The 576,716-nt window shown below is 39.8% G+C and overlaps 5 protein-coding genes, 1 long non-coding RNA gene and 3 pseudogenes across 8 annotated transcripts in view; 5 read left to right on the forward strand and 4 right to left on the reverse strand.

The window, feature by feature from the left end:
* Positions 1–37,101: 37,101 nt before the first annotated feature.
* Positions 37,102–56,499, reverse strand: RBM45 (RNA binding motif protein 45). 2 transcript variants are annotated; one of them, XM_055308167.1, is made up of 11 exons: positions 56,123–56,499; positions 51,713–51,835; positions 49,099–49,225; positions 46,690–46,812; positions 45,644–45,829; positions 42,773–42,902; positions 42,515–42,599; positions 42,149–42,312; positions 40,484–40,684; positions 37,531–37,562; positions 37,102–37,354 (listed from the first exon to the last, which is right to left on the reverse strand). In XM_055308167.1, the coding sequence occupies exons 1-9, from the start codon at positions 56,420–56,422 to the stop codon at positions 40,492–40,494; spliced, it is 1,431 nt and encodes a 476-aa protein (XP_055164142.1). In that variant the 5' UTR covers positions 56,423–56,499; the 3' UTR covers positions 37,102–37,354; positions 37,531–37,562; positions 40,484–40,491. The 2 variants fall into 2 exon arrangements, with proteins under 2 accessions (XP_055164142.1, XP_055164143.1); XM_055308168.1 differs by lacking the exon at positions 37,531–37,562 and having other exon boundaries at positions 45,644–45,823; positions 56,123–56,497.
* Positions 56,500–70,419: 13,920 nt separating this feature from the next.
* Positions 70,420–77,821, forward strand: LOC129498804 (cytochrome c, testis-specific-like; annotated as a pseudogene).
* On the forward strand, positions 71,844–71,994 carry LOC129498982 (U2 spliceosomal RNA; annotated as a pseudogene).
* A 17,249-nt stretch (positions 77,822–95,070) lies between the features above and the next one.
* PDE11A (phosphodiesterase 11A) lies at positions 95,071–471,520 on the forward strand. Its single transcript, XM_055308352.1, has 21 exons — positions 95,071–95,967; positions 150,586–150,744; positions 232,256–232,345; positions 236,095–236,235; positions 253,070–253,134; positions 275,885–276,017; positions 294,601–294,676; positions 297,531–297,598; positions 298,338–298,430; positions 330,067–330,117; positions 379,720–379,866; positions 380,114–380,221; positions 395,481–395,590; positions 404,797–404,887; positions 408,307–408,407; positions 422,915–422,992; positions 428,301–428,364; positions 435,111–435,185; positions 440,261–440,344; positions 470,925–471,038; positions 471,362–471,520. Exons 1-21 carry the CDS (start codon positions 95,071–95,073, stop codon positions 471,518–471,520), a joined length of 2,904 nt encoding a protein of 967 aa, XP_055164327.1.
* LOC129498526 (cytosolic 5'-nucleotidase 3A-like) lies at positions 124,545–125,277 on the reverse strand (annotated as a pseudogene).
* Positions 471,521–474,207: 2,687 nt separating the features above from the next.
* LOC129498731 (uncharacterized) lies at positions 474,208–480,016 on the reverse strand. The gene is made up of 3 exons (XR_008662189.1): positions 479,925–480,016; positions 479,497–479,594; positions 474,208–478,728 (listed from the first exon to the last, which is right to left on the reverse strand). It is a non-coding gene; the product is annotated as an uncharacterized LOC129498731 (long non-coding RNA).
* A 301-nt stretch (positions 480,017–480,317) lies between these two features.
* On the forward strand, positions 480,318–483,118 carry LOC129498728 (tetratricopeptide repeat protein 30A). The gene has a single exon (XM_055308283.1). The coding sequence runs from the start codon at positions 480,393–480,395 to the stop codon at positions 482,388–482,390; it is 1,998 nt and encodes a 665-aa protein (XP_055164258.1). The 5' UTR covers positions 480,318–480,392; the 3' UTR covers positions 482,391–483,118.
* A 53,969-nt stretch (positions 483,119–537,087) lies between these two features.
* Positions 537,088–539,785, forward strand: LOC129498730 (tetratricopeptide repeat protein 30B). The gene has a single exon (XM_055308284.1). The coding sequence runs from the start codon at positions 537,169–537,171 to the stop codon at positions 539,161–539,163; it is 1,995 nt and encodes a 664-aa protein (XP_055164259.1). The 5' UTR covers positions 537,088–537,168; the 3' UTR covers positions 539,164–539,785.
* A 6,396-nt stretch (positions 539,786–546,181) lies between these two features.
* Positions 546,182–576,716, reverse strand: part of AGPS (alkylglycerone phosphate synthase) — a 189,268-nt gene continuing 158,733 nt past the window's right edge. For both annotated transcript variants that reach the window (XM_055308082.1, XM_055308081.1), the window contains exons 17-20: positions 576,057–576,146; positions 571,175–571,274; positions 568,636–568,693; positions 546,182–551,818 (exon numbers count right to left, since the gene is read on the reverse strand). In XM_055308082.1, the coding sequence (XP_055164057.1) occupies positions 551,697–551,818; positions 568,636–568,693; positions 571,175–571,274; positions 576,057–576,146 (370 nt within the window). In that variant the 3' untranslated portion in view covers positions 546,182–551,696. The remainder of the gene's footprint in view (positions 551,819–568,635; positions 568,694–571,174; positions 571,275–576,056; positions 576,147–576,716) is intronic.

The following is a 576,716-nucleotide window of genomic DNA, read 5'->3' on the forward strand; positions in this document are numbered from 1 at the left end:
AGTCCTGTTGTTTTTCCCATCAAAATATGTCTAAAATGTCAGTATGAAGTTGTCCTTTCTTTCTTCTCTCACCTCACTGGAAATCATACTAAAGCAACAAGAAAGAAAGAAAGGAAGGAGGGAAGGAAAAAAGAAAGGAAAGAAAGAAGGAAGTAAGGAAATAAGAAACTCACAAGCTGTATTTCCCATTATATTAAGAAAATAGCTAAAATCTCAAACCATGAAACAAGTAGAATGGTTCTTCCACAGCAAGGAAGATCATGCAGGGCGCACACTTAGTAATAGTGGTAAGAGGGTCTATGGAAGTAAATCTTAGAGACAGCAAAGAATGTTTCTTAAAGGTGACAGGTAGACCTTTATTTCCAAAATTGAAATCCCCTGTTTATAACACTAGGGACAAGGCCCAGATGCTGTGTATGAGAGTACCCTGGACCTAGGTTGGTTCTGAGAAGTAGGGGAAGAGGATCTAAATAAGGAAGTTTAGAGACAAGCTATATTTACAGGAAGCAGTCTGTCTCTTTGGCAGAGCAGAATAAAAAAATGCATTGTGAAAATTCACTGCCTGTCACTATTGACTGAGGAGAAGTAAAGGCTAAATAAAATTACACAAAATCGAGGTTATAAAAAACATTTCAATGGGGCACTTGGGTGGCTCAGTGGTTAAGCATCTGCCTTTGGCTTGGGCCGTGATCCCAGGGTCCTGGGATCAAGTCCCACATCAGACTCCTCACAGGGAGCCTGCTTTTCCCTCTACCTATGTCTCTGCCTCTTTCTGTGTGACTCTCATGAATGAATGAATGAATGAATGAATGAATAAATAAATAAATAAATAAATAAATAAATAAATAAATAAAATCTTTAAAAAAATTCAGCTGGCCTGTGACTGGTCCTGATCCTTCTTGCAAGTAGAGTAGTAGCATTAAAAAACTCAGCTGCTTCAGAGATAAGTCATCAAAATGGAATATCTATATTCCACTATCTATAAGACAGTATCTAGGGACACCTGGCTAGCTCAGCAGTTGAGCGTCTGCCTTTGGCTCAGGGCATGGTCCCAGAGTCCTGTGATCGAGTCTCACATTGGGGTCCTTGTTTGGAGCCTGCTTCTCCCTCTGTCTATGTCTCTGCTTCTCTCTGTCTCTCATGAATAAATAAATAAAATCTTTAAAAAATTAAATAAAATAGTATCTATACAAAGTTGCTACACAACAAAAAGAAGAAACAAAGGGTTGATTAAGCATACTTACTAGAAAAATGTTTCCATAGAGTAGATGAAAATTATGATCACACATTTTACTATGAATCTTAAGAATGGAATGAATGAATCTCTTCTAGGAGGAAATGCCATAAAGCAGAGATACAAGAGCTCATGGAGCAGATGTTAACATAAGAGGAAGAAATGAGATGATAGACGATATGGAAGAGTAGAAGAGAAAAATGTAACCATCAGGAAAATGGGAGCAAAATGGAAATGAATACATGGGCAAATAAGTCCTGCTGAAAATACAGGAAAGGACATAATTGTATGGAAATGAGAAAGTTAAGCAAAATGAAATGGAAACTCAAAAAAAATTTTAAGGGATTAGAAAGAAATGATAGATATATAGGCAAGCAAAGGAGAGCCAAATGCATAATTGAAGTGTGAGGAAAACAAAGATAAAGAAATAATACTCATAGATACAACTATAGAAAGGTTTCCTAAAAGAATACTTGAACCTACATTTCGAAAGGACTCAATATATCCAAGAAGAAACTCCCTCAGAACAGACCTAGTTTATTAAAGTTGCTAAATTTAAAAAAAAAAAGGAAAATATAAAGCTTCTACATAGCAATATTCAATGCTAAAGGATCTTCAAAGGAAATCAGCATCCAAAGATGCTATCTACTTGCTGCTTCAGTGTAAAAGCACAAAACAACATTTTAAGCATGCATATTATTCCTTTGAGTACTACCTAATGATCCTATCAGATTACAAGCATTGTTAAAACAAAACATGGCCTAAGAAACTACTACAGAGGACTGTCAGGGAGCAATGAATATATTTATCTAGGAGTAGAACAGTATAAGGATGAGGGTAATAGAATGAATTATGAATTTCATATGCCTGACAATGCAAAAATGAAAAACTAACAAGAGTCACAAGGGGGAAAGAAAAAGTAAATTGCATATAAATATGCTGATTTCCTTATCTTTAATAGCTCAAAGTCAATGGATAAATACAATATAAAATTATGTAGTAGAGAATAAGTAGTAAGTGGAGAAAATATTCACAGAATCAGTGTTTATGGTAGGAAAACCATTTAGCTATCTAAAACAAAGTAATTTAGTAAGGGTAAAAATAAAAAGATGGGGCAAAGTAAATTAGTCAAATGCAAACAAAAAGAAACAGAGATGGTTATCTTATACCAGAAAAGGTTGGATTCAGGCCAAAAACTAACAAATGAAAAAAGTACAGCCCTTTATAACAATCCAGGTACAGTTCATAGGAAAAAATAAATATATCTATTATCAAATAAAATAGCATTGGAATTTTTAAAGCAAAAATAGAAGGTGATGCAATAAGAAACAGAAACACATTAGTGGTGGGAAATTAATCACTTCAGTCAACAGCAGATCAAGAAGACAAAAAACCAGTAAAATTATAGTATACTTATAGCATGAGATAGTCCTTATTGTGAAAACAGAAAATATATCCTCAAGTGTCCATAGGAAACTTATAAAAATTGATTGTATTAATTCATAAAGAAAAGCTCAGTAAATTGCAGAAAGGAAGAAGTTGGACAACGTTGACTGATCACAAGGAAGGAAGAATAAAAATTAAGAGCAAAACCAGAATACACAAGCTTCTACCACTACTATTACCTAGAAATTTGAAAAGAGGGAGCTCTCTTAATACTTGAGTGCTAATAAAATCAAACTAAATTTGCATGCTATATAGGAAATAACAACAATGAAAAGCTAAGTCAGAACCAATGAGATTCAGGTAAGGCAGTACACAAAGGTAACTTTATACTTGCAAGATGCTTCCATTAACAAAGATGAAAGAATATAAATATACCAATTAATAAGTTAGAAAATTAACCACAAATTAATCCTAAATCTTAAAGAAAAAGAAGGGTAGACAGAGATCAATCAAAAATCCATAATTTTAAGAATGTAAAAATAGTAAAACTAATATATATGTAAAAACTGTTTTCAAGAAACACATAATAACAATATAACTGTTAATGTTAATAACAAATAGAGAAAGCATAAAAACAAAGAATAAGACACGAAAAGAAAGAATTAACTTCTGTAGAAGAAATCAAGAGAATCATGAGTCTGCTTAACCCTCCCAGAGATGACTTTATAATCTATGAAAAGAAAGCTGACAACAGGGATGCCGAGATGAATGGACATTTGCAAATAAGTTATAATCCTTGTTTTAGCAACAAGGACTATCTTATTCATGATATTATTTAGGTATACTATAGCCAGGTAAATATAATTTGCCAAAATTAATTACAGAAGATACAGGAAATTCAAATAGATCAATTCCCAAAGAAGAAATAATGCAGTGAAAAACCTAATCCTCTTTTCCCTTCTTTTGATAAAAACAAACAAACCAAAAAAAAAAAAAAAATATGAAGCCCATAGGCTTCAGAGAGAATTCATAGGAAAACAGAAAACTCTTATGCTCTCTAAGATGTTTTAGAGCATTAAAGCAAGGAAGCCCCTCAAATAAATTTAATGAAATGCAATGACTACATTAAAAAAAACCCCACAAATCAATCTCACTTACGACTATGGGTGCAAAATTCCTTTTAAAAAGTTGCAAGTAAAATTCAGTAGTGCAGTAAGATTATAATCTACCAGACCAATTAAGGGTTATTAAAAAAAATGAAAGAATAATTTAACATTAGGAAATCTAAGATACAGTAATTCATTATATTAATAAGTGTAATGATAAAAATCATAAAATATCTTTTATAAATGCCATTAAGGTATTACTGGTTTAAGGAAATAAACTTCCTAAAAAAATAGGAATAGAAGAAAACTTCTTTAACATGATAAGATATGGTAAAGGTAGCATTTTACTGAATAAATAAATACTAGAAACATCCTCACTAAAGTCAGGTTAGGGATGGCTTAAAGGTTTATATTGATCATTATTTAGGATTCAGTTAGAGGTACTAGCTAATGCAATTAGAACAAACGAGATAAAATTGCTACAATTATCATAATTTATAGATGATATGATTGTCTACTTAGAAAACCTGAGAAAAAAATTTTATAAACAGTAAAAGAATATAATAAAGTAAGTTCTTAGCTACAAAATTAGTATCCAGCAATAAACATATCTATCACTCCCCCTAATCTGGTCCGAATACCAAAGGGGTGGAGTTACAATTATTATCATGACAGTAGGGCTACCCCTGCAGTCACAAATAAAGTAAATCCCACTCAAACACCATGGAACATTTTCCCCCCAAGAAAATCTAAGCACTGTTTGAAGGGAGAGGGTGGAATGGATGCCTGGTAGGCAATAAACAGATGTCCACTCAGCCAGAGAAAGAGAAGATATTTTCGCTCTTGACTTTAGTAACTGCTACTAATCTCCTGTCATAAGATGGAACAATAACCAATAGTATAGTGTATACTAAACAGATATGTTTAAAGAGAAGTTAGCGAGGACAGTAACAGTGCTGGGATGTGTTTCCTTCTTCCTCCAGCAATATTTAAAATGAAATAATGACTCTCAAACCCTGATAAATCATAAAATGCTATCATTCCTTTCATCTCCTTCCTCCTCTTTCCTGTTCTTTATTTTCTCTTTTTGGCACCTAAAATTATCCAGATGAGTTATCTAAGAAGGGGACATTAATTCATATGGGCATATGTGTATTAAGGGCTTCTGCTACACAGTCATATAAAGAATGCTGAATATATGCTGGACTCTATGAGTTCAGGAACTTTTTATATACATCATTTGGTTTATTGCAGATTATGGGATCCCAAATGCCTTACTCATTAACAGAATGCTCATATATTTCAATTACTCTCATTCTCCTTGGATGGTTTAAAATAACATTTTTTATTAAAAAAGCCTAACACCTAACTCGTATACTTTTATCCCAAATAGCTTTTACAAAGGCAGTACTTCTGTTGTATTGATTATGTATTCATGACTTTCACATACACAAATTATTACAATTGTACAAAGGTATACTTTGGAGGATTTTTTAAAAAATAAGTAACTTTGGTATTGAGAGATGACTGAGAATTTCTTCAAAATGGATTATTCTTCACTAGATTAAACTTCAATGACTATTGAAGATGGATTTTTTTTAAAGATTTTATTTATTCCTGAGACACACAGAGAGAGAAGCAGAGACACACGCAGAGAAAGAAGCAGGCTCCACGCAGGGAGCCCGATGCAGGACTTGACCCTGGACCCCAGGATCACCCCCTGGGCCGAAGGTAGGCAACAAACCACTGAGCCACCCAGGGATCCCCTGAAGATGGATTGAAAATAGAACCTTTATGATCCACAACTGACTTGACAGTCGTACAGCAGTGGAGAGATGACAGGTATCATTTGTGTGTGGGAATGGCACAGTAGCATGTTTTGATGGATTTCACTGTGACATGTATTTCTAGCAAGTATTATTGGAGTTGGAATGAGAAACTTAAGAGTTCTCCCCCACCCAGCTTTACTGAGATATAATTGACATAGAACATTGTGCAAGTTTAAGGTGTACAATATGATATCTGATACATGTACATATTGTGAAATGATCGCCACAATAAGGTTAGTTAACAAATCCATCACCTCACATGGTTAGAATTTGTGTGTGTGAGGATCTATACTCTCAGCAGCTTTCAAATATATGATATAGCATTGTTAACTACAGTTACCACTTTAGAGGTTCTATTAAGCATTGATATAATTATTAAGGTAAAACGATTAAAAGAAATCTTGCATTTATAGTAATGATGAAGGAAAATGAAATAAATACACTGAGTTTGTGGAAGCATATAATTTAACTGTTGCTTACATTTTAATGGCTCAAACTTTAAACTACAAATATGAAAGTTTCACAGAAAAACATGCATTTGTACTTTATAACGCAGAGAATGCAAATACCAATTTAATAAATTAAAATGACTATACTACTGTTTCAAATGCAGAATATAAAAATTACTGCATGCCACAACACATACTGATATTCAGACTCAAATAAAAGCTTTTATTTTTAAAATGATGTAGAACACTATTTTCTGTCCCTTGTCCCTTTTATTTTTTTATTTTTAAGATTTTATTTATTTATTCATGATAGATATATATAGAGAGAGGCAGAGACACAGGCAGAGGGAGAAGCAGGCTCCATGCCAGGAGCCTGACGCGGAACTTGATCCCGGGACTCCAGGCTCGCGCCCTGGGCCAAAGGCAGGTGCCAAACCGCTGAGCCACCCAGGGATCCCCTCCCTTGTCCCTTTTAAAGTCAACATAAGAACTAATCATGAAAAATACTTTGGCTTAAGCTAAAATAAGAATATGTTAAAACAATAAATTATTTCTTGAATAGTTGATGCAAACACTTTATTAATATCCAAAAGCTAAGAAAGAATATCAAGTAAAAATAAATCGTACTCTTTCCTACTGCCAGTGCAATTCCCCTCCCTGGCACAACTGTTGGTATCAGTTTCTTGAGTCTCTCCAAAGCTGTTCGATATGCAAAGAAGCTAATATAATAATAGAAATTATATAACAGTATCATTATCCTGAAGTTCAATACTGAAGTTTTTGTGTTTTTTTAAAAAAAGATTTTATTTATTTATTCATGAGAGACACAGACAGAGAGAGGCAGAGATGTAGGCAGAGGGAGAAGCAGGCTCCCTGCAGGGAGCCCGATGTGGGACTTGATCCAGGACCCTGAGTTCACGCCCTCGGCTGAAGGCAGACGCTCAACTGCTGAGCCACCCAGGCATCCCAATACTGAAGTTTTATTTTTTTAATTTTTATTTATTTATTTATTTATTTTTTTACGATAGTCATACAGAGAGAGAGAGAGAGAGAGAGAGAGAGGCAGAGACACAGGCAGAGGGAGAAGCAGGCTCCATGCACCGGGAGCTTGACATGGGATTCGATCCTGGGTCTCCAGGATCGCGCCCTGGGCCAAGGCAGGCGCCAAACCGCTGCACCACCCAGGGATCCCAAGACTGAAGTTTTAAATTGAAGAACACCTCCAGGAGTATTATTAATATTCTATGTTAATACCATAGAAATGCTGTATTCTGCACCACAATTTAATTAATTCTCATGAGTCAGCGTCCTCCAGAGAAACAGAACCAATAGTGTGGATATGTAAACAGAAAGAAATTTATTTTAAGGAATTGGCTCATGCAATTATGCAGGCTAACAAGTCCAAAATCTGTGTGGTGGGTTGAAAGGGCTGGAGATCAGGGAAGAGGCAATGTTGCAGTTCAAGTCCAAAAGCCGTTCTTGTTCAAGGGAGGTCAGTCTTTGTTCTAGTCCAATTTCAGTGATTGGATGAGAGGCCCACCCACTTTATGGAGGACAATATGCTTTAAGTCAAATCACTTAAAGTCCAGTGATTTAATGAAAATCTCATCCCAAAACATCCTCACACAACATCCAGAATAACATATGACCAAATATCTGAGCACCGTGGCCAGCCAAGTTGACATATAAAATTAACTGTCACAGGTGGTTATTTAACTTGTTTACAGTTTTTAGCTAATATAACATGTATCCTAATATATGAATTAATTCACAGACATGCATGTAAATCTATAAAATAAATTCCCAGAAGTGGAATTGCTAGCCTATGGGTGTATGCTTTTAAAATTTTGATAAATACTGCCAAATTATCTTCCAGGTGCTTGCACCAGTTTATACCTACAAAGGATGAGAGAATCGTTTTCCCAACCCTTTCCAACATATGTGTGTTAGGAAACTATTTGTTCTTGGGTATTTTAATAGGTGTGCTGTGAGTTAGGTAACTAATGAGAAGCCATTGTATGTGTCTTAGCCGGGATGGTATTCCTCATCACATGCACAGATGCAGGATGCACATGCTAGTGTTATCACTATAATGATAGAATGCAATTTATTTTAGTATTAGCATAATTAACCTAGGATAAGAAACAATCAGTACAGTAATCAATATTATTTATTTAATTATAAATGGTCATTGAAATCATAAATTTCATAATTGTCATATGGTAAGATACCATGTTAACCACAGAACTCTGGTGACACCGGTTTAAAATGTCTAAAATAATATGCAATAAAATAGTTGATTAGTGACAGGTTCAGTTTTGAGCATTTGTTTTTGTTGAAAATATGTTCTGTTTCATTTAAAAATAAATCATATGATTTGGTCTCCTATCATGGGGGTTTTAAGTCATGATACATAAAAATCATATTCTTATTTTTCTTAGTTACAAAAAGCCCTATTCATAAGAAAATGCACTTTCTGTTCACAGAAACAGATGGTATGTAGTATTTGACCTTCTCAGAGAAGATAGAATTGAAAAGTACATGAATAAGAGTATAAACACATGCATTTTGAAATGCTACAGGTGAATACTCAATTTCTAGTTAAAATTTTTTTTTAAGATTTTATTTATTTATTCATGAGAGACACAGAGAGAGAAGCAGAGACGCAGGCAGAGGGAGAAGCAGGCTCCATGCAGGGAGCCCAATGTGGGACTCGATCCTGGGTCTCCAGGATTACGCCCTGGGCCGAAGGCGGCACCAAACCTCTGAGCCAACTGGGCTTCCCTAAAAATTTTTTCTTTCTTTCTTTTCTTTCCTTCTTAAGATTTTATTTATTTATTTATTCATGAGAGACACAGAGAGAGAGATTGAGAGAGAGAGACAGAGAGAGAGAAGCAGGCTCCACGCAAGGAGCCTGACGTGGGACTCGATCCCGGGACTCCAGGACCAACCCCTGGGCCAAAGGCAGGCACTAAACCGCTGAGCCAACCCAGGGATTCCCCCTAAAAATTTTCTTAAATAGAGTACACCTCTCATCAAATGTTGGCCTTGTCTTTAGACAATGGGTCTAAAAGAAGATAGGCAGCTTAGAACCAAGGAAATCATTCATCAAAGTATCTGCTTTTCATACAGATCTCTTGTGGAAAAGAGGAGAAAAATAAGACAGCAGGGAATAAAGAACTCAAACTCTAGCTATCAAGGTTTCAAACATGTAGCAGACATAATTATCAAGGCTACTTTGTAATTAGTGGGCACACATTGGTTGGCTACCCAGCTCAGAATGATTCTCCAAGTGGCCATATTTGTCCTACTCATCTCTTCCTTCATTTGCAGTAATTGTTCACCCTTTTTATGCTTCAAAGGAGTTTTTTAACCCATCACAGAGTAACCTCCCACCTCCCCAAAAGATATGCATATAGCTAAAAAAGAGTTAATCACAGTAACCCCTTTGACCGTTGTGATTGGCCCAAGGCATGAGTGTATGATTTAGTTTATGCCAATAAGTGTCCTTCCCTGATATTTTCCAGGTTGGAGCTAAAAGGAAGCACCTCTATTTCTGTTTGGTTGCTAAGCTATGGGGATGATGAGTGTGGTTTCACTGGAGGCCCTGTTTCTAGTTTTATGTGGATGTCAGGTCCCAAGTCATAAAGCTAACAATCAGAAAGAAGCAGATTCAAGATATGGAGAGAGGGAGAGAGAGAGAAAAGAAATTTAAATCGTCACTTCACATCCATCAGGAGGACTGCTAAAAAACAAACAAACAAACAAACAACAACAACAAAAAACACATGCTGGGGAGAATGTGGAGAAACTGGAACTCTTATGCACTGTTGGTGGGAACATGAAATGTGCAGCCACTACAGAAAATAGTATGGCAGTGCCTCACAAAAACTTAAACATAGAAATACTGTATGATTCAGCAGCCCCACTTCTGGGTATATACCCAAAGGAAGTGAAAACAGGGATGTGTACGGATATTTACATAGCAGCATCATACAAAATAGCTAAAAGGTGGAAGTAACCCAAGTGTCCACAGACGATGAATAGATAAACAAAATGTGGTCTATACATACAATGGAGTATCATTCAGTCTTAAAATGGATGGAAGTCCTGACATGTAGTACAGCATGGATGAACTTGAAGATAATATGTGAAGTGAAATGAGCCAGTCTCAAAAGGACAAATGCTATATGGTGCTACTTATATAAGGTACTTAGTGTAGTCAGATTCATAGAAACACAAAGTAGAATGGTGGTTGCAAGGGGCTCGGGGAAGAGGAAAATGGGGAATTGTTTAATGACAATAGTTGTAGTTTCACAAGATGAAAAAGTTCTGGAGATTGACTGCACCACGATGTGAATGTACTTAACGATACTAAACTGCACACTTAAAAATGATTAAGGTGTGAACTTTATGTTACTGTTTTTTACCACAAGTAGAAGTTTTAAAATTTAGCAAACTCTTAAAATCATTAGAAGAAAACATAGGCAAAAATCTAATGGAAGTATGATGCCAAAAAAAGGTAAAAACCATAACAGAAAATGTCTATTCAAAGAATGTGTTAAAAAAAATGTGTTAATGCTGCTTATCTGTTGCTCTTGGCATAATGACTACTTTTTTTTCATCTTTAACAAACGATTTTTTCTGTAATGAGCATCACTGATTAGCGTAATTAGGAAATCTGATAATTAGGAAAATGAGATACTAGTTTTTTCCCTTCGTTCTGTCATTCACCAAAGATTGTAAAAAGTTATGAAATTCAATGTTGGTGAAGATACAGAAATGGGTACTCTTGTACAATGCTCATGGGAGTATCATTTGGTATAAGCTTTCTGAAAGGCAATTTGGTCATATATATCAAAAGCCTGAAAAATGTGTGTGTTCTTTCATCTATTAATTTTGCATGTGAGAATTTATCTTAAAAAAAAAAAAAAAAGACCTGTAGCTACAAGCTTTCTCATTGTCAATCTCAGTGCGGTTCATAACACTAAGAAATTGAAAACAAACTAAAAGTCCAACAACAGGACAGTCATTTTAAACAAATTGCAGTCATATTGATAGTAATATACTTTAGAGTCACTTAAAATTGTGCTGTAGAATAATAATAAGCAACATGGAATAATGTTCATTATACAGTGAAATTTAAAAGTAGATTTTAAAATTGTATGAGTGGTATGATATCACTTGTATAAAAAATATCTACATATTACAAATAATATGTAAAACTAGAAAAGACTAAAAAGGCATATGTTAAAACATTAACTGTTTTTTTGTTAATGAGTTATAGATGCTTTCTGGCATAGTGTAGTAAGTGAAATGCTTATGAATCCTCTAAAGTCAGCTAGGTCCAGAAGAATGGTGTAGAATTAAAGAAGAAAATCTTAAATCATAAAATTTGCTAATTTTTACAACATATCCAAAACTTAAAACACCCCAACGTTCTTTTTCTCCAGTGTTCTCATAAGATAAATAACACATATGAAAGAAAGAAAAGAAAATGAAGTCATCTTATTACCTGGCAAAACAAAGTGACTTTACTGACATTTCTGCTAATGGAGGTTAAGGTTTATTTTTTTTTTTTAAGATTGTATTTATTTATTCATGAGAGACACACAGAGGGGCAGAGACACAGGCAGAGACACACAGCTCCCTGTGGGGAGCCTGATGTGGGACTCGATCCTGGGACCCTGGGATCACAACCTGAGCTGAAGGCAGACGCTCATCCACTGAGCCACCTAGGCATCCAGGAAGTTAAGATTTAAACCTGGGGGAGGGGCAAGATGGCGGAAGAGCAGGGTCCCCAAATCGCCTGTCCCCACCAAATTACCTAGATAATCTTCAAACCATCCTGGAAATTTACGAATTCGGCCTGAGATGTAAAGAGAGACCAGCTGGAACGCTACAGTGAGAAGAGTCCGCGCTTCTATCAAGGTAGGAAGACGGGGAAAAAGAAATAAAGGAACAAAAGGCCTCCGAGGGGGAGGGGCCCCGCGAGGAGCCGGGCTGAGGCCGGGGCGAGTGTCCCCAGGACAGGAGAGCCCCGTCCCGGAGGAGCAGGAGCTGCACCAACCTTCCCGGGCGGGCGGAAAGGGGCTCGCAGGGAGTTGGAGCAGGACCCAGGAGGGCGGGGATGCCCTCGGGCTCCCGGGGACACTAACAGACACCTGCGCCCCGGGAGAGTGCGCCGAGCTCCCTAAGGGCTGCAGCGCGCACGGCGGGACCGACCGGAGCAGCTCGGAGGGGCTCGGGCGGCGGCTCCGCGGAGGGGGCTGCGGGGCGGGAGCGCGAATCCACCAGCGCAGGCCCCGGAGCACAGGGCGCCGGGACACAGCCCAGGATCCCGCCTCCCCCGGGACAGGCAGAGGCCGGGAGGGCCCAGGACAGCGAGGACGCTCCTGCCCCGAGCTGAGATCAGCGGCCTCGCCCCGGAGCCTCCAGGCCCTGCGGACGGAGAGCCGAGAGCCCCGAGCCCGTAGTTCCTGCGGAGGCTGAATCCAGGCTTCCAGAGCTGCCATAGCAACTGCGGCTGATCCTCCTGGGGCCCCACGGGGTAAACAACCCCCGCTGAGCCCTGCAGCAGGCAGGGGCAGAGCAGCTCCCCCAAGTGCTAACACCTGAAAATCAGCACAGCAGGCCCCTCCCCCAGAAGACCAGCTGGACGGACCAGTGATACTCCCCCGTGTTCCAATACAACTTGTTTTTGGCCACTCTGCACTGAGCAAAATGACTAGAAGGAAAACCGCACCTCAAAAGAAAGAATCAGAAACAGCCCTCTCTCCCACAGAGTTACAAAATCTGGATTACACTTCAATGTCAGAAAGCCAATTCAGAAGCACTATTCTACAGCTACTGGTGGCTCTAGAAAAAAGCATTAAGGCCTCACGAGACTTCATGACTGCAGAATTTAGATCCAATCAGGCAGAAATTAAAAATCAATTGAATGAGATGCAATCCAAACTAGAAGTCCTAAGGACGAGGGTTAACGAGGTGGAAGAACGAGTGAGTGACATAGAAGACAAGTTAATGGCAAAGAGGGAAACTGAGGAAAAAAGAGACAATCAATTAAGGGACCATGAAGACAGATTAAGGCAAATAAATGACAGTCTAAGGAAGAAAAACCTACGTTTAATTGGGGTTCCCGAGGGCGCCGAAAGGGCCAGAGGGCCAGAATATGTATTTGAACAAATCCTAGCTGAAAACTTTCCCAATCTGGGAAGGGAAACAGGCATTCAGATCCAGGAAATAGAGAGATCCCCCCCTAAAATCAATAAAAACCGTTCAACACCTCGACATTTAATAGTGAAGCTTGCAAATTCCAAAGATAAAGAGAAGATCCTTAAAGCAGCAAGAGACAAGAAGTCCCTGACTTTCATGGGGAGGAATATTAGGGTAACAGCAGACCTCTCCACAGAGACCTGGCAGGCCAGAAAGGGCTGGCAGGATATATTCAGGGTCCTAAATGAGAAGAACATGCAACCAAGAATACTTTATCCAGCAAGGCTCTCATTCAAAATGCAAGGAGAGATAAAGAGCTTCCAAGACAGGCAGGAACTGAAAGAATATGTGACCTCCAAACCAGCTCTGCAAGAAATTTTAAGGGGGACTCTTAAAACTCCCCTTTAAGAAGAAGTTCAGTGGAACAATCCACAAAAACAAGGACTAAATAGATATCATGATGACACTAAACTCGTATCTGTCAATAGTAACTCTGAACGTGAATGGGCTTAATGACCCCATCAAAAGGCGCAGGGTTTCAGACTGGATAAAAAAGCAGGACCCATCTATTTGCTGTCTACAAGAGACTCATTTTAGACAGAAGGACACCTACAACCTGAAAATAAAAGGTTGGAGAACCATTTACCATTCAAATAGAGACTTAGAACAAATTATTTTAAGATTTGTGTGGAATCAGAAAAGACCCCAAACAGCCAGGGGAATTTTAAAAAAGAAAACCATATCTGGGGGCATCACAATGCCAGATTTCAGGTTGTACTACAAAGCTGTGGTCATCAAGACAGTGTGGTACTGGCACAAAAACAGACATATAGATCAATGGAACAGAATAGAGAACCCAGAAGTGGACCCTGAACTTTATGCTCAACTAATATACAATAAAGGAGGAAAGACGATCCACTGGAAGAAAGACAGTCTCTTCAATAAATGGTGCTGGGAAAATTGGACATCCACATGCAGAAGAATGAAACTGGACCACTCTCTTGCACCATACACAAAGAGAAACTCAAAATAGATGAAAGATCTAAATGTGAGACAAGATTCCATCAAAATCCCAGAGGAGAACTCAGGCAACACCCTTTTTGAACTTGGCCACAGTAACCGGAGAAGGACAAACAGTGTATGTTCTCATTCATTTGGGGAATATGAATAATAGTGAAAGGGAATATAAGGGAAGGGAGAAGAAATGTGTGAGAAATATCAGAAAGGGACACAGAACATAAAGACTTCTAACTCTGGGAAATGAACTAGGGGTGGTGGAGGGGGAGGAGGGCGGGGGGTGGGGGTGAATGGGTGATGGGCACTGAGGGGTACACTTGACGGGATGAGCACTGGGTGTTATTCTGTATGTTGGTAAATTGAACACCAATAAAAATTAATTTATAAAAAATAAAAAAAAATAAAAAAAAAAAAGATTTAAACCTGAGTTTTGTGTTACTAGTAAATAGAAACATGAAAAGATTATAAAGTTATCTGAAAGTAAATTATTTTATTTTCCACTCCATCTCAATAATTGCCCTGTTTCCATAATTTCGAACCCTATTTCCATAATCATCACTTTTTGTTCTAACCCCCTTCTTAATCCTCATTTTAATTCCAATTCTTTTTCTATGAATGCTTTCTCTATAAATGTATATATTATGTGCCCAGTGACACACATTTTTCTGCCCTATAACTATCTAAAACCCATTTTAAAAGTGACTCATTTGGACAATGAGAATTAGACCCTACAGATTAATTTTGTGCTATACATGTGATTCTACTTACACAAGTAAGTAGAAACTCTTTGGGGAAAGGTCTTCGACACTTTTCTTTAATGGGAACACTACATGCATAGATTGTTAACAGAGGAGAAAAAAAATTGTCAATCTTTAGTTGGCTCCTTTGGAACTGTCCTAGAATATAAATATCAATGTGATACTAGATATTACATGAATAGATCTAAACTCTCGTGGAATGAGAAAGAATCAAATAACCCCAACTTTTAAATAGAGCTAGGGATATAACCTTTAAAATGAAAGAGCTGAGGCTAATTCATATTTCAAACTATAACAAAGTTTTACATCATGGATTTCTGAGGTCTATGATTTGATAAAACTCATGTCCTGATTATCAAAAACACAGAGGACACCAGTTATCATAGTGGACACATTAGCTACCACTTGTCTCAATCTTGCCTTCCCAAGACAGAATCTGGCTCCCACTTACGCTCTTTCTGTTCTCACCCTCTTAGTCTGTGTACCTCCCCGTTTCATGCTAGCTGATCAAGAAACAAAGTGGAGCAGGCAAGAGGGAAGGTCAGGATCTTTTCCATGTGGGGAAAAGAAAAAGAGGGGAAGTCACAAAATCTTAATCTTATAAATTATGGCCTTTTTAATAGTAAAAAATTGAGAAGTAACGATCCTTTTTTGGCTCCAGAGAAAAATTGTTGAGAGATTGATGGTGCAGGTTGACTTCCCTGAGGAAGCTAATCTCTGAGTCAGAGATTAGCAAGCAGGAGGCTCATGAAGAAGGTTTTAGGGACCATCACCTAGGTAAGGGTCAGGAGAGGTAAAGGGAAGTGAAAAGAACTGGCAAAGGGAGAAACTGAGATGTGATTCTCAATGGCCTTTGTCTTCTGGGATGTTCTTTAGATGGTTCAGCTCTTCTAAGGTATCTTGAATTGAGTGGGGCTAGAGGGCCAGGCGTTTATACCTTCACACTGACCAGTGATTAGATGCAGAACACCTTGGAAAGGGAGTGTACCCTTAGGCAAGGGCACTCTCAGAGCTGAAGCAATCCCTAAAGGGGGCAGAGTTGAGGGCTGATTGGTCTGCAGCATTCCTAAAAGTGAGGGGAATAAGCCCTTCAGTTCTGAAAGGGGATTTGGGTAGTGTATCACAGTGTCCACCGCAGAGAGAAAATCAGTACCTACCCCAGAGTTAGATATATTATCCAACAAATATTTGCTGAAGAGATGAATTTTGTTTTGTCTTTCAAATTGCTTGCCTCTTCCCAACAGAAAAACAAATGTGGTATTATTAAAGCTTTTACAGACAAACAATTGTCTTTGATATAAGTTTTTGTCAAGTACAAAGACTGGCAAGAAATCTTTATAATGAAACTATACCTGTGGCCAAGGAAAATAACATTATGTAACACACATCTGTGAGAGTCTGCTGTAACTCTATGTGCATCTAGTTTTGCATTTTTGTAAGAAATATTTCCATTTTGAAGCAATGTCAAACATACAGAAAACTTACAAAAAGAGTACAAAGAACTTCTGTTATTGAACAATTTGAGAATAAGTTTCTGACCAGATGCTCCATTACACCTTTTAATACCTTAGTGTGCATCTAACATACAAGTACATTCTCCTATCTAACCATGATACAACCAACGAAAATCAGGAAACTTAACATTGGCACATTATTACCATTGAATCCATAGACTCTGTTCAAGTTTTGCAAATGTTCCATTGTCATTTACAGCAAGAGGGGTCTAGTCCAGACTTCATGTCTCCTTAGAAGTCTTTATTCAGTCTCAAATGGTCCCTCAATCTTTCCTTGACTTTCAGGACCTTATCACTTTTGAAGATTATGGTCAGTAATTTTTAGAATGTTCCTCAGTCTAGTTCTGTCTAATGTTACCTTATGGTCAGGTTTTGCTCCTTTGGCAGACATCTCACAGAAGTGATGAAGTGTTCTTATTTCATACTATCAGGTGGGGGTAGGCTCCACATCCTCAATTTGTCCTACTGGGCATTTGCTTTGATCACTTGATTAAAAGGATGTCCTGGGTAGCCCTGGTGGCCCAGTGGTTTAGCGCCGCCTTCGGCCCAGGGTGTGATCTTGGAGAACTGGGATCCAGTCCCATGTCAGGCTCTCTGCATTGGAGCCTGCTTCTCCCTCTGCCTGTGTCTGCCATTCTCTCTCTGTGTGTCTGTCATGAATAAATAAATTATTTTTTTTTTTAAAAAAAAGGATGTCTTCTGGGCCCCAGTATTATTAAGTAGCCTCATTTCCCTTTTGAATCCATATTTTATAGGGAGATACTTTGAGATAATGTAAATATCTCATTCTCATCAAGCTTATAACGTATCAGTATGGACTCATGAATTCATATTTTATTCAATGGGCTATAATTTATTACTATTATTTATTTTAATGCTCAAATCATCCCAGATTTATCTAGTGGTATTCACTTCAAGCTGACATCTGTGTCCCTTTGACATGTTCCCTTCCATCATTTTGGGAAGCATTTCTTTAGTTTCTAACACAAGATGTTCTAGGCTTAGTTTGGACTTTCTCTGCCCAAATCCTAGAATGAGCCATTTCTCCAAGCCTCTAGGAACAGCTCTCCACTAATGTTCTGGACCCATCATGAGAATGTAAAAGAAATGCTCAAAGGAGTTTATGAAAGCTGTATAATGGATTATTTCTTGGTCTTTGATTTTAAAAGATACAATACTCTGGGTTTGAAATCCTAAGCTCCAAAGGTACAGATTTCCTAAGAGTTTATTGCAATATCTTCACTGTATAGATATACCTTTAACATATCTAGGAGATAATACAGTTAAAATATTTATATAACCAAGGCCTATAAAGGGTGATAAAATCTGTTTTAAAATGCTTTGTGGTAAGATTTGTGACTGCCAGTTCAGCAGCATGGTTGGTGGACTTTAAGCAGATGACATGGATTTGTGTCTCAGTGGAACCATTTAATATGAAAATAAGCTCTCCCTCACTAGGATGCTGTAAACATTAAATGAGATAGTTCCTGTAAAACTGCCATGTAAACTGAAAAAAAAATCTCTTTTAATATAAAATTTTATTTAGAAATGATAACAATCACTTCACTGTTAAAACTTCTGAAAGTGAACTCCTTGGTTTTTTCAAGAACAGAAAAACTACTGTGCTAGAAATCTCTAATACCATTAGACTTTCATAATGTGAGACTGTCTTTATACATCATATTTTTTCATAGGATCTTTAACATACCTCACTCAATTTGCAGTTTTGCTGAAATCTCTCTAATGACTACTATATTGTTGCTTATTAACTTTTTCACATGCTTTGTTAAATTCAGAATATTTTCTTCTTTGAGGTCATCTACAGATAAAGTATTAAGCTGTTAAAATTATTGAGAATGGACTACTAACAAAAATAAAAAGTCTGCAGCTTTTTCAAAGGCAAGAGAATGGTTTGTTAGACTATGGGTCGTCTATGGTGGACCTAAGTAATGTCTTACAAAGAAAAAAAAAATTAAACAATTCTCACTTGTTATTCAGTGGGAGACTTGTAGAAGAAACAAAACTATGAATTACTGCCGATTTTTCAGTATAAGAATGGCATTGTTTTTTAGAGTCCTCGTGTTTTAGAATACATACTGAAATATTTTTAAATGAAATATCAAAGATATTTTTGCTGATGGGAGTGGGTGAAGATATACTTCAGGGGACAGCAAACTTTTTTCTTTGGTAAATCCTAGGAAATAAATATTTAAGGCTTTGCAGGCCACACAATCTCTGTTGTAACTACCAAACTCTGCTATTACAGCATGAAAACAGGCAGACTACATGTAAACAAAGAGCATGGCTGTATTCCAATAAATTTTATTTACAGAAACAGGTGGTAGGCTGGATTTGCCCTGCAGGTCATAGTTTCTCAAGCCCTGGTATAAATGAAAGAAGATTTATCATGATTAATAATTATGAAGCTGAGTCATGGGTACATAGGTAGGGGTCATTAAACTATTCTATGTATGTTATATATTTGAAATTTTCTGCAATAAATTATATACAGTAAAAAGTAAAAAAAAAACTAAAGAAGGGATAAAAATTTGTAGGGGCAGCCCCAGTGGCTCAGTAGTTTAGCGCTGCCTTTGGCCCAGAGCCTGATCCTGGAGACCCAGTATCAAGTTCCATGTTGGGCTCCCTGCAGGGATCCTGCTTCTCCCTCTGCCTGTGTCTCTCTCTCTGTGTGTCTCTCATGAATAAATAAATAAAAATCTTAAAAAAAATTTGTATAAGGCACAGAGAATGGGATAACCAGGCTGTGATAAATATTTATATAATATTTAATATACACACGTGTAAGTAGTTTATCTTAATGATCAGATTTACTGGTAAGAATAGAGGGCTATTTCCTATTTTCCTTTTACATAATTAGTCTGATCATTTTTCTAAATGTACTGAATTTGAATATTTATGTCTGTCCTTTAAGAAACTGGTTATTTTTTATAATGGTCTAAATTTGGGCATACTAAGTACATCAAAAGACATTAAAACAGACTTTATATTTAAAAACCATCACAGAAATAAAAGAGAGCCTTCATATCGTATTCTACATCTCTAGGCGGCAATGCTGTTAATAGTTCAAGGTTCAAGCCTCCCCCTGCTTCAAGTCCATGGCAGTGATACATATGAAAGAAAAAAATACACAGCTTAAAAAAGCAAAAGACACAACTTTGTTCAGTAAGATACAGTATTTCTATGAGGTGGGAACAGAAAAGAAATGCAATGAAGAAATGCGGCTGGAGCCATGGGCCTGCTGGAAGATGTCATGAAGTAGGCAGAAGCAATTGAGAATCTGCATTCTCTCTTGGGGAGTAGAGAATAAAAGTGCCCTAGATGAGATGGAGATGAGGGACAGGTCTGCTGCCTAAAACGAGGTGCTGGGCTGGGTGATTCTAGCTTACTTCTGCTCCCTTATAAGGAAACTTTAAAAAGCTGCTGTTGGCTACTTCTTGGTGCTGTGGCTTGATTTCTTGGCATATGTTCAAAGTATGAGCCAGTTACTTTTAGTTCTATTTTATAAAGTGGTATAAGAAAAAAGTAAGTTCGGGGGGAAGAAACGCTTGCCAACCTGCAAGAATTTAGAGAAATTTAGAGTCCAGAACTTGGCAAATATGATTCCTTATCTCCAGCCAGTAAGGGAGTCTCAGGTTCAGCCTGAGGGGGAAACATTAAACTAAGGACACTGCTGTAACATCCTGCATTAAGACATCTGAAAGACAAACATTATATGTTCTCATTCATTTGGGGAATATAAATAATAGTGAAAGGGAATTAAGGGAAGGGAGAAGAAATGTGTAGGAAATGTCAGAAAGGGAGACAGAACATAAAGACTCCTAACTATGGGAAATGAACTAGGGGTGGTGGAAGGGGAGGAGGGCGGGGGGTAGGGGTGAATGGGTGATGGGCACTGTGGGGGGGGCACTTGACAGGATGAGCACTGGGTGTTATTCTGTATGTTGGTAAATTGAACACCAATAAAAAATAAATTTATTAAAAAAAAGACATCTGAAAGAATTAACGTGATGCTTGGTAGAGCCTCTCAATTGGACAGATAGGTTTCTAGAGAGCTTGAGGGCAGGGTCCCTCAGAAGCCTACTGGGTGAAAGTTCCTCATAATGAACTCTAGACTAAGAAGCATGTTCCAAAAAGAATCATAGGGTGGCTCTGTCAAAGAGAACTTACTGAAAACAAACACATAGAAAGTCTATGTTTTTGAGAGAGCTGTATTGATAAACCACCAGCTAAGACTAAAAGAGAATGAGACTGAGATATAAAAAGACCTTTGGGCCAAAAACTTTCTAGAGGAAGGAAGTAGCTGAGAAAGCTTCTTAGCATCAGAAGGGGCATATTGTCTAACTTCAGAAGTGACCAAGGAGGATGACAGAAAACTAAAGAATTCAACCTTTTGGGAAGGTGAAACCAAGAGCAGTAGAAAACAATGGATTGGAGATACTATTAGGGAGCAGAATTAGAGTCTTAATCAAGGAAAATTCTTTCTTCTCAGAATAGGGGTACCTTGCAACATTTTCCCTATGGTATTTTAGAAGGAGTGAATGCTAATGCCTTTTCATCTCTCCCTTTTGACTAGGAGTTAACTGTAGTTATCTTACTATAGGTTCTTTTTTTTTTTTAAATTTTTATTTATTTATGATAGTTACACCACACACACCACAGAGAGAGAGAGAGAGAGAGAGAGAGAGAGGCAGAGACACAGGCAGAGGGAGAAGCAGGCTCCATGCACCGGGAGCCCGACATGGGATTCGATCCCGGGTCTCCAGGATCGCGCCCTGGGCCAAAGGCAGGCGCCAAACCGCTGCGCCACCCAGGGATCCCTTACTATAGGTTCTAAGCAAAAAATATAGAGAAAAATATTAAAAGTTACTACCAAAGAGGAAAAAAATAATTAAATATAAAGGAATGATAAAGAATTAAACCAGTATCAGATTTCTAATTTGGAAATAAAAATGACAGAACACAATGGTTGGGTGTCTGCCTTCAGCTCAGGGCCTGATCCTGGAAACCCGGGATTGAGTCCCACATCGGGCTCCCTGCATGAAGCTTGCTTCTCCCCCAGCCTGGGTCTCTGCCTCTCTGTGTCTCTCATGAATAAATAAATAAAATCTTTAAAAAAAAAAAAAAGAGAGAGAGAGACTAAAAAAATAATAGATCAATGAAGCCACAAGTTTGTCCTCTGAAAAGATAAACACAGTTGATAAACCTTTACCCAGACTCAAGAAGGAAAAAAAGAGAGGACTCAATTAAACAAAATCAGAAATGAAGGAGAAATTATAGTTGATACCTTGGAAATGCAAAGGATTATAAGAGAATATTATGAAAAATTATTTGCCAACAAATTGGACAACCTAAAAGACATTGATAAATTGCTAGAAACATGTAACCTTCCAAAACTGAATAGGGAAGAAATAAAAATTTTGAACAGACTGATTATTAGTAATGAAACAGAATCAGTAATCAAAAAACTTCCAACAAACAGTAGTTCAGGACCAGACGGCTTCACAGGCAAATTCTCCCATTTAACCATCATCCTTACACTGGGACCATGTTAAACTTCTCTAGGTCATTCCACTTTTAGTGTATTAAACCATGCTTGCATCCCTGGAATAAATCCTACTTAATCATGGTAAATGATTTTTTAAAATGTATTGTTGGATTCAGTTCACTTAATATTTTGTTGGGGATTTTGTGTCTATTCATAAGAGATACTGGCCTGTTGGGGTTGTTTTGTTTTGTTTTGTTTTGTTTTGTAGTGTCTTTATCTGGTGTTGCTATCAGGATAATGCAGGCTTCATAGAATGAATTTGCAAGTTTTCCTTCATCTTTTTTTTTTTTTTTTGAAATAGTTTGAGAATGTTTAGTAGGTGCTCGTTTTGGTAGCACCTAAAATAAACATAAGGTGTGATCCTGGAGACCCAGGATGGAGTCCCACATCGGGCTCCCTGCATGGATCCTGCTTCTCCCTCTGCCTGTGTCTCTGCCTCTCTCTCTCTCTCTCTCATGAATAAATAAATATTTTTTAAAAAAGGAAAGAGTCACAACATAGAGAGTCCCAAATCTATAATAAACCTCACCCCAATTTTTAGCTGACTCCTTTGGCTGTACTTGTGCAAGACAGATTCCAAGGGATCACAGTGAAAAACAACAGGTGGAAGGCTGAAAACTATGATAGAAATTTCAGCTATAGCCCACTGCAGAAGAGATGGAGCTGGAAATTTGGATTCAGATAGCTTATGTACCTTCTAAGACAAATATGAACAATCCTGGGGCGCCTGGGTGGCTCAGGTGGTTAAGCATCTGCCTTTGGCTCAGGTCACGATCTCTGGGTCCTATGATCAGCCCCACATCAGGCTTCTTGCTCAGCAAGGGGTCTGCTTCTTTCTCTCAACCTTTCTCCCTCCTACTCCCACTTGTTCTCTCTCAAATAAATAAAATCTTTAAAAAAATGAAGTCTTCAAAAGCAGATATAAAAATCTGGAGCCTCTACAATGATTTGTTCCCAATATCCTGTATACAATAGAACATTACTGGGATGCCTGAGTGGCTCAAAGGTTGAGTGTCTGCCTTCAGCTCAAGGTGTGATCCTGGTGTCCTGAGATCGAGTTTCACGTAGGGCTCCCAGAGGGAGCCTGCTTCTCCCTCTGCCTGTGTTTCTGTGTCTCTTATGAATAAATAAAAAATCTTTAAAAAAATTACTAAACACGTGGATGTTTATGGCAGCTTTATTCTGCAAGCTGAAAACAACCAAATGTCCATAAACAGGGGAATGGATAAATTCTAACAATGGACTACTGCTCAGACATGAAAAGGAATGAACCACTGATACACACAACAGCATGGATGTATCTTACAGACATGCTGAGGCTGGGAAACACAAGAGTATCTGTTTGTACGATTCCACATATGTGATGTTCTAGAAAAGGCAGAGCTACTTTTATGAAAACAATCAGAAATAGGATCATCTCTTGTGAGACTGATGGGAGAGGGGTGTGAGGGAACTCGCTGCTCCATTGGATGGGTCCAGATCTTGAAGGAGGGTGGCTGAGGGTGGCTGTCAAGAACCGTGAAGGGTCTGAAGCTTTATCCTACTCGCAGGACAGCATGTTGGCATGCCAGTCTTGTGGATGCTGGCAGAAGACGCTTCAGAAATGAAGAACTTTATTATCCACAGCACAATAAGCAGTTTGAGCATCATGTGTGCATTGGTTCCTCTAGTCCCCTAAGCCTTAAATCGGTAACAAAGGGGGTCCCAAATTGATGCTGTGTGTGTAGTAAGCTTCTATCAGAACTGAAGATCCTCAAGCTTTGGGAATCTAAATCTTTTATAAAGGGCAGTAAGTGTGCCTGCCCTTTGCTCTGGAAAAAGACATTATCCTTATTATGCTGGAGGGTACAACAAATCTGCCTTTTGCTTTAGAGGGGACACTATCTTCCAAGACGGTTCACTATAAAAACATTCCTGAAAAAAGAGTGCCTCTGCTTGCAAGAGATACAGAAACAGTCTCCAACAGTGAATTACAAGAGTACGTGCATTTGTCAAAACTTACTGAATCTTATACTCATTGCTTACACACTGTACTATAATTTTTCCCTACAAAAAGACCTGTAAAACAAACAAAAAGAATTAGGTGTGCACAAATTAAGGGGGACAGTAAAAGGGGAATTCCTTTATTTTGGTGAATCCTTTGGAAGAGGGAGGTTTGGGAGGAGTCAGTGTGGTGGACCTAGGTGGCAGCTGAACCCACAGTACACCATTTCTTCAAACTACATAAGAATTAGGCTAATCTATGTAAGGGCAGGGAAGCTATTTTTTTCTTCTTCTTACCATCGTGTCCCCTGGCACACCATATACAGGTGCTCAATACAGTTGTCAAGCTTGTATAACCAAGGTCAAAAGGGAACCAATGCTTTTTCTGCCACCTGTATTCCTTGTCTCTTCTGCTCATCACTTCCTCTCATCTCAAGTATACTTTTCTCTCCACTCCACTCTCTCGAGGGGCCACACAATGGAATAAAATTCTCTCTCCATGACATGCTCCATTTTTATGACAAAGATTTTCTAGTTCATTCTTAAAGAACTGTGCTTAAATTTTTTTATTTTTATTTTATTTTTTTGTGCTTATAGTGTGTGAACTTAAGCAAAGGCATGGAGTATCCTGAGTGTATCAGCAACATTTCTTACTTGCTGTGTGTCATGGTGAAGTCATTTAACATCTTTGTGTCTCTTAGTATTAATTCCCCAGAACTGTTAGAACTGCTAAATGGGACAATATCTTAAAGTGCCTAGGACAAAAAACAAAAAAAACAAACAAACAAACAAAAAAAGTGCCTAGGACAGTACTGACTTGGTAAGAGTTCATTAGATGTTACCTGTTACTTTAAAATATCACTAAGATTTGTATGTGGACTATGATTTAGCTACTAATACATATATAAAAGACAACAGACATAAAACAGAAGTTAACATTAGAATCTTTAAAAATCAGCCTAGTCAGCAGGGCCTCAATTTGAAGAGATGGCATCTGAACAATTACTAGGGTATTTATAGAAAATACAGATTTGTTTATGGCATCTCTGTAGTAAGAAGGACCTTACTACACAGGACCCTTTATGTTGTAATCCAAATAAATAAAACATTTTGTGCCTATGTGTAAAGTGCACAGCTGGGTTTGAGGTTGCAAAAATAAATAGGATTTGATCACAAATAGCTTTCAATCTCGTAGGGGATACAGTATCCTTTTAAGATTTAAAAAAACTTCACACATTCGCCAAGGAAAAATGGCAATAGTGAAAAGCAAACACACACATACATTGGCTTCTTTTCAAACTCACTCTAGCTTAAAAACTTATAAACCATACTATATGCAGTTTTGTAATACTGCTTGCCTTCACTAAATAGTAAGCATTATTCCGATGCTATCCCACAGTTTTGGAAGGATTTGTTGTTGCATGATATTCAATTGGTGTGTATGAGTTTCTGAATTGTTACAGCTGTTGATATTTAGTGTACTGGTTAAGAATATGGTTTTCCGTGAAGACTGTGCCCAAAGTGCAGCTTCCTCCTTCACTGGTTTGTGTGATCTTGGGCAAGTTACTTCATTTCTCAAAGCACCTTACCTTTCTTCTTCTTTTTTTAAAAAAAGATTCTATTTATTTGACAGAGAGAGCGAGAGCGTGCGTGAGCGAGCACAAATGGGGGTTGGGGGGGGTTGGGGGAGAAGCACACTCCTCACTGAGCAGAGAGCCCAATGTGGGACTCGATCGCAGGATCCTGGCATCATGACACCGGCTAAAGGGAGATGCTTAACTGACTGACCCACCTGCCCTCCCTTTTGTTAAAACAAGAACAACAGTACTTCATAGGTTTTGAGATATATGTAGAACAATTAGCTTGATACCCGACAAATAGTAAGGGCTCAATAAATCGAGATTTTTTTTTTTTAAAGAAGCAGTTTTAGATATTTTGGATCCCTCACCGATATCCATCCATACTTTTTCTCCATTTTATAGCAATCATGTAATTAGAGGGGAGGGTTGGACACTGATTCACTTACACACATCAGCCTAATCCCATTTCTCCAGCTAGTGATTGTATCAAGTAAACCAAATATGATCTGAAGTGTCCACGACATTTGCGCAATCATACGAATGGATAAGTTATCAACTTGCAGGTCTCATTATAGTCCTATGAAGATCAGTATTATAGCAATAATTTTTCTTCATGGGAACTCCTCTTTCATCAAAGGATAAACCCTATTAGGCATGGTAAATCGTTCTTTGAACATATTATTTACGCTAATATCTTTAGATTTGTTTACATCCATATTCATGGATAAACTAAGGATATATAAGTTTTCATTTTAATTGCTTTTAAAATTTTGGTATCAGGGTAATATTATTTATGCAAAATGGACGTGTGTACTCACCTTTTTCTTGCTGCATGGAAAAACTTAAAAACCACAGGAATAATGTGTTTCTCAAGTCTGGAAGAATGGATAAAGTGAACAGGGCTTAAGAATCCACAATTCACTGATAACTGCTTCAATTTTTTCTTTGGTTATTGACCTGATTAGGTTTTCTTAATTATTATTGATTGGCTATTCTAAACTGCTGTACTTGACATTTTATAACAAATGTTTAAATAAAATATATAGTTGAGGATGGCGCTTAAGTCTCTTTCCATTACTTGTTCTGATTTTCATTTTTTTTTAAAAAATGCATGTTAGGTTGCCTTATTTTCTCATTTACTTCTAATTAGTCTGTTTATTGTTAACTTTTGTTTCTAGTGTTACATGTTTAATTCATCCATTTCCCCTTTTTATGCAACAATGGCTACCAATTTGTCCTTTAGCATAGCTTTAAATATATCACCCACTAGCTTTCTGCCATTTTGTTTTCAATTCTATTGCATCTTTTGACAAAATAATTTAGAAGAGGGCTTTAAAATTATTTTCCAGATGACTGTGCTTTTATTTTCTGGTTTTGTTACCTTGTGATCAAAGAACACAGCCTCTACAATTTCTGCCCTACAAAATGAACTTCAGGGGAATTATCAAGCTGTAGTGGTTGTTTTCAGCTTTTACAGTCCGCTCAGATGCTGATGCAACGCCCAGCAGATGGGCATCGAATGCTGAGCCATTTCATTCTTCTAAGATCGCTGAGGAGGCAGAGGGTGTCTAGGTTTGGAATAGAAGGTGGTAAGTGATTTCCTTGCAATTTGTCTTCAGGACAGAGGCTAAACAAACTTTAGGACAAGTTTGAGGGATTGTTTTGTTTTTGAATCTTGCCGTAAATATTCTAAATCAGCTGATATGCTTAAGTCAAGAGATGTTTCTGGGTCCCCCACGCTGCCTGTTACTCAATATTGCTATCGATTTGTAAACTATTGCATTTGAGAAAAAAAATTGTATCTTTTTTTTAAATTGTATCTTTTTAAAATAAACGGTATTTTTTTCATTTTTATCTCCCTTTTACTTGGTTATGATAGTTCACAGAACACCTGTTAAAGGTCTCCACCATAATCCACATTATTTATTAAAAAGATTTTAGTTATTTGAGAGAGAGTGAGCATATACAGAGGGGAGGGGCAGAGGGAGAGTGAAAAGCAGGCTTCTCACGGAGCAGGGAGCCCTATATGGGGCTCAGTCCCAGGGTCCCAGAATCATGACCTGAGCCGAAGGTACAGGCCCGACTGACTGAGTCAAGCAGGTGCCTCTCTACACTTTTTAAAGGCCTTAGTATTTCTCCATTAAAAAAAAAAAAAAGATTTTATTTATTTATTCATGAGAGACACAGAGAAAGGCAGAGACATAGGCAGAGGGAGAAGCAGGACCCTGGGATCAAGCCCTGAGCCCAGGGCAGATGCTCAACCACTGAGTCACCCAGGCATCCCTGTATTTCTCCATCTTAACACTATATTATTCTGCATATAAACTGTAGAGTTTGTTGTCTTCACTACTAATTGTAATTTTAGTAGTGAATATGCTATTTATACTTTAATTGTACTGAAATACTTTAATATTAGCTGTTATGTGACAGACTTTGATTAAAGGTAAGTCTCTGGAAGAAGCAATCATTTCATTCTGTTTTTAAAATTTGAATAGTTTAAACGGTTTTGATCTTTTTTTTTAAAGATATTATTTATTCATGAGAGACACAGGGAGAGAGAGAGAGAGACACAGGCAGAGGGAGAAGCAGGCTCCATGCAGGGAGCCCGGTGTGGGACTCAATCCCAGGACTCCAGGATCACGCCCTGGGCTGAAGGCAGGCGCTAAATCGCTGAGCCAGCCAGGCATCCCAGTTTGGATTCTAAGTGCTATTCTTATTTCTTTCAACTTTTTAAAAAATTATTTATTTATTTATTTATGATAGTCCCACACAGAGAGAGAGAGAGGCAGAGACACAGGCAGAGGGAGAAGCAGGCTCCATGCACCGGGAGCCTGACGTGGGACTCGATCCTGGGTCTCCAGGATCGCGCCCTGGGCCAAAGGCAGGCACCAAACCGCTGCGCCACCCAGGGATCCCTCTTTCAACTTTTGTCAAATAGGATTCCATTTTTGTCTTTTTCAAGCTCTGGACAGGAGGAATGCCTGCACGGCTCAATGGTCGAGTACCTGCCTTTGGCTCAGCACATGATCTCGGGGTCCTGGGATCGAGTCTTGCATCTGGCTCTGTGTGGAGAGCCTGCTTATCCCTCTGCCTATAACTCTGCCTCTCTGTGTCTCTCGCGAATAGATAAAATCTTTTTTTTAAAGATTTTATTTACTTAGAGAGAGAGACAGAGAGTACAAGCAGGGGAACAGAGGGAAAGGGAACAGCAAGCAGATTCCCCACTGGGCAGGGAGCTGGATGCGGGGCTCAAAACCAAGACCTGGGATCATGACCCGAGTTGAAGGCAAATGACGCTTAACCAAATGAGCCACCCAGGCACTCCATAAATAAAATCTTAAAAAGAAGTATTTGGACAGGAGACATTGTTATTTATTTTATTAATCACCTTAACAGATTTTGAAAGATGCTTTTTTTTTTTTTTAAATAAGTAGGCTCCATGCCCAGCATGAAGCCCAATATCAGGCTCAAACTCACAACCCTGAGATCAAGACCTGAGTTGAGATCAAGTTGGACCCTAAACTGACCAAGACACCCAGGCGCCCTTTAAAAGATTCTTAAATTTACATTTAAATTCCAAAGTAAAAAAGTTAAGCTTTAATTTTTTTTTTAAAACAGAAGCTAGAATTTTGCCCATTTTACCGCCTAAAAAAAGACACTGTGATCCCTTCCTGGCCTTCATTAATTTAATCTGGGGTTAATAAATCCCATTTAAATTTTTTGAGATAAATCATTTAATAAATCTGTTTTAAATATAGTTTACCTGCATTATCATAATAGTTTTACTGATTTCAATACTTACCAACTTTCTTTCTTTTCTTCTTTATTTTGGTTCATTTTGGTAATGCAGTGATTATTTTCAGGCATTTCTTTCTATAAAGGGCAAATAAGTAGTGTGGTGCAGATCACAGAAAGTTTTTGTTACCTTCACATGTGGATGACTGGAGACATTCTGAACTAGAAAACTGCTCTATTCCAGCTGGCATTAATGTGTAAAAGAGGATCTTCATGTAGACTACAGCTTTTTCCTTAGATCAAGATTTCTCCTATTAAAACTATATATTGTTTAATTTGTTTTCTTTGGGATCACCTATTATTCAAAGGATAAATCTTTGTAACCAGCCTTTTAAATCTGTACCTTTTCTCACTAAATTCATCTCAAGGTGCTTTTTAAAGTTTATCTTCCACTCTGGTGCTTTGGTTTATTGTAACATCTTTAAGTTGCAGAATCCTTTAAAGGAAAGCTTATTATGCACAATATAGCACACTGAGGAAGGCAGCTCTGATCTCTGTTGGCTCAGGAGAACCTGCAGATTTCTGAAAACCAGTTTGATATTCACCTTTCTTTATTTGGGGTTCGATTCTCCTTAGCACTATGACTATTTACTGTTTCTGACACAAATCTTAATTTGGCCTCTCCCTTTCTTGTCCCACTCTTACTCTTCTGCCCTCATTATCATAATGTTCTGTTGCACCAGGGTGGGAGCTGAAGCAGCTATTTTCTAATATTTCTTGCCATGCATGTGCTGGAAAAATAAAGCCCTTCATTCTAAATGCCTCAGGATATTTATTGTTCTTTTCTCATGCTGCAGAAGTGTCTGTCCCATTAGCCTCATGCTGATTTTGCTTAATTCACTAACAAAAACTTTAATTCAAGTGTAAGATAAATTTTTAAAAATGTGTAAACCATTTAGAGTACAACTCAAAAAGTTATCGCCACACTAGTGAAGAAAGGCAGGATTACCAGCACAACATCAGGCCCATTTCTGACTTCTCCTCACTCCATTCTGCCTACAGGTATATTTTGCTTGTTTTTGAACAATTTTATAGCGGGAATCATACAGCACATTTTTTGTTGGCTTATCAACATGTTTATAAGATTCATCCAAATTGTTACATGTAGCAAGTTAGCTCACGTCCTTGTCCTTGTTTGAGCAGTAGCTCACTCTGTGTTCTGTTGACACTGGAATTGTTTCCATTTTGAGGTTATTATGAATAGTGCTAAGAATATTCTTCTATATATGTTTGTGTACCCATATGTTACCTTGGTTGGATACATGCTTAGATGTGGAATTACTGAGTTGAGGGTGAATGTATGTTTTAATGTTAGTAGGTTTCTGTCAAACATTTCCAAAATGGTTGGGCCAACTTACACTACCACCAGCACAGTTCATGAAGAGTTCTTGTCTGCTCCACATTCTCATAAACACTTGGTATTGTCGATATTTTAATTTTTGCTGCTTATAACAGTGTAAGGGTATCTGACTATAGTTTTAATGTGCATTTCCTTAATGACTGTGATTAAACATTTAACAGATTTAAAAATTACTCTTAAACATAAGTAAACTTATGTTACTTATTAAAGTAAAAAAGAATGTTTTAGTGTTTCTTTAAAAAAGATAAGGAATTTACCCAATTCTCCCTTCTTTTGCTCCAAAATCAATACACAAACACACACACAAAAAACTGTGATCCCTTCTCGGCCTTCTGTGTGAAATGCTGGTTCAAATCTCTTGTCCATTTAGTTTCTCATTTCTCAGTGAGGACAGGTTTAGCTAGACCAACTGGAGAATTGGCAGACTGTGAGGATTGCTTTCAGCTCTTTTTCAATCCACTCAAGTGCGGATGCTTATCCAGCAGGTAGCCGGAAATCTTAAACCCATTTCATTCCTCCAAGGAAACCCAAGGAAGTCCATCAGATGTAGGCTTAGTGTAGATGAGGATAATAAATTTCCTTGCAGTAAGACCAAAGTTCTTAGTTTTGAAAAACAGCTAGAAAGAATACCTTTTCAAAAAGAATCTTGCTCTAAGTACTCCACATCTGCTAATAGGTAGAAGCTAAGAGATCTTTTTGGGTTGCTTTGCTGCTCTTGTCATTATTCTTCCCTTTTATGACTACCACTCCCTACCCCTGGGTGAATGCCAACGGTGGTTCTCTGAGTTAAGGAAAAGCTCCAGGACAGTTACACCTTCAGTGCCACTAGTTAAGAATCCAGAAAGCCTCTTCTGATGGGACTCTTTAACAGCTGCCTCAAGTGTAAGTACAGCCTTCTTATACATAAGGTAATAAGCAATGTTAGATGATGGGAGCACTAAGGTGTCATCTTACCTTACTTAACAAAGTTACTTATGCAGAATTTGAATTCGTCATTAAAAAAAAATTATCCTTATGGCTTTACCTAGTAAGAATTCCTTCTAGTTTCCACTATTTTTACCTAAGTCTCTATGAATAACATTAATTTTTTTTATTTGAATGTTTCATGGGTATTTTTGTAGAAAACTGGCATAGGAGTATTGCAGGTGTTTGTTACTCATACTGCCTTTATCTTTTTTGTTTCCTAGATGAAAAAACAGATCCAAAAGGGCAATGCTGCTATCATGTATGAAACTTTGGGGGGAACTGAAGGTTAGCAGTATCAGTATGATCTAGAAGACATGACACATTCCTATAAGTAACTGAAAGCTATTAAGTAGAAGTACATTGCTAATCTTTCAGGATGACATAAAGGAAATCTACTTTCATTCTTTCTTCCTCCCACACTTTGAGTTACAGCAGTGAAGTAAGACTGGGCTGGGTAAAAAATGAGCCTGTATCACAGTGCTTAGGATCCCCAAATTCAGGGTAAAAGTGAAAGGAAATAAGCCCTGCTAGGAGTATCTGGTGTAAAGATTAAGCCAAGATAGTATCTAAATGGTAGATGCGCCCAGGCAGGAGTTTGTGATAGTAAAACAAAGATGTGTGCTACCTCCCCAAGTATGTTCTTTTTTTGCCACTGTTGGTCCAATTTTGGCATTGCCAATGCAGGTCAGCCAGTTCCAGTTTTCAGCAATCACTGCAGATTCTTCCTAAAGTCAGTCCTATAAGTAACAAATCATGATCTCCTTCTACACTGTCCCCCAAGTGTCACATTCTTAAGTTATTAATGTACTAATGTGAAAGAGGAAAGAAGTCTCTTGTGCCAAAGGATCAACGATATAAGAATGTAAAAACTATTTTCTAGTGCCAAAACACAATATAACAGACTTTGTCAAGGATGAAAGGAAAAAAAATTAAATGATGTATTTTTGTATACCAGATCTTCCAGTAAATGAAGATGACTTTAATTAGATGACTTTAAAGTAGATGACTTTAATTCTTCTTTTAGCATTAAACGAAACAGAACAAGCCCCAAACCCTCTAAGAACTCTGTGCTAATGAACGCTGTGACCTGTGTTTTACTAATGCTGAAAAATGCTGATAATATATGAGCAAGAAAATCAGTTAGCAGCAACAGCATTCACCTACAAAATCAGGCAGGGAAATGAAAAGAGCATAGATTCATAGGAGTTTCTGTGAGTACGCACTTTGGTTATCTGATTGTGCTCAACAATTTTCCCAATTTCTATAGGAAACAGTACTTGTTTTTTGATATGGGTCCTGAGTTTTGCATTTCAAATACAAATGATTTTCCTAAAACAGTCTCCTGATACCCTCCCTTCACCACTTCTGTAGCAATATTGTCAGAAAGGCGGTCTCCAGGGTTCTGCAATGGTTGCAGCCTTAGTTAGCTTGAAGGTTAGCTAGCTTACATGGACCTTGACATCTGGATGTTGACTGCAATTCATCTAAGACAGTCATAGGACTCCCTTTCCTGTGTTAGATAACCAGGCTAATGGATTTTCACAGGGCCTGGCAACTTTGTCAAAGTTTAGTATTAGGGACCTCCATATTCTACTGAGGACAAGTCTTTTCTACCTCAAATAAAGTCAAAACATGGTCATTATAATGAACGAACTGCAACTCCATATGTTACTAAATGTTTCTATCTGATCCCCTAGTAATACCATACCTTCAGTTCCCAGGATCCATGTGTCCTTGAGTTACTGTTTCTAGAAAAGGAAATAATGCAATCCATTTATTAGAATTCAGATATTAAAATGAAACTTATCTAATAAGGATGACCTTTATGTTTTATCTCTTTACTGAAATCTTATATTTCAGTAAAGAGTTCAGTTTCATAGTTGCTATGATTTTAATAGAGCTTACCATCCATATATGGAAATAAATAAAATTTGCATGTGGCTATAACCCAGGATGAGAAGGCCATATATATATTTCATTTGTTCTTGACTTTACTGAGTTTTAGTTTTATGCAAATAATAAGTTACTGAAAATTAAACTGTACCTATAAATGAAGAGATTTGCGGATGTACCAAAAAAGCATTCATTTTGTAAGAATATTCACTTTAGGATTGTAAAAATACTCAGATACATAGACATGTATTTCTATACTCTTGTGATTATTTTATTTCAGCTTTTTAAACACTGATGATAACTACATCACTTTTATGCTCCTTTGTCATTTAAAAAGAATGACACATATCTACATACTTTAGAGCCAAAAGCTGATGAAAACTCATTATAACTCATTTCAAGATAAATGTGAATAAAAAATAAAATTAGGTAGACAGTGAGTGGCAAAAAGCAAATTACCATTCTATACAAACATCAAAGAATATTTGCTAACATGAAAAAGGTGGCCTGTCATCTTGCTATTTCTAAGACTGCTTGTGTTTCGGTTTCTTACTATAATTCCTATTTACTGATACTAAAAGCAGATGCTTAATCGTAAAACGTGCTTAAGGCAAAAAGACTTAGGAACTTCTCAATGTCTTACTTCTACAATAGTTCAATTTAAGGCCCAACATATGGACTCTCTTAAGGCCAGCATACTGCAAAGTCAATGCATTGACAACCCTATCAAAATCACTTAGGGAGAAGGGAGAAACTCAGCCCCAAATCTGCAGACTCAGTGTATCTATATTTTAAACAAATACCTGAGGTGATTTTTGTGAACACTAAAGTTTAGAACCACTGCTTTAGACAATACAAATCCTATCATTTCATGCTCAATGCCTTAAGTCATATTGGAATGCTACTGTTCATTGAGTGGCGGTGTTTATCACCACCTAGTGGTAATATCTTTTATTTCTATTTTCTGTCTGTTCATTGATCTCACGTAGGTTCCAATTAAGAGAACAACATTCAGAGAATGTGAAAATTTTACAGTAATTTCCTTAGTATTTTGCATTAGCTTTTTATCTATGGTGGGATTAGAAAAAGGATAGAAAACCACACCACTACCATTGAATAGAAACAGTATATACTGTAGAAGAATCTCTCCTAAAATATATTTGTTGTAGTATCAGTGCCCTGTTAGTAGTGTAGCTCTAAAAACACATTTCACAGTGCAAACTATGGTATTCTTTTGTAGATACAGGGGTGATGTATATTAGCATATCAAAGGTTCTAAGAAGTTTCATGACCAAAAAAAATCTGCAATAATAACCAAACATTTTCTAAATATATTTGACCATGAAAACTCCTTCCCTAAAGAACACTTACTGACTCCTCTCGAGACATTAGTATTTCAAGGAACAGAGCTTAGGACATAAAGCTCTAGAAACAGCAAATCTGGTAACTGCTTTCAGCATCTGTAATCTACCATAAAAGACCTGACAATGGTTTCACATGAAAGTTTTGATCAGGATTTTTTTTTTTTGATGCTATTTATATTGGAACCACATATTTGAGAAATAAGTTTATTGATCTGAATTGTTTAACTTTTTCTTTTTTTCAAATTAAAGAAATACACACCTAATAAAAACCCCTCTATGCCGGCCATTTTAGTAAATGACATATGCAGAGCATCTAGGTGTCTATATGTTATGTTCTTATATCCAGAATGCATTTGAGAAGTAAACATTTAAGTGAAAAGATAAGCACTAGATTATTAGATGCCATTTTCTTAGGTTCTAAACCTCTTCATTTTAAGAAAAATGTGCCATTTTAGTTTTTAAAAATAAACTTTTAAGGTTCAACTACAAGCGACAACTGGGACACGCTGCTGGAAAACACAATAGAATGGTGCATGATAAAAGCAGTGTTTTGTAGGCAGAGAATACAAATCACTGTAGAATTTACTATGAAGGAATCAAGGAGATAAATCTACATGACACCTTACTGAAACCACAACTGTTTGCTGAAACTGGCTCTGACATTAAATGCAGAAAGGAGAAATTGGGAATATTTCATCCAAATAGAAAATTTGGAGGGCAGGAGGGCATATGGTAGCTATCACCTGAAAGATTTAACTTCTTCTATATGGCACAGTGAAAAACTTAAAGACTAATAGGTAAAAAGTGTGGGGAAATCAGATTTTGTCAATTAGGAGGATAATCAAAGATGTAATGGCCTCAGCTATGCGTTAAGAGAGCTCCCTATTTTTACAACATTTAGATTAACCAGCTGCTAGATATGTTTCTGGGGGGAATTCAAGCATTTCTTAAGTGGTACAGCCTGATAAACTGTAGGGCACAATTTGGTTCCAATCCGTGAAAATGGAACTATGTACGCAATAAATGAGTGTAGGACGAATAAATCTACCTGTTCGTAATTAATCCTCAACTCTGCTCACTTAGGTTTTTCATTTTGAATGAGTACATTTACTTTCTTTTCAAAATATGCCCTTTGGTTCACAAAGATTCCATTCTCATTCACTAAGTCCTGCCTGGGAAGATGAGATTAGAAATTTTCTCATCTAAATTTACTAAAAATTTTGATTCAAAAAAAGGATTTCAATTTTTCAATGGAGAGATGTCAAGCTGCAATACTCTATTATGCTCAGTGAATTTAATCTTTCATTATTTTTAGTTTAACTCAGGATGTGAGAGGCATAATGAGGAGGTAATTCAGTGGTTTTCATAATTACATACCATTTATAATATCCTTAAGATGCTGAGTTTCTGATTTAGATATACCTTTTCTGATCCATATTATTTACCTTAAGAGCGGCTAAAAATTTTTTCTTGGATTTTCAAAATACAAGCAGAGTAGGATCCCCAATTTTTAATATTTTTTTGAAATGACTATTCTATCATAATCTGTTCTGAAATTACTTGCATGTCACATTTTGCAGTGACCATTATATCCTGTATTTATAAGGGAAAATGTTCACCCTCCCGCCAAGCCACTGACATTTATTTAAACTTATTATCAACAACAACCTAAAACTTTTTTTTATTACCTTTGCCCTATAATCTTCAAAGAACTTTGTAATCACCAACAAATTTTGGTAGAACTATAAAAATATAGTATAAAATATTTCTACTGATGTCTTTTGGCTCTTGCCTCAGATTAAGTGTAAGTATGTAGCCAATCTGCATGTGTAGGTTTAGCAGCAATTTACCATATTTTATTGAATCTAAGATGCAACTGATTGAAGGGAGTACTTTTATTTTACATTCCATTAAGAAATGAAAATAGATTGTCAATTACATTATGGCACACCATCGATACCAAGATGTTTCCAATTTCAGAAGTATAAAAATATGCATCTCAAAATCAATGAAATATGTCATTTAGTCAAATTCTTAACACTGTCGATTATGTTTTATTCTCTTCTTTCACATAAATAAGGCATGATTTAGTCAAGCAAAGAAAACTTTATTTCTGCTACATATAACAACATATTGCTCTAAGAAACAACTATTAGTTTTAGCACTGACGTATGAATTCAAAAATACATGTCAACAATCCGTGCTCCCCAGACAAAACAATGTTGTGCACAGACTATCAGGTATATGAAAAAAAAAAGCTGTCAACTGTCCACAGGGAGTGCGTCCAGTCACATTTTCAGTCAGTCAGCTGAGGATTATGTCAGTATTTAGTCTTTGTTCTGTAGAAAGAACACAACAGAAGTATGAAAATCATCACCTGAAAGGAAACAGCTGTTGTATATATAGTATTCCTAAAATGTTAGGAATTTCCTTTATTTCAAAAATAAAGGAAAAATAAGCAAGGTTATCTGCTTACTAAATCATAGATGCCCCAAATAAACAAAACCAAACTTACTCAGAAGTATGATGCAAGCAGGTACTGAATTTCTGGAGGGAAAATGCTGTGAATTAATACAAAATCAGGATACTCTGAAATACTAAAATTTTTAATCTCTTCAAATAGAAAGAGAAACCTATTTTGTACAATAAACCCAGTTCAAAATAGAACTCAATTACTTTCAAAGTTATATTCTTAGACCAGTTTCTTTTCCTATTTCATCAACGTAGCTCACTTAACCCTTAGGCCTGTTTTTCCAGAGACAAAAGAAACCAGCCTTTACGAATGGTGCTGATGTTCCTTGAAATCAAGGGAACAAGTAAAAAAATACTGCCCTTCTCAAAGAACTTCAATGGCCATAATCATGTAAAATTTGGGAAACTTTCATACTATTTTATTGAACTTTAAGACAACACATTTATTTAATATACCAGCAAAGGAGGAGAATCTCATGGAGTCCACAGTAAATAGAAAATCTACAGCAAAAATAAATCTAAAAACCATGCTGTAATTTAGTGGAAGACTTTCAAAACCAATACAGCTGGTTATGACTTACCATTTTCAGCTAACCTAAACCTCTTTGCTCTGAATAGGTACAACGATTCAATAAAGGGAAAAAGGATAGATTTTGTGAATAGTCATTCTGAAGAATATGCACTTCCTCTAATGTAGGGAACAGGGATTAATGTACATCACTTTTCTAGGAGAAAACGTGGTATTATAAAGCTTCATTCTCACAGCACCAGCTGGCCACATTTTGTATCATTAAACTTTTAGTTTCTGACCATTTTGATAAGGTGACAACTCAAAGATTTCACTGAAATCACCAATGCAAGTTTCAGCTCACAGTTGCAAAACTAACTTACTTTCTTTTTCTTTCTTTCTTTCTTTCTTTCTTTCTTTCTTTCTTTCTTTCTTTCTTTCTTTAATTTATATATTTATTTAGATTTTATTTATTTATTCATGAGAGAGGCAGAGGCACAGGCAGAGGGAGAAGCAGGCTCCATGCAGGAACCCGATGTGGGACTCGATCCCAGGACTCCAGGATCACGCCCTGGGCCAAAGGCAGACGCTCAACCGCTGAGCCACCCAGGCGTCCCCATTATTTTATTTTATAAGGAATTCTGCTGATTCATTTTTTCTTACTAATACTATTAAAAAAAAAAATCAGCCTCAGAAAGGTGAAGAGATCTGCCCAATCATCCAAGCATCAGAACTAAAATTCCAAGCCAGATCTTTTGATTTTGAAGTTGAATATTTTTATACTGTATAACCATTAGGAAAGGCTCAATCACAGGGGTAATTCATATATTTTCCCCATAAGAACTTAGCATTACTGTCCTTTCTTAAGGACAAAGGTTTTTTGAATAAAAGAATTGTTAGGTATATATCAAAATATTCATAGATACCAACACACACATTTTTGTGTGCTATTTTAGAAGATAGCTTGTCTAACCAGAATTCAAGTCTTAACATTCTATTTGTAAAAATGAAAAGACAGCTTTGTTTTAAGAAGGACTTGATAATTCTTTTTCACTGGCATTTTAATAATTCTACATTGTATGGGGTAATGAGAATGAATTTTGTAATTAAAGAAAACATCAAGACATTTCTAAATTAGGATTATTCATAATGGCCCAATGGACCTTTCCTATCGCCAATTGCCTTCTAGAAGGAGGAACTAGTTACCTGACTTACTCTATTAGAAAAACGGTCATCAGCAGTAAGGGTTATGACAATTCACTCTGGTACTTGCTAGTCACCATAAGTGGTCAGAAAGAAAACTAAGGTAAAAGAAATTTGCTTTCAAGTCAGTAACTTTAAGGTCAATCTAAAGTGCTTGCCAACCGCTATCATTTGGCCAACAGTGAGTGGACTTGGGAAGCTGGTGTATGTGGGAACAGGGAAACTGAAATTCAGTCCCTGAAACTCAGAATACATTTCCAGAATAAGAAAAGCAAAAGAGTTGAATACTTCTACTTTAAAGAATGTTTCCCTAAGGCATGGAGATGAGTCGGCTATCACAGAAAAAGAAATATAAGTATCATTTCTGGAAACGAAAAAAAAATGGAATTCATATTGCGTATGTACCATTATAACAGACAAGAGTTTTTAGTAAACTGTCAGGGTTCCTTTTTTAATACATATACGCACAAGAAAATACTTTCTTTTTTTTTTTCAAATATTTTTATTTATTTATTTATTCATGAGAGAGAGAGAGAGAGAGAGAGAGAGGCAGAGACAGGCAGAGGGAGAAGCAGGATCCATGCAAGGAGCCTGATGTGGGACTCGATCCCAGGTCTCGAGGATCAGGCCCTGGGCTGAAGGCGGCACTAAACTGCTGAGCCACCTGGGCTGCCCAAGAGAATACTTTCTGAATGTGTGGTTTTAATGTACAAACTCACAAATACAAGTCCAGATGAACACTAACGTTTAGGTTCAAAAGGTCCATCGAGACATATTATTTGATATTGCTTTTTAAGCATTTCACTAGTGAGATGTCAAACACTCTTTATAGAGATTATTACAAATTACCTTAATTTATAACTCAAGATGTTAATCCTTCAAGTTAAAAATCTTTAGAACTATTTCAATTTTAAAGTTATGTACGCAAAAAAATAAATAAAGTTATGTAAGCATATGGTAAAAAGTCCAATTCTTAACATTTAAGACATTCATAAACAAGAAAACCCATTGTTTAATTTTCTACATTAAAATTTGATTTTACTTTGTAGAAGGGCAAAAACACTTTCCTGGTAAACATGGAAAACATTCATTTTAAGTGTAAAAAGTTCAAGTTTAAAAAATATACTGTGAAATTAACCAAACCTATGGTTTTATTAGCTAAGCTTTAAGTCATAATGCTTTTAACTGACAACTTCCAAATCCCTAAAAAGAAACTTGATACATATTCCTCTTGCTATAGTATTTAGCCAGTGTGTTTTTAAAATTTAGACTAAAAAGGGCTTACCTCAAGAATCAGTAAGTTCTCTGTCGTTTGTTAGATTCTTCTCTTGGGGAATCCGCCAGCATAACTTTAAGTCTGACTCCATTTAGGATCTTCCCATGTAAAGTAGTAATGGCATCATTGGCGCTTATTCTATCTGCATACTTGGCATACCCCACATTTTTTCCTGACACAAGGTAAACTTCAATCAGGTTACCAAAACGACTGAAACAAAGTAAAAAAAAAAAAAAAAAAATCAAATGAAATGGATAAAAATACAACTGCTTAGGTCCAAAAACTGGGGTCCATTCTGGACTCCTTTTCCATTCCTCTTCCCACATTCAATCTTCAAGTCAATTTTCCTTCTCAAACACGTCCTCTATTAGTAAAATTCTCTTCATTCTCAGGTCCCTTTCCTCATTCAGCCAGTCATTATCTTTTCCTCGGAATGCTCTACTATCCTCCTTGCTTGTTTCCTTGCTCTCTGGGCTTGTCCCTCTGTAATCTATTCTCTACCCTGTCTTTGTAGTGACCTTTCTAAAACAGATATGATCATTTCCTCCCTGAAAATCCCTTCCAGGGTAAGGACAAACTCCCTAACATAGCTTGTGGGCCTTTCCTGACATGAGCCTTTTCCTCTCCTGCCTCACCCTCCCTCTCCCAGTCTCTCAAATTCCATATTCTAACCGTTTCCTTTCACATTCTTTCTTGTAGGAATAACCACCCACATGCCCTCCTTTCTACTCTTAAGTTATTTTCATCTGTCAGGTCTCTCCATTATATATTGCTTCTTAGGTATTTCATAGCCTGAACATTCTTTTTCATGACACCAACCTCTAGTGATGTTTTCCTATTCACTTGTTTGTCTCCTACATGAGACTAACCATCAGAGGACAAGGACTCTTGTTTTATATACATATTACAATGTCCCTTGCACTTAGCATGGTGACTGCCTGGCACAAAGGAAATGTTAAAGAAACAAACTACACAAATCAGTTAAATAAAAGTCAAAATATCTGAACTACTGATGTTTTGTGTAGCTCTTCAATGAGCTTCCTATAATTTTTAATTCACGAACATTGTTATGAGGCAAATAGGAAAAAGACTGAAAAGTTAAGATTAAAGGAGTTCTATTAAAAACACAAAAATAAAAAAATAAAAAAAAATAAAAAAATAAAAACACAAAAATAAGCAAGAGCTTTCCTTTTTCTAGATTTATTGTGTACTCTTCCTTACAATCAAGTAATTGTTTATTCTATATACTCCTTGAGGATCCAGCAGAGAGCTGACAAAATAGAAGATGTTTAATAAACTGTTCAGCTGAATTAAAACCACAAAGGAAAAGATATGTAAAAAGAATTCTAGAGGACAGGTCTACACAGATGCATTTTCATCAAGAAACAAATGATTTGTCCACTTTATGCATGCAACTTTTCAAAACAATACTTTACGTTTTATGTCTTCAAACAAAATAACAGGAAATTCTGTGTGGAGACTTAGAATACATAAATAATAAAGAAGAGAAGGAAATGATCATGTATTTTAAAAGGTGATATAAATAAGGAATTTTTAAACTACAGAACAAATCATTCCTATCTGATAAGTACTGGATATAGGAAGTTTCAAGATTGTAAGAGGGCTTAAATAAACTATATTATAAAACAGAATTTTGTGGAATTGAAATCTTACCAGAATATATCCTCTAATACATCTAAAGGTAAAGGATGAGGATTAAACACGATAAAAAGTCTTTCTTTCACAGGAGTTTCAGGAGGGGCTTTTTTTTTGCATGATGGAAGTACAACATCTGTCTGGATTTGAGGCAACTGTGATCCAGAATTTCCTCCAAATTGCTGTTGAAGAGTTAGGTACAAAATAAGAAAAAGAAAAACTGCACTTTAAGGATTTTAAGCCAAGAGGTAAAGAGATCTATATCATGGCTTCTATGTGATCTTGTACTGTAGCTCTGAAAATTTTCTTATAGGCTAATAAACAAAGGCCACATTTATTTTAACCTACTGATGTCTTACAGAGGTTAAATTCTTGCCTACTTACCAGAAATTGCTGCTGACTTGGGTTATTCCACACCATTGATGCAAGCTGTGCTGCTACCATCTGCGTTGCCATTTTTCTAAGGAGACTAAAGATAAAAACTGGTAATTGACAGAAAACTTGAAATGTTCAGTCTCTTACCCACAACTTGTTTTATGTGACTTCCTCAACTAAGAGGTCGACTGCTTTCTATTCTTATTCTTCAAGTTATATCACATACACTCAAAGCCCTGCTTTACACCCTCTGGAGGTGGTACTTACTCTGTTGCGTTATTTCCATCATCAATGAAGGAAACACCTATCCGATTCCCAGGAGGGTACTGAAACCCATGTAACTTGTATTTTGCATAAATAGCTGATGCTACATTAAAATACTGAACCACTCCATGACCTAAAACAAAGTAAAGAATATCAGGAATTAAAAAGAAAACAGAGAGATACCTAAAGCCTAGAAAGTGAAACAACATAGAAATAGTCTGGTATCACACAATTAGTAAATACAGTCAAATGGGTCAGAAAACAAAGTTTACTATACATATGTGCAACAGCTGTGTTCCTACAGAGTCTAAAAGATAACATATTTTAAGGAAAATGTAATTATTAAAGTAAGAGCTAATGTATTTAATTTTAGGATACTGGTATTTCTTATATGATAGATATAACTAAAACCAAACAGTGTTTCTTAAATTTTTGTTCTTTCGAATCTGCTTTGAAGTGCTAAAATTTTCCATATCATACAGAGCAGGAAATGATATGAGAATATATAGTCTGATAAGAACATAGAGTCATCTGGTTTGTTGCGGTGCAAGATAAAGGAAAAGTGGCACGTATTAAAAACAAAAGGTAGGGAACAGAGGCTCTCGGATTGGAAATCATGAATTTCACATTCCTTTGGAGAGCTTTCAGTTAAGGAAACAGATTTCAATTTAGGAGGGTGATGCTGAAGCAGGGGGGTAATTTTACACTAGAGTCCATATATGGATAGCCCATGAGCTAAAAAACTAAAAAGTTCATAATATGTAACCAATTTGGGGTTTTACATGTATTTATAAACATATACATATACACACAATATAATACTATATAAAATATATAACCCATATATATAATATAACCCACTAAGGGAAAAACACTGCTAAAATTTCATGTTATTCTCCAAACCCAAGCACTCCAACATCTTAATGAAATTAAAACTCTGAAAACAAATGAACATATAAAACTAATTCAGTTAGAACTCTATGATGATAACTCTATTAATAAAAGGTGTCCCAATAACACATATATTTATTTATTAGATGCAACAAACAGAGAAACAATATAGAAGATAAAGGAACAAATACATTTCAACATACCAGGTAAAAAGAGAAAGAAATACAAAACAAATAGAATTAAACGGAACAATGAATGCGCCCCAAAATACAAAATGTGTGCCTTAAAGTCAGCATAAAGAATGATAGTCTAAGGTTGGATTGGGGTTGGAGATGGTCCAAAGTAGGCTCAGATGGGCAGCCTTGCTAAAAGACCAGTGCTGGGTAGAATAATAGTAGGTGAGTGTATGTGTCTGTGGGAAGAGTGGCACCTCTCTAGGCCTATCAGCCCATATGACCTGACTCACTTTCCTACTTCTCCTTATAGCCATGACACCCTAAAAGGACTAAATCAAGTGTATCAATAGTACTAGAACAGATGCCAAGTATGACTCTTCTAGAACACTCCTCACCTCCAGTTCTTTAAACCAATAAGCTCCCCAGATTTACTGAGTGCCTATTATGTGCCAGGACTTGCAGTAGGTATTCCACATATAGTATTTCTAGTTCTTATCTAACCCTGGCATAGAAGGTATTAATAATGCCCTTTTACAGATACAGAGAGACTCAGGATAAGCAAGATCTCAGAGCTACGTGCCAGTGCTGGGATTTGTACCTGAGACTATTGCAAAATGGAATGCCAAACATTTTCCATTATGCCACAATAACTCCATTTTTAAAAAGCCTTAAAAAAAAAAAAACCTTAAAAAATTACAAAGATGGCTAAGCCAACACTAGATACTAGGTTTAACCAATTAACCAGTTAATAAGTTTAAATAGCTGATATTAGAGCCTTGCTTCAATGTTTTAAGATTTTTTGTTTGTTTGAGAGAGAACACAAGTGGAGGGGGGGTTTGCAGAGGGAGGGCTTGATCCCAGGACTCTGAGATCATGATCTGAGCCAAAGATAGACACTTAATCACCTGAGCCACACAGCTACCCCAGCTTAGCATCAATTAAGACTGGAAAGAAGTAGAGAGAGGGGAAGAACAATCAAATGCTTGAAATGAAGGGAAGAAATTTAATTTTGAGGCATAACATTTAAAAAAAAAAAGAGACAGGGCAGCCCTGGTGGCGCAGCGGTTTAGCGCCACCTGCAGCCCGGGGTGTGATCCTGGAGACCGGGGATTGAGTCCCACTTCCGGCTCCCTGCATGGAAGACTGCTTCTTCCTCTGCCTGTGTCTCTGCCTCTCCCTCTCTCTGTGTGTTTCTCTATGAATAAACAAAATCTTTTTTTTTTTAATTTTTATTTATTTATGATAGGCACACAGTGAGAGAGAGAGGCAGAGACATAGGCAGAGGGTGAAACAGGTTCCATGCACCGGGAGCCCGACGTGGGATTCGATACCGGGTCCCCAGGATCGCGCCTTGGGTCAAAGGGAGGCGCTAAACCACTGCGCCACCCAGGGATCCCAACAAAATCTTTAAAAAAATAAAAATAAAAAATAAAAATAAATAAAAAATAAAGAGACAGACTATAGGATGAGGAGGAAACTTTATGGGTTTTAGAACTTTGCCTAGTATTAATCATGATACTCCAATCCAAAATACTCCAACCTGGGGTATTTTGGTTGTAGAACTAGAAACATAAAATGCTCTATTCTATGGGAGTTAATAAAATTTTTTAAAATAAATGACTTTGTAAAAAGGAGATATATCCTCAAGGGTTTATTTCTTAAGGTATCACTGTAATTTGAAAGCTTAAGTGGGAGAAAAGAAAACATAAAATTGTCAAAGAAATAGTATCTGACATAAAAAGTGCCACTGGAGAAAAGACATTTTAATCAAACACAATATATTAAAAAATAATAGACATTACTGTACCATAATTAGAATAAGGATCTCGTTGAACTTCACAGTATTCCAATCCTGGTACTATATCAAAAATACTGAAAAGCTGCTCTTCAGTGAAAGGAACTCTTGATACAACTGACAGACGTTTGGAGATGGCTTCTTGGCCTCTGTTGTCATTCTTGTCAAAACTTGAAAAGTCAGATTGTTGTTCTCCAACAATGTAGGAAAAAAGTGCATCTGTTAATTTCTATACATTCAAGAATTCATTTAACATTTCAGGTATGAGTACGTAAGTTGAGCTGTCATTAAGTCCACAGCATTGGACCAAGGCACTGTATTTTGTAGTATCCTCTTGGACATTAGTACTATCAAAAGGGACCAATAGATAAGAGAAAACAGATAACTTTTCCCGCTCTCCTGCCTTCAACACAGAAATACAAGCAGAAATGTGTATTCTAACTTCAGAGGAATATGTTTAGTATGCAAAACTGCAAAATATGGCAGTGTTCACCTATAAGAAAGTTTGTGCCAAATAACACAGCCCTTACTTTCATCACTCATTTCTCCCTTTGGCTAACTTCTACTTTTGTCATTCCTCTCTTTTCTAGCCCTAATTTTAAAGCAGCAGTACTTTAGGTATAAAATCTTAAGACTCATACTGAGGGGATATCAGCATATGTTTTTCATACTGTTTGGTCAGCTACAGAGGCAGAAGCTCACTCAAAAAAGGTGGCAGTGATGTGGTTTAATATTTAGATAATACATAACTAACCATAAAAGACAGTAATTGGAAACTATTTCCAATTATAGTTATAATTGTGATAGTTACAATTATAATACAACTTTAATTACAACTCTAATACAGTTGTAACACTATGTTACACGGTGTTAAATACTAGGTACACAAGTGTTAAATATTAAGACCATGAGGAGTCATGACAAATTTCTCAAGAAACCCCACATTAACTTTTTCTTCACTGAGATTTTACAGACTACTGATAAAAGAATATTTTACAAAATCCCAATCAGATTGTATATACTACTTATACTATTAAAATAAAGGACAGCTTACTCACCAAATGGAAACATATTTACTCTAGGTTCATGTCCCAGTGTCTCCTGCCTCATGTTACTGTAATAGTCTTGTTCCGAGGATTCAGAGGCTTTATTTTTAGGTTCAGCCAAGATTGCCCTAAAACCTGAAAAAGAGAATCCATGACTTTCAAACTTCATAGCAAATTTATCATACCTGCCGATATACTTTATTGATAGTGCCTGACTTAGCTTTATTGTATAAAATAAAACGTACACAAGAGCCATCTGCACCAGACCTACTTCTTCGCTTTTTGGAAAATAGCAAAGAATAAATAAAAAGAGCAAGAATCTCAAATTATGGGTCAATGTAGACATGAAAGATCAGCAATTCTATCTTATCCTGTCCAAACTCCCCCTTTTACAAATAACATCATGTTTCCTTCTCTCCGGCTCAACATCAAAATCCTACAGGGCTTTTCATATTCAACTTGTGAGCAAGAGTCTTCCTTTGAAACACACTTACAAGATGTTATTTTTTATTCTAGTTTCTCTGCCTTTGTTTCTAAGTCAGATTCTCTTCAATTAATTACAGTTCTTTAACTGGTCTCTTTGCCTCTGGATCAAAGGTGTTAAGTGGGGTTTCAAGGATAAGCTTCAAAAGGTGGGAAAGTTCCATGAACTCTCTGAAACTTTAAACAAAAATGCTTATGTCTATGTGTACATGGGCATATTTCAAAGAAGGTTCATAGCTTTCATCATATTATTCAGTGGCTCCCAAAAGGATAAAGCCAGTCACTTTGAATTCTTTCTCTGGAAATCCATCCCTGATACTATTTTTCTTCTTTCAAACAATCTACAGGGGAATCTTAACTAAGTTTGAACTCTTCATAACCTCCCATTCATGGTGCCAATGTACTTGGTTAACTTTGCCTCCTAATTTCTCAACAGGATTATTATGCTTTATTCAGACTGCTGCCTTCACAATATTAAGCAAAGACGTGTTTATTCCTAGCTCTGTGCCTTTGCTTACACTGCTTTCAGGTTTTGTCTGGCCTACTCTTTATCAGATGTAAATCTTACCTCTAGAGGTATTCTCATGCTCTCAGAGCACTTGTTTCTCACCACTATTGGACCATACCAAATATTTTTTAATATTTTCTCATTTGGCAAATTTTTATGGAGTCTATTATAGATGGCAATATCTTTGATAAAGATCTCAACATATCTTTACAGAGGGCCTATAACTACTAGGTACTAGGAATGACAGAAACAGATAAATAAAACATACTCTCTGCTTTCAAAGAACCTTTTATTTTTTTTTTTAATTTTTATTTATTTATGATAGTCACACAAACAGAGAGAGAGAGAGAGGCAGAGACACAGGCAGAGGGAGAAGCAGGCTCCACGCACCGAGAGCCTGACGTGGGATTCGATCCGGGGTCTCCAGGATCGTGCCCTGGGCCAAAGGCAGGCGCCAAACTGCTGCGCCACCCAGGGATCCCTCAAAGAACCTTTTAAAAAAGTCTTCTATTATCCCTAACGATTTTTTTGCCTATTAGATCTTGGCTACCCAATATAATTAAATTCCTTGAAAGCTATATATTTATTCCCTTTGTATCCTTTTACTTAACATATTGCTGAGTATACCATAGGTACTCAATTAATGCTGGATGAGTGAGAAATATAGAAGGATCTGAAAGGAAATTTTGGTATGTACCTTAAGGTTATTTAAGAATTCCACTGAGTAGTAGTAATTCTTTCCAGTATGTATAGATCTTTATAATATCCTAAAATCTACTAATTTAATTATTTCTTATTTGATCTTTAGGTCAATGTAACCAGGAGTATGACAACAAAGGATATTTTCCTTAGCTTCTTTAAAATTCTTATTCTTCACTATGTATACCAGCAACAGCAAAAGATCCAATTAATGTCATTCTAGGTAAAAACTAACCCAATAAATATTTCATTACCTATGTGGGCAAATATTACATGAAGTCCCATCCTTAACCTTTATGTTTATTAGTATATACTTAATTTTGTTTAAGGTTTAGGTTATATATAAACACACATAACAGAAAATGAGTTTTTTTAGTATAAAAATTTTTTTTTAAAAAGGCCTAAAAAGGTCAGTTTTTTTAATACTTAAAAATTTTGAATTACTATAGAAATAATAACCGAAATGTGGCAATAGTATTTTCACTTACTAAATTAATACAGTTGCTCATATTTCTCTTCAAGACAGTGCCTCAATAAAAGCTTAACCACAGCCCCAAAACTAATTATCCTAGATATATACATATGTGTATATATATATATATTAAAACTCCCATTGCCAGGATTAAATTAGCAGGTACGGTTATTAGCAAAAACCAGCATTAGCTTCAGTTATTTAGAATAATTAAAAGTTTTCAAAAAGTCTTTAACATGTTAAATGAACACATCCTTACTTCGGTCACAGTTTTCTATTGCTTGGGCAGCTTGTGATGGTTTTAAGTATCGAACATAGCCCAAACCTTTACTTTCTCCAGTTACTTTGTTCTTAATAATGCTGCAATACTCGATATCTCCATACACCTATGAGAGTTAAAAGAAATGATCTTAGAGGAGTCAAAAATCAGTAACTGAATAGATTATTTCAGAACTTCAAGTTTATTTGTGCCCCTTATTTGCAAAACTAGAAATTGGAATTAGAATTTATAGCCATTTTTAATGCTAGAATCAAAATGTCACAAACTAATGAGAAAAAGAACCATAATAATGATATAAGCAAATAATAACCACCAAAATAATGATTTCCATCTTTACTTTCTGAGCATCTGCTTTACATATATTACCTTACTGCTACAACCATCCTTCAAAGATATACATGTGTCTATATATATATATATATATATATATATATACCACATACCCCAATATCCATATTATATATATGTGTATATATATATTTTATTATTTACTTCACAGACAAGGAAAATGAGTCTTAGAGAAATCAGTAATTTGCCTGTCATGGAGGAAGAGGAAGAGTGTGTACATGGTTTGGAAAGATCCAAAGTCTTGCTCAGTGGTGATCACAAGCTGGAACTGAACCTTCTATATTCAAATCTTAGCTCAGTCCCTTATTCACTGGACAGTTTAGTTATCCTCTCTGTGGCTATCTCTTTACCACTTAAATGGGGCTAAAAGCTGTACCTTCTTCAAAAGGTTATTGTTAAGAGTTAAATGAACTAAGAAACCTAAAGGGTCTGGAACACATTAAACATTAGCTACAGCTCCCTGCCTTCTAACAGGGCATAACTGATTATGTATTCTTCCAAAGAGGAGCCTCTCAAAGTATATCACTAAAACACATCAGTTTTCTCAGAAAGTCAATTCTATGTAAAAAATAAGGGTAAAAGTTTACTTTTTTTAAAAAAAGATTTTATTTATGTATTTGACAGAGCACATAAGCAGGCAGAGCAGCAGGCAGAGGGAGAAGGAAAAAGGCTCCCCACCGAGAGAGAGCCGAATGTGGGGCTCCATCCTAGGACCCTGGGATCATGACCTGAGCTGTAGGCAGGTGCTTAATTAAACGACTGCGCCACCCAGGCAACCCTAAAAGTTTATTTTTAATGTTGGTACAAATATAGCATATAAATTCTTAGCATTTTTTTTTTAAGACTTATAAAGTATTTAGAGAGGGACAGTGTGTGTGGGGGCAGGCAGTGAGAGAGGAAGATATAATCTTAAGCAGGCTTCCCACTGAGTGCAGGGCAGCATCTCACAATCCTGAGACCACAACCTGAGCCAAAATCAAGTCAGGCACCTAACTGACTGAGCCACCCAGGTGCCACCTTAGTGTTTATTATTTATTTTATAAAATTCTCATGTAACCAATTAGCAACTTAATTATTATACATTTGGATAAAAATGTCATACTTCTTCAAGCAGAAAAAGATAAAGATTTATAAGATAAAAACTTTCTTACTATTGGAGGAAGTATGGAATATATATTTTTGGTAGCTGTTACTTTTGAGATATTTTGTATTTTATATTTTACTCAACTCTTACTTCGGGTAGGACAGAGAAATTTTGAAAATTACTTTTTACTATATGTTTCTTTTCTTTCTTGCATGTTGCCCACTTGATTCCTAGTATTGGGAAACATTGAAAAAGTAGAAAATTTCCAACTCATATTTAAGAACTGCTTTTTAATAATTTTTGTGAAAGTATATCACTGCATATACAAGTGAATGGCTAAAAGGATTTAAAGTTATCTTCAGGGATCCCTGGGTGGCGCAGCGGTTTGGCGCCTGCCTTTGGCCCAGGGCACGATCCTGGAGACCCGGGATCGAGTCCCACATCGGGCTCCCGGTGCATGGAGCCTGCTTCTCCCTCTGACTGTGTCTCTGCCTCTCTCTCTCTCTGTAACTATCATAAATAATAATAATAAAAAAAAATTAAAGTTATCTTCAAATTTCATGGACTACACATATATATTCTTGCTACTTGCTTCAGTGCTGTAGTTTATTTCTTTAGAGAACTCTTTCAAAGGCTTATTTTTAGGACAAAAATTCTATAAAGGATGAACCTTTCTGCGAATAAGTGCATCAATATGCTACAGTTTTATAATAAATATTAGGGAATACAGTTCACATACTCAGGCTTCCTTGACTCACCTCAACATGAGAGCAACAGAGTGGTAAGAGGGTACTTTGAAATTGTAAAGACCAAGAGCAGGTTCTGGATTCAGACAGCCTAGATTTAAATCTTGGTCCACCATCTATCAGGTATGTGACGTAATTTAAAACTCTGGGTTTTATACTTTATTTCCCTGAATCTGTGTTTTCATTATATGGAGGAAAATGCCATCACTGATATTTTCCAGTTTCTGGTTTCTAAAAAGTTAGTTTATTCTAGGTTTAATATTTTAGAACTGGAAGGAAGTAGATAACTTAAAAACAGTTATTTAATTCTCTACCACCAATATAACTTAAACAACACTTAAGATTTAGTAACTTATACAACCAATTTAGGATTAGAAGTTATCACAGATGCTAGCTGATGAGTACACCTAAGTACCTTAAATTTTTCCCGCAGATCTTCTTCTGTGTAGGACTTTGGTATCATTACAAATATTCTCGTGAGTTCTTCATCTTCAACATCGCGGTGACTTCCAGATGATCTAGACTGAGCAATGAAAACCTAAGAAACAAACAAAATCCAAAAAAATAAAAGAATCAGTTAACTGTTTTCCTATTCCTTAAGTATACTTACTTCATTATTAGTATGAGATTCATGTTAGGTTAAATGCAGTGTAATAGGGTTTTGTCAAAAGTTTTTTTAAAGCAATCTTTACTGCAATGACTTTTTATATGCGATGATACCAATGTCTGCATTGGTTTTTCCAAATGTCTTTTTACATTTGCCTTTTTGTTTACCAAGAGGCAAGTCAGTGCACTGATAAAGAATGTACAGTTGAGTACAGTGTCCAATAAATGCCAATTACAGTTGATTAATAGTGTTATTTAAATATCACATATTTTAAAGATGTTTGTTTATTTGAGACAGAGCGAGAGAGCGCAAAAGTAGGGAGGAGGAGCAGAGGGAGAGAGAGAAGCAGACTCCCCACAGAGCAGGGGGCCAGACTGAGGAGCTAGATCCTAGGACCTGAGATCCTGACCTGAACTGAAGGCAGACGCTTAACCCCATGAACCACCCAAACACCCTAAATATCACATTTTTACTGATTTTGTCTAGCTGTTCCATCAGATACTAAGAGAGGAGTATAAAAACCTGCCTGCAAATTTGTCTTTCTCCTTTCAGTTCCATCAATAATGCTTCATGTATTTTGAAGCTATATTATTGGCTGCATAAACATTTGGGAGTTATGCACTTTTGACTGATATTTTTATTACTGTGAAATTACCCCATCTCTGTCAATACTCCTTGTGTTGAAGACCATTTCATATGATATCACACCAACTTTTTCTATCCTTTAACTTTCAATCACTTTGTATCTTTATACTTCACATGTCTCTTTTATATAGTATTTAGCTTGGTCTTTCTTTTTTTATAAAGCTTGATAATCTCTGCTTTTAACTGGCACGTTTAGTCTACTTATGTTTAAACATAATTATTTATATAGTTAAGTCTAGAATGTTGTATTTTTAATTGTTTTCTTTCTAATATTAACTCTTAAAAAAAGGTAACATAACAATATTCTGGACCATCTCAGTGACCATCCAAATGATCTACGTAAGCACATACTCATATGTGCTACCTGAGGCTCCATTTTCTATTACTAATTGAAATACCATTTTCTATTACTAATTGCTAATAATTACTATTAGCAATTCAGTTTTACTGAAACATCATCTGTGACATTAGATTACTTACATTATTATTATTACTTGGATTATGATATTGGGTTATTAGTTATTACTTTATAATTTTTTTCTGAAGATTTTTATTTATTTACTCATGAGAGACAGAGAGAAAGAGGCAGAGACACAGGCAGAGGGAGAAGCAGGCTCCATGCAGGGAGCCCAATGTGGGACTTGATCCTGGGTCTGCGGGATCATGCCCTGAGCCAAAGGCAGATAGATGCTCAACTGCTGAGCCGCCCAGGCATCTCATTTTGGTTTTATATTATCCTAGAAGAATGTTAAAATCTCTAACTAGGATTATAGATTTGTTCATAGAGCTCTAAGGATAAGAATTTTAATGGCTAGTTTTTTTTTTTTTAACTTGAAGACCTGTAATAAAATTAATCCACATGAAGCCCTTAAGGTTGCTTTTTTGCATCTTCTACTTTAAAGGGGGGAAGGCCTGTATACTATTCCACTATGAGAAAATCTGAACTTACGGAATTTCAGAGTAGCAACTCAAAGGACAAATAACGGTTATTCCTTCAATAAACTTACATTATATGCCAAGTAATGTATAAAGTATGAGTACTGAGAAATACAGAAATGACCCACTAGAAAGTCAGTCTAGTGGACATATCAGTAATGAATGATCAATGGAAAAATAAAACAGGAAACCTTTAAGAATATAGGAAGACGCTAGGTGGAAAAAGTTCAAGTAAGATTTGAGACTGGAGGGGTCATAATATCACAAATTTCTAAATTTTAGAAGACTAGAATATTTCAAATTTCCAATAAGGCAAGCAGTGTCTGAGCAGAACACATATATAATAATTAACCACTTAATGGACAGTTTTTCCTAAGACTTTTGTTTAGACTATAAACTCTAAATAAGAGTCATTCTTGCAAAGCTAAAAACCAAGACTTTACCCCCTTCCTCAAGATAATGTAGTTAGTCACAGAATAACTCTTACTTAGCCAATCTTTTTTCGCTGTAAGCCTAGGGCTATAATTTTCTTTTTTGTCTTATAAATCCTTTGGAACTTTGCAAAAGCAAACTACATGAAAAAAGTTGAAGCTGAATTAATTTAACTAGAAATACAGAAAAGACAAAAACAGAAAGAAACAAAACTATATTCCAGTGGAAGACAGACCAAGCTGAACTTGCTAAAGAATAAATTTATAATGTTTTTCTAGGACCTGTAATGTAACAAACCTCTGGCTGAGAGGAGTGGACCAAGATGTGAAAAACAACTTAAAGTTCTGTTTTGGGTAATAACTTCTCTGCAGCTACAAGGGAGGGTACATTTCGGCGTTGGCACTTTTACTTCTCTCGTAAGAATTTAATCAAGGAAAGCGGATTATATAGGTTTGAGATTTGGGGCGTCTTGGGGGTTGTCCACAGATCTCTGTGGTTCTACTCAAAGCATAAAAAACCCTCTCCCCTAATTCAACTGGAAGGATTACAAATTATCTATCTAGGGTAGGAGTCAGCAAACTACAGCTTCCTGTTTTTCTACAGCCCAGGATCTGAGACTTACTTTATATTTTTAAAGGGCTGTTAAAAACAAAGAATATGTGGCTCACTATGCCTAAAATTTACTATTTGGACTTTAAGAGAAAAAGTTTGTCGGGACGCCTGGGTGGCTCAGCAGTTGAGCATCTATCTGCCTTTGACTCAGGGCAGGATCTGACTCCCAGGATGGAGTCCCCCATTGGGCTCCCTGCATGGACCCTGCTTCTCCCTCTGCCTGTGTCTCTTATGAACAAATAAATTAAAAATCTTAAAAAAAAAAAAAAAGTTTGACAGCCCCTGATGGAGCATACACTGTGGCCTATTTTGCTGGTGATCAGTTCTGCTGCATTTCAGAGTGCTGGGGAGGTGGCAGTAAAGGGAATGTCTATGGCCTACTGCATTTTTGGCACACCCCTCTGCTCCTTCTCTTTTGTGGATGGAGATACAGAGAAGACCTCCAGAGACAGAAATATCTTTCAGTCTTTCATTTATGTAAGTCAGCATAAATATTACCAGTTTTCTATAAGTCAATGGGAGAGAAAAAAAAAGAGGGGGGAGGGAAAAGAGAATTTTGTGGAAATCTCCAACAGAATTACAAACACGGCAACTATCTCTACAGGACAGGTGACAGTAGGTGCTCGAGGAACTGAGTTCACAGCCAGTTAAGGGATGACCTTTCGGCTACGGCTGACTGTAAGGTATGTCCAGGGCCTGCCTACCTTCGGCCAACCACTGTGCTAGAACACAGATGGACCCAAACAACCCTCCAAATCACCCCTTCCTGCCACGCATGGGGTATCTTAATTTTACACAAGTGCAGAAACAACATAAGTAGCTTCAGGGGGAATGAACTAAGAGGATACGCGGGGGCGCTTAGTAATAGCACAACTAACACTACCATCACAGTGATTTGGCTCTTCTTCTTTATTTTTAATATTTTATTTATTTATTCATGAGAGACACAGAGAGAGACAGAGAGAGAGAGAGAGAAAAGAAGACACAGGCATTGGGAGAAGCAGGCTCCATGCAGGGAGCCCGACATGGGACTACTCGATTCCGGGTCTCCAGGGTCACGCCCTGGGTCGAAGGCGGCGCTAACCGCTGAGCCACCCAGGCTGCCCCCCCCCCTTTTTTTAAATTTTATTTGTTTATGTATTTGAGAGAGAGAGAGGGAGGGAGAGGGAGGGAACATGCAGGGGGAGCGGCGGCAGCAGCTGCCTGTGCCTTGAGAGCAAAGCCGCGGAGTGACAAGCCGCAACGCGGGGGGAGTTCGGGGGTACAAAGGCCGCAGTTTCAGGCACCGTCGCCCCCGCCCTCCGTGCACGGGCGCCCAACACCAGAGAGGCCACAGTTTCGTGCACTTTGAGCACGTTATGAAGCTTCGTAGCAACGTGGAAAAAAAAAAAAAGCAGAGTAACCTTTTTTTTTTTTTTTCTTCCCCTCCCCTAACACGGTGGACGGGGTTCCGAGAGCGCAGGGTCGGCGGCGGGCCCCGGAGGCCGCGGCTCCCCGGGCGGCGTCGCGGGCGGCCGTGCTGCCCCCTCCCCCACCCCCACCCCCCCAGGGCCGCGCAGCCCACGGCAGGCCCCTCCCCCCGGGCACCTGCACCTTGATGGGCTTGGTGTCGTTGGGGCTGAGGCACTGGCCGTGCATCTCCTCCATGGCCCTGCAGGCCTGCGAGCTGCGGGCAAACTTGACGAAGGCGATGCCCTTGGACTCCTTGGTGTGCTTGTCCCGCACCACCCAGATGTCCTGGATCTCGCCGAAGGGCGAGAAGCGCTCCCGCAGCACCGACTCGGGCGTGTACTTGCTGATGACCAGGAAGATGCGGCTGTTGGGCGGCTCGTCCAGGCTGTCCACGCCCGGCCGGAAGCCTCCGCCGCTCGCACAGCTGCCTGCTTCGTCCATGGCGCTCCACGCGGCGCGGGAGCCCGCCCCGGGCCCCCCGCAGGTCCCCCGGCCGCCGCCGCCGCCGCCGCCGCCGCCGCCCACCGGCCGTTGCCGGGCCGCCGCTCGGCTTCCGGAGGACGGGAGACGCGGGCGCCTCGCCTCTCCCGCCGCCCCGCCCACCCGCTTCCGGAGAGGCCCTGCAGCGCCCCCTAGCGGCCCGGGGCGGGGAGGCCGGCCCCACCCGGGGGGCGGGGGGCGGGGGGACAGGGGGTGGGGGGAGGGCATCCCGCGGCCGCTAGGCTCAAACGTCAGGTGTGCCGTCCTCCTTCCCGGGGGCCACGAACAGCCCCATGTGGCGCACAGGCTTCCCAAGGCTGGCTTCACCCCCACGCCTCGGGCCAAGCATGCCTCCCCTAAGACCTGCCATCTTGGCCAGAAGCTCAATAGAAGACCACTATAGGATAAAGTTAAAAGCCCCAGAGTCTTAGAGTGAAAAAGAACTTCTGAGGTCATCCAATTTCAGCCTCATTGGCTGAGATTGACCTGAGGAAATCGAGGTCCTTGGGATAGCCAAAGGCAGTAGTAGACGTACAAACAGAGCCCAAACCAGAACCAACTCCATCCCCTGATGGGCTCCACGCCCACAAGCACCCGCACCCTTGGGGGTGTTGAGGGCTGGAAGGGTGGACTGCTCAGCTACAGGACTAGGAGAAATCTTAACGGCAGGCAAAGTGCGAATGTGTGCTGACCTCTAAGGGTTCTTGCTGAAGGGACATGAAGAGAGGTCAGTGGGAAACTAGCAGAAGTCCAGAAACAAGATCTGGAATTTTTTTAATTTAAATATTTTATTTATTTATTCATGAGAAACACAGAGAGAGGCAGAGGCACAGGCAGAGGGAGAAGCAGGCTCCCTGCAAGGAGCCAGATGTGGGACTTGATCCCAAGGACACCCCACTCCCCACCCCCGCCGCCCCAAGCTGAAAGCAGACACTCAATCGCTGAGTCCCCCAGGAGTCCCAAGATCTGGATTTTTGTAGTGGAGTTGTAATGAATTGAAAATAATGAAATAGAAGGTGGTGTAGGAGTAGAGCAATTTGAATGTTCAAGTCCAGGCTGTTGAGATCTGGGCTGCTTTGAACTCAAACAGATAAATACTATTTATTGGGAGCCAACTGCATGCTACCCTCTGTGCAAGGGGCTAGACACACAATGAAGAAAAGGAAAAAACATGATCCCTGTTCTCAGAGAGCTTTCTTTCTATTGTGGAAAACTTACACGTAAATATATAAGGCAAGATAATGTCGGATTGTGTTAAATTTTTTTTGTCACTGAATTGTGTGAGTTTGGACAAGTCACTTCATATTTCCAACTTTAGTTTCCTCAGTTACAAGTAGAAATAATATTACTCACTAAATGTGGTAGTTGGTAAGCTTAATTAATTCATTTATTTAAGCACCAAATGTTTTTGACTGTCTACTATGTGTTGGACACCGTGCTGTACTCAATGATAGAGTATTAAACAAAATGGTCACTTTCTTTTATGAAGTTAATGGATTGGGCTTGTGTAGGTAGGATTTTATGAGATAATATATAGAGAGAGCTCATAGCTTAGGGATCAAATGAGTAATATGTGTGCGATTGCACAAAGGAGATGAATTTTCTTGTTCCCTTTGACTAGAGAATCTACTCCCTCACTTTTTGATATTGTATACTTATATGATAGCAACTAAAAGTCAGGGATTGTGGGTTCTCACTCTGGCTTTTGCACTAGATTGTTAAAATTTCTCTTTGCATTACATTCTGTATCTGTAAAATAAGGACTCTGTTTACCCTGGAGCTTAGCAAGTCAGGAAGTATCTTGTTTTAACTTTCCATTTCTCTTTATCTTAATCAGACCAATCAAAGTGAATGAAAACAATGTGGCAATGTTAATAATTTTATTGATGTGAGAATCTGCAGATTCTAGCAACACTATTTGCACACCAGTGCCATCTGGTGGAAAAATGTATATTTTTCTTGAAACGTACTGACTGAGCAATTTCTATTTTGTAAAACAAAATTACTGATAGGTATCCTGAAAATTTGAGGCTGATATTTAGAGCAATTAATTTTTTTCTTAAGGAAAAGATAGAAGATTGCATAAAACAAAACCAGGAACAGAAATATTGGGAAATGCTAGGAAAGTAATATTTCTTTAGCACTCCATCATGTGAAATACCACATATGCAAGGAAAATAAGAAATTTACCTTCCTTATGACTTATCTATTTATTTTAAACAGATTCCTTGAGATATGATTCATATATCATACAATTCACCCATTTAAAATGTTCAATTAAATGGTTTTTAGTACCTTCACAGCATTGTGCAACCATCACCACAATTTTTTATCATTCAATAATGACAGTTTTGCCATGTTTCAAATCATATAAAATCACATTTGAACATGAATCACATGTAGCCAAGACAGGTGAAAATTCTGATATCTGAAACAATGATTATTAATTGGTGTTATATTAGAGAAAAGATGTGCTGTGCATTGCAAATTAAATTTTTTCTAGGCTTTACAACATGTAGTGTATAAAGCACAATTATTAGAATGACAAACACTTATTTCACACGAAATCCAGTTTTCCCTTGACGTTTTTCTTCCAAAATTCTTATGAATTTCTTTAAAAAAAGACAAGATGATATTGTAACTTATCTTTGAAATGCAAGGAGAAAATAGTAAATTCTTGTCATTGTCTTCCAAAATTTCTCAAACTATGATATAATTACAATGATATTTACTGGTTATCAATATTAATACATTATATTTAAGAAAAATGTTTGCATTAAGTAAAAATGTTATTTTAACTTAAAAATTTTTTTAAAAGATTTTATTTATTTATTTGACAGAGAGAGAGGGAGTACAAGCAAGGGGAGGGGCAAAGGGAGAGGGAAAAGCAGGCTCCCTGTAAAGCAGGGAGCCTGATCCGGGGTTGGAGCCCAATTGGGGGCTCTATTCTGAGCTCCATCCCAGGACCCTGAGAATATGACCTGAGCCAAAGGCAGACATTTAACCAACCGAGCCACCCCGGCACCTCTTGCCTTATTTGAAAAAAAAATGTTTTAAAGAATGGTTTTTTTAAATTAATTAAGATTTTATTTATTTATTCATGACAGAGAGAGAGAGAGAGAGAGAGGCAGAGACACAGGAGGAGGGGGAAGCAGGCTCCATGCTGGGAGCCTGACGTGGGACTCGACCCGGGTCTCCAGGGTCATGCCCTGGGCTGAAGGTAGGTGCTAAATCGCTGAGCCACCCAGAGATCCCCCATTTGAAATTTTTAAATAGGTTTTACTACTGATATTTATTAGTGACCATTTAGTAATTTTCAGATTGTTCTGTATGAATGAGGTCCAGCATCTCCATTTTTCCCAGTTGTAAGGCTACTAGTTAGTGATTACGTATTCATGCACCTACGCTGGACGAGTAATGGTATAATGGTAGTTTCCTTCTTGTTCTTCTTGAGTTTTGCACATCTTTGAGTTTGAGAATACTATTTAACACCTAGCCCCCAACCCCCTCTAGAACTGGTCCTTTTCATTCAACTTTTAAAAAAATTATTTATTTATTGGAGAGAGAGACACAGACACACACACACACACACACACACACACACACACACACACACAGAGAACAAGCAGGGGGAGCAGTAGAGGGAGACAGAGAAGCTGACTCCCCACTGGGCAGGAAGCTGGATTTGGGGCTGAGTCCCAAGACTCTGGGATCATGACCTGAGCTGACTCTTAACCCACTGAGCCACCCAGGGACCTCCCTTTTCCTTCAAGTTGATGACATATATACTTTAAATACCTTGATTGAAGAACAGATTCATAGGGGCCGCACAGAATAGTTTCATTCAACCATCTGGTACTTTTGGCTGTTTAAATTAAAATGAAATTTAATTTAATTAAAATGAACTATAATTAAAATAATAAAAAAATTCCGTCGCTCAGTTGCATTGGCCGCACTTTTAGAACTCAAAGCCACGTGTGGCTAGTAGACTGTGCCAGTGCAGAACATGTCAATCACGGCAGAAAAGTCTACTGGACAGAGCTCTGGAGAACAAGAATATGGTAAACCTCCCACTGACCTAAAACACAAAATTTTCCCTATTTTAAGTTATTTGTTGAACTATTTAAAAATTATTTTAATATTCTTATTTCTGTCTCCTTTACCACTCACACCTCACTGAAGTCGGCATGTAACCACGGGTAAGCTACTTTTCCCTTCTCACGTTTTCCTAAATACAATTTTAACTTTGACCTTGTCTTAGTTAATTTTAACGTAGACCTTTGTCTACCTTCAATACGCTCTCATCTTCTTGTAGCCTTTTCAGTCTTTCTCTCCATAATTCCCTTCCTTTCTCCTTCAGTTCTAATTCTCTTTGTTTTTGTCAGACTTCATGCGGCCTTTTTTTTTCTTTCTTTTTTCTTTTTTTTTGGCAATAAGCAAGCAGCTTGCAACCTTGCTATGTTTCTGCTATTGTATTCCTTAAAAATGTAGCTCATTTTAATGCTTTAACGTATTTAAATCTCGTCCCAGCTGGATTGTAACTCGGAAAATTGGAGATCCGGTTCGGTTTTCGTCCCAGTTTCTTGGCACAGCGCCTTGCTCATCTTAAGTATTTGTTTTATTCTTTTGTTGACACGAAATGATTGCGATTGCCGCAATCAAATGCTAATGGCCCATTCATAAAACGCTGAGTTGCTGCCTCAAGCAAGAACTGGGACAGGCCGTCAATATACAGAGATTAACTCAGCTCTTCGGTTGCGCACAAGTTAAACAAAAGATGCGCGGGCGCCCTCCGCGTTCGAAGGACGCTCACGTTGTCAGCGTCGGCCCGCGACTGCGCAGTAAGTACCAGTCTGTAAGCTCCTGCGAGAGTTGCGGCCTCGCGGGATCTGGGAGCCAATCAGCGGTGTGGATGGAACCTGGCTGGCCATTGGCCGGCGTCCACCGGAAGCATGTGCCTTGCTGGGCCTGGAGTACAGGTGTTTGAGGCGCAGGTGTGAGGCAGCCCACCTCAGGCTTGCAGCCCGGGTTCTGGCCCCGCAGAGGGTCGGGTGGCTGCTAAAGGTTCTCCCGGGAGGCGGTGGGAGGAGCTGCTGACCTGCCGGTAGGTGTGGGACTGGCTGGGAAGGAGTGGGCCCTGCAGCCACGTGATCTAAGCCTTGGTTATGTGCCTGCGCAGTTTGGGCTAAGGAGGATGCACCTGTCCTGAACCTCAGTAAGAGGTTCCCCTTAGCCCCAGCCTGGTGGCGGGCATCAGTGGTCCCTAAGTGCTGTGTAAGACTGTTTCTAGTGAGGGAGCCTGTCTGCCGCGCTTACGAGGATTCAGGGGAGAGCCTCGCACTCACGACCGGCAGAAGTCGGCCTCCACGTCGGAGTGGCGGCATGGAGGACTCCAAGACTGGCAGTTTGGAAAGCTGGATTCTTACCCCAGTTTGGGAATGGGTTGCAGCCGATTGGAACAGGGAAAGGCCGTGGACATTTGTGGGGATGCGTAGACATTTACCCAGTGTCACGTCGTTCTAATGCATTCCACTTCCGTACTTTTTGTGCTACAACAGCAGAACCACACCTTATCGTTTAGCCTGTGCAGTATTCATCCTCAAATTATTCTAATGAGTTCCTCTTCCCACTTTTATTATTGACGTGGGCTTTGTAAATGTTGAATGTTTTATTGGTGCCTTGATTGTTCTTACCACATCCCTCTTTTCATGGCGAAAATTGGAAACCACAGTGGTGGGTACTAATATTTAGAAGTATTATGCTTACTCCCCTTTAAGCATCTGCAGTGTGTCATACATTCTGTTCAACCCAGGGCTACTTAGATCATAGTTAAAAGGGAATAGTTAAAAATAAAGGAGGTTTAAAATTGCTCTTCCTCTTATCTTTCACCATTTCTCTCCACTTCTCACCAATTTGTGACTTTAAGCTACTTCTGTGTGCCTCATTTTCCTCATCTGTAAAAATAGTTATTAACAGTATCTGTCTCATATGGCTGCTGTGAGGAATAAGTACATTAATGATATATAAAGCATTTAGCTATGCCTGGTCCACTTATCCTATTTATCGTTCTTGGAAGAGTGATCATTCTCATACCAGGTGTCTTGTCTTTGCCTATTTCAGGAAGATACATTCTTTTTTTAAAATAAAATTTTTAGGGATCCCTGGGTGGCGCAGCGGTTTAGCGCCTGCCTTTGGCCCAGGGCGCGATCCTGGAGACCCAGGATCGAATCCCACGTCGGGCTCCCGGTGCATGGAGCCTGCTTCTCCCTCTGCCTGTGTCTCTGCCTCACTCTCTCTCTCTGTGTGACTATCATAAATAAATAAAAATTTAAAAAAAAAAATAAAATAAAATTTTTATTTATTGAGATAAAACTAGCATGTAACATTATATAGATTTTAGGTGTACAAAATTATATTTCTCCTTAATAAGCAAATATTACTAGAGTGCCAAATTATTACAGGACAAAATAGATTTCCAGATTTCCTTAATATCTTTCCTAGTCTTCCTGCCCCCCTCCCTTGCTACCATTGCTGAATCTATTGCTTTTTTTAAAGATTTTATTTATTTATTTATGAGAAATGTATTTATTTATGAGATCTCAGAGAGAGAGAGAGAGGGAGAGAGGCAGAGACACAGGCAGAGGGAGAAGCAGGCTCCATGCATGGAGCCTGATGCGGGACTCAATCCTGGGACCCCGGGATCATTCCCTGGGCCGAAGGCAGGTACTAAACTGCTGAGCCACCCAGGGATCCCCAATTACTGCTTTTTTTAAAAAAATATTTTATTTATTTATTAGAGACAGTGAGAGAGAGAGAGAGAGAGAGAGAGAGAGGCAGAGACACAGGCAGAGGGAGAAGCAGGCTCCATGCAGGGAGCCTGATGTGGGACTCAATCCCGGGACTTCAAGATCATGCCCTGGGCCGAAGGCAGGTACTAAACTGCTGAGCCACCCAGGGATCCCCAATCTACTGCTTTTAATGCACTTTAAAGAGGGTCATAGGTACTTGCACAGCAGTGATTAAAGATGGCAACAGTGAATGTCTTCACATGGCAAAAATATTGGTAGTTTTTTGTTTTTGTTTTTGTTTTAGATTTTATTTATTTATGAGAGACACACACACACACACAGAGGCAGAGACACAGGCAGAGGGAGAAGCAGGCTCCATGCAGAGAGCCTGATGTGGGACTCGATCCCGGGACTCCCAAGATTACGCCCTGGGCCGAAGGCAGGTGCCAAACCTCTGAGCCACCCAGGGATTCCCAATATTGGTAGTTTGAACAGTGACAATGGACACTTCCTTACAAGTAACTTGCATGTGAAATCTATATGATGGAAGGGTTTTTTTTTCTTTTCTTTAAAAAGAAAAAAGGTCTAGTTTCCTGAATTATCAGCAACATTCAATAGGTAAAGGAATCAATCTTATTTTTTTTGCTTTGTATAAAAATTGGAAATGATTATTTAGCTAGTACTCAGATGACTTTTTGTATTTATATGATAAGACTTTATGATTATTGTGAATGTGTTTTGCTAAAAGGCCATAAATTTGTATCAGTGACTTAAGTTTCCTTTATGGCTTCTGTTCAAAGATTCAGTGACTTCTCTACCTATACAGAGAATTGATAGAACTTGTATAACTAGAAATTTAATGCAGTGTTTGAAGTTTGCAATTTAAAAGTAAGCTTCTCCAGGATAAAGTGAGTTTTCTTATTCTGCTTTTTACCAGACTTAAAACATTGATTAATAGCTTAGTTGTTAGTCTGCCCAAAGAAAATTTATGCCTTCCCTTTAGTAAATTACTGACACTCTTTCGGGTTTCCACATAGATTTATAGAAACTGGGGGATACCAATCTTGCAGGTTAGTGTATAGGAAGTACTAGCCTCTTTCCAATTAATAGCTGGCTTTAGTTATACCATACTGTGTTTTTTAGTATTGTCAGAATAACACAAACAGGCAAGATGGCAGAGAAGTAGGGGTCCTCAACTCACCTGGCCCCACAAACTTACCTAGATAGCTTTCAAACCATCCTGAACACCAATGAATTCGACCTGAGACTTAAAGAGAGAACAGCTGGATTGCTATAGAGAGAAGGGTTTTCACTTCTAACAAGCCCACTCATACAGCCACTCTGCACTGAGCAAAATGACTAGAAAGAAGAACTCACCACAGAAGAAAGAATGAGAAACAGTACTCTCTGCCACAGAGTTACAGAATTTGGATTACAATTCGATGTCAGAAAGCCAATTCAGAAGCACAACTATAAAGCTACTGGTGGCTCTGGAAAAAAGCATAAAGGAATCAAGAGACTTCATGACTCTAGAATTTAAATCTAATCAGGCTGAAATAAAAAATCAATTAAGTGAGATGCAATCCAAACTGGAGGTCCTAATGACAAGGGTTAGTGAGGTAGAAGAAAGAGTGAGTGACATAGAAGACAAGTTGATGGCAAGGAAGGAAGCTGAGGAAAAAAGAGAAAAACAATTAAAAGACCATGAGGAAAGGTTAAGGGAAATGATAGGCTCAGAAAGAAAAATCTACATATAATTGGGGTTCCAGAGAGTGCTGAGAGGGACAGAGGGCCAGAAAGCATATTTGAACAAATCATAGCTGAGAACTTCCCTATTTGGGGGAGGGAAACAGGCATTCAGATCCAGGTGGAAAGGGGTTCCCCCCACCCAAAAAAATCAATAAAAACCATTCAACACCTCAGCATTTAATAATGAAACTTGCAAATTCCAAATATAAAAAGAAAATCCTTAAAGGAGCAAGAGACAAGAGATCCCTAACTTACATGGGGAGAAAGATTAAGAGCAAACCTCTCCACAGAGACCTGGCAGGCCAAAAAGAGCTGGCAGGATATATTCAGGGTACTAAATGAGAAGAAAATGCAGCCAACAATACTTTATCCAGCAAGGCTCTCATTCAGAATGAAAGAAGGAGAGAAAAAGAGCTTCCAAGATAGGCAGAAACTGAAAGGATATGTGACCAGCAAACCAGCTCTGCGAGAAATATTAAGGGAAACCCTGTAAAAGAAAGAGGAAGCCCAAAGAAATAATCCACAAACACAGGGACTGAATAGATACTACAAGGACACTAAATTCATATTTTTAATAATAACTCTGAACGTGAATGGGCTAAGTTATCCCATCAAAAGATGCAGGGTTTCAGACTGGATAAAAAAGCAAGACCTATCTTTTTGCTGTCCACAAGAGACTCATTTTAGACCTAAGGACACCTACAGCCTGAAAATGAAAAGTTGGAGAACCATTTACCATTCAAATGGTCCTCAAAAGAAAACTGTTGTAACAATCATCATATCAGATAAATTAAATTTTATCCCCAAGACTATAGTAAGAGATGAAGAGGGACACTATATCATATTTAGAGGATCTATCCAACAAGAGGACCTAACAATCATGAATATTTATGCCCCTAATGTGGGAGTTGCCAAGTATATCAATTAATTAATAACCAAAGTAAAGACATACTTAGATAATAATACACGAATACTGGGAGACTTCAACACAGCACTTTCTGCAAATGACAGATTTTCTAAGCACAACATCTCCAAAGAAACAAGAGCTTTAAATGATACACTGGACCAGATGGATTTCACAGATATACACAGAACTTTGCATCCAAACACAACTGAATACACATTCTTCTCAAGTGCCCATGGAACTTTCTCCAGAGTAGACCACATACTGGGTCACAAATCAGGTCTCAACTGATACCAAAAGATTGGGATTGTCCCCTGCATATTTTCAGACCATAATGCTTTGAAACTAGAACTCAGTTACGAGAAGAAATTTGGAAGAGACTCAAACACGTGGAGGTTAAAGAGCATCCTGCTAAAAGATGAACGGATCAACCAGGAAATTAGAGAAGAATTAAAAAGATTAATGGAAACTAATGAAAATGAAGATACAAGTATTCAAAATCTTTGCAATACAGCAAAAACAGTCCTAAGAGGGAAATACATCGCAATACAATTTTAAAAAAATTGGAAAAAACTCAGATACACAAGCTAACCTCACACTCAAAGGAACTGGAGAAAGAACAGCAAATAAAACCTACACCAAGCAGAAGAAGTGAGTTAATAAAGATTCGAGCAGAACTCAATGAAATAGAGACCAGAAGAACTGTAGAGCAGATCAACAAAACTAGAAGTTGGTTCTTCTTCTTCTTCTTCTTCTTTTTTTAACAAAACCAGGAGTTGGTTCTTTGAAAGAATTAATATGATAGATAATCCATTAACCAGCCTTATTAAAAAGAAAAAAAAACTCAAATTGATAAAAATCACGAATGAAAAAGGAGAGATTGGGCAGCCCGGGTGGCTCAGCGGTTTAGCACCACCTTTGGCCCAGGGCCTGATCCTGGAGACCCAGAATCGAGTCCCATGTCAGGCTCCCTGCATGGAGCCTGCTTCTCCTTCTCCCTGTGTCTCTGCTTCTCTCTCTTGCTCTCTCTCTGTCTCTCATGAATAAATAAAATCTTAAAAAAAAGAAAAAAAAAGAAAAAGGAGAGATCACAACCAATACCAAGGAAATACAAGTGATTTTAAAAACATATTATGAGGGATCCCTGGGTGGCGCAGCGGTTTAGCGCCCGCCTTTGGCCCAGGGCACGATCCTGGAGACCCGGGATCGAGTCCCACATCAGGCTCCCGGTGCATGGAGCCTGCTTCTCCCTCTGCCTATGTCTCTGCCTCTCTCTCTCTCTTTGTGACTATCATAAATAAATAAAAATTAAAAAAATAAAAACATATGAGCAGCTATATGCCAATAAATTTGGCAATCTGGAAGAGATGGACACATTTCTGGAAAACCACAAACTACCAAAACTGGAACAGGAAGAAATAGAGAGCCTGAACAGGCCAATAACCAGAGAGGAAACTGAAGCAGTCATCAAAAACCTCCCAAGCAAACAAAACAAAAAAAACCTCCTAAGACACAAAAGTCAAGGGCCAGATGGCTTCCCAGGGGAAGTCTATCAAATGTTTAAAGAAGAAACAATACCTATTCTACTAAAGCTGTTCCGAAAGAAAGAAAGGGATGGAATACTTCCAAACTCGTTTTATGAGGCCAGCATCACCTTAATTCCAAAACCCGACAAAGACCCCACCAAAAAGGAGAATTATAGACAAATATCCCTGATGAACACAGATGCAAAAATTCTCAACAAGATACTTGCCAGTAGGATCCAACAATACCTTAAGAAGATTATTCACCATGACCAAGTGGGATTTATCCCCAGGATGCAAGGCTGGTTCAACACTCGTAAAGCAACCAACGTGATAGGTCACATCAACGAGAGAAAAAAACCTACAGAATGGGAGGAGATATTTACAAATGACATATCAGATAAAGGGCTAGTATCCAAGATCTATAAAGAGCTTATTATACTCAACAGCAAAGAAACAAACAATCCAATCATAAAATGAGCAAAAGACATGAACAGCAATTTCACAGAGGAAGACAGACATGGCCAACAAGCACCTGAGAAAATGCTCCGCATCACTTGCCATCAGGGAAATATAATTAAAACCACAATGAAATACACCTTACACCAGTGAGAATGGGGAAAATTAACAAGACAGGAAACAATAAATGTTGGAGAGGATGTGGAGAAAGAGGAACCCTCTTGCACTGTTGGTGGGAATGTGAACTGGTGCAGCCACTCCGGAAAACTGTGTGGAGGTTCCTCAAAGAGTTAAAAATAGAGCTACCCTATGACCCAGTAATTGCATTACAGGGTATTTACCCCAAAGATACAGATGCAGTGAAAAACCGAGACACCTGTACCCCAATGTTTATAGCAGCAATGTTCACAATAGCCAAACTGTGGAAGGAGCCTCCATTCATTGAAAGATAAATGGATAAATATGTGGTCTATGTATACAATGGAATATTACTCAGCCATTAGAAACGACGAATACCCACTATTTGCTTCAACGTGGCTGGAACTGGAGGGTATTATGCTGAGTGAAGTAAGTCAATTGGAGAAGGACAAACATTATATGGTTTCATTCATTCAGGGAATATAATAAATAGTGAAAGGGATTAAAGGGGAAAGGAGAGAAAATGAGTGGGAAATATCAGTGAGGGAGACAGAACATGCGAGATACCTAACTCTGGGAAAAGAACAAGGGGTGGTGGAATAAGGGGCAGGGGGATGGGGTGACTGGGTGATGGGCACTGAGGAGGGCACTTGATGGGATGAGCACTGGGTGTTATATGTTGGCAAATCGAACTCCAATAAAACACACACACACACACACCAACCCAGAATCTTCACCATTAGGAGAAGTGGAAAAAAAAAAGAATAACACAAATATTTTCTACTTCTCAGTAGAGTTATAGAGGTAAAACTATGCTTCCAACTGTACTGTCAGAGATTGAGGTATTTTCATGATTTCTATAATTATAATACGATCTCATATTGAAATCCATCCCCACACCCACCTCCCCTGCTCCAGTTTTTCAAATGAAAAGAGCAGGTAAACAAAACCCAGGCACTACATTCATTAACACTTTGAACTACATTTTTTTTTCAATAAGTTGAAATTATTTTAATGTTTATATAATTTTAGATGGAGGAGGCATTTATTTAGTTACGCAACAAAATTTTTGGTAGTTTTAACCAAAATATCTTTGTACAAATTTTATTGTGTATATCTATCACCATAGAATAAAATATTCCCTACTTAGAACAGTATTTTCCACTACATTAGTGTTAAACACACACACTAGCTGACTGAACTTAATAATGTTATTTGATTGTTTTGAGATAATGCTTAATCTAATCTGGTAGATGTGTTTATAGCTGAGAATATAAAATAAATGAGAAATTATGTGTTACATATAGCCTGCTGTGGCCTCATTCTTTTGCTTGATATTTAATTTTAAAGTTCTATTATTGTAGGCCTATGAGTACTTATAAAAATAGCACATTTAAGTGCCTTTCCATTTTGTTCTATCCTTATTTTTAAACCAAGGGATGCCAAATTAGACTTATAGTTTTGTATCATTTTTTGCACATGCACTTTTTGGAAGTGGAAAGAAAAAAATGGAATATAATTGACCTAGATAAATTACTATAGTTGTTTGCAGGCTGAAGCAAAACCAGGTTTATACCATAATATAAGTTTCTGAAGTAGCTATAGCTCAAAATTTAAAATAAAATTGATAGGGATGCCTGGGTGGCTCAGTGGTTGAACATCTGCCTTTGGCTCAGGGTGTGATCTGGGTCCAGGGATCAAGTCCTGCTTCAGGCTCCCTGTGAGGAGCCTGCTTCTTCCTCTGCCTGTGTCTCTGCCTCTCTTTATGTGTGTCATGAATAAATAAATAAAATCTTAAAAAATAAACTTGATAGATGAGATGATTAAGTCTTTATAAAGTTGGATGCTATAATATTTTTGTGTTTTTGAGCACTCAGACTTTATTTTTTTTTAATTTTTTTTATTTATTTATGATAGTCACAGAGAGAGAGAGAGAGAGAGGCAGAGACATAGGCAGAGGGAGAAGCAGGCTCCATGCACCGAGAGCCCGACGTGGGATTCGATCCTGGGTCTCCAGGATCGCGCCCTGGGCCAAAGGCAGGCGCTAAACCGCTGCGCCACCCAGGGATCCCAGAGCACTCAGACTTTAAAGGATGCATCCTTTAAATTACCTTTTTGTTTAATATCAAAGTTAGTATTGGAGCATCTGGGTGGCTTAGTCAGTTAAGCATCTGCCTTCGGCTCAGGTCATGATGTTAGAGTCCTGGGATTGAGCCCCTGCTCAGGAGGGAGTCTGCTTCACTTTCTCCCTCTGTGTGCTCTCTATCTCTCAAATAAATAAAATACTTTAAAAACATATCATTAGTAGTCATTTCAAAGTGATGGACTTTTTTTCCAGCTTTGCAAATCTGATTTTTTTTTTTTTGGTTTTGGTTTAATGTTTTGTTGCAGAACAAAATGGGAGATGCTGAAGCAGTCAAGAAGATATTTATTGAAAACTGTGCTCAGAGCCACAGAGTAGAAAAAGGTGGAAAACATAAGACAGGTCCAAATCTCTGGGACCTTTTTGGAAGAAAACAGGACAAGCACCAGGATATTCTTTTTCTGATGCTAACAAAAACAAAGGTAAAACCTAGGCAGTTGTGGGAAAGAACTGGAAACTTTGTAGCAAAGAGCAAAAGCACATGATTTGATATTTTAATAACTTTCTAGTTTACATTAAAAATGAAATTCTCATGTTTGTATACTGAGATATTGATTTATATAATAAAATCTATGTTTAAATAACTAGTCTCTTTTTGATCAGAGGAATTAGCAATTCTCTGTGGCATAGGTTTTTATATAAGGTATGTCATTTTGTGCAATACACTTATGTTGAAAAAGTATGAGCTAAATTAAAAAGTTCAAATCATATTTTAATGGCATAATGGTAGTTTTCTATTTGTAGTAGTGATTCTTAGCAGAGTAGGGGGATTCTTTTTAAGATTTTATATATTCATTAGAGACACAAAGAGAGAGAGGCAGAGAGACATAGGCAGAGAGAGAAGCAGACTCCTTGCAGGGAACCCAATGGGGACTCGATCGCAGGTCCCCGGGATCACACCCTGAGCTGAAGGCAGATGCCTGAGCCACCCAGGCATCCCAGAGTAGGGGAATGCTATGTAAATAGTTTGAAAACATATATTCAATGATTTCTTTGTTTGTGGAAGGTAGATAGATGGCAGTTAAAATGAGAAAGCATTTTAGGGTTGAAAATAAAAATGGTTTGAAAAAACTATAATATCTTTGCAAAGAAATTTTTTTAAGACTTTATTTATTTATTCATGAGAGAGACAGAGAGAGAGAGGCAGAGACAGAAACAGGCTCCATACAGGGAGCCTGATGTGGGACTTGATCTGGGACTCCAGGATCACGCTCTGAGCCAAAGGCAGATGCTTAACCACTGAGCCACCCAGGCATCCCTTTGCAAAGAAATTACTCCTGGGCATACATATATATACATACATACATATCATTAGCACTCACCTCAAAAATAGGTTACAACTCTAAATAGATTGCAATTCTATTTTGAACGGTTTTTTGGAGGCCCAGCATTTCCTACTGTTCTGAATTTCAGATCACTACAATATTACTATTTGGAAAGGTTTTTGTTTTGTTTTTGTTTCTTTTTATTCTTTTTATTGAGGTGAAGTTCACACATTAGCCATTTTACAGTGTCTGAGTCAGTAACATTTAATGTGTTCACAGTATTGTATAATCAACACCTTTCTGTAGTTTCAAAACTTTTTCATTACTCCAGAATTTAGGTTTTTGACCCATTTTCACTTAATTTTTTATAGAGAGGGAATAGTCCTACTTCATTCTTTTGCATATGGTTATCCATCACTTCTTGGCCTTTTGGCTAAGATCAAGTGCATGTGGTTATCCAGTTATCTCAGGCCCATTTCTTGAAAAGACCATTCTTTCCCAGTTGAATGGTCCTGATACCCTTCTTGAAATTCACTTGGCCATATATGTTAGGGTTTACTTCTGGATATTCAGTTCTATTCTATTGGTCTGTATATCTATCCTTATAACAGTACCCACTATTATTATTAATAATATTAACAGTAATAATAATAATTATTATAACAGTACAGTATTATTACTGTAGTTTTGTAATAAGTTTTGAAATTAGGAGGTATGAGCCCTCCACCTGTTTTTTTATTAGATTGGGAGCCCATCCTACTACAGTGAGACCTCATTTCAACTTAACTAATCACATCTGCAATGGCCCTATTTCCACACAAAGACACATTCTGAGGTACTAGGAGTTAGGAATTTAATGTATCTTTATTGAGAGAACATCCCTAATAAAGAACCATATATATATTATAAAATAAATACATAGATAATTGATAAAATGCTTATATTAAAATAAAATAGAATAAAATTTAATCCTTGGTAAAGCATGCTTTAGAATCTTTTTAAACATCAGTGTCATTGTTATGCACAAAATATCATTCTGTTTAGTATGTGAAAAAATCATGTTAATAAATATTCTATAATAAAGAATTTGTCTGGTCTTTGTCCTAGGTTTCTAGGAGGGAATCTCTAAAACCTTAGAATTTCCCAAGTGATAAGAATGTTTCTTTTAAGTTTGGGCCCTGGGACCACCACCTGAGTTTATGCTAGTGAGATGACTTATGGTAGGCTCCCAGATAGTTTCAGGATGGAGGTGGCCAAGGTTGAAAGGCCAACTATGTGATTAGAGAGTTGGAGCTTTGGGCTCTGTGACATATCAGTCCAACCTTAGGGTTAGGGGATAGGAGCTGGAGAATGAGTTCCACCACATGGCTCATGATTCAGTAGGCAGTCTTATGTAATAAAACACCAATAAAAACTCTAGCCATGTTAATTGGAAACTCTGGTTAAGCTTCCTGGTTGGTGAGCACAAGGTGTACTAGAAGATTCTCTAGGGACAGGACCCAGAAGCTCTGTGTTTGGGACTTTCCCAGACTTTATCATATGGATCTCTTTATCTTGCTGGTCCTGATTTGTATCCTTCATATTAAAACTGTAAGGATAGTGCTTTCCTGAGTTCTTTAAATTGTTTTAGCAAATTATCAGACTTGAGGGGGTCCTGGTAACCCTCAAATTTATAGCCAGTTGGTTAGAATTTGAGGTGGTCTAGGACCCCAAACTTGTAGCTGGTGTCTGAAATGAGGCAGAATTACTGGGGTCTATGGAGTCTGTTCAAATTCAGGAAGTTAGTGTCAAATTCTAATTGCATGTATTGCAATAGGATTTCTAGTTGATAGACTATTGAATAAATCAACCTGAAACTTGGATTTATTATTTGAATTTATATGGTTCTTTAGTTTTTAAAGTAATATTTTTCTATAGTGTCATTTTATTATTTATTGACACATTACAAGAGCTGTTAGCTTTTGAGTTCTAAGTTGTAGACTATTTATAACCTGATATTTATTTCTCTAACTGATAATATTTAGAGGATTTTATCGTTAGCATCATTGGAAATAATATTAAAACTAATTACAAATCTTTTATTGTAGGTTGTTGTCAAATATTAAAAGCTGTATAGAAGGCTTGGTTTTAACATTATTCAAGAATTAGTAATAAAATTTCCTTAAGTCAGATAATTTAAGTAATCTTTGTGACTGGTGTGGGGATATAATATTACTATTTGTTTTACTGATTGCATAATAATAAGTAGCAGAATGAAATTGAATCCCTATATACATCACTCATAAAAATTAACTTGAAATGAATTAGAGAACTAATTAAATTAAATCTAAGACTTGAAACTCTAAGACTTCTAGAAGAAAACATAGGGAAAAATTTCCTTGACGTTGGTCTTTGTAATAATCTGGACATTGACACCAAAAGCACAAGCAACAAGAACAACAGGCATTAAGTGGGATTACATCAAACTAAAAAGCTTCTGCACAGCAAAATAAATAGTCAACAAAATGAAAAAGCAGCCTATGGAATGGGAGAAAATATTTGCAAATTTTGTATCTGGTAAAGGGTTGATATTCAAAATATATAAAGAATGGATGTAACACAATAGCAAAATAAAACAAAACAACAAAACAATTAAAAAATAGGCAGAAGAACTGAATACTTTCCCACAGAAGACATATAATTGAACAACAGGTACATAAAAAAGTGTTCAACATCACTAATTGTCAGGGAAATGCAAATGAAACCACAGTGAGATATCACCTGATGCCTATTAGATCGCTATCAACAGAAAGACAAGAAATTGTCTTGTGTATTGTGTCAAGTGTTGGCAGAGATGCAGAGAAAAAGAAACACTTATGAACTGGTGGTAGAAATGCAAATTGGTGCAGCTACCATGGAGAACAGTGTGGAGATTCATTAAAAATTAAAAGTAACTGTCATACAGCCTAGTAATCTCATCCCTGGGTATGTATCCAAAAGAAATGAAAACAGGATCTGGGAGAGATATCTACATCCTATGTTCATTACAGCATTATTTACAATAGCCAAGCTATGGAAACAACCTATGTGTTTGTCAACAGATGAGTGGAGAAAGATGTGGTAAATGTATATATGATAGAATGTTCAACTCTGAGAAAGAAGGAAGTTTAGCCATTTGCAAAAATTTGGATGAACCTTGAATGCATTTATGCTGAGTGAAGTAAGTTGGAGAAAAAAATATAATGTCACTTACATGTAGAATCTTAAAAAGTCAAATTCAGGAAGTTTTAGGAAGCTGGCAGAGTGGGAGGATCCTGAGGGACACACTGAGATAATATAGTGAGATCTCTGCAACTAACTCTGAAAACTGGCAGAAGAGACCTTCCACAGCCAATCACAAAAAGAAGTTCACATCAAAAAGAGTAGAAGGGGTGGGAACACAATTTGGAATCAAACCCCCAAAACACAATAGGAGGGACATCATAAGCACAGAGAACCAAGAGAATCAGACTCCACACCAGGCACAGGGGGTTGGAACTGGAAGAGAAATCCCCATATGTTAATATGGCTTGAAAATCAATGGGGCTTAACATCAGGAACTTCAACTTCAACAAAAAGATATAGAATATAAAAGAACCAGTCAGAGGTGAAGAATTCAATAATTGAAATAAAAAATATGCTAGAGGAAATCAAGATTAGAGGAGGAAGAGGAACTACCAGTGATATGGAAGACAAGGTAATGGAAAGCCATCAAGCTGAACAAAAAATAAATAAATAAATAAATAAATAAATAAATAAATAAATAAATAAAAAATAAAAGATGAGAACAGGGTAAGGGACCTCTTCAATACCACCAAGCATTTTTTATTATAGGGATCCCAGAAGGAGGAGAAAGAAAGGGTGCAGGAAACTTATTTGAAGAGATAATAGCTGAAAATTTCCCTAATTTGGGGAAGGAAACAGACATCCAGATCCAGGAAGCACAGAGACCCCCCCCTAACAAGATGAACCCAAGGAGTCTACACCAAAACACATAATAATTAAAATGGCAAAAAGTACTGATAAAGAGAATTTTAAAACAGAAAAAAAGAAATGAAAACAGTTACATATAAGGGAAACCCAATAAGACTATCAGCTGATTTTTCAGCAGAAACTGCAGGCCAGAAGGGAGTGAAATGTATTCAAAGAGTTGAGGGAAAAACTTTCTAACCAGAAATATTCTGCCCAGAAAGGTTATCATTCAGAACAGAAGGAGAGATAGAATTTCCCAAGCAAAACTTAAAGCAGTTCATCATCACTAAACAGGTCTTATAAGAAATATTAAAGGAAATTCTTTAACTGAGAAGGGAAGGCCATAATTCAAAGTAAGAAAATTATGAAAGGAAAAAATTTCACAGGTAAAAGGAAATATAGTTTATGTAGTAGATTAATCACTTTTAAAGCCAATATGGCTTGGGACACCTGGGTGGCTCAGCGGTTGAGCATCTGCCTTCAGCTCAGGATGTGATTCCAGGATCCGGGATAGAGTTCCACATTGGGCTCCCTATGAGGAGCCTGCTTCTCCCTCTACCTTTGTCTCTGCCTTTCTTTCTCTGTGTTTCTCATGAATAAATACATCTTAAAAAAATAAAGCCAGTATAACAGTTAAAACTCAAAAGTAATAAACTCAGTTAAATCTACAAAAACTAGTGAAGGGATACACAAAATAGATAAAATATGGTATTTATATAAAACATGGAGGGGGGAGTAAAAATTTACTGTTTTTAGAATGTGTTTAGGACCATCAACTCAATATAGATTGCTATACATATAAGCTGTGATGAATGACTCTAATGGTAACCACAAATTGAAAACTTGTAATAATAAATAATAATAAATAATTTAAAAATAATAAAGAGAAAGGAATCTAAATATAAAAATAATAAATAATAAATAATAATAATACATAATAAAGAGAAAGGAATCTAAGTGTAACACCAAAGAAAGCCATCAAACTATAAGGGAAGAGAGCAAGAGAAGGAAAGAATAGAGAAGACTTATAAAAACACCCCAGAAAACAATTAACAAAATGGTAATAAGTATATATAACTTATCCTTAATTACTTTAAATATAAATGGACTAAATGTTCCAATCAAAAGGATAGGGTGACTGAATGATTAAAAAGAATAAAGACCCATTTATATGTTGCCTACAAGAGATTCACTTCAGATGTAAGGACACACATAGACTGAAAGTGGAGGGATGGAAAAAGATATTCTGTGCAGATGGAAATCAAAAGGTAGAAGCCTTCTTTTAAAAATGGAATGTCTAAAAAAAAAATGGAATGTCTGTGTTTTCTTCTTCAATCATGGCTCCCTTGACCCTCCGGAGTGTCAATTTGAACTTAGGGAGACTTTCACAGCCAGCTTATATACACTCTCCTCTTTTTGGGCCAGAGGACTATGACTTGCTACTTAGGATATGTCACCTACTTTGGAGAACTTGTCTTCTTTTGAGATAATTAGTGATAGGTGTTCTCTTACTCTGGTCCAGGCTTTATGATTTTGGCAGTGTTCTCATTATATCAAGTTTGGAGTATAGGTGCTCCCTGAATATTTTATCAAAAATGGAGTTAGCATTTCTGTTTCTCTGTGTCTGTATTCTTTTTGACTGGTTTTAGAAAGGAAAAAAAGAAAGAGACAACCGTTCTCTCATTGTAAAACTGGATTCCTGAAATCATAGACTTTTGACAGAAATTTGGACAGAGGCAACATCCTATGATTGGAAGAAAAAATAAGAAATTCTTGACTTTAAGTCATCTTGTCTCCTAGGACAAATTCTCTGTTTGGATCATTTACTCATCTGCAATGTGAGGGGTTAGATTAATTTCTAAGATCTCTTCTAGAAGGAACTCTGTGATTCTAGGAGGGTGGGGGTACTGCTTTGGTTGGCAGTTTATTGGTGTACCTTGGATTATGCTGAACAGCATGTGAGTATTAGATTTCTATAGGGAACCTGGAGAGTAGAGCACCAAAGACTAATTTTAGAATTTTCTTGTAGGTCAGAAACTGTAAGTATTCCCAGTTATGGTGGCCTTCCTATTGAATCTAAGAGTAATCTTTTGTTCACATATGTGGGTCACATCAGAAAGTAAGCCTTACAAATATAACTACACAAACTTAAAACTTACTTTCACCTTTATAGGTATTATCTGGGGAGAGGAAACTGACGGAATATTTGGAGAACCCAAAGAAATATATCCCTGGAACTAAAATGGTCTTTGCTGGTCTTAGAAAGAAGAGTGGGAGAAAAAAGCTTATTCGATATTTGAAACAGGCAACATCTTGCAACTTAGAAAATATTAGTTATAAGCCAAAATTTTCCAATATCAAATATTGCATGTTTAAGCAAGTGATATTTGATCTTTTCTGATCAGCCTGTAATAAGTTTAACATTTTAAAAAAAGGTTTAAATTTTTGATTGTGTGTAATCTACTAATCAGATGCCTTTCTGAGTTTGGACTGACTTTTGTCTGCTCAATAAGGTCAGCATGGAGGAGGAGAGGGAAGAAAACTAAAATCGATTGTGCTTCAGTAGTCCCTACAGGCACAAAATATTTTATAAGCCTAGAAGCTGCTATTGACGATGAAAATAATTTTCACATACTTATTTCTCTGTAACTGAAATGTAAATATGGCAGACCTTAGCTTTAGTTTTCAGTAAGCTATGTTTGGTTATACATTTGCCTTTATTATAACTTTATTGTATTTATTGTTATAGCTTTATTATAAGTAACTTTAAGAAAAAAATAAAGTCAATAATTGATCTTATCTTAGGAATATTATTGGAACAAAAGGCAAATTTTTGACCATGAGGGATATAAAATAAAACCTAGAGAGAAGGAGAAAAGTATGTTCTACATTAATAAGCATTTATGTGACATAACATATAGCATTTTTACATTAATCTTTTTATGGTACCTTTCTAATCCAGAGTAATGGAAGGCTGGACTGCACGGAGAGATGCCACGTACCCTGAGAAAGAGGAAGAAAAAAAATAACCCTTACCATTAATTGTAAAGACCTCCTACCTCACAGTAAGTAGCTATGAGGCATGGCAAAGCAAGTCCACCACAGGGCCTGTGTGGAAGAGAATAGTGGTTCTGTGTGGTGTGAGGTGGCCCTGAAATAGCTATGCAGTCCTACAAGCTCTCTATTACCCAAGTGTATGGCCTAGTGCAAGAAAGAGAAGGTATTTCCTTACCAAAGACTTGGGTAATGGACTGGTCAGGAGTCATTATGGGTGAGAATAGGATATCCATTATCTAATTTCCACTTCACAACAACACCCCATAAGGTACATTTTTACCTTCTCATTGAGACTTGTGCCAGAACCAGCATTTGGATCTTCTGCCTCAATTCCTGGTGACTTTTTACCATATCCTAGGGAAAATATGTTAGTTAACTTATGCTACTACTTAGAAGTCACCCTAACCCCAAATTTTCAAAGTGAAGGGAATATTGAAAAAGCTGTGATTTTCAGAAGGTTTTATTAAGTCAGCTCAGGGCTTAGACTCAATTTTAATGCTTCTGGCAAGTGGGAGCTCAGTGCCACTACTGAATAGAAGAGTGTGTCCCTGGGGACCAAGGTACACTTGACCAAGTTGAGCTTATTATTCTCTCCTTGGAGAAATTCTTTGATGAGGACAGAGACATCTGTAGGGACTCCAAGAGTATGTTAAGGATGTTACCAGTCTCAGAGCTGAGTTGGGTTTGCAAGGATATAGAATTTGGTGACATACCTCATATTTTAATTTACATGGGACAGAGAACTCTGTAAGAAAGAACTTGAACTTAATTCATATTTGTAATTATAGGTCAGTTTTATACAACTCTGACAGGTTTGGTGGCTTTGACAAAAAGCCACATTGCAGGGAAGAGCAAGAAGGAAGCCCTTGTGTTTGGAGTTTAAATACTTTTTGCCCTAAGAGAAGCAGGAAGAAGATAATGTGAGGAGAACTGAGATGGTAAAGGTCAGTTGGATGGAAATAAAGAAGTATTAAGTAGATTTTTTGCATTTAAAAAATCAAACAGTGATAAGATGTTGAGAGTTGCTTTACATTTGTGTTTATCTTTGTAAGAGCAAAATAAATACCTCTTTGCTTGTAGTGATGTTTCTGGTATTAGAAAAAAGTTTGGGGACGCCTGGGTGGCTCAGTGGTTGAGTGTCTGCCTTTGGCCTAGGACGTGATCCTGGAGTCCTGGGATCGAGTCCTGTGTGGAGCCTGGTTCTCCCTCTGCCTGTGTCTCTGCCTCTCTCTCTGTGTCTCTCATGAGTAAATAAATTTTAAAATCTTTAAAAAAAGTAAGAAAGAAAAAAGTTTTGGGGAAAATTTGCAAATAAATACAGTAATTAAGATTCTGTAGTATGATAGGCTTTATTATTGAATTAATGTATGTGGTCTCTGAGAGGCTTAAATCCATTTTGGGTCAATTTATATGAAGGGATTCTGGGCACTCTGTAATTTTATCTTGTGTCATCAACTGTGTTTGCCATAGTTCTGTATGGTTCTTGGTTAGGACTAGTCACGTGAGACATCTGCCTGATTTTAGAAAGCAGCAGAGTTAGGGAAAAGCCTTCACATTTGTACGGTCAGTGCAGGGCGCCAGGTGCAACCCACACCTGTTGCTCATCTGTTGACAGTAGCCTTCATGTTGTGGGGCAGCAGCTGGGCCCTCAGTTTCTCTAATGCCTACCAGATCTCTTTTAGTTTGAGTCTTGGGCCATCCATGTAATAAAGGTCTGGAATGATGAGAAACAGACAAAACGATACCAATTTGTCCTCACAGGTTTGTCCTTCCTGTGTCTACTTTGCTTCTCCTCCTTCCTATCTGCCCTACTGACCTATAGTAACTTTAGGCCCATCACCAAATGCAGAGTCAAACTTCCACAGCCTTCCCCAGTTCTCCTTTGTGCACTTAGCAACTTTGCTCTGATCCCCGAGGTGCTCCCTTCTGGACCTGTGTTCCTCTTCTCAAATTGCGTAAGGTCTCCTTTAGTAATCCCCTCATTCCCATCGCTCACAGTGGTCCAGCATTCCTGGTCAAACCCTAACCGATACGGGTAGTGTGTCTGTGTAGCATACCTCCTTATGATAACAAGAACTTCAAAGGGGATTACTCTCTAGGTACTCTCCAACCTAAATTTGAGGTACTTTGATGAGCAAAAGAAAATATAACGAACTTGACAACCTGTAAGGTGGTCAAGTTACTGGAGTTTGCCATTGTCTCCTAAACTTGAATTAAAGATTAAATAGAAAAAAGATTCACATTAATCAGAGAACAGATTGCTATGAAATCTTTAAGAAGTATCCTTGTTTTATTTTTTTTAAGATTTTTATTTATTTATTCATGAGACAGAGAGAGAGAAGGAGAGAGAGAGAGAGAGAGAAGCAGAGACACAGGCAGAGGGAGAAGCAGGTTCCACGCAGGGAGCCTGACGTGGGACTCGATCTCCAGGATCAGGCCCTGGGCTGAAGGCAGCGCTAAACCGCTGAGCCACCTGGGCTACCCAGTATCCTTGTTTTATAGGACCATTATCAGGAACTGAGAAACTTCAGTAGAAAGGAAATGTTAATGCTGATTGCATATCAACAAAAATATATTTGGAAAGTATTACAGTTGGATGATTATATATGATTTATCGCTTTTAGCATAGGCAATTCTAAAATATGTCTTGGTAAGGATCTGAAAGAATGAAGTGTCGTTTCATTTCATTAAGAATGTTTCAGTAAGAATGTGAGATCAGTTATCTTGGCAATTATTTGTGTGTTTCAGAAGGAACAGGGAACTCTTCAGAAAGCAGGGAACATTGTTACTTGCTGTGTTCTTAAAATTCTTTATACTAGCAAGTGAAGTACTTTCCAGATGAAAACCTCTAGTCATTGGTTCTTGTGGAAAACAACATGTTATTTAGTTCAAGAAGAATAATTTTTAATTGAACCCTCGTGTCCCACAAGATGTTGTATATAATATAGCATGATTTTTAAGAGTATTTGCTTATTCTCCCTCAACATCACATTTTTCTAAAATATTAACATAGGGAAGAATTAAGAATTAAATTTTCTTCTCTAGATTTTTCACTCAGTGATCATTATCATCAACTCGTGAGTTCAAAATCACATTTTCTTCAGTCTGAATTCCTTGTTCTCCACAAAGCAGGGACTCATTTAAGCACAGAATATTATGGTTGTAGAGGCAGGTAGGACTGGGGCACCACCATAGGGGTGGGGTGTTGCATGAGGGCATAAGGGCTGATGACAGGCACTAAGAAAGCAGAGGAAAGGCTGCAGAAAGGGGCACTATTTATTACATTTGGAGGATTGGGCCAGATCTCTCATTTTCAAATATACTTCATGTACAGAACCATTTGTTTCTCTTCACCTAAGCCATAAATTCATTAGGTTTATCGCCTGTTGTTCAAGCCATTGTAGGTGACGATTTCACTCACCAAATATTTGATCCCTACGTAATATGGATCACCTTTTTCTAGCTCCAAATAAGCAGTTTCCATGTTACACACTATCTGGTGCTAAGGACAGGGTTACAGAGCAGCATCCTACTTCTAGGTAGCAGTTTCTGTATTAGTCAACTCTGCTATAGTAAGAAAATCTCATGGACTTGGGACAACAAAAACATTTATTGCTCATTCACAGAGCATGTAGCCTGTGGTCAGCTATGGCTCTGTTCTAAGTATCTTCTCATTCTGGGACCCAGGTTAAAGAGGAAGCACCTATATGGGACATTCCCATTCTCGTGGCAGAGGGAGAGATCAAAAGCCCTAGAAGAAGCTCCTGATGATTCTTCATAAAACTTCTGCTCAGGGATCCCTGGGTGGCGCAGCGGTTTGGCGCCTGCCTTTGGCCCAGGGCGCGATCCTGGAGACCCGGGATCGAATCCCACGTCGGGCTCCCGGTGCATGGAGCCTGCTTCTCCCTCTGCCTGTGTCTCTGCCTCTCTCTCTCTCTCTCTCTCTCTGTGTGACTATCATAAATAAATAAAAAAAATATTAAAAAAAAAACTTCTGCTCAGCTATGGCATATGTTATGTGTGCTCACATTCCAGTGACCAAAACATAAGTGGCCAAGCCCAATGCCAATGAGGTGGGGAGGTATGCTCTCCCTGCAGGAGGAATGTCTAGTCAAATAACAGTAATATGTCATCCTGTTAGAAGGAAGAAGGTAGTGAATAATGGCAATGAAGATACCATCTACCATAAACATGTGTAAGCATTTCCTTTGCTCATATTTTCATTCAGACCGTCGCTCTGTTGGACCCAGCCTCTTTGCTCTTTAATTTACTTATTGCCTGGGCCAATCACACCCTAGGTGCTAGCTTTGCTCTATTTTTTAAATTTATTTTTTATTGCGGTATAATTGACACCTATCAGTTTCAGGAGTAAAACACAATGATTCAATATATGTTGCAAAATGAACACTATTAGTGAGACTAGTTAGCATCCATCACCATGTGTAGTTACAAAAACTTTTTTCTTATGATGAGAATATTTGTTTATTCTCTCAACATCTTTCAAACATTCAATGCAGCATTATTAAACTATAGTCATCATGGTATACATTTCATCCCCATGACTTATTTTAAAACTGGAAGTTTGTGCCTTTTGACCCTGTTCACCCATTCCCCCATCTCTGGCAACCACCAACCTCTTTGCTATGAGTTTTTGTTTGTTGTTTGTTTGTTTTTTTTTTAAACTATGAATTTATTTTTTAAAATATTTATTTATTTACTTATGATAGACATAGAGAGAGAGAGAGAGAGAGAGAGAGAGGCAGAGACACAGGCAGAGGGAGAAGCAGGCTCCATGCCAGGAGCCCGACGTGGGACTCGATCCCGGGACCCCAGGATCGCGCCCTGGGCCAAAGGCAGGCGCCAAACCGCTGAGCCACCCAGGGATCCCCTGTTGTTTGTTTTTTAAAATTCCACATTATAAATGAGATCATAACGGTATTTGTCTGACTTATTTCACTTAGCATAATGCCATCCAGGTCTATCCATGTTGTTGTAAATGGCAAGATTTCATTTTTTTTCGGGCAGCCCAGGTGGCGCAGCGGTTTAGCACTGCCTGCAGCCCGGGTGTGATCCTGGGGACACTGGATGGGTCCCGCATCAGGCTCCCTGCATGGGGGCCGCTTCTCCCTCTGCCCGTGTCTCTGCCTCTCTCTCTCTCTGTGTCTCTGTAATAAATAAATAAATAAAATCTTTAAAAAAAATTTTCATTTTTTTCTATGGCTGGATGATACTCCATTGTATGTATATACCACAATTTTTTATCCATTCATTCATCAATGGGCCCTTTGGTTCTGCTGTATCTTGGCTATTGTGACTAGTTCTGCAATGAAGAAGGGGATGCATCTTTTCAAGTTTGTGTTTTTACCTTCTTTGAGTAAATACCAGAATTGGAGTTGCTAGGTCATATAGTAGTACTTTTTTTTTTTTTTTTAAGATTTTGTTTATTTGGGAGAGAGAGAGAGCGCGCAAAAGCCATGGGTGGGGGGCAATGGGAGAGGGTGAGAAGATGACTCTCCACTGAACTTGGAGCCCGATGATGGGGCTTGATCCTAGGATCCTGAGATCACAACCTGAGCTAAACTCAGACACTTAAGTGACTGAGCCACCCAGGTGCCTCTTGGTAGTTCTATTTTTAATTTTTTAAGGTACCTCCATACTGTTTTCCATAGTGACTGCACTAATTTACATCCCATCAACAGTGCAGAAGAGTTCCTTTTCCTTCACATCCTTGCCGTTTGTTATTTCTTGTCGTTAATAGCCATCCTAGTAAGTGTGAGGTGATATCTAATTATAGATTTGATTTGCATTTACCTGATAATTAATGATGTTGAGCACCTTCTCATATGCCTGTTGACCATTTATGTGTCTTTGGGAAAATATCTTCTGCCCATTTTTAAAAACTGGATTGTTTGTGGGGTTTTATGTTTTTTTTTTTTGCTGTTAAATTATATGAATTCTTTATAAATTTTGATGGTTAGCCCCTTCTTAGTTATATGATTTGCAAATACTGTCTTCCACTCAGTAAGTTGCTGTTTCATTTTTTTTTATCGTTTCCTTTGCTGTACAGAAGATCTTTAATTTGATATAGTCGCACTTGTTTATTTTTGCTTTTCTTGCTTTTGCTTTTCGTGTTAGGATAAAAGAATCATCGTGAAGACCTATGTCAAGGAGCTTTCCATCTATGTTTTCTTCTAGGAGTTTCATGGTTTCAGGTTTTGCATTCAAGTCTTTAATGCATTTTTTAGTTAATTTTTGTGTTTGGTATAAGATAGTTGTCAAGTTTCATTCTTTTACATGTGGCTGTCCACTTTTCCCAACACCATTTATCAAAGAAACTGTCCTTCCCTACAGGTATTCTTGGCTCATTTGTCACAAATTAATTGACCATATATGCATGGGTTCATTTCTCAGCTCTCTGTTTTGTTCTGTTGATCTATACTTCTGTTTTTATGCCAATATCATACTTTTAAAATTATGGTAGCTTTGCAATATAGTTTGAAATCAGGGAACATGATGCCTCCAGCTTTGTTTTTCTTTTTCAAGATTGCTTTGGCCATTCAGGGTCTTTTGTAATTCTGTACAAATTTTAGGATTATTTATTTGTCCTATTTCTGTGAAAATGCCATTGGAATTTTGATAGGGTTTTGCATTGGATTTGTAGATACTTTGGGTAGTGTGGATATTTTAACAATACTGATTCTTTCAGTCCTTGAGCGTGGAATGTTCTTCCACTTATTTGTATTTTCTTTAATTTTTTTCATTAATGTCTTGTAGTTTTCAATATATAGGTCTTTTACTTTCTTGGTTAAATTTATTCCTAGGTATTTTCTTCTTTTTGATGCTATTGTAAATTTAGTCGTTTTCTTAATTTTTCTTTCTAATAATTCATTATTAGTGTATATAAGTACAGCAGATTTTTGTGTACTGATTTTATATCCTGCAACTATATTAAATTTATTAGTTCTAATAGTTTTTTGATGGAGTATTTACGGTTTTATGTATAATATTATTGTATCTGCAATTAGTGACAGTTTTATTTCTTCCTTTCCAATTTTGGTGCATTTTATTCCTTTTTCTTGCCTATTTGCTCTGGTTATGAATTTGAAAATACTGTGTTAAATAGAAGTGGCAAGAGTGGGCATCCTTGTCTTATTCAAATCTTAGAGATAAAACTTTCAGCTTTTCACCTTTGAGTATGATGTTAGCTGTGTAATTGTCATATATGGCCTTTGTTATGTTGAGGTACATTTCCTCTATCCCCACTTTGTTGAGAGTTTTTGTCATAAATGGGTGTTGATTTTTGTTAAATGCTTTTTCTGCATCTATTGAGATGATTGTGTGGTTTTTATCCTTCATTTTGTTAATGTGGTGTATCACATTGACTAGTTTATGGATATTGAACCATTCTTCCATCCTGGGTATAAATCCACTTGATTATGGTATATGATCCTTTTAACGTATTGCTGAATTTAGTTTGCACCCTTCTTTTATATTAGTTCTTTAAGTAAAAACCAAATCATTCACTGTGAAATTTCCCCCATTTTTTCCTCTTTTTGTTCTGATATTAGTAGTTCTACACTTTGAATATTAATATTAATTGTGGGTTATTATTGAATACAAATAGTATCATATGGCATTTAAGAATATTTGTGATTTCTTATATAGATTTCATTGGTTGTTATACTCAATCAATGGTATCTTATGTTATCACTTGTACTTTAATGTAAATATTTTATCTCCCTAGCTAGACTGTAAATGTTCTTTGAAGAAAGGGATATCCTTACATTATATCTTCAATGTCTGACTCAGCCACTGATAATTTAAGAAAATTTAGCAAATTACCTTATAAAAGATCAGGGTATTTTTAAAATAATTGAATCTGCCCATATTCTACTAAGTTTGAGTTTCTAAATGTAGAGAAAATAGTTTGAAATAGTTAAAAGTCAATAATTTATTTTATCAGCAAATCATTCTTCAACAAGATACTTTGATTATTGCTAATTTTTCTTCTGAGATAAAATATGTATTGATTTTAAGAAGAAAACAATATCTAAGGCATTTATGGCATGATATTGTAGTGTATTTTCCTCTCTCTTTTTAGAACTTTTTATTGGGTAAATTTGACATCAACATTGTGTAAATTAAAGGGGTACATCATATTACTTTGATATATTTATATATTATGGTTGTGGTTGTAATACTTATCATATTACATACTTATAGTACAACATTATTGTCTGTGTTCAATAAACTGTGCATTACATCTCTGTGGCTATTTTAGTATGTGTTACAAGTTTGTACCCTTAAACACCATCAATCTTATCCCCTTCCTGCTTCCCTGGTAACTACTATTTTACACATACTCTCTCTCCCTTTTTTTTTTTAATTTTTGGTATATGTTTGACTTTTTTAGATTCTACATATAAGTGATATAATACAGTACTTGTCTGATTTATCATATGAAGCTTATTTTTCTACCTTCATTGGTCATCATTGTTCAGCTGGGTATCTTTGAAATTTTAAAAATTTGCCCTCTAGGTACTTAGTATTCTTTAATATAATTATGAATGCAGTGGCTTATTGCTCAGAGTGGTTTCAGTTTCTAAATTAAAAAAAAGATAAAAGAATAAGGAAATGTGATTTAATGTAAAAAAATTTTAAATGGAGAATTGAATGTATTATATTAGCTTGAACAAATACCAAATATTTATAGCAGGTATCTGACCAAAATGTGTGGAACCATGAGGACAGATTACACTGGAAGACAGAACATAGCTTTATAATATGAAAGCAGATAAAACTTCATAGAAGATGTGACTTTCAAATAGTTCTTAATGGAAAATAGAAGTTTGAGAGCCAGGAAAGGGGAGAAAGGCATTGAGGAGAAAGCCCAGAAGAGAGAAGGGATCTGTATGCTTTGAGAATTTTCGGCAGGCAGTAGCAGACGATAAGGAAAAGGAAAAGAAGAGATGGAAAATAGCAGTGATGAAGGGTCTTCCTCTTCCATTAGTTTCTCAGGGCTGTTGTAACAAATTACCACAAACCTGGTGGCTTAAGAAAACAGAAACTTATTCTCTGATAGTTCCAGAGACCAGAACTCCAAATTCCAGGTGTTGGGAAAGTTAATTTTTTTCTGGATGCTCTGAATTCATACCATGTCTCTTTCCCAGCTTGTGGTGGATGGCCAGCAATCCTTGGTATTCTTTGGCTTGTAGGTTCATCACTCCAACCTCTATATACTTCTGTCTTCACATGACCTTCTCCTCTATGTGTCTCAGTCTTCTCCTCTGTGTCTTAGAAGGAAAAGTGTCATGGGATTTAGGACCTATTCTGAGTTTAGGATGATCTTATCTTGATATCCTTAGTTAAATCTGCAAAGACTCTCTTTCCAAATAAGATCACATTCACAGTTTCTGGGAGGACATATCTTTTGAAGGGTTACCATTCAACCCACTGCACATCTTTGACAAGGACTTAATCCTATAAATAAAAATTTATAGGCTAGTCTGTGCCATTATTACACTTGTTATGTGGAAGACAACACTGTTTGGTAGAGAATGGATAAATGAAGACTTGAATTAAGTTGAGTAAGTTTGGAGAAAAGCTAGATTCAAAAAGAGATTTCTGAGGTAAGATAATCCTCACATTGAGTGTTTAAGATGGAGAAGAATGAGAGTGATCTTGAAAATGATAAATTTGAGGTGTCTGTGAGACATATAGGAGCAAATGCTTTGTAGCAGTTGGAAATGTGGGTTGGGGATTTAGGAGGGAGCTTGTGTGATTAACTGTTAAATCAGTGGCTCCCAATAAACCACATCTGTGAATATTCACATTCTTGTCACTCCTCTGACTGCATTTGGCTATGATTGGCTTTGGCCAATGGGACATTAACAAATATGATGCAAGCTTGATAAGCCTTTGTACAGAAGGGCAGCATGGCAGCAGTACCTTTTATATGATGGAGAAAGTAACTTTCACCTTTATGCTAATCTAATTTACCCTTTGTGGCATATATTCATCTACCCAGTTACTTTGTAAATTTATTATTGTCTTGTCAGTTACTGTGGGTTACAAATTTGTACTAGATTAAGATGAAATCACTACTAGGATAGAGAATAACAATTTAAAACATAGACACATGTTAAGATTCTACACAAATAAAATGGGGGAAGAAAGTTCTTACAAAACTTAAAACCAAGTAAGACACCTGTGATGGTTAATTTTGTGTCATCTTGAGTAGGCAACAGGGTACCCAGATTAAACATTGTTTTGTGGTGTCTGTGAGGGTATTTCTAGATGAGATTAGCATTTGAATGAAAGACTCAGTAGAATGCCCTCTCCTGTGGGATTGGACACCAACCATTCATTCCACTGACGTCCTAAATAGGACAAAAGGTGGAAAAAAGGGAAGTCAGCCCTTACCAGTTGAGCTGGAACACCCCATCTCATCTTCTTCTGCCATTGGACTGGGATTTATATTATTACTCCCCTTGTTCTCAGGTCTTTGGACTTGCACTGAATTATACCACTAGCTTTCCTGGATTTCCAATTTATAGACAGCATAGCATGGGACTTAGACTCTATAATCATGTAAGTAAGTCTCTCATAAGAAATATCTATATGTATGTATGTATGTATGGATGGATATGGACATAATACTTTTTGGTTTTATTGGTTTTGTTTCTCTGGAAAACCTCAGATATACAGCTTCTCAGCTTTTGGATTTGGCATAGACCATGACCAACTTCTGATACTAAATTCCTGTAAAGATAAAATATAAATATCTCCATAGAACTTACAGTTTAGAGACTTTTAATCTTTTTGGAATTGGAATAACCCTTTTTGTTTGTTTGATCCCATGGACCTCTATTTCCTAAAATAATAATATGCCAATTTTAATTTTTTTGAAGTGAATGTTTCATTTTGAAAATTGCATCAACATATCTGATAATGCCTATTGTTGATATAGTGAAAATCTGTTTTTGGAGATGGATGATTAGGAGACAGAAATTCATTGGGCTTCAAGATAATGGTTTTAAGTTGTGGGATGTTCAGAAGGATGGGATGAAACCAGAAGCAGATCAGCGGTTGTGCTAAGCAGATGACTTTGGAGGAGTTATGTGTCTGCTCTAGATCTCAGTTTCCATGTGTGCAAAATGAGAGTGGATTATTAAATGATCTCTAAAATTCCATCTCATTCTAAAATGTAATGGATCCCCTTTGGAATGACAAAAGTTATCTTGCATGTAAGCCAGTGCTTTAACAGAAAGAATGATCAATCAGTAAGGAATCAAAAAGGAAACCCTTGATCTTAAAAACTACAAGTGAGAAGGTCCCTATAACCTTCTCTATTCTTCAGTGAGAGGCTACTTGGGCAATATTTCTGGCTTGGTGGAAGGGAGAAGGGGTAGATAGAGAGGGAGTCTGTAGAGCTTCTTCCTTGAGCTGATTGATTTATCATCACAATATCATACCTTTTCAGGGTTAGTGCCCTACAATGGGGTTCTGTTGGCTGCAAATGTAGAATCTGTTACAGACAGTTTTGGTGGAATTTACAGAATTACACAGAGAGGAGGGCATAATTGCAGAAAATTGTTTGAGCTTATAGCATCCATTATTTCGTAAGGGGATGTCTTCAAGGTTCCATACTGGGCCAGATATTTTCCATTTGTCCCTCCATAGCTTATATAGATCCCTCTTTGTCCCTGCTACTCTCTACCTAGGAAGGGTAACCTATATGGATTCTTTCAACAAGCTCCAGCACACCTTCTAGCTTCTAGTTGGGTCTAGTCATGATAGGAGGGAGAGAGAATGAGTTCAAGCTATTTATTCCTAATACCTCTCCTTTGAGGTCAATTTGAGCTGTTGATATCCTTTGACAGGCTGTCACTACTCCTCTGAAAGCAGTTATTACTATATAAGCCTCTTTTCTTTTGGGTCCTGGTGACCTTCCCATCATGTCTAGCAGTGGTGACTTCTCTGTTGCCGCCAGTCCCAAGTGTCTTCACTATCCCAGTAGTTTGCTTATATTCCACCTTTGTAATCAGTCTCCTTGTAAATTAACACTCTTGAATTACTTTGAGTGTGCTCTGTTTTCTCTTGGGACCATGACTAATGCATACCATTCTAAAAATTGAAAATGAAGAGGAAATGACAATTGGGGCCACATCAACACACATCTTACTATGCAGCCTTCCATCACAGCCCTTTGGACTATCTTATGAGTATTCCCTGTCACCTTCTCACTTTCTTCTTCAACCATTGACTCCTTCAGTGACCTCAAAAACCGAGTAGGGAATAAGGCTACAGCAAATTCAAAACCAAGCCAGAAATGCTTAATTCATTTTCCCACCCTTCCTAGTATTTTCTACTCCAACTGCTCTTGGTGCTGTAGACTGTGCGATCCTCAATCAAAGGCAGAGGTTTTATCTTAGTCTTCTTTTGCTCCCAGAGCCTGGAATGTGATAAATGCTAAACAACTGCTTTTATAATGAATATATGGAAGATGGGATTAAGGAAATGACTATTTATTAAACCTGTTTCCAAGCAGACTAGGGCTGGTCTACTTCTCTCTCTTCTTTGAGGATACTCAGTGCTTTTCTTACCTCATGCACAACATTGCTGCTGATTTATAACAAGTCATGGACTGGTAAATGTTTTTTTTTTATAACAGCTTTATTGAGATATAATCCACATACCATACATTTCACCTATTTAAAGTGTACAATTCAATAGATTTTAGATATCCACAGAATTGTGTAACCAGCACAATTAATTTTAGAATATTATTTATCTCAAAAAGAGACTCTGTACCTCTTAGTAGTCATCTGCCACTTCTCTATGTTCCCTCCCCTCATCTCCTGGCAACCACTAATATATTTTCTGTGTCTTTGGATTTGTCTGTTGTGGACATTTCATATAAATGAAGTCATAAAAAACATGGTCCTTCGTGAGTGGCTTCTTTGACTTAATGTTTTCAAGGTTCATTCAAGTTGTAGCATATGTCATTATATGTATAATTCCTTTTAATTATGGCCAAATAATATTCCACTTTATGGATATACCACATTTTATCCATTCATCAGTTGATGGACAATTGAATTGTTTTCACTGAATGTTGGTGAATGTTTAACAACTAGCAATCTGGAAAAAAAAATCCCAATTTGTAGCATTTGTTGATTTCCATCATGTAAATACTTCCATCCTGACTGACTGCAAGCTACATAATAATCACTGAACACGGAGTTGGAAAGAGATGCTAAATAGGCTCTTGTAAGCCCCTGAAAGCCAGGTCCAGCATACCACTTTGACCATCTTTACTGATGTTCCATTCAAGTTACCGGAGATGTGATCACATGCAATGAGGTTTCCATACACTATTACTTTGCATGATAACAATAAATATAGAAGTAATACAGCAGCTGACATTTATTGAGCACTTTCTTTGTATCAGGCACTGTGCTAATCATTTTTAAAATTTTAATTATTTTTTTTAAAGATTTATTTATTTATTTATTCATGAGAGGCACAGAGAGAAAGAGGCAGAGACACAGGCAGAGGGAGAAACAGGCTCTATGCAGGGAGCCCGACGTGGGACTCTATCCCCGGACTCCAGGATCACTCCCTGGGCTGAAGGCAGGCACTAAACCACTGAGCCACGCAGGGATCCCCTAAAAATTTAATTCTTTTTTTTTTATTTTTTTTTTAAATTTTTTTTTTTTTTATGATAGTCACACACACACACAGAGAGAGAGAGAGAGAGAGAGGCGGAGACACAGGCAGAGGGAGAAGCAGGCTCCATGCACCGGGAGCCCGACGTGGGATTCGATCCCGGGTCTCCAGGATCACGCCCTGGGCCAAAGGCAGGCGCCAAACCGCTGCGCCACCCAGGGATCCCTAAAAATTTAATTCTTGATCACCGCTATTTCCTTAGCAGCCTACATCTCCAAACTATCAATATTCTGTGCTTGATTCACTGTCTCCTAGGTCGTCTTCCTCATGTTTCTTAAAAATTCCAAATATATTACATCTCACATCTCTGGCATTTGCTTCCTCTACCTCGTGCATTAATTTTTGCAGATATCAATGTAACTCATTCCCTCATTTCCATCAATTCTCTGCTCAGGTGTCTCCTCTGAAAGGCCTTTCACTACCTCATCCCTTTATTTAATCCTTTGCCAAGTTTTGTTTTTCTTTACGGCACTTATCACCAATGTTCTCTTATTCTATATATTTATTTTCTTATTTGTGTATTGGTTGTCTCCCCACCATAATGTAAGCTCCATGAAAGCAGAGTCTCTGTTTTGTTCACAGTTGCATTTTCAGTGTGACAGCCATGTTCTTAATTATGCTAACTAAGCTGGGAAATTTGGAATTTTTGAATTGGAGGCTTTCTTCTTCCTATCTGCAACCCTGGTGCTGTTAGAGGAGTGTTTAGAGAACATTCTGCTCCCTCCCTGCATCTCTGTTACTAGCCTAAATCCTGGCATCTATAGGACTCAGCTGACACAGGTGGAAGACAATCCAGTGACGTAGCTAAGAGTGTGCCTCACTCTGGAACCAAATGGATCTGCACCCCAGCTCTAGCACCCACTGACTGTGCACCATGGGTATGATACTCAACTTCTCAGTGTTTCTCTATCTTTCAAATGGGAAAAAACTCCCTAACTCATAAGTCTGTTGTGAGGATAAACTGATATCTTAAAGTGATCAATGCTGGGGTGCTTGGTTAAGGTGTCCAACTCTTGAATTCAGCTCAAGTCATGATCTCAGGATCTTGAGATCCAGCCCCGAGTCTGTCTCCAGCACAGAATCTGTTTGAGATTCTCTCCAGCTCCTCCCCCTGTCGCAAATAAATAAATAAAATCTTAAAAAAAAAAACCATAAAATGATCAGTGCTGGGGTGCCTGGCTGGCTCAGTAGGTAGAGCATGCTGATCTCAGGGTTTTGAATTCAATCCCATGTTGGGTGTGGAGTCTACTTAAAAAATATATATATTAAAAAAAAAAAGATCAGTACATAGCAAGTACTTGATACACCTGTGTGCTCAGCTCTGAGGCCATCTGGCAGTAATCTTCATTTACTGTGCAAGTCAGCTGTGTGGCCTGCCATGTGGAAGCACTGTAAAATTCACTGATTGCTTCCTTTCTAGCTCTTTTCTATTACTGCCACTGCTGGCATTCTGTAAGATAAGAGCATGTCTAGATTGTCCTGCTGTCCCAAGGTACTGGATAGTTCCCAGTCTGCTTTTGTTTCTCACAAAAGGAGACCCTTGAGCATCAAGAAAGGGTTATCAGTCTGCTGTTCTTTCCTGGAAAATCACCTACATTTAACCACTAGGTTTGGAAAAGGCTCAAGGGAAACTTGATGTTCTTCTCAGTCTAACTAGCTGAGACAAGCCAGATCTGGAGCATCCCTAAGTCTGGAGAAAGAAAAGCTTCCCACAGAGGAGAAATCCTTACCCATAAGACCTAGGATGTTGGTAGGAGGGGAAGCATTGGTGGCCTTGCCAGACATAGTGGAGAAAGAAGGAAGAGATGGGAAGTCATTCATGAAAAGAAGAGAAACCACCCAATTTACAGGACTGGCTTGGAAGGAAGCCCCCCCCCCCCCCCCAGGCCCTTAAATCCACCCTGCTATTTGCTCCTGCTAGGCAAGGTCACCCTAATCCAAGGAACCGTGTTTTAACCCCTCCACCCCTAACATGTACCACCTTTCCCCACTCCCCCAGGCCCATGCATTTGGTTAAAGTCATAAGCTAGATGGGAAAATTCATTTGCTAATTTCGGGGAAATCCACTTCCATTAATATTTACTGACCGCCCACAGGAGCTGGGCAGTCTTCTTCGCGGGCAGTCCCAGGAATCCTAGGAACCGACAATCCACAGTCACATCCCAGAACATAATCCTCCCTGTCTCTGAGCATCCTCATTTCCTCGGAGTCGGCTTCGAGGTCTGATCCCCCGCAAGGCACCAACACTTCCTCGGACTTGGGCTCCCCTGGGGCCTCCTGGAAACGCTGGAGGATTAAGGGGCGGGGAATTGGGAGGGCTGGGGAGGTAAGGGAGGGAGGAGGGGGAAGGAACTCGGTGCGTTTCACCCCTTTAATCGTGTTCAATCGGGAGTCGGCCGCGTTCCCAGGCGCCGATCGCGCGGCCCAGAGACCCTTCCAGGGACCGCCTGGCCCCCGGGCGGCGGACTCGGGCTGGCCGGGCGCCCGCGCCTCCCGCCGCCGCGCCCTCCTCCCGCGGGCTCCGAGCCTGTCGGGGCGTGTCCCGCCCCACCTCCCGGAGTCTCGGCGGTCCACTCGCCGGGCGGCGGCGGCGGCGGCGGGAAGAACGCGGGCTCGGGGCGCGGGACTGGAGCCGCGGGCGCCGCCGCAGCTCAGTGGGCGCACCTGCGCGGAGCGGGAGCGGCAGGACGCGGGCGCGGCTCCGGCCAACCCCTCCCGGCCTCGCAGCGAGGTCCCCCCGCCCGCAGAGCCGCGCCGCGCTGGGAGAGCTGCGGGGAGGGCATGTGCAGGGCCAGCTAGAGGGCTGGGGCAGGGGCGCAGCTGGTCCGAGAGTAGTAGGGTGGCCCTGAAATGTCTGGGACCATGACAGCCCCCCACCTGGACTTTGGGGAGGTGGAAACTTTCCTGGACAGACACCCAGAGTTGTTCGAAGACTACCTGATGCGGAAGGGGAAGCAGGAGACGGTGGAGAAGTGGCTGCAGAGGCACAGTGGGGGTCAGGGGGCTGTAGGCCCAAGGCCCGCGGTGGCCGGTACCGATACCGGAACCGGCAGCGGGGCGCATGGCGGTGCCACTGGACCAAACGGCTCTGCCAACAGCCAGCCCGCTCCGGGTGGCGGGGACGGTGGCGGGGTCCCCCTGAGTCCCAGCTGGGCCAGTGGCAGCCGGGCCGATGGGAGCCTGCAGCGGAAAGCTTCTCAGAAGGAGCTAAGGAAGAGTTTTGCTCGCTCCAAGGCTATCCACGTGAACAGGACCTACGATGAGCAGGTGACCTCCCGGGCCCAGGAGCCTCTGAGCAGTGTGCGGCGGAGGGCGCTTCTCCGGAAGGCCAGCTCCCTGCCCCCCACCACGGCCCACATTCTCAGTGCCCTGCTGGAATCGAGGGTGAATCTGCCTCAGTACCCCCCTACGGCCATGGACTACAAGTGCCACCTCAAAAAGCACAATGAGCGTCAGTTCTTCCTGGAACTGGTCAAAGATATCTCCAATGACCTTGACCTTACCAGCCTGAGCTACAAGATCCTCATCTTTGTCTGCCTCATGGTGGATGCTGACAGCTGCTCTCTCTTCCTGGTGGAAGGGGCAGCTGCTGGCAAGAAGAGCTTGGTCTCCAAATTCTTTGATGTGCACGCAGGAACCCCACTGCTGCCCTGCAGCAGCACAGAGAACTCAAACGAGGTGCAGGTCCCCTGGGGCAAAGGCATCATTGGCTATGTCGGGGAGCATGGAGAAACGGTCAACATTCCCGATGCCTACCAGGTAGGACTTTGCATTGCCCCCCTTCCAGAGCCCTGTTGGCCTGTAACCTAAGCCTTCTGTTCCCCTTTGGCATCCAGGAACACATTAATTTGGATTCTTTACAATACTAATCTTGCTACTTAAATTCTTTCCAAGTTTAGACCAGTGAGAGTGTTATACACCATCTTTGATATAATGGTCTTTTCCTAACACACAGTGGCTTGTGAACAGTTCATATATCACAAGGACTACATTTTGCACTCAATAATATCACATTTCTCTGTCAAGATTCTTTGTCTTTAAGAATATCAGTGTATGGTTTCAGAATGCATTTGTGAGGTGCTCAAAAAAAAAAAATCTCCAGAATACTAGTGTTAGTCTGAAGAAAATGGGATGTTGGTGTCTCTGATGTATTTTGGGACTGTAATAAATTTCATTCTCATTCAAAGTTGGACAAGAAACAAAGTACCAAACTACTTTCACATCTCTTTAGTTTAAAATTGCATACATTTCAAGGTAGGGAAGAAGAACAGAGGAAAATCAATGGAGCAAAGGGCCTCTGACCCATTTGTGCCTTTCTAATTGTTTCTGTTATTGAATTTAGAAAGGTTGGACAAGTAGAGGGATTATTTATCTTAAGGTTTGAGTGTAGCATTATCTGTAGTCAGCTTTTGACAGGACTGAGCAAGTAGGTTTTTTTGTGAAACAAACAAATAAAAATTGATAATTTTTTAGCAAATCCAAAGGCAATCAGCAGGGTAAACATGCTAGTTTCAAGTGGACAAGGAAACCCAACTTGCTGTTTTCTGGTATTTTTCTAAGCCTTTCATTTTCACGGTGATTTGAACTTGCTATTAGATGCCAGATCCAAAAGCCAGTCAGTTCTAATTTCTTCAGTATCTATTCACTGAACATGATGAAACTGGATGTGTTTTCTATGAGACTTCTTTAGGGTTCATAGGAATTGAAAGTTCTTATCCTTGATAATGAAAGTTTCATGGTCATTTGATGAGCACTTCTTCCAGTATCTAATAGAACTACCTGTTTCTCTGAGTTTGGTTGCTGTTGATCAGAATAGCAAAAGTGGTGGGAAGGACACTGAGGGTAAAATTTTCTGTATTTCAGCTGTAAGTTGACAATTTACGTAGAAAATTGAGTTTCAGATTTTTGTAAGGTACCTGTCAGTATAACAATTTCATAGGGATGCCTGTCAAAATACCATTTCATTAAACTTTTGTTATTGATTAGGTGCATTATTCATTATATTCTCCTTGAGGACTGATAGTTTTAGGTCAAGCAACCAATGAATAAATTTTCATAAGTGTCTGTTTCTCTACGATCTTGGAAAGCCATAGGAAGAAATGGAAACATTTAAAAATTGGTATGTTGAAGATTCTTTCAAAAGTTGAACAATCACAAAGTCTTTTCTTTTCCATTACTTCCATATTCTTATTGTGTACTTGGGCAATAAATAAATAAATAAATAAATAAATAAATAAATAAATTCCCTTCCTAGTTGGATGGCACTTGTTAAAGCCCAGAATTGCAATCTATTCTCTTCATTGCCTTCACTTTTCTTGTTCTTCCCCAGTTGATATTCTCTCATTTCTACAGCCTTTATTTCTTGCTCTCCTCTTTTGACTCCCAGCTTGTATTTAACATTGTCCACATAACCATCTTTTCTCTCAGAGTAGAATTCCCAGCTTTCTCAGCAGTTGACTTGTCTTCCTGCTGCCTGGAACTGTGGCTAGAGGTGTTATCAGAGTTACAGATTTTCAGGTTTGCAGCAGCTGGTATTTCTTCTGGGCCCTACTAGTACTCTGAAGACAGAGTGTAAAGTAAAGTTGCCTTTGATATTTGGAAGCTGACAATTTGAAAGGAGAGTCCCCAGGGTGGCATTAAGGGCTTTAAGAAGACGAGGTTTTTGGGAGGACTGGCATGAGGCAGGTGGGGGACGGTGTAGAGTTTGAGATCTGTTTGGGTCATGTCTTGTCTTCATTTCGACCTGGTCAGAAAGTTTCTCTTTTCTTTCATCACTGGCTTCTACTATATATTTCTATGTTTTTAACTATATTTCTATGTTTCTGCATTTTTTTTGATACTACTCTTCTTCAAAAAAAAAACTGTTTTTTTTTCTTTATTATGATACACCATAATACGCAGTCACCATTAGTGTGACCTTGGGAGAATTTCTTAATCTGTGAGTCTCAATTTCCTCATCTGCAATATGGGAATAATAACATCTACATGGCAAAGATAGGATAATTGTTTGGAAAATAAAATGAAGATTGCATTACATCCCCTAAAACAGTACCTGCCACATTGCAGCTGCTCAGGAAATGGTAACAATTTGTGATGATATGATGATGATTAGTCTGCTAGAATTGTTTTTTTTTTAAATTTTTATTTATTTATGATAGTCAGAGAGATAGAGAGAGAGAGGCAGAGACACAGGCAGAGGGAGAAGCAGGCTCCATGCACCGGGAGCCTGACGTGGGATTCGATCCCGGGTCTCCAGGATCGCGCCCTGGGCCAAAGGCAGGCACTAAACCGCTGCGCCACCCAGGGATCCCTGCTAGAATTGTTTTATCCTTACCTCATTTTCAATTGCTTTTCTCCTTATCTGGGACTGAGGGGTGGACTCAGCACATTTTGACCAACCTGCTCTTTACCTGAGCCATGTTCCACCCTTAAATTATGTTAGAATTGTCTTTACATTCAAGGAAGACAGAAATATCTACCCTTCTACCCTTTATTTCAGATTCCTCTAAATGTGATTGGTAACAATTCACCCTATCTTATCCGATCAAAAGTCTTATGCTTTTAGGAACTTATTCAATAGAAACTTTTTACAGAGTTATACTAATGTTGCTTTCTTCCTAAATTCTAGCATTTTCCCCCATCCTTTCCGTTTTCTGACTCTTATAGGTTTCTCTTAATGAAAACTGACAACCTTTCAAATATATGTTCTTTTATCAGTGTCGTTGTAATTCTGATCATATATAAACATTCTGAAGTTTCTTTGTAAAAATATAACCATCCTCTCTGATTCTTCATTGCCTACTATGTTTTTAAGGTGTTTCTTGCTCAGATTCAACTGTCAGTTTTTTTTCTTCTTCAGGAAATGAAATTTTGATCATACAGAGTTTCAAAATTTAATCATTTGAAAATTAGGCTGATGATCCTCTTGGGTTCAGGATATGGGTGAGAGAAAGGCCTTAAAGATACTAATGAAATTATGATAATAAGCATGACATTCTGGAGTCAGGGGTAGACTATTTAATGAAATACTAAAGTTGAATAAAAGTTTTGATAGCAAAAAAAAAACCCTTAGTTTATTTCATCATTTTTCATACTTTCCTCAATTTGTCCAAAAAAACAGACTTGGAATCAGAAGAAAAAAAATTGCAAGTGGAAAAAAATTCATTTTAGGTATCCAGTATGGATCACAGTGACTGCAATTTACCTTTTTTCTTTGACAGTTATAAGTTATTAAACAGCCCACTTTAATATAGTAATGAAAAAATTGCCCTCAAGAGGTTGAAAGTAAGAGCACTCAAGTAACAGGTGTTCTCTTTGAGATTATTCTAAGCATTCAGAATATAGCACTTTAAACATTAATAAAAAGTGTGAGATGACATTTTTGTTAGTGTTGATAATGATGATACAGGTGTTAGATGGGCTTTGGGTCTGAAAAGCAGCCAGGATGTTTTGTTAGGTGAACTGGGAGGAGGAAAGGAGATGACGCAGAAGGGTTACAGGTGTGCCAGGCTTTCAGAAAACCTGATCTGTTTACACTACAGATTCATTTATTCATTAGTTCCAACAAGCATACACTGAGCACCCATTATACCTAAGGCCTGGGTAGGGGAACTGTGGGTATATGCAAAGGTGAGAGTATGTGCTTTTTCCCCTCCAAACATTTATATTGGAGGGGCATATACTATATGCAAACAAGTACATACCAAGTGCTATACTTAATAAATGTTGCAAACTAAATGATTAGTCTCAGAGAGGAATGGAGTCCTATTATATCTGGTCTCATGATGGAAGACTTCATGGAGGAGGTGCCAGTCAAGCTGAAAAAAGGATTAGATTTCACTGTTGGAGATGATTGCGGGTTTCAGGGTCATGATCCAGGTGTAGCAAAATGGCTTCAGTAGAGGCACAGTAATGAGCAAGCACAAAATGTGTATAGGGCACAGTGAGTGGTTTAATCTGCCAAGGTATTGCCCATGCTATAGAATGAATATGCAAAAGTAAGATGAGGGTAAAAGAAGAAAGAACCTTGAATCCTTGACTAAAGAATTTGGATTTTACTAACAGTCAGTTAGCCAATGACTAACAGTTACAGGGAGCCCTTAAGAACATTTTAGTAGGATCATAGTGTTTTGGGTACCCTGGTGCAGTAGCTGAATGGATTGTACAGGGGGAGGCTCAAAGCCATGGAAATAACTAGTAGTTCATTACGATGGTCTAGTGGAGCCATGATGAAGAACTGAACTAAAGAACAGTGGGAATGGGCAGCAGGGGACTAATGGAAGATGTTCTGCAGGTTTGGATTTGGGCTAGGAGGAAGGGAAGTTAATAATACTCTGGGTGATATGGAGAAGAGTGATGTTGTTATCAATAACAAGAAAATAAGGGATCCCTGGGTGGCGCAGTGGTTTGGTTTGGCGCCTGCCCGGGATCGAATCCCACGTCAGGCTCCTGGTGCATGGAGCCTGCTTCTCCCTCTGCCTGTGTCTCTGCCTCTCTCTCTCTCTGTGTGACTATCATAAATAAATAAAAAAAATTAAAAAAATAACAGGAAAATAAGCTGGGTGAATAAAGATTCTACATAGAGCCAGCTACATAATTTGTGGAGTGTGGTGCACAATGGTAAAACAGGAGCCTGGTTGGCGGTGAAGTTAATCTCTTCCTAAGACTGTGCCAACCTCAACCCCCAGCAGCCATGTAATCCCCTAGTGATTTCAACCTCCATCCTGAGCAGCTCTGTACCTGCATTTCGGGTAGGCAGGAAGCCCTCATTGAGTTCCCTGCCTAACTGGTCGTAATGCTGCCAGTTCTGGGTAAGGATGATCACAGCCTTGCTCCTCTCTGTGATGGCATGGTCATGCACCTGACCCTCCCCACACTCCTACCCAGATCCCAAGCAGGAGCAGAGGCCAATGGTATAGGTAGGGCTGTGGGCCTCTTGGGGGTGTGGGCTTCTCACTCAACCGAGGTGATGTGGTTGTAGCCCCCAGTCTTGAGGGAAGAGTGATGAGATTGGAGGCCAAGGGAGGCCCAGGATACCATGGAGCATGGGTAAATAATCAAGAACTTGTTATGGGCAGGCACTGGGGGCGAAGACTGAGTGTGAGCCAAGGCTTCAAACTTTGGGGTCATATACCATTGTTCCATTGGACTTCACTTGGCACAAATTCAAAGATAAAATTATTAAGAGTTTCATACAGCACAGCATTAAACCTCAAGCAGGAGGCCCCTATGCAACGGCACCAGTCACGTGTCTGTGAAGCTGGACCTGAGTCTGAGTCATTCTGGGTGTTAGGTGGAGAAGTTCAATTTTATTTCAGCTAGTGTCTACTGCTTCCTTTCACATGGCCTCAGCTCCATCCTAATTAAATTATGTGCCATTTTCAATGCCTGGATTGTGCTTTTCTATTTCTGTGCTTTTCATCTTTTCTGCCAGGACTACTCTTTCTCCATATTTTCTCTGTCAAATCTTGCTTTGCCTTCTCCTAATATAAGAAGAGAGAGATGATTGCTTATCTTTGAAGAGACGGAAAACAAGCAAACAAAAATTATACACAAAGTTGTGTTTAAGAATGTATTCTATTATACTAACATTTATTATATGTATTAAATACAAATATAAATAATGATATTTTATAATTTGCTTTCATTCAATTTCATTTTAGAATAATCTCCATTGAAATAACTAGATTTAAAGATGTTTGACTTCAGAAAGAATTAATTTCATATACCTAGAAAATTCAGTGACGACTATGCTTCCTTCCCTAATGAGCCGGTGCTAACAAACATGGGTCTCTGGTCCTGTAATTGAGTTGCTGAGATTTGCTTAAAAGGCAGATGTTGATCCCACCTCAACACTAGTATTAAAAGGAGTTACATGCGTTCTTGTTTCAGCCTTGCACATAATGTTTTAAAAATTCCCTAAGCCCACAAACATGTTCACTAGCCCAGAACCAGAATTGGTTTTGTGCTTGAAGCAGGAAACATTTGCTGTTTCAGCCCCTCTTCCTGACAGACACATGATCATGATAAACACAGTGACAAATTGCATTTGCTGCTTTGTACATGAGGATAGATTACAGAGAAGTACAGTTCCTACAGAATCATGGGGAGGTAATTTAAGGTTAACTTAATTTTTTCCCAACCCATAAGCTAAATGTTTACTAATCTGACCAATTTATTTTGGTTCCTAAGGTTTGGGTCACCTGTTTATTTACAACACTGGGCTTAATTTGGAAGTTAGTGTTTCATGTTTAATATAGTGTTGAAAAGTCATATGAAGCTTTCCTCTGAAATAGCTTTGAGTTGTTTTACAGAAAAGTCAACAAGATCTTGACATCCACTACTTACTACTTCAGTTACTTATTTTAAGGGTGGTGTTTTGCAATATAACCACATTCTTTTGGAAAGTGGAATTTGAATCATAAACGAAGCCATTTAGTCATGAAAGGGTGAGTTGGGTTTCTAATATTTTAGGAGAAACGTTGGTTCCTGGCCATTGATAGCCATTCAGGCTAAATTTATCTTTATTTATTTTGGGGATTAAAATAGTAAAGAAAGTTTCCTAGTATTAAAAAAGTGTATTTTTTATAATTCCATGGTTTCTTATTAATTGGTTGGTTTCAGTGATTGAATAGTGGTTTTTATATATTAATAATAAATTCTGTTTCCTATCATAACATATAGCTTTAGACTGTTGCAAATTTAGTACAAGAAATCTTTTTTTTTTTAAAGATTTTATTTATTCATTCATGAGAGACACAGAGAGAGAGAGAGAGAGAGAGAGGCAGAGACACAGGCAGAGGGAGAAGCAGGCTCCATGTAGGGAGCCTGATGGGACTTGATCCCAGGTCTCCAAGATCACACCCTGGGCTGAAGGCGGCACTAAACCACTGAGCCACCCAGGCTGCCCAAGAAATCTTTTTTATCTAAATGATAAAATGAGGAAGCTTTGAGAGCTTTTTAAGGGTGTCAATTTTTTAAGAATTAAAATATGATGATAGAAGGGAAACTGAAGCTCCACTGTGGATTAACAATAACTATATTTATGGAGCACTAATTATGAGCCAGGCATTAGCTCATTAGCAAGCATTGTCTCTCTTAATCCTCTCTACAATTCCCATAGGCAGCTATTACCACCATCATTTTACAGAAGGAGAAACTGAGGCTTGGAAGGGTTGAGTAAGACCTTTGGACTGCAGAGCCTCCATGTCCACCATTTTCAGTGTGGCCTCTACTGACCACTAACTATGGTATGCACACTCACATCTGTCCCTTTGCCTTCTTTTCTCTGCCAGTTTAAATCCTCTCACCTCTCAAAGCCCCACTTCATGAAGTTCTTGCTAATCCCTGCCCCATCCCACCCAAACTAGATAGGACTTCTCCCTCTTTGATCTTCTGTAATGCTTCCTATTTTTATAGTATCATAACTATTTGGATGCTACATGACCTCTTGACCATGAATTCTCCAAGATTAGGATCATGACTTCTTCATTTCACATTCTGCAATACTTCATATATGGATTAATGTAAATCTATTCAACTAAGTAGTTACATGGATACACCCTTTATGTGGTCATTTCAACCACCTCCAAGCACAAAGTTCAGCCTGTGCAGGCCATATAGATAGCTAAGCCAGGAAATTCATCCCCTGAGCACATCTCTTACTCTTTAAACTTGATTTTGTAGATTTTTTTTTAAATAGGGCTTACAAAGCCCAGATAACTGGTCAATTATCTGAATTGCTTGAACCTGCATTAATCAAATCTTCATATAATTGCTGGGTTCCTATCTCCTCACCCCCTTCATTTTTATTTTTATTTTTTTTTTTTTTTATTTTTACTTTATTCCATGTGGAAACCATGGAGAAAGTAGACTGCTGCTAGCCAAATACTAAAGTAGCAGCAGCCCACTGCCATCTTCTTGGCCAAAGCATAGGATGGAGTATGACTATTCTGGCTAACTGAATTTTCTAGTTTTCTGTGATTACCCCATTCATGCAGTACAACTTCTTAAAGATAAAACATTCCTTCAAGGATAAGGTCTTACGGATGTTAGAACTTTTCTCTGAAAGTCTTTTCAGACATGAGAGATTATATTTATCAACCTTGTAATTATTTATTTTTCAGGAACATTGCACTTTCAAGTTTATCGATGACATTTCTTATGTTTCACATACTCTCAGAAGGTCTCAAAAATTCAACTTCTGAGATGGTTGAATTTGCAAACTACTCATTCCAAGATGTAGTTATTAGATGTCCAGAGAGCATGTCCAAGCAAGAGCTATCTCTTTCCCTTGTATTCCCTATAGTTATTATCATTAATAAACTGGGCTGGTTGCTATCCCACTTCTCCATCCCTCCTTCCAGCTGAAATGACAAAGTATCCAACAGTAAACAATACAACTACCCTTGTTATATAGAAGTGAACCTCCATCCCTACATCTGAAGAGGTGGGTGCAACCACCCAATGTCACTCCGTGTTTGAACCCCAGGGTGAGTTGAAACCAGGATGGCAAAGAGAGTCTTCCCTGGCACAGTGATTCATAGGAGTCAGCCTTCTGGCACAGAACAGAATAGTGAATGGTGACAAGAGTATCTGAAGAACCAAAGGGGGGCTATCCAGAGTCATGAGGATATTTAATAGTTTACTCACCACGAATGTAAGTGTGTGCAGAGACCAGGTCAGGTGGAAATATCCATCTTTGATTTGAACACTGAATGTCATCAGTGTATAGAAAATAGTGATTGAAATCTGTTGAAAATGAGTTCAGAAATGCCTCATTGGTGTTTGGTTATCTTGTTCTGTCCAAGTAATTTTGTTTATTCCCAATATGCTATTTCCCTGAGGAAACTCCATAAGAGGCAGCCTGGGCCAATCACACCTAACAGGGAAGAGATGACTTTGGTTTAGTTAATGGAACCTTTTCCCTAAACAACCTGATTAATAAGCCTATTTGTTTGAGAATTGAATTCGTCAATTACTAATCTCGTTAAATGGTAAAAGCCATCAGCATGGTATAGAGCATGCTCTAGACTTAGAGATAGGAATCTTGAGGTCAATTCCCAGTTCTGCCTTAGAATTTTCAGCTGTAATAAAGGGATAGTATTTCCAGACATGTCTATCCCACAGTATTTTGTAAGGATATATTTATTAAATCCAATATTAGATTCTAATGAGATAATGAGAAAGAATATTCAAAAGGATAAAGTAAGCAATGTAAGACCTTATTCATGTTTTTAAATGCATAGTCAAGCAAGCTTTATTCATAGGGCCTGACCCTGGAAAGGTCCTTGTGCATGAAACGATAACTTTGATTTTAAATGTGGTAGTACCTGTATTGATCAAATTTTCTTATTTTCCATATTCTTGATGTTATGGTTCTTGGGGCCCTGATCCTGCAAAGACTGACCCTCTCAAGGGTAGCTAAATCCTAGAGATAGTGAATGACTCCCCTGCAATTGCACCTGTGATATACAAACCAACCAACCCAAAGAGTGCACATCCCCAACAATCTGCTTTATCAAACTCACACACCAAGCCAGAATCCCCCTGTTTATGTCACCCCAGGGCCAAGTCTCAGACTTATAGTCCAGAGCCTGCTGAAATTATTCAAACTATATGATAATAGACTGACTCAGGGACTCTACCTGCCTCTGCCATTTCTTCCTAAGAGAACCCTAGTAAGGGCTGACTCTGGTCCTTACCAGTGTGGCCCTGCATGATGTGCCATGCCTCCTGTGTTTTAAGGATCTGTGAGTATAACCTTCTTCCTTCAAGACAATCATTTCCATGTCTGTGTTTCTTACCATAATGGATTAAAACTAGTCTCAGGCACATTTTAGGATAGTACCATACATATATGATGCCTTATACATAGGTAATGATTACTTTAAACTGTAAAGTAACCAAATGCTTTGAATGAATTTTATACTGTCAGTATTTACTGGCCATAATACATATTGTGCATTTGACAAGTGTAGTTATGTTAATTTTTTTACAACTGATGAATATGCCTATTTTTCTAGTATAACATGTAATCCCAAAAGTATGCATTGGGTTTCTGTGCTATAAAGTCTGCCATAAAGTCTCCAGATTGACCATTTGTACTTTTATTCTTTTTTTTTAATTTTTATTTATTTATTTATGATAGTCACAGAGAGAGAGAGAGAGAGAGGCAGACACAGGCAGAGGGAGAAGCAGGCTCCATGCACCGGGAGCCTGATGTGGGATTCGATCCCGGGTCTCCAGGATCGCGCCCTGGGCCAAAGGCAGGCGCTAAACCGCTGCGCCACCCAGGGATCCCTGTACTTTTATTCTCGAAAGCCTAAAGATTAAAGTTTTTTTTAAATTTTTAAAAAAGATTTATTTGGGAGAGAGCGAGCATGAGCAGGGGGAGAGGCAGAGGGAGAAGTAGATTCCCCACGTAGTGGGGAGCCCAACATGGGGCTTGATCCCAGGACCTGCAGATCATGACCTGAGTTGAAGGCAGACACTTAACCACCTGAGACACCCAGGTACCCCCTTAAAAGATTTTTTTAAATGACAGTATTTGGATCTAGTACTTGTAAACTAAATAAATTGTGGCAGCCAACGTTAAAGGCTAAATGAATACTAAATCATGGTGCATGTAATCAAGCTCTAACAATTTATTAGGCTAGGTGGAATCTATGACACAAATTTATTTTAAATCTATTGACTATTCACCAAACAGAAGATAGGCTTTCTTTATTTTATGTTTTTCTGTTTGGATATGTTGTTAGTGTTTTGCTGTGCATTATCCTTATACTTAAGCTACTGATATTTATCAAATTGTCAGAATGTCTTAACCTTTACTTTTTTCAATTTAAGGAAATTAGATGTTATTCCTTTTTCATTTAAATGGCTGTATACAGTTTAATAACCTAATAGTTTTTATGAGTATTTGGCAACTTAATGTGCATGATTACATATTTAAAGTTTTAATAACAGCTGTAATGGAATTAAGAACTGTAGGCTTGGGACATTGTGGGAAAGATTATCTCAGGGTTGCTAAGGAAACCAGTCTAGGTTGTTCTGCATAAATTCTTCTGGAAAGATGAAGCTGTAATCCCATCTCTAATGGCCACCTTTATAGAGTATATACGTTTCTTACGTAGATGCTTCTTTTTGCTTCTAGAGAACCACTAAATGATAGGATATATGCTTCTTGCATCTGTTAAGGCTGGTTCCTTTTTCTGTCTTCTGTGAGACTGGGGTCGGATTCTTCCCTCACTTCCTCTTCTCTGAGCACTGGCTTTGAAAGTCCAGGGTAGCTATAGCATCCCCTTTTTATTATAGCCCAGAGATTAGCATACAGAGAAGCAAGGAAGAGAGTGACAGTGAATGTGCCAAGCATTGGCCAAGCAAGCCAAGAAGCACAGAATCTCTGGAGAAGAGGGTGATAAGCACAGCTCGGGTCCAAGGAATCTTTCCCCTCTCTCTTTTCATCCATTTCTTAAATGAGGAAACAGAGAAGCAGCTTCTGGATTTGGTCCCTTTATGTTTTCCATGCCTGCTGTGAGTCCCATTGAATAGTCAGAAAGGAATTGGCACTCAGGGGAGTGCCTACTAATTTAAAATAGAAAGGGCAGGCAAACATTTTTCCACCTCTGAATTAACCAAATTGAGATGATCTGCTATGTTAAATTAAAGAACAAAAAGGTCAGCTGGGGAAAGAGAAGCCACTGTCATCACAGAGATGTTTCATACCTAAGACCTTGAGTTTCTGTTGAAGAAACAACCAACTTTATTCTTAGAGATAGCTTTGAAGAATAAAGCATTAATGTATGTAGCGATATAACAAAATTAATCATTTCTTGTGACAACTTTGTAAGGCTGTATAACTTAATGCAAAATTACATGGAAATCATTTGATGAAAATGTATGGAAAGATATGAAGGTATAAAATGAAATAGACATGCTTTCTCTTTAGCAAGTGAAGGTACAGTTTGCTTCCAAACCACCTCCTCTCTTTACTCTTGATTGTTGATCTGACCCTTCTCCTTGAATGCTAACTTAGCATTTAACTACGGTATCTGGCATATAGTAAGTAGGTCCTTCTTGGTGAATCATGTTTGAATGAATGGAAGAGCCCTATTGTAGCCTTCATTTTGTCTCAAGAGTGACATGCCCTGATGAGACCATTATGTAGCTAAGAGTGTCTCAACATTGGCACTATTGACATTTTGGACATTTTGGAATCCCTGGTCTCTACCCACCAGATGTTTGCTCAGTTGTGACAATTAATAATGTCTCAAATGTTCCCTGGGTTCATAAGTCTCCTCCCCCCCTTTTGGAAATCACTGATAAAAGACAGTTTGGCAATAAATATGTACTGCCTTAAAAATAGTCCTAACTTCTGATTTAGCAATTCCAGATCATTCTAAGAAAATTTTTATGGGTATGTGCAAAGATTTGTGTATATTTATGATAGTGTTATTTATAATAGTGTAAGCTTATCAATCCAAACATCCAGCTAAATGTTTGGATAAATAGATTATATTATATCATAAAATGGAACATTTAATCAGAGAAAGTTGCCCACAAAATATTAAGTGAATGAAGCATATTTATGAAACAGTAGCATCCCGGTTTTCTTAACAATAATAACAATAACAAAAGTATGAGAGAGGGGGCTGAATCAGATCGAATTTGATTCCCAGTCCCAACCCCTCAAGAGTTGTGTCATATTTTATTTCTGCAATTGTTAGTTTCTGCAGCCCTAAAATGGGGATAATGATAGCTATCTTAAAAGGCTGTTGTCAGGATTAAGTGATATTATATATCAAAAGTGTTCAACATGCTGTTTGTTACGTTATGAGGACTCAGTAAAAAGTTCTGGGAATAATGCATGGGGAGAGGCTGGAAGATGATTCACCAGAACATTAATAGAGATGAGCTTCTTTTTCTTTGTCTTTTCTTTAATGTATTTTTCAAAAATTTCCACACATATATTTACTAATAGAGTACCTGTAGCTGCTTTAAAAGATACACCTGGCAAGCTCAGTGGCTCTTCCTTTTTTTTATTATTTTAGATTTTATTTATTTATTCATGAGAGACACACAGAGAGGCAGAGACATACTCAGAGGGAATGCAGGACTCGATCCCAGGACTCCGGGACCACGCCCTGAGCCAAAGGCAGACACTCAACCACTGAGCCACCCAGGCGTCTCTCAGTGGCTCTTTCTGATGAATGGGTAGCTGTCCTCCAAGAGGGCATTCTTTCCTGCCTGGGCCTCCACACCTGCAACATGGGGATTCAACATGTGATCAGCAGATGAGGGGAGACAGAAATGGATGAATGACATGGGAGGATTTGTGGGTAAGGTCTGGAAGTGGCACACATTATTTCCCATTTCATTGTCTTTCCAGACTCCAGAACTCAGGCATGTAGCCATACCCAACTGCAGGGAGGCTGGCATATATAGCGTAGGCCCACCCCAGAGTGGATCCCAGCCCAAGAGCCATCCAGTCATGGCATGCAGCTTAAAGTGTAAGACCTTCAAGTAGTGAGCCATCCTTTCCAGCAGGTCTTCCTAGTTTTCATAGGCTGGGGCTCATGAGCAGGATTAATTCTCAGAATAAGATTTGAGAGAGAAAACCAGCTGGGGTTTGAAAAAGGGACCTGGAAGAAATGGGGAGAAGATTCTTGCTGTTTTAGTTTCCACTGTTGAGAATGGATTGGAGAAGAGGACTCTGTAGGCAGGAAATTTGCTGAGGAGATTGTTGTCTCTAATCTCAAAGTTTTGTAGGTTACAAAGGATGGAGCTAGACCTGGCTACATAATTTGTGGGACCCAGTGAAAAATCAAAATGAGGTTCTAGTCATCCTTCCAGGCCAGCCCCCTCCACCCACGCCAGATAGATAATCCCAAAAGGCTGCAGCCTCTGTGCCAGAACATGCATCATACCTGGATCAGGGGTGGGTGAGAGGCCACTCCAGAGTTGCTTTACTGAGCATGCTATGGAACTGTAACCTGCAGTGGAAACAGCCAGAGCCTTGTGCCACCCTGAGACACTGCAGGCTCCTGATTTTCCTCATACCCATACCCACAACTTCACCAGGAATGGTGGGCAACCGCAGAATGTGGGCACCCTCCTGTCTCAACCCTCATCAACCTGACCCTGTTATAACCCTGGGTAGAAACAGGTAGAGGTCATGGGGCTGGGGCAAAACATAAATTCAACTTAAATTTCAAGTGTGTGTATAGACCCTTCTTAGGATGGGGCTCAGTGTGACTACATTGGATGCATACCCATAAAGCCATTCTAGGGTGTTGGCTATACTATGGTTTTATCTGTAAGAATAATGAGGATGGCAAACTCTCCATAGAAGTTTATTATTTTTCTATCTATTTCCATAACACTTCACCCATATTACTCTTGCTGTTTATTCCATTTTTGGTAATTTTAATTTTGGCTCACCTGTCTTTCTGTCCATTAAACTGTGAGCTCTTTGAGGGCAGATGCTATGACTTTCTCAGCTTTATAGCACTCCCTGTGTGCGGCACAGTGCCTAGCATGTAAGTAGTTAGGTACTCAGAAATATTTGTTATGTGAATAAGTGAGGAAAAGGAAGGTAGTCAAGAATTGGTCACTAAGGCAAGTGGCCTAGGTACTAGTACTACGTTATAAGGTCATATTAAGACCAGGGGTTTAGCTGAGAATGTTGAGGTAGGCCACTTTATAAGCCAAGGGTCCTTTCATTTTCTCATACATGAGGACTGGTTAGATTCCTAGGTCAGGTGGTCATGTAGAAGGCTCCGGTGGTCCAGGCTGTGAATGTTAGAGATGTGAAGGTGCAGGGAACTGAGTAATTCAACTGTTACCAGTAGAGAAGAGGAATTGGCAAAGCTGAGAGGATGAAGCAAGAGAAAAAAGAAAGTATCAGCCATGACAACATAACAGGCCTAGGGCCTTGGGAAAACAGTGATTAGCAAAGGACATGTATTCTTCTTTTCATATGGTTATTTGGACGGCAGTAATGTCGTCTTTTAGACAAGGCAGATTGATTCACTAGGGAAAGTGTAAAAGGTCAGCCTGGGAGCTCTCTGCTTTAGGGGTGGAAATATAAACCAAATTAGTGTATACAGAGAGCCTAGTACCAAGCCTTTGATGAAAGTGAATGCACCACCACCACCACTACTTCTGTCTTCCCCCAAAGAACCACCAGTACTCTCCTTTCTCTAGTCTGTACTTGTTTCCTAGGAGCATCCTCTGAGATGATCAGATTCTTTTTTAGACTCTAGATATTTTTATCTGGATTGTCTAAATCGTTACCCCAGGAAATAGTCCTTTGAGAAGGATGCAACTCTTCTAAAGTCACCCATGACCAGTTGTGCTGAATGGTTAAATGACATCTAGACAGTGATCACAATCACCATCGTTCATGTTCTGGAGCTCATTGGAACAATAGCATCAACAGACACATTTACCTAACCTATTTCAGACTCCCCTTAACTGTTAGCTTGCCTCAACCTTTCCCCTTTCCTCTCTCCATTTCTTTGTCCTGAACTTTCCATTTCCTCTTTTTCTGGTGTTCCACACCTGCCTTCCTTTTGAGTAATTGCTTCCCCTCTGTCCTCCCAACCTCCCTCTCTTTTCCTCCTACTTTTCCTGTCCCCTTCCCCCCACTTCCTGTCCTTCATCTTGCCCCTGCCCCTTTGCCTTATTCTTGCTTCTCATTTCTCTGTCTGCTTCTGGCCCTCCCTGACACTACTGACCTTAACATAAAATGGATAGGATGTGAAAATAAGTATTTGTTTTCAGTTTTTAATCTCCCAAGCAACTTTTTAAATCTCACAGTATTCCCTCAGAAAACAACTGGGTTTCCTTTTCACTTCCCTGTGGCCTGCAAGTGTATCTTTCTTTTTCATTTTAAGATCAGATACATAAAATATTTGTTTTTCTTTTAAGACACACAATTTTAATACATTCCAAACTCTTACACCATGTGCTCCTTGGTTGTAATTTGTTTTCTGAGGGTCAATACCTTGCAATATGAAAAAGATCTTGCCCTTCAAGTACATTCTAAGTAGAACAACTGACAGGGAAATTGGTATTTAAACATTTGGTATATAACATTCAGGGTTTTTTTTTCCAGGTGTTTATTAGAACAATGAGAAATATTACTTTTTTGGTATATCTCTTCATTTAGTATCTACCAGGAATTTTTAGCAATGGACACAGAAGTTACTATGCCAGCAATTCCCAGGCCGATTGCTTGGTTGAGGTCCTGTTTCTGTTAACCTAACATTCCTGTTAGTTAATGTCTCCTGCAGCATTCTTCTTTCTCTTTTGTACACAGAAAATAAATATTTTCCATCCTCCTGAATCCACCAAGAAGCATGTAGGATCTAATCACCTCTGTTATTATATTGCTTCTCCCCCAATGTATTAATGCTCCAAAACTTGCCTAGTCATTTGTAAAATTCAGCCACCAGACTTGCTGCTGCCCTTCCATGACAGTCCATCAAAGAGGAAGTTAACCAAATTTTATAAGCCACATGGCCCTGTGTCTAGAGCTGATGTTTTCTCTTGACTGAAAACCTTAACACCTGCATCTTGCTTTATTATTTCTAGCAGAAGGGAATGCCTGACTTGTATGTGAAAGTATTTTTTTAATCACTCCAGCTTTATAAAAGATATTTTTTCCCTTCCTTGATAAAGGAGTACATTTATTTTGAATGCATTTGTAAGTCTCAAATTCTCTGTAAATGTACAAAGCTAAAGAATAGGCCAGAGACTTGCCAAAGCAATCCTGGAGGCATTTTCCTGAGGCCACAGGGATGTAAGTGTCAGAGTTAGGATGATTGTGTTCTTCTATCACTGTTTCTCTCATCTTGGGCTCTGAGAAGACCCTGTTTATCAATAACATCTCTCTTTCCTGCCCTGAACTGGCTGAGATGAAAGATAAGACAGAAGAGGAAATGGGACATCAAAATATCACATTTATAACTTGTTGAGCAGATACTGGTGTATGAGCTTATATTTAAAGGCTTAAAATACCTTCAGAATTAAATAGACCTATTCTCTCAGATACAGACAATTCTAGATGCCTACACTCTTCTCCACATAAGGGCCTATCCCTTTGAAACTTATGGCATTGAGGAACAAGAGTAGGGGAATGATTTCTGTGGGTAACCTGACTCTAGAAAATTAAGGGGTGCTGGGCTGGGCTGGGCTGTGCGTACCCAGTTAGTCTCCCTAGCATACTAATCAGGTAACTTATCCTGCCTTCATAGGAAAGAGTAAGGGGTGGGCCTAAAGGCTGGAAAGTTAAGGGAAATCTATTCTTATGGAATCCAGAAAAGGGGAAGATTCATTCCTCCTCTTTTTTTTTTTTAAGATTTATTTATTATAGACAGAGAGAGAGGCAGAGACACAGGCAGAGGGAGAAGCAGGCACCATGCCGGGAGCCCAACGCGGGACTCAATCCCGGGACCCCAGGATCACGCCCCGAGCCAAAGGCAGGTGCCAAACCGCTGAGCCACCCAGAGATCCCCCATTCCTCCTCTTACATAAGCCATGCCATCTCTCGAATAGATTATTTTATCTGAAACATTGAGAGAACACTTTCTTTTACTGTCCCATCCCCCAAACATGCTCCTTTCCCTGCCTTATCTTACCCAATCCAGAAACTTGGACATTGTTTCTGATTCCTTCCTTTTATTCACCCACTAAATTAAATCCATCAGAAAGTTCTTTTGATTTACTCTTTAAAGGAAATCTCAAGTCTGTCCACTTTTCTCCATCTTTGCTGCCACAACCCCAGTCCAAGTCACCATTGTATTTCACCTAGATTGTTGAATCTTCCTTTAATGTATATAATTCTGCTCATATTCATTTCCCACATAGAATGTTTATGAGGTGACAAGGAGTGCATCCTCATTAGCAGTGGGTAGGAGGATGGGGCCAATAGGAAAATGGGGCCACTTTGAAGACAATGAACCATAGAAGGCCTGTGAGCAGGAGAGGGACACAGATCTGGGCTGCTCTGCACTTATCACCTGTGGGAATTTGGGCAGAAAACCTACTCTCTGTGACTTTAGAATCTTCATATGTAACATGAGAAGGCTAGGAAAATGATTTCTAAGATTTCCAGTTTTAAATTTTCATGTTAATTATGGAAAGGAAGAGGAAAAGCCCTATAAAACACCTCTGCCTAAGAGTTGTATGATTAGTATCTTCGTAGCATGGTATGTGTAGTGTTGAATGGCTATGTGTCCGAGTCACTCAATAGTTATTAGTGGCTGCTCCAGAATGTTGTAGGAGTGGCTGCCATTTGGCTGGTGGTGTAAACTAGGGGACTTGTACTAAAGCTCTATTTGAGTAGCAACACATTGTCTTTTTTTTTTTTTGTATGTATATTTTTTATTGGAGTTTGATTTGCCAACATATATAACACCCAGTGCTCATCCCATCAAGTGCCCCCCTCAGTGCCCATCACCCAGTCACCCCATCCCCCCCTGCCCACCTTCCCTTCTACTACTCCCACATTGTCTTTATATATCTTTGGAAAAGTTGGGAATAAGTCATTCCTTGGTATTGCCAGTGGATGATATCTTTAAGAAAGAAAGAATTTGGGTTCAGGTTTGCTTTTGGGTCTTCCCATCAACTGCATTAAAGGATATAGCCAACTATTATGTCATAGGAAAAAAAAACATAGGGTTTGAGCCCTGATTATTTGGAGCCACAATTTGTATTCTTTTTAAAAAGATTTTATTTATTTACTTATGAAAGACACAGAGAGAGAAGCAGAGACCTAGGCAAAGGTCCCTGTGGGGAGCCTGACGCGGGACTCAATCCCAGGACCCCTGGGATCACAACCTGAGCCAAAAGCAGACACTCAACCACTGAGCCACCCAGGCATCCCTCACAATTTGTATTTTTAAGCACATGACCTGCTGCCTCTGTTGTGCTGTATGTACAATAAATAACGAGCTATTCAGCATCTTTTCACAACACTCTTTACTGAAGTTGAGAGACAACTTTGACATGGACTACACAGTTGATGTTTCTGGAAGCTGAGTTGTGAGCATGCAACACAGATAGTTCCTTTAAAAAGAAAAGCCGGGATCCCTGGGTGGCTCAGCGGTTTAGCACCTGCCTTCAGCCCAGGGTGTGGTGATCCTGAGGACCTGGGATTGAGTCCCGCCTTGGGCTTCGGGCATGGAGCCTGCTTCTCCCTCTGCCTGTGTCTCTGCCCACCCCCCCGCCCTGTCTTTCATGAATAAATGGATAAAATCTTTTTTTTAAAAAAAAGCACTTCATTTTTCATCACAAGTTGTCAATACCAAAACCTGTTAAGGAAATCTGTTTGCATCATTAGAAATTAACTAGAGGAAATTTGTCAACAAATTTCCCACACTCTTTGGACATATTGATATCTGCAATGCAGAGATAGAGTTGTTCTTTGTAGATCTTATAGTTGTGTATATCCATTTTAAAGTAGGAGATGTACATGTCTCTGAGTAAAGACCTGGAGCTCCAGAATATATAAGCAAGGAAATTAACCTGGAATAAATTGTACATTTCTCTTTACTGTGAAACTTTTTGGATGCTATAGGTGAACTGTAAGTAGGGCATCGAAGTTATAGCCATGACAGTGACTTATTGGCCCAACAGCTCTTTGCTGTTTGGCTAGACGGTAAGTCCTTTGTTGCTTTACTCATGGATTGGTTTGATTTCTGGGGACAGACACCCACTGAAGCAATCAAATATAATAAGTGGGGTGAGGGATAATATCCTGGAAATAACATCTGGGGAAATCTCCCAGAACACAACACAGGAAGCTAAACAAGCCTTGTGAGGACAGGATTTGGCAAATGGAGAGCTCCTAATGCTCCTAGTCTGAATCCTGTTCTGTATTCTGGATGTGGTGACATGTTTATGTAGCATTTTATGATTTATATAATACTTTATACTATTTCAGTTCATCCTCACTTCTATGAAAGGTAGGAATCATTCCCATTTAGAAGGTGAAGAAATTGAGGCTTAGAGAAGTTAAATGGCCTAGAATTTTGTAAGTAAATAGTAGCAGGACTGGGACAGGGAATTCAGGACTTGGCATCACATTCAGCCTTTTTTGCACTTCCCATGAACTTCCTTCATGACCATGATCATGACACGTTTAACTCAAGGGAATATATTGGGAAATCATACATTATACTTATATACCAACTTTCAGCTTTTGGAAAATAAAGTAAAATCAGGATTCAAGCTTCACTTCTTGGGTCATTTCATCATTTTTATGACATGGGTTGTACCTGAGAAAAGTATTTACAATTTGCGATGTGCCTAGTCCTCATGAAGCATGAGGTTTTAAGCTTTTGGAAAGCATACTTGATTTCTTCTGTGCTTTCCTTCTGCAGAGGTCAACCTTTGCTAATATATTTAATCAACAGACTGGGGAAAAAGTGGCTACCCTGTTGAATTTGGCGAATGGCAGTGTTAACTTTGTTCTGGTATGTTAAGTTGAACATAAACTACTGTTTATTACCACTGACAGATCTCTTTCTGGTTGTGGAGCTGCATTTCACAACAATATGGGCCGTGGCCCTGACTGCGAACAGCTAACTGTTAAAAGTAGCGTAGCTTGATGAAAGGAGCCCATGTTTTAGACTCAGGCATCTCTGAGTCAACGCTCTTGCTCAGTTATTGGTAAATTACATTAGGTAAGTTTACTTACCTTCTTTTAGCCTCGGGTTCCTCATATGCATAACAGGGTCAATAATACTCACTTTGCATGGCTGTTGTGATTATATAAAACGCCTGGCACAGACACCAGGCCCATGGTAGGCTCTTGGTAAATGATAGCTATCATTTTTATTATCTGGAGAATCAGTTTCATAATTATGTCAATTCCTTTATAATTTAAACAGATTGCAAACTTCACTTAAAGGCTAACTTCATTTTAATTTTTTTAAAATTTTTATTTATTTATTATAGGCACACAGTGAGAGAGAGGCAGAGACATAGGCAGAGGGTGAAACAGGCTCCATGCACCGGGATCCCGACGTGGGATTCGATCCCGGGTCCCCAGGATTGCGCCCTGGGCCAAAGGCAGGCGCCAAACCGCTGCACCACCCAGGGATCCCACTAACTTCATTTTAAAGACTAACTTACACATCCAATGCTGGAGTAATTGGTATACATTGTCTACTTGATGCTTGTCTACTGGCTTAGAAAACCAAGTGAAAGCCAAAGTCATGGACTCTGTTGCTGCAAAGCTGGATTGTGTAGTTGCTTTCTCTTCAAGGCAAATTTTAATGTCAGTAGACTTCTGACCTGTCTTTATATGCATACACACACACACACACACACACGCACAATACTTAGCACTGCAGGTTTGGCTAGTATCTTGAATTTAGTATAAAAGGAGGGCCCAGTGGAGAAATTTCCTAAGGAATTCATGCTATTTATAAGGCATCAGTGTGAATCATCTGCCCATGACAGATACTGTCCGTGAGGAAAATTGCATTGGTTCTCATCAAAAAGTCATTTCTTAAATTCCACTTCGCAAACATGTACTGAATACCTAATATCAGCCAGCGATGATTGTCATAGTATAAGGCCACATTGCCCAAACCATAACCAGAAATGGTCTTTATGGACAATATTGGTTAGAATCTATGCTTGAAGACTTATAATTCATTTTTATACTATAAGAGGAAAGGAAAAAAAAACATAAAATCTTCCCCTTCAGCATCTTAAATGAATCCCTGACCCTCCACACCCAAGAGGGCCGGTATCCTCTCATCTTGGGAAATTGTTTCAGGCCTTGCCTCCCACCAAATGCTCTGAACTTCCCAGTCTTTTTCTTAGAAGCCATATATCTTGATTGTTTCTCTCTTGCTTGCTCCTCTGGTTGACTTTTTTTTTTTTTTATATGCTCTTCTCTGTTGTCTGATTTGGCCTTCTGTTCAAATGCTATCTACATTTGCCATTGTCTTCCACCTTTTGACCTCATGAATAGCACATCCTTACATCTAGCCAAGACATCCAATGTACCACACATTGATCCAGATCCAGTGTCCTGAGCCCTCAATTGCCTGTTAGAGGAGGCAGGAATAGAATTTAGGCTCACCGTCATGACCTGTTAAAAGTACTTACTTTTCCTTGGACATTTATTAAGAAACCTTGACCAAGATGTATTGAATTTTGCAGGACCACAGAAGAGTATTTTAGTTCTGGTAATTCCTTCTTGTGATGACTTTAAGGAGATTATTATATCTCAGATCACTGCTGCAGCAAGTACACCTCTAAGTCAGTTATTTGCAAAAATATGATTATCAGGATTATTTCTCATCTGTTTTTATCTCAGTTGAGTTTAAGGAGTTTATGGCTAGGAAATTTACAAGCCATCATGATTCTGTTTCATGGAAGAGGCCAGTCTGAGAAGATGGTGTCAGATGTTAAGAATGCCCTGTGGCGGGCAGCCAGCTCAGCGGTTTAGTGCCACCTTCGGCCCAGGGCGTGATCCTGGAGATCCGGGACCAAGTCCCATGTTGGGTTTCCCTGCATGGAGCCTGCTTCTCCCTCAGCCTGTGTCTCTGCCTCTCTCTCTCTCTCTCTCTCTCTCTCTCTCTGTGTGTGTGTGTGTGTGTGTGTGTCTCTCATGAATAAATAAATAAAATCTTAAGAAAAAAAATGCCCTGTGGGTGGATGATCTGAGATGGCAGGTCAAGGAAATTACGCAGGTTTTTGTTGCACTGCATGTCACTCTAAATCTCATAATTGGAGTCAATCCTGTTGAATTACTAAAGGCCTTAAAACCTCTATCAAGATCAAATTTAGAAGTGCAAGGTGAAATACAACAGGGAAAATTTTTTTTAATAAATTTATTTTTTATTGGTGTTAAATTTACCAACATAGAGAATAACACCCAATGCTTATCCCGTCAAGTGCCCCCCTCAGTGCCCGTCACCCATTCACCCCCACCCCCCACTCTCCTCCCCTTCCACTACCCCTAGTTCGTTTCCCAGAGTTAGGAGTCTTTATGTTCTGTCTCCCTTTCTGATATTTCCCACATATTTCTTCTCCCTTCCCTTATAGTCCCTTTCACTATTATTTATATTCCCCAAATGAATGAGAACATACACTGTTTGTCCTTCTCCGATTGACTTACTTCACTCAGCATAATACCCTCCAGTTCCATCCACGTTGAAGCAAATGGTGGGTATTTGTCGTTTCTAATGGCTGAGGAATATTCCATTGTATACATAAACCACATCTTCTTTATCCATTCATCTTTCGATGGACACCGAGGCTCCTTCCACAGTTTGGCTATTGTGGACATGGCTGCTAGAAACATTGGGGTGCAGGTGTCCCGGCGTTTCATTGCATCTGAATCTTTGGGGTAAATCCCCAGCAGTGCAATTGCTGGGTCATAGGGCAGGTCTATTTTTAACTCTTTAAGGAACCTCCACACAGTTTTCCAGAATGGCTGCACCAGTTCACATTCCCACTAACAGTGCAAGAGGGTTCCCTTTTCTCCGCATCCTCTCCAACATTTGTGGTTTCCTGCCTTGCTAATTTTCCCCATTGTCACTGGTGTGAGGTGGTGTCTCATTGTGGTTTTGATTTGTATTTCCCTGATGGCAAGTGATGCAGAGCATGTTCTCATGTGCATGTTGGCCATGTCTATGTCTTCCTCTGTGAGATTTCTCTTCATGTCTTTTGCCCATTTCATGATTGGATTGTTTGTTTCTTTGGTGTTGAGTTTAATAAGTTCTTTATAGATCTTGGAAACTAGCCCTTTATCTGATACGTCATTTGGAAATATCTTCTCCCATTCTGTAGGTTGTCTTTGAGTTTTGTTGATTGTATCCTTTGCTGTGCAAAAGCTTCTTATCTTGATGAAGTCCCAATAGTTCATTTTTGCTTTTGTTTCTTTTGCCTTCGTGGATGTATCTTGCAAGAAGTTACTGTGGCCAAATTCAAAAAGGGTGTTGCCTGTGTTCTCCTCTAGGATTTTGATGGAATCTTGTCTCACATTTAGATCTTTCATCCATTTTGAGTTTATCTTTGTGTATGGTAAAAGAGAGTGGTCTAGTTTCATTCTTCTGCATGTGGATGTCCAATTTTCCCAGCACCATTTATTGAAGAGACTGTCTTTCTTCCAATGGATAGTCTTTCCAACTTTATCGAATATTAGTTGACCAGAAAGTCCACTTCTGGGTTCTCTATTCTGTTCCATTGATCTATGTGTCTGTTTTTGTGCCAGTACCACACTGTCTTGATGACCACAGCTTTGTAGTACAACCTGAAATCTGGCATTGTGATGCCCCCAGCTATGGTTTTCTTTTTTAAAATTCCCAACAGGGAAAATTTTTATTCCAACCGTAAGTCTTTACTAGTCTTTGTGGATCTGGACCAAAGTTGGTTCAAATTTCTGTAATTAAGGTTAAGACAACGTGATATCTAAAATCTGAGTATTTAGTGTGTTGTATGGTTTTGAAAAATCAAGCAGTCCTGTGTTAATACCCAGGCTGAGTCGCTTATTGCCCATGGCCTTGGGTGAATTGATTAATTGCTCATTCGCTTTGTTTTCATACATGTAAAATACCTACTGTGCAATTCCCAAGGTGTTCTTTCCAGTTGACAAAAGCAGAGCCATTACAGGCATTAGAGACTTCTGTCACTGATGTTTTGGAGATGAGTGTTATGCTTGCTATCTCTGCGGTTCAGTATTGGTTAATTATTTGATTTTCTGTCTCTTGTTGCCTACTACAATGATTTAGTGCAAGATAGATACAAAGCAGTTTTGTAACAAGAAGCCATGTTTTGGTTACAGCCCTCCTTCCCCTAACTGTTGTTTTTTAAAAACTTCTCTGTGATATAATAATTTTAGAGAGTTTATGGCAGGGAATCTTATATACTTTCAGGATCTTAAAATCAATTTTGCCATTCTGAATGTTACTTAAAATAATCACATACCGAGGTCCATTTCAGAGAGAATGAAAGGCAGATAATATAAAACTGACTTCCTACATTTTAGTATCTTCCAATACTCATTTAAGTTTATTAATTTTGATTAGCCACCTACTCTTTAAAATTGTATATAGTGAAAGTTTGTTAGATGTTTTATAGTACAAAATATATAAAATATATATCTAGTATGGATTTAATTATATGTATTTTTAGAATTATTGCATAGACACAATTTATTTGGTGTGTGAAGTCAGCTGAGCTGTACAATACCCTTTTCTTATTTTCATATGAGAAAATGACCCCCATATACTAGTTGTCCCCTTTGCTACACAAGACAGTGTGCACTTAGACCTCTACAGAAACAGGAAAAAGGAATAGTAACATTTATAGAGTTTCTTTTTTTTAAATAGATTTTATTTATTTATTTGAGAGAGAGGGAGACAGAGCATGAGCAAAGGGGAGGAGACACAGGCAGAAGGAGAAGTGGGCTCCCCATGGGGAGCCTGGGACTCCATCCCAGGATCCTGGGATAACCACTTGAGCGAAAGGCTTAACCAAGTGGGCCACCCAGGTAGCCCATATGCAGTTTCTTTTAAAATTTTTGAAAAGCAAGTAAAATCTTTTTAAAAATAGAATTACATATACTTTAAAAAAATTAATTTTTAAAATAATCTCTACACCCAATATGAGGCTTGAACTCAGACCCTGAGATTAGGAGTCCCATACACTGCTGACTGAGCCAGCCAGGCACCCCAGGAAAAACTTCTAAATGTGGGAAGGTTAGTTCTGTGATCATCTAAAGTTTCTAGCAGATGAAATATGGATCTTATGACAAATTTAGGCTCAAGGAAGCCCTTTAATTCAGAGGCAATTCAGCTAAATATATTGGAACATTTAAGGGGATAATGCTTGAGGGATGCATGGGTGGCTTAGCGATTTAGTGCCTGCCTTCTGCCCAGGGCGTAATCCTGGAGACCCGGGATCGAGTCCCATGTGGGGCTCCCTTGCAGGGAACCTGCTTTTCCCTCTGCCTGTGTCTCTGCCTCTCTCTCTCTCCCTTTGTCTCTCATGAATAAATAAATAAGATCTTTAAAAAGAAAAAGGGGGGGGGATAATGCTTGAAATCTTGTCTTTTCTTATAGAAAGGATATGGAGAAAGTGTAAAACTGGACAGGTAGTCCTTCAAAAAGGGAATTAAGTTCTTTGGTACTTTGACAATGACATCTGTCATACAAAGTATAATGGGAAAATTGGAGAGCTGTTGCCACGTGGACTTAAAGTAAATATTGGGTTCTGCCACTTTTGAAAAAAAATTTTTTTTTGCCTGTGAAAACAGCTCACTGTAGCTTTTATCCAGCTCTAGGTCATTTGGAGAAAGGATGCAGTTAAAAAAATATGTCTGACTGCTCATAAATACCTATATTTGTTGATTAGATTATTAGCATTACTTGTCAGCAGCATCAACATCATAAAAGTTAACAGGGACAAAACACTGTGGAAGTGACTGTAGAGAGGGAAGGTTATCATTTTTAGCAGATCATCTATAATACATGATGATGTCAACACACAGCAGAAGAATGAGAACAGTGAACAAACTGCGGTGTGTCTGTGGTTCTCTGAATGAACATTCAGTTTTAGTATGAATAATCGGAGCGAAGTTTTAATTTAGTGGTTTAGCCACAGTGTCCGCATGACCTTAGTGAGAACTGGGTTGTTAACTGCCCCTGTAGGTTTCCAGAGCACACCCCCTGGAACTCTGCAAGTTAAAGTCACAGAATGTGTGCTTGAACATACTGGCAATGACAAGAGCTTTTCATTGTATATCCATTGCCTTTCTTCAAAACCGTGACATGTATCATATATCCAGAGGGGAAAGGAAAATAAATATGTCATAAAGACATATTTATAAAGAATAATTATAAACTGGATGTTCTTCTGTTTCTACCACGTTAAAACAAAAAACATAGGCATTAGCACAGAAGTCTTCTGCTGCCCCTTCACAATTATGCTGTCCTCCTTCCCGAACCTCACCCCTATTATCACTGTTCTGAATACTGTACGATTATCCCCTTACTTTTGTTTTTGTGCTTTGCCACTTATGTATGTGTTCCTTTAAATATGTAATTTTGTTTTATCTACTTTTGAACTTTGTATTAGTCTTGAAAACATAATGTTTATCTATGTATATTCTTCTGTTTCTTGCTTTTTCTACACAGCGTTATGTTTTCAAGACTGATTAATATTGAAATGCATAATAATAATATCCAGTGCTGTATGATATGCCTTTGAATAAAAACACCACACTTTATACCTGTTCTACCATTAATAGACTTTTGAGTTCCTTCTAGGTTGTTGTTGTTTTTCCTGCTATAAACATTTGTACACGTCTCCTGGTTTACTCGTGTGATATGCTGAATAGTGGCTTCCCAGAGATGTCCACATCCTAATCCTCCGAACCTGTGACTGTATTACCTTATGGGACAAGAGGGACTTTCAAGATGTGGTTAACCTAAGGATCTTGATATGGGGAGATTATTCTGGATTATCAGCTAGGCCCAATACACAGTCCTAAGAGAAGGAGGGGGGGGTCAGAGTTAGACATTAGAAGGTGCTGTGCTGCTTGGAAGTGCATTTGAAGATGGGGGATTAGGCCATGAACCAAGGGGTGCAGAGAGCCTCCAGTGCTAGAAAAGTCAAGGTAATTAATTCTCCCCTAGAGCCACTAGAAGGAACGCAGCTGAGCTGACCTTGATTTTAGGACTTCTGGCCTCCTGAGCTGTAAGAGAATAAATTTGTGTTGTTTTAAGTTGCTGAATTTGTGGTAATTTGTTACAGTAGCAATAGGAAACTAATATTGGCTATCTCCAGTGAGTACTAAATTGTATAAAAGCAATATTGAAAGAGCTTGGGTACTTTTCTAAAAGTTCACCCATTCTGTCAGTTAGATACCCAGTTGTCTGAATATATTCAACATTAGCTACCCCATCTGCCACTCTTAAGTCTACTTGGGAGTCTCTCAAAAGCATTAAGTTGCTATTGTCTTTTAGCGGATTGAAATATTCTGTTTTTGTGAAAAATGTGTATTAATTCCCCTTTTTGTCCTTTGAAAGCCCTATTTTCATCAAAATCATGAAGTTGGACACTTCTTTGATATTTGGATGATAATACTAGCTTGATAAATAATCTCTCTCTCTCTTTTTTTTTTTTAAGATTTTATTTGTTTATTCATGAGAGACACAGAGAGACTGAGACACAGGCAGAAGGAGAAGCAGGCTCCCTGCAGGAAGCCTGATGTGGGACTCGATCCTGGGACCCCGGGATCACGCCCTGAGCCAAAGGCAGACGCTTAACCACTGAGCCATGCAGGCGTCCCAGTAGATAACCTCTTATAGTACACTACTATATTTCAGGCAAAAAAATATGAACACAGGGTTATTGTGTTGTTGGACCTTATCAAAGAAATTCTTATTTCCATTCTTGAACATGACATCCGATTCTTCCATAATTTCTTTAGGTGTAGCTTTTGATAAAGCTTGTTCATGGGTGGCTCAGTCAGTTAAGTGTCTGCCTTTAGCTCAGGTGATGATCCCAGGGTCCTGGGATGGAGCCCCATGTGGGGCTGTCCGCTCAATGGGGAGCCTGCTTTTCCATTTCCCTCTTCCCCTCCCCACTGCTTGCGTTCTCTCTCTCACTCTCTCTCTCTCCCTGTCTCAAATAAATAAATAAAACCTTTAAAAAAAAACGCTTGTTTTACTGGCAGATTATGTGAGTTAGTATACTCTTCTACCATATAAGGGTACTTCTATTCTCTGGTAAGAACAAGATCAACTTTAATAACACAATGTTTTTCCTTTAGTTGAATATCTTTTTTTTTTGACATTTATCTATAAACACTTTGCAGTTGTCAATGATATTATAAAATGTTGGGCATTTTTTCTCCTTTGTATTCACTTAGTGTCATATTCAAGTATGTTACTATGAGAAGTATGACAGCTCCTCCTTTGACAACACTAAGGTCACAGATAATTTTTTCTGCCCTTGTAGGGTTCTTGATGGAACTGAATGTTTCTGGAGTTTTGGTATCATTTTCACAAAGACAGCAGACTCTTAATTAGTCATTTCTTTGCTATCCAATATTCATCTTAATGATCTTGATCTTCTGTATCCTCCTTTCAAGGCCAATATATATTGGGCCGATAACACCATTGCCACAAACTTGGGCACTGCCAATGGAGCCCACTGTCCCACACAGTCAGCCAGGGCCCTCATTTGCCTCCTAGTCAGGAAAAGAAGAGGTCAATTACAGTGAGCAGTAGGGCACGCACATGGTTCACAGTGAACCCTCTGAATCACAACCTCCTTAATGGTTGTATGTATTGTAAATATCTTTCCCTTCTCTATTGCTTGCTTTTCATTTTTTAAAAAGATTTATTTATTTATTTATTTATTTATTCATTATTTATTTATTTATTTATTTTTTTATGAGAAAGAACATGAATGGGGGAGGGGCAAAGGGGGAAGAAAAGGGAAAGAATCTCAAGCAGACTCCATGCTGAGCCTGGAGCTGAGATGCATGAGGCTCCACCTCATGACCCTGAGATCATGACCCGAGCCAAAACCTGGAGTCTGACACCTAACTGACTGAGCCACCCAGGAGCCCTGCTTGCTCACCATGCTTAATGGTGAGTTTATAGTCTGATTTTAATGTAATTTATCAATCTTCTCATTAAATTTTCCATTATTTGTTTCTTATTTAAGAAACAAAAGGCTATAGAGAAAATGATTTGATATCGTCTCTGGCAACTTTTATAACTTGGTATTTTATATCAAGTATTTTTATGTTAGAGTGTAGGATAGGGATACAGCTTCATTTTTTTTTGGTTGTTTGGATAAACAATTGACCTTGTGTCATTTATTGATTAGACCAACTTTTCTCATGATCCTTAATGTCTGCTTTGTCATAAATTCATTTTCCATATTATTATTACTAGGTGCTCTATTCTTCTTTTGGTCTATTAGTCTATAACTGCACCAATATCACACTGCCTTGATTTCCACAGGTTATAGTAAGTCTTGATATCTTGTAGGGAGAATCTCCCAACCCCACCTCACATCTTGTTCTAAGAAGTATCTTGGCTTTTGTTGGTCTTCCTTTCTTTCCTGTAAATTCTGTAATCAGCTTGTTGAATTTCTGTTAGAATTATGCTGAAGTTAAAGATCAGTTTGGAGAGAATTATGATATACTTTATGATATTTAGTCATCCTACCTGATAATATGATAGATCTTCCTATTCACTCTTCTTAATTGTCTTTTAATGAAGCTTTTTCGTTTTCTCTATAGAAAGTTAACATTCTTTACTTTTTCATAGATATTTAAAAATGTTTATTGCTATTTTAAAATGTATATTTTAAAAATTTACTTTTTAGCTAATTGCTGTGGGTATCTAGAAATGTAATTTACTTTTGTGTATTGATTTTTTTAAAAGATTTTATTTATTTATTCATGATAGTTACACAGAGAGAGAGAGAGAGAGAGAGAGAGAGGCAGAGACATAGGCAGAGGGAGAAGCAGGCTCCATGCACCGGGAGCCCGATGTGGGATTCGATCCCGGGTCTCCAGGATCGCGCCCTGGGCCAAAGGCAGGCGCCAAACCGCTGCGCCACCCAGGGATCCCTGTGTATTGATTTTGAATCTAACATTTCGTATTAATTTAAATTTTTACTTAATTTTTTTTGCTCACATGACATAGATAAAAAATGTAAATTTTAAGGGAAAAGAAATTAGTTTTTATTAAACTTCTACTATGTGCCAAATAGTTGACATGTTTCACTTAATGCACACAACTATTTTATTACTTATTTCCTCAGCAAACATTTATTTAGTAATCTCGATGTGTTAAGCTCTGTTTTTCTTTGAGATTTTCTGTGTAAGCAATCATATCATATACAAATAATGAAAGTTTTTGTTTCTTTTCAATCCTTTACCTTTTATTTCTTTTTGTTGCTTTCCTGTGCAAGGACCTCCAGTACAATATAGAATAAGTTTGATGAAAACAGACATCCTTATCTTGAACCTGAGCTTATAGAGGATGCTTTCAAAGTCTCATTGTTAGGGACTTTTGAAATGCCCTTTTCTGGGTTAAGAAAGTGCCTTCCATTCCCAGTTTGTTAGGGAGGTTTTGTCTCTTCTTTTAAATCACAAATGGATGTATGTTATCCAATTTTTTTGACATCTATTAAGATATGATTTTTTCACCTTAAATTGTTGATGTGCTGAAATATTTTAATTCATCTTCTCATGATAAACTAATCTAGAATCCCTTGTAAGCACCAACTTGGTCTTAATAACTTATCCTATTTATACATTGTCTGATTTGTATTTATAAAAATGTTTATTTTCAGATTGCATCTGTATTCACTCATAAGGGAGATCGGCCTACATTTTTCTTTTCTTATAATATCCTTGTCTGGTTTTGAAAACTGTTATATTACAAAGGACTCTTTTTCCATTGTATGGAATAATTTGTGTGAGATTAGAATTTCCCAATGCTTGAATGGTAGGATTTCCTAGAAATCCATCTGAATCCTATTTGTATGTATTTGTGTGTGTGTGTGCCTATGCCCATGTGCACACTTAAAGGGACTATTTTAAACTGATTCAATTTCTTAAAAGCTTATATGGCTCTTTATGTTCTCTTTTTTTTAAGAATTGGTTTTTGTTAATTATATGTGTATTTTTATCTAAGTTCTCAAATTCATAGGCACAAAGTTGTTAAAAATATTTTATCTGTTTAATCTCTGTAGTAACTATAGGTTTACCTCCTTTTTATTTATGATTTTTAATGCCTTTCTCTTTTTCCCTTTATTTTCTCTAGATTTGTGTATTTTATTACTTTTTTGACCTTTATTGACCCTCTTCATTATATTATTTTCTTTTTCATTAACTTCTCTTATTTTTATTATTTTCTCCCATCTTTCTGAGTTTAGTTTGCTGTTCTTTTTTTTTTTTCTAATTCCTTGTGGTTGGTTATTCACTTTATTAAGTTAAACTTTTCTTTCTTTTCTAATGTAAGCATTTAAGACTAAAATTTTGACAAGCTTTATAACTGTGTCCCTACAGTTTTAGTACATAGTATTTATAACATCACCCTGGTATTTTTCTAAATATTTTCTAAAAAGTTTATAATCCCATTTGGTTTTTCTGATTGATAAGTTGTTCAGCAATGTACGTTAAATTAAAAAAAATAAATTTTCAAATATCCATTTCTCTATTTTATTTTTTCTAACTAAAGTGCATTGTCGTTAACTGATATGTTCTGCATGATACCAGTTGTTTGACTTGATGATTTCAAATTGGCTAGCTTGATGACCTCGTTTGTAGTAAGGTTTCTTAAATGTTTGATGTCAGTGTGACCAATAATATGAAGTGTCCTGTGGTTGGGTGCAGTGTGTAACCGGATGTGTCAGATTACTCGTATATGATCATGTTGGTGGGTTAGTTATGGTGGGAGAAACATGCACATAAGATGTTCTTTCTTTTGAAGTAAACAGAGGGACTAGGACACTATGAAGTTTTAAAGTTGAACTTTCCATTGGTATTAGAAGTCTATTATTGCTTTGTCCAGAGGGCCTGTGGGAGTCTTGTAGATTCAGGCCGGCTAGGATTTTCATGGGTTCTGCTTTTGTTGTTCCATCCTATGCATATCTTAAACCAGGGAAGAATTATAATTGGTTAAGCTGTTTGCTCATTTTATTAAAACATCTCAGAAGTGAATGGTTCTTGACCCTGTTGCTTCTATGTGAGTGATAGGTGATATGTCCAATCTTTCTAACCTGGCTGAACCCAGGCCTGAAAAATATGATGAATGGTATACATGGTTGGCTCTGCCAAAGGCTTGATCTAGTTTGGCTATTACAGTGTTCTGCCATTTGGCCAATGAAAGGTCTAGAAAAAGGCAGCAGGCAGGACAGCAGTTTCAGGAGGGGTTAACTCACCCTATCCAAGATGGAATAACTTAGACAAGCCTGCCAAGAATCAGTCTGACTCAATTCTCCAGTGTATTTGTCTAGAAAGCTCCTATTTATAAGCATTTCTTAGAAAGCATCTTGGTGTTTTATCCAGGAAAAGACACCCTGAGTGCTGAGTCCACTCCTGTGTCTACCCAGATTATTTATGAATGATTTGTGCTGATGGAAACAAACCCCAGAGAGATCTGGCCACATAGCAACACCTTCAGTTTGATACATGGCTCTTCACCTCATATTGGAGGGCTGGTGATTCATACCCCACTGTTTTGCGGAGCACATGGCTGTATAACGTCTGGAGGGTGTCCAAGTACTCTCAGCACTGCTGTTTACTTGCAACCAAGCTAGGATGAGCACCAGTGAAATGGAGAGCCTGGTCTGGACAGGAACAGAGGATTTCAAGAGCACAGTGGCTTATAGAAGAAATGGAATGTATATGGAAACAACCAGCCCTAAGGATCCACCTGGAAGGTCAGTGGGGAAGTAGTGATGTGCTGTTTCCAAGTCTTCTTCCCAGTGGATGATGCCTGGTCTTTTCTAATCTGGGCTTTCAGTGGTTGAACACACTTTTGTGGCTGGAAGATTTGTTCTTAATCATTTTTTTTTTCAAACTTAACATCTACTGGTTTGTTGAGAATTTTGTTTTGTGAACCAATATTAGGCTGCTAATTTTTGGTTTCTGGTATTTCTCCTTTTGGAAAATCAGGATGTTTTCTAGCATTATATACACTGTGCCACATAAGATGTTGTGACATTTAGCAATTAAATGTGAAGAGGGTTAGATTCTAAAAGAGTTGAAAGATCACCTATATCAGAACATTGCCCAACTATAGTATTTTGGCAATCCTTTTTTTTTAATAAATTAATTTTTATTGGTGTTCAATTTACCAACATACAGAATAACACCCAGTGCTCATCCTGTCAAGTGCCCCCCTCAGTGCCCGTCACCCATTCACCCCACCCCCCGCCCTCCTCCCCCTCCACCATCCCTAGTTCGTTTCCCAGAGTTAGGAGTCTTCATGTTCTGTCTCCCTTTCTGATATTTCCCACACATTTCTTCTCCCCTCCCTTATATTCCCTTTCACTATTATTCATATTCCCCAAATGAATGAGAATATACACTGTTTGTCCTTCTCCGATTGACTTACTTCACTCAGCAGAATACCCTCCAGTTCCATCCACGTTGAAGCAAATGGTGGGTATTTGTCCTTTCTAATGGCTGAGTAATATTCCATTGTTTACATAAATTGCATCTTCTTTATCCATTCATCTTTCTTTTTTTTTTAATAAATTAATTTTTATTGGTGTTCAATTTACCAACATACAGAATAACACCCAGTGCTCATCCCGTCAAGTGTACCCCTCAGTGCCCGTCACCCATTCACCCCCACCCCCTACCCTCCTCCCCCTCCACCACCCCTAGTTCATTTCCCAGAGTTAGAAGTCTTTATGTTCTGTCTCCCTTTCTGATATTTCTCACACATTTCTTCTCCCTTCCCTTATATTCCCTTTCGCTATTATTCATATTCCCCAAATGAATGAGAACATACACTGTTTGTCCTTCTCCGGTTACTGTGGCCAAGTTAAAAAAGGGTGTTGCCTGAGTTCTTCTCTGGGATTTTGATGGAATCTTGTCTCACATTTAGATCTTTCATCTATTTTGAGTTTATCTTTGTGTATGGTGCAAGAGAGTGGTCCAGTTTCATTCTTCTGCATGTGGATGTCCAATTTTCCCAGCACCATTTATTGAAGAGACTGTCTTTCTTCTAGTGGATCGTCTTTCCTCCTTTATCGTATATTAGTTGAGCATAAAGTTCAGGGTCCACTTCTGGGTTCTCTGTTCTGTTCCATTGATCTATATGTCTGTTTTTGTGCCAGTACCACACTGTCTTGATGAACACAGCTTTGTAGTACAACCTGAAATCTGGCATTGTGATGCCCCCAGATATGGTTTTCTTTTTTTAAAATTCCCCTGGCTGTTTGGGGTCTTTTCTGATTCCACACAAATCTTAAAATAATTTGTTCTAAGTCTCTGAAGAAAGTCCATGGTATTTTGATAGGGATTGCATTATACGTGTAAATTGCCCTGGGTAACATTGACATTTTCACAATATTAATTCTGCCAATCCATGAGCATGGAATATTTTTCCATCTCTTTGTGTCTTCCTCAATTTCTTTCAGAAGTGTTCTGTAGTTTTTAGGGTATATTTTGAGAACCATTTGAATGGTAAATGGTTCTCCAACCTTTTATTTTCAGGTTGTAGGTGTCCTTCTGTCTAAAATGAGTCTCTTGTAGACAGCAAATAGATGGGTCCTGTTTTTTTATCCAGTCTGAAACTCTGCGCCTTTTGATGGGGTCATTAAGCCCATTCACGTTCAGAGTTACTTGAACTTCTTCTTAAAGGGGAGTTTTAAGAGTCCCCCTTAAAATTTCTTGCAGAGCTGGTTTGGAGGTCACATATTCTTTCAGTTCCTGCCTGTCTTGGAAGCTCTTTATCTCTCCTTCCATTTTGAATGAGAGCCTTGCTGGATAGAGTATTCTTGGTTGCATGTTCTTCTCATTTAGGACCCTGAATATATCCTGCCAGCCCTTTCTGGCCTGCCATGTCTCTGTGGAGAGGTCTGCTGTTACCCTAATATTCCTCCCCATGAAAGTCAGGGATTTCTTGTCTCTTGCTGCTTTAAAGATCTTCTCTTTATCTTTGGAATTTGCAAGCTTCACTATTAAATGTCGAGGTGTTGAACGGTTTTTATTGATTTTAGGGGGGGGGATCTCTCTATTTCCTGGATCTGAATGCCTGTTTCCCTTCCCAGATTGGGAAAGTTTTCAGCTAGGATTTGTTCAAATACATATTCTGGCCCTCTGGCCCTTTCGGCGCCCTCGGGAACCCCAATTAAACGTAGGTTTTTCTTCCTTAGACTGTCATTTATTTGCCTTAATCTTTCTTCATGGTCCCTTAATTGATTGTCTCTTTTTTCCTCAGTTTCCCTCTTTGCCATTAACTTGTCATCTATGTCACTCACTCGTTCTTCCACCTCGTTAACCCTCGTCGTTAGGACTTCTAGTTTGGATTGCATCTCATTCAATTGATTTTTAATTTCTGCCTGATTGGATCTAAATTCTGCAGTCATGAAGTCTCGTGAGGCCTTAATGCTCTTTTCTAGAGCCACCAGTAGCTGTATAATGGTGCTTCTGAATTGGCTTTCTGACATTGAAGTGTAATCCAGATTTTGTAGCTCTGTGGGAGAGAGGGCTGTTTCTGATTCTTTCTTTTGAAGTGAGGTTTTCCTTCTAGTCATTTTGCTCAGTGCAGAGTGGCCAGAAACAAGTTGTATTGGAACACGGGGGAGTATCACTGGTCCGTCCAGCTGGTCTTCTGGGGGAGGGGCCTGCTGTGCTGATTCTCAGGTGTTAGCACTTGGGGGAGCTGCTCTGCCCCTGCCTGCTGCAGGGCTCAGCGGGGGTTGTTTACCCCGTGGGGCCCCAGGAGGAACAGTCGCAGTTGCTATGGCAACTCTGGAAGCCTGGATTCAGCCTCCGCAGGAACTACGGGGCTCGGGGCTCTCGGCTCTCCGTCCGCAGGGCCTGGAGGCTCCGGGGCGGGGCCGCTGATGTGCTCAGCTCGGGGCAGGAGCGTCCTCGCTGTCCTGGGCTCTCCCGGCCTCTGCCTGTCCCGGGGGAGGCCGGATCCTGGGCTGTGTCCCGGCGCCCTGTGCTCCGGGGCCTGCGCTGTTGGATTCGCGCTCCCGCCCCGCAGCCCCCTCCGCGGAGCCGCCGCCCGAGCCCCTCCGAGCTGCTCCGGTCCCGCCGTGCGCGCTGCAGCCCTTAGGGAGCTCGGAGCACTCCCCTGCGCTCGCAGGTGTCTGTTAGTGTCCCAGGGAGCCCGAGGGCATCCCCGCCCTCCTGGGTCCTGCTCCAACTCCCTGCGAGCCCCTTTCCGCCCGCCCGGGAAGGTTGGTGCAGCTCCTGCTCCTCCGGGACGGGGCTCTCCTGTCCTGGGGACACTCGCCCCGGCCTCAGCCCGGCTCCTCGCGGGGCCCCTCCCCCTCGGAGGCCTTTTGTGTCTTTATTTCTTTTTCCCCGTCTTCCTACCTTGATAGAAGCGCGGACTCTTCTCACTGTAGCATTCCAGCTGGTCTCTCTTTACATCTCAGGCCGAATTCGTAAATTTTCAGGATGGTTTGAAGGTTATCTAGGTAATTTGGTGGGGACAGGCGATTTGGGGACCCTGCTCTTCCGCCATCTTGCCCCTCCCTCTCAGGGTTCCCTTTTCTCCGCATCCTCTCCAACATTTGTTGTTTCCTGCCTTGTTAATTTTCCCCATTCTCACTGGTGTGAGGTGGTATCTCATTGTGGTTTTGATTTGTATTTCCCTGATGGCAAGTGATGCAGAGCATTTTCTCATGTGCATGTTGGCCATGTCTATGTCTTCCTCTGTGAGATTTCTCTTCATGTCCTTTGCCCATTTCATGATTGGATTGTTTCTTTGCTGTTGAGTTTAATAAGTTCTTTATAGATTTTGGAAACTAGCCCTTTATCTGATATGTTATTTGCAAATATCTTCTCCCATTCTGTAGGTTGTCTTTTAGTTCTGTTGACTGTATCCTTTGCTGTGCAAAAGCTTCTTATCTTGATGAAGTCCCAATAGTTCATTTTTGCTTTTGTTTCCTTTTATTCTTAGTTCTCCGTGATTTTCAGAAAATATGGAAAATATCAGATTATTTTGACATCCTGTGTAGCAATTCAATTGGACTGAATTTTTATGGTAAAGAATTTCATAGCCAGGACAATAATGGCTTAAAAAATAATAGAGCCATTTAGACCGGTGCTATATCCTGCTAAAAGTGTAGGGTGCTGGGGCCTTTGGGTGGCTCAACTTGGTTAAGCCTCCAACTCTTGATTTCAGTTCAGGTCCTGATCTCAGGGTTGTGAGATTGAGTCCACTTAAGATTCTCTCTCTCCCCCTCTCTCTTGTTTTGCTCCTCCCCCTTCCTCTCTTAAAAAAATATAGAGTGCTATACTGTCTATTTTTCACATATTTATATTATTTACGAGACTTGGCCCCCCTCCATCTTGATAGCTGTTGTTTGGTATATCTTGCCTAACTATTTTACTAGCAATCAGATAGTATAATGACTTCTATCTTTTTTGGAAGGCATTTTTTAAGTTACAGTGCTGTCCCTGATGGTAACTCCAATACCCCAAGGTAACAATGCTAATTAGTACTGCCTTTATAAACTTCTTTTCTCCCTGTCATTTTTCTCATCTCATAATAAAACATAAAATATAATAAACACTTCAAACGTGTATAATAACAACCTGTAACATTTTTTAGTGGTAGTGTAGATACTCCTTAATATAATCAACTTCTTATTGAATATTTAGATATTTCTCAATTTGTCCTTATCATAAATTCATAGAAATGAAATTACTGTATTGTAAAGTATAAAAATTTTGGGACGCCTGGGTGGCTCAGTGGTCAAGCATCTGCCTTTGGCTCAGATCATGATCCTGGGATCCTAGGATCAAGTCCTTCATTGGGCTACCTGCAGGGAACCTGCTTTTCCCTCTGCCTATGTCTCTGCCTCTCTCTGTGTGTCTCTCATGAATAAATAAATACATCTTTTTTAAAAAGTATAAAAATTTTAAAGATTTTTGTTACTTATTGCCAAATTGTCTTCCATATATATTGTACTACTTTGTATTCTAACTAGCAATGATAAAAGTAGATTTTCATAAAAACTTTCAATAAAATATCTTGTATTTCGACATCTTAAATTTTTAATCTTTGTCAATTTTATAGAAAAACTGCAACTGCTGTGATTTGACAGTTTCACATCCTTATTGCCCATCAAGAACTTTTCTTTTCGGGATCCCTGGGTGGCTCAGCGGTTTAGTGCCTGCCTTTAGCACAGGGTGCGATCCTGGAGTCCCGGCATCCAGTCCCACGTCGGGCTTCCAGCATGGAGCCTGCTTCTCCCTCTGCCTGTGTCTCTGCCTCTCTCTCTCTCTGTGTCTCTCATTAATAATAAATAAAATCTTAAAATAAAAAAAAGAAAATTTCTTTTGTTAATTTCTTTTTCCTGTTACTCTTTTTTTCTCATTGATTTGTCAGAAATCTATATGTGAAGGATTTAACACCTTGTCAGCCATCTACATTTGAAAATATTTTTCAATTTTATTTAACTTTTGTTTATATTATTTTTCAAGTACTGAAATTTAAAATTAATATTACCAAATCTATCGGTCTTTTTTTTCTTTTTTGTGCTTCCTTCTTTTGGATGTATGGGTTGAAAGACATTCTTCTCATGAGATCAGGCAAATATTCAGTTATATTTCTGCTATTCTTTTATTATTTTATCTTTGACATTTAAATTTTTAAATAACATGTTTTAATATAATTTTCAAGTAATGTGTATGATGATTTAGTTTGTTGTTTGCCATGTCATTATTCATTCTTCTACTGAAAACTTTTGACCATTTGTACTTCTGATAAGAATTGTAACTGAAATAGAATAAATAAAAGCAGTGGAATTAATCTTACTTTTATTGCCTGCTTTCGTTAGTGGTTTGGTGGAAAAGAAGGTCAACATCTGATCATAAAGCCATTGACTTTTCTGAGTACAGATTTAGGATTCACTTGATAATATGTGGTATATATGCATCTCATAATATTGGTTATTATAATTAATATTCAAACTTTTTTTCCTTCTTGTATTTAACATGAAAATAAATGTATCTTGGCAGGATTTGAGTAGATGTGTCATACTTTTGCAATTCACCAGATGAGTCTATTTAACTTCTTACTCAGGTAGAAATTAATTTTGATGTGGGATGTGAAATAAGAATCTTATTTATTTTTTCCAAATATATAACTAATTGAATAATCTATACTTTTCTAATTGATTTAAAATACTACTCTTGGGATCCCTGGGTGGTGCAGCAGTTTAGCACCTGCCTTTGGCCCAGGGCGCGATCCTGGAGACCCGGGATCGAATCCCACGTCGGGCTCCCGGTGCATGGAACCTGCTTCTCCCTCTGCCTGTGTCTCTGCCTCTCTCTCTCTCTCTCTCTCTCTCTCTCTCTCTCTTTGTGTGTGTGACTATCATAAATAAATAAAAAATAAATAAAATAAAATACTACTCTTATTCAAAAACATTTATTGAATGTTTAATGAAAAAACATTTATTCACATACACATATACACATATGCACATATATTTAGCTTTCTAGTCTCTTTCCTCAAGTTTTCTGTTTTTAGAACAGTATCTTACTGTTTTCATTATTATAGCTTTGACATATATTTTAATATCAGGTAGTCACTGTATTTTTGTCACATTCTCACAAGAAAGAATGATTTAAATATTTTTAAAAACATTTAAAAATGTGTTTAAGAATGTTTGAAAACTTTCAGGACTTTTTAAAGTGAACTTTAGAATTACTTTTTAATATTAAACTTTTATCAAACATAAATAGTAATTTCCACATATTAACCATAAAATCTAAGTAATATATGTAATTAAAAAATAAATACTATAAGACCAGAAATTACAGTATTTGGCATAAACGTGGGAAAGGTCAGGACATGACTGATAAGGTTGCTAGCAAATGAGTTCCATTTTGGGCCACTTTCAGGCTGTCTTAATGGGCTACAGTTTGAAGAGTACAAGGGGGTTTCTTTTGGACGTGGTCTTTTTTTTTTTTTTAAGATTTTATTTATTTGACAGAGAAAGAGTGCAAGTGAGCACAAGCGGGTGCATGGCAGAAAGAGAGAAAGAAGCAGTCTCCCTACAAAGCAGGGAGCCTGACATGGGGCTCCATCCCAGGATTCAGAACCCTAGGATCATGACCTGAGCCAAAGGCAGATGCTTAACTGATGGAGCCAGCCAGGCGCCTCCTTTGTTAGTTTTAACAAATGATGAGACCAAGTCTCTAGTGTATCACTGTGACATTCATACTCCCAACCTTGACCCGGCTTTTCATGCATTACTTGTTTGTTGTCTGAACCACAACTCCATGCTGACCATCCATTCTGCATATTTGCAGACCTCTTGACCTTCCCGGTTCTCCCTGATAGCCTTGCCTCCCTGATTCACTCCAAATTTTAGATGTCCACTTTGTGATAGGAAGGAAGGTGTCATTTACCAAAGAGAGCTGACCGGTATGTATTTACAAACTGCTTCACCACTCACCATACCACTGGAGGTCCATAAAAAAAAAGTGAAGCCTCAAAAACATATGTATTTTTTGGTAATATTTTGTGCTATTCAAAACTTTAAAAGATTTTTGTGAAAGGATTCAGAGAGACAAGGTTTTTGTTTGCTGTAAGGCAATGACATAGTAATAGATGGCTAATTCTTTGGATTCCTAATTCAATGCTTGCTGAGAAAAAGTGAAAATTTTTCATTGTTCTTAATGTGTATTTGCAGAATGTCATTGCCCTACAGCAAACAAAAATCTTGTCTCTCTGAATCCTTTTACAAAAATCTTTTAGAGTTTTGAATAGCACAAAATATTACCAAGCATTTTCTGGAACATAAGTGATATTTATGCTAAGTCATAAATGTAAAGGAGTTTTATTAATGAGAATTAAATGAGTGTAACTAATTTATATACCAATAAAAGCAATTTTTTAAAAGCCTTGGACAGTTTGGCAGTCTATCAGTTTGAGTTTCAATGGGTTATTCCTTTTATAGTTCATATTTCCATTAGCTGCTCTACATTGCAGCTCCATTAAGGCATTTTAAAAATATGTAGCTGAAATGTAGGACTGAACTTAGTCTCCAAACCTTTCTTTGCAGGAATGTGAGATAGTAGGGTGCTGGAGAAGGTATGCAGACCTGGTATGTTAAGCCTTCGGGGAAAGTGGATGGAAAACATAACAAAACAAAATAGAAGCTAACAAATATACTTATCCTGAAAGCTCTAAAGCAGTGTTTACAATCTATTCCCTCAGACCCCTAGAGGCCTTGGATTTATTGAGGAACCTCTGATTCAGTGGTTCTTAACCCTGACCTACAGCCAAAAGTCAGATCTCCTGTTCAGTCTCTCCTCCCACCTATATGATTTAATTGGTCAGGGTGGGGCTAGGACATCAGTAGTTACCTAAAGCTCCCCAAGTGATTCCAATGTAGCAAGGATTGCCAATCAGTGTCCTATTCCTATGAATATGTAATAGTGTCTGAAGAAGGAAGAAATATATATATACACATATATACACATATATCTTATATCACATTTTCCTATAATTTACACATTAACTCAGATACAAATTCATTAAACATTTCATGGAATTAAGGGACTTTTTGCATTTACATGTTTCCTCATATGTATGTTCCAAAAGCAGGATTACCATCATGTGGACATTCTCAGGCTTGAAAAGTTTGATCATTTTGACTATAAAGAACCAAGGTAGGATTAAAATTGTGGTTAAAACAATCACTCTTAGAGTTTAAATGGTGGTCAAGACTAGTTCTTGGCTTAATCATGAACACTGGAAAATTTTACTATAAAGTGCTGGGGAAAGAAGCCTTAAATACAGAGAGGATGGAAGAGATCTTATGTGACCCATCCTTGGCATGAGTCGGAGACCTGGATAAGATTCTTAGCTCTGGCTCCTGCCTCAGGGCACTTGAGTGGCTTCTCTGAGAAAGTGAAAAGAAGAATTGGGCTCTTCTGCTTTGATGCTCCTTCTGTGGCTCTAAATTGTGTCTCTTTGGGGCTGGCTACAATTCCTGAGTGCAGTGAACATAGCTCTTTTCTTAAGGACCTTGAAAACTCAGACTACAGATGTTCATTCTTTCTGCAGCTTCAGTAGGTCTTGTTGGTAGGATCCATTTTCTGGGTGTGCTGTGTGGCATCACATTCAACTGAGGAGCTTGCAGAATAGGCTGCAAATGCAAAGATCCTGAATCAGAAATATACCAAATTACTGTTCTCTATGTAGGGGGCACAGCTCAATTCCATTGCTAAATAGGAAAAATTGCTTTGGGCTTATGATTTTGTCTTTTTAAATATTAAAAATCATAGCTGAGTGTCACATGCAAAAAATAGATCTGTACAAAGGCACTAAGAAGATCCCTGCACTTCTTTTTGTAAGAGCAGTTATGCTTAAAATATTTGAGATAGGAAAAATATTATGACATAAAAATACTTGAAGCAAGAAGAGTCTACCACAATCATAAGAAACTCATTCCAGATTTTAACAACCTTATTAAAGAAGCCTTTACTTTAATTTATTAGAAATCTCTCCTGTTGTAGATCATTTCTTGTTCTTTTGTCCTAAGGGAGATGAGTAAAAATTGGACACCATTCTCCATGTGACATTTCATTATAGACCTAGAGGCATTTGTTAGTTTCCTATTCAAGTTGCTATTTTCTGCAATAAATAGGCCCAGTGTTTCTATCTTATTGGTCCTGTTTCCTCCTTAGTTGGTCTCCTTTGAAGCTTTGTTAGGAGTGGGGTGAACTTCTGAAGACCTCAGAATAAAAGTTATTGATCAGAGTTTCTCATCCTTACCTAAACCACCTCTACTTTCTATTCCAAGTACTTTTCCTGAATTATTATATATATATATACACACACACACACACACACACACACATATATATATATACACACATATACACACACATACATATCTATAATTTATCTCTCAAACTACTTTGGGGACAGTAGTACCAAGTGGATGGCTCATAGTCAACTAAACTTCAAAATGTATACATTTGAAGTGTTTCTCACTCATGAATCACTCTGCTACTCTCCCAGGTACCTGTACCCAATACTTGGAGTCATTTTTTACTCCTCTAACTTTAACAACCTTTCATCAGATTAATCAGCAAGATCCTATTGATTCTGCCTCCTAAATATCTTTCAACTCAGTCCATTCTCATCACCTTCCACCATCATTAACTACCATCTTAGTCTAGAGATGGTTTATTTCTCACCTAGATCTCTTGCTTCCAATCCATTCTTTACATTAAGCCAGAGTGATATTTCTAAAATGAAGAATCAGTTATATTATTCCCATCCACTTTCTTTTTTTTTTTTGTTTTTTTTAATTTTTATTTTATTTTTATTTTTTTATTTTTTTTTATTTTTTTTTTTCCCATCCACTTTCTTAAAACCCTCTGGTGCCCTCTGTTTAATTCTAAACCTGGTATGGTCACTAGGTATCCCTTCATGAGTCTCCAGTTGGTCTTTCTTGTCCCATTTTGGACTCTACCCTTGATGAGAGCTATACTCAGCTTCTTTTAGTTCCTCAAACTTACCAGTTTTCTATTGATTTTGCATTTTGGATACTATTTTCTCTTCCTGAGATAGTGATCCTTTGGATGTCAGCTTAAACATTTCACTTTCTTTGGGGGATTTTTTTTTTTTTTTACCTTACACTAGATGTAGCCTCCAGCTCTGTTTTCCAAATTGTTCCCCTACTTCTACATTCATTTGTGGTCATTGCTTGGCAAGTGAAATCTATTTTTTGCTGCCTTCTGTTATTAAACTTTCCTTCCATGTATAACATCAGGGTAATATGTTTCTTTATCTAATTATTTCCCTAGTTTTCTTCATATCCTACAATTAATATATACCTCAATTTTGTGCTCAACTTTAATTTTTTAAGATTAGAAAATTAATCTAGAGATTAATATACATTAGGAAAGTATACAATTTTATTAGCTCTTCTGACCTCCCATTAGATGGGTTATATCATTTTTGAGTTAATTTGTGAGAATTATCCCATTAGTAGTGTAATGAAGACTTGGAAAAAGCATATCTTCAGATGAATTAGTTTTTTAAAAAACCACTAAAACAATGAAATAAATCTTACTTCACAGCTTTTAAATTGGAAGATTAACACCACATATATCAACATGATTATTTTTTCTTCTTGAGCTCAAAGTTTATCAGATTAGTGCAGAGTTGGGAGGGTGGTGGAGATTAATTACATTTTGGTGCCTCCAGTCATGTGGAAGTATCTCCATGTCTATTGTTCTCATGTGGCTTTGGATAGTGTGATGATACCCCACAGTCTTGGTGGTAGGTCTACACAGAGCTGGACTTTGGTGGATTCTCTTCTCCACAGAAGCAAACTATCACAAAAGTAAGAACAGATGGGCCATGCCTACTCCAGAGTGGATTTTCAAGTCCAGTCTAACACAATCCACCCCAACTGACATGCAATCACTAGAATATGTGATTATTTCCTTGTATTTTTCCCCCCCATGTTAAGGCTCTCCCTATCAATGAATTTTATGATCTCACTAGTGACTAATCTCCTTTATCATTCAGGACAGTTATTCTCATATGAAAATCACGTATAAGCATTAACAAAATACCAATGCCTAATAGTCATTGATTCAGTTGGGAGTGGAGCCTAGGCTTTGGTATTTTGAAAACCTTCTGAGGGTGGAAAACTGATTAGGTCACAAGATGGACCTTACCTTGCTTAAACTGATTTATCAACCTTCTTGACTTTCTTTATATGTAGACTTTCACCTTCATTTGAATCTCTTCCATTCCAGTAAATGGCACTCTGTCCATAGTTTCTCAAATTTTTTTTTGTTTTAACTTTTTATTTAAATTCTAGTTAGTTAACATATAGTTTCAGGAGTAGAATTTAGTGATTCATCACTTACATATAACACCCCATGCTCATCACAACAAGTGCCCTCCTTAATCCCCATCACCCATTTAACCCATTCCCGGCCCACATCCCCCCATCAACCCTCAGTTTGTTCTCTATGGTTAAGAGTCTGTTTTATGGTTTGCCTCTCTTTTTCCCCCCTAGGTTCATCTGTTTCATTTTTTAAATACCACATATTAGTGACATGGTTTCTCAAATTAAAACCAGAGATAAACCCTTCTTTTTCTAGTCCCCCATCCTCAACTAATCCATTAGGAAGTACTGTAGACGAAACTTGCAACCTACCTGACTTACCTTCATTGCTTTTCTCTTAACCCAGACCATATGAGTGTGTTCATGTTAATATAAGTAGCTTTAGTTTATTCATTAAAATTGTTGTATAGTATGCTATCAGGATAAGAGATGATAATTTGTTTACTTCTCTATTAACCAACATTGAAATGGTTTTTAATTTTTTCTTTCCATAATTGATGTTACAGTCAACATTTGCGTGTCTTCTTATGTACATGTGCAAAAGTATCTCTAAATACACACCAAGGAGTGAAATGTGGGGCCTTAAGGCCTTTCCAGCTTTTCTATATTTTGCATAATTGCAGTACAATCTTAAAAAAAATCCTCCTATTACTCAAAAAAACTATTATGGAGCACCTACGATATATGCCAGTGTGAAGCAGGAAACAAGAGGGACAAAATCTCTGCTAATTTAGATCTTATATACTAATGGAGGGAGAACAAGTGAAGTAATAAGATGATTTCAGTGAATGCTGGATTATGAGTCATATCATCCTCTGCTTCAAGATCTTCAGTGACATTCCCCTGTGTTTAGGGTTAATGTTATAACTCCTTTCCAAGCCTGTAAGACTTGGTACCATTTGGCCCCTGCCTTCCTCTTCCTTTTTCCCTTTGACTCCTTGTGCTTTTGCCACACTGACCTTGGAGTTTGGGGAACTTACTAAGCTTTTTCCTTCTTCAGGACCTTCACGGGTATTGTTTTAGCATCTTGGAAAGTTCTTCCCAACTTTCTTTGACTGACTAATTCTTACTCATGAGGCAAGTCATAGCTTACTTGTTCTATTTTCAGATAGACCATGGAAATAGATCGCTCCTATTAAGTCTCACATGGCACCCTGCTCTTTTCCTAGTATCACTTACTATAATACATGATTATACATTTATATTTCATCTGCCTCACCTACTAGATTGTAAGTTCTGTGAAAGCAGGGATGATGCCTGTTTTGTTTCCTGCTGTGTCCCCCACCTCACAGCTTGACATAATGGTTTCTTGGTGAATTTTTTAAAATATTAATACAAATTAGTGTTTTTCTGAAAGTTTGGTTACAAGCTCATTTTGAGCAGGAGATCTGTTTTCTTTTTTAAATTTAAATTCAATTTTCCCACATATAGTATAACACCAAGTGCTCATCCCATCAAGTGCTCTCCTTATTGCCCATCACCCAGTTACCCCTTACCCCCACCCACCTCCCCTTCCACAACCCTTTGTTTGTTTCCCAGAGTTAGGAGTCTCTCATGGTTTGTCTCCCTCTCTAATTTTTCCCCACTCAGTTCCTCTCCTTTCCTTTATAATTCCTTTCACTATTTCTTATATTCCATGTATGAATGAAACCATATGATGATTGCCCTTCTCTGACTGACTTATTTCACTCAGCATAATGTCCTCCAGTTCCATCCACGTCGAAGCAAATGGTGGCTATTCATCCTTTCTGATGGCTGAGTAATATTCCATTTTATACACACACACACACACACACACACACACACACCATATCTTCTTTATCCACTCATCTGTCGATGGACATCGTGGCTCCTTCCACAGTTTGGGTATTGGGGACATTGTTGCTATGAACATTGGGTGCAGGTGTCCTGGCATTTCACTACATCTGTATCTTTGAGGTAAATACCCAGTAACACAAGTGCTGGGTCTTAGGGTAGCTCTATTTTTAACTTCTTGAGGAATCTCCACACTGTTTTCTAGAGTGGCTCTACCAGTTCACATTCCCACCAACAATGCAAGAGGGTTCCCCTTTCTCCACATCCTCGCTGACATTTGTTGTTTCCTGTCCTGTTAATTTTAGCCATTCTCATGGATGTGAAGTGGTATCTCATTGTGGTTTTGACCTGTATTTCCCTGATGGCAAGTGATGTGGAGCATTTTCTCATGTGCTCATTGGCCATGTGTATGTCTTCTTTGGAGATATGTCAGTTCATGTCTTCTGCCCATTTCATGACTAGATTGTTTGTTTCTTGGGTGTTGAGTTTGATAAGTTCTTTATAGATCTTGGATACTAGCCAAGATCTGATACATCATTTATCTGATACATCATTTGGAAATATCTTCTCCCATTCTGTGGGTTGTCTTCTAGTTTTGTTGATTGTTTTCTTCACTGTGCAGAAGCCTTTTACTTGATGAAGTCCTGATGGTTCATTTTTGCTTTTGTTTCTCTTGCCTTCATAGATGTGTCTAGCAAGAAGTTGCTGTGGCCAAGTTAAAAAAGATTGTTGCCTGTGTTCTCCTCTAGTATTTTGATGGATTCTTGTCTCACAGATTTTTCACCATTTTGAGTTTATCTTTGTGTATAGTGTAAGAGATTGGTCCAGTTTCATTCTTCTGCATGTGGATGTCCAATTTTCCCAACACTACTTATTGAAGAGACTGTCTTTTTTCCAGTAGATATTCTTTCCTGCTTTGTTGAAGATGAGTTTAGCATAGAGTTGAGAGCCAATTTCTTGGTTCTCTATTCTGTTCCATTGATCTATATGTCTGTTTTTGTGCCAGTACCATACTATCTTGATGATCACAGTTTTGTAATACAGCTTGAAATCAGGCATTGTTTATGCCCCTGGCATAGATTTTCTTTTTCAACATTCTCCTGGCTGTTTGGGGTCTTTTCTGATTCCATGCAAATCTTAAGATGATTTGCTCCAACTCTCTGAAGAAAATCCATGGTATTTTGATAGGGATTGCATTGAATGTGTAAATTGCCCTGGGTAGCGTAGACATTTTCCCAATATTTATTCTTCCAATCCATGAGCATGGAATGTTTTTTCATCTCTTTACATCTTCCTCAATTTCTTTCAGAAGTGTTCTGTAGTTTTTAGGGTATAGATCCTTTACCTCTTTGGTTAGGTTTATTCCTAGGTATCTTATGCTTTTGGGTGTAATTGTAAATGGGATTGATTCCTTAATTTCTCTTTCTTCAGTCTCATTGTTAGTGTATAGAAATGCCACTGATTTCTGGGCATTGATTTTGTATCCTGCCACACTGCTGAATTGCTGTATGAGTTCTAGTAATCTTGGGGTGGAGTCTTTTGGGTTTTCTATGTACAGTATAATGTCATCTGCAAAGAGGGAGAGTTTGATTTCTTCTTTGCCAGTTTGAATGCCTTTTATTTCTTTTGTTGCCTGATTGCTGAGGCTAGGGCTTCTAGTACTAGGTTGAATAGCAGTCATGAAAGTGGACATCCCTGTTGTGTTCCTGATCTTAGGGGAAAGGCTCTCAGTTTTTCCTGGTTGATAATGATATTCACTGTGGGCTTTTCATAAATGGCTTTTACAATATTAAGGAATGTTCCCTCTATCCCTCTATCTGAGTTTTAATCAGGAATGGATGTTGTATTTTGTCAAATGCTGTCTGCATCTATTGAGAGGATCATATGGTTTTTAGTTTTCTCTTATTGACGTGATCTATCACGTTGATTGTTTTATGAATGTTGAACCACCTTGCATCCTGAGGGTAAATCCCACTTGGTTGTGGTGAATAATCCTCTGTTGGCTAGTAACTTGGTGAAAAATTTTGCATCCATGTTCATCAGGAATATTGGTCTATAATCCTCCTTTTTGGTGGAGTCTTTGTCTGGTTTTGGGATCAAGGTAATGCTGGCCTCATATAATGAGTTTGGAAGTATTCCCTCCCTTTCTATCCTTTGAAATAGCTTTAGTAGAATAGGTATTATTTCTTCTTTAAATGTTTGGTAGAATTCCCCTGGGAAGCCATCTGTCCCTAGACTTTGGTGTCTTGGGAGGTTTTTGATGACTGCTTCAATTTCCTCCCTGGTTATTGGCCTGCTCAGGTTTTCTATTTCTTTGTGTTCCAGTTTTGGTAATTTGGGGTTTCCAGAAATGCATCCATTTCTTCTAGATTGCCTAATTAGTTGGCATAATACGTTTTTAAAATCGTTTGTATTTCCTTGGTATTGGTTATGATCTTTTCTCTTTTGTTCATGATTTTGTTAATTTGAGTCTTTTTTCTTTTTAATAAGGCTGACTAGGGGTTTATCCATCTTAATAATTCTTTCAAAGAACCAGCTCCTGGTTTTGTTGATCTTTTCTACAGTTCTTCTGGTCTCTATTTCATTGGGTTCTGCTCTAATCTATATTATCTCTCTTCTGCTTGATTTAGGCTTTACTTACTCTTCTTTCTCTAATTCGTTTAGGTGTGAGGTTAGCTTGTGTATTTGAGTTTTTTTCCAATTTTTTGAGGGAGGCTTGTATTGCGATTTATTTCCCTCTTAGGGCTGTTTTTGCTGTATCCCAATGATTTTGCATGGTTTTATTTTCATTTTCATTAATTTACATGAATCTTTTTAATTCTTCTCAAATGTCCTGGTTGAGTCATTCATCTTTTAGTAGGATGCTCTTTAACCTCCATGTGTTTGAGTTTCTTTCAAATTTCTTCTTGTGATTGAGTTCTTAGTTTCAAAGTATTACGGTCTAAAAATATGCAGGGGGCAATCCCAATCTCTTGGTATTGGTTGAGACCTGACTTGTGACCCAATATGTGGTCTACTCTGGAGAAAGTTCCATGGGCACTTGAGAAGAATGTGTATTCAGTTGCATAATTGTTAGGTCTTCTTGTTGGATAGACATTTTAAGTATTATATAGTGTCCCTCTTCATCTCTTGTTATAGTCTTTGATATAAGCTGATATGAGGATTGCTACCCCAGCTTTCTTTTGAGGACCATTTGAATGGTAAATGGTTCTCCACTCCTTCATTTTCAGTCTGGAGGTGTCCCTTAGGTCTAAAGTGAGTCTCTCTCTCTCTCTTTCTCTCTCTAAGATTTTATTTATTTGTTTATTTATGAGAAACACACAGAGAGAGGCAGATACACAAGCAGAGGGAGAAGCGGGCTCCAGGGAGCCCAATGTGGGACTTGATCCTGGGACTCCAAGATCACACCCTGAGCCAAAGGCAGATGCTTAACTGCTGAGCCACCCAGATGTCCCTAAAATGAGTCTCTTGTAGACAGTATATAGTTGGATCTTGATTTTTTTTATCCAGTCTGATACCCTCCATCTTTTGATGGTATCATTTAGCCCATTCACGTTCAGAGTAACTTTTGAAAGATATGAATTTATTCATAGTATTACCTACATAGTCCCTGTTTTTGTGGATTGTTTCTTTGGGCTCCCTCTTTCTTTTACAGGGCCCCCCTTAATATTTCTTGCAGAGCCAGTTTGGTGGTCACATATTCTTTCAGTTTCTGTCTATCTTTATAAGATAGAAGCTTATATCTCTCCTTCTTGAAGAAGCTTCTCCTTAAAGCTCTTTATCTCTCCTTCTATTCTGAATGACAGCCTTGCTGGATGAAGTATTCTTGGCTGTGTGTTTTTCTCATTTAGTGTTAGTACCCTGTGTATATGCCAGCCTATTCTGGCCTGCCAGGTTTCTGTGAATAGGTCTGCTGTTAATCTGATATCTCTCCCCATATAAGGTTAAGAATCTCTTGTCTCGAGCTACTTTAAGGATTTTCTCTTTATCTTTGAAATTTGCAGGTTTCACTATTAAATGTCGAGGTGTTGAACGTTTTTTATTGCTTTGGGGGAGTCCTCTCTATCTCTTGGATCTGAATGTCTGTTTCCTTCTCCAGATTAAGGGAGCTCTCAGCTGTGATTTGTTCAAATATATTTTGTGGTCCCCTCTCATTCTCTCTCACACAACCTCTTCTGGAATCCCAATAAGATGAATATTGTTCCTTCTCAAGCTATCATTTATTTCCCTAAGGCTTTCCTTGTGGGTTCTTAATTGTTTTTCTCTTTTTTTTCCTCAGCTTCCTTCCATTCCATCAACTTGTCTTCTATGTCACTCTGTCTTCCACCTTATTAACTCTAGCAGTTAGAGCATCCAGTTTAGACTGCATCTCAGTTAAAGTATTTTTAATTTTGGCCTGATTAGATCTCAATTCTGCAGTAAGAGAATCTCTAGAGTCCTTTATGCTTTTTTCCAGAGCCACCAGTAATTTTATAATTGTACTTCTGAATTGAATTTCTGACATTGTATTTAAATACACATTCAGCAATTCTGTGGCAGAGGTGTTACTTCTGGTTCTTTCTTTTGTAGTGAATTCTTTCTTCTAGTCATTTTGTCTAGTGCAAAGTGGCTATATGAGCCTGCAGAGTCAAAAATATCAACCACGACCTAAGTAAAATACATCCTAGATGTTTCGGAAGAGGTCAGAGACAAGAAAATAAAAAGAACAGAGCAAAATGAAAGGACCACTAAAGTGAAAAACAACTTTTACAACAAAATAGAATAAAAAAAACAAAAAACAAAGAAAAAAAGTGGAGGGTGGTGAGGAAGTGGTGGTGGAGAGAGACTGCTTTGAAAGTTATCTAGGTAAGTTTGTGGGACCAGATGAATTGAGGACCCCTACTCTTCCGCCATCTTGCCTCCTCCCGAGACCTAGTTTTGTTTGGGTTTTTTGATTTCCCTCTCTCCTTCAGGGATCTTCCCTCCCTAACTAAGGATTTAGAGTAGCTTCCATGAGTCCCAAGACCAGAACTTACTATGGAGTTTAAGCTTCTGTTCTTGTGATACTGAAGATAACACAGATTTTATCAGAAGGCCAGTAATATTTGGTTTTGAGACTCTGTCCACAACCAGTCTCTCTGGACTCTTAGATGAAATTCATATCTCTAGATGGTGGTGGACAGGAGGGCTTTGTCATTTAAGCCTCTTTTAAGAAAATATCAAAGTCATTGGGAGAGGCTTCACTTCACTCAGTCCTTTATTGAAGCAGTGAGCCTGGATCTCCTTATTATCTTCCTTGGAACATTTTTAGCCCTTGTTACCTTTTCAGGAGCCAGTCTCTTCTTTCTCTCTCTCTTTTTCCTTCATCCATCCATCTTTCCCTCTCTCCCTCCCTCCATCCCTTCCTTCCCTCTCTTTCTTTCTTACCATTTGGAAAGAAGGTGAAGGTATTGTGAGATTTCGCACTAAAATGCCGTAGCATGTATATCCTTAAAAAAGAATGTGAAATCCTTGTTCATAGAGGAAAGTTGATGTTGATTTGAAAGCTTATGTTGATAAAATTATATTTCCTAATATAATGTCCATGTTCAACTTTCTTTAATTGTAACACAACACCTAGAAATTGCATAACAATTTTCAAAAGGGAATCACACATTTTATTTAGATCCGAGGTCTCTTAAGTCTTCTTAAGAGCAACCAGCACTGCTCCCATGGCCCTATTTTATTTTTATTTTAAATTTTTTTGCCTCTCACAATATTGACATATTTAAAGAGTGCAGGTCAGGCTTCTGATAGAATTACCAATAATCTGCATTTTTCTTAAGTTTCTTTTCCTGAATGGTCAGATTCATTTTACACTTTTAACTAGAATGCTGTATATTTTTGTTGATGTATTCTCATCACATTACATCACATCAGAAGCCCATGATATTTTGTCTCATTAGTGGTAATGCTAAGTTTGATCACTTGTTTCAGGTGATGTCCACCAGATCTCCTCATGATAAAGACATCTTTTTCTCTTTGAATTTAATAGGGAATCTTTGGGGTGATACTCATACTATGTGAATATTCTGTTTAACAACAATAGTGGCTTAGCATCCATTGGTGATCCTTGTTTGTATATATTATTATACTGGTAGTTGCAGAATAGATACTTATGTAATTTACCATTCCTTCTATATTTTTTAAGAGGACATCCTATAAAGAAGCCTTTTGTCTCCTCCTTCCCCACCACACTATTTTGTTTTTATTTCCGTATTTTAAAAGTATCATAATAGGCTCATAGGTTCTTTTTTCATGGGACATTTTGACTAGAAGTAAAGTAGTGCTTTTCTGCATATTTTTTCATTGTGCTTAACATGAATTTTTTAGGACTTTTTCTTATATGATACTTCATAATCAATTGTCTATGTGAAATAACATATTTTAATAAGTACCACAGTGTGGAGTTCCATTAAAAACACTCACCCCTGAGGGGTGCCTGGGAGGCTCATTTGGTTAACCATCCAACTCTTGATTTGGGCTCGGGTCACAATCTCAAGGTTGTGAGATAGAGCCCCACATTGTGCTCCACAGTGGTCCCTGTGATATGGAATATGCTTAAAATTCTCTTTTTCCTTCTCCTTTTGCCCTTCCCCTTGCTTTGAGTGTGCGCTCCCTCTCTCTCTCTCTCAAAAACAAACAAACAAAAACAAAACAAAACAAAACAAAACAACGAAAAGACACTTGCCCTTTCCCCAACTTTAAGAGATTGTTGTAGTCAAGTTTAAGTTTCTTTCATCATTTACTATGGTTAACAACTGTGGTAGCAGTTTTTTTCATTTCTTCTTCTTTGGTGACTTCAACATGAAATCGAATCTGGTATTGTTATTAAAAATTCATTGGTTAAAATTCCTAATCATAAAATATCATATACAAAAATACACTTTTCTTCCTTTCTCTCTGATAACAATGCATATGCATTGAATGCCCTCTCTGTCTTATTTTTAGGATCGAAGATTCAATGATGAAATTGACAAGCTAACTGGATACAAGACAAAATCACTATTGTGCATGCCCATCCGAAGCAGTGATGGTGAGATTATTGGTGTGGCCCAAGCGATAAATAAGATTCCTGAAGGTGCTCCATTTACTGAAGACGATGAAAAAGTAAGATTTCATGCCTTTTGTGACTTGTACTCTCCTTGGTCATTGATTGCTATTCTCCCAGAAAAGGACAAGACTTGTGTGAATAGTTGTTGCATTAACCCATTCATGGATCAAAGAGCTTTTTCTATTGTTACACAAAATGTAGTGGAAGTTTTGGATATTTTGTAGAATGTGTTACAATTGAAAATAATTACTTCATCTTTTTCTTACTTTTCGTTGCAACTCTCAGTAGTATTCTTTCCCTGGTCTTTATCTTCTTTATAAGCAAGCTTTTTAACTGAGGATCACACCACCACCACACATGGCCCAAGGGAAGTTAGGGGCATGAGGAAGGTGACTGGGTTTCAGAAACCTAGTACTTGCTTCTTGTGTTTCCTTTTCCTTTTTTTTTTTTTTTTTTAAGATTTTACTTACTTATTTGAGAGTTAGAGAGAGAGAAGGAGCAGGGGGAAGGGGAGAGAAGAAGTAGACTCCTTGCTGAGCGGGGAGCCTGAAACGGGCTCCATCCTGGGACTCTGGGATCATGACTTGAACTGAAGGCAGACACTTAACCAACTGAGTCATGCAGGTGCCTGCTTTTGTGTTTTTATAACTACTATGAAGAATTGTTTACTTAGTTCTTATATAAGAATCTCAATAAAATGAATGTTATTTAGTTATAATTCCAAATTACTAGTAAAGAGAACATTATTTTTGTCCCTGAAGAACTGTTGACTTTGGTAGAAGTAATGTATTTTTGTTCTGAAATCCTAAGTTCTTTCATCAGTAGTTTATTCACCGGCTCATATTAAAAGAGGGATTCTTTATAAAGCTGAAGTTTTTTCTGTCTTTGAAGCTCTTACCTTCATATTGAATAAAATATGGTGGAATATTTATGAAATTTGTGGTAAAAGCAAATCTCAAATTAGTTTGATGACTGCCATACACCTATTTGATTAAAAAAGGCACTTTATAATTTAACCTTCTGGATGTGAGATTGCTATTTGCTAGTGCTAATTACTAATGCATTAAATGAATGCAAATGTTCTGGTACTAAAGATCAGCATAAAATATGATTATAAGGAAACAAGATTTTTAAGTGAAGAGAGTCCTTTACTGAGTTCATATCTGTAGTTGAATTTGAATAACTCAAACCCCAGAAAATGTTTATAAACCCTTAGAGTGTGACAGGACCTCAGACAATTTCTTACCAATTCAGGGAAAACTAGAGTGTGAAGGCACTTGTGTTGGGGCTGTAGAAGCCCAAAGATAAATCCCAAGTGTGTTATGCCTTCCTGGAGCCAAACAAAGCAGAAGGCAAGATCATCAATAAGATGACCTAGAATGTGCTATAAATGCCTAGGAAAGGGAGGGTTAATCTCACTTGAAGAATGCAAAGAGGCTTCTTGGAAGAATGTAAAGAGGCTATAGCATTTGATCTGATCTCTCAAGAAAGCATAGGCTTCTATAAGACAAAGTCAGGTCAGAAGGTGAGGGCACTTAGGGGTGTATGAATATAGGCTGCCTCACTTACTCTGCAAATATTTCCATAAAATGTACCAATAAAGCAAAAATGTTGTTTTGCGCATTTTGTCCCAAAGGTGACAGGGTCTTATAGTAATGTGCCTCTTACAAGGATTCAGATAAAAGGACTAGGGTTTTGTGTTTTTCCAAACATAAAACTACCTGCCCATGACATCTCCCAAAGTTTAGTTTATGGATAGTAGTCCTGCCATCACTCTGTCTCCTTCATTTGAAAGGATCCTGTTATATATTTGATTCTCATCTCTGATTATGCTTATGTTAGATTGGTTTTCTGGACTTCTCTCAGTGGATTTATACTTGTGGCCTAGGGCTTTATGGGCCTGAATGATTTATAGGAGAGGTCTGCACAGGGCTTTGTCTTGAACAGCATCAGTGTTTAGCTCTACTGAGAATGTGGGCTGGGACAGAGGTCCAACCCCACTAAGGACAAATGGGCCAGTTTTGGGTGAGATGCTTAATCTGTGACTCTCAGTTTTTTCCTCCGTCAACTATACTATTCACCATTTACAGCATGAGAATTAAAAATCATAAGTTACAAATAGTTTTGTAAAAATATAAGAAACTAAGTAAATATAAAACAAATTTTATTTTTAAGTTATCGTTCTCCCAAGAATTTTAAATGTTCTTCTATATTTGTCACTTATCCTCAGGCAACTTATTTCTTAGATTCAGCATCATTTGGATATCACATTTGCTCCATGTGTTACATTTTTCTCCTTCGTAATTATCCCATGTGCCCACAGTAGAATTTTATTTTTTAGCCTCTATAATTCCCTCACCTGATTTAAAAACCCTACTCTAGTCTTACTTCTTGGATGAAGTCTTACCAGTTTAGGCAAGCTGATTATGTTCATGCAGGTGGCACTAGATGGTGAGTATTTTATCTCAACTTCTGTATCTGGTTATTGTTCTTTCCTGCAAGGATCCTGTATATTATAAACAAAACAGAAGTGCTGAGGAAGAAAAGCAGAAAACAAAATCTTAGAAATGCTTAATGGGAAATAACATGATCCAGATACTTCTTTTAAATAAGCGAAGACATTGTGGCATAATGGCTGCATATAGGCCATAGCAGCAGTCTACCCTGGTTGAAACCCCATCTCTGCCATAGCCTATGTAATCTTGGGCAAGTTGCTTAGCTTTTCTGTGCTCCAATTTCCTCCTCTTGGAAAAGAGATGATAATAATAATACTTATAAGGCTATAAGAGGATTATATGAGAGAATACAGGGAAAGAACTTGGAAGAGTGCCTATAGTAAGTCCCTATAAAAAATTAGCTCTTGTTGACAGCACATTAGTACATGTGAGATATAGTCTAGTCTCAGTTTTAAAACTACCTCTATGTAAGTTGTCTTAAGTCTTAATTAAGCACAGCCTATGTATCAGTTCCACTATTGGAGTTACAAGGAAATGGGAGATATACTTCTTTATAAAATCACATTTCTCTTGTGTGATTGTTAATGCACACAATATTTTACTTAGCACAAGTGAGAAAAAAGGTCTTGGCACAAGACTATGCTTATGCTAATTTGCATTCTACCTTTAAGAGTTATTTCTTACATATATGTCCACATGTGAATGTAGTCTACATTTGCCATTATTAGGGATTATAAAGTTTTTTTTCTTTTTCTTTCTCTACTTAGCCTAGTTTGCTTAGTCATTGTCCTATTACTGGAAATTTAGGTTATTTCCAGTTTTTCACTAATTCAAATAGCCCCTGAATGAACATCTTGAACAAATACCTTTTTCTTTTGTGTTATTTCCTTGGGGTATATTCCAAAGACTGAAATTACTGAGTCAGAGGGCAAGAAAAGTTTTATAGCTCTCATTCCAAGAGACAGATAGCTTTTGGGAATACTGAGCCTATTTACAATAGTAGTAGCACGCCTATACCTCTTTTTTGCAGAGCCCTGCCAACTTTGTTCAGTTCCCATTTGAAAACTCAAATTAGTTTTCCTCAGTCTGCCAGGCAGGCTTCAGACAACCTCCTCCCACACTCACCAGTATAACCTTAAGTGACAGAAGTTTCAGTGTTGCCTGCAAGTGAGGAAATAAGGAAGGGATATGGAAGCCCAGTAATCAGTGCTAGGTAGGGGGATCCAGATCAGATGGCCTTTGAGGCAGGTTCAAGTCTTTGACCTGCTAATTATTAGCTGAGTGACCTTGGGCAAGCTGTTCAATTTTTCTTAGGCTCAGAATCTCTGTAATAGTATTGTGAGGGATAAAATAGATATAGCACTTACCAGTAAATGAAATTCATGAAATCTTGTCATCTCTTTCAAAGTAAAGCTAAAATAATTTGAACCTTATTTGTTATTTTACTTCATATACATAACTGCTATGTCATCATTCATATGGGTAGTGATAAATTTATTGCACCTTTAGCATAATATGATTTGTATGTCCTGATATCTTATAATGTCAACTTCTGGAGACCATCAGCTGTATTTTATTTGGTGTAATTCCAAGCATTTTGCAATATGAGAATCAGTAAGTGATTTGCCTGGGATAAAATGACAATTAAATGTGGTGTATTCATTTCTGGGCTATTTATATATCTAACATAATTGTGCATGGGATCATATTAGATTTCTTGAAAATTCTATGCCTATATTTCAGTGGCTGGGCTGTATCACATAAAGTTGATGGAGAAGCCTTGAAACTCATCAAAATACTTTCTCGCCAAACCTTTCCTCATCCAATGCAAGGATCTTTTACCTGCCAGATGGTCATCCAGATCCTGCCTAAAAATTTCACTTTTAATGACTTTAAAATCATCATACTCTTTAATGTTCTTACATAATAGCAGTAATTTTATAAGCGGTGGTTAGAGTTTTGTGTGAAATAACAGTCTACCATAGGCACATATTAATAATTTAGATTACATACTGACAAATTACTAGTTCTGTAATTCACTTTGGAAGCACACAGAAAGGCAGATCACACAAAGGAGCTGACTGGAATTTCCTGGTTCACTTCATGGGTTTCTAGCAAATGTCCCTGTTCTTCAGTGATACGCATAAGCTAGCTGATTTAGGTGGTATGTCTATGCTCCTTGCATCCAATTAATTTGTCATTTTGTTATTCTTGGGTAAGTAGAGAGAGGCATTATTTTGCAGAATAAAATGAGACCTGGATGAGAGCAAACACTGGTAATCTGTCAAAATGCAGGGGCAGGCCAGATGAAACCTGGAATATGGAAATGAACATGGGGCCTTTATCTGCCCTTCCAGTTTGCCTATACCTGGTCCTCAAAGGGGCCATTTCTTATTGCAGTGTTGCATAAAGACTATGTCTGTTGCTTTCACTTTCCAACAGCCAACATATAAGCAGTTGTGGCTTGAAGTTCTTCAGCTAATCTCTACAGGGTTTCTTTAGTGTGTGGTCACCTCTCTCCAGCTCATAATTCAGAATGTTCAGCCATCCTGCCACTCTCCTTTGTGCCAGCATGTTCAGACACCCTGCAGAGCTGGGATGCAGCCAGATGAGCTTGGCTGCTGGGACTGGCCACATTCCAGGAATTTGTTATGGGTGACGCTGCCCTGCCAATTGATGTTGAGGATGGTGCACACGGATGATGCTTAATGAGACTTGCAGAAGCTGGAGTTTTGTTATTTGCAACAGGCCTGAGACTTACAGCCAAGTAAAGGGAAGGATGTGATAAGCTCTTGGCTTTACATTTTTAAGCTGTTCCTGATTGTGCAAAGGCGAATGTTTCTGATCCTGGTGAGATGTTAAGGGTGCAAAAGGTATCACAATTCATTTTGATGAAGGGGAAGGATATTGAATACATCATGCTGATAGGGGTGACAAATTGGGGCCCAGAAGACTGAATGTGGCATAGAGGTGTGTGACTTGCATGGAATTTGACTGACATAGGATTGATTTTTTTTAAAGTCTTTAGACTTGGCTGCAAGCTTTAGTTCTACCATAATATCCAATCCCCAAACAACTAGTCAGTTCCCCCAAATAACTAGTCAGTTTAATAAAATCAGCTAAATGGAAGCAAGAGCGACAGTTTTTTTTTTCTGTCATCTTTTGTAGAGTTAGTTTGTACACAAAGGTACTTTTGAAAAGTATTTTTCAAATAGTTATTATTTTTTTCAGTCTCGTTGTGTACATGACTAGTGGTATTGCAGTTCCACCAGGCAAGTTTATATGTTTTCTATTAATGCTCAGTTGTTTTTTGGATACCCAACTGCTAAATGAGCAGTAGATTAACATATTTTAAGAAGTGGCCTTTGTGTTCTTATCTCATTTTTCCCCTTTTCTACCTATATTCCAATTAAGTTAGATTCTCAAGCCTGTGGCAATAAAATTATAATTAAAAATCAGTGTTTGGGGCACCTGGGTGGCTTAGTTGGTTAAGCGTCTGACTCTTGATTTTAGCTTAGGTCATGATCTCAGGGTCATGAAATTAAGCCCTTTGTCAGGCTTGGGCTCAGTGTGGAGTTTGCTTGAGATTCTCTCTCTCCCTCTCCCTTCCCCTCCCCCCAGGGTCTCTCTCTCTCTCTCTCTCTCTAAAAAAAAAAGAAAATAATAATAATAATAAAAATAAAAATCAGTGTTTAGCAAAAAGGTTTTAGAAGTCCTGGCAGATGGCTCTTGATTTCAAGTTATACTTGATCAATAAAATTTCAGTCCTAGAAAAATTTGGATTAAATCTCATAACTCGTTGATTGCAATACTTTATCTACATTTAAACTGTCTAGTCACTGCACTATTTGCCTTTTAACAGCCATTACCCAGGTCTCATATGATCACTGTGAAACGACAAGAGCTTTAGAGACTTATTTGTTCATGTTCTATGTATCCCCTGGACCCTGGACTCTATCTGCCCGAGAAATTCAGAAATAAACAAGATCTACAAGAAAAACAATACCAACACAGTCCCTGTCAGAACTCAGGTTAAACTTCAGGAGATTTTTCGTATTGGAGAAATATTGTTATGGACTTCTAGCTCTATTCTCTGCCTCTTCCTTAGGCAGTCTAACTGTGGCAGAAGAAGGCAAGTCTACCTGTTGGGACCATCCAAGGGGTTAACATTTGACAAAGAGTGGTCACTCTGTCCCAGGTTTGGTATTGTGCTTAACTTATATTCACAAAAGTCTAATTACACAAAAGGCTCTTCTTTCTTATCCTTTTCTAAGGTTTAAATCCAAGTCTCACATATCATATTTAAGTAGGAACTATTCTAAAAGTGATTATTGTTTGTTTTGAATAGTGGTTCCTGATATTTTATAGTGTAACATTTTTCTCAGATGTCCCCAATGACTGTTGTTGGATTTTGACTAACAGTTAATTTAGAAAATATATAGTGACCAGGGATGCCTGGGTAGCTCAGCAGTTGAGTGTCTCCCTTTGGCTCAGGGCATGATCCCCAGTCCAGGGATTGAGTCCTGCATCAGGCTCCCTGCGGGGAGCCTGCTTCTCCCTCTACCTATGTCTCTGGGTCTCTTATGAATAAATAAATAGAATTTTTTTAAAAAAGAAAATATATAGTGACCAAAAATTAGGAAGTTAAAAAAAATCAGTAATACAACAATTGACAAAATGAAGACCAGCGCCTACATGGTGGATTTTATATTTCAGATGCAAATAATGCTTCGTATGCATGTAAATTTACAGTTCCCTTACAAAAATTCTGATGTCATCAGATGTCTGATAATGCTGGCATTTGTAATTTACTGCTTTCTTAGTTTCTCTTTTTTATATTTCTAGGAGTTACCAAGGAAATGATAAGTGCTTAGATGCAGCATCCTCCTTTCTGTCTCTTTCCATATACTTTGCAAAACCTTAGAGGGTAGTTTGCATTTAGCCAGCATATGAAATAGCAGGAACATGAAATAAATGAACTAAATAATTTACATGGCAATAACTGTTCCAGTGCATAATGGAGAGAATTTTGAATGATCATTGATCTGAACATTTTTAGGAGCTGAATAGTGTTTCATTGTGTGGAGGAACCATTCATTCATTCACTACTGACTGAGTTTTGGGGTTTTTTAAAAAAAGATTTTATTATTTTATTTAAGAGAGAGAGTAAGGGAGAAGGAGAGGGAGAGAAAATTTGAAGCAGATTAGCACTGCTAATCAGAGCCTAATGTGGGGCTCAATCCCACAATCGCGAGATCATGACCTGAGCAGAAACCAAGAGTCGGATGCCTAACCCAATGAGCCACTGAGGTGCCCCTGAGTTTCTTCTTTGTAGACACGACTGTGTTTGAGGTACTGTTCCCAGTACTGGAGTTAAACTGATGAACAAGGCAGACAAAAATTCTTCCTCTCTCCAACTTTAATTCTTGTGGTAGAGACAGACAATAAACAAAGTAAATATGTAAGTGTATAGCATAACCTTAGGTAGTGTGATTCTGTATATAGTTTTTATAAGTTAGATAATTCTACAATTTTTTCTGTAGCTTTTACTTATATGAGTCTGCTTTATTAAGTCTAGGTGATATCAGAAGGGCTCACAATAAAATAGTGTTTTTACTTAGGGAGTGAGATTTGATCCAAAGCTCCTTCTCAAATAACTATGATACACTGTGATGGACTCTTCAGTCGAACTCCACGTGTTCGTATAAAATGTGTCTCCCGCTACACTGCCTTAGGCGCTGAACTTGAAGTACAAGAAAGTGTTGTCTTTTTACTGTGCTTATCTCAAGTATCTTTGTGCTGCATCTGCTCATGAATATCACGTTAGAATCATGGTATCAAACTACCATCAACTACACTGGAGACGTTAAGAGACCTTAAACCTGACACTGCCAGGCTGTAGATATATAGGACTGGACAGACAGGACTCTGGGGCATCTGGGAGGGAAAGGTCAGGGCCTGAGAAGAGTTCAGTACATTCTGATTTTCAGGGACCAATAATACATCTGTGGCTTTTACCAGCTTGGCAGGACATGAAATACTCTTATTAGTCAAGCCACTTCTAAAAGTGCAAAATGACGAAAAACTGTCACACAAACTCTATCTCTGATTTATCTGTGGCTTGGACAAGGGAGGACGATATGCAATCACCGACAAGAAATAAATAAGCACTTGTTGGCAGGAAGAGTTATTTCTAAAGAACTAGAACAGGATGTTGTGGATTCTTGGTTAGTTAAGACTTCAAATTAAGGCAGATTGATACTATGTCTTTTGAATAAGTAGTTTAGTGGTATTGTCTGAATAAAACAGCAAGGTTTCTTTCTTTTTTTTTAAGATTTTATTTATTTATTCATGAGAGACACACACACACAGACAGAGAGAGAGAGAGAGAGAGAGAGAGAGAGAGAGAGAGGCAGAGACACAGGCAGAGGGAGAAGCAGGCTCCAGGCAGGGAGCCTGATGTGGGACTCGATCCCAGGACCCCAGGATCATACCCCGGGCCAAAGGCAGGCACCAAACCGCTAAGCCACCCAGGGATCTCCCAGCAAGGTTTCTTTTTTTCACCTTAGAGGCTGAAATACTTGAATGGAAATTTTGAAAGCTTAAGTCAAATTCTTTTTTGATTAAAAGTAAAATTTAGGATTATTATCATTATAAGTAATATGGGGCACCTGGGTGGCTCAGCTGGTTAAGTGTCTGCCTTCAGCTCAGGTTATGATCCCCGGGTGCTGGGATCGAGCCCCCTAGTCAGGCTCCCTGCTGGGGTGGGGGTTGGGGAGTCTGCTTCTCCCTTTCCCATTCTCCCTACTTGCTCTCTCTCTCTTTCTCTATGTCAAATAAATAAATAAAATCTTTTTTAAAAGAAGAGTAATGCAAGCCTAATAGAGAAAATTTGCAAAGTACAAAAATAAAGGGAAACCTAAAATCACCCATAATCCTAACTTTCAGAGATAATTGTGTTAATATTCTTGGTGTATTTCCTTATATTCATTTATTTTTGCCTATAAATGAAGATATCTGCCCAAATTTGTATCACATAGTGAACCTGGTATTTTATCATGCTTTAAACAATTCCTCAAAGAGGTAATTCATATGCTTGCATTATGTTCTACCGTGTAATTATATAATAGTTTATTTAATCTCCCCCCCCCCATCAGCATTTAGGTTGTTTTCAAAATCATGTTCTGGGCGCCTGGGTGGCTTAGTTAGTTGAGTGGCCCCCTCTTGATTTTGGCTCAGGTCATGATCTTAGTGTCCTAGGATGGAGCTCTGCATGGGCTTCACACTCAGTGGGGAGCTTGCTTGGGGATTCTTTCGCTCCCTCTCCCTTTACTCTTGCCCCTGCTCATGTGCCATCTCTATCTTTCTCTCTCTCAAATAAATAAATCTTTTTTAAAAAAATCATGTTCTAATAAAATTACAACAAATACACTTCTTTTTAAATAAAGCTTAGATTCCTTCTTAGGATAGCAATATTAGGTTGCTGTTTTATAAGTCAAAAATATTGGTAATTTTCTATGGTTCAAATTGACACTTAGGGTTACTGGGTCAAGGAGCTTGAACATTAGTAATTTTTTTACAACCTTATTGTGGTACAATTTCATGTCATGCAATTCATTTACTTAAAGCATACACTTAAGTGGCTTTTAGTATATTTGTAGAGATGTGTAACTGTCACCACACCCAATTTGAGAAAATTTTCATCACCCCAAAAGAAACCCCATACCCATTAACAGTCATTCTTATTTGCCCCAGCCCTCTCAGTCTTAGGCAACCACCAATGTACTTCCTGTCTTTATGGCTTTGCCTATTTTGGGAAATTCATATAAAGGGAATAATACAATATCAGTGACAGGCTTCTTTCACTTAGCATAACATTTTCAAGACTCATCCGTGTTGCAGCATGTATCAGCGTTCCTTCATCTCTTTTTGTGGCTGAATAATACTCCGTTATATGGATACACCACATTTCATTTATCCATTCCTCAGTTGATAGACATTTAGGGTGTTTGACTAGTACGAATAATGCTGCTGTGAGCATGCTGGTTTTCATATTTCTTGGATATGTAACTAGGAGTGGAATTGCTGGGTCATCTGGTAGCTCTAATGTTCAACCTTTTGAAGAACTACCAGTCTCTTTTCCAAAATGGCTGCACTATTTTACATTTCTACCAGCAATGTATGAATGTTCTAATTTTTCCACATCCTTGCCAATACTTCTTATTATCAGTCTTTGTGATTACAACCATCCTAGTGGTTTTGAAGTGGTATTTCACTGAGGTTTTGATTAGCCTTATCCTGATGGCTAATGATATTGAACACTTTTTCATGTGGTTCTTGGTGGAAAATTTATTTTTAAGGCTCATGATAAATTTGACCATTTTTCTCTCCAGAAAATGGTGTTACTTTATAATGCCCGTAGCCATATATCAACTCATTGAAACTTTAGCAGCTTCAATGTTACAATTTTTAAAAATTGCATTCTTTTAATTTCTAATTTCATTTTATTTCCACTCCTTTGATGTATTGTATGTGTGTGTGTATGCATTCCACAAGGAACTAATTAACCATTGATCTAAGTTAATCATTTTTTTAATTAGAAAAAAGATTAGGGCACCTGGGTGTTTCAGTCAGTTAAGTGTCCAACTCTTCAGCTCAGGTCACAATCTCATGGGTTGTGAGATCAAGCCCTGTGTGGGGCTCTGTGCTCAGTGAGGAGTCTGCTTGAAGATTCTCTCCCTCTGCTCCTCCCCTTACTCACACGTTCATACTGTCTCTCTCAAATAAATAAATAAATCTTAAAAAAAAGAAAGAAAGAAAGAAAGAAAGAAAGAAAGAAAGAAAGAAAGAAAGAAAGAAAGACTAGCATGAAACAAACTGACCTAAGCCAGTAGGGCCACGCACAACTATTAGGTTGCTCATAATAGTACCTAGGTACATCATAATAGTTGCCAAAAAGTTTTCAGTAAGTAGGAGTTGACTACTAACCTATTAATTTATTACTTGGTTTTAATGAAAGGAGATCTCAGACCAAATTCTGCTGCATATAAAGACATTTATTTAAACATAAACTTACTGACAAGTCAGGTCATATAGTACAGACACTGTTCAGTAAGGTGTACGAAGTCCAAGTTCTCTTAATTTTAGTTGATCAAAACACCACTCACAATATCTTAGAAACAGAATCTGGTTGCTCTTACGGACATCAGGCAACCAGAATCCTTTGACTGAATGGCAGGATTGGACAGCCTCAGGATCCATTCCTATGGATACAAGTTTAGAACTTGCTAGATTTTTATACCTTATTAATACAAGGGTGGGGGGGCATCTCTAGAATATTATTACCAATATACATATCCTGGATACCACTAATTTCAGTAATTACTGTCCATGTCTAATATCCATTGTACTGATTAATAAGCTATTAATTTCACCAGTGAAAGTCCATTTTAACATTAGCAAAGCACCATGCTGTTGATGGCAGATAAAACTCTCTGGAGCCCTTGTAATAGCCACATTTGGAGTATGGCTTTCTGATTATCCCTGGAGGGTGAATTCTTGATAGGACAGCTGTGGGTTCCTCAATGACATATTAAACCTGCCCTGCTTCATGTGCACATATAATTTCACATTATCTTTGCTAAGAAAAAGCAAATTTTAGACTTCAAGAACATGGAACATCTCTCAGTCTTTGTTTTTTTCTTAGAAAGAAAACAAGAAAATAAAGAAAACCATTTATTGCCTATTCTGTGATAAGTACTCTGCATACATTATCTCATTTAATCCCCAACAACCCTGTGGAAATCCTCATTTTATGGATGGGAAAACTAAATGTGGGAGATTTTAATAATGTGTCCAGTATCGCTTGGTTTGTAAGTAACAGAGCTGGGCATCATCTCTATCTGGCCCTGCTCTTATGGCATGTTGGAATGCTTGGCAGATGTTTATTTTCCTATTAGGTCATCTTCACTTTGGAGACTCATGAATACACCTGATGTACATGCATAATTGGTTTAATAAAATGTGAATATATGACTAAGTAAAACATAATTTCTAAATTATATTGCTGGAGGCATTCTGGCCTTTTATAAATATCTGTAACCAAGTTTGAGTTTTATGTCCATAAGAAAAATAAAAACACTAACAGACTGAAGAGTTAGGAGGAATTATTAAAAAATAATGATGGCTTTGTATACATACAACTATTAAGTAGATGATTTAATATTTTCCTTTTATTCCATTTTTGTGTTTCACTGACAAATAAAACATTTTACATTTATGGTTTTTAATGTATTTTTCCCTCCTGGGGATGAAAAGGAGGTAAGGATAAGTCTAACTGTAGTTTTCTTTTGCTTTCTGCAAGTCAGAATTTACAAATAGTGTTCAGTATCACTGAGCAGAGAAATGAGGTGTTCCACTGAATTATCTCCACTTTAGAGGATTTTTTTTAATATTTAGCAAAATTATGGAGTATGCTGCTTAAATGAAGCTATATTATATTCTTGGAGAATTTTAAATAGAGTATAAGGTGACTTGGTAGCATACTTCAGAATTTTAATTTTAAATGTATTGATTTTAAAAATATACTTGGATACTTATTCATTTTTTCCTTTTTTTTTTCCTATATTGGAGGTAGAAATGAAGCCATTTACTTTTGTCATTTTCCATTATTTCCCTTTATTTCTCCCACATGTGCCCTGGATAATATCCTGGCTAGATATGATTGTAGGCTATTTTCACTAGCAGATTCTGATTCCATTGCCAATCAGCAACAATAGGAACATTGTCCCCACCCCCTTCATATTCTGCACACTCCATTTAGAAATGAGAAAAAGTCTCAAAGGTTGGCACTACTATATTACCAAAGCAGGCAGCAAAGTCCCTCTGGGAAGGCCCTGAGCTGGAGTGAGAGCATGTTAAGAGGGGGAGAAAGTAATGAACACTTTTGAAAAATGAGGTTATGTAAGTTAGAGCGCCTAGAGATGCTCTGAAGGTCTATTAGACACAGTTCTTGAAAGGGGGTTTAAATGAAACTAAATGCAATAACAAAGCTCTCTCACTGGAGAGGATTTAAAATGATTCCTCAGAATTAATTGACACTATCAGAAGGCTGGAACATGCTTGTCTGCCTGGGAAGTGTGTTTGGTGTTTTGGAAGAATCACCTTCTATGGCATTTAATAAGTGACTGGGAGATCAATACCTTTTCTGTAAAGGTGCCATCTAGTTGATAGCACTGGCTAATGAAGTCCACCATGGCATCTGGGAAGCCTTAACTCTATCTTCAGTGCTTGATTATTTGATATACTTCACTTCCCAAACCTATCCATATCTGTGTTCTTTCTTTCTGTCTCTTAAAAAAAAAAGCAGCATTTCTAGTTAATTTTGCAAATCCTTTAATACTGACCTCAATTTTGTTTGTCAGGATTTCTCAACAGTGCCTCTGGTTTAATGTAACTGAAATTTGTTCTAGGCATTTTGTCCAATTTTCTATTTCTAAACCCAGAATAAGCATTCAGTGTAAGCTGTGAATCATTCTCCCCTGTCATGAAGACAGAGCATCACAGTCCTCGGATGAACCTTTAAGTGTCCATTGCTCCTTTCATGTTTGGCTGTAGATTTATTTTAAGATCTCAACTTAGCAATTTGGCACAGTACTTCCATGATTTGGATAGTCATGAGACATAATGGGAGTTTGCTGTTACTATTCTCTTTAACCTTTTACTCTAGATCCAGAATGACCTCGTTTTAAGATTTGGTTCTGATACTTGTGGTTTGTTGCCAAGAGAGTTTCCATTGCTTTAGCTCTGAAGACTGAAGTTATCAGCAGCATCTATCATTACAATAACGCCAAAATTTACATTTGCAGATATTTTAATATTCACACATATTTAATCCATTTGATTCAATATTCTTATGGGATAGGTAAGACAGTTGTTGAATTTTTTATTACAGATGAGGTAACTGCAGTCTGTCTCATCTAGCAAGAAATTAATAGAGGAATTGGGATGTCAACGTGCTTTCCTCTCCTTGCATTTTTTGTAAACAGTGCATTGACTATTCCCACTACTTAGAAAGAGGAGAACTCAGAGTAAAGAGTACACATTGGGTTAATTGTAGAAATTATGCCATTTAATATGCCACAGCGTACAGCAAATGAATCAGTAGGAGATGGAAGGTCATAACAATGAAATCACAGTTCTTCATGTCTGATGAACAATGAGTTGTTAAAGAGGTAAAAACAACAGAAGAATCTTATCTGATAAATCCTCATGGAAAATTATTAAGAACCATCTGCTTTTAATGTGTAAAACTCAGAAAGCAAAGATACCCGAGAAATTATTTTCTTCAAACTTTCATTTTATAACTTAGAGAGAGAAAAGTTCAGATATTTCAAATGATTTGCCCCAGATTACACACTTTGAAAAGGACAGAGCTAAGAGTTGAATCTGTATCTTTTTAAAATATTTTTTATTTGTCTATTTGAGAGAGAACAAGAGACCTTACAGAGGGAGAGGGAGAAGCAGACTCCCTGCTGGGCAGAGAGCCGGATGAAGAGCTGGATCCCAGGACCCTGTGATCATGACCTGAGCAGAAGGCAGACACTTAACCAACTGAGCCAACCAGGTGCCCCTTAAATCTATATCTTCAGACTTCAGTGTTCCTGAGCTTTACTCTATGCCATGCTGATGTTTTGCTGCCTATGGGCAGAGGATCAGACAACAGTGATGGTCCCATTAAACTCTGTTACCCTGGTGGGGGACACCACATGAGTACCCTCATTTTATGGGTAGGAAAATCCTGATTGAAGAGTATTTCCAGAAGCAATTAGTATGTCAGTAGTGTAATGTCTCCCAAGTGCTCCTTGCCTGTCTTCTCACAGATGCAGGAGCCTATAGTGTTTCTGCTTTCACAATGAAAAGGATTTGTGGAGAATCATTTCTACATTTGAGCTGCAAGTACTAAGAATGAAAAAAAAAAGATTAAAAAAAAAGAATCTCTATTCTCCAGCCAATATTGAAGTACATATTGTCATGTTCTATAACAATCTCAGTCTTACTAGAATCACAGCAAAATTCTTACATGAGATTCTAGACTGGCACAGTTTTGACAGTCTTAAGCTGATATTTGGATAGAGCAACGTTATATTATGTCAAACTGGGGAATCTTCAGAACTTTGGTATGAAGTCAGTAATTGGCTTGGCTTAAGAACTTTAAAAGGGGCTACAATTATTGAACTATATACTGAGATTATTGATTTTTTGATAGTTACAATGTATTTAAGAGTAAAAGGAACCTCTGGAATAAAACTATAGGGAACATACTCTTAAAATGGTAAATAGGAAATATTGGTTAAAATGGGTTTTGAGTAAGTAAGAGGCACAGGTTTATTGGAAAGGCAAATAGTATGAATGATGGGAATATTTTAGTAACTTCTCTTTATCATCTCACTAGATAAAGCATTTTGTTTCCAGCATTTTTGATGCAGGTATTTTGACAGAATTTAAGTCAGAAGACACCCTGGAGTCTTTCTACTTTTAGCTCCCATCCCAATTCTGGGAAATTTTTACTTTCCACTTTATTAATTTATATACTGTTAGTGAACTTTTAAACTTTGGGTTTGTATTGGTTTTTTTTTTTTTTGGAATGAATCTTTTTTGGCTGTATCTTATTGTTTTGATATATTGCTGGGTTTGGTTACCACTTGATAAATGGGATTGGTCTATAGGTTTTTCATACTATTTTTTAAAAGATTTTATTTTTACGTAATCTCTACACCCAATGTGAGGCTCAAACTCACAATCCTGAGATCAAGAGTCAAGCACTCTACTGACTGAGCCAGCCAGGTGCTCTTTTATATTATTTCTAACTCTACTATTTTATTGACTATTTAGGCATATTATTTTAAATTTAGTAAAAGGTAAAATATTATTTAGTCTATCATAATTGGGAAGTGCCAGAGTATTATCAGATACTCCCCCAAAAGCATTATTATAAGTAAGTTTTACACTAAGTGTAATGTGATTACTTACAGAAGAGTTAGAAATTTGATTAGGGTCTCCTGTGCAGTCTGAAGCTGACAATGAGAGATTTTATTATGACCCAAATATCCTTCCCTCACCTCTCTAGTACATACCCAACTGAAAAGGAAACTCAGGAAACTTATAGGAAGAAGATAATGCTTTTCCTTTCGGTAGATGTTTTGCAGCATTTAAATATTCATGGCATCATAAAAATCTAGGAGAGTCCTATCTTGACTGGCCAAGAAGATAAGTTGGATGACCCTTTTACAGTTTGTTTTATGGAAACAATGCATATATTTTCATTTCCAAATGTAAGACTATCTATTTTAAATATTTTTCTGGTTTTTTTTTTTTAAGATTTTATTTATTTATTCATGAGAAACACAGAGAGAGAGAGAGAGGCAGAGACACAGGCAGAGAGAGAAGCAGGCTCCATGCAGGGAGCCCGATATGGGACTCGATTCCGGGACTCCAGGATCATGCCCTGGGCCGAAGGCAGGCCCTCAACCGTTGAGCCACCTGGGCATCCCATATTTTAAATATTTTTTCAAACTATCCTCTCAAACTTTTAACTCTGAAAATCACTGCTGTAAATTTCGACAGTAAAAATCTTAAGTTGTATTTTTGATCAACCACATGACTTAAAAGGAAAAAATGTCACCATTGTAACTTTAATGGTGAAATTACAATGTCTGAGATGCAGAAAACTCAGACACAAGTGAATTCTTATTAACCGTTATTTGATTGGAATAATTCATGTTTCCTTCTTGAGATGAATGCATGGTTACTAACCATATGTAGTTTGTACTAGGTCAAGTTACCTTATCTGCACCTACCTCCATTGGTGCTGGGATATAGTACACCAGAGAAGGAATGTCTGTTTTGCTTATAAATATAATATAATTTTACATAATTTTTAAAGCTGAAATTATAGTAGTATATATTTTAGCTTGGAACAAAATGTCACACAGTTGATTTTCTCTCTCTTTCTCTCTCTCTTTCCCCTCCCTCCTTCTCCATCTTATTCCTTAAAGGATTTGAGACAACTGATGGGAAATATTGAAATATGAAGAAAAGGCTCATTGCCCGATGAAGCAATGAGCTGGAAGTTCTTTAGGGTTCTTTTTTCTATGCAGATTTTGGGAAACCTAGGGCTATAAGCTGTGCTTGGATGCAGTGGTAATTTCTGACTACATTCAGTCTTGACCAGAATGTGTCATTGATCCACCATCTTTCTGGCATGGAGTGGAGCTGGAATATTCTAGTGACTCCTAGTATTGAGAGAGATCCTCCTAGGTCAGATTGAAGGAATCTCAGACCAGGAGCAGTGACTTATTGAGAATGCACAGAACAGATAACACTATTCAAGGAGATAAAACATTTTTGTGATCTGCTAACCAGGAAAGCTGCTCTCTCAAAGTGGGGAAATTCATCGACATAATGAAGAACCGTGTTTTTTTTTTCTTTAAAGATTTTATTTATTTATTCATGAGAGAGAGACAGAGAGAGAGAGAGAGAGAGAGAGAGAGAGAGGCAGAGACACAGGCAGAGGGAGAAGCAGGCTCCATGCAGGGAGCTGATATGGGACTCAGGCCTGGGACTCTGGGATCACACCCTGACTCGAAGGCAGACGCTCAACCCCTGAGCCACCCACGTGCCCTGAAGAACCTTGTTAATATTACTATTAGGATTTTGGCTCTAGTGGATCAGTTAGTTGATCCATTTATCCACCATGTAAATGGCATAAATCCCTGATTTGTGCATGAAGGAATTCATAGGAAAAAAAACCCATCCTCTGTTTTACAGAGGAAATGAGCTTTCATTTCCTTTTTTATTTATAGCTTGCCTTGGGGTGTGATAGGAAGATTTAGCTCTGGGGAGAGAATTACTCTGAACTTCATTCATTCTGTGCTATGGAAAATAGCTTTTTCTCATGACCACATCAAGGATTGATACTGCTTTAAGAAACAGCTTTTTGCATCTCCAGTGAACTGCGTATCTTTGTTGAAGCAGAGTGAATTGCTCGTATTGTCATTCTTATGTATTTTATGTTGTAATAGAGGCACTAAGGCTATTGATTGCTTTAGACTCTCTGATGGATGCTGAGGATCATATAACAGCATGTTGCACAAAACAAGTGAATCAGACTCTGAGCTCACCAAAATTCAGCAGGCAAGCCTATTTTGCCATCCTTTCTATCATACTGAAATTTTGCAAGCAGAAGTGATGTATTTTTATGTACAGAGAATACACTATCCTTGGTGTAGCTGAAAGACTTTGGTTGGTTTGAGCAAGGAAAAAAATAATGGGGCAACTGAAGACCTCAAGAAGATTTCAGAGTCTCTAACTTCAGTATATCTCTTGCCCACACTTGTTGTAAGAATGGGCTTTTTCCACAGCTGCTCTCTGTGAACCCCAGGTTGACTTGCCCCTTGATGTCCAGCACTAATTCTTGTCTTAATCCCAGAGCCACAGACATGGGCTCCCACACGGGAATAGACTTAGACAATTCAGACTCTGTGGCTGGGGCCACTATAGAAATTGTAGGTGCCAGTGCAAAATGAAAATGCTTTGGCCCCTTGTTAAAAAGGCATTAAGAATTTTAAGCCTGTGACAATAGAAAACGTTAAACCAAGCTCAGGATTCCTCTAAGTATAGGGTGCTGTGTGACTGCCCAGATCGCATGCATAGGAAGCTGACCTAGCTCATTGGTCTGGAAATACAGAGAAAGAGGGATCTTCTTTCAATCTACAGAGTTTAGAAAGCAGTAATAGAATGGATATAAGTTTTGTTTATAGCATCCCAGAAAATTAACCTTAAGGAAACCATTGAAGTTCCAAGGTGGATGATGATAGCTTACATTCCTTTATATAGTAGGAGCAAACTCCTTTTTCTCACAAGTTTCACTGGGTAGTTTGAAGAGTTATTTGTGCCAGCCTCAAGGTCATGGAGGCATTGAGAGGTGACTCCTGATGGTTCAGTTTGGGTACAGGTGACATTGTCAAATGCCTGGGATAATCATCGAAGGCTAAAAGTCAATGTTTTGTTTATGGCTCCAGACCTGTTTTGCTTTAACTAGTTAGAGCTTTAGAGGGAAGATTCTCACAAAACTTAGAAGAGATGAAAAAACATCACCTCAAAAGATTTGGTATGTGGCAGTGGTGGCACCCAGTGACTTCTCTTAACTCACTAGAAATTATGTTTGTAGTTACTCTTCTCACTAGAGATTAAATTTACAAAGGTGATCAGCTTTTCATGGATGGACTGTGACAATGGACAAAAAAACATTAACTTCTCTGAGGGAATGTTCTAGAGCCCTTGAAAAGCTAGCAAAAGAATATTGCCTGGTTCTTTTTGCAATAACACACAGTATTAAGCAAAAAAATAAAAACATAATAAATGATAAAAATTAAAACACAACAGAGAAATTTCTCTTTTTTTTAAGATTGTATTTTATTTGAGAGAGTGAGAGAGAGAACAAGAGCAGGGCTGGGAGTGAGGCAAAGGGAGAGGGAGAAGCAGACTTCGCACGAAGCAGGGAGCCTGATGATATGGCTCCATTTCAGGATCCTGAGATCATGACCTGAGCCAAAGGCACTTAACTGACTGAGCCACCCAGGCACCCCCATAACAGAGAAATTTCTTCTCAAGTTCTATAATAAGAAAGTAAACCTTATCTTTTTTTTAAAATTAAAGTCAATTTGCCAAAATATAGTATAACACCCAGTTAGACCATACCTTTTTAATGCAATAGTTACACATAGAATATTAATTTCTAAATAAAATAATTCTAGACAAGTCTATCTTCTTTTTTTCCCTTCCATTTTCTATTCAACTAGCAGTTAAATAAAACATTTATTTCTGATGAGAAAAAATAGCTCATGCAGGGATATAAAAGTAACATTTACAGAATGGTTCACTGTGTTGGACTCCTTTATATGTAGCATCTTTATTTTATGTGACTACCCAGGTTGCTATGTATCATTACACTTAGAGATAAGGAAAGTTTGGTTCAAAAAATAAACATTTCACTAATGGATGTTCCTCAGAATAGTGATTCTGTAAGTTATTCTGCGTTAGTGGAATACTTGGGAAAATAATTGATTTTATCCAGCATTAGGGAAGATGAGGGAACTTGGAGTATGTAATTGACACTTCTGAGGCCCTTGGTCTCTACCCTTTCCCCTCTTCTTCCCCATGAGGTTTATAGAGGGTTCTGTGGCCCTCAGTACTGACTGTAGGAAAAGCTGCTCTCAGAAAACAGTGCAGAAAATAGTATGCTCTATAGCATCGTAGACATCTGTAAGCTGGTGGGGCTGTACTTAGGGGCCAGAGGGTCTTCATGGAATCTCTGAGATTTTACTATGTAAGCAGATTTACCTGTTGATACCAATGTTTGTTTGCAAACATATTCAGGGGGTGTAGTTTTAGGAATGTTTGTTGAAAAAAATTGGATACTGCATATTATATTCAGCTTTCGAAGTTAATATTCTAATTTCCAGGCTTTGAATCCATTATCAACTATAGTTCTTTCAGTAAAATCAATGTTATTTTAAAATTATTGTGTAGTCTGTAAATCTGAAAGATATGACTGCATAGATGAGGTAAAAAAGAGAATCACAATCATATATAAGAAGGCTTCTTATGGTCAGAACTAATAATTGGCTAGTTAAACCCCAAATTCATTGAAATAATCATATGCCTCTTAAACATTTTATATTAATTTAAAATATGAATGCACATGCATGGATAATCTTATCTTTTTGGGTGAGTGTTTTCTTTCTTTGTGTTGTCTTCTTTCCTTCTAACTAGAGGAACACTTTGTTTTCCTTATTGAATGACAACCATAATGCATTATCCATGATTGACCATTTAATCTGATTTAAAATGGAGCTTGAGTTAAGAGGAAGTTGTGAAGAGATCTAAAGAAATTGAGAATCCTTATCAGCGTTTATGATTTTTCTCCAGTTTTTTTTTTTTTACAGCTATCTTGTCCACATCTAACTTGAGAGCTTTTATTGATGACACGATTTTATCAAACTCTGGATTTTAACTTAATTTTCCTAGAAAAGATAAAATAATTATTTTTTCATGTTTTTCTTTGTTTATGTTATGAAAAACATATTTAAACTGACAATAAGAAGTGCAAGTGGCACAAATGGGTTTGGGGACAGACACAATTGACACTTGGTAAGCAAACACAGCTAGTGGGAGCAGGTATGGGCAGGAGTATTGGTTTTCTGGCCACAACCTTGCAGCATGCTATAGATATGTCCATGTCACCTTCCATGTTGAGACATTCAGGGAACTGCAGATTCTAGCTCCTACCATTAAGCTAAAACTCACTCTCAATTCCTTTCTCTTCTTCTTAGCCATGTAACATAAACTAGTTTGGGAACAAACTATGGCAATTCATTAATAAGGTTTAGTAATGTCAAAATTCAGTACTTTAAATGATTATTTTCCCAAAAAAAGGTACACTATTCATTTCATCTGCCAATCCTACTTCACATGTGGACATTTCTATAGACTTGTTGAAGAAAGCAAGAGCTGCTTTAACAACTATAGCCTGAAATGCTAATAGGCATAGAACAATGTCATGTATCAGAAGCCATGTAGGACCACTACTGAAAATCAAATATGTACTTTATTTCAGTTTATCAAATACCAGTAGATTTATTAGTTTGTTAGAACAACTAGAGTGTGTATCACAAAAGGGCTTTATTTGTGCAGCTAGGTGGTACCTGAGAGAAGTTGGAAGGCTCTGAGTAAGAGTATTTGAATTTCTACTTTATGAACTGCAATGTGGTATGATAATAACTAAATTGGGACACAGAATGCCTAGGTAATGTGCCAAGACCATAAAGCCAGTCAGCTTAGGAACCAGGTAGTAGACCTCAGGCAATATACTGCCAACCATCATACCTCTCCCTCTGCTCTACAAGGCAAGCCAGGGGCTTTGGCATAAAGTATTCTTGGATTCAGACGTTGGCTCTGTGACTCAGTAGTTGTATAAACTTTGCAAATTAACTTATACCTTTGTTTCCTCTTGATTAACAGGGAGAGCATTAGTATAATCTCATGGGATTTTTTGGCAAGGTTTATGTGAAGTGATATCTGCTTATCAAAATGGTTATTTATGTCTAATAAGAACTTAATAAGTGGTGGGCTTTATTATATTATTATTATTATGCCTGTGAGGGATTTAAGAATTAGATAGATTACTATATAAACTCCAAGAAGCTTTTGATTTAATTGGGGACTGAACCATATAAGTAGGTGCAAATTAATGTAGAATCAGCAATTAAAGAATAAAGAATAAAACTGCGTAATTTGAAAATGCTCGAAGGAGACAGAGGTATTACCTTGCTTTGCTTTCTTTTTGGGTTTGCTTTGGCTCAATTAAAAATGTACATGTAATATATACAATTGGAGCCATTATCTTGTACACCTATAACAAATATGTTATAACTTAATTATATTCAAATATTAAAAGTGTACATATGCCCTTTCTACATACCTGCAGCAATATGCTACTAATTTCACATGAAAATTATTAATTCCAAATTTTTATATATGAATTAACTTTTTTTTTGCCCTGCTGTGTTACTTTTTAGATTAGCAAGCGATTTCATGCATTTTTGTTATGCATCATTTTTACTCTTCCATTCAGCACCAAACTAAATCAGCACAGTATTAAGACACTCTCAGATTATAGTAGATCTTTTCTAGTGATTGGCGTATTTCAATTTTATATATGAACTACTTCTTTGCCTAAGCTCTCCAACAATTGCGTAGCTACTAAGTAAAAGAATTTCAAAGAAGGAAATGTGAGTACCAATGTACTATTGGTACTCATATAAAAGGGAAGATATGTTGCTAATTTGTTTCACTAATTGATGCCACTTTGGGAGTTGGCTTTGTCACGCACTTCTGATTAAGAGTCCCTCTTCAGCTTCAGAATTCTTTATCTGTAAGTTCACTTGTCTAAGCTGTCAATGTCAGTTGCCTTGCTTAGTTGACTGAGACAATCAGATTGCACAGACTGGATGACCAAAATTGTTTATGTTATGGTTATAACCAGTGAACTAACCATTCTTAGCTTTTGATCTGTCTTGCGCTGAAACTAGACATTCACTGGTGCCATGTATTTAAAAATAAGAAAGGCTAAGGAACTTAGAACATATGAAAATGTTTTTTTAGCCCATCAAATAATAAAACCCTCATGAATTTGTTGCATTTTTTTAAGTAACTAATTCATCACAGTAAATAACAGGAGTCTTCAAAGTGGCTTCTTGCATGTCTGTAGAAAACCTGGGGTGTGTTTTCTTTGTAATCATTATAGCTACTTTCTTTCCATTTTTGTAATATGTTCTTCATCTTCATTCCGCCTTGCAGTCTCAGAGTTTTTTAGTTTACTTTAAACCCACTTAGGTTAGATTCGTTTTTTAGAGTAAATGCTGATGAAAATAAGCGCCAATAGCCCATTGCTTATAGTGCCATCTTGTGGCCTTGATCCATTACTGATCCATTATATGAGCAGAGACTGCAGGCCCTCAGCTGGGGCCTGATGTATCCATAGTGAGTGCAGGGATTATATTGTTTTCAGCTAACTGGTTGAGAAAACTGAGGTAAACATAAACCATAGTTATAATGAGCACTGACTATCCCTGAAAACAAATTAAAAATTAAAACAAATCATCTCTGAATTATTTGATGGAAGCAAAGGGAAAATGTGATTTGTTCTATGAAGGTTTGATTGATAATTTAATTTTCATGATCACTTGCATGGTACAAATAGAGTAGGTCTACACTTCAATTCTTTCTTCTTTTTTGGTGGGGCAGGGGGACGCTATGAAGAAGTTACATTTGACTAGTACTTTTTAGAGGACAAAAAAAGTTGGTACCTGAAGTTTCATCTTGTTAAATTGTAAAATACTTAACTAATTTCTTGTCTCTGTTTGATTCTTCTCTTCTCTTCACATTAGCATATGAACCTTTTTTCTTCTGCTAATGTTCCTTTAGAGGAAGTCATGGATACATTTGAATGAATGTGGATCAGTACAGCCCTGAATAAAAAATAAAGGTGCTGGGGCACCTGGGTAGCTCAGTTAGTTAAGCATCCGACTCTTGATTTCAGCTCAGGTCATGATCTTAGGGTCTTGAGATCAAGCCCCACGTTGTTAGGCTCCCTGCTCAGCCTGCTTGTATGTGCGCTCTCTCTCTCTCTCTCTCTCAGTCATAAATAAATAAATAAATAAATAAATAAATAAATAAATAAATAAATAAATACATACTAAAAAAGGTACTATATGTTCTACTGGCCTGCATTTTGTCCTCAAATATTCTTATTTTTATTTCTTACATTCCTAATTTGAAGGCTTTTATAGGTGTTCCCATGACTGCAGTGTTAGGAAATTGAATCTTCATAGCATGTCCCAGCTTTGGGCAAAAATATATGTCATTTTGTAAAGCATATGAAGAAGTAGAGAAGAATGTATAGTGTTTGGGTATTACTTTTCATGATGAAAATGGGCTTGGAATGAGAGTTATGGCACAGAAAACTGCACAAAAAGTCTGTATTATTCATTAAGAACATTCAAGGAGAAAACAAAAGAAATTGATTGAAAACAATTCAATTTAATTAATAAGTGTGTAATTTGTACTTATTTAAATTCCACTGAAGAGCAATTCTCTTCCAGTTGTGATGAGCATAACTGAGGTTGTTACATGATGAACAAATGGTTCAGAAAGGTACATACTCTTTTTCTGTGGGATATACTTTTGGCTGCATAGGTCTATGGCAATTTTCCTTTCCTCAAGGTTAACAGAGAAGTTAATACCCAGCCATTTCAGATTCAGCTAAGGGCAAGAAACTCACTATTTTATACCAAAGTCACTACCTGAAGAAACAAGTATTCCTTACTTTAAGAAGAAAATGAATCACTAGAGAAGGATATTCTACAATTTTAAAGTATTTTATTTACGAACCTAACTTTTACAAAATATCTCTAGCAAAATAGCTTAGTAAATAATTGTCATGGATTGATTGTATTCTCCTCAGAAAGATAAGTTGAAGTCCTAACCTTTAGTTCCTTAGGATGTGACCTTATTTGGAAATAGGGTCTTTTCAGAGGTAATCAATTTAAAAAAAAGGTCATTAAGGTAGGCCCTAATTTAATAGGACTGGTATCCTTAGAAAAAGGGAAAATTTGGACACAGAAACAGACATGCCCAGAGAATAGACAGAGTGAAGAGACACAGGGAAAATGCTATATGAAAACAGGGGCTATGCTGACATAAGCCAAAGAATTTCTGAGGCCCCCATAAACCAGAAGAGAAAGGATCCTTCCTCTGTTTCACAGTGATATGGACCTTTAAACACCTTCATTTAAGATCTCCAAAAAAATAATAATAATAATATCTCCAGCCTTTAGAACTGTGAGATAGTATATTTCTGTTGTTCTAAGTAACCAAATTTGTGGTGCTTTGTTACAGCAGTCTCAGGAAACTAATGCAATCATAATATTGAACTAGTACTTACAACATTGCCCTGTGAGCACTTACAAGAATTGTCATATTTACACCCAATAATAAACTTCAGAAGTCTATTATTATCTTCCCAATATACTAACAGATGAGGATACTAACTTACTGAAGTGAAATCATTTGCCTAAGATCACAGTTAGTAAGTGAGTGAGTTGGGATTTGAAGCCAAGTCAGTTTAACTCTAGAGTCTGGGGTGTGTGTGTGTGTGTGTGTGTGTGTGTGTGCGCGCGCGCGCGCGCGTGCGTTTAGGCATCTGGCTCTCCTTACTGGATTGTTTAGGGCTTCGGCGACTTTCATACCACTCTCATGTCTCATCTAGAACTATTCACCTCCATTTGGAGAAGAGTTACTCTTGGCATTCACTGACAACCCCATCCTCAGCTTTCAAGGGCATGAGTAAGATTCCATTTCTCTGACAATAAAGGATTGGTAATATTCTCTTGTCTCTTTGTAATTTGAAATTTATAACCTTATTGGCCTCTTCTCCCACACCTCTCCATTTCTTTCTGCCTCTTTCCATCACCCAAATCAATGTAGTTTAATATGTGTAACGGAGTGAAAAATCTACATTGAGTCAATTTTCTGCTTCAAAAGAATTTCTTTTAAAAAAATCCAACCAATGTCTTTGTCAAAGACTAAATAAACCCGCATTGAACTGGGTATATCAGAGATAACAAAAACCAGGGTAACACTTAAAACCCAAAATGTCATCAGTGAAACTAATCCTGTTATTTTGAGAGCAGAATTATGTTTGAAATCTCAGATTGAGCACCTTTTTGGTTAATAATTATTTCTGTTACAGTTTAATTCCACACAATGATCCCCAAAACCAAGAAATAAATTTAATTTATATCAGTGCCATGGGTTGATGCAGTTAAAAAGGAATTCTAGTTAGACTAATAGTTAAGCAAAATAGACAACTGATTATACATTAGTCATATGATACCAAAGCTAAAGCCATCAAATTAGATTTCTGTGGACTTATTAGAGACACAAAGAGAGAATTAGAGCTCTGAGGTTGTTTTTGACTGTTAACCTCTAAAACTTCTCCTTGTCTGATATTCTTGTTGTTGACTTAGAATGTCAACTTCCACTCAGTCTTTCACATTAAAGCAGTAGGTTTTAAAGCTTTCGACTCTAACCCATATGGCCAGGGGAAGAGTCTCCAGGAGGGCAGGCATGGTAGGCACTGTCAGCTGCTTCAGGGACAGTAAAAGGGTGACTGGGAGACCTGATACTTAGGGAATTGGTATTTACTGAAGCAAATGTTGTTTGATCAAATGGTCATCTAGGGAATATCCAGTCATGCAAGAGTAACAGGGCTGTCAGAGGGAGAAGAGTCACTGGCTTCTAGAAGACTGGTCAGCTGAATAGCAGGAAAACCCCACTGCTTGGTGGGTGCTGCACGCTCCAACTAACACCACTGTGCAGACAAACTGTCCATTAGCAAGGCCTCAGGCACCTCCCCCAACGGCCCCCATGCACGCTGAGGACTGAGCTGGCTGTCTTACCACTGTACAAGAATAGCAACCCTCTGCAGGAGATTTCCTTTCACTTTTTCTTTTCAAGTTGGGTTTCTTTTCCTTTTCTCTAACACAATGTTTCTAGAGTAGGGAAGCAAAGTCAGTAGTTTTACGTATTTGTAGATTAGAACTCAGACAGGTTTGGTGACTTGCCCAGGGCCCCATAGCTAGTAAATGGCTGTACTGGTGAGGCTGGGAATAGTCTAAAGTCACAGCAATGATTGTGCCCCCACTGATCCTTTCTGTTTTAGGAGGCTTTTCACAAAGCCCTGGATTTCCATCCTGCTATCTTGCCTGACTACACTAAATTAAACTAAATGCCTAAAACACAGATGGGTCCTGAGTTCAGGAATGTCAGGTAGGGACACCCTTTATTGATTGGCTATCAACTGTCCATAAAGAGAGAACAAGAAGGGAGAAGAGAAGGGGAAAGAGACATATTTTATAATAAGTTTCATTGTTTAAGGTCACCAAGATATTTCTCTTTTTGTCTATTAATAAAATGGCAAGAAAAGACAGTAACAGCAGTCACTCATTTCAGAGCTGGTAGGTAACACTTGAACAATTCAAAGAGAGAATCCTAGAAAATAGGAATCTCTAAGAAATTCTGGGGAAAAAGCAGCTATAAAACAGGCAATGTGACTATTGAGTGATGACTTTCCATTGTGGCCTGCTGGAACTAGAACCATCTAGATGCCAGTGGGATTCTCATAGGAAAGCAAATAACATATGTCACTTTGTTGTGCATCTTCCTAATTTAGATGAAAGCAATATTAGCAGTAGGATGTAAAAGCTAAATCCATCAAAACCAGGTATCCATCATAGCTAAACAGAGCTATCAAGAGAGATTTAGGAATCTCAAGGTAATAGTGACAGGCAATGTCACTGAAATGGAAAAGTTACTTTAAGAAAATGTCTGTAGACCAAGACTAGAAGATGATTATGTGAAGAATCCGCATATTGAAGTGTATATAGAAAAAGAGCCAAAGGAGGGATGGTCTGGAACATGGGAAGAAAATAAGGAGAGAAGGAGACCAGAAAGATTCAAAACTATCAGAGACTCTCTAAGATTAAGGACCGATGATTCAAAATATGCCTTGGGATTTAGCAGGAAGGGAATACTAAACTGGTGGGGAGAAAGCCAAATTAAATTTGGGTGAACAATAAGTGGAAATGAATGGAGTGACCACGTCAGGGTAGAGCCATCTTTTAAGATGTTTGCTCCTGATGGGAAGGCAGAGAGAGACAGAGATAAGTGGAAAGAAAAGCTGAATTAACAGAAGGCTATTTTATAGTGAGGAGAAATGAACATTGGGAAAGGAGCCTGAGAGGGAGAGCTGATAAAATGAAGCTTTGGAAAAGGTGGGTGGGTGATGGGTCCAGTGTAGATGAGGAGTGGTTGGCCCTGCACAGAAGGAGAGACATCCCTGGGATAGAGGTAAGAAGTGAGGACCAGTGTCACAGCCGGTAATTTTAGAGGTTGGAGCTCCTGCCAGATTTCTCTGTGGCTGGGGAGCCAGTTGTCACTGAACGGGGGTAAGGTAGAGGTTAGTGAGGGCCTCACAGAAAGAAGAAAAGCTTTGGATTTCTACTGTGGTCAGAGAGAGGGGGCGTGGTATGCCTAGTGAAATAGCTGAGATGATGGCTGGGGAAATGCCTCAGTTAAGGCAGTGATGGGTTAGAGCTGAGAGGAGAAGGCAGTCTGGGAGGAGAGGTGTAAGGCAGGGCACGCAGGTTCCGCCAGCCGTCAGATGCATGTGCTATGATTCAGGACACTCAAGGAGGGCTCAGAGGCAGTGTTTCTCGGGACACCTGGGTGGCTTAGGGTTTGAGTGTCTGCCTTCAGCCCAGGACATGATCCCAGGGTTCTGGGATCAAGTCCCACATCAGGCTCCCTGCATGGAGCCTGCTTCTCCCTCTGCCTGTGTCTCTGCCTCTCTCTGTGTGTCTCTCATGAATAAATAAGTACAATCTTTAAAAAAATTAAAAAGGCAGTGTTTTTCAAACTTCGGGTCCCAACCCACTAGTTGGGCTGTGAAATCAGTTGAGCCTTGAACAGAGCATTATTGTAAATGAAATAAAATAAAGCAAAAAACAGCATGCAAGGACCATAGTCAGTGTAAGTATTGTTTTGTGATGTTTCAGTTATAGATGTGAATGTGTGCTGAGTTGCTAATGACTGGTCTGTAAAGGATGTCCCTACCTGACATTCCTGAACTCAGGACCCATCTGTGTTTTAGGCATTTAGTTTAATTTAGTGTAGTCAGGCAAGATAGCAGGATGGAAATCCAGGGCTTTGTGAAAAGCCTCCTAAAATAGAAAGGATCAGTGGGGGCACAATCATTGCTGTGACTTTAGACTATTCCCAGCCTCACCAGTACAGCCATTTACTAGCTATGGGGCCCTGGGCAAGTCACCAAACCTGTCTGAGTTCTAATCTACAAATACGTAAAACTACTGACTTTGCTTCCCTACTCTAGAAACATTGTGTTAGAGAAAAGGAAAAGAAACCCAACTTGAAAAGAAAAAGTGAAAGGAAATCTCCTGCAGAGGGTTGCTATTCTTGTACAGTGGTAAGACAGCCAGCTCAGTCCTCAGCGTGCATGGGGGCCGTTGGGGGAGGTGCCTGAGGCCTTGCTAATGGACAGTTTGTCTGCACAGTGGTGTTAGTTGGAGCGTGCAGCACCCACCAAGCAGTGGGGTTTTCCTGCTATTCAGCTGACCAGTCTTCTAGAAGCCAGTGACTCTTCTCCCTCTGACAGCCCTGTTACTCTTGCATGACTGGATATTCCCTAGATGACCATTTGATCAAACAACATTTGCTTCAGTAAATACCAATTCCCTAAGTATCAGGTCTCCCAGTCACCCTTTTACTGTCCCTGAAGCAGCTGACAGTGCCTACCATGCCTGCCCTCCTGGAGACTCTTCCCCTGGCTGTCATCACTCCATGCTGTATGGCTCACTCTGATTCACCACCCACCTCAGCATTCCTTGTTGTACCTGCTTTCACTCACCTCCTCTACCTGGTCTTGAAGTGGTGGTACGCCCAAAGGTGCTATCTTTTGCTCTCTTTCTGTCCTTCACTCTGTCCCTTCAGAGTCTCATTAGTGCATTCTCATCATCATGTGGAATGTAGGTCACTATGCTTCTTTCATTTCTGAAGCTCCAAGGTTGCACAGGTCATTTCTACTTGGGTCTTCCACTGCCTTCTCAAATGCTACATATCTCAAACCATACCCACTGCCTATCTACACTGGTGCCCTGACTTTAATATTCCTCTTGAGTTGTCTTAGTTATTTAATGAAATCACCATTCTTTTAGCAACCAGGCTAGAGACCTTGCCATCATCCTTGATTCTACTCCTTCCTTTAACTTCATGTCCAATATCCAGTTGGTTGTCAAATTTTATCAGTTTTGCTTACAAAAGACTCTGGGATCTATAACCTTTAAAAGTAATAGTTTATATCTCCACATTCTTGATTCCTGCTGTCTCTCTGGAATATTCTTGCTGGAGTTAGATTTTTGCAGTCCTAATGTGACCATGCCACTCAATTCAAGTCTTTGAAGACTCTCTATTGCTTCCAACATACAATGCAAACCCTTTAGAATGACACTTGAATCATTTCAGTTGAAATCATTTCAACTACTTCTTGAGTCTCATTCCTAGACACATTGACCAAACATTGTTTGCACCAAGTCACATTGGAATTCTTGCCAGTTACAGGATCCAAAATGCGTCTTCCCACCTCCTGATCTTTGTTTTTTTCAATTTTCTTCAATCCAGAATTCAAAGTCACTGACATTTATCAAAAATTCACTATAAAACTGCTCAATAAATGTTTTTTGGATTGAAATATGATTAGCTGCTCCCCTGAACATAAATACGAAAGCAGAGATCAAATGCTTTTCATCTTTATGTTTCCAGCAATTAGCAGAGTACCAGAAATATAGTAGGTACTCAAGAAATATTTACTTTGAAACAAAAGCTAAAGAATTACTAGTCTGCATGGTTATATGTATTTTTAATATCCATATTTTCCTGAGACACAAAGTTATAAAATAAACAGTTAAAGAAATCAAATCAGCATTCTTTACTACCCACTAGCCTGAATTGTTATTCACTAGGGAGAGAATAGCTATTTACAAGATTGGTGCTGACGTAAATAGTTGCAAACCACTCTTTTAGTCACTAAGATCTGATTGAATGTTTATAGTAATGAGCTTGCTTATAACTTTTCTCTACATGAGCTTTTACCCATAGAGGACCCTCAGGTTTTAGTATCATATATTATAGGTAGCATATCTGCTCTCTGCTTTCTGGTAGCAAAGGTTCCCGATACAATGTACACAAAATACTGAGTGTTTAAATCTAGATTATAATTAACAATGAAATTCTGGCTATGATGCAAACACCAGAGTGTTTAATACTTGAAAGGTTGTTCCATCCTGTATGAATTTACGTGGATGTGGATGAATAAAGTATCTTCACCTGAATAATTTGTTTTTTGAAATAGCTACATCATGAAGATTCCTATTTATTTAGTTTTATATATAATAATTATTTTGACCTCCTCAATCAGTCAGCATTGATTAGGAGAGGACCACAATTCTAAATCTTTTTTAGTTTGTTATAGAAAAAACAATTTCTTCCTTAGGATAAATCTGTGATACAGAATAAATTGGAGTCGATCAAAGAAAATCTACCAAACGAGAGAAATATTTGTCTTCTTAAGTGGGTTTGCCTCTGAGTGAATTATTTTATTATTTTGGGAACCACAAAGAAATTTTATTAATGTTGGCATAAAAGTAAATGTATAAGCCTTGATTTTTTTTTTAGGAGACAAAATAATCTCTTACAGTTAAGGGTTAGAATAAATATGGTCTCTCTGTCTTTTTACTCAATGGACCAAGTCTATGTAGAATGACTAAAAATTAGCACCTTGTATGATTCAGTCACCACTATCCCCTTTGAGAGATTATGGGAGAGTGGTTAAAGACCATGCAGACTATGGTTTGAATCCTGGTTTCACTATATAACTTTGTGACCTTGGGCAAATGGGTTTGTCTCTCTCAGCCTCAACTTCCTCATCCATAAAATAGGTATTTATTCATTCAACAAATATTTATTGAGCAACTCCTATGTGCAAACTCATGTTCTAGGAATCTGGGAAATAATAGTGAATACAACAGGCAAAAATCTTGATCTTCATGGAATTTACTTCTAGTAAGCCAATAGTACCTACATCCATGATTAGGGAATTAGCTGATACAATGCAAGTATACTGCTTAGCACAAAGCCCAGCACCTAGTATATCTAGTAAACTAGGCAAAGTGACTGGTCTCATTTGACAGCTACACAGAAGACATGCTGGGAGGGTGTGTGTGGGCTGGGGAGAGTGTAGGTTGGGGTCAGATTGTAGAGGCTAAGGTTTATTGAAGACTTACTATTCGTCAGGCCCTGTACTAGGTGCTTCTAACTTACAACAATCCAGTGAGGCAGGTACTTCCCCAGCACCTAGTCCAGTCTCAAGGGATAGGGCTGGATGATGGAGGCCATTGGAAACATTTGAAGCTTGCGTTACAGAATGGCTCCAGCTCCCAACCAGCCACCTTTCCCTATCCCTAATTTGTATTTGTGGCTGGCTAGGTACTCTCTTGAAAGTTACCCTCTGTTTGTGCTTTAAGGTAAAAACTATCTTAGTTATTATGTTTCTGAAAACAGATTTTGAGAGAAGAGCAGAGAACAGGGCAATAATAATGCATTGGATATTTCTCTGGACTTGGTCTTTTACCTTTAGGTAGACAAGGGGAGATGGACACTTTGGGTAGCTGGACTCTGGCCCAAGTGGGCCTCTTAACTTCACTCAACTTGAGCTCATCTTTCAAAGTTGAGAAAATAACTTCCTTTCTTTTTGGTCAATTTTTATATTTGAAGTAGTTACTAGAGGATTTTCAAGATCTATTCCTACTCTGACATTTCATGATTATCCATGTAGGAGGAGGTAGTTCACAGAATCATAATACATATTTGTGGGCATCTGGAATGCAAGGTTACACCCACACATACTCATGCACGTTTCTGTTTAGTGATTCCCCTTCATAGAGAGCTCATCCTGAAATGGCAGAAATAGTGGCATAGCCAGGGAAAAAATGATGAAATCAAGCAGGAACCCATATAAATTTAGTGGAAGATTATTTGATAGTCTCAAAGCAGTAGATTTTACTTTATTTTTCTGTGTTTGTGATAATTAAAGCACATAGATATAGAAAGCTTATGGTTAAATTTTATTTATTTTTCCCACATAAGGCATAGGGAGCTGGAATAATTCCCACCATCCCAAACAGTTTCCCTATTTAGTTTTTAAAATTCTTGTAGGCAACTTTTTTCTATTCAAAATGAAAACCCTGCCCTTTGGGAAGTAACAGTTTAAAAGCTTTAAAAAATTAGATACTATATTAACTAAATTCCAGTTCAAATCTGAAAATTTCTGGATTTTTTTCCAGCTTTTTCTCTCCCTTGCATCTATTTGTGTTTATTTTTATGATAGAGCGTACCTTAGTTTACTTAATAAATATGTTCCTAAAATAGGAATCAAACCATATTTAAAATGCAGTAAGGATTTGCTGTTTAAATTGCTTCTATTGTAAATGTATTTTGCACTGTAAGCTATTTGACCCTAATTTATCTTTGATGTATGCTTGGATTTTAATCTATTAGGTTTGTCTAAATCAGGGCACATCAATTAACCATTGGATCTATTCCTGTTTATTGCTCTCATAAAATCTAAAGCTATCACTTTAAAATTTTTAAATCAAGAATCTCCTGTGGCTGGTGTAAGTTACTACTAACAGCAATGTAGAGTTTTTCTTTATTTACAATGTATTTTATATCCGAGATAATATGCTATATATATAAATTCTGTATATAATTAAATGGCCTCGTTAAGTTTAACTGAAGGATTGAGTATCTTCATTTTAATGATTGTATATCTACAAGCTATGACTAGAGGGTATTGATATATTTGTGGTCATTTATTCACTGAACAAATATTTAATGCCTACCATGTGCCAGACACTGGGTTGAAAACACGGGAATGTGAAGTATAATATATGATCTCCTTTAGGAACTAACAATTTATTAGGAGAAATAGATATAAAGAATTACATGATATAAGACAAATTTCAATATGAGACAACAACATAAAGTAGCATCTCCCAAACTGTGTTATATGTGATAATTTTATGTCAGAGACATGAAGAAACATTTTTTACATTAATGGTTATATTTTTATTCTGTATATATTTACAATTACCTTCAATTTATATAAAGTGTTATTGGCTTTCCATTATGGTCATTATCTAAAATTTCCTATAAAATTAAATGTATTAAGTAAAAATACAGCAGTTAGTGTTAAGAAAATGTTACAGATGAAAACAAAGCAGGTAGTATGTGGATATGGAAAAATAGTCAAGGATACAAAGAATACTGAGATTTGGAGATGGATGAGAAATGTTTACAGTGATTTTGTAACAAGGAGTATTAGCAGCAATGCAGCCTGTGCTGGACGGAGGCAAGGTCTGGGAGGCTAGAGCAGGGGAGGGCAGGCTCCCCAGAGAGGGAAAGACTGGACTGGATAGAGAGGAGGGAAAACAAAGCTGAGGGTCTCACTGTGCTAAAAGAATGTGGAAGCCAAAATTCACTTTATATTGAGGGACAGGGAAAGAGCGTAAAGTGGGGTTTCTGTGTAGAGGAGGAAACGTAGGCTTGAAGGAAGATGGTACAGGGCATTGAATGTTATGCTGAGAAATGTGAGTTCTGTTTGCTGTTTATCTATAGATGCAAGCATCTTATTCCACATGGGGCCAGCATCCAGGAGGGATCACTGGGAAGGCTCTGAAAAGCCTTCTGGATCATGTAATTATTTCTCAGCAGGAGATTCCCAGCATTGTCATTATTGAAGGGTTTGCTGTCTAGGATTAATAACTTCTTCGCCACTGATTATGGTTCTATAGCATTTAGTAGCTTGAAAAACCCTCTAGTTAGAAGGTGACATTAGGATATGGATCCATTTAAAGTGGGGCAGGGTAGGTATGTAGGGCAGGACTAGAATGGCATCAAAATATGGAATGCTGGGCAGCCCAAGATAGCTTTATCTCAATAGTTTTGCTTAGGACTAACTTGTCTTCTCCATGTAGCAATGTTGGTATTCGCAGAAGAGTTGCATAGCATGTTACTGAATTTGTCATTATGTGTTTCCTTTTTTCTTTTACTTGTGGCAGCTTTTCTGTTTGAGACAATCATACATAACTATGGCAAGTCTCAAGTTCTTGGCATAATTTCCTTTAGTTCTCACAGCCTTGGAGTTCATCTTCCACAATCTGCAAATTCTCCTAAGTTTATTGAATAGTATGTTTAAATTAAAATTTGGCTTTAAAAATAAGCATGAAATGACTCTAATGTTTTGTAATGAAATTTGACGGGAAAAAATCATAAATAATGAAAACTATTACTAATTTTGCTATTCAGTTGAAATTTTTTTGTTCCAAATGAGTTCCAAAAGGGTACCTTTAACTTCTTGGTAGCACAGTGGTATCAAAGTAGAACTGCTTTCAAAATTGTTTTTAGTCCTCGATGGTGAGTGAGAAGGAGCACTCTGGGTTCCAATCTCTCCTTCAGCTGTAGCAAATCTGCTTTATTTTTTATATCTGTTCTCTACTTTGAAATTCTAAAATAAAGATGAAAAAGATCACGAAGACTGGAAGCTATGAGGTATTTCTCCAGTGGTCCAGAGATCAAAGCAGTAATGACAGTAATTGCTCATCACACTTGTCAGGGGGTGTTGGGATAATTACTAAACTTTCTGTGATACATAGATTGGCAAGGTTATTGCTGTTTTGGGCAGGGGTCAAGAATTGGCTACTTAGAAAATAGAGTTTTTACTCAATTATTCTATTAAAAGTACATTGTAATGATTTACTCTAATCATAAACATCAACCAGTATTCCAATCCCTAATAATTTGAAGACATTACAATTGGAGTAAAATTTAGAGCAATAAAATACATATATAACCTTCTTGCTAATACTTGATAAACTTGTATCTCTACTCTTACCTACCAAAGTCCAACCATCTACTTGATTTAACTTTTGGATATCTAACTGATACATCAAATTTAATATGGTCCAAACCCAAACTTTGTATTCTCCTCACTTGTTTTCCCCCAAGTCTTCCTATTTCGATAAATGACCCTACCATCTACCTAGTTCTTCAAACCCTAAACCTTTTTCTCACTGCTCAAAACCAGTCAATCCATTAGCAAGTCCTGTTGGCTCAAAATGTATCCAGTCTCTCCATCTTTACAGTTACTGTCCTAGTGATGATCCAAGCCACCATCATTTTTTGCCCAGAGTATTGAGATAGCCTCTTACCGGGTCCTCCTGATTCTGCTAATGCTATGTTAACAATCTATTCTCCATACAGTAGCCAGAGAGATCTTTTAAAAATGTATATCATATCATGGCAACCTTCTCGCTGAAACCAGCCCCTTCCTTCTCACTCTGTCCAGATTCTCAGCCCTGGCTTACAAGGTTCTGCACAGTTGGGCTCCAGTCTTCCTTTGAGACACTTCTACTGCTGTCCTCCACATCCTGTACTTTTCAGCAACAGGGATTTTTCTGTTCCTGGCACATGCCAAACTCACTCCAGACTTGGAGATGTTGTATCTCCTCAATCCTCTTCTTGAGAACCCTTAGTTCCCTGATCAGTTTCTTGTCCTTCAGACGCCCCTTCCATGGGGGAGATCTTTCTTAAATTAGTCCTACATTTCCTTGTTTGTTTGTTTATTGTCTGTCTCTACCTCCACTCCTCTGGAACTTAAGCTACATGAAACCAGCAACCTTATCTTTGAGGGAACCATTCATTCCCAATAATTAACACAATGCCTGGCATATGATAGAGACTCAATAAATTTTGTTGTTATCCAGTTTATGAATTCAATATTTTTTCTTCCTTTTATTTAATGAACTTAAGGAGAGAAAACTTTAGCTCTTCCTCTGAGATTCTGTTTGCCCTTACTATTGCATCAATCCCTATTCCACTGTAAAATGAAATTATATAGAAACAGGAAAAATATAGCCCTTTGTTCTCTTGAACCCAGCTCTGAGTGTTGCTCAGTTTAGGGAATTATGTCCTTTCCTAATAGCTTGATTCTGTTGCAATTCACCAGAGGTTTTAGCATTTCTCCTCTGATAGCTGTTCTTTCCATTTCTTTCATGAGGCAGAAATCAGAAGAAGGAGATTAATTATTCCCATGTGTACAAGAATATTTCATGATTGCCACTTTAAAACTACAAGAGAATAATTTACTCCTCTCAAACCTTGTCTTACTTCCCTTTGTAGATACAGATTTGTTGGTCTGGCTTTTCTCTCTACCTTCAAAATAAAATATATTTATCCAACAATTAGGTAAAGTTGCACAAACATTTAAAGTAGAGATAGAATGACAGTAGTTTCACGAGGGCTTATGTTCATTTGGGGAGGCACTTGTGCTTCCCACTCCCATTCCTCCTTCCATTTAACCAAACCCTGTTAACCAAGCCTTTGCATGTATTGCTGGGAAAAAGCATGCCGTAATAATTTATGTATTGTAGGGTTCTAGTTATTATTAAAATGCATGCAAAAAAAAACAGGAAGGGAAAACAACAATATGCAGGTCCTAAATAAGTGGTTTTGGAATTATGGATATTTTTGTTTTCTTTATATCTTTTAACATTTTCTAAGTTTTAAGATGTTACTTTTATTATTTTTATTACTCTCATAATCAGAAAAAAAGAATATTCTCAAAAGAGAGAATTTTTGGAGCTAAAACCCCAAGGTGGGCCATGAGCACCCAGGCCACTGGTCACCTTTCCATGTGACTGTCACTGACCTTCCAAATCTTATTGCTAATAACCTGGAGGATCATGTGGCTCAGTGGGCTCTGTGTTATTTTCTGTTTCAGAAAACCTGGTTTTGGATTCATACCTGCTTTGAAGTATAATTCTTTTCCAGACAAAACTGTTTTAAAGACCACATTGCATTACATAATGGAATTTCATTTCTTCTTGAGCAACATCACCCAGGAGAAGTTTTGTTTTGTTTTGCTATTGTTGTTTTTAGGATTAAAAAAATTACTTCCATTTAATAGATAATATTAGGTTCCATGAAAAGAAACACTATTGAAGTTAACAGTTCTAACAATTGGAGACCTGAGACTATTGAAAATAAAGACTTAAGTTTGCTCTCCTTTATCCTTTTTTTTTTGGGAGAAATAGCATGTGTTACATACAATATTGGGTTTTCAAGAAAGGAGGAAGAATTTTTACAGTTATGGTTTTAGGTACTAAAAGCCAGTAAAGTTGCTGACATACTTTTCCAAGTACCTTGCTCCTTCAGATCTGATGTATAAAACAGCAGCTTGTTTGAAATGCGACTCTCAGATGCACCGCAGACTGCTCCCCAAGCCATCTTGCATGCACAAATTGACAAGCATTGTCCTAGTATACTTTGGGGATTTCCAGGTCCAGACTGCTTCATTTATTGCCCTTCCTCCTCTCCTTTTCTTCTCTCCAACCCCACATTAGTAACTCATAGAGGAGTCCATAAAGTAGGAGCTCTTAAGCTAGGGTCCGTGAACTCCTATGAAGAATTGTAGGTGGTTATTTGTGAACCCCCTGAAATTCCACATAAAAGTTATATGTGCCTATGCATGTTCAACTTTCATTAAATTCTCATGAAGTGGGAAAAAAATAAAAAGCTAGCCATTCCAGGCTGCAAAATCATAGATACCATATTCTACTCTGAAAGACGGAGTAGGATAATTCTTATAATTACAGAACTTTTATCCTGGGAAAAGTCTAGCAGAAAAAAATGGTAAGTCTTTCCTATTGTTTTAATAAAAAGAATCAAACTGACCAAAGAGTTGATCACAGAGATGAGGATTTTTTTTTTTTTTAGATGAGGAATTTTTGGAAATAGCTTCCTTGTTTCCCAAATTGAATTCCACTCTACTGGTTCGGATGTGTTTAGATTAGGAGAAAATTGCCTGTAGGTCCTGCATACTTTTTTTTTTTAAAGATTTCATTTATTGAGAGAGAGACAGAGACAGAGAGCATGAGTAGGGTGAGAGGCAGAGGGAAGCAAACTCTCCACACAGTAGGGAGCCCAATATGGGGCTCAATTCCAGGACCCCTGGGATCATGACCTGAGCTGAAGGCAGATACTTAACTTACTGAGCCACCCAGGTGCTCCAGGTCCTGCATACTTTACAGTAAAGAAGATAAACTTTTTCCTAATTTGAATTTTGTATCTTAAGTCTATCTTTTTTATTATTTTGAATCTCCAGGTCAGTGCCCCTTAGCTTTGGCTGCATATTAGATTCACCCCACACTAGACCAATCGTATCAGAATCTCAGAACCTCTGCGGAGAAAACCAGGCTTGCTGGGTTTTGTTTTTGTTTATTTCTTCATTTTGTTTTGTTTTAATTCTTTTTGGATGGTGTTAAAGTGTAGCCAGGTTAAGAACCATTTGCATAGAGCTATGTGTTTGATAAATTCCAGAGTGGCTTTCTTGGAGATCGTGTATTTCATATCTGGAGACTCTGATTCCATTTCATGTGCTCTGCTATGCTCTCTTTCTTCATCATGTCAGACTTAGGCTGATATGTACAGAAGTTGTTCAGGATCAATGTAGTGTAACTGATAAAAAGAAAGATACCAACGGTGTGATGGCATGCTGCCATATGTTATGGAAGAGAGAGGGGCTTTTATTTACAAAAACTTGAGAGCTCTCTGGAAGAATTCACAAGAAACTAGTAATAGTGGCTGCCTCGAGGGAAGGGAAGGGGTAACAGAGAAACATGTACTATTAGCACATGTTGCTTATTCAAAAATACATGAAGAATTAAGAAATAAATCATACTTTTGGGATCACAAAAAAAATAAGTTGTTCAGATCTGGAACTGATTTCAAGAACTATTGAATCTTCTAGTTTTTATCTGTTGCTCTAATTGTCAGTCCATCTCAGAAAAGTTTCCTGAGTTTTTATTTTATGAATGACTTTTCAAACATGAAAGATCTGAAAAGGACCTTCCACTTGAGCTCCTTTATGAAGGATACTTGATTAAAAAATGATGGAAATGAATAATTGTACTATAACTAATTTAATTATAGGTAACTTATTTTTCCCATTTTGGAGTACTTGGCTGACACTATAGTTATAAGTCAACAGTTTCTGACATTTTTAAAGCCTAAGAACAAATAAAAATCTATAGGATTCAGGATTCCAAAGAGAATAGGAAAGAGTCTATAGACTGAGTGTGATTTATAGTCACTAGTAATGCTTTCATCAAACAAAAAAAAAAAAGGAAGTGAAATCCTATGATCCTGTTTATAAATGATTCTCCTAAGACACATTCACAAATTGATGCAGAATTTTACATATTCACATTTTTTCCATGTTGTACTTCAAGCATTTCTAGCATTATTAGATTTTTGCAGCAGGGACCTTGAAAAATAACGTAAGAGTTTACTTGTATATTCCTTTTCTAAAGGAGATTGCTGACAATCTGAACACTAAACCTTCTCACTTTTGGGAATTTTCATGAGAATTAGTGGGATTTGTGTTCAGCTCACATTTACCTCTTTGGAATGGATTCATCAAAGGTTCATTTAATCGCTGTTTCCTTCACGATCATGAGATTGCATGCCTGAGAATTATAAATTAGCTTTAACATCATTTGGGGGATGGGAAATGGGGAATGGAACTGCAGAATAATTGAAATATGATGAAGATATTTTTTAAAGTAGCAGCTTGTACTCAACATTAATGAAAAAAATTGGAACTGATTATTTTCCTAGTATTGATGCTTCAGTGTTCTCTATAAATATTCAGAAGGGTGTATTGTAACTTGTATGATACTAACTTTTCTAACCTCTTTCTAGCTAAGAGACTTCTCAGTTGTCTCCTAGTAAATATGTATAAACAAGTGATTTTCTGTTTGAAATGGAAAGTGTGGGGCACTTGGGTGGCACAGTCATTTAAGCATCTGACTCTTGGTTTTGGCTCAGGTCACAATCTCAGGGTCCTGAGGTTGAACCCAAGTGAGGTTCTGTGCTCAGTGCAGAGTCTACTTAAACTTCTCTCTCTTTCCTCCTGTCCACTCCCACCTCGCCCTCTCTCTCAAATAAATAAATAAATCTTTGAAAAAAAGAAATGGAAAATTCATGTCTGTTATAGTAATGCTTTAATCTTTATAGAAGATTGCTTAATTGGAGGACCCTCAAGAAGGGGCTGTGTGAAAAAATGGCTCTTCTTCCTAATGTGCTTTGACATCAGATTTTTTTTCCCCTGGTAGAGGCTACAGTTTTGTGACAGCTCACACCTTTGATATTTCCTTCTTTTTCTAGCTTGCAAAAAAAAAAAAAAGTCCCACATCTAAGTTCATGAATTATCTGCCCATTTAATTTAAGTCATTTTGATAGACTTTCCTCTTAATTTAAGCCAAACTAATATAATCAAGGACATTTGGCAACAAATTTTGAAATATTTTTTTCTCTTTCGGAGAAGACAGGTGATTCTGCGTTGTGAAGGTTTACTAGTCATTCTAAATCAGCCCAAGTGTATGAGTGCCTAAAATGTTCCAGGGAAAACAGTGCCAGGCATTCGAGAGAAAACAGTGAACACCTGCCAGTGAATCACATGTAAGAGGAAAAATAGAAAATGAATAACTATAATATAGTGCGGTAAGCACAATATGTAGGGTGGAATGAAACTACAGAGAGGTGACAGAAATCTCTGAGAGAGTCAGAGAGGGCACCATGGAGGAGAAATATCAGTTATTAGTATCATCTGTTCAGGTAAAAGTAACAGAAACTGTTTCAGGATAACAAGGCAAAATTGAAGAAAAGACAGAGATCAAGTTACTAGAAGGATATAGGTTTCTGACAGATTAAAAAAAGATGGGGAAAAGAGGAGTGCTGACGAACCAAGCCTTGGAAAGGACCTAAATTGGGGCATTCTGGGCTTCTAAGTAAAAGAACCTAAAGGATGGTTGCTAAAGGGATTTGCTGAGGAATGAATCAACTCTAGATGTTTTCTGTCCTTGTGTCACTCCTCTCAAGATTTACAAGAGATGTAGCATTATCTGCAACAGCCAAACTGTGGAAACAGCACAAGTGTCCATCAATGATGAATGGAGAAAGAAGATGGAATATTTCTTGGCTATGAAAAAGAATGAAATCTTGCAAGGATATGGATAGAGCTACAGAGTATAATGCCAAGGGAAATAAATCAGTCAGGGAAAGACAAACACCGTATGATTTCACTCATATGAATTTAAAAAGATGAGCAAAGGAATAAAGACAGACAAACCAAAAAACAAACTCTGAACTCTTAGAGAACAAACTGATGGTTACCAGAGAGGAGGTAGGTGGGGGAATGGGTGAAATAGGTGATGAGAATTCAGAATACACTTCTTTGATGAGCACTGAATAATGTATAGGATTGTTGGATCTACCTTTCATACAGATCAGTGATGAAGGTTGTTGCAGTTACACACTTGACAGAAAATTTTTTGAGGGGTATATTTTCCATATGCTCTCACCCAGGGTTTCTTATGCCCTCAGTTAAAACAGTTTCTCCTTGTCTCTGTCTAGAGGATGTGAGAAAGAGATGGGGCTCAGATGCTTATTTTAATTCTTTGTATACTAGAAGCCTGCTTTTCTTTTCCATATCATCTTCTTTCCTTTAAAGTCTAGGTTAATTCATGCAAATAACCTCAGAAATTATATTCTGAGCATTTCATTGAGAACATCTGACAACATATCCTAAATACATGTAGGTAATAAACAAATGACATTAACTTCTAAATGTTTAAAGGATGCCATTAAAAATGGCTCTCTCAACCAATGGTGCTGGGAAACTGGATATTTACATGCAAAAAAAATGAATTTAGGCCCTTGCCTTATACTGTACACAAAATTAATTCAAAATGGATTAGAGATCTAAATATAAGACCCCAAAACTATAAAATTCTGTAGAAGAAAACATGAGGGGGGAAAAGTCATGGCATTAGATTTGACAATGATTTTGGATATGACAAAAGCACAGGCAACAAAAGCAGAAATAGACAAATGGGGCTATATCATACTTTAAAAACTTACTTGCATCAAAGGACACAACTAACAGAGTGAAAAGGCAACCTACCAAATGGTAGAAAATATTTATAAAGTGTAGATCTGATAATGGATTGATTTCCAGAATATATAAAAAACTCCTACAACTCAACAACAAAATAATCTGATTTTTAAGAAGGGCAACGAACTTGAATGGACATTTCTCTGAAGATAATATACAAATGGCCAATAAGCATATGAAAAGATACTCAACATCACTAATCATTAGAGAAATGCAAATCAAAACCACTGTGAGATATAGCCTGAAACCTACTTGAATGACTATCAAAAACAAAACAAAACCAAACCCCAGAAAGTAACAGATATTAGTGCAGATATGCAGAAACTGGATCCCTGTGCCTTCTTGTTCAGATTGTAAAATGGTACAACCACTATGGAAAACATTATGGTGGTTCCTCAAAAATTTTGAAATAGGACTACTGTGTGATCCAGCATTTCCACTTCTGGTTATGTATCCAAAAGACTCAGAGGCAGAATTTTGAAGAGATATTTGTATACCCACGTTCAGAGCAGCATTATCACAGTAGCCAAGAAGTTGGGAGCAACCCAAATGTTCACCAACATATGAATGGAAAAACAAAATGCAGTATATACATACAATGGAATATTATACAGCCTTCAAAAAGAAGGAATCCTAACACATACTACCACGTGGATGAACCTTGAAGACATTATAGTGAGTGAAATATATCCAGTCACAAAAATACAAACGCTATGTGATGCCACCTATATGAGGCACCCAGAGCAGTCACATTTTATAGAAACAAAGTAGAATGAATGGTGGTTGCAAATAGCTGAAGGGGGAGGGAAAAAAGAGGAGTTGTTCTAATGGAGTTATTTTTATTTTTTATAATAAATTTATTTTTTATTGGTGTTCAATTTACCAACATACAGAATAACACTTTCATTTTTGCAAGATGGAAAGATTCTGGAGATCTATTCTACAATAAAGTGAATGTATTTAATAGTACTGACCTATACAGTTTAAAAATGGTGAATATGGTAAATTTTATGTGTTCCAGGATGCTTTTTAAATTATCATGGTGATTTGGGGCAGTCATAATATGACTCAGAGCGCTCCCTTTCTTAGAAAAAAAAAATCTGGATTCCTATACCTGAAATGTTCCAGGAAAAATTGCCCTGCTGTTATAAAACACATGCATCAAGGAAAGTGTTTGAGGGATTTAGGTATTTATTGGTGGGAGAATCCTTTGGTGGGAGGGTTAGAAAAAAGCATAGGGTCAGATTTGGTAGAAGCTTGGCTTTGCCCTTTCCCAAGTGGGAAGTTTAGGGGTGTGCTGTGAAACATCACGGGCTTTAGAATCCGCAAAATAGAAGCTAAACTGTGCTCTTGTTAGAGATTCACAGCACAAGGTAGGAGAAGTTCTGCCCAGCATTCTGTTTAATTCAGTGATTCCTAACTTATTTGGCAGAACCCTTATTAATATCACATGGAAGACATGTTGGGGTAATTTCTTGATGATTATTATTTGCAAAGAGAATTGCTCATATTTAAGAAATAATTTTTAATGCACCAGAATGTTTATTTTCTAAATGAAATTGATAATGGTATTAGCTAGGAGCACAGCGGGCTAATAAGGCAAATGATTATAAATAGGACTTGCATCCTTCTTTCAAGCAGCTGCTGAAATCTCACCTCCGTTAGTAAGAATAAATAAAATAGTATAAATTCCCAGGACCCCATTCTGTCTTGATTATCATATCATTTCATATACTTGTATTCAAGTACAGTTCCAGTATAATCAAGGTTGTCTTTTGACCCAGTGCTTTTGAAGAAACATAGCCCAACAACAAATAGGTAATTTCAGTTAATTTGGGTATTATTTCGTCTTGCAAGAAAACACTAAATTGAAGAGTATATTCTTAATTGCATACTCTCTTAGACTGACATAGAAAAAACTCTTTCTTTGAAAAAAAAACCCTGTTTTTATTATGGAAAACTTAAAACTTCTATAGATTAGACTAAATAGTATAATAACCCTATCTCAAGTGTCATAGCTACTCTTGGCCAGTCCTGCTTCATTGTATCTTTACACCATTCCCCACCCACCACCCATTCCCTCTTCCCATCTTATTCTGAAGCACACTTCAAAGACCATTCAATTTTATCTATAAATATTTCAATCATAGCTCTCTAAAAGAGAGAAATTCATTCTTTTAGAAAACATAAAAATATCATTTGCAAATATCTTCTTCTACTCATTACATTGTCTTTTTGTTTTGTTGATGGTTTCCGTCACCGTGCAAAAGCTTTTTATTTGGGTAGAGTCCCAGTAGTTTAATTTTGCTGTTGTTTCCCTTGCCAAATGAGGTGTATTTAGAAAAATATATCTATAGGTGATCTCAAAGAGATTATGGCCTATGTTTCCTTCTAGGAATTTTATGGTTTCAGGCCTCACATTTAGGTCTTTAATCCATTTTGAGTTTATTTTGTATATGGTGTAAGAGAGTGGTCCAGTTTCATTCTTTGTCATGTAACTGTCCAGTTTTCCCAATACTGTTTGTTGAAGAGACTGTTTTCTTCCTATTGTATATTCTTACCACCCGTGTTGTAAATTACTTGAACACATAAGTATGGGCTTATTTCTGGACTCTCTTTCCTGATCCATAGATCTATGTGGCTACTTTTATGGTAGTATCATACTGTTTTGATTACTATAGCTCTTGTATCTCTTGAAATCTGGGATTGTGATACCTCTAGTTTTGTTCTTTTTCAAGGTTGCTTTGGCTATTCAAGGTCTTTTGTGGGGAAGATATTTGCAAATGCTATATCCAATAAGGGGTTAATATCCAAAATTTAGAAAGAATTTGCACAACTCAACACCAAAACAAAACTAAACAAATAATCCAATTAAAAATGAGAAGACATTTTTCCAAAGAAGACATATAGATGGCCAACAGACACATGAAGAGGTCCTCAACATTACTCATCATTATGAATGGATAAAGAAGATATGGTCTATATATACAATGGAATATTACTCAGCCATTAGAAATGATGAATACCCACCATTTGCTTCAATGTGGATAGAACTGGAGGGTATTATGCTGAGTGAAGTAAGTCAATCGGAGAAGGACAAACATATGGTTTCATTCATATGGGGAATATAAGAAATGGTGAAAGGGAATAAAGGGGAAAGGAGAGAAAATGAGTGGGAAATATCAGAGAGGGAGACAGAATATGAGAGACTCCTAACTCTGGAAAACAAACAAGGGGTGGGAAGGAGAGGTGGGCAGGAGGACGGGGTGATTGGGTGACAGGCACTGAGGGGGGCACTTGACGGGATGAGCACTGGGTGTTATGCTATATGTTGGCAAATCGAACTACAATTAAAAAATATACAAAAAACTCCATTAATCATCATTAGAGACATGCAAATCAAAACCACAGTGAGATAACACTTCTCACCCATCAAAATGTCTAAAATCAAAAACACAGGAAACAAGTGTTGGCAAGGATGTGAAGAAAAAGGAACCCTCATGCACTGTTGGTGGTAATGCAAAGTGGTGCAGCCACTGTGGAAAACAATATGGTGGTTCCTCAAAAAATTAAAAATAGAATTACCATATGAACCAGTAATTCCCTTACTGGGTATTAGCCAAAGAAAATTAAAACACTAATTTGAAAAGATATATATATTCCTATCTTTATTACAGCATGATTTACAATAGCCAAGATATGGAAGCAGCCCAAGTGTCCATCGATAGGTAAATGGATATCCACATGCAGAAGAATGAAACTAGACCACTCTCTTGCACCATACACAAAGATAAACTCAAAATGGATGAAAGATTTAAATGTGAGACAAGACTCCATCAAAATCCTAGAGGAGAACACAGGCAACACCCTTTTTGAACTTGGCCACAGTAATTTCTTGCAAGATACATCCACGAAAACAAAAGAAACAAAAGCAAAAATGAACTATTGGGACTTCATCAAGATAAGAAGCTTTTGCACAGCAAAGGATACAGTCAACAAAACTCAAAGACAACCTACAGAATGGGAGAAGATATTTGCAAATAACATATCAGATAAAGGGCTAGTTTCCAAAATCTATAAAGAACTTCTTAAACTCAACACCAAAGAAACAAACAATCCAATCATGAAATGGGCAAAAGACATGAAGAGAAATCTCACAGAGGAAGACATAGACATGGCCAACATGCACATGAGAAAATGCTCTGCATCACTTGCCATCAGGGAAATACAAATCAAAACCACAATGAGATACCACCTCACACCAGTGAGAATGGGGAAAATTAATAAGGCAGGAAACAACAAATGTTGGAGAGGATGCGGAGAAAGGGGAACCCTCTTACACTGTTGGTGGGAATGTGAACTGGTCAGCCACTCTGGAAAACTGTGTGGAGGTTCCTCAAAGAATTAAAAATAGACCTGCCCTACGACCCAGCAATTGCACTGTTAGGGATTTACCCCGAAGATTCAGATGCAATGAAACGCCGGGGCACTTGCACCCCGATGTTTCTAGCAGCCATGTCCACAATAGCCAAACTGTGGAAGGAGCCTCGGTGCCCATCGAAAGATGAATGGATAAAGAAGATGTGGTTTATGTATACAATGGAATATTCCTCAGCCATTAGAAAGGACAAATACCCACCATTTGCTTCAACGTGGATGGAACTGGAGGGTATTATGCTGAGTGAAGTAAGTCAATCGGAGAAGGACAAACAGTGTATGTTCTCACTCATTTGGGGAATATGAATAATAGTGAAGGGGAATATAAGGGAAGGGAGAAGAAATGTGTGGGAGATATCAGAAAGGGACACAGAACATAAAGACTTCTAACTCTGGGAAATGAACTAGGGGTGGTGGAAGGGGAGGAGGGCGGGGGGTGGGGGTGAATGGGTGACGGGCACGGAGGGGGACACTTGACGGGATGAGCACTGGGTGTTATTCTGTATGTTGGTAAATTGAACACCAATAAAAATTAATTTATAAAAAAAAGAAGAAGATGTGATATATACATACAATGAAATATTACTCAGTCATAAAACAGAATGAAATCTTTCCTTTTGCAACAACATGGGTAGAGCTAGGGAGTATAATGCTAAGGGAAATAAGTCAGTCAGAGGAAGACAAATGTCGTATTATTTTACTCATATGTGGAGTTTAAGAAACAAAACAGACAAAGAAAAGAGACAAACAAAAACAACAGACTCTTAACTATAGAGAACAAACTGATAGTTGCTAGAGGAGAGATGAGGGAGGATGAGTAAAACAGGAAGGGGATTAAGAGTACACTTATTATGATGAGCCCTGAGTGATGCATAGAATCATTATATTGTACACCTGAAATTAATATAATACTGTATATAATTTATACTTGAATTTAAAAATAAATTAAAGGGATCCCTGGGTGGTGCAGTGGTTTGGCCCCTGCCTTTGGCCCAGGGCGCGATCCTGGAGACCCGGGATTGAATCCCACGTCGGGCTCCCGGTGCATGGAGCCTGCTTCTCCCTCTGCCTGTGTCTCTCTCTCTCTCTCTCTCTCTCTCTCTCTCTCTGTGTGTGTGTGTGTGTGTGTGTGTGACTGTCATAATAATAAATTAAAAAATTAAAAAAATTTTTAAAAATTTTAAAAAATAAAAATAAAAATAAATTAAAAAATAAAAAACATAATAATACTATTATTACTAAAAAATTGCCATATTCATTTGCCTCAGACAATTTTTTTTATCAGTTCGTTAATCTGTTCAAACTAAGGTCCACATGTTAGGATTGGCTGATATGTCTTTAAGTATTTTTAAAGTATAGATTCCCTCTCTATATCTCTTTTCCCCTTGTAGTTTGTTTGGTAAAGTGGTGGCTAAGGTGACCAACTTGTCCTCGTTTGCCCATAATTTTCCCTGTGTTAACACTGAAAATACTACATTGTGGCAAGTCTCTCAAACTGAGGATGTTTGTCCTACAAAGTTCCCCACTATATGGATTTTACTGATTGCATCTCCATGGCAAACATGTTCACCTGTCCTCTCTATTTTTGTGAATTGGTAGTCTAGTGTCTTGGTTAAATTCAGGTTAAAACTTCCTTCCTCTCCTCACCCCCTCTTTTCTCTCTTTCTCTCTTTCTTTCTTGGCAGAATTGGCTTGTGTGTTACAGTGTTGTACACTTACATGGAGAGGTATATAATTTCTGTTTCTCTTTTGTGATGTTAGCAGTTGATAAACAATGTCTAGATTAACAAAACATCTTAAGAATTCTTTCCCATCTCTTGTTTCTCTCCCTGTTGCAGATGTTCCTGGTTGCATACCCCTTTAGGCTCAGGCTGCCATAAAAAAACACCACGGACTGAATGCCTTAAAAGATAGAAATTTATTTTCTCACAGTTCCACAGGCTAGAAGTCTAAGATCAAGATGGTGACAGGGTTGTTTCCTTTGAGGTTGCCTTCCTTAGTATATAAGTGGCCATTTTCTTCCTGCATTTCCTTACAGTCTTCCTTCCTCCTTCCGTGTGTGTCCTCATCTCTTCTTCCTCTGACACCAGTCATTGGACTAAAGCCCAACCATATGACCTCATTTTATGTTAATTACCTCTTTAAAGATTAACCATAGTTACCTTCTGAGATCCTGGGCATTGAGACTTCAACTTATAAATTTTGAGGGAGGGACACAATTCAGCCCATAACGCATACCAAACCCTACTTATTTCTCTTCCTCCTTTCTAACAGAAATCACCCCTATGCTTGACTACCATGAGTTTCAGGGAAACGCTTCATCCTGAGCACTGGAGGGTGAATTATGGTTGATCTGCGCTGTACGATGGTCCTATTTTCCTTGCCAGGAAATGGTTTAAGCGTGGATATAACATGCTATTCTGGCAATGAGATGTGAGAGAGACAGCTGGGAATCTTCTGCAAAGGGGTTTACCTCACTGATTAAAAAGGTGACACATGAGAAGGAACAGAGCTTCTTCTACCAATGTGAGTGACGTAGGCTGAGCTGGCTGGTTGACAAAACATTTAAATTGACAGGGGTGACAGAGCACAAGGATGGAAGTTCTAGAAGAGACTGGAATCTGAATTAATCAATTCTTCCTTGCTTTGGAATTTCTATGTGTGATGATAAGTCTTCCTTTTGTTTAAAGGGTGCTTTTAGCTTGGCTTTCTGTTCCTGCTTTCACAGGCATTCTTAGTGGCATATCCCCTAAATTCTGTCTCTCACACATTCAACAGCTCCAAGCCCAGCTCCTATTACTCTTCACTTCTCCCCTCCAAACTTCCTCTCCCCTTCCTTTTCATCATAATAGTGATTTTTTTCCCTTTCCTCTCTAAGTTTTCCAACTTTATGCTAAAGCCCTAGTGATTGTGCTAAAGTGATTTAGCTTTATGCTAAAACCCTAGTGATTGTGCTAAAGTCCCATGCTAAAGTCCTAAAGTCCTTTGGGTGGTCAGGATGCTTTTCAGAAAAAAAAAAACTACACTACTTGTTTTATTTCCTGGATGCAGTCCTTGTACTGTGTGAGAGGTAAATCTGCTTCCTGGCTGGGCTCGACAGGATCTTCTCTTCATCTTAGAACTCAAAGCAAAGTTAAAGTGTTCTTTTTGCTTGCTCCATTGCAGCTTTTTGGAAAGAAAAAGATGGAAGGCAATTTTAGATCATTTTTGTAAACAAATTTTGTAAGAAAAGTACTCTACCTTCTTGTCAATGAAGCTTTTACTTTATTATTAAATTGGTCGTTTAATCAATTATTTGTCTTTTATGTCTCTCTCGAGGTTGACTTATATCACCAAGTGCATAAAAGGTAGAGTGGCCAACTTAGCATATAAATTAGGACACTTCTGCAAATCAAAGGAAATAGGTCAGAGAGGCATAAGCCAGATCTCCCAATCCAACTGTGATGTACATTTACTCCAATGAGGGTACTGTTGAGACTTTCATGGCTTTCCTCTATAGAAATGTGTAAAGAGATGCCTCACAAATATTTTAGGGACATGGTAATTAGCTCTATCGGTCCCCCTAGCAGTCCAAACTCTCAGAAAATTGCAACTCCTAGGAATGTCAGAGAGGTGTTCAAGATACAAAACAATTTAGTAAAGGTATTCCTTAATTTTTAAAACTCTGGGAATAAATAAAGTGCCAGTCCAAGGCACTTTTCAGATATTCACCTATCCATGGGAGAGCATCTGAAATGGATCAACTTCAGGAACATGTCCTTCTCAGCATGTTTTCACAGTAGGGGAGATCCATGGGCAGTAGAGCAGTGATTAAGGAGTGAGTTACAGAAGGCTTTGTTTAAATTGCACCAAGGTCATGGAGATGGCTTTCTGTCAGTGGCTTCGAACTATGGAAGTAGAATGACAGTTTTTTCTAGAAATGGAATGAAAAATAGATCCAAGTGTCACTAGCAGAATGTGAAATGATAGGCTATGGCTCTGACGTTGTCACACAAATGCCAAAATACAACCAAGCTCAAAATAGACCAGGCATAGAAAACATTAGCAGTATGTTCAGGGAGAGCAAGAAGAAAAAGTAAACTGTAAAAGAATAATCTTTATTATGGCTTGAAACTCACTAATATTTTTCAAACTTCCATCTGCCTAGGAAAATGTGCACTTGCCTTTTTTTCTGTCAACACCTCACACCCCTCAGATAACATTCCACCTATCTTTTTCTGTGGTTTCTTATGATAGTAGGTTAAGATATGTACATAGATATCACAAAAAAAAAACTGAATTGCCCAAAGACTGCTAGGGGAAAATAAAGGAAAATTATATAAAGGTAAGACAATGTATGTTGACAAGTGATTTTACATTCCAAGACACGAAATGGAGAAGATTGATAGCTAATTGGCTATTTCAGTCTTTCTGATATCTGCTTGAGATTAGGGAATTGGGACTGAGATCCTTATTACTTCCCAAGCTGATGTTAATTGTCTTACTAAATGTCCACATTTCTGATAGGGGTTATGGTCAGGGCCAGAACTCAAACCCAGATCTTCTGGCTTTTCATCTCAAGCTTATTCCATTAGCATGCCCCTGAGTAGCAGCCCTCTCTCCTTGCCACCCACTCCCCACATCTGCTTCTGGTTACCCCTTTCCCTGAGGCAAGGACCAGGCTTTGGGGTGGTAGGGATGAGGCAGGGGCCCAGCTTTGAGTGTGGAAGGAGTAGAGGAGCAACTGGTTCCTGAGTGCAGACTACTGATTTGTTGTGTCATGCCTGTGAACACAAGCAATTGCCATAGACTAAGGTGGCAGGTCAAGGTAATCAGTCCTTATATAAATAGCAAAAGCACTGCCTTGAAAATGTTATACCTAAATCAACACAGTAAAACAGTGCCTCACAGTAGTGTTCACTATAGCTGAGCTACTCTTTTCTGGACCTAAGCAAATTTGTAACTATTCTAGCCCAGTGATTCCCAACATAAGGACTCCTGACCCCTAGCTGTCTAAGAAGTAAGTAGTTGGTGGTAGAAGTTGGGGCAGTGGAAAGTGGTTAGTAAGAGGTGGGATCCATGAGTAATTTAAATAATACAAAAAGATTAACAGCATGTTTAATTATCAAGGACAAGTCTCTACAGATTAAATAAAACAAGGTTTTTAAATGTCTTTTGGTGGAAATTTTATTAATATTCTTGTCAGGAGATCTGATTCACACTTCAATATGTATCTGATGAATAAAACAGTAAAATTATTATTAATAATGCCAATGATACTCATAATAGGAAATAATAACAAAAGGTGTTCTTTTTTAAGATTTTATTTATTTATTCATGAGAGACACAGAGAGAGAGAGAGGCAGAGACACAGGCAGAGGGAGAAGCAGGCTCCTGATGTGCAGGGAGCCTGATGTGGGACTCGATCCCTGGTCTCCAGGATCATGCCCTGGGCCGAAGGCAGGCGCTAAACCGCTGAGCCACCCAGGGATCCCCATAAAAGGTGTTCTTGATGGTGAAGAGCATGGGAATCAGTGGATTAGCCCATGGCTGACTATGAGTCCCAAGGGGAGATAAGCCTGGCTAAAAAGTCACAGTGCAGGACTCTCTTTGATGTGCAAGTTCTAGAACTTTCAGTTAAGTTTCACAGACCAGTAAGAATCCAATGCTCTGTGGATCATTACAAGGTCCCAGTTGGTTCATGGATTCTCCTTTGGATTTGGGGCAAGTAATCAGAGGGACCAACCATTTATGTTTTACTTAGGCTTCCCAAAATGATCCTGGGCCTTGTATTAGTCAATGTGCATGAAGAAGCTTCTTAATGAATACTTGTGGAATAAACTTTCCTACCCTTTCTACTCTTCTCTGCAACTCATTTCCAGGTAGAGGGAGGATTGGGCCTCAGAATTCAGTAAATCTTTAGTATTATACTTTTAACTGATTGTTGCTTCTGCTTTGACCTGAGCTTCCCTAGGATAGATACTGAGACTTATGCCAAAACTGTATTTGTTGTCTTTCCTGATTTGGCTTTAGTTCATTCATTGACTACTCATCCAGGTATTAGATATGGCTGTAGATTACCTGCAAGGTAGACATTGTGCAGCTGCTAATACAAGCTTGCCTGATGCTTGGATGCAAGCCTTTCACTCTAAGCATATATGAGTTGTCTACTGCATGTACTGAGGAACTTATTCAAACAGTAAATTTGCCTCTAATACATCTCAAATTTATCAGAAAAATTAGCTTCAGAAACACTAGTCATTTTATGACTAGTAGCACAAGTATATAATAATTTTGTGAGATAGCTGTTGAATTGCACATAATTAATTGATCAATTTAAACCTCAAAGAATAAGTCTCAAATTGAGCAAAGAGAAATTTAAAGTATTAACTGCCAAACCACATACATAGACTGACAAAGTGAACAGCCCACTCATATTCTATCAAACTTGTAAATGGTGATTCATTCCTATTTCTTGTCACGAGTGTATTTTGTTGATTATAATCATATTTATCCTAGAACTTTGGTTTATTAAGTAAATAACTTGTACAAAAGTGGGTTATTGTTCCAATAGCAATTACCTATTTACAAATCTTATTGCTGTCTTTAGATTCCCACATAAAAGCAGGCTGGAGGAAAAGTGTACCACTATACACTTTGAAATCTGCCCTGAGAGTTTAATGTGAGATGGGGGAAGCTTTCTAAAATTCTCAACAGAATTTATTCAACTGCAAAACTCTCTCTCCTCACACCCCCACATCCACCCACATACAACCTTCTGAAGTAATTAATTGAGATTAAATGTAAAAGAAACCCAGGAGCATCAGGCATACATATGTTAAATAAAGAGAAAGCAAATCACTTAAGCTGCTCATAGGAATTATGAACTGAAGCAAGAATCTCGTCCTCGTGTAGATGAAACTTCAAGTTCATCCTAGCAGGTTTTAAAATACTGATGCCATTCTTTGGAATACAATTTTAAGATAAGGTTATTTAAAGTCTAGCAGTCTTCATTTCTCAAGATTAATACAGTTACCAAGTATCCATTTTGTTTTGATCTTACTGACCTCTAATCAGTGTTCCTGAACATTTTGCTCAGCAAATCAAGAGTCTCAGTGAACTAAAGAATGATCTCTCTGAATACGGTCTCCAAACCACAGAGAGTGGAGCATTAGCAGGAAAGCAGTGTATGGAGTTGACACTTGTAGTCTGGAACTCATTGTTCCTGGGAAGAGGACAGAGAAGATGGGTGGCCATGAGAGAACCCAGGCTGGTTACACTGGCAGTTGGGTCACCTACTCTTCCCCATCTCCAACATTCAGATTTATTTGAAAACACCAGGAAGTTCCTCGAAGAAAAAAAAAATTCCTTTTGCTGTAGGCTATTTTTTTTTCCAATTCATCCTTCCACATTGACCTAAAGGAACACAGCTTAGATTTTCAGAGTTCTCAAATGCCTTTATTTTGAGAAACATAAAAATTTAAAACATAACTTCAAGATTATTTCTAGATTATTTTGTTATTTGCTTTTGAGAGAGAGCAAGCAGGGGAAGGGCCAAAAGGAGAAGGAGAGAGAGAATCTTAAGCTGGCTCTACTCCCAGCATGGAGCCTGACAACACAGGGCTTACTCTCACAACTCCAAGATCATGACCAGAGCCTAAATGAAGAATTGGGACACTCACTGACTGAGCCACCCAGCTGCATGCCAACCCCCTTGTTTTTTCTTTTTTAGATTATTCTGTTACTTGGAACAAAGTTAATTCTTCAGTTTCAGTCAGGATCAGAACTTATACTGGAACTGGAGATATTGAACCTATATTATAATTTTCTACAATTTATTCTTAGAATCACAGAAAATAAAATCTTGACATTCTGTCAAATGATTGTCATGTAGCTTTGTAAGTATTCGTTAGATGATATTTACTAAGTGGTATTTCCTCATCATATGTTCTTCTAAAAAAGTAATCAACTTTAGTTTTTAGAGCAGTTTTCAATTCATAGCAAAGCTGAGTGGAAAATATAAGGAGTTTCCATATACCCTTGTCACCAGAAAGATAACATTTGTTATAACTGATAAACATGAATTGGCACACTATTTCACCTAGAGCCTGTAGTTTATATTAGGGTTCACTCTTGGTGTCGTCCATTCTATTGGTTATAACAAATGTCTAATGGCATGTTTCTACCCTTGTGATATCATACAGAATAGTTTCACTGCCCTAAAAATCCCCTGTCCTCCACCTGTTCATCCCTCCCTTGCCTGCACTCCTGGCAACCATTGACCTTTTTACTATTTCCATAGTTTTGCCTTTTCTAGAATCCCATGTAGTTGAAATCATATTAAATAGCTTTTCAGAATGACTTCTTTCACATAATAATGTTCATATAAAGTTCCTCCAGTCTTCTTAGGGCCTGATAGCTCATTTCTTTTTATCACATATACACAGTTTTCATATTCATTTACTTTTTGAAGGACATCTTGGTTGCAAGTTGGGCAGTTATCAAAAAAGCTGCCATAAACATCCATGTGCAGGTTTTTCTGGAGACATGTTTTCATTTAATTTGAGCATATACCAAGGAGCGGGATTGCTGGATCATATGGTAATAGTTCTTACATTTTTTAAAAATTCACCATAATAATATATGATGAAACTTTTACTGTAGCATTTTAAATTATAACTCCAGACCTTTAAGCTATTCCTTTACTTTCCAAAATTAGTTACTATTAGTTTTTCTCTTTCAAAGGTAGAGAGACTAATGCAAAGATAGAGATACTTAAATTGCTATTTTATTGTCCCAGTTTACCAATAATCTGATATGTTATCAGCAAAGACTTATTAGAATATGAAAATGTGGTTTTTCTGGAACTCCTCTTTCTGAATATGTAAGTTTCTGTGCCTTTTTAAAAGATTTTATTTATAAGTGATCTCTACATCCAACATGGGGCTTGAACTTACAACCCAGAGAACAAGACTTGCATGCTCTACCAACTGAGCCAGCCAGGCAAGCACCTTCAATACTTTTATTACTTACTAGCTACCTATCAAGTAGTTTCACCTTTGACAGTGTGAGCCAACAGCCCGCTACCCTGGAGGATTTTGTTCTAATCTATAATCTTAGCAGTTAAGAGGCTCATTCATCCTTTTTGCATTTTCACTGAACCAAAATCAATACTGAAGATTGAGTATGTAAGAAATACTTGCTAATTTGACTTAAGTATCAGTAGTGACAAGTTATGCATTAAGGCAAACATTTCTAATATGAATATAAATAACCAAGAAAGAGAACATATAAACAATTCCATTAGCTATCATGGCAGTGCCTTTTTAAAGATTATTAACAGAAAAGGAAATATTGTTTGGCTTCATATTTCAGAGGTCCACTCCTATGGGTCAGTTGTATAAGGGCCAGTAGGAGGTGAGACTAAGATATGTAGATGTTGAGATCAGTCTGTAAGTAGCCAGGAGTACTCCAACCTGGTGGCATTAGGGAGCCACTGAGGTCATTGAAGCAGGAGAGTACATGATCATATCTGGAGAATAAATGGTGACAAAGAGGAGGGGAAATCTCATGGGAGAGATGTGAGTCCATGAAAAGATTTTTCTGGTGATGCAGTGAAAGTTGGTTGGGACTTGCAGACTTGGAATTTTAAAAAATTGCCCAAAGGTTCCAGTCTTTTATATCCTCTTAGTAGGCAGGAGTTCTGAGTAGAAAGGTCCAAAAATGTGTGAGGACAGATAGACTGAGTAGAGGAAAAAACACTAAAGGAGAACTGGTAAATAATGAGTAAGATGTTGTCCCTATTACATTATAGACTTTTAAAAAATCAGTAAGTAGCTATGGAATACTTTGAAATTGTCAACTCCCCTTTGGAATATTTCTGAGAGCCAGTACTTTTCTTCAAACTGTCCAAATCTCAAAAGCCGAAACTTGCTCTGTCTGCTGTTTCATGGGCTCCATATTTTACTGCCTAAAGTTGTTCACTCTCAGTACCTTAGTTTTCCACCTGCTTCTTGGGGTTGTATCCACTGAACTACAATGCAAACACTGAGGGAGATATTGAATTATATATCAGTGAATCAAACTGTTGCTCTTACTGAAGCCTTAAATTGATTCTCTTAGACACAGTCTACTTCTTAGACCATAAGAGGGTTTCTAACAAGAAAATATGAAACTAATATTCTGCTACAAACTTTTCCCTAAACTATCATGAAACCAAGAAGAAAAGAATGAGTTGCTTTTCTTCTTGATTTCATGATAGACTCCTAACTCTGGGAAACGAACTAGGGGTGGTAGAAGGGGAGAAGGGTGGGGGTGGGGGTGACTGGGTGGCGGGCACTGAGGGGGGCACTTGACGGGATGAGCACTGGGTATTGTTCTGTATGTGGCAAATTGAACACCAATGAAAATAAATTTATTATTTAAAAAAAAGAATGAGTTGCTTTTAAGTTTTAAAAAAGAAATACAGATGATAAATCAAGCATCCTTTTTTTCCCCCTAGAAAATGAAAAAGACATTTCTGAAGTTAGCTTGAAGCTGTTTATTATATATATAGAAGCTGTGTATGATATGTAGGCAAAATTAAATTAGTGCTGTATAACATATAATTTACACAAATAATGCTTCTAGTGACAAAAATTATTTGTTTGTTTTGGTTTCTGTTATCTTCATTAACTTTGTAAATTGACATAGATTCATAGAGAATTTTTGCTGCTCCCTCATTCTTTCTCAAAGCAGGAAAAGTTGGTATGATCTAAAATTTGGTTCTTCATCCCCTACAACCCACCCTGTCCTCCTAAACTTCATGCTTGTTGGGTGTCATGAGAAGACTGGCATTCCATTGTTTCTCAGTAATGAAACATACCTAAAAGAAAGCTTGACAGCAGATGGAACATGAAGAAACTCATTAAACCATAAAGCATATATATATGCTTTCATCAATTCATGAATTTTTTTAAAATATTTTATTTATTTATTCATGAGACACACACACACACACACACACACACACACACACACATACAGGCGAGAGAGAAGCAGGCTCCACGCAGGGAGCCCAATGTGGGACTCGATCCCAGGACTCCAGGATCACACCCTGGGCTAAAGACAGGTGTTAAACCACTGAGCCACCCAGGCATCCCAATGAATTATTTTTTGAGAAAATTTTGTGTCAGACCTTGTGCTCTGTTTCAGAGGAATGGGGAAACGGATAAAATATTGACTCTGGCATCAAGGAGTTCACTCTCTGTCTGTGGATTTGACATTGAATCTTATAAATTCCTTGAGCTGACAGCCACATCTAAGTTTCATGGTCAATGGGTAAGCATTAGAGCAGTCACGAAATCAATCTCACAAGTCTGCTAGATATATTTGTAAGGGAAATTTCTGCCCTTTAAGACTAAAAGGAGTAGTATCATTGCTTTTAGTTCAGACAGAACTCTACTTGGTAGTCAGCATTTTTTGTAGCGTCAACTTGAACCAGGGTCTGATTTGATTATGGTTATGCATGCTTTAACATATTGATGTAAATCCAAAATACAATTTGGGTTCATATATGATCGGATAACAATTGATTTTAGTAAGTGAAGATAAGAATTTAAACCAATGGCCCATATTCTGAATTTTTCTGTTAAAGGAAAAGAAAAAGAAGAAGGGGGGCATGTATAGCTTTTTTCTTTAAGCAAACACAAGTGCTGTTTCACGTGGTCATTTGTTAAATAATGACTCACACTTTAGAGTAGAGCAGATCTCTTATCTCTTGTCCTAGTTAATGTATGTATTTGTGTGTGACATTTTCTAAATATTCTTTTAGATATTATTTTACAGACTATGTTATTTATCAAGTCATTCTTTTATTATTTAACATATATGTCCTAGCACATAGTTGTGCTATGTGGTAGGTGTTATGCAAGATGTTCAGAAACCTCAACATGATGCTCTTAAGAATCCTGGAATATTTTTAGGGATAGATTTCAAATTTTATGAAATTTCAAATAAGTGAGGTAACACTGAGAATTTTGTCTGAAAGGGAAGTTAATGATAATTTTCCCCAAAATTTTATAAACTACTTGTGTACACTTATTTTGAGTCCACAGCATCTTGGTAATAGGAGCCTTGATTTTTCCCCTAGAGAGCTATCCTATTTTTGGTCTTTGTTTCTACCCCAAGCTCAGTCATGGACATATGGCTCAGATCGTTCCTATCATTTGATTGGTTTTCTTTGGCCTTAAGTATTGGTTCAGTGATGATTGTGTAATCCAATTTGGTAAATGAGGACTAGGTCCAGCATTTTTGTACGAACTATCAGGGAAAAGAAGCTCTCCCTGTACTGCTCAAGTTTCAGCTTAAATGATGATCTAGAGTTACTGTGGTGCTTGAGAATAAAGCCCACATAAAGGAGAATGATGATAACAGGTGAATAAGGACAGCATTTTATGACCTCATTTGAGGTTTAATTCAGCATCTTCTGGAGCTAGTTTTGCCCCAGTATTTTTTTTTTGGATGAACAGATATGTTTATTTCTGCTTATGCCAGATCTGCTTATGGGAGCTTGCTCACTTGTAACAGAAATTGTTGAAAGTACACTGTGAAAACATATATTGGGATCTTACCTTGTACCTAGGCCCTGTGCCAAGTGGCAGAAGGAAAAAAGATGAGTAAGCCATTGTCTCTGCCCTCAAACAATTCATATTCTATCCAAGGTTATAGATATTGGTACAAGTAAACTATAATATAAAAGTGCTGTACTAGCAGTATGTACAAAGCGCTATAAAAGCATGATGGAGTACTGGTTATCTGTTTGGTGAAGTGGAAAGAGTGGAAGAAAATGGTAGTTCAAAAGGAAAGGTCCAGGAAGTTTTCATCAAGATGATATTTGATCTGGGTCTTGTATAACAAGTACAGTTAAAAAAATGAACAAAGTGGACAAGAGCATTCTAGAATGAGGGAATAATGATGGAAAAAGACAAAGTATGAAACTTTATTATGCATAAGAATGAGTAACCTATGTGGCTAGAATACAAGGAATGTGGAGGGAGAAGAGTGTTGGAAGATGAGTCTAGAAAAATATGTTGGGGCCAGATTATGAAGGGCTCTGAATACCAGGTCCTCTAGGCAGTAAGAAGACATGGGAGAGCCTTGAGGGTAGCTTGGATTGGGGTGAAGGTGACGGTGTGAAAAATGATGTGATGATGAAGAGAAACAGACAATACTTAAGAGACAACTAACAGGTAAAATCAGCAAGGCTTTATGATGGGTTAGGTATGGGGCTTAGGCTTTTGTATTCAACCCTTATTTGAAAGGAAGTGCTTTGCTAGGACACTATCCTCTCAGAAGAGAAGTAAGTTGTTGAGGGTGGTCAATTGTTAGTTCTATCTTGAATAAGGCCTTTGACATACTTTTGAGATATCTAAGTGAAAATGTTGAGTAAGCAGTTGGATCTAGGACTCAAAATAAACTCTGGATTAGAAATACAGGTTTGGAGCTCATAGGCATGTAGATAGTAATTTAACCTAATATTGCAGATAAGATTTCCTAGAAAGGAGTGAGTGGGATAGGAAGTCCTGGGATCAACCCTAGAGGAACACTAACAAGCGATGTTCAAATGGGGAAAAAATGCAAAAGAAAATGAGAAGGAGCAAAGTCTTGTAAGGTTAGCAAATATAAAATATTTTATTATTCTTAAAAGATTTTATTTATTTATTCATGAGACACACACACACACAGAGAGAGAGAGAGAGAGAGGCAGAGACACAGGCAGAGGGAGAAGCAGGTTTCATGCAGGGAGCCTGATGTGGGACTCAATCCCAGGACTCCAGGATCATGCCCTGAGCTGAAGGCAGACACCCAACCCCGGAGCCACCCAGGCATCCCTAAAATATTTTAATAGTACTCACTTGAGACAACTTTTTTTTTTTCCATTCCAACTTTTTTTTTCAATGCTTTTTGTGTAAAGTTGTTGCAAGGCTTATGTTCTAAGAATCACTTCCCTGAATACTCTTTCACCCACTATCCCAGCTCACTCAGCATCTTGGCACAAAGGTTCAAGGCTACGGGACACACTGTAATATGAATGTTTTCTATAGCATGTGGCCCTGGAAGTATGCACAGTGGAGGAGAAACAAGTCTTGAAATGTATGGAGACAGAAGCTAGTCTTTGGAAAATTTTAATCATCAGATGTGTAAAATTTGGTTTTCATAGATGCCTAGTCAACGCAGAAGTTCTCTCCTGTCAGTAGCATATTCAATAATGCAGCATCTACAATAAACACATCAGGCTGACCAGCTGTTTGGCTGGCTTGCTTTTTCTTTTTCACTTATTTGCTTGCTTACTTGCTTTCTTAGTGTTACGTGAGAATTATGCAAAATAGAATTGATCAGAATTGCTGCATTGGTAAGATACAAACCTGTATTAGCATTGCAAATAGGAAATAAGTCTCTGGGTGAAGTTACGCATTTTAACCATCAATAATACATTAAAAAATTATTGATTGATCATGCTAGAGATGACAACTATTTTTCTATGGGTCTATAGAAAAATAATATTTAAGAATTGTTATCACATGCAGAGGCAATCAAAAAGCATACTGTCAAAAATTTAGGAAAATTAATGTAAATATTATGCTGTTGGAGGCATGCCATAAAGTTTGTGGTATTTGTCAAGTTTTTAAAATTTGTAATATATTTTGATTTCTTTCCTCAGTGTAAATAAATATTCATTTTATAACTAATTTTGTTTACTCTTTTTAAAAAGATTTTATCATTTATTTTGAGAGAGAAAGTACACAGGAGTAGCGGGGAGGGGCAGAGGGAAAGGGAAGGGCAGAGCAGGAAGCCTGACCTGGGCTTGACCCCAGGACTCTGAGATCATGACCTGAGCTGAAGACATACGTTTAACCAACCAAGCCACTCAGGCACCCCTAATTTTATTTTCATAAATTTTTTCCTATTTATGTATTTATTTACTTATTTATTTTTAAGTAGGCACCATACCCAGCATGGAGCCCAGTGCTAGCCCTGAACTCAGGATCCTGAGATCAAGGCCTGAGCTGAGATCAAGAGTCCAATGCCTGACTGACTGAACCACCCAGACATCCCTTGTATTTTTTTCTTAAAGAGCTCCCTTCCAAAATGTACATGTTTCAGGCCTTACAAAATGTGAATTTGCCCTTGGTGAGACATAAGCACATTTGAGTAAACCTGTCAGATTATTTTCTTAAGATAAATTTCTAGGAATGGAATTGTAAAAACAAGTGGCCAATTCTTTTTCTTTTCTTTTCTTTTTTTTTTTTTTGGAAATTTATTCATTCATGAGAGATACAGAGAGAGAGGGAGCGAGAGAGAGAGAGGCAGAGACAGAGGGAGAAGCAGGCTTCTCGCAGGGTGCCCGATGCGGGACTCGATCCCAGGACCTGGGATCATGCCCTGAGCCAAAGACTCAACCACTGAGCCACCCAGGCATCCCCAGCCTGTTCTTACAAGCATTTGATATATTTTGCAAAACTGTTCTTCAGAAATGCTACCCCAGTTCATCTCCTTCAAGAGATGCCTATTTCTCACATTCTTATTAGCCCTGGATATTAGTTTTAATTGTAATATTTGTCAATATAGTAGGGAAAATGTGGCAATTAATTGTTATCTTAACTTAAACTTATTTGATAATTCATATATTAAACATTTTTCACATATTTTAAGTTACTTGTGGGAGTTTTTGGATCATTTTTATGAGGTTTTTAATTTTTTTCTGTTTTTTTTTGAGAGAATTCTTTTCCTATTTAGGGTATTTACACTTACTATAAATATTGCAAATCATTTTTTCCAGTTCATTTTGCCCTTAAGTATTGATTTATACCTTGAGATACAAATGTTTTCATCTACAAAATAAAATTTATTCAAAGTTTCTCATGTAATCTCCACATTTGGTGTTATGATTGGAAAAGATTTTCGCAATTAAGGATTGCATATATAAGTATTTATATTTCCCCTATGACTTCTATAATCCTATTTTTTAGCCTATAATTAATCTCTCTGGGATTTTTTTAAAAAGATCTTCTAATTTTTAGGGTTTTTTCCCCCAAATAGTTTGTCCCAATGAGATTCGTTGATTAAACCATCTTTTTTCCATTGATTTAAAATGCCACCTTTGTCAATACTCATTTGTTATACATACTGGTTCTGGACCTCTGTTCCATTATTCTGTATGATTATTATGTCCCCAGTGCTACTCTATTTTGTTCATCATAGCTTTACTTACTTCTTATTTCTCTTATTCCTTTTAATGTTGGTTAGTGTTGTACATTTCTCATTTCATTTGAAATTTGGATTACTTTTGTTTTTGAATTCCAAATATATCATTTCAATTTCCACTAGAATAAAATTTATAGAGTAATTTAGAGGGAAAATTGCTCTCTTTTTAATATTGGGTCCCTTCATTTAGAAATATGACATGTTCTTCCATTTTTAAAATATTTTAACAGCCTTCGAGCTTATTAAAAATTTCTTAGGCAATAGGTAGTAGATTTCATTAAATGATTTTTTAGAATACTAGGGTGATCATATCTTTTCCTTTACAAGTTAATATGAAAGTTTGTAATAACTTATTTTGCAATATTAAACCATTAGTTCAATGGACAGAAATTCTTGACCATGTCCATTTTTTTTAATTTTTTATTTTTTTACTTATGATAGAGAGAGAGAGAGAGAGAGAGAGAGAGAGAGAGAGAGAGAGGCAGAGACACAGGCAGAGGGAGAAGCAGGCTCCATGCACCGGGAGCCCGACGTGGGATTCGATCCCGGGTCTCCAGGATCGCGCCCTGGGCCAAAGGCAGGCGCCAAACCGCTGTGCCACCCAGGGATCCCATGTCCATTTTTTTATATTTGGGTAAATTCAGTTTCAATATATATATATTGTTATGTATTATGTATGTATGTATGATTTTCTAATGTTTTATTGAGGATCTTGCTCATCCATTTTCATAGGGGACTTAATAGGTTTATTTTTGTGCTATTTTTATTAGAATGTACTATCAGAAAAAAATTAAAAAAAATAGAATGTACTATCAGAATTATTGTACCTTCAAAAAATATTTGAGGGTTTTCCACCTTTCTCTGGATTCTAGTATAGTTTGAATAACATAGTAATTACCTTGTTTTTGGTTTGAAAGACTGCCTATGAAACCATTTAGACATGGCACCTTTTCTGGGAATGATTCTATTACAACTCTACTTATCACTTATTTCCATGGTAATTTGTATACTCAAATTTTCTCATTCTTATTGATTCAATTTTGTTAATTTATAGTTTCCTTAAAAAGCACAAATTACCATCATATTTTCAAATGTATAAGTTTAGGGTTATGCAAAGAAGTCTGTTATAATTCTTTAAAAAAATTTTCTGTAGCTGTGATTATATTTTCTCTATCACTTCTGTTTTAGTACATTTGTGGGTTTTTTCCTCTGATTAAAGTAGCTAGTAATTTATTTGTCTTATTGGTTTTTCCCTACAAGCACCATTTCTGGAGTAATTTGTCAGTTTTACTGGTTGTTTTCTCATTTATTATTTTCATCTTTTATTTTTATTAATTCTTGCTTTCTGCTTATATTTTTATTCTTTCTGCTTACTGTATATGTAATTTAACTCTTAAAATAAATATTTGAACTATGAAAGGAAACAACACCTAAAGCAATTGATGAGACCATACTGCTGACAGACTGAATCTAGATGAAGAATGAAAAGTGTAGATGGGAGCAATAAAGCATTTTGGCTTTGAAGATAGCTTCATAGCTTGTTAGCTAGGCTGTTCTAAGATATATAATGAGAAACCTTACTGAATTACTGATAAACCCCATAGAAAGCCATCATCTCACCTCCTTGAATTGCTACCCAGCACTGGTAATAAAACCAAATCTTGGAGACATTGTGGGTTTGGTTCCTGGCTACCACAATAAAGCAAACCAAACAAATGTTTTGGTTTCCCAGTGCATACAAGACTTATGTTTACATTATACCATAGACTATTAAGTATTCAATAGCATTATGTGTAAAAAAACAATGTGCATACTTTAATGAACAAATACTTTAATGCTAAAAAATTGGTAACCATCATCTGAGCTTACGGCAAGTCCTAATCATTTTGCTAGTGGAGGGTCTTGCCTCCATGTTGATGGCTGCTGACTAATCAGGGTGCTGGTCGCTGAAGGTTGGGGTGGCTGTGGCAATTTTTGAAGACAACAGTGAAGCTTGCTATATTTGTTGACTCTTCTTTTCTCAAATGATTTTTCTGTAGCATCCAATGCTGTTTGATAGCACTTTACCCACAGTAGAGCTTCTTTCAAAATTGGAATCAATCCTTTCAAAACCTGATGTTGCTTTATCAACTAAATTTATGTAACATTTTATCTAAATCCTTTGTTGTCAATCCAACAATCTTCACATTATCTTCACCAGGAGTAGATTCCATCTCAAGAAATTACTTTCTTTGCTCATCCATAAGAAGCAACTCCTCCAAGTGCCTGCATGGCTCAGTTGGTTAGATGACTGACTCTTGGTTTCTGCTCAGATAATGATCTCGGGGTCCTGGGATTGAGTCTTGAGTTGGGCTCCATGCTTAGCAGGGAGTCTGCTTGAGGATTCTCTTGCTGCCCCTCCTCCAACTTATCCTCTCTCTTTCAAATAAATGAATGTTTTCTAAAAAAGCAGGTCCTCGGGCAGCCCCAGTGGCGCAGCGGTTTAGCACAGCCTGCAGCCCGGGGTGTGATCCTGGAGACCCAGGATAGAGTCCCACGTCGGGCTCCCTGCATGGAGCCTGCTTCTCTCTCTGCCTGTGTCTCTGCCTCTCTTTTACTCTCTCTGAATAAATAAATAAATAAATCTTAAAAAAAAAAAGCAAGTCCTCAACCATACAAGTTTTATCATGAGTTTGTAATAGTTCAATCACATCTTCAGGCTCCACTTCTAATTTTAGTTCTCTTCTTGTTTCCATCACATCTACAGCTACTTCCTCTACTGAAGTCTTGAGCCCCTCAGAGTCATCCATGAGGGTTGGAACCAACTTCTTTCAAACTTCTGTTAATGTTGATATTTTGACCTCTTCCCATGAATCACAGATGTTCTCAATAGCATCTAGAATGGTGAATCCTTCCCAGAAAGCTTTTCATTTACTTGGCCCAGATCCATCAAAGGAATCCCTATGTATGACAGCTTCTGGCCTTATGACATACATTTCTTAAATAACAAGACTTGAAAGTTGAAATAACTCCTTGATTTATGGGCTACAGAATGGATGTTGTGTTAGCAGGCATGAAAACAACATTAATTCCATTGTACCTCTCTGTGAGAATATTTGTATGACCAGGTACACTGTCAATGAGCAGTAATACTTTTGAAAAGAATCTTTTCAGGGATCCCTGGGTGGCTCAGCAGTTTAGCGCCTGCCTTTGGCCCAGAGCACGATCCTGGAGTCCCGGGATCAAGTCCCATGTCGGGCTCCTGGCATGGAGCCTGCTTCTCCCTCTGCTTGTGTCTTCTACCTGCCCCCCCCATGTCTATCATGAATGACTAAATAAATTAATCTTTAAAAAAAAAAAGAATCTTTTCCTCTGAGCAGTGGGTCTCAATAGGGGACTTAAAATATTCAGTAAACCATGTTGTAAACAGATGTGCTGTCATCCAGGCTTTGTTGTTCCACTGACAGAGTACAGGCAGGGTACATTGAACATAATTCTTAAGGGCCCTAGGATTTTTGGAATGGTCAGTGAGCATTAGCTTCAACTTAAAATGACCAACTGCATTAGCCTCTAGCAAGAGTATCAGCCTGTCCTTTGAAGCTTTGAAGCCAGGCATTGACTTTTCTTCTTTGGCTATGAAAGTCCTAGATGGCATCTTCTTCCAATAGAAGGCTATTTTCATCTACATTGAACATCTGTTATTTAGGGTAGCACTTTCATTAATGATATTAGTTAGATCTTCTGGAGAACCTACAACTTCTACACCAGCACTTGTTGCTTCACTTCGCACTTTCATGCTGTGGAGATGGCTTCTTTCCTTAAACCCCATGAACCAACTCTGCTAGCTTCCAATTTTTCTTCTGCAGCTTCCTCCCTCTCTCAGGCTTCATGGCATCAAAGAGAGTTAGGGCCTTTCTCTGAATTAGGCTTTTGCTTAAAGGAATCTTGTGGCCAGTTGGAACTTCTATCCAGACCACTAAAACTTTCTCCATATCAGCAATAAGGCTATTTTGCTTTCTTATCATTCATATGTTCACTGGAGTAGCACTTTTAATTTCCTTCACGAACTTTTTCTTTGCATTTACAACTTGGAAAAATGCTTGGTGCAGAAGGCCTACCTTTTGGCTTATCTAAGCTTTCAACATGCCTTCCCTTACTGAGTTTAATCATTTCTAGGTTTTGATTTAAAGTGAGAGATATACAACTCTTCCTTTCACTTGAACACTTAGAGGCCACTATAGGGTTATCAATTGGCCCAATATCAATATTGTTGTGTCTCAGAAAATAGGGAGGCCCACGGAAAGGGAGAAAGACTGGGGACTGGCTGGTTGGTGGAGTAATCAGAACACACATTTACTGATTGAGTTTGTTGTCTCATACAGAAATGATTTGTGGCACCCTGAAACAATTATAATAACACCAAAGATCACTGATCACATAACAAATATAATGATGAAAAAGGTTGAGAAAATTACCAAAAATGTGACACAGAGACATGCGCAAATGCTTTTGGAAATATGGTACTGATAGACTTGCTGGATGTTGGGTTGCCACAAATCTTCAATTTGTAAAACATACAATATTTGCAAAGTGCAATAAAGTGAAGCACAATAAAATGAGATATGCCTATAATTGATTAGCCCTTCACAAAGTTCTGTTTGTTTTTAGGCTATACTTTAAGCTCTACCCTCAAGGTTGTCTATTAAAAATGTTTTAAATGTAGTAGGTACCAATTCAGTGTTTTACTTGCATAGGCAAGACTTACAGATTTGATCAAGGCTTTTATAATAATAATTTTAGAGTCCCATTACATTAATTAAATATTAATGCTTTAAGCATATTTTTCATAGCCTTCTCTGTTTCTTCTCCACTGGAGAATATTACTGGAAATTAAAAAATAGTATGGTTTATTATCCATGTCATTGGTATTGCATTTTGATGATAAATTATTTTTGGAAATGAAAAAAAGATACATAAGTAGAAGAATCCCCTCTGGGTCTCATGTATTCCTCTGAATAGCAATTTTATATTTCCTCACTATTTTTCCCGAGATTATTACATATCTTCCACAAGCATCTATAAAATACCGAGCCATAGTCTTAAATATTCGAGATACTTTCTGATGAGCTTCTAATGAGATTTTTTAAAAAATACTGTATGCAGTGTAAAAATGCTCACACAATAGTAGTTTGAAAAAAAAATAGTTTTCAATATGTATAAGGCATTTATAATATTTATTTCTTCTATTCTTTAATTGTCACAACAGGGCACATTGGGACAGTCAGTATGACTTTTAAATTTATGACTTTTCTGTATGGGAAAGCAAAGATTAATGAGTTCTTGGCAATTTGTGAGGATGAGAATGTCTTGGCTGCCTTTACAATTATCTAGAGATATTGAGGGATGGCAAGGCTGCCCCACAGGAGCTCAAGGGTATGGAATGGAGACCTCAAAAGCTACTAAATTGCTATTATAATGTTTATGCAAATGTATAGACAGCAATCAAAGTTGCTTCAAGAGTTTGAAACTGGGTAAATAGAACATTAATGGTACATTTGACACAGAGCATTTTGGAATCTCTCTTTCTTCAGGAGAAGGAGATTGAAATGATAAATTTGGTTTTGGAATGCTGAGTTTGAGGTTTATATGGACCTCTGAGTTGAAATGTCCTAGACTAGAGCACAGAGAAAAGGTCAGCACCATAAAATCATCCCAGAGGTTACTATTGAGGACACAGGTAAAAGGAAGAGACTTTGACACCTGTCTAGTTAATATTGTTGAATTCAGAGTGAAGTTCAATTTAGGATCGGAAATGCTAAATTAGACTGTGAGGTAAAGGAAGCAAATGTTCCCAGAGCTCAACTTGGTAGATAAGAATGAGAAGCTCTGAAACCTAAATCTGAAAAATAGTAGTAGGTGGCTGAGAAGTAATGTGACTAGGGACATGGGAGAGTGATTTCAGAGCCAAAGGGGATTAGAGATGCAGCAACATTCAAGAATGAGGCAGGAGAAATAAGTAAGCAAAAGAAGTTTCTCAGCTGCTTAAATATCTGGCCCTACAGAATTTGCTACATTTTCTAGCTGATTCTTGCTCAAAGGTTAATTCTTGTATGGCCAAGAATACTTTATTTTGTAGGATTTCTTTTTTTAAAGATTTATTTATTTGAGAGAGAGAAAAAGAGGCAGGGGGAGGGGCAGAAGGAAAGGGGGAGAGAATCTCAAGCAGACTCCCCACTGAGTGTGAAGCCCAATGTGGGACTCCAACTCACCACCCCGAGATCACTACCTGAGCCCAAACCAAGAGTCAGATGCTCAACCAAATGAGCCACCCAGGTTCCCCTGTAGGATTCCTATATTATGAGAATAAATAAACCCTTAGAAGAAGAATGTGGAAAGAGAAGATTAGAAGACCAAAGACTGAATCTGGGAATATATCTTGAATAGAAGTGTCAAAAACACAGAAAGAAATAGGAGTATAGAGTGTATGGAAGCCAAAGTTTTACTATCCAGTTGGTGATTAAGTGGTAGAAGCTTTAAAGAGGAAAAAGATATAAATTAGTTGGTGAGTATTGTGATCTGGTGATTGGGAAGTCATAGACAAGCTTCCAGTGAGTCATTCCTATAGACTAAAGATTGTAAGCCAGATGACAGGGGTAAGGACTTGAAGGTAAGCAGATAGAAATAGCAATACCAAATGAAAGGGAAGGTGTTTCCCATTGAGAGAGAAGGGAAGATCCAGATATAGGAGATAGAAACAATGATGGTAGAGAGGAAGGGCCTCCAAATCCCACAGAAATGACAGAAATGAAAAACCCTAGGAAAAGGCTTATCTCCACAGACAAAACATGCCTTTTTCCTGGGGCCTGGACAAAAGGATACTGTCCTGGGTACACTGGTATTGAGAACTAGGTTCAAAGTAGATGAAATGTATTAAAATCTTTGATTAATCCTAAAGTTCTCTGAAATCAGAATAGAAACAAGTAAAAAGTCTAGTTAAGCTTTATGCAAAAATAACATGTAATGAACAAACCACAGACTGGGAGAAAATTTCTGCAAAACATATATCTGATAAAGGACAGGTATACAAAATATATAAAGAACTCCCAAAACACGATAAGCAACAAGCAATTTGATTTAAAAATGGCAAAAGATCAAAAAAAATTAAAATGGCAAAAGATCTGAACAGACATCTCACCAGAAAATACTCATGGCAAATACACATATGAAAAGATGCTCAACATTCTATATCATCAGGGAACTCCAAATTTAAACAATAATGAGATATCATGAAACACCTATTAGAATGTTTAAAATTCAGGGCACCTGGGTGGTTGAGTTGATTAAGCATATGCCTTTGGATTTTGGCTCAGGTAATGATCTCAATGTCATGAGATCAAGTCCTGTGTTGGGCTCAGAGCTGGGCATGGAGCCTACTAAGGATTCTCTCTCCTTCTCCCTCTGCCCCTCTCCACTTCTCTCTCTCTCTCTCTCTCTCTCTCTCTCTCTCTCTCTCTCAAAACAAAACAAAAAGAATGTTTAAAATTCAAGAGACGGACAACAGCATTTGCTAATAACAAGGATATAGAGCACCAGGAACTTCCATTCATTGCTGGTGGAAATTCAAAATGGTATAGCCACTTTGGAAGATAGCTTGGCAATTTCTCACAAAACTACAATACTCTTTCCATACAATCCAGCAATCATACTCCTGGATATTAAGCCAGATGAGTTGAAAACATGTCCACAGAAAAACCTGCACATGAGTGTTTATAGCAGCTTTATTCATCATTGCCAAAACTTGGAAGCAACCAAGATGTCCCTCAATAGGTAAATGGGTAAACAAACTGTGGTACACCCATGTAATGGATATTGCTAAGCGAAGGAAGCCAACCTGAAAAGACTATATACTGTATGATTCCAGCTATATGACATTCCTGAAAAGACAAAATTATGGATCAATGAAAAGATCATCGGCTACCAAAGGTTTGGGAAGAGGGAGGGATGAATAGACAACACAGAATTTTTAGGTCAGTGAAATGATTCTGTGTGACACTGTGATGGTAGATACATGTCATTATACATTCATCAAAACCAATTGAATATGCAACACAAAGAGTGAACCCTAATTTAGACTATAGACTTTAATATATCAGTATTGGCTCATTAATTGTAACAAATGTACCACACTAATGTAAGATGTTAATGCTGGGGGAAACTGCGTGTGTTGGGGGAGGGAAGGAGGCTTATGGGAAACCTCCACATTTCCCACTCAACTTTTTTGTGACCCTTAAGCTACTCTTAAAATTTTTTTAATAAAAAAAAAAAGAGTGAAAAAAACAAATGGAGTACTGATACATGCAACAACATGAATGAACCTTGAAAACAGTATGCTAAATGAAAGCAAACAGACACAAAAGGTTGCATATTATATGAGTCCATCTTTATGACATATCCACTACTTTAAGAACAAGGAGCTATAAAAAAAGAAGGAACTAGATAAAAGAGATGGTGAAAGGAAGGATCTTGCTACTATGAGGAGGAAATAGTATGAATATGTTCCATGTTTAAAGAAAAACTAATGTGTTTCTTATTAGAAAATAGCCTAAGATGAATTTTTCTGTTCATACAATGATTATGATTTAATAACATTTTTCTAGCATCAAGGTGTTGATACCAAGACTAAAATACTATGTATGTAGCTTCCTGCATTTATACCCATGCTCAGTAATTGGAGAAATCATAATGACCTTAATAGCTAAAATTCAAGAATGGCTGGATCCAACCATAGCTCAAACTGACTTCTTACATGAACTCTAAGTTACAAAAATGAATGGAGCAAATAGGCAGGATAAGATATGTAGATCAACCTGCTTATAAAAATAACTTTGACGGAGTTATATAAGTAGATATTGTTGTAAAAATTTTTTATAGCATGAGAAGGAGTAGGCCCAGGTTTACTGAGTCATAATATGTATTTATCTTAGACAAAGCAATCATAGCTTGTAGGGCTGTTGGACTGTATCAAATAAATGACAATTGCTAATTATCAAGTAAGAGTCATGATGCAAAAATGGAAGGCGGTTTTTATTCTTAGACTAAAAAGAGTGCTTACTAAGCAGTAAGAAATAGAATGTCCAATAAAAGATAAGCAAAAGGCACAAATAGGCCATATAAAAAAAGATATAACCAACAAATATGAAATGAAATTATCATCAATATCACTAGTAATCAAATAATTGTAAGTTAATGCAAAAATGAGTGCTGATTTAATCTGTCAGAGAAGATTTAAAAAGAATAATAATACCCAATGTTGTACAAGTAGAGGTAAATGAATTCTCTAATGACTGTTAGTAGGAGTATAAATTGGTAGAGAATTTTTGAAGGAGGAGTTGGCAGTAGCTATTAAGATTTTTTTAATGCACATTTTCTTCAACCAAAATTTCTCTTCTAGGAATCTGTCCAACAGAAGTGTTGTCCAAGTGCACAAAGATGTATTTATTATATGTGCTGCCGAAGCGAGCACCAAAGATGTATTTATAAGAAAGTTCATGGCAGTATTATTTGTAATAGAGAAAAATTGGAAACAACATGAATGTCAGTTAATGGGTACTTTCACCTCCTAGAATATTCAGCAAAGATTAAAAAGAATTAAGTAGATATCTTTGAATGAATATGTAAAGTTTTCTAAGATATAATGCCAAGTGAAAAGGAAGATGTAAAACATAACCTATAGTGTGATCCCATTTATGTTTACAAATACCCTCAAAACTAGATATTTTATGTAGGCAGTTAATAAAAAAAGGTCCAGAAAAATATACTGTAAATGCCTCTTAAGGTTGTTCTTTGGAAGGGAAGTGGTTAGCAGGATAGGAAATGAAGAGGCATCTGTAGTTATTTTATTGTATACACTTCTATACTTTTGGATTTTTTTTAACAAAAAGTAAAAATTTGTGTAATGTAAAAAAAATTGTGTAATGTTAAGAGTTATTTAAAAATGTACATGCATAGTAATGAATTAATATTAGTAAATCATTTGGAATATATCCTGGTACAGAGAAAGGGCTATGTAAATGTGTGTTAAGTTAAATAAGTTCAAATATTAGGGCTTTATCCCAAGAAAGTAATGATGAGATGTGCAAAGGTTTAATAAAATAATAAAAGATTTAATAAAATAATAAAAATAAGAGGATATTTAACCCTAAGATTGTTTAAGTTAGAAATACCCTAAATGTCCAGTAGTACATTGACTAAGTAAAAAAAAATATTAATCCATACACTGAATGGGATTTTTGAATGATAATTTTTAATAGCTATATTGAGGTATATTTTACATGCCATAAAATGCACCCATTTCTATGAGCAATTCAATGATTTTTAGTAACTTTATGAGTGGTACGGCCATCAGCATAAATCTGTCTTAGAGTACACCCCCAATAAGATCCTTTATCCCATTTACAGTTAATCTCATTAACTGTACTAACCCAAGCAACCAATAATCTATTTTCTTTCTCTATAAATTTCCTTTTTCTGGACTATACAATGGATTATTTTGCATTGGTCGTAGTAAATGATAGCTGGTTATAAAAAGTAGAAAAAGTAGATAAAATAATACATATAGGATTAGCCTATTCGAGTTTATATGAAGGGAAAGAAAGGAAAATTTGAATGGCAATCTCCAAAATGTTAATAGTGGTTACCCTTGAGTGGTAGAAACATGAGTGCTTTTTTTTTTTTTCTGAAATCTTATGATCCAAAAAAGATGATACAAATTATCTTGGAAAGGACATGGCTTATTTTTTTTTTATTTTTTATTTATTTATGATAGAGAGAGAGAGACAGAGGCAGAGACACAGTCAGAGGGAGAAGCAGGCTCCATGCACAGGGAGCCTGACGTGGGATTCAATCCCGGGTCTCGTGGGATTCAATCCCGGGTCTCCAGGATCGCGCCCTGGGCCAAAGGCAGGCACCAAACCGCTGCGCCACCCAGGGATCCCAAGGACATGGCTTCTGAAATGCCTTCTTTTCAGGGTTTTCCCTTCAATAGAGTGTGAATAAGAGGGTGGGAATTTGGAAGTGCCTTGGGATATGAGATGATCGTTTTTCTAAAGTCTCCCAGGTCGGGATTGGGAGCATGCAGAAATCAAGTTATCAGGTAATATGGATGATTCAAGTGCTCAGCAGTCCAAAGCCTGCAAAAAGTCCAGGAAAGTAGACCCTCATGCTGCAAGGCTACCTGCCAGGAATCGGCCCCAGCCTGCCTCCCTTGGATAAGGTTGGCCTCTTAGGGATCTTTTAGCCAATACTGGCCTCAGGAAGAAAGGTGAGAATAATGGAAAGGTGTTCATTCCAATTCCCTTGGGGTCCCAGCTTTGAGGTCCAAGGGCTGAAACAGAAGCATCTACTTGCCCATCTCTTAAGAAGGAAAAGCAGAAGAGTAAGTTTCTCTGTCTCCTTTCTTTGCTGCCTTGCTTGCTCTTCCTCATCTTTTGTGAATGAATTGCAGCCCCCCCTCAATCTCTTTAGAGTGTTAATTCTTGAAGCAAACAATTTCCAAAAGTATGTTTAGGATCAATCTATTCCATGCCAATGTTCTTTCAAACAAAGTTGAATACTTTGTCTATTTTGGGAAAACTTTTCTTCAAAGAGGGCACAGCACTGATAAGAGAAAGGCATGCTCTAGCCAAGAGTATATACTTTGATGTGAGGTGACAGGATTCATTTATGATTCTGATTCTTTTTTTTTTTTTTTTTTTTTTTATGATAGTTACACACACAGAGAGAGAGAAAGAGAGGCAGAGACATAGGCAGAGGGAGAAGCAGGCTCCATGCACCAGGAGCCCGACGTGGGATTCGATCCTGGGTCTCCAGGATCACGCCCTGGGCCAAAGGCAGGCGCCAAACCGCTGCGCCACCCAGGGATCCCGATTCTGATTCTTGATATAAAAATCTGACCTATTGTCTTTATTGAATTTGCATAGAAACAAAATCACAGAGCAGCCTGGGTGGCTCAGCGGTTTAGCGCCAGCTTCAGCCCAGGACCTGATCCCGGAGACCTGGGATGGAGTTCCATGTCAGGCTCCCTGCATGGAGCCTGCTTCTTTCTCCCTCTGCCTGTGTCTCTGCCTCTCTCTCTCTCTCTCTCTCTCTCTCTCTCTCATGAATAAATTTTTTAAAACTTGCAGTGAACCAAACTCTGGAAGCAGGAATTTTCTCTGGAAACTCTACAAAACTTCAGACTCATTTTTTTACTATTTAAAATATTCTATTTTTAAAAGATATGGAAGGTGTTTCATTATGTGAAAATAATGTGACTGATTCCATATTTTGATTCCTTATTTTCCGAATTACTCTACTTGAAGAGTTTATTTAGTGTTTGAGTGACAACATGGCCACTTTCAAATCGGTGGGGCCCACCCAGCTCAGTGAGGTTTTGCCTTATAGCTCCTGCTGGAGGGCGGAAGGGACCTGTGAGTGCAAATCGCAGGGTCTGCTCTGAGACAGGCTGTATTGCATGATGGTGGGAAGACCTCCTCTCACCCATTACTTTAGTGAGAGTGATGTGGCTCTTCAAGCTCTTTACCTTCAAGAGTGGAATCCATACAGGGGATGGCCTGAGGCCCCTCACAGAATCTCCAGTGTAGACCTCCAGTGACCTCTAAAGATGTACCATTGGACCAGCTTATCCTGCGAAGCTTTAATAACCTTTCTCTGTCTGTAAGTTTGAAAAGTCTCAGTACCTACTGTCTTTCTTTAGGACATTGATGGAAGGTCCCAGGGCTCACATTTTATGCTTATTAGTGATACTTTTCATGAGTTTCTAGGGCTAAAGGGATGTTCCTATGCTGTTTAATGATTTTCAGTTTAACTCCCTTTCCGAATGGGATGTTGTAAAGATTAATTAGCCAATGTTCATAAAGTGCTTTCAAGCTGAAAAGTACTGCACACGGGTGTACAGACTCATTAGCTTCTTAGTCATTAAGGTATTTTTTAGACCTTTTGGCGTTCAGAAACTAGATGATGAAGGCCAAATTAGTATTTTTTTTTTTTGGAGGAGGAGGGGGACATCAAGAAGGGCATGATAGAGTAGTATCTCTTTCTTTGTTTAAAAAAGACATCTTTTGTACTGGGACTAAAAAAAAAGATATAATTTTTAAAATTTTTCATTATCTCCTATTTGCATACTGATACTGCTTCTGCTTCTTCTTACTCCCTCCTTTCAAAATGGATTTGCCTGATTTTCCTGGACATTTACTTAGAAATTCATTGGATCATATTGTCATGTAGGTGTCCATAATGAAACAGACTTTCTCTGGCCTCAGAGTGTTGAATTGTTGTACCAGTGAGTGACACAGGGTAGATCATTCCCTTTGTAAATCAAGATTCCACCCCCCTCAGTTTTCAATGTATCTGTTATAAAGGTGTTATATGGTCTCTATCTTCAGTCATCTTTGACCAATATATTTAGAATTCTATATGATTCAGTTAAGCCTTTGATTAAGGCTAGAAAAGTACAGAATGGCCACCAAAGACAGAAAGAGGTCCTAGAAGAAGCTAGAAGACAAAGGTGGAAAATCTACAAAAAATGAGATTGACAGCTGACTTTTTAGCAGCATCAGCTGCACATGATGAGGGATATCTTCTAAGGGTCAGGAGAAATAGCTATCAATCTTGAATTGTATACCAAACCTAATTACCTTTTAAGATTGATAAGGATATTTTTTTACAAAACAGAAATAACGCATTTACCACCAATGCTAAAGGGTATTCTAAAGAATTCAAAAAGAGAGAATTATTCCAGAAGGAAGGAAAGACATGCTAGAAGGAATGAAGAGGAAAAAATTGGAAAACATGTGAGTGAATCTAAATAAACATTCACTAATAATAGTAACAACAATAATAATAATGTCTAGTTTGCAGCAACAAAACGAAATATAAGCAAAAAAGTAACGTATATAACAGGAAAGTTAAAGTATTTCCACATCCTTATCTTATTTGGAAGGGAGCTAAAGATGTTCAGTTTAGATTTTATTAAGTATGTACATGGACTTTCTGGTTTTAATCACTAAAATAAGGCAATAAAAAGTAGTAGAGGGGCAATCAATGCAGCAAGACAATAAAATAAATAGCAACTAGCTCAGTAAAAAGGGAATAAAGACATTTAACACGGATCTTAGTAATTGTTCCTGGGGCTCTTACTTTACAATTACAAATAAATACTCAGTAACTATGGTGGGGAATTCATATCAATACATCTAAAAGACCAACAAAAAATGAAATAGTCTTAATGATAAGTGAACAGCTGGTTCTGGCTTGGAATGGAAATGTTCAGTAATAGCATCATCTCAATGACAAAAGACATGGGTTATAGGAGAAGAACCTCAAATATAGGAAACACAGATGCTTAATAATGGACAGTAAGTCAGCCTGACCTCTGCCCCAAAGACAGATACTATCTTAATTATAATTATACAAGTCTCTTCTTTGCTCTGAAGAAGACACTCTATTCCAAGGCTGTTTATTATACAAACATTTTTAAAAGCTAGAGCAGTGCCTTTGTTTGTAAGCTATGCAGAAATGTGAGAGACCCATGGAGAGATATCTCCCAAAAACTTTGGATGAGTTTCTAAAGCCTCAGTTTTCCCATCAAAAATAAAATAAATGGCATGGTATATGTAGTTACAAGAATCAGATGACAGAGTGCATATAAAATGCTTAACATCATGTCCAAGGACTGTGTCAGTATCAATTACTACTAAAAATGATTATTTCTTGAATAAAATGTGAGCATATTTATTGAATTCTTTGTTTTCTCCAGCAAGTAGAATGTTACATTCATGGGTGTTTCTACTTATTAGGATCACCAAATATTAGAACTAAAAAAGATGAGAGAGATTAGCCAGTGAAACGTGGCATTTTATAGATAAGGAAATAGGATCAGAAAGGTTAAACGACTTGTTGACTTTCACACAGAACAGCCATGTAAATGACAATAGTCATCTAATTTAAAATTCACATTCTTTTTAATTATACACAATGCTTGGAGCTCAATAAATATTGGTATTACAAATGAATTGAAACAAGCCTATGATATATTAGAAAACATTTCACATATTCATTTGATCTCCTCTACCTACTTGCTTAACCTATAAACTATCTTAAACGTGGCCTCTGAAGGCAAATAAATACAGGAAGGGAGGAAGAAAGGAGGGGGGAGGAAAGAAGGGAAAAAGGAAGGAAAGAAAGAAGGAAGGAAAAGAAGGAAAGTAAAATAACCCATATCTCCTTCTCCCCTCCACCTCCATCATAGTCACTGTCTCCACAGCAGATAAAAAAAACAGGAAACTACAAGAAAAGTGCTTTCTATGTGTGTAGGTGATGTTGAAAGTGATCCCAATCTGGCTAAAGGCAGAGAAATTCTGGCAGATTATCTGGCAGCTTTATGTCAACAGCTTTATCCGGGCTTATCAACAAACTTCCTAAGGCATGAGGAGGAGTAGTAAGGAAGGGGAATGAGGAGTGACAGAAATAGCATCTTGTTCTAGAAGGAAGCATGTTGTAAGGAATGATCATCAGTTGTAGAATAAGATGACCTGAGTTCCTGCGTGAGTTTGAGCAAGTTACTGAATTTCCTGATCTCTGAAATGTAAAGTCTCTCCATGAGAAGTTGATGTGCTTTTCAAATGAAGAAATGAAGCAAGAGTGTCTGGCACCTAGTAGGTCCTCATTAAATAGGAGTTTGAATCAAATTCAGTGAAGGAATTTATCCTGGAAAGATGTATAAAAAAATCAACTCACTGATTTTATACCTCTGCTTAATACCAATCCCATCGTTTCTCTCTTTTCTTAAAGAGTGGTGTCACAGTTTTAGCTTACACAGCACTGTGCAATACTTTCTGGGCCCCGAGGTCAGAGTTGAGGATGCCCAGGTAGCCAAAACAAGATTTGAATAGGAAAGAAATGACAGGCAGTGTGGATTGTCCTTCATCTTCTGTCTTTCTCAAGCCCTCTGCAAAATCACCTCCCACTCTAGGTAATTGTGTTCTGGGTGTCCCAGGGCTCTCATGATGTCCACAGTTCTCGTCCCTCACCTATGGTGAACACTGCACTTCCCTCTTCTGGGCAAGTGGGAGCTGCTGTGTTTTGCAACTGCTCTGTACCACTTCACAGGACATTGTAGTGTGGTGTGTGTGTGTGTGTAAGAGAGAGACAGACAGAGACAGAAAAGGAGACAGAGGGAGGGAGAAAGACTATGGTACAAAACATGCCCTTTTCCTTCTGCTTAGAGAAATCCCAAAGCAATATTACTTGTCACAATGTTCTATGTTGTGAAGAGTTTAGGGAAATTGCTCCTTCGGTTTTTACTTGGGGCATTCTATTTCTCTTTGGAATCAGAGATTCTGGAGATGAATTTGAGTGTGTGTCAGGCAGTACTGAAAATAAGTGATGATGAAGTGTTGAGAAAGTCTTTGTTAGGATCAAGCCTGGCATACGTAGCTATTTCTTTCCATAAAAGTGCTCTTAAAGGATCCCCAGCCTTTCCTCAAACCAGCTTCTGTAGGATCATCCCACACATCTGCATACATCCAATTCTGTCAGCAGAACAAGCGCAATTTGAGCTCTTTTATACTATACGAGGCTACTAGGCCTTCTGGCCCCTAAGTTCCTACCAGGCCAATCTACCGGGCATACTGAAATTTGTAGCTGACAGAGTGTTGGGGTGAAGGTAAGATCCCTGCTACAGATACACATGTACAAAGAAATTGACTCATGGCCTACTGGCCTCCACATGTGAGTGTGGACACCTGCCTTCAATTCTAGATATATGAGTTTATTCATTTATTCCTTTTTCACTGATCAAAGAAGGGATATACAGATGATTTACAGTTCCCGTATCATAGTCATCATTGTCTGTTGCTTCACTGTAGATGCTCATAAATGTGACTGTCCTTAGTTAAAGCTTGATCAAGACCATCATATAGCTAACTCTGAAAACTATCCCTTCTAAAGTTAAGATACTAGTATCCATAATTCCATACTCAATTTCTGTGGTTGAAAAGAAAATATTATGGTCAGACCAATGCAGGGAAGATGGAATTTGGTGCAGTAATGTTTTAATGTTCTTAACACTCTCCTTACCCTTAGGTTATGCAGATGTATCTTCCATTTTGTGGAATTGCCATATCTAATGCTCAGCTCTTTGCTGCCTCAAGGAAAGAATATGAACGAAGCAGGGTAAGTAGAAAGAAATGTTATTGACAACTCTCAAAGCTCTCTGACTTTCAAGTGTCTGTGAGTCATCATGTCTTTTAAAAACAGCAGATGATCTTTGAATAGTCCAGGAGTCCTTTTTATTTGTTTAATCCTTCAAGTTTATGGTAGAAGATACCTTTGAAGCAGTAAGTCCAAATGGAAGTGGATACAAATTCTCTGTTGTCTGAGGCAAATAGTACTGGCTTCTTTTAAAAATGAAACTAATTTCACATCTATACTGTAAGGTAGAAGAGGTACTCTTACTTATAGCTTTAAAACAATAACACACTTTAGTAATACTTTTATAATTTAGTTTAAGAAGCAAGGTATGCTACAAATAATTTCACCTCACCTCATGAATTTTGCTTTTGAATTAAAAGTTTTTCTGGAAGAGCATCACAAGATAACTAGACAATAATGCAAACACTTTTATAGGATTATTAAGAGACACAAAGAGGGACTTTCACCAGCTATAGAGGTAAATAGGAAAGAAAGACTAAAAAAATGCTAAACTATCAAATAGATATTAAATAATATTAGGCTCATAATACAATAGATACAGGTAGGTATAGATAGGTACAGTAGATAATATGCAAACAAAAAATATAGTATCAGGTAGTGATAAGTGCTATAAAAAATGAAATGAGATGAAGAAGAGATAGAGATTGATCACGGAAGGATAGTTTGGAAAGATATTTCAGAGTATGATCAAGTTCTCTTTAAGATGCTATTTGAACAGAGACCTGAATGAAATAAAGGAGCAAAGCTACACAAAAATCAGGGAAGACCATTCCAAATAGTGGAAATGTCAGGTACAAAAACACAGGAGTCCATGTGCCTGGAGAGCAGAGAGGAAGAACTCAAATAGCCAAAGCAATCCTGAGAAAGAAGGACAAAGCTGTAGGCATCACACTCCCTGATTTCAAACTATATTACAAAGCTATTATAATCCAAACAGTATGGTACTAGCACTAAAAACATATACCAATGGAATAGAATTGAGAGCCCAGAAATAAACCCATGCTTATACAGTCAATATATATTTGACAAGGGAGTCAAGCATACCTAATGGGGAAAAGATATTTTTTTCATAAATGGTGTTGAGAAAACTGGATATTCAAATGAGCAAGACTGAAATCGGACCCATGTTTTATACCACTCACAAAAAATTAACTTGAAGTGGATTAAAGTTATAACTGTAAGACATGAGACTGAAACTTCTAGAAGAAAACATCGGGGAAAAACTTCAACGATTTTTTTTGGATCTGATACAAACTCCCAAGAACAGACTAGTGACCACATCAAATGAAAAATCTTCTGCACGGCAAAGGAAACCATCAACAAAATGAAGAAGCCACCTATGGAATGGGAGAAGATATTTGCAAGTTGCAATTATGTGAGGGGATGGATGTGTTAACTCACCTTATTGTAATAATCATTTCACAGCAAGTGCATGTGTCAAATTATCATATTTTATACCTTAAACTTACACAACGTTATATGTCAATCTTAATAGAGCTAGGAACAAAAGAAATAATGCTACTGGGACTAACTAGAGCAGTGAGAAGTGAGAGATTGCCCCCAACATTAATGGTGAAATATATGAAGCTTATTGATGTGGGAAATGAGTGAAAATGACTTTTGGCTTGTATAGCTGGCAAGTAAGTAGTTGGGTACAGGAGTCTAAAGTTTTGGTGAGATGTCAGTACTTAGAACTGTGAATATATAGATAGTATTTAAAAGTAGAGTACCAGATTAATCAATCTGGGGGAGAATATGTGGGTGTGAGAAGGGAAGAGGTCCAAGGATGAACCCAGGAGCAAAGAAAGGTAGTAGAAGAAGGAGGGGGCCAAATATAAGGGAAGTCAAGAAACGGAATATTCAGTTTTGTGAAGAGCCTCCAATGTCTGTTGAATTGCCTATCATCCTAGATTTTCTTCTCTTTTTTCTCCCATTGTGGAGCTAGTCTGTATTGTTATTTGTGAAACTTTTATCACTTGTTAGGAAAGCAGCAATTTTTAATTAGAAACAGTAAAATTACTATGATGTGATTTGTCAGTGCAAGACTCAAGGCACAATTAGTTTTTCCTTTGAGATAAATGTTCTTGTGTATGGGTCCCAGAGGCCCTATCCACAGAGTCACAACAAATTGAAAAGTTAAATAATTGTTCAGTTAATATGATCCATCTGAAGAAATAGTCTGGATGATTAAGGAAATAATGTTTTCCCCCTTAATAACAGGGAATTGTGTTGGTAATTATTCAGACAATTGCCTCATTTTTAATGTTATATTTAAATATGAAATTATTGCACATTGACTTCCTACAGCAATTTGCTGTCCAGATGCCAGACAGCCAGGATATGCTCAAACTTTTTTCACCTCCTGGTGTTTCTCCGCTCCATGATCAGAGAGCCACCCAGGGCCCTTAGCTGTACTCACAAGCTCTCTTTAGAGAAAATGCTACCAAGGATATTTGCTCCTCTTTTAGATGCTCAGTGAACTAGACTCATTTCATGGATCCCTTAACTCATTCAAATGCTTTTCTACCTGAATAGACTCTGAGAAGAAATTTTCACATGTTTCTAACAGTTTCAGGACAAATCAAATTCATTACTGAAGTTGAAAATTGGTCATAACCCTGGGATGATCATCAACACCATTTACCTGAATAGATGTGAATATGAAACCCCACAAAATCCTTTTTTGAGAGGTCAGACCTGAGAGTGTATATCTTATTAAGTCCTATTGAACAAAGCACCCTCTGGCCAATTCACTGGCTATGTAATTTTCTGATTGCTCCCTGCTAGAAGCATAATATCTACTACCTGTACATAGCCCACTATTCTGAAATCTCTGGAAAGAGCCATGTAATTAAAAATGCCAAGTAAATATTGTCTCAATGCAAAAATTGCAAGCCAACTTAGCTGGATAAAATGACAGGTTATTATAATTTGATTTTTAAGTGAGTGTGCAGTTTTCAAGTTAGAATTCTAAGGGTTTTTTTTTTCTTTAATTTGTGTGCTTTTCATTCTGTTGTTTTAACAGAAATTTTAATGGTATTTTCTTTCCTCGGATATATTTTAGTATTTGTGTTTTCCTGAACAGGTGAGATGAAGCAATACTTTTTGTGTAGAGGGATTAATGGGGATTTTATATTTTTTTGGAAGGCTCTGAAGCTTAATTAGCATTCACCCCTATAATTCTTACAGAGCTCTATGAGAAATATGTATTAGGGAAAATAAGTCTCAAGTTCGACCATGAACCTATTTCTTCCTGAGGGTGAGGAAGTGCTGCTTTGTAATTTTCTGAAATAAATGTGCTTTGGAGAGAATCCATAATTTATAAAATGTTGGGTTTATACCTAGTCACATTGCAGAAAAACTACTGTGGAGTGGGAGTGGGGGAGAAGCCTAGAGCTATAGTGGACTAAATGGAATTGTGCAGTCATTAGCTACTCAGGAGATAGTCCTATAGCTATATGTGGGATTTATATGGGATTGTATGGATTGGCACTATTCTCAAGTTGTGTTTTTCAGTTCAAAACTGTGTTGTAAAACAACAATATGTCAAAATATGATTATGTCAAAATAATCATCAATGTTTTAAAAATTAGCCACACAAAAATACTTATATTTTATTATAGCAAAGACTAAATGGACTTTTGAGAGGGAAAAAAATGTTTTTATTCAATCCTATACCCACCTAAATATATCCATTTCATCTTTCCTAGGCTTTGCTAGAGGTTGTTAATGACCTCTTTGAAGAACAGACTGACCTGGAGAAAATTGTCAAGAAAATAATGCATCGGGCCCAAACTCTGCTGAAATGTGAACGCTGTTCTGTTTTACTCCTCGAAGACATTGAATCACCAGTAAGTCATTTTTTTTTTTACCTGTCACATAGAGTTGAAGACTGTATTAAGGAACTAAAAGTTTACTTTATTTGTAATTTGTTTTGTGAAATCATTGCTTGAACCACTCTTCATGACTCTTCTCACCATGAGGTCACTTTTTCTAAACTTAAAGTTTTTAAAATTTCTTTTACATGTATTTTCAGTCTTGTTTTGCTGTCACCTTAGAAACATAGACTCTTGCTTTGATGGGGACGTTAGAGAGCTATCCCAGCCCTGAGTATTCACAGATGAGAGAACTGAGGGATAAGTCAGTTTGTCCACTGTCACCCAGCTGAATAGACATTAGCTCAAGTGCCAGGCTCCCATCATATTTACCCGCATGAGGAAGGCCCTTGGCATCTGTGGGTGAAGATGGCAGTCCAGACAGTGCTCCACAGCTCTCTTACGAGGAGGAAGCAGACAAATGCTGGAGAAGCAGTGCCCTTTGCTTTTGGAGCTCAGCCAGATAGTACTTGAGCTGAGTGGAGTGACAAGCCTCTGCTGGGCTCTGCTCTGCAGCAAAGGTTCGAAGTGCAGTTTCCAAGTTCTTTTTCTGCTGCTTTAGAGCTGGGGACGCTTGCACAGGTGGAGGAGGCTCCTTGCCTCTTCACCACAGGGCAGGCATCCAGCTAGTTCAAGACCTCCGATCTGTAGCACCTTGGCTTTCAGGTTTCTGTTAAGCCCTTCACCTCTTTGGGGGAAGTCCTTGGGTAAATGCACAACAGTACTGAAAATAATGATCATCATCAGTCTAACTCCTTGAAAGTTAAATGTCTAAACCCTTAGCAGCAATTTAGTATCTTTACTGTGAACTGTCTTCAAACACCAAGAATTGTCTAGCTCCTTAAGGACTATTTTAATACGGCAGAGGAGGGTATTTCACTGTACTTTACTTAGATAAGATTATTGTCTTTGCCTTAGGTTTGTTTTCCTCAAAGAGTAAGAACCTTAGGGTAAATTTTGGAGATTTAATAATAAGTATCATAAAACTTACAACATGAAGTTTTAAAAAATCTATAAAGGTTTAAAATGTTTAGGAGTGTTTGCCCCTATTTTAGCAGAGGTTGGCATTATTTCTACTTCAGCAGGTGTGGTTTAAATAAGCAATAACTTTGCCATTATCCTGTGATTATGTAAAACTCAGTGGAATCCTGGGAGGAATCCCCCTGCCCTGCAATAGCCCCTATTTGTGGAATGCTTCTGGATGTTGTATGAAGTACCAGAGTTCATTTCATTCTCCCTCATCCTTATGATATAGGTATTGTTATCATTCTCACTTTATGGAGGAAATGAGGCTCAGAGAGTTGAGTGACTTGCTAGAGTCACCCCCATGGCCTGACTCTAAAGCCCCAGAGAGGAATGAGGAGGGGTGGAGGTGCTCACTGGTGCGGGCAGGCTGTAGGCACTCACTAAGCAAGGGTGCGAAGAGGCAGCTGTTGGGGCTTCAGCTGCCAGGATCCCTGATCCCAGGTTCCTGTGAGGGCAAGTGGCTGGAGGGCCAGGTGGAATCAGGACCGGGATGAGTGGGCTGTTTGCTTAGTTGTAAACAGATATAAAAATAATTTGAACCAGTTCAGGATAGCCATACTTGATAATCTTTTAATAGGGACTAGTTTTTATCCTGTGACGTTCCTCTTTGGCACATCAAATGAAAAAGTACAGATGACAGAAGTGGATATGGAAGGTGGGAGCAGAGCTGTAGAGAAGAGTAGGAACAATATCACCTAATGTTATAAAGTACATGAGTGCTTGGGGTGGGGGAAATAAAAACCACTATCTAGAGTAGGTGATACCAGCATTAAAGGTGTTGACATATTACTGAAAGCTAAAAAGACCTTTTTGCTAGCACAGCTGAAAATTCTAAGATGATATAGTGGTGTTAGAGTAGAAAATTCCAGGCCAGTCTTCACTGCCTCTTCTCTTTGTCTATGAGTGAGGATGAGCTCCTCTCACCTAGAGGGCTGAGGTCTAGAGGTAAAAGTCAGCCATGTGCAGGGACGTCTGGGTGGCTAAGTGGTTGAGCATCTGCCTAAGGCTCAGGTTATGATTCCAGGGTCCGGGGATCGAGTCCCATTGTAGGACCCCCAGTGGGGAACCTGCTTCCCCCTATGTCTGTGTCTCTCATGAATAGATAAATAAAATCTTAAAAAAAAAAAAGTCAGCCATGTGCAAAAAAAGGAGCCCAATCTGCTTGGTACCATTTTAGAAGTTGTAAAGAGTTTTTGGCAAGACCAGTGCCTTGCTGTGGGAAGGCTGAGGGTGGGAGTGAGGTTAAATACATGTGGGTCACCATGCTCTCCTTTAGCATACTTCCCACCAAAGATTTCTCAAAACATCAGACTTATCCTGACTGTGTGGTAGCAGTTGTAGGAAGGAGACCAGACACAGTCATGCCAAGTATGGGAGGAGAAACCAAATGAACAGAATATGAGAAGCTGAAATCTGGTGCTGCACAGTTCAACAAACAGAAGCAAGGACGTGCACTCAGGGCTCCTGAGGTGTGCCTCTCCCAACAAGTATCCTGGTGGCGAGGAATATTTTAACTTTAATATGCCAAATTTATACATTTCCTTTTTGATTTGTGCTTTAAGAATTTGTGAAAAATTTTTATCTGCCTCCATGTTATAATGACATTCTCTTATATTTTCTTTAACCCGTCTGGTCTTTAAGGTCTTTGTATCCATCCAGAATTTTTTGCATAGGGTGTAAGGCTGGATATGTGTAATCCATGGTGTCAGAACCATTTCCCCCCACTCTGTAATTCCACTTCTGTATTATCGAGTTTCCCTATATACCTGGCTCTGTTTCTGAGCTCACTAATCTATTTCTATACCAGTACCATACTGTCTCAGTTTCTATAATTTGATAATATACTTTGATATCTGATAGAACAAGCCCTCAGTGCTGTTCTCCTTTAAAATTGGCCTGCTTATTATTGGCCTATTGCTCTCTCATAGAAATTTTAAGAGCCATTTATCAAGTTCCATGAGAAATTCTGTATAGACTTTGATTGAAATTGCTTTAATTTATACATCAATTTGAGCAATCTCTGCAATAATAGAATAAATAAGGGAAAATGGCTTAAATAATAGGAACACATGTGTTACGTGAGATGAAGTCTGTAGGAGGTGGTTCTGGGATGGTGGAGTAGCCCAGTGATATAATCAAGAACCTGGCTCTGTCCACTTTCTGTTCGTGTCTCACTGCTTGGCTGCCTTTCATCCTTGTGGTCCAGGAAGCTGGCACAGCTCTAGGCAGTGTGTCCTCATGAAACTGTGCCCCAGGAGAGGAAGAAAGGAAAACTTTTGTTCATATGTCTCTCTTTTTCTCAGGGAAGAAAGTCTTTTCCAAAAGAGTTCTTTTCTAGCTGACTTTTCCTCAGGATCCATTGGTCAAGAATGAGATATTGCTCAAATCATTCATATTCTTAATATTTTTCTCATCTTCACCTCTCATTCTTGATACAAGTGGGTTCAAGTGTTCAGTGTAACTGAGATTTATCAGTATCTTCTTATCCAATTCTGTAAGTCATTGATTTAGTTTTGTTAATATTACTTGTTCATGTGTTTCTGAGTTTGAGATAGGAGCTCATTTTGTTTTTGTTTTGTTTTGTTTTTTATATTTATTTTTTATTGGTGTTCAATTTGCCAACATATAGAATAACACCCAGTGCTCATCCCGTCAAGTGGCCCCCTCAGTGCCCGTCACCCAGTCACCCCTACCCCCCGCCCACCTCCCCTTCCACCACCCCTAGTTTGTTTCCCAGAGTTAGGAGTCTCTCATGTTCTGTCTCCCTTTCTGATATTTCCCACTCATTTTTTCTCCTTTCCCCTTTATTCCCTTTCACTATTTTTTATATTCCCCAAATGAATGAGACCATATAATGTTTGTCCTTCTCCGATTCTTATTTCACTCAGCGCAATACCCTCCAGTTCCATCCACATCAAAGCAAATGGTGGGTATTTGTCATTTCTAATGGCTGAGGAATATTCCATTGTATACATAAACCACATCTTTTTTATCCATTCATCTTTTGACGGACACCGAGGCTCCTTCCACAGTTTGGCTATTTGGACATTGCTGCTAGAAACATCGGGGTGCAGGTGTAGGAGCTCATTTTGATGGAAGTGTTTTGTTTGTGTCTTTTTATTATTATTATTATTATTCTCTCTTGTACTCTTCCCTCCCTATTTAAGAGTTTGTGTCATTCCTAGGCCCCTAGTCAAGAACCAGGTCTTAAGTTGGGTCTCCTGCTACGTAGTAATAAAACACTAAGCCAGAAGCAGCATGGTTCAGTTTCTGAGGGTGAAGCTACGTCACCTCTTTGTACTAATATAACACTAAGTCAGTAGCAGAATGGTTCATTTTCTGAGGGTGAAGCTACGTCACCTCTTTCAAGGGAACATTTTTAGTTCCCAAACCCCAGTAGAAGGTGAAATTCTGATCATTGCCACCTGCCTGTTTCTGGACTTGGAGGAGCACAGTAAGCCTATGTCTTCAAGCTTGACTCTCTAGAGATCTTTTCCTTTTTATATTCTCTGCTATCCTGCGTTTCTCTCTCTCTCTCTCTCTCTCTCTCTCTCTCTCTCTCTCTCTCTCTCTGTTTTTTAACCTCTAGATGTCTTTAAGATTTTCTCTTTCTGTATTTTATCAATCTTTGCTCTGTTTTTGGAAGAGAACGGATGTGTCAAAATATTAACTTATGGCATCATCTCAACTAGCATTCCATATGCTACTTTTTACAATTGGCGTGGGATGGGGGTGGGGTGGGGAGGCATCATTTCAGGAAAAAAATCTGCTGGAAGTTTCCTTCCTTTAAAAATAACTTTTGCTTTTTTCTATTTTATTAGAATCATTCCTTGAGACAAAACAACTGATTATTGCCTTGTGATTTGAATATTTAAAAAGCTGGTTACTGCAGATGTATGGTATTTCCTGGCCTTTCTTCGTTTGAGGGGAAGAGAAAGAAAAGAAATTGAAATCTAGTTACTGAAGCTTTGATTCATCAAACTCTTAATTCAGTTATTAGAGACTGCCTTCATGGTCTTTAAACTGAGCAGGCAGGTGTTAACTGATCTGTTCACTCAGTGGATGCCAAAAACAGAAACAAGGAATGCCTTTCCAGCCTCTCTCCTGCCAAAATTAATATCTTACCCTCTTGTGCTTCCCTTAAGTATTTCAATCAATTTTAAGTGACTATCAATTGTATCTTCTACTAGACTGAAAAAATAGAAAGATTGTTCCATAGCTAGCTACTATTGACATTAGGAAATATTTAGATCCTTGGACTGAATATTCCCTGCATAATGTTACTACATTCCATGGACCTAAGCAATTCCTATACCTTCTGTGAGCTGCTTTCTAGCTCATGTATTTACTAATATCTCTATTTCTTTCTGTACTTCACCAAGGAAAACAAGAATGCAGACATTTTCATGGTAAAGTCCTGAGGCACTGTCTTAGCACTAGTGTTTACATATGTTCTCCTTTCTTTTTTTTTTTAGAAGTCCAAGATTTTTGTTTTATTTTATTTTTTTAAATTGTGTTTTTTTTAATTTTTTTATTGGAGTTCAAACTGCCAACAAATAGCATAACACCCAGTCCTCATCCCGCCAAGTGCCCCCTCAGTGCTCATCATTGAGTCACCCCAACCCCCCACCCACCTCCCCTTCCACTACCCCTTGTTCATTTCCCAGAGTTAGGTGTCTCTCATGTTCTCCTTTCACAGCTCATCCTAATGGCTGGCAGCTATTGCCTCATGCAGAACTCCATCAAGGACTTCCTAACTCAGCTTATAACCATGATGCTAGTTTCTGGAACTCACTTCCTAAACCATAAAGCGGGAGCTACACTTACTTTTTTTTTTTTTTTTAAGATTTATTTATTTATTTATTTATTTATTTATTTATTTATTTATTTATTTATGATAGACAGAGAGAGAGAGAGAGAGGCAGAGACACAGGAGGAGGGAGAAGCAGACTCCATGCCGGGAGCCGATGTGGGACTCCATCCTGGGACTCCAGGATCACGCCCTGGGCCAAAGGCAGGCGCTAAACCGCTGAGCCACCCAGGGATCCCCTACACTTACTTTTTTTTTTTCTACACTTACTTTTTAATATGTTCCTTAACTTCTTGGTTTTTATGTAAATACACATACAATTAAGCTATTAAATTAGATGATGATCTTCCTGAATCCAACACTTGAGAGGAAGAGATGGAGGTAATCATTTTATCTGATCGTTCTGGAAAAGCCTATAATTCAATCCCCTTCATCCTAAAGGATGGCAAAAATTGCTCAAGGCTTTCTTTTCTATTTCACTTTCTTTCCATTTCCCCACTTTTCTTTAACTTGCCTTCTCCCTTTAAGAAAATCAGTGTAAATTCTTTTTGATTTTTGATCCAAGTGCGTTTTCTAGAGTACAAAGTGGCAACTATCTAAAAAAACCTCTAATGATTATCCAAACAATCATTGTTTTATATATATGTATATATATTAATGATGTGAGTATATGTACATATCATTAGTTATTAATATATATTTGTTATATAACCCACTTTATTAATAATTTTATATCAATATATTAACTCATATCATTAATCATTTATATTGTTAAATATGTGTGCATGTGTGTGTGTATATATATATATATATATATATATCCAACTTCTGAACTTCAGTCCCCACTGCCTATCTCCACCACATCCTGCCCCAAATCTTTACCACTTCTGAAATTTCCTGTTTGAGTTAATAGAATCATCATCATGTAGTAAGTAATTCAAGCTAAAAACCACACATTACAGTAGCTTCTAAGTGTTTCTTACCATTTACATGCAATCTTTGTAAGTTCTGTTGCTTTTATGTTGAAACAATTTCTAGCCCCTTCCTCCCACCTCTTCGACCACTGTCTTTACTCGTCTTTTCTAATCTTGTAGCTTCACATTTTCCTCAACTCATTTCTTCAGTTGCAAACAGGGCAATCTTCCTGTCCATCAATTCTTAATACTCCTTCTAGTTCTCTTGTAGAGCATCATCTGCTTCTTCCTTGATTCAGAATATTTGATAACTGTCTGTTGCCCACACAGTGAAGTTCAAACTGCCCAACATACACGGTTCACCACTTATGCTCCCAACTTAACTTTCGGCTGTCCTTTCTGGTCTTCAGCCTCATTCTATCCCTTTCTTCCTCCTCTATCCTACCTCCCTATGATCAGCTTCTGCATGTATTTGCTTCTATATCTTTGTACATATTATTCTTGTGGAAAAAAGATGCACCAGATAGTTAGGAAATAATTTCATCCAGGCTATTGCAATAGGGAGAACATTCATTTCTAAGGAACATCTCAAAGAAAAGGAAAGATGGAAACAGGTCTTATTTTGCTAGGCAGGGTGGTCTTTTGATTCAATTCTGGAACAAAGTAATAGGAGGGACTTCTTCATTATTACTGTTTTTGGGGGGAGCCGGGCTCAAGTAAAGTTCAACAGTGTCAACTCTATACTAGCTATTCTCTGCAAATCCCACCTGCCCCCAACTGTCTGTGAATTTTCTCTCTTTAACTCAGTACCCTTGAAGGAACTTGGGCTTTCTTGCCTACTGGCTTTCAGATGAGTTTGACAAACAAGAGGGGTTAGCAGATTTTTAAAAGTTTTATTTTAGATTATTTATTTTAAAGATATAGAGAACACAAGCAGGAAGGACAGAGGGAGAGAGAGAGGGAGAGAAAATCAAGCAGACTCCATGCTGAGGGCAGGGCCCTACTTGGGGTTCAGTACCATGACCCCAAGATCATGACCCTGAGCCAAAACCAAGAGTCAGATGCTTAACTGACTGCACCACCCAGGCATCCCCAGCAAAAGATTTAAAGACTTAAGGAGAGATAAATTGGGGATAGTATTCCTCTTGTTCTTTTCTGCCAGTTGTAGAGGTTGCTGGATTTTTCCAAGAATCCCTATGATAGTTCTGATGCCTCTAGGCCACCAATAACTTTATTTTCCCCTTCCTGCCATCCTTCCTTCTGTCTCTTGCTCTTTGTGACCTTTAGACATGCTCCTTTAGACTGCAGCCTTTCCAAAGTTGCTAGTTCCTGGGTACCTCACCATTTCTTATTGATTTCTTTCAAGTGTGGTTTCTGCCCACACTTCTGTAACTAGTCCCTTTTTTAAATTAGGTTCAGTTAAACCCTTTCGAGTGTTTTCTCTCTTTTTGGCCAAAACTCTGACCTATTTGTCCCTCAACCTGGAAAACTTCCCCCACTATCCAGCCTAGAACATGCCTGCCCACCCTTGAAGACTGAAGACATAATTCACAAAAAGGCTTCTTCAACACCCTCTTCTGTGTGCCTGTAGAATTTTGAATATATATTGTGATGAAATTATACTTTTGTGAACTGTTTACCCTCTCACTATTTTGAGTCCCTCAAAGACAGGACGTGATTTATGCCCCTTGGTATTTCCAGAGCCCAATACAATGCCTGAACACTAATCATTTGATAAATGTTGATTGAGTGAATCAACGATTAGAGTAAATTACTCATCAGTGTAAGTGAGAAATTTATTAAGAAGGATAGCAGTAGATGATCATTTAGTTCAATCTTTTTCCCAATAGAATAATCCTCTTGTGGAAAAATACAGATTAAGAAAACTAATGGAAAAAATGGTGATTATTAGATCATTCTTATTTTCTTTTTGGTGGCAGGAGTAGATAGTCCTGAGCACAGTTTTTGTTTTTTTAAGTTGTTTTTAAATTTAAAAAAAAAACACACACACACAGAGAAACCAGACCAACTAGTGCTTGATATATATCAAAATCAAAACACTTCTGTCCATGGAGCTTTTCCAAAGAACAGGCAGAGATGCTTGGGGATATTTTGTTTACTTCACTGTGGCATGTGTACTGCCTTCCCCAGGGTGCAATAATCAGGGCTGATCAACAGCCAGAGGAGCTTGGAACCACTTGTTCAGTTTCATTGACCTATAAACCACTTCTGAGATTTGTCTCGTTAGATTCTTTTTTATTTTGTATGTGAATGTGGGCATTTATGTATTTAATATAGGTTCACTTGGTATATCTATTATAAAATCAGACTTGGATTTAGAGAATAAATTTTTAAAAATTAATGAGACTGAGAACTATTCAATTGGTGCAAGTCAAGAATAAAGCATAAGTTTTATTCTTCTTTTATGCTTTTGTCTGTTTTTTATTGGTCATAATCTCCACAGTGACACTATATATCCCATTAAATTGCACTGAAATATTTTAGCTGTTTCATTTTTAAACCCAGGTGTCTGACTATAAATAATTTTCTACTTGAATGCATTATATTTTTAATAAATATTTTAAAGACATATAAATTGTTTGAGGCATAGCTGCCTAGAGTTTGGCTTTTCAAACAAAGATACTTTTGAGGGTGAAAAGAGGCACTTTTAATAATTGTCTCAGGATGATAGGCTTAATTAAAGTGAGACAATCCATGACAACTGGGACATATGCATGTCCTCAAGTATATTCCCCAGCCCTTACTGTGGTGCCTAAATTTTCCATCATTACAGTCTTGTTTCAGATGTGAAGATTCTGACTCCAGGAATATGCCTTCTGAATTATAGATAAATTACATAGGAATATGAATACATTAATCTATTATCAGTCATTAAAATTTAGCAAAAATAACTGGTTAACTTGGTCCAGAGATGGCTCTATACCAGGAGTCAGCAAACTCTTCCAAGAAGGGCCAGCTAAGAAATACTTCAGGCTTTGTGGCCCATATGGTCTCTGTTGGAGCTACTCAACTCTACTGCTAGAGCAAAAGACAGCCACAGGTGATATTTAATTAATGAGTAAGCTGTGTTAAAATGAAACTTTATGAAAACAGGTGGTGGGGCAGATTTGGCCCATAGACTCTTTTGCCCATCCCTGCTCTAGAGGAATGAGAGGCAAGCAGATCAGTCTGCATTTCCAGAAATGTATTACTTCTCCACTGTTCCTTCTTGCTGGCCTCAACATGGACCAAGTCCCATGCGCATGTCGTCTTTAAGGGCCTAATATTCTGATGACTTTGAGGTTCATTGGTGGTGAGTCTAATCTCAAATTGCCCTAAATTCAGAAAATCTGTAAAGAGATGCCACCAGAAACCCTGGGTTCCCAGCTATATGGTCTAGACTAGGATTTCTGTGATAAATCCATTCTAAAATGGACTTGCAGCCCTTCATGGGTCACCTGGAATCAGACTAACTTTCTACACCTAAGGCTTTTTTTTTTTTAAAGTTTTTCCCCTTTAAAATATTATTTAAAAGTTAGAGACCTTATTTATTATTTTTTGATATCTCTCTTTGCTATCCAGTGTACACTACTATGCCTTAGATAATCAATATTAACCAAAGACAGTCAACATTATTCTCATTTTTTCTGCTAAAGACACAAGAACCTGTGACTTATCACACAAAGTACAAAATAAGGGAACATAATCTATAACACTGCCCTTACTTCTGACACTAATTATAAGTTCCAAGGTTCCCAAGATCACCCTCAGTCTCAATAATTTGCTAAAAGGGGTCACAGAACTTACAGAAAGCTGTTATACTCATGGTTATGATTTATTATGGGGAAACATAGATTAAAATCAGCCAAAGGAGAGCTATATGGGCAAGGTCCAGGAAGGTTCCAAATGTGGAACTTCTAGTTGTCCTCTGTCTCCATAGAGTCATGGGTAGCATTAACTTCTCTCAGCAATGATATGTGACAATGTGCATGATGAAGTATTACCAACCAGGAAAAGTCACCCAAGACTTGGCATCCAGAGATCTTTATTGACGCTTAATCACCAAAATTTACAATAGCTAACCTCAGTCTCCATTCCCTCCAGAGGTCAAGTGATACCACATGACCCAAAGGTGCACCCCACCCCCGAACCACATTGTTGTGTGGCTCAAATTACATTGTTCTATCTGGCTGGCCCAAGGTCCTCAGGTCAACAAAGATATTTTTTCAAGACTGGACATTCCAGGGGCTTAGAGCTTACCTCTCAGGAGCTAAGAGTAAAGGCCAGATACTTTCTTTGCTAAAGTTAATTCTTTATTACACACAAGGTCAACACTGTGGTTCAAGAACCCAGCATCAGACTTTGGCCGGGATATCATAGACTGGTTTATTGGGGGATATAACTAGTACTCTCCATGATAGAGAGTGATAATCCTAAAGGATAATCCTTGACTTTCCCTTGACTCATTAAATTGAATTTAGAAAACAAAAACAATAAAATAAAACAAAATATTTGACCCTGTTTTTCTTTATAGCGTATGGTTTATATTGAAATAAAAAGTTCTAACATTTTAGAAAAAAAGTGTTTTTTCCTTTTAGTAGTTTTAAAAGGTCCTCTTTTACATATGAGGAGTTCAAACACATTTCATCAAGAGATTATTTGTTTATCTACTTCTCATTCTAGATCTATAAATTTTATAGCTTTAGAATTCCAGAATTTTCGATTCCATTTCTTTTCTTTCTTTTTTTTTTTTATTCCATTTCTTATAAAAGCACTATCCTTGAGCAGATTTTTTTAAAAAAATTAAACATTCTTTGAAGATTTTTATTCTCTTTTAATCTCTGGATATTATATTTCCTAGGTTTGTCTTCCTAAGATGTGGAAAGCAGAAGTTCACTTATTATTTTAGGAAGTGGTAGTTTTGAGGAGCCAGGGCAGATGAAGCTCCCTACCACACAGTAAACATCTTGCATTCAGAGGTTTTTTTTCCCTTTACTTTTCCACATGTAGCCCCAGGTCCTGTGCTACTTGATGTGTACAGGCACTCAGTATCTCTCTGTTGTGTGAAAAAACAATTTTCAAAAAGTTAGAAACCTAACCCTTGCAGAAATCTGAAGCAAGCATGTACCAAAATCTTGTTTAACTCATCAAAGAGAGAAATCAAGGGGGGTGGTAAAGTAAATTCTAAAATAGGTACTGAAAGAATGCTAGGGTAGGATTGCTAGGTTAGATTTCTAAAATGGTTGCTATCATCCAGGACAATAAAATTGTTAACTATGGGCTTACCTTTACTACTGCACAGAAATCATTTGTATTTCTACTCGGATAAAATTCATTTGCATTTCCACTTGAATAAAATTCATTTGTGTGGTGTCAAGCTGTTCTTTGTGGCCTTAATGCCTGTACTCACCTTGCTTGTTTTGAACTTTTACCTAGTTATTGCCCATTCTGGGTACCCATCCCCTCATGATGACTTTCCCATTTTACCCCTTCCTCTCCATGTTGACCCAGTTACATTCAGATTACCAAAGAGCAGGCTTCTCAAATGGCACAAGCTACCATAGCCCTGACCCTAATACAGGTACTTACCATGGGTCCTTGCTCTGCTCTTTCCCTGCCTGCAGTGACCAAACTTTGGGCTTTGGGTGACTTTATGTGGTCCTGTGAGCATATCATACTCCCCTCTCTAGGATTTTTTTTTTTCTCTCTAGGATTTGTGATGAATTCTTTAATTTCTCCAAATATAATTTTGGTGGATGTGTCAGAGTGATCCTTAATGACCCCACAAGGGGGCCTTACTCCCTCATATGCAACCCAATTTGCATTACTATCAGTTTTTCAGAAAGTAATATCTATCCTTTTAGAGTTGTAAAGTACTCCAATCAAAAGTAAAAGAGAAGCCAAATGAAGTATTGTTGGGGAGTTTAATCTCATCTGTCAGGTTAGAAAAATAAAAGCATCTCCTGTTCGAGGGGTGCCTGGGTGGCTCAGTCAGTTAAGCATCTGACTCTTGATTTGGGCTCCAGTCATGATCTCAGAATCGTGAGATCCAGCCCTCTGTTGGGCTCTGCACACTGGGCACATACCCTGCATAAGTTTCTCTTTCCCTCTCCCCCTCCCACTTGCACTCTTTCTCTCTCTCTCTCTCTAAAAAAAGAAAAAAAAAAAGTTTTGATTTCCAAATGCAGAAACAATAGTTTATTGGTATTTTGATTAGCCAAGTATTTTACTTCAAGTTTACTTTTAGCCTGTGTTTATTTAAATTCAGGCATTAATGGGTACTCAAAAAATATTTATAGAATTGATAAATAAAGGCAGAGTTTATCTGACTATTCTGACTTTGAAGGAATCACATCCAGATAATTTGGTGTCACAATCTTGCTCCTGTTTATAAAAGCAGTGGTAGTGGGGAAACTGGGGCTATAGAATCAGACTGACATGGTTCAAATCGCAATTCTGCAGTGTGTTGGTTGTATGGTTTCCAGAAAACCACTTAACCCCTCTGAGCCTTAATTTCCCTTCAATAAAATGGGCATAATAATATTTACCATGCCAGGATATTTTAGTCATCGATACCTACATAAAGGATTGGTCATAATGTATGTGAAATGTCTCATACATATTTGGAGCAAAAAGGGAGAATATGGTTGTCTTAGTTCAGGCTACTATAAGAAATTAATACACAATGGATGGCTTAAAGAACATATATTTCTCACAATGCTGGAGACTGGGAAGACCAAGATCAAGGCACTAGCAAATCTGATGCCTGGTGCGGGCACTTTTCCTGATTTGTAGATGGCCATCTTCTCATTGTATCCCCAAATAGCAAAGAAAAGGAGAAGCAAGCTCTCTCTGCCTCTTCTTATAAAAGCATCAGTTCCTTATGGGGGGCTTCACCCTCATGACCTAATCACCTCTCAAAGACCCCATCTCCAAATACCGTCACATTGAAAATTAGGGTTTCAGCTAATGAATTTGGGGGAACTACAAACATATAGTCCATAGCAACAGCATAAACATGATAAAATAGGGAAAGAATTTTCTGTCATTAACAAAATAATGGAAAGAAATCACAAATGATGAGAGATCAAAGTAGAGCTAGAGGATTAACTCCCCCTTTTAAAATCTGTGACAATTTTGTATTATGCAAACATAAATGAAATGCTACTACTTTTTACCTTATTATTGTTTTAACTTTAAAAATTATTTGGAGTATAGTTCAAGGGATTTATTATTTGGTGATAGCTTATAGTTTATTTGTGGCTTGATAGCCTTTTGAGGCCCAAGAATATTGCAAGTAGATGAGGATTCCTCAGTGATTGGTTTCTGTTTAAATCCTCAATTAAGATTAGTGTTCTGGTTATCTTTTCTGTGTAACAAACCCAAAGTTTAGAGGCTTAAATCAATCATATTATGCCCACAGATCTGTGGATCAGAAATTTGGAGAGGGTACCACAAGGAGGATGGCCTGACTCTTTTCAGGATATCTGAGGCCTCACACTGTTGGAAAAACATAGAGATCAGGGATGACTTAAGGGCTGGGAACTGGAATCATCTGCAGATTTGTTCACTCATATGTCTGACTCCTAGACTGGAAGGACTTAAAGACTGGCTGCTGACCAGAGTATCTACACATGGCTTTTCTATGTGGTTTGCCTCCCTTTCAGCAGAGTGGCCTTAGGGCAGTTGAACATGGTGTCTTGGGGCCCCAGACACAAGTATTTCATCAGATGACACAGAGGGTGTATTGCCTTTTATGACAATCTCAGAAGGTACATCATGTCCATTCTATATACTCTGTTGGTCAAAGTGGTCAGAAACCCACTTAGATTCAAGGGGGTGGGAATATAGACCCTACCACTTGGTAGGAGGGTGGCAGGGTCGTATTGTAGTGAAGAGTGTGGGGTAGGAGATATTGTTGTGACCATCTTTAGAAAACAAATTTGGCCACAATGAATGATTTTGTAGAGGCTTAGTTCACACTGGAATATGAAATGAAATGTGTGCTCTAGTTGTCAAGGGCATTTTCTTGCAATTGGTCTACTGTCACTCCCCTGCATTTGGCTAGTCACACACAATTTTCTTTGTGATGGGCTTTTCTTTTCTTTTATCCTTTTCCTAATGTTGCATTTTCTTAGTTTGGGTTCATTACCTCACTGATAAAGCTGTTTTAATATTTAATCTATTCCCAGTTTCCAAATCATTTTCTCAGGTGCCCATCAATTCCTCATAAGTGGTTAATTTAAAAGGCCTTTGAAGCATGACTGCATCCAGCTAAGGCAAATCTAAATGTCAGCCTTGGAAGCATCCAGTGACATTCAGATGACTCCTTTCAGTATAAGCCTCATTTTTCTATCATGTGGTATAGTTTGTCAAAAGAGGACCAGAAATGGTGCTTTTCCTACTCAACATTTTTAATGTTGTTGAAAGAACTGGCACTCTAGAATCAAGCAGACATGCTTTGATCCAGGTGCCCCATTTAGCTGTGTGAAATTGAGCAAGTTTCTTAAAAATTATGGGTTAGTTTCCTCATCTATACACTGAGAATAAAAATCCCTGCTTTATAGAGCTGTACTAAGGAACTTAAATAGTCCAAGAAGCTTCTGATGTAGAGCCTGGAGTATAATAAGAACTCAATAGCTAATAAGAAGAAAAACTATCTTTACACTTTCTGTGTCCAAACTTTTCTTTCAGAGTAGTAAGCTTGATCGTGTTCTTGCACGGAATATTCTGGTTTCACAAGATGAGTGAGGGAGGAAGTATCCACACCAGGGATGATCCTTGAAGAAGATGGCTTTCTCTTCTTTACCCTTGGAGCAGGAAGTGGGAGGGCGGGTGGCAACAAAATGTTCACCTGAGAACAATGATAAACCAGGGAAGACGACCTCAGGAGCATGGGGTCAATGGAGGGCATCCTTTTCAAGGTTTTGTCTCTACCTTCTTCTCCAAAGGACAATAAAAATTTTAAAATGTTTTCAAATGAGATGTCCCTTGGCAAGATTGCCACAAAATAGTATACTCCTCATTGTAAATACATAACACAATAAATTTTCCCCCCAATGTTTGTTTGTTTTTGTTTCTTAAATTCCACAAAATTCCACATATGAGTGGGAAAAAGGAGAGGCAAACCAAGAAACAGACTCATAGCTATAGAGAACATACTGATGGTTACCAGAGGGAAGGGGTGGGGTGGAGGATGGGTAAATAGGTGATGGGGATTAAGGAGGGCACTTGTGATGAACACTGGCTATTGTATGGAAGTGTCGAACCACTAAATTCTATACCTGAAACTAATACTACGCTATATGTTAATTAACTGGAATTTAAAGAAAAACTTGAAAAATATATGCATATTTAGTAAAATGTATTAAAACGTTGGCAATGTATGCTATGTTGAAAGTAAAATCCAAAATGAGAGTTGATGGTGGGCACAGGATCTCTAAGTGCGTGTAGACTTTAGGATTGAGGCTGCCATCTGGGCAGAAGTTGAAGCAGATATGGAGAGAAAGTGATACAAGAAGCAGGGAGGAAGAGAAGGAGGGAGAGAGGGAGACAGAGAGGTGGGAGGCAAGAATGAGAGAAGAGATGTAAGTCATAGCCCCCTCTTGGCTCATTTCCTTCCCATGAGTTCTGCAAGAAACTTTTGTTCCTTAAAATCAGTCTCACTTTACTTAGGCTGGCTCAAATGGCTTCTGCTTCTTACAACGGAAGGGTGTAGTGAGTTGATTTCTCTGTCTCCATTTCTGAGCCCACCAAATGCATTGTTGGACTAGGTGCTGTTTAATGATTTTTTTGGCTCCCTGATTTCTTTTATTTCTTTTATTTCACCATGCCTAACATGGCACCTTGTACACCATGGATGTCTAGTAGATATCTATCAACATAAAAAAAATGTGGGGTAGAATTTTCTTCCTCTGTCCCTTGAGATTTCTCCACTTAAAATTGCTCTTTAATCTCCAATTATTATAATAATCATTGTAAAGATGAAAGTGTTAATTGCATTATTTTAACCTACAAGAAAGCTCTAATTGACTTGAATTTATGTCTTTCTGTGTGGCAGGTGGTGAAGTTTACCAAATCCTTTGAATTGATGTCCCCAAAGTGCAGCGCTGATGCTGAGAACAGGTAGGGCTTGTAAGTTTCAGGTTTGTCTTTTGCTTCTTGTCTTCAGTCTGTGGTGTTGGCAGCATCGTGTAATTCTTTGAGGATAGGAGTTCTTTCTTTAGATCAGCAAGTGCAGCCAAATATCATCACTCTTCTGTATTTCATGGCTTAAAGAAAAACTGCTGCCTTTGTATGTCAACTATATTTCAATAGTAAATATTTTCAAGAAACTATAGATTAAAAATACATGTGTCTACATTGCAGGATAAAACTACAAGTGAATAAAGTAAATTTTGAGATATTCCCCCAACTACACAGACAGCCTAATTTTCGGCTTTATTCTGGCCCTTTGCTTCTCTTCCTCCCTTTTGCTTGCTCATATTTGTCCAATAATATATACCCTTGGGAAAGAGTGAGTTTCCAGTAACTCATTTTTTGTTCCGTTGATGTCTTTGAAGTAAAGGTGAGAGTTGGGGACAATCAGTGAATTTCTGTTACCTTTGCAGTTCTTTGAATGCTGGTTGGGCTGCTACAAAAATAGACTCTGTTTACTGTTTACTTTGGTCACTTCTAGAGGAAGGGCTAAAAAATAGTGAAACTGACCAAAATGCAAAAATATGGGAAAGACAATAAAATACTTATGGCGGCATGATGATGATAATGATGTTAATACTGATACCAATGCAGCAAGATAAGCAGCTTCCAATAGTTGAATGCTAAGTGTGCCAGGTTCTATCTAAAGGCTTTATATACATTTAATCCTATGAAGTCAGCATCGTTACCCCCTGCATATCAGAAAAAAACAAGGTTTAGTGAGTTTAAGTGACTTGTTACAAGTCCTGCAGGCAGTAAGTGGTAGCCACATCCAAGGACAGGGTCACCTAGATAGAACTCTCCCAACCTCTGAACTTTGATCCCATTGCCACACATAATTTACATCCTGGCAGTTAATCTCATACAGTGAATGCCTCTTGGGTTAATATTCCCCAAATCTGGCCCTATCAATCAGAATCAAACTTGGAGAACTTGATAAAAACAATTCCCAGAACCTGAACTGAGAGATTTTGATTCAATATGTTGAAACTGAAGTCCTAAAGATCTATATATTCAAAGGGCTCCCTGGGTACTACCTGCTTCAAGATGTAATATTCAAGGGTAATTTGATTTTATATATCCATCATTGCCTTAAGTTCAGGAAATAGAAATCAGCACATTAAAATCGACACTTCATTTAGTTGCTTTAATTTTTATCCAGTGCATGAAATTTAAAAGAGGCCTTTGCTACATTATAGGGCTTTCTTGAAAAGGCAAAATTATAGGAACAGAAAGCAGATCAGTAGTTTCCAGGAGCCAGAGATGAAGAGAGGGATATACGATGAAGGGGCCCAGGGGAATTTGGGGATGTGATGGAATCGTTCTATTATCTTGCTGTGGTGGTGGTTGTATGACTACATTTATCAAAATTTGCAGAACCATACACTAAAAAGGGTAAATTATACCTTAAGATAGGGGGAAAAGAGGCCTTTCATAGGAGGTTTTCATTTTCATACAAATATATTTATGTCCACATCTATATCTAATGTAAGTGAATCTATACCTAAAAGTAATATATTTAGACATAGAGAGTTACTAGTGGTGTACTGAGCAGGTTTCCCAAAGTTTTCATGTAAAATAACGTGAAATGCACTAGAAAAAAACATGTATTCATACTTAGTCCTTGAGCTAGTCACCGCCCTCACATAAGCCCTCCCTCATGTATGAAGGGGGCAAGTTTTATGGAGTTATGAAATGCAACCTTTGAAATTCTAATGCTTCAATATTGTTCTTTTTTATGCTACGGAATGTATCCTCCTGGTTACTACAGGGTTATATATTTCTGATCTTTTGATTATTTTTAATGATGAAAGAACTTCCATGTCAAAACAGAATGACCCAAGGCCCAGTGTGCCCTTGGCAAACTTTCTGATAATAAAGAAAGAAGGAAAGAAAGAAAGGTCCCGATTTTCTTTAAGAGACATTTGAAAAGTGCCTTTGAACTTTGACATTATGAAATAGTACTCTCCATCATTCTATTTGTGGCCTTTAAATTAATGTAGAATGTTCATTTATCTCAGAAGACCTTTCCTGAATTGTCTAGTAATTTCCCTCTTGTAGATGTGGGTTCCTTCAGTCATTTATTGGAATTTGAAGGAATAAAGACAAGTGGCCTAAGCATTTACTTCGCCAGAGGCTGTGGAAGAGACATTGAAACAGGCTAGGAGTCTACAAATCACAGCGTACACTCAGCACGTTGTAAATCTTTCCTTTAACCTTTCATCACTTAACATCTTCACTGTAGATAATGTCCATTAGATACCTTAGTCCTCTGGACATCATTCAGAGTTATAATAGGATAGCTTTTGAAGATATTGTCTACGGCTTCATGCAACAGTGTTTCAGGGTACAGTTTAATTCTGGTGAATTCTGGCTTAAGGCTTCCTAATTTTTATAGACAGTCCTTCAAGATTAAAAAAAAACAAACAAAAAACAGTTATGTTGCTGACTCATCATTTTTGCATGTTACCCTATAGGGCTAACTCCTTTGTCATGGCCACACTCCTCTTGGTCTTCATGTAATTAATACTAAGCAGTTTGACAGTAAGACATGATTTGATCCATTTCTCTCCATGAGGGATGTACCTCCTCTGGGGCACCCTTGACAACTCCTCCAGTGATAAAATTCTCACTGTGTTACCATGGGCTTTTTTCTACTGATAGCATTTTCTAATTGTTAGAAGAGACTTTTACATTCCTTTAACTTCCACCTATTTGTCCTGAATTTGTCCATTAAAGATAGTTCTTTCATTAATTTTATTCCTTTATTCAATAGCCATTTGTTGAATACCTACTCTGTGCTGGGAACTATATAGGTAATGGGGCTACAGAGATTTTTTTAAAAACCAGCAGTCTGCCTTCAAGGATCTCAAGGCCAAGGAACAGAGGTAGGAGAGTAGGTTAAGAATATACTATAGCCATAACTAGATTTCACCAGGCCTCCAAACCATGGCTATAAGTAAAGTCACATTAAGAGTGATAATTTATATTTGGCTGCTTGGTCATTTCTGCTTTGAAGTGTAAGACCCTCCAGCCCTTTGCAAAGGTCACTCTTAAAGTAGTTCTGGGAGTCTCCAGGATTTAAACAAACAAAAACAAAATAATTTTGTTGCTGACTCATCATTTTCCCAAGTGTCCACTCCTAAAACCTCTCCCCCTAGATATAACAGAGCAGCATCTGCTGGGCATGGGCCTCCTCACACACTCCAGAATTCATTGCACTGTCTCAAAGGCACTGGTGGCCTTTTCAAATCTGAGCAAGGCTGGCTAATGAGTGCATAAGTGGGAAGAGGGCTCACTTTCCCTACCATGTGTTATAGTTTGTTGTTTGGCCCCTAAACTGCCTTGCATACACTCCATTTTTTTCCAAATCTTTCAATTCCTAAAGCTTTTATCTGTAGCCCTTCTTTTTCCATAGGACTTGAACTAAGTCTATGGGAACAGGCTTAGGAACCAGAACTTGAATTGAGGGCCAGCCATTAAGTTGATCTCTTGGTTTCCCCACCTTACTTTCATATTGGCCATCAGGCTTAGAGCCTCAAAACCTCCACCTCACAGTCCATTTCCATTTTTGCAATTATCTTGTGCAAATAAATGCCTTCTCATGTACAGATGTGTCTCAGTTTAGGCTCATATGTCCCATTATCAAGTAAATCAGTGCCTGCAAACCAATTCAATACTTTCTATAAAAGGTTTATTGCCAGGTGGTATTTTAATAGAGAACTCATCTGGATAAAAATGGAAGGTGATGTTCAGGGAAAACTCTTAGATGTTGTGAAACTTCAGTTAGGTCCTGTAGGAAAATGGAAAGTTAGTGACACTGCTACCTTCCAGGAAGAGGAAACATCGTAAACAGAGGCACAGAGGTGAGAAAGCTAACAAGGCATGTTTCAGGATCTTTAATTTGGGCTGTGAGCTACTGTCACAAAGGTCATCATAATTGATGGTGGTGACCCTTAACTCCCCATAAGGACACCCAGCTAATTGGAATGCCAACTGACTGGGGCAAGGATTTTTTTGGGTCTTGAAATGCTTAAACTCTTTTGATTGTCCTGGAGACTGGCTACATGTTTACTCATAGGAGTTAACCACAGACAGTGACATACTGAGATTTGTGTCTTGAGAACTCACCTGGGCATTAGAATGGGAGAAGGACTAGAGGAATGGCAAACTAAAGCCACCAAGGGATTACTGCCTCACCCCAGTGGCACTGGCTCAATACTGGAAGACTGCCATGGATCCGCTGTGCTTACATCTGCTTTTCTTAGATGATTTTTATACTTCATGTCTCCAGACTTTTTCCACTATTTACATTCTCCCCTGGATATGCCCCAGCTTGCCTGAGTCTTTCTTAAAGTGATGTTTTCCAGAATGGGACATACTTTCCAATTTTTTTCACAATCAGAACAGATCAGAAAGAGATATGTACCTCAGTTTTTCAGAACACAGTACTGTTAATGCAGTTTATTTACAGTCATCTTGTGTTATCAATGCTGACTTATTTTTAAAAATGGTTTTATCTGATTCATGTGATACTCCACCTCCTCAGATCTTGCTGTTAGAACCTTTCCTATGGGGCAGCCTGGGTGGCTGTGGTTTGGCACCACCTTCGGCCCAGGGCGTGATCCTGGAAACCTGGGATCGAGTCCCATGTCGGGCTCCCTGCATGGAGCCTGCTTCTCCTTCTGCCTGTGTCTCTGCCTCTCTCTCTCTCTCTGTGTGTCTCTCATGAATAAATAAATAAATAAAATCTTTAAAAAAAATGGAACCTTTCCTATGAAGCCTAATTTAAGAATATTTAGTGAACCAGCCTGAATAAACTTTCTTGGGTCTCTTCAAACTTTGAGAACCTCTTTTCTATCCTCAGTGGGAACAGGTAGTTTGAATAATCATGTGTACCTTAGAAATGGAAAACGCACATTTATGGACATCTTAACAGAAATTTTCATTTAGTTTGAAATATATTTGGCCAAATTTTGTTGATGTATCTCCTAGGCATAAGTTTGGATGCTGCTTTGGAAATTATACTTTCTCAGCTGTGCTACATAAGATATTTTTTTAAAGCCAAATGTCTATAATTTCTAGAAGGTAACAACTGACTAAAGGGGAATTTTTCACATTTAATGGAATATAGTGGAAATATTGTTATTTAAAATCTGAGCTCTGTAGCCACTTTGGCCTTCTGAGAATAAGGGAGTAGTGGGGACAGAATTTATTTTAGTGGGAAGCAATCCTTTTTTTTTTTAAGCTTAATCTTTATGCTATATTTTTCATTTGTTGTGACTGGAAGGAGAGGAGAAAAATAAAGCTAGCAATCTCGGAGCAGCTAAATGGCAAGATGCTTGGTTTAAGGAGCCTTTTGGCATGCAGGTCAGCCTGGAGAGTGAGAGCTAAAATGTTCTGTCTGAAAAGATGGACAGGTAGGCAGAATAATGGTTCCCCAAAGATACCCAGATCCTAATCCATAGAACCTGTGAATGTTACATGGCAAAATGGACTTCGCAGATCTGTGTAAGAATCTTGAGATGGGGAGAATTATCTTGAATTTTTCTGAAGGGTTCAGTGCAACCCTAAGGGTTCTTATAAGTAGAGGAGATGTGACAAGAGGAGCAGAGGTCAGAATGATGCAGATTGAGAAAGACTTGACCTACCATTGCTGGCTTTAAAGATGGAGGAATGGGGGAGACAAGGAATGTGGGCAAGTTGTATAGTTAGAAAAGGCAAGGAGATGGATTCTCCCCTAGAGAATGGTATAAATTATAAGATCTTATTATAAGATAAGAACTTTGTGCTATTTAAAGCCACTTGAGTCTGTGGGAATGTGTTATAACAGCAGTAAGAAACTAATACAGGGGTTTGACTTTAGTAAGAGTCCAGGAAGAAGAAAATTCAGGAACAAAATGAAGGAGTCAAGAGAGGTGAACCAAGTCTTCAAGAATCAAGGAGGCGGAGAAACATGAGTAGAGGCTGAAACTTGTGGGGAAAACATGGCCTGTGAAAAATTCCCAGGGATGAGACAGGCAATGGATTTGTCTGAACTGTCTGTTGTGCTCAGTGTTAAAATATGACACCCATTTTATCCTTTGCTTGCTGTCCTCAAGCAAGCTCTGAGGAGCTCTGGTGTTCCATCCAAAGGCTCTTCTGTGTAGTCACTCCTACCTTGCAAAACCCAGACATTATACTGTTACAGGCCACTTCTGAGGATATGAAGATAGAAAAAATAAGATATCTTTGAACACTCAGAGATATGTAATGTTAGAAATTTGTCCTCTTTTAAATGTTATTTCAATAAAACCTACTTCCTCGGTACAGTGAGTTGAATAGTGTCCCCTCAAAATTTGTATCCATCTGGAACCTTAGAATGGGACCTTATTTGGGGGCGCCTGTATGGCTCAGGCGGTTGAGCATCTGACTTTTGGTTTCAGCTCAGGTCATGACCTCAGAGTTGTGATATCCGGCCACTGAGCATGAGTCTGCTTGTGATGCTTTCCCTTCCCTCTTCCTCCCCCTTTTCTCCTCCCCCTGCTTATTCTTTCTCTCTCAAATAAATAAGTAAATAAATAATTTTTTTAAAGATGGGATATTACTTGGAAATAGGATCTTAACAGATGCAATTAATTAAGGATCTTATGGTGGAGTCGTGTTGGATATAGGGTGGACCATAAATCCAATGACTGGTGAGGATGTATAGGGACATATGGGAGAAAGCCCATGTGAAGACAAAAGCTGAGATTGGAATGATATATACAAGTCCAGGAACAGTAGGAACTACCAGAAAGTGGGAAAAGGCAAGGTAAGAATCTCCCCTAGAGCCTTTAGAGGGAGGATGACTCTGCCAATACCTTGATTTGGGTCTTCTGGCTACTATAATTGTGAGAGAATAAGTCTCTGTTGGAAACCACCAAGTTTGTAGAAATCTGGTATGGCAGCCCTAGGAGACTAATACACTCATTAAATAAGGAATATGGAATAGCTAATGTCTACTAAATGTCTCTTCTAGCAAAAAAATTCCAGGAAGCAATGAGTCTGTGAATCAACTATTGTGCATTATAGTGATTTTTTTTTATCTAATTAGGGAAAGAGAATTAACTGTCATTGAAAGACTCATATGTCACACTTATGTTGTTTAAGCTAATTTCATGAATGCCTAATGCATTAAACTTTATTGTCCTCATTTGTAAAATGAGGAACCTAAGGTTCAGAGAGGTTAAGCAATTTGCACATATTTGCAGGTTACTAAGTGTTGAATTTTTAGTCTGAGAGCAGTGCTACCAGCAGTACTCCCTGCCTTCCTGCAGGCTTCTGCCTGGAAGAAATTCTCTTGGCCATCTAATGCTTTACTCTATTAAGACTCAGGCCTTAATTGAGTTTGGATGCTGTTTAATATGTCTCTAACAAGATTATACTATGATCTGGCATTGAAATGAACAGTTATTGTTTCACAGGAAAACATGGAAACAAGAAATGGAGTGTAAATTTGATATTAGTAATGAAAATGTGCATTATTGGGAAGCTGGCCATAGTCTAGATGTTCTTGCAAAGCAATAACTGAGGTACAAACTCACAAGGAGATGAAGCTAGACTATGTTTTGTTACTGAAATACATACTAAAGGATAATTTACCAATGCCAAGTCATGCAACTGAAGACAAGAGAAAATGCCAAAGCACTCACAATAAACGAAGGAAATCCCAAAGTAGTAAGAGGTTGGTATAACTAACTTCATGCATGATACAAGACTATTATTAAAGTGTGGATTATCAGTTTGTCAAAAACTTCCAATGTATTGGAGGCTGTTGAATTTCCAGGGACAAGTGATTCAATTAAATAAAAAAGGAAACTATGAACTTAATCAAATAGGGAATGCCGAGAAAATCCCACTGTCCTTTGACATGCCTGTCAATGCCAAGGATGCTAAAAGGACCAATATCAAGAACATAGATTATAAAATGTAGCATTTCAACATAATGCCAAGTGTAATATCAAATGGTTAAAACGTGCGACATTTAATTTTAAACAACAAAATCAAACTAAATGTGGGAAACAGAATTTCAGCCCCTGAGGCCCTCATCTTCTGTTGTCATATCCACGAATGTGTTACATTACATGACCAAAGAAACTTGCATTTGTGATCTATCAATTGATGTTAAAATAGGAAAATTATTCCGGAAAATCTAGGTTGCCCAATCTAATCACAAGCCCTTAAAAACATAAGAGCTTTCTTCCAATTGACGACAGAAAAAGAAGTCAGAGAAATGCAGCCAATAGGGAAAGTCAGAGATTTAAAGCACAGGCTGGATTTGACACATATTACTTACTGCCTTAAATATAGAGGAGGCCACATGTCAAGGAAACCACAACCTCACTGCTACAATTACAAGGGGTTGAATTTTTCCAACAACAACGAGCTTGATTCTTCCCCAGAGCCCCCAGAGGAGGATGCAGTTCTGTCAACACCTTGATTTTGGTCTTGTGAGATCCTGAACAGCAGATCCAGCTATGCCATTACAAACTTCTGATCTCCTGAATTGTGAGATAATGAAAGGGTATTATTTTAAGCTGCTAATTTTGTAGTAGTTTGTTATGCAGAAATAGCAAACTAAGGTACTGTTCGTGCATGAGTTTGAATTCGATCGCAGATGAGAATGAAATTGAACTCAATGATATGAAAACAGACTCACAGATAAATGGCAGCTGAGCTGGTGCAATGAGCAATGAATAGCCATGTAGAATGGTTGACCAGGAGCCCTGCATAACCTTCCAAGTTATGTTAGGTCTTGATGTGGTTTTAGATACATAGCTGCACAGTTAAAGAATTGCTGGTGGCATGACTGGGCAATAGCAAGCCCCTAAAATATCTGGCAACAAACCAACTAAAGATCACTTAAGGAAAGAATATGAATGTGGTTTTGTCTAAAAACTTTCTAGTGACACTTCTTAACATGTTCAATAGGACGCCAGCATCAAAACTTGCTGGAGGGTGCTAGTAGTTTAGAAGTTTCCTGGAAATGATAATGGAGCCCTCTTCTGAAAAATGCTGCGTCCTCAATATCCTGATAACTCAGAGGATATTATCTTCAAACATTGGTGACTCCATATTGAAAATTGATTCAGAAGAGTGACACTGAATTTGAGGCAACTTTAGAAAAGTCTTAGTCAATTTATTTTACTTTTAATTTTTCCTTTTATATGTAATCAACTAGTATAGTTTAGATTTTCCTTCAAGAATGGTGTATTACAAAATTTATGTCTAATCTAAAAAGATCTTTTAAATAAGATTAAAACAGTGTAAGTGATAAGATGAATTGCCTCATGGCATTCTTTTTTTTTTTTTTTTTACTGGTTCAAAAATAACAGTGCATCTTACAATTGGTAGTATTGTAGATTCCATCAAATAATATGACCTTTCACACATTGTTTTTCCTGTGGTTTTTCTACCCCCTCAGCTCACTTACATTTACCCCTGAGAGTGCAAGTATCTCAACTTTGAGAAACACCTTTGGGGACATTTAGGGTTTCTTTCAGTTTTTAGATTGGACAGCCCGGTGATTTTTCTCAACGTTAGTTTTCTGCGTTATATTTTTTAGGTCAAAATATTGAAACTTATGTTTAAATACCTTACTGATTTTTTTCCTTTCCTTACTATTCTGTGTGGAATCTAGTTTTGTAAACAAATTATCTCTCCCAGCAGTGATTTGCAACCATTCTTTACTTTTCTTTAACTCTTTCCTTTAGGCTTGCAGCCCCCATGGCCCAAATCTGGCCATTTTAAAAGGGGAACTAGCTTCCATAAGATGTGACTATAATGACACAAAAGTACAGGATGAGCTCTCAAGTTGATTCATGAATCTGTAAATAAGACTCCCAGAGATGTTCTTTGTTCTTGTCCAGCAGCAATGATATATTCAGGAATAAACCTGGAATAGACTACCTTAGCCTGAAAAGACTAAGTATGATAACTGAGGATTTTATTTATTCACTTTATTGTGATTATATCCTGCAATCATATTGTACATTTTATAATCCTGAGATGTACCTGGCCCAGGTGAAATGATATCTAGCACCTATCCAGATTATGAATATGTTTCTAGGCGTATGCTTCCAGAAACTGTGATGTAACTCACCCTCACTTGGCCATACCACTCACCCTGATGAGGATTTTAGGATCAGATATTCTACTCCTACCTGGAAGAAAGTTGCTAAATATCTTCACCATGAATCCTAACTGTGCCAGTTTCTTTGGTTATCAGTTAGATGGTGACTTTTAACTGTTTTTGATTATGATCTACAACAAAAGATATATTTTATATCCAAATCTAGTTAATGTATATAAACACACACAAAAATGCACACATACTTATCAAAAGCAAATTTTATGAAAATATACTATGCATGTATATTCTGATGTATTTTATTCTTTAAAAAAACTTGCTGCCCTAACTCACAAAATTCATTTCATGATTCACTAATTTGCTGTGACCCACAGTTTGAAAAACACGGCTTTAGACTCATAAGCCTTGTTTGATTAATACATGGAGTATGTGTAGCCTCAATCGATGCCTATATTTGTTTTTTTAAATATGCTGGTTTTATGAAATATAAAACCTAAACTTTCAAGAACATTTTCACTCAAATAGATGGCTGTGCTTCAAATTTGACACCTTGGGGAGTGTTTTGTTTGTGTAAGTTTTGTGTACCACTATTTAGTACAAGTAAATGAAATGTGTTACATAATCTGTTGATAGGGTTGACAGTGTTTCTTTGATCACTTTGAATATGCCATTCAGTGGCCTCCTGGCCTCCAGGGGTTCTGATCATGGAGCTCTTAATCTTATTGAGAATCACTTGTATGTGATGAATCACATCTCTTTTGTTTTCTTCTGGTTTCTCAATCTTTCTGTTGAACCCTCCTATGAATTTTTCATTTCAGTTGTACTTTTCAATCCTAGAACTTCTTTTTCATTCATTTTTTATAATTTTTTTTATAATTTCCAACTCTTTGTTGATATTCTGTATTTGGTGAGACATTGTTCTCTTATTTTCCTTTAGTTCCTTAGATTTGGTTCCTATTTGGTATTTTGAATATATTTATAATAGCTCAATTAAAGTCTTTGTTTAGTAAGTCCCAAATCTGGACTTACTCATGGGCAGTTTCTGTTGATTGCTTTTTCTCCTGTGTATTTTCCCCTTTCTTTGTATGTCACATTTATTTTCTGTTGAAAGCAGAATATATTAAGTGATATAGTGTGGAAACTCTGGAGATTAGATCCACTTCCCACTCACTCCATCTAAGGTTTGTTGTTGTTTCTCTTTGTTGCTATTATTGTTGCTGCTACTATTTGTTGTTTAGTGACTTTCCTGAACTATTCTTTGTTGTGTACGGCAACTGAATTCTCTGTTTGGTTAGCTTCTTTTTGACTAATGACTGTACAGATTTCCTTAAAAGCCTTCAGCCAATAAACCTTCCAGCCTTGCTGAGGAGATCTGTATGCATGTAGGTGATACCTTCAATTCTCTGATGGGAAGTTCATGTAGCTTTCACTTTCTGCTTACACAGAGCTTCAAGGTCACCCAGAGGAAAGGGATTAGGACCTTCTTGGGTCTTTATTGAGCATACACACAACTCTGCAAATGACTGTGCCTTCTAGATTTCCAGTAATATGTCAGAGCTTTTCAAAACCCCATAGAAATATCTCATTTCCATGCTGCTGCTTTTAAGTTGTCTCGTCCACTTCTTAGTAGCTGCAACTGTTATCCCTGCCTACAGCAGTTGCAGTGTTTTTTTGTTTTTGTTTTTGTTTTTTAGCAGTTGCAGTGTTAAACAATTACTGCTGTTTTTTTCCCCACAAATACCCCCAAGGTGAAGTCTGTTGTCAGTGAGCAAGCCCCAAGTCAGGTCAAATAAAGACAAGCTGTGTGGAGCTGCCAAACAGGTCAAATAATGACAATTCTCTGGGGATAGGACTTTTAGGGAGGTCCAAATATGTTCTTCCTCTGCCAGTGACTGCTAGGCTGCTGGTTTTCACAGCTAGCATGATTATGTAGCTCTTGGTTTTCACAGCAACCCTAGAATTGAGGGGAGGGAGATGGGAATAAAGTCCATTAAAATGCCCCAAAACTTGCTGTTCTTAGGAGATTCAACTGTTTTTCTCGAATAAACACTCCTCAGATTTTTGCAAGCCTTTCCTTAATTTGCAGAGTTTTCAAAAGTTGATTTTGACAATTTTTGCTAGTGTTCTTACTACTTTTAAGGAAGAACAAATTTTCAATGGCCCTTATTCTGTCAAATTGGAAGACTGTCCTCTTCTTTTTACCTTCTTTTTTTTTTTTAAGATTTTATTCATGAAAGACACACACAGAGAGAGGGAGAGAGAGGCAGACACACAGGCAGAGGGAGAAACAGGCTCCATGCAGGGAGCGTGATGTGGGACTAGATCCCAGGACTCTGAGATCACGCCCTGAGCAGAAGACAGATGCTCAACTGCTGGGCCACCAGGTGTCCCCTTTTTACCTTCTTTTTAATCTCTGTTAACTAGAGTGATAGGAAATGGTAAACAAACTCACACACTGATGTAAGACAAAACATTTCCATAGTATGTAATGAATATATTCTTTTTTCCTACTTTCTTCTTCAAGAATTTCTTTCTTCTTCAGGTTCTTTTTAAAAAGCATGTGCTACGAAGCCTGTGATGGGTGTTTTGTATGAATAAAAAGATGATACCTGTTCTGATTTCAAGAAAATGAAGAAAACCTTTAAAATGTTAAAAATTAAAACAAAACTATCACCATCACCACCACCAGTCATCTTGCTAGGTCGCTTCCCTTAAAACAAAAATTTTAGGACATTCTTCTTGACTACTGTCTAGCAAATTCAGGGCTGCTGAACCTCATCATGCCAATATTTAATGTTGCTAATTGAAAAAGAGAGATGCAGATGGCCCAGGAGACTTTTTATCCCCTTTCCATTGCTTAGCAAGGAAGTGGCTCAGGAAACCTGAGTTAGCTCAGCAGAGGACAAGACCAGAGAATGAACTCTGAGGCTCCCCCTTGGTATAAAAGCTAGTTCTTTAGCAGGAAGCTCTACTCTTACAGAATTAGCTATATATTTCCTGATTCTTTTCCCTAAAATATAGAGTGTTATGAGATTGGAGTGTTTCCACTGAAACATTTTATACCTGACCTAAGAATACCTCTCAGGGAAACATGTCACTTTGATAATTCTGGGCTTGCATGTTTTGCCACCAAATAACCCTATTTTATAAAGACCCTCCATGATACTAGTGGTGTATGTAACAATTTGCACGATGCTAATTATAAGAATTAAACATCAATGAAAGAGGAAACATTTGTAAAATGCAGTTGTATGTCTTCCAAAATCTTCAGAAATTCAAGGACACATATTTCTCAAGTATTTAACTGTTACCTCTTAAACATATGTAATTTCTGTCTTGTCTTTTTCCTGCCTTTGAGCATGTAGACTCAGATGAAAAACAAACCCTCTCATTACCCCTATTTATTTTGGACCAAAGAACTTGTCATTCTAGAAAAACTGTCACAGAGGAGAAGAAAGCTATAAAAATGTTCCAGGAACAACAAGGCACATGAATAAGTACTGAGATCAAACATGATAAAGTAGCCTATGTAGGTCAGCTGTCTCTTAGATTGATGCTATGCAGTAAACAGAATTATGGCAACTCGAAAGCCTCATGATTGGTTTTTATATTTGACTCTTACTTTTGTAGGTCTCTTTTTTAACATGCTTGAGTTAATATTTTAATACATTGAGTCCACTTCTCCTTGCTATGTAGACATATGCCTGGGACTTGTTTGGAAGGTATGCCCTCAAAAATGGAAGAGCAGATGGATGCAGTTTGCCACAGCACCCTCAAGAGAGACGTGGTAGGGCTACTTGAAACATCTAACAGGATAGGAATTTTAACTGTATGCTCTATTATCAACAATTTTGCCAGCCAGCACATTTTCTCTCCAGCATGTCTCCAAATATGACAATGATGCCACAGTCAAAAACAGTTAACATCTCTCCTGCACCAGGAAGGAAGCAGTTAAACAGAGTATGACTCACCTTAGTGTTTGTTATTAATAAAAGAAAAATCTTTGTGATATGAGGAATTAATATTTATTGAGAGCTTTTTATGTGCCATGCATTCATCAACATTATATTGTTATATCCTCCAAATATCCCTGTAAAATGAATTTTATTTCCCCTATTTTCCATTATGGAAACTAAGAGTTATTAAAATTTTATCTGTAGTCTCACAACTAGGAAACGTAGGGCCAAGATATGAAAAAATCCTTCCAGATTTGCTTGGCTGTGAAAGCAAGCAGTTGTCACTATATGATGCTAAATTGTAGACATCAACCACTCACAGTGATGCCATCTGACACCCATCCAAGAGTCACAAGACTTCCCCAAAGTGACACCAACTCCTGTGGGTGATAAATCTCATCTAAATTTCATCATTCTAATTGTACAACTTGAGGAAATGAAGGAGATAAAATGTGTTCTTTGATCACCATGTCTTAATTTCTAATAACACAGAATGCCTAAAACAAGAGAAATAAGAGTGTGATGAAGTGCCCTCAGGCAAGGCCTTAAAGGAAAATCCATTAATGGGTCATGATAAGGTTTTGGAACTTCTGCAATATAGAGCACCTTCCTCACCTACCACACTGGGAGAATTGACAGGCCAGCTCTGCTTGCTAATTACACTCTCTCCCATTACTTTTTATGACTAAAAGATTTGTTTGGTAACCTTCCAAGACATACTGAAGCCAGTAGGAGATTATTCATGTCCCAGTTCTGGGTATTCAAGACTCTCCTGCTGGGGTGCTGGCTTTGAGTCCCACTGGTATTGACTTAGTTCCTTAATCTCCTAATTAAAAGACAACTTTAAATACTGCTGCACAGCTCGAGGCTTCAGGAAGGACCCAGGGATAGATAGGTTTACCTGAAAAGAAAAAGTAAGGGATAGTTTCTCTTTGTGAACCAAAGCTCAGAACAACCTCTAGTCAGTAAAACAAAATGGCAAATAGTATCAGGCACAACCTGTAGATCAAAAATCAGTTTTTGTTTGCAAAGCAGAAAAAAAGAAGCATCTGTCCTAGAGTTCTTGGAGTCCTGTCCTGCCTCTTTGCCTTTCTGAATCCTGCCCCCACTGGATAATACTCAAGCTAGCAGAGGACAATTGACAATCATTCCTTCACAATGAGAAAATAGATGTGCCTATGTTGACACTTCTGCTTCCAACCTAATGATATATTTTTAGTTAATGGTCACAGTTTTCTTCAATGGTTGTTATAGGACATCAAGGAGAATATATTAGTGTAATCTTAAAAATATTAAATGTGAGATACCTGAAGATGACGAGGAAGAAATGTCCAGAAAGTACTTGGATATATATATATATATATATATATATATATATATATATATATATATATATATATATATATGGAAGTCACAGTGGGCTGCTGTTGTAGATGTGAAGATCGTCAGTATATACTTGGTTTGGATACAAAGTATGTGCATGGAGCCACAGTTTGTTGGTTAGCCTCTTCCATTGTACCCTTATTGATCATTTCTACCATGTATCCTCAGTTTTAGCTCTAATATTTATCATATCAATACAGAAAACCTCACACTTCTAAAGCTTTACTCATATTGTGTCTGGATTGTTTTTACCTTCTTTCTCTGCCAGATGAACTTTCACTTCCACAAAGACCAGCTTATACCAACTTCCTTTTGGGAAGTGATTTTCCTAATACTATTCCCAACCCAAACAAAACTGACCCTTCTTTTCTCTGTTCCCATAATGCCTTTCCTTTTTTTCTGTTTGGGCACTTACCACAAAACATTGTCATTGTTTATGAGCTCCCCAGGGGTGTGGCCCCTTTAGCATCTTCCTATACCTCTTTTATATAGGTAGAGACAGGGCTGAGTTGACCATCCATATATAGATGGGTTGCCATTGCCAACTTCTTTAAGCAAAAAGGAAAGGACCTTTATTGATGTGTTCATGCAAGATTCGCCCCACAACTGTCCAGCACTTAGTAGGGGACATGATCATTCTTGAATGATCAACACATGGATATTCTTAAAAGAGCAAAGCCTTGGGAGTCTCTAATGAAGACTAAACTCTAGAGTTGAGAACAAAAATGTCAATTAAGACACAGTCTAGTGATTAACATTATTTTATTCAGGTATTTTGTCTTCTAATTTAGAGACCCATTTTGAGAATTAATCTTTAAAAAAGTCTTAAGTGTATTTTCATATAGTTTTCTCTGTTTGAATCTTTAGCTAATATAGGTTTTTCAGACAATTGAAGATGTGGAGTAACTTGTCCAGAGGTGTTTTATTTTGCCTTGGTTTGTTTTGTTTTGTTTTTTTTTTTTTTTTACTTGCATTGATTCTTTCCTTCACTACTCTGCACTTGTCCTCAGGTTTATATCTTACCTCACTGTCCCTCACTTCAGGGGCAGCCACATTTCAGGAATTATGTCTTATCTATAATAGGGCAGTTCTCTTTTATCCTTCCACTGTCAATATATTTGAACTCATGAAGCTCTCTTTGAAGTCAGTGTGAGTCTCATATTTGGAAGCAAGATACTGATGAGAAAGAAGACTCTAAACTGCAGCCCTTTGTAGGAAACTCACTTAAAAACCTGCACTTCCTATGCACCTGGCTTTAGTAAAATACAAGTAAAGGATTTCTTTACCATTTTCATGTAATTTTAAACAAGTCTTGATCTCAGGGAGGTCTACTTTTTAAAGAGTTAAAATAAACTAAATGGCTAATTTTTACTTTTTAAGGAAGTGTCACTGAAGTTACGTGACAACTGTATTTATTTTCCTTTTCTCAGACTCTTATTTCAAGGATTTTCATTTTCCTTTGAGCCAGAATTTATTTTAACATCCCCACCTTAAGCATCAAAATAGTGTTATGACTTGAACATGAGAGGCTATTAAACATGGACAGATATTAAAACATATAAAATTTGGAAGCATTTTAATGGTTTCTCAAAACTTTTGATTTTCAACAATAAATGAATACTGTATAGAATTTTAAGCTATTTTCCCCCTCTCTGTGGTGCACCGATGCACAGTAAATGTCTTGGCAAAATATACACAAACCCACCGACAGTCACCCCCAGACATCCACTTGCCTGAGATGATTAGTAAGTGTCTTTTTCTTTTTGCTGAAAGAAGGGTCAGCCCAGCCCTATTCCCTGCCTATAACAGAAAAGGGTATGGGAGAAGTTGAGGGGCTATTTAATGAGGAAACTTCTGGCAATGTAGATGCAAACAATATGGCCTTGGGAACTAGGGGCCAAAATACTGTGCAGAGTGTGGGGGAAAGGATTCTTCCTTTACTCCGTGAAACTTACACACCCTCGAGTGTCTGATCTCCCTCAAGTGGCTTCCAAGGTTTTGACAAGGGTCTTCAGCGAAAGAAGTAGTCTCCCTAGAGGGGTAGAGTGAGGGGTGAAGAGAAGACTTGGAGGTTTCTGTGGTCTTGCAGTTATGCACATGGCAGCTAAGATCCACTGAACTGACATGTTCTCATTTGCACCCACAAACTACAAAATAATCAAATTATTGATGTGTTTCCAAACTGCAGTAACTCGCCTTATCTTGGTTCTGGCCCAAACTGAAAATCTTAGTGCTGGATTTGATATCTTTGGTCAGATTTAGAGGGCTCTAGAAAGTTGGTTAATTCAATTTTGGAAATTAATTTAAACTTCCAACAACCTATTAAAAAAATAAGACCTGTTAGAAACTATCAACCCTGACTTTTCTGGTAAGAACAGAATCTACAACAAAGGTGATGGTCATCCCACCTCCACCCTGCTCAGACCCCATGGAGAAGACTCTTCTGGACTGGCTATTAATCAGCAGGAATACATTAAGATTGGGACAGTGAGAATAAGGAGGGCATGCCAGAGGAGGAGTAGCTGAAGGGATTAGAGCTGGTCAGAAAAGAATGATCTTAGGTGGAAGACTATGGGAAACGTGTTAATTGCTGCCAAATATTTCAAGGGCTGTCAGCTAATGAGATCCATAATCCACAGACCATAGGACTGGGAACAAAGGATGATTATTGGGAAGTAAGTTGAGCTGCCACAAATGGAATGGGATATTTTAGTAGGTAATGACTTCTCTATCACTAAAGACATTCAATTTGATATTAGATGTCCATTCTTCAGAGAGACTGAAACAGGGCCATTGTCAGCTCATATAGTGTCTCTGTGAGAATAGAAAAAGTACTCCCTCTAGATGGATGCAACGCTAAGCCAACATGCACAGCCAGGCTAGAGTTCAGCCTCCGTTCATTCATTTTGCAGGGCGCCCCTACGTAGGGCAGAACATGCATAACCACACACAGCTGTGTCCATGATCTTAACATGTTCTGCCCCAACAGCAATCAATCAAAAGAGAGGAAGACACACAGAATAAAAGAGCCCTCATAAATCAGAAGGTCAGACCTGTAGGGCCTGATTGACCTATAGGGCCTTTATGAAAGAACTGATCCTTTAAGCCAGATGTGTCCCTCAAAAAACAGAAATAATTTGGGCCCTTTCGTTTATGATTAAATTCACGACACTTCATCACTGAAATATACAAAGGGTACTGTCACATGCGGAATTTACTTTAGAAGCTATTAAAATGTCGATACTTTTAAAAAATGCTTACTGTGGGCTAGATAATATGTTAAGTACTTGTACAAATTATCACCTTAATCTGCACAATAACTAAGTAGTAGTACTATACTCATTTTATAGAGGAAGTCTAAGCAGCTTGTCTAAGATCATTTTCCTTGGTAGTGGCAAATCTTCTTAATCATAAAACCAAATCATCCTTTTGAAAAAAAGCAAGTTTTTGAAAGCTCTAACTGCACATCATGATTTTGCATTTCAGTAAAATTTTAAGATTTAGAAGGTTGAATTGGTGCAAAAGCCAGAATGTGATATAAATACTGCGAGTGACAATCATCCTTCTTGACCATCTTTCTGGACCAAGCATGAGCTTGGTTTAATGTGCCCTGGGCCTTAGGTTAATGTACCTGGGCAACATTAAACTGAAGGAACGGAGAGGTGGCTTTCAGAAAATCTGCTTGCACTATTGCAACATTAGTTCATTAAAATCTCCTCTTCCCTTGCCTTACCCCGATCACAACAGCTGTGGTGGTCGCTTCCCCCCAGCACTTCTTTTGCGTTCATGATCGGTACAGTGGACTTGGCAACTAGTCAACACAGCCATGTGACACATTTTTCATGTGAAATTTGAACTGGGCGCTGAAATTGTTCATTGTGTGTCAGTGTGTTTATTTTCACCTCCCCAACTAGGTAGCAACCACCATGAGGGGAGAGACTATGGTTCATACTTTCTAGAAACCACCTAAACTGTGCTTACGCACAGAGCCTTGCACAGAGTTGAGTATCTTACATTGTCCTACAATTTTAGAGTGATTGCAATACATATGCAGCCTGAACTAAACCCATTCTAAGCGTGTTTAAGATTTAGAATGAATCATCCAGGAGCCCCTGCTCCGTAAGTGTTTTCATCATCTTCCTTGTAAATTGGACCTACGGCTCTAGATGATCAAATCCAATGTCTTTTCCTTCCTCTTCCTTTGACTGCATGCAGTCTCAGACTGAAGTGTTTATGATCTGCAATATCTCCCTGAAACTCTGTGATGCGGACTGCCACTCCCTTCTTTTCTTTAGGTGAAAACCTGTTGTTCTTGCTCAACTCCTACCCATTGACTCCTTCTCTGAGAGGCAAAAGGACAAACAGAATAATCTAGGGCTCTACAGTCACACTTAGATGAAAGTTCTATCTCCACTTAGGAAAATTATTTAGCATCTCTGAGCCTCAGTTTTCTGATCTGTAAAATGTAGAGAATTGTACTCATTTTGTAGGATTAATGTGAGGATAAAACAAATTAATTAGATAAAGCATCCAGCCAGGCCCTTGGCCTACCTTGGGTGCTGATAAATTTGCTTTCCCTTTTTTTTCTTTCTTCCCTATCCCCTGCCCCTTTATTATAGCCCTTCTTCTTCTTCCTTCCCCTAGATACAGATTTCCCTCTGTATTCGCTCCCTGGGTGATCTCACCCATTGTATTCTCCCTGAAGACAGTCCCAACTCTACAGAATTTTCAGTGCTAAAGACTCAATATAGGTTTTGTTCCTGGATTTCCAACAATAAATAACGTGTTCCAGGTTCACAAAATGTCTGTTATCTCTCCTCATCTCCCTCTTTTCATAGAAACTTGCTTCTAATAGTGCCACAGGCATGCAGGAGCAAAACGTAAGCCACGCTGTCTGCCCACCACCCAGCTCTGCAGAGTACTCTGCAGGACCTCTTAAGAGACCAGCATCGTCACCTCCCACCTGCATGACCTTGCTGGTCTGCATTTCATCTCTTTTAGCCAGTCTTGCTCCTTGTCCCTGGATTGAGTGTCTCCAAGTCATAGCTCCAATCATGTCACCTCCCTGCCCAGTACTCTCCAACAGCTCCCCATTGCCTGTGACTAAGTTTTGGTCAAAGCTTTGATAAAAGCCTCCACCTTTAAGCCTTGACCTTTTCTTTTTAATTCCCCACAACATGAATACTGTGCTCCCACCAAAGAGGATTACTCAGTGTTCCAAGAACACAGTCTGTACTCTGTCTATGTCTCTGTTCCTGCTGTTTCCTCCTCCTCTGGTGTTCTCTTCCTCACCACCCCCCGTCTCTCTTTGCCAAACTCTTGCCCATCCTGAAAGACTCAGCTTAAAGGTTTTCACACTTGTTGATGAAACTAGTCCCTTCCTTCAGGTGTTCACCAGTGGCCCTCCACCTCTCTTCTGCCCCAACCATTTCTTCCCTGGTCCCCCACGGTCTGGCTGGTGGCAGCTCTTCTGCCCAGCGCACTCTAGCTCAGCACTTTCCACACTCTTCTATCCCAGACCACTTTTTAAAAATTGTAGAATGGAATAAAGCACACAGATGGCACAGAGCAAGTTGACAGACCAATTAATCACTGCATGAAATGAGCAGCATCCAGTCACACTCTTATAAACTTAGAAATGGCTTCATCAAGTTGGCTCCTCCTATCAGTTGCATTATCATGTTTCCTCCTATATTTTGCTTTCATTGCAGCACAACATAAAATGTCCCTTCTTACGGTCGAATGTCACAAAGAAGACAAAACATGCACTTTGTGTTGCCTCTTTGTTTGTTGTAGAAAATAAAGGCCTCCTCTTATCTTTGAAGTCCTCAGTCTCCTTATTTCTTTGCTTAAGGCACTATCTAAGAAATACATGACTCTGATTTTTAGTGCAACTTCCACTTCTCAGCCAGAGATTGAGAGAGAATAAATGGATGTGTTAGCAGTGTTTAATATATGCAGGAAGGGATGAATAACATCCCAAATATATGTTACATTCACCAGACCCAGAGCAGCCATCGTTACAGATGACATCCACTGACAGTGCTAGAGAATGCCTGCACCTCCCACTTCTTCATGCATCTGGTGGCCTCTCCATGCCACAAATTCTCAGGATGTTGCAAATTCCACACTGCAGCACAGTGCTGCATAGTAACAATGACCATTAACTGTGTTTAGTGTTATTCTTACATATAAGGCAGTTCAGATTAAAAAGTCAATAGAGTCCTTAACTATTCTTGCTGTGGTACACACACTTATGTGTGCTGGAATCTAGGGTTCCACAGAATGTAGTTTGGAAAATATTGCCCTAGTTATACTTGCATTACTTATGTTAATTCCAGTTATCATCTGCCAAGCCACGAATCTCACATCTTCTACCAAAATTTTCCTTGACATCACTAATTTGAACAGTATTCAGTTTTGCATTTCCATAGCTCTTGGCAGTGCTCCATATGTAGTTGGGGGGGAAATGATAGAAGGGAAGGAGGGAGAGAGTATGGAATCTGACTAATTCTTATGCCATTTCTGTAAAGTTGATGATTGTAGTGAAAGCTATACAAGGGGAAGTTCACAAAACCATTTTGCATAAAATTCCTGTTCAAATCAAATATGGATATAATTTAAATTATTAATGCTAGGGGTCAGTAGAATGAAAACAGGTTTTCCAGTAAGATTTTGTAAGTAGGAAATGTATTTTTGTTAAAGTCTGAGACATACCACAAAAGTAGTTAGTGATTATTGAGATTACACATGGGCTAGGTCTGCTGTTTTGCTGCATTTAAAATTTCATAAACTAATATATTTGCTGATTTTTTCCCCACTCTGAGGTTTAATTTTTCCCTATGTCAAACACCAGTCTGCTCAGTTAAGGGATGTGGGCTGAGTAAGTCAGTGGAATTTATTATTTATTAACCTCCTATTGTCAATTCCGGTCATCACTTGACTACTGACTTTATGTCTGTCTGCTTTGGCCTAAATACAACCTAGAGTTGCTCTCTGGATCATGGAAAATCTAATATTTCTCCCAATAGATTTGATTATTTTACATTACAGCAGATAAGTTTTTTTGAAGTAGCTACTGATAATTACCTCGCTTTTCTGTGACTCAAATCACTTATCCCTTCTTAAGGGGGATAGATAATCCTATTATGATTATAGTTTTATGAGATTTACTTTTAAGCAAACTTACATTTCTCTATTTTCTCACTGCCTGCTTTGGTTTTGATAGTTTCAAAGAAAGCATGGAGAAATCATCATATTCTGACTGGCTCATTAATAACAGTGTTGCCGAGCTAGTGGCTTCCACAGGCCTTCCAGTGAACATCAGCGATGCCTACCAGGATCCTCGCTTTGATGCCGAGGTAAGAGGAATTCTCTGGTTGCAGTCTTAAGGTTCACTTGTCACACTGGTGATGGTTTGCTCATTGAAGCATAAGAAGGAGATCATATATATTGACAGGTTTTTGGGTTTTTTTTTTTTTTTGCATCTTTCCCCTGTGATCAGACTTAGCATTGCCTGCTGTTGAATAACAGGAAAACCTCCTCTCTACTCTCATTTGTGGCAAAATAGGTATCTGTTATGTATTTGTTTGATGCTCTTTTACATTTGGATACATTTTATATTAAATGTACCCATATACAAGTACCCATGCATTAAATCACGAACACTATATTAAACATAGTTTGTAGGGATCCCTGGGTGGCGCAGCGGTTTGGCGCCTGCCTTTGGCCCAGGGCGCGATCCTGGAGATCCGGGATCGAGTCCCACGTCGGGCTCCCGGTGCATGGAGCCTGCTTCTCCCTCTGCCTGTGTCTCTGCCTCTCTCTCTCTCTCTCTCTGTGACTATCCTAAATTAAAAAAAAGAAAAAAGAAAAAAAAATAAACATAGTTTGTATTAAACTATGAAATAGTTATTAATAAAAATGTGTATATAACATCATTATTTCCCAACAGATGCTCAAACAACTACTGTGTCTTTTAAAATTGTTCCCAAGAGACAGCATCCGGGGGGAGGGGCAAGATGGCGGAAGAGCAGGGTCCCCAAATCACCTGTCCCCACCAAATTACCTAGATAACCTTCAAACCATCCTGAAAATTTACGAATTCGGCCTGAGATGTAAAGAGAGACCAGCTGGAACGCTACAGTGAGAAGAGTTCAGCTTCTATCAAGGTAGGAAGACGGGGAAAAAGAAATAAAGAAACAAAAGGCCTCCGAGGGGGAGGGGCCCCGCGAGGAGCCGGGCTGAGGCCGGGGCGAGAGTCCCCAGGACAGGAGAGCCCCGTCCCGGAGGAGCAGGAGCTGCACCAACCTTCCCGGGCGGGCGGAAAGGGGCTCGCAAGGAGTTGGAGCAGGACCCAGGAGGGCGGGGATGCCCTCGGGCTCCCGGGGACACTAACAGACACCTGCGCGCGCAGGAGAGTGCTCCGAGCTTCCTAAGCACCGGAGCAGTTCGGAGGGGCTCGGGAGCGGCTCCAGGGAGGGAGCTGCGGGGCGGGAGCGCAAATCCAACAACACAGGCCCCGGAGCACAGGGCGCCGGGACACAGCCCAGGATCCGGCCTCCCCCGGGACAGGCAGAGGCCGGGAGGGCCCAGGACAGCAAGGACGCTCCTGCCCCGAGCTGAGCACATCAGCGGCCCCGCCCCGGAGCCTCCAGGCCCTGCGGACGGGAGCCGAGAGCCCCGAGCCCCGTAGTTCCTGCGGAGGCTGAATCCAGGCTTCCAGAGTTGCCATAGCAACTGCAACTGTTCCTCCTGAGACCTCACGGGGTAAACAACCCCCGCTGAGCCCTGCAGCAGGCAGGGGCAGAGCAGCTCCCCCAAGTGCTAACACCTGAGAATCAGCGCAACAGGCCCCTCCCCCAGAAGACCAGCTAGAGGGACCAGTGATACTCCCCCGTGTTCCAATACAACTTGTTTTTGGCCACTCTGCACTGAGCAAAATGACTAGAAGGAAAACCTCACTTCAAAAGAAAGAATCAGAAACAGCCCTCTCTCCCACAGAGTTACAAAATCTGGATTACACTTCAATGTCAGAAAGCCAATTCAGAAGCACTATTCTACAGCTACTGGTGGCTCTAGAAAAAAGCATTAAGGCCTCACGAGACTTCATGACTGCAGAATTTAGATCCAATCAGGCAGAAATTAAAAATCAATTGAATGAGATGCAATCCAAACTAGAAGTCCTAACGACGAGGGTTAACGAGGTGGAAGAACGAGTGAGTGACATAGAAGACAAGTTAATGGCAAAGAGGGAAACTGAGGAAAAAAGAGATAAACAATTAAAGAACCATGAAGACAGATTAAGGCAAATAAATGACACTCTAAGGAAGAAAAACCTACGTTTAATTGGGGTTCCCGAGGGCGCCGAAAGGGACAGAGGGCCAGAATATGTATTTGAACAAATCCTAGCTGAAAACTTTCCCAATCTGGGAAGGGAAACAGGCATTCGGATCCAGGAAATAGAGAGATCCCCCCTAAAATCAATAAAAACCGTTCAACACCTCGACATCTAATAGTGAAGCTTGCAAATTCCAAAGATAAAGAGAAGATCCTTAAAGCAGCAAGAGACAAGAAGTCCCTGACTTTCATGGGGAGGAATATTAGGGTAACAGCAGACCTCTCCACAGAGACCTGGCAGGCCAGAAAGGGCTGGCAGGATATATTCAGGGTCCTAAATGAGAAGAACATGCAACCAAGAATACTTTATCCAGCAAGGCTCTCATTCAAAATGGAAGGAGAGATAAAGAGCTTCCAAGACAGGCAGGAACTGAAAGAATATGTGACCTCCAAACCAGCTCTGCAAGAAATTTTAAGGGGGACTCTTAAAACTCCCCTTTAAGAAGAAGTTCAAGTAACTCTGAACGTGAATGGGCTTAATGACCCCATCAAAAGGCGCAGAGTTTCAGACTGGATAAAAAAACAGGACCCATCTATTTGCTGTCTACAAGACTCATTTTAGACAGAAGGACACCTACAACCTGAAAATAAAAGGTTGGAGAACCATTTACCATTCAAATGGTTCTCAAAATATACCCTAAAAACTACAGAACACTTCTGAAAGAAATTGAGGAAGACACAAAGAGATGGAAAAATATTCCATGCTCATGGATTGGCAGAATTAATATTGTGAAAATGTCAATGTTACCCAGGGCAATTTACACGTATAATGCAATCCCTATCAAAATACCATGGACTTTCTTCAGAGACTTAGAACAAATTATTTTAAGATTTGTGTGGAATCAGAAAAGACCCCAAACAGCCAGGGGAATTTTAAAAAAAGAAAACCATATCTGGGGGCATCACAATGCCAGATTTCAGGTTGTACTACAAAGCTGTGTTCATCAAGACAGTGTGGTACTGGCACAAAAACAGACATATAGATCAATGGAACAGAACAGAGAACCCAGAAGTGGACCCTGAACTTTATGCTCAACTAATATACGATAAAGGAGGAAAGACGATCCACTAGAAGAAAGACAGTCTCTTCAATAAATGGTGCTGGGAAAATTGGACATCCACATGCAGAAGAATGAAACTGGACCACTCTCTTGCACCATACACAAAGATAAACTCAAAATAGATGAAAGATCTAAATGTGAGACAAGATTCCATCAAAATCCCAGAGAAGAACTCAGGCAACACCCTTTTTTAACTTGGCCACAGTAACCGGAGAAGGACAAACAGTGTATGTTCTCATTCATTTGGGGAATATGAATAATAGCGAAAGGGAATATAAGGGAAGGGAGAAGAAATGTGTGAGAAATATCAGAAAGGGAGACAGAACATAGAGACTCCTAACTCTGGGAAATGAACTGGGGGTGGTGGAGGGGGAGGAGGGTGGGGGGTGGGGGTGAATGGGTGACGGGCACTGAGGGGTACACTTGACGGGATGAGCACTGGGTGTTATTCTGTATGTTGGTAAATTGAACACCAATAAAAATTAATTTATAAAAAAATAAATAAAAAAAAAATAAAATTGTTCCCAAGAAATGGTAAATTGGTTTGTGTTATTGTTTAATGTTAATTTTGCAGGCACATTGTGCTATATATATATATATATACACAGAATATAGTAAAGTGGTATAGGTTCTGACTTGCAGATGTTTAAATTCTAAGTAGCTACAATATCACACAGATAAATTTACATGAATTTATAAAATCTGTGTGTGTATTCAATAATTTACATGTTTCCTATTCTAGACTGCCAAGCTAAGATCTAGAGTAGCAGGAGATTTTTGGCAAGGAAGGTGAGGAGATGTGTTCCAGGCAAAGCTGAGAGAGCACAGGGCTGGGGTGGAGAAGTGGGGAGCTGAGAAGGGTTAATGCTGCTGAAAGCTCCAGGGAAATGAGGCTGGAGAGGGAAGCAGAGGCCAGATTGCTCCAAGACTTTGAACGCCATGTTAAGAAGTTTGAGTATTTGTCTTAGGCAATGGGGAGCCAGTAGTTGGGTTTTAAATCAGGGAAATGCAGAAGTTGTATTTTAGAAAGATCACGCCACCTCTGTGGCTATAGCACGGAGGACAGATTAGCAATAATAGCTGAACATTTAAGTGGAAATGACATCTCTGGAAATGGACAGGGATCCCTTCAGCCCCAGTCTCCGGACTTCACAGTTCTCTTCCTCAGGCCTGCTCTCTGCTGTCCCATGTCTGGGGTAGGACATGATGTGACAGGAGGCTGCAATCTAAACTTAACTTCGAACTTCAGTCATGTCATCTTTGCAGATCTCTGCAGGAAAATTTTTAATTCTCCAAAACTCACCATCTCTCTGTAGCTGCCTGGAGCTTTATTCCCCCAGGCCATGTCCTCTAATAGTTTCTGTTAATTCTTGAGCATGGAGCTCAGCTGCTCCTACCTTGCAAATCCTTTCACAAACTCCCAGTCTGGGTTGGGTATCTCTGCAGCATCTCCCTCGGCTGTCCCAACCCTGAGCCCCTTGTAGCTCTCTTCAGTTCTGATGCATTATTTCTGAGCTTTGACTTATCTTCCTTGGGAAACTACACAGTCTGGAGCTTCTTTAGCTGTCTTCCTTTGTGGGAAAATATCACCAACTTGGTTCTGTGGTTGGCAGAGCAAAAATGATTTCTAGAGGTCAATATTTGTATACTTTAGCATTACGATTGGGTTAGGACTGATTTGGCAAACTTGTGTTTGCCATGTTTCTTTCTTCCTTGCTTTTAGAGAAAGAATACTGAAGAACAAATATCTAGACAGTTTTATGAAGGAATGCTCTCAGTATCCTATTATTAACATCAGTAAGAGCTGAACAAGCTGAAAGGCTTGCTATGCAGAAACATCATTCATTGCCAATTCCTTGTTGCCAAGTCATCATATTAGATTAGATGTCAAGGGATCATGGTTGATTCATATCTCAAATTTCAGCGCTAAATTTGGTATGGATTACTGTTATTCTGCTCTTAGCTTTGGACCATGAAGTCAAATTTTGGGGAAAAGAAAGAATCAACAAATTACACCACTTAAAAATGTTGGTTACTAAGCCATATGTAAAAATATAACAAAACATGAGGCAGTGTACACCTGCCACCCAGTTTAAGCATCTGTACCTTGGAGAATGACATGCTGGGTCATAGGTTTCAACATCTTTGCCTTTATCAGGGAAGGAAAAATTCTTGTCCAATCATTGCTCATTTTTTTTCTTATGAAAAACAACACAATATCTCAAGAATACTTCTTACTCATACAATTTAGTGATCTTGGATAAACCATATCCTTATGTCTACAGACTCTTACCACATCTCTTCCTGATTAGTGAGACAGCCATTCCACATTTTCCCTGCACTCACAGCCCATTCCAATAAAGCAGACTGCTCCACTGATCTATAAAAAGAACAATGTGGACTCGTGAACAAAAATCCAGCAGTTATTTCTATGGGATCGGGCATAAAAATTTCATGCTTTTAGCCAGTAGTTAGAAGCAAGGATGTCTGAAGACAGTAAACTATGGTAGGTTAAGCAGTGACTATTTTGTGAAATCACTTTCTACCCTCTGATAAAATAAAGCATGTACTTAGATCAACATTATTTCTTGGTTTTCCACCTAAAATGCTTTCAATCTGCTATATACCTAGTACTAGATTTCAAATGCAAATCTGAAGATGCATTATATATGATTTTTACATGGTCACTTTGCATGGTATTGGAATTTATTTATTTATTTATTTATTTATTATTTATTTATTTATTTATTTATTTTTAAGATTTTTATATATTTATTCATGAGAGACACAGAGAGAGGCAGAGACACAGGCAGAGGGAGAAGCAGGTTCCCTGCGGGGAGTCCGATGTGGGACTCAATCCCAGGACCCCAGGGTCACAACCTGAGCCAAAGCCAGATGTGCAACTACTGAGCCACCCTGGTGCCCTGATACTGGAATTCAAAGTTACTTTATGTTTCCCTTCTCATGCTAAGGGGAAAAAATTAGGAAGGAATTAATCAATGCAGATGGAGGTGAGAGAGAGAATTCTGCCTACATGCAGGCACTTAGTAGATATTTCCTGAGAATGTGTGTGTATGTTGTAGTATGTGTGTGTGTGTATGTGTACGCGCATTATGTATTACTCCGGGAAAAGCAAGATTATTTATCTGCTTAAGCCTTCTCCCTTCTCAAGTATATTTTGCCTCAGTGACAGGAGTCAACTGTTTGTTAATAATGAATGAGACTCCAGACTAAGCCGCCATGCTAAGAGGCTAAGAGGCTCCAACCTTCTCCCCATGAAGCCTGATGTAAGATGGTATAGATCATAAGATAAAGACAACCATTTCAGATAATATTTTTTATTAATGTTTTAAGTATTTTCCTCAAGATAAAAAAAATATGAGAAAATGAAATTGTGGGCAGCCTGGGTGGCTCAGCGGTTTTAGCGCCACCTTCAGCTCAGGGCGTGATCCTGGACACCCAGGATGGAGTCCCACGTCGGGCTCCCTGCATGGAGTCTGCTTTTCCCTCTGCCTGTGTCTCTGCCTCTCTTTCTCTCTCTCTCTGTCTCTCATGAATAAATAAATAAAATCTTTAAAAAAGAAAAAAATAAAATGAAATTGCTTCATTCTTGCACTAAAAGTAATTCTGGAATCATCCTAGAAATAGAGGGTAACTTTTAGAACTGTATTGTCTTCCTACAAAGGTTTGAGTCCTCTCTTCTTGGTCCGTAATTTTTATCGGTGATCATAGCTGAGTATTTATTTATTACTGGTAGAATATAAAGAAATTTTTTCAGTCCAGTATTAATTGAGTATCTCCCAGAGTTTTCTCCACTGGAAAAAGTGCTTGCTTTTTGGTTCTCTACACTCACTAACTTCCTTGAATAGTTTGAAGCTGGTTAACAAGAATGATAATTTGCAGAGTGGTAGCATGGGGAATCCCTTTCAAAGCATTTCCTATTTTTCTTACAGATTTTCTCAACAAATGTCTATACAATAAACTTAAATATGGGGAGCCCTGGGTGGCGTAGTGGTTTAGCGCCTGCCTTTGGCCCAGGGCGCGATCCTGGAGACCCGGGATCGAATCCCATGTCGGGCTCCCGGTGCATGGAGCCTGCTTCTCCCTCTGCCTATGTCTCTGCCTCTCTCTCTCTCTCTCTCTCTCTCTCATAAATAAATTTTAAAAAAATTTAAAAAAATAAATAAATAAGCTTAAATCTGCCAGAAATACATTTTCCTGAATAATGGTATCTATCCTCAGTTTCTCAATGGTTCAGTGGCTAATTCTGGCAACCTGAATTCTCTTTACTGAACATGAAGAAGGACCCCAATTCATCATACAGTGTAGTGTTTTGGGATACAACACCCATTTTGGGATAGAACACCCAAAAATGAATTAGCTTTATTCTGGTGTTTCATACTATAGGTGTGTCAACTTTCAGTTAATAGGAATATTAGTGATTTCCTTAATTTACAGATGAGGAAACAGCTGGAGTGTCTTGTCTAAGGCCACACAGCTTCCTCAAGATAGGGCACAGAACTAACTGGACTTTCTGATTCCTAACTCAATTCCCTGACTGGCTTCCTATGTGGACCAGCTGTGGAGGGGCTCCCTGAGCAATGGAACCCACTCCATCTATCCTCTGTCCACAAAGGCACATGAACGTTGGCCAGCAGACGTACCTTTTTGTCCTGTCTGCTCCACTCACCTGTTGTGTCATCTTGGGCATACTACTTGCATATGTATTGTAACATGTAGAATTCTATATAAATATTTTGTAAATGATGCAATCTTATATAAATGTCGGTGAAGATATTCATCTGATTAAGAACTAGTTTCTTCTTTTGGGGTGGGGACAGGTTGGCAGAAGCAGGTCCTTTTCTCTAAATGCAGGGCCTTTTTACAGAGCTGCAGACCAGCAGACCTTGATTATAGACAAGACAACTTCAATTCTCTTCATCCACAGACACAATGGGGAAGGAAGAGGAAAGTCTCTAGCCAAAGAGGGGAGTTAAAAGTGAGTGTTGACGGTAAAGGAGAGATGGTGGCACTAATCTGATAACCAGTAGCTCTTCAAGTCAGCCAGGTCTCTGCTTGTCTTCTCAGAGGAGGAACAGTAACAGATGTTAGTTACAAAGGTGGTGAAAGCTGGATGCATGTCCCATGGCCTTGGGCTGCCATGGAGAGATGATCACCATATCCTTTCCTAAAGGAGCCAGCAATATGCAGACTTGGCTCTTCACAAGAATGGCCAGACATCCAGGGGCCAGATTACTAAGGCACATTAAGGATGATCAGATTTCAGGAGCCAGCCACACTGTCCAGGTCCAAACAATCCACCAATCTTTAAAACATAGCTGAAAAGCCAGTGACACTGGTATATCTCAAACACAGCCCTGTTGCCTGCATTCAAACCACAGTTAAGGCACTAGGTAAACTCCAAAATCTCCATGGCTTGACACAAAAGGAGTTTAGTTTTTTGCTCATGCTAAGCCCAAACGGACACTCCTGATCATTGGCACTGCATAAGGAGGTGTTCCTTTCCCCATCAATAAAATTGTTTAGCAACCTGTGATGAATGACTCATCCAGTAAACCATCTTGTAGAGTCTTCAGATCACTAACTGAGTGCCAACCCCAATACGTCTTCTCATGTGTATTTGGTAATTTCTCCTCCAATTTAGACCAACATGAGAAGCTTGTCAGCTTGGGGATTCATGATGCCAGTGGCATTCTGTTAATAAGAGAGAATTTACTCTACCAAACTTTGCCTTAGCTGTTCAATTAAAGTGGAAACTAGATTTCCAATTTCAATGTCTTTCCTACCTTATAATAACTCCAGGGAAGTCCTTACAAATTCTGCCCAAAGATATGCAGCAAGAGAATGACCCTTACTTTGAAATCTCAGTTTTGAAACTGTTGGTCTTCCTTTTAATAAAAACTACAAAAGGATGTGTTTCATGTGATAGAAAGCCCATCCCAGGTGCTGCCAGGAGCCTGCTGTGAAGGTTATGGGGCAAGTAATCATAGTTGTCTACCTGCTGAGTATTGTCTTTGTGATTGTATTAAATATTTAATGGAGTTCCCTCCCTGTGGGAACAGAGCGACTCAGAGGGCAAGGCACGGTGATTACTTGCCTTCTGTCTGCCTGTTTGAGTTGACTCCTAGGAGCGGCACCTGCTGAGCTTGATAGTCTGCATGGTTTTAAGGCCAAACTCCTTGGTTTATGGGTGGAAAATGATGATGGAATAGTTATATAAGATACCCACAGAGCCAGAACTAAATTTCTGAGCTTTAAATTCTACAACCTTATGAAGATCGCTATATATTTATTCTGTTACATCCTCCATGGAAAGAATGGAAGACAGAAGACAGAAAAGATATACCTGATTATTTTATTTATAGCAGCTCAAAAAACCGTCATGTTCACAGGTTATTGTTTAGATGGGTTTTGTAGTTTTGCTCATCATTTGCTCCTTGGAAAGAGGAGGCCCACACTCGGCTCCTGAAAACATGGACAGAACACCGTGTGTATTAATTTTCTATCGCTCCATAACAAGGCACCACAGTTTCAGCAGCTTAAAACAAACATCCGCTTCTTATCTCACAATTCCCATAGGTTGGAAATCTGGGCACGGCAGAGCTGTATTCTCCACTCTGGGGTCTCAGATGGCTAAAACCAAGATGTTGGCCAGGTGGCATTCTCATGTGGATTTTGGCACTTTTCAGACCTTATTCGGGTGATGATAGAATTGAGTTTCTTGAAGTTGTAGACTAAAGTTTCCATTTTCTTACTGACTGCTATTAAAAGGTCTCTCTCAGCTCTTACACACTGCCCTTAGGTGCTAGTCATATGGTCCTCTCACAACACAGCACCTCACTTGCTCAATGCCAACAGGACGTTGGCCGTGACTGAGGCTTCCGTGATGTCAGGAGTGACTCACGTAATCACAAGAGTGGCTCTCCCATCACCTCTGCCACATAATGTAGCCTAATCAAGGAAGTGATGATCCTGTCATAGTTACAAGTCCTGCCCACACTCAAGGGGCAGGATGGTGCCAGACTTGTACAAAGTGGAGAGTGGCAGGTCGGAATCTTAGAGGCCATCTTTAGAATTCGGCCTACCACTCTATGATAATGACTACAATTGCATCCACACAAAATGTCTCTATCCCATAGGACCTTCCGTATGTCCTGCTATGGAAAAATATCCACGAGGAGAAAAACCACAAAGAAGTATGTATAGAATAATGTATAGAATAATATATGTGCATATATATACACATATGTACATATATTTTTCTAATAGAGCTCCTAAATCTAACATGTCCAAAACAGAGCTCACAATCTTTTTTTCTCCCAAGCCTGCTCCTCTCTCTGTTTCCCTGTCTCTATTAAGGCAACACAATTCTTCTTGATGCTTATGACAAAAATTTTATAGGCATCATCCTCTCATTTACACATCTAATTCATCAGGAAGTCCAATTGGCTCTACTTGCAAAATTTATCCAGAATCTGACCACTTCTCACCGCTCAACTGCTACCAACCATGTCCAACCACCCTCATCTCTGGACTATTTTTCATGGCCAGAGCCTCTTAATCTCTGCCCCTCTATATGCTATTCCCTATACAATAGCCAGATACTCTTAATTTTTAAGTCCTATCATGTCACAACTCTGCGCACAAACTCTTCAAAGTCTCCTTATGTCACTAGAGTAAAAATCAAACTCACAGTTCTCTTAGAGCTTTACAATGCCCTACACATCTGGCATCTCCTTATCTGGCCCCAGCACTGACTTCTACTTCTCCAGCCACACTGGTCTGTTTATTCCTAGAACATGCTGCTCACATTTCTACTGCAGGGCCTTTGCACTGGCCATTCTCTCAGCTGAAATACTCTTCCCTCAATATCTGTGTGGCTTAAATCCTCACTTCTTTAAAGTCATCTTTCAAATATTAGCTGTTAGTATGGCCTGACAACCTTGATATTAAATTCCCTTTATCCTGCTCTATTTTTTTCTCTGTAATTCCTAATATCTTCTAACATGTAATCTGTTTCTGTATTTTTGTTGTATTTTTTGCCAGCTGTCTTCTCTCACTAGAATGTAAGCTCAACGAAGGTGAGGATTTTGTCGGTTTTGCTCACTGATGTCTCCCAAACAACTAGAACAATGGTTAGAAATTAATAGTCATTACTGTTCAACATTGTTGAATATTTTATCTATGTTGTTTATGAACATATCTCTGTTTTTGAAAAATCATAAATTGATGCATGAGCATATTATATATCTATAGAAAAAGATCAGGAAGGGCTTATACTAAACTGTTAATAGTTGCCATGTTTAGCGATGGCAAGATTAGAGATTTTGATTTTATATTTACTTAAAAATTTCAGAAGTATTTGTATTATTTTCATCATCAGGCAAAATTTAAAGATATTTTTTAAATTTTAGACCTTTTATATCTTATGTGAAATTACATCTTGCTAGGCTATTGCAAACTCTTTAGAAACTATAAATTATTACTTAGAACCAGAATTGAAATAATGCTAATTCTAAGTAAATTAATTTGCCTTGCCTTATCTTTGGGGAATTTAGATGATTATTTTCTATTGCCCTAGCCAGCATACAGTGCTGCTTGGATTTTATACTAAGATCCTTCTTTGCCTGAGACATCCCAACAGCATGTACAACACGTGCATTTGCAGATGACCTGCCACTGTATCAGGTGGCTTCTTAGAGTGTATACTCTATTTACAAATATGGCCACCAGAAACAGTTATTCTGGTCTTGCTTTTAGCTGGCATTGTGCTTATGAATTCAACTCCCGATAATTAGTTGCACTCAAATGCATTATCGGTGGAGCTTTCTGCTCTTCTTTTCATACTAGATTCAAAAGAATACCTTAAAACAAATATACTAATGCACAAACAATGCATTATTTAGTCATTATAAGGTATAATATTCTACTGCTTAATTTAGTATTTCCTCCCATTTGTATAGTTATGGAAGAGAATTTTCAGAGTCATTATGTGCAGGGTTTCTCCTCTGCCTGCAGCAGGGATGAACAATTGGACACGATATATAAATAAGAAAGGTTCAGAAAGGGGGAGATGGCAGAAAATAACTAAAAAGTAGGGCAGGCCTTATGCACGGATGGTTTGTTACAAATTTAGGAGCAATGGGAAACCCATCAGGACCCAGATCCCTTCGGCCATGGGTGGCTGAAGCTCAGAGTTACACAGTTAAATCTAAGGTGTCATGACCCTAAGTCCATCACAATTCAATCCTATGCAGTTTTTCCATATAAAATTCTTTCTCTGATTTTTTTTTGTTATTAAAGTCCATTGAAGACAACTCAATAGTTCTTGCCCTTGTCATGTAGCACTTAAAGATAATGGGGCTCCAGGCTCTAAGATCCTTTGACTTACAGCATTAAAGCCCATTTCGCCTGTCAGTGCTTCATAGCAAAGCACTCCCGCAATCTGAGATGCTGAGTGCTAGCCCAGCAGGACAATTCATTGTCTCTTTCCTATAGCGCCTTCTGGTCTATCAGCTATGCTACGGTTACAAAGGGAAATGTGCAAAATTGAAACCTTTAAGAGATAGAGCTCCATGGATCTGCTGAAAAGCATTTGCTACCACTAATCTCTCAGTCGCTGATACTTAGTGTAAACCAGTTTGAGATCCCTTCCAGAAGGTAGGGTTGGGTAGAGAGGACTGGACAGTGGAAAACAACAATTCCAGATGACCAGGAAAGCAAGGAAGGTTAGGAGGAATAAGATACAGAATGGGGTAGCTGTGGGAGTGAAGACAAGTTGGGGTCCCGTGGAACAGATTCTGCTGCATAGGTGGTGAAGACAATGCCTCAGTTCTAAGCCCAAAGGTCAGTTATTTTTTCTTAGGAGAAAAAATAAATTTCTTTTGTCAGAAATTTAAAGATTCATTGTAGGTATGTTCTAGAAGCCATCAGGATTGATTCTCTGTGTAGGTAAGTTAAGGAAAAAGAAACTGCCTCTTTACTATTTCAGAAAAATCAAGCCACTGACTTTAGAACATCTCCTTCAGCTTGTCCTACTACCAGAATTTCTCTCTAGTAGATTGATATTTGGGAGATAAAGTATGGCTTTAAATTATTGCTAGGGCGCCTGGGTAGCTCAGTTGGTTAAGCATCTTCCCTTGGTTCGAGTCATGATCCTGGGGTCCTTGGATGGAGCCCCGAGTCATCGGGCTCCCTTCCCTATTCAGCAGGGGGTCTGCTTCTCCCTCTGCCCCTCCCCTCACTCATGCTCTCTCTCTCATTCACTCTCTCTCAAATAAATAAATAAAATCTTTAAAAAATAAATTTTTGCTGAAATTGTACATATCTTTGTAGGGAAAGGAAACACATTGGATATTAAAGAATAGTGTTAGAGTACCACCGATTCATTTAACCACATTTTCACTGACCACCTTTGAGAGGCTAGAAAATATGACAAGCGTGTTTGGGTGGCTCCAAGTAGGTCCATTAATTGAAAAGATCTAATGAAGACAAAGGCGAGACAGAATTTTTAGCTATATGCATCTTCAATTGGAAAGAAGTAGTCACCCCTCGATAATATGTTTATTTTAACTGTTAGCCTCCTAGAAAGGCTGCTTAGTCTCACATGGTCTAACATTTGAGACTCTAAAATGTGGGTTTTAAACTAAGAATGATCAAGCAGGAACCTTGTGGAACAGTGGGGCAGATATTTGGGGGCAGCTCTTCCTCTCAATATTAGTAATATTTACATTTGCAAAACACCTTACAAATTTTGAAACCCTTTCACACATAAATTCTTTCAAAACAACTTGGAAAATAAGAAAAAGCACAAAGGACAAAAGATGAGAATCTGCTATAATGCCAAAATCTAGAGACAGCAGGTGTTAACATCCTGGTGTGCCCCAGATAAATATCGATGGCAAAAATCAAGACAAAGAGAGTTTCGGTGCCTTGGTTGGGGCCAATAGACATTTTTGAGCTCCATTGACATATGATCTGAAGACCTGAGGTTATCCAACTAACGAAGATGATTCTTTCCTTCATACTTTGTTATTCCTCTTCACCCTTGTTTGGGATTCTCCCCTGATGGGCCTCATCTCTTTTCCTTTGGCCCCTGCAGAGAATGAGATATGCTTCCAGTCTTTGCCATTTCATATGGTCATATTAACTAACTCGGATTAGTTTCACTTTTCCAGAAACAACAGCATTGCCACAGATAGACAAGTGGGGGGATTGCCTTAATGATGCTAAAATTAAAAAAAAAAATTCACTCCCATAATACTCTGCTATCCTTCCTCCTCCCTCTCTCCCGTCGGGCTGGGCTCAACACGCATGCTGACCATTACCAGCTCTCTCTTCCCTGTTTTCATAGCCAGTTAGTGCCAGCTTCACTTCTTCCCTCTGCACAGTGGGGATGATTTAAAGACATTCTCCACATTCTCTGTTGCCCCTCCTGTCCTCTCGCACGCAGCCCACACAAGCCCCCAGCTTTGGACCAGTGTAGCTCTGCTCTCTCGGAGTAGCCCTCCTCTCCTCCAGAACTAACCACTTGACTTCTGTTCTTCATCCCATCCCTTCCTGCCTTGACTGTCTTTGCCTTCAGTTATCCTCCTGTGTTGCTAAATCCAATAACCACTTTTTGGTGCTTATCCCACTCAACTCTTCTGCAAAATTTGACACTGTTGTTCCACTTTAGTCCTATTTAGAAAATAACTTTTCCCCTTGCATACAAGGAATTTATTATCCAAAATGTGGAAAGCAGAAACAGTCATTTAAAAACTCCCAGGGGCAGAATTCTTTCACAGTGTATACACATATCAAACCATCATGTTATACACATTGAACGTGTTATAATTTTGTCAATTCTATCTCCATAAAGCTGGGGGACGGGGGGAGAAGTGTACCAGAGCTGAGCGGGGATGGAGGAACAGGGAGGATGTGAGGGGCAGTGAAGCTGCTCTGGATACCATAATGGTAGATGCATGTCATTATGCAGTTGTCAAAACCCATGGAGTGTCCCCACACTATTATCACTTAGTACATTAAAATCTTCATGTCTGGATGACTCAGTGGTTGAGCACCTGCCTTCAGCCCAGGGTGTGATCCCGAAGTCCTGGGATCAAGTTCCCTCTCAGGCTCCCTGCATGGAGCCTGCTTATACCTCTGCCTGTGTCTCTGCCTCTCTCTATGTCTCTCATTAATAAATAAATTAAATCTTTAAAAAAAATAAAAGAAAATCTTCCACATTAACAAATATTCCTCCATAGCGTGATTTAAATTAGATGGATGATGATACTGCATTGTATAGATGTGCTATGCTTTACTTAACCAACTCCTTCCAGTTGAGTACTCAGGTTATTTCTAATATATCATTATCATTAGCAATGCTATCTATGGTTTACCCCTTTATATTTAAACTTTTGTGTGAGCTATAATAATTGCCATAGAATAAATTTCTAGGCACAGGAATTGGTGGGTCAAAGGGTATTTCTATGTTTTGGACTCTGGATACACATCAATAAATCTGTTTCCAGAAAGGTTGTAGCAACCTGTCCACACATTAGAAATGCACAAACTTTGAGATATGAGCTTTGGAGTTCTTTTCCATCCCTGTCACTGACCCCAGCTTCCTCTTTCTACCCAAAATACCATGTGTCCCCCACCCCAGCTCAGTTCAATTTTCATCCTCTTTTGTCTTTTCCTTGGACAAGTTCTTCCATGGTGCTTTTACTCAGTTCAGACCAGAGGCTGATGACTCCAAGATGAGTGCCTCAGCTCCTCGTTCTCTCCCACTGCCATCTCCACTGTAACTTGAACCCAAAATAATATCCCTCAAACGTCCTGTGTTCCCCACATTGGGGAACTCCAGCCACTCTTACTTAAACCAGAAACATCCATGTTATCTTCAACAAGGATGAGAGAACCTCCCCTAGAATACCCTTACCTCCCCAGAATAGAACATTCTTTGGGGGAACTACAGTAATTTTTGGTAAACCAAATTCTCTCATGTTTCACTGATAAACAGCCTGAGGTTTGTTTTTCTCACCACCAGCCTCTCAAGCTGTCTCCCTTTTTCACCCACTCATTGCACGTTCCTTGTCTTCTTGCACTGTGACCTCTTTCCTCAGCTGCTGCAGATCTCCTGGGAGAGGTTAGAGTGGAGGTACAGCTGTCCCGGAGTCGCAGAGGCAACTGAGCCTCCCCTCAGTGCTGGCCCAGGACTATGCACGCCTGTGTATGACCCTCAGCAAAACCAAGCAGGCCCGAACATTCTAGTACTGCTCTGGCTGGCCCAAATCTGTGGCCTATACCTCCCAGATGTCTGTAAAATCAACCTCCTCCTCTTCGCGCACTCTAGCTTGCTGTAAGTCAGACCTTAGCCTGAGGGAGAGAAAGAAAACTACTTTGTTTCTTTTGGAAGATAACTGATGGACCTGTCTGTTATTGTCTGACTTCCTTTAAAGAAGTCTCTCCACGTTCAAAGCAGTTAATCTCTCTGAGTCTTACCTAAGAGGGAGGAAGTTAACAGTACCTACCTGCAGGGTTGTTTTAATAAATATATGAGATGATGCATGTGAAGGTGCTGAATCAGGTGCTGACAGGAAGTGCATATCAAGTGAATGTGAGCTCAGCATCATCGGGCCATCCCTGTCCTTGAAGACCCACTCGTAAGGATCTAAATCCGCTCTTGATTTTTCTAAACAGAGTCAGTTGCTGGCTTTTCCATAGTATTTTGAACACGCTTTATTTGGACACTCATTTTATCTTAACTACACTGTGAGCTCTTCATGCAACTGTTTAAATTCATTTTTATATCCTCAAAGCCCAGCAATGTGTCTGGTGCATAGGAGGTAGTAAATAAATAGATGGAAGAGTCTTGACTTTAGCTCACACAATTCTCACAAATCATTTTCAGTTTGATTGCAAATCTAAATGTGAAAGCGCAAACAATAAAGATTCTAGGAAAAGAATGAGAGGATATCTTCGTGAAATAGGAGTAGGGAGAGATTTCTTGAACAAAACTAAAAAAGGGCTTCTTTTTTTTTTTTCCAAAAAGGACTTTTAAAAAAGAGATTTACTTACCAGCATCAAGAATAGAAGATATCTGGAAAATTAATTTCTCAGAGGAAAACCAAAACAATCCAAACATAAAATTTAAGTGTGTAAATTAACTTCCAATTTTAAATGTTTAAAATATATGGCTCTTAAGTCCTAAAATGAACATTTAAAAATCTAAAAGTACCTTTTTACCCCCAATAACTATGATCTAAAACTTTGATATCTTTTTTTTCCTATTGTATTTGGATGGCAAGTTGACCTTTCTCACTAGAAATCAAAGTCATATGAACTCACCAACACTCTATCAGTCATTAGTAGTTCTTATCTAACGGTTAGATATGGACCACTGGCTTTAATATTCAGTAGAGCTTATTACTGAATGATGGTTTTTGATCCTAGTACTTATACCTTTCTTATTTTAAATATATCATCTGACAGTCTCCTAGAGTACAGAAAGAGGATCTCAGAACCCCTACCATGGGCAGCCCCTGTGGCTTAGCGGTTTAGCGCCGCCTTCAGCCCGGGGTGTGATCCTGGAGACCCGGGATCAAGTCCCACATCGGGCTCCCTGCATGGAGCCTGCTTCTCCCTCTGCCTGTGTCTCTGCCTCTCTCTCTTTCTCCGTGTCTCTCATGAATAAATAAATAAAATCTTTAAAAAAAAAACCCTACATTTATCATATATTTTTGCAACTCCAAATTTTTATATATTATAATATATATAGTAAATTAGTGATGTTTAAAATATAGAGTATTGGAGCACCTGCATAGCTCAGTCAGTTAAGTGTCCAACTCTTGATTTTGGCTCAGGTCATGATCTCAGGATCATGAGATCGAGCCCCGCTGGGTGTGGAGCCTGCTAAAGATTCTCTCTCCCTCTTTCCCCCAACCCCCCACCCCTGTTTGAGTGTGCATATACTCTGTCTAAAAGCTATATATATATATATATATATAGAGAGAGAGAGACAGAGAGAGAGAGAGAGAATTAAAAGTACATATACATATGTATATATATATGGCAGCATTATAGGCTCAAAGCACTTTTACTAACACATGTGCCCAATCAAAGAGAAATATTGACTACTGGTTTAATTAAGATGTTTTAAATACTCAGGGCAAAAATAGTTGCCAGATTTTTGTCTGGTGGTAGGAGCATGATCAAGAGTTTTACATCTAGCTCTCTGCAGCTGCAGGGATTGGGGGAGGTAGTGTTGGTTGTTTGATCAATTCATATTTGGTTGGGGCTTGAACTCCTTGTGATGCTTTAAATTAAAAGAGACAAGTGACTGTATGCATTAAAAAATAGATTATAATGTGTCTTTTTAAAAGTTATTTTTAAATGTCTGTTATGAAGAGTAGCAAGCTGTAAGTCAGAAATGGGTAAATAATGTTTAATTTTAATTAACTATTTTCTTATACCCTAGGCTGACCAGATATCGGGATTTCATATAAGATCTGTTCTATGTGTCCCTATTTGGAATAGCAACCACCAAATAATTGGTAAGACATTATGTAAATAATTCAATTTTTTTTCTTTTTTCTTTTTTTTTATTTGAGAGAGAGTGGGGGTAGAGGGTTGGGGGGAGGGCAATGGAGGGATGGAAGGAGAGAGAGAGAAATTTAAGTAGACTCCATGCTGAGCGTGGAGCCTGACGCAAGGCTCAGTCATGGCTCTGAGATCACAACCTGAGCTGAAACCAAGAGTCGGATGCTTAGCCAACTGTGCCACTCAGGCGCCCCAGCACAAACTTCTTTTTTAAAAGAAAGAGACAAATTACTTTAAAATACACCCTATCTTTTTTACCTGCTTACCCCTTTTACACTTGATCTTAGCAAAAAAAGCCAAGAAGTGTTACCTGCTCCACTCTTTTATGTCCAAGACTCCTCAACTTATGTCTCATTCTCTTAAATCATCTCCTAAGTGCAGACTCCTGATGAGTCTCAGAGTCCTGATGAATCAACATGAACCAGAACAATGAACAAATGTTTATCCTTTTAACCAAGGACCAGTAATTTTGAAGTTGGAGGGGATCTCAGAAATCAACTAATAGAACTCTCTTATCTTACCTTGTGGAAATTGAGGTGAGGTGGGGGGAATCTCAGGAAGACCAGGGTAAAGTCACAGAATGTTAGCAGCAGGATCAGGATTAAAAATCAGGCATCTTCACTGCTATACCGATGTTCCTAGTACATCTGTAGGTTTACATCTGTGGTGTACAAGATGCAGGGGAAGAAGAGTGTACATTATTAGACACATACTGAGCACATATCTTTCTGTCTGGATGATTCTGAAATAGGTTACACTTGACTCAGAATAATGGAATTGGGGGCCAAAGCAGCTTTCAAGATTTTCCCCCTCCTTTGCTCCTTTCCCTCCCCTCAAAATCTCAGTCAGGAAAGTATCAAACCCAAGAAAGATGTCAGTGTTAAAGTAGAGAACTCATAAAGAGTGGAGGCATTAGTGAAGACTATTGAAACATAATTAAAACGTGTTGCTTTTTATTTTCTATGAGACATACGGTAACCAGTGTATCTATTTGCCTCTCTTTGCTTTCCCCTAGCATTGCCTGTTAAACTGTAAGGCACTGCTACTTATCAAAGGATTTAGTATTATGTAAATATTGTCAGGACTTGAACTGTAACAATTTTTTTCATCAGTTTGCTTATTTTGCAGACAAATATTGGTACATTAATGAACATCAAGAATGTTCTTAGATTTGGGAATTTGAGGCCCTAGTACAAAGCATTGAATTGCATCATGTATACAGGTTTTTTTGTTTTTTTGTTTATTTATTCATGAGAGACACAGAGAGAGAGGCAGAGACATAGGCAGAGGGAGAAGCAGGCTCCCGGCGGGGAGCCCGATGCAGGACTCCTACCCAGGACCCCAGAATCAAGGCCCGAGCCAAAGGTGGATGCTCAGCCACTGAGCCACCCAGGCACCCCACATCATGTATAGATTTTTAAACATACTTGAGTTTTAAAAAAAGAGAAAGTGCATAAGAAACACCATGTGCTATCTGTTGATGTCCAATGGCAATCTCAAATACGGTCCTAGCTTTCATTCCCAGCAGTAAACATCTGTAATTCTTTCAGAATTAAGGCTGCTGTTTGCCTATTACATGCTAAAAGATTTGTGTTCTGTTAAATATGTCTTCTAGCCTATGATGACTTACCTCTCTAAAGGGAAGTTAGAGATCTTAAAAAATACAGGCATGCTTTAGAAGCTTTAGAATTACAGCTCCTTTTTTGTTTGTACTAAATGGGGCCACAGGGGAATGTTTCTCAAGATTGTTCAGTTTTTGTGGTTAGAATTGTATGTTTTGAGAATCTTGCCCCAAAACATCTGGTACAATGCTGGAAATGAACTTTGGAAAGAAGTATGTATGAATTAAGTTTGTTAAAACTGTATGTACCCCATCAGTAGCGGGCAGCAGAGCTAACTTTGCTCTGAAGGTTAGCTGCCTCATAATCCCCAGCATTCCTTGAATGTTCACTCAGTGTGGCGCAATATGCTTTAAAACATTCAAACACGGTCTCATTTAATCTTCATAACCCTCTGAGCTAGTCAACATCTTTATTCTTTTTTAATTCATGAGAGACACAGAGAGAAAGGCAGAGACATAGGCAGAGAGAAAAGCAGGCTCCCCGCGCGGAGCCAGATGTGGGATTCAATCCCAGGACCCCAGGATCATGACCTGAGCCAAAGGTGGATGCTCAACCACTGAGCCACCCAGGTGCCCACTAGCCAATATTTTAGTCCCCATTATTTCAGTGCTAAAAAAGTTAGGTAACTTGTTCAAGATAACAGCTGATGGTGGAGTTGAAATGTGAACTGAGACAGTATGACACCAGAGCCCACGTTATTAATCACGATGCCATCCTGCCTCATTCAAGTACTGTGTTCAGGATGTTAAAAACATAAAAAAGTATATATATATAATATGTGTGTATAATATATATATACACCTATACACATATATGTATATTCACACAGTTATTAATACCCAGCGATCTATGTAATGCATATATGTGCATATGCATGTATACGTGTGTCAGGTATACCAGAGGTACTGTGCACAGTCATCTTGAAAACCGCTTTAAGGAATCAGACTGATTGTTGATAAAACTCCAATCCTCCCTGTGATGTGGTTTGGATATCACAGCCTTGAAGACAGACTGCATCGCTGTGCACCTCAGGTCTGCCCTCGCAGAGACAGCAGACACTGGGGACTGAAGCTTGAACTGAGGGAGGTTGTCACCTCGGGGAGGTATCGAGGCAGCGGGGCTTTGTTATGTTCTAATACAGAGTCCAGTGCTAAAAATGACTACGTAAACCAAATTCTTCCCACAGGAGTGGCTCAAGTGTTAAATAAACTTGACGGGAAAGCTTTTGATGATGCAGATCAACGACTTTTTGAGGTAAGAAAATAAATTTGTGAACCAAAGGTTAGAGTTGAGTCACCAATGGTCTCCTGGTCGCAGCTTGCCAAAATCTGTCAGGAGAAAATCTATAGTTGTGAGACCTCCAGCAACTCTGCGGCCTGTACAGCCGTTGCCTCCCATGTTTTCAAGCTTCCCATTATTCTAGTCTGCCCTCTAGCTGGAAAGATTGGCCTTGAACAGGCATCCTTGCAAACTTTGCACCCACAAAGGTAGCCAACATGGAAACCCCACAATTATTTTTCTCTAGCCCAGAATACCTCACAGCTTCTTTACTAACTGGTTCTAAGTCTACCTTCCTTCCTCTTAACATTTACCTCATGAGTACGCTCATTTGGTTTCCACACCAAAATATTTTATAGCCTAGTCACTAAAAGAGGGTGCTTTAGTTAAATGCAATGGAATTACTAAAATCAGTCCACGACCCAAATAAATTAAGAACATATTTGGTAAGACTGTAAATATGTTTTTAAATTTATAAAATTGTTTCTCCATAATGACATTAAATTATTAATTTTTTCTCATGTGCAATGTGAGCTATAAAGTTGTTACATGACAGTAGTAATTAAGAATCTTAATGTGCATATTTCCCTAAGGCCTGCCTTTGTGTACAATAAAATTATATTTTCAGACCCATTTCTGATAACTGCCTGCTTTCAAATTAGATTATACCAGTGAGTTATTGCAATCTTTAATTAGCAGGCTTTCTCTTTTCTAGGCTTTTGTCATCTTCTGTGGCCTGGGCATCAACAACACAATTATGTACGATCAAGTGAAGAAATCCTGGGCCAAGCAGTCCGTGGCTCTTGACGTAAGTCAGTATTTGTGTCCGAATCATATGCTAAAAAGCCCTAATTATATATGAGAGGAAAAAAAGTCCTTGTTATGAGGCTTAATTTCTCAATTTTCTTAATTACCTATTCATTGGGCTTTCATTATTTTAGAGTCATGTGTTTGAATTTGACGAAAGCCACAGACCCTCTCTAGAACAATGCGCAGATGCATATAATTTTGCATACAGTTTTGGGGAGTTCACAGATTCCTTGAAGGCCATCCATAGGTTGTATAGTTAGATATAGATTTTATGTGTTACATTTATTAAAAGCGATGAAGCAAAAAGAATTCTTTACTATTTTAAATGCATTATGAACTTATTTTGAATATGTATAGGTAGTCTGGAAATTCACAACTTTTGTCACCATAAAGGAAAACTTCACTATGAAGATATGTGACCCAGGTGGAGAAAGCTGCTCCTGTCATCATCCAGCTCCCCTGCCACAAACACGCACACCTCCCACCAAGAACTCCAACCTATTTCCCAGACCTAAACTGCACTTCCCCTCAGACTAAGCCCTAAAACAATAGTTCTCCCCTGAACCCTAGCTTGTTTTGACCCAAGACCTGTTGTTTTCTTCAACTTCTGGTCTGTAGCTATTATCAAAGATTCTTTTCATGTCTGTGAAATACTAAGTAGGGCAGATAAAATATCACATAACATATGACATCATCTAGAACTGCGTAGTATAATACAAAATATCCTGTGTACCAAACAAGATACCGGTAGAAACAAAACCAAGGGATAGGATAAGCCAGCAACATAGGGATCCCTGCAGTACTCTGATTTAAGGTTTAAAGACGTAAAATTAGTTCTCTACCTACAGACTCTTCTACCCTTAACTGGACCATGAACTCCAGAAGCACAAGGATTTTATCTTTTTTATAATCTTATTCCTAGTGCCTACCAAGGCACTTAGCACAGAGAAGGCATTTATTAAGTGGTTTTTGGTTGGAGGGAGGGAAGGAGGAAGGAAGAATGGAAGAAAGGGATTCCCCTGCCTAATGAAAGGGATTTTTTTTTCTGGCTCTTTCTCTGAGTCCTGCTTCCTTTATATGTAATATCTTTATAATAAGGAATAAAAAATAGTATCTGCAGGGTGAATTAATAAACAGGTGAACTGTAAATATGCACCCACTAAGAATCACTAATAAAGTGTTAAGATCTGTGTGCAGAATTTTCACATCCTTGCTCTGTCATTCACCTCAATTGTGAGAATTAAATGAGATGATACATGAGAAGATTTTAATACCCCATCAATAAAGTTACAGAAATAATCTTACATTATTATTTGCAGTAATATGTTTATTACCAGAAATCACTGTAGATTGTGAGAAAGAGCAAAGGACAGGAATTTGGAACAGGAATGTTGTCATGACTCTTTCACCATCTTCAAATTTTGACCTCCAGAGAGTTGCCTCAGCCAGCTGTAGTTTCTGCAACTGTAAAAAGGACACACTAGACACTAGTCCAATACAAACTCTAGTTCATACTATCATGTTATACTTCACATGCACAGAACATCTCCCATATACCCACATTCACACTCCTCACCTGCCTCCTTGTGCATCTTCAGTCTATTAGAAGGGAGTGAAATCAGTGGGTTGAGCACAAGCTGCTATTCACCAAGGAGAGGCAGTACTCTCAGTGGCATCATGGCCTAGTCCCCACCTGCCCCAAGGAGCCACATTTCCTGTACCTAGGAAGTGCTAATATAGCCGCAGTCAACTCACCATGAACTCTCCTTTGGATTCATAGTGAACACTCTCTTGTTTGTGTAACTCAGATACCTTCTGTCCTCACACACAAAAATTATTACTGCACTTCCAAATACCTAGCCCAAGTCTGGGCCTCTTGGCAATCTCAGCCTTTCAGAAGTTGCTTGTATGTGTGGTTGTATGTTCTTTGTGCTTGCCCAGTCACAACTCTGGTGCCACCATCTTGGTTTTGCACCACCCCCTCGGCTCAACCCCTACCTCACTGGATACCAACTCTGACCTCTAATGGTGGAGGTGGGGGGGACATCCAACCCACGTCCTCACCCAAGAATCCATGTGCAAGAATATCGGGAAAGATTTCTTATCACGGGGCTTTATGAAGATAAAAGATTTGTTGAGAGCTACTAAACCCAAACTCTGGAATGAGGTCTACATATCCTATAGTATACATTAACTTTTGAATGAATATATATATATTTTTAATTTATGTATTTATAAATACTATAGATGCATGTGAATAATATAATTTTATGTAAATATTTTTATTTATGTATTTATAACTAGCCTATTCCAGTAAAGGATTTAAGCTACTTTATAGGAATATAAATAATCCAGCAAATGTTTTAAGGTAAAATAATAATGATGATACTAATAATAACAGCAGCCACAATAACTGAGGAGAGAAAGAGAGGACACACAAGCCAGAAGGGACAGAACCACATGCATTGCTATCCTTATGTCATCTCGGTCCTTCCTCCCCAAGGACCTGGGATGACCATCTTCTCTTTCTCCAGTGTGGCTAAGGGAAGATTCCCTACTTGGACCTGGACAGGTTCCTTATGTTGTCTCATTTTTACTTACTCTCTTCAGTTTTTTTCTGCTTCATCTTGCACAATATCTTTGTCTAAATGTAGCTTTCCCATTCCTATCACTTTTTTGCAGTGTGTGTGTGTTTTTTTTTCAGGTAGCAACAAGAGTGAAGGGAAATAATCCATCCCACAGCTCCCAGTGATAATAACCACCCTAGAAGCCTTTCCCTCCCCCAGAAAGTGAGCACGCATATTTCGTGGCCTAGAGAGGTAATGTGAATACATTTCTTCCTGCGTGTTCAGGAGACTCTTGGGAGACAGCACAACATTCTCTTGTCTTTTAAAAATCCTTTCTCCCAGGCAGTTTTATTTTTATTTTAGGGGGATTTTATTTATTTATTTGAGAGAGAGCGCCCGAAGCGGGGAAGGAACAGAGGGAGAGGGACAGACTCCCCACTGAGCAAGGAGCCCAAATGCGGGGCTCCATCCCAGGACCCCAAGATCATGACCTGAGCCAAAGGCAGACAACTGAGCCACCCAGGTGCCCCACCGGGCATTTTTAATAAAAAATACCACCTTGGTGCATTATCTGAAAGTATTTTCCCTGTTCTCTGAGAAGGCTACTTCTTATGCGTGCTGAAATATTCAGAGCTCACTTGTACACTATGAAGGCACATCTTGCTCTGCATCGATATCCCCTGCAGAAGGAGGCTGCTGGCTTTATTTCAGCCAGAGGCGATGTGGGGAGAAGACTTAGAACTTTGTCTTTGGCATGGGTCTGATCAGTCTAGTTAGGACTGAATCAGATTCAGTTGCTTTGGATCTTGGACAAGCTATTGAACTTCTCATTCTCAGTTTTTTCATGTCAAATGGGCTTGATAACAGTTTAAACAGTTAAATAAAACAATGCAGGGAAAGTGCTTAGGGTGTGTTTGTTTACAGTAAGCACTTCATAAAAGCTAGCTGTTCTGTTAACTGGAGCACTTGCTGCCCCTTCATCTGCATTGAGTCCTGCATGCTCAGCCCAAGAGTTGCCATAAAACTGTGCTGATTGAGGGGCCAGGGAAGAGGTATAATTTTTTTGTTTCTTTTAATGAGGAAGATAATTTCCTGCTTGAAATTGAGCTGAAAACAGATCCCTAATTTCCTAGATACTCAGCATGCCTTGTGTTCCACCGCTGAGCATCCCAGCAGTGTTGCAGCTGCTGTGCTCCAGTGTGCCACAGCTCACCCCTGCTCCCTACCACTCACTTAATGCAGGCCCATTGTCTGTAGCTCCGGTTGTCGCCCTGTATGTCTCTACAGAAAAGTCCAGGGGACGTAATCCAAAATTTCCCAACTCCAAAGTAGTTATGCAGGTCTTCAAAAGCTATACATCACCAAGAGCAAAGCCTCCCCAAAACACCTGTCAGGCTAGGGGTACCTTCCCTGTTGCCAGATACCAGCAACTTCAGTTCATTTTAATCTAATCCATAAATGCAAAAAAGAGCAATGTGAACATAAGATAGAAGAACCTTCTTTTCTGGCCTTTATGAAATGAAGTGGCTGATACATTGTCTGGATTTTGTTTAACAATTGAATTATAGGGACTTTTGAGTGGCTCAGTGGTTGAGTATCTGCCTCTGGCTCAGGGCGTGATCCCAGTCCCAGGATCCAGTCCCACATCAGACTCCCTGTGAGGAGCCTGCCCCTCCCTCTTTCTATGTCTCTGCCTCTCTCTGTGTGTCTCTCATGAATAAATAAATAAAATCTTTTAAAAAATTGATTTATAAAACACTACGATTTTGATGATAGCTTTTTTAAATTTCTCTTAATTTAGTTATAGAATTCTATTGTTAAAGTTCTTTTTCCCAAATATATAAAACTAATATTCTAAGATTCTTAGAGAGCAGAAATGCTCTCAAAGCTGAATAAAGGAACAAAGAAAGAAATTTACTATCATTTTTAATAACTTTAATTTTATTATCCTGATTTCCATTCTGCCAGAGTGCCAGGAACTTCGCAGGAAGTGTACTCATGTATGTTCACATTTTCTGAGTATAAAAAAGAATCCTATGCTAAAAGGGGGAAACGTCATCTGGAAGTCCAGAATACAGAGAAAATACAATATGAATGTAAACCCGAATATTACTTCTTTGAAAAAAAAAGAATATTACTTCTTTGTGTTGAACACCAAGAATTGTCCTTTGGGGTGTCTTTCATAGAAAATGCAGAAGAAGCCTTGCCTGATACTGATGAGAAATTTTCCAGAAAATATAAGTCAGTGTATTAAGGAACATCATATACCCTTCTATGATCAGAGGAGTGGAGGGATGAGGGTCAAACAGTGGGTGCAGAAAGGGGATGTGTATTCAGGAGCCAAGCCCCATTTATTCTACTTCCCCAAAGCTTCTCCCATCCATTCCCTCCCTTCCCATCGCCATAGCAGCGTCCCACTTATGGGCTTCATTACCTCTTGACTGAACAATTGTAACAGCCATCTATCTGTTCTTCCCAGACCATATTTCAGATTGCATCACTCACCCACTCACAGATCCTAAATTACTCCCCCATTACCTATCAGAGTACAAACTTCCTGGCCTTTGGGGCCCTTTGAAAGCTCACACCACACTGTCTTCCTACCCCTGGTAATAATTTTCTTTTCAGAGTATTCTGTGCTACTTACAAACTCAGCTACATCATAGTCTACAAATCAGCCACCTGCGCCTCTGCCATCTGAGCTTTTTTTTTTTTATAAATTAATTTTTATTGGTGTTCAATTTACCAACATACAGAATAACACCCAGTGCTCATCCCGTCAAGTGTCCCCCTCCGTGCCCGTCACCCATTCACCCCCACCCCCCGCCCTCCTCCCCTTCCACCACCCCTAGTTCATTTCCCAGAGTTAGAAGTCTTTATGTTCTGTGTCCCTTTCTGATATCTCCCACACATTTCTTCTCCCTTCCCTTATATTCCCCTTCACTATTATTCATATTCCCCAAATGAATGAGAACATACACTGTTCCTTCTCCGATTGACTTACTTCACTCAGCATAATACCCTCCAGTTCCATCCACGTTGAAGCAAATGGTGGGTATTTGTCGTTTCTAATGGCTGAGTAATATTCCATTGTATACATAAACCACATCTTCTTTATCCATTCATCTGCCATCTGAGCTTTAACATCCTCTCCACTTCAGTTATTCTCTGTTCCGATGATTCTCTCTCCCCTCAAAGTTGTTCCGTCATTCAAATGTCATCTTTCCTATAAGTCTTCTAATCCTATGCTTACTTGTTCCTCTCTTTGTTCTTAGATTATGGTTCATTGTGAGTTTGTTTTCCTCTGCTAGAACGTGTGTACATTAAAGTATGTGATCATGTCCCATCTATTCTTTATTCCTTTTGGTGGTTTATATAGTGGTACTCAACCAAAGCATATTGAATAAATGAATGCATGCAGCCACAGATGAGTGTTTTGGTCCGCTGTGTCAACAGTCCAAATGGGAAAAGCATGGGCCATGCTGGAAGAGCCAGCCGCCACCAGTAGCAGTCTTGCTGGCCTCAGACTTTCATAGCACAGCACCGAATTCCATTCCCTTTTTCCTTTATAGGTCATGAGTGCCAAGTGATTCTATTTATTTATTTTGGGGGAGAGCTCATCCCAGATACCATCTGCCCTGGGCTGTTTCCTTAGATGATGATTAATGAGCCAACCTGGCTTCCTGAAGATAAAGAAGAAGGAGAGAAATGAAAGAGATGATTCAGCCATATGGATTCTCCTAAGCTCCAAGAATATTTTCTTTTACTGGGCAGTTGACACAACTAGAGTCATAGGATGCCCACAGAATGCCACTTCGTTCTTTTTCATTCCTCTTCCTCGTAGACCTCCCCTCTTGACCAATCTTCTGTGCTCTTGGATGAACTCCCTGGCTCTCCTCCGTGGCTCTTCTGACATACTCAGGTGTTGAGGAGCCTCTGAGCTCCTCCTTTTCCCTGGGACTAGAAGCCTATGGTAGAAGAGGGTCCCAATGAGCTTCTCTACTCTTCTTCACTTCACCTCCCTCCTAAGACAGGTATAGGGAGCAAGAGGGAAGTAGGATCAAAAGCAAACTCTTACACGACTGGTGCTGTCCTAATCTGGTTTCAAGGCCCTCTATGTCAAGGAGCACCAACATTCTCTTTTTATTATGAGTTGCTTTCATGAATTCTTCAGAGAATTCCAGGGCCTGGGAATCTCCTGTTGATAGTCCCTGATGTGGGTTTACCTATCCTGACTGACAGGTATAATCCTCTCTCAGGCCCTGGTTTCCAGTGACCCATACAGACTCCCCCTCTGCTCAGCTCATCTCACTCCTTCAGGAAGTCCTCTTTCTTAGGATCTATTTTTGGTTTTCCCTTTTATTTATTGTGGTCAAATAAACACAACATAAAGTTTACCATTTTTAAATGTACAGTTCACTGGCGTTTAGTGCATTAGCAGTGTTGCGCAATCATCACCATTATCCATCTCCAGAACTGTTTGTTCTCCCCAAAATAAAACTGCCCATGAAACACTAACTCCTTATTCCCCTCTTCAGCCCTTGGCAACCACTCTTCTACTTTATGTCTATGAACTTGACTCCACTAGATATGTAAGCATGTAAGCAGAATCATTTGGTATTTGTCCCTTTGTGGCTGCCTTATTTCATTTAGCATAATGTCTTTAAGATTCATTCATGTTGTATCTTGTATCAGAATCTCATTTTTTAAGGCTGAATGATATTCCACTGCAAATATATACCATATTTTGTTCATCCATTCATTGCTTCAATGGTCAGAGTCCTTTTAAACCTGGTTATCCTTCATGGGTCCCTTTGGCCCGTGGGCAGTCACATGTCTTGAATTTTGGACCATTAGGTTGCACAAAGCAGCCCTCTGCTCTTGCCTACTAACCTTCAGATTTTTAATCATGAATCAGTAACTAGTCTGTTCCCACACCACACTCTGGGGACATACACATTAGGTTCTACATGTGGTTTTCTGGAAGGAACCCTCAAAAAAACCCTAAATAAAAGATTTTCAATATTCCTCTCATGAACTGTTTCCCTTTGTCTCATACTATGCAGAGATGGGGAATGAGCACCTTAGCTTGAAGGTAGCAGAAGTAGTTTGGGGCATCTTCTTTCCAAGTCCTGTATTGGTAGCCTAGCTAGCCTAGCACCTCCCTTTAGAATGTAGTATCTGCTGTTCTCAACTATAAAGTTAGACAGAAACAGTCCCATTTAAACATGCTATTATCTACCAAAATGACTTTCCAGACCAGGTTACTGTCCAGCAAAGATCCAGTGATTATCTAAATGATAAATGTCTACCCTTGGAAGATCCTTGTTTATTTGCACATTCAAATCACAAGGCCAAATGCAACACTCAGCAGCAGTGGAATTGTTCCCATTTGGAAAATCTTCTTTACTGAAAACTTGTTGCATTGTGTAAACGCTTCTTTTGTAGCAAGGAGAAAAAGGAAACCCAAATTAACTACTCCCCTGAAATGGTTACGTCATCATGAGATCCCCATTGTAGACACTACTACCTCTTAAGCTGCTTTTAAAACAAACAACCTTTGGAAACTGTTCTTTGTGAAAATTCTCGGCTCTTACTGAGCTAGTTAATAAATTATGATCAAATAATTAGTGGCTTTCTAAAAGGCCCTAAGAGAATAATCATGCCAACATTCTTGAACTTCTCCTTTAGATGTAAGGTACAGGAAAGACCAATTAAACAGATAGTGTGGGCTCCCACTTTTCACTTCTTTATGTTGCCCAAAGAAAGGGCTAATGATGACATGCCGGTTGGGTTTTCTGGGTATTTTAGTACACCTCACAAATTAGAATCAACAGGGGGGCTTTTCAAAAATGTTGATTCCTGAGCCTTTTCCCAGATCAATTGAATCACAATCTCTGGACGTAGGGACTGAGTGTGTTTATAAAACCTTCTCCTGGGGATCCCTGGGTGGCACAGCGGTTTAGCGCCTGCCTTTGGCCCAGGGTGCGATCCTGGAGACCCGGGATCGAATCCCACGTCGGGCTCCCGGTGCATGGAGCCTGCTTCTCCCTCTGCCTGTGTCTCTGCCTCTCTCTCTCTGTGTGTGTGTGACTATCATAAATAAATAAAAATTTTTAAAAATTAAAAAAAAACCTTCTCCTGGTGATTCTAATGCACAGTGCAAGTTAAGAATCACTTGTATAGAGGGAGCGTCTAGAGGGACTTGGGAGATAATTTCTCCAAGTCTTTCTTTCACAAAAGGCAAGCACAGTATTTATTGGACATTAGTGCTTCCTTTATAAAGTTTTGTTGAAGTAGATTAAAGATAGAAGATAAAATGAGGTGAGGTTTCATCTCCTCCTTGCTTTAAATACCCATTCATCCTGTGATCCCTTCTAATGGTTTCCCTTCTCACCTGTCTTTTGAGAAGTCATCTAGAAGATTATCAGTGAACACTTATGCTTAGTTCTCATTCTCCATCCTTATCCTTTCTTATTTGTCCACGCTGTTAACTATTCCTCCAATCAGAACGAAAATAACCAGTCCACTGTGGTTACTAGCCTGAAAATAACTACTTTATTTCATGGCCATAGGAGAGACCAGGATGCAGAGCAGAGATGGATGAACCTTAAAAAAAAAAAAAAAAAAGGAATAGGGCAGCAATTTTAGTATTAAACTACTCACCAGGACATTTACTAGAATTTTACACATAACTGTTATATATTCCATTTTCTTTAGTAAAGGGAGAAACAGTTTCTATTCCAGTGCTTAGAATACCTGACACACAGTAGGTAGTCAATAAATATTTGCTTAATTATGTTATTTGTTTATTTATGAATGAATGAACCTAGTTTCAAACCTAATTTTATACGGAATTGGTATCTAGCATTTGGTAACTTGCCAATAGCTTCTGTAAGCATTCATTTTTGCAAATTTAGGATATAGTATTATGAAATATCTGTGATGGCTGTGATTGCCAGTTTATAATTCTGTAAATGAATTCTGCAAATTCTAGGCAGCTGCCCCTGTGGGGCATTTCCTTGAGCTAGCAATGAGGAAGTATATATGGTTTTGGGTTCTGTTTTGTTTTTTTTTTTTTATCTCAATAAAATCTGCAGTAGTTAATTATGGTCACAGAAGTATTTTTAAAAATCTTTTTGTTTATACTAAAATTTTTTTTTTGTTTAGAGACAGATGAGTCATAATTCTAGAAATTTTCCTACTTTCCGTAGTTTCTACTATATCCTTGTTTCATTTCTGTGGCCCTATATGTGTGTCTTTTCTGGCCTTTCATCATTTATTTCCTCTGTTGACCCCTCTTTCTAATATTCTTCAAAGCTGAGTCATCTGATCTATTTGCTCCTATTTTCTGTACATACTTTTTCCCTGAGCAATTTCAGCTGCTCACCTGGCTTCAGCTGCCATCTCCAACCAGGTGACCTCCAACGTGTATTCCTAGTTCACGCTTTCTCAAGACGAGTTAAGATGGCAGAGGAGGGATCCCTGGGTGGCGCAGCGGTTTGGCGCCTGCCTTTGGCCCAGGGCACGATCCTGGAGACCCGGGATCGAATCCCACGTCGGGCTCCTGGTGCATGGAGCCTGCTTCTCCCTCTGCCTATGTCTCTGCCTCTCTCTCTCTCTGTGACTATCATAAATAAATAAAAATTAAAAAAAAAAAAGATGGCAGAGGAGTAGGAGGACCCTGAGCTTGTCCAGGCCCTCGAACACAGCTGGATAGTTACCAAATAATCCTGATCACCTGAGAAGTCAATTGGAGGTCTGAGAGAATAAAAACTGCAAGCCTACAGGGGCCCCTGGGTGGCTCAGTGGGTTAAGTGTCTTCCTTTGGCTCAAGTCCTGATCCAGGGTCCTGGGATCAAGCCCCATGTTGGGCTCCCTGCTCAGTGGGGACTCTGCTTCTCCCTCAGCCCCTCCCCCTGCTCGTTCTCTCTCTCAAAGAAATAAAACCTTTTTTAAAAAAAAACCTGCAAGTCTGCAAGTAGAAAAGCCACCACCTTTTGGAAGTTACGAGGTGCATTAGTTCTCTTGGGGGAGACATAGCCGTGGATGCCTTGGCAGGGAGGGAGCCTGCTTACTACAGAGGCTACCGCAGAGTATTAGAAATGCAAAATCTGAACTTTTAAGTTCACTACAATGGGGGACTGCCTGGTGTAAAGGTGCTCGGTTGGCAAAGAGGGACGGGATCGCAGGAGTGCCAGGGTGGTCTGAGGATCCCCTGGGTCCCGGAACAATGGGCGGCTCCAAGGTGCTGAGCCGTTCCCAGGCACAGGCCAAGCCTGCAGACAGCAGCAGGTCTTGGTGCCAGCTTCCTGCTATGAACTGCAAACCACACGGTCGTGGGGCCACGTTCCTGGGATAGGCTAGCAAGCCTGGTGAGACCCTCCCCCGGGAGGAACAGTGTGGGTCCCCGCCTTGGGCGCCCCTCAAGTTCGGAGTGTGGAAACTCGGTCACATACCTGAGCCTAAAAAGGCTCAGCCATGGGCAGGTGAAGGCAGGGTTCAGACAGAGCAGGGAAACAAGTACAGTGACTGACTGCACTTCTGGGTCCCCAACTTTCCGCTCTGAGGCCAGAGAGCAGGGTGCAGCCGGTTCCTCCGGCTCATCAGTCCTGAAAAGCCTTCAGGGAGCAAAACAGCACCACCTAGTGGAGGCTGGAGCCTTGTACACACACACACACACCCCACACCCCACACCCCACACCCCCAAACCCCCGCCCCCTATGACCTGGAGACGCATTTCTGCTGAACCGAGTCTCCCTGAGAATCAGCGCAGCAGGCCCTTCCCCTAGAAGAACAGCACAACTAGCTCCCATCAAATTTACTGATCATATAGTGCTGTAAAGCTTCAGCTCTAGGGGAAATAGCATCCTTTTTACTTTTATTCTTTCTTTTATTTTTATTATTTTTCATATATTTTCTTATATTTTCCAATTCCTTTTGACTTAAATTATTTTTTGATCTATATATATTTTTATTTATATATATTTATATATTTTTTATTTATATATACTTATATATATACTTTTCATATATATTTTTGTCTACTTTCATTTTATCTTATTTTTTATTTTGGGATCTAGGTTCTTTTAAGAAGCAGATCAAAATCCACCCAAGATCAGTTTTTTGTTGTTGTCATTGTTTTGTTTTGTTTTTTTCTTGTTTTTTGTTTCTGTTTTTCTTGGTTTGGGGGATTTTCCTCCCTTTTTCTTTTTTCCTTTTTTTTTTTTTCTTTATTTTGTTGTTTGTTTTGCTGTTCTTTTTTCTTTCTTCTTTTCTTTTCTGGACAAAATGATGAGATGAAGGAATTCACCCCAAATGAAAGAACATGAGGTAGAACTCATGGCCAGGATTTAACCAACATAAGCATAAGATGTCTGAACTAGAATTTAAAACAACAATTATAAGGATACTGATTGGGCTTGAAAAAAGCATAGAAGACACTAGAGAATCCCTTAACACAGAGATTAAAGGAACTAAAATCTAGCTAGGCTGAAATTAGAAATGCTATAACCAAGATGCAAACACAAATGGAGGCCATAAAAATGAGGATGGGCGAATCAGAGAAGCGAATCAGTGATATAGAAGATAAAATCATGGAAAATAATGAAGCTGAAAAGAAGAGGGAAAGAAAGGTAATGGACCACAAGTTCTTAGAGAACTCAGAGACTCAGTAAAATGTATTAACATTCATATCATAGGAGTCCCAAAGGATGAAGAGAGAGATAAAGGAGCAGAAGGTTTATTTGAACAAATTATAGCTGAAATCTTTCCTAATCTGGGGAAGAACACAGACATCAAAATCCAAGAAGCATAGAGAACCCCCAGTAAATTCAACAAAAGCCAGCCACTGCCAAGGCATATCATAGTCAAATTTTCAAAATATAGACAAGGAAAGAATATTGAAAGAAGCAACGTAAAAAAAGATCCTTAACCTGCAAGGGAAGACAGATAAGGTTTGCAGCAGATCTGTCCACAGAGACTTGACAGACCAGAAGAGAGTGGCAGGAAATATTTAATGTACTGAATGGGAAAAATATGCAGCTAAGAATTCTTCATCCAGCAAGACTGTCATTCAAAATAGGAGAGATAAAGAGTTTCCCAGACAAACAAAAACAGAAGGAGAAGGTAACCACTAAACCAGCCCTGCAAGAAACTTTAAGGGAGACTCTTTGAGTGGAAAGAAAAAGACCAAAAGCAACAAAAGCTAGAAAAGACTAGAGAATATCACCAGAAATACCAACTCTACAGATAACACAGAGGCACTGAATTCGTATCTCTCAATAATCACTCTGAATGCAAATGGACTAAATGCACCAATCAAAAGACAGGGTACCAGAATGGATGAAAAAAAATCCATCTGTATGCTGACTACAAGAGATTCATGTTAGACCTAAAGACACCTGCAGATTGAAAGTGAGGGGATGGAGAACCATCTATCATGCTAATGAATGTCAAAAGTAAGCTGGATTAGCCATACTTATATCAGACAAACTGATTTTTAAAATGAAGACTGTAACAAGAGATGAAAAAGGGCATTATTTCATAATTAAGGGCCTATCAAGAAGATCCAACAATTGTAAATATTCATGCCCCCAACTTGGGAGCACCCAAATATATAAGTCCATTAAAAATAAACATAAAGAAACTCATTGATGATAATACAATAATAGTAAGGGACTTTAATGCCTCACTTACTAAGCAGGAAATCGACAAGGAAACAATGGCTTTGAATGACACACTGGACCAGATGGACTTAACAGAGATATTCAGAACATTTCATCCTAAAGCAGCAGAACACACATTCTTCTCTAGTGCACATGGAATATTCTCCAGAATAGATCACACTCTGGGTCACAAATCAACCTCAACAAGTACAAAAGATCAATATCAGACCACAACACTTTGAAACTGAAGTCAATCACAAGAAGAAATTTGGAAAGAGCTTAAATATATGGAGGTTAAAGAACGTCCTACTAAATAATGAATCAGTTAGCCAGGAAATTAAAGAAGAATTTTTTTTAATGCATGGAAGCAAATGAAAATGAGCACGACATCTCAAAACCATTGGGATGCAGCAAAGGCAGTCCTTGTCCTTAGAAGGAAGTATATTGCACTATAGGCCTACCTCAAGAAGCAAGAAAAGTCTCAAATATACATCCTAATCTTACACCTAAAGGAGCTAGAAAAGGAACAGCAAATACAGCATAAAGCCAGAAGAAAGGAAATAATAAAGATTAGAGCAGAAATAAATAGTAGAAACAAATAAAAAAAAAACAGTATAACAGACAAACAGAACTAAGAGCTCATCCTTCAAAAGAATTAATGAAAGCATTAGACCCATAGCCATACTTGTCAAAAAGCAAAGAGAAAGGGCCCAAATGATAAAATCGCAAATGATAGAGGAGAGATCATCACCAACACCGAGTTCATACTTTCCTCTCTCTTAGAAGCTTTAGAATTTTATTCTGGCTAACTCTTGGTTCTTGTATGTACCTCCAAAAGTTCAGACTTAGCAAATCTAGCAATTAAAATCTCCATTAAAAAACAAATACGTAAAAAAAAATACGTTATTAACAGAATACCCATATGATGTTTTCATTTACAGTAATTTATCTTTAACTTCTTGCCCTGGCTTTTCACATCAGACCCTTGCCAGTCCTGGTCAGTTTTGTTCCTACAATATCTCCATTTTCAAGGTTCAGATTTCTATTTTCTCTTCCCTGTATTAATTCTACTTATCCAAGCTGATTTCTTGGCTCTGGTTTCTTCTTTCCTCACCCATAGTACACTCAACATACAGGTTTATTTTCCTAAAATGCAATTACTGATCATATCTGCCTCTAAAGACATCAGTGGCTCCCATCACCTGCAAATTTAAGTGATAAAAGAAGTAGAGGATTTTTATGAGAAGAAATCAAAATCGGTAGTAACCAGTGCCTAGAACTAACTACCTTATCATTTGGGTTGGCAACATTTTTTTCTTTCAACCCTTTTAAGATATTACTGTCTTCTGGTTTCCACTGTTACTAGTGAAAAATCTGCCATCATTCTTGATGTTCTCTTAAATCTAATGTAACTTTATTTCTCACTGATTATAACATTTTCATTTTATTTTGGGTTTTAGGCATATTTCTTATAAACTACATACATCTGAATACAGTATTTAAATTCAACTTGAGAACCTTTGTTGTTGATGAAAGATTTGGTTTTACATGTTATCTTTTTCTCCCTGAGTTTTTACTTTCTTAATTTTTGCTTTTTCTGAGTTTTACTACGTGGGTTATATTTTGCTTGATTTTTTTTTTACCCCAATGAAGTGGGCACTTTGTCTTCTACAAAAGCATTTTTTAATCAATATTTCTCTAATTAATAAGGACAAAAAGAAAGCAGTATCTTTTAACCTGTCACTATGTAGGAAAATGAATTGTATACTTTTACCTGCAGTTGCCTGGTTTTGTTTATGTATTACAGGATTTTAATTACATGACCATGAGCAAACTATTACATTTACACACTGCAGTTATTTTTTCAAAAGTGCTACTCATATATTTCAGTACTACTATAGCTATTTACAATACTTATTTAGACATAGATTTTGTTTTGGTATCCTAGCTGTGTCTTTCAAACCACTCAAAACTTAATAGCTTTAAAACAGCAATTTTGTTATTTCTAAGAAATATATCTTGATATGTCACAAGTGCAGAAAGTGTTCCCTCATGCCTCTTCCCAGAGACACTCACTACCACCCCTAGAGATAACCACTGTTCTGATTTTTCCATCATAGATTGATTTTACCCATTCTAGAATTTCACATACATTAAATTATACAAAATGAAATCTTTTGTTTAATGCTTCTTCAAACACCATAATACATTTGAAAGTCACCCATATTGAGTATGTATATAAGTTTGTTCCTTTTAACTGATTAGTATTTCATTGAGGAATTATACCACAATTTGTTTATCCATTCTCCCCTTGATCAATACACAGACTATTTCCAATTTGGAGTGATATGAATAAATCTGCTAGGAACATTTTTGTAAAAATTATTTTTGTAAATATATGCTTTTATTTCTCTTGGGCTAATACCTGGTATTAGAATTACTAAATCTAAAGGCCAGTGTATATTTAGATTTTTTACAGATTTATTTATTTTAGAGAGAGAGACAGAAAGAGAGTGCCAGTGAGGGGAGGGGCAGAGGGAGAGAATCCTCAAACTGACTCCCCACTGAGCACAGAGCCCAACACAGGGCTCCATCTCACAATCCATGAGTTCACAACCTGAGCCAAAACCAAGAGTTAGACGCTTAACCAACCGAACCACCAAGGCACCGTGTATATTAGTTTTATATGAAAATGTCAGATACATTTTTCTTCCGATGTGGTGTACCATTCATTGTACTTTCCTGCCCAGTAACTATGAAAGTTTTCATTGTTTCAGTCTCATCAAGATTTAGTGCCATTGTTGTTTTTAATTCTAGCCATTTCAGTAAATATGTAATGATATTTTATTGTGGTTTTAATTTTAATTTCCCTGATGACTAATAATGTTGTATATTTTTTCATGTGTTTATTTACCACTCACATATCTTTTGTGAACTCCCAAATTTCTGCCCACTTTTAATTGAATTGCTTGCCTTTGTATCACTGAGTGGTAATTCTGTATATCCTGGATATTGATTGTTGGTCAGATATATATGAATTGTAAATGTTTTCTCCAAATTTGTATCTCACTCATTCATTTTCTTCATAGTGTGTTTTGATGAGCAGATGTTTTTAGTTTTGATAAAGTCTACTTTGTCATTTCTTTTAGTTTTAAGGTTATTGCTTTCTGTGATATAAGATATATTTGCATTCCCACAGATCAAGAATATATTTCCTATGTTTTCATCTAAAAGCTTTATGGTTTTAGCTTTTACATTTGGCTCTATGGTCCATCTTAATAATTTTCATATGTGGTAGCAGTTAAGGTTCATTTTATTATATGTCCCATTTATTTAAAAAGTTTTTTCTCCATTGGATCACTTTGGCACCTTTGCTGAAAAGCAAATGACTATCTACGTGTCAATCCATTTCTGGCCTGTCTGTTCTTTTCTAATGATTTATAAATCCTGAATTCTTGCATTAAAAAAAAACTTTTTTAACTCCAATTAGGATTTAAATTCTGCTATTATAATTTGGATTTCCTTAAAATTTTTCCATACGTTAACCAACCCCATTTGCATGTTATTGGGTGTGTTTTCAATCACTGAATAAGTATTTGTTGAGCTACTTTGTAGTGGATACTGTTCTAGTTATTGAGGATTCAGCAGTGAGCAAACAAGTAATATTCCTATTTTCATGTGCCTTATATTCTAGTGGGAAAAGACAAGCAGTAGCTAAGTAAACAAATAAGCAAGATAAATTCATGATAATGTGTCATAAAGAAAACAAAGCAAGATGCTTTAATAAAGAGTAACTGGTAAAAGGTAGTATTAGAGATACATCTGGGAGAAAGTGACAGTTGACCTTTGTTATCTCATTCTTTATTTTTAAAATTTCATCCAGACCTATTTTGCTTATATAGTTTTCTGCTCCAGCTTCTTATATCTTATTGAAGACACTAAGCATAAGATTTCTGAAAGGCAATAGCCCTTGCATGAGATATTATCAGGGGTATATTCTTTCTGAGTTTTCAGGAAGATGTCTCCTTTTGTTGGACTTCAGTATTTACCAAATTACAAGACTTTGTGATTGGCCTCAGGCCTCTCTTACTGTCCACTTACATACTATTGTATCCCCCAAGAGGGCCAGAGTGAGCCCTTCAAAGCATGGGACCTGGGCTGGGGACTTGGTCTTCCATGTCCCCAGGGTCTCAGTAATACAGACAAAGGCCAAGTACTTTGTGTTTCTGGTCCTATTCTCCCTGAGTGTGACTCTTCTTTCTAGATCCCTTTGCATTGTCTCCACAGATCTCAGTCTCCAGTTCTACAGTCCTAGCCAAGCTACCATTCTCTCTTCCATATCCACTCTTGCCCACCTCCAGTCCATCCTCTGTACAGCAACCAGGGTCATATTCTACATGTAATGGGGATCCCTTTATATATGTTCAAGAACAAGCAAAGCTACATAATGTAACAAGGGAATGAATGCCTCAAAAGTTGGAGTGGTGGTCCCCTCTAGGTTGGGGTATAATTGAGAAGGGGCTTCCAAATGATGGGAAAACTAACCACATCTTGTCAGTCTCTTACCTAAAAACCCTCAGCGTCTTCCCATTGACTATATCTTTATTAGCTCACAAGGCCCTGGATGCCTAGCACTCCTACCTCATTTCAGGTCACCTCTGCCTCACTCACATTATCCTTAGAAGCAATTTCACCTTCTGCCCAAAATATCTTCCCTCTACCTGTTGGCCTGGCTAGTTCTTTTATTTCCCAGGTCTTGCCTTAAATATCATCTAACCAACTTTCTTGCTGCCTCCCACACTCGGCCCACCTCCATTCTCTTTCAGCATTTTGCTAGTTGACTCTGAAACAATTATTCCAATGCATATGTTTGCCTGGTTAGTACACCCCTCTACTACTGAAACATAAGTTTTATTATAACAGGGACCATGTGCACAGTGCTTGGCCCAAATTAAGTCCTCAGTAGATATTTCTTGGTTGAATGAATGGCTCATGATCTAGACACCCCAGTTGCATTAATGCTGTTCCCTGACTTAGTCCCTCAAGTCTTGTCTGATCTCTATAGCTACCAGCCTCGGCTCAGACAGATTAAAAATTGCTCTTTTTACTCTTACTTTTGAACTTCCCTTTGTGCCATGGCAACCAGTCACTCCCCTGGTCCTAGTTAGTTGACAGTGGCTCGAACTAGGCCTGGCCCCATACTGTATCAGACATAAAATTCTCCATGGTTTCTGCATAGCCACTGGAAATATGCAATGTATCTTTCTCCCAAATCAGCAACCACAATAGCCTTGTTGATTACGTAAAACCCATTAGGGAGGAGGGATGTGTGTGTGTGTGTGTGTGTGTGTGTGTGTCTCTGTGTGTGTATATATATATATATATATATATATATATATATATATATATATATGTAGAAGTATGCCATTAAGAGAAATCAGACTACTAATAGTTCCAGATATGTAAATTATACATTTGAAAAGCTGTTGGCACGTATTATAGTTGTTTTAGACACAATAATAACCAATCCAAGTTGCTCAGTTAGTCCAGAAAAATGTTATGTTCTCCTTTGTTTGAATTAACAAGCAAGAAAAACAAGTAAGCAAGGAGTTCATTAAAAAGTATTTGTGAAACATTAATACATATAATAACCTACATGATTAAGAAAAACAGTCTCACATTAAATCATAATGTGGGGAATAATGCAATTGTGGGAAAGGGACAGTTATTTTGAAGCAGCTATAAATTATAGTCCATTATGTGTATATATAGAATAATGTTGAATCACACTAAGAATTAATCCAAAGGAAACCTTTTTAATTAAGTATTAATGGCTGAGATCTTTAATGAGAGACTACTAAAAACTTTTATAATTTGGAAGGATTATTACCACATACAACTTTTTCAAAAGAATAGGGTGTTTCTTTCACCCTAAGGACAGTGAAATAAGTTAAGTAAGCAATTCCTTAAAGTTATGTAACAGAAAAAAGCCAATCATAATCTTTCACTTATAGATAATTTTCTTCTACAGGTATCAGATATGCTTAGTCAAATCAACAATATTTAGTGAGCATATACTATATGTACTATATATGCTGAATATAAAGAATATTTAATGAGCATATACTGTAATCCCACTTATTTGGAGATCCTGCCTAATTCAAATACAACTCTTTGAAACTAGAAGAGAATCAGGAAATAAGGGAAAGTCTAATAAACACCATAAAATTCACATACTAGAACTCATACATTGGATTCATTTGCTCCAATTTCAAACACAATTCTAACACAACTTGCTATTTGATTGCCTAATCCATTGTGATACTCATTAGGGCTCATCACAAAATATTTTTTATTCTGTCCCTTTTGAGCTTATGGTAGGGTAACACTTTTACAGTCTCTTGAAGTTAAGAGCCATGGGACTTGTTCTGGCCAGTGAATGTGAATGGAAAATGCAGGCATTTCCCACCTTTTACTGATGAGAAGACTGAGACTCAGATGGGGTAAGCCATTAAATCAAAGTTACAGAGCCAGTAGAGCCAGGATTATGAGCTCTGGTTGACTTATGTGATGACATGATTTTAAACAGGATCTTGACCAAATTGCTTTTGTAAGCCAAAATGAAACTAATTTCACATTATTTTTGTATTTCCATTTTCAGCATAATTAAGAAATGATAAGAAATATAGTTACAGGAAGTGTAATTAGCACAATAAAGCTAAGGAAACATTTCAAATGAAGCTATTCAGATCACCCTGGGATTTGGGAGAAGATCCAGATGAACTTTATTTCTTTCTCCTCTACTCATTCGAAAGTCCAACTGGTAACATTCACTCCAGTCCAGACATTTTTAACCTGGAATCCATTGGTGGGATTTAGATCAGTGGTTCTCAAGGGACCTTGAGACCAGCAACATCAGCATCCCCTAGGAACATGTTAGAAATACAAAATACTCTGGCCCCACTCCAGACCTGCTGAACTGGGAACTGTGGAGGCAGGGCCCAACCATCTGTGCTCTGATACATGCTAAAGTTTGAGAACCACTGAACTAATGAATGACTTGTGTATATGAGAACTTCTTTTTTTTTTAAATTTATTTATTTATGATAGTCACAGAGAGAAAGAGAGAGAGGCAGAGACACAGGCAGAGGGAGAAGCAGGCTCCATGCACCGGGAGCCCGATGTGGGATTCGATCCCAGGTCGCCAGGATCGTGCCCTGGGCCAAAGGCAGGTGCCAAACCACTGCGCCACCCAGGGATCCCGAGAACTTCTAATGTATAAGAACATAGCTGAAATATTATCTAACTGTAGGTACCAGCATTTTATAGGAAAATCCTTGACAAGCCCTTTGAGGGTAGTAAAGGGAATAGATTTTGACTGCCTCCAACAAGCAAAAGGTGTGAAAAACGTTCTGTGTAAGAAAGGGAGAGAATTTTGTTATTTTACATTTGAAATGGAGGGAGAGGGAGAAAAGGTAAAAGGGAAGGATACATTGGATGGTAGCCAGAAAAATGAAGAGAGGCTGAAACTTGAGGTTTCAGAATCAGTGAAATGCCCCATTGGTGGAAGGACCAAGAGACATTTTGAGAATGGTGAGGCTGGCATTTGGTTTGAAGTCATGTAACTCCATCATTTGTTTTTCATGAAGAAAAAGAGACATAGAGGAAAGGAGAAGGAAGGGGAAGAGAGAAAGAGAAGGAGGGAAGGGGAGAGAAAAGGAAGGAGGAAAGAACAAGAAGAGAAAATCTTCTTCATGATCTACTGAACTCATGAATGCTTGACATGAGTTAATCTTTATGTGAAAAATTGAAGATGGAGTTGAATTTCGCATTTCTGTATGATGGCTCAGTGGTTGAGCATCTGCCTTTTGCTCAGGTCATGATCCCAGGGTCCTGGGATTCAGTTCCACATCGGGCTCCCCACAGGGAGCTTGCTTCTCCCTCTGCCTATTTCTCTGCCTCTCTCATGAATAAATAAATAACATCTAAAAAACAAAAACAAAAAAACATAGGAACATTTGCTTGAACCTGCCAACAGTTTGCAGATACTTTGAAAAAAGCTTTGAATTTCCATAGTATTGTATGGTTTTAAGGGTTCAAGCCAATCTTACCTAAATTTTGAAAGACAAGCTTTAGTTAACACTTGAAATCCATTACATACTATGGATGACATAGAGTAGCAAGTCCCAGTTGAAGGTTGATGTTGTTTTGTTTATTTAATACTCCTTAACCAACTATCCTAAAATTTAGTGGCTTAAAACACACAACATTTTTCTCATGATCTTATGAGTCCAAAATTCCAAAAGGGCTGGAATAAATAGTTCATCTCTGATCCATGTAGTATCAGCTGGGATGATGGGGGCTGGAGGATATATTTCAAGATGGCTTCTTCACTCACTCACGTGTGTGGCTTCATGGTTCTCCTTGGACTCTCTCTCTCCTTGCAGTTGGCATTTCATCCATTCCTCATGTGGCTGGACCTTCTCACAGGGTAAATAGACTTTATACAGGGCTACAAGAAAGAATGTTTCAAGGGCTAGGCAATAGAAACTTCCAGTCACTTAAAGCCTGGGCCCAGCACAACCGGCACAGCATCAGTATTACATATTATGTTATTAGTGAAGCAGTCAGAAACCCTTCCTAGAGTCAAGAGGAAAGGACATAGACTCTACCTCTCATGGGAAGAGTGTCAAAGAACGTGTGGCCTTCTTTATCTACTGCAGATAATAATTTGCATGTAGCTGCAGAGTACCTGTTAAGTTTTAGGATTTATGTATACAAAATATGTTTTCCTCTGGCAAGTGTACCTGTACCAATATTTATCAACTTGTAGGCAAAGGGTGAAAGATAGTTTGGGTAACTACCAAATGAATGTCAGTGTTGTCCTTATATGCTAGCTAATGAGTAGCATTTATAATTATGAAAGTATTTTGTTTAATTTTATTTTTACATTTTTATTTATTTATTTGTCAGAGAGAGAGAGCACAAGCAAAGGAAGTGGCAGGCAGAGGGAAAGGGAGAAGCAGGCAGCCTGATGCAGGGCTCGATCCCAAGACCCTGGGATCCTGACCTGAGCCAAAGGCAGACACTTAACCAACTGAGTCACCCAGGTGCCCCCATTATGAAAGTATTTTAAAGGCTTGCTTTTCAAAATTAGGTTGAAATTTGGAGTGTTGTTACCAATATTAACATTTTAATTTGGTAAAGACATAGAATAATCAGGTTAAACCTTTGCTTTGGGTGAATAAATGATGAATGCATATCTCATCCTAAATTGAGGGCTTTCTCAAACCAATGGAGATATTGACTCCCTACCTTTGAATGAAACAAATGCAAAAATGGCATGTCTGTTCTGTCAAGAAGACTAATTAATAAAGAATCCAGCCAAGATGAGCAGGTCTCACACTAACCTAAAAGTCTAAACTTCTAATATGTGCACACTGTTGTCAAGGCAGTTCTTTGAAAAACCTCTACTCACATCCCACTGAACACAATTTGATAGATGCCTTTATATTCTTTCTGTTTCTATATAAAACAGGAGGCTTGATATTTCAAAACTAAGATGATTCTTTTAAGCACATTACAATGGACCCAGTAGAAATTTTATACTTTCTTGTAGTCACAGTTTCTTATACTCTATACTAATTTATCCTGCTGGCCAAGTGGAGAACTTTTAGCCTCTTAGGACCTTAGGTAAGAAGGTCATAATTTCTTATATTACAAAGGGCCAGCAGCTGGCTACAGAGCTAATACGCTTATTGTCAGTACAAATTATACCTAATACAAAATGAAATTGGAAATCAAAGTTATATTCATGTTTTAGGTACAAACCTAATCATTTAAATTTAGACATCTATGATTTTCTCAAAATATATCTTTGCAGCTCTTTCATCAAGAGAGCCTTGGACTGAATGAGTTTGATCCAGAGGATCATTTCTTATATTTTGATGTTTTCAGTGGCTGCACATACATAGCACAAATGCCACCACTCTTTCTACCCAATATCTATTGAAGATATCAGTAATCAGTCACAGCACACCTTCCCACTGAGCTCTTCCATAAGCCTCAAGAACTATTTTCTGCACCATGCTTCATACAACTACTAGCAGTCAAATAAAATTGAGGACCCGAGTAAAATTTATTTGGCAGGATGGAGAAATGAAGCCCAAAATATCTATCACGATAGCTTACACATAGTAGGCACCACATAAATATGTGTTGATATGAACTACAGATGTGGCCCTTCTTTCCTGCATAAGCAGGAGCAAGAGCAGCTGATCTTAAAGTCAGGCTAACGATTATTTTATTACCCCAGATTCAGCAGGTATCTTCATTCTACTTTAAATTCAAAAAGATCAACTCTGTTTTAGTTTTTTAAAAATATTTTTTTATTACAAGGGTACCTGGGTGGCTCAGTTGGTTGAGCATCTGATTCTGGATTTTGGCTCAGATCATGATCTCAGGGTCCTGGGATGGAGCCCTGAGGAGGGCCCTGCACTCTACAGGGAATCTGCTTGTCTGTCTATCCCTCTGTTTGCCCCTTCTCTCTGTCTCTGTCTCTCTCAACTAAGTAAATAAATCTTTTTTAAAATACATTTTTTATGACAGGTGCAATCCGAAGTTCATGGTAATAGATCACATAGCAGACTCAGGTATCTGAAGTCCCTTTGTGAAAATTTCATGCCATTAAAAAGCAGGCAATTTCTCAAGTATTTGACAGTAAAAACTGATGATCTCTCAGTTTCTACACATTCATTCAGTTGAAGTATCTGTGAAGCTGGTCATCCTCTTGTTAAGAAATCCAGGAATATGGTTCTCCCCTCAGATGGCACTTCCGTCAAGTCACTCCGAGTAAATTGGCTTTCTATTGCTTGTGGTTCCTCATCATCCTTGGCTGGAGGTCTACTGCTGATAGTAAAGCATATTTCTTTGGAACTCATCAACATAAATTATTTGGGACTTTACTTTGTATTGGCTTAACTCTGAAAGCAGTTTAGTTTCCATGTGCCACCAGGTGCCACTTTGCCACCAGAGCCATAAACATTTCAGTAAATATTTATGTAGTTCCTTTGCTACCTGAGACAGCCAGTCTGGGGCCTCAGCGAGGTCTGTGTTCCTCCTCCCTGTTATGTAGTTCTTTACATTTGCTCACCTTTCAGCCAGTATCTCTAATGGTCCATTTCTCATTTCAGGAGCAAATGATGACAGATCTACAATAAATTAACATTCAAAGCTATTGATGTGAGAGATTTGCTGTCAACTACTCAGGGGCAGTTCCTGGGAATTTAAGGCCAGCATTGGCTCTGGTTTTGAATTGCAGGTGGCAGAGGGCAAGGCTTGATACAACAGTTGTATTTGATAGCTCTGCTCATTGTTTTTCTTTTGAAATGTAGTTAATTGTTTTCCCACTGTAGAAGCTCTACACAAAACATGAGTTTGTCACTGTTGTTCACGGGTCTGAGGATTACTTTATCTTGCTTTTCTTGCTTTTTTTTGTTTTGTTTTGCTAGAAGCAAGTTCAATCCAAAAGTTAATTGCAGTTGGTAGGGTTTCACACATAGTAATTTATTTTTGGAACTATTAAGATTTCTCAAGTTAGAGTTCACCAACAAAATTGAGTCACTAGTTTTTACTTTAAATTTTTTCTAATTTAATACAGACACAAAAGATAAAGCTATCTGGGATAGAAATTTTTTGTGAAAGTTTAATATTTGTCAACTGCTATGTGGATCAATTGTTTACTTTTGTACAAGCTTTATACAAATTTTATTTAACTGTCAAAAAATTTGGCAAGTGTGTATGTTATGGTTAAACTCATAACCTAACAATGTTCCTCATGGAGAAAATGTTTATACAGTTAAGATTTGTAAATGTTTCTTTCTTAAAACTATTACAGTGCATTCAATTAAAGCATTTTTACTCAAAGATATTATTACTCAAGAATGGATACCTAGATTCTTGATATGAAATATACAGTTTGTGGAATTCTTATAAAATTAATAGAGTCTGGAATCAAGGAGAAAGTGTTCACTTATCCAAGAAGGTCTGACAATAGTAGTTAACAAAATATAATTCTTGGGGCACCTATGTGGCTCAGTAAGTTAAGTGGCCAACTCTTGGTTTTCACTCAAGTTATAATCTCAGGATCATGAGATCGAGCTCCGCCTCTGGCTACACACTTAGTAAGAATCTGCTTCAGATTCTCTTTCCCTCTCCCTCTGCCCAACCCCCAACCCCTCCTTGTGCTCTCTCTCTAAAATAAAATAAAATAAATACATAAATCTTTAAAAATATATATTTCCTCATTCTCAAAAACATGGATGGAACTCAAGGGTATTATGCTAAATAAGTCAGTCAGAGAAAGACAAATACCATATGATTTCACTTATATGTGGAATATTTTTTAAAAAAACTAAAAACAAATGAACAAAAACCCAAACATTTTCTTAAATATTAAGAACAAATTTGTGGTTGCCAGAAGGAAGGGAGTGGGGGAATGGACAAAATAGGTGAAGGGGACTAAGAGGACAAACCTCCAGTTATAAAATAAAAAAGTCACAGAGATGAAAAGTATACTATAAAGAATATAGTCAATAATATTGTAATTACATTGTATAGTAACTGTACTTATTGTGGTGAACATGGAGTAATGTGTAGAATTGTTGAATCAATATGTTGTACACCTGAAACTAATATAACATTGTATGTCAATTATACTTCAATAATCAATTTTTTTAAAAAAGAAAAATCTCCAGACGATGTCTATATATATGTATATGTACACACACATATATATACATATATACACATATGAATGAATATATATAATTCTTTAAGTTTTATTCTCAACTATAAAAATTTGTCTGATCTTTAGTTTTGCTATGCTAAAAGTAATCAGGAATTACTTTTTGTGTTTTATTTCCTTCAGTAACATCCATCCATAGATTTGTCACAAGATCTTAGATTAATGAGGTTTTTTTGGCATTGCTAAAAAATATTCCAGATTCAAGGCATTTGATGGGTTTGTCAAACAAAATACTGGGGGGAAAAAGTCATTGGGAGATGTTGTGGGGTGAGCGTAAGGGAGGAACATGAATATTTTGGAATGTGGCTTAGAGTTTTCATATTTGTTTCTAGCCTTTAATTTGGAGAGAGTAGAAGTAGAGTTTCTGGGTACAAACACAAGACACCCAGTTAAATTTGAATTTCAGATCAACACCAAATAATATTTTTAGTATCAATATGTCCCAATTTTGCAAATATCAATGGTTGATCTGAAATTCAAATTTAACTGGGTATCCTGTATTTTTGTTTGCTAAATCTGGCAACCCTACCTATATGGCTTAGTTTATGCTCTAAGACATGTTATGATTTTACTGAGGAAAAGATAGCAATTAAAGCCACTCATAATATAAGCAATGAAGCATGTGGGAAATGGAGAGATTCTTTTAAGATCATTTTATTTTTTATTTCTTGATTCAGCAAGTATTTACTGAGTGCCAACTAAATATCAGGCACACTCCTCAGAACAGAATATATATTGGTGACGAAAACCAGATCTGATCCTTCAAAGTGCGTACAGTCTAATGGGGGAGGCAGGTGATAAGCTAACTAATTACTCCAACTGTGGTAAGTGGTGCGAACTGGACAAAAAGTCTTAATCTGTAATAATTGTCTGCTTCACTGATTCAAATAGTTTCAAGTTTCAATTAAGTGGAGTTAATAGCTCTTTTTTTTTTTAAGTAATAAAGGATGTGGGAAAATTTGATTTAAACAAGGTGAATGGGTGGTATGCCTTAAATACTAAAAACCTGGCTAAGCACCACCTGGTGGCAGAGATTTTGAATTTCAGCTTGAATTTTTGTGGAATTTTATTTCCTAAAGATAAGTTTTGAAGATTAAATGTGCAAAAAAGAGACTTGTAAGTTATAAGACACTTTAATAAAATGACATCCAAATTAAAATTACCATAGTAAAACTGAACCAAAAGAACAAAATCTAGGGTGGGTGGATCAGTCGGTTGGGCATCTGTTTCAAGTTGGGCTCCCTGCTCAGTGGGAAACCTGCTTCTCCCTCTCCCTCTACCCCTCCCCGTTCCCCCTCCCCTGCTTGTGCTCTCTCTCACTCTCTCTCTTAAATAAATAAATACAATCTTAAAAAAAAAAGAATGCTTAAAAAAAAACCCAAAATCTATTCAGTTATTTTTGCATTGAATATACCTGCAAATAATTATGAGCCAATGAAGATAATAATAGGATGATACAATACTCTTCCAAATATTTATATGACAGAAGTGTAATTGAATATTAATACAAGAGCTGTAAGTTGATTATTAGTGTGCCAAGTATTTCACATCTATTATCCCATTTAACCTTGCCAAGAATTGTGTGAAGTACAGGACCACACCACAGAATTTCCCCAGTAGAAAATACCAAACTTAATAGACATATTTTTCTCAATTCAACATTTTTAAAAAGATTTTATTTAATTATTTGAGAGAGAGAGAGAGAGAGAGAGAGAGAACGAGCATGGGGGAGGGAGAAAGAGAGAAGGAGAAGCAAACTCCCCACCAAACAGAGGGCCAGATGGAGGGCTCTGTCCAGGACCATGGGATCATGACCTGAGCTGAAGGCAGATGCTTAACTGGCTGAGCCACCCAGGCACCCAATACAGCATTTTGGTGCCTTTGTCTATATTGGGGAAAATATATTTATGTCTCCAAAACTGTATAATTTTTTTAAACAAAATGAGGTATGGGAAAAATTTTGATTTACATTCAAAATAGACTTGATCTAAAGAACATCCAAAACACGTATGGACATGTTGAGAACCACACAGAATCTAACAATGAGGCTTCACACCTCAATTGTTGCTGCTGCTGAGAAAGGCGAGTTGTCCTGATGTGTCGCCACCACGCCACTAACATTTAGCTCTAGTTTTTGCTTTGTAATATTTGACAATGAGCTCCCTCCCAAAGCTGAAAAAGTGATGAGAAAACTATGGGAAAAGAAGTGAGTGATCAAAGTGCTTACAATGAGAGAGAAGACGCCACTAAAATATAAAGCAATGTTTTGTTAAGACTGTTTTGGTTATTATCAGAAAATAAACACTTGAAGCAATCTATAACCTAACATTTTTTGTTTCATGCTTACATATTAATTTTACTGTGTTTTCTTTAAATTTTAGGAAGTGTTTGTAGGTTTTATAATGCATTAAAAATTTTTTTCAATTAAAAATAATGGAAAATAGGCTCCCTGTTGGTTTTGGGGTGGAACCTGCTTTCCAAGAGTAGATTACTGATGTTAAGCAAGAGACACCTATTTAGTGTCAATATTATACCATTTTACAAAGAGACTAAGACATTTGTCCAAACTCCCTAGCTGGGAAGGGGTAGAGCCCTGGTGGCTGGTTCCAGGGGCTGTGTTCTATACCCTATTGATGCTGGTTCCACTGTGGCCCTGCTCCTGTCCCACGGATGGTGCATACTTCACATCAGCATTTCTCAAAACTCTTGGTCAATAGATTATTACGTTGGGATGTTACTAGATTAATATATCACCCAAAAGGGAGTTGTGTGGATAATTAGATCTGGGAAATGCTGCATTTAACAAAATAAAACATGTTACTCTACTATTCAGAACCAAATATGCAATGCAGTTCTCTAAGATTGGTTGCTGAAGAGGAAGTTAACATTTCCTAGACTTATTTGTTTGAAATTTGTGTAAAGAATGAGATTGCTAGCATAAAATATATAACATGTATAAATTATGTGTGTGCATATATATATGTATATATGCCTTGTAACATACTAATACTGACTTAAGCAAATGTGTGTTTGTCTTACATAACAAAAAGTCTGAGGCAGGGCAGTCCAGGGCCAGACTCATTTCTCTTTCCCATTCTGCTCTACTATCCATAAAAGTCATTCACACTCACAATTGTCTCCTCACAGATACTAGATTTTGCTGCACCTCCAAGCCTTACAGCTGATTTTCAGGGAAGAAGAAAGAGAACAGCCCCCAACACCCCCACTCATATTTCATTGACCAGAGGAGCACTCCTATTTGCAGGGAGCTTGAATTCAAGTTTTTACATTTAAGTCTCTGAATCAGTAAGTTACAATGTGGTGACAAACCACAAAGCTTGATTTCATGTTCACATGCCACATCATCAGCTGAGGGTTGGCTGCGGCTGTGCTCTTCGATTTGGGACCCAGACTGAGAGAGCAACTACATGCTTCCCATGGGAGAAGGATACAAAGGATGGCAGAACCATGGGACGGCTCTTAAAGACTGCTCAGAATGCTGTCACTTTCCCTCACACTGCATTGGCTAAAGCTGGTCATACACTAAGGCTGGCAGTAGGACAGAGAAATATAATCCTCCTACAAAAAACATCACAGATGGTTGGGCATGTATTATCCCATGCCCAGGAAAGATCAATATAATCTTTCTATATAATAAAAGCAGACAACTGAGAATAGACTAGAAATGGAAGTTGAGTCAGCCATCTATAGTGCCTGCCACAGTTCACACACACACACACACACACACACACACACTCACACACACCACCCACAACCTTTTTATTTATTTATGTTCCAGAGCATTTTACAAGACAAGTATTCATGTCCTTTGGGAACTGTGGCCTTGAGCCACATCATATCCCTTTAATAAAATAACTACCTATAAAAACATCCTGGTATAAAATACTTAGCCTCAAATGTGGGCTACAGTTCCATCCAGCATTATAATGGATTCCATTGCAATTGCACAGATAACAGTCTGTGTCACAGTTATTGGAAATTTCATGTACAGTAAAATTCCCTGTGGAAAAGACAGTCTCTTCAATAAATGGTGTTGGGAAAACTGGACAGCTACATGCTAAAGTGTGAAACTGGACCACTGTCTTATACCATATACAACTATAAATTCAAATTGGATTAAAGATTTGAATGTAAGATCTGAAGCCATAAAACTCCTAGAAGAAAACATAGGCAGTAAGCTCTTTGACATCAGTCTTAGCACTATTTTTTTTTTTTTGGACCAGTCTCCTCAGGCAAGGGCAACAAAAGTGAAAATAAACAAATGGGACTGCATTCAGCTAGAAAGCTTTTGCACAGCAAAGGAAACCATCAACAAAAAGGCCGCCTACTAAGTGGAAGAAGATATTTACAAATCATACATATGATAAGGGGTTAATATCTAAAATATATAAAGAACCCATGTAATTTAATATCAAAAAAAACAACCAGAGGACTTGAATGGACATTTTTCCAAAGAAGACATACAGATGACCAATAGGCACATGAAAAGATGCTTATCATCACTCATCATCAGGGAAATGCACATCAAAACCACAATGAGATACCACCTCACACCTGTCAGAATGGCTAGTATCAAAAAGACAGAGTAAGAAGGGTTGGTGAGGATGTGGAGAAAAGGGAGCCCTTGTACACTGTTGATGGGAGTGTAAACTGGCACAGGTACTACGGAAGACAGTATGGACATTCCTCAAAAAATTAAAAATAAAACTACCATTAATCCAGCAATTCCACTTCAGTTATCTGAAGAAAACAAAAACTCTAATTAAAAAAGATATGTGCAAAAAATAAAATAAAATAAAATAGATATGTGCACCCTGATGTTTATTGAAGCATTATTTAAAATAGTCAAGATATTAAAAAAAAATAAAATAAAATAAAATAAAATAGTCAAGATATGAAAGCAATCTGTGTCCATCAGTAGATGAGTGGATAAAGAAGATATGGGGTATACACATACACACACACACACAGAGAGAGAGAAATATACTCAGCCATCACAAAAAAATGAAATCTTTCCATTTGCAACAACATGGATGGATCTAGAGGGTATTATGCCAAGTGAGATAAGTCAGGCAGAGAAAGACAAATACTGTATGGTTCTGCTCATATGGGGAATCTAAAAACAAAACAAAACAACAAATGAAACAAAACGGAAACAGACTCAGAGATACAGGAAACAAACTATTGGCCCCCAGAAAAAGGAAAGGGTTGGGGAATGCAGATGAAATAGGTGAAGGGGATTAAGAGGTACAAACTTTCAGTTAGAAAATAATTATGTCACGGGGATGTGATGTACAGCCTAAGAAATACAGTTGATAATATTGTGATAACTATATGGTGACAGATGGCAACTAGACTTATTATGGGGATCATTTTGTGATGCATAAAAGTATCAGATTACTATGATGTATACCTGAAACTAATAGGATATTGATGCCAATTATACTTAAGTAAAAAAAAATCCTTTATTGTCAAGGTGATATAATGAACTATATTTATTTATAAGCCAGGAGAATTTCAGAAAATAGTCATGTCTAGTTATTAAAGATTTTTTTTCCTTTTCTTCTGAATCAGGTGCTGTCATACCATGCAACATGTTCAAAAGCTGAAGTTGACAAGTTTAAGGTAAGGAAGTAAGGGGTGCCCTGCTAGGACATACTGTTAAATTTCACATGGCTTTCTGACCCATTGTCACTTGCCTCTGTAGAATTATTCCTGCCCACTAGGTGTTAGGGGTAGAACTGGGCAAAGGTGTATTTGAATCTTTCAATCTTAGAGGGGAAAAGAGACTTAAAAATAACTGAGTAGCCCCGTTATGATCATTTAAATGATTCAGTATATGTATCTTTTCATTTGTTAGGTAAGTAGGATATTAGCAAAAAATCTGCACAATATTGTGAGAATCAGTTTGCATGGCTTTGGCATTTGTTTTTCCTCCAACTTTCTGTTCACGTAAAATCAGTATATTTTCATCTGTAAAAATAAGTGAATTAGGACAATAATAGCTAACATTTGCCAAATACTTACTATGGACCAGACACAAGGTAAAGCATTTTACCTATATAATCTGAATCTCATAATCCCGTGAAGTACCTACTGTTTTGCAGATGAGTCCGTTGAGACATGGAGATGTTAAGTTAGGCCAGCGTCAAATGATGGTAAGAGCCATAGCCAGGCAGTCTGGCCCCGGAACTGGAGTTCCTAACGACCGTGTTCGCTGAGGTTCAGTGGGACCATCTTCCAGCTCTGACATACGAGTCTATGAATGAGTCTTAGATATTTTTATCTTTTTTTAACGATTCTATTTTTAAGTAATCTCTACACCCAACATGGGGCTCAAACTCACAACCCTAAGATCAAGAGTCACACGTTTCACCAACTGAGTCAGCCAGGTGCCCCTAGATATTCTTTTTCACCTCAGTCACCACCGCTCTCTTAAAGGCAGCCCAGAATTCTTGTTCCTCTCCCTGTACTTCTAACCCATCATGGTCAAAATATGAGAGTGTGGGAGACCTGATTTTCCTCCCTTTTGAAAGCTTTGGCCTCTGCCTTTTTAAGTTTTTATGGAATCTCAGAATTATCAGGTTCACCACCACAACCCTAAGAAAGATAGTGTTTTGTATCATGATATTTCTAAGTAATAACACTTGGTGATGGCTCTTCTTCTAAGGGCTTTGTTTGCGTGCAGATGCGTTCATCTTCCCAGGAAGGGTGGCTCAGACCCCTTTGGATCTGATCACTGAATCACATCATTAGCTTTGAGTCATACTAATAAGGAAAGGAAATAAAGGAAGACTCCAAACTCAGAGTAGGGATAAAGGAACTGCTCAGAAGGGCAGGGAGCAGCACACTTAGTGAGGGCTGTGTGGGCTGTATCCAGGGATGTGGTTCCACTGGCTTGATGAGAGGCTTAGGAAAAGACCTGCAGTGGTGACCCATATCAGGAGGGACATGTTGCCAGTAAGATGTGGCAGCTAACAGCAGAAGAAGGAGTCAGAACAACCCAAACCGTGGCAGCCAGGAGCCCCGTGTTAGAGATACAAACCTCCTACATCCCAGCTAGAATGTGAATGCCATTGGGGCAGTGCTTTTGTATGTTTTGTTCCCTGCTCTATCTGTGCAGTTCTGGGAACATGGGAAGACAGTAAATATTTGTTGATTGGATGCATGAATGAATGAATCCAAAAAGTTCAGTGTTCAGAAATCCAAAACAACTATTCATTAAGAAAACATTAAAACTGTGGTTACATGTGATTAATTTTTAGATCCTCTATATGTTTTATAAATATGCCCATCAAAAATATGTAAAGCTCTTATACTTTAATAAAGTTTAGTTACCTAGAAATCTAATTTAGGGCAATATATTACCACAAATATTTTTCTGTTCTTACTGTTTTATACTTTTACTATAAGTATCATTATCATCGTTTCTAAAAGAAAGAAGGGACCAGCAGGGAGAAAGACAGCAAAGCTCACAGTGTGACAAATGTGACTGCAGGAGCTATTTGATGGGACACATGCAGACCCACAGCAGGCCAAAATCAATAGCTGTGTACCCTCTAAAGGTACTGCCCTTTATTCAGCCTTGATTCTTAATTCCTTAGAGTAAGGAAAACACCACTGTCTTGGAATATGCCATGCTTTTCTATTCTTACCTCACAAACATACTTACTAAAAATATGAAGTATTTAAATTTGAGAACAAAGGGTTATTTCGTCTTAAAATTATCAAGAGTATTAACGAATTTACTCCAGATTTTATCCTGAAAGATACTGGTAAGTATCTTATTATACTGTAATTGAGATATAGTAGATAATTTTAACCTAATGGCTTTTTTTCCTTGATATATAAAGTAAACAAAACATTCTCACAATTGGTAGCTGATGTCTTATAACTGCAGCAATAACATTAAAATGTAGTGAGCTTAAAATAATCCTGCACGTAGACACTGAAAAGTATTTACTGAAGTTTCACACTGGAGTATGTGCAATGGCAGTTTCCTAACATGGTAACTAAATAGTAAATAAATGCTTTGTTTTGACCCATATGTACAGATAAACCATGCTTACATTCAAATATATTGCAAACTTTGCCACTTACAATAATTTTTAACAGAGATAGTAAAGAAAACAGATATCAATAGAGATTTGAAATCTGGAACCAGAGTTATCCATAAAACTTTATCATTTAAGGATGGCTGAGTCAATGTATTGGATTATGTGCAGCTGGGATCAGTGATTCAGAGATTAAGTCAGACTTTAGAAGGAAATATCATCATCTAGTGCTGACAAGAATCTGGTGGTCAAATACATGCTTACACAGGCCAGACTCCAGTTGCAGCCCAAGCTGTACCACATCTGGGATTCAGATATGTTGAGAACACCAGTGAGAAGTCGTTGACACACAATTGAGTAGGAGACCTCCTAGTTAAGAACTCTTCCTAGTGGAAATTGAGGCCACAGGCCTCAGTGTCTAGATGATTCCAAGTTCAGCATGAGATTTGTCTCTTGGATTTTTCCCTTACCCCAGCCTCCTATGGATTGATGTTCTGAGCTAAAAATGTGAATGGACACAAAAGGTGTGGCCCTTAATACAGTTTGAGTGCAATAAATGACCCCAAGATCATGAGGGTTCCAGAGTACCAACAGAATGCAACAGAAAGAGGCAACCTAACAGAAGTAAGCTTCATATTGACCAGAGGGATGACACCTTCTATCAAAATGACCAGCAGAAGCTGAAGAAATAAATGCAGGCTGAGTGGTCACATGTTATGGACAAGTAAGGTATACCCTGAGAATTCTTGGAAATAAGTAGAGAGATGGAGATCCCACAGTATTGGAGAGTACAATACACACCATTAATTACTTTCAACTTACTACCACTTATACTTGTACTCTTGTACCATCAATGGGTTGATTTCAAGGAACACAGATTTGATAAACCTATAGTCAAGCTTTAAAAATCATTAATGGTAGGTTAATATCACTTTACCTTTTTTCATATCTTGTCTTCCTACTTCACACCTATCCATGTTTGGTGATTTCTTTTCCTATCATAGAATACCATAGGAGAGGGAAAAGATTTTTTATTTTTGTTTTGTTGTATTCTATTAACTCCTGTTGGGAAAAGTCTCCTTCACTGGTGTGTGGTGGTGGGTGGGCGAATGGTAGTCAGAATGTGGAAACCGTTCTTCTAGAAGTATTCCTGGATTATCTAGCCATTAAAACTGGATGAGACAGCAACATATAATTGTTCACCAAAGAATGTCAGAACCTAAGCTTATTTTTGTGGTCCTGATGTATGATTTATACCTTGGGAAATGGTCCTTTTTTGGAGGGCCACCTATCACAAAAAGATCATAGAACTTCCTGGAACTAATGAATTAACTTTTTTAAAAGTCTGGCTGGTTGAGGTTATAATGTTAATAATTTATCCTTTATGGGCTGCTTGCCCTGTGCATTGAATGAGGAAACCAGGATCTAAAGAGTGGTTTTTATCCTCATTAACATTTACTGATCTTCCTTGAACTTGAAATAAGAAAGGTGTGCCCAGAAAATTTGTGCAGATTTAATGCCTGTTTATATCTCTTCTGCTCTGCACTAACGGAAATAATGTATAAAGACCATATTGACAATTAGATCTCTTTGAAGATGACTGGTTTAAAGGCTTTTAATAACCTGAAGATGCCAGCTGTGATAACATAAGAAAATGAGTTTAGTACACCAATTATATGCTCCTGTAATTTTATGCACTTTCCTAAGATTCCAATGCAGTGGACAGACCAAACAGTTACCACTATATATGCCAGTTTACCAATTAAAATCAACTCATGGACGCTTTCATGTTATATTGCCACCTTTTATCATCCCTTCTTTCAATTCCAAACTGCATGGGTTATGGCTGCAATCAGAGATGAACTCGTTTACGGCACTATTTAACTGCCTCGGTAATTAAACACTGATAATTCATGTTGGGTGTTTAGGTTTGGACTACCTCTTGCGTATTTCAAGTTATCAATGTTAATGCCTAGACCACAAATTAACATCCTGGTAAAGTAAATAAAATAAAGTGCCAAGGAATAGGTACCCCCTGTGGCCTTTACATAGCAAAGTAAGAACGGCTACATCAAAAATAGGACCCTACAACCTCCTCTGTAAGCTGGAGGGCAGGGGACAGACTGGGCAATGAGATGTGATGTACTAGGCTTTTATTATTTTTTTTAAGTAATGAAGCTTGAGGAGACATCTTCGATCCATGAAATATTCAGATGTTATCATAAGCAGCTTATGTCCTCAGAACTGCCCTGCCAGCTGTCCGGGTAGATGTGTCTGTCATAGATCCTGCACAAGGGTCCCTGAGCAAGGAGGCAGGAGTTGGGACTCACTCCCACGTGGCTAGTCAAGTGATGGGATGCCTCTTAGTAACTGATCTCCCAGTGGGCGCACCTTTCTTCTAACCACACGAAGACAACGTGTGCTGGCCACTGCCCCACCAACTCTGTTTCCAAAGCTGTGGAAAAGTCCAATTCTTGCAGTGGCTTCTTGCAGAGGAAAGTGTCCTATGTAGACAGAGGGTAACACCATGGCACTTACCCAAACCCAAGGCATGAGACAACTGCCTTGGAGGGTCGAGGTAGGGCAGGGCACCAGGTGGCAGAGGCGTGGGGAAATCATGTTGCCCACCGCAATCAGCAGGAAGCACCTTCCAGCTCTTCTTGGGCAGGCTGGGTGCTCCCACAGAGACACCTCCAGAGTCCAGCGGGTAATGCAGGACCTCCAGGGGCCAGGGAGGGAAAGGGGCTTTCTCTTGTTTCTCTAGCCTCAGCCCTCACAGTCTTCCTGAAATGCTGCCTTTGGAAACCTCAACAACCAACCACTTTCCAGTTCACCTCTGCTTCTTCTACGGTTGTTTCAAAGATGACCTTGCAGTGGTATAAATGGAATTTGGGGATCATCTTACACCTAACCTATTCTGTTTCCTCTCTTGTCCCCATCTCTTGACTTGAGGGCTTTGTTTTTCCTTTAAATAGTATCTGTGCCAAGTTTAATTTCTGAGTTTTTTTTTAATCATCAGGGAGTTATTGAAGCTTCAGCAGGAAACTGGCTGCAGGGAAAACAGCAGAATCAGCATCTGAAAGGGCATGTCTTGCTCCTGTGGCAGCCAGCTGAGCCACTTAGGACACATCCATAAACACGTGGAGTGCTTTGTGTCCAAATGTCTGCGCGTTCATACGGGTTCCTCTTTATGAATTATGTCTCAATGAAATGTTAGGTCAGAAAAAAGATGGTTACACTTTATCACTCTCGAGTGTCGAACACACTGGGGAGGAGAGTGGTGTGAGGGGAACCGGGGCTGAAGTCCATCCTGGCCTTTCCTACTGCTGAACTTGGTGGCTATGAGTTGAGGGCTCCTCAAGAACTCACCTGGCCAAGATACACCCTGTGGTGACCCTGGCCTCCTCTCCAATCAGCTTAAACAGCCATCATTTGCCACTTGTTTTCATTTGGAAACAAAACAGTGACACTGTTCCAAAAGATCACGATGACTGTTGACACTCCCTGGAAGGAAGGATGCACCTGGAAGGCATTCTCCCACCTTCTTGCTTCCACACATTAACACAGCTGGTCTACTGCACTCCTTGAGTGGCACACGTGAAGGCCCAGGGAGTCTAACCCTGGCAGAATGAAATAAAAGGCAGTTCATTTTTGGTTTCAGAGCAGTGATCCAGGGAAGGATCCAGAGAAGGTCCAGGGAAGACAGGAGTGGAGGACAATCATGTGGCCCAGTTAGAGCGCTGACTCCTGAATGGTGAAGGGAACTATAGAGGCCAAAGTGGTCAGACCTTTCCAGAACACGAGGGCATCTGAGACTGTAGCAGTCTCCTTCTTTCTGGTCTTTCTCTAGTTAGAGCCGTCTATGACTACAGGTATGGAATTGGGAAATAAAGTACTGATGCACCCTCACTTCAGTGATATTGGTTTGGTTTAGCAGTCATAATAGTTGGTTTTCTCTCTGTATCTCCTTCAGTATACATAGGAACTAGAAACTCCTGACTGTTATGCTTCCCTCACCTTCCTCTCCAGAGCCACACTTTGGATATAATTATCCCGTCACCTTTGCGTCCTCACACCTGCTCACTCCCATGTGCTCTTCTCTCTATTATGATTTCAGAATGTCTCCCATGCTCCCACCATCCTCATAGTCACCACCACCAGCTCAGATCCTCATTCTTTCTCATGCAGACATTTGTTATGCATGCTCTCCTAGCTGGTCTCCCTGGTTCCCTTTCTCTCTCACTCTTTTTTTTTTTTTAAGTAAACTCTTATGCCCAACAAAAGACCTGCTCCCAAATTCATCCTGTGCATAGTGGCTAGATCAACAGTACTCCTCTGTTGGTTCCAGGTTCCTTTTCACAAAGCTCAACATCTTCCATAAGCCTGTAGATTCCATCATTTCAAATTCTTCAGTTGGACATTAAAATGAGTGAAGGAGAGTGGGAGATACAGGCTTCCAGTTATAGAATGAGTGAGTCATGGAAATAAAAGGTACAGCATAGGGAATATAGTCAATGATACTGTAACAGCATATGGTGACAGATGGAAGTGTAGCATAATGTATAGAGAAGTTGAGTCACTGTGTTGAACACCGTAAACTGATGTAGCATGGTGTCAGTTGTACCCTCCATCAAGTCATTCTCACCATAATTCAGGCAAAATGATCTGCTCGTTTGCCATTTTTTCATTATATTTATCAGTTTCCACCTTATAATATAAATCTTTGTGCACCTGTCCATTCACAAGATTAAACCAGGAGCATCTTTAGGAGCGAATCCTTGTCTTACTCATTTTTTGTAACCTTGGATTTCCTAAAGTCATGTCTTGCACCTGGGGGCTGGTGAAATTTCTACCAAATGCATTGAACTGTTTGCAGTTTTGATGGCAGAGGTGCTTATAACATGTGAGTAGAATTTTGAAGCAAGGACCTATGACAATAAGAGAGTCTGCAAATTTTATCTCAATACTTAAGTTCTTGGTTGCTATTTTCCTAAGAAGTCTGAACTATATGACAATAAAGGGATTCATTTTCTTTGTTTAGGATATTTTCTTTGGAGTGTTCAGTAATGACAATATCTACCCTTCCCTACTGTGGGCAAAGGCCACTTGTCATTAATTCTTAGTTGATTCGGCAATTTCTGTAATACAAGTACACTTTGGAGATGTTGAGGGTTTGTTTCCAGAGTAGTGCAAAAAAGCAAATATCAACATAAAGTGAGTCAAATGAATTTTTTGGCTTCCCAATGTATATTAAAGTTATGTTTACACTATAGTCTATTAAGTGTGCAATAGCATGATGTCTAAAAAAATAATGTACATATCTTAATTAACAAACATTTTATTGCTAAAAAAGGCTAACCATCATCTGAGCTTTGAGCAAGTCATAGTCACTCATCACAGATATATAATAATATATATAAAATATAATAATAATGTAAAATTTTATAATATCTTGACAATTATTAGAATGTGACACAGAGACACGAAATGAGCAAATGCTTTTGGAAAAATGGCACTGATATACTCACTCAACACAGGGCTGCCACAACCCTTCAATTTGTTTAATCCAAAATATCTGCAAAGCACAATATAGCAAAGTGCCATAAAATGAGGCATGCCTGTATTAGGTAAGATTCTTGACTCTGTATCCTGCTACCACCATCCTGATGACTAAATCAGTTAAAATTATTACTTCCTTGAATCTCAGGATGACTTTCTAATTATTTTTATTTGTATGGTCCTGAATTCTGTACCTTGTACCTATTTAAAATTATGTGCTGCTTTGGGTAGTTCTGCATGGTTTCTCACAATTGACAATGGATCCATCCAAAAATCTTTAAAATGTGCATAAATCGGGATCCCTGGGTGGCGCAGCAGTTTGGCGCCTGCCTTTGGCCCAGGGCGCGATCCTGGAGACCCCGGATCGAATCCCACGTCGGGCTCCCGGTGCATGGAGCCTGCTTCTCCCTCTGCCTGTGTCTCTGCCCGCCCCCCTCTCTCTGTGACTATCATAAATAAATAAAAATTTTAAAAAAAATAAAAAATAAAAAAAATAAAATGTGCATAAATCATGACTGTATTGATCTCAAGGCCCAATATGAAACACCAAGTTAGGAGAGAATGTCTCAGTTGCCAGAGCTGTCCCCTTTTTTTTTTTTAAGATTTTATTTATTTATTCATGAGAGACACACAGAGAGAGAGAGAGAGAGAGAGAGAGAGAGAGAGAGAGGCAGAAACACAGGCAGAGGGAGAAGCAGGTTCCACACAGGGAGCCCGACTTGGGACTTTTTTTTTTAATAAATTAATTTTTTATTGGTGTTCAATTTACCAACATACAGAATAACACCCAGTGCTCATCCCGTCAAGTGCCCCCCTCAGTGCCCGTCACCCATTCACCCCTACCCCACACCTTCCTCCCCTTCCATCACCCCTAGTTCGTTTCCCAGAGTTAGGAGTCTTTATGTTCTGTCTCCCTTTCTGATATTTCCCACACATTTCTTCTCCCTTCCCTTATATTCCCTTTCACTATTATTTATATTCCCCAAATGAATGAGAACATACACTGTTTGTCCTTCTCCGATTGACTTACTTCACTCAGCATAATACCCTCCAGTTCCATCCACGTTGAAGCAAATGGTGGGTATTTGTCATTTCTAATGGCTGAGGAATACTCCATTGTATACATAAACCACATCTTCTTTATCCATTCATCTTTCGATGGACACTGAGGCTCCTTCCACAGTTTGGCTATTGTGGACATGGCTGCTAGAAACATCGGGGTGCAGGTGTCCCGGCGTTTCATTGCATCTGAATCTTTGGGGTAAATCCCCAGCAGTGCAATTGCTGGGTCGTAGGGCAGGTCTATTTTTAACTCTTTGAGGAACCTCCACACAGTTTTCCAGAGTGGCTGCACCAGTTCACATTCCCACCAACAGTGCAAGAGGGTTCCCTTTTCTCCGCATCCTCTCCAACATTTGTGGTTTCCTGCCTTGTTAATTTTCCCCATTGTCACTGGTGTGAGGTGGTATCTCATTGTGGTTTTGATTTGTATTTCCCTGATGGCAAGTGATGCAGAGCATTTTCTCATGTGCGTGTTGGCCATGTCTATGTCTTCCTCTGTGAGATTTCTCTTCATGTCTTTTGCCCATTTCATGATTGGATTATTTGCTTCTTTGGTGTTGAGTTTAATAAGTTCTTTATAGATCTTGGAAACTAGCCCTTTATCTGATACGTCATTTGCAAATATCTTCTCCCATTCTGTAGGTTGTCTTTGAGTTTTGTTGACTGTATCCTTTGCTGTGCAAAAGCTTCTTATCTTGATGAAGTCCCAATAGTTCATTTTTGCTTTTGTTTCTTTTGCTTTCGTGGATGTATCTTGCAAGAAGTTACTGTGGCAAGTTCAAAAAGGGTGTTGCCTGTGTTCTCCTCTAGGATTTTGATGGAATCTTGTCTCACATTTAGATCTTTCATCCATTTTGAGTTTATCTTTGTGTATGGTGCAAGAGAGTGGTCTAGTTTCATTCTTCTGCATGTGGATGTCCAATTTTCCCAGCACCATTTATTGAAGAGACTTTCTTTCTTCCAGTGGATAGTCTTTCCTCCTTTATCGAATATTAGTTGACCATAAAGTTCAGGGTCCACTTCTGGGTTCTCTATTCTGTTCCATTGATCTATGTGTCTGTTTTTGTGCCAGTACCACACTGTCTTGATGACCACAGCTTTGTAGTACAACCTGAAATCTGGCATTGTGATGCCCCCAGATATGGTTTTCTTTTTTAAAATTCCCCTGGCTATTCGGGGTCTTTTCTGATTCCACACAAATCTTAAAATAATTTGTTCTAAGTCTCTGAAGAAAGTCCATGGTATTTTGATAGGGATTGCATTAAACGTGTAAATTGCCCTGGGTAACATTGACATTTTCACAATATTAATTCTGCCAATCCATGAGCATGGAATATTTTTCCATCTCTTTGTGTCTTCCTCAATTTCTTTCAGAAGTGTTCTATAGTTTTTAGGGTATAGATCCTTTACCTCTTTGGTTAGGTTTATTCCTAGATATCTTATGCTTTTGGGTGCAATTGTAAATGGGATTGACTCCTTAATTTCTCTTTCTTCAGTCTCATTGTTAGTGTATAGAAATGCCATTGATTTCTGGGCATTGATTTTGTATCCTGCCACGCTACCAAATTGCTGTATGAGTTCTAGCAATCTTGGGGTGGAGGCTTTTGGGTTTTCTATGTACAGTATCATGTCATCGGCGAAGAGGGAGAGTTTGACTTCTTCTTTGCCAATTTGAATGCCTTTAATGTCTTTTTGTTGTCTGATTGCTGAGGCTAGGACTTCCAATACTATGTTGAATAGCAGTGGTGAGAGTGGACATCCCTGTCTTGTTCCTGATCTTAGGGGAAAGGCTCCCAGTGCTTCCCCATTGAGAATGGTATTTGCTGTGGGCTTTTCGTTGATGGCTTTTAAGATGTCGAGGAAAGTTCCCTCTATCCCTACACTCTGAAGAGTTTTGATCAGGAATGGATGCTGTATTTTGTCAAATGCTTTCTCTGCATCTAATGAGAGGATCATATGGTTCTTGGTTTTTCTCTTGCTGATATGATGGATCACATTGATTGTTTTACGAGTGTTGAACCAGCCTTGTGTCCCAGGGATAAATCCTACTTGGTCATGGTGAATAATTTTCTTAATGTGTTGTTGGATCCTATTGGCTAGTATCTTGTTGAGAATTTTTGCATCCATGTTCATCAGGGATATTGGTCTGTAATTCTCCTTTTTGGTGGGGTCTTTGTCTGGTTTTGGAATTAAGGTGATGCTGGCCTCATAGAATGAATTTGGAAGTACTCCATCTTTTTCTATCTTTCCAAACAGCTTTAGTAGAATAGGTATGATTTCTTCTTTAAACGTTTGATAGAATTCCCCTGGGAAGCCATTTGGCCCTGGACTCTTGTGTCTTGGGAAGTTTTTGATGACTGCTTCAATTTCCTCCCGGTTATGGGCCTGTTCAGGTTTTCTATTTCTTCCTGTTCCAGTTTTGGTAGTTTGTGGCTTTCCAGGAATGTGTCCATTTCTTCTAGATTGCCTAATTTATTGGTGTAGAGCTGTTCATAATATGTTTTTAAAATCGTTTGTATTTCCTTGGTGTTGGTAGTGATCTCTCCTTTCTCATTCATGATTTTATTAATTTGAGTCTTTTCTCTCTTCTTTTTAATAAGGTTGGCTAATGGTTTATCTATCTTATTAATTCTTTCAAAGAACCAACTCCTGGTTCTGTTGATCTGTTCCACAGTTCTTCTGGTCTCAATTTCGTTGAGTTCTGCTCGAATTTTAACTCTCTTCTTCTGCTGGGTGTAGGATCTATCTGCTGTTTTTTCTCTAGCTCCTTTATGTGTAAGGTTAGCTTTTGTATTTGAGTTCTTTCCAGTTTTTGAATGGATGCTTGTATTGCGATGTATTTCCCCCTTAGGACTGCTTTTGCTGCATCCCAAAGATTTTGAATGGTTGTATCTTCATTCTCATTAGTTTCCATGAATCTTTTTAATTCTTCCTTAATTTCCTGGTTGACCCTTTTATCTTTTAGCAGGATGGTCCTTAACCTCCACGTGTTTGATGTCCTTCCAAACTTCTTATTGTGATTGAGTTCTAATTTCAAGGCGTTATGGTCTGAGAATATGCAGGGGACGATCCCAATCTTTTGGTATCAGTTCAGACCCGATTTGTGACCCAGTATGTGGTCTATTCTGGAGAAAGTTCCATGTGCACTTGAGAAGAATATGTATTCAGTTGACTTTGGATGTAAAGTTCTATAGATATCTGTGAAATCCATCTGGTCCAGTGTATCATTTAAAGCTCTCATTTCTTTGGAAATGTTGTGCTTATAAGACCTATCAAGGGTAGAAAGAGCTAGATTGAAGTCACCAAGTATAAGTGTATTATTATCTAAGTATTTCTTCACTTTGGTTATTAATTGGTTTAAATATTTGGCAGCTCCCACATTCGGGGCATATATATTGAGGATTGTTAAGTCCTCTTGTAGGATAGATCCTTTAAGTATGAGACAGCGTCCCTCTTCATCTCTCACTACAGTCTTCAGGGTAAATTTTAGTTTGTCTGATATAAGGATGGCTACCCCTGCTTTCTTTTGAGGACCATTTGAATGGTAAATGGTTCTCCAACCTTTTATTTTCAGGTTGAAGGTGTCCTTCTGTCTAAAATGAGTCTCTTGTAGACAGCAAATAGATGGGTCCTGCTTTTTTATCCAGTCTGAAACCCTGAGCCTTTTGATGGGGTCATTTAGCCCGTTCACGTTCAGAGTTATTATTGACAGATATGAGTTTAGTGTCATCATGATATCTATTCAGTCCTTGTTTTTGTGGATTGTTCCACTGAACTTCTTCTTAAAGGGGAATTTTAAGAGTCCCCCTTAAAATTTCTTGCAGAGCTGGTTTGCAGGTCACATATTCTTTCAGTTCCTGCCTGTCTCGGAAGCTCTTTATCTCTCCTTCCATTTTGAATGAGAGCCTTGCTGGATAAAGTATTCTTGGTTGCATGTTCTTCTCATTTAGGACCCTGAATATATCCTGCCAGCCCTTTCTGGCCTGCCATGTCTCTGTGGAGAGGTCTGCTGTTACCCTAATATTCCTCCCCATAAAAGTCAGGGATTTCTTGTCTCTTGCTGCTTTAAAGATCTTCTCTTTATCTTTGGAATTTGCAAGCTTCACTATTAAATGTCGAGGTGTTGAACGGTTTTTATTGATTTTAGGGGGGGATCTCTCTATTTCCTGGATCTGAATGCCTGTTTCCCTTCCCAGATTAGGAAAGTTTTCAGCTATGATTTGTTCAAACACATATTCTGGCCCTCTGTCCCTTTCAGCGGCCTCGGGAACCCCAATTAAACGTAGGTTTTTCTTCCTCAGGCTGTCATTTATTTTCCTTAATATGTCTTCATGGTCTTTTAATTGTTTGTCTCTTTTTTCCTCAGTTTCCCTCTTTGCCATCAACTTGTCTTCTATGTCACTCACTCGTTCTTCCACCTCGTTAACCCTCGTCGTTAGGACTTCTAGTTTGGATTGCATCTCATTCAATTGATCTTTAATTTCTGCCTGATTGGATCTAAATTCTGCAGTCATGAAAAGTCTCTTGAGTCCTTTATGCATTTTTTCTAGAGCCACCAGTAGCTGCATAATAGTGCTTCTGAATTGGCTTTCTGACATTGAATTGTAATCCAGATTTTTTAACTCTGTGGGAGGGAGGGCTGTTTCTGATTCTTTCTTTTGAGGTGAGGTTTTCCTTCTAGTCATTTTGCTCCGTGCAGAGTGGCCAAAAACAAGTTGTATTGGGAAAAGGAAAAAAAGAGAGGAGAGAAAGAAGGAAAGAAAAGAGAAAAGGAAAAAAGAAAAAAGGAAGAAAAAAAGGAAAACAGAGAAGAAAAAGAGAAAGAAAAAGAAAGAAAGGGAAAAAAGGGTGGGGGAAGCAATCAGAAATCAAAAAGAAAAAAAAGAAAACAAAACACGGGGCAGTATCTTCTGATTCTGTAGACTTTAAGTCCCTTGACTTCCCCTGGAACTGGTCCGTCCAGCTGGTCTTCTGGGGGAGGGGCCTGCTGTGCTGATTTTCAGGTGTTAGCACTTGGGGGAGCTGCTCTGCCCCTGCCTGCTGCAGGGCTCAGCGGGGGTTGTTTACCCCGTGAGGCCCCAGGAGGAACAGCCGCAGTGGTTAGGACAGCTCTGGAAGCCTGGAGTCAGCCCCCGCAGGAACCACGGAGCTCTCCGTCTGCAGGGCCTGGAGGCTCCGGGGCGGGGCCGCTGATCTGCTCAGCTCCGGGCAGGAGCGTCCTTGCTGTCCTGGGCCCTCCCGGCCTCTGCCTGTCCCGGGGGGAGGCCGGATCCTGGGCTGTGTCCCGGCGCCCTGTGCTCCCAGGCCTGCACTGGTGGATTCGCGCTCCCGGGGCCGCGCAGCCCCTCCGCACGGAGCCGCTTCCTCTGCCGGAGCCGCCGCCGCCAAACTGGTCCCGGGGCGCGCAGCCCCCTCCACGCAGAGCCGCCGCCCGAGCCCCTCCGAGCTGCTCCGGGTCCCGCCTTGCGCGCTGCAGCCCTTAGGGAGCTCGGCGCACTCCCCCGGGGCGCAGGTGTCTGTGAGTGTCCCAGGGAGCCTGAGGCCATCTCCGCCCTCGGGGTCCTGCTCTAACTCGCTGCGGGCCCCTTTCCGCCCAGGAAGGTTGGTGCAGCTCCTGCTCCTCCGGGACGGGGCTCTCCTGTCCTGGGGACACTCGCCCCGGCCTCAGCCCGGCTCCTCGCGGGGCCCCTCCCCCTCGGAGGCCTTTTGTTTCTTTATCTCTTTTTCCCGTCTCCTACCTTGATAGAAGCGCGGACTCTTCTCACTGTAGCGTTCCAGCTGGTCTCTCTTTACATCTCAGGCCGAATTCGTAGATTTTCAGGATGATTTGACGGTTATCTAGGTAATTTGGTGGCGACAGGTGATTTGGGGACCCTACTCTTCCGCCATCTTGCCCCTCCTCCCCGACTTGGGACTTGATCCCAGGACTCCAGGATCATTCCCTGGGCCAAAGGCAGGCACTAAACCCCTGAGGGATCCCCCGATGGATCTGTCCCTTTTTAAAGCAATCTTTGTAAGGCCCCAGACATAGAAGACGAGAGAGCACGCATGTAAATAGACAAAACAGCCACCAGACCACTGGGTTCATTTATAATTGCTAGGCCTCAGGTTTCCTCATCTGCACAACAAAGCCATTTTCAGCTAATAAAATGCTATAATTTTATGAGCCTATAAAATGTATCTCCAGGAGGAAGGGGAAAATAAAACGCAAAGCAACATAAAGTTGACAAAACATCTTGGGGTTCTTCTAATTTCTAAATACCCAGAGCTTTAAATTTAAGCTCTATTTAAAAATTTGGACATTTGGTGGAATACTTGGCTCAGCCTGATGTAATTACATATTATAAGTGATTTCTAAAGCCCACTGTGGCTATATCATATTTGAAGGGTAACATTATACAGTAACACTCGTGAGAAAGATAAGTGATTATTTTAGGTAGGACAAGAATCTTAACCTCATCAGTATAAAAAGTATACACTAAGGCTACCTAGAAATCTTTAAATAATAATAACACCTTAAATAATACAACTTAGCAGTGTATAAAAACATTTTCCTACTCATTGTCTTACTTGAACCTCACAACATTTTGGTGAGGGCAGGGTCATGATAGCTTCCATTTACATACAAAGTGACCAAGAACTAAAGAGCCAGCAAGAAAAATGCACGTGCTTGGCTTTGATTTTTCCTCTCCAGTGTTCTGTTTTGACCTTGAAAACAAGGCTTCCCTTCAAGTACTGAATAGGAAAATGTAAGCAATATCATGGAATTTTATCCTAACATCATTTCTTTTGAGTTCACTGTTATTCTTGGCGTTTTGACAATTTGGGGGCTAAATAAGTGTGAATGGTGATGATGCCTGAGTAAAACAGAATTTGGGGCTGAACTTAACATAGATACTTAAAAAGCGGCTTTTTGTGGTAATCGATTAGGCAATCGATATATGATGCAATTTTATTAGAAACTTCTTTTTGAGTTGTGGCTGTGCCATCTGTGTGACTTTTTGCCCTGGGCTTTCAGACTGCTTAGAAACCTAAGGAAATTGGAAATGGCAAACATTATGAAGATATTGCATCATTCTGAGCAAGTGGGTATATGATCCATTATTCTGACATCTTGCTTGTCTTCCTTACAGTCTGATTGGCTATCTAGCTGTATAGAAATCTCTCGACATCTGGAAAGCTCAAAGGAAAGAGAGCAGTCCCACTTTATTATTCTGTGCTCTCCAGGCCTGCCAGGTACCTTGTAAGAAAGACAACTAGGGTATGAGATTGTGAACATCAGTTTAAGGATAAAGCACTTGTCAGGAGATAAAGTCTTATGTTTAAGGCATGAGAACACACAAACTAGAGACTATTTGGGGGAAGATACGAAGTGAAGAATGTGAAACTGGGTTTCCATTTGTGTAACGTTTCCTGTAGTGATGCATGGTATTGGAGACATCCTGGACAGTAATCTATCTGAAATATGACAGCTCTAACATAAGACTCTATGGTAAATTTTTAAGGATTTTTGAAAGTTATCACTCTGAATTAACCTCTGTATATAGCCTCAATTTGTATGTGAGAATTTGTGTGGGATGGGTGCATGTGTGCGTGTGTGTGTGTGTGTGTGTACACACTTTATCTTAAAAGGGTAGTCAAGTGATTTAGTGTTTCAACTCTGGCGTTAGAAAAGGATGGCAATTCATTGTCTCCCAAGAGACATGCAATGGAAAAATCTGTGAGAAAAACAGGATCTGAGATGAAACACTTTGGCCACTGGGTGCCATCCTTGCTCCACGCAAGGATTTGCTGAGCCACATTTCTAGGAAGATGGTTAAAACCCGAAAGACAGTAATTTAAAAGTAATTTCGAGATATAATAATGTTTGTGTGTGCATCTGACCTGGAATATGTTAGTGACACAGCAACTGATTCATCTGCTGAAGCACGAGGTGCAAGGACTGGGGAAATCTCCCCTCTGGTTCAGCCTCACCAACAAAGCCTGGGTAAAGCCCTCTTGCTGGCTGTATCCCAGTGAGCCAGCCAGTGCATACACGGGAGGCACCGTGGAGGTGCTGGGAGTTGATGGTGAGGTGGTGTGGTAGGAATCCAGAGGTCCGATGCTCCATTAATTATTTTTATTGTTGCATATTCTGCAGTAGACATGTAACAGGACTTGAAACCAGCCATTGGTGTAGCTGTGCTCTATCCCTTCCAATGCATTCCTTTCATTACCAGAGCTGGTGGAGCCATTGAACACTCTTCTTCCCTTTCCTAGGAATGCTGGTGATGCATGTTGGTGGAACAGGAACTCTGTTTTGGGTGCTTTTTCTCTCCCTGGAAGCAATTCACGGCATTTACAAAGACAACGCCTTAGCCAGAACATCTATGTCAATGACACAATCTCTGGGCAGGATTTCGCTGTCTTTGGATGTGCCATGAATATACATAAAACCTAGAAATTAAACTCAGCTTTATGAACAGGAATAGCCACAGAGACTGTTCTGTCATGTAGTACAGGCCGATATTTTCAGCTAGGGCCTCCAACATGTGGTTGAGACTAAAAGGAATTAAGGTACGAACAAGTAAGAATTTCAATAAAAATTGAAAATCTGTTACAATCACATTGTAACAGGAAACTCTAGAATCTTTCCTATAAGACCCCATTGTAGAAGGGATCCAAGCTCCAAATAGATTTTACCCCACAGCCCCAGGCTGGGGGCTGTACAGCTGGCCTCACAGTTGGCCCGAGAAGCTGGCCTGGAGCGGGGCCTACAGGTACCTCTAGAGTACTTCTGTAATCAAACCCACACACCCGTGAAAGGGGAAAGTGTGAGAAGGGCTGGGGAGGACTTTGAAAAGAAGAGCAGCCTTTTTTCAACCTATCCAGCGATGAAACGGTTTAAATGCCATCCTGCTGTTAAGCATCCACAGGTGGATGGACTTTAAAATACATTTTCTGGGCTTACTGTCGGTTAATATGATATCAATCATTATATACTTTTAAATATTGCTACTCGCTAGGAGTAGTGGTGTTATAACTACAGCATTCCTTCTGACTGGACCTGCTGTCACAGCTCTTACTTCATCAGATGTTAACAGAAGCCTTTCAAGGAGGCATCAGTGGCTTTATCCCATTTACAGATTAGGCACCTGATGGAGATCACACACTGCCAATATGAAGGCACTACTTCTTGCCACTGAGGTCCTTTTTGGGGACTCTCCTACCCGGTATGTGCTCCATTCACTCAGTGTGACGGTCACCTTAAAAATAACAAACATTTCGTGAAAATTTTACTAGGTGCCAATTCTCTTTTCAGCACCTTACTTGTATTACAGATTAAGAAATCGAGATATAGATAAACATGCTGAATTTGTAAGGTTCCTTTTTGATATAGACATGGAACCCTTTTTGTTTTAGGTCCTTCTGGTCCTGGTTTGGCCCTGTCCTTATGGTCTGATCAATGAACCCTTCTGAAATCTAAGGCTTAGTTCCTTTTTTTTTTTTTTAAATTTTTATTTATTTATGATAGTCACAGAGAGAGAGAGAGAGGCAGAGACACAGGCAGAGGGAGAAGCAGGCTCCATGCACCGGGAGCCCGACGTGGGATTCGATCCCGGGTCTCCAGGATCGTGCCCTGGGCCAAAGGCAGGCGCCAAACCACTGCGCCACCCAGGGATCCCTAAGGCTTAGTTCCTTAATAGATGAAGGAGTTTGGATTTCAACAGACTCTGCTAAGGGCATGTTTGTTTGTTTGTTTTTAAGTTTACATAGTAGGAAGGCAATCCAGGCCTATTCGTGATCCAGATGTGTTTCTCAGACTTCAGCATCCTAGAATATCAACTTCAAGGGACAGGTTGTGGGATCCAAAAGCAACTTTTTCCCCTCCAAGGGTAAATCGCAAACAGTTCTCATGCTGAATGATCCCATTCCTCCGTACTAGGTTCATTTTCCTAACATATATTATAATTCATCTTGGGCCTTTCCAAAAACAGGAGGGAGTCCTGTGAAAACCAAGCTCTGTGATGGTTTTTGCAGGAACAGGTGGCCATCCTCACCACTGGGCTTAAATTTGTCAAACAACTCCGTGAAACACTTAAGCTGGATTTTAAAGAAGGACACTTAGTTCTCTTCCCCTCACGACCAGCAGGAAAGCCCTAGAATTCAGAAAAGAAAGAGAAGAGGGAGAGAGGCTTTCTGTGACTACGTTGCTCTAATATGAAAAATCAGGACTCACCCTCTTTTTTTTTTTTTAATGAAACCATCCATTTTCCTTTATTTACTTAAACTTTTTTAAACTCATCCTCCCTTTAAAACCACGGAGAAACTTATTCTTCTGCCTAAAATATCTTTCAAACCATCAGTGATCTCTTTGAAAACAACTTTCCTCTGGTTCTCTGACGAGTCTTGTGTGAGAGCAAAGGCTGATTATTTTTTATAACCCCCCCCCCTTAAAAACCAAAGGTCCAAGTATTGTGTTGCTAGGAATGTCCCTGTCTGCATTGGCTGTGATCACCGTGTCTGTCTCCATATGGGCTCTTTCTCCCATTGTGGGATGATTCACTTATGAGAAGGCAGGATGGAGTGGTTGCAGGGTCCCAGAGGTAAAAATCTCCTCCCTCTGTATGAGATATGTAAGCTCAACATTCCTCCTGAGAAGGGTTACAAATAGGAGTACACCATGTACTGTACCAAAAGGATAACGTGCCCCCACAGAATGTGCTCCTGCAAAGCCAACTGCTACAGGCAGATCCGCCTGGCCCCTCCCACAGCTGGCTGCCACAAGCCCCCAAGGGACCCCTTGAGCCAAATGTGCAGAGCCACCTCAGTGCAGCTTTGAGCCCTGGATATGCTCACTGAGGCCTGGCTTTCCTTACTAAGGAGCAAATATGGCCTGTGTCAAGGCCTAAATTCCTCATCTTTCAGCCCACCCCTCCAGAATGGACTGTTTCCAAGTTCCAGTTTGAAGAATCTCAGGGAAGTTTTCCATTTGGTCCCAGGGGGCCCATCCATGAACCAACCAACTGTGACAGGGACATTGTCGTAGAAGAATAGTCAGCTCCAAGGTGGAAAAACATGGTTGGAGTGGGACACATGGTTTCCTTGAAAGGAGAGGGAGGGTCCCCGGGGTGGCTCAGTCGGTTAAGCATCCGATTCTTGATTCCAGCTCAGGTCATGATCTCAGAGTCATGAGATCGAGCCCCGAGTCGGGCTCCACACTCAGCATAAGTCTGCTTTTCTCTCTCATAAATAAATAAATAAAATCTTTAAAAGGAAGGAAGGAAGGAGAGGGATACCAGGCAGATAGTAACATAGCTGTCCTTCACAGGTGAGGTGTACAGGCACAGAACTTTGTGACTCTGGGTCCCTATCCAACCTACTGTGGCCTCTCTTACAGAAAGCACATTTCCTGGAGCACAGGTGAAATGCTCACAATCGCCCCCTTCATAATTCCTAATTGTAGACACTGGGTGGCACCCGCGGTGACCTGTCAGCCATAGGGTTTTCCTCAGTGACTTTGTCTACATTGCATTATTGAAAAGAATGCTTTATTATATCCTTAAAGCATTTCTATTTCCACCACTAATCCCGCTGAGGGTCACCCTGATTTGGCTCTCAGACTCACCCCAAATTTTATAAGGCAAATAAATATAATTTCCAGGGATATGCCAATTAAATCGGCCCAGGAATTCCTCATTTACAATTGTCTCATCTGATCATATCCTAGCAGCCTCTTTGTCTTGCTCTCGAGTCCCAGAGGCACTGATGCTGAACCAGGAAAAGCCCCTTTCCGCTGGATCAACCAGTAACCCACAGCTTTCTTCTCGGGTAGTCATTTCTTTGTGAACAACATAGGACTTACTCGAGAACTGAGCAGATGGAGGAAGCCAAAACAGCCCCACATCTGATGTTTGAAACTCACAGTAGAAGCTCAATTCCTAATCTACTTCCATCCTCATTAGAATTCAATTAGTAGAAGGACATTCTTTCCTAGAGGCTCTTTGGCAGATTTGTGTACGAACAGTTAACCCGGTGTTCGCAAAAGCAGTTACTTGTATCCAACAGCTCTCTCCGGCTGCAGAGAGAATCCCAAAGCCCTTTAGACAAGACTTTGCTTATCCTCCCACCAGGATGCAAATATTTTAAGTGGACAGAGGGGAGATAAAATGCAGTCAGAACTGTGCTGACACTGACTACATCCTGCGGCTGCTGAAGTTTCGGACCTAAAGGTCAGGGGAGGAAGGTGAAGGAGAGGACACTAGAGACAAAGAGACAAAGAAAAACCTGAAAGGCTTCCTTGACATTGTTTCCAATTATTTCCCTGGATAAAGGAGTTCAGACTTTAAAATGTATCAACACATAACTATAAAAAGTATGGAGAAATCCATCTATATTCCTAACTGCTCATCCCACCATGAAAAGCAGGATATTTGAGGGTAAAACAACCTTGAGTTGTTTTGTGGTTTTTTTTTTCCCCTTTTTTTCTGCAGTATTCCCGTAACCGTTCTTCAGATGCCTAAATGTAGACTCAGGGAGATTTATTTTTCTTCTAACGGGGTATGTTATACTTGTCACTCAGGCTTGAAATAGTTTTCCTCTCCAGTGGAACATCAGGCCAGTAATATATTTGCATAGCTATTCCCACCTGTCATTCTTTTGCCAGCCTAATGCGTCAGCGTTGCACAGGACCCCCAGCCAGCCAATGGCAAGCTTTTAAGCTGCTGCATTTATGGGACATATTTTCTAAATATCCGTAGTCACCCAGCAACAGGAAAAGGTATTTCATTGGCTCTCTTGCTGTCAGCTAGAAAGGAGGACAATCCAGATGGACTTGAGCTGTGAAGATCAAGATATGAGGCACTGGAAGGGGTGTTGGGGGGGGGGGGCAGATGTTTGAACACAGGAGCCTCTTGTGGCCAATGTGATATTCTAGAAGGATTGTGTAGGGCATGATGTTTTCATCATTATGGTTTCAATCCCCTCCCCGCCCCAGATTAAAAAAAAAAATCAAACATTAAAGAATAGCACTGTAACAGGGCAGGTATGACATCTGCAGTGTCACAGGATGCAGAAAAGATCAGTCCTGGCTCCCAGTCTTCTCTGCCTGATTAAAGGGAGTGTTGCTGAATTTGGAACCCCAGTTAGAAATAAATTAGAGCTTTTTAGTGTGGAAATAATTAAGCCTTCCTCCACTAGAGGTAGGATGCCATCTATAGTGGTTATTCTAAATGCAAATCAATCCCTTAAGTTACTTTATCAATATCTAATCTTGTGAATTATCCTGCCCTTAAGAAGTTCTACCTAACTCTGCAGGCTGGTCCCTGCCCTATTCCCCGAGAAAACCCAGGAGAGAGCTGCAGAGCAAGTCAGGGTGGCCCGGGCCTTGAATGATGGGCTGTCTTGCCGTGTCCTCTGACTTCTCCTTCAGCTGTTTCCCCTGCAGTCTGTCTATAAAGGAAAACAAGGCTTCCTCTTTCTGAATTTTACTCTTTTTACTATAGAGCAGAAAATTAATACCGACTGGGTGTATATGTGAAATCAAAACAATTAGGGAATGCTCCGTAAACCAGACAAGGAAAAAAAACAAAACTTAAACTGACAACAGCACCCAGTCATTGCTGAGAATCCAGCCCCATCACTTCAAGCTGTATAACTAAAAACAGTTAAACTCAAGGATTTGATGCCAGGAGCACATCCATGTCTCATCACTGGCCTAATGCAGAGCAGGCAATTTGCGGTTCGAGCTCACTCAGCGTAAACTCTTTCCTGCAGTTTCACCTGAGCTCCTGCTCTTACCAGCCTAATGCAGCAAAATGGAGGGAAGGTGCTGTCTGCTTTAACAGAGTTAGATTGGAAATTAGCCATGATTACTAGTAATTATAATTAACAGCGAGCAACATATTAACTGTAGATCCAATACTATTACATGCATGTTAATTCTGTAGACTCATTAATAAATTAGTATGTGAATTATCATTTCTGTCTATCTCTAATGGGTATAAAAAAGGATGCAGGCCAATTTGCTTTACCTAGACTCTAAGCTACTTGAAAATTGCTTTATCTTCAGTGCCTAATGCAATGCCTGGTATATGGCAGGTGCTCAAGAAATATTTCTGAGCACCTGTATATCAATACATTGATGACGAAATTGATGAGTCAATAAATGACACAAAACTTGTGAATCCACCTGAATTTCACAAATGACAAGACTCAGAAAGTTGTAAAACACTTCGATTTTCTTTTAAGTGTCTGGATTTATGCATCTCATGGAAACTAAACGCAGGACACCTGAGTTGCAATCTTGTTCCGTCTCAAGCCTAGGAGATAGATATTATTATTACCTCATTTTATAGATGAAGAGACTGAAGGCTAAGAGGTAATGTGACTCTCCTAAGTTCACAGAATTAGCTTAAGTCACAAGAATAAGAATTGAACCTGAGTCTAATCCAAAGCTCCTGTTCTTACCATTATTCAAGTCTGCCTGCACACCTATGTGTTTCTTAAGTGCAGAAATATGAACCCCTGGAGCAGACCATGCTGGCTTCCTGGACAGCATCACCACTTCTTCTGTTTCAAAGCACAGAGCAGAACGTTGAGGACAAAAGGCTTACGAGATTAAGATGCCATTTTGGAGATGACACACAATAAACAAAGAATCAAGATGCAGGGGGAAAAAAGGAAAAGAAAAGCCTAGAACTTTCTGCGCACTAAACAGGTCATCAAGCTCGGACTAGAGTCCCAGCCCGTTCCCTGTGGTGGGCTCTGTGGACGTGGGGAAACATTGGTCTGGGCCCAGTTTTGCCACCATCACTATCACAAAACCTGGGTTCAAGGCCCAGCTCTACCTCACATTTCCAGCAGGACTGTAGGCAGTGCCCACAAGGGAGTTAGGCCCTTTGAACCTCCCTTTCCACAGTCAGAAAAGCAGGATAATAGGAACCACGCTAAGGGGTAGTGTGAAGATGACATGTGATGACAATATGGAAAGAACTGTATTTATCTGCACACTGCAGATGCTCAATAAATATTAAATATCTTTTCTCTTTCTCCTATAATTTTAAATGAAAAGGCTGAAGAATCACATTTGTTTAGAAGATTATAAAAGGCATCCATAAAATTATCCAGCTTTTTTCTCTAGACGTTATAATCAGCAAATGTTGGTTCCTTATTTAAGGAGGAGGTGACATGCATTTTCTATTCCAGTGAGACTTTAGAAAACCTCAGAGACAAGGTGAAAATTTGAGCTAGAAATTTACGTGAGACAAGGCTTTCCAAGGCTCCAGGTATCAAACTATTGCCCTGACTCTCATTTCCCCAGTGAACTGCACTAATGATGGATATTTCAGGGATTTTTATCACCTACTAGCTCAAGTGCGAGACAGGCTACCATAAGTCATAGAGAAAGTCTTGGAATGTTTACCTACAACAGAGGTTCTCACTATTTTTCGTGAGGAAGAGAAATTCTTCACTTACCTGAAGTCGTGATATAGAAGATATAGGCTTTCAGGGAAGGTTCTGGGTAATACAGGCAGCCTGTTCCTTCCCACTGAACGTGGCAACTATGAAAGAGAAGAAAGTGTGATAGGGAGTGGACCAGTGACACCAGCTGATCAACATGTCCGCTAAGACTTCAAGATCAATTAGTGATCCAGATCTGACCCCAGAAAAAACGTCTTTCTCTGACACATTAGAGCTCTGGAGAGATTGTTTTCTCTCACTCACTCTGACTCTGTGCTGCACTAGAGAGGGGATCGTTGGGGAGCGTAAGTGGCAGGCCTATGTCAGAGGTTCTGAGCCCTGACTGACATTAGACTTACCCAGGGAAGAGAGCCTTTAAAAACAGCACCACTACCCGAGTATCACCCCAGACCAATTGAAAAGAAGTGGGCAGAGGCCTGGCATTGGTATATTGTTTTTAAAGCTCTCAGGTGAGTCTATCACAAGTGAGGAATGAAAAGCACAGCACCAGCTAATATTTTCCAAACTGCTGTCTCATTAGACCATCCTTCCGCAGAATAATGGACCACACATCCACCAAAAGTGTTCTGGTAAATACTCGTTTAAATAAAGCTAAAATGGTGACTTCACTGCACCATTTCTGAGACCTTAAGCCCTTGTGGGCATTGTGCCTCAACTTTGCCCGGGCACTTGTGACCACACCTTTTTCAAAGCCCACCTGCCAATGGCTTATGTAACACACAATACCAGTCAGAGCATATCCCGGCCTGGGTCCACATGTCCTCAAAGAAAAGAAAGGTACAGACAGAACTAAGAAGAAAATGGGCAGAGGCATCTGCCAGCAGCCACATTCTGTGATCTGAAATGCCAAGGATACCCAGATCCTGGCATTGATATTATTCTGAGGTTGAGCCTTTAATGATCACGCTCATCATTAAATAATAGTTGCAATAAAGACTTGTCTCAGAAATTTCCAAAGATCAAGTCACTTTAATTACAGTAACGTATATTTCAAAGCTGCTCCATTTTTATTGTATTTCTACCCTGAAAAGACTACGCGTTGCTGTTTTGAGTTGTAAATTGCCTCAAAGAAGGGGAGCTCCTAAAGATTCATTTTGTCTTAGAATACCCAGAGATGCTCAGAGAGGAGGTCTTTACCTCCAACCAGGGATCTTGGAAAGGAGGTGGAAATAAAATGGAACTGACAATGATATTGAGCTTGAGAATGTGCAGGAATTAACGATGTAGTAACTATCTAACTGCCTAAAATAAAAATGGGTAGTCAGTGATTTGTATTTTACTGGGCAGAGGTGGCAAGGTTTCTTATGTGCAGCTGAGATTATGTACTGTTGTAAATGAAACCTAAACTCCAGTTTTCAGGATCAGAGAAGGGAGCTCTCTGAGCCTGCATCTTCCCTTCTCGTCAGGACATTCTCGGAATTATCTGACCTATTCCTTTTCCCAACCAGCTCATCATTTTTCCATTCATAGTTGGGAATGCGTAACAATCAGCAATTTCTAAGTCACAGTAAAACGGTGACCATATTCTATGCCAAATGGCCAAGAGCCATAGAATTTATTCAAATTAGGAGTAATGAAAATAATAGCAATGACAATTATTAGTCTAGCAGCTATCATTTATTGAGCACCTACTATATGCCAGGCACCATACATGCGTTATCTTAATTTAAGCATCAGTATAACTCCGTGAGATTAGTGATTTGGGCTCTCTTGACCTGATGTAGAGTTATAGCTCAGGGACATAAAATAACTTGCTCAAGTCAGCATTGAAGCTAGGATTGAAACTACTGTCCATTTAAAAAAAAAAAAAGAAAGAAAGAAAGAAAGAAAGAAAGAAGAAGAAAGAAACTGTGGTCTATAATTCTTTTTGCAGTAAGCCCTTGTCTTAAATGTATGGTATATCTTCTTCCATAAGTTATGGGAAATGACAATATGGAGGAGAAAATGATACATGTTTATAACCTTATATGTGAACAGTGTCAGTATACTGAGACTTCAGTCTCTGAATATAAATATTTTTATAGCATTTTTCAACTTTGAGAAGACAATTTGGCATCCTATAACTGCAGTCCTTATTTGCAAAATGATTTATGGGGCTTAAAATAGCAGATTAGTAGACATGCATATATTTATATTTATTTAGATAGAGTTACATGAACATATGCCAACTTTTATTTTGTCTAGTGAGCATTCTTTGATGTCTTTATTATGGGAAAATGGCTTTCCAGACCCATCTCTGTGGCACATCAACTCCTGGTTCTTTAGGGAGCTATAATCATTGGATTTGCTTTACCTGGCCACATTCCTTTAATGACCCCCTTCATGACACATTTATTGATAAGAAAGATGGTTAGGGGAAAGACCACTGTCTGTAGCCATGGAAAATAACAAAGCAAACTAGCTTCCTAATCCCACAAACACTACCCAGAAAAAGAAGAAGAATTCTGACATACTGAAATTGTCTTAACTGTGAATCTAATGTTTGTGACCTCTGAGAAGGAAGTATAAAAAAGAACAACCACCAAAACCCAACAAAACAAAACAAAAATGGAAATTAAAAAGATGAACTCCTATATTTCCAGCAAAAATAATGTTAGATGGTTGCTAAAATATTTGGAAATATATGCGGGAAAGTAGTCCACTCTGGCCTATCCTGGCAATGGCATACTCTGTATTTGACTCAAAGAAAATAGCTTTTGGCATTTATCCACATTATTTTTTACCACTTGATTCAGAAGCAGAACATTCCTAGTTCTGGCAAAAAGCTATTTTGATATTTTATTTTTATTCCCCAGAAAACAGTTTCCAATGCCAAAGAATAAATTTATCAATATAAATAATCTACCTTCAGGTGTTTTATATCATATTCAATGACAAACTATGCAATGGAACATTTTGTGCTTTGACAACCCATGAAATCTATTATCTCTCTTCATAGATCTTTCATTCAGAAAAAAATTTGAATTCAGAGGATTTATGATCTGATCAGAAATATTTGAATAAAAGCAGCTTTTGAAATCAATATCAGGATTTACTAGTAAAAACCTAGAGTCAGTGGGTGAAATGTTATTGTAATCATTTATCCTTTGTGACCTTTAAAAGAATAAAAAAAATAACTGCTGTCTCATGCCCATAGTTTATAACCAGCAACACTAGGCAAGAGCAAGAAGCTTTTTTTTCATTCACCCTGTAGTTCATGACTTTTCCAAGAATTACCCGTATGCTGTTGCTACAGGGAAGAGGGCACTGCATGATCTTGGTATTTAATAAGGCATTAATAGGTAAGACAGAAAAGAGGCTTTATTCAGCTGGTGTTGGTGTGTTTTTATAAAAGTAACTGGAATGATGAGAAATATGACGATCTATTTTCAGAATATGCATTTACAGTCTTGTCTACTCTCTTTCTTACATGGGTCAGCATGCTTTTCTTCTATATGGGTCCATAAAATGGACTCAATCCAAACTTTTTTTTTTTTTTTTAGATTTTATTTACCTATTCGTGAGAGACACACAGAGAGAGGCAGAGACATAGGCAGAGGGAGAAGCAGACTCCTTGCTGGCAGCCCAATGTGGGACTTGATCCTGGTACCTTGGAATCATGCCCTGAGCTTAAGGCAGATGCTCAACCACTGAGCCACCCAGGCATCCCTGGACACAATCTAAAACTTCCAATTGTTATCATAAAGGAAAACTATTTCCTCTCCGTGGTAATTACAATTTTAAGAATATTCTCTCTTGAATAAATCATATTTCTTATCATTTATTAGATTTAATTAAAATGCTTCCTTGTGCTAGAATTTTCTGTCTTTGGTTTTCTTTTTGTTTCAAAGATTTTTTTTATTTATTTGACAGAGACACAGAGAGAGAGAGATCACAAGCAGGGGGAAAGGACAGAGGGAGAACCAGACTCACCACTGAGCAGGGAACCCGACTCAGGACTCAATCCCAGGACCCTGGGATCGTGACCTGAGCTGAGCCGAATGCAGACATTTAACTGGCTGAGCCACCCAGGCGCCCTAGAATTTTCCTGGTACAGAAGTATAAATATGATCATTATGTTAAAATGCATTGTCTAAAATGCCACAAACTCAAAGTTACAGACTGTGACTCTTTAGAGCCCTGTTTAAGGGAGAGGTTGAGCAGAGTGCCCTGAAAGTTGGTAAATTCTGCCTCAGTTCGGCAGGGGGACACGGTAGGGGCAGCAGGGTCTGGTAGGATCATGAGATCCTGCTCCTGGCTCTGACACCAATGGGTGCTGTCACCGTTGGGCCTGGACAATCCTAGCAAACTCCCAGTGCTACCCTTAGCCTACCTTTGAGGGAAGTGTGGGCACTTAGATGAAGGGAGGGCTGGAGGCCTGGCTCCCAGGAGCTCAGTGCCCAAAGGGAATGATTGCAAAGCAGAGCCCTCAACAAGGTCAGAGCCGATTTAGTTCCCAGAGTGGAGAAGTTTAGAAATGGGAGTCAAATAGTCAAAACAGAACACAACTGAGGGAACACGCAGTACTATTTCAGGAGCAGTGAAGCAAGCCCCTGATAAAGTCTCTGGTGCTGCTCCAGCTTCTCAATCTCCTCGTCCTCCTCCACTGGTGAGAATTCTTCCCCACTGCTTCTTTCACTATCACCCCAGTAAGCCTTTAGAACATTCCTACTCCCACCTCTAACCAGCTGCGATCATGAAATGTTTTCCTTCCCTTCCCTGGGTTTACCCCACTCACCTCTATCCCCGAAACCTCCATCTTACTGTCAAAGTTTTATATTTTTTCTTGTAGACAGTTATGAGATCCCCCCGGCAGTCACTATCTCTCTTATTTCAGTTGTCCTTATTTGACACCAGTAGTAGATAATTCCAGTTAATCTCTTACTATTTCATTTTTTAAAAAAAGATCTATCTATCTATCTATCTATCTATTTATTTATCTATTTATTTATTTATTTATTTATTTGACAGAGAGAGAGAGCGCACAAGCAGGGGGAGCGACAGAGGAAGAGCCAAACTCCCTGCTCAGCATGCGGGGCTTGATCCCGGGATCCTGGGATCATGACCCGAGCCGAAGGCAGACACTTGACCACCTGAGCTACCCGAGCGCCCCTTACTATTTCCACTTAGATTTAGCTCTCCGTATTGTCAGTCTCCTCGCTCGCCACCTTTATCCTGTCCTCTTTATCTGCCACCCTCTCAGAATCTCTGAGGAGTCTCCGCTCATTTGATGACAAGCTCTGAATCCTCACCTAGCCACGAATGTCCTTCCTCCACACTAGCAAGTGAAACCCATATTTGCCAGGCTTAGGAATCCAGGGCTGCAGCACTTTTGTCTCAGATGTTCATAAACGTTGTGTTTTGCTTTCAATGTTGCATCGAGAAATCAAACACCAGTGTGACTTCTTTTCCTTTTTAAATTACTCATTGATAATGTTTAGCAGCTCTTAGGCTTCGTTTCCCTTCTACCTTAGCTTTCAGCACTGTATCAGACTATGCCTGGATGTGAGGCATTTTTCATTGTTTCTATAGACTTCCATTTTTCATCAATTTAGGCAAATGGCCTATTTTAGTTGTTTATTTCCTCTCTTCGGTAAGTTGCTTTTTCCTCTCCTGGAATTCCTCCTGTTTGCTCATTTTTGTTTTGGATCTATCCTCTAAGTATTTTGCCTTTCTTCCCCAAATTTCTAGATTTCCAAATGTTTCTATTTTCTTTGTGCTTTGATGAATTTCTTTCACTTGATTTTTCAACTCACTACTTTGTATCTAAATAGGATCTATCTTCTTCAGTTTATCTACTGATTTTATTTTTAAGAAAAATTTTTGGTTCCATTTTCCTGCAGTAATCCTTAGAGTGGTTGGTGATGATGGTGATATGCAAATTGTCTTCTGTCTCTCTTAGCAACTCTATTTATCTCCAGTGGCTGGTTGCCTTCCTATGCATTGTTATCTTCCTTTGTTCATTGAGGTCGGGTCCAACTCCTGGGAGACTTCAGTGGCAGTGCCCAAGGAGCACGGGAGGGCAGAGATGCCCCCCTAAGTAGGCAGTGAGCCAACAGAGCAGGTGTCAGCCTCTACACAGCAGAAGACAACTTCAGCAGAAGACACCTTGGCTTCCTGGTTTCCTAACTTGCTGTGAGGAATGATGCCATTCCTGTCTCTCACTTAGAGGACAGCCCACTTGAGAAGCTTGCAGGGGAGAAGCTGGGGGGTGGGTGGGCAAGGAGAACAGGTCTACTCAGTTGTACCATTGCTGCCCCCCACCAAGAAGGACCACTGGGGGCTGAGTCTTCCTCAAATTCCCAGAGCTCTCCAGTGGCCGCCCAGGCTCTCAGCTGGCCCAGAGAAGCCAGCATCCAACACCACCAGCCTTCTGACCAGAACACTGACAAAGTCTGCATTTCTCTGGTACCCTCACACCCTGCAAGACTGCCAGTGGAGGGGTGCTGGTGGTGACTTCCCAACGTGGCATCTCACCAGCATCCCTCCAGGATACTTAGAAAATAAAGTCTCCAAGACCTGCATCCTAGACTTCCTGAAGCAGAATTTCAAGTAGGGGCCTAGAAATCTGGATTTATAAGCTACCCATTTGAATCTGGAATGAAACTAAGTATCAAAACCACTGATTTAAGGTAGAAGCTGGTGCTTTGTGCCTAGGGGTGCTAGGAACCCATCCTAGTGTTGATAGGGGCTGTGTATGCTCTCATGAGAGTTCTGGCCATTGTGCTTTTATGCTCAAGGGTGCCAGGTCTCCCAAAGACCTGAGATACACTCAGTCTCTTTTTCTTTCTCAATATGTCAGTTTCTCTCTCTCTCTCTTTTTTTTTTTTAAGATTTTATTTATTTATTCAGGAGAGACACAGAGAGAGAGGCAGAGACACAGGCAGATGGAGAAGCAGGCTCCATGCAGGGAGTCCAATGTGGGGCTCAATCCCAGGATCACGCCCTGAGCCAAAGGCAGACCCTCAACCACTGAGCCACCCAAGCATCCCTCTTTTTTTTTCCCTCCCTCTTCTTATACTGTGGGGTTTTTTTTTGGTTGGGGGGTGGGGGTGGTCACATACAGAGTCTGCTATAGTTTGGAAGCAAATAGTCATGGATGGAAACAGTTATCCTTTACTGTGGACACCAGACCTAAAAAAGCCAGAGCAATACAAAACAAAGAGGGTCTACAAAGGAAAGGGTCATTATAGCAACTCTCATTAGGTTCTGTTGAGGAAAGAACCAGGCCAGAGGTTTCTGGTAGCTCTCCTGTGCCGGCTGTAGCTCAGCTCCGGCCCTGTGGCGCCTTCCACCCATCCTCCTTCCCGGGCTTGAACTCGGGAGCTGGCAAACCACATGATGGGCCCTATCGATCTGCTCCCCGAGGGCGGGTGGGACGGGGGTGGGGTACAAGCACCCCTCACATTCCACTGCGTCCGGCCAAGCCTGAAGTCGGTGGGCAGGGAGGGATCGCCATACATGGGAGGCCCAGGGTCACCAGGCCGTGCGAAGGCACATGGAACCTTCTCAGGAGGAGAGAAGCGAATAATCAAAATAATGATGCCAGTCATCACACTCGCCGCGCACCCCTTTCAGGACTGATCCCCATGAAGAGGCGCGAGCAGGGGGGTGGCCTGACAGCCGGTCCCACCAATGTCTCCTGGGCCGGGCCGCTGCGCCTCTTGGCCGTTGGGGTCTCCTGGCAGGTACGCGGCCGGCCGGGAAGCAGGGAAGGTTCTCCGTCCTTGCCCTCCGACAGCCGGCGTGGGGAGGGGAACCCGCAGGCTGGAGCACCCCTTGGGCTCCTGCCCACCCAGCTGCCGGGGGTCCCCCCAGCTGCAGCGCCCCGCCCGCCTCTCCTCCCCCAGGCTCCCCGGCTTTCTCCATTTCTTCCCGGACGCGGGGAGCTACCGCTGCTCGCCGGCCTCAGCCCTGTCTGCCCGGCGCGCCCCGAGGCCCAGGCTCCCGCTCGGCCGCCTGCAGCGCGCCCCGGGGGGGCCCCCTCCTCTGGCCTCGTCCCCCGCCCAGCCGGCAGCGCGCTGCAGCCCGTGCACCTCAACCGCAGTGCGGGGCGGGCCGCCGTGGTCCCAGCGACCGGAGCCCCTGAGGCTGGCGGTCAAGGACGGCCGCAGGGGACGCCGTCCCAGGCCCGAGTCGCCCTGGTCCCCGCCCCGGCCTCTGCAGAAGCTCGGATCCCTCCGCTGCCTTTATGAGGAAGCGGGACACGAACTCCCGGGCTGAGGCTGGCCCCTGGCGCCTCGCCGGCCTGGGGGACCGGGCTTTCCTGCGACCCAAGGCCCCGTTCCTGTCGCCCTCCCGACGGCCCTTCCCGGAAGGAGCGTGTTCCCGCTGCGCCTGTGGAGCTCGGCCGGCGGCGCCCGGAAGGCGGCGAGGGGCAGTGACCGGAAGGCGGCGAGAGGCGGCTCCCAGAAGGCCGCGAGGGGCAGTGACCGGAAGGCCGCGAGGGGCAGCGACAGGAAGGCCGCGAGGGGCAGCGACCGGAAGGCGGCGAGGGGCAGCGACAGGAAGCCGGCGAGGGGCGGCTCCCAGAAGGCCGCGAGGGGCAGCGACAGGAAGGCCGCGAGGGGCAGCGACAGGAAGGCGGCGAGGGGCAGCGACAGGAAGGCGGCGAGGGGCAGCGCCCGGCGCAGATGCAGAGCCGCGTGGCTCCCGCGCCTCAGGGAGGGTAAGGGGGTCGGGAGCCGACCCTGGCCTGGGGCCCGGCCCACACGGAGCCCTCGCTGGGGACCCGGGGTTGAGGAGCGGAAGCCAGGCCCCAGCCACTCCCACAGACCAGGCCTGTGGTAAATGCTGCGGGAGAGGAGAGAACAAACACCCCGGGAGAACCGGCGGGAGAGGCTGCAGGCGGGCAAGGGCAGCGGGCAGGGCCCGGAAGGACGCACAGGTGGGGACGGGCCGTCCAGGCCTTCGAGGTGGGCACACCGGGCTCTCCGGGCAGGAGAGGTCTCCCGGCCTTTCCCCGACGGCGCCGCCGTGGGAGGCCGGATGACAGGAGCACGGGGCGCCGAGGGCCCGCTCCCCGGGGTGTGAGGCTGAGGACTGACAGGGTCGCGGGCCTCACCCCTCACCGCAGGCTCGCCTCCCGGACGGAAGGGCCAGGCCCAGGCCCACAGGCTCCCGCCTCCCCTGCTCCTTACCCTTGGAGGTGTTTAACTCGGACGCGATGAATCGTATTTCCCTCCGATGTGTCTTGGACACGCCGGCACCGAATGTACCTCTTTGCAGGAATGAATGGGGTACAAGCTGCTGGGGCGAGAGAGCCGCCCTAGGATGTGTCCTCTAAGGGGTGGGGGGGCGGGGGACTGGAGTTGCGATCAGGATAGCTTTGAAAGGCATCACCGCTCTTGAGCCTGACACAAGTCATTTATTTTGAATTTTTGGAAATTTAGTACTCATCTGCAAAATGATAATCATCTATTGTGAAGGGAACTGTGTCCCCCCCACCCCCCCACCCAACCCTCCCACTGAAATAAGTATGCTGAAACCCAAGCCAAGGGCTCCTGGGTGGCTCAGTCCCTGAAGGTCTGCCTTTGGCTCAGGTCTCAGGTCAGGATCCCAGTGTCCCGGGATTGAGCCCACACCAGGCTCCCAGCTTGGCGGTGGGGGGGGGGGGGTGCACCGCATCTCCAGCCTTTGCAATCTCTCTCTCTCTTATTCACTTTCTCTCTCTCTCAAATACATAAAAAAATAAGATCTTTTGAAGAAAAGAAAGAAGCCCAACTCAGTACATTAGAATGTGACCGTGTTTAGAGACAGGGCCTTTAAAGAAATGACTCGGGCTAAGTGAGATGATCATAAGGGGAACCCCGACCCAAAATGACTGGTGTCCTTAAAGAAAAGGAAGAGGCGTAAGGGATGCCCACATACTGAGGAAAGGCCATGTGCAAGCCAAGGAAAGAGGCACAGGAGAAACCAGACTTGCCAACACCTCACTGTCAGGCTCGCGGCCCCTGGTACTGCGAGGAAGTATTTCTAGTGTTTAAGTTGCCCAGTCTGTGGTACTTGCTGTGGCGACCCCAGCGGGCTCTACACCGCCATATACCGAGGGCCTACTATGAGCCTGGCACTGTGCTAATAAGCGTTTTAGTTTTATCCCACTTAACACTTTTAATGACTCTGAGAGTTATTTTTACGTTCCTTTTTCAGAAAAAGTAAATGCCCAAGGCCAGAGCTCCAGGAAGTGACGAAACTCAGATTCAAAGACATACCCGTTGGCCCTAGACAGGATGCGGGCATACCACCAACCCACCTTTGCTAAGTACTAGCCATGAAAGAAGGACTGGCCTTTAAGAATTGCTGGCATTCGAGACTCTTAATCTTTTCCTTATGGAACTTATAAATGATGAACGACAGGCTTACAAAGATAAATGCATACATACATACTGCACAGACGAGAACATCCGGAGTTGAGAATGCCATGGCAACGTCACTGTGAATGTAAGCTAGGAGAGCACTCAGATGACTGTGAGGATGGCATAGGGTAATGATTACAAACAGAGGAGACAGGGGGCACATCCAGCAATTTTCTAGTTAGGTAACCTTGGGGAAGTTACTTATGTTCTTAACTTCAGTTTCCTCATTCATGCTAGGTAGGGGCTAAGTTGGGACAAATAATAGAACATTACCCATCAAGTTGTTAGAGGATTAAATGAGATACTATAAAAAACACTTTGCATGATGCTTGGTACATAGTACATCTCAAGAATTGCATCATGGTGATAAAATATTCTTCTAATACGTTTGCTGCTAGAAACAAACAAAAATAGCCAACCTGTTCACACATGGTTGAGATCTTAATTGTTTAAATTAAAAATATTAATGTTAAATTTTCAAATATTTTCACTGACCCTTATATGTGGGTGTCTAAATATAATATCACTTCCAAAATATTTGTTGTCCTATCCAGCACATTAAGCTTGAGTCAGGTAGCAGTGCACAGCACCAACACAGTTGGGCAAAATGAAAATGTTCATCAGTGTGGGAGGACAGTCTGACAGAAAGGTGGGACACAAAGGACTAAAAAATATCTGACAGAAGTCAAAAAGCATTAAAAAAAGTGCGTGTGTGCATGCGTGTGCATGACACTGTGTGCATGGATGTACGTGTGAGTGTGTTCTCAGGAGCACCTCCATCCATCTGAGAATAAACCCAAGTACGAGTCAAGACAGGGAATTGTGGCCGAGGAATCAGCCCCGCACCCCGGTTTCCTCACTTGACAGATTGCCTCTTTATTGCAGGTGATTGCTTTATGCACCCCTAAGAGTAGAATTAGAATGCTTCATGTGGTTTTATTGAAGCACAACCAATATAAATATTTACTGGATCTATAAGTAAAAGTATATAAATTTTTATCTAGCTGCATAGAGGAACCAGGAGAAACATGTGGAAAGTTGAGTTTATTTTTCTCCACGAAGTGACCCAACTACAACCTGGGGGCAACAGCAGAGAAATGCTTAGTGTCAGGGGTGACAACAAGGCTCTACTGTACTTCTAAATGCACAGGATGGGAAATAGTTTATACTGAATACATGAATATTTATATTCTGATCGGCTCACTGGAAAGTGATGATTGAGTGGTCACCCACATATGTCCCTGGTAACAGCTTGTATTCCTAACCTCAACTAGCAGGCCAAGAAGAATATGGAATTCAGAGTATGGAGCAGGGGGAGAGAATAGGATCAGGCCTGTAACATAAGTGGAAAACCCAAACATCTCCTGGTCACTGACTCACACCCTCCTCTTCACTGCCAGTATGGCCCACTGTTGCCATTAGGTTCTGATTTTGACCCTAGCATTCAAGTTTTGCCCAGTACTGGCTCTGTTCTCATGGTGGGGCGTGGAACTTTGTAAGAGAGCATTGGGACCCATCATCCCAGCATACACAAGGCAGGGGCACATGGACTTCTACCAAAACCATAAAGAGAGGAAGTTGAGCTTCCAGTTCTCTTCGACCCCCCAACATTATCCTTCTCTACCATTCATAGGTCTCCAGGCTCCACGCTCCTTGGTGTCTTCTGTCCCTTAGATGAAATGGTTCAGCATTAGTGTTTGCTTGTTCCTGTGAATTCTTATGAGTGAAAATTCTTGGATAAGCCTGTAATTTCAAACTACAGAAACAAGGGACCATGATATTCCTTTGTCTTTAGTGGTTTGTTGACAAAGTGCAGAACCGCCCCACCTGGTCCCTATTACTGGTTTCTAAACCCTGGCCCATCCCCAGAGACTGATGTCCCAGACAGCCTCATTCTTAAAATACCACTTAGTGGTGATATTTCAGGCAGACAAAAGAGAGAGTTCACATGGAATTGAAGATCTTCTGCCCCTCCCCCCCCCCCCCCCGCCAATCCTGGCATGAAGGCAATTGTCCATTCAACCCATGTTGAGGTCATATTTGTGCATAAAGTTGCAGTTCTTTCTTTGCATTATTCCCTCCATTATTTGACAGTCTTTTCAAGTTTCTATTTGTGAAATCAAAATCTAAGCTGCTCACTAAATCCAAACCTTTGAAACAAATTACAGCATGCCAAGGCTAATAGCAGAAGTTAATCATGTTGGGTGCATTGTTTTATTTTCTAAGATGCCTAGATTGTTCTAAAACTAATATAGAGTGGCTACTGGTTGGAGTATATGGTATTTAAGCTATAAGAAGCTGACTTTTGAAGTGTCCTTTTCTTTGAAGTGGAAATGATGTTGATTAAATCTGTATTTTTTGATATAGATTACAAAACCTCTTGTAATGTTGTGTAATTTCCTATTTCTCCTTGAGGATTCAACAGGTAGACTTAGGGACCTGGGTAAACTGCCAGTGAGTGTAGAGTGTATCTTCACTCATTACACTATAGTAGAGTCCCTGTTATGTGTCCTATAAGGTACACATGTGCAAGCAGCATCAGTGGCTGTGCCTTCCCTCTCTTGGGTGATACTGCAGCAGAGAAGGGCAGCAAAGACTCAGGCAGCACTCGCAGTGCAGCAACTTGAGACTGAGGTGAGCAGGAGGGTATTAAGGTCCAACCAAGTATATGAATCAGAGAAGTGGTATACAAAAGCAATGGTGGTTCTAGCGGGGCCGAGATGAAAGGCAGCAATTTGTTGGGCTAGAAAGACCATGCTGGATGGACAGCACCTGCTTTAGGGTATTCATATCTCACACCTCTAAACTTTATTTTTTTTTCCACCTCTAAACTTTAAAGGCTAATGCGATTAACCCAACCTTGACTGACTGCAGATACCCCCCACCCCCCACTACTAGGACACGGGAAGAAGTTCATGGTAACCTCATGGGGTCACCATGTTGCACTCACGCATCCACTGCAAGGACTTATCTCCTTCTTGGATAGATGAAGCAGGCTCTCTGGCTACTCTGAGCCATGGCTGATCAGATTGGAGCCTGGAGACTGGGGCCACAGGTTCGCAGGTCCCTCTGTATGTCTCCTACTATAAGTAGGAGCCCCATGATGTATACCTGGAGAGTGCATTAGGTTCACTCAAAATTAGAAGGCTACTTGACTCACTTATTTTACCTGAACTTGGATTTCCGCACATTTGTATGTCTACACGATGAAGGATTCACAGAGGTGATCGGCAAAAAGTTCCACAAGCTCAAAAATCCACTAGAGGCTGTTGCGGCATGGCTTGGGGAGAACTAGTAAAATAACTTGCAGTGAGATGATCAGGTCTTCATTTACCCATTCAGTGAATATTTAGTGAGTGTCTTCCAGGTGCCAGGCACAGGCCTGTGAAATTGTACTGGGCACTTAGAACACAAAAGTAAACAAGAAAGACACAATCCCTACCTTCCTGTAGCAGGCCTTTAACAAATAATAACATAACATGTTACTGATGATGCAGGAATGTCATCATCTAGCTTCCCACCCAAGTTCAGGTGAGCAGAGCTCCCCTACCAGCACTCCTGCAGGTACCTGGGACCCTACCCCTACCCCTCTTTCTTGGCTTTATCGGTGTCCTTAGGTATTATGTGTCTGAGGACATAGCAGAGGTGTTGTTGCACAGACAAGTGTCACTCCCAGTGAGTGGTCAGTAGATGAGGTGCCAACACTGAGAAGCTAAAGTCTTCAGCAATCTCCCATGGGACAAGTAGCTGGTGAGTCTCTGACTGCAAACTCTGGGAGGTATCCACTTGAGCGAAGGCAGGACAGTCCATGCATGGATCCTGATTCAGCAACCATGTGGCTCCTGGGAGCTCAAACAAAGATTCCATGGTGGTCCTCTGCTAGGTGCATCTACTTCCTAGGTAGACGCACCGGGACCAGCTGCTGTGCTCCCAGAGACTCTCTCCTTCCTCCCTTACCCTATTCTGTGACCTCTGTGAGGTCCTTCACCTTCTCTCATCTCCCCCAGGAGTTCCTTTGGTTCTTTCAAAATAGATCCTGGTGGGCCACTGACTCAGAGCCCCAGTCAACAGAGAACAGTCCTTTTCCCAGAGGCCTTAGAGGGCTGCTTGATCTTCATATATTCCCAGAGAAGGAAGGAAAGATTTTCTGCTGGGAGCACACAGCAAGGGAAAAACAAAGACATTGTGTTTCCGTAAGAAAAGAGTCCCCAGTCTGTCACCTGGCCCAACAAAAACTGTGACCTGAGCTTTGAAGGTCAGCTGCTGGGAGCTCTGGCCACAGAGGACAGAGACTGGTTACTGCCCAGGGACAAGGGAGCGAGCTGGCACGGACCCTGAGGGGAGTCAGTCCTAGAATTGCAGGTAGGCCACCTTCCAGGCTGTGCTCCAGGACCGCAGATGGAAGCCGGGCCCGCTGCTGCGTCACAGGCTCTAAAAGCCGATTAGGGATCAGGGCCTTCTCATCAGCCAGGGGTCCCGGAGGCCCGTGTCTCCTGGTACGGTGCCATCTGCAGGTGAGAGGGGCCCTCTACCCAGCGCGTGCTGTTCTCTTCCTGCAGGAGGCCCTGATTTCTAATGCTGCTAGTAAGCTTGGACTCCTGTCCTCCGCTGTGTCTCTTGGCCTCCTGTACACACCCCTCCCCTTGTTGCCTCTGAACTTGGTGCTTCCAACTTGTCACGAGCCATTCTGTTTGCTCCTCTTTCTCCCTGCTAGATGAGCGTCTCAGGAACGGGGTCTGCATCTTTTCTTAGGTTTCAATACAAGCTTTGTGACCTCGCGGAACTTCTCATCATAATAACTATTTTCAACATTTTAGATTATTCTACATAGGCTTTCTTTTTTTTAAGATTTTATTTATTTATTCATGAGAGACACAAGACAGAGAGAGAGAGAGACAGAGACACAGGCAGAGGGAGAAGCAGGCTCCAAGCAGGGAGCCCGATGTGGGACTCGATCCCGGGTCTCCAGGATCACACCCTGGGCCAAAGGCAGGCGCTCAACCGCTGAGCCACCCAAGGATCCCCTATGTAGGCTTTCTAAAGCTGAAGTTTATCGACGATTTAGAATGAAGGCAGCGATGCTAAACTAGACCCCCTTCATCAAACTGTCCCAGGGATTCTGACGGTGCCCCGTGTTCCCCCCTCTCAGCCCTTCCCACACCGTACTGTCCTTGCCTGTTGGCCTCGTTGTGTCCCCCGACGTGAGCACAGGGACCCTATCGATTTCAGGAACATATCCGTAGGGCAGTGCCATGCCTGTCTCAGGGCTGGGCACCCAGTACGGGCGTGTTGAATGAAATGGGATTAAATTCGGGGGGCCCCCTAAGGGGATGCAGAGAGTCAGCTCCTGGGCCTAGTCACTGAAACTCCTTTTGTCCACTCCTTCCCTCGCTGAGGCTTCCACCGGCACAGAAATTACTAGCAAGTATAGCAACGGCAGGCCAGCAGCCGTGGCTGCGTAGGCACCGGAGGCAGTATTTCCTACTCCGAGCACTGTGGCTGTGACCCCACAGGGGACCCCGCGGCGCCATCTCATTACTCCTCACGGCGGCCGCACAACCTGGTGTATCCCTGTGTCCACGGAGAGGCTCCGTCTCGGGCTTCCCTCAGCTTCTGGCCCGCCGCCACCTAGCAAGGAAGTGGGGGTAGGACTAGAGCCCCTGTCTGTTGGGCAGAGGGTTCTGGGCAGCTACAGGTACATTTAATAAATAGCTTCAAAAAAACAGTTATTAGAATTTAAACCACGCGTGTTAGAAACATCAGTGTACAAACCCTTTGAGAGCCAAACCTGTTTCTCGGAGGACTGTATTGTGAGGTTGATGTTTTTCAGTTGTCGGCAGTATTTTCCCCCCGCATTTTCTTACGAACATGTTCAGACATAGAAAAAGTCAAACGAATTGAATAGCAAGGGGGCGCCTGGTTCGGTGGTTGAGCGGCTGCCTTCGGCTCAGGGTGTGATCCTGGGGTCCTGGGAACAGAGTCCCCACATCTGGCTCCCCGCAGGGAGCCTGCCCCTCTCTGCCTGTGTCTCTGCCTCTCTCTATGTCTCCCAGAATAAATACATAAAAATCTTAAAAAAGAAAAAAAGAATTGCATAGCAAACCCTCATCAATCAGTGGCTTCTCACTTCCATCCGGGAGCCCCTTATACTCTGCCTTCCATCCCCCAAATTTGCACACCAGCCAAAGCCGCCCCAGCTCTGAACAATTCACTGCTGTGCTTATTGAAGGGATCCTGTTTACAACAATGGTTCTTAGCAAGCGTCAGAATCACCTGGAGGACTTGTTAAACACAAATGGAGTTTTTGGATTCGGAATTTGCATTTCTAACAAGTTCTCAGGTGGTGATATAGGTGGTCTGGAGTTCACACCTTGAGAATTACTGGCTTGGGAAAATTTTCCCTAAAAACCACAAGAGACATTTCTCTGTAGACCCAGAGGTAGCACAGCTGTGTCTCTATGGGTTTCCTTAGCCCTTAAAAAAAAAAAAATCTTATGAACTCTAAATTATCTAACATACAGGATTAGTTTACAGACAAATTTCTGGCTCTCCTACAAATGTCTTGACGCTACGACATGCATTTTGTCTAGTAACTACACTTCTGATCATGATTTATATTCCTATCCTTGGTTTTTCTTTGATTTCTCTTTCTGGACTCTTTTTATTTTCTTTTATTCCGTGTTACTGCATGGATTTTAAAAATCCACATTAAACATTTTTTGGAACAAAGCAGGTTATGTATGTACCACTACCTCCGGCAACAACAAAACAACACTTTGATATACCCTATTGTCTAGACTTTAATAAGAAAGCAGCGAACTTTTCTAACAGAAACATTTTTTAAAAGAAAAAATTACTTTATAGTGCTCACATCAAGCAGGGACCATTGGCCTAATTTTAAATTAAAGTTTAACACATCATCATCTCTTAGTGCTAATTCTCTTTCACTTCATCCACCACCTTTAGGACCGCTGTAATGTGCAAGATGGATTAATATTGTACTCTGAGTTTTAAACAATCTTCTTTTATGAAGAGACTACAGAAAATCTGGAAATATATAAACAAATACTGCATCAGTTGACCTGGGATACCTTCATGTGTTTAAGAAGAAACATTTGATACCTTTAAAAAAAAAAAAAAAACTTATATTATTGCTTTTAATTTTATCTTAAATGTTATATACTACAAAAAGAAAATCTCTTTAAAAATGACTGTTTCTGTTGAAATGCAGTATTAAGTTTTTCAGTGCTACTGTGAAGAATTTATGTTTCATTGATAAACATAAATAAGAATGGCACATCCGAAATATAAAAGAGTCAGTCTTAAAAAGACATCACATAAAAGAAAATTTCTACGTTTCGAAAGGAACAGTCAGTCTGATGTTTCCTTTACTTTTCCTTCTCACCATGACAAGAAAAATCTCTGGGAATCGCGCCCCCTGAGGCTTACAGTGGTTGCATGAAAGATGACAAAGGCACTGCCTGAGATCAATAGGAAACAGGTAGAGTTAAGATAGTTTCACTAGAACAGCTCAAACAGAAATAAAAGGAAGGCCCTAAGATTTTTAACTTCCAGTGAAATTTTTGGAAAACCATATGTCAAGAGACGATAGAAGTTCCATTCTCCTATTAAGAGAGTCAAAGTAATAGGTCTCCTCAAGCCTAGAAAACCAACATGAATTAAACAGTAATTGAGAATAATTAAAGGTTAGTAAGAAAAGGGACGTACTGTACCCAGGAGTCATAGTTCTTTAAACTCTCCTCACTTTTCAAACAAGTGATTATTGACCACTAATCTTCCTTTCTTTTATGCACTTAAAAAAGACAAATACATAAAATGCCCTTTGACTTGGTTAGCTGTGTACCGGGAAGCTTTGCCCCTGTTCAGGAAACTCAAGTAGTCATGTGTACCAAGATTCTGGGAGGAAACAGCCCTCAGCAGGTACATAACAGCCCTTGAATGTGCGTAAGGATCACCTGCACTTTGTTAAGCTGCAGAATCCACGTGAAACCACAGAGGAGTTGGAAAAAAGCTATGGACCCATCCCCCCAATCACAAATAATCACTTCACATGCACACAAGTTCAGGCACCTGCTTCCTGCTCTAATGGGTATACTTGAAAAACCCAAGAGTATAAAGTGACTGTAAGTATTACGGTGATTTATAGAACTGCGGAGAAGGAAAACATCACTGTAGGATGAGATAGAAATGAATGAATGGAAATGAACTTGCAAAGAAGATGGGATTTGAATTTCAATTGGCACAGGGTAAGGAAGAAGTCAAACCCATTATGGGGCTAGCGGGGTGGGGGTGGGGGCATGGGCAGGGAGTAGACTAACCTGAAACAGGGAGCGATGAGATGACTAACTGCCCAGCCTGATGCTTCCGTAGACAACTGGAAGATGGGAACACTGGAAGGGCAAAGTTTACGGTGAGCCCTGAATGCCGAGCTAGGGAATTATACTTCACTCAGCAGACCACGTTGAACACTTAGAGGTATTCAAAGAGGGAGTTACATTACAAAAAATGGTGTTGACTGAATCAAAGGGATAAAGTCTACGTTTTATCACACAAACAAGTTAAAATATGCTATGTTTATATTTTAATCTGAGACAGGATAGGGCCTTATAACTCTTCTTTTAAAAAGATTTCTTGACAATTCTTAGATGTTTATATTCTCTCTTATGTTCTAAATTGTATTGTTCCCACATATAAATTAAGCCCATGAGCCACAGTGTTTGATCATCTCGTTATATTATGTCTGGCCCCAGGAATACGCCTCGGATCTTCACAACACTGCTACACAGACCCCCAGCTGGCTTCACAGCCCTTTGTGACTTCTGGTGGTGCTTTGTAGACAAGCGAGTGGGTTTCTCCTACAAATGTGCTGGGCAGCCAGCACCTTCTCCGGCAGCTGAACAGTGTGTTCCTGGAGCTTTGTGACAGTCTTTCCTTTGAATTTTGTACTTTCCCGACACGTTTCACATGTTGTGGGCTCCCAAATATCCCAACCTTCCTGTTTGAAAGTCAATTTAGGAAAGCAACATTGCCCTGGGATTAATAAGAAATCATTTCCTCTTTTCCTGAGCAAGAAGAGAAATTCGTTAAAATGTCACTCTTCACCACTGGAAATGTGACTGTATACTATCTAAACTACTAGCTACTTCTAGAACTATTAGTCCCTCTAAAATCTGATTGCCTGTATATGTTTTATGCATTTCTCAACTGTGTCCCAAATGTCTAGAGAAACATTTCCAGGTTTCTGACAAAAAGCTGGTTGAGCTGATTCTGTGCTCCGTCTAATCAAAACAAAGCTAACAACTGGGGGCCATTCTAAAGGCAGTTGTGAGTTTAGAGACTTCCCAAATGAATTCCTATAAGACCAAAATATTGTCCTCTCAAATGGACCCATGCTGTTCATCATGAAAAATGGATGGATAGTATTCTGGACCTAAATCTCAAACACCACCCCTGATGCACCCAAGTTAGCTTCCATAAAACAGGGATAGGGGACCCCTTGGTTTGGCATTAGCCCATTTTTAGAGGCAGTGTAATGGTCAGGAACCAGATGCTCCGGGTTCAGATCTGTCTCTGCCAATGCCCACTGTGCAAATTTGAACAGATTGTCTATCATCTGTCCTACTTGCCTCATCTGTAAGATGGGATTAAAAACGTTCCCTACCTCTTATTGTCCTCAGGAGGAGCAAATGAGTCAACATGCAAAAGGTGCTAGAACAGTGCCTCGCTGTAGTAAGAACTATAAAAGTGCGGCGAAATAAAGAAGTTTGCAATCCCTTCGACATCCCCACAGCCTAGTCTCCTGTCAGCATTAATTCCAGGATCCTACAGCACCCAACTTCTGCTCTTGTCCAAAGGGGTTAGTGAATGAGTAGACTGGATTGGTGACAAGTCATTTTGCCTTTGAGAGGCTTGGGCTGGACCCACCACCCACTTTGTTGTTTCTTCCCATTTTCTGAACATCACAAAATGTAATATTCATGTGTCAGGGGATCCAGGACTGTATTTTAACATTTTATGGCCTCTTTGTAAAGCTACCTTTTCAATTTTAGAGGAGGCAGTTTTATGACTCCCTTTGATAACCACTTAACTATTAAGACCCAAACAAAGAAGAGGAATGGTCAAAGGATATCAGGTACTCCCAGCCAGCTAGAGTCCCACTTCTTGAACATTATTCAAATTAGCTCCAGGACTCATAATTCTGTGTTTTCATTTATTGCTGCAGTAAAGTAAATGGTTCTTTTATCCAAATGTTATTTCCTGGCTATTAATTCAGTAGTTATTTTGGATTGTAGCACTCCTCTTTGATTTAGGGATATGGTGCCTTATAAATATTTAAAAGTTGAAGACTGACACTTGGAGAAATTGACTTTGATTTGTTTTGTTAATATACTATGTCTAGAGTAATTATAGGTTTGGAAGATGTGGTCCCATTCTCTACTTATCAGAAGATATGCCAAGCTTGTAGTTCTGTAACAAGGAAATTTGACAACGGAAGGCTCTTTCCAAATCTTCTGCAGACAAGATCTCCATGCACACCTCCACAGAACACACAGTACTCTCAATTCTTCATAATTTCCTCCAGAAACTTCTCTTGAGCCCAGGAATGTGGATGAAAACTATATATACTTCTCAAAATAGCTGAAACCGGCTATTTCTGAAAGGCCAGGGATTTTCTCTACATCTACAAGTGCCAGCAAGGGTTTACGACAGGGCTCGGGGTGATCTATAGACTGGTATGATTTAACCATGGATCAATCAACCTATTAGGGGGAAAAAAGACAAGGTCAATAAGTATGGGTCTTGGTGAACCAGAGGTCACCCTACATTTTTCAACCTAATGTTCTTATTTCCTTTCCATTAACATTTCATAATGAAAAAATACCCATATTCTTTAATTTTTAAGATAATTAAGTGAATTTAGTGCCTTTGAAGAGTAGACGATTTATAATGGCATCAGAGACTACACTATTAATAATCCACAAGACAGGGGCCACCTGGAGAGCAGCACAGCCTCCCCTGCCATATAAGCTCCTGGGAAACCAGCTGTGAGGGGGTCGGACTTCCTCTGCCAACTCAGGACCAGACTCTTCTGAGAGCAGAAACACTTGTGCCTTTTGAGACGAGGCTTCTACTCTCTTGGAAGGTGGTTTTCCAGTTGTATTTTGGTTTGAACTGGAACAGACTACAAGCTCAGATATTCAGAGTATATAGAAAGCCCTGAAACGTGTGGTAGAAGTAGAGTTGTTCTGGGGTTCTGGGTCCAGGCCCACACACAAGGAAACAAAGGGACTGAAAAACCAAAGACTGGCTTACCTCTGAGTTCTCCAAGCTGATCAGTTAAGGCATCATTTAGTAAACATAATTTCAGTGATTTTTGGATAACGATGGTAGAGTAAATGGACTCATTTTCTTTTGTTCTTTCCTCAGGCCCCACTAAAACACCATGAAGAAAAAAATTTTTAGGGCATAAACAAAGAAATTGGGAGAGAACTTAACAAAATTTTGAAAGCTAGAAAACAGATGGATGACTATTAAGTAATTTAGCAAACCCGAAAAAGCCAAAATAAGCCAGCAATGGGAAAAGCTGCAAGGCAAACAAATTTATACCACAAAGCCCCTCCCAGGTAGCTCCAGAACTGGCTAATTAAGTACCTTTGGAAGTGGGGATGATGGTAGGACTATGTACAGGAAAACAGAGAATCTAAGAGACGTGACATCTTTGCCTCACACCTCCACTTCATAAACCCTGGGAGCTGTGTGTAGCTTAAGAGTGTGTAACAGCTGCTCTTCGGGTGTGGGAGACACCAGCACAGAGCTTGAGGTAGGAGTACAGGCTGCGAACGGGTTGAATGAAGAGCTAGAAACCCAGGCTGAGGGACTTCCCCCATCATCTTCCCAGCCAGGCTCAACCCACAAGATTCTTCTCTGGAGAATCTAAGTAGCTAAGAGCAAAGCCCTAAAGATACCCACATTTGGGGGCTTTCCCAAGGAACCAGGCCAGGGAGATTCCCCCTCCAGAGAAGGCTGCAGAAGCTTTAACAGGACCTATAGAGCCCGACTTGTAAACATAATCTGAAAATCAAAGATGACCACACAGCTGAGGAAAACCTCTAACACCCTAAAGCCTCTTGACAGATACGCTGATTAAAAGAGAGACTAAACCATCAGCAGATGAATGGATAAAGAAAATGTATTGTGGTTGACCCTTGAACAACATGAGGGTTAGGGGTGCCAATCCCCACGCAGTCCAAAATCTGCATAAAACTTTTGAATCACCAAAAATGTAACTACTTGTAGACTGTTATTGACCAGAAGCCTTACAATAACATAAACAATCAACACATATTTTGTGTATCGTATATATTAGTTACAGTATTCTTTTTTTTTTAAGATTTTATTTATTTACTCATGAGAGACACAGAGAGAGAGAGGCAGAGACATAGGTAGAGGGAGAAGCAGGCTCCCTGCAAGGAGCCGGATGTGGGACTCGATCCTGGATCCTGGAATCATGCCCTGGGCCAAAGGCGGATGCTCAACCACTGAGCCACCCAGGCGTCCCTAGTTATAGTATTCTTACAATGAAGTAAGCTAGAGAACATAAAACATTAAGAAAATCATAAGAAAGAGCAAACACACTTAGAGACCTGTGCCATATTTATTGAAAAGAAGCTGCATAGGGATCCCTGGGTGGCGCAGCGGTTTGGCGCTTGCCTTTGGCCCAGGGCGCGATCCTGGAGACCCGGGATCGAATCCCACGTCAGGCTCCTGGTGCATGGAACCTGCTTCTCCCTCTGCCTATGTCTCTGCCTCTCTCTCTCTCACTGTGTGACTATCATAAATAAATAAAAATTAAAAAAAAAAAGAAAAGAAGCTGCATATAAATGGACCCGACAGCTCAAACCCATGGGTCGTTCAAGGGTCAACGGCATACATACACGATGGAATATTATGCAGCCTTATAATAGAAGGCAATACTGTCATATGGTCCAACACGAATGAATCTTGAGGACATTATGCTAAGTGAAATAAGCCCATTACAAACACATGAGTACTACATGATTTCACTTATATGAGATCTCTAAAGTAATTACACTCATAGAGACAGAAAGGACAAGGGTGGTTGCCAGAGGCGAAGGGAAGAGGAGAATGAGGGGCAGCCCCGGTGGCCCAGTGGTTTAGCACCGCCTTCGGCCCAGGATGTGATCCTGGAGACCCAGAATCGAGTCAGGCTCCCTGCATGCAGCCTGCTTCTCCCTCTGCCTATGTCTCTGCCTCTCTCTCTCTGTGAGTCTGTCATAAATAAATAAATAAATAAATAAATAAATAAATAAATAAATAAATAATCTTAAAAAAAAAAAGAAAGAAAGAAAAGGAAGAGGAGAATGAGGAGTTGGCCATTGGGTGCAGAGTTTCAGCCACACAAGGTGAAAAAGTTCTAGATCCCTATCGTACAATTGTACCGCATTTATATATTTGTTCATTGTTCTTCTGTGTCATAAGGAATAACCAGTGTTTAGACTTTAACCTAGAGATACAAATTCTTATGGAGGAGCATGGAGTCGGGAAGGAAGGATTGCTTATATGTTTTCTAGAATGCTTAGGGTGATCAGAGTCAGATTTCACTGCTCAGCCAAAATAGTCCCAAGGTGAAGATTACTCCTTGAGTAATTTACACCCAGTGAGTAGACCAGAAATAATGAATCCAGAATGTCTCCAATGATCTGAAAGGTAGAAATTACTCCCTTACCAAGAATGGCCCAAAGGATATGGTAAACCCAATGAGATCAGCATGAAAATGATTTCCCAAAAATTGTTTTCTTCCCTTTAAGTTTATGTGGGGCAACTGATGGACAGCTGCCCAAAGTGAGTGTTTTGAAAATCCTGAATATGGGGCACCTGGGTGGCACAGTGGTTGAGTGGCTGCCTTTGGTTCAGGGCGTGATCCGGTCCTGGGATCGAGTCCCACATGAACTCCCTGCATGGAGCCTGCTTCTCCCTCTGTCCCTCTGCCTATGTCTCTGCCTCTCTGTGTGTGTCTCTCATGAATAAACAAAATCTTTTTAAAAATCCTGAATATGCACAACCAGTATTGTAATTATGTTGTGATGTTTATATAGAATGAAATGAAACGATGTTGTAAATTTATTCTTTTAGTGAAACATATGCTTATGCTGATCCTCCAAACATCTCATTGTATTAAGAAAACATTTGGGGCCAGAGATGTGCTATCTGATCCCTTCCATCCTTCTGAACATATAGAACACATGTGTAACAAAGTCCATGTGCACAGCTACAGGATGTAGGGATTCAAGAAACAAGGCAAAGGGGTGTATTCCTATGTCCTCTGAACAGCAGCAATTAAAATTCACAGCTGCTGGCTGCCCAGATGTTTCTTGGTTTAGTGCTCTGTAATACGTATCAGAATATATTGTATGAGTGCAGTTTCAGTAAACTAGACAGCTTTGTATTCTAAATTCTGCAGACAAGATCCAGGGTGTATATTTTTTCTTCAGATTACCTTCCCTTTCCCCCCACCCCCACCCTCTTCATTTGCTTGGAGCATTTGCAGTTCAGAAACAAAAGACATTTCCAGCTCAGAGTTTAGCTGTATCGGAGTGTAAGTGCAGGTCAGGTCTGATTTATGTGGCGCGTCTGATAAGCAGGAAAGGAGAGTGAGATGAGGGGTTTGGAAAAAGCTGGTGAACTTGGCTTGACTTATGTCTTCCGTTTTGTAGGCAGCCAACATCCCTCCGGTGTCAGAACTTGCCATCGATGACATACATTTTGACGACTTCTCTCTTGACGTTGACGCCATGATCACAGCTGCCCTTCGCATGTTCATGGAGCTGGGGATGGTGCAGAAATTTAAAATTGACTATGAGGTAAGATGTTCTGTCTTGGGTGATCCCAGGAGCACACCTGGGACAACGTGGTAGCCAGGGTCCCCAAATGCAATTTGAGGATGATGACACTCAGCCTGCAGACCTCATGAGATTACTGTGAGAATCATGAGAGGTTTGTGGGAGGACTTTGGGTGGTGAAGATTACTCAGACATGAGGCATCGGTTGAATAACAGCCACTGGAGACACATACAGCCACTTGATACAGCCTTTCCCTTCCCGTTTCAGACACTGTGTAGGTGGCTTTTGACAGTGAGGAAAAACTATCGAATGGTTCTGTACCACAACTGGAGACATGCCTTCAATGTGTGCCAACTGATGTTTGCAATGCTAACAGTAAGTGTGTTCGGTGGTGGTGGAAGGTCATCTGTCATTTGCATGAACCTGTAGGCCTTCTTCACATTTCCATTTCTCTGACAAATTGCCACGTGATTTATTTTATCCTGGAACCTACCTTCCCTGGTTATGGGAGTATATATTTCACAACCATTTCTGAGCATTAATGCTGTAAAATACCCGACACCCTGAAGCAGGTGTAGTCTTGGAATGATTGCTTGAGCTTCTTCTCAGTGTTTTATCTTGGGAAACCAGTTCTTTTTACAAAAGAAATGCTTGGATTTTCAAAGTCATCTTCTTGCAGATGTTATGGGTGTGAGTAACAGAACAGAGAGATCAATGGGTAAAATCCTCTAGGCTGGTGGAAAGCCATGGTAGGGGCATGTGAACATTACCCACAAGAACGTGAAAATCCTGAGACAGTGCTTACATATGAGGATGTCCAGGGAGGCCAAGGGAAGGAAGTTGTAAGAGTAAATGTTGTTAGGGTTTAAGGTCACCCTAGGCTTAAAGTCTCTGTTCTAGGGGCTGGCGCCCAGGGAAGGTGGTAGCCTGGTTTCTGGAGATATTTAGAGCCACTGGCCAGAGGTAAGCCTTGGAATTTAAACTAAAAGCTAAATAAATAAATAAATAAATAAATAAATAAATAAATAAATAAATAGATAGATAGATAAATAAATAAATAAAGTAAAAGCAAATGTGGCAAAGATTTGCAACAAAATCTTCTCTTCTCCATTTACTGGCAAGAAATAAGGTTTGTTTTGGACTTATTTGCACTTATACTGTTAAACTGTCACCAAGTAAAATGTTTTCCAGCTCAAATATATTGGCTTCTCTGGCCTCTTGGTTTTATATACATCCACATATGTGTGTACACAGATGTATGTACACAAATGTGCATGTATATTTGTATGTATAAACACATTCACTACATAAAATAGAGGAGAACACAAGTTTTAAATTATTCTAACATAAATCTAAGTACCTTACATCTTTGCACCCACACTAAAATTTAAACCCAATATAGGGAACTCCAAGTGATAGACCTTTTCCTTTGGCCAAATGAACAAATATTGTTTTACTCCTTCCTTATGAAATGTTCTATCCCGTTCTCTGCCTGTGGAAATTTTATTCATCCTTGAAGGCATTGATCTAATGCCAGCCCCCCCCCCGCAAAGTCTTACCTATCCCCCCAATCATCAATAATTACTTCTATCTCTGCACTATGTCTGGTACATGTCTTTCTTTCTGCTGTGTATCTTAAGTCACAGATCTCTCATTTAGCTATAGAGTCAGCAGCTTGAGGCTAAAGAGATAATTTCTTATTCTTTCAACAACGTTCACTTGCTTGCCCAACACTTATTTACTGAGGACCTCACTAGCACTTTGCGTGCCATCGTACACTTGGTAGGTTTTCAACAGATGTGTGTTAGGTTAACTTGACCTCAAATGTGCATATAGCATAATAGATGTGACCTGTCTTCGCTTTTATACTGGAGGACTTGTGTTCTGGGTTCTCAGCTGCTTAAGGAGCAAGCTGATTGGCCTGGAAAAACTGGACTGACCCTATCCTTCTGGCACAAACCCCATGAAAGCAGTGGGCCAGTCAAATGAGGGAGGAAGATGCTTTGAACTATTAGCCTTAATTGTTCAAGTGCCAAAGTTGTTTAAAAAAAAAAAAAACAGTCACTTTCATCTTGCTTTTCCCTATCAGATCTCAGTAGACAAGGAATAATTTTCTGTGTGCAGAGTTTATGTGTCTGGCTCACAGAAGACATTCAATAAAGAAATTATTAACCTGTTATTTGGGAGAACCTATGGATTTATGGTGAATTGCCAAAAATAAGTCAGTAGGAGCCTTGTTCGATGAAGGGGAAGAGGAATGGCCTTGTGTAAGTTGAGATGTCAAAGACTTCTACGACAAGCCTTAACATAGTCGGGATGGGGCAAGTTAGCAAGAGCAGTAGGTAAGGGAGGACATTTAGGAGTAAAAAGAAATATATACCCAGTTTTCTTCAATGTATGTTTCCAAAACACAGACCATCGTGATCCTTTTCAGGAACTGGAAGAGAGCAGAGCTCTCAAATGCTGTTACTACAATGGCAGTATTCATACTGCCAGAGTATTTCAAGGGTATAGTTATTTTTACAAGTCTGCTCAGCAACCTTGAAGAGTAGCCCTGTATGAGAAGGTTTGGGTTTTGTTTTCGTATTAATGCTAGCTCTAAAAGAGGAGAATTCTCCATTAAAGTTCCCACCCTGACTTGGAAAAGAATACATTGGTGAATGTTATTTTTTCTCCCTCACTTGAATTGAGAAACCACATCTGGAAAAGATATTATTTCCTGCTCATTAAATTTTGCTGAACTTGACTAAGGGTTACAATAGGTTGAAAATGTCTACTTTTGTCCCTAACACAAGCAGTCTCTTCGACTTGACCGTGGGCAACCTGGTTAATGAGAATTTTTTTAACTAAGAAAATAATCACAGAGATGAAAAAAGACTACTCGATCAGTGAAGAAAAAAATGAATTTAATTTACTCACAAGTTCTAATTTCTGGAATACACCTCAGCTTACAGCAAAAATGATAACTTACCCATTTCCATGAATGGGCATTAGTGCTTCAGGCATCCCCAGACTAGTAAGGGCTTTCACTGCTTTGTTCACATTAGTGATTATATTCCCGTTCTAGTTATACGTATTTCCGTGTATTGAATTAGAAACAAAATTTTGTCTTAATATTAAAATATATATATATTATCGTAGACCAACCACTGGATTCATTCAGTCTGAGTCACAAAGCCAAGAAAGCATGGCACACGTAGGCTGTTTTCCTCTAGATGGCGCTCCAAGGCAAAGTTTCTCAGCCAGTTGCCAGGAAAGAAGGAAAAAAAAACCTTACCAGCCTTCCCTGAAAGTACTTCTTTCTTCTAGGACAAGAGATAATGAGGCACACACTCCCACAGTCTTTTCTTAAAAGAGGCACCAACAAAGCCAGTGTGTCCAAAAAAAGCCCCTCCTTATCAGGTCGGATTGTATTATGACCGCCTTGCCCACAGAGCTGTTAGGAATAATACAACACTCCCCGGGTGCCTTACATCTGTGTGTATATGCATCTTTCTAAGCCTATTGTCTCAGAGTGGGAAGGTAATAGTTGTGTGTCATTGCTGAGCAAATTATGACACCATGTACAACAGGACAAGCAAACAGTGAATACACTAGCTTCCAAACCTTTAACCCTAAAATCATTTTGAACGTGGAAAATACACCTATTGACTCAGAATTGTGTTTTGCATAAGCATTCAACCTCATGTCTAGGTAACAAGTCGGTTTTTTTTTTAATAAATTAATTTTTATTGGTGTTCAATTTACCAACATACAGAATAACACCCAGTGCTCATCCAGTCAAGTGTCCCCCTCAGTGCCCGTCACCCATTCACCCCCACCCCCCGCCCTCCCCTCCTTCCACCACCCCCAGTTCGTTTCCCAGAGTTAGGAGTCTCTATGTTCTGTCTCCCTTTCTGATATTTCCCACACACTTCTCCCTTCCCTTATATTCCCTTTCACTATTATTCATATTCCTCAAATGAATGAGTGCAAGTCGGTTTTGTTCCTTTACGGGGAAAAAAAGAATGAGCTGCTTTGAAGAATAGGCAATTTGATATAAAACAGTGGAAATCTAGTTAACTGGAAGCCCTGCTAATGACTTATTAATTTTTTGCACGCCTCTGGCTTAAAGTTCCCAAATTTTGAAATGAAAGCTTCAATAGTATTCTTTGCTTCTAAAGAGATATTTAGGTAGCTAAAATTTACCAAATATTTTGAGTTCCTTGGGTAAATACAGCATGTAGTGCCAGTTACTATTTCTGGTTAAAACAAAGAAGAAAAACCTGCAGATCAAGAATAATTATGCAAATTCTCTTTATTTATGGAAGCTTGTAGAAAAAAATATTCCATTAAGCACATACGTAATGAAAGGTGAAGAACACATCCCTTATATTCACAATGCAGACGAGATAGAGAAAACGACTGTGCTTTTGTTTGTATTCTGTAAAATAAAAGGTATGTGGTGGTGCCAAGGTTGCAGAGACATTTTTCGGTTTTATAAATGATGTATGAGTTCTGACAGATTCTCCAAGGGGGGAGAAAAAAAGGTTTCCTTAAGAGTCAGTGTTCTTTACTATCCCATAAATGTACTCATTAGCACTTTGGGCCATGCCCTGCATCCTGTAAGGGCTCAGAAGAGATTCATTTGAATGAGTGGATTTAGCTGAGGGTAATATTATTCATGTTGCCGAGTGTCCAGTTTTTTAAAAAGCTATAAAACGATGAACAACTATCGCTGCTAGAAATCTTGTTTTTTCTTCATATCACACTAAAGTTCAGCTAGGGTTCATATGGAATATTATGATCCTGCAGAATTCACTGGATATGAAGAGAAGAACACATGATCACATTAAAATTTATGGTGGTGCTGGCGGCGTGGCGCTGGTGGGGGATTGCAGTTAAACACTAATAATAACCAAGTATCACAGCAAACACATTGACACCCCCCTGACATTTACCGGGGGCTTCTTAAATCTTAAATGTGGAGGTAGCATGTTTAAGTCCATATTTGTGTTGTCAACAAGGTTATTTTCAGAGATAAGCCAAGTCATTTTATTGATAATTCAAACTAGAGAGCAGAAGGGACGTTTAGGGAGAAAAATCCATCCTATTCACCAGCTTGAGGATAATGCGCTGTCTGCTGTCTGCTGTTTTCAGAGAAGTCCTTGATTTTTTGAGATGGAAAATTCATTCTGGAAGGAGATCTGAGAAGCACAATTAGAATACTCCCTCCCCAACCCTGCCACCACCACCACCACCACCACCACCCGCCCCCGCCGGCCCCTGCCCTGGCCTCCCAAGAAGGATAGAACCAATTAAATGTTTTTAGAACCAATTAAATTTCTGAATAAAATATTTTCACTAAGCAACCAGAATCCTTATCTCAACAGAAATCTAAGTTTATTTTGTAGATTGTCACATTGGGAGGTCCAAAGAGATCTACGTGTTTTGTTCTGTAAATGACTATAACAAAGTAACAAGCAATAATCATGCTTATAATCATCAAACATCATTTTCCCATAGTTCCTTTTCCATATAAGTAGTAACTACTTATATGTACTTGAAAATAAATGGCAGCATTATCATAGCAATGCAATAAAACCTGCATGTTAGAAAAGCCAGTTCTTTAATCTTTGCATAGCTATGTCTTGACTTCCAGTGTAACATTAAAGATGGCAAATTTTCAATTCAGGAAAGGAGTGATTTTCAGTGTATTTGCAGAATATCAGTACTGGGCACTATAAATTAACTGCGGAGCTAATCAATTTGAATACTGTGTTTAAATTACATTTAAGAGTCATGCCTTTTAATCATTTAAGAAGGTTTCTATTTTTCTTCTCTCTGGCCACCCCTGAGAGCCCCAATTAGGCACTCCATGCTTCTAGTTGACATTCCCTTTATCCACATTTATTTTATAAAAGGAAAAAGGCAAAGCCGCACATAATTAAGAACCTGGTGCGCTAATAACCAAACATACAATTGGGCAGAAGGATAATCCAATCCATTTCCTCACACAGGAGAGTAACCTCCATAACTCACTTTAAGCGCTGCCATTCATGAGTTATGGGTCATTCCCTTCCTAGTGAAAATAAATTCTCCTGCACCATCAGCCAGAGCTGGGTATTTTTCTTAGGACATGTAAATTGTAAAAGTGTATGAACATAATCATGTCCGGCATTTCGGGGAGTGGATAAGCTCCTGCTCATGGACACAGGCCTGTAAGGAAATGAATGTGGTTTCAGGGCTCGAGCTGCCTAGTTACAATATAAGATTTTTGATTAAAGGGAATTTATTCTTGAGATTTTTATGGTGTTGGTAAACTGCTTAATCTGTCGCTTTGTGTTTTATGACAGCAGCCGAGTCCTCCAGGTCAGGGAGACCCAGCAGCAGAGCCACGGTCATTTATCACAGCCTCCATTCTCCTCGGTTTATAACTTAGTGATGGCACTTTCTCGGGGCTGGAAACTGGCACTTCAAGGTGTCAAGTTGGGAGCTTTAAAAAGTTTTAATTCTTCATGAGTCCCATGTCTAATTTTGACTCAATGAGGACTAATAAAAATTTGGGTAAGCTTTGAAGAGCCCTCATATTCTTGAAATTCATCAACCCGGCTTCTTGCACTTGGAGAGGTCTGTCTCTGCACAATTAACGTTCGCCAAGTGATCTGCCTCATTTTCTGTGCTCACAAACCACATGCTGTATTATATTCAGTTCACTAGTAATTTATCATAAAATATAAACTACCGTGAACAAAAAAATCTTTGCCCTCAAAAAATCGCAAAGCACATATATTTTGTGTTGAAAGCTAAGTCCTTAAGAATAAAATGTGCTTTTCCTTGTTTCTTTTTGAAATACAATGTGTGCATACATACCGATATATATTTCTTGTATTATCTAAATTGAAGTAGAAACTTCATCTTTTTCATGTCTTATTAAGGGAACTATCCTGAAATTGTCCTTACACCATTTGTATATCTTTTTACACATGTTATCAAAACATGAGAGCAGAGATATTTGGCCAGTTTTTATTTGACCACATTAGGACTTATTGAGAATGAAGTTAAGAGTGTTGATACATGCTGGAAGTTTGCTTTCGAAGACTCCAGCACACAGACAAACAAAACAACGCATGTGAACAGATAGATGAAACAAGACCAGCAAACCATGGATCCTGTTGAAGTTAGGTAATGAACACTTGAGGTTCGTTATAGTATTGGTATGCTTTTAGCTTTCCAAAATAATTGTAAAATTATGATTATAGGTAGATTAAAAATTAAGTCTTGGAAGTGGTTAAAAAGTAACTCCATAAAATTTATTAAAATCAACCCAAATTTTTGTTCACGTATCAAACATTTATTCAACATACGCAATTACAACCAGACAGACCACTAAGTTTTGCTGTGTCATCTTTCTCAGGCTTACATGGGCAAATATTTGCGACATTATTTGAGGTTGAGAGTCACAGTATATCCAAAATTTGACTTAAGTTTTACTGTTTGATGACAAGTGCCTTAGAGGCTTCTGGCTGTAAAAGAAAGTATTTAAGTGTAGACTGTAAGGTTTTCCCCACTCAGTTTGGTAAGGGAAGGGTCATTATAGACTTAAATCAGGATTTAGCTGCATTCATCTTGAGAAAGAAAAGCAAATTTGATCCAAACCACCTTACTCCCATGGATAATTAGTCAAACTACAATTGTTTGTGTTACATTAGATGCTCTGGTGAAGGGGACATGTAAACATAGTGCTGGATGGTGGTCCCCTAACAGCTGGAAAAGTTCTGGTCCTTGGACCTCAAAAATAGGGCTGATGTGCCTCTTTATCAGCTCAGCACACCCAAATACTAGCAGATAAATATTAATATAAATCCCAAAGGGGTATGACCATTAAATATAGATGCTCTGGTTTGTGCAGTAGAGGATCCCCCCACCTCCAGTAGAAGATTAGAGCTGTGGATACCTGTTCTTTTCGTCATTACGCTTTCATCACACATTAGCCCTGATTGGCAAAGATAGGATCCTATTTTAAAAAGAAGATAGGACATGGCATCAGGTAGTGTAAATTTATTCATGAGCACTCTTGGTTAGCAACTGAAATCTGCTTCCATCCTAAAACTTGAGAAAATCCTCTGCCTAAACTCATTGCTTTGGAGTAGTTGAATAGGTTGATATCCGTCAGCCTGCTCCTTGGATTTGTGTGTTGAGAGGTAGCCATTCCATCTTGAAGCAAACTAAACAGAGTCCCAAAGAGAAACATACTGGGCTTGCTGTCCATGCCCGTGGAGTCCAAACATGTGCCTTAATAGCTCTCACTGCTCTGATCACCCACATTGGGCTACGTGCTCAACTGGGAGTGTGCCTGAAGGCACCCTTCTCATAGAACCTTTGGTTCATGCTCGCAGTTCCAAGTTTCACAGAGAGACATGAGCATATTGTATGTGGCATTTACAATAATGAAACCCTCAGTGTACACTTTGGCTAAAGTAAATTTGATTTTAATAATGCATCTAACAAAGGCCCCAGACAGTGACCCTGCAACACTCTGCACACCAGAAATGAAGAAACCCAGAAACTAAATGCTTCTTCTCTAAATGCTGCATTCAGCCCCAAGCTCACATCACTTCCAAGCTGAAGTCATCTATAGGTCAGTTGAGACATGACACAGATTAGGGATGTGGTGTACAGAGTCTTCTAAAGGGGCACTTCCTTGAGAAACCATGTTCTTCTAAACCCCTTGGCGTGGTGTGAGCAGTCTCCTTTGCTCTTCTTATCCAGAAAAGAGAGAAAGAGGAAGGGGAGAAGAAAGTCTCCACAAAAACGAATCGTGTTCTCCCTCAACCTTACCCAATCCACTGATTGGCTTTAGTGCCTGGCTGGCAGCATCCATGGAGGAACATTGGGAGCCAAGAACCTTCAGTTTGGAATTTCTGTGACCATTAGGAATTCCTAGTACATCACTGCATTCCATCTCTCTTACCCTGCCATCTGCTAGATCTTGAAATCAAGAGGATGAACTCAGGAAATCCCTCATCATTCAGTACCTCCAACACCTAGGTTCAGAAAGAAATGTGAAGGCAGACTTTTTGGCATCACATTCTCAGATTCCTATGCCAGAGCTGAATACACAGCCAGGGACTTGCGGTCCATAATCTACCTTCTCCAGAAACAGAGCAGGGGTGGCTGACCTCTTCCCACATCACTCTTTTCTGCAAAGCACAGCCAGTGTTGTGATGGTTTCTCGCTAGAAAAGGGAAGTTTGTGGCACTGCTCTGGCTGGCACATGGCATGGCCAGACCAAACATGCCACAAGGGCCTGGCTTCCTCATGCCTAGAACAGCATAAATGCTTAATGAACATTTGCTCAATGAATCAGCAGATGAATGGACACTTTTCAGGATGTGAGTGCTTTCCTAGTGCCTAAAATGGAGTAAATGCTTAATGAACATCTGCTTAATGAATAAATAAATGACACTTCTGAGGTTGTCACTATTTTATTCCAAGCTAGGACACTTTGATGAAATATGAGCTTATTATTAAAATAAAAAAGAGGGGATCCCTGGGTGGCTCAGTGGTTTGACACCTGCCTTTGGCCCAGGGCACAATCCTGGAGTCCCGGGATCGAGTCCCACATCGGGTTCCGGCATGGAGCCTGCTTCTCCCTCTGCCTGTGTCTCTGCCTCTCTCTCTCTCTCTCTCTCTGTCTATCATAAATGAATAAATAAAATCTTTAAAAAAAAGAATTTACATATACACATATTATATATATATGTTATATATTCTAATATGTTTTTATGAAAACTTTGAACACAAAGAAAAATTCTTAAGTCACCTGTGATCCCACTATTGGTAACATTTTGATGGACATCCTGACAGTCATTTTTTATGCATACATCGAGTAAAGTTGGGATGTTACATACAAACCAGTGTATCTTTCTTTTTCTCCAGACTTCATTTGTAAATCACTATTTATTATCAGTTACATCTTGATGCACCAGAGGTGTTTGGGCTCAAGAGGTCCAGTGGCTCTGCAGTATCAACCTATTACTACTCAAGAATAACTCCCTTTGTGGAATAAAGGACACACCCACTGATTCTTTAAAGCCATGTCATCTAACACTCTATGATCACAAAAGTATTTAAAAGCTGCATATCTGAAGCCACACCCTCACCTTAGTGACTAAATAGCATAGTGGCTGAATAGCATAGTGTGGAGAACCTCGGGAGCCAGGTTACCTGAGCTCTAATCCACCTCTGCCACATTCTAACAATGCAGTTTAGTGGCTCCATGTCCTCATCTATACAATGAGGAAGATAAGAACAGTATCTCCTTTAGAGCGTTCCTATAAGAATTAAATGAGTTAATGTATTTGAAGTATTTAGAACAGTGCCCGGTATACACTAAGCCACAATAGAAATGTTAACTATTGTTAGAATTATCCCAAGCCTTTTCTCAGATACGAAATAATTCTCCACGATACCAGTTGCTTGACACATCAAAGCACTTAATAACATTTGTTAAATGAATGAAGCCTCGTTTGCACCATCTGTATTGTGTTGATATTATGGCTCTTGTTTTCTAGACCTTTTTTGGATTCTACAGAGCCACAAAGCACCAGTCATGTTTCTCTGTCTATGATTTTCTCCATTCACTAGTATTGTATGGGGTCAGCTTGGAAATGGTAGTATATCCTAGCTGGTTTAAATTTTATGTTGACCAGATGATAGCAAATTACTGGGTAGCCTAGGGTGCCCTGTGAATCAATCTAATGTCTGGGTTCTTTGGATTCTGGTGGTTATATGCTCTGGTGCCTGGGAGTAGGATTATCCCAGCATATGTTAAAGGCCAAGGACTATCACTGGAAGCCCGATCAGAGGGTAGTCACAGGCTTTTCTGGAAAGGGTGATATGAGAACTATGCCTATATGCGTTGACTGTCTTTGCTTAGATATATTGTATTCATTGCTTTATGCTTTTTATATGGACTGTGAGGGAATATAGGTGAGAAAATAGATAAATGTAAAGGTCAATAAAACCCATAATTATTGGGTCAGGAACAGAAAAGATAAAATTGTATTTGAAAATAAAAGAATAAAATAGAGACAGACATGGGATAAATACATTGAAATACACTTTCCCCTGTCACTGTGTTTTCTTTTGAAAGTGTATTGTCCTCAGCAGTTGACTTTTTCTCCTCCATGTGGGCAAGTGTAGGTCTGAATGGAGAGGGCTTGAAGGAAGATGGATGTGTGGGGGAGGGGCAAGTGGACACTTAATGGCAGGTGGACACTTTTCAAGCCTGATGATTCTCAGAAACAATTTACCAGACAGCTTTAAATCACAGTCAAGAGATAGGTGCTGCTTCAGTAATTCAGGTATCACAGTGGAGAGAGGTAAATATGTTCTGCATGACTGTGAGTGTGCTGTACTTCAGGGATTCTTTTTTTTTTTTTTTTTAGGGATTCTTTATTCTGAGGATCTAGAGGTGGGCTCCATGGTCTTTGAACACCATAAAGTTACAGAATAATTTCGGGGAAGAGGGGCCAATATTCTTACCAAATTCTCAAAAGTAAAAAAAAAAAAAAAAAAAAAAATTCTCGAAAGTATCTATGATCCAAATAGTTTAAGATCTAGATGTGGATTCCCAGGAAAGAGGTGAGGGAGGAAGAGGGAGGAGATGGGCTGCATAGTACATTATAGTAAAGTATATTCCATCATATTATATAACAGGTGATAACTGATGGCTTAAAACTAACTCAGGATTTTGATCTTGTGTCTATTAGAGGCATTAGGTTTCAACTTCTAATTAAATTTCTAGTCTAATTATCTTATTTTAACATTATCCCTATTCTTACTATTCTAATTTATCAGCTCATTCTAATCAATAACATTTTCACAGGCAAAACCTCTGTAGATTTTAGTGCAGTTCTATTGTATTTTTTTTATAGCATTGATTTCAACAGTATTCTGGATAATTATTTCATACTTGATAGACGTTCAGGATTTACTTATTATTAGCAAGATCCAAACCCAACAAAGCTGACTTATAGTTTCAAGATGACAGAGATGATGGGAACGGACCTTTATACTCCTCCTTTTGAAATCACTCCAAAAATAGCAAGAAGAACAAAAAAGGGATACGCATTCCATATATTATGGAACCATGGTATATGAAGGCAGAAAATGGAGAGGGGATGGCTCATAGCTTACCAGAGAATAGGAAGATCTAACCCAAGTGTGTTTGAGGTGAGGGGACAGAGGAAGTGGTACACATGAGAAACATCCCCCTGGGAACCTGCTAAGGCTCAGGAACTGGAGGCATCAGAAAAAATTTTAAAATGGGGTGAAGTGGAATGAGGGGGTGATGAAAACTCTGAGTCCCCACATCTCCACCGTTCTCCATGTAGTCAGAAGGCTTCTTCTCAAATATGCAGAAAACCAGAATATTTGCTGGAGAGAATAAACCTGAGACTTGGGGACACCAGCAAAAGAAAAGTTAGGGTGAGGTACACCCTGAAAATGAGAAAACGAAGTGAAAGTCTACATTTTCAAAGATGAGAAGATGCAATTATCTTTTCTCAAAATGCCAACACACATGTTTACACCATTTCCAAGCAAGAGATTGGGAAGTCCAGAGAAAATGAGTCTAGAAACGGACATTTAGGGATCTCCAACAAAAGAGCAGCTGGCTATCTGCTCACCCTGCGGCAAGGCCCAGTAATCTACAGACACCATCCCCACGCACTGGTGTGTGGTGAGCATTTTAATGCTGTACTCTTACATGATAAAACACTCAAGAATATCAGGCATTTGCGGGAAACCAGCAAACACAGAGAAAAGGAGTTCGGAGGAAATAGGCAATCAAGGAGCAGAAGAGAATTTCAGAGGAATTATAAATACTATCTTAAAAAGATGAGATGATACTGCATCTATGAAAGAAGAATAGCATGCTATGAGAAAAGAAGCAACGGGTAAGAAAATGCTTATAAATTGAAAATATTATTACTCCTGGAAAATAAAAGGGAAAAGTCAATAAGGGCAAACAGGAAAGAAAAGACAAGAATATAAAGAAATCAATACAGGAAGTCCAATGTCCAACCAACTGGAGTTCCATTCCAATAGGACCCAAAAAGTAGTGAAAGGAAATTATTTAAAAAAAAAAATAAGATTACAAAACATACTGAAGAAGATGAGCCTCCAGGTTATTAAGCCTCACCAAGCAAAACGATGGGAAAAAAGTCCCAAACTAAACCATATCTTTGTGAAATTGCCAAAACCCAGAGATAGAGGATTCTGAGAGAGAAAAATCAAAGAGTATCTGCTGTTAGGAATAAGAATTGGATATACTTCTCAAAAACAGCTTCAGAAGTTAGAAAACAATAGAGCAGTCTTTCAAAATTCTGAGTGGAAATATTGCAACCTCGAATGTAGGGGAAGCTAACAACCAAATAGAAGAATAAAGACATTTTCAATCATGCAAAGCCTCAAAAGTTAATGCACAGTTAACACCCTTCTCACGGGCAGATGTGCTCCTGCGAAATGAGGTAGGAAATGAAGAAGGAGGGAGGGTGGGATGCAGGAGGCTGGAGGTCAACCCCAGGGGAGGAAAGCTGGCTGCCCGCAGAGAATCCAGACCAAAGAGCAGGAGCAGGCTGCAGCAGGGAGTCCCCAGGACAGGAAGGCATGGAAGAAATGGTGTGGCCCCCTTGGGGGGCTGTGTAGGATGTGAGAAGACTTGGATGTTCAAAGAAATCTGAACTCCAGGAAATAAAAACATTTACATCAGAAAGGAAACAAGCCTCACATAACGAGTTGGCTCAGTAGTGAATATTTATAGAATGCGGGTTTGGATTGCATCCTGGGTGTGAGAGGAAGGAGGAAAGGAAGAGAAGATCATTCTCACCCATCACAAGACATCAGTGTTTAAGGGTGAACTCTGGCACCTGGGTGCTGGGAGTTTGCCCACCTCTGCCACTTACTAGCTGTGAGCCCTTGGGCGCGTGACTTAGTTTCTCTGGGCCCCAATTCCCTGCTCTCTACCTGGGATAAGGGTGGTTCCTACCTCACAGGGCTGTGCTGACAATCCCGTGGGTTAAATGGTTGTAGAGCTCTTAGGACAGTGTCAGCACAGAGGAAGACTACATAAGCACTTGATGGATGGCCAAGTGCTAATAATATGGACACACTGTGTAGAAATATGGTAGAAATTAACTACCAAATTAGGGGAAGATGAGGTGCCTTTGGGAATCATGAAAGGGGGAGGATGAGAGACTATGGTTTTTGATCCTAAGCCTCTTACCATGATTTGATTTTTGTTTTTTAACTATCCAGGTCATACTTCAAGTAAAGCAAACTTAACTTAAAATGAACAGCCAACTCCAAATTTTAAAATGAAGGGGTACACACAGTTTTGATACGGGCTTCTTCAGTTCTCTCCACCCCACCCCTGACAATTTATTAACATTCCTGTGTTCACGTGTATTTCTCTTTGTATTTCTAAATGTAGCAGGGGACCCAACTTAATTTTAAAAAATAAAATTGTCAGTACAGACACTTATTATTCAGTTATTTCTGCAATAAAAATGTAACTAATCAAAAAACAAAGTTTTCATTGCTCTAAAAGAAGTGACTTAACCTTACCAGATTCTATCATCTAGTAGTCCTCAGTTTGGGGAAAAATGTACATGAAAAAGGAAGCAATTTGAACCCCACTTTCCCCTTCTCCTGGCCGCTGATACAGATTTTAATAAATACTGAAATGGGAGACTTAAGTAAGAAAAAGGGGGAAGACAGGCTTGGGGTCAAGAAAATGCATAGGCTTGTGTTTCCAGAGGCTCACTTCCTCCTCTTCTAAACTAACCGAAGGACAATAGGAACCAACGAACCTTGGTTCCGTAATGAACCTTGGTTCCGTAATTACATCACTGCTCCCCAAAGATCTCACATGGAGCCTGTACATTCCATGAGTGTGCCCCAGAAGCTAATAAAAAAAAAAAAAAAAGGATTCTATGTAAAAAGATTCCCCATGTGATCCTCAATCTGTGTTGCTAATCCTCTGCCAAAGCCTAGTTTTCAAGACGTACCCTGCCTTATTATCTGTATGAATTTAATCTGTCCTCCAAGCTAATATGAATTAAGGTCTTCACAAGAGAACGTCTAGAATATTTTCATGTAGCAATTTGAGTACCTCTAAGTTGCTTCTTTTAACCCATATATAACGTGTTTTCTCTTGCCCGCCTTCGTTTGAGTGGCATCTGGTGGATTATAGCATTCACTTCTAAATTCACAGTCCTCTTTCCTCCTTCCTACCACGAGATACTCATTGTTGCCATGTAGACTCACAAAACACATTTTGCTCTGAGCCTCTGCCAAACTGTCACTGTATCTGGATAGGGCGGCCTCTTCTCTAAGAAGGGAATAGTCTGAACTTTGTCCTGGTGTGCCAGTGTGGGCCCCCATGACAGCCAGCTAATTCATCACTGTGGGGACCTTTAGCTGTGCAACTGACCACCCAACTGACTGTCATCTAACTGGGTGGCAGTTAATCATCTCCTTAAATGATGTGGGTATGAAAACAGAGCTGATTGTTGCTCAGCGGACGGACCTTATCCATCCTCCCTGCCCCAAGGAGTGACTGTTGCCATTTTTCCCCTCTTCCCAGACCGCAGGGTTTCAAGAGATTCTGACCGAGGTGGAAATTTTAGCGGTGATTGTGGGATGCCTGTGTCATGACCTCGATCACAGGGGAACCAACAATGCCTTCCAAGCTAAGTAAGTGTTCTAATTGTTGTTATTTTAATGCATTTGCCTTTCTGTTCGGAGCCAAAGGTGACGAGTGCTAAAGAGTAAAGCATTAATTTCTGGCATCTGAGGCCAAGGCCACGCAGGCTTGGGTGTGCATGTCATGGGGCTCATCCATCTTTATAATTCCCTATTCTTCTTTTAATTGCAAATTTGCCCTTCATGTCATGCTTGTTGATTTGGTCTGTCTCTGTTGACCTCAGTCAGATAACAAAGCTCAGATTTTAAAGGGCCTATTTTTTTTTCCCTCCCAGAATATTTGCCTTCACGGCATTATAAGCATCTTGGACTTGCAACTCTCAAAATCAGCTTTTGAGACTATTAAAATAAAAGTGGTCTTAGGAAATTTTATGAAGCGAAATATCTTTCTTCACCCAATAGAATCTCTTGCAGGCTCTTTAATGGTGGGTATAGTATAAACTGCAGTGAAATAAAGTGACATGAGGAATACGGTCTCTGCTGCTCTCGTCCCTCCTCCCACAGAAAGATGGGGAACAAAGGTGGCATCAGGACTGGGGATGTGCAACACATGACGTGCACAGACGGAATAATCTGCCCCTAAGCAAATTGGATGGGTCAAGATAACCATTGCTTACTGGCTAACGCTGTGGCCAAGGTTATAGAATTTATGGGTGCTGGAAATAAGACCAAAACCCCAATCTCCCAACTGATATTAAGGGCCCAGTTTTAACGGTCCTTATACTGTTTGTAAACAAAATGATATGTGGGTTCAGACTCTAGAGCAAAAAGTTTGGGGATGGAGAAGTTAAGGAAGGCTTCAACAAAGAGGCAAGCTGAACCATCAGATGACCGATTTCAAAGCCCCCAAACGGGTCTCTCTCCCTCCATAATCTGAATGTCAACGGCCCACTGTTTTTCAACAGCACACCACTCACTTTGTTCCTTGAACATCTACCTAGGGAGGCCTTGGAGTCCTGGCAGCCTGCTTTTATTCCTGATCCAGCAAATGAATTTTTATTTTATACACTTCTCTAGGCAGCCTGGATCCTATTATAGCTCATCCCTTGAACCTTCTCTTCTCAGTATCCTACGATTTCTTGACTCTCTTAACCTCTTATGACATCTACTCTGCAAAAACTCAGCCCCAGCTCAATCAAACGTTTCGATTTCTTGCAACTCCACCTAGACTTTTAAAGGCTTTGGGAGAAAATGTCACAGTTGCGAGAGTCTGAGACATACAAATATATATTGTCCCAACTCAGCTGGCGGCTCTGTGTTCCCTACTGATCTTTCTGCATCCCTGGCCAGCTCTGTCCCCCCCCCCCCCTTAGCGGTTATATGTACTGACCGGTTTTCCCTTCCTAAACCACCTCCTGTCCGCCACCACCCCCACACCACTCAGCAGATCACCTTGCCTCCTCCTTCACCGAGAAAATTGAGGCCATCAATTGAGCACTCCCTCAATTTCCTCCCCTGCCATGTAGAAACTTATCTGTCTGGCCCCATCCTTTCATCCTTCCCAGCTATCTCAGTCAAGGGGCCGTGCTGCCTCCTGTCTGAGGCTAATCCCTCCACCTCAGCTTGGGATGCCTTCCTTGCCCCCTCCTGCGGGACCCCACTCCATCAATCTCCCTCTCTCTGCCTTGTGCCTCCTCCTCTTTCCTACAGTGCTCAGCGTCCTGTTAATGGGAACTATTCTCCCCCATCTTGAGGAAGCCCACCTCAGTCCCCACTTCTCCCTCCAGCTTCCGCTCTCTTTCTCTCCTTTCCTTCCCAGTCAGTCCTCTTGGAGAGTTGTCTGTTCATTGTCTTCACTTCCTCAGCCCCTGCCTTCCACATGGGTTCCAGTTCTGCCTTACCAGGTGAAGCCACCAATGGGCCCCTTTCCCAAAGCCAATGGACACTTCTTGTCCATCTTTCTTGGCCCTTCTTGCCTGAAGGCACGTTTTGCCACTCCCTCCTTCTGAGAGTCCCCCTCTCACCTCAGAATCAGTCTTTCCCTATCCCTTTTCCTCTATCTCAGTGAATGGTGGCACCCGAAATCCACAAGACACCCAGAGCTGCTTCTCCTTAGCACCCCTCAAAGTCCACATCTCTGCCTTCTTACTGGAACTGCTGCTTCTTTGCATCCGTTCTGAATTGCTACCACAAGGAGCCCAACTTCCCTCCTCCGGTCTTCCCCCCTCCTGGCACTCCAGAATAATCTTTGTAATTCACGAAGCTCACTAGATCACTCTCCTGCCTGAAAGACATTCACTGGCCTCCTGTGACTTTCAGGATAATATTCAAATTGCTTAGTGTAGCCCCCAAAGCTCCTTTTCTATCTGGCTCCTGCCCATTGTCCTGGCCCAGCGCCCACTCCTCCCTCCCCTCCATCTTTGCATCAGCAATCCAGACACAGGGGCTATTGGAGTGCTCAAGAAGGGGGGGTGGGTCCAGATAGTTATAGCTCTCTGTGCCCCAGTATGCTGCTTCCCTTACCTGGAATGCCTTCCTTCTCCTTTCCTCAAAATTCCTCTGGGTTTTATCCCCGGGGTACCATCCCCTGGTTGATTTGCTGTGCTCACATAATGCCCTATGCTTTTGCAGAAGTATGCATCTCACTACATTTTAATTGCTGATTTACAGGTGTGTCTTTCCTTTTTCTTGAGTACCTGTGATGTATAGCAAGTAACAGGAGCATAAGAAACACACAAAGAATGTTTGATGAGTGAATGAATGATGAATGGATAAATGGGTGAGATTTTGTTTTAACGGATTTAACTATTTTAATACAGCTTTTCAATAAGGTTTCCTGATTTCTTAAGCAAGTATAATCTTTTATAGGTTATTATAAAACATAGTTTTTATACACATAGTTTGATGTTGTACTAAAGACAATAGTGTCCCTGGGGCCTACTGAAGCATAAACAGAGTGTACTTTCATTATAGGGTGTGACAATTCCTTATGTTTGGGTTTCTGTGTCTGCATTTCATTATTTTTTTAGGATGCCTCTCTCTGGTAGGTCAATGGCATCATTGTCAGTGTATCTTCCTTTAGCATGCTCTCTAGCCCTCTACTATTTTGCCACTTAGGCATAAATAAGAGATAAATGTATTCGAATTATAGTCATAAAACAAGGCTGGGCACCTTGAGGGTTCTTTTTAAGAGCCAAGCGCCCAATATTTATCCTGAGATACCACTGTGCCTTCCCAGAGAAAGCCTGTGTGTCACACTGAGAGTGGTGGCCCTTCTTGCATGGACCTCTCAGCTCTTTGGACCAAGAATACACACCTGATTAAAACCCAGCTAATTGTATTTTATCTGCCAGGAATTTGGAGTTGGATTACCATGATATTGAGTCAGCTGTTGAGATCCAGGCTGCAGATCCACAGAGACTTGGGAGCTGTAGGCTGCCATTTTGGGAAAGCCATGATGACCATGGCACATAGCTAACAGAAACAAGAAAGGGAATCTGCAGAGAAGAGAAGAAGAAGTAGATATTCGGGGAGAAACAGAAAGAAGAGATTGTACAACCTTAGAGAAAGACAAAAAGCAGACTTGATCCGTGCTTTCCACATCTCTCCTCCCTTTCCAGGAGACCCAGCCACACTTGTGATAATTGGGCGCTGTCACAGTTCTTTTTATCCTTTAATCAACCTTCTCTTCAGTGAAGCTGCTTCTAACTGATTTCTGTTCTTTGCAACTAACAGTCCCTGAGACCGAGAGAACTACCATGTGTTTGTTGTTTCCTACCTCCAGTGCTCACCAATATCCGTGTAGGGTAAATATTTTTGTCCCCATTTTATGGAGAGGGCCTGAGCCTCAGGAAAGTAATTAACTTGCCCAAATTCATATACCCAGAATGGTATTCGGACCCAGACTATCTGATTCCAAAAGCCATTCTTTAACCACTGCATCATCCTGTCTTTTGTGACACTGTAATATTTACTTGAGGCCTTTGAGCTTCCAGTTTGTTGACTTGCCATATATGTGAGCTCTGGAAAACTGAAACATGCTTTGACATCCAGCAAATCAAGACATGGAACCATAAAATATCATAGAACTGAACTAGACCTTGGTAGTCATGTTTCAACACCTTAATTTTACAAAGATGGAAACTAAGGTCCCCAAGTCTCAAGTGATTGGTGTGAGATTAAACAACTTTCAACATATGAGATAGTATTAGTTAATGATACTAGCAGTCTTTTTTTTTTTTTTTTTGGCATCCTCATACCACATGGTCAAATCTACCTGTTCCAAGACAGTCTGACGTGTTTCCTTGAGACAATTAATCTTGTATACAATTTATCAGCTCACATGTTGTCCCTCAGCCCTACTTCTACCTAAGAGAGTCACTTCTGAACTTAGGATACCAAATGCCATCACCACCCAACCTCAGTTAAAATGTCCTTCAACAGGAAATACAGAAAGAGACCTTCTGACATCATGGGGAAGGGATTAGTTTTTTATTGATTAAAAAAAAGACTTTTTCAGTAAGTGTGCCATTATTTAGAAAAGCCTTCTGAAGAAATCTAATCCTTATTTCCTTTGTTTTTCCACAATAATTGAGTGTTTTTCTTGTGCAAACCTCCATGCTAGGCATTGGGGGAGAAATAAAGAAGTATAACAAACAGCCCCTTCCCTTAAAGTATTCACAGTATAATTCCAACCTTTCAAGTGATTTGGAAATGGGATTTAAATGCACCAATTATTATGTGGCGAAGCATACAGTACCTTTTATTCATATATAAGGCCATAAAAGAAACAGGAGACATTTAGCAGGGGACAAATTACTATATAAAATGCAAAATGCCTCTACAATAAAAAGTTGTGACTTTAGTTATAGCACAATATGATTTATTCTCTTAGCCTTTCTGATGAGTGAACCTTTGCATTTTCATATTTTATTCTTAATTTTTAAGTATTGGAGCATGTGCAATGAATGATCAATAGGTAGAGAGGGCCGCCATCCCACCATGCTTGGCAATTGCTCTGTGAACACCTCTCTCCTGTTTTCTCCAGGGACAGCCTTTCCCACTCATCCCCCTCTCCATTACAGCTGCCCCCGATGATTAAATATCAGTACCAAGCAGCTTTGTAGTATATTCTCCTAGGAGACTTCTTCTATTCATTTCTAGCATAATCTCTTATACTCATTTATTGGGAATGAAAACCCATCTTGTCGCTTTCGGCCAGGTCCCAGAAGTGAAATCCTGGGGCACATTAATCTGCCGTGACAGCCTAATCCCATTCCTCACCACCTCCCAGCAATTCTCAATTTCCTAATTACCTTTCATAGTTTTCCTTCTAAAACTTTCCCATAAGCCATGGCCACACACTCCCATTACATCTCTCTTCCAAAGAATATGCATACCTAGCAAACTTATGCACATTTTTGCACATTTATTTTTTGGTTCCTGTGCAAAGTGCTGAATGGCCTGTAGGGAAAGAATTTTCACTTTGACTTTTCTTTTTAATAAGTCTCCCTTGGTGTGTCACCTGTCCAAAAATGGAAAACTTTAGTATGTTGTTGGGATGACCTAATCAATAATGAGCATCATGAATAATCATATGTATAAATATTCCTGTGCTTGTGGAATTTGGATATATAATGTGGATATCTGCAAGTTGGAGATATATATAACTCCACAATTTGGATATGTAATATTTTCATACTTACAGTATGTGCCCCACAGCTCTTCTATGATGGATATACTTCCTACAGACAATTAAAGTGAGGGCTGGCGTTAAAGTTCATTTTTTCCATATGCAATTCATTTGGGTATCTTTCTCATATTTTACATGAAAAACTGGAAGTATACCTTTACACAAAATATATTACATGAAAGACATGGCTTCTTTTAAAAAATGGTTTTATGCTAAAGTAAAATTGGTTAATATTGCATATTACATTCCCCACCTGCAAAATCACCATGTATTTTCACATATGGATACCATTGGGAAATCCGACAATAATAAAACAGTTTAACTTTTTAAACCCGGCATTTTCCAAATGTATTTGACCTTGGGACTTTTTTCATTTCTGCCTATATGCCATTTAATATTCCAAAGAACTAGTATTCTGTAGCCTACTTTTTGATAAGGTATATCCTGAGATATATTTTATTTTTTGCCATTTACATCAAGTTTAGTGTCTGTGGGCTTCATTCCTGTGGCCCTAGGAGGTTCATAGCATGTATGAGTGCAGTGGCAGGTATAGGCAACATCCTCAGTGAGACTTGACCTGAGAGCAAAAGCACCAAGGGGTTTTGCAGTCTTAGAAAAACTAACAAAGACCAAATCTAATAGTGTAAACAAAGGATCCATATGGAAATGGAAACATTCTTGCTTCTATGATTTTACTCTAGAAAACTGAAAGTAGGTTTAGTACCATACTTTGTTCTATGAACACCTAAAACGACACCTTGCTTGCAGAAAGGGGAGCATTAGTAGTGCAAGTCTAATAAGAGAATGTCTCCTACACAATTATAGGGGACTGTGAGCTTCCTGAAGGTAGAAGCTCTTATTTATCTTTGTATTCCACATGCCCATAGCCTGGCTTTGTAAGAATCATCATTACTTGTTGGGTGAGCGAATGAATGAATCACAATGTTTTCCTGCACTTTTGTAGCTTTAGTATGGTTCAGCTGCAAAATCTACATATATTTGTGATTAACTCAGTACTGTGTGAGGGTAGTATTTGTTATAAAGTGCCCCCTGGTTAAGGGAGGAAACTTCCTACTCATCCTGAAAAAAGACAGTATAAAGTAATTTGTGATCATCCAGCTGATTTAACTTTTGTGAGGTCTGCTAAACCAACATGATAAAGGATGAAATAATATTTTGCACTGTGACCTTATCTTATATCAGTGACTCTGTTATCAGGTTTCACACCACTAAGTGAGGGGCATCTGGGCATGGCTATTTAATAGAAACAAATCACAGGAATCTGAGCCTGTGGTTAGCAGTTGGTATACAAGTAGAATTCTGCATTAAATTTTGAAATCTTTTTTCATTGATGACAACCAGCTTGACAAAAATGGAGACTCAGTAGCAGAAATGAGAAAGTTATCTTTCTCATGATGTAGTGAGAAGAAACTTACAAACTTGGATTCCAGTCCAGAACTGGTACCTATCAGCTGTGTGACCTTGGAAAAGTTGTGTAACTTTTCTGAGCCTTGGTTTCCTCATCTATAAAATGAGAAAAATAACACCTATTTCATGGTTGTTGTTAGGACTAAAATGAAATGATGTATTAAATTGTTAATATATTGCCCAGTGTATGATAGGTAAGTTCTCATGATAGTTATTATTATTTATGACATTATCACAAAATGTGCTAACACATTTATTACTGAACCTAATGCAAACTCTCATTTCTAGCCATACCACTGTAAACTTATTAGCCAAGCAGCTAATATTTTTTAAGCAACTATTCCATGCCAGGCAATTGGATATGATTCGCACATAAAACATCCTAGAATTTCAGAAACCAAAATAAAGGCATACAGTGTACACCTTGACAAATGTATTTTGTTTTATTTTATTTTTTTGACAAATGTATTTTAATAAAAATGAACTCTGATAGAAAACAGTAACTATAATTAAATATTAATTAATCACTGATTACTAAGATTGGCCTAACAAATTTTCACTTATTAAATGGTATAGATTAAGGTAAGACTTAAAGAAATAACACATACCCGATGAAAATCTAGCTCCCTCCTTATCTATTCATAATAATCCCTATGGAACCCTGTGTTTCCCCCAACATGTGGTCAGCTCTGAGGCTGTCCAGGGAACACAGGTCCCTGGACTCCTGATCCAGCTGTGATCTTGGGCTGCTTCACAGTGGAGGTGGAGGGCAGCTTATGATCAAAATCCTTCACATTGCACATAAATGCAGTTCTTGCTCTTCTTATGAGCAAGACAGTCTGTGTGCTGTCAATCCCCAGTGTTTCCAAATAAAAGCCAAATTGCTTTTAATGTCCCAACTCCCTGGAATGAGTAGGAAAGAATACAAGGACCTGGATGGGTCATTAGTCAGAGTCCCAGGACTGCCTTTTAAGCTATAGGATTCTCTGGATCTCTCTTGACTCTTGAGATGTTCTAATTCCTAATCCACAAGAGCTGGAAATGAACACACTTGGACATTTCCTTTTTTTTTTTAATTTTTATTTATTTATGATAGTCACACGCACAGAGAGAGAGAGAGAGAGAGAGAGAGGCAGAGACACAGGCAGAGGGAGAAGCAGGCTCCATGCACCAGGAGCCCGACGTGGGATTCGATCCCGGGTCTCCAGGATCGCGCCCCGGGTCAAAGGCAGGCGCCAAACCGCTGCACCACCCAGGGATCCCCACACTTGGACATTTCCAATGAACACGTTGCTGAACTAATATTGTTGAGAATTAACAATAAGCAAAATTTATGGATAACTCAAAATAATTTTTTCAAGTATCAACATTTTCCATTCTTAAATGGAAATATATATGGATTTTAATTGATTTAGTAGACTGCAGTCTACTACATGTCATGCATTATGATAGGTACTTTCAAATATTTTATTTTATTTTATTTTCATAGATAACAGGAGGTAGATAGCATTATCATAATTTTAGAGACAAAGAAGCTGAATCCTAAAGCACCCAAGAAATTATCCAAAGCTATTGCCAAGAGCTGGGGTCTGGTTCCAAATCCAGGGAACTTTCCAGAGTTCTAACCTGAGATATAATGGGACTCTGGGCTGGGAAACCATAGTAAAAATTTGTCAGCCATGCATGTAAAGTGGTTAAATGGGCTGTGCCTAATATTCCCAAGAGCTTTTCCCATGGAGAGTCAAATACATTTAGTATAAGACAATTAGTTGTTCTGGACACTCAGAAGATACATAAGGTTTATTCACAAAGTGTACCCTGATCCCCTGAGCTAGAATTTATATCTTCGGTCCTCAGATCATCCGCAGCCCTTTGATTGGACCCGGAACACTGTCTATGGCATTTGTGTTATGTGCATTATTTTCCCTTATGACCACACCTCATCTTCCTTAGCAATGTAGACTGCGTCTTATTTACTGTTCTATCATCCATAGACTCTAGTCCAACACACAGAAGGTGTGTATATGCTAATGTTCCTTTGCCAAAGCAGGAGAAGCAATTTGATCCAAAGAACTGGGGTGGGAGGATCACTGACAAGTGGAAGGTCCTGGTCACTCACCCTTCTGTCCTCTTTCAGGAGCGGCTCTGCTCTGGCCCAGCTCTACGGAACTTCTGCTACCTTGGAGCATCACCATTTTAACCACGCTGTGATGATCCTGCAAAGTGAGGTACAGACCTAATGTTATGTTCATGCTTTTGACAGAAGAACCAATAAAACAATGTTTGCTACCTCTCTCTTTGTGGTGCCACAGGTAAATACAGAGAAGAGGACAAGTGTTGTTAGGCCAAACTATTTTCTTAGTGGCTTTGTAAAATTCTTTCAGATGCCTGACCAAGAACCTTATTCAAATTCTTCCGGAGCTGATTCATTTGGGTTTCATTATTGGTAAGGAGACTTCTCAGACTCACTTCGCAGAGGGGACCACTTACAGTTTGTCACCAGAGCACAGGCTTACCTTGCCGGAGGAGTATAGAGCGACTTGATGGAAATAGCGAGTGGCCCAACATTCTCACTTTGTGAAATTCAAAGCCATTTTAAAAGATGGTAGAAGTAGAAACAGGGTGAGAAAATTACACTTTATTAGCACAATCGAGAAAGCTATAAAAGATAAAAGAGCCCCAAATCGCTGGTGGGAGCAATCAGAAAGTGAGAATTGCAGCTAAACTTGGGACCCAGGGCTAAAGCCTTATGCCTTATTTTGTTTCATGTGGCAATGTAGGAACTGGAAATAGTTGGCCTTTTGTACTTTTAGCTCTCCATGGAGAAAAAGAAAAAAACACTAATGGACTCTGGCTGAGGCATCTGAGTTTTAAATTGCCAGGAAAGGATCTGTTTAATTTTCTGCAGGCGTACAGAATTTTTTTTTTTTTAGGCCAAGAAGGGATCATCTGTTCCCCATTATTTGTCAGTTCTCTAGCTGTGCCATTAATTATTATTATTATCATCATTAAGGCCCTGCTTCGCTGGAATAGCATCATTAAATATGGAGGGTGTTTTTTTTTTTTTTTTTTTTCCTCCAGCCTATCTGGAGAAAGCATGTCTTTTGCAATATCATGAAAGCCTTCTTCGACCCCATAAAGGAGAGTCAGCACTCCGGAACCTGATGCCTCTGGGGAAGAGCAAACCCGCTGGGGGAGATGTATTTTCAGTTGGGAATGAAACATCAAGGGTTAGGCTCTCAGTAACTCTGACAGAATCCAGCAGCCCAGCCTCCAAGGCTCTGGAATTTTCCTATGCAAGCCATGTTTTTAGCTGAACGCTGTGAAGGAGGAGGGGTCAGGAGGAGGTTGGGTACAGATGGTCTTTTCTGTATGGGCAATATGATGGGTTGACATCGGACCCCAGAAACTCCCACCTTTGTGATAACAGGGATTATAATAAACAGGGCGTTAGTGTTTTCTCGGAAGGTCATTTGTTTGTCTCTTGGGAAAAACAAACCCTGCTAACTCAGAATTTGTCTTCACACAAGCAAAACGCGTTGGCTGGCCTCCACTGCATGGTTGTCTCTGGAAAACGCAGAACAATAATAACAGAACTACGCCCTGAGCAACTGGCCTGTGGGTGGTGGCCTAGAGCTTTCCTCGCATCCCCTCCTGTCCTGCCCTTCAGAAAGGCAAAAATGCACATGGCATTACACCCCCGCTTTTCAAATGAGGCAGAGGCCAGAGCATAGTTGCTCCAGACCTTTCTACCTCCACGGTCGGTTTTCTTTCCATCAATACCAGTCCTCCCTAAACAAGGAGTAGAAGCAATATTTAAGGGAAAAAATCTGTCTCGGGGACCAAAGGCGTGAGGCATTGTAGAAGGCCAATTTGCATATAAACAATACATTGATTGCAAATTAGCTGGGTTTTTTAAATTATTTTTATTAGAGCTTATCAGGCTACCTTTATCACCTCTATCAGCTATAAATTGTGTCCGTTGTGTTACGTAAGTCCTTTAAAATTGGTAAAATGCGCTCTCTCACAAAATGATCAAGGTCCTCAAATTCAGACCAACTCCCTCCTGAATTCCACATAGTTTTGACTGTCACTTACTCCAAAAGGCTATATTTCTTTCACTGGGAGATTCTAGATATGTGTCTACATCCGGGTGACAGCTTCTCCAGAGATCTACCCACTTTCTCCCAGGCCCCAGCACACCAGCCTGTGATTGATCCATGGGGCAAGGCTCAGGCAAAGAAACCTGGGCAGAATTATGGTGTGGCCTACCTTTAGTTATTTGTCTTCTTCCTAATGGCTGAATTAAGGGTCTGGGAGAGTTCATTTGAAAATTATTATTAATATTGGACGTTGTCCCAGGTGCAACCAATATACTCTAGTCTTTAAGGAACGGAGGGTTCACCCAATGAGATAAATTAAGTAAGGGAAGGAGATTATCATCTGGTGCCTGGTAAGAACTAATTTACTAATTGATATTCTGGTTCCCTGAAAGAATTAATTTACCTCTAGGCAGAGAAGAGTTTATTCTCCGGCCGCGATTCTGCGCCTTCTTTGGGCACCGTCTTCTGGCTCTAAACGCTGGCTTGAGACCCCTCCAGTTCCCCGGCCACATGTTTATGAGTTCATAATTCATGCTAAGAAAACTCGGTAGATGAAAAGTCCCTGACTCTCAAAGCAAATTAAGTGAATAGTCGGTCACTTTACACAAGGATTTTTTTTCACTATACTAAAAACATTGCAGAACTGTATATTTTAGCTGAAACAAATTTTGATGAAAAGAAGGGTATTTTCCAAAGGCATGGAGTTATACAGATGCAAGTTTTCCTAAGGAAATATCTTAACATCCCAAGAACCATGCCAAGAACAGTATCTCCTACATCCTAGCCACTCAGTAATTACGTACTGGACTTCATCTACACATACCTCATTAGGATGTATCTTCACAATTTAACACAGGATTTCTCAAGCTCGGCTGAGTTGACACGCGAGGCCAGATAAATCTTTGTTGTGGGGGCTCTCCTGTGCATTGTAAGAGATTTAGCAGCATCCCAGGCCTCTATCCATCAATGGCATGCCCATCCAGTGTGACCATCAAAAATGTCTCTAAACATTGCTAGAAGTCTCCATTGCCAAAATCATCCTCAGTTGAGAACCACTGGTCTATGGGTTTTTTTTCTCCTCCTTAAAGCCATTTGTTGCCATAGCAGGTGCTTCCAAAATGCCAACTTAAGTCTTTATTAGTAAAACTAGTATTCATTTTCGGGGTCAGAAAGATTCTCAAATGTCTTGTCAACTTCTGCACTCCGCAATTCCACAGGAAGTGGCAGTCAAACGGAGTTGTTGGCACAGGCATATCCACAGTGAGACAAATTTAAATGTTTTCAGAGTTTTCTATTTAAGACTAACAAAGTCTGGTAAAGATTAATGAAGTGCCCCCCTGGTAGTCCTCCCTCAAAATGATTGCATTTTCTGGCTTTGCTATGTTTGTCAGAAAATCTGTTTGTATTTGCACAAAATTTCATTAATTTTTAAAATGATTTTATCATGTGCCCATACTTTCTTTTTTTAAATATTGGAGATACATATAATCAACAACCTCAGATTTAATGTTGTCTTTTGTGACTTTTTTACTTTCTCATTACAGGGTCACAACATCTTTGCTAATTTATCCTCCAAGGAATACAGTGACCTTATGCAGCTTTTGAAGCAGTCAATATTAGCAACAGACCTCACGCTGTACTTTGAGTAGGTATTGGCATTTGATCTATTTGACAAATGGATATCTAAATTTTCATCCTGTAATTAATTTTCAGGTCCATATTTGGGGGTTGCCTGTTATCCTAGCACTAGTGTCAATGTGTAAATGAGCTAAACTTTCTGTTGTTGTTTTCCCTTATCTAAATGAATTTCATTAAGGTGGTATCTGTAAGACAAGAAAATTGAGGCTAGCATTAAGAGATTTATAGCTTTCTTTTATTTTATGAACTTTGAGATTTTTGACTCTGAAGCTAAATGATGGCCGTTTTTATTTCAGAGACTGGTTGAAATTGCTATATTGGACTGTTATTTCTAGTCAGATCCATAAGGGCATTGATGATGCTAATGAAAGATTTGTTGCTGAAAGGTTGACTTGAAATCCAAGCCCTCATTTCTTGCCTCTCCTCTAGATGTCTTTCTCAGAAGTTCTATCCCCTTTACCCCAAAGTTCAAGCCTCTATCTGGGCTGGAAATTCCATCCCTCTTACATCCTCTGAGACCTGCTCCATTGGGTACTACTTATCTTGGCAGCATGGAAGTCTCTTCCTTCACCAATATGCATAGTTTCCTCTTTAAAGACCAACTTTCCTCCCTTAAAAAAACTCTTTCACTTGATCCCATGGAGATCTTTCATTGCTTTTCAATTTACCTCTCTCTCACTGCCTACCTTTTCAAATGAATGGCACATGTTAGGACCTTTATTTTCCTAACACCTAGTTACACTTTGAAGACTGATGTGCACCTTCACATTCAGCCAAAATTGTTCTGTTAGAGGGCACCAGAGACTTTCTTGTCCTCAAATTCAATGTCCTTTACTCATTTCTGATATTATCTAGCTTCGTTGAGACCTCTGAAGATTTACAGGCTTCTCACTGTCAATTTCTGCCCTCTTCTCTTCCCCAACATCTGATTGCTTTTCTCTCTCATTTTCTGGGTTCTCTGAGGGTTCCTTTCTTCTTGTTTCCATAAATGAGTTCTCGAACCCATGTTCCTCTCTCTCTACTCATATCTGTTCCCTTCATCTCATCTCCATATAACCCTATATAGGTATGAAGAAGGCTCTGGAATTCTTCAGTCTAACCCTCTCTCACATCCTATCCAATTTCGACCTTGAAAACCTTGAGAGGCTTCATTGCTTTCAAAGCAACCTCGAAACTTGGTTCAGCTTCCAAGTCCCTCCATAATCTGCCCGCAGACTTTTTTCCTTCTTATCTCCACTTCTCTCCTGCATGATTTGTCTGCTTCAACCAGACTGGTCTACATATTATCCCTTGAAAACATCTCATGAGGTGCCCCTGTGCCCTAGTCACATTGTTTCTGCATGAAATCCTGTCCCTGCACTTCCCCATCCAGCAGAACTTTCCTTTACAGTCCATCTGCTCCATCACCTTTTCTAGGAAGCCTGTTTCACTCACTTTGAAATATCACAATGCACTCTGGCATTGTGTCAGTTAGAATTAGATTCAATTGTAAGGAACAGAAACCCTAAAATAATAGTGACTTACTTCTCTGTCATGTAAAAGAAATCTGGAGAACCACCATCTAAAGTTGGTAGAGCAGTCACATTAAGTCATCAGGAACCCAGTGCTCCTTTTATCTTTCTGAGCTGCTGTTTTTGACACATGGTTTCCACCCTAGTCCAAGGTAGCTGCTCAAGCTCCAACCATAATGTCCACATTTCAGCTAGCAGAAAGAAAGAAGGGACAAAGAAAAAGGGCGCTAAAAGGTGATGCAAGCCATCTCTTAGGTAAGTTTTCTGGAAGCTCCAGAGAACCCTTCCACTTACATTTCATTGATCAGAATTTAGCCATTTGGCTATACCTAGGTTGAAGGAAGTTTGGGAAAGAAAGTCTTTATTCTGGGTAGCCATGTGCCCTGCTTAAAAAAAGTAAGGGTTTTATTATTAATAAAGGAAGGAAGGATATTAGAGTAGGCAACTAATAATCTATGCTGTAGGTATTGTTGGATTCTGCTGAATGACTTAGTCCATGGTATTGTGGAAAGAGTAAAGGCTTTGGAGGTATGTTGGTTTGGATTAAAATTGCATTCTGGCAGTTAAACCAGGTAGGTTGAGTCCAAGTGTCTATGTCCTCTTCTTTCTGAAACTCCACTGAAATGATACCAAATACATTTAAAAGAACAATAAAGGCATAAATCTTCAAGGAGAGAGAGATTGAGGGCACATAACTGATAGGAGATGCCAATACATTAGTGGAAAAGAGAAGGCAGACCAACAAAAGGTAACTGATCTAGCAGAGTAGAAGTGAAAGGTAGGACCTACAGAGGGGAACAGCTCTGAGAAGCAAGACAATCTGCCCTGTAAGCACTTGTTTGGAGCCCAGAGACAAAACATGCCACAGAAAGGGGATGTGACACTCAAAGCTTAAGTAAGACAAAGAGATTGATAGCGAGTCAGTTTATAGAACACTCAGAGACCCACGAAGTCCTTCCCCAAAGTAACCAGTAAGCTTCCTTTCCTCTACCCCTGGAGACAGCCACAGGCTTATTCCCTGAGAAATTAAAGCGCAGACTCTGGACTGAGGAAAATATGAGATGGGAATGAGATACAGAGCTCAGAAGAGGGAATGAAATGAAATGGAACAAATCTCTGGATTGAGAACCCATAGCCCAGTCACCCGGAAGCTAGGAGTTCAAAAACCACATACCCAGGGTTGTCAGATTTAGCAAATAGAAATAGAAGAACCCCCACGAAATTTGAATTTCATATCAGCAATGAATAATTTTTAGTATAGATATGTCCCATGTAATGTGTGTGGGGGATGCATATAAGCAACTCCTGCCCAGCCTTTTAATGCCTTACTATACAAATGGATACTGGGAATCACAGAAAATTTTGTGAAAGCCTCCCATATGAAAGAAAATAGGAAAAAACAATATTCAGAGCAAACAGGAAGAAGAAGAAAGCAAAACCCCAAAACTGTTGTTAATATCCTTAGACAACTAAGATATTACATCCATGAAACAAGAACAGGATGCTTTAGAAAATAATAGGAGCCACCATAGAAGAAGAAAGAAAAAAAAAAAGAAAGAAAAGAAAAAGAAAAAGAAAAAGAAAAAGAAAAAGCTCTTAAAATTAAGAATATTATGGCCACACTAAAAGATGAAATGAAAGCACTGGGAAATATACTCAAAAGACAAAAGGAAGCAATATGGAAAACACTGTTGTGTTTCATTATGTGCTTTTCAGGACTGTTTAATTTGTTAACTACATGCATGTATTACCTTGATAAGTACAAATTTAATTAATTTTTTATATGTATCTTAAAAAGCAAAAATTCCGGTTCTGCCACTACCTGGCTGTGTGTCACCAGACAAATTACTCACCTCTTGAGCCTCTTTTCTTCATGTGTAACATGGAGATTACAATACCTGTGTTACCTGTCCTATAAATGTCTTACATCTCATAAGTGCCTTGTATTTCTGATAAATGGCGATATCATTGCTTTATAGCTCATTTATTTTGCATGTTTTGTGGCCCCCTTGATTGACTTAACTATCCTGATCTTCCGTCTTTTTCTGAAGTGATGCTCCTTGATTTGGGATTTATGAAGGCCTGTATCCCTTCAATGTTTTTATTTCCTGTCTCTGACACTTGCAGGATTTTGTGTTATTTTTTCTCAAAGTCGAAGCATTTTCCCAAGCCAGGTTTCCAAGTAACTTCTAAAGAGGAAAAAAATCTCACCAGTTGGAGTCCATTTATCAAGGCCTGTTAGGGATGTGTCGAATCACTGAGTGACCGCTGGGACGCAGCCAAGGAAGTTGGTTTCAACTCGTTTTCTCATTACTCTGTTCTTATCTTAATGCTGCAGCCCCTGCTGTTTGCTGACTCCCAAAGAAGCCGGCTTGTTCTCTTTTTGTCAGCATTATTGTCTTCTGAGGTTCCAAATAGCTGCTCATTCCCTAATCTAGACCTTCAGGAGGCTGATTCACTTGCTTGTCTAAAGTTGCATTAAAGTGTTGCCATATTTTTAGCCAAAACAATCCCTAGGGTTAATGAGGGGGAACAGCAGCCACTACCAACTGTCACCTCAATGCTTTTATTTCACAAATATACAATTGTGGAACTGGAAAGGATGCTAGTCATGATGTAATCCAATTCATCTCCTTTATTTTGTAGATCAGGGTCTGAGCTCAGAAAGGTTAAATAGTGTAGCTTGGGTCACATAACCAATTAGTGGCTAAACTGAAACCCATGCCTTCTCTTTCAGGGGTTTTTCCACAATCACTGTGCTCCTTCTCTAATGGAAGAATCAAGAAATAGTTGTCATTTGGGTTGGAGATACATTATATGGAACATTGACCTTCCCAGATGTGTATTAATCAGTTCAATTTGAAACCAGCATGGGGTCCCCTGTGCCCTCTAGAAGTGGAGCTGGAAACAAGGGCTTGTGTGCAGTCAGCATAGTTTTGGAAGTGACATCAGGAATAGGAGTGGGGGACTGGGCTGGTGAAATGGGAGGCAGGAAAGCTATTGTGAGGACACATTGCTTTGTTTGTCATCACTGTGGTCAGCTGGGCTTGATCCTGCAGAGACTGTCTGAAAAGTTTCAGACGCTGCACCTCAAAATTATCCACTTGCCTCCATCCTCCATCAGCCAAGGTTATTCCACGAGTGTTAATTCCCAGGACTTGGACTTCCAGGATGTATGCACCTGAGGGCTGGAGGTTACTCCAGCAATTACCAACCCCACATGGGAAGTAAGTCCCCCCGCCCCACCACCAGCAGAAAGTAACCAAGGCACCAGGCAGCCTGGGCAGGAGCTTGGTGCAGCAATGGCTGGAGAAAGGTGAGCCAAGAGGGTGTGGGTGGTCTGGAACTTCTCTCTTAGGGTCGTAGGATCACTGGTTCTCCTGCCCCAGCTACTCAAATCAAAAGTCAAGAAGTGCCTGGGTGGCTCAATCAGTTAAGGGTCCAACTCATGATCTCAACTCAAGTCTTGATCTCAGGGTCATGACTTCAAGCCCCACATCGGACTCTATGCTGGGTGGAGCCTACTTTAAAAAAAAAAAAGAACTCATGATACCATTGAGGTCAACCAAAAAGGAAGCTCACTGCCTTCCTCCCCCAGGAAAGGGGAAAAAGCACTGTAGAAAGGGCCAGTGCAGGCAGGGAGACACTCTTTTGGACTTTTGGAAAGGAGTTTATGAGGATCTTCCCCCAGGCAAGATCTCCTGCCATGGGCCAAAAGAGGAAAATAAGCTTTCTAGAAATGTGGAACCCCTTTAAAAACAACCACAGAAACTGGTAAATTTAATTTCTAATGGCTTTGGGAATCCTTGGGATTCTATACTACAACTGATAGATAAAGCACAGATTTAAAAAATAAATAAATAGATAAAACAAACAAACAAAACCAAAACCTTAGTGTGAATTTCTAGGCTTCACAACCAAGTCTGGGGGTTAATTCTTTAGTCTGATTTTCCAACTCACTGAAAACATTTTCCAGGTTCTGCTGAGTGATTTTCTGAAATTGATTTCCATGCCTATTTCTGAGTCCCTGCAGTGAATAAGGCTTTGATAATTAAATAGTAATTTCAGCATCTCAAGCAGGACTTAGATGTACCCTATCAGTAACCAGCCATGCAACTTTGAGGGAGTCACTCACTTAATCTCTCTTTGCCTTGGTTTCTTGTCAGCAGCATGGAGGCAGGCGTATCAGCCACATCAACCCCCTAAGGTCCTTGTGGTGGTCAAAGTAGATTACTTATTTGAAAGATAATCTGGCATTTAAATAATTAAGATTTCAATAATCTAAATAATGTAAATTTAAATCATTTAAGTTTGATAACTTTGATGATTTAAAGTACCTTATAAAGAAAGCCAGAAAACTTAATAGAAATTATACCATAAAAGATGAGGCTTGTTGGGGGGAGGGGGTAGGCAGAGGAAGAGGTCCAAAATTATAAGCATTAAAATTTCAAAGCAAAGTCACAAATCCCTGTCCTTTTGTCTGCATGTAAGTCAACAAAGATGATTATTAATAAAAGCAACAACTAGTATTTCCTGAGTGCTTACTTAGGAGCTTTATATTCACATTTTCCCTCCTTAATAAATAGAGCACTCCTGTTAGAACGGGCACTGTTATTGACCTCATAATACACAGGAAGAAACTGATGTTTGGAGAGAGAGTCAGTAAATTGCTCACAGTGTTAAATGGTAAAGCTGAGATTTGAACTAAGAAGTTGGACTCTCTTAATCCCTGTGGCATTCTCTCTGCTGTTCCAGAGCTATGGAACTGAGGCCAATCCTGGGAACACTCAGGCATCAGGGGCAGCAGTCACAGAGGCCGATCCCAAGCATACTAGGTAACCAGCAGATAGCAATTCCACTGCAGGCCCACCATCAGGAGGGAGGAGGGGTGGAGGCTCCAGGTTAGAGCTGCTCAGGAGCCTGTCTGGTGGGGCTGAGACTCCAATCTAGAGGCTCTTTTTTGCACTTGAGCTAAGCTAGGGCATCAGAAGTTGGCAATTCTTTAGCTGTAAGACAGTCAACAGTTTAGTATCCCTCCCCAAAGGCTGATCACATGACACTATCTCTCATCCAGCAGGTGCCTGCACTGTGTTCCATCCGTACTGTTCTAGCATTACAGTAGCTCCCTGTATCACCACTAGGATGGCAGCCCTATGAATGCCGACCTCTCACTCTGGGAGGCCCAAAACCTGATACACTGCCTGACATTGAGTTCTCAAAATATTAACTTTTTGGAATCAAATTCTCATATCAACTTCCAAGGTAGATTTTATTATCCCCATCATATAAGTAGATCAGGATACATGGGCTTCGAGAGGGTGAGTAATTTGCCCAAAGTCATCAAGTTGTCTGTGCTCCCATCTCCCATGCCACATTGCCACAGATCATTATATAAACTGAGGATTATCCAATACTTTGCGCTTTATAAATCCATTTGGATGCTCCATGCTTTTCCAGCTGGCTCTCTAAATGAATCAGAGGATCTTCAAACTGAAAATTTTCCATTTCCCTTTGTGCTCTACAAACATTCATCAGCAATTATGGAAAATGCCCGGTCTAATGGTATCTTTGTCTTTGTCTTTCCAAGTGGAGGCAATAACTAACATTTTTCAAAAGCATCTGATAATGACAGCGAAATATACTACATTATCTTAGATTGGTAGAGGAGTTATAGTTTGACCATCCTTTTAAAATTAGATTAATATCTAGAGCAATTTATTTTTTTAAATACAATAGGAACTCAACAAATATTCACTCATTCATCATTAAACAAATGTTTATTAAAAGCTCACTGTGTTTAGTGTTTTCAACTTCCACTGTTGCCTGCACTCAACTTAGCTACCATATTGGGAGGCCAATGCCTTATCCATTAGGCCACCAGGGCCGGCTAGCTACCATATTGGAAAGAAGAAAGATAAATTAATGCAGAGTTGGATATAATGACTTGGAAGGCTTAACCCGTTCTTATATCTTAACAGAGCCTAATGAATTAACCCACTGAAATTATTCTACTGTTAGAACAGGCCCCACCTTAGGTTGACAGAAGAAATATTTTGGCACTTCTTGGTGCATTTCAAAGCACTTTTATGTATATTCATTCCCATGCCCCCAACCACATGATATTGCAACTAAATACAACATGAGAACCTCATCCACTAGCACTTATTTTTTTAAAAGATTTATTTATTTATGATAGACACAGAGATCCCGACACGGGATTGCGCCCTGGGCCAAAGGCAGGCGCCAAACTGCTGAGCCACCCAGGGATCCCCCACTAGCACTTGGCACTTATTGAAGTGCCTTTAGGCACTTCTCCAGGCACTGTGCTAGTTTCTGGAGGTGCACAGGCAGGTAAGGCACAACTCTTAGCTCAGGGGCTCTGCGCCCATGGGGAAGAGAGACAACCAGTAAAACCACAGTGCAATGAGTGCTATGGCCAAAGTAAATGCAGGAGCAACTAGGTCACATGCCATCTAGCAATGTCTTATACCATCTCTTGGACTGCTGATTATGCTTGTACTGAACTGACTCTTAGGACCTGTGTTGTCCAGTCCTTGGCCATTCTCAATATTCAGTCACTCAAGCCTTTCCATTTCCTGGATCCCTCCAATTTTATTCATGTCAACAGAAGCCTGGCATCTGACAAATAACTTCATTCAGGTTCTTAGCTGACCTTTGTGTTATCAGTGCTAGTCTAAAGCTGGGAGACCATTCAGTTTCAAAATTAAACATATGATTTTTTTAACTTAAGTCATAATTACTAGAGTTAACATCTGCATATTAACTTTCTATTCTTCTCTGGTGCTCTAACACCCAAATTCCAGAAACCTCTCCAGAGTCTAAATTTAGCAATCAACTGCAGACGAGTGATTTGTCTGTTGAACTAGCTGTAAGGATACCAAAAGAACAAAGCTCTTTCCCCCTGCACCCCCTGACCCGGCCCCACTGCATATACTCCTGCCACCCCTGCCTGAGAACTCTGGGGTTGTCATTGCAGAAGAGCATAATGATGATTTGTCAATTTGGCAGTAAAACCTTCCTAACATTCATGGACTTTTAGCAGATTTGGAACAGTGAGATGAACAGATAAAGAATATGTGTGCATATATACACGTATAGATACACAAATTTACTCCCCCAATTTTTTTATTAAAATGTACACAGTAATGGTGATTTCTCGCTTTATAAATAAAGGGTATCTTCGGCAAGATAGATTACAAGCCAGAAAGAGTTTTAGTGTAGTGATGGGTGACTGGTAACCAATCTTCAGAATTATTTTTGAGGGTAATTTTAGCAGTTCTGTTCAAATGATGCTTCTTTTAAAGACTGCTATTTTTCTCAATGGAGCGTATGTCAGGAGAGCGGGATGAAAGCCTCATAAAAACATGCGTGATTATAAATGAGATTTTCCAGTAAGTTGCCTTTCAGTCGCCGAGGTATTTGCCATTGTCCTTGAAAACCTAGGTTCACAATGCTTTGCTTGAGAAGTTAATGATACAGTTCCTCAGGACACAAGAGCCTGGATCCAGGGAGTATTATATAACTTTGTAGCTTTTAGGATGTTCCTTTTAGGGGTCCTGTGTTTTTACGAGTGTTCCTATGTCTACGAGCTTCACATATGCTCCTACTGTTGGGTCTGTATGATCTGTACACCCATACACATAGAGATGCCAAAAGGAGCAGCTATGTGGGCAAATTCAGTTCTCAAAAGTCTAATGGATCTCACATTGCTGTTTTGTAATCATCATCACTAAGGAGGAGGTCAGAATTATGCCACCTGGAGCCGTGAGCCTCCAACTGGGCCACTTGCAGCTTTTCTGTGGAGCATCCCCCTGTTGATGATGGAAACGCCTCTGGTGCCTGCCTTGGTACTTGGTACGTGGCATTTCCTTGCCATGGCAGCCTGCAAAGCCATTACCTCACACCAGGGCTATGGACCACTGCTGTCCCTATTCCCTCAATACGCTGGGCTCTCTAGCCCCAGGGTTCACGCCACACACAGTTTACAAAGATGATCTCAGAGGCCAGAACTGGGAGGCTAGGGGCTTAGAATCCACCTAGATCTGCTCACAACCACCGGGGGACCCTGGAAAAATCACTTCACCTTCCCTCACCTTGAGTTTCCTCACCTATAGAATGAGAGAAACAATTGATGTTTCTCAAAGGTACCCTGTACCTCTAACAGTCTATTATTATAATGAAAACTCAAACATAGGAAATAAATGTGACCCAACATTTTATATATATGTGTGTATGTGTGCGAGTGTGTAGGCATATGTTATGTGTGCATAGAGGCAGGGAGAAAATGCACACAAATTCACAAGGAGACATGTACAAGAATGTTCATAGCAGCATTATGTAATGTAATAGCAAAAAAAAACACCCATAAATAATCTAAACCTTCATCATGAGGAAATAATAAATAAATAGTATATAATAATATATGGAATAACCACATAGCAGTGAAATGAAATGGCCTAGAACTCTACACTCACAAACACTGAGCAAGAAAAGCAAGTTGCTAAAGAATACATACACTACAATGATAACATTCATAAAGTTTTAAAATATACAGGGCAATGGTTTGCATGATTTACCTAGGAAAATTGCAAGGATCTATGTGAAAATGATGTATGTGAAATTTAGAAAATGGACATCTTGTGGTGGAAGGGAGGGAGGGAGGAACAAGAGTGCAGAGTCACTCAGGGGCCTCGGCAGGATGGGTAAAGCTTTATTTTTTTTTTTTTTAAGATTTATTTATGTATTCATGAGAGAGAGAAGCAGGTTCCTCACAGGGAGCCCGATGTGGAACTCGATCGCAGGACCCAGGATCACGCCCTGAGCCAAAGGCAGACGCTCAACCCCTGAGCCCCCCAGGCGTCCCCAGATGGGTAAAGTGTTATTTCTAGGCTGGGGAGTGAAGAGGTAGATACATTCTATATGGTTGATATGTAATTTGTATACCTTTTAAGACATAGGAAGCATGCATAATAAATTAGTTATGTGACTTTTGCATGCCATTACTTCAAAACCTTTTTGCAGCCTTATGGAAATGATTAACCCCATATCTTGATCTTTCAAGATGGTTAATTTTCAGGAACTTAAATTGTAAATACACTTTTTTAAAAAAAAAACCTTAAAATATCTATTTGACTATTTGTGTGACCAAATATATTACCAGGTGTATGATATACACAGTTTCACCAGTGACTAACTTGACAAAACTATGGTGTGCAGAAAGTCCTACTGCTTTCTGAAGTCAGAGTCAAACCATGGGAGGTCAGAATAAATATCAAGAAATAGCCACACTTTTGTCAGTGGAGGAAAAATAAAATTAGTATATCACATTTCTCTGTGCCCTACGGAGTCTTCCCACCCCTCTTCTATCCACATCCCCTAGGGACAGTGGATAATCCCTTTTGTCCCGATACAGTGGAATCTAGTTTTGTTAAAATGTGATGTGAAGCCTATAACCGATTTTGGGTCTAGTTGATTTAAGACTTTCACACCAGCAACTCTAGCTATTAAAGTGTCCAGAGCTGCGAAATTTATCCTTATGGTTCTGTTCAGTCGCCCTATCACAGATTTGCATTATTTTTACATTTCTTTTCTGCATTGAGTTAGCCACGTAGGTGATGTTTCCATTTTGCATCAGAGATATTATGCCTTATACTTTGAAAATACTCTCAGCAGATAAAATAATATTAATGGAACATCAGATGGGAATGATGTTCTTAAGCTTTCCACAGCTTGTTTGTTGTCATCTTGGTCTAGTAGGAATCTAGTCTTCAAGAATCTAACGGAGCTTTTCTTGGATAGATTTTATGTTGTTTTCTTATCTCAACCTCTCCAAACGGCAACCATGAATACTCCAGTGCAACTAGAATCGAGGAAAAACCAGTGGCTGGAGAGTTATTTTTAAAAATGAAGAAGTTTCTGAGGTCATCATTTTCATTCATTCATCGCTTCAAATATTTATCAAGCTACTACTACACATCAGGCACTGTTGTACACACTGGGGATTCAAGAGTGAAGAGAAAGGGGCCAGGCCCTTATCCTCATGGAGTTGGCCTTCTAGTGATTTCTTAGAATAACTCAGAGGATTGAAATCACATCAGGTGCATATGATGACAGACATGATGATGATGGGCAAGCTCTTTCAGAAAGCCTTTCATGATCTTCCATGACCCGCCAAGCTAAGCTTGGTGCCTTCCTCTGTGCCCCCCTGGACACCCAGGGCATGTTTTAGCCACTTGGGGCAACTGATATCTCAGCAGGTTACTTTTGGGTTCCAGCAGTGCCCCTCACCAGCTCTGCAACCTTGGGCCAGTTAACCCAGCCCTTTTGAGCTTAATAACTAGCTAAGCCTTACTGAGTACCTACTATGTGCCAGGCTCTCTAAGTGTTTTACATAAATCATTTTATCTAATCCTTCTCCCCACCCTACAAGGTAGATCCCATTATGATTACTCCTACTTATTAGATCACCGAAGCTGAACAAGAAGGTTAAGGAACCTACTTGAGGTCAATCATGTGGGCACTAAGTGACAGAACCCATAATAAGGGCCCAATAAATGTTCGCCTCACGGTGGGGGGTGGGGGGGTGGGCCCGGGGGACGGCAAGTGAGCCAAGTGAGGCACATGTGGTGTCAGATCCTGCTTAAAACCTTGATACTTTGTTCATCATGGATTTTTCTTGCATTTATGTTGTTTTTTAAAAAAGACTGTATTAAAATATTGTTTATCTTGACAATTGAGCTTTTGGGCACCCACTTAAATTTTGTGCCCAAAGCAAGTGCCTCTCTCACCTCACTCTAGTCCCAGTATCATTAGTATTAGCATCGGTATCAGGTTGGAAGGGGAGTTACCTATTTATTTGTTGATTGGCCCTGCTAAATTCAGAGATGTTTAGAGATTGCAACCGTGTCTTGGGTCCATAAAGTCTTATTAAGAGTTGGCATAGGGCAGGTGTTCAAGGAGTATTTGTGGAACCAAACTTCCTGCTCCACAATAATTCAAAGGAAGACTAGCCTCCCTTCCGTGAGAACAGAACTAGCTGACCTCTTCGATCTCATGTAGGATGATTATGTGTGTCGTTGTTGGCAGTGATCCTATCAATATCATTAACCACAGCTGTCAGGTATTGAGTATCTATTAGGGCCAAACACTTTGCACACCTCATCTCAAATTCTTACCACAAAGCTGGAAACTGAGGCTCAGGCCATGGAATTGCTTGCCTGGGGCCACACGGCTGGTAAGCTAGTAAGTGACAGTCAGCATTTGGCCCAGGTCAGTGTGAGTCCAGACTTGGTTCTTTCCATTTTACCACCTCCCTTTCTCTTTCAGTTCACAGTCCATCACTGAACAGGCTGTGGCCTGACCATGGCCATAGAGAAGGGAGCAGGCACGTGAAGGCAATGGTGAAGTTATACAAAGAAAAGACACACACACACACATGCCTGAGCACACAAAGGGGAGGGGAGTTGGCGAGCCCTTCAGTGTCACTGTGCAATGCCATCCCTGCCCATTGCTCGGAGATTGTTGGGGAGGTTTTCCCGTACAGTGGTGTGGCCTTGACCTATATCCACTTGAAGGGATGGATCCAAGACCTGTCTGTGTGTCTCAAATAAGTGAGCCACAGATTTGTCTTCCTGGCCTGCCTCCTTTCAAATCATATGAAAATAATTAGTCCAATCAGATGACAAGAAGTCTATGCAGTTGGGCAGCTGGTGATGGCACCCCAGATCAGACACAAGGAACCGTGTGCCCAGCATTTGTCCCCAAACCACAGTGGCTCAGCACTAAGTGTCTGAGGTCCTGCTCTGATCTCCGCCGTGAGTGACATGGTTGTATTTTCCAAAGTGCATTTCTTAAAATATCAGTATTATGGAATTCTGTGGTTAAGGAAGGTGAGACAGGCTTTTCTATCTCGGGATTTCTCAGAGCCTTCAGAAGGCTGATATGGGTGGTGAATCTCCAAGAGAGGTATACCAGAGGCAGCATTTCTCCAAACCGCTTGGCCGAGGAATCCTTGTATGTGGAGTACCTCTGTGTGGGATGCACTTTGAGAAACCGTGTGTCAGGATCTTTTAAATACTTATCTCCTGAGGAAGAGTCGAGAAAGTGAAACCTTGGGAAGGAATTCTTAAGGAATCAAAATGGTAATGTCTTATTTTCCTTTTGCACTATAAAAGTGAAAAGTCCTATAACTAGATGAAAGTTTTGAAAATAAAAATAAATCCCCCTTATTTTCCCAACTTTAGAATATGCCTTGCTTGTCTTTTCTGTATCTGTACATCTCCGAATGTGCATCCGTATGTGTGTGTGTGTGTGGCCAGCACTGAAAATGTGCAGAGCCTATGCTAACTGCTTTGCATTTAATCCTCACAATAACCGTGAGAGGCAGCAAATATGATCCCCGTGTTAGAGATTTGGAAATGGAGGCTCAGAGGGGTTGAGTCCCTTCCCAGGGTTGCACAGCAGGTGGGTGACTTAAACACAGTTGTTTCTGACTCCACAGACTATGTGTTTAAGCCCTGAAATGCTGAAAATGTTATTTTCTAACCTAGAAAAAGGTCTTTGCCCTGAATTTACTACCAGGGAGTTTATCTTATCTCAGATCCTCATACAGCTCAGTTCTATGTTGAATGATAAAAGAACATTCCAAAATTGTTCCCGCTTTTTATTTGTCCTTGCTTCCCTCCTCTGACTTGCAGTGAGTGTCACAAGGGCTTCATGCGAGGCCACATTGTCTTCTGCTTTATGGCTCGATAATCTCCTCTGGTGTAAATACACTCAGAACTGATTGTGGCTTTTTCTTGAAGCCTCAACATTTTTTAAAAAGTGATTTATTTTGATAGTGCTTTAGCCTCATGATTTCAAATATTAAGTTACTTGGTTCAGGTGATCTTATATTTTCCCACAAATGTGTTTATGTCGCCCCGCAGACTGAGAAATTTCATTCCAGATTTTCCTCTCTCTTCCTTCATTTGATTTTGTGCAGGAGGAGGACTGAGTTCTTTGAACTTGTCAGCAAAGGAGAATATGACTGGAACATCAAAAGCCATCGTGATATATTTCGGTAAGAAGAAGCTCTTGTTTATGTGTTTCTTCATTATTTGAAGATTTAGCCATGCTTTGCTGACAGCGCTAAGGGCATGCACGTGATTTCTAAAGTAACGGATCTTAGCTTCCATTCAAAACATTTGGAGAGTGGTCCAATGATCAGAGAAAAGATAGACGGCATGTCTTTTCATCTTCTGATTCATTATCTTTTTTGCCTCCTCTCCATAAATTTGCCTTCAGAATTAGAAAATGGTGTTCAAATTGGTTTCAAGTTTCAGCAAGCTGTGGGGCAGCGGGGTGGGAGGGTAGAGGTTGAGGGGAGGGGGGATTTTGGAACCTTAGAAAACAGTGTTACCCAAAACAAAGTAGACAGTTAACCTTTGGGGTATTCTTAGAGACAGCAGGCATTGTAGATAGAAAACCAATTGGAACAATTTTGGTGGCAGAAATAAGGAGTGTGTTCTAGACATTTCCACTGGATTTCTTCCCAGCCGTTAACAAAAGACAGCAGCAAACCACCGACCTCCTGTGGCACCGTCTGAGCCCCCTGACTGGGCATGACTCCTCTTTCTCTCCTATCCTATCCCTACCTCACCCACCCCCAGACCTTCTGCTGCCTTATTCCTGTTCCAAAGCTGCTAAGCATTCCTGGGAAAGCTTGTGAGGCCTGGACTGAGGCTCGCTGTGTGCGTCCCACAGCCAGGTGACGACTAGAATCACCCAGAGCAGGACCCCTGTCCCGACAGCCCCAGAGCTGCCGTGCAAGCTCCCGCCTTAGGCTTTGGTAGGCAGGGCTGCCCCCCTGTCCTGCTGCCCCTGACCGCTCTGCTCCCTTTCTTGTCAGGAGAGACACACAGAGAGATAGAAACAGGGGCAGAGGGAGACACAGGCTCCGAGGATTCCAGATCTCGCCCTGAGCCCAAGGCACACAGACACCCAACCACTGAGCCACCCAGGTGCTCGCAATATATTTCTTTTTCATTCCACGAGTAATCATAGGAATATATTTTTCTGTAACAAATGAAACATGACAGATAAGCCCCCAGACCCCCCTCCCCCGGGCTCCACTCCCAATTCCCCGACGACGCACAGCTATACACCCTGTTATCAATCTGTTGCATCCTCTGCAACCACCTCCGAAGCATTTATATACACGCATAGCCTAAGGAGAAAATACTGTTGAGTGTGGATTTGTTTGTTTTAACATCCGCTATGTATTTATACATCGACCTGAAGCTGTTCACTCAGCTCCAGGCCTTGAAACTTTTTCCACGTCCATACATCATCAGCTTTTACTGTTGCATAGTATTCCCAAGTGTGGATTTACCACAGAGTAGTTAGCTGTTGCTCCACTGAAGAATTCAGTCTATCAAGCGTGATTTCTGCTCCTTTGGAGAGTCACCAGGCACCTCCCAAGGATCAAATTCTAGGGCCTTCGCTCTCCTTCTGGTTCTCACCACAGCCCCTAATTGCACTGGACTTTCTGGTCTGGAAGCTCTCCCCTGCCTTGGGTCCTGCAAAGCCCTGCTCCTCAAGACTTTCTACTTTCCTCCGACCCTTGCTTCTCCTCTCCGTCTTTCTTCAGCCCTTCCCCTCCCCACCACTCCTGAAATGTAAGGACCTCCAAGGACCTGTTTTGGGTTTTCCTCTCTTGTTCCCGGTGGCTTTCACTACCACCTCCTCTCCATGGACTCCTGCCCCGTGTCTCCAGCCTGGCCTCTCTTCTGAGCACTACTCCTAACGTGCCAGTGCACATTCCATGTCTCTACCTGGGTGTTTTACTACAGGGGTTTTCAAACTTGTTTCAGCAGGATACCCCAGATGTAAGAAAAATCTTACCTGGAAGCCCAGTGTGTAAAACAGAGATGCTCTGGGAGCTCCCCATGGCCCCCGAGCTTTGCCTTCCCTCCCCCATTTCATGGTTAGACTCTGACCATGTACACTGGGGGGCAGGGGATGTTCCAGGGGACCACTGTCTTAGAGAACTTAAAAATAGCAATAAAACCAACTAGGGGCACATGGGTGGCTCAGTGGTTGAGTGTCTGACTTTGGCTCAGGGTGTGATCCCAGGGTCTTGGGATTGAGTCCCCCATTGGGCTCCCTGTGGGGAGGCTGCTTCTCCCTCTGCCTAGGTCTCTGCCCGCCTCTCTCTCTGTTTTTCATGAATAAATACATAAAGTCTTTAAAAAATAAAAGCAATACCACTACAAGTCGGTCTGCTTTTCATCATCACCACGTGCCACATGCCTGCAGTCTAAACAGTGTCAGTGATAAGATACTTCTCCCTGAGAAAAATCTTTTGTTGGTGTAAGTTCTAAACATGGCTGAGATTACTGCTGAGTATCAAAATAATTGATAGGAAAGCTTCAAAGCACCACGCTATTACCGCTCCTTTAGTTGCACACATATCGTACCCGAACGCTAACTGCGGAGTGCGCGGTCACCCGTGAGCCCCTGATGCAGGTGCACGCGGGGCACACTGCAGGTGTGAGCCCCTAACGCTGCAGAGCCTTTAGTGCTTGCTCCGGGTGCAGTTCATGTCTTGAGCCCACGGAGCTTCACCTCCCTGCCTTCAAGCAGTATATCCAGAAGAAACAATGATAGCACAGTGACGGCGAGGAGGAAGAACGAACTTGACTTACTTCATCTCCGTCATTTTGTGTTGACCATCTGGGCTTCCTGTGAGTGGTTGAGATTTAAAACAGTGAAACAGAGGGCAGAGTGCGAAGTGTGCTTCTTGTCTGGTTAAGTGCAAAATTCAGTTCTTGCACAAACTATTTTACGGGCTACAAATACATATCTTTTTAATTAATCTTGATTCATTTTCATTGCTAATTGTTTTAAAACTGGAGGACAAATCAAGAAAATACCAATGAACACAAGGTTATTGTTGAAATGATTTGGCACATACAAGGGGGGGGGTGATAAAAATGATCTGCTGTGAGCATCGGAGACTCTGGACACAGCCCCCCGGACAGAACCGGCCGGGCCCTCGGTGCTCCAGCCGCTCACCCAGCGCCCAGTGCTGCACACCCCACTGCAAACGCACTAGCATTAGGCGGACCTGCAGAGTAACTTCCTCCCTCCTCTCTCACTCTAGAAAAGACCTTTCACTTCTAGGGGCCTGATTGAAGCAGTCAGGTGTGAACTACTCCTTCACCTCCTTTGGTTCTTCCTTGGGAATCTTGCAGCCTTCCCCTTGCCCTTCCTGCCCTTCCGCGTGTCGGGCCCTGAGCCACTCATTCCGACTGGTCTCCCACTTCCCTTCTCTCCTTCTCTAGACTCTTCATACCCACCAGCTAACGTTCTGCCTGGAATTTTTAGCTGGGTGGCCCCTGAGCCCCCAACCCTAAGAGGCTCTCCGGGGCCAGTTGGATGAAAGTTTCAGACTCCATCCCCCCCATCCTCCCTCCGGCCGTTTTCGGTCCCCCTTCACAGTATGCACACTCTGCTCCACTGTAGGGTCTTCACTGAAAACAGAGACCACTTCCCTCAGACTTTATGGATTCCAGCTCCAGCTCTGATACTTCCTCACTGTGTAAACTTTCTAACCTGTCTGATCAAGGAACGCAAAACACTATGTGCTTTATAAAATAGGAGTAATAATAGTATCCCTACCCCGTATGCAGACTGGGTCACTCTGTAGCGCTTGCTCAGCTAATGGTACCTACTAGAATGACCACTATCTGAGCACCTAGCCAGATACTCAACACACTTGTTAACTGACTGATTGACGGTGATAAGAATTTGAGAAGCAAGCCTCGAATTATCAAGCAGATGGAATCTAAGCAGTTGTCCAAGTTAGGGTATAAGTAGGCAACCTCACAGAGATTATTTCCCATCTAGGAGAGAGATTGCAAAGTCCGATGCATTACCTACAGTCTTGTCTCCCTCTGGTACCAGCAGAACCTAAAATGAGAAGCCTCAGAGTGTAGCAAGAGGGGGTCCGGAAGCTTTGTGATAAACACACAATCCTGAATCCTTACTGGCTTTGGGAAAGTTACTTAACCTCTCCATGTTTCCATTTACATCCCCATAAAATGGGAATAAGGGCCCCTCCCTCAGAGGGTTTAGAAGATTCATTTGGTTCGTAGATAGTGGGTCAAGCACTTCGTACAGAGGCAGGCACACAGCAGAGTGCTTGTCACAGAAGATCAACTCCGAAGAATGCACCAGGGCATTGCTCCGCATACACGTGCTTGGGGTTAGACGCTGCCTCACTCCTGGAGGGGGCTGCTGATGCGGTGGGCCTGGTGGTGCTTGAATGACCTATTGTTACCTGCCGCTCTGCCCTGTGCCCTGGGGGAGTTTCCTGGGGAAGTTGTGCAAACCCCACTACCTTCTAGGCACGCTCTGCCATCTGGGAAGCAGACACGTTTCCAAGGCACTGGAGTCCGGCAGGGTATGAAATGTTAACACCCGACACCAGGACAGCCCTGTGACCTCCAACAACACCCCCTTTCTTCCAAAAGGAGCCAGCCAAGATGTGGCCTCTCAGCTCCAATCCTTCTTCACCTGTCATCACTGGCGTTAGTACAAAGAAAGCAAATTTTGGACAAAGGGCGTGCCTTGCTTTTCCCACCTCCCACCACATCAGATTATGAGCACCAGAGCTATCGACAATTTAAATTGTTCCCCACGTTTTTATATCCATGGTTCAGGGTGAATTCTAATCAAACCCCAGAGAAACCTGCCCCCCCAAAGCCTGCTTCCCCTTCTGCTATGCTTTCTTATGTACTCAAATTAATGAAAGCTGTAGCTGAATGTGTTTCTTCTTCATTATGCTTGTAAAACATGGTTGCAGCCAGGGAATACACTGGAGCCAACAGGGTGGCTCTTGCAGTAAATCCTAGCTCCAGAGAGCCGGCGAGCATGAAGGCGCTCCGACGGCGGGGGCGGCGGGGGCGCCTCGCCCCTCTGCTGCGGGTGCCCTCCGTGCCCCTCCATCAGCGCGAAGTCGGTGCAGAGGTTCGGCAGCTATTCGGTCCTGATTCTCCAGGAATAGAGAGCATCGTCCATTAGAGATTATTTTAAGCAGGGCTTGCTTGGCTCAGGTAGAGAGAGTTGTGCTCTGCCTTCCTCGATTGGCTGCAGACTCAACAAAAGGGCGCCCAGGGTGTGCGTGGAGCTTTGTCTTCCCGAGCCGTGTGGCCACAGGAGGGACAGGCTGGACATGGGACTGTGAACACTGCTTCCCTTGTTGAGCAAAAGACATGTGAGAGTTGGCCTGAGTCCCGTTTTATTTATTTATGTATCTAGGATGGGTTTGTTTAGGAATGCGACAAAAGATTATTCAGGCTGTTTTGTTTGGTTCTGTTTTTCAGATCAATGTTAATGACAGCCTGTGACCTTGGAGCCGTGACCAAACCGTGGGAGATCTCCAGACAGGCAAGTGGTGATTAATGGCAGGGCTCTGCAGAGGAGGGACTGGGGGGCGGGGGGGCAATATTCCCAGAACCCCAACTCCCAGGCCCTGAAGCCCTAGGCAATTTGCATCAGTATTAACCTGGTGTAAAAAATAGCAGGAGGCTTGAGAGAGACATAGTTATCGCACAGCCATGCTTTAATGGGCTTCCACGGAGTCATAATATTCCTGATTCTGTAAGGTTTTCTTAATACTCTCAATCCAAATAACACGTTGACCGCTTCCTAAGGTGAGAGTTCCGAAAACAGTGTTTTTAAATAGGTAATCAAGTTTTAGCACAAGGTCCTCTTTTTTCTCACTTTAAAAAAAAAAAGGAAAAAGAAACAAAGGAAGTCAAAGGGAAATTTTATTTTTCTTTTTTTTAAATATTTTATTTATTCATGAGAAACACAGAGAGAGAGAGAGAGAGAGAGAGAGGCAGAGACACAGGCAGAGGGAGAAACAGGCTCCATGCAGGGAGCCTGATGCAGGATTTGATCCTGGGTCTCCAGGATCAGACCCTGGGCTGAAAGTGGCGCTAACCCACTGAGCCACCCGGGCCACCCTTATTTTTCTTTGTAAAGGCGAGCAGATCACTTTAGCCAAAGTGTGCAATAACTCAATTTAATTTGCACAAAAAATCATGCCTTTACCACCTGTCTGGTTTCACTACCCAAAGTGTTCGTTTAGAACAAGAATAGTTTTCAAGCCAGTAATCACACAGTTTAAGATTCTTGATTACTGGGCAGCCCCGGTGGCGCAGCGGTTTAGTGCCGCCTGCAGCCTGGAGAGTGATCCTGGAGACCCAGGATCGAGTCCCACATCGGGCTTCCTGCATGGAGCCTGCTTCTCCCTCTGCCTGGGTCTCTGCCTCTCTCTCCCGCTCTCTCTGAATGAATAAATAAATAAATCTTTAAAAAAAAAAAGGTTCTTGATTACTGATAGTATTTGGAGATTAATATCTTTTTAATTTTTATGAGACACCTACTGTATAGGGTATGAAATAGTAACTTGGTATCTTAAGTCTCAATATTTTAGGGAAAATAAAATAGATTTCATATAGCAGTAAATAATAATAATAATACTTACTATTAAGTATTATTAATAATACTTATTAAGTATTATTATTACTATTTATTGTTATGACTAAGTATCTAATATCCAAATATCTAATTTCAAAGCCCCCTCCCCCACTTTGACTTAGGTATAGTTACTCTAAGTAGGCTGAATAATAGCAACCCAAAGATATCAGCCCCTAAATTCTGGAACTTCTAAATGTTGGAAAAAGGGTCTTTGCAGATGTCATTAAGTTAAGGACCGTCATTATCATTATCACTGTCATTATCCTGGATTAAGGTGAGCCCTAAATTCAATGACAGGCATCCTTAGAAGAGACACAGGGAGATGACACATTCAGAAGAAGAGAAGGGGATGTAAAGACAAGGCAGAGAGTAGAGTGATGCAGCCACAAGCAAAGGGAAGGTGGCAGCCATCAGAAACTGGAAAGGGGCAGAGGACACATTCTCCCCTAGAGGCTTCAGAGTGAGCTTGGCCTTGGCAACACCGTGATTTCTGTCCAGTGAACTGATGTTGAGCAGCTGACCCCCAGAACCATGAGAGAATAGATTCCTATTGTGGGTTTTTTTTTTAATTTTTTAAAAATTTTTTTAAATTTTTTTAAATTTATTTATGTTGGTCACAGAGAGAGAGAGAGAGAGAGAGAGAGAGGCAGAGACACAGGTAGAGGGAGAAGCAGGCTCCATGTACCGGGAGCCCGACGTGGGACTCGATCCTGGGTCTCCAGGATCACACCCTGGGCCAAAGGCAGGTGCCAAACCGCTGCGCCACCCAGGGATCCCCTAGATTCCTATTGTTTTAAGACACCACATTTGTGGTCATGTCTGGCAACCCTGGGAAACCAATACAGTTGTTACCCCTATCTCACAAATAGGGAAAGTGAAGCCTAGAAAGAATAAGTAGCTTGTAAGTGGTGTGGCTAGGTATTCAAATCCTAGCAGATTAAACTCCAAAGCCTCCATTCTTTACAGTGCTTTACACTAGATACATCAATCAGTATTTTTAAATGATGCCCATGTATCAGCAGAATGAGCTATTATCCCTCAGCCTCAGTTGCTAAAAACAACATATTGTTCATGAACATGTGCATCCAGGGTCAGCTGGTACTGCTCCTGATTTTGGACTGGGGCTGAAGAAGCATTACCATCTGGATCATCCCAACAGGGGCCCTACCGTGCCTTGCACTGGCAAGTAAATGCCCTTTGCCAGAAATTCATTGGCCAGAACTTGTCACAAGAGTCCACTCAACCAGGAAGTATTATCCTTTAGTGTGCCCAGAACGTAGAAAGCCAGAAAGTTACTGAAAACGTGACTACCACCATTTGCCCTTCTAATCACCAAAAGTGTGATTCACTCTCCTTCCTGCAGGCAAAATATACTCATCTTTTCCTCAAGGGAAATGACCCAAATGTCCCATTCATCATGGTATCAAGCTCAAAGTCCAGGATCTCTGGTCCAGATGCAAATTAAAGACCTACACTCACACCCCAAACACAGCATCTGACATACACCCAAACCACAAAATACTCCTCATAAGACTCCCATTCAGGAAGGGGAAGAGATGGCCAACATTTGGCAGTTAGAGGGCCACAATAATTCCAAAATCCCACTGGGCATTCACTGTGAAGCCATCCACTCTGTAGCAGGCTCTGATTCCCTGGGAGATGCTCCCCTGTCATCCTTATCCATGGCCTGTAGATCTATCCTGGGAAATCATCCCTTTTCCATTGTCCTTGGCTATATTCCAAAGGCCAGGCAGTTTTTCTAACCTGTTCCCCACTCAAAGAAGGTTGAAGACTCAAGACTTATTTTAGGTTTTAAGTAGTCCCAGTCCTTTTTTTTTATTTATTTTTTATTTTTTATTTATGATAGGCACACAGTGAGAGAGAGAGAGAGAGAGGCAGAGATACAGGCAGAGGGAGAAGCAGGCTCCATGCACTGGGAGCCCGACGTGGGATTCGATCCCGGGTCTCCAGGATCACGCCCTGGGCCAAAGACAGGTGCCAAACCGCTGCGCCACCCAGGGATCCCAGTAGTCCCAGTCCTATGGGATTTTTGGCACCATAGGTCTCTTAGATATTAGGATATTAGTCAGCTTCTTATGTCTTTGATTCTAGTCATTTCCATTTGCCAATAACTACATCCAAAGTTGTATTCTAGATAGATTTCTTTTAAAAAAAAAAAAAGATTTTTTAATTTATTCATGAGAGACACAGAGAGAAAGAGAGAGGTAGAGACACAGGCCGCGGGAAAAGCAGGCTCCATGCAGGGAGCCCGATGTGGGACTCAATTCCCGGTCTCCAGGATCATGCCCTGGGTCAAAGATGGCGCTAAACCGCTGAGCCACCCGGGCTGCCCAGATTGATTTCTTAAATTCTGCTCTATCTCTTTGCTTCCTTGTTTTCAAGAACAAAGAAAAGTAACATATGTACTTCTTTCTTCCTCTTTCATGACCCAATTCCTAGCATTTGGGACCTAACAGATGCCAACGAGAGAACCATGTAGCAAAATCATTTCTCTGGGCCGTTCTGTACAATTGAAGGGATATCCTGTGTACCGCCTAATTCGTTCAGAGGTCTTAACTATGAGGGCACTGGCCACACCTTTGATTCTTGTTGCAAAGCTGAGTTGTTTTTTGTGGGGTTTTTTTAGATTTTATTTTTAAGTACTCTTTACACCCTGGATGGGGTTGAACTCAGAACCCTGAGATCAAGAGTCACACGCTCCACTGACTGACCAGCCAGGCACCGTGCAAGGCTGAGTCTTGATCAGCCTTAGTCATTCAAAATGTATCTCAATTTTTATTTTTACAATTTGGAGTCAAAAGCAGCTTCATCTTCCATCCCTGAAGATGAAGACTGAATTTGTGACTCTCTCTCTTCATTTTCATTCCTGATTATATAAACCTGCCATCAATTCTTTTCTGAGCTCACTTCTTATAATACTTAGCAAAACAGTCAACAGCAATCATCACATGCTTCTAACATTTGTTTTCCAATCTCTTCCCCTAAGGCTGTAAATTCATTAGATACATTATGTGCTTTATTTCAGTGAGAATTGTACAAAATATTTTGCCACTGTGTAACATGAGCCATCATCCTCACAGCCTCCCACAACATTTCCTCACTGTCTTATACCTGGTCCCCACACTGTTGGCACCACATATTTCAGGATCTTCTTATATTTTTCTTCCTTTTTTAAAATTTCTTTTTCTTTTAACATCAGCACCTCATTTCCATACTAGTTTTTGTGTTAGGCCAAACTTCAGTAGGCTTTGCCGCAGTAACAAATACATTCTCAAATTTCAGTTGCTTAAGTCAAAGAAAAGCCTATTTCTTTGCTCCTGTCACATTCCAGTACAGATTGGGCAGTTTTCCTACAAAGTTCTCCTCTAATAAATAGCTCTCCTCCAATTGATCATCAGTTTTCGTTTTAGTGCAACACATTTGAAATTATAGACAGCAGGGTAACTGGGGAGAACTTGCATGGTTGAGTAGCTTATTTGTACATCTCTGCCCACTCACTTCCCCCATGTGCGAAGGCTCCCCTATAGTAAAGTTTGGAAACAGAGAAGAGGTAGGTATCTTCCAAGTCTAGGGAAATGGTATAGGTAGTAGGGGTGGCCAGTCTGATTAGGATGGAAAGAAGCGGAAGAGTGGAGAGTGGCAAAAAGTTCAGGGGACCAGGGAAAAAATAGAAAAGATTGGAAAGAGAATGGGATGAGGTCTGATGTGCCAGGACTTTCAGAAACCCCACTGAGATGCGTGTCAACAACTAATGGAGCAGTAGCCCACTTAGAAGCAAGAAAAGGACAGGATAAAGAGTTTCTGCACTGATATTTTAGACCAATTTGGGAGGCCCACTGGCCACTTGAAGGTGACTTCTTAGGCTTCTTAGGCTTTGATGTAAATAATACTTTACTTTTAGGATGTGCAGAAACCCAGGAGTTCAGGGAAATAAAACACAAAACCATGATTTTCCAAACATTTCCATCAAAAATCTTGTCATGCCTCTAAACTGGAGATCTCATTTGTGTTTGTCTCTAAATTGAATAGGTTAAAATGTTTTCAAAAACATACTCACTTCTATGATTTTAGGAAATATTTGGACAAAAACAATGGAACCTTCTTTCAAAAATATAGAAATATTTCTAATTTCCTAGATGTTGATTTTTTAACATTTCCTTGCAGATTTTGGTGCCTATTCCATTTTTCCTTCTTCACAAACATGACTCTAAGCATGTGGGTTTCCCCAGTGATCCCCCAAGGCCTGATTAGCATCTCAATTTCCTTCTTTAATAAAAAATTCAATCAGGAGCCACTTAATGTTCCTGATTGGGTTTTTAAGTACAAATGAAACAGTGGTACAAGTTGAGCCGTGAAAGTAGCACAGGGGAGATACCCAGAACCACTTTAGAAAGATCAAGGACAGGATTTTGTTTTAATTTCTTTGCTTTCCAGGGGCTATAGACCTACACAGGACTCCTACCTTGGCGTGGCCTGGTGTGCACATTTGTATTCTTTAGTGCATAAGACCCACCTCAGAGCAATCTGAGGGAGTGTTCTGGGAGCTAAATAAATGAGGGCAGGCCCTTAGGGGACCATTTCTTTTTTAAAGGAAGGCCAGAGACAGAGAGAGAGGTCTGGAGTGCTAATGTGAAAGGTAGTAGCTAAGACTAGAGAGAGAGAAGTGAATCAGGCCCTAGAAAAATTGAGCCAGTTCCAACTAGTTTTATGCTATTGAATGTCTAAAAGGTACTCATATTCCTTATTAGAAATGTTGAAAATCTGAACTGACTATATATTCTATTTTTTAAATAAATGAGCTATATACTTACTATTCTCGGGGGTGGGGGAGTGTGTGTGAGAGAGAGAGAGACAGAGACAGAGAGATGTTTTTATGTTTTATCAATGGTTATGATTAATAGTTGACAGAATTTCTTGAGAGAGAATGCTTAGGTAAATTGTCTTGATTCTATCCACTTGACCAAAATTAAACCATACTAGCCTTTTCCACACCTTAGAACTTCATCTTATAAGAGCCTGAAATAGAGGAAAAACGAGTCTGGGAATCTAGATCTTCTTGCCATCAAATTTTTTGGGATTTTTTCCCCTGCTCTTCCAAATTTTGTAAATCTAGCGAGTTCATCTCAGAGATTTCCTATATGCACACTAGAGGGTTGTTGAAAATACCTGTTTAACACTTCTCTGTTATATCATTATGCTTCACATAAGCTATCATAAGCACAGGGCTTGGAGAAGCGTCTCTTTAGCCTAACGATGATCAATTATTATTACAAGTATATTATAAAATATATTACAAGTATATTATAAAACAAAAATTACTCTTAGGTACTATTTGCTTTATTTTCCTGCAATAAGAACATTTCCTACTTTGAAGGTGGCAACCCAATACCTCACCCTGAATATGGAATCTGTACTGTCAGAGATCATCTCCTAGCATGCATCTGAAAATACCTTGCACAAGTTCTTCTAATTAAAAGGAAATCAGTTTCATTGATTAAAGTCTGTAATAACTTGAAACAGAAAAGGTTAACATACTTCTTCAAAAGCTGTTTAAATGATTATCTGTGTTGAAAATAATCTTATGATAAATTACACATAACCATAAATTAAGTATCTGTATGTTTTAGGTGGCCGAACTTGTAACCAGTGAGTTCTTTGAGCAAGGAGATCGGGAGAGAGCAGAACTCAAACTCACTCCTTCAGTAAGTCCATCTTTTTATTATGCCATATTTACCCTTTGGAATGACATTTTCAAAAGTAACTCCAAATCACAACTTGAAAGTGGGAAAGACTGAAAGTGGAGTTAAGGAAGCATTCCTGAAAGTTTAAAAATTTAATAAACTTCGAGATCCCTGGGTGGCTCAGTGGTTTGGTGCCTGCCTTTGGCCCAGGGCAGGATCCTGGAGTCCCAGGATTGAGTACCACGTCGGGCTCCCTGCATGGAGCCTGCTTCTCCCTCTGCCTGGGTCTCTGCCTCTCTCTCTCTCTCTCTCTCTCTCTCTCTCTCATAAATAAATAAATAAATAAATAAATAAATAAATCTTTAAAAAGAAAAAAAAAAGCTAACTGCCTGCCAAAGAGTAAGGATCTGGCTAATTGCAGGATTAAAAAAAAAAAAAACTAACTTTAATAAACTTCAATGTTCAATACTCTTATTCCCAGGTTTTCCTGAGCTCTCACAGTGGGACAAGTAGGCACAAGGGAGGATGTGCAGAGTGGCATTTGAGTAGCTCAAAGCCCAGTGCTGGCGCTTCATATGTGATCAGTAGCTATTTTGGAATAGAAATGCAGACAAAAGTTGAAGGTCAGCTGTCCAGCCTTGAGCAGCGAGAATGAACAGCTGCAGTAAACAATGGATGTCCTGGGTTTTATTTTCTGATTTCAAACTTTCCAAAACCTCAAATCCAAATCATTACAAATCTCCGTTTCATTTCTTTGCGAATGAAAGGTTTCACTTGGGGAACTAGGTTCTGGTGACTGAAATGCTATTTTTATTGGACTCATCCATTCAATTATTAGTTGAGAATGCTTACTGTAGGCTCAGGATAATGTTGTTTTTTACTCAAACAAGACCAAAGACATTAATGCTTCCATCACCACCCACAAGGAGGGAGTGGCCTCTTTATTTGTAAGGAATGGTTAGTTAAAAACACAGCATCCAACAACTCAAAGAGTGGTGCAAAGTATTGTAAAGCTGGCCCATCGCAGTAGATTCAATGCAGCTCAGTTGTCAATTGTCAAGAATGTCTGTTTATGAGGATTTAAGTCAACCGAGTTTTGAACATTTAGAGGTATTTATATGATCTTCAAGCTTTAGGACGCCTTTCTTCGCTGACATTTAAAAGCAAGGAAATGCAGCAGAACTAGCTCCTGGATAAACAGCTTCACCTACTTGAAGTCACACCTCACAGCCTTGCTAATTTTGACTATTCCTAATTTGTTGTTTACCTATAAAAGGTGAGATGACTGCATAGGTTAGAACACTCACCCAGTGTTTCAGTTTCCTAAGCAACATCTATTTATATTGTTTCCAGAACCCCCCTTTATTCTTTTTTTGGTGGTATCACCAGATTTGGCTATAAAAATAAAGATACTAGATTGGGAAACATAATTAATTTGTAAAACTTCATATAACCCACATTTCTCTCAGCTCCATACCTATTTTCAAATTAAAGCTTTCCTCCACTTAAAAAAAAAAAAAACTGTTTCAGAGGCATCCTCTGAAGGGTTGATAAAGCAGCAATACCACAGGTCATTTAATTAAATGAAAAAAAAATATGAGTCAGTTGCCAGCACTGGCGAGCTGGCAGGTGCAGTGACGCAGCACTAAGGAGCCTTTGTCTGGAGGCTCAGGTAAGGCTTTCTCTGAAGACGGAAATGAAATTAATTTTGCGGTTGAACCATAGCACTAAATGCTACTCTCCCCTCACAAAAGGCTACTTAACATTGCTGATGACAGTCTCCTGGCTGCTGTGGCAGGACTATTTCTCATTAGTCCTTTTCCAGAAATGTCTGGAAATGCATCCACCCAGAGGTGACACCAGCTGTGTCTGTGATTCTTTGATATTTAGGAAGAAAATTGTCTGGGAGCCCCCATCAGGTGTGATGGTCCTAAAGGTCATTAGAGTAACCAAAGAGTTAATAGTGGAAGCAGTGAGTCAGTTAATAAAACATGCTTGAGCACCTCCAGGTATCAAGCATGAAGCTGGGCACCGTGTATCCAGCCTTGAGCAAAGCACCATCCTCCCTGCCCTTCCCCAAACCTTGTCAACTGATGGGAAGTACAGACATTAAATAAACAGTCACCTGGGGCACCTGGGTGGCTCAGTCAGTTAAACGTCTGCCTTTGGCTCAGGTTGTGATCCCGGGGTCCTGGGCTCAAGCCCGGCATTGGGCTCACTGCTCTGTGGGGAGCCTGCTTCTTCCTCTGCTCCCTCTCCCCACCCCTCCCCCTGCCCCTGGCTCATGCTTGCTCTCTCACACGCGGTCTCTCCTTCTCAAATGAATAAATAAAATCTTCAAAAATAAAAAAATCACTCATAATCAACTACAAGATGCACAGTGCTGTCACAGGAAAGCACAGGACGATGTACTATCTCACACTTCTACTCAAATACATTTATTGAGAAGTAACTAGTCTGGAAATAAACTCCTATAGTTATGGTCAACAGGGTGATGCAGTGATTTTCAACAGGATGCTAAGACAATTTCAATTGCAGGGAGGAGGTGTGTGTGGGGTGCTAGTCTTTTCAAACAGTGCAGGGACACTAAGCTATCCACTGTAAATGAGTTAAATTAGACCCCTACTTCCCACCAAACCTTAAAATAACCTCACAGCGGATCATAGACCTAAATGTAAGAGCTAAAACTATAATACTCTTAGGAGAAAACAAGGTGTAAATCTGGATTGGATCTGGCAATGATGTCTTAGCTATGACACCAAAAGCACAAGAGATACAAAAGCGCAAAAAAAAAAAAAATAGATAAATTTGACCTCATTAAAACTTAACACTTTGCATCTTAAAGGACACTATCAAGAAAATGAAAAGACAGCCTACAGGATGGAAGAAATTATTTGTGAATCATATGTGATATGGGCCTGACATCTGAAATCTATAGAGAACCATTAACAACTCCTAGAAAGACAACCCAATTTTTTAAAAAGGATAAGGGTCTGAATACATGTTTCTTCAAAGAATATGTACAGATGGCCAATAAGCACATGGAGAAAGATGCTCAAAATCATTAGTCATCAGGGAAATGCAAACTGAACCGCAGTGAGATACCACTTCAAGGGGCTAGCTATGATTAAAAAGACAGTCAACGGCCAGTGCTGAGGAGGATGTGGAGAAATTGGAACTTCATACACTGCTGGTGGGAATATAAAATGGTGCAGCTGCTTTGGAAAACAGTTTGGCAACTCATGAAAACATTAAATGTTAGACCAGGCACATGGCCCAGCAGTTCTGCCTCTAGGTATATCTCCAGGAGAAAGGAAAATGTACAGCCACATGGAAACCTGAACGTGAATGTTCACGGCAGCAGTACTCATAATAGCCCGAAAGTGGAAACAACCCAACTGCCCATCAACTGGGGAATGGATAAATAAAATGTAGTATAACTGTACGGTGGAGCAGCATTTGGTCACAAAGAGGAATGAAGTGCTGATGAATGCTCCAAGAATGAAACTGGAAAGCATCATGCTCGGTGACAGAAGCTGGTCACAAAAAACCACGTACCGGACGCTTCCATTGGTAGGAATGTGCAGAAAAGCTAAATCCATACAAACAGAAAAGAGGTTTGTGGCCGCCAAAGCCTGGGGATTTGGGGAGAATGAGGAGTGACTGCTAATTGGTATGAGATTTCTTGTTGGGGTGATTAAAATGTTCTAAAATAGACTGTAGTAACGGTCGCACACAACTAATTGTGAATATACTAAAATCCACTGAATTTAAAAAAATAAAAAGCCATTCTGTGCACCAGAAACAGCAAGGAAGTAAGTAAAAAAAAAAAAAAAAAAAAAAAGTCAGATAACATCGAGAGCTCGAGAGTAGGTAAGAGAATACTACTGTTAAAGGACCACATCGGCCAAAGACTCCTGCCAGGTTACAAGGCCGCTCCTTCCTTCCCCGGCCCGGCCCGTGTCTGTCTTCTCCAGATCCCAGTCCCCTTTCCTGGTGTTTCGCATTTCACGTTGCAAGACCAGGACGAGCAAAGCCTGGGGCAGTCAGCGACCTCCCACCTGATTTCGAGATGCCTCCCTGGGCAGCGCCCTCCTGTCTCCTCGTGCGCCTGGGCAGCTCATGATTTCCGTGCCCCCCCTCCACCCGCATCCCTACGCTTTTCCAGCACCTCCCGACCAAGGGGACACCTTGGACCTGCCCTCACACCCTCTGCGAATGCCAGAGTGCTGTGGGTGCTGCCTGTTATCTCTGGGGACAGCAAGCCAAGCTGCCTGCAAGACAGCATGCAGGGAAGGGTCGCTCCTCAGACCCTGGCCTGGCGCCCTGGTAGCAGAGAGAGGGGTAAGCTTACTGGACCAGAACTGGCAGCGTGTGTTCAAGAATCTGTGTTGGCCCCAATCCCAACCGATTGGTTCCCTTTTCGTGTCTGCCCCAGGGACAGGTCACTAATTTTCCTGGAAAAGATATACCTAAATTTTTTAGACATTATAATACCATGAAGTTTAAAGGCTGGGAATGAGGACAGCCTGGGTACCTATCACATCATCCATCCAAAGATAGATTTAAAAAAAAATTAGGATTTTATTAATAACAGAATCTTACTGAAAAACACACAGAGTTGTCAAACCAACACCCCCTCCCCCGGAAAAATTAATACAAATAGTTTCTATTTAAAATGAAACTGCTTTAAAAATCTTTTCTAATCTATCCCACCTTCTGTCACTATAAAAATAAAAGCCTGCATTATTTTTGTGGCAATAAAACGTATCCCCTTCCCCTTGACTTGTACCCAATTCCCAGTGACCTGATGACTTGATTTAGTGGCCATTACCTATATCTGAAGGCAGATTTTGGCCCCAAGGAGTTGCGTGCTATAAAGTTCAAATAAATTCGCTCACAAATCTCATAAAAAAAAGAGGTGAAAATACTTTATTTCTCATCATAGATAAAGGAAAAGAAAGTACATGTAAAGGTTGATTGTGATTTGTGAAGTGTTCAGTTGGTAAAAATTGGATCATTGTGGCAAAGTGTTTGACAAAGCACCTGTAAAATACTTGAGTGTAATAAAGCAAGCTTCTCCTCCCCCATTCTAGGCTATTTTTGACCGGAACCGGAAAGATGAACTGCCTCGGTTGCAATTGGAGTGGATTGATAGCATCTGCATGCCTCTGTATCAGGTAATCATGATTTGGGAGGGTCTGTGTGTCCTGAGCCACGAGAGAAGAGCGTATGTACTTTCACAAGGTTTAGTTAGCACACCCTTCCCGGGCATGGGTATTGCTGGCCCATGGCCCCACGGGCTGCAGCCAAGTCTTTTCTCAGATTTCTGACCACCTCTTAGGAAAAGTTGGTGCTAGGAGGCTGGAGACCTGAGTTCTCCTTCTAGGACATGATGGCCACAGGCCTCGATGCCCTCATCTATACACCAGGGTCAGTAAGGTTTTAGCTCAGTGTTGCCCAAGCCGCGCCCATGGAACACAAGTATCCAGCCGTAGCCTAATAGTTCCTCAAAGAGAGCTCTCAGGCCCAACTACCAGGGACCCTGCTAGAGCTCAGAGTCCTTCGGTAAAGAATCACATTTAATCTTGATTAATTCCAAATTTCTCTAACATTTGGTTGTGGAAATCTTTTTCTTTTCTTTCTTTCTTTCTTTCTTTCTTTCTTTCTTTCTTTCTTTCTTTCTTTCTTTCTTTCTTTTTTTTTTTCCCTGTTTCTTTTACTTCTATTCATATCATGTGAGATAGAAGAGTTCCACGAAACTAGGAGACATGGTTCTCTGTTCTGAGCCACAGGGTTTTCAAAGAACTTTCCATCTTAAAACCCAGCCTTTCTCTGAGATGCATGTGACAAATGCTGACCACTGAATGCTGCTGAGCGGGGTGCACTAATGGTTTCCAGCTCTGCCGCCTGGGGTTTGGGACCCTGCTCCTGGCAAGGAGACAAGTGTCACGGGCTTTGAATGTTCACACTCCACTTTTTGAGTATAGATTAGGGTTGGCATCAGTTAACACTAACAGTTTAGTGTACATTGGCTTTTAATTCTACTACTAAGCATTTGCTTTCATGTGTAAAACCTGGCAAGTTCTTTACCCCCTACCTCGCTCCATCAGACTGAGCTGCTTTTCTAACTTCAAAGTGAGAAACACACGCAGAGAAAGCAAAACCACTTTAGTTTCTCACTCTGTGTAACTCCATTAAAAACACAGTATTGTTTTTTAAGGACCTCACAACCATTAAGTTTCAGGTTTATCTATCTACCACTTCATTTTCAGCACTTTTAGGAGCTGCTGAGCCCTGTCACATTATGCTAAAAAAAAAAAAATCTAGATTACTGTCTTGAAGATGGAAATGTAACTTTTTAGTGACTATAAACACCAAAAATAAATTTATTTATGTTAGGCATGAAATACATGATAGCATAAAAATGAGACAAAGTTTTAAAATAATCTAAAATAGATCATTTTAGTTATAAATGGCACATAATGTGCTTTTGTTTAATAATGAAAGATTAGGCGAAAAAATCAAGAGTGATGTATTCTTTACTATAAGAGGAACCTTAACTCCCTTTTCTTCCCGCTCGCTCCTCCCACCCTTGTTCCTCTGGTATCTCTGCATATGCTGGGCCCCAGGTATAAAGCCCATAGCTGTTGGGTCACATATATCTTGCTTTGCTAAATTCACCCTGACTACTCATATTGAATAATTTATAATTTATTCAGTTTCCTATGCACAGTTATGCACTAAATGGGATGAATTCTTCCCATTAATAAATTCCTTTTACTGTGGGTAAAGCTTAGGAGGATGAAGACTTGTAACTGTGGGACTGATAAATTTTTGGTATTAGTTTGCAAAGCTATTTTGGAGCAAAACCCTCTGGCAGTGTTGGTGGGAATGCAAGCTGGTGCAGCCACTCTGGAAGTCAGTGTGGAGGTACCTCAAGAAGTTAAAAATAGAGCTACCCTATGACCCAGCAATTGACTACTGGGTATTTACCCCAAAGATACAGATGTAGTGAAACAACAGGACACCTGCACCCCAGTGTTCATAGCAGCAATGTCCCCAATACCCAAACTGTGGAAGGAGCCATGATGTCCTTCAACAGATGATGGATAAAGATGTGGTCTATATACAATGGGATATTACTCAGCCATCAGAAAGGATGAATACCCACCATTTACATTGATGTGGATGGAACTGAGGGTATTATCACAGAAAGATAATTATCATATGGTCTCACTCATATGTGGAATATAAGAAATAGTGAAAGGGACATGGGGCAAGGGGAAAACTGAGTGGAGAAAAATTAAAGAGGAAGACAATCCATGAGAGACTCCTAACTCTGGGAAACAAAGGGTTGCAGAAGGGGAGGTGCATGGGGGGATGGGATAACTGGGTGACAGGCACTTGATGGGGTGAGCACTGGGTGTTAGACTATATGTTGGCAAATTGAATTTAAATTAAAAAAAAAAAAGCTACTTTGGAATGGACCCAAAGTCCATACATCCTTCCTGTGTGATTAGTGACAGTAAATGCTGGAAAGGATTCTCATGTGCTTTTCCATGCTAATTTCATTGTTTTGGTACTGATTCACAATCATTTGGGCTAATTTGATACTCCCCATTAAATACTTTGAAATCTTCAGGTTGAAAAGGAAGCCACTTGAATTTAAACTGAAAATAGCACTTACAAATTTTAGTTGTAAATTCTTTAAAATCTTTGAAACCAGTATTTCCAAAAGCCCTCAAACTGAAACTTTGTTGAACGATTTTAACCGTCTTCTCTGAGAGTCCCTATTTTGTTCCATCTCACGCAGTTGGGAGCTTAGGGGTTGTCCATTATTTAACTGGGTAATTTGACATTAACTGTTGTGCTCCAGAAGTGAAATGGAATGAGCCAGTGGGCAGGAATCACCAGTAGTGCAAAGATACAAAGCCTTGACAAAATAACTCACCAAGCAAGGGAAGTCATTGATGTGACATTGGTAATTGAGGCAAAATGTCTGCAAGAACTCAGGCTGTTGCTGAAAGGCCAGTTTGGGGTTTTGAACATGAAACTGCAATAATAGAGAGTATGAGGGGTTAAAAAGCAAATGAGAAAGTACACAGGTGACAGGCATCCCAAAAAGGGATTGATCTGAAATGACATGGTCTGAATTATAGAGCGTAAGAATCCAGGGTGGCCTTGCTGGGTCAGTCTGGGCATAGGGCAAAAGGATACAGGATAGTACGTATGAGACAGAGAATGTTCCTTTTCCCGGCCAGGACTCTGACCCCAAGGTGGAGTGGTCTGGGTGGCAAGAAACCTCGTATAGAGCCTGAGGAAAACAAATACTTATGGAGAGAGGTGGAATCCCTGTGCCAGGGGGAGTAGCATGGAGAGATGCCCTCTAGCGAAGGTGGAGGCTAACCGGAGCCCTGGGGCTGGAGGACTGAATTTGGAAGCAGGGGTGGAGATGCAGCTGAGCAGTAGGTACAAATACGGTTTTAGGACAGATTTTTTTTCTTTTGATTTTTTATTTAAATTCAATTTAATTAACATATAGTGTATTTTTAGTTTCAGAGATAGAATTTAGTGATTCACCAGTTGCATATAACACCCAGTGCTCATTACGACTAGTGCTCTCCTTAATGCCCATCAGTTACCCCCTCCCCCCACCCACCTCTCCACCAGCAGCCCTCACTTTCTTTCCTAGAGGTAAGAGTCTCATGGTTTGTCTCCCTGTGTTGTTGTCTTATTTTATTTTTCCTTCCCTTCCTCTCTGTTCATCTATTTTGTTTCTTCAATTCCAGATGTGAGCAAAAATCATATGGTATTTGTCTTCCTCTGACTTATTTCACCCAACATAATGCCATCCACATCATTGCAAATGGCAAGATTTCATCCTTTTTGTTTTTTTTGTTGTTGTTGTTTTGTTTTTAAGATTTCATCCTTTTTGATGGCTGATTCCATTGTGTGTGTGTCTGTGTGTGTGTGTCTGTGTGTGTGTGTCCCACAAATTCTTTATCCATTCATCTGCCGATGGACAGCTGGGCTCTTTCCATATTTTGGCTATTGTACACACTGCGGCTATAGACATTGGGGTGCAGGTGTCCTTTCAAATTACTCTGTTTGTATCCTTTGGATAAATACCTAGAAGTGCAATTGCTGCATTGTAGGGTAGTTCTATTTTTAATTTTTTTGAGGAAACTCCACACTGTTTTCCAGAGTGGCTGCCCTGCCCCAGTTTACAGCAATCCCACCAACAGTGTGAGAGGGTCCCCCTTCTCCTCATCCTCACCTGCATCTGTTGTTTCTTGATTTGTTCATCTTGCCCATTCTGACTGGTGAGAGGTGGCATGTCATTCTGGTTTCAATTTGTATTCTCCTGATGCTGAGGGATGTGGAACATCTTTTCATGCGTCTGTTGGCCGGGTGTATGTCTTCCTTGGGGAAATGTCTATTCATGTCTACTGCCCATTTCTTGACTGGATTATTTGTTTTTTTCGGTGTGCAGTTTGATAAGTTCTTTATAGATTCTGTATACCAGCCCTTTATCTGATAAGACATTTGCAAATATCTTCTCCCATTCTGTAGATTGTTTTTGACTTCATTGACTTTCACAGGTTAAATTGGTTTCATTTCATGGTTTTGAAAAGGTTGTGCTTATCAAATACGAAATCAGATCGAGCACTTTCCTCTTTCACCCCAGTTTGCTGAGTTTTGTCCCTCCTCCAAGCCAAGTGGTAGATTACCACTAGTTTCAGGCACCTGAAGGGCTACTTATTTGTGTGCCTAGGTGGGAACTCACACAAACTACATTTTGGATGCCCATTGCATTTAAAATTGAACCTCATCCCTGAGACAACTTCAATCTCCAGTCAATCTGCGCCTGTGTTGAAGGAAAACCATGCTAATTCCTCCAATCCTCTTAAAATCTATTCATTAGGAAGTTAACTCAGTAATCTACTGTCTGACTGTAAGTGACGGTCAGAAAATAGATAAAAACATGTCAACAAAGCAGTGCGTAGGAAGGGAACATGTAGTGAACCCTCCCCGATCCATGAGTAGTTACAGGGTAGGGAGCTATGACACACTGGGCTACATATATCTACAAGTGAGTATATAATTCTCCAGAACTTGCCTCATCTTTTTAATCTGATGGTTCCAAACTCTTCTTTAAAGAGAACAGAAAATGGTCCTAACAGGGAGAAGTCATGATTTATCTGTGACAGCATTTTAATCAGGAAGCGTATAGGAAGTCCAGAGTGGGCCGCGAACCATCAGAGCGTGTGCCCCAAGAGAAGACTAAAGCCCAGTTAGTTAGCTCTGTCCTAGCAGGGTATCTTGAAGGAACACATTGACATCTGATTCCTGTGCTTTCTGCTGTCTTTGCACCCTGCTGGGGATCCATTAGCCTGCTGCTCAACATCTTTGAAGGGAGAAAAAAATGAAAGAAAGAAAGAAAGAAAGAAAGAAAGAAGAAAGAAAGAAAGAAAGAAAGAAAGAAGAAAGAAAGAAAGAAGAAAGAAAGAAAGAAAGAGAAAGAAAGAAAGAAAGAAAGAAAGAAAGAAAGAAAGAAAGAAAGAAAGAAAGAAAGAAAGAAAGAAAGGAGAAAAAGGGGAGAAAAAAAAAGACACCATCAAACTTTGAAGTCATTGCCGCACCAGCCTTAGGGGTAAACAGAAAACCTGATGTGCCAGCCTCACACTGAGCTCCCCTTTGCAATATCGAGCTAAGTGTTTGCCCCTTGTAGTCATTCTCGACTTAATCAAACCTCAATGTACCTAGAATTTCAATGATGCATAGAGGCGGTATAAATCTGTGGTTAAGGATGGAGGGATTCATTTTTATTATGAACCCAATGATATTTTCAGCCCGTCCCAAACAGGCTCTTGATTTTGGAGTGGATTCTTTTTCAGATACCGTCAAAGGCCTTGGACAGGATCTAGCCAGAATCATTCCCTGTCTCCGTTAAAGGAGGAAAAAGTCCTGCAAGAGTATTGCCTCTTCATAAAAATGCCATGGGGCTGCTGCAACGGGCAGAGAGGCTGATGTCATGATCACAATAGCTTTTGACTTTTTTTCTGCCTTCCATTGGAATGGTAATTCTGGAAAGTAGACTCACCTGATGCAATTATTAGCAAGCTCTCTGAGAGAAGAGCGAAAATAATCTTTAAAATACAATTAAAACCAGGCAGCCCCGGTGGCGCAGCGGTTCAGCGCCGCCTGCAGGCCGGGCCGTGATTCTGGGGACCCTGGATCGAGTCCCATGTTGGGCTCTCTGTGTGGAGCCTGCTTGTGTCTCTGCCTCTCTCTGTATATGTCTCTCATGCATAAATAAATAAAATCTTTAAAAAATAAAAATAACTTTTAAAAATAAATAAATAAAATACAATTAAAAGCATAAAGACTGGGCATTAGAATTGACAAACTGGAAAAGAGGAGGTAAAGCGCTAAGACGGTTTTTCTGGTCTTTTAAAAAAGTTCTTTAAAAATGACTTAGGAGGGGATCCCCAGCTGGGTCGGCGGTTTGGCGCCTGCCTTTGGCCCAGGGTGTGACCCGGGAGACCTGGGATCCAGTCCTGGATCGAGTCCCGCACCGGGCTCCCTGCATGGAGCCTGCTTCTCCCTCTGCCTGTGGCTCTGCCTGTGTGTGTGTGTGTGTGTGTGTGTGTGTGTGTGTGTGTGTGTGTGATGAATAAATAAAATCTTAAAAAAAAAAAGACTTAGTAATTCCCCCAGATGGCCCGTGCTTCGTGTCCACCTTTTTAAAAAAAGAACCAGTGATGAGCTACGAGTGACTGGTTAGAATATAACATCATCTCCTCCTAAAAAGCCTACGAGCAGTACAATGTGGGTGCGGAGACCGCTCCCCTCGGGTGCTCAACAGAAAGGGCCCCACCCGGGTCGGTTTCTGACCCTTTCTCCAGGCTCTGAGCCCCGGGCACTGAGCACTGGCGGCGGAGAGGAGCACACAGTGGGGGCCAGGCCCCCTCGTCTTTGCAGAGAATGACGTCATGCGCAAGCCCGAGACTGCGGAGGGAGGGAGCGGCCCGGCCTGTCCGCCTCCCCTCCGGCGCCCCGGCCCGGCCCGGGGAGGCGCTGCGCTGCTCCTGCAACCTGGCGGACAGCAGCGCCGCCCCTCGAGGGCCGCTACGGGGGCGCCGCGGGGTCCGCCCTCGCCCCTCAACGCGCCGGCCGGAGGCTGCCCGGGGACTGTCCGCGGGGCCGTCGGGGTCACCAGGGGGCTGCTGGGGGCCGGGCTCGTGGGGCGGCGTCAGTCTCTAGGGGGGCACTTGGAGCAGGCCTGGGACCTCGTTCTGGCCGCCGAGCCCGCCGAGCCCCCCGAGCCTCCCGAGCTCCCCAGCTCCTCGAGCCCCTCGAGCCCCCCAGCCGCCTGAGCTCCCCGAGCTCCCCAGCTCCCTGAGCACCCCCCTCCGCCCCCCCCAGCTCCCCCAGCCCCCTAGCTCCCGGAGCTCCCCTGAGCCCCCCAGCTCCCCAAGCCCGTCGAGCTCCCTGAGCCCCCCAGCAGCCTGAGCTCCCCGAGTCCTCCAGCTCCCCAAGCCCCTCGAGCTCCCCAGCCTCCCCAGCTCCCTAAGCCCCTCAAGCCTCCCCCAGCCCTCCCCCCAGCTCCCCCAGCCCCTCAAGCCCCCTCAGCGCCTGGAGCTCCCCGAGCCCCCTGCCCTGGCAGCAGTGCCCCCTGCTGCTGGCACAGCACCCGGTCTGGGTCAGAGCTAGGCCACCCCGGGACCACCCTGAACTCCCAGCTGCCTGCCCCCCACCCTGCTGCCCACGCTGCTCTCTCTGGCCTAATAAGCTGTCTGGGGGCAGCGCCAACTTGTTCTAGGAAAATTCTGTCATTTTCCTGATTTGGGCTCCGAGATTCAAGAGACAAGCCCCCCCCCCCTTGACCCTCAGGCTTTGTACTCCCCAGAAACAGGGAGGGTGCCAAGACACTCCCTTTTCATTTTCCCTTTCTCACCACCCCCTCCCCTTTCTGTCTCTCTCCATTCCTTCTTTTTTTTTTTTTTTAAGATTTTATTTATTTATTCATGAGAGACACAGAGAGAGGCAGAGACACAGGCAGAGGGAGAAGCAGGCTCCGTGTGGGGAACCAGATGTGGGACTCGATTCCAGAACCCCAGGATCACACCCTGAGGCCGAGGCAGCTGCTCAACAGCTGGGCCCCCCACGCGTCCCTCCCTCTTTCTCTTCTCTTTCTCCCTCCTCCTCCTCCCCTGCCTCCAATCTCCAGCCGGGACAACAGAAAGTTTTTAGATCTCGTGTTTCTTGCCTGATGGGAATGGCCCTTACAGGGCCTCCCCTGTGCTGTCTGCACTAGAGCTTTGTGGTCTGACTCGATGAGGTGACTTGGCCAGATTTGGTTCTCAATAGGTGAAGGAGAATTCTGGAATTTAGAAACCCCCCCCCCCCACACACACACACAAAGCTGCCATTCAGGGTTCTACCCTCTCCAGGCTGAATGATGACAGCTTGCTGTTTCTAACGGGAGCCACGATTTGTCTGCAGGAGGGAAGCCTACCCAGTTAGTGGGTGGGGAGCCCCAGGCGTGGCGGCTCAAGCAGAACAAAAACACACTGATTTAATATTTTCAAAATATTGCCCTTGTCACATACATTATACCTAGATCTGAGTGCTGATAGTAAAACCTGTTTACCTCCAAGCTGGCCATGAACTGTTAGTCAAATACAAATGGAAGAGAAATGTAAACATTTGCAAGTGTCAGTTTATGTAGTTTCTAGGCCCCTCCACTATGGCCTGTCCTCCGAACTTCTGCCAAAGTGGTCTTCCTTTAAATATATATATATATATATATATATATATATATATATATATATAGGATCATGGCACCCCCTGCTTAAAAACAGCCTACACCACCATGTGTAAGATCCCTTCCAGATTTCCCGCTGTGGTGTCTCAGGGCCACATTTTCTGAGGCCCCCTGCCTGTTGGCTTCATCTGCTGGCACCCTACCCAATTCCTCACCCACATACCCTTTGTCCCAAAGCACAGGACCCACAGACCCCCTTGTCCCTCTTGCTTTGCCTTTGCTCTGCTTCCTTCCTGCTCCTGTCTGCCTGGAAAACCTTTACCCCCGTCGATGTCTCTGTAGCATTCCATGTGTCTCTTCGTGACCACGGCAACAGGCTGTCTCATGTGTCTGGTGACTGGCTGGCTGGCTTCCTTCCCCGTTAGACCAGTTTCTTGGGACCCTCATCTTCGTGGTACCCGCATAGTGCCTAGCACATTCACACTGCTCCGTAAACATCTGTGGGACCAATGAATGAAGAAACAGAGGAATGCGTGATGGGTGCAGCACCACAGAATTAACCAGAAGCAGTGGGACGTGCGAAGTAGGGTTATAACATCATGTTAAATTATCATCTATAAATATATAAAACCTTTCATCAGAGTGTGCACCGTTCTCTTCCTGCCCATAATCTGAAGTATATGGCCTATGATATCTTTTTAGATATCATAAAGCAGTTTAGTTCTCATCATGGTTGAATTGGCCCTTAATTCTAATATAAAAAGGCCAGTTTATAGCCGTGAATTTTTCAGGGCTTTGAGTTTTTCAACTAGGAAATACGTGAAATTTTCTTTTATCCAACATTGACAGAAAATACAGTCTAGTGATTTTAATATTCACATTAAGAGAGTCAGCACACATATATAAGGATTTCAAGAACTGATGTACATTGTATACATGTGGTTTCATAAAATTATAATACAATAAATATGCTAAATCTATTATAATTAAAATGTGATCTTTCTTTGACTTAGAAGACTTTCCAGATCCTACATTTCCTAAGAGTTACCCCTAAGAAGCATCAGCTAATCATGTGCTGTGTAGAGGGAAGTGCTGAACAGGGGACAGGCCTTACGAACAGAGCAGATTCAGGCTCATGTCAATGCCTGCACCGGGCATGGCATGTGTCAGGTAAAGGCATCCCACACCCTTGGCTACGTCTTAGAGCTCTTCCTGAATACGTGATATGCCAGGATGTTTGATTTTAGAATTTTCCACTTCCAAAATGAGTTTGACTTGATAAAGCAACCAGCTCTATGTACATTTTCTTGTAAATAAAATGGATTTTGTCTCATTTCATGCAACTCTAAAAAAACCAAAAAAAAACAAAAAACACCTGTTTTTTATACAGTAGCACTTAATGTATTCCTGTTCATGTGCATTTTGTGAGTTCAAAACTGCCATCATGAATCCATATTAAAATGCTGGAATCTGATATATATATATATATATATATATATATATATATATATATATTCCCTAATAAGACTTTTTAAAGCAGAATTTAAGATAAGATCTACTTCTTATCCAGCTGACCAGCATAAATAACTCTTTTTAAAAGTGTTTCTGCTTGGGAATCATGAAACTAAAAATGACTTAACTGAAGTCCATACAAGACTTCGAATGTTGTCTTATGTTGCTTCCTAGGGCCACTAGAAAGCATATTTTCAATATTTTTCTAAAGATTAGAGAGAGAGAGAAGGAGTGGGGTTAGGGGCAGATGGAGAAGCAGACTCCCCCCTGAGCAGGGCCCAAGAACCCAGGGCTTGATCCCAGGATTCTGGAATCATAACCGGAGCTGAAGGCAGATACTTAACCAACTGAGCCACCCAGGTGCCCCTAGACAGCATATTTTAAAAGCCGATTTACCCTTTTTCATGGCTCTCTCTTCTTTGAATCTCTTCAAGAAAAGAAGAGAGAGAGGGAGAGATGGAACGTGGAAGAGAGAGAGAGAAAGAGGGAAAATTGCATTTTTCCACCAGGAAATGAATCAAGACCTCTTTTAAATATTATTTTTTTGCACTGCAAATGCCTCTCCGAAATTTCTGCAATTTAATGTGCATTTGGAAGGTCAGCATTGCTTGAGCTCGAGGGAAGTGAGGCATGAGATAAACATAAAGCATTCTTATTATGCTATTGCCAAACGGAATCTTCTGTACTACTCGAAATGTTTCCTAAGAGAATTCAAGGAGGAACTCTCTAGATGCCCAGCCATCACAACTCTTATATTTAATTATTTGAGCTGCAGCCATAAAAATATTAAATAAATCGCTCAAGGCGCATTGCCTCACCTAGCAAGCAGATGCTAGATGGCAACTTGACCAGAAAAAGCCAGGCGCTCTCATGTACCAACCGATCTGGCAGCCCAACAGCTGACTTTGGTAGCCAGGGTCTAAAACGAGGGCAAAGACTTCTAACAGACTGAGCGCTTGGAAAAGAAATTCAGCTTTAGAGTCCTGACAGGCATGCGGTATCCTTATGCACATTTTTTTCAGAAAGCAGACATCTATTGAATACTTACTGCTCTTACAAGGTGCTTTTACAGACACAGTTTAGTTTGACCCTAACTGTGAAAGAAGAACATTTTCATTCGGGATCCTATAATGTCTAATGGTCTGAGTTTTAACATATGAGTAAAGTGAAACCTAAAGAAGCTAAGGGACATAATTCGAGTGAAGCAGTTAATACAGAATAGAGCCAGAAGTTCAGTCCCAAGTCCTGTCTTCATCTGCTGCTTTTTCTCACCATACTGCTCTGAGGAAGTACAAGGTGCTTCCATTCTGGCCAGGAATGCGTTACCTTTGTAAATCTGCCATTTACAAAACGAAACCCTGAATCTTTCAGAGGGGAGGATACCAGGACCAGAGTAGAGACTCTAGGGAGACCAATTCCTAGAAGACCAAATGGGCTAATGGATTCTGTTTAGCTGGTTACTATAGAAAATTCTCTCAGAAATATGTTAAGCTGTTCTTGACCTAACACTTTCCCTTGCAAAGTGGGTTGACATTGCCAATAGAAGATGGCAGAGTGGCCTCACTAGTTTATCTCCCCCTCCTTCTGAGAATTCCATTCACATAATTATAAAGGATGTTTTTAAAAAGTATAAATTTTCTTGGGTATTGAAAAGAGGGTGAAAACTTTTTGAGGAACATCATAGAAAAAAACCTAGATTTCCTTGAACAGACTGTTAGTATAAGTAAGGATGTTAAGGACTCTGCTAGCAAGGAAATAAGGATCATGGTAGAGAAAACATATCACCTTCCAGAATACTTGAATCATCAAGAGAAGGTTGTTAGGAGAAGTAAGAATCTCACATTCTCTTCTTTTGGTGCCATTTTATGCTGTTGTCCATACATAAACACAAATTTACCCAGAGACACTAGTGTATTGTGCTTTGGTCACTTGGCATAATGTTCTAACGTGTGTCCACATTCCTAACATAATTTTCATGTTATCCTTCAAAACAGCAGCCTGGTGTTCCAGTCAGTTGACTTGTCATAGTTTATTCAGTCATCACCTACTTGCTTTTTCCTTTTTGCTAAAAGAAGTAATTCTGAGGTGAGCACCTTTGTTCAATATTTCAGTGACTTATTCAATACAATTAAGCATGATTCAAAATAATGAAGTTGTATTTCTTTAATAAAAAAAGAAAACTAAACTCTCAAGGACAACAGAATGTGAGAGGATGTAAGATCTCCCCAGATATTAAAAAGTTGGTAAGGAACTAACATCCCAGAATGTCTGCTGACAAAAGTGAGTGGATCTGTCTTTCAAGAGGAGCTCCTGAGGGGTTCAGGACTCGGAACCAAGAGGGGGTATGTTGGTTTTCTAGGGCCGTCTAACACAGTACAACAAACTGGGTGGCTCACACAACAGAAATCTCTTCTCTCATAGTTCTGGAGGCTTCAAGTCCAAAATTGACTCCTTCTGGAGGTTCTGAGAGAGAATCTCTTCCATGCCTCTCTCACTTAGTTGCTGGTGGTTGCCAGCAATCCCGGTATTCCTTGGCTTCTGGACGCATCACTCTAATTTCTGCCTCTGTCTTCCCGTGACATTCTCCCCTGTGTCTGTGTGTCCCTGTGTCTTCAGATGGCCTATCTTATGAGGACGCCGGCCATTGGATTTGGCTCTTCCAATCCACCATGACTTCATCTTAACCTGATTAGATAGATCTGCAAAGATTCTATTTCCAAAGAAGGTCCCGTCCCCAGGTACGAGGGGTCAGGACTTCAGCATATCTCTTGGGAGCTGGGGGGTACAATATGATCCACAACAACGAGGTTGAGGCACAAGCCTGGAAACAAACAGAAAGGTCAGAAGTCGGTAAGTGGAGTCTCGGGAACCTCACTACCTGCTCGGCCAAGGTCCATAGGCCCTGTAGCGGCTGCCAAGCCAGGAGACCAGAGAGCTCTTCCCGCAGAGCACTCAGCGGGAGGGAGAGGTCGGGGCTGAAATCCAGAGTCCCTGGAACGCCTGGCTGGACCCCAGGTTGCCCGGGAGGCCAACCGCCGGACGTCCCCAGAAGCAGAAAAGTGGGATTCTTCTTGAAAGAGACGGGGCCTCAGGGAAAAGATCCACATGCACTTGCACTTGGGATGTTCTCAGTGAGAGTCCACTCTCCGCAGGATGATGGCCTCTGCGGTCAGGTCAGAGGTCAGAGGTCAGCGCCTGGCCACAGCTTCTGCGGCTCCGGCCGCCGGCCCACTGCCTGGATGGCAGGTGACTATGCGACAGAAGGGCCACAGCCTGTTTCAGGAGAGCCTCCAACAGGAAGGAATGGAAGCAAATAAAAACACGGAGGAGGAAAGGAATTCCGAGCACACAGTAAAGCCAGAAGACCGCCGTAGAACCCCTGATATCCTCCCGAGACAAACAGGTTATGAAACCAGACCCGGGGCCGGTCATTGTTTTCTAGTTGCCGCATCGCGCGTGATTCGTGTCCTTCTCTGGGTCCTCTGTCCCCACTTGGACCCTGTCCTCAGCAGCCCCGCCCCAGGCCCCCTTGGGTCCCATTTGCCAACTAAACACGGGGGGGGGGGGTCTCCCTAAGGCAGGTTGGCCCGTGGGCCCCTCAGCCCCTCCCTGACACCCGAGGGAAGGTCTGAGCCGGGTCCACCTGCCTGTGCTCACCGTCTCCCTCCTCCTCCATCCGCTCGCTCCTGCTGTAACCGGCCACCAGCCCTGTCCCAAACTGTCCCTCCACTGAGGTGGCACGTGTGCAGACTCGCCAGGGCCTTGGCTCGCGCAGCCCTCGCCCGCCCTCGGCCAGCAGACCCTAGGCTTACTTTAGGAACCTGCCCGGATGACAGGCTCCCGGTCTAAAACCTCGGTTTGCCCCCAGGAGGTAGAGACCAATGGGGGGGGGGTGCCTCGGCCTTTCCCTGTTTGCACAGTGCACTCACCTGCATCCCTGCGTCTCCAGCCCAACGGACCCCCATTCGGGACCACAGGGCATTAGCCTTTCCGTCTTTATTTCACGGCTGAGGGACCAGGGAGGTTTCTACTTGCTCTTCACAATCGCCCCGTGAATCAGGGGGAGTTTCAGCAGAGGAGCCACTGCCTCCGAGAAGCGAAGGGAGGGACAAACTAACAGAACCATAAAATAACCGAAGAGGACGAGTAATTCTCCAAGTCTTTGCCTTAATATGTCTCCATAAGCTTAGGGCTAAATATGCTCTGATTGGCCAAAAACTACAAGGGAAAGAGCAACAGAGACCTACAGAGAAGGACGAGGCCGGGGGAAGGGAAAGGACACTGGGCGCTGAGTGTTTTTACAAGCATCCTCCTTCAAATCCGCCCTCCACACTCATAAAACCTAAAGCTTGCCATCCTTGGATTTTTTTTTTTTTAAGATTTATTAATTTGAGAGAGAGTGAGAGAGAGCACGAGGGAGAGGGCGGAGGGAGAAAGAGAAGCAGGCTCCCCACCAAGCACAGAGCCAGATGTGGGGCTGGATCCCAGGCCCCTGGGACCATGACCCGAGCTGAAGGCAGCTGTTTAACCACCTGAGCCACCCAGGCACTCCTCCTGGGACTTGTTTTTATGGTGAGCACCCCGGGGCTGTAGGCTGCACTGACAGGAGCTCCACTCTGCTCCCTTCGAAGGGTCTTTGGCCTCACAAAATGACTCTCTTCTTGAAGCAAGGGGTAGGTAGTTTATATCAACCGTTCCAAGAGTCTGACCCTCCGAGGCCGTGAGGTTTGTGTCGAGGTAAGGCCTGTGCGCACCCCCTCTCAGGTGGCCGCAGAAGCCCCAGCTTTGGAGGCTGAGATCATCTAAACTCTGCCCTTTACTATCTGTGTCTTCTTGGGTAAGACAGAAACGCTCCAGCCTCAGCTATCACATCTGGAAAAGGGGGATAAATAGCCGTGGCTGGCTTGCTATCACTGAGAGGATTAACTCAGATAATGCCTGGGAAGTCAGACTGGCGCCTGGCACACAGTAAGTGCTCAGAGTGTCAGCATAGACTCTAACGTCTTAGGGAGCGAGGCGGTTTGGCTGTCCTTATCCAAACTTACAAACACTGGCTACCGAAGCTCAGATGATAATAATAATAATGACTCACATTTACAGAGGGCTTTAACGGACCAGGCCTTAACTTGACACAAACCTCATGGCCTCGGAGGGTCACCGTGCATGGGGACAACATGCTGTTGTGATACAAAAATTCTTAAAAAAAAAAAAAAAAATTTTATTTATTTATTCATGAGAGACACAGAGAGAGAGGCAGAGACACCGGCAGAGAGAGAAGCAGGCTCCATGCAGGGAGCCCGATGTGGGACTCGATCCCGGGACCCCAGGATCATGACCTGAGCCGAAGGTAGACACTCAACCACGGAGCCACCCAGGCGCCCTGATACAAAGATTCTTGACGAGAAATGAGTTTGCAAATAATCTGCAGGTTGGGAAAGCCGAACCCTGAAAGGTCTCTTGTGACCCAGTTGAATGGTGTGGCAAAGCTGGTTTAGGACCGAGACTCTGGAGCTTCAGTTCGGTTTGTCCCAATGGCACCTGCCATCTATGGGGGAAATCTGAAACCTATCACGTCAGCGTTTTCGAAGCTATCGTGAGGGGAGTGAGGGGACGAAACTTGAAAGGGAAGGAGTGCTGCAGATGTCCCCCAAGCAGAAAGCAGCTTGAGCCAGGGAGTTTGTTTTGAAGGCCAGCACGGTGAACCAGGACGCCTCGGAGAGCGGGGAAATGGAATGAAAAGTCAGCAAACAAGGTAGAAAAGACAGCCCTGCGAGGGCCTGAGAAACCGAACAGAAAATCTGAAGGAAGATAAATGGATAATTTAACAGCCATTCAGTTTTTAAGAAAGACAAAGAACCAGCTACATTGCATCAGAAAAGGCCTAGAAATGATGATGGATGGGGCCCTTCACACGAGTGGAGAACACAACAGAATCACAGTTGCCTGCCCAATTCCCAGCTGAGGGCAAATTTGAGGAACTAAATAAGGATATGAGACTGATACGGATTGAAGAGTTTTTCAAAATCTATTTAATGGCCAGGCAGGGGACATTGATCGCTTCTCAGAGGAAACGTTTAGGATCAATGAGGTAGTGGGCCCTTATCTGTGATGTGGGTGGGGGAGTGGGCCTGGGGAGGGGTTATAACATTCATCGCATAGCGGATACATAACAGCATCGCCAGTACCGAAATAATTTTCGAATTACAGTGGTGAAACACCGAATTATTCGATCTCCATAAACTAAGCATTTCTCTTCTTTATCCTTGTATCCGTAGGCCTTCTTTCATTATTAGCATTTAGGTAGGTGACTTGTTACTTAATAATTCTAACACATTATGGAAGATTGCTAGTTCCTTTATCTGTCCGCGATAAAATTTTTAAATAAGATATTTTACTGTTAAACAGTTTATACACATCCAGGGAACAGAATTCAAAAGGCATAAAAGTATTAGAGCAAAGTGATCTTTCCTCACACTCCTGTCCCCCAGTCACCTCTTTTGGGGGCCACCATCTTTAACACCCTTCTTGGGCATGCATCTAGAGACAATCTATAGAAAACCATAAATACAGTGGGCTTTTCCATTGTTTTTTTTATTTTTTTATTTTTAAAAGATCTTACTTATTTATTCATGGGAGACACACACACAGAGAGAGAGAGGCAGAGACATAGACCGAGGGAGAAGCAGGCTCCATGCAGGGAGCCTGACATGGGACTTGATCCCGGGTCTACCAGGATCGGGCCCTGGGCTGAAGGCAGCGCTAAACTGCTGAGCCACCCGGGCTGCCCTCCATTGTTTTTTTTTTTTTTAAACAAAAACATTTTATTTATTCAAAAGAAAGGCAGAGACATAGGCAGAGGCTCCCTGCAGGGAGCCGGATGCGGGACTCGAATCCAGGACCTCGGATCATGACCTGAACCAAAGGCAGACATTCAACCACTGAGCCACCCGGGTGCCCCTACACTGTTTTGTTTTGTTTTTTTTAAGATTTTATTTATTTATTCATGATAGACAGGGAGAGAGAGAGGCAGAGACACAGGCAGAGGGAGAAGCAGGCTCCATGCAGGGAGCCTGATGTGGGACTCGATCCTGGGCCTCCAGGATCATGACCTGAACCAAAGGCAGGCGCTAAACCGCTGAGCCACCCAGGGATCCCCCCACACTGTTTTTATACATAATGCTTATATTATACACTGCTTTCTACTACAGCATATACGCATGTATACACACTCTGCTCATATATATGGGTATGTATGTATTTGCACATAGATATGAGCATAAGTATATCCCACTCCATACCTTGCTTTAGCACACTTAATATAGTTTTGAGGTTTTCCTTTTCAGTGCCCATACAGCAACTGCCTCCATCTTTTCGAAGGCCATAGGGTATTAGAGTTTAAAGATGAAGAATAAAGGATTTAACCAATAATTAATTAATTATTTAGGGACACTGATGGCATTTCTCATAGTTGGCTACTGTTAACCGTGTGCAATAAATATCCTTGTAAATGGATCCTCTACCCACTTTATTTGTAGGTTAAATACTCAGAAGTGGAATTACTGGCCATTTGGCATATGGACATTTGATAACTTGGTAACTATTGCCAGCTTTCCCCCGTGGAGTGTGAGCCAATTTATATTCTCACCAGCATTATGTGAGGTGCCTCTCTCTCCACACCCCTCCCAATACACTATGTTATCAGACTTCTTGAATTTTGCCATTATGGTAGTATAAAATTTATCTTATGATAGTTTTATTTTTTTTCTCATGATAGTTTTAATTTGCATTCTCCATATCATAAATGAGTCTGATTATATTTTTAGTATAGACTTATTAGGAGCAATTTGTATTTTTATCTGTAAATGCTTCATATTTTTGCCATTCCTCTACTAGGCTAGTGGCCTTTTCTTTTTGATTTGTAGGTACTCACTATATATTAAAGAAATAGACCTTTATCTGTGGCAAAAGTGGCAAGTATTTTCCCCGGGTTGTCGTTTATCTTTTCCCTTTGTTTATGCTACACAGAATACATCGATTTTATGTAGTCAAATTCATGACTCTTTTCCTTTGTGGCTTCTGGATTTTTATGTCATACGTAGAATAATTTTTCCATTGCAAAAGGATAAATTTAAGAATTTTTCTCAGAACATCTTTTAGTATTTTATGGGTTTTTTTTCTTTATATTTGTACCTTTGATTCATCTGGTTGTACTTGATTTTGTTAGATGTGAAGTGTGAGGTCAGAATCCAACTTCAGATTCTCAGATGGTTCCTGAGTTTTCCCATTAGGTTTTGACTAGTCCTTTTCCTTAGCATTTAAAAAGTCATCTCTATCATATGCTAAATTTCTTTAAACTTAGTTCTATTCTTAGTCTACTATTCTGTTCTATCGACCTGTCCACCTCGTCACACTACTTGAAGTCTTTTATAATATATTTTAATGATAAGCCTAATTTCACCCTCAGCATTACTCCTGCAAGTATTTTTCTAAGGATTCTTACTTATCTTTGCATGTAAGCTTTAGAATTTAGTTTAAAAACAAACCTAGTTTGTCATTTTATTGGGATGCTTATTTAGTTTTAAATGATCAGTGTTTGGAAGGTAAATTACTGTAAAACTTCCCAACGTGGAAAAATAGGAAATTCTTGCCCACCAGGAAGTTCCTATTCATGAGATTATGATGTTTCCATCCTTAAACTGCATTTCAACAATGAAATAAAAATATCCAGTGTCTTGGTCCTGCTGCCCCCACAAACTTTTCCCATATCTTAGCTTTTTAGAAAGTTAGCAATGTAATTAAAGAAGAGCCACAATGATATACCCTCGACCAGGTCTTCAAGTGGACAGACTGGACTCTTTCTTTGGACAAAGAGAAGGCCAGCTAATGAAGCAACATCCTCCTCATATGCCCAGTGGTGTGTGTAAAAGATTCCTTTCCTTGGCTTCTTATCCTTTCTCTCCAAACTCTCCCTTTCTTCATTATCTTACAAAATTAAGAAAAAGACGGTTCCTTACCATATGGAGGGAGACCACCAAAATACTAGAGGACTTTTGTCTCAAGGGTCTTGCAGTTTTCATGGATGCTTTGGATCAGGGCCTCTGTAGATGTGGGACGCTGGGGGCGGGGGAGTGCATGGGCTTGAGAGCTCCTCCCTGTCTCAAACCCGAGCCTATGTGGTACTGAGCATGAGGACCACCGTTAAAGCCTCACAAGAAGTGTTCCATAATCGTTTACATGGTGCTTACTAAGCAGTTCATTAGTACCAATAACAAGTGTTTTGACTCTTCTCAGATGCTCAAATATAAGCTAAAAAATAGCAGAGCAAACGTTATAGAGTATTCTAGAACCCATTCTTGAAGGCCCCCTAGCACCTTTCTCAGAACACCCTTCATGCCAAGGGCATGGAATTGCAATTCCATATTTATACAACCCTCTCCCACATAGGCAGCCTGTCCATTCTGTTTGCAGAACTCTAGGACTCAAGGTGCACGAGAAGTACACACAAAATGTAGAGCAAACAAATGCCCGTAGCTCAACAAACTAAAAATGTTTAAATGGTCCTTCTTACACATTGAACCTGGCCAAAATCATAGAGCCTAAATATTCCTATAAAATCTCAGATGGCATAGTTTTACCGGAAAACATTCTGGTGCATGGAGAGGTGGACTGTTACCATGTGGCTGTGTTTTAGTTACATGTTCCAACCCCCTCTTATAGGAAGCCCCATTCATCAACGGCTGTGGCTTCTGGGTCAGCAGCCATTCCTTCCAAGTCAGATGTTGCCTACACAGTGAACATGATTGATTAGCTACCCATGTGCTCTAAAAACCCAACCAACAGGATAACCTAGGACAGTATCCTGGAGGGGCTCATTATAACAGAAGAGACGGTTCTCCTTGCTCCCATTTACGTGAGCTGTCTTTGGGCCTGCCTGTTATTTACTACTTAAAACCCTTGTTTTATTTTCCCAGGGCAGGATAGAGTAGATGAGTCACAGATAAAAGATTCATTGTCTACACCTAATGTTTGGGAGCCGGTGTTTCTTCATTATTCAGTGACGCTGTCTCCCTCCTGTGGATTTGTCCTGAAACAGTGTCCCAAACACCAGAACAAAAGAGTCGCTCTGCTCTCCTGACACTGCAGTTAGGTGAGACAGACACCTGTCATTACCAGCATCCCAGCGAGACCCCTCCTGGGAAGATACCACGGGCTTAAGGCAGGCAGGCCCCGACGGACATTCCAGCTCTGCTGTATTTTAACCATGCCCACTTTGGATCCTTTAACTTAATTTCCCCCAATCTAAGGTTCCTTATCTGTCAAAACGGGATCAACAATACCAATCTCCCAGCACCGTTGTGCAGTGTAACCAGCTCACATAGGGAGAGGTCCTCGAGGGAGCCTGGAACATGGGACACATTCAGTCCTCAGTTCATTTTGGCAAGACGGGTTTTCCTGTCTATCACAGCCGGCGGCTGGCAGCCCACAGAATAGATTCCGCCCCCAGACATGTTTTATTTAGTTGAACACTGTTTTTAAAACTGTAAAATGTCCAGTTTGCCATAGGCCCCGCCACTCTCAGCTGTCCGTGCAGCCTATTTCGTTCGTTACCTGCACTGGCCTGTCCCTGTAGACATTTGAGGTTAAGACTCTTGCCCTATATAATGGAAATAACAACCTTAGGAGACTAAAATTCCTGCCTCATTAATTCAGAATGTTAATGTCATTTGTAAATATCCTTTTCCACAGAGCAATCCCTTGAGCGTATGAATACAGTAAGCAAAACAAGTAACCTGAGAGGTCAGGAAGGGAATGGAAATGGAGGAGAGAGGGAGAGAAGGCTGCTATTGAGCACGGTGGCATTTCACTTTTACAGGGACCTGCTTCACATCTTGGAAAGAAAAGGATCTCTCTAAGTTATTATTAGTACTATAATCAGCTTCCAGGATATTAGACATCACTGCTACAAACATCAGTGCTATAACTCGGCCAGACATGCCCTTAGGATTCTGGTTATAGATCTGAAGCATTCTTCCATTGGATCCTAATGGGCTCCTGTGCCCTCATAAGAGGCATTACCTTCATGGCTTTCTCATCTTTACTGCTTTTTGGGTGACTAACTGGCTCCAATTTACAACTGGCTCCATTTACTTACATCTTACCGTCTCAAATATCACTAAAAATTTTCAGAAAGAGCGGACGATATTTTTTTGGCATTTGCAAAATTTGGACACAGCCAATCTGCTACTGCTGAGTAGTAACTGATCTACGAAGGAGCTATCACATACATAGAAAAAGAGTTTTCTCAAACGGAGAAAGCATCTCACCCGATACAACAAACATGGAGTAATAGTGGATTCCCAGTAAGGAGAAGGTAACAGTCAGTCGCTGTTTGTCCTTTCTCCCAGAGCTCACCTAGCCCCGCAGGGAAAATCCAGGCTACTCGGATGTTGACCCCCGACTCCTCTGAGTCATCTTCCTTCCTTGGAAGCTGAAACTCCATAGGCCTGCTGACTTCACCACCTGAGGGAATTGGCATACACTGTTAGCCTTTTCTGAGTCTCCATAACCTGGCAGGCTAACAATGAGCAACCTTTTAAAGCGTCGGTTTGGCAGACTTCCGGGGTTCAAAGAGGAGAGAGAGAACTGCTTAGCTGGTCTCTGCCCAGGGAGTGTCAGCAGCAACTTTGTGTGCTGAGGAAGCTAAAACTTCCTTGTGCCAGCCACCAGTTCAAAATCTGGTAAGAGGTTTCAATCTCAAGTAATTCTGGGTGTGACAGAGAAAAATAAGTGACAACAGCCAAAGACTACTTGGAGCTCAGAAAACTCACTCAAATTAGTCTGAGCAGAAATGGGAATTGATTGGCTCAGGTAACTGGGGAGCAGAGAGGCACAGCTGGTTGGGTGGCATAGAGCTAGAGCCAGGGCATTTGAAGGAAACCATAAGACGTGTCCCCTTTTCTCTGCCTCCGATGTATGTTTTGGCTTCATTCTCTACCAGGCTTTCCTCACGCGTCCTGGCAGCTCTAATGTCATGAGTCCGTTATAGGTTTTATCACAGCAAAAGAAACATGAAAAGGAAAACCTCATTTCTAGCAGTTCTAGGTAAAACCTAGAGAGAGCTCTGATTGCCTTGGCCTGAGCCACAGCCCCACTCCTACACCAATTGCTGGGGCACTCTTGTTGGTCAGGCTTGAAGTGCGTACCTACTCAGAGCACATGGAATGGGTTCTATTAGCAGAGGAACAGTAAAGGGACAGCGTATCGCTTCTGCTGTCTCTTACAGTTCCCTCATAACCCACTGGCATAAAAAGTTAACTCATAATTCCCCGAAACAAGTAATCAGCTGGAATTCTCCGACACTTGCATGGTGTGACAGAAAGTAGAGAGACCTACAGCAAGACATCCATTCTCTCCATTAGAGATTGCACGGGGCTGCTAGTAACTGCGATCTGAAATCATAAAAGCCTAAACAAACTAGAGATTTCTTTTTCTGTCTGATTCAAAACATATCCAGAGGAATCCACTCTGTACTGCTATGGTAAGGTAGTTCCATAGCCATCAAAGACCCAGGCTCTGTTTATCTTTCCTTAGCACATGGCTGCCATAGTCAAGATCGCCTCATCGTCACAAAGTGGCCACTGTAGCTCCAGCCATCATGTTACTATTCCAGCACCAAGGAGATAAGACCAAGATGTACCTTCCAGCTGAATAAACTCCCATAATAAACTAAGCTCGGGGGAGGCTAAAAATGCATATTGGGAAGGCAACTAGCGATCTCTGTTAGAGATAGGAGAGTCCCGGCAGAGTAGATGCCTCTGTCCCCAAACGGGACGGGAGTCCTAAGGCTGTCGCGCCCTTTGAACTCCATGGCATCCTAGCCTGGGAAGAAGCCAGTAGTACGCGGTGCCCGGCATAGTTCTGTGTTGTAACATAGGTAGATGGTTATCATTAACTCTCTGACTTTGGCGAATTACACACTTAAGATTTATTTTAAGGCTGGTCTCTTTAATGTGAATGTTTAAAAACATTTATTCAAAGAAGTCTTGGCTGGCTTCTGTGCTCCCCATTATTGTTTGAGTATTTGTTTTTCGAAGCAAGTTTTAAAATCTGCTGGAAGCCTCCTGTGGTAGTTAATACATTATCTTAAGCAATTTAATGCAAATTAATTTTTACACAACCTTGAGTTTCAAAGGCCATTGAACTGGGGAGAGAAAGAGTGAGGTTTAGGAGGAATCTGTTTGTGCCTCCCATCTGGACCCCACAGCCAGCTCCATCTGCTCTCACATGTCGTAACTAACACTTCGGCTACTCCCCTGCCAAACACACACACCATGTGGAGTTCGGCTTTTTTTTTTTTTTTTTTTCCTTAGGAAAATGTTAGAAAGATACATAGCAAGATGCGAATTTCAGGCTTTCTAGAAAACTTGATGGGGTTATTTGGGCATTTCAAAATTCTGCTTTTGTACCATGACCCAAGTTTTCCATTGGCTTGTATGGGTTGTTTTGTTTTGTTTTTTCTCTTGTTTTGTTTCTGGCTTCCATTCTCTTTTAATGCCACAATTCTCTTTTTCTGGTGGAGTCTTCCAGCACGTGCATATCACACGGGAGCCACTGAAAGGCTCAGGGCAGAGAGCGGTGAGCTGGGACCTGTGGCTACGAGGTGGACAGTTGGGGGGTGGGGGGGAGGCCAGCACCCCCCGTGGGAGAGGAGCAGGTTAGAGCAGTTGAGAAGATGACGGTAATCTAAACCAGGGTTGTGGACGTGGCAAGAAACTGACACACAAGGACACTTTGGAAGCGGGACTGATGGGACCTGGTGATGGTTTGAATGTGGGGGGAGCGGGAGATGTCATGGGTGACTCAGAGGTTTCGGGGCTCAACAGGTAGGTGGAGGTGATAATGCTCAGTTCCCTGAGAGTAAACTGAAGGAGGAGGGTTTGGAGGAAGGTGACAAGTTCAGCTCTGGACCAGCCAGTCGCTGTCCCTGGCCTTTGCGGTGCGACATACAAGTGGAAGGCTGGCAAGCCGACGTGCTTCTTAGCCAACTGCAGCACTGCCGCCTGGCGTGCAAAATTCAGGAACATGGTGCTTGAATCAGGAATAATCTTAACCTTTGGGAACCAAGAAATGAAACAGTCCAACAATTTAAAAGTCTGGATTTGGGACACCTGGGTGGCTCGGCAGTTGAGCACCTGCCTTTGGCTCAGGGTGTGATCCTGGGGTCCTGGGATCAAGTCCTGTATGGGGCTCCCTGCATGGAGCCTGCTTCCCCCTCTGCCTGTGTCTCTGCCTCCCTCTCTCTGTCTCTCATAAATAAATAAATACAACCTTTTAAAAAGTAAGTAAAATAAAATAAAAGTTTGGATTTGCTCCCTCAGTTGGCCACTTCCTTCTGAAGGCACACACCTTAAGGAGAAGCCTCCTTTGTTCCCAGAGATACTCTGGCCTGTCACAGGAGTTCAGGGGAGTCTCAGGGCCTGCCGCGCTTGCATGCTCCTTGCCCCTCCCGTGGAAGGTCTGAGCATAGGTGACACCAACTGGTCCTGTCATCAGTGCTTTTCTATTTCAAGATACCAACCTTCAAATGGGCTTCTTGACATTTTCACTCAGCAAGTAAATAGTCATGGTAGTAATCATAACTTCCCAACGGGGATATTGCTTCAAACAGATAGTGGAGATGGGCTCCAAGTCTGATTTTATAGTTTATCCAAAAATTGATATTAAATACTTTATTTTTTTAAGATTTTACTTATTTATTTGAGAGAGAGAGCAAGTGAGCACAAGCAGGGGGAGCAGAAGGAGAGGGAGAAGCAGGCTCCCCGCCGAGTGGGGAGCCCCATGCAGGGCTTGATCCCAGGACCCTGGGATCATGACCTGAGCCGAAGAGAGACACTTAACCCTCCGAGCCACCCAGGCACCCCAAAGAAATACTCTAAATTCATTCTTTTCTACCATGTGTTGTACCTCTTAGTTTCTGAATATTTCTCTTGGGTGAGGTGGGGGTGGGGAACAGCAGAAAATAGTGTCTTATAGCCAGCACTCTGGAAATACACAGTTCAACCATAGGAAGTAAAAACCACCTTCTCTTTTCAGCCTTTTATTTTTTTTAAAGATTTTATTAATTTATGCATGAGAGACACAGAGAGAGAGAGAGAGAGAGAGAGGCAGAGACACAGGCAGAGGGAGAAGCAGGCTCCATGCAGGGAGCCTGACGTGGGACTCAATCCCGGGTCTCCAGGATCAGGCCCTGGGCTGAAGGCAGGTGCTAAACCGCTGAGCCTCCCGGGCTGCCCTCTTTTCGGCCTTTTAAAAAAATAAATGAATAGCCAGCTCAGATAACTCCCCCAAAGTTTTGAAAAGGCTGGACATTTTTAAGTTCAAAGACAAATGTGGTTTTAATTTGCTGGTGCTCCTTTATGCCCCCTTCCAACAACGGAGGATAGAAGTAATGACTTTTTCTACGAACATGGCTTTCTCTTTGTTTATTTCCTTGTCCCACATCTGCCCCATGGATCCAACAGTTGAAGTCCAAGAAGTGATTGCGGTCAGCTAATAAGCACACACTGGGCCAGATGATAGCAGACGTGGATCATGATGGCAGGGAGAGAGCAGGGCCAGACTCTGACTCCTAGCAGCTTGGCGAACTGATAAAAAAAACATGGTCTCAGGAATAATGGTAATAAGAGAGAATCCTATATTCATTTCCCAAGAGGGTCATTCCGGGATTGTTTTTATAGCAGGATTCTGTAGCAGGTCACGACGTCCTGACCCCACTGGCAGCCACTGGCAGCAGCTGTCGGAGCCGTACCCTCTCCTCCTGCCCCTGCTCTGTGGGCAAAGCAGAGGAAAGGCTCTCGGTCCCCAGGGTCACTGTGGGAGGAGCTAGAGACGCAAACATGAAAGGCCTTGTTTCCACTCTCCATGGGAGCCCGTGGGATAGTACCCCAAGCAGAGCTGTTTAGAACCAGGGATGAGGGACCTCTAACTGCCGGCTGTGATAAAGCAACAGGGGAGAAAGCATGAAACCACAGTGTTGTTGAAACAGTCTGCGTGCAGCACAATATGGGGATTCCGGAGAGAGGGGAGCAAATGAGGTGAGCCCTACAACTGTCTTAGCTAACTACGGAGACAGCTTCCAGGCACAGCCCAGGGAGGGAAACACGGGCAGAGCCCCAGTGGTCTCACTGAGCGGGGGTCTGGGGAGGCCAAGGAGGCTGGAGGTCCCAGGGGAGAGGACCAGAGAAGAGGCAGCTACCAGAGAGAGAGAGAGAGCGAGAGAGCGAGCGTGTGCGCTCCAGAGATCTGCAGCGTGAGCTCCAGTGCTGTTCACCACATGCATATGGGGCCCTGGTCTGGCTGAGGAACAAGTACAACAATCTCCAGAGCTCACATAGGCTGGGGAATAATCCATGCTCCCGCCAGCCAGAATATTAAAACCTTGAAACATCGGAGGTACCGTGTGTACAGTTCCTTTATGTTGTCTCAGTAGTGGACCCAAATCAACCCCAGACTAAAGGCTGCTCTGGACCAACCTAGCAAAGCTGAAAAGCAAGCCTCAAAAGGACCAGATTATTTCCAAGTAGCCTAGCTGCATCCCAGAACAAGACTGAAAAACGTTTAAAGAAATGCCAAAATAAATAGATAAACAAGTAAAAATCCAGCATGCAACAGCATCCGATTCACAATGGCTGATATCCAGTCAAGAATTACCAAGCATGCAAACAAGCAAGAAAACTTGGCCCAAAATAATGAGAAAAAATGAATCAGTCAATATAGACTCAGAAATAATATAGATCATAGAATTGACAGAGAAGGACATGAAGACATTTATGTCTCATATGTTCAAAAGGGTAGAGAAAAGATCAAGCATGATAAGCAGAGTCATGGAAGATATAAAAATCGTCCAAATCAAACTTCTAGGAATGAAAACTACAACTTTTCAGAGGAAAATGACAATAGAGTGCATTCACAGCAGATTAAGGTCTGCAGAAGAAACTCTCAGTGTCATAGCAATCGAAAATTAGAATTTGGTCCCTCTCCTCTCTCTATACTTCAAGTGCTAATTTCTACACAGTACATTTGGGCTCGCTCAAGCATCATAATGATGTTGTTCCACAAAGTTCTGATTTCACCCCGTCTCTAAAACATCCGAAATGGTAGAGGAATCAACTTAATTATGCACATACACATACATACATTGTCTAGAGTGCATTAAATGTATACATAGACATGTTATACACATACGTATACATGTATATATTTTTATATATATGCTTACACATGCATAAAAGGTTTCTTGAAGGATACCCAAGAAATCAATAACTTTGGTTGCCTCTAGGAAAAGAAACTAAGTGTCTGAGGCAGGCATGAAGGGAGATTTTACATTGTACCTCTTTTGCCCTTCATATCCATTGGACTATGTGAACCTATTATTTATTCAAAACATAAATAAATGGGGCGGCCCCAGTGGCACAGCGGTTTAGTGCCGCCTGCAGCCCGGGGTGTGATCCTGGAGACCCGGGATCGAGTCCCACGTCGGGCTCCCTGCATGGAGCCGGCTTCTCCCTCGGTCTGTGTCTCTGCCTCTCTCTCTCTCTCTGTGTGTCTCTATAAATAAATAAAAATCTAAAAAAAAAAAAAAAACAGTGTGGAATAAACTGTACCTGCTGGTCAAGGGGACTCAACCACAGAGTGAATGGAATCAGGAAGGAAGTGGGGTCCTGTGGCCACTTGGATGACTAGACGCCCAGGGCTGTGTTCCGGAGAGGGCACGTACCAAGGTGCGTGGGCCTGGCAGGATCTGGGAGCCCCCGTGATAGCCATACAGTTGCCCCAAGGGATAATAAGCAGCACATCCCAAGTTGGGTTTTTTGGTCAGTCCCAACCCTGACCTACGTACGCCTGCAACAGCACACGAGTCATCAGTCCCACGCTGCTCAAGTAGATTCCGGCTTCGAGGCCCATTAGGTAGACATTATCAGGATATAGATTTCAGCTCCAGATAAGGAACGACATTCTAAAATCAGAACAACCCAGGCGTTCACCGCCTCTGGACACGTTTAAAACACGTTGTAGTTTTCATTGAGTTCCGTTGCATTTATACGGAGAGTGACTAGACAGGTGATAACTGTCCCCTTCTCTTTTGCTAAGTGAAGAGCAAGTCAAACAAGACTCGTGAACAAGTAGCATTTGCACAGAACTCATCAGGTGTCACTGATGAGAAGCTTTTAGGCATATCCATATCTTTCTAAATAGCGTGAGCAATTATCTGACTGACAGCACAGGATGGGATTTTTGCTACCTTTACCTAGACCCGGCACCTGCCAGAGGAAAACGATATTCTAATATGGCAATTCCGTGTTTAATTAAAGAGAATATGAAACAAAGAGAAGGAATTCTGAGAAATATGTACCGCACCCCTCCACACCCCCAGAAAGTTTTTTTTTATTCACCACAAAGGTAGCAAGAGGGAGAACAAAGAGCTAGATAAAGGAAAGAAATCTCTGTTTGGGACTAAGCCAAATAAACTTAAATGGTTTAAGGAATAAATTGGTGGAGTAATTCGAATCATGGGCAGGTGCTATGAATGTAATTTAGTAAATGCTCGGGAACCTGCCAAAGAAGAGAAAAATGTGTTGCTTTTGAGATCATTTCCCAGCAGCTTCATAAAAGAAAACTGATTACAGGAATTTAATAAGTAAAACAGAGCCAGAAATATAGTAATCAAATGAGTTTTTAATTACATTTCAGGCAGAAAAAAAATTCCAATTTGTGCTCCTGGGATTAAAAAAAAAATAAGTTCTAGAGAAATGCTTTTGTAGCAGGAAAATAACATAAACACTAATTTCCATAGGAATTATAGTAGTCAGTTTAATTAAAAGGCTTGATCAGAGTGAAAAGGAGCCAGTGCCAAACTATACTAAATAAAACCGTGGCATTCGTTGCTACCCCACATGGTTGTCCAAATAAAAACATTGTGTATGGAGCAGAAAGCCGTAACCTGCATTTTTCTCGTGAAAATAAAGGGGATTTTGATCACTACCTGAGTTATTATGTTGCTATGTTTTGTTTTCATATGGAATAGCTAATAAATCTGGTTTAAAATTAAATGCTGATTAGTGTAATAAATACCACTTTTAAGAGAGAGAATATGCTCCGTTTAAGAGCCATCAGTGTGAGGGGACACCACTTCAGCCAAGTTGGCGGGCTCACGGCTCAGTAGGATCCCTGGTCACTACTGGGCTTTTCAACACCCGCTTAACTAACATCTCGTTGCATTTAAGTCATATCCTTTCATACTGTGGAGTGAGGGTTATTTGAGGGGATGAATCCGGTCTCACCGGTGATCTGCGCTCTACCCTCCACACGAAGGCCTGTTCTTTGCGCTGGGAGGCTTTGCTGTTGAGCAGCCTCTAACCACAAGTCCTGCGTGGAGAAGGCTGTTCAGGAGGTAGGCTGAAATTGCAGTGGATTTGGGGTGAATGGGACACACCGGCAAGGTGTCTACACGGAGTGGGGGTATGTTTGGCCACAGAACGCAGACCCAAGGCATAAAGTGGGCCAACTCCCTTTCCATGGGCTAACAGGGCCACAGCTCCATGGTCCCCGCTCTATTCATTACTGTGTTCCATGACAGAGGCCACCCAGGTTTTATAAGGCTGGAAGTGTATGCCATTAGAGAGTAGGGGGCTCTGTTTTTTTGAATAACAAAATTAAGTAAAAGAGAAAATATTTAGGAGAGTCCTGCAAGTAGGGCCCGGAATCCTTCATTAGCCTCATGGTGAGCTGGCTCACCTGCAGGTCCTCTTCCCTCCTCCCCTGGCTGCAGCCTGGCCCCTTCCTGCCACTGCCTTCCCTCCGGCCCATCTCCCTACGTGTTCACATCCCCATCTGTACATTTAGCACAGCTCAGCTCCCCCATCTTTGGTGTGAAAAATGAACACCTCTCGGGATGTTAACAAGCCTTATTCAGGTGAGTCCACCCGGAACCATCCGTGGTGGACAGATGTAGCTTGGTAAAAACTTAACCTCGTGGTTTATTGGGGCACCTGGGTGGCTCCGTGGTTGAGCGTCTGCCTTTGGCTCAGGTCATTATCCTAGGGTCCTGGGATCGAATCCCGCATCAGGGTGTCTGCTTCTCTGTGTCTCTCATGAATAAATAAAATCTCAAAAAAAAAAGTTCATGGTCTATTGGGATGTGGAGGTCTCCACGGTGGGCAGCAATATACATACTCATAGGTGGAGCTGGATATTCTGTGCCCTACGTGTCCCAGATTTGTGTGATGTGGATTGAAAACGGGGTCACCAGCTACCTGGCCGCCCCCGGGGGCGGGACGCAGCCGCCGTCTCACTCCGTCTTCCCCGCGGGTCCCCGGGAGGAGCCCGTCGGCCCGGACAGCCCTGGCGGCCCGCCCCCGCCCCCTCCCCGGGGAGGCCCGGCCTCTGCTCCACCTGTTTCCTTTTGTTTGCTCCAGGCCTTGGTGAAGGTCAACGCGAAGCTGAAGCCCATGCTGGACTCGGTGGCGGCGAACCGCGGCCAGTGGGAAGCGCTGCACCGGGAGGGGCTGCGGGCGGCCGCCCCGCCCCCCGCCGCCGCCGCCGCCGCCGCCGCCCCCGCCCCCCGGCCCTGAGGCTCCCGCGTCGCCCCCGGCTCCTCCGGCTGCGGACAGGCACAGAGGGGAGCGGGGGCGGGCAGCAGGGGCGGGGGACAGCAGGGGCAGGGGCAGCGCGCCCGGCCCCCCTCCGCCCCCCTCCACTCCCCCTACCCCAGGGCCCGGCTCGCCCCGCCCAGCGCCCCGGGGCTGCGGGGGCGCCAGGCTGAAACCCGGCGCCGGGACGACGAGCCGGTCCTGCAGCCCCTCGGCCGCCCCGGAGCCCCCGCAGCCCCCCGCCCCTCGAGCCCCCCCCGCAGCCCCCCCAGCCCCCCGCAGCCGCGAGGCCGCCCGAGCGCTGCTCCGCTCCGCCCCGCCCCCCGGCGCCCTCCACGGGCTGCGCCAGCGCCGCCGGCCTGTATCCAGCCGGAGCGGAGCGCCGCGGGCCGCGGGCCCAGGAGGCCGTCTGTGCCCTGTAGAGGTATTTCCTCTTGTATCCTAGAGCTTCTAATGATGGAGCAGAACCTTCAGAATTGCCTGAGAGAGAAACCCTAGTATCCTCACAAGTACCAGTCATTCCTAGGTCTCCCCCGAAAAGGCCCACAGTAGGGAGACCGCAGACGCGCTTCTGTGACTGGTGTTGATCCGTTTGTGACACTGCACTTGGGGTCCCCCTTTCCAGTTTTTTAAAAACTGAACCTTGGCTGTAGACCAAGTCTTCTCCCAGGAGGAATGGGTTACTAGACCTTCATTAAAGGAGGTCCACAGCCGGCTTTACCACCAGTGACACACGAGCACTTGGGAGCTACTCCCAACGGCAGGGGCCTCCCGGGGACACAGCAGAAACACCGAGACCTGGAGTCCTCTTAGGGATAAGTTTTTGTACACCACTTAAGGTTCCCACCCAAACCAACCTAAAACCCAATGCAGTGGCCCCCAATGCTTGATTTTTCCTTAAGTATAGGAAATAATAGTCTGGCCAGAGGACACATATTCTCCAGGAAGCTAGGTTTCTAACAAGAATAAACTGCATTAGATTGATGCAGTGACTACAAAACTGCCTTGCTCCCCATTTTACCTGAGAGATTGAGGACGTGGTTTGACTCGTCCAAAGAACACTGGACTAGAAGCTACACTTCCCACCCTGGCTCTGGCACCACTGATAGCATGACTTTGGACAAGTCACCTAACTCCTCCCAGCCTGCTGAGTGAGATTACGTTAGGACAAGATTTTCAAACATATTTGAACCTTAGAACTCTTTGTGCAAATAAATCTTACAAGGGATGTCCAAGATATAAAACATCTAAAAGCTAAAAATTCGCTGTTTGAAGCCAAGCTGGGGGGGGGGGGCGTCCAGAACCCTTCTAAATTCTCCTCTCGTTGGTTCCATGCATGGTGGTCTAGAAAGGAGCTCTGAGGAGTTGGAAGATCCCTGGAACCTTGAAGTCCATTCCAGCTCTGCAAAATCCAAAGTTCACAAGCCATTTTTGTTGTTGTTGTTCCCGGTCAGTATCAGTTCTTACCTGGACTATTCAAATATTAAAGAAACGGGCCACGTTCCACAGAGAGCCCTGCTTCCCTGGCGCACGGCAGGCACCCCGGAGGGGCTTAAGGAATGGGTAAATGAAGGTACCAAGACGAAGTGAGGGAAGAGCAGGTATTGGTAAGGAAGGCTAAGAGCCTATATGGCGAGAAAGCAAGTGAAGGAAAATCACAAACCAGGCAGAGGGGGAGAAAAAGAGGAAGACGAGGACGAGAAGCAAAAGACACCCAAAAAAGAAAAGATACTGAGGCGGCTGGTAGGATGACGGCCAAAGGCAAAGCCAAGGGTCAATCCAAATAAAGACAAGTGGCGCTTCTAACCCCCCACCTGAGGATACAGCATCCTGTCACCAACTGCTTAGGAGAGAGGAGGGGGGAGCGGGAGCCCGAACAAGAAGTTTCCTGGCTCCCCTCCACAGCTGCCTCTGCGGGGAAGGCGGGAGGAACCGGGGGAGAAAACGAGAACAGGGAAAATTGCCATCCGCAGAGCAGGTAAGAGGAGGTTGTTCAGATTTATGGGTTTTATTAAGCCAGTTTTCTGAATCACTCTGCTATAAAGGAAAATAGCTTCTGCGGCGCGGTCTGGCGTCCTTCAGGTGAGGAACAAAGCGCCGCGGAGTTAGGGACAGACCCTGGCCGGGCGCGGAAGCACTGCAGGTGTTCCTGGCTGTTGGGCCACATCACGTTTATGTCGTGAGCGGGAATTGAAAATCAGTCCGTGTGAGGCAGAGATGAACCCACATCTGTTATCCTCCCCAACAATAAATAAATAAATAGCCCCGACAGACGGATGCCAGGCTATCTGGAGCAAAATTTTAGAGCTATGTGCTTTATGACAAAGCTAGACCCAGGGTCCGACGGAGGCTGCAGGCAGCGCGACACTGCGGCCGCCCTGAGCGTTGATGCTACATGTTGCTAAAGGGAACATAATTTATAGCACAAACCCTACGGCTTCCACTAGGGTTGAGCTTTCGTCTCATTTTCTTGCCTTTTTATTGGCTTCACTGCACGGTTGCCAATAGCAACACCCACTGGTAGCAAGGGGAGTTCAACACCATCGCAATCTGCCATACACTGGAGCCCTGACAATGTCAACCATCAATCAAGTAGCTGTTTGTAATTGCCTCCATCTATTTTTCCTGTCTCGAGGTATCTTTCCTATTGTGGGTCAAAATTCAGAAACTGCTGACTAATGCCATGGGTCTGTTCCTCAGAGACCATGAGGCAGTGGAAAAGGACAGCAGCGCCCTCCCTGTGCAACCCCAGGGGTGAGAGGTTGAACACTTGCAAGTTTGGGATATTTTTAATCCCTTTTCTAAATAATGTGTAATTTTCCAAGACTCTGAGGTGTGGTTATCCAAGTACTCTGCGTTTTTACAGTAAACATTTTCTCAGTCCTTATTATTGTTTATTTCCTACTGGAGGAAGGCATTTAAAAAGTGAGCCTTCTTATAAAACCTCCAACTGACCAGATCATGTTTGCTTCCTCTCTTGGCCATTAATGGCTGAAATGACGACTTCATCCTACTTTCTCCGTGTGATGGATTTTTTCAGACATGCTATTTATTTTCTTATTAATCAATATGTAGATTATACATACACAACCCCCAGTGTGGCTCACGATCCTGGCCAAGAGGGACAGTGTGCAGACCATTAAGGGCACCACACAATGCAGAGCAGAGGGGGGCTCCCCCCTGACTTGGCCACCAGCTGGACCTGTTCTCTTGGGACCCTTCAGGTCTTGGGTTTTCCAACTGTAAAAGAAAGATGCTGGCTTTTATTCAGTTCCCTTCTACACTGGAGGACCAAGCTGTATTTAATTTTTAAAGTGTTTTCCACATAATTGTCTTACTTACTCTTCTCAAATAAAACAGGACCAAACCTAAAGGAGGTCGTCTTCTAAAGACAGAATAAAAAGTTACATATATGGGTTAAATATAAAACAGCCTTACTACAGATAGATCTGAGCCTGCCTCTAGTGATCATAAAAAATATGGTCATCAGGACAATTTTTTTTAAATACACCCTTTTACTTCATAAAGGACAGTCTTAGATTATCTCACATCTAGATATCCCACAAATGGCAGTCACTATAATTTAGAAGTCAATTTATGAAATGAGTCAAATGCAATTAAAATTGTATGTGTTTATTTCTAAAATCTGAGTGGTCTATACATTTATAGGTATTTTATATTTACATACACATTGGGTTGGATTAGAAATCATCTTTAAAATTTTGTTAGCATAATAACATTATCTAATATTAACACTACAGGAATTCAGTTGTTTTTCAGGTATCAAAATTTATCATACTTTATCCACTTACCTTAGGTCATTAAACACAGTCTGCTCAATTTACTTTGCCGTACAATTATTTTAAAATCCATTTCTCCTGCTGACTCTTAATGAATTGCAGAAAGATAAAATACAGTCTCATCCCCAGAAATAGTGTCAACTCCCTTTAAGCAGGACAAAAATCTAAACACATGGGGGGGGAAGATTTAAATCTAAAGAAAAATGTCTGGGCTGGAAAAAATAAAAACTCAGAGGATTCATTAAACAACAGAACAAAACCTAATTCTGGACCCTGAAAACTCTGGCAGTGTCAGTGCAGGGAGGTTTCATTGTCTGCTTCGGAGCAAGTCTCTGAAACAGTTGTTCTCCTGCTTGCTGTAAAGAACTCCCCAAATTCAAATGCAGCAGGAAATGTAAAGGGTGAGCCTGGCCACGAGCAGGCCAGAATTTCTTAAGTGAGCAGTAACAGAATCAAACACAGAGATGGCAGAAACAAAATGAAGCGTGTCCAGGGAACGTCATGAGGAGCACACAGTTCAGCAGTACCTGGTGTCCTTACACTATTTGTTACCACCTTTTTCCTCAGCTAGTAATTTGGGGTTACCTCTTCTCTGATTTAATTTTGAACGTTCTCGCATATTTAGCACATCTCTCAACAAGGCTAAAGTTCAGTTTATCTGTGTAGCATATATATATGTATATATACATATACACACACATCTCCAATGTTGTTGAATGAATACACTGGCCCAGAAATATGTTAAGTAAATGAAGTATTTGCTGTGTCAAAAATGTGCTATTCGAAGCTATCATCTTTGTGTTCACTTTCTGTGTGTATATATATATAATTAGGATCTCAGTGTTTTCTTTAGATTTAGATCAAATCATATTTAGATGAACGAGAGAGAGAGAGAAAGGGGTGGGGAGAAAGGAAAAGAAAGAAACAGCATAGTTTAGAAATGAGAGATTAGGTTTTGTTAAGTCTCATTCCCAGGGGGGAAAATTGCTTTTGCCACTTTATTTCGATATACAATAGTCTAAAAAGGATCCCCTCTGGATTTGCATCCTAATTATTACTGTTTGACACAAAAGAAGGGAAATATGTCTTCAGTTGAGTTGTTTAAAGTGACTCTCTTTGTGCATATTTGCCAGGCTGATGTTTCATTGTAAGAATACTACCTTACAGATTGCGTGGCCATTTCCCAAGTAACCAATTCATGAGTTTGAAACAGTCTGCTTTTAGAAACCTAAATATCTTTGTTTTTAATAAAGTGTTTAAAGTTTTACTAAGCCTCTGGAATAATCTTTATCTCTCTGAAGAAGGGTGATTTAATGACTGGAAGAGGCAAGCATGCATCTGAATACTGACGATTTAAATTTTGACTGTCAATGTAGCCCATATGAGAAGGATACTGAGACCATCCTGTCCATGGAGCATTTTAAAGATGACAAAAGGTTCTTCGAATTATTGAAGATTTTCTGGAGGGAGAAGAATCTGCAGGCGAATGTGGGTTCCTGCGTCCGTTACAGATTGCTCGAATTTGCGTGGGCAATTACACAGGGGGATCGCATCAATGCAGGGCTGCCAGCCACACTGACGCCACACAATTACACAACGGCTTCGGTGCTTAAACTTTAAAATTCTTACACCATTGTGTCTGTTCTATTAGAACAAACTGCAGCAAATGATCCAAAGCCAATTCCAATGACTGGAGAGGAGGTACCTAGGGGGAGCGAGCGAAGAGGTGCAGTATGGCCCCTACTGGCCAGCCGAAGCAATTGCCAGTCCCCACGTGCTGGCTGCAGCAGCCACAGGCTGCTTTTTGTGCTTTGCAGCCCAGGATTTTCCAATGGGGCCAAGGGTTAAGAGTCACCTAATTCACAGAAGGGCTGTGAGGATTAATGAGGGAAGTTAGGCAAAGCAGGACCTGGTTCTGGTACAGAGAGTACTGCATAAACACGAGGCTTAGAGTAGCTCTTTGTTTGGATGGTTGGCTGCTTTCCTTAAATGCCAGTATCCACAGTTGTTCCTTCTCTACTAATTCCACTTATAAAACTATAATGCTATTGTGTTCTCCCTGATAAGTTAATTTAGATAATAACACTGTAAGCACTCAAATATAAGCTACTTGATAAAAAAAAAAAGGTATATCCAAGAAGGAAATCTAATTAAAATATTAATAAAGCTGGGGATCCCTGGGTGGCTCAGCAGTTTAGCGCCGCCTTCAGCTCAGGGCTGATCCTGGAGACCTGGGATCGAGTCCCACGTCGGGCTCCCTGTATGGAGCCTGCTTCTCCTTCTGCGTGTGTCTCTGCCTCTCTCTCTCTCTCTCTCTCTCTCTGTCTCTCATAAATAAATAAATAAATAAAATCTTTAAAAAAATAAAATATTAATAAAGCTGAAACTACCAGCAAAAAGAGAGTTCACAATGAGACTAAATGGCTTACTATCTGAGCATAAATGTCCCCAAGTGTTGATTTGGTATGCAACCTTTCCAAAAGTATTAAAAGACTGAACAGATGCTCCTAAAAGTCAATTCCATTGCCAATTTGGCAGTAACTTATTCTTTTTCCCTGTTTATTGTTGAGAGGAAACAAGGCAACTGAGCCCCTGAAACTGGCCATCCTGAAGAAAATGTCCTGCAATGACAGGAAAACAGAAAGAACACCTGGCAAATGTTTTTGCAGAAGGTCTTCCGTTATCAAGGAAGATGTCTGCCCAGAGCTGTGGTAGTTGAAATGTTCAGAAATGACGACTTTACCAACAGGAAAGGATCACACTTGCAGGATAAATAAGAAATCCCACCTTCCAACTGTTTTACAAGCCAATAGCGAAAAGATTATACATACAAACAGAACAGGATTTGATCATCTCTGATTCTGGCAGGCAGAAACATAAACATATGAGGAACCAAACGTCACACTTTTAGCTCCTACACATTTTGCAAATGAAATTCTTCTACATGGTAAACGTCCCTTCCTTATGCAGCAAAATCCATCAAGTCCAACACCATTTTCTCAAAGCCTGGTTTCTTTCAACAAGGCACTAAATCATCTTATTGAAACCACCAAATGTTTTCTTATTGTTCAGAATGGTACATTTACCTTTTGATACATGCTCCAGTTTTCAAGATTTTTGGAAACAAAATGAGCCTTTATGACATTTTATAATATTCCATCCCATTTACTGCTTTCCAGAATTTCTATCATTAATTAATGGGCCTTCTTTTCGCCCCACCTCAAAAAAAAAAAACTAATCTATTCCCCAACTGCCTATCAGAGACTAAATAAAAGTCAGTCTATCACAGCAGCAGTGATGGTCATGCCAATTTCACAGTGTGATTTGTGCACTCATTTCGTTTTGAAAATGACCCTGCCCTCCATCTGTCTAAACCGAATGTCCTGGGCTTTTTTCAAGCCAGGCCTCAGGAACAGTAGCACATGCAGTAAGGGGGAAGACACAGAGCAGCCTCCCTCCTGCCCCCCTCAGCTGCCTCACCCACAGATGGGTACCAACACAAAGCGGGGTCCCCAACTGATGCCTGAAGGGATCAGGAAAATTTGGGGCAAAGCAGATAGTCCTTCTGTTTTTCAGCTTCCAAGAAGCCATCTGAAGGTGAATGCTTTACGTGATACAACTCTGAAAAAAAGACTGATAGACCAAAGATAAAAAGGTAGTTTCCTGGGATCCCTGGGTGGCTCAGTGGTTTGGCGCCTGCCTTTGACCCGGGGTGTGATCCTGGGGTCCTGGGATCGAGTCCCGCGTCGGGCTCCTGGCATGGAGCCTGCTTCTCCCGCTGCCCGTGTCTCTGTCCCTCTCTCTCTCTCTCTATCAGGAATAAATAAAATCTAAAAAAAAAAAAAAAAAAGGTAGTTTCCCATTTCTGTATTTTTGTTATCTTACATTGATTTAACAGTAACTTACCCAAAGTTACAGTTCATACCTAAGGATTTTAAAATACTGAGCCTGAGTTCCCAAGGGGCACATGTAGGCAGGCAGCCCAAAAGGTGAAGATCCTCCCACACTCACTGGGCAGCATTCACCAGCCTGTGTCAACCCACATACCTGCTGAGTCCAAGGCCCTAAACGGGTGCACGCAGAGGCTGCGTTGAAAGAAGCGTCTGAGCTACAGTAGTCCTCACTGGCTCTTTTCTCAGGGTATCCTAGGTGTGCGAGAGCTCTCACCTAACCCTCTGAAATGTGTGCGGTCTGTTCCCCTCTCCGTATTCATGCGGTGGCAAGTTCCTTTTCTGGCCCCATTCAGAAATTCACAGCTCTGCCAATGTCTCAGCAAGAGGGAAGACTGAACATACATAAAGTCTACTGTTTTCTGATGTGAACAGTGAGAAACCTGCAGAAGTCTCCTCCTAGGTAACACGTGACTAGAAGCTACACCACCTCCACCCACTAATTACTTCCTAACGTGTGTTCACAGCTCCAATTCGGATCTGAAACTCCAAACTTCTGCTGCCGGCACCGACTCGGTTGGTTGGCTGAATGGAGCAAAATGACACGAATGTTCCATTCTACAACTTGGCCCCACACACTGGGCTCCTCCAAACTCCTTTCTGGGGGTCACATACACAATGAGTTGTTTACCAGTCACTATTTCTTACCAAAACTAGGTGTCAGATACCATGGCACAGCTGCTAACTCCCTGGCTGTGCGGCCTTCAGCAAATAACCCACACCTTCCCTGTACGCAGATTCTTTACCTGTAATATACAAAATAGGAGCGGATATGAAGATTAGAAGAAAAAAAAATGTACCCTAATGACCTAATAAAGTGCCCACGTGGGCAGCCCGGGTGGCGCACCGGTTAGCGCCGCCTTGGCCCAGGGCGTGTCCCCGGAGACCCGGGGTCGAGTCCCTCGCGGAGCCTGCTCCTCCCTCGGCCTGGGTCTCTGCCTCTCTCTCTCTCTCTCTCTGTCTCTTATGAATAAAATCTTTAAAAAAAATTTAAAAAAAAAAGAGGACTAGAGACACTTGGACCTAAAACCGGATGTCCCAGAGAGCAAGAAAACAGTCACAAAACCATTTCCTACCGTCACCTGTGAAAACGACAAAAATAAGGACTTTTGGTCTCATATCGAACAACACAGGCGGCGGCCCCCAATCTTCCCGAATACCGGGGTGGGGGGTGGGGGGGGGGGCGGGGGGGGAGGGCAACCAAGCCTCCTCTCCCGGCCTCTGGGTCGGTCCCGCGAGACTGCGCCCCAGCATGCAGCGCGGCCACGCACGGGATACGCCGCAACTGGAGTGGTGCATGCCGGGAAGTGGAGTTTTCGTCTCTGAGCAACGTGGACGCGTTTGTTCAGTATTCCTTGACTAACGGCCTTAGCAGTCTCAAGTCTTGCGGGGCGGAAGTAGTAATTGAGAGGCCACCTTCACTGATGGCTTTTAAATCCTAACAGGCTTATTCAGTTACAAAGTACCTCCCGGCCCGCAGCTGTTCGTTTTCGGGCGGCCGGTTGCCGTGGCAACCAGCGCGCCCCAGCGCCGCGGCGGCGGGCATGGCCGGGCTGGGCGGCGCGCACGTCCCCGATGGCGAGTTCACCGCCGTCGTGTACCGGCTCCTCCGCGACGCCCGCTACGCCGAGGCGGTGCAGCTGCTGGGCGCCGAGCTGCAGCGGAGCCCGAGGAGCCGCGCCGGCCTGTCGCTGCTCGGCTACTGCTACTACCGCCTGCAGGAGTTCGCGCTGGCCGCCGAGTGCTATGAGCAGCTGGGCCAGCTGCACCCGGAGCTCGAGCAGTACCGCCTGTACCAGGCCCAGGCCCTGTACAAGGCCTGCCTGTACCCGGAGGCCACCCGCGTGGCCTTCCTGCTGCTGGACAACCCCGCCTACCACGGCCGGGTCCTCCGCCTGCAGGCCGCCATCAAGTACAGCGAGGGCGACCTGCCCGGGGCCAAGAGCCTGGTGGAGCAGCTGCTGAGCGCGGAAGGCGGGGACGACAGCGGGGGCGATGGCGAGCCCGACGGCCAGGTCAACCTGGGCTGTTTGCTCTACAAGGAGGGACAGTACGAAGCCGCGTGCTCCAAGTTCTTCGCGGCGCTGCAGGCCTCGGGCTACCGGCCTGACCTGTCCTACAACCTGGCCTTGGCCTATTACAGCCGCCGGCAGTACGCCTCGGCGCTGAAGCATATCGCCGACATCATAGAACATGGTATCCGCAGGCACCCGGAGCTTGGTGTGGGCATGACCACCGAGGGCATTGATGTCCGAAGCGTTGGCAACACCTTAGTGCTTCACCAGACCGCCCTGGTCGAGGCCTTCAACCTCAAGGCCGCCATAGAGTACCAACTGAGAAACTATGAGGTGGCCCAGGAAACCCTCACGGACATGCCACCGAGGTCAGAAGAAGAGTTAGACCCCGTGACCCTGCACAACCAGGCGCTGATGAACATGGACACCAGGCCTACGGAAGGGTTTGAAAAGCTACAGTTTCTGCTCCAGCAGAACCCCTTCCCCCCAGAGACCTTTGGCAACCTGCTGCTGCTCTACTGTAAGTATGAGTATTTTGACCTGGCGGCCGATGTCCTGGCAGAGAATGCCCATTTGACCTACAGGCTCCTCACCCCCTATCTCTATGACTTCTTGGATGCCATGATCACCTGCCAGACGGCTCCGGAAGAGGCTTTCGTTAAGCTTGATGGGCTGGCAGGGATGCTGACTGAACAGCTCCGGAGACTCACCAAACAAGTACAGGAAGCAAGACACAATAGAGATGATGAAGCTGTCAAGAAGGCAGTGAATGAGTATGACGACACCCTGGAGAAGTACATCCCCGTGTTGATGGCCCAGGCAAAGATCTACTGGAACCTTGAGAATTATCCAATGGTGGAAAAGATCTTCCGCAAATCTGTGGAATTCTGTAATGACCACGATGTGTGGAAGCTGAACGTGGCTCACGTCCTGTTCATGCAGGAAAACAAATACAAAGAAGCCATCGGTTTCTATGAGCCCATAGTCAAGAAGCATTATGACAACATCTTGAATGTCAGTGCTATCGTGCTGGCTAACCTGTGTGTTTCGTACATTATGACAAGTCAGAATGAAGAAGCTGAGGAGTTGATGAGAAAGATTGAGAAGGAGGAAAAGCAGCTGTCCTACAATGACCCCGATAAGAAAATCTACCATCTCTGCATTGTGAATTTGGTGATAGGGACACTCTATTGTGCCAAAGGAAATTATGACTTTGGTATTTCTCGGGTTATCAAAAGCCTGGAACCTTATCATAAGAAACTGGGAACTGACACCTGGTATTACGCCAAAAGATGCTTCCTGTCCTTATTAGAAAACATGTCAAAACGCATTATTGTGCTCTGTGACAGTGTTATTCAAGAATGTGTCCAGTTTCTAGAACAATGTGAACTTTATGGCAGAAACATACCTGCTGTTATTGAACAACCCCTGGAAGAAGAAAGAATGCACCCTGGAAAGAATACAGTCACATACGAGTCCAGACAGTTAAAGGCTTTGATTTATGAGATTATAGGATGGAATATGTAGTAATGTCTCCTAATGGAATTTATCAATCAATCTGTATTGTTTATCTGTATTTGGTCTTCCGTGTGTTTATCTTTGGCATCTTTACGTGTTACATAATGAGCCTGTACACTTGCAACTATAATAAATATTCCGTTTAAGGAGCCTTTCCGTTTAATTGAGTAAGGAGCACACAGTATGAGCTAGCTCACTTTGGAAATCTCTTTGCCAGAAATCACCAGGTTTTGCCCTCAAGCAACAGTTGCTAGAGTGACATATTTGCATATGCAAGTAACCCTCCATAGTAGTTTATATGCTAATTTTAGGCTAAGAAAGAATGTATCATGAGCCAATGAACTGTTAGACTGAGTATGTTTGCATTCCTGGTGACTGCTAGGTCCAGGATGGTCCATGGCTGGACCTTTCTTCAATCAGCAACAAAGACAGATGGTTTATGTCATCCCGGGATAGACGTCTGTCTAATAATACCAATTGTGACCTTAACCGTATACCTCCACTCCATCTTTTTAGTTCTGTAAACTCTGGATCTCAACTGAGTCAAGTTTGGGCCTTGGCGTAAGCTCTTGTGGAAGTACAAGTACTAAATGGATGAGAATTATCTTCTTGGTTCTTTTCAGGTTATGAGGTTTGGTCTGTGGCAGAATTTTTCTTCCATAATTTGGTTGGTTAGTTGATCTTAGATTTTATACAGTATTTCCCCTCACCTTCCATTTTTGGTTTTCCAGGACTGATTATGCCTCGTTGTGAATAGTGACAATCAAATATAAAAGCTTTCTAATGTGTTCAGCATAGGGAACAGGAAGCACCGAACTGACAATGAAAAGACTAAGGTATGAGTTCCAGACCATCCAGTCAAGTTTTACCTTCAGAAATTCATTTACCCCTTGACTGCCCACATTCATTTGAACTATTAAATGCTTTTTACAATTACTACTGGCTCTAACATCTGATGCTGTACAACCACACGGAAGAAAGTTGACTACATTATGACCTGGATATTTAAACAAGTCATTCAGGAAACAAAATCTATAATTACTTTTCAAACAAATGTTTTCTGGTATTTGGGCTTACAGTAAATGTTAATCCATTAGGTAAATATTTGTTATTTTTTGTTGGATGCTACAACATTTGATCACTACTAAGAAATTTGGGTTTTTGCCTTTTTCTACTTGGATCTTTTTTTTTAAAACTACATAGTTATTTAATTTTTAAAAATAGATTTTATTTATTCATAAGAGAGAAAGAGAGGTAGAGATACAGGCAGAGGGAGAAGCAGGCTCCATGCAGGAAGCCTGATGTGGGACTCGATCCCAGGTCTCCAGGATCACAGCTGGGCTAAAGGCAGGCACTAAACCACTGAGCCACCCGGGCTGCCCAGATCTTTTTCTTATGACTCTCAATATGAATATATAAAAGGCAGTCCTTATTCTCTGCTATAGGTTGTGCAGAAATTAAGAATTTTGTAAATATTTAGAAATTATTTAATCCTCTTACCCTTTTAGTTTTATCCATTAATTTATCAATTTGGTGGGAAGGGGAGATTTGCTCTTAATTCTTCCCAAAAAATGTTACACCACAAATGATATGTAAATGATATATACTCCAGGAGTTTTATTAACAGGCTATTATAATATGCATTTTTAAATCAATTATTCTTAAAATAATTAGAGCTTTTCCTGCCCAAGGTGAAGGTCTCCAGCTGCCAGTCTGCCAGCAGTCTGGAAACAGAGGAACAGGTGAGGTGAAGATGAAGCAGAGATGTAGCTATGTGATTTACTTCACAACCCACCTTGGATCCCCTTCATGTCCAAATCTCAGTAGTTAATCAAATGTCTGCTGCCATTAACAGAAGAGAAGTAATGGATAACAGAGTGGAAGTAACAGATGCCAGAGCTACTTCTGTAACTAACTCACCAAATCGAATCATCAGTCCTTGCATCCTTGTTTTATTTAATACAAGGAGGAGAGGTCATGCAGACTTTCCAAAAGGACAAAGCCACGATGAACAGGAAGGCAATCTCCAGTGTATTAAAGCTTTCTCTTGGAGTGTTTTCTTTTTCTGCCTTCAAAGGGTCTATTTAAGAGATAGTAGTGTTTACTGCTACAGAGTGTATCACAAGATAAGAAATGAAAAATCTATCTGCCTTACTGCCCTCCTTTTCTTTCTCTTCTTTATCTTTTATTTTCTCCCCTTTGTCAATTATAGGGACACTTCCCTGATGGCTGGCAGTTGAAACCACAAGCAGGTATAAAAGATGCAACCAACCTTTTAGCAGTAAGTATCAGTAAGTAGCACTGCGATTATCAAAGTGACTTTAGAAACCATTTAACCATGCATTTTTGCAAATTAAGATAAGACTTATCAATAAAAAGTGACTCTCAAATTGGTAAAGCCAGAGAAAATTTTAAGAGGACTTACCAAAAGCACTGGATCTATATTTGTATACTTGCAGTAATCCTTATCTTTTTCTCTTTGACCTCAATAGAAAAAAAGTGACAAGTTTTAAAGACTGTATTTTTTTGATGTTCTGTAACATTGGGAATTAAATATAGAGGAGACTTACTTTTCTGTAGTCATATAATCATTTTATATTGAAAAAAAATCATTTTATATTGAAAAATAGAGCCAGGCATTAGCCAGAGGTAATTAATTAGTCATAGGTATAGTGTGGTCTGGTTTCAATATTCTCCTTAGGGGGTGAGGGAAGAGTATGAGTCCTTATAAAGTGATTGCTTTATATTTGAATCCACAAGAAATCAGCGTTCTTTTGGTGGTTTAATAAAATCAGCTCCCCTGGATTTGGGCCAAGATTTGGGCCTATCGCATATTGAAATGCTGTCTACAACATCATAATGTGTCTATATTAGAAAAGAAATTGCCCTCATAGGGAAAAATGTTCAGAAAATAGAGAGGTCTGTGTATTTCTAGAATGAAAGATAGGCATTTGTTAGTTTAAAAAGGACCTGCCCATAACTTGATTGTAAATATTATTAGGTGGACATGTAAACTGAGTCCAAGTCCTTGCTTGAAAGTGAAATTTGCACATTTGTGAAATTAAACACATTATCAATGACTAGATCCCTCCATTCAAAGTAAGAAGTGGCTAAAATTGTACTGTGTAAATAAGACCTTCATAAGGTGCATGGGAAAGCATTTATTGCTATTATTATTTTTCCAGTTAGTTTAGCACAGAGACAAATCCTTAAAGACACATTACTAGAGGTTTTACCAGCACTGTGGCAGCTGCTGTAAAAAGTGTATCCACATAGTCTTTTTTTTTTTTTTTTTTTTTTTTGAAGAACTTCTTAATAAGGACTCACCAGGAGGGGCAGCCCCAGTGGCTCAGCGGTTTAGCGCCCCCTTCAGCCCAGGGCATGATCCTAGAGACCCAGGATGGAGTCCAACTTTCAGGCTCCCTGCATGGAGCCTGCTTCTCCCTCTGCCTTTGTCTCTGCCTCTCTCTCTCTCTTTCTCTGTGTGTCTCTAATAAATAAAACCTTTTAAAAAAAGAAAGAAAAAGACTCCCCAGGAAACTAGTGGCTGTTTAGTTTTTCTGTCTCTGCCACCCAAGGTCAGAGGCTATTCTGTGAAGACTCAACCTCTTGGTCTGAGTTACTCCAAATTTGACAAAGCCATGCCCCAGAGCTTATGGAAAGAAGAATATACACTCTGGGGAATAAAACACTTTTGGTCCATCATTAAGTCAGGAAATACTATATTTAGAGTAAGAGATGATCACACTCTAAATATTATAAAGCAAAAGAAAGCTTCAGGAATTGAATCCTAACAAATGCTTTTCTAAAAAAGATCCCATTACAAAAGTGATACCACATACCCACATATGTTAAGGAGTGCTTCTGTTTCGTGTTATTTACTAGAAAGATAAAACTTTTCCTATAGATAATACAGCATTTTTCTGTATTAGTCTCTTGTTCTTGCACTGATTCATTACATTTAAACGTTTTGAGGGACGCCTGGGTGGCTCAGCAGTTTAGCACCTGCCTTGGGCCCAGGGTGTGATCCTGGAGTCCCGGGATCGAGTCCCACATCGGGCTCCCTGCATGAGCCCTCCTTCTCACTCTGCCTTTGTCTCTGCCTCCCTCTCTGTGTGTCTCTCTGAAAAAATAACTAAATATTTAAAAATAAATAAATAAATAAACTTTTTGACAGTGTGCCAAAGAACACAGTGAGCTCTGCATGACTTGACCAAGATGCTGCAATTAGTTATTAGCCCTTTTCAGAAACTAAAGAGACTATCTTTCTGACAAGGGATGTCAAACTGATAGGATGTAAGATTGGCAAAATTGTAAAATTATTCTAGAAATAATCATATGGAATCGAAAATGGAAAATCATAAATGCATTCTTCTGTGACATTTGTAGATATGACTTAGATTTTTTAAATTATAAATTGGGTATTATGATAAAAATTTGGAATGCACCTGCAACAGTGAGCCCAGGGCTTGGACTAGTTCATCTCTTAAATCATAAAACTGAGTCTCTCAGAGAATAATATGACTTGCCCAAATCACAGAGCCAAAGCCAGGATCTGAATCCAGGGCTACAGGCTCCATTCCAGTGCTCTTTCTACTTAACCACAGTCCACCTCTTAGGCTTTTTTTTTTTTTTTCCATATTATTCTAACACTATCAATGCTAAGTATTTCTTTTTCCAGAGCTATGACTTTTACTACTTGTGTTGCTGCTGATTATTTAATTGGTGGTGTAATAAGCTTTTCCCAAAGTACACTCAGCGAACATATTCCTGCACCAGCCTAAATTATATTCTGGTTTTCAAAAGTGTGCTGGAGGGGTCTTGAGTGGGTGCCATATGTTGTTTGCAGCAGGCACAGATTTAGATGTGGTACAATCTGGGCCGGGCACAAAGATTACTGACCCACCTGTTGTTTCATCGGCTCTTTTTTAAAAATCACTTTTTATGATCCTTCTTCAAGTTAGCCATTTTCTTCTCTCCATCATGGTCTCTAGCCACCAAACACAGTAAAAACAGCTGTCAGAAGGCTTCTCTGCACCTCAAGTGCAAAGGGCAATGTACGAGGTACTTATTCAGAAATCACAGTAGAGGGCCAGCTGCTTCCTCAGGTATCTACAGAGTGTTACCAGAGACTTCTGAGGCTCCATAAAGCTTTACCTTTACTTGCAAAATCTATTTGAGCCAAGACTTTTAAGGGCTTGCTTACACTCTCCCACAAGATTGCTTACTCAGATTAGCTCAGATTTGGGAGAAGAAAATTAAAAGCAAGCTAAGAACGAGAGAACAGATTATGTCCCTGTTATCTACCTCCTTTTCCCCCTTTGTACTAATACCTCTCAGTCCTCACTGTATATCAAAATCAGCCAGTAAACTTTTCAAAAATAGAGATGCCTAGACCCTAACCCCTAAAGATGTGGTTTCAACTTATGGGGACGGCAGTGGAAGGGAGGGGTCAGTCTCTGCCTCTTTCTCTCTCTCATGAATAAATAAATAAAATATTTTTAAAAAATTAAGTGTATTCTTAATTCTCTTCACCTATTTCATTTATTCCCCACATTTCCTCTGGCAACCATCAGTCTGTTCTCTATATTTAAGAGTCTTTTTGTCTCTTTTTTTGCTTTGTTCATTTGTTTTATTTCTTAAGTCCCACATAAGAATAAAATTATTTGGTATTTGTCTTTCTCTGACTGACTCATTTCACTTAGCATTATACCTTCTAGATCCATCCATGTTGTAGTGAAATCTTATTTTATTTCCACTTTTATTTTTAAAAAATATTTATTTATTTGACAAAGCACATGAGGTAGGGAGGGCAGAAGGAGACGGAGAAAGAAGCTTTAGCAAATACCGCACTCAGCATGGAGCCCAATGCCAGCTCGATCTCATGACTGAGATCAGAACATGAGCTGAAACTAAGAGTTGGGACTCAACCAACTGCACCACTCAGGCACCCCAAAATCTTTTTTTTTTTTAATTTAATATCATGCACTCAAGCATTCCTAAGAAATCTTTGGCTTTCACAGAAGGAATTAGAAAAATACTGAAGTTATCTAGGAGCTCTTTGATAGTGAAACTTTTTAAAAGGTTTCCAGAATTTAAGAGTCTTTTAAAAAAAAAAAAAAGATTTATTTATTCATGAGAGACACAAGACAGAGAGAGAGAGGCAGAGACACAGGCACAGAGAGAAGCAAGCTCCTCATAGGGAGCCTGATGTGGGACTAATACTGGAATCCAAGATCACACCCTGAGCTGAAGGCAAGCGCTTAACCGCTGAGCGACCCAGGCATCCCTTTTTTTTCAAAGATTCGTTATTACTTATGGTCATCACCTGTTAGTTTATTACACTTGAAAAGTCACTCTATATATGCATTATCATAACCATGCTCATAAATGGTTTTGATTGGCTCTGGATGCATCCAAATTTGTCTTCCTAATATGGACCACATTCATCTGGTCTCCCTATAAATATGGATCCCTCCAAACTGGTCTCCAATCCCATGTGTACATTTATACATGCTCATACATCTTTTAAAATTTATACTGAAAATACAGTAATATTTAGTGGCTATGGTAATTTATAATCCAATATCCATTTCCTACCTCTACTCTGTTCCCACCTCCCAGATATTTGGTCTAAATTTATGACTCTCAAATACTTTGCTGCACATTAGAATCACCTGGGGAGCTTTCAGAACTCTCCACACCCCAGGCTACATCCCAGGATCTCTAGAGTTGAACCCAGGTATCAGTATTTTTCTCAACTTTCGAAATGCGGCCAAGGTTGAAAATCACTGGTCTAAGTCTATTGTTGTAATCCCCTTTTCCATAATTAATTTCAGGATAAGCATATGGTCCAATCTTTACCAAGGTGTCAGAAGTCTCTTGAAGGGCTTCTGAGAAAGCTTTCTTTAAAAAAAATTTAAAAATTAAAATAAAAAAAAAATAAGGACTCTCTTCCTCTGGGCATGGTTGATCTGAATCTACTGCCACCATCCTATGACTATGCCAGAAACTAACCTAAGTTTGAAGGGGTCTTTGAAGATACCAATGTAAAAAAAGAACTAGAGTCTGATTATTATCTTTGAGCCACTATATTACTTTCCTTACAACCTAACCTACCTCTGGGTCTCCTATAGAAAGGAAAAAATAAATTATCTTGTTTAAACTTGCTTGAGCCAGACTTTTTTGTCACTTGTGCCTAAAAGCACTCAGACCACACTCATCATATTTAGGTCACACAATTTTGAATGTTGTCCACATGATGAATGTTTATGCACATTGCCAACACTTTAGTCATCCAGTCTTCCTTGAGACCCAGCATCACTCTTTAGATTCCAGTGAGTAGGAAACATTTAATTGACCTTTGTAAAGATACTGCCTGAAAACTTGCCTTTACTCACACAGTCTTCTGAAAATTGTAGCAGCTACTTATGAGATTGGTAATGCTATTCTTGGGAGAGCATTCACTTATGTAGAAGTAAATGCAGAATTAAATTGTTCTACCCAAATAAGTTGCCCTAAGTCCAAGGCTTGCTCACTGTTTCTTGGCAGAACCACAAGCCGAACACCAATGCATACTGTAACTCATACAGAAAATATATTTCTCAATTTTAGAACTGCCTCCACATTCATATAAGGTTATTTCAGTAAAAGCTCAATAAATAATAGAATAAAAATGAAAACAATGGCAGCATTTATTCATGTATAGTAAACCTCAGTGTTAAAGTGAGGCAACCTAATATTTTTTCCAGTGAGAAATGCTAATCCATGTACTGCTCTATTTCAGCCTTAGCCTTTTCCAGTCATAAACCTGGTTATAGGAAAAGCTTCATAAAAAATAAATACTTTAGTTTTTGATAATCCCCACAGCACGGCATTCCATCTATCAGGCCCAACTTATTCTGAGTTGTTGGCTTACATCAGTTCCCTAGAAGAAAGATGAAGAAAATTCAAATTCAAACCGGATGGTCCATATCACATGGGGGCATAGGGACAGTTGATTTACTCATATAATCTCTTTAAACACCTACCAGGAGAGGTTCTCAGACAGAATTTATTGCCTCCTCCTGCCATCTTTGGACCTACAAAAAGCAAAGCAAAATCCTTCTATGAAACCTGAAACTCTAGTCACTGGTTTCCTGGCTGATGTCATTTCAAAGGCACGGTGTAGCCCTGTGATAGCTACAGCGGAAATCTGCCTCTCTATGGGGTTTCCATCTGTTTGCCATCAGAAGGGACCTTTCTGGGGAGCCATGGTAAATGCAGAGCACCCCTTCCTCCCTGTGGGTTCTGGAGTTTTGAATTAATGTTTTTAAGACCAATTGTTATTACGATTGACGACTGAATTATGCTTAAATTTTCCCAGAATAAGATGGAATATATAATTACATTGCTGTAACTTTAGTTTTCATTTATGTGGGTTCTCATAGGTTATTTTTATAAATTTTCCATATGATCCTGAAACTACTTTGCAAATGTTACCAAAATAAGAATTCAGTCACTGAAATTCTTTCCTTTGGAATAAGAGTTTTCTATATAACTTTATGTAGTGAACATCTTATAAAACAGCTGGCATTTGAAGCAACTCTTTCTGAGCTCATCAGGTCTAAAGTTGCTGCAAAATACAAATTTTGTGTCAGAAGGCTATTTATTTACTTTTCATTAAGGGTCAACAGAAATGATACGCTAAATTAAAGCAAAGAAAATAGATTATAACGACAAGAGGTTTCAAAACTGAGATCTTATATGGATTGGCTTCAATATAAATAATCCCCTATAAGTAACTGGGGCTTCACCATGGTACCAAGCTATAACTAGCTGGGGATTGAGTGTATTCACCCAGCAACAAATGTATAATGGTCGCTTTTATTACTGAAGAAACAAAGCTTGAATTAATAACACAGGAATGTTTAAAAAGGGAAAAGATTTCATGAAGATCAGCCTTTTTCTCATCCCCATCCTCCCCTACAGGTCTTCCAGCTTTCACAATGCCCAGACAAAAACAGACTCCCCATTATATTCCTCAAGGAATAATTTATTAAATGCATTTTTATAAATTGGACTTTCTCTGTTTATGTGCCATTTCCTCAGAGAAGGCTGACTCTAAGGATAAAATAGAAATAACATCACTTTTCAATATTCCTAAAGTCCCCAATTCCTAGAAAAAGACAAGAATACAAAGGTCTTTTTATTCCTTCTGTCAATTACCTGTTTCAGTATGGTCTTCTTGGAGCTCAGTATCAAATGAGGCACGGTCCCCAGTGGGCAATAGAGAGGCAATGTTTTCCTCACCTCACTGGGGAAAAGGAAATATGAATATTGAGCCAAAGGACTTTGAGAGAATGGAAAGGGGAATGGAGGAAGATTCATGATAGAGGGTATGGTGTGAGGGAGAGACCAGGCGAAGAAAGACAAAAAAACTTGCCTTCCATGGAAAGATGAAATTGCGCCCATGATATTTACATGACTTAACATGAAGTATATTTACCTCAATATTTCCTAAAGCATGGCAGATGCATGAGATAATCAAAAGAAATGAATTTAGCTGGCATACAGAAGAACATTTTTTAAGAGCCATATATTTATTTTATTGTATTTGTAGACACACATACACACGACACATCAAACCTGAAATGTCATCAATGCTATTGCATGCGATGAGGCTAAAATTTAAAAAATGACTTGATTGAAAGAAAAATGCTAAATAATAAGACACTGTAAGTACTTAGCTGTGGCAAGAAGCATGTCAGTAGTACTTGAATGACAAGAGTTTAAGAGCTTAGTTTAGACAAATGGAGCACAGAACTCCATGTGAGAGTGTTGAAGAACCCTACACATCACCGAGCAAAAGTGAGAATTTTTTACTTAGATTCAGTAAGTATCTGTCAAGGGCTTCTATTTTCAGAAAAGCTAACTTCACACTTTAATACGGAGATTTCTGCCACCTACTGTGAAAATCTCCTCAGTAGAATGTTGCCTAACAAACTTATGATCAAAAAAGTTTAAACATTCTAGATGCCTGTTTCCTTGATTGAAAAGCTGAGACTTTAGACTAGGTGTTCGCATTTCCTTATAATTCTAATCTGTTCCCATCCTAAGATTTTTCCCCCCATTTCCCACAAACCTAACAGGTTTCGACTTTTTGGTGGATAATGAATCCCACCAGTAGAGGGGGCCTCGCTCTGCTTGAAAAGTCCTCTGAAAGGTTGAAAAAGTGGTTACTCCACTCAGAACAGGATCGCCCCTCCATTTGCGTAAGACCCTGTGACTTTTCTCTGAGTTAGTAATTGCTATCTTATGGAGCAGTCTGGCAGCAGACGTGCTGGCACACTACAGTCTCAGATCCAGTCTTGAGTTTTCCGTAAGGATCTGGTGAGCCACTGTACAACACAACACTAGGTAAAATAGTGAATGTTCTCATTGTTACATTTTTCATGATGTGTCTACATAGTAAGTAGTTCTGGGCTGACTAGGCAGGGAACTAGTTGTATTCATTTTGAGTTGAATTCCAAGTCTTGAGTTGGAGGAATTTTTAAGAGCATCTCTTCCAACTCCCTCATATCACGAAATGAAGGACAGACACTCAAAGAACTTATGTCCCATAGAAAGATATTAGTGTGGAAACAGAAACTATGCAGCGTATATAAAAACAAAACAAAACAAAAACAGTCATTTTCAGCCTGTTTAGTCCTGACTGCCCCTAGGAGCTGCGTGGCAGGTCATTTAACTGTTGGGTCTCAGTTTCCTTTTCTGTCAAATAAAGGCACAGAACCAGGTAACAGCCAAGATCACTTCAGTTCTATTTTAATAGGCTCTGTTTCTAAATGATTATTGCTTTGGTTTCCATTTGCAGGCAATTCTAAGGCTTCTTGTTTGCTTTACTGTTCATTCATCTTCATTAAGTTTGTAAATATGTTTACCTTTATTGAGTATAAAAGGAATTAAAATTCAACTACAGAACAAAAAGTTAAAACTCCATTGTGAATGCAACCATCAAAAATATAATCTAGACAATAAGAGAATGTAGAAAAGTGAAAACAAGTTGGAGTATCAAGGCTGTAAAGCTATGATCCATCTTTTAAGAAAAAAATGTTTATGACCATTGTATAATAAACCTAATTCAAAAGGAGGAAAAAGTCCATCTAAAAGGCAAAGTTGAGGTTAACAAGTATCAAGCACAGCCAGCTAGAGATTTTAGGAGGTGGAATGAAAGCAATCAGCAGACCCTCAAGCACTCACCCCCAGGTCCCCCACTCCTGGTATACTTCAGCCTTGCAATAAAGCTTCCCATTTTTCAGGATATTAAATTCGAGTTCAGGGAAAGCCAGACATCATGTAATCACAGTTTGGAATTACAGTGTATATCTAATAAAAGCCCACAGAACTTGCAAAAAAAAATTCAGAATATTTTAAAGAGCTATGTGTTTGCTAGGAAGAAGGGAGGTGGGAAAGAAATCACGTGTAAGGGGAACCTTTTCACAGAACCAAGGCAGCTCCAGACCAGGCACAGATACTGGCAAACAGCCTAAAATAGGGACCCCCCTCCTCCAAAAGAAAGGAAGAGGAATAGGGAAACAGTCTTCACCACAGACTGACAATACCTTTGTTCAGATTGGACACTAGGGAGGCCCACCCCACACTTTTCCCCTGCTGGCATCACTGCTCTGTGGAGAAGGCCAAGTTCTTTCTCTGGTTGCTATGTAAAATGAATGCAGAAAAGTTGTGATGATTCACCCAATTAATTCAATCACATTTGGGTTAATTCTACTAGAGACAGGGCCAACTTCATGGGTGGCTGTGTGATGACACAAGGCTCTGCACACAGAAGGATGCCCATGCTTGGTTTAATCCTCTGCTGTCGCTGTTTTAAAATTCATAATAGGGATCCCTGGGTGGCGCAGCGGTTTAGCGCCTGCCTTTGGCCCAGGGCGCGATCCTGGGGACCCGGGATCGAATCCCACGTCGGGCTCCCAGTGCATGGAGCCTGCTTCTCCCTCTGCCTGTGTCTCTGCCTCTCTCTCTCTCTCTCTCTCTCTCTCTCTCTGTGTGACTATCATAAATAAATACAAATTAAAAAAATTTTTTTAAAAATTCATAATAATTTATGAAGAGGACCCCGCATTTTCATTTGCACTTTGTTCAAAAGTGCAAAAGGGCTTCAAAACTGATGTCACCATTTTTGGCTGGGTATTTTTATGAGGCTGCTCATATTACTGCATACTTTACTCACATTGCTCCCTCCATGATCAACATTTTTGACATGCCTAATCATGGCCTGTGTCTTCCTATATGTTTCATACACAGCCTGTGGACCTTTTTCATGAGGATTCATCCTCATCAAAACCTCCAAGTCAGAGCCTGTGTCTTTTTTCAGAGCCTTTTGTCTCTTCCCCAAGTGTCCAGAATCTCATACTGTTTATATGTGGGTGCTCTACAAATACACTACTCTCCTAGAACCAACATGAAAAGCAGTTGAGTCCTTTCTGAAACTCTACCTGGAGTCTTAAAAGGTTAGTGTAAACTCCTGCTCCACTGAGCATTCCATGTTGTCCTTAATATGGCCTGCATGTGGCAAACAAGAAAGAAGCCCAGTGTGCTACTGAATCTTGCTCAAACTTCTGTTGACTCTTAACACTTGGTCTTCTGCAGGTCAGAGTTTGCTTTAAGGCTGAAAGTGGTTCATTCAAGTGGCTAAAATACAATGATTTAAGGATAACTCTGGATTCCAAAAATCCACGGGTTACAGCAAGAACCGACAACCCTCCCACCCCATCCACACACAAAAGGCCTGAGGAGGACACGGGTGGCCCTAGGATAATAGAGCTCCTTTGATATCCCAGCAATCTTCCCCTCCCCAAACTGAGGGCAGAGCAGAAAAGAAAAGAAACAAAACACTGCTGTGCACAAAAATGGAGGTTATTGCCTCCAGGGGAAGGGGAAAGAGGTGGTAGAGGAGGAAACACATCTTGTGAATTTGGGAAAGATTTCTCAATATCAATTTACATCATATCATCCCTGAAAAGTAACGTGGCCACTGGGTGAGACTGGCAAACACAACATAAGGGGTGAAGGAATTAGCATTCTTATAGGTCCCTATGGTAGAAATAATGAAAACTGAATCTGACCAGTAGACTTCAGGCCTACTACCATTCTCCATGCAACAAGGAGCCCTCCTCTGTGGCTGTTTTGTGAGGTTTAAACAACAGGGGCATCATTAACCATTTTGTGACAACCCAAATGGTTTTTGCAGACCAAATGGCAGGGAATGGATGGAAGTGGAGTTTTCACAAAGGAAATGGGTGTGTACCTGAGGGCTAATGAGCTGTTTATAACCCAGGTTGGGAGTGGGAATCTATCATGGGTTTTTTTTTCCTGTGAGAAGGTCTACATCTTTACAGTGTATCCCCTTTGAGATTCAGGGCAAAGCCTCAGTTAGCTGAAGTCCTGCCTTTTCCTCTGCTGTTGAAGGTGTGGAAAAGTTTTCCCTTCATCTCTTCTAGGTTCTTTGGCTGGTCTAACAATTAAATTGACGTAAGACAGATTAAAAGGGAAAAAAAATTAACTATGTATGGGAGAGCCCTAAAAATATGAGACTCAAAGACAGGTCAGCTAATTGAGGCTTATATGCCCTCCTGAACTAAGGAATATAGGATAGGGGCCTGGGGCTTGAGAGGGCAGTTCTCAGGAAGATAAAAAGAGCAGATGTAATTAGATGTTTGCCATGCCATACAGAGAGGTCAGATAAAAAGTCATCTCCAGTAATAGCTCTTTCTGGGCCAGGCCCCCATCTTAATTCTTTTAGGCAGTTAAGGGAGAGGCAAAAGTTCTTCCTGAGTCTGTTGGATCTTCATCGCTTTCAGCTCAAAATAATCCACATGCCAAGGGGGCACATTTTGGAGTGGCATATTCTGCTTCCCTTCACTGTGTGATTCTTTTCAAAACCATGGAGCCTTGGGTGGACTCAAGGACAGAGTGTCAATCTCTGGTCCAGGGAAGGGACATAACATTATCAAGTAGACCAGAGCTCAGAGGGCTCAAGATAGCAGGTAAACTGAGGTTCTTTCCTTCTTCCATCAGTGCCTTCTGAAAGAGAGACGTGTTGAGATTGGACACTCGAGAAACCAAAAGAAACTGGCCCACTGTCAAGGCCTAATAGGGAAACTGCACCATTTCTGTTCACCTTCAAAAGGAATTCGGGGTGTGTGTGTGTGTGTGTGTGGAATTCTGCTTCAAATCACCATCCAGTTTCTAAAACACTGATGAGAAAGATTGCCTTAACATTTCCCTCAGCTTGACTAGCTTTTGGAAATATAAGTATCAAGGGAGAAAGTGCCTCCATCTCCCAGTTCCTGTGGGAGAGTAGATGCCTAACTTCTGTGGGCACTCTGCTCTAAGTTATAAAACTACAACTTGTAAAGATATGAAATTTTACTTTCTCTTAGGTCAAACCAGTTAGCAAACAGATGGCCTAGGATCATTCTCTCAATCCCAAAGCTTGAAAAGTCTACCACCCTTTGTTGCAGTGGAGTTGAGTTCTGGCCTCTCTTCCCTAGTGCAACAGCCTTGAATAAAGTCTTCCTCGTATGTTTAACTTTGGCCTATGCAATGTTTGCTTTGACACCAACAACGTAAATACTGTCAACCAAAATGTGTTGTGTTTCTGCAAACTCTGACTGTTTTGCAGACGAAAGATTGATGAGGCAAAGTGCCTCTTGTTTTGTGCATCTCCCTGGGGGACCCTGGGAAGGTGCATCTGGGTCAAAGCTGACATAGGAAGGAAGGAAGGATGTGACCTATCCCTATTTTCCATAACCAGGACATCTTCAGAGAGCAGGAAGAGGTTAGCTGGCACTGGTCTGCTGCTGCCTGAAGTACAGCCTTACTGGATTTAACAGAGCCTGATGGAACACTCACCTCACACCAGGCGCTGCTCTAAGTGCTTTATGAATAATAATCATCTAATTCTTACAATAACCCCGTGAAGCAAATTTTGTTAACAGCCCCATGTTTTCGGGTAAGGCACATCTCTAGCACCACAGAAAGTTTAAGTAAACTTGCTCAAACTCACAGTGGGCAAGCTGATAAGCCTGCCATTTTGGTTTCAACAGTTATGTTTTATTTTATTTTTTTTAAAGATTTATTTATTTATTTATGATAGACATAGAGAGAGAGAGGGGCAGAGACACAGGAGGAGGGAGAAGCAGGCTCCATGCAGGGAGCCCCATGTGGGACTCCAGGATCACGCCCTGGGCCAAAGGCAGGCACCAAACTGCTGAGCCACCCAGGGATCCCCAACAGTTATGTTTTAATGCCAAATTCTGCAGCTAGAACCAAAGGGCACAAAATCCCAAGGCCCACTGAAACCTGATCAGAAAACCAGGTCTGTTTTAAAGAAGTCTCCACGTCTCTACTGGAAAGCAGTTCTCTATTTCAGAAGGAAAGTGGCCCATGACAGCCCCTACAGCATGTACCCACCATATCCTCTATCCTGTAGGACAGGACTATTCTATACCAGTACTCCACCATTTCCTAAGGTTAGAGGGATTCCTATATAAAAAGTTCTATAGATCCTTTCTGCAAATCTGCTTTCACAATGAGCACAAGCCAGGCAGTTCCAGGAGAAAAGCCTGTTTTTCTGCAAAGGGTTGTACAGAGGTGGCAGTGTCTGAGAACAAGGGAACAATATCCATGCTTTTTTCCTTCCTGCAGTTTTGAAGTTCAGAATGACCTTGGCTCATCTCTGCAGTATATGCTTAAAATGAAGTGGAGGCTTTGACCTCCATCAAGGGCAAACCAAATTTGCATTCAATGTGCAGGGTAGCTTTTCTCTTCTCCCCTTTGCCCCTTTGCAACCTTCTTGCCTCCCTTGCTGCTTCCAAAAGTGGGAGAGAAGGAAGTCCTTTGGCAGAGTTGAACCAATGCTTGTGCAAAAGAAATAAAGTGAAGTTGTAGCTTCACTTCAACTGCGCAAAAAAAAGGTCCCTTCGCTAGGTGCCTGAGACATCCCCCACCCTCTGGCAGAACCCCAGGAGGTCTCTGCCTGGCCAGCCCCAGCCACCCACTCACCACCCCCCCTCCCCAGGTGGCAGGAGAACTGGGCTGTGGCATCTAGCTCACCACATCATCACACTCTGAACCTTCCCTTTTCCATCTGTGAGAAGTGACTCACAATATCTGTGCTTTGTACTCTCCAGGGCTATTATGAGGCTCAAATGAGATAATGTATGTAAAGCGCTTTGTAAACTGTAAAATGCTCTACAAATGTAAGGGATTATTATAAACCACAATACAGCGATGTTTTATGCTTTTATAAAACTACTGGCTGGAACTGCAGGAAGGGGAATCCCTCTGGTGATTTTTATTTTGGAAACAGGAGGACTTGGGTTTGCTTCCTTGCCAGCAATTGGATTCCTGGCAGCAGCTGTTTATTCCATTTCGCTGGGCGACGCACATATGGCCGCCGCGCGCCTCCTGCGGAGCTGACAATATGTACTGCTTTGTTTGAGCACATCAAGGAAAAGCGTCTCTTCGCCTCCCTCGCTATTTCCAACTTGCCAAGTCTAACACCTACGAAAGAAAATAGAGACTTTCAAGTCGTACTTCACCACGGCCGCATTTGGGGTTTTTTGGATGAGATTTTTTTTTTTCCTCCTTAGCAACCAGAAATTTACAGGCCGACTCTCACCGTAAAAACAGCCTTCCCTTGAGCTGTTTGATGCTTTTATAAAGCTTTTTCGTGGTTAAAATGAACATGATATTAATATTTGGCCTGGGACTGGGTCTGGACCAGCTGAAAGGGATTAAGTTACGAATAGGGTCTTTCCACCCCCACCCCCACCCCCGCGTCTGTCCAGGGACGGTAGGCAGGGGGGTGCGCTGGGTGTCTGGGGGGCGCCGGGGAACACAGTGCCCGCCACTCTGCACAAATACCTGCCCTGGCGCCTTGTTGCAGGTAGCCACTTGCTGCCAGCTGAGGTGTTTTGAGACAACGCTACGTCTAAGAACTACTACTTGCTTGTAAATGTCAAGAGGAATTATGAACGTTTGTAGAAAAAGTAACTGTTTGACTAATTTCCGGTTCCAGGGAGCAAATGCACTACCCTATGTATTTAGAACCTGGTGCTGACAGCCAGGCCATGGCAAGCTTCAAGGTTATAGGATCATAAATGGGATTAGATAACCCAGACAGTGTGGCTCAGGCTCTAGCACTTTTAAGATATTATTAAAACCTCAGAAAAAGGGCAAACGATTTTGAAGGGAAAGAAAGACATAACAGATCCTCAACAAAGAGAAAATGGAGTCCTGGAGATGGTACTAGGGACTTGTTAATCCCCAGGAGCCTTTCTAGAGTACATGCTAGAATAAATAAATATTTTAGAACATAAGACATAAAAAAGCAGGTCATGATTTATAGTGTAGAATGATTTTTCTATTAGATTTGAGCCATGGAAAAAAGAAAAAGAAAAGAACAAGGAAAGTGTATTGAGAAAACCAAAATTGACAGCAAGAATTTGCAACTCCAGATAGCAGAAATCAGTGCACCACCTGGAAGGCTGTGCATTTTAAATTATCTGTTTCTTTTTAATTGACCAGATTAATTATTTCCACCTTGCCACTTGGCAGGTAGGTCACTGTTCCTTTTCACAACATTAATGAACCCATTCACTTTTTCTCCATGTAATTAAGACTGTGAGTTACAGATCACATTCTTAAATTGGCTTAGTGTACAACCAACTCAGTCTTTATTTAACAAAATATATGACATCAAGTATTTCTCATTGAAAACGTGCTGAGTTTCTACTGAGTTTTCTTCTAGTTGTTGTGAGAGTGGTGACTTTGTTCTTTTTATTTTGGGGGAAGAAATACAGACCTATAAAAGTTATAGGTGGTTATATTCAGGGTGGTGTTTCATTCTTAATGTACTCACAGTGTGGAGACCTAAAGGACAGCTGATGGATTAATGTTCAAGTATTTCTATTGCCACAAAAATTCTGACCAAGGCCTTTCATGAGCTATTTGAAAAGAAATAACTTTGGGTATACTGCTAAAGTTACTTAAGTGAAATATATTGCCCTCTTCTGTTAGCTTTATTTCTAGGCCATTTAGGAAAACCTAGGAACATTCAGAGTTACTCAGTGCATTGAATACAGTAGCAGAACACAGTAGAGAAAGCTTTGTTTGTGGTGTCTATGGCCCTCAAGAGAGCAAGCTTTAATTTAAGCCAACCCAACCTGTCTCCCAAAGCATTTGGCTTTATTCGGAACTTCTGGATCTCAACCTGCTTCCCAGAGGAACTAAATTTAGAACTAAAGTGTAAGGTGCTTTAATTTTTCCAGGACCCGAATGGGATTTTCTCCATGAAAATGAGTCTGGTGGGGCACCTAATCAAGAGGAAAACTGTTGGACAGAACTCTCAGTGGTGGTCATCTTTGTTGCTGGCAAAAGACTAGCAACACAAATCTGAAATATTAGTAATACAAGCGCATTGTTTTTACAAACTGAAAGCTTGTGAGAAATTCTGTGTGCATTGTCTGAATACAATGGGGCCAGGATCAAAGATAAAACTGACATTTTTCTAATTCTTTACTCCATTTCTTTGTACAAATGGGATCTTTTGGTCACATGCAATAAGCTCTACTAATCACTGTGACAAAACTGCTCAGGTTTGTGGCATAATTTACTTTCTAATTTTTTTAACAGAACCCATATTTTGCAATCTTTTGTCCCACAGTTGTAGAACTTTATGGTGTTCTTTTACTATTGAGATTTCAGGTGGTTAACTGCTGTATTTCCTTCCAACCCAAATGCAAGTGCAGTAATGATCTCCATGTGCTTCGATAAAGGCACGTTGGCCTGTGGTTATGTTTTAAATAAGTGCCTAAACACACATACTCACACAGAGTCACAAAGTCAGCAGGAATGGCATTTCATCTTGGTCTCACTGTGGGCAGACTGTGGTTGTGACAAGAAACACACAAAGCTAATTGCAGCATGGCTTAGCAAAGCTCTGTCTTTTGCACTAAAAGGGACAGCTTAAATGCATTTTATCCACTGTTGTGTTGGCTTGAAACAGCATGCAGTCTTTATATGAATAGGGTATTTCAATTCATCTCATATGAGAGTGTAGGAATAGAGGTGATGGTAAGAGAAACATATCAATTTCAGGAACTGGAGTCTTTACACACCACTATTGGGAGTCTTCTTTGGGGCCTGTACCCAAATTGTTTTGTGCTGGATAAAGCCAAATACTGGGGCACTAGAAAGCACAAGAATAAAAGAGAAATGTGCTTAGAGAAAAGAGGCTTTCAACTACCAGGAAGCTAACCAAACCAGGAAGCCACCTCAATATATTACCAGTCCTGGCTGGCCAATTTCACCACAGGGACAGAGTCATTCCAAGTGACAGCAAGTCCATCTCTTCGCTTTCCCCTCCAGGAATAGGCTGCCAGGAAACAAAAACATCTGCCTTGGGGAAATCTTGGGCATTGTAAAAGTTCCCTGCTCCCCCTTTAACCAGATTTTACTTCTGTGTTGGCACAAGAGGGCTGCCAGACATAGCACTTGGGAAACCTACATACTGTGATGTAATCAGCTGCTCTCACTTCTGGCTCAGTCATCTGGAGCCATATCTTTACTAATACCTCCCTTTCTTGACTCCCTCTTTCCCCTTCCTATTTCAGGAAGGCATCTAGATTAGGAGCCTTTAGGACAAAGGGGAAGAAAAATTGGAGCCAGGACTACATTAGGTCTTGAGAGCTTATCCCACTGTATAAAACACTGGATGTGTCACTTAAAAATAATAATCATGGTGGATATACCCAGTGATTGTGATACTGTTTTTCAGTTTTCCCCTGAAAAAGGAAGAAAGACAACACAAGCGCCTTTGTGACTTTCTGCTCGGAAATAACATGTGTCACTCTGATAAGATCTCATTAGCCAAAAAAAAGTTATATGACCAAGTATGACATCAATAGGGGGAGGAAGTATAATTTCTGCCCTAGAGAGAAGCAAAAAAATATTTTGAACAATATTACAATCACAGGCCTATTATCAAACATACTTGAAAGCCAAAAGTCTAGAAATTAATGAAAATGCAAAAGGAAAGGTATAGGGAATGAGAGACAAGATCTTGGTCAAACTTGAGTAGCTAAAGAGAGTTGGATGTCTGATTATAACGAAGGCTGAGGAAAGGTCCAAGTCTGATGACTTACTTGGGAGTATTTTATAAATGATCTGGATAGAATCTGACAGAACTGGCCATCTAGAACTTAGACCTAAGGTGTTCTGAAGAAGTGAAATTCAAGTAAAGTATTTGCAGCCATGTGGTTGCAGAGTGAGAAAAGCTACTAATTGTCTGTTAGTATTGGGAGAAAAGCATGGCCTTTCCCGACAAACACAATTCATCACTATGGTTCCCTCTATAACAAGGGACATCGATGCCCACATGGTGTCGCCCTGCAGTTCAGTGGCAGATGTGGCCCTGAAAAGACAGGGTAGCCTGGAAAGAAAAAACATCCTAATTTTAATGGGACCAGTCCCAAGACACAGGCAACTCTGAGAGCTAGGATGTCTTGGACCATGACCTTCTGTTGGTTACATAATTTGGAGAATTGACCTCACTTCTACTCAGCCAGAAGCCTGGTCAAGGAATTCCTTTCAAGATCAAATGAGAAGAGCTGAAAGGTCCCTACCTATTTGCTTAAGCCTCACTCGGCTAGTGAACAGCTCTGAACAGGCTGCATCTCCTCTGTCCGCCATCACTCCTGTCCCTCACCTGGCTCATAAGGCAGATGTTTTCACACCTGCTTCCACATGCGCCCGGATTGCAGTGAGTGCAGTCCATTCAGGAACCAGCCTGAACTGTTTGTCTCTGCCTCTGAGTTTTTGGCTTTGCCTAGACACAAATGTGTGCTCCAGCAAAATCCTACTGGGGCCCAACTGCAGGCTCTCACATAGACCCACTGATCCCTGGGCAGCAGCCTGAGTGAGGGGCAGAGGGCACAGAGGTTCTCAGTTATGACTCTGTGAACTTTCACGCCCAGAAGTGCTCAGCTCAGCTGCCTCTTCACTAACAAGGAGGTGGAACCCTCATTGCAGGCTTTTCACAAAATAGCACCTGCTGTTAACTGGAAGCCATGTAGCGAGCCTGTGCTGACATGCCCTCAGTGGCTCTTTGCCCTCTCCCCATCTGAGACATGAGGATGATTAATTGAAAACATCCCTGTTAGAAACCCACCATCTTGCAGTGCCTGACTATTCCTTTACATGCATTAATCTCACCTCCACGGATTAATGTCAGATTCCTTATGGGGGTAACTGGTTTTGAGAAGGAGGTCTAAAGCTGCCCTGAGTAAAGATGAAGCTCATGAGATGTAATGGGTATGAAATAACTGGATCACATACCAGACCAGAGGAATGGCTTCAAGGTGAACTGTTTCTAAGGCTAACTGAAGGACTCTGGCCCCTCAGGATGAGGGGACACACGATGGTGGATATGTAGCAACACCAGCTACCTCTATGCTGCAGAAAGCCAGAGGGGTCCACTGTTTTTATCCTTTAAATATTTATCTATTCAGTACTTGTCTTCTGGAAAGAGTTCAACTCCACTGGCCACAAGAGTGGAAACGTGTACAGTTTGGCCCAATCATAGTAACCCATACACTTATTTTTAAAACATGGACAGATAATCCAACTGAGACTAATTGGAATCCTTCCCTGAGATTTTTAAACAATAACTTGCCTCTTGGATCAGTGAAACTGATGGCACCACATTTGGTCACCTTGGCAGGAAGACTGTGAGCACGGTTATTTCCTTAACGGACAAGGGCAGGGATCAGTGAAGTGAGCACAGAATTAATATGTCCAGTACAGGTCTGAAGAGAGAAGGAAAGAAGCAGCATCTTATTCTTATTTGCTTCCCCAATGCCTATATGGTACTACATATATGTTCGATGAATGGATAAATTCATGAATGAACATATGAGGCAATAAATGAAATTAATGAAGCAGAAGCAAGTGCTACTCTGAAGACAATTAGTCTAACACCAGGACAAGAAGGAATCGGGACACTGCTCAGCAGCCCACCTGGACTAGAGCTGTTCCTGGCACACTCTTGTGTTCTGGACCCCAGACCTGCCCCTCACAGGCTGTCTTCTCAGAGCATGAGCAAGGAAAAACCCTGTGTGCCAGATGTTTCACCCAGAACCTCCCTCTGGCTATGAAAATTCTCCCCATGCCAATGATGGGGCTTGACCCAGGAGGCCTCTGGAACAGGAAAGGACTTTAGTTGCACTCTCTAATTAATCTTGGGTTTGGCGAGAGTGGCTGAGAGCATCAAAAACCCCTCATCAAACAGATGCTTCTCCTGAGCTCTAATAACTAACAACGCTGTCAACTGTGTTAAGGAACAAGAAGTCATAAAATTGTTTAACAGTCCAGCGCCTTTGTCAGAGAGACATGGAAAGGAAGGCACTGGATTTGCACACAGAATGGGGGAGTTTAAGTTTGAGTGATCTGGAACAAGTCACTTGACCTGTAAAGCCCTCGTTTTCCTTTAAAATAAAGATAATCACTTCTGTCCTCCTCACATCTCTATGTGGTTGTAGTGAAGATCACTTGAGACATTTATGAAGAGTTTTTGTAAATGAATGAAACGTGAATGTGAGAGATTACTACTAGTGTCACCACACAGTGAACAAAAAGTGGACTGGTGCTGGGAAAATCTGGAGGTAAAATGGTCAGTTAGGGGGCTGCAGGTCACCACCTACAGGCAATGCTAACTTGAAACAAGGCAGAAGGAAATGGGAATGAGAAAAGGGGGCAGGAACGATCCATTGATTTTCTGCCCAAATGAAGCATTTAAGTTGTTTGATAAATAAATAAATGAAGTATAATCAGCAATTCTTTGTAAAGAAATCATCTTACTTATCAAAACATTACCTGTTACAGTAAATTACCTGTTTCTAAATTCTGAATTTCTCTAATTTTGTAACACCAGTGAGCTTAGTATGTATTTTATTATTGCATTTTATCACCCTGATTTAATGTATTTGTTAAATTTTTCATCTCCTCTTTTAGACTTGAATCCCTGCAGGGCAAGGGCCATGTTTTATTAATATCTGAAATCCCTCTTGGTGCCTAGCACACTGTTTAATGCATAATAAACATGTACTGTTTGATGGATGAATGATTAATCATATCACTGTGGATTAATTACTGCAAATCATCATCATAATCTTGCAAGGCAGGTATTTTCATTTCCATTTTGCAGATGAAGAAACTAAGACTCGGAGAGGTTAAGTAAATAAGTTACCCAAGGTCCCATAGCTGGTAGAGTCTGGATTCAAATGGCCTGCTCTTGAGCCCACACCACCTCTGCCTGTTTCCTCAGTGCCCAGCTAATAGTAACAGGTCTGGAGGACTGTGTCCTTGTTATTTTGCATGTGTCTTCCAGTTGCTGAACTCCTATCCAATCCTGTACTTGCCTTGGTTAGACACACATTTTACTTTGACGAGAAGGGAAAGAGCCCTTGGGAGTGAGGCCCTGCCGTGAAGACCATGGGAAGGACTGAGTTTATAAGTCTTTTTCTGAAAATGATCAGCTTCTTCTGAGGCAAGATTCTCGAGGATAAAGCCTGATACAAACTTTTAAAAAAATTATTTATTTCTTAGAGAGAAAAATGCGTGTGAGTAGGGGGAGTAGCAGGGGATGAGAGACAAGCAGATGCCTCACTGAGCATGGGCATCGATCCCAGGACTCTGAAATCATTACCTAAGCTGAAACCAAGAGTCAGCTGCTCCACCAACTGAGCCACCCAGGCGCCCTGAGCCTGATACAAACTCTTAAACAAAACTAAGGGAAGTGCACACACTGCAATGAACCTGAGGAAACCTGGTGTGTCCCCACTTTGTCCTGTGGGCCTTCACTGTTTCAGGACGAGGAAAGAATGGAGAATGAAAAGGATCAGGACCACATATCTGTCCAGCTAGGAAGGCGGCTAGCAAAGACTATCCAGATACAAAACAAGGTTTCTAGCAACATTAGTAGTCTAGGATGTACAGTTCTTAAAGGCTCCTTGTCATTGATAAGGGATACCAAGCTACTGTCACATGTCATGTCCCTGCTTTGTTTTGTTTTGTTCACATATCATAAGCACATTTGACCTGCCTGGTCCAGCAAATACACTGATGTGCAAATACGTGGTCTAATAGAAGATCCAGAATTCACAGTGCTATTTGTAGAACACCATTAAAAACTGCCCCATTTCGGAGTCCCTGGGAGGCTCAGTTGGTGGAGTGTCCAACTCTTGATTTTGGCTCAGGTCATGATCTCGGGGTTGTGGGATCGGGTTCCGTGTGGGGCTCCATGCTGGGCATGCAATTTGCTTGAGATTCTCTTTCTCCCCCTACCCCTCCCTGCACCCCCTCTCTTTAAAAAAATTGCTCCATTTCATTGTAAATTCCATCATTCAAACCAGTGACAATTTTATTGAGACAAGTGTTACTAGGCACTAGAGATGAAAGGATATTTAACTAAACTCAGAGAGGACAGTATCGTATAAAATATAAATGCATAAGAGGGTATAAAATATAAAATGTATAAAATGTAAATGTCTCCTTCTTGAACAGCTACCCATCCCACTCCCTCCCCAGAGGGACATTGTTGACAGTTTCTGATGTATCCTTCCAGAAATGTTCCCGCATCTGTATAAACTTATTTAGAATATGTATATCCTTTTTCAAAAACTAAAAAACAGTAAGGCATTCATATTATAGAAATCACTTTGTACTTCGGTATACCAAGAAAACACAGACTATAAACAACAGAAACTACTTATTATTAAGTGGTTTTGAATGAGATAATAAATGAATTTTGAATGAATAAATATGAATGACACACACTGTATGCTTTGATATGGTCCTGAAATGATCATACAGTTATAAACTATACACAGACCTTGCTCTTATTTCCCAATTAGCCCCACTTTCTGGTTGTTGAAAGGCACCCTGCCCTGTCAGTCAAGTAGTCAAGTAGGAGCATTTGAGCACCAACCTCCACCCCACTTCCTCCTCCAGAAATCCCAAACCAACCAGCCTGGGCAAGAGAAAAGTAGGTGTGGATTCTCACTGACAACCTAATAAGCACATACCTCTAAAATCTCACTAATTTAACTGAAATGAGCCCAAGCTACATAGACTCTCACTGAGACTAAAAACATTTTTTTTTTCAAATAATGTTCAGGCCAAGTGACCCTACTTAAGGAAACAGCAAGATTCATATGCTATTTATTCAGTCCTGTGCATATACAGATATTTAAAAGCCATTTACATCAGTTTCCTATTAATTACCTTAGCAAACACCTGGGCTCCTGGAACAAAGATCATCTTCATTCCTAGCCAGTTAGTGGAATGAAGGAATGAAGTCTGAACACATTCCTGAGCTGGAGCTCTCAGGGTCTTGAACCCCCTTGCTCCTCTGCTTCAGTCCCTCCATTGAGTTCCACAGTAGGATGGGGAAGGGGCTGGAAGAAGTGTTAGCCTAGGGAGGGTGCTGACCTGCAATTGGTCCCTTTCAGGTTGCAAGGAGCCATGGAAATCACTAGAATCTCAACTGACCTCTGGGACCTCAGGGTGGGAAGCCCAAACAAGACTTAACTTCATGGTCTCCTTATCTTTGCCCTTCCCACAGGGGAGCTCCTGACTCTGCCCTGACTCCCCACACAGTCCCTACCATGACATCCTGCTGGCCAAGCAGCTAGGCACACAGATTTGTTCCCAGCAAGAGTAGACCTCTGCACCACCTTCCAGAGACTATCCCAAGATGCCCATCTCCACCACCCCATGCCACCCAGGGACAAAGATCTTAACCAATCCAAAGGCCTGAGGGGAGAGGGGACCTGATATCTGAAAGGCTCATCCTCCCTGCCCCAATGAGATCTGTGGGAGTGGGATTAGAATAGCTCAACTTTTCTCCACAAAGGAATCAGGCACACAAGCATTCATATTCCAACCCCTTCACTCAATAGACTTACAACTGATGAGGCTCCTGGACTTCTCTGAGCTTTACCTTCACAAACAACAAAATGGGAAGGACACCATCTACTTTATAGGACAGTTGTAAGAACTAAGCTACACAAAGTGTTATGGTTCCCAGTGGTAGACTGTAATGCTAACAACTGTTCTCGTAGCGTGGCCTTCATCTTTATGATGGGACTACCAACCTTGGTTAACCAAGTCTCTCATCACTGATAAAAATCATTCCTATAATATATGTGTACCAAGTAAGAAGATGATATACTGTTTGTACTCCAATTGTGGACATGTTTGGTTTCTCTTTGTATAAAACACAAGACTAGTTGGGAGTTTCATATGGTTTTTGTCTTGTAAAGACATGCGCAAGCAGTATTGCCTAAAGCAACAGCAGTACTTGGTGTTGGATAAGCCCATGTGTTAAATGATGTGACAGTTGACCAAGTCATGCCTTGAACTTTGAAACCCATGAGGAGCCCTAAAGCAACCTGAAGATCTCTGAGTTTGTCTGAGCTAACCAGTCCATCACTCTTGGTGCACTTTTTCAAGGTATGAAATCAAAGGTGAGTCTCTCCCTGCCCTTCCTTGAAAACAGAGAGCCGCCCACATACCTACAAGGGGGAACTGACCACACAAGGAGGTATGTGATAAGTGCCAAAGAGTGGCGCAGCAATACTCCTACAACATGAACTTACTACCAAGCACAGAGAATTTAGAATTAGCCCTTCCCCACCATGACTTCTGTGTTCTGAGCTGACCCTGTGCTGAGCTTTAGACTTTGAGGTCAGTTCTCTACAACCTTGTCTTTGTCCTTCACTAGAAAGACAATCAAGTTCCTCAAGGGCTTTCCTGATGGCCCCTAGCGTAACGTTTGGAACATAGTATAGTACCTGCTCAATTAATGATAAAATAAATTCAAACTTAAGGCTATCAGTTGCCTGATTTGTAGACCAGGCATGCATATGGGATAGGTGCCTGCTCTGGGCAATTTCAATGCTATTGTTATCGCTGCCTTTGATAGTTCTTTGCAGAAACAGAACATAAACATCTGGCAGGGTGTAGATGGGGAGAGAAGTGGGAAGCTTGTTTGTTTAAAGGAAGCTCAAAGGCTTATAGAGACAGAATTGAGTCCGGATGCAACTACCAACAGATGTTCTGCAATCACTCCTGGCTGCTGGAGACACGGAGAGCTGAAGTTCCCAGGTGGCTGCAGACCTGCCTGAATGTGACAAGGAAGGCCATTCATTAGAGACCCCAAACTTGCCAGAGGCCAGTTTCAGGGTTCCCGTCTGGGTCTGCCTTTCTGGGTATACTACCTGGGCCATGAGGCCAGGAAGATTACCTTGATGGCCACATCAATTTGGCAGAAACAAAAAGGCACTGAGGTATCAGGCAAGCTGCTATTAGTGCCTGTGTTTGTGATCTTCTGGCACATGCAACCCACACTGGCTGGCTTTCCAGCTTCCCCTGGCACTCAGGCCTAGCATTTCAGAAAGTTCTGGCAGCAGAACCTATGAAATAATAACTTTAAAAAATGTGGAGAAAGCTAATGTCGCATTGGCAAAGCTCACCTGGGGCCACCTCCATCTGTCGGCCCCTCTCTTTATGGATCTCCATTTTACTTTCTCTTTAGTGGTCAGAGCCTCTGCTGTCCTTTCCATGCCCTCACTGGGGAGAGGCCTGTGGATGGTCTTCCACTGTCCCCTAGTTTATGACTCCTTCCTCCTTATAGTTTGACAGCTGGGCAAGACAGCTGATGCATTTCCCATAAGAGCTGTCAGCTAAGACTAGAGTGGAGAGGAAACGGTTTAGAATGCAGTGTACATACCAAACTCCCTACCACAGATGGGCAGAGGGGTCTGGACAAAGCATGAGATGGTCATAATGGGGCAGCAGGAGTGGTCTCAGGTCTCCTTCTGCAGCCCAAGGCAGATTGAACAGACAGTTGTGGGATTTGGGCCTTTCCTGCTACCCTCTGGGCTTCAGCTGGGGTTCCTTAGTTGCAAGCAACAGAAATGACGTATGTTAAGTTTTATTTATTTAAAAAAAATTTTTTTTGTATGTTAAGTTTTAAAAAAGGAAGTCGCTGAAAGGATACTGGGTAGCTCACAAAACAGAAGAGATAGTCTTAGTAAGGGCAGGAAAAAGGGAAGGTCTTGGGATCAACATAATAACCAATAAGAACATTAATTAATCTCTTCACATTTTTTTGATTACTTATTTAGTCCAGAATGAGGGAGGACCAGAAGGAGAGAAGAGAGAATCTCGAGCAGAATCCTGAGCGCAGAGCCTGATGTAGGGCTCCATTTCACAAACCTGAGATCGTGACTTGAGCCGAAATCAAGTCAGATGCTTAACTGACTGAGCCATCCAGGTGCCCCCAGAACATTTTTGTATGAGTCTCAAGCTGTTCTACATTCCTCGTGAATCTGACTGACTATGCTTGCTTGGATCAAGTGACCCACACAAAGCCAGTCACATTGGCCTCATTTGACTGACAAGGAGCTGACTTGTGAGAGGAGCTGGAATGAGGAGACCCACTGAGACCTCACAGAGCACACAGGGAAGGCTTGTTCCCAAAGGGAAATAAGGGCTCTGCCAGGAGAAAGTTGGCCAACTACTGGGTGGCCAAAAGCAACAGGTGTCCACCACTCAAGCCCACAGAATCCCTTTCTCTTCACTGCACACTTGCTCTACCTTGTCACCGACTGGAATTTACTGTGATAAAAATGGTGGGAAAGTTAAGGGAGCCAAGGACAGGAGAGGGCCTGATTACTATTGGCAAGTCCAGTAGGCCTTTACAGGGGACTCTTGAACTGTTTCTACTTCCTTGAAAATCTGAATAGTTCATTCATCCAAGCCAGAAACCTGGGAGATACTAAATGCCTCCATTTTCTTTCTTCTTTCCCCCAAATAAAATTGGGCACCAATTTCTTTCATTTTATTCCCTGAACATTTCTCATCTCTACACAACCTTTTAGTCCTCCAGCCTTTTGTCTGCCCAGGACCAGAGCCTTCTAACTCACACTCTTGCCTCCAGGTTGCTCCCTCTAATACTCTCCCAAGCTGCAGCTGGAGGGATCTCTTGGGAACCCAAATCTGATCATGTCTCTCCCTCCCAGAGGCTTCCACTGCATTCAGGAAAGCTGTGGCACACACACAGGGCCCCTTGATTAGTCTCCAGCTTGCTTCTTCAGACTTTCTGCAAGTTCCTTTCTTTACAACTTTCACGGAAAGTTTCCTGAAGCACCATTAGTGCTAATTGTTTGCTTTGAAGAGATTATATATAAAAGAGCTATCTTCTATCACTGCCTAGATTTTGTGGGACTGAATTGTGGCCTTCAAAATTCATTATGTTGAATTGCATTTGGAGAAAGGAGGTAATAAATGTTAGGTGAGATCATAAGGGTAGGACTCTAATAGGATTGGTGTCCTTTTTTTTTTTTTTTAAGATTTTATTTGACAGAGAGAGAGACAGTACAAGCAGGGGGAGAAGCAGCAGAGGAAGAGGGAGAAGCAGGCTCCTTGCTGAGCAAGGAACCCAATGCAGGGTTTGATCCCAGGACCCTGAGACCACGCATGACTGAGCCAAAGGCAGATTCTTAACTACAGAGCCACCTTGGTTCCCCCAGATTGATGTCTTTATAACATGAGGGAGACCAGATCACGGTGAGATCTCAGTGAGAAGGAAGAAGTCTGCAAGCCAGGAAGAGAGCTCTCAACAGAAATCCACCCTGCCAGACTTTGACCTGGGACTTCTAGCCTCCAGAATTATGAGAAAGAAATTTCTGTTATTTAAGCCACCTAGTCCATGGGATTATGTTATGGTAGCCAGAGCTAAGACAAGGAGCAAACTGTGGGAAAGTCTGCATAAACCTTGGCATCTCTTTGAAGTCTTTTTTTTTTTTTTAATAATAAATTTCGGTATTTTTGCATTCTGCCTTAATGATAGTCTTAATTGCTTTGATATAAATATATTGTTTTAAATTACATGCACAGTGAATCGGGCTTTATCAATTGCTGACTTCTAGTATCCCCAGCCCACCATACCCCACCTTGCCACCCAAGGGGTTTAGAACCCAGTTTCAAAGCCGACATCAGCTATTTCTCCTTAAAGCTTTGGCACACTTTGCTCTCTGCTAGAACATCCTGACTCCCTTTTGCCCAATTGGTGAACACTTTTTTATTTTTAAAAAATATTTTATTTACTTATTAATGAGAGACACACACACAGAGAGAGAGGCAGAGACACAGGCAGAGGGAGAAGCAGGCTCCATGCAGGGAGCCGGATGTGGGACTCAATCCGGGGACTCCAGGATCACACCCTGGGCTGAAGGCGGCGCTAAACCGCTTAGCCATCCGGGCCACCCCAGTGAACACTTTAAAGCAAAACTCAGCTGTCACTTCTGCTTTTAGATGCTCCTGGCCCCACACCTCAACGTGGAGGCAGCTGCCATTCTCCTTTATGTGCTTACTAGGGCTTTTGCAGATGTACAGCCCTTTATTATTTGCACGCATGTTCATGTTTGACCCTACGTAACTGTAAGGTGGGGAGGCAGGAGGTCTGATTTATTGGTGAGTCCCCAGGGCCCAGAAGAGGGCAAAACACAAAGTCACATGCTTGGTAACTGTAGAATGAATGAATGAACTCACGAATCAGCTTCAAGTAAAGCAGCAGTTATTTCTGTGGGGTATTCTTGAGGACGGTGGTAAAATGCGAAACATCTCACAAAGATGGACAATGAAATCTCGATCTGTGATTAAAGGCAGCAGCAGCCAGACAAGGTGAGGTCGGCTCCCAAAGGCATGGCCACTAAGCAGTTTCACAGAAGATGGGGGATGGCTCAGAGGGTCTCCTGAGATTTCTGCAACTTGTATTGATGAGCTTGCTCCCTAAACCATCTCCTCTCGCACTGACCCCCCTTTTAAACCTTAACATAGTTGAGCCCCTTAGTACCTCAGGTGTGGATTATCATTTATTTAATTAGGACAGTAGCCCAAAAGCAAGCCTCTCTTCAATCACTCTGCCTTTCTTTCTTTCTTTCTTTTTTCACTTTTTTTTTCCCACTCTGCCTTTCAATGCCAAAGCACTCTCACTCCACCCAAATTTCCACCCCAATCCTCCACATACGTGGAGAATATGGTCTGAGGAACTTAAGCTCTTTCAGTCTTTAGCCTCAACTTACTTCTTAGTAATAGTCCACAAAGTGAATTGGCAACAGTGGCTCTAGGTATTCACAGGAGTGAATTTAATGCATAGAACTTCCAGCCCTCTGGGACCTTCTAGCCTTGTAGCCTTGTCTACCCCATCTCCCTTCTCTATCTTTCCCCAACTGCTCCCCATTACCTGAACACACCTCCTCATTCCCATTTCCTTGCCCTTGCATATGCAAAGGCATATGCCTTTTCCACCACTAGAATGCAAACTTACCTGAAGATAGAAATGGGCTTCTGTCTCCTGGGTCTTATTCAGTGCTCTGCACATGAAACTCAATGAATATTGACTGAAGTAGGGAAGTTAGTTGGCAGGAAACAACTCTGTGGGGGCTCTCCTTGACCTTGTGGCTTCATTTTCCACTGGCCAGGATACCCACTTCTGTCACTTTGTCTGGATCCTGCCAGCTGAGGCATGGGTAGCCATCTGTCAGTTTAGGATGGTGCCCTGCACCAGGGCTTTGGTAATGGGAGAAGGACCTAAGTCTTGAAGGTGTCACAAGGCAAACATTTTCTTTGAAGTTTGATAGAACTGGCCAGGGTCTGTCTTCCTTTCTTGATTTCTCCAGAATAAAAACTACACACAAACACACACACACACGAGTGCACACAGAAATATATTCTAACTAGTGAGGATTCTTTTTATTTTTATGAGTGACAAGGATGTTAGAGCAGAGAGGAAAAATAAGGCAGCAAGAGGACCTTCAAAGGGTTTTGGGGTGTCCTCTCAGGAACACATGCGTGCACACACATGCACAGAGGCACACAGACCAGGGAGATCACAGCGTGCACTGCCACTAGAATGGAGTCACAACATAGGTCTCATGAACATCATGTCCAGATGGTTGCCCTGGCATAGTCAGACAAAACCTGCTCAGAACACACAGATTGTGCAGGTTGTGTCTCTCCTTCACAGCAGAAGTCATGACCAGCCCCGTTTCCCACTCACACTGCAATCTGCCAAAGGGAAAGAAAGGGAAGCAGTTCACAGACATCATTATCACTTGCTCAGCAATGTGGACTCCTCCTCTAAACTGGCTTTCCTGCCTGCCAAACATGGCAGCCAAGATAACTCTTGCTCTGGGACCAAATCAAAAAAGAGAAGAATTTAAGAAAAAAAAATTAAAGTCCCCCTACATAGCAAAACCCACAGTGCTCTGGGGCCACATGTAATTAACTTAGAGCCTCTGATGTCAACAGCTTCCAAAGCTGGCATGGTGCATTCGCAAACACATTCCAGGAGAGTCAACATGATCTGGTGTTGACACAGGCCCATAACTGTCAGAGGCTGCAATTTTCAATTTATGGATGCTGTAAAGCTTTGGCAATATGATTGCTACAACGTGTGGTGTGTTTTTGACAATAAGCAGGAGGTGGGAAGGTGGGGAGTACTGGCTCCACATTTGGCCATGGCCATGGGCTCATGAGGGCAAAGCTGTGGTGATTTCTGCTATTGCAAAGCAACTGCAATAGTAGCTCCAACAATGAACTTGAGAATGTTATGTGGTTCTTTACTAGCAAACTACAGACTTCTGTAACAGATCAAAGGTCATTATTTATTCAATAAACATTGATTGCCACCTATCATGTGCCAGGCTCATAATGCAGAATCAGCACAATGGAAGCACAAGAAATGGGGTGTAAGTTTACCTCCCGGGGACTCAATAAATGTTAGGTCTCCTTGCTCACAAGAATCTTCTTGGAGGGAACACCTGGGTAGCTCAGTGGTTGAGCATCTGCCTTCAGCTCAGTGTGTGATCCTGGGGTCCTGGGATTGAGTCCCGCATTGGGTTCCCCTTGGGGAGCCTGTTTCTCCCTCTGCCTGTGTCTCTGCCTCTCTTTCTCTGTCTCTCATGAATAAAAAAATATTATCTTTTTTTTTTTTTTTAAAGAATTTTCTTGGAGGAACAATGAAGGAAGAAAAAAAAAATGAAACAAAGGAGAGGGATAATGAAGTCAGCTCTCATCAGCCTTGACTCCTATTACCTTGGGGTTGGTGTCCATGGATGCAGGTGCAGGATTGGTTCATGTGGGCTGCGATACGGTGAGTAACTAGTTCATTGAGACCCAAAGTTCTGATGATTGACCAAAATAAAACATAACCAGAAATAGTCTTCATTTATTCTCACTTACAGGGAAAATATGTGGAGGCCCTCAGAGTCTAAGGTTTGAAAGCCTAGGCAATGTGGTCCCAAGCTGGTACCTGTGGGTTTTGTATGTGCGTATGCACATGCATATATGTTCATATGCCTACATGGTGGTCTGAATTTCTCCAAAGAGATACTACTGGTTCTCAAAAGCAGAGGTAGCAGAGGTAGCCAGAACTATGCAATCAGCAAACATTTTCTAAATACCTACAGGGTGCCAGGCTTTAACAGAGGGGCTAAAGGGCAGACTGTGTGGCTCTCAGAAGTTAGCGTACATTTGTTTAAGAATAGAGAAGAGAGAACCTGCTTAGATTCATATTCACACACTCATTTTCAGGCAATTCCAAGTAAGAAAGGCTTTTATCTTTAACAAAAAAAGAAAAAGAAAAAAATGTTACCACTACCTATCAGAATGGCTAAAATCCAAAACACTGACAACACTAAGAGCCGCCTTGGAAGTGGAGCAGCAGGAATTCTCATACACAGCTGGTGGGAGTACAAAATGGAACAGGCACTCTGGGATATAGTTTCTTACAAAACTAACTATACTCTCTCCATACATTCCAGTAATCATCCTCCTTGGTGTTTACCCAAAGGAGTTGAAAACTTATGTCCATAAAAAACCTGCACGTGGATGTTTTTAAGGCAGCTTTATTCGTAACTGGTAAACTTAGAAGCAAGCAAGATGTCCTTCAGCAGGTGAATGGATAAACAAACTGTGGTATATCCAGACAACAGAAATATTATTCAGCAGTAAAAAGAAATGAGCTATCAAGCCATATAAAAAGACACAGAAGAAACTTAAATTCATACTATTAAGTGAAAGAAGCCAATCTGAAAAGGCTACATATTATATGATTCCAACTATACGACATTTTGTAAAGGGCAAAATTATGGGGACAGTAAAAAGATCAGTGGTTGCCAGGGACTTAGGGGATGGGGGATGAATATGTGGAGCACAAGAGATTTTGGGGGCAGTGAAATTATTCTGTACAATATTATAATGGTGGATACATATCTTTATACATTTGTCAAAAACCATAGAAGATACAACACCAAGAGTGAATTCTAATGTAAACTAGAGGCCCTGATTGAAATGTTATGTCAATGTTGGTTCATTGACTGTAACAAATGTACCATTCTGGTGGGAGATGTTAATGGTGGGGGAGGCTGGAGGTGGGCAAGGGAAGGAGTATATAGAATTCTCTATACTTTCTGTTCAATTTTGCTCAATTTTTGTGAACCCAAAACTCTAAAAAACAAAGCCATAAATAAACAAACGAATGGATGGATGAATAAGAGAAAATGGCATTCCTATCTGTGAATACTTGAAGAAAGGAGTGGATCTGATGGATAAGTTTCTCAGCTAGAGCCCTGAGCAGATTTCTTGGGTTCTTTTTGACATGGACATATTTTACATCTTCACATGAGTACACAGACATATTTAGAACTGGGATACTGGTTCCAATGATCTTGCACCAAGCCCCAGGAATTGGGCCACAGCTTCCAACCCAGGAGCCAGACAGTCTACATGGGGGTACAGTCAAGAGCTCTCAGTGTTCCATGGCCAGGAAAAGTAAGAATGCTTGACCAGGCACAGTAACATGGCTGTGATATATTAAGTGAAAAAAAGTGCTTTGCAAAAGAGCATAAATGGTCCCAATTCTATTTGATCTTAGACAAAAGTCATCAATTGTTAACAGTTGTCTCAGGATGACAAGCAAATGTGACTTTTATGTTCTGCTTTATGTGTCTCTATGTTCTAAATTTTCTACAATGTAGATTTTTATTATTTTTTTTATCAAAGGCATAAGAGAGAAAATATAAGAGAGAATGATCATTGAAGGTTTGGGTTTATCAAGATGAACAATGACCAGCAGGCAAACCTCCCTAACATTTGATCCAGAGCAAACTTCTGAAGAAGGAATGATGTACACTTGAGTTAAAACAAAAACTGTTCACATGATAACATAAACCACAGTGTTGTTTTTAAGTCAACCACATAGGCTATAGCAGTAAGGATCTGCCCAGTTCTTGTCCACTTCCAGGAGAAGAGAATCAAAAGAGCACAAAAGTATTTGAACGTGGCAGGTTTCCCCATCAAGGTTCAACCTCTTCATACTCAGAAAGAAAAGGCTCTCTCCAAAGCTGTAAAGGGCAAGAATGGTAGTGTCTGCAGCCCTAAAACAGATACAAATAAGACAACTGGAGTTATGGACCCAAGCATTTAAATCTTAATAGGTTGAGTATGAGGAGGTGGGGGGAGGAGACAAATTATATAAACCTGAACCATAGCCAGAAATCAAAACCCAACACCTTCTACTTGATGTGATGGCTCTTCCAGGAGCCAGTTAACACTTCGTAACTTAACTGACACCCACAAAAGAAACCATTCCACAGGGGGAACATGTAACAGTCCACACACCCAGAAGTAATCACAGTCTCTGAAGCAGAACAGACAGTTCTCCCCAGAAAGGTTCAGCAGTGAAGTAAAAGAATATGGAGACATTTTTTAAATGTCCCTCCACATTCCTGAGTGTGATTTGTCCATTCAAAACCTGGGAATGCATATTTTTGTATTTCAGTGATAGGCTCCTATATGATATGTGAGACAGTGGATTTCCAAATCCCATCTAGGAGGCTAGATGAGAACTTAAGGATGGGCTGTGAGTTCCTACGAAGAGCTGTTGGACCACTGAGATGTGGTCACCTTGGTTCCCTCGAATATGATGAGAAATATCCTGAGTCAAGGTCACTGTGGTGGTCAGGGGCTCAGTTGAAGGTTAGATCTGCAAAACCAAGCAGGTGCTATTCCCATCCTGGGCCTTAAAAAAATTAGAGCTGAAAAATTCTCAGAAGTCATATAAATTGACAGATATCTCATTAGAGGTTAGAGAAGTAGGGTTAGGATTAAGTATGAGTCATTACACATTAAATGGCCTTTTTAGATTTTTATGATGTATGAATAACATTGATATTCACATCTCCTTTATCCTTCATAACAAAGCTATGTAAGTAATATTGTCACTACCATTTTATATGAAGAAACTGAGCCTCAGGGAAAATGCCTTGCCCAAGATGGTAAGCTAGTAAGTGCCAGAGCTGGGATCTGAACCCAGATCTTCTTAGTCAGCACTCTGTCCACATTGCCTACCCTACGGCAGCTGGCCGAGTACTACAAAGGAACTTCCAAGCACAGGGTTTGCAGTGGGAGCCTGGACAGTGTGAGAGTCTTTCCAGGACAGGGATCATGTCCTGTTTACCTTTGTCTCAAGGGCTGGTGTATGGAAGACTCATCACATCTGGTGAATGATAGAAGAGTCAGGAAGACTTGAGGAATCCAATGGAACTCAGTGCCAGCTCACAGCCTGATGGCTTTGGGTGAATCTATGTCTCATAATGGGCTCTCACAGAAGGTAAAGCAATGAAACTTCCAGGAGCACCTTTAAAAGCAGACTTGGGGGTATAGTGACTGCAGCTCTGAGCATTTGTGAACCTCCCTCCCTAACCTCTGGGGACTTTCAGAAACAACTTTGGGCCACTTCTGAGGTCTAATCTTTCTGCCCTGATGATCAAAGTAGTTGACATTTAAATTATTTTTGTGTTTTAAAGATCATATCTGTTTTTGAACTTATCAATCTAGGGATCCCTGGGTGGCGCAGCAGTTTAGCGCCTGCCTTTGGCCCGGGGCGTGATCCTGGAGACCCAGGATCAAATCCCACGTTGGGCTCCCGGTGCATGGAGCCTGCTTCTCCCTCTGCCTATGTCTCTGCCTCTCTCTCTCTGTGTGTGTGTGTGTGACTATCATAAATAAATAAAAATTAAAAAAAATGAACTTATCAATCTAGAGTAAATATCTTTCTAATGAGTTAAATATATATATATTATATATATATATATTCTCCATAATGTGCAAGAACATAATTTATCTAATTGACACTATTGATGGTGATTTATGTTACTTCCCATTTTTTGCTACAATAACTATGCTGCTGTGAGCATCCTTGCAAAGAGACTTTCTGAACTTAATAAAGAGAAAAGGTGACTTTCAGCTTGAGGAGGAAAATTAGGCCAGGCTTCATGGCACATGAAATTTGAGCTGGATTTGGTGGTTAGGTAGAGATTATGAGGTAAGGATGGGGGAAATGGCAATCCAAGTAGACAACTGACCTAGAGCAAAGGCAGAGAGCTGGGAAAGCATGGGGTATGACTGGAAAGAGATACTAATGAGATTAGAGCACAGAAGGTGATGATGAAACAGAGGGGCTAGAAATAAGATTCCTAAGTATGTTTGGATAAGACCAAGGAGGCTCTGACTGCCAGAGAAAGTGATCTATCATTGTAGATCATCAAGATGGTTTCATGTTGACTCACTCATGTTAGAGATCATCCCTCTAGGCCTTAGTACTCAATGTGTAACTCAAAGTCAATTCCCCTTAATGGTAATAAAGAAAAAACAATGTCCTTGATTCTAGATTGGAATATTGGAAAGGAAAATCCAGAAACTCAGAAGCTCAGTAAGAAATGTATGAAATCACTTAGTATGTACTTATCACACAGTAACTGTTCAAAAAAAGGTAATTATTCTTATGCATAAGCACAGCAAGAGGTCGTTTTGAAAAACTGCAGTTAGAAACAGGGTACTTTTTGTCTTTTTTTTAATGTTGACTTTGCTCTCCCTGCATTTGTGTTTTTAGTTTCCAATAAAGTTGCATGGGGAGAAGGCAAGCTTACTTGAAGGAGAGAAAAGGAGAAACCACACATCCGGGAGGCTGCTGGAACTAGTTTTCAGATTGCTTTATCTCTTTAGGATTCAAATCCTCACTAGCTGATGATCAAATTCACTGCAGTCTAAACTGGCCTAAATTTTTTTTTCTGTGTTTGGAGAAACACGGAATATTAGAAATTAAGATTTACTGCATTTGCAGACCATTTTTAGCCTTTTTACGAGAAAAGTGAAGGCAATAGAGACCCACTTGTCCAATGTGTCATTTTAAACACGGTGGGCAAGCAGAGGGTGGCAGCTTTATTTATCACCACACGCTCACTGGAATGCTGGTAAATGGAATTGCTTGCTCTGCCAAGCACACAGGGAATAAGCACAGCAGTGAGGCTGGGTTTTTACAGCAGCTCTGTGATCTTGAATTATGAAAGGATTAGACAAGGTTTGAGAGAAGGGAGGCTCTGTTGTTTTTCTTCCCTCTTTTGTGAAGATTTGAGGGTGAGGAAAAGCCTAGAATAGACAATAAAAAAGTCCACTAGATGATGCTCATTGGAAAATGGGTTGGGGGATTTCTGATTTATTCCCTCTGGTTATTTGCCAAGTCAGAAATCATGATGCAAATAATGACTTCTCTCTCTGGAATGAGGAATCCATTAGTGTTGGACCTAAAGTCCTGCTGGGTCCCTGAAGCACTTGCTTTCCCTGCCAACCTTAAGGGCCACACAGTATTCCATCCCATGAATTTTAGAGTTGAACCCCTTGTCTGTTTAATGACATTACTGATAATGGAAGTGTATTTTTTGGAGATTATCTTACCTCTTTGCTGCTAAACTGTGTCAAATCCAACTGACCTGCAAGTATTTGGTTATTTTCTTCATTAAAGATGCTACATGGCACCTGGGTGGCTCAGATGGTTAAGAGTCTGCCTTTTGTTGAGGCCATGATCCTAGGATCCTTGGATTTAGCCTCACTCACGTCGAGATCTCTGCTCAGGGAGGAGTCTGCTTTTTCCTCTCCCTCTGTCCCTCCCTCTGCTTGTGCTTTCTAATAAATAAAATCTTAAAAAAAAAAAAAAAGATGCTACAGATATCAATAGAACCATTTCTAGGCCAATCCCTTTTATCTCTCTCTCTGTCTACCCTTTAGACCATGATCTCAGGTCTCTGTTCATCCCATCATCCTTGGGTACCACTGCAAGGCATGTGCCTGATAGAAGCTATCTTCCTGAGAACCTATTTAAAGGCCTCAATGTAATGGGAGGTTCTCCCTGCAGATCCAACCTTAGCTTACCTCTCATCCTCATCAGTAGCCACCAAATTCCTTGAACAAGTCATGGTGTCTCTTATCTCTCAGCCTTTGCAAAGACTGGTCCCTTGGGAAGAAATACCCATCTGTTAAGGTCAGCAAAGGGCTGTCATAACAAAATACCATATACTATGCAGCTCAAACAACAGATATTTGTATCTCATGGTTCTGGAGGCTCAAAGTCCAAGATCAGGGTGCCAATAAGGACTCTTCTTGACTTGCAGGGGCTGCCTTCTCAACTGTGTCCTCCTGAGGTAGAGAGAAATCTTTCTTTCTTCTTATAAGTAAACTAATCCTACCAGGAGGGACCCACCCTCATGACCTCAACCAACTCTACCTCCCAAAGGCCCCATCTCCAAAAACCAACACATTGGGAGTTGGAGCTTCAACTTACTAATTTTGTGAGGTTACGAAACATTCAGTTCATAACACCATCCCACCATCAAATAGGCTTTGCTTTAGGAAATGACTTAAATGCTACCTCTGCTGGCGTGTTTCCTGAAATGCCCAAGGCTATATTCTCTTACAGAATCCTGTGTTTATCGTAGTACTTATCACACTGTTTTGCAATTGTTGATATATTTGTATGTCTTCTCCTGCCAGGCTGAACTCCTTGAGGGCAGGAACCAACTATTATTCCTGATGGATCCCTACTACCCAACATAATATCATGCATATAGTAAGCAATTAAATGCCTATTGTTTGACTGCATTAGTCAGGATCTGCTAGTTGTTTCAACAACAACAACAACAACAACAACATTTAAGACAAAGAAATGTATTTCTCTTATACTTATCAGTCCACTGCAGTTGTTTAGTAAGCAGCCTTCCAAGGGGTGATTCAGGAACTCAGGCTCCTAAGCATGTGGCTCCACCATTCCCTAGCACCTTAGAGTCCTATTCCAGTCAGCAGATGAGAAAGGATGGAAACAACACATCTCTTGCTTAATCACTTCTGCCAGAAAGTGACATGCTTCTTTTCCAATCATATTCCATTGGAAGAAGTGGCTTCAGCCACATACAAGGGCTAAAAAGGCAGGGGGAGCAGGCTGATAAATATGATCCCTGATGGGCAGCTACTTCCAATCACTCCTTAATTATGGAATAAATGAATCAATGAACAAATGGATGAATAAAATCAAAGATATAGTACAGTGGAAAGAACACAGGAAATTGGGGCCAAGAGGCAAAACATATTAAATCACCCAATACTCTGATTTTATAGGAGAAGCAAAAGGTCCAGAGCAAATGACTGGCCTTAAACTGTTTAGTGGAAGACCTGGGGTTTGAATTCAGGTGACCTTGGTTCTAGCCCTAGTTTATTGAATGGAAAAGCCACCCCCTCACTTCTCTGAACCTCAGCTTTGTCATCTGTAAAACTGTATTATACTAAATGCTCCCTACAATCCCAGCCCAGAAAAGGGGCCACAACCAAGACCTTGAAGGTTCTGAGAATGGTACAATTCACGTCCCTGGGATCATACTTGACAACCAAGAAATGAAAATCTGATCTGCTGATCAGGTGTTTTATCTGCATATCCTAGATCATCCCTCAAAGGAATGAATGACATTGTGAAGATATTTAGAATCAGACAGAACACTATCCACATACCTTTACTCATCCACAATTAGCCTAGGTTTGCACCTGAGGTCAGTGAGCATGGCCTAAATGCCTGTGCCATTCCTCAGACAGACATCAGACCATCACACAGTGAGGATGAGAGCTATCTGAAATGAGAATTTGACTCCTGATGGTATTTTGGTTATTTTTTTAAATTTTATTTATTTATTTGAGAGAGATGAATGACACCATGACTCAAGCCGAAATCAAGAGCCAGAAGCCCAGGTGACTGAGCTACCCTGATGGTATTCTGATTCTTAACAGCAATCCTGTTCTTCCTTTGTAAACATTTTCTAACCATGCATTTCTTGCTATTCTGATGTGCTCTAAATCTCAAATTTTAAAATCTCAAATTTTAAAACACCTGGGTGGAAAAGATAAAAGAGAACTGGAAAGCATGTTTAACTTCATTAGGAGCCTCTTTTAGGAAATACAAATAATAAACTTGAATGACAGTAGTTTTCAAAATGAACTTCAAATGGGGATAAACAAACTTAACTTATTTTTGTTTCTTTTTTTTTAATTTTTATTTATTTATGATAGTCACACACACAGAGAGAGAGAGAGAGAGAGAGAGAGAGAGAGGCGCAGAGACATAGGCAGAGGGAGAAGCAGGCTCCATGCACCGGGAGCCCGATGTGGGATTCGATCCCGGGTCTCCAGGATCGCGCCCTGGGCCAAAGGCAGGCGCCAAACCGCTGCGCCACCCAGGGATCCCTTGAACAGTTACTTTGAAACTTCAAATGTTTCTTAGCCCCAAGACTTTCTTTTAACTATAATGACTTTCTAGACTCTCATTTAGCTAAATGACTTAGGCTTAAATCCTCAAAGTACAAATCAGTAAGAAAGTGTCCTAGAAGTCTTGCACGTTTTGCTTTTGTTTAGACCATTACATTGCCTCAAGAGAAAATGAAAGTGTTTCCTAATGTTCTGAAAGCTATGTATTCCCATGCATAGGACTCAATAAACACGATCACAGTGTCCTTTATACCTCCGAGACTCCAGGTCCTCTTACTGTGAAATCCTGTTTTGACTCATGTGCCTTACCTCCTTGTCCTATTCCCCCCAACCGTCCCATACATCTCTTGGGAAGAATATCCATTTCCTGAGGTTAGAAAAGGATAGCATAAAAATGATGCTGCTTTGAAAGTTAGTGGCAAAGTACTTCCGAGGTTCAACTTGGCAAAGGAGACTTTCCCATCCTCTTCCAGCTCTGTCACTGCCATTGCACACAATGTACCTTCCATCCCAAATCTGGAGCACTGTTCTATAAAGAAGAAAGGAAAAAGCAAGCTGTCTGAAGAGTCTTAATTCTTCTTCATGGAATAAAGCAACATGTTACTGTGGCTTTTGACCTCCAGGGGTTGGATTAGATGATTTTCCACATGGTTTACTGTGAAAGGTTTTATTGCACATTCACCTCACAGATCCCCCAACAATTTAATTGCCATAAAAATAGCTAACATATGTGGCAGGTTTTAAAAATGTCCATCCACCAAATAGATTTGCTTCTCATGTGGCCGCCCAGAGCTGGCAGCTTTTCCTCCACACATCTCACTAAGGTTCTATGCAACAGGGTTAGAGAGTCACCCTGAGGAGCTATAATGAATCTGGCTCTCAGGAGAAAGGAGACAGAGTCTTTGTTCCTATGACTCTCAGAGACATGTCTTGGTTGTCATTTTTCTTCTTCTATATTGGTGGAAGTTTTGTTGCTTGTGTTTCTTCTTTGGGAAGTGAGTTTCTAAAGAGCATTCTCTATGGGCCATCAAAAGTTTGTATAGTCCTTGATTCCATGAACACAGAATGACCTAACAGGGTCCATGGCCACTGTCTCAGTGGGCTGGTCCATCATATTCTCCCAAGTGTTCTCATTTGTATGCCACCAACACTACTGACCTGTTAGAAACAGAGGGAACGAGGGGGATACCTGGGTAGTTCAGTCAGTTAAGTGTCAGACTCTCAGTTTTGGCTCAGGTCATGATCTCAGGGTCATGAGATCAAGCCCTGCGCTGAGCCCCACAATGAGCCTCCCATTGGGCTCCACACTAAGTGGGGAGTCTGCTGGAGATTCTCTCTCTCCCTCTCCCTTTACCCATCTCCCTGCTAACTCACTTACACTCTCTCAAAATAAATAAATCTTTATAAAAAATAAACAGAGGGAAAGAAATCTATAATAATCTACTAGAAGCAATGAAATTGTTTCCTGGTAGGAAGTCATTGTCTTTACATCCCACTAGCTAGCAACAACACTTAAAAAAAAAATATGTGGATGCATTTCTTTTTATATAACAGATGTTACTTCTCAAAGTGAGGCTGCCTTCTGAGAAATCCTTCAAGGTCTAGTTAATTAATGTCTCCTCCACAGATCCAATAACCAGATGTGATTTCTCCCCTGACCTCTCTTGTCACTTGTCATAGTGTCCCATAGCTGTTACTGGGCAATCCAAAAATAGCCTCATAGAAGTCTGAGAATCAGTCTGTTAACAGAAGTCCCCCATCCTTCTTCAGTAGTGGTGCCCTCTTCAGCTGCCTATAACCCAGCCTGAAGAGGACACTGCCCATAAGAGGAATGCCATTATCTGTCCCTAAGTGTCAACAAGATTTCCCAAGCTCCAGGTACCAGAAGAAAGCTGGGGAAGGTCAGGTAAGTCTTCCTCCTGTCCTGTTCTCTCAGACCCTTGCCTTGTCACCTGGTTCAGGAGTCTCCATCCAGGCCCAGTGAAGTCCTTCTTGGGCAGTTCTATCAGCTTCTGATCTCAAAATTAATCCAAAGGACCACTGAGGGTCCTTCCTTTCTTTATCCTGCTTCAACTAGCATTTTTGATGCCCTCTTCTCTCCCCTTTAGTAACAGCAACAGACAGAGGAACATTGTTTAAGGAGCCAATAGCAGAATTCATCTGGTAAAGACTTGTTTTTTGTGTACCAAAACATTTGGATAAGCCACTTTGGCTGTATCAAGATGGTCTGTAGGAGATGGGCTGAATGAGACAAGAAAGTTTAAAAATTGAGAAGAATTTTTGAGTTTCTAGGAGCAGTACTGGAGGGAGAGGGGGCCTGGGAAAGGGGATAAGTTATGAGAGATGAGAAAAGATGATGAGAAGGGGTGGCTGAGGAAGAAAGCAGAGAGTCTGTGACTCAAGAGAAAATGAGAAATCCCTTGACAGATGGACTTTTAGAATAGGGACAGCTAATCTTTTCAGTACAAAGTCATTTATTCTGCCATGGACAACAGTTTTATATTAAAAGGAGCTGAATTAGGAGCACCTGGCTGGCCCAGTCAGTTAGGCAGCTAACTTTGGATTTTGGCTCAGGTTATGATCTCAGGGTTGTGAGATGAAGCCTCACCGTGGGCTCCATGCCCAGAGATTCTCTCCCTCTGCCCCACACTCTGCTCTCTCTCTCTCATATAGATAAATAAAATCTTTAAAAGGACCTGAGTTAAATTCATTCAATGAAACAAGCTATAGGTTTAAAAAATGATCATTATTAATTAATGAAGATCATTTTAATTAGTTCAAGATACCAAAATACGTCACATATATAGGCACCCAAATAAACCAAAGTTCTTTTTTATACATAGCTACATATTGTACCTTGAAATAAGAGATGCAGTTCTACTGCTTCTCTTTAACACAATTATTCTCACATAATCTCCCTCCCCAATGTTACTCCTACTCAAGTAGTATCTAGTGGGAATGGTATTTGGGAGAGGTAAAGAAAATGAGTGTTTTCCATATTTGTATAGCTATGAGAAACAAAGAAAGGCTAAGTAATGAAAAGTAGTATGTAAGAGAAACCAAGATATCAATGGTAGTGAAAAATCTGAGTATAACACACTGGGGATGGGGTAGGCAGTTAAAACACAGCATGACCAGTTCAATTTGAATTTGAGATAAACAGGTGACTTTTCAATATTTGCCCCCAATATACTTCCCTTTATACTAGATGTCCTGCAGTTTTATTTGTAAAAGCTGGCAAACCCAGAGTAGGAGGATGCTATAATATGTTAGCAGTAAAAAACATTTTAGATGTCACAGAAGAGTATGATTTGGGTACAGTGAATGTCTGGGTTAAATAATACTGAATAGTTTCAAAGGTACTATATCGAGAATCACACTCAAAGAAAGCCCATCACTATGAAACACATAATCTGAATATACCCTTGCAACATCAACACCAGCTATGAGACCTTCAAGGAGGTCCTAATGCCATTGTCTTACTGGTAGTCTAGAAAAAACTAGCTATTCTATCTTTATTTTTATTTATTTATTTATTTATTTATTGCTATTCTATCTTTAAAGGGAATTGCTAGTTAGACTCTTAAACTTCTAGAGAAACTACCAGAGGCAAGTGAATAGTCTCCCCTTTTGACTCTTTCCCTATAAGAAAAACAGAATTAAAAGTAGCCTGGGGGCCCCTACCCAACAAAGACTGCAATTCTCAACTAGGCCAGCTCAGTCACCAAATAATCAAGTTGGGGGCCTTTTCCCCACTCTCCAACTACCTGACTTTATCAGGCAACAATAATCATGCTCTTAAAATGTCCAAATTTTGTTTTAAAAAAAGATCTAAGCCATTCACAGAGGCAGAGTGAAAGAATAGGAAATATTTCTCAATTAAAAAAAAAAAGGTTATTACAAAGGTGCTTAATAAAATACAAGGTAAATGTACTTAAAGTTATAGCTTAAAGTGAAATGTGGGGAACCTGTTTCATTTTTATTAAAGCCGAATTTATTGCTTTGGTTATTGGTTTATGTTCTCAGAACTTAATTTAGTCTCTAGATGATTTGCCCAAAGGAAAGCAGATGGGTCAGCTGGGCGTTGGACTATACCAGCCAAGGGCTTAAGATATAGGTATTAACTAACTTTGGCCTGTGCCAGCAACCCCCAAACAAACAAAAGGCATTCCAAAAAAATCTTTCCAACTTACTCCCAACTTCATCAGGATGAACTTTTTATAAACTTCCCTTGTGCTTTCTTACCTTTGCATTGCAACTCTACCTCTTTCTTTCTCTCATATTTATAAGCTTAAATCCTACCCAACCTTTAAGGCTCCTCTATGGCATCACCCCACTTCTCTAGCCTGTCAGCTCTCAGTGGGGGCTGCCCTACTCTAAGGGGGCATGTTGAATATTGTGGGGATTTTTTTTCTGGTATTGTCTATGGCCTAGCACTTATATACATTAAATTACATACTATCCTGTAGAAATCATTTTCCTTCTATTTCTTCTCCATATTATAGTAGAGGCATTATGTAATAGTGTTGATTTAAAAATTAGGTATATAAGGAGAAGTAAAGAGCCAAGAAGGAGTAGCCATGACGCTTCACTTCTGAAAAAGGAGAGTACAGAGGGAGTATTGCCCAACCATACTTAGATTTATAATGGAGCTACAGAAATTAAGACAATGTTGTACTGGTCCCAAACTTGATTAACTGACAATGAAATAGAATAGAGAACTCCAAAACAGGCCTACATACATATGAAACTTTGTGTATTACAGAGAAGCCATGTCAAATTTAGATAATCTGAGAGACTGTTCAATAAACAGCACTGAGAAAAAAAGGCCATCCATTTGGGAAAAAATTAGATTGAATCTTCACCTCAGATCACACTCTAAAATCAATTCCAGATGCATGAAAAATTTAAATGAAGAAACAAAACTTTAAAAAGTATATATGAATATAATATAGCTATGAAATAAGTAAGTTTTTAAAAACAAGACATAAAAAGCATTGAGTATAAAAGAAAAGATTAATAAATTTGCCTACATTAAATTTAAGTACTTTATCTTAAAGAAAGTGAAAAGTTACAAACTGGAAGAAGAGGCTTGTAATTCACATAACTTATAAAGGATTAGTATAGGAGTATACAAAGAACTAAAAATCATAAGAGAAACACTAATAAGCTAACAGAAAAATAAGAAAATATAAGGTTGGACTTTTCACAAAAGAGAAACCATATAGAGCCAATAAATATGCATTCTGACAATATGAAGTATTAAAGATAATGTGGATTTCTAGAATCTCTCATATGCTGCTGTGGGAATGTAAACTGGAACAACTATTTGGAAAACTGTTTGGCTTACATATGAACATTAAATATCCAAATACTCTAATGACACAATAATCCCACTTCTAGGCATATATACAGAAAAAGTCTTGCACTTTGTGCACTTTGTGCACTATGAAGTATGTACAAAAATGTCTCAGCAGCACTTTTCAAAACATTGTGCTATTAGCATATTTGCTAATATCGAGACACAACCTGAATGCCGATCAGTAGATCAGGAGAGTAAATGAGTAAACCGTGGAAGGTTCACACAATGCTATATAATAGAGTAGTTGAAACCAGTGAACCACAGTGACACATGCAAAAATATGAATGAATCTTAGAATTACATTTCAAGAAATGATGTATGTTATGTGAATTCTTTTCATAAAGCTAAAACAACTAAAATAAAAATAGGTTCAAGAAACTCATATAGATTCAGTAAAACCATATAAAAATGGAAGCAAAATGGAGCACCTGAGTGGCTCAGTTGGTTAAGCATCTGATTTCAGCTCAGGTCATGATCTCAGGGTCCTGGGATTAAGTCCTGTATCAGGCTTCTCACTCAGTGGGGAATCTGTTTGTCCCTCTCCCGCTCCCTCTGCTCTTCTCTCTCCCTCTCTCAAATAAATAAAAATCCCCAATTTGTGCTCTTCTCTCTCCCTCTCTTAAATAAATAAAAATCTTTAAATTGAAAAAAAATGGAAGCAAGACAACACTAAACATGAGACTCGGGGTGTTGATTAATCAGGATGAGAAAGACAAGAGGATGGCTTGGGAGACATCTCCAGAGTCAGATGTAGATTATGGTAAAGGTCTTGCCTTTTATGCTGGGTAGTGGCATCACTGGTGGTTTTTATATTATTAAAATAGCTAAACAAACAATACTAGAAGAGGACCATGCATAGACCAAAAATGGAGACTGTATCATTCATCAAGGATTATGACTGATGAGTTCATGTACTTAAGATTTTTTTAAAAGAAGAAAAATTGGAAGGAAGGAAGGAAAGGAGAGAAGAAAAATTATGTGTATCGGATGTTATATATCATATACAAATTTCATTTCAAAACAACAAAGAGGGTCTTGGAAAATATTTGTTATTAAAGGGAGTTGCAAACCATCACCCTAGCCAAATGCTGGTTTGTTTTTACTAAATAAATAAATTCTGAACCTCTATGTTATGTTGTGCCATTCATAAGGCACTACACATATGTCTGGGTTGTGGATTTTTAATGTACTTATAGCATCTCCCCTGTTCTCTCAGTTTCTTGAAGGTTCTAGATTCTCCACCATGCACAGGGCCATTGGTAAACATTCACTAATTTGTTGAAAGAACAAAATATACTATTTAACTTGATGTTTTAATTTCCTGGAAAAGTAGGTTTAGTGAAGACACTAATTTATACCAAATAATTACCCTTCTACTTTCTGGAATTTATCAGGTACTCTTAGGAATACAACATCTGAAATATCAGGAGAACATCTACTCCTAGGTGCAAATGTTTAACTTAGTAGTTTCCACCCATATTTATTTAAGCCTGAGATACTCTAATAAGATTCCCAAGGAATCTCAATTGCTCCATTCATGTAATAAAAAATAGTTAAATTATATTAAGTATCTATTATGGGCCAGATGCTTTATATAACCTTGAACAGAGAAATTATTTTTTTAAAGATCTTATTTAAGATGAAAGACACAGAGAGAGGTAGAGACATAAGCAGAGGGAGAAACAGGCTCCCTGCAGGAAGCCCAATGTGGAACTCAATCCCAGAACTCCGGGATTATGCCCTGAGCCGGAGGCAGACACTCAACCACTGAGTCACCCAGGTATCCCCAAAGAAATTATTTTTGTCCCTGTATTACCAATAAGGGAACTGCAATTCAGTGAGGTTTAAGAGTATTTTCCATGGCTACATTGTTGGCAATGGCAGGACAGAGATGTGACTTCAGATGGTTTCATGCTGAACTAGCCTGTCTCTTTCGAATATGTTATGCCACCTTTCATGTCTTCAATTGTTTGTTTATTTATTTTTTATTGTTTTTAAAGGTCCCTCACAGATAGAAGGCAAGGTCCATAGGGTTCCATTTGCTGAGGCCAGAGAAGAATATAAAACAATTTCTAAAGATTAAAAGGCACACAAAAGGCAAAGAACTCCTCTGTGCATAGAAATCCAGAGGTAAGAAAAGCACTTGACGTGCTTATAAAACAAAATAATGTTATTAAATTATTCAATAGGAGAAAGTAACTAAATCAATTGAAGTTTCTATATCATCCTTAACTTCTACTACCACATATAGCAACCATCCCTTTCAAAACCATCTGAAGTCTCAGTCCCAAGATATTCCCATACATTCAGGCAGCAAGAATCGTTAAAATGAATGACAACATCTTATACACTTGAGACAGAAACTCTCACTTAGGAAGCAAAGCCCCTGGGAGTTTTGTTTTGCACAGGGAGGTTCCCCAGAGTAAAACTCTAAACAAAGAGGGGAGAAAAAGTGCCTTGAAATCTTTGTTAAGGGTCTCAGGAAGAGATGAGGGGAAGCCATTTAGGAGACTTATTGCAGATCCGGGAGAGAAATGGTGGTGGGAGAAAGCAGGGCAGCAGGAGGGGAATTTGAAGAGAAATATATACAGAGTTGATACATTTCAAAGACTCTCAGAACTGTATTCATTAGATGTGAGGAGTTTAGGAACAGGAGGCTTCAAGGAGAGGACTGGTTTCTGAATTGGGTTCCCTAGTCCACCAGCACAGACCCTGGGAGTATGTTCCATAACTCTCTGCAGTGAAAGCCTTAAAAGATACTACAGTACTGTTGAGACAATTAGATGGCTGGTTGTCAAGGCCATCATGGATGGCTCTCTAGTCCTGCAAGCCAGAAAGTATGTTCATAGGCTGATGACAACTTTCTTTTATAAGAATAGCATCTTCTGGAGCACCTGGGTGGCTCAGTCACTTAAACATCTGCTTTTGGCTTAGGTCATGATCACAGGGTCCTGGGATTGAGCCCCACACTGGATTCCCTGCTCAGCAGAGAATCTGCTTCTCCCTCTCCTTCTTCCTCTGTGCACATACATGCTGTATCTCAAATAAATAAAATCTTTTTTTAAAAAAAGGAAGAGCATCTTCTGACCACAGATTTCAGTTACCTTTCCCATCCAATTTATTATTTTCATAGCTAAATTGCAGAAATGAGAACAAGCATAGGATAGATCTGACTATGAAAGTTACCAGTCTTGGGAGAAAGAAGTGATACGACAAATCATTTCTTGCCTCTTAAGAATGTGAAAAATGCTCAAATGAAGTGATTTGGGTACCAGCCCCAACAATGCATTCCACAGCACACTACCAACTGTGGGGAATAAATTTTTCAAGGGCAGTACCACAATTTGTGTACTCTGCTAATTCTTTCTCTAAACCATGTTATTGTGATCTGCCTAATAAATTAGTTTGGATAGTAACACCATAAACCTCAAAATAGAAACTATTTTATCAAAAGCAAGATATATGGAGAAGGAAACATATTACTATATAAAATATTAATAGAGCTGGAACTACCAGAGAAAAAAGATTAAGTCTTAGTGAGGTTAAATTTCTCACGATCTGAGCATAAATGTTCCCAAGTGTGGATTCAGCATACAATCTTTTCCAAAAGTCTTAAAAGATTGAACAGATGCTCCTAATTTGGCACTTATTTTTTTCTTCCCTGTTTATGGGTGAGAGGTGAGAGGTGGTGGAAAGCAGGTAGTTCTATCATCATCAATAGACACATAGGGACAAAAACTCAAGCTGGACTCCAGAGGAATCAATCTGGCCATCCTGCAGAAAATGACCTGGACTGGCTGGGAAACAGAAATAATAACTTGGCAAATGGTTTTGCAGAAGGTTTTCCTTTATCAAGGAAAATGTTTAATCACAGCTGAGGTTGAAATACTCATAAATAAACAAAGTTTACTAAAAAGAAGTGGTTATTTTTACAAGATAAATAAGAAACAGTCATTTCCAATTAGCTTTATAAGAGAATGCCAAATAGAACATCGATGGGATTTGATCATCTCACATTTTGGCAGGCAGAAACACAAGCATATAAAGAACCAAAATGTCACGGTTTTAGCTCCTACACATTTTGCCTAAATGAAATTCTTCTATATGGTAAACATGCCTCTGCTTACGCAGCATAATCCACCTTGAGTCCAACATCATTTTCTCAAAACCTAAATCCTTCAATAAGGCAGTAAATCATTTTATTGCAACCACCAAATGCTTTCTTATTGCTAGGAATGGTACAATACACTTACTTTTTGATACATGTTCCAGCTTTCCAAGATTTTGTTGGAAACAAAATGATCCTTTATGATAGTTTATAATATTCCACCCCATTTATCATTTTCCAGAATTTCTATCATTAATTAAAGGGCCTTCTTTCACCGCTGCACCCTCCCAATACTAATGTATTCCCCAACTGCCTATCAGAGACTAAATAAAAGTCAGTCTATCACAGCAGCAGTGATGGTCATGCCAATTTCACAGAGTGATTTGTGCACTCATTTCATTTTGAAAATGACCCTGCCCTCCATCTGTCTAAACCGAATGTCCTGCTTTTTTCAAGCCAGGCCTCAGGAACAGTAGTACATGAAACAAGGGTAAAGACACACAGCAGCCTCCCTCCTGCCCCCCTCAGCTACCACACCCACAGATGGGTAACAACACAAAGAGGGGACCCCAGCTGATGCCTGAAGGGATCAGGGAAATTTGGGGCAAAGCAGATAATCCATTTTTCATATATTTCCAAAAAGCCATTTGAAGGTGAATGCTTTCATGATACAACTCTGAAACAGACTAAGAGATATGAAAGGCAATTTCCCATCTCCATGTTCTGTCATTTTGCCTTGATTTAACAGCAAATTACCAAAGGTAACAGCTTAATACATACGCATTTAAAGTACAGTAGGATTTTAAAATATTGAGCCCTTTGGATAATAATTTCTTTCCAAGATGTGTCAATCAGGCAGTCATAAAGGAGAAGATACCCTATTTCGTGATTATTCAGCCACACTAGTTAGCATCCCACAAACCATGTACCTCTTTTGGTTGAAGACCAGATAAGGCTGCAGCCAGACATTGGGATGGAAGAAGCTTTTGAATAGGGTTGTATAGTGGTCTTTCTCTGCTGCTTTCTCAGGGTATTCTGAATGGCCCAGAGCCCCCCTCGCTTCCTCTGAAATGGAAGTGCAGTCTCTCTTTCTGTCAGTATTCAAGCAGTGAAAGGCTCCTCATCTGGTCCCATCTAGAACACAAGTTTGGCAAACTTCTCAGCAAGGGAAAAGAATGCATTAAGTACATGAAGTCAGTGGCTTGGTACTACAGAATCCAGATGCCTTACCGAAATCTCTTTTTAGCTTTAACAGGTGACTAGGAACTACACTGCCACCCAGCAATCACTTCCTTACATCTGCTACCAGCTGCTCAGGCCAGAAGTCCAGATTTTACTGCCCAAACCAAGGTGGTTATTTTAATGGGAAAAATAACAACCAAAAAAAAAAAAAAAGGCACTAGTATTCCCTCAAAATTGGGCCCTTAGGGAATACATACATTGAGTTAATTCAACAGCCTCTCTTTCCTAATAACTTAGCTTTTGGATATCATCATAGTTCAGCTGTTTCTTTTCTTTATCTAATATGCAGAATGCAGGGTGATGATTAAGCTTAGAGATAATCTGTGTAAATAACAGAGGGCCCTGTACCATGGTTGATGTTGCTCCAAAAAGTATTTATAGAGAACTCTTGTGGGCTGCAACAGTACTGAGGCAGATAAGGGGTTTACACTAAAGTGTTTAATTATATTAGCGAAGACATGCTTCTGCCTGGACTGTTTATCTTGGATTGTAGGGAGGTGAATGGCAATCTGAAAGACTGTGGAACACTATGAAAGAAAACCCCCTTATGCCAGGGCTCCGGCAGAGGCACTGCATATGATATTCATAAATTATAGCTAATTTTTTTTTTCTTTTAGAGAAGGAGCAAGGGAGCGGATGGCTCTCAAGCAGGCTCCACACCCAGTGTGGAGCCCACCATGGGGTTCTATCCCATAACTCCAAGATCATTATCTGAGCTGAAATCAGAAGCCCACACCCGACCAGCTGAGCCACCCAGGCACCCCATAAATTACAGCAAATTTTTTTATCTTAAGAACTGCTGTTAAAAAAAAAAAAAACAAAAAAACAAAACAAAAACAAAAAACAAACAAACAAAAAAAAAAAAAAACGAGCTGCTGCTGCCTCACTGGGATAAGTCAGTTTTTGGGTTTGTTTTTTTAAAGATTTTATTTATTCATTCATAAGAGACAGAGAGAAGCAGAGACACAGGCAGGGGGAGGAGCAGGCTCCACCGGGGAGCTCCAGCTCCACACGATGCCGTGACCTGGGGTCACGCCCTGGGCCGAAGGCATGCATCCCACTGACTGAATATTATATTAGTCTCTCACAAATTAAACTGTCTCCACATCAGTCTAAACTATGGGTATCTTTTTTACTAGTAATTCATTATAATTTTATAAGATAATTAAGTCCCTACTTTTCCACTGTCCCATGAGGGGCAATATTAAATTCAACAGTAGGGGATCCCTGGGTGGCTCAGTGCTTTGGAGCCTGCCTTTGGCCCAGGGCGCAATCCTGGAGTCCTGGGATCGAGTCCCACGTCGGGCTCCCGGCATGGAGCCTGCTTTTCCCTCCTCCTATGTCTCTGCCTCTCTCTTTCTCTCTGTGTCTATCATAAATAAAAATTAAAAAATAAATCTTTAAATTCCAAAGTATTTATACGAAAAAAAGCCCTGAGGTAGTAACATGGACTCTAGAGCATCTATTCCAAATACATGACAAAGGAACAAAGGAAAATCCAGGGCTCTTTCTTTCTTTTTCTTTTTTTTTTTTTTTTGTACAGGAGCAAATTTCCAGAGATCTTCAAACTAAGAATCTGAGGTGGGGAAAAAATTAAAGTGTAGGAAAGTTTCTTTTAACTGAAAGAAATTCCAGTTTTTATCAGTGATGTCCAAAAAACAATTCAGTGATATCCAGAAATATTAAAAGCCTGACAAGTGCAGGCTGATTGTCTCTCTGTTTCTCTCTCACACACAAAGTAGGTTTGGAGAGTGAGAAGAGCAACGGTGCAGGGACACTTTTGGCCGCACTTTTATCCCCACCCCACCTTGGAAAAGACTCGGTCATCGGTTTTTCCACGGTCCTTACACGGTAGTGAAGTTTGGAGGATCAAGGGAGATGAACTGCCAAGTGTGCAAACCCTAACGAAAGAAAAGGTAAGCGCTACCTCACCTCCTGACGACGGTGCGGCCGCCCGGCGGAGACTACTCCTCCCGGCATGCAACGCGGCCACGCCCGCGGCTGCCGCGCGACGCGCCCGCGCATGACCGGAAGTGGGGTTTAGGTACTGACGGGCGTGGAGGAGTTTTTTCTTTGCTAACGCCGCTCACGCTCCGGAGTCTTGGGGACAGGCCGTATATGAGACCCTCGGGATAGTGACTCCGTTCTAACCCTTGTCTGGTCTTACCCCTGCAAAGCGACTTTAGGAGTGGGGGTGGGGGGGAAAGCAACACAAAAAACTGCAGTATCCTTTGCGCCTTCCGTTTCCGGGCGGCCGGTTGCCGTGGCAACCAGCGCGCCCCAGCGCCGCGGCGGCGGGCATGGCCGGGCTGGGCGGCGCGCACGTCCCCGATGGCGAGTTCACCGCCGTCGTGTACCGGCTCCTCCGCGACGCCCGCTACGCCGAGGCGGTGCAGCTGCTGGGCGCCGAGCTGCAGCGGAGCCCGAGGAGCCGCGCCGGCCTGTCGCTGCTCGGCTACTGCTACTACCGCCTGCAGGAGTTCGCGCTGGCCGCCGAGTGCTATGAGCAGCTGGGCCAGCTGCACCCGGAGCTCGAGCAGTACCGCCTGTACCAGGCCCAGGCCCTGTACAAGGCCTGCCTGTACCCGGAGGCCACCCGCGTGGCCTTCCTGCTGCTGGACAACCCCGCCTACCACGGCCGGGTCCTCCGCCTGCAGGCCGCCATCAAGTACAGCGAGGGCGACCTGCCCGGGGCCAAGAGCCTGGTGGAGCAGCTGCTGAGCGCGGAAGGCGGGGACGACAGCGGGGGCGATGGCGAGCCCGACGGCCAGGTCAACCTGGGCTGTTTGCTCTACAAGGAGGGACAGTACGAAGCCGCGTGCTCCAAGTTCTTCGCGGCGCTGCAGGCCTCGGGCTACCGGCCCGACCTGTCCTACAACCTGGCCTTGGCCTATTACAGCCGCCGGCAGTACGCCCCGGCGCTCAAGTACATCGCCGACATCATCGAGCGTGGCATCCGCCAGCACCCGGAGCTCGGTGTGGGCATGACCACCGAGGGCATTGATGTCCGAAGCGTTGGCAACACCTTAGTGCTTCACCAGACCGCCCTGGTCGAGGCCTTCAACCTCAAGGCCGCCATAGAGTACCAACTGAGAAACTATGAGGCGGCCCAGGAGGCCCTCACGGACATGCCACCGAGGTCAGAAGAAGAGTTAGACCCCGTGACCCTGCACAACCAGGCGCTGATGAACATGGACACCAGGCCTACGGAAGGGTTTGAAAAGCTACAGTTTCTGCTCCAGCAGAACCCCTTCCCCCCAGAGACCTTTGGCAACCTGCTGCTGCTCTACTGTAAGTATGAGTATTTTGACCTGGCGGCCGATGTCCTGGCAGAGAATGCCCATTTGACCTACAGGCTCCTCACCCCCTATCTCTATGACTTCTTGGATGCCATGATCACCTGCCAGACGGCTCCGGAAGAGGCTTTCGTTAAGCTTGATGGGCTGGCAGGGATGCTGACTGAACAGCTCCGGAGACTCACCATCCAAGTACAGGAAGCAAGACACAATAGAGACGATGAAGCTGTCAAGAAGGCAGTGAATGAGTATGACGACACCCTGGAGAAGTACATCCCCGTGTTGATGGCCCAGGCAAAGATCTACTGGAACCTTGAGAATTATCCAATGGTGGAAAAGATCTTCCGCAAATCTGTGGAATTCTGTAATGACCACGATGTGTGGAAGCTGAACGTGGCTCACGTCCTGTTCATGCAGGAAAACAAATACAAAGAAGCCATCGGTTTCTATGAGCCCATAGTCAAGAAGCATTATGACAACATCTTGAATGTCAGTGCTATCGTGCTGGCTAACCTGTGTGTTTCGTACATTATGACAAGTCAGAATGAAGAAGCTGAGGAGTTGATGAGAAAGATTGAGGAGGAAGAGCAGCTGTCCTACGATGACCCCGATAAGAAAATCTACCATCTCTGCATTGTGAATTTGGTGATAGGGACACTCTATTGTGCCAAAGGAAATTATGACTTTGGTATTTCTCGGGTTATCAAAAGCCTGGAACCTTATCATAAGAAACTGGGAACTGACACCTGGTATTATGCCAAAAGATGCTTCCTGTCCTTATTAGAAAACATGTCAAAACATACGATCATGCTCCGTGACAGTGTTATTCAAGAATGTGTCCAGTTTCTAGAACAATGTGAACTTTATGGCAGAAACATACCTGCTGTTATTGAACAACCCCTAGAAGAAGAAAGAATGCACACTGGAAAGAATACAGTCACATACGAGTCCAGACAGTTAAAGGCTTTGATTTATGAGATTATAGGATGGAATATATAGTTATGTCTGATAGAATATCTTTTATCATAATACCTTTATATATATTTTGTGGTTTTATCTATATTTAGCTATAGATATTTATATTTATCATCTTTACATTTGTCACATGTTAAACTGTATATTTGAAAAGTCATATTAATTAAATAATCTTATTGTAACTTTTGACACCTAGAATAATATATGAAAAATCAATACTGATTGGGACTCTGAGTTTGTTAGAACTTGTAGTGCCTTTTTCTTCTTTGTTATCATATGTGTCTGGTTGTATTTAGAGTCCCCTGCACATGGATTATAATTTCCAGGGGCTTGGCACTATCAAAACCCAGAACAGAGCAGTTAACATGTAGGATTTCTAGACTTTTACTGTTAAGTTTTAGGGATTGTGTGTTCCTTTCTCACAATTTACTCTTTAATTTGGAATATACACACATCTTGCATAGAGTTTAAGATGTTTTGGCAGGGTTTTTCAATATAGATGTAACACTTTCTGTAACCAAAATTCCTTAGGTGATAAATGTTTGGGTTTCTTTTTCTGTTTTTTTTTTTTTTTTTAAGGTACAAATTTAGAGGGATATCTTGTGCCCTTAATATTATGGTACTATAGTATAGAGACAATAAACAATTGCTGAAGAAACAACTTTAGTTTTCTTTTGTTCCTCTTGTTAATAATGTGTGCATATGAACAAGATATTTTGTTACGTTTTTCATAACTGCTCTCATTTATCTCTAAATAGTGACTAATAGAAGTACCCTGAAAACTTAGTTCTTAATTCCTACCTACTTAGGTTACTGTTGGAGTTTTTCTGTGTTGTAGCCTCTTTGGTAAGGAAAAATCTACACTATTGCCATGACCCCATCAAACTTCTTTCCTGCCTCTATAAAAGGTTAAAGGTTCTGAAACCTTATCTGGTAGGTTCATAATGCTAGTTTCACACTCCCAACATTCCCAAGGAGAACTCCACTCATTCTGCTTAGGCATTTTTTTTTTCTGAACCAAATATGAGCTTTACTGTTTGTTCACTTACTCCTTCTCTACCCATAAATGTAACTGTCGACTCCAATTTAACCTGGCTCAGAAAAAAAAAAAAAGTATTAGGTTGAATGATAATGAAATTGCTGATCTTGAAAGTTACTGACCTACATAACTACCAGTTTCTCATGGTTTCGGTCTGATCGCTTTCAACTGATAGTGAACGCCTGACATAATGAGATGATGGTTTTTTCCTTCAAAAAGAAATCACTTGGGCATGTAGGTACCTAGACCAGGTATGCGCAGCACAAATCCTCTGTAGCATGACCTTCTGGGTGTTCAAATTCTAATAGATCTATCAGAAAATTTGGCTTACAATGAAGTCCAATGGTTTTCAGTTCATAAGCATTTTAAGTCTTAATTATGTATGCTGATACCACTTACCATAGTTGTTTGATCCCATGTTTGGAGAACTGTTGATGCTTAATGACCTCTTCAGTGTATCTGACAGCACAAATTCTATCTGTGGGAAATGGTCTTCATTTAGCAACTTTTGTACTAAAAGTGTTGCTGCTGCTTTGTGCAGTAGCTCTATGGCCCCTCTCAATCTCCATAGCTCCTTAAGATTTGGACAATAAATGAACTGAAATCTCATTTCAACAGCCATGTTAAAATTTCTGATGTTCTTGCACATTTCCTCTATTTTTTTTTCTTAAAAACAAAGCAAAACATAAAGTGTACCCACCCAAAAGCAAATGTTTTCCAGATTCCCTTTTGCAAATAGCCTGGCCTTTATGCAGCCACATTTTATTTATCCAGGTGCTATGTGTTTGTGGTTTGCATGTATGTGTAATTCAGCTTTCCAGAACATAAAAAGCTTTTCAGAATAGTTTTTAACCCCTTGCCGCTGGGCAGCTGGGATTTCCTGGTTAGTAATGAATCAGGAAATCCTGACTGCTCCTACCACTGAGTAAAGGAATAAAGGTCAATCACGGCATTTGTCCCCTTCCTTACCCACGCTCTCTGGGGAGGCATCCCCTCAGATTGACAGACTGCTGCCTGGCAACAACAAAGACTCTTGAACCACACCTACAAAGCTGTCCAGTCTTCTGAATATTGGAGAAGACTGAGAAGCGTGAGGATATTCCTAACTCTTCAGACTCTTCAGACTCTTACTGCCCTTTATTTTTAGGATATATTTCTTTCAAACTCACCTTCATAAGTACTTAGCTCTCCTTATCGATACTATGACACTAACAATGACTTTAACTCTGTATTTTTACATTTGACTGAAAGCTTTCATCCCTAAAGCTCTGATGAAAAGCTTTGTTTTGTGCTCCTACATTATGTATTCCATGCTAAAAGCACTTTTTTGACCAAAAAAAAAAAAATTTACATGTATTTCTAAAGCTTTTACTCCTTTTTCTTCATTATGTCCCATGTTACATTTTAAAGGGATCAAATATTAAATCTAGTATCTTATAATCCTAGTCAACCCCCCATCTCCACGTTTTCAGAATATAAGCCTTGTGTTTGTACACAAGTAGTTATTTCCATTTTCCCAGACATGAATAAGAATGTGATCTTCCCATGCAGGACAACCAGCAGACTCCTTTGATCAGTGACATGACTGCCTGCCAAAGGATTCCCATTCCTCCTCACAGCCCTTCTTTGAATTTGGCCTCAGCTGTGGCACAAATGTTCACACTAACCCCATCTGTGAGGTCAGATATAGAGTGACTACCTCTGACCCCTTCATAAGAAGCAGAAAACTGGAAACTGGGAGAACTGTGGGGATAGGAGGTGGAGGGTCACTGGGCAGTGAAATCATAGGAGATGATCACATTCTCTTCCTGCAGGATGATATAGGAATACATAGGGATGGCATCTCAAACCTCAGAAGAACATCTCAGATGGAATCCATATAGACCTACCAGTGATAAGCTCGCCTACAGATTATAGCAATTTGTGATGCCCAAATAAATAAAATACTAGAAAATGTGAGATAAGAAAGGGTAGGTAAAGCTGAGCAGAAGGTTTAAGGGAATAACTTTCTGACCCTCCTGTCCTATAATCTTTGCTTGGGCTTATTTCCATACTGGCACACAGAGGGTTAGCAGTGCTGGAAGTCTGTCCAGGTATCTAAACTACATAATTTTAAAAGGATAGTATCACCAAAGTGAAACCTTTCAACACCAGCATTTCTGAATATGTTTTTGTCTTAGGTTCTTTAGTCTTTTTCTTAGTGACTATAAGTGATCTAGAAACACCTGGGAGACTAGTTTCTTGACAGTACTCTGACACATTAAGTAAATTCCTCACAATGGTGGGAATTGCAGCTCATTATCTACCGTTCACTAACTGCCTCTTATTCTTTGTTGCCTTACCACTGGGACTAGAGTGACACTTGGGCTTTTTTGTATTCACTTATTGGGCTGTACCCACAGTATTACTTAAACAGAACACTTCGTGAAGAGCCAGTAACTCTGGATTCTTGGTTGTCCAACCACAGAAGTACCATAACTGTAACCATCAGATTCTAAACTTAAACTTTCATTCTAGCTATAAGATATACACAACTTTTGCAGTGTAGCTCAAATCCTTCAGCAGCAATTTTAATTCTTAAATCAGCAGTTTTAAGGAACTGTGTGACTTCCCATAAATGGTCTCTAATTACAATAGAACATTTCCTTAATCTTAATAGTTTCCAGTCTCTCTATGGAAAGATATATAACTTGCAGAAACAGGTATTCTTACATTTTTAAGCGCAGCTCAAAGGAATACAGTATTAAAGTTATAAAAATGCAAATTAAGTTCCTTTGTAAGTTTCATATTAAACCTATAGACACCAATATAAGACCTTCTGAATTAAACATTTACAGAGCAAGACAGCATTTGAGACAAAAGGCATCCTGTATTTTCTATGGTGTAAAGTCAAGAAGACAGTGGCTTCCATTTTGTAGCTTGAAAAGACTTAATTTCCTTACTTGTGCCCTTTAGTAGAGGGCAATGACTAATAATCTGCTTTAAAAGCAGAAATTTTGTATATATCATAGATACCCAGTACAAACAGCCTGGAGCAGTGAAGCTGCCAGCAGAGGCACTGGATTTAGTCATATCCCAACACCACCACTTGCCAGCTACTAAGTCGATGTTACTTGACTTCACTAAACCTCAGTTATTTTACCAGTAAAAAAAAAAAAAAAAAAAAAGTGAGTGAGGATATCACTCATTTCTCAGGATTGTTGTAATAATCATTACCTCTGGTCTAGGGTTAAATCTCAGCACAGTGGCTAATAAACGATGAATTAAAAAGTAAATTATTAATGCAATAATCATTTCTAGGGTAGTATTCAGCAAAAATATCTAGACTTAATCAGAATCACTGAGACCAAAAAAATAAAAATAAAAAAAATTAAAAAAAAAAGAATCACTGAGACCAAGTCAGAAGGGACCTTAGAGATTTTCATTTTATGAAAGAAATTAGGTCCAAATAGAGAGTGACTTGTAGTTGGTAGAGAAAAATGGAGCATAAACAAAATTCCAGAATAGAACTCTTTCCATTGTGTTTGTAGACTTTGGAACTCCATCCTCTCTTATTTTACAGCTTTTTAGTGACAAAATTTTAATTTTTTTCATTAAGTGGCAAAGCGGGGACCAAAAACTCAGTGGTCCAGCTCAAAGCTGTGCTCTTAGCCACTGCTTTTTTTTTTTTTTTTTAAGATTTTATTTATTCATGAGAGAGAGAGAGAAGCAGAGACACAGGCAGAGGGAGAAGCAGGCTCCTTGCAGGGAGCCCCATGTGGGACTCAATCCCAGCACCCTGGGATCACGCCCTGGGCTGAAGGCAGACACTCAACTGCTGAGCCACCTAGGCATCCCTAAAATTTTAATTTTTAAGGACTATCTTCTCAGGGGTAATGTGGATACAATGAGGTATGAAAGATGTGACAGAACTATGTAAGAATGGATGTGAGAGGTTGTCCATGAGCCAATACTAGACCAAATCAACATCACATCAGAGAATGGGTTTGAGTATACTGAAAATGAGACATGCCCCTGAGGCCAAACACAGGCAAAAGTAGATGGGATGACACAAGGACCTCAGTGCCTTTCTGATGGGGTGGCACAGGAAACTTGAGCAGCAAGCTTCGTCAAAGGATCTCAGTCTGGCAGCTTACAACGTTAAGTAAATTTATTGCATGTTTAATGTTTGTCTGAAATAATTTACTCACTGGGAGGAAAAAAATGCCTATTTGTGGACAAAATGTAAAGTGGACAATAGCATGTCAAGTGGAAGAATAGCTGCCTGAGCCCTGAATGCTCTTTCATGGATGTGTTATTGGACAGACCGTTGTGTACTAGAGCTCTCTGCCATTACTTGCAAGAGAGTCAAGACATATACATGTCTCACTTCGATTAGGACCCAAAACTGAACGGAAAAAAAATATTCTGGATGAGTCAAGATTCTAAAATTTTGAAACTCTAGAATTAAATCCAGCAAGATACAAATTTTAGTTAAGGATAAATACAGGTAATGGGACTTTAAAAAATCAGACTCCAGGGAGATGTGGCCAAAACAGCATACACAGAAAAGACAAGCTTTGTTAAATTTAAATTCAGTGTGAGATGAGAGTGGAATGTCCATAAAAAAATGCATTTATTAGTGACTCCAATAAGGAAATCATTGGTACTATGGCACATTCAGGCCTAGACACCTCACTTCAAGAACACTAAAGAGGGGATGCCTGGGTGGCTCAGCTGGTTGAACATCCAACTCTTGATTTCAGCTCAGGTCATCTCAAGGGTCATGGGATCCAGCCCCAATCAGTGTGGAACTGTCTGAGATACTCTCTCTGCCCCCTCCCCTGCTTGCTCTAGTGCATGTGCACTCTCTCTCTCTTAAAAAAATGTTTAAATTAAAATTTAAAAGTGAATTAAAATTTTGGGGCACCTGGTGGCACAGTCGATTAAGCACCAACTCTTGGTTTTGGCTCAGGTCATGATCTCAGGGTTGTGAGATTGAGCCCTGTGTCAGGCTGCTCAGTCTGCTTGGGACTCTTTCACCCTCTCTCTTTGCCTCTCCCCCACCTCGAAAATAAATAAATCTTAAAAGAAAAAAAAAAATCAGAAGCATATGTATGAAGAGAGACTGGGATGGTGAAGGGTCTAGAACTCACAGGAGCAAAGGCTAACCGGAGAAGATGTGGGAGGATATGAGTTGCCTTTAAGCACCGGAAGAGCTTGTCTTCAATAGAGCAACTGGACAATTCTTTATGACTAAGAGACAAAGGTTACACCAATGAATAGAAGAGGAAGATGGGGGATCCCTGGGTAGCGCAGCGGTTTGGCACCTGCCTTTGGCCCAGGGTGCGATCCTGGAGACCCGGGATCGAATCCCACATCGGGCTCCCGGTGCATGGAGCCAGCTTCTCCCTCTGCCTGTGTCTCTGCCTCTCTCTCTCTCTCTGTGACTATCATAAATTAAAAAAAAAAAAAAAAAAAAAAAAAGAAGAGGAAGATGGGTTTCAGTCTAATAAGCAAAAACCTCTTAATACCTGAGGATTTCAAGTTGGAAAAGGCTTCCTGGAAAGGCAATAAATTCCCATTTGGTCACAGCAAATGTTCAGGAAAACTCATTATCTGTGGCCTGGGGTATACGGGAAATTAGACAATTATGTTTAGGAAAAGGTAAGATGAGAGGATTTCTAAAGTTCATTCAGTCTAAGCTTATATGAACCAAGGAAGAAAACTTCTTTAATTAAGAGCTGAAGTCTTAGTGAGGTAAGTGATTATGTGAAATGTCCCAAGTAAGATTAAGCTCAACAGGCTTGATCCTCAGTCATTTCAGAGCCCAGAAAACTGCAACCTTCCCTCTAGTACAGGAGTCATGGGCAGGGACAAAATCAGTATCTGTGCACACCATCCTTCACTAATAGGCTACTCATGGGTAGAGACTATATTTTATCCATTCTGTCAGTACAGCATGATGCTGCCAACAAAGGTTAAATGAAATCAATATGAAATAAGCAACAATCTCCATAACAATGGTTTTGATATTGTTTTATTTCTTCCCAGCACATCTTAAAAATCACACATGGGCATTTGCTTATAGAACAGTACAGTATCAGAGAAGCAATCAAAGGCGAATCCAAACGCACACCAAAAGCACACACATAGACTATATTTTGAGCCCTTGTAGAGAACAGTATGGCTCAGTCTGAACTCACAAGCTGTGCTGAAATCTCTCAGGAATTTCCCTTCCCACTAACACAGCAACGTTTAAACCACAAATGTAAATTGTATGCATTAGTTACAGCAATAAAATGGCTTACATACAAGAGCTTACCCACATGTAGTTCCCAAAAGATTACTACAGTACTGGCAGGAATATGTACTGCCTTGGAGGAAGACTCGGGATAAGATATTATTCAAGTCAAGTTGTATCGGAGCCAAAGTATTTCACAGGCTTAGCAAAAAAGAACAAAAATTAAGAAATATAATCCACATATATTTCTCATAAGACTTATCATTGTCCAGGAACAGAAATACTCATTATTCTGAAGGCACCATCACAGAAAAAAAGACTGACACACAATATAAGGACTAGAGCCCCCCTACCCCCCACAGGCCCTGCGCTCCTCAGGGAGCTGTGTGAGCTAATATCCAAAAGCATGTAGTTGGTGTCTCAGGGACTGAGTGAATAGGCCACATCCACGAAGCCACATCTTAGGGCTACTAAGTTGGGACAGTAGGAATGAAAATCTAAAAATGAAAGTACATATAAATTCTATCGACTGAACGCATATATGCAGTACAGGTCCACAGTATCATTAGTGAAACAGACTAGAATAGGTGATCCAAACCCACACTGTAGAAAGGATTTTCCATGTTTCTGAATAGAACTGCTTAATTCCTGACATATTCTTGAAGAGGACAAGCCCTGAACTACTAAACAATCCGTCTCTAAAGACTTATTTATCCTCTCCCTCTCATTTTAAACAATGGCTATTTCATGGGAAAAAAAAAAAAAAATCCCAACAAGGCACTGTGAACTTTTGGGGATATTCTTTACGAGGCCCAAAAAAATAATTATTTATAGAAACTGTATACCAGTACAAGCATTTCATGTCCTTTATGGATAATGTGAACATGATTACCTTAAGGGTTAAACAACAGGTTTCACAGGGTGCTCATGTTGTTCATGAAAAACACTGCTAACAATAAGATGCCTGAAAACAGGTATACGGGTTGCTTAGAAATCCACACTAATTTTTTTTTTCCTTCTCTCTCCCTCTTAGATTTGGAAGTTGAGTCTCTGAAAAATGTTCTTAATGATGCGTGATGTATTATTTTTCTTCCTTGTGGGGAAAAAAAAGTATAAAACAGTTTCCTTCGGGAACCAAAAGAGAAATCTTTTCATGTTCACAGAACTAAAGTTACTTTATTCTGTGATGGTTCTTTGGCTTGAGTGTTCAATATATCAGTGGTCCTTACTCACGTTTGTTAAGGAATTGCTGTGGTTAAGAGCGCAGTGCTCATTCTCTGAGGATCTTCCTAGGTTCAAAGTGAAATGCTTCAGGCTCAGAGGAGACTAAACACCTCCTAGGAATATAACATTGATTTAAAAAATAATTAGAGTGATAAAATCTAGCTAGCCATATTTTAAAGGGACTTGATTATGCTTCATTAATAAAATTATAAAATTTTGTTTTCAAATCGGCAGAAATATGAAGATGAAAAAATAAAAGAAAAACCCATATGCAAACAGAACAAAGAGCTTCCCACTCCCTTTGAAGAAAACAAAATCTCTTAGACCTGGGTGCATTTTATTAATAATATACGTTTCTATAACCTGTTGATGTTACAAGTAGTTTTTACAAATTCCACACTAAAGACAAACAGCGTGGTTTAGGAAGCAGAAAGCTGAGCAACTTATATCTTTCTTAGCAGACACTCGATTCAATATTTTAAAAAACTCTTACATTTTCTGCATTTCAGCATCAATGTATACATTATTTCCTTTTCAGGACACTGAAATTATTAAGAATTCAATGAATATATTGACACATGGTTCATGTGGAGCCTTGAGCAAAGCCACACTTTCCTAACTCATAAAGCCAAAGGTGATTCTGGATTCTTCAGTCCAAAACTAGCACTTTTTATTTTCAGTTTTTCTCCCACCATGAGCTAAACCCTAATTAAAATCAAAGTTGCCAAAGATTAACTGGTAAACAAAAAGCTATTAAAGCTGTCCTTGATGCCTGTCTCAGTGTTTCTTAAAACGTAGAGACACTTTCCACAACATTCCATTTTGGCTGCTTCAAGTGCCAGCCCATGCAGTTTGTGAATCAATCCATAATAAATAACCATTTGTATTCTATGTTTATATAAATAGATGCTCAACCAAACCCAGCCCCATGTGAACAGCTAAGTTTATACACTTCAGCTTGGAACTACAGGGCTTCTTTGATCAGCTATGGTTAAGAAGTTGTAGCTATAAAAGAAAATGACAAAGAAAAATCTCTGGAGCCAGCATGCAGAAAGGCATTTTCAAAAATGTAAGCTAGGACTTAGCAGTTACTAAGAGAATATCCTGAAAAACAGGTTTCCTTGCAACCATCTGTATCTGACACATGGAAGCTCATCCTTTATTGCGCTTTTGTTTTCCAAAATATGTCAACACAACTATGTGTACTAGAAGGCTTCCAGCTTCATAAATAACTCTTTAAATAATAGTACTGTAATATGTAAGCATTTAGGAAGTAAACTTCCAATCCTTCTGAAGAGAAAAGAATTCAATCCTCTTTCTTTGTGGTAAAATGCTGGGCACAATAAACACGTGGTTTCTACAATTCTTACTAAACTAAAAAAAGCTCAAGTTACTCAGTATAAGATGAAATTCGCTTATGCACTGTATTTTGCACCAAACATTAAGGCAACAGTTTCTCTAAGTGTCAATAAGCCTGTTCATATTGAGTCTTTAGTATTCAATGCCACTTCTCACTAGCAGCAAGTTCCTAGTCCCACTAAAACCTCAACCCAAATGTGACATTAACAAATACTAGAAATATGACTAACTTCAGAAAGACAAGTCAATGTTTATGCTGTACTAAAAACCAAATAGGTTATGAGCTTTTAAAATTTTAAACAAACTTATTCAAAGTGAGTTTAAAAGCCTCACATAAACAATGTACTCCAGGCTTTAACTTTTATGAAGCCATTTCCAGATATTTCAGAAATATGAGGCAAGGTTTAAGTGCTTCTGTGCATAATCAAGAACTCAGCTCTCCACAGAAACTAAGTACATGCCAAAGGTACCTCTCAGAAGCAAGTGTGAGAGAAAGTGGGGAAGAGGCTTTCTGATTTACTAAATCAGAGTGAAACAGCACAGCACTGATGAGTGTTCATGTGTTTCAAAATAATCCCTGTAGAAATGATTCCAACAACAGAATGTAGTCATCCCTATAAAATCAAGGTTGGGAGTCCTGCATACATGGAAGAAGAAAAACAAAGACATAAATCACTAATTTCCGTAAGGTTCATGTAGAACAGTGAACACAACAATTTTCAGTTGTGACATTTATAGTTTCCTAATACCAAATACAGATTTCTGAGGTTGTTGAAATCTGAACTCCCTGGGAAAGAATGTTATAACAATCACGTGCAAAGGAATGGATCTTCTTATGAATCTGTAAATTTTATTAAAAAAATTACTCAGAAACATGTATACACTCCAGTGAGATACTAGTACTGTATTAAATTTTACATTTTGATCATCAGAGAAATTACCTTCATTAATAGATAGATGCATTTTATAAAGCTGAGATTTTTATAATTCTAGAGGCAAGTATAATTTCCTCATCAAGCATCCAACTATTTCAAATATTAAGGGCTTTTAAAGCTAAGATCTGCTGAAAATTTATAATTAAAAATAAATTACCAATGAAGAGAGGCAGCTTCTAACAAATATTTAGTTTTTGTTGTTAAACTGATATTTAATTTTGATTTGCTTACAGATTTTAAGTTTATTATTTTGAGGCCAATTTTATTAAAAATTGTTGATCATTTTGAAGTCTTAAAAATACCATTTTGTCAATTTAAATTTTCATTTTTCTGGTTAAGTATTCTTCAGATATAAAAGGTATCAAACTGCCCAAAAATACTTTGGAGCTGTTGCTACATACACAGACAGTTGTCCTTTTAAAGGATTGTCTGTATTTTGATTTACATTATCTGATCAAATATTAATTTTTAAAAAATTATCAAAAGTTAGGTATTGCATTAAGAAAAGAATCCATCCCAAAATGTGAATCATGAACCTTGACAGACAGTGATTCAAAGTAATCATTTCACTTATCTTAATATCCAGGTTTGAATGTAAAAGTGTTCGTTCAATGTGATTCATGTTTTCCCTATTATTTAAGAAATAGGATATTTCAAACTTTTGATTATGGTATGTGTATTAATTCATTTTTTCAAAATTTAGGTTAAACCAGTAATTCAAACAAGGTGTTAAATCAGTATTAAAAACGAAATGGAAACTTTACTTTTATTTGAAAATTTATCATGTTTGGGTTAATTAAAAAAAATTTGTCACTGAAACTTGAGGTTTTCAAATTCAATAGTTAAATGATAACTGTGTTTCATTAGCCAAACAATTCTTTGAACTGGAGACATTAAATGTAAGGAGTCTTCCTTCTTCTGCTCCTGTTGCAGCTGCTTCTGTATCTCAGCAACAAGAATGTGAAATCAGAAACATTAGGACTCTTAAGCTGAATAAAGGCATTCATTTCAAGGTAAACCTGTTCTTCACATACAATGAGTGATAAATCAGCTTTTCTCATAAAACATATGATGAAGGAACTAGGATATTACAAGAGGTTATCTCAGTTATACACATACAACTTACACCTCAGTAGAAACAGAAACATGGAGAACAAAAACATGTCCCCTAACAATAATTTTTAGACTGATTTAAGGTTCTATAACTATATACTAATTTCAAAGAAAAATGTAGGCCAAGCACCTCACAGAATCGAAGGTATCCTAAGTTAACAGGTTGCCTATATTCTTTCATGAGTATTCTCCTCAATGGCCTACTCACACTAGAATGCACTCTTAAAAAACATACATGTGTAATCACTCCTCAACGGAATCCTTCCCCAGATACCTGCTTCCCAGAAACGTCCTTTTAAAAAGAGGCTAGATAAGCAGTGGATGACACCAAAATCCACCTTCGTTACCAAGGGGAAGCATCAATATAGAACAGCTGGCAGCATCTTCCTCTGTTATTTCACAAGGCTGCTAGTGTTGCCTTGACTAAAATTTGAAATGATAACCAGTTGGCAGTAAACTGATACACCTACAGTGAGAGAGATTTAGGAATACCATCTGTCAATCCATGGATGTAGAAATAAAACAAATACAGAATGAAACAACTTATTTTAAACCAACAAACAAATTTTGCTGAAATACAGTCCATGATATATTTGATTACTGGTATAACCACAGTTGAAGACTTACAAAAAAAGTGACATTTTTCATAACAACAGTAATTGATTTATAAAAGGTTTTTGTTTCCAAAGATGTTATTGGGGTCCACATACTCCTTGACAGACTTCAACATCCCAAAGCCGACATCAGAGATACTTTCCTTTAGCCACTGCTTCCGTAACTTGCCCACTGGAAAAACAAAATCAAAAATGCTTCAATATACACTATGAGGCTGAGAACCAATCAATCTTGTGACCATGAATGAACAAACACTGTGTGATAAATGCTTTTATTCAAAAATGAGAAATGTTTTGCTTTATTTGATTTATTGAGCCCACCAGACTATCAAGCTCATTAAGCCCAATGTATTCCCAGGGGAAGCCTGAGAGCTCCACAGTGTCTCCTTTCTCTGTAAACTATGAAACAGAGATGAAGGAAGCTTGGGCTGAGATGGGGGCCCACTTTACAAATAACAAGATGAGAAAAACATGCATTTCAAAAGAACCCACCCTCCTGTCTTAACTACCAAAACATGCCAAAGGTCCAGAGAAAATGAAGTTAACTAAAGAAAAACATCATCTCCAGATGAATTTGTTGGGAATATTATAGCAAACATGGCAGGATATATATCCATAAAATATTTTAAAGCTTAAAATAATTAGGAAAATTTGAGCCTCTAATGTATTTAAGAAAAAAAAAACCTGGTTATGAAACTTTCATTTGCATTTTATTTTCATATTACTTTTAAATAAATTTACATGTTCCCAAGTAATGGTTATTTTCTTCCTATTGTTTTTGCAGAATTAGAAATTTTTTTAGGCACTAAATAAATCAAATACCTAATCCATTTTAAACTTAATCTTCTACCTTTATACCTTGTATAATGTTCCCCCTCTCTGTTCTAGCTCTTGCTAATTTGAGAATAATGAAGTAATATAATGATCCACTGCATAAATTATCTTTTTAAGAGCACCCAAGGAAAAAACAACCTCTAAAGAGAAATTCTCAATTTTGATATCTTAACTTGCTTTGCATTAAGAAAAGCAAAGCAATATGCTAACTTATCTGTGGCAAAATGAATAAATCTTTAATTTACAGATAGGCTTATTTGTGGTTAGTACTTTTCAAATATATTATTGTAATAATTGAATTCAAATGGTCATTTTCCACTAATGTTCATTAATGATCCAAAGTCATCAACAGTGATTTAATTGGCCAACCAAAATGGGAAACCTCCTTTCATTAAAGCATTCAGCCTGTCATTCTAAAATGCAATCTCATTTATCAGGCTGCGGTGATACACTGTAGCATCTGCCATTTGGAACCTTAAATACCATTTCAGGCTCAACTCAAACCATCTTTTGTGTCCAGTTCTCCAGGAAACCATCCAATTGTCATTAAAATTACAGCATGATATCCTTAACAAAATATTTCTGCTTGGCTTCTAGAGATAAAAAAAGTTTGCTATTAAGATGGGGAAAATGAAATGCAGCAGAAAAAAAAATCTTGAATTCAAAAAGAAAAAAAAATGTTTAAAAGAGCTCTAAAACCAGAAGCCAAACAGCACAAATTCTTATTCACATGATCTCTCCCACCTAAAAGTTGTTCTACTTGGTCCTCCTCCTATGTCCCTAAGGGACAACTCACCACAATTTGTTAGCCTTGGTTTTCTCATCTTCAAAGGGATTGGAATATATAAGGTCTTTCACCTCCCACAGCCTATGGCTTTAAGCACTCAAAAAAAGTTGCAAATGAGTTATTTTCAGATTTGCTCTAAGAGATTAAAAAAAAAGCAACTACTTTGGGAGTGAGGAAGTCGATTATAAGCTACCCACGCTAAGGCAGCTCAGGGGAAAGGGGTGAAGAGCAGTCAGTGCTAGTCTCCACTGTTATCTGTAATATAGTTTCACTGAATGTGTCCTGTGGTTATGGATGTAATTGTCCTGAAAAGACTGCAAACAACTGCTCCAACAAGATGGAGCACATTAGGACCTCAGCAGGATGCCCAACAGCTAGCTTGTCTGCCTGGTTTTACACCTCTAGTAATAATGCAATTCCACAAGGAGCTGAACCATCGTCTGAGAAGCCACCCAACAGCCATTGCATATTTAATGAAGTTGCTCACCAAGCGCTGGAAAACAGAAGGTGCTTGGAGTGCATCATTAGTTCTGTCAGAAGGATAATTTACACATCTATCTTGTCAAATTTTCTATGGTTTATACTTTTACAATAATCAATCTAACATACATTTGATTAGTGAACTAGAAAGTAAAAAAAAAAAAAGGCAGTACAGACAGAATGGCTGTGGCCCCTCTAAACATATTTAATGAAATAGTTTAACCCCTTGATTGCAGAGGTCTGTGAGCTTTTTTCTGTCAGTGAGGACAGAATTTGAACTAAGGTTGGGAATCAAGGCCTATATAATTAAAGCAACTAGGAATCTTTCTAATTTTGCTTAACAATTTAAGTCAGCTACACTGTAGATAAGTGTACAGACAGAAAACACAGTTTAAGTAAAAATGCTCGTTCATTTAAGATGATTACTGGGAACAGTCTTCATAAAATTCTCAAGAACCTTCTGTAGCTATCTTAGATGAATCAAAAATCAAAACAACATACCAAAGACCGTAATCTCATAGAGAGATCGCACTTCAAAGTAGAAGCCTTTAATTCAAGAGCTAAACAACAATAATAATGCCCTTGGTACCATCCCTACTTGCACTGCTGAGGCATTCTGAAACTGGCTTGACAGTACTGATCCAGATACATACAACATACATGTGCACAAATATATAGTCGCGGCTTAAACATTCATAGAGCTCATTTCAGGAATGGAAGAAATGACACTCTTTCCTTTGTGTAACATGCCATATTGGACGAGGGGAGAATGGACAAGAATAGCAAATAACAGGTAGCCAAGGACTATTTCAGGATCTCTTGTGTGTATAGTTATTCATGAAAAGGCATATGCACATTCTTACCACATGAAGTTTATGCTTCTTTCCATTGTGGGATATTCATGACTACTGACTCAACTAAATTCTTTTGACTTCTGATTTTCTAGAAGTATAAACCTAGTCTGAGAGCCAACACTAGAACTACAGAAAGCCAAGACAGGGATCTTGCACTCCACAATTCACAATTATTCTAAATATATGATGCCCAAAGTACTTATGCCAGGTTTTTAAGAGTCTTTGTGGTCTTAGGGTCTAGAGATTTAACAGGAGCTACCAAATAGTCCTGTTTTATTTCTTTTTATTTTTACTTTTTTTTAAAAAAAGATGTTATTTATTTATTCAAGAGAGATTCAGAGAGAGAGGCAGAGACAGACAGACGGAGAAACTGGCTCCCCATGGGGAGCCTGATGTGGGTCTTGATCCCAGAACCCCGGAATCACGCCCTGAGCCAAAGGCGTCTAGACACTCAACTGCTGAGCCACCTAGATGTCCCAAATAGTCCTGTTTTAAAAGGGATAAATCTGGGGTCTGCTAGTTAGAGTTCTTTTTAGCTAAATGGAAAACTTTTTGAATTATGAGTTTGATTATAAGGTTGCAAAGATTACATGCTTATTTAAAAAACAAATTATGAAAACAGACTGTACACTGAGAAGACTACTAAAGCTAAACTCAGAGGCAGAATTTAGCCAAAGCGAAAGGCATCTAACCATTATTAATATATAACAACTATATTTTGAAAGTTCTAGTTTGGACATCCTGGATATCACCTTAGCACTATTCTATAACTCAGATCTTAAAAAGAAAATCTAGACTTAGCTGCTTGTATGAGTGATCTGAACATTAACTTTGTATTTCAAGTTTCAATTAATCAAATCAAACTATAGGTGGATTATGTAAGGAATCAGTGCTAGAAGATGTGTTAGACCTAGTCCAACAACTCATGCCAGTTGAGGTTCTGGCCCCATAAAACTTGTTAGGTACTGACAAGAACAGAGATAACGGACAGTTTCCACTTTTTGAGGTGATCTGACTGCAATGATGCTTCTTTCAGAAGGAAGATTTCAACATGAAAAGAGAAGAATATAGTCGTCCATGTATTTGTGCTATTCAGCACACTTTTGTGTGTGTTCAGTTTTGGTAGAGGTACATGCTGAATGTTAGCTCACAGATCTCCAACTGAGCGTTGCTAATATTCAGGCTTTAAAGCATATGAGATGGGACTATGCCTATCCAAGAGTTTAATTTAGTGCTTTGTGGATACTTAAAGTCGTGTTTCCATTTCTCTTACAGATATTTGACTTATTTTCTACTAATGAAACTTTCAATATTGAGAGGACAAACTCACAGACACAACAGGCTTTTAAGAAAGCACTTAAAATCTAGTAAGATTTTTCTTTTAGCAAATATTTAAGATGTCAATTTTCTCCATGCTAAGATTTCATCTGTGCAGTTCACACAAGAGCTCTAAGACCTTATTGATCCTTGAATAGGTTTTTAGAGATTATGAAATGGAATAAAAGTTTGAATTACTAGGGTGATAAAAGATCACAGGAGATCTGTCTTCAGAACATAATCAAGTGCTAATTCTGCTACAATTTCCCCATAGGTGGCTTAACATATTTGAAATTTAAACCCAAGTTGTCAATTAATGCCTGTACAACAGAGTAAAAAGCAAGTGAATGGTGAAATAACATGAGATAGATAAGGGCAGAAAAAGGTAGAAAACAGGGATCCCTGGGTGGCACAGCGGTTTGGCGCCTGCCTTTGGCCCAGGGCGCGATCCTGGAGACCCGGGATCGAATCCCACATCGGGCTCCCGGTGCATGGAGCCTGCTTCTCCCTCTGCCTGTGTCTCTGCCTCTCTCTCTCTCTCTCTCTGTGACTATCATAAAAAAAAAAAAAAAAAAGGTAGAAAACATCATATGCTCCCTGAGACTACTGAGACTAGGGCCATGTTTTATTAATTTTTGTAGTTCCATTATAGAACAGTATATGCCACATAGTAAGAATTCTGCTTATACTTGCCTTACATTTCCTATATTCTGACATTATTTCTTAGATATAATTAGAACTATTTTACAGTAGCTAAAACAAGAGGTAAGTCACAGAACCTAAAACTCTTTCCTTCAAATCTCTGGGATTCTTTGGACCCTACCTGTGGTGCCCATTGGGGGCAATTTTGCTCTCCAAGGTACATTTAGTAATGTCTAGAGACATTTTTGGCTGTCAAAACTGGGTTGATGTTACCAGCATCTAAAGGACCAGGGATGCTGCTAAACATCTTAGAATGCATAGAACAGCCTCTAGAACAAAGATTTACTTAGCCCAAAATGTCAACAGTGACAAGAGGAAGAAATCCTAGACTACGTGCTTCCAGGGGGCTCTTAGAAGCCCAATTTCCAGAAGTACAACATACTTTCGCTGCTCAACCAACTGGATTACTAGCAAACGGCTTACTCATTTGCAAGGTGAACTTGCTCTAAATTTGAGGCTACTGACCAAAATGAGAGAAATTCTGGAGAAAGTAGTAGACAGTAGTCACATCTGAGAACATCAACCATTGGTGACAAATGCTACTTTATTTTTTTTAAAAGATTTTATTTATTTATTCATAGAGACAGAGAGAGAGAGAGAGAGAGAGGCAGAGACACAGGCAGAGGGAGAAGCAGGCATCATACAGAGAGCCCAATGCAGGACTCGTTCCAGGGTCCCCAGGATCACGCCCTGGGCTGCAGGCGGCGCTAAACCGCTGCGCCACCAGCGCTGCCCAAATGCTACTTTATTTTGAAAGTTAACTCCTAAAACTTGAATTTAATATCCCTTAAAAAACAAAACAAAACCCTGTAAGTCATTTTTCGGACCATTTTTCTAGCCAATGGGCCAATATATATACATGAAATAAAGCTTCACAGCACAATTCAGTACCATTCTCTTATGACAGAAATGTTCTTTATCTGCACTATTTAGCACAGTAGCCCCAACCCACATGTGGATATCAGCACTGGATATGTGGCTAGTGCAAGTGAGGAAATGAATTTTTAATTTTAATTAATTTCTTTTTTAAGACACAAATGTGAAGGAGGGGCAGACGCAGAGGGAGAAAGAGAATCTTGAACAGGCTCCACATCTAGTGTGGAGCCCAACATGGGGCTCAATCTTACAACCCTGAGATCATGACCTGAGCTGAAATCAAGAATCTGATGCTTAACAGACTAAGCCACACAAGTGCCTCTAATTTTAATTAATTTCAATTAATCAAAATTTAAATAGCCACAGGTAGCCTAGTGGCTTTTGTATTAGACAACATAGAACAACATTAAAAATTTTTTTTAACTAAGCTCACTTTTAATAGATTCATACCTGAAAATATCTATTAGGTTTTTTTTGTTATGCATTTTTAAAATTTAAAATCAATTTAATAACATACAGTGTATTATTAGTTTCAGACATAGAGTTTAGTGATTTGTCAGTTGCATATAACACCCAGTGCTCATTACATCAAGTGCCCTCCTTAATGCCCATCACCCCGTTACAACATACCCCCACCCAGCTCCCCTCCAGCAACCCTCAGTTTGCTTCCTAAAGAGGAGTCTTTTATGGTTTGTCTCCCTCTCTGATTTCATCTTATTTTATTTTCCCTCTCTTCCTCTATTTTCATCTATTTTGTTTCTTAAATTCCACAGATGAGTGAAGTCATATGATATTAGTCTTTCTCTGACTTATTTCATTTAGCATACTACCCTCTAATTCCATCTGCATCGTTGCAAATGTAAGATTCCATTTTTTTGATGGCTGTATTCCATTGTACATTCCACTTATTCCGTTGTATATATTACAACATGTTCTTTATCCATTCATCTGTCGATGGAGATCTGGGCTATTTCCATAGTTTGGCTATTGTGGACATTGCTGCTATAGACATTGGCATACAGCTGCCACTTTGGATCACTACGTTTGTATCCTTTGAGTAAACACCTAGTAGTGCAATTGCTGGGTCATAGGGTAGCTCTATTTGCAACTTTTTGAGTAACCTCCATACCGTTTTCCAGAGTAGATGCACCAGTTTGCATTCCTGCCAACAGCGTAAGAGGGTTCCCCTCTCTCGGCATCCTCATCAACATCTGTTGTGTCCGGAGTTGTTAATTTTAGCCATTTTGACTGGTGTGGGGTGGTATCTTATTTGATTTGTATATCCCTGATGCTGAGTGATGTTGATGATTCTGAAAATATCTATTAGGGTGAACTGGTACAGCCACTGTGAAAAACTGTGTGGAGGTTCCTCAAAGAGTTAAAAAAAAATAGAGCTACCCTATGACCCATCAATTGCACTCCTGGGTATTTACCCCAATACGTAACACCGGGACACCTGCTCCCCAATGTTTATAGCAGCAATGTCCACAATAGCCAAACTGTGGAAGGAGCCTCAATGCCCATCGACAGATGAATGGATAAAGAAGATGTGGTCTATATATACAATGGAATATTACCCAACCATTAGAAAGGACGAATACCCACCATTTGCTTCAACGTGGATGGAACTGGAGGGTATTATGCTGAGTGAAGTAAGTCAATTGGAGAAGGACAATCATTATATGGTTTCACTCATATGGGGAATATAAGAAATAGTGAAAGGGATTATGGTGGAAAGGAGGGAAAATGAGTGGGAAAAATTAGAGAGGGTGACAAAACATGAGAGACTCCTAACTCTGGGAAATGAACAAGGGGTAGTGGAAGGGGAGGTGGGCAGGGGGATGGGGTGACTGGGTGATAGGCACTGAGGAGGGCACTTGATGGGATGAGCACTGGGTGTTATACTATATATTGGCAAATCGAACTTCAATATATACATATATATATTAAAAAAAGAAAGAAAATATCTATTAGGATTAACTATTTGCTAATCACATGAAATTACAAAAGTTAATTATTCTCTAACAATCTAATAATGTAGTACAGGCATTCTCAGACTAACAAACATCTTACTTAGAAGAGTGTGGGACATAAATTGCTGGGAAGAAAGCTCTCTTTAGAGGTCCAAAGAAAAGTATTAGTATCTAAGCCACCTGTTCTATGATGGTGATACAACTGAACGTGTAAGCTACAACAGGTAGCTTCTGTAATTGCATATGTGGAAAGACACAGGGATCAATATATTCTTAACAGATTTTCTGTCAATTCTCAAATCTGTATCTTGGGCGCTCAGGTGGCTCAGGTCATGATCTCAAGATCCCACACTGGGCTCCCTGCTCAGTGGGGAGTCTGCTTCTCCCTCTCCCTCTGCTTCTCCCCCATCCCCTACTCATGCTCTCTCTAATAAGTAAAAAAAATTAATAAAAAATTTGTTTATCCTATGCTACAGCTGTAATAATTAAATGTTCAGTGAAATTATGGGTTAATTGGCTTTTACAGTCCAATCTTGAAATCTATTTACAACATTACATCAGTGGAAAAATATTATAATCAAATAATAAGTTTTGTGAGAAGAAGCCAGTCACAAAAAAGAAACCAACGGGAAAAAAAATTAAAGGACAAAACAAACTATCTGCTATATTATGGTAATCTGATATTCAATACAGGAAAGGCTAGACTCATCTGGTAGGCACCTAAAGATCAAAATTACAACCAGGATATTGACATTGATATAGTCAAGATACAGAACAATTCCATCACCACAAGGATCCCCTGTGTTGCCTATTTTAGTCACCCCTTCCCACAACTGACTCCTGAAAATTGTTGATTTGCTCTCTATTTCTGTAATTCTGTCATTTCAAAAATGTCATAGATAATAAGATAGATAAACCATTAGCCAACCTTATTAAAAAGAAGAGAGAGAAGACTCAAATAAATAAAATCATGAATGAGAAAGGAGAGATCACTACCAACACCAAGGAAATACAAACGATTTTAAAAACATATTATGAACAGCTCTACGCCAATAAATTAGACAATCTAGAAGAAATGGACGCATTCCTGGAAAGCCACAAACTACCAAAACTGGAGCAGGAAGAAATAGAAAACCTGAACAGGCCAATAACCAGGGAGGAAATTGAAGAAGTCATCAAAAACCTCCCAAGACACAAGAGTCCAGGGCCAGATGGCTTCCCAGGGGAATTCTATCAAACGTTTAAAGAAGAAATCATACCTATTCTACTAAAGCTGTTTGGAAAGATAGAAAGAGATGGAGTACTTCCAAATTCATTCTATGAGGCCAGCATCACCTTAATTCCAAAACCAGACAAAGACCCCACCAAAAAGGAGAATTACAGACCAATATCCCTAATGAACATGGATGCAAAAATTCTCAACAAGATACTAGCCAATAGGATCCAACAACACATTAAGAAAATTATTCACCATGACCAAGTAGGATTTATCCCCGGGACACAAGGCTGGTTCAACACTCGTAAAACAATCAATGTGATCCATCATATCAGCAAGAGAAAAACCAAGAACCATATGATCCTCTCATTAGATGCAGAGAAAGCATTTGACAAAATACAGCATCCATTCCTGATCAAAACTCTTCAGGGTGTAGGGATAGAGGGAACTTTCCTCGACATCTTAAAAGCCATCTACGAAAAGCCCACAGCAAATATCATTCTCAATGGGGAAGCACTGGGAGCCTTTCCCCTAAGATCAGGAACAAGACAGGGATGTCCACTCTCACCACTGCTATTCAACATAGTATTGGAAGTCCTAGCCTCAGCAATCAGACAACAAAAAGACATTAAAGGCATTCAAATTGGCAAAGAAGAAGTCAAACTCTCCCTCTTCGCCGATGACATGATACTCTACATAGAAAACCTAAAAGCCTCCACCCCAAGATTGCTAGAACTCATACAGCAATTTGGTAGCGTGGCAGGATACAAAATCAATGCCCAGAAATCAATGGCATTCCTATACACTAACAATGAGACTGAAGAAAGAGAGATTAAGGAGTCAATCCCATTTACAATTGCACCCAAAAGCATAAGATACCTAGGAATAAACCTAACCAAAGAGGTAAAGGATCTATACCCTAAAAACTACAGAACACTTCTGAAAGAAATTGAGGAAGACACAAAGAGATGGAAAAATATTCCATGCTCATGGATTGGCAGAATTAATATTGTGAAAATGTCAATGTTACCCAGGGCAATTTACACGTTTAATGCAATCCCTATCAAAATACCATGGACTTTCTTCAGAGACTTAGAACAAATTATTTTAAGATTTGTGTGGAATCAGAAAAGACCCCGAATAGCCAGGGGAATTTTAAAAAAGAAAACCATATCTGGGGGCATCACAATGCCAGATTTCAGGTTGTACTACAAAGCTGTGGTCATCAAGACAGTGTGGTACTGGCACAAAAACAGACACATAGATCAATGGAACAGAATAGAGAACCCAGAAGTGGACCCTGAACTTTATGGTCAACTAATATTCGATAAAAGAGGAAAGATGATCCACTGGAGAAAGACAGTCTCTTCAATAAATGGTGCTGGGAAAATTGGACATCCACATGCAGAAGAATGAAGCTAGACCACTCTCTTGCACCATACACAAAGATAAACTCAAAATGGATGAAAGATCTAAATGTGAGACAAGATTCCATCAAAATCCTAGAGGAGAACACAGGCAACACCCTTTTTGAACTTGGCCACAGTAACTTCTTGCAAGATACATCCACGAAAGCAAAAGAAACAAAAGCAAAAATGAACTATTGGGACTTCATCAAGATAAGAATCTTTTGCACAGCAAAGGATACAGTCAACAAAACTCAAAGACAACCTACAGAATGGGAGAAGATATTTGCAAATAACATATCAGATAAAGGGCTAGTTTCCAAAATCTATAAAGAACTTATTAAACTCAACAGCAAAGAAACAAACAATCCAATCATGAAATGGGCAAAAGACATGAAGAGAAGTCTCACAGAGGAAGACATAGACATGGCCAACATGCACATGAGAAAATGCTCTGCATCACTTGCCATCAGGGAAATACAAATCAAAACCACAATGAGATACCACCTCACACCAGTGAGAATGGGGAAAATTAGCAAGGCAGGAAACAACAAATGTTGGAGAGGATGCGGAGAAAAGGGAACCCTCTTACACTGTTGGTGGGAATGTGAACTGGTGCAGCCACTCTGGAAAACTGTGTGGAGGTTCCTCAAAGAGTTAAAAATAGACCTGCCCTACGACCCAGCAATTGCACTGTTAGGCATTTACCCCGAAGATTCAGATGCAATGAAACGCCGGGACACCTGCACCCCGATGTTTCTAGCAGCAATGTCCACAATAGCCAAACTGTGGAAGGAGCCTCGGTGCCCATCGAAAGATGAATGGATAAAGAAGATGTGGTTTATGTATACAATGGAATATTACTCAGCCATTAGAAATGACAAATACCCACCATTTGCTTCAACGTGGATGGAACTGGAGGGTATTATGCTGAGTGAAGTAAGTCAATCGGAGAAGGACAAACAGTGTATGTTCTCATTCATTTGGGGAATATGAATAATAGTGAAAGGGAATATAAGGGAAGGGAGAAGAAATGTGTGGGAAATATCAGAAAGGGAGACAGAACATAAAGACTCCTAACTCTAGGAAATGAACTAGGGGTGGTGGAGGGGGAGGAGGGCAGGTGGTGGGGGTGAATGGGTGACGGGCACTGAGGGGGACACTTGACGGGATGAGCACTGGGTGTTATTCTGTATGTTGGTAAATCGAACACCAATAAAAATTAATTTATTAAAAAAAAGTCATAGAAATAGAATTACACTGTCTTTTGAGATTGGCTTTCTTTTTCTCATCATAATTCCCTGGAGAGTCATCCAAGTTGTTGCATGCACTAATAGTTGGTTCCTTCTTGTTGCTGAGGAGTTGTCCATGATATGGATCTACCAACCATTAGCTGAAGGACATCTAAGCTGTTTCCAGTTTGGGGCTATTCTGGGTAAAGCTGCTCTGAATATTTATCCACACAGGTTTTTGTACAAACCTAAGTTTTCAATTCTCTGGTATTCAATTCTCTGGTATACATAAGAGTATAATTGTTGGGTTGAATGGTAGTTTGCATGTTTGATTTTATAAAAAACTGCCAAAGTATCTACAGAGTAGCTATACCACTTTGCATTCCTCTCAGCAATGTATTATTTGTCTAGTTTCTTCATATCCTTACCAGCATTTGATATTATCACTATTTTTTAATTTTAGCTTTCTGATAGGTAAAAGCTATAGCTTTCTGATTACCCCTGTGGTTTTAATTTGCATTTTCTTAATAGCTAACAATACTGAACCTCTTTCCTTTTTTTTTTTTTCAGGGGTGATACAGAGTTTATTGAATTAGATTTTTCTATTTACAACTGAGATCTGAACCTCTTTCCATGTGATTATTTACCATTTGTATATCCTCTTCAGTGAAATGATTCTTCATATCTTTTGCCCACTTTCTAATTGGATTGTTTGCATCTTGCTCTTGAGTTTGGTAATTCTTTACATATTATAGGTATAGGCCTTTTGTTAGACATGTAGTTTACACGTTTCTACTACTCTGTAGCTTATCTTTTCACCCACTTATCAGAATTCTTCATGGAGCAAACATTTTTAATTTTGATGGGATCCAATTTATCAACTTTTCCTTTAAAGGACTGTACTTTTGGTGACCAGCCTAAGAACTCTTTGCCTAACTCTAGACTCTGAAGATTTTTTCCTGTTTTCTTCCAAAATTTTTTTTTATTTTGTATTTTACATTTAAGTTCATTATCTATTTTGAGTTAAGTTTGGTATAAGATCCTGAAATTTAGGTCAAGGTTCTTTTCATTTTTTTTGCCTATGGATGTCCACTTGCTATAGCACCATTTGTTGAAAAATTATATACTTCCTCCACTGGATTGTTTCTGTATTGTTGTCAAAATCAGTTGGACATACTTGTGGGGGTGGTTTTCTATTCTGTTCCATTGACCGATGTTTCCCTCTCTCTCTCCCAATAGCACAGTCCTGATTACTAGAGCCATAAGTCTTGAAATCAAATAGATAGGTTCCTATGACTTTAGTCTTTCTTTTCATAGTTGTTTCAGTTATCTAGTTCCTTTGTCTTACCATATAAATTTTAGAATAATCTTTTCTATGTCTACTAAAAAGTTTGCTGAAAATTTTTTTTTAAGATTTTATTTAGTTATTTACTTGAGTTAGATAGTGAGAGCGAGAGCAACTGTAGAAGCACAACCGAGAGGGAGGGGCAGAAGAAGAGGGAGAAGCAGACTCCTTGCTGAGCCCAGTGTTGGGCTCCATCTCAGGGCTCTGGGATCATGACCTGAGTGGAAGGCAGACCTTAACCATCTGAGCCATCCAGGCACCCCAAATTTTGCTGAAATTTTAACATGAATTGCATTAAACACATAAATCAATCTAGAAGGAAATGATCGTCTTTGCTATGTCTAGTTTTCTACCAATCCATGAACGCTGTCTCTCATTTAGGACTTCTTTAATATTTTTCACCAACATGCTATAATTCTCAGACTACAGACCCTGTATATATTTTGCTAGATTTATGCCTAAGTGTTAAATTTATGTTCACTTCATTTTCTTTGAAGCAACTGGAAATGGAATTGTATTTTAAATTCCAGTTTCTACATGTTTTTTAATATTAGAAATGTGACTGATTTTTGTGTGTGCTCTTAAATTCTGCAATCCTGCTGGTCTTGTTTTTATAGATTCTATGGGATTGTCTACATAGAAAATCACGGCATCTATTAAAGCAAGAATTTTCTTTCTTTCTTTCCAACATATATGTCTTTTATTTCAGACTATGGCTTTAACAAACAGCTTCAAAATCAATCTTTTGCTCATTCTTTTGAGTACTCTCTCTTTACTTTTAAAGTTTTTGATACAAGTGGGTTCTGTTAAGGCCACAAAAAAAATAAAAAGCCCAAACAAACCTTGGAGCAGTTGCCTCACAATTATTCTCTGAACAATAGGAAATAATTTTGGTTAGGTAAAGACACCAATATTTAAATTAAGACTGGTTTTATTTAATCAAAGAACTGTACTTCCTGACAAGGACTTAGGTATAATTTTAGCCAATGAGCAACTTAAAAACTTAAGTCATAAATTGAAATTAAGTACATGGCTGATACAAACTCTTTAAACTGACCAGCTTGTCAGTTACAAAAACAAGCACTATGAAGATTAAGTTAAACAGGCTTTATATTTCCTATAGCCTCCAGTTCCAGACTACATCTGTTTTCTTTGATACACAAAACCAGAGTTAAAATAGCTCCATTTATCACAGCATGATTGTAGGCAGACAAACCAGCCTGTCTGTTTCCAGATAGTGAAAGCAACTGTTATTAATCACAATTACAGGCCAAACCCTCTAAGAGAAATTGCATCAATATTCTCCCAGCCCCCAGCCCTTCTACTCTCAAAATCAAAACTGGTACTGAGAATGTCATGACACTGCCTGAAGGTCAGTAAATACAGATGTCACTATGAGGTCAACTTGAGTTTTAAGTTCAGGATGTAAATTAAGGAGAATATTTTCTTCACATTAAAAGAAGTGATCTCTCCAAAAGCTCTATCATTAGTAAAGCTTAGCAGGACAATTAAACCCATTCTATTTCAAATTTATATAGAAAGGTTTTATGAAACTACCAAACAGCACAGGATATTTGACATTTACAAATTAGATGATTAACTTTAAGCAGGAGGCATTTATGAAAATCGACATTTTTGTATAGCATATTTTATAGCCACGAGTGTGAAGGAAATTTCTCTTTCATACAGATTATGATAGAACTTCTTACAGAATGAGACCAACTGCAGGTTACAATTGAAAATGTTAGGACAATTGTTGTTTGTATCTTTTCAATGTAAACTCTAACCCTTTTTTCAAAGGTTAAGAATACAAACCAGAGTTTCCACTAGGAATTGTCTATTGCTATCTTTTTAAGCTACTGGGTTTTTTTAAGCACCTATTATATGCAAGATACTTCAGATGTTTTGCATATATTATCACATGTAATTCTTATAATATACAAGGTAGGTACTATTATTCTTAATTTGCAGAAGAGAACACCAGCTCAGAGAAGTTATTTCCCTAAGGTCACACAGCTAGTTAAGTGCAAGAGCCAGGAGTCAAATACAGATTTGATTCCAAAATCTGTGTTCTTTCCCCTCTGTTTACAAGCCTCTCGAACTTTTACTTGCTTTAGGACAAAGTTTCAATTGAATCTTATATACATACTGCATCTATGGAAGAACACCAAAATGGCTGCTGTTATATAGTTGTAGAGAAATGCACATTATTTTACCCCACTTTTTTACTGAATAAATGGCTCTGCTAATACAATTTCTCAGAAACATTATAGAATAAACTTTCCATGATTAACTATGACCCTATATGCAAACATGGCCTGCATATTAAATGTCTGAAGCCAAATTAATAGTGAGACTACAGCCATTTTAATATGAAAGATTCAGAGCTGTTTGAGAACTTGCAAAACTGCCTCAAATTCTGTGCACTTGGGCACTTATCCATTCCACATATTCACATATTCCTTCTGCTATACAGAAGGGCCAGTAGTCAGTGTTCTAGGGACTGAGAAAAAACAGTGCAATAAACAAGACAGTAACCTCACTGAACTTATTCAAATGAGGAACACAGAAACTCAACAAAAGAATAAGGAAGACACCTCTAAGAAGGTGACCTTTTTATCAGAGAACGAAATGATGGAGAAAGTGGGCCATGAAAATATCTGGGGGAAAAATAAGAGCAAGAAAGAACATCCAAAGAAGAGGAACAAACAGCAAAGGACTTGCAGGGGCATGGGGGTTAGTATGTCTGAGGAATGGCATGAAAGCCAATGTGGCTAGAGTAAAAAAGCAATAAGAGGTGCGGATGGGGAGACGTACATGTGTATACCCTGAGGGTCCTCACAAGGAGTTTGGATTTTATTTTGTGTGTGAGGAGAAAACACTGAGTTTTAGAAACGATTACTTTGGCAGCAAAAGCAATGACAGTAGGGGAGCAGGAGTGGAAGCAGACAGACCAGTTAAGATGCTACTGCAGAACTCTCAACAGGAAGAAATAATGATCTGAACTAGAAGTCCTGGTGGTGGTACTTCCTGGTCGTTGAGAAGCATCAGTGTGTTGTTAAGTCCTAGGACCAAGGTAATCACTGAAGGACTGAACACAGGACAAACTGGCTTAGGGCCAAGTCCTAGAGAACACTCTGATATTCAGTAGTTTAGAAGAGGACAGGCTGGCAAAGGGAAAGCATCTTCATTTTACTAGCACATATGAAATTGAAATACACTTTGTATGTAGGCTTACCCAGTTTCTTTTTCTAAGCACTAGAGGATATCAGGAAGTTTAGAGTTTGTATCTATGCAGTTGTATTTCTGAGTACATAGAATATAAAATATGAAAAATATGATAGAAATAAAAGATTCCTATTTAAATGAGGCAAAATCTCTTAATAAATAAAATAATATGCAATCAAACCTAGCTATATTCAAGTTCAAGCCAATAATTTCTAAAAAGTAAATCATTTATCAAACTTGGAGCTGTCAACAAATAAAGACCATACAGGCCTAGAACCTGAAAATGCACATAAATTATAGAAGTTTTATGATAACATGATCTGACCTGCATTTGTTTTGTTACCTAATACTGACAACATGTTAGGAACCTACAGTCAGGCAGCATAAAAACAACCAGAAAGTAAAAATGATTTACATGCAAGAGCTGAGAAAACAATGAAATGTCTATGATGTGGAAATTAAAATGTTGACTCATTTCTGTTTTAACATCTAAAGCATGGCAAGTAATTAACTTCGTGTCTAAATTAGAGAAATAGAGGTTTTATACCTTAAGAGAAAAACAGTAATGGTTAGTGTTTCTTCTGTTGGTTACTACCACAGCCTAGGCTACCCTACCCCAATGACAGACATACAAACTCTCAAGAAATATCAAGTGCCCTCAAATTACATACTGTTATGGCTCTCCTCAGCACTTTATCAAACGAATTATTTTCAACAGTAGAAATATTAGAAATTCTACCTCCGTGGTGATGTGACAGGCTCCCTCCATTAGCAAGGATTTCTTCTCTAGCAGCTGCCTGTATTTGGAAACAACACAACAAATAGTTGCAACTTAGGTTTCTCTTTGAAGTGAAAGAGTAAGACCCAGCTCCCAAAGGAGGCACATATTTCCTGGGTTAAATAACAAACTGGAAAATGAATTTTCCTTTCTCTTGGGTTCACTACATTTAAAAAGCAATTAAAATATGTAGCCTAGCTTTATACGTTTTTTCCTAGTGAATGGTCACAATGTCTACAATAGTCACTTCAAGATTTCTAGAAAATGACAAAATGATCAACTCAGGGGCAGTACATTGTTAATAATAATAAAATGTTTTGTAAAGACAATAAAGTCCTACTCTGAAGTAAACATCTCACTATACCAATAAATGTTAGTAATTCACATTTATTTTAACTGCTTATTTTAACATGTAACTGCTTATTTTATGTCCACAAAAGTACACTGAGCAATTTACCTGTAGTAACTAATTTATTTTCCATTATAGCCTTATGGAATAATTACAATTATCCCTATTTCACAGACAAGGAAAATGAGGGTTGGATGGTTAAGTTACTATCAAATATCATAAAGTGGGCATCAGACTCAAAATTACTTACAAAGCTATCAGAGATCAACCAGAAAAGCCCTTATGGAGAACATTTCTTAGGTCAATGTCTCGGGACAAATTACCTGTCAGACCTATGGATATTTAAGTGCAAAAACCCTTGTTTTCTCCTCCTAACATGTTCGGTCTTGTTTAAGCTCCTTATAGAGCACTAAGGTTTGACAACACTTTGAGACTCAAACCATAGACAGGGTTTGGTTGGCTCCGTCCTATGCCTTCTTTTTTTTTAAACAGCTTTTTTGAAGTATAATTGAAATACAGGAAACTGCAGAGATTTAAAGCAAAATAGAGAATGGCTTAAAGTGCAGAGTGAAAAAAATGGGAACAGAAGTAGAATTACATTCATTTCATGATACACTAGCCATGAGGTGAAAAATCTACAGTGCCTAGAACTTATCAGAATTACTCAGGTGTGTATAAACTATTAATAGTTAGGCCAGAGTAAAAGAGGGCCCAAGCAGGACAGATGGACCACATCTCATTGCAAAGTAACTTATATAACATTCATCACTCAGGATTTAGAGTTTTTCAAATGAATTAAAAATATGCTACCATTATATCTTCTAACAAATTATTTTAAATAACATTTTGGGCAGCCTGGGTGGCCCAGCAGGTTAGCGCCGCCTTCAGTCCAGGGTGTGATCCTGGAGACCCGGGACCGAATCCCACCTCAGGCTCCCTGCATGGAGCCTGCTTCTCCCTCTGCCTGTGTCTCTCTGCCTCTCTCTCTGTCTCTCATGAATAAATAAATAAAATCTTTAAAAATAAATAACATTATTTTAAATTTAATGAATTATTAAATTCATTAAACAAATGATTCTTTAAAACAATAACTACTTGAAATTAGTAGCACTTAGAGAATAACAGTTTGCACTGAAGAAAAAGGAATCCTTTCACTCTTGTAGTAGTATAGAGAAGTAACCAGAGGGCAACCAAAACGCTACAAGGGAAGCTGATGGAAAAGTACTCAAACATTTGAGGGTGATAGGTATGTTCATTATTTTGACTGTGGTGATATTTTCACAGGTGCAAATATGCAAACTGTACACTTTAAATATGTGCAGTTTCCTGTATTTCAATTACACTTCAAAACAGCTGTTTAAAAAAAAGAAAGGAGGTATAGGAGGAAGCCAACCAAACCCTGTCTATGGTTTGAGTCTCAAAGCGTGCCACTGAGAAAATCACTGAATGGTTCTACCTATGGCAGGTATGCAATAACACTAAGACACTAGGTTTCAAACATTAGTTTAGACACTAGCACGCCTTAGGCTTTAACAAACCTCAGTCTCTTCCCAGTTCCTCCATAGTCTAGTCTGTCTCTTCAACTCTAGGCATAGTTGTAATGAGAAATACTGACCAGCATATAGAAGGCTTTATAAAAATTGGAACCTGCATGCTATTCAAAGAATAGAAACTGGCAGCAAATGAACCTCAATGGCCTATGCATAGCAAGAGTAAATAAAAATTTATAAACCTAAAATGAGGGCATTACAGCAACACAGACCAAGAATATTAGGGCTGCTGACCTCAATTGCAGCCACGATCAGGAAATGGGTGAACTGCCAGAGTACTATCAAGGATTCCTACGGTCCTTTGTTACCTAAGTTTATCAGGTCTTACAGACTATAAGTAACAACCAAAGAATCACAGGTTACAGAAATATTAACTTTAGAATATGGATTCTAATATCTATAGAGAATATTAATTTTAGACTCAAGATTCAGTATACAACTCAGTGTACCAAATATACTTCTCAAGGCTATATGGGCTACCAACCCAGTAAGCCAGTGAGTGATTAACAAGAGTCAAACTAAAATTCATACATTGATAGGAAAGTTTATTTATTTAAATTAATAAAGGAATGTAAGAGTATATTCATGTATGCAGAATTACCTCGGTTTGTTCAAACACAGTCAGTGGGTCACTTATTCCCCTGTAGTTAAAGGCAAAGTAGAAATAGATACATGCACCTGCATCATAAATCTGCGTCACCCTAAAAAACAGACAATCCCCACAAAGCTTTAAGTTAAGTGAAATCAGATTTAACATATAGAAATTTAAAGGTAAAGTCATTTGATTTAAGTCATAATCTCATTCTCTACCCAGTCTCTTAACTCCATGGAAGGAATGGAGATTGGCTGCATGAAGTAAATACAGGAACTATTCACACTGTTTTTAACAATTTTTTTTGGTAAGTCTGGATTATTACCCAAAGAGTTTAAAAAATTAAAAACAATGTAAATGTTTCTCCAATTAGCCTGAAATAAATAAAAACCTCATTTCCTTCAGAAGGGTTTAGGCTTTTGAGGGTTTGTTTTTGTTTTTTGTTTTGTTTTACAAAGTATAGGGAAGTTAAAGAAGCCCCCAAACAGACTAGATGGGACTTGGTGATCCATTATAACCTTCTAAACTTCCTCAAAGTCAATAAAAATAGGCATGAGAACATAAAACTTAGAAATAGGAGAAATGTTCAAATACCAAAAATGATCAGGCTGGGTAAAATACAGCATCTTCACTAACTTCACATTAAAAATTATTAAGAACTTTGGAAACAAACTGAATGATCATATCAAATGCAATGACATGGCTTTAAAATACCGTCTCTGAAGGTTTTAAACTCTGGGCCCCATATGTGCACATGTTGTATGTGTGTTGACAAAAGATACCAAGCACATTAGATTATTAAATCACATATATGATATATACCTGGGCTTTCAAAATGCAATTAGGTAAGGCATTTAAAAGAGGGCTAAGATAATCATAGTCAGATCAGTGAGTGCAATTTACAGAGGTTCCTACAAAGAATTTAATTTAACAGAAGGAGCAAATACTGAGAAAATACTCTTTTTACTACAACTATACAAATAGAATCTAATCTAAAATTTTAATGGCCTTTTAGGCCAAATGTTAGGTGCCTCAGAACAGAAGAAATGAACTGTTTAACAATGCTACTGTCAATTTGCCAGCTGTGTTTTTCTTCTAATGTTAATTCACACTCATAAAAAAGATCCCTTGAATGTTAACATTTTAAGTACCAGATTTACAAAGTTTAAGAAAAATTGGAGAGCCATTTTAACTACAAGGGCACTATCATTTAGGAATAAACAAATTTAAATAAATTGAAAGGATACCTGAATGAAATGAGTTTATCACAATTAGTAAAATATTTGTCATTCATATTTGAATATCAATAATTAGAAAATGCAACTAAATATTAATAGAACATTGCTACCTTCCAACAAATCTAGGATCTATACCACAGAGTTCAGTTTTCAATAGTTAAGCAGGCTTCCAAAAGTCGTAGCAAAATTTCACTGACTAGTAACTCAAAAAACAAAGTAAAAATAATAAACATTTTTTGGAAAACTTCAATTTGGATCTACTTCAGAAACTGACTCAGATCTACATCTTTTAATAGATCAATTCTATAATTTAAGACACTTACACACTAACCTCTTCCAGAATCATCTGGACAAGTGATAGCATGCCTGCCAAAGTCATTATAACATTCTTTAATTTCTAAAAAATTTTTGGAGTTCTTTATTTATGTTAGACTCACTGGCTAGGAATTCCTTCCCATAAAACTTCTTCAGAAAATTTAGGGTTGGAGTTTCTATTCCAGTATACAAAGTATATTTTAATAGAAATGAAATAAACTCAATAAATACACTCTATAGCTAGTTATTTTCCTCGGGATCTTTGATTTCAATGAGTACTATAATTATTTCAAATTAAGTTTGAAATAACTTTTTAAAAAAACATTTAAAAAATGTATCTCACACATTCAACATTTACATTCAACACACAATAACCTTTGGCCAAACTCTTAAGCAACTCAAATCAAACAAAACCAAAATCAAACTCTGACTAATGTTAGTTCTATCAAGTATGAGATAAAAGAACTGTATTTAAAATCCCCATTTACCAAAACCATTCAAATAATTAGACTGCACATTCTAAATTTTGATTTATAAAATGATTACAGAAGCTGAGCATATAAGCTTTTATCAGAAAATCATTCTTTAAAAAATAGCTACTTAATAAATGGCATACATCAAATACATAATAAAGAACCTTAGGCCTTATGAGTTCCTTCTGAAGAACCACGACTTGTGTTACTACAGTAGATATCCTGAGACAAAATATTTTACTTCCCAATAACTTTCAGTAAGTAGTGGTTTATCACAATGATGTTCTCATAATGGAAGGGGAGAAGTCTAGAGAGATAAATAGGGAGGTGGGGCAGAAGGATGAAGAGGGGATAAAAACTATTAAGTTTCTACCTGATAAAACAAAGGAATAAAAAAATTCTCAACTACCCAAAAATATATCCCATTATTTCAAACGTTTCAAATTTTACGGTAACAAATAACTTTTGGGTTCTTAGGCCTGATTGGCATTCAGTATTATAAAAAGAGGCCTGAGAGACCAGATTGTCAAAAAAAGAATTAAGTATCAATTTAGGTTCATAACAGAAATAAACACAAATTTTTTTCTTAGACTTTAAGGTAAAAGACTTATTTTTAAAGACATCTCCAAATTAAAAAAAGAAAGAAAGAATACATACACTCTTACACCTTTATTTGGAAAAGTTCCAAGATCAGTCACTAAGACACCAGTAGGTTTACCAACTTTTAAGTTTTTTTATTGTACAGAACAAGGCACCTGTTTCCCCCTCCTTTAGATGTATCAAGTGACAAGTCAATAATCTCTATATCCACATTTTTAGCTTTTATGTTCTCAGATTCAACCCTGAATATACTTACTCAAAAACATGTTAATATTTAGGTTTGGTACTTCCTGAAATGGTCTTCAAACTCTGATTCTCTCTCCCACAAAGAAGCAAAAAAAAATAAACCACAATTTCAAGTAGATCCTTCTAGTTGACATGAACATTTAATGTTTAAGAAAGATTCTTTCCTCAGATCTCATGTTAGAATTTTGCTTTCTTACCCCAGCAGAAGCACAAAAATTTAGCAAATTCTGAAAGATATCTGTCCCAATGGGACCAAAAGTAGAACTAAGAAATATAATCTGGTAGCAGAGAAGTACAAGATGAGGATATAAAAGATAGAAAAAAGAGAACAATTAGAAGAGATAGTAAAGAGTAGAGAAATATTTCTAGTCTTGCAAAGCAAATGTATCCAAATTATCAGGCTTTATCAAAATATCAAAGAGGACTTAACAATTGGATGCTTTCGTGAGGATCTGTCATTAGAGAAGAAAAAGAATACCCAAATTTCCCTCACTTGCAGTAGTATAGGTTGTCTACCTCAAGTTTCATGTAATGACATCACAATACAATGGCATTCACATAGCCCTTCACATGCTTTTGCATTTTAGACCCACAAGCCTCATCAAGCAGATGGTATTATCACTGCCTTACTAATGATAAATTTAGAGTTCAAAGAGATTAAATTACTAATAAACAGCAGAACCATGCCTTCACCCATCGGACACTTGTAGTGTTAAAAAACAAAGAAATTTTAAAAACTAAGCAGGAAGTTGCCATTGCCATACAGTTGGCCAGCAGGGCCTGGTTCTTGGGCTGGAAGAGGCCCAGGTCTGCCTTCTTAGGCTGAAATTAAGTGATTCCAAGTAAATCTGAAAAAAATATCATGAATAGAAATACACAGAAATAGGGTTTTGGTGAAGCATACCTGTTATTTCAGAGTCCCAAATCAGGTGCACTTAACAATAAAAGTATATTACTTCCCAAATTACCTAATTTGTAATTTTGCTTATACTGTGATTTTTGTTTCTATAATAAATATTGAGTTATATTCTTGAAAACCACACACACACATACACAGAAAAAAGGAAAGGCAGTTATGTAACAGAATGTTTCATAAATTGTAAAGTGCTAGATTACTACTGTATCATTTACTTTAAGGATCCCTTTCACATAATCTGTCCTGATTTCCTTTTATTCTCCATTCTAATTAATTCTGTAACTTTATTGATAAATCAAATGCTCCATTCAAATCTTGATAGATTTAATCTTCTGGTGTTTATACTGGTCTGTTAATAACAAGAGATTGAATACATAGTGCCCCTTCTCAAAAAATCTTTTGGACCACTGTTATTTAACAAAGAGGGTAAGACCTTCAGTTAACTGCCCACTATGGAAGATACCAGCCACATGTGGTGTTTTAAATTCAAATTATTTGAAATTAAATAAAATTTACCACTCAGTTCCATAGTCACATTTCAACAGCTCCACAGCCACATATGGCTTGTGGCTATCATAATAGGGCAGATAAAGAATATTTCCATTATTGTAGAAAGATCTGTTGAAAGTAATCAGTTAATCTTCATTTGGATATTTTGCTCTACTCATTCCTTTATTCTACACCCACTCATTTCATCAATAACTAATAAAATGGTAAAAAATGCTTTTTGCCTACTGAAGAAAAGGTTATGTTGACTGTGTATTAAATTATACTTTCTTGAATATATATGTGATTTATAGTTTCAGTGAACTAAAAGGGAGGCCTTTACTTATTCCAGAGGCTCTAAGGTTTGGCTCTGCATTGTCTATGCTGTCCCACTAGGGTAGAGAGCTCAGTGATGGAAAGGTGTTCTACTCCAAAAGGGCTCAGGACTGCCCTAAAAATCCTAATAGTACTATCCTAAGAAGGTGGCAAAAGTGATGTTTAAGAAAACGTGCTAAATGGAATAGACTGAAGCTATTCCTCAGCTGGCAAATTACATCTATTAATTAAAAAATATGGGTTTTTTTTTTTCAGAATTAGTATAAAAACAACAAACTCACCTGCATGTAGAAAGAGGAGCAAACTGAACACCCTTCTCTTTGCATTCCCTTGTTATTCGTTCTTTAACATTTCTACAAAGATCCACAACCCTAGAAAACATAATAGAATACAATATGAAGTTTTCAAATAAATTACAAAAATTTGAATAAATGCTAGTTTATCTGGCATCCTTCAAGTCAGTAATTCTAACGAAAACTTTCATACTTATTCCTTCAGAAATGAACAGAGAGCTTTGATCATTCAAGTTGAGCTTTCCATTCATAATTTCAAAGGGGCAAAGTTCTTTTTTTTTTTGCCACAAGAAAGACAGAAGTCAGAAGAGTACACTCAAGCCTCCTGAAGTGGTTTTATACTTCAGTAAACCCAATTTTCAAATAAATTTAATTACAAGATTTTAAAAGCTTTAAAAAAAGCTATAACAAACATGTTAATGAAAATTCAATTCCGTATTTATAGGAATACCAATCTGTGTCCATGACTAAGACATTTCTCTTAATATAAATATAATCAATAATCATGATGTACCAAATGCCCAACAGCCTACTGTCAAGCACCGAGCTAAAATACAGTTCAACAAAGACTCACCGGACATGAACTATTTGTAAAACTATGCTAGACTGATATTAAAAGTTAATGAAAACAGGTAATAAATAGTTAAT

The sequence above is a fragment of the Nyctereutes procyonoides genome, unplaced genomic scaffold (assembly GCF_905146905.1).
Source record: "Nyctereutes procyonoides isolate TBG_1078 unplaced genomic scaffold, NYPRO_anot_genome, whole genome shotgun sequence".
In the NCBI taxonomy this organism is placed as follows: Eukaryota; Metazoa; Chordata; class Mammalia; order Carnivora; family Canidae; genus Nyctereutes; species Nyctereutes procyonoides.

Coding starts and splice junctions, on each gene's coding strand:
- PDE11A (XM_055308352.1), top strand. CDS start 95,071: ATGACAGCCCCCCACCTGGACTTTGGGGAGGTGGAAACTTTCCTGGAC. Junction 150,745..232,255: donor TTACTGAAGACGATGAAAAA/GTAAGATTTCAT, acceptor CCTTACCCTTAG/GTTATGCAGATGTATCTTCC. Junction 435,186..440,260: donor AACTCAAACTCACTCCTTCA/GTAAGTCCATCT, acceptor CCCCCATTCTAG/GCTATTTTTGACCGGAACCG.
- LOC129498730 (XM_055308284.1), top strand. CDS start 537,169: ATGGCCGGGCTGGGCGGCGCGCACGTCCCCGATGGCGAGTTCACCGCC.
- LOC129498728 (XM_055308283.1), top strand. CDS start 480,393: ATGGCCGGGCTGGGCGGCGCGCACGTCCCCGATGGCGAGTTCACCGCC.
- RBM45 (XM_055308167.1), bottom strand. CDS start 56,422: ATGGACGAAGCAGGCAGCTGTGCGAGCGGCGGAGGCTTCCGGCCGGGC. Junction 46,813..49,098: donor AATAGAAAACTGTGACCGAA/GTAAGGATGTGT, acceptor TCTCTTTTTCAG/GTTTTAGGGCAATCTTGGCT. Junction 42,903..45,643: donor AGATCCTTATTCTAATTATG/GTACAGTAATGT, acceptor ACTTTGTTTTAG/GTCATGGAGTGGTTCAGTAT.